This window comes from Pleurodeles waltl, chromosome 1_1 (assembly GCF_031143425.1).
Source record: "Pleurodeles waltl isolate 20211129_DDA chromosome 1_1, aPleWal1.hap1.20221129, whole genome shotgun sequence".
Classification (NCBI taxonomy): domain Eukaryota; kingdom Metazoa; phylum Chordata; class Amphibia; order Caudata; family Salamandridae; genus Pleurodeles; species Pleurodeles waltl.
The window spans coordinates 255,658,006-256,234,721 of NC_090436.1; the positions used below are offsets into that span (position 1 = coordinate 255,658,006).

Below are 576,716 nucleotides of genomic sequence, written 5' to 3' on the forward strand. Positions count from 1 at the left end.
CACCAAAAAAGCTTTCTACAAAGAACAAATTGACAGCAACACACACAACAGGAAGGAGCTTTTCAACATCATCAAGGAACTCATCAACCCTAGATCCTGTTCTGCTGACCCCCCTCACTTGCAAGACCTGTGTGACTCCCTCGCCACCTTTTTTTAACCACAAGATCACAGACATCCATGAAAGCTTCACAATGCCGTCTCCCACCACCACCACTGCCAACGCCGACCCCAACGCACCCATCCGCACCAACACCCTGAATGCCTGGACCCACACCAACGACAAAGAAACCACAAAGACCATGAGCACCATCCACTCCGGATCACCCGCGGACCCCTGCCCTCACCACGTCTTCAATAAGGCCAGCCAAATCATTGCCCCCCAGCTCGGGGCCATCATCAACAACTCCTTCGAAACTGCCATTTTCCCAGAGAGCTGGAAACACGCCGAAATCAACGCCCTGCTCAAAAAGCCCAAAGCCGACCTCGAAGACCTCAAAAACTACTGGCCCATCTCCCTTCTCCCCTTCCCTGTGAAGGTCATAGAGAAGATAGTCAACAACCAGCTATCTCGCTTCCTGGAGGACAACAACTTACTCGACATCTCCCAGTTCGGCTTCGCAAGAACCACAGCACCGACACCGCCCTTATCGCTGCCACCGACGACATCAGAAACAGGCTCGACAAAGGTGAAAACTAACTTTGCCCTCATCCTCCTAGACCTTTCCGCAGCCTTCAACACTGTCTGTCACCACACACTTCGTACACGCCTCCACAACGCTGGAATCCGCCACAAAGCCTGAACTGGCTCACATCCTTCCTCTCGGGCAGAACCCAAAGAGTCTGTCTACCACCGTTCCTGTCAAAGGACACCAAGACCATCTGCGGAGTCCCCCAGGGTTCCTCACTCAGTCCCATCCTCTTCAATGTCTACATGGCTCAGCTCACCCACATCATCCGATCCCACGGCCTCAACATTGTCTGCTACCCGGACGATGCTCAGCTGATCCTCTCTCCCACGAAGGACTCCGCAACCGCCAAGACCAACCTCCACACCGGACTCCGCGCCATTGCCAACTGGATGGAGGCAAACTGCCTCAAACTAAACTCAGAGAAGACCGAGTTCATCATCTTTGGCTCCAACAAAGCAGCATGGGACGACTCCTGGTGGCCTGCCACGTTGGGAACTGCTTCAACGCCCACCACCCATGCACGCAACCTCGGCTTCATACTGGACTCATCGCTCACTATGACCCAGCAAGTCGACGCCATCTCATCCTCATGCTTTAACACCCTTTGCATGCTCTGCAAGACCTTCAGATGGATTCCCATCGAAACCAAAAGAACGGTCACCCACTCCTTCGTCTGGACTACGGTATCGCACTCTATGCGGGAACAACCACCAAGCACTAGAGAAAATGTCAGCGTATCCAGAACACCTCAGCACGACTCCTCCTCAACCTCCATCGCCACAAACACATCTCAGCCCACCTCAAAGACCTCCACTGTCTCCCCGTCAACAAAAGGATCACCTTCAAACTCCTGATCCATGCCCACAAAGTTCTCCATGACGCCGGACCTGCCTACCTCAACAAGCACCTCAACTTCTACACCCCGACACGCCAGCTCCGCTCTGCCAACCTCACCCTCGCCACCGTTTCCCACGTCCACCATACCACAGCCGGCAGCAGATCCTTCTCCCACCTTTCTGCCAAGACCTGGAACTCCCTCCACGTCAATCTACATCTGACCCAGGACCTCCTGACCTTCAGGAAGCACCTCAAGACCTGGCACTTCAAGCAGTAGCACCCCTCTACCCCCCACCTCAGCGCCTTAAGACCCTACCGGGTGAGTAGCGCGCTTAACAAATTACTGATTGATTGATTTTAGATCGTACCTCACAGGGGCTTAATAACTGACTACAAACCCTCAAACAATACACAAGCTCAATTTTTAAAGATAAATTGCTCAAACAGCAAAATGTTGTGTTTTCATGGGAATAAAAGATTAAAGTACAACAATTTTTGCTGGACCTTGGGAACTCAACACCTCAAAAGAGTAACCTCTTACCCATTTTTGGGTGAAATTGTCTGTGGCAGCCTTAAAGACAGAGAGCATATTGAGCATAATCAAAGGAAGGCCCAATCCCAAGCTAACGGTCTGAACAACTTATAAAGAGCAACGGGCAGAAGGCATTTTAAACATCTCTTAGAGGTTTATCAGGTGAAGATACCTCCATCTCTATTGTATGGTATAGAGCATATTGCGGTATCAAAGTGGATCTTTCTTGATAAACTCAAAGGACGTGTCTTAAGGAATATTGTAACTGTAAACTCCGCCTTTTCTGTACCGTTATTAAGACTTGAGTTGGGCCTGCGTAGCTCTTTTATTCAAGGCCTGGCTGAGTTAATTCGTTGGATGTTTAATTTGATGACGTGCAGTGACGACTCTCTGCGGTCACTGCTAAAAAAATCAATATTGGCTGGTCATAAAGTAAAATACACCATCTGCATGAATTTTTTATATGCCATGGATCATTTACAATTAGATCCTTCTACAATGTTTACTCTCTCTCCAGCACAGCTTAAATCCACACTCAGGAAAGCAACTTGGGCAGGGAGTTTCCACCAGGACAGCCAGGCCTGCGCACATAGGCAGAGTTTTCATATAATATCTGATTCCTTAAAGCCAAGGGTCACACAATCCTACCTTATCTGGAACTTGCCTCATAGGGTGAGAAGATTCTGGCTCCTGCTGCGACAGGGGCAGCTCCCCCTGAACACATTACAAGCAAAATGGTTTGGCTCCTCCGCTATTTGTAATCTATGCCATAATGGCATCCAAGATTTGAAACATGTTGTTTTAATCTGCCCGGCCCTATTGCTTTAATGTCGCAGGTGGCTGTGCACTATTTGTCTAACATTTTCTTTTAGTACTGCTTCTAATCTATTACAAGCCTTATTCATTCCACCTAATGAAATGTTTTGTTCTAGAGTTTTTAACTATTTTAATTGTTTTTTAACTTTGTATTAGCTTAATCAATTTGCTTATCAAAGTTTAATCTGTTTGCTACCATTATGTTTCTTCTTTTTATACAATTATGTATTATTTTATGTGAATCTCCATTCGAGTTCTGTAACATAATAAATTAAACTTACTCTGCTCCTTGGCAGATACTATACACCAAATACAGAGCTGCCTGGGCCTTCCATGGGTCAACTTAATTGTAACTGTTCTATTCCACCTACTAGTAGATAAAGACCCATTTTATACACTATTGATTGTGAGCCATGGGGCATGATAGTGCCCACACATAGTATACCATGATCACTGACTACCTAAGAACCGAAAGATAATGCCTCACAGAATTGTGTACGTGACATTTTCACTCAACAGCTGCCAAATTCAAGTGGCCTGCTTATAATGCCAATTTGCATCATTATTAATGGTATGTGGCATAAGTGGCTAACAAATGGAGATATTTTCTGTGAAATGTGTATGCAAGGTGTACCCTTGTGTACAAAAGTCACATGAGGTAACTTCTCAATGTATTGTCCATATAGTTTACAAAGACACTTGGAGATAGTAGCTGGTACCACTCTAGGGTCGTCTGCGCACACAGTTGCCTCAAGACAGGTTTTGCTGGAAATAGTCCCCAGCAAGTGAACATTTCTTGAAATTAAGATTTCAAGAAGTACACACACACAACAGTAATCACAATTTACTAGCTTTTATAATTGTTAAATACGCCAACACTGCAAATGTTATCAATTGCCCTGGTCTACATAAAAGTAATAAAAACAATACTCTGTAAATTACCTTTGACGCGTTTCTGAAGCACATTGTTCGCTTATTTGCAAGATACAGGCAACTCATGTCACTGAATATGTTTTTTTCATTTGCCACCCTGATACAAATGAAACGGGCATGGTCTAGTTCATGACTACCTAAAGGCCACTAAAGAACACCTACAGTGCCATTCGCGCTCACTGTAACAATTACAAATCAACACGCTCCTCGAGCGCTGCATCTTCTCCTTGCTGCCCAAAGGCTACGCTTGCTTTCACCCAGCAGGTGGCACTGCCGCAGGCCTCCTCTGGGTCGCCTGCCGTAGCGCTAAGTTGACAACAGGCGACATCGTGAAAAGACTACGCCAAATGATTGCAAAGACGCCAGTGCACGTGCAGCATATACCCTTCCGGAGCCATAGGACTGACCGGTCAAGAGCAACTGCTTCTTCCGGGGCGACCAAACATCCACTTCCGGGGTTGGTCCTTCTTTTTTTTTTAACCAATGGAAGGATTGATGGAGTAGTACGGTCGCCAAACATCCCACAGTACCGCCCTTTATCGCGTCAATCACCATGAACTAGTATGCCGATTGCTTCACCTTGCAGTCACTCATTCAAGTTGGTTAATGTCCTTCATCCTTGGAAGTCGGTGAGAGCCGGCAGCTCTGCTGAAGCGGGATATCTACTGTCGGGTGGCGGGAGGTAAGACCTGAGTTAGGGAGGGTTTTTCTTGTTTGTTCCGCATCAGGGCGCACCCTTGTTGCAGGTTGCATGCATGCAAGCAGCTACAGGTGTGCCCTTGGAGTGAGTTAGTAAGAAGTGTTCGTAGAGTTCAAGGTGCCCCGTGTTGGCTATGAGGTCACCTACCCTAGTGTTTCAATTGATTTAGTTAGTGCACTGAGAACACTATGCCACTTAGTAGTAAACGTAAGGACGTTATTTCACATTGTGCTTTCGAACTGGGAGAGTTATTTTGAGGGGAAAAAAAAAACAATCCTGAGACAGTTGAAGCGTGCGTACACTTGCTTCAGTCCTGTTACCGATGGGCACGATAAAGCTTTTTTTTAAAAAAAACAAAACATATGTGATCTAACTGAATGTACAAGGAATGGTAGCGCTTATTTCATATGTTTTGTTAGGGTCATTTCACATAACGGTTGATGAATGGGCTGTTCAGAGAGACTTTGCTACTGATCAGCATACGTGTAAGCAGTTTATTAAGAGTTATACATAATGATTTTAGTAAATACCCCTCCCTGCCAAAAAAGAGGTCTCACGGAGTCTCTTAATTTAATGGGTAAAGGGTACGCCAATGAACGGACCATCTTACGCTACCAGTACTTTGAGAGAGCCCAGCGATCCTGGAAAACTTGAGACCCTGTCCAGTCTAGTTTTCTATTTCTGGCGTCGGGCTTCTGATTGAAAGAAAACTGCAGTCTGCACCATGAACAAAAATAGACCAGAGGAGGGGTGCAGAGGCAGTGATTGCTTCGGGGGTACGGCATTTTATTTGAGAGGGTCCTTTTGAGCGCCCCCTTTCCTGCACTGATTTCCTTTCAGTTACATAATGGCACCAGAAAGACATTAATGCCTGCCAGTGAACCACAGTATTTTCATTTCTTGGTTGTGGTTCCCCACATATTACAGATATAGAGTTAAATTACTTTTCCAGGCATCCATAAAAGCATTTGTCGCCTTGAGATTGCACCTTGAAGCAAAATATACCCCGTCCCAGAGATTGGAACCAAACCCCTTCGACTTGACTTGACCCTAAAGTGCATTTACATCAATGCCAGTGCGTGCTGTATGAAAGGACAGAGACTCACTGCTGGAAGTAAAAAAATATATATATATTTACGGTGTTTTTCATTCTCTTTGAAACTCGTAGAATAAATATGCACACTTTTATTTTTATTTTTTACATCTTTAATAGAAGTGGCGAAATTGAGTGATTTTTGCAAGTTTTTTTAAAACGCTTCACAAGCCTTAGCTTCTCATAAATTCACGTTTGTAAAATTATTTTAAATACACGGTAAAAGGAAAAAAATACGTTACTTGACTAAGTAGTTCTTGTTCACCAGGTGAAAGGAACAGAGCGTCTAGTCAGTTTTTTGTTTCTGATAGTCATTTATTTGATGTGCTGCAGTTGTTGTGCTGTACTTGAAGTACTAGAGTAGTTCACGATTCTCAGTACTACATATAAGACCACGGCATGTTAGCTAATGCATTTGTGTAATTTTCCAGTTAAAGGATACTCTTGCTTAGCTATTTATATAAAATATATATATTTTTATAAATATGCTCTTTATTCTTTGTATGCCGAATTTGTTGGTTTCATACTAGGTAGGTACAGGGCACCCTACTCCTGGGTAACAGTACGCATTACAAGTGCACAGGCAAGTCAATTATTGGTGCTCGCCCCATTGCTGCTGCCTGCCCTTCAGGACTACCTCTCCTCCCACCCTTCGCTGTTGCTAACACAGGGAACATTTTTGCCCTGCCCTGAAAGTCCCGACCTCAAAACTTTAAGTAACCGTCTATCTAGTATCAACCCTTACCCTCATAAAACTTTGTATGACCCCTGTATTGTATAACGAACCGTTGCTTTGGACCTAGGTTCGTACTTTGCAAGTTCTTACATTTACTTATGTTAATTAAAGAAAGGGCAGAAACATTCTCAATTTGGCTTTATTTGGACAGAGAACCCGGTGTTCCTCGCATATTTCCCCATCTTCACCTGAACCCAAAGCTGGCCTCCCTCTTTATATCACTACTAAAAATCCGTTATGGGTCGCCCTTTAGAAATGTTCCGAAGGTTAGCAGATGCTGCATGGTGCTACTTTGGCTTGGCATGTTGCAGATTTGGTGAACATTTACATATGTGGCCAAATTCTCTGCGTTAAAATGAAAGATTGCTCTGAAAATGTGTACAATTACCATACATTTAAGTTTCTGTAGCAGAAAGAGCTAGACTTGATTTAGTTTACTAACTCGTGGCGATTGTTGGCAGTCATAGCTGTTGGATCTATAGTTTGCATTTCCTTTGCCTGGCTGTTTGCTCCTTAAATCACCACCCAGTGAGGTGGTTTCCATTTTTAGCACTGACTGGACAGTGCAGCTTTTTGCTTACCTGTTAAAACAATTATATAAAGTATGCTTTGATTGTACCTAGATGAGTAGAGCTCCCTCACATGTTGCTGTTGGATGTTTGGTGGGTCAGTCTGCCTCCCATAGAATGCTAGTATTGCGGCGAATGGAATGATGAGTATTTTACATTTGAAAGGTACACTGAATCATCACATTGAAAATGTTGTCTCGTAAATACAACTTGTAAAGAAAGCAGTCTTTTTTTTTTTTTTTTTTTTTCTTTCACCGCAGTATTTTTTAAATACTTTATTCAGGACTTGGAACGCAATGCGGACCTGTTTGCTTTGTCACTGATTAAGAGGAAAAGTAAAGAACAGCTAGAATTAATTTGTTCTCCATTTTTAGGCCTAGCGGACGGAGTAGGTAGTTTCAGGGGCCTTCATACTCTCATTACTGTCTTTTGTATAATGCTGCGAGGCATATTTATTTGTTAGATGCTTTTCCCCTCTGCTCTCAAATTGACATGCCAGTGGGCTCCATATGGTTCACAACAAATCATATACCGTTCTCACAGTAGCACTATAAGAAACATGATTTAGTCATCCAAAACTGTCTGTACTCTAGCATGTTCACTTTAAAATATCATAATTCTTAGTTATTCAACTGCCATTGTATTTTACTACTGTCTGGAAACTAGTATGACTGTAAAATGCAAGTTTTCTTCAGTATCTCAAGGTTTCCGCTAAAAGAAATGTCTTGCTGTCTTTGCTCTATAATTTTCTCACACTTAACCCCTCCAAGAGAGAATTACTCATAATCCCCACCCCAATCGCTATATTTGTATGTTTTTGTTTCCTGATCCTTCACCAACCTCTAGCTGTTTCAGTCACATTGCTAGGAGTCACTTTTCTTCCGCCTGTTAGATCTTTAATCTACAAACCTTGCTAACTATTCTTTTTAGAACTAAAAAGATTAAAAAAATTCCCCCTATCTCCAGCTTAGGTTTAGTTGTCCAGACGGCTGTCATTTTTTGACTCACTTATGGTAATTGACACTTTTAAATCATCCTTTGCTGCACACTCTGCACCTCCTAGCCATTTATTCATGAAATTCGAAAACAAATCTTGACTGTCTACCAGTTTGCATTTCATTTCACTAGGATTACGTTTTAAAAGGTTGATATTAGCATTGAAGCTCTGTCTGTGAAGGCAGGCATCAAATCTGCAACAAAGGCTTTTCTCTCCATAAAATGCAGACAGATCTCATCATAAACCTTCTCTGCAGCCACAATAAGATTGTTAAACTTTGTACTTTCTGATACTCTTTTCTTTCACTCACTATCTAAAGTCTCCTTTCTGTTCCCTTTACTCATACATTGTAGTACAATTTCTCCTTCAACTTTCTCTTGTAGTAAGTAGCTGACAAACAAATAAATACACAGTGTTGAGTAGTTGGTTACCTGCCATTCAGAACTGGGACCTGTAAGAAAGCATCCAACACATTTTTTTTGAGTTGTCATCATACTCATTCTTTCGTTTACAAGGTTAATACAATGACGCCCGCATTCATCATCCAGCCTCTGAGAATTGTGGTAGTTAATTTCAGTACATAGTGAGCAAAAGGACAGAGTGAGGTCGATTGGTGGTTCATTTATTTGTTTTGCTTAGCACTTTGTAAGTTTACTTACCACCTTTTAACACTTAAGTGCCTCATTCTAATTTCAACAGCCAATGCAAAAGCATCAAACCACTGGAATTGCTAGCTTATAGAAATGTTAACTATACTAAATATTAAAAATATATAATTCCACAGGGTTCATTGTCTTACATAAAACCTGTAGAATAGAATACTTAATTCTGTAATATCATACTTGAAATCAACAGTTGGTGCAGCTGGGTCCCTTGTGTAGGTGCACACAAGCCACTAATGATAAAGGGTACAGCAAGAAAAAAGGGAAACGAGGGATTGTTGCAGTAATAAAACAATGTAGTAAGTGGATGACAGGGAAGAGAAGTGCAGTTCTGCTGTCAGCCTGTTGACTTTGTCAGTGCTTATTTTGTCATAGATTTCATGAATCTTTATTGTTGTGGGGAGGTGCCTGGTCTTAGCCAATTTTGTTTATTTTTAGATTGCCTAAAAGCAAATCTGTTTTTTGGACTCCAAAAAGCACACATTACCCTAGGCGTCCATGACACTGAAGGCAACTACATTGTTCACAGAACTGCTCCTTCTGAAAGAGCAGATTGCTGCCACCCACGGTGAAGTTAGCCAGTGGCTGAAGTGGGCTGTCCCATTACTCCACACTGTATTTTTCAGTGGGCTGACTAACAGTGTGAATGATAAAGCAACAGACCAATGGATGAAGAGGGCTGACTGAAAGCCTGTGCAAGTATAGTATATATTTACATTTTAATAATAGGAAAATAAATTACAGACGCCAGACTTAATAAATGGCTGCGGCAGAGGTTTGCTCTGTGCATGAACACACCAAATATAATAGGCCTTGAGCCAACCATGTTGTGGGTACCACTTGGGGATATGGGTTCTAATATGATTTTTTGGCAAGGTATGGCTTCCTAGAGATGGGAAATATGTGATAGCAAGTAACACCTGCTTGCCTTTTCAGAGTTACCACTCCATTCCCAAAATACCTTGATGTAAATGGAATTTTGTACATAATTTGTATTATTGTGAATTTTATTAGAAAGTAGTACAATTACAGTAAATGGGATTATATACCTTGATATAATTATAATAGCATTACGAAGAAGACTGAAACAAGCTGTAGGAAGTTGGCTCTGTATGTGCTATTTCAAAGTAAGGAATAGCATGCACAGAGTCCAAGGGTTCCCCTTAGAGGTAAAATAGTGGTAAAAATAGATAATACTAATGCTCTATTTTGTGGTAGTGTGGTCGAGCAGTAGGCTTATCCAAGGAGTAGTGTTAAGCACTTGTTGTACATACACATAGACAATAAATGAGGTACACACACTCAGAGACAAATCCAGCCAATAGGTTTTTGTATAGAAAAATATCTTTTCTTAGTTTTTTTTAAGAACCACAGGTTCAAATTCTACATGTAATATCTCATTCGAAAGGTATTGCAGGTAAGTACTTTAGGAACTTCAAATCATCAAAATTGCATGTATACTTTTCAAGTTATTGACAAATAGCTGTTTTAAAAGTGGACACTTAGTGCAATTTTCACAGTTCCTAGGGGAGGTAAGTATTGGTTAGGTTAACCAGGTAAGTAAGACACTTACAGGGCTTAGTTCTTGGTCCAAGGTAGCCCACCGTTGGGGGTTCAGAGCAACCCCAAAGTCACCACACCAGCAGCTCAGGGCCGGTCAGGTGCAGAGTTCAAAGTGGTGCCCAAAACGCATAGGCTAGAATGGATAGAAGGGGGTGCCCCGGTTCCGGTCTGCTGGCAGGTAAGTACCCGCGTCTTCGGAGGGCAGACCAGGGGGGGGTTTGTAGGGCACCGGGGGGGACACAAGTCCACACAGAAATTTCACCCTCAGTGGCGCGGGGGCGGCCGGGTGCAGTGTAGAAACAAGCGTCGGGTTCGCAATGTTAGTCTATGAGAGATCTCGGGATCTCTTCAGCGCTGCAGGCAGGCAAGGGGGGGATTCCTCGGGGAAACCTCCACTTGGGAGAGGGACTCCTGGGGGTCACTTCTCCAGTGAAAGTCCGGTCCTTCAGGTCCTGGGGGCTGCGGGTGCAGGGTCTCTCCCAGGCGTCGGGACTTTAGGTTCAAAGAGTCGCGGTCAGGGGAAGCCTCGGGATTCCCTCTGCAGGCGGCGCTGTGGGGGCTCAGGGGGGACAGGTTTTGGTACTCACAGTATCAGAGTAGTCCTGGGGTCCCTCCTGAGGTGTCGGATCTCCACCAGCCGAGTCGGGGTCGCCGGGTGCAGTGTTGCAAGTCTCACGCTTCTTGCGGGGAGCTTGCAGGGTTCTTTGAAGCTGCTGGAAACAAAGTTGCAGCTTTTCTTGGAGCAGGTCCGCTGTCCTCGGGAGTTTCTTGTCTTTTCGAAGCAGGGGCAGTCCTCAGAGGATGTCGAGGTCGCTGGTCCCTTCGGAAGGCGTCGCTGGAGCAGGATCTTTGGAAGGCAGGAGACAGGCCGGTGAGTTTCTGGAGCCAAGGCAGTTGTCGTCTTCTGGTCTTCCGCTGCAGGGGTTTTCAGCTGGGCAGTCCTTCTTCTTGTTGCAGGAATCTAATTTTCTAGGGTTCAGGGTAGCCCTTAAATACTAAATTTAAGGGCGTGTTTAGGTCTGGGGGGTTAGTAGCCAATGGCTACTAGCCCTGAGGGTGGGTACACCCTCTTTGTGCCTCCTCCCAAGGGGAGGGGGTCACAATCCTAACCCTATTGGGGGAATCCTCCATCTGCAAGATGGAGGATTTCTAAAAGTTAGAGTCACCTCAGCTCAGGACACCTTAGGGGCTGTCCTGACTGGCCAGAGACTCCTCCTTGTTATTCTCATTATTTTCTCCGGCCTTGCCGCCAAAAGTGGGGCCTGGCCGGAGGGGGCGGGCAACTCCACTAGCTGGAGTGTCCTGCTGGGTTGGCACAAAGGAGGTGAGCCTTTGAGGCTCACCGCCAGGTGTGACAATTCCTGCCTGGGAGAGGTGTTAGCATCTCCACCCAGTGCAGGCTTTGTTACTGGCCTCAGAGTGACAAAGGCACTCTCCCCATGGGGCCAGCAACATGTCTCGGTTTGTGGCAGGCTGCTAAAACTAGTCAGCCTACACAGATAGTCGGTTAAGTTTCAGGGGGCGCCTCTAAGGTGCCCTCTGGGGTGTATTTTACAATAAAATGTACACTGGCATCAGTGTGCATTTATTGTGCTGAGAAGTTTGATACCAAACTTCCCAGTTTTCAGTGTAGCCATTATGGTGCTGTGGAGTTCGTGTTTGACAGACTCCCAGACCATATACTCTTATGGCTACCCTGCACTTACAATGTCTAAGGTTTTGTTTAGACACTGTAGGGGTACCATGCTCATGCACTGGTACCCTCACCTATGGTATAGTGCACCCTGCCTTAGGGCTGTAAGGCCTGCTAGAGGGGTGTCTTACCTATACTGCATAGGCAGTGAGAGGCTGGCATGGCACCCTGAGGGGAGTGCCATGTCGACTTACTCGTTTTGTCCTCACTAGCACACACAAGCTGGTAAGCAGTGTGTCTGTGCTGAGTGAGAGGTCTCCAGGGTGGCATAAGACATGCTGCAGCCCTTAGAGACCTTCCTTGGCATCAGGGCCCTTGGTACTAGAGGTACCAGTTACAAGGGACTTATCTGGATGCCAGGGTCTGCCAATTGTGGATACAAAAGTACAGGTTAGGGAAAGAACACTGGTGCTGGGGCCTGGTTAGCAGGCCTCAGCACACTTTCAATTGTAAACATAGCATCAGCAAAGGCAAAAAGTCAGGGGGCAACCATGCCAAGGAGGCATTTCCTTACACAACCCCCCCCCAAACGAAAGAGGATGAGACTAACCTTTCCCAAGAGAGTCTTCATTTTCTAAGTGGAAGAACCTGGAAAGGCCATCTGCATTGGCATGGGCAGTCCCAGGTCTGTGTTCCACTATAAAGTCCATTCCCTGTAGGGAGATGGACCACCTCAACAGTTTAGGATTTTCACCTTTCATTTGCATCAGCCATTTGAGAGGTCTGTGGTCGGTTTGAACTAGGAAGTGAGTCCCAAAGAGGTATGGTCTCAGCTTCTTCAGGGACCAAACCACAGCAAAGGCCTCCCTCTCAATGGCACTCCAACGCTGCTCCCTGGGGAGTAACCTCCTGCTAATGAAAGCAACAGGCTGGTCAAGGCCATCATCATTTGTTTGGGACAAAACTGCCCCTATCCCATGTTCAGAGGCATCAGTCTGCACAATGAACTGCTTAGAATAATCTGGAGCTTTGAGAACTGGTGCTGAGCACATTGCCTGTTTCAGGGTGTCAAAGGCCTGTTGGCAGTCCACAGTCCAGTTCACTTTCTTGGGCATTTTCTTGGAGGTGAGCTCAGTGAGGGCTGTCACAATGGATCCATATCCCTTCACAAACCTCCTGTAGTACCCAGTCAAGCCAAGGAATGCCCTGACTTGAGTCTGGGTTTTTGGAGCTACCCAGTCCAGAATAGTCTGGATCTTGGGTTGGAGTGGCTGAACTTGGCCTCCACCTACAAGGTGTCCCAAGTAAACCACAGTTCCCTGCCCTATCTGGCATTTGGATGCCTTGATAGAGAGGCCTGCAGATTGCAGAGCCTTCAAAACCTTCCTCAGGTGGACCAGGTGATCCTGCCAGGTGGAGCTAAAGACAGCAATATCATCAAGATAAGCTGTGCTAAAGGACTCCAAGCCAGCAAGGACTTGATTCACCAACCTTTGGAAGGTGGCAGGGGCATTCTTTAAACCAAAGGGCATAACAGTAAACTGATAATGCCCATCAGGTGTGGAGAATGCTGTCTTTTCTTTTGCTCCAGGTGCCATTTTTATTTGCCAGTACCCTGCTGTCAAGTCAAAGGTACTTAGAAATTTGGCAGCACCTAATTTATCAATGAGCTCATCAGCTCTTGGAATTGGATGAGCATCTGTCTTGGTGACAGAATTGAGCCCTCTGTAGTCCACACAAAACCTCATCTCTTTCTTTCCATCTGTGGTGTGAGGTTTGGGGACTAAGACCACTGGGCTAGCCCAGGGGCTGTCAGAGCGCTCAATGACTCCCAATTCCAGCATCTTGTGGACTTCCACCTTGATGCTTTCCTTAACATGGTCAGACTGTCTAAAGATTTTGTTCTTGACAGGCATGCTGTCTCCTGTGTCCACATCATGGGTACACAGGTGTGTCTGACCAGGGGTTAAGGAGAAGAGTTCAGGAAACTGTTGTAGGACTCTCCTACAATCAGCTTGCTGTTGGCCAGAGAGGGTGTCTGAGTAGATCACTCCATCTACTGTACCATCTTTTGGGTCTGATGACAGAAGATCAGGGAGAGGTTCACTCTCTGCCTCCTGATCCTCATCTGTTACCATCAACAGATTGACATCAGCCCTGTCGTGGAAGAGCTTAAGGCGGTTTACATGGATCACCCTTTTGGGGCTCCTGCTTGTGCCCAGGTCCACCAAGTAGGTGACCTGACTCTTCCTCTCTAGTACTGGGTAAGGGCCACTCCATTTGTCCTGGAGTGCCCTGGGAGCCACAGGCTCCAGAACCCAGACTTTCTGCCCTGGTTGGAACTCAACCAGTGCAGCCTTTTGGTCATACCAAAACTTCTGGAGCTGTTGGCTGGCCTCAAGGTTTTTGGTTGCCTTTTCCATGTACTCTGCCATTCTAGAGCGAAGGCCAAGTACATAGTCCACTATGTCCTGTTTAGGCTCATGGAGAGGTCTCTCCCAGCCTTCTTTAACAAGGGCAAGTGGTCCCCTTACAGGATGACCAAACAGAAGTTCAAAGGGTGAGAACCCTACTCCCTTCTGTGGTACCTCCCTGTAAGCGAAAAGCAGACATGGCAGGAGGACATCCCATCTCCTTTTGAGTTTTTCTGGGAGCCCCATGATCATGCCTTTTAATGTCTTGTTGAATCTCTCAACTAAGCCATTAGTTTGTGGATGGTAAGGTGTAGTGAATTTATAAGTCACTCCACACTCATTCCACATGTGCTTTAGGTATGCTGACATGAAGTTGGTACCTCTGTCGGACACCACCTCCTTAGGGAAACCCACTCTGGTAAAGATACCAATGAGGGCCTTGGCTACTGCAGGGGCAGTAGTCGACCTAAGGGGAATAGCTTCAGGATACCGGGTAGCATGATCCACTACTACCAGGATATACATATTTCCTGAGGCTGTGGGAGGTTCCAGTGGACCAACTATGTCCACACCCACTCTTTCAAAGGGCACCCCCACCACTGGAAGTGGAATGAGGGGGGCCTTTGGGTGCCCACCTGTCTTACCACTGGCTTGACAGGTGGGGCAGGAGAGGCAAAACTCCTTAACCATGTTGGACATATTGGGCCAGTAGAAGTGGTTGACTAACCTCTCCCACGTCTTGGTTTGTCCCAAATGTCCAGCAAGGGGAATGTCATGGGCCAATGTTAGGATGAACTCTCTGAACAGCTGAGGCACTACCACTCTCCTAGTGGCACCAGGTTTGGGGTCTCTGGCCTCAGTGTACAGGAGCCCATCTTCCCAATAGACCCTATGTGTTCCATTTTTCTTGCCTTTGGACTCTTCAGCAGCTTGCTGCCTAAGGCCTTCAAGAGAGGGACAGGTTTCTTGTCCCTTACACAGCTCTTCCCTTGAGGGTCCCCCTGGGCCTAAGAGCTCAACCTGATAAGGTTCAAGTTCCAAAGGCTCAGTTCCCTCAGAGGGCAGAACTTCTTCCTGAGAAGAGAGGTTCCCTTTCTTTTGCTGTGTTGCAGTTGGTTTCCCAACTGACTTTCCTGTTCTCTTGGTAGGCTGGGCCATTTTTCCAGACTCCAGCTCTACTTTTTCACCCCGTGCCTTGCATTGTGCTCTTGTTTTCACACACACCAGTTCAGGGATACCCAGCATGGCTGCATGGGTTTTTAGCTCTACCTCAGCCCATGCTGAGGACTCCAGGTCATTTCCAAGCAGACAGTCCACTGGGATATTTGAGGAGACCACCACCTGTTTCAGGCCATTGACCCCTCCCCATTCTAAAGTAACCATTGCCATGGGATGTACTTTTCTCTGATTGTCAGCGTTGGTGACTGTGTAAGTTTTTCCAGTCAGGTATTGGCCAGGGGAAACCAGTTTCTCTGTCACCATGGTGACACTGGCACCTGTATCCCTCAGGCCCTCTATTCTAGTCCCATTAATTAAGAGTTGCTGTCTGTATTTTTGCATGTTAGGCGGCCAGACAGCTAGTGTGGCTAAATCCACCCCACCCTCAGAAACTAGAGTAGCTTCAGTGTGGACCCTGATTTGCTCTGGGCACACTGTTGATCCCACTTGGAGACTAGCCATACCAGTGTTACCTGGATGGGAGTTTGGAGTGGAACCTTTCTTGGGACAGGCCTTGTCTCCAGTTTGGTGTCCATGCTGTTTACAGCTATGACACCAGGCCTTTTTGGGATCAAAGTTTTTACCCTTGTACCCATTGTTTTGTGAAGAGGCTCTGGGCCCACCCTCCTGTGCAGGTTTTTGGGGGCCTGTAGAAGACTCTTTACTATTTTTAGTTTTGGTTGTCTCATCACCCTTCTGCTGGGGAGTCTTTGTGACCCCTTTCTTTTGGTCACCCCCTGTTGAAGTCTTGGACACCCTTGTCTTGACCCAATGGTCCGCCTTCTTTCCCAATTCTTGGGGAGAAATTGGTCCTAGGTCTACCAGATGCTGATGCAGTTTATCATTGAAACAATTACTTAACAGGTGTTCTTTCACAAATAAATTGTACAGCCCATCATAATTACTTACACCACTGCCTTGAATCCAACCATCTAGTGTTTTCACTGAGTAGTCAACAAAGTCAACCCAGGTCTGGCTCGAGGATTTTTGAGCCCCCCTGAACCTAATCCTGTACTCCTCAGTGGAGAATCCAAAGCCCTCAATCAGGGTACCCTTCATGAGGTCATAAGATTCTGCATCTTGTCCAGAGAGTGTGAGGAGTCTATCCCTACACTTTCCTGTGAACATTTCCCAAAGGAGAGCACCCCAGTGAGATCTGTTCACTTTTCTGGTTACACAAGCCCTCTCAAAAGCTGTGAACCATTTGGTGATGTCATCACCATCTTCATATTTAGTTACAATCCCTTTGGGGATTTTCAACATGTCAGGAGAATCTCTGACCCTATTTATGTTGCTGCCACCATTGATGGGTCCTAGGCCCATCTCTTGTCTTTCCCTCTCTATGGCTAGGATCTGTCTTTCCAAAGCCAATCTTTTGGCCATCCTGGCTAACTGGATGTCCTCTTCACTGGAGTTATCCTCAGTGATTTCAGAGTTGTTGGTCCCTCCTGTGAGGGAACCAGCATCTCTGACTATTATTTGTGGAGTCAGGGCTTGAGAAGCCCTGCTCTCCCTAAGTAGGACTGGAGGGGGGGAATTTCCCTCCAAGTCACTATCTTCATCCTCTGAGTTGCCATCCTCAGAGGGGTTGGCCTTTTCAAACTCTGCCAAAAGCTCCTGGAGCTGTACTTTGGTAGGTTTGGGGCCCATTGCTATTTTCTTTAGTTTACAGAGTGACCTTAGCTCTCTCATCTGTAGATGGAGGTAAGGTGTGGTGTCGAGTTCCACCACATTCACATCTGTGCTAGACATTATGCTTCTAAAAGTTGGAATACTTTTTAAGAAACTAAAACTGGTTCTAGAATCTAATTCAAACTTTTACAAACTTTTAAACTCTAAAAGAAATGCTAAACAGGATCTAACACAAGGCCCTAGCAGGTCTTTTAAGAATTTAGAAAACTTTTCAAATTGCAAAAATCAATTTCTAATGACAATTTTGGAATTTGTCGTGTGATCAGGTATTGGCTGAGTAGTCCAGCAAATGCAAAGTCTTGTACCCCACCGCTGATCCACCAATGTAGGAAGTTGGCTCTGTATGTGCTATTTCAAAGTAAGGAATAGCATGCACAGAGTCCAAGGGTTCCCCTTAGAGGTAAAATAGTGGTAAAAATAGATAATACTAATGCTCTATTTTGTGGTAGTGTGGTCGAGCAGTAGGCTTATCCAAGGAGTAGTGTTAAGCACTTGTTGTACATACACATAGACAATAAATGAGGTACACACACTCAGAGACAAATCCAGCCAATAGGTTTTTGTATAGAAAAATATCTTTTCTTAGTTTTTTTTAAGAACCACAGGTTCAAATTCTACATGTAATATCTCATTCGAAAGGTATTGCAGGTAAGTACTTTAGGAACTTCAAATCATCAAAATTGCATGTATACTTTTCAAGTTATTGACAAATAGCTGTTTTAAAAGTGGACACTTAGTGCAATTTTCACAGTTCCTAGGGGAGGTAAGTATTGGTTAGGTTAACCAGGTAAGTAAGACACTTACAGGGCTTAGTTCTTGGTCCAAGGTAGCCCACCGTTGGGGGTTCAGAGCAACCCCAAAGTCACCACACCAGCAGCTCAGGGCCGGTCAGGTGCAGAGTTCAAAGTGGTGCCCAAAACGCATAGGCTAGAATGGATAGAAGGGGGTGCCCCGGTTCCGGTCTGCTGGCAGGTAAGTACCCGCGTCTTCGGAGGGCAGACCAGGGGGGGTTTTGTAGGGCACCGGGGGGGACACAAGTCCACACAGAAATTTCACCCTCAGCGGCGCGGGGGCGGCCGGGTGCAGTGTAGAAACAAGCGTCGGGTTCGCAATGTTAGTCTATGAGAGATCTCGGGATCTCTTCAGCGCTGCAGGCAGGCAAGGGGGGGATTCCTCGGGGAAACCTCCACTTGGGCAAGGGAGAGGGACTCCTGGGGGTCACTTCTCCAGTGAAAGTCCGGTCCTTCAGGTCCTGGGGGCTGCGGGTGCAGGGTCTCTCCCAGGCGTCGGGACTTTAGGTTCAAAGAGTCGCGGTCAGGGGAAGCCTCGGGATTCCCTCTGCAGGCGGCGCTGTGGGGGCTCAGGGGGGACAGGTTTTGGTACTCACAGTATCAGAGTAGTCCTGGGGTCCCTCCTGAGGTGTCGGATCTCCACCAGCCGAGTCGGGGTCGCCGGGTGCAGTGTTGCAAGTCTCACGCTTCTTGCGGGGAGCTTGCAGGGTTCTTTGAAGCTGCTGGAAACAAAGTTGCAGCTTTTCTTGGAGCAGGTCCGCTGTCCTCGGGAGTTTCTTGTCTTTTCGAAGCAGGGGCAGTCCTCAGAGGATGTCGAGGTCGCTGGTCCCTTCGGAAGGCGTCGCTGGAGCAGGATCTTTGGAAGGCAGGAGACAGGCCGGTGAGTTTCTGGAGCCAAGGCAGTTGTCGTCTTCTGGTCTTCCGCTGCAGGGGTTTTCAGCTGGGCAGTCCTTCTTCTTGTTGCAGGAATCTAATTTTCTAGGGTTCAGGGTAGCCCTTAAATACTAAATTTAAGGGCGTGTTTAGGTCTGGGGGGTTAGTAGCCAATGGCTACTAGCCCTGAGGGTGGGTACACCCTCTTTGTGCCTCCTCCCAAGGGGAGGGGGTCACAATCCTAACCCTATTGGGGGAATCCTCCATCTGCAAGATGGAGGATTTCTAAAAGTTAGAGTCACCTCAGCTCAGGACACCTTAGGGGCTGTCCTGACTGGCCAGAGACTCCTCCTTGTTATTCTCATTATTTTCTCCGGCCTTGCCGCCAAAAGTGGGGCCTGGCCGGAGGGGGCGGGCAACTCCACTAGCTGGAGTGTCCTGCTGGGTTGGCACAAAGGAGGTGAGCCTTTGAGGCTCACCGCCAGGTGTGACAATTCCTGCCTGGGAGAGGTGTTAGCATCTCCACCCAGTGCAGGCTTTGTTACTGGCCTCAGAGTGACAAAGGCACTCTCCCCATGGGGCCAGCAACATGTCTCGGTTTGTGGCAGGCTGCTAAAACTAGTCAGCCTACACAGATAGTCGGTTAAGTTTCAGGGGGCGCCTCTAAGGTGCCCTCTGGGGTGTATTTTACAATAAAATGTACACTGGCATCAGTGTGCATTTATTGTGCTGAGAAGTTTGATACCAAACTTCCCAGTTTTCAGTGTAGCCATTATGGTGCTGTGGAGTTCGTGTTTGACAGACTCCCAGACCATATACTCTTATGGCTACCCTGCACTTACAATGTCTAAGGTTTTGTTTAGACACTGTAGGGGTACCATGCTCATGCACTGGTACCCTCACCTATGGTATAGTGCACCCTGCCTTAGGGCTGTAAGGCCTGCTAGAGGGGTGTCTTACCTATACTGCATAGGCAGTGAGAGGCTGGCATGGCACCCTGAGGGGAGTGCCATGTCGACTTACTCGTTTTGTCCTCACTAGCACACACAAGCTGGTAAGCAGTGTGTCTGTGCTGAGTGAGAGGTCTCCAGGGTGGCATAAGACATGCTGCAGCCCTTAGAGACCTTCCTTGGCATCAGGGCCCTTGGTACTAGAGGTACCAGTTACAAGGGACTTATCTGGATGCCAGGGTCTGCCAATTGTGGATACAAAAGTACAGGTTAGGGAAAGAACACTGGTGCTGGGGCCTGGTTAGCAGGCCTCAGCACACTTTCAATTGTAAACATAGCATCAGCAAAGGCAAAAAGTCAGGGGGCAACCATGCCAAGGAGGCATTTCCTTACACAAGCACATACTGTTGACAAAAGGCTTCAAGGGTGTGCAGCCATTAATTGTGACTCAAATATCTTAGCATATTGTAGTAGGGACATAGTGGCTGCAGAAGCCCATTATCGTGCATCTTATTACAAGGGTTAAAGCAAAGGAGGAAGATCAAGCATCTAGCATTCAAACCAATGATTACTACAAAAATATAAGAGATGAAGCATCTGATAAACTATTTCAATACATTAGAACTGTGAATATTCCTAACAAAGATGTGACGACTCTCACTGAAAGGCTTGAAACCATTCTGACATGCAGAGGAATACAGGGAATAGACAAATCAACCATGAAGCATATTAGATTAAAATTGGACTCTGAGTTCGGTGACAGACTCCACATAAATTAATTGGCCCAACCTGATAGTGACATGCTACAGGATGTTGTAAGAGAAAACCAGAGTTTGAAAAGAGAATTATCAGTTTTAAAGGTGAAGGCAACATATATAGACAACATCATTGATCAAACATCATCACACATAAGAACAATTATTAAAAAAAACTTGACATCAACACCATGGCCATATCATCCATCAGAGGTTGATATGGATTTATTTACAGTGCCTGATTACCTTAAATGGTTCCTATTAGGACTTCTGACTGGAGATCTAGAAAACACAAAGCCGTCCAAAAGGGTCACCGTACTTATGCAAACATTCACTCAGGAAATTAGATCTGCAGTCATAAATGGCCACCAGAAACCCCCTAAGCAATTGTTGCTTCCATAGGCCGTAAAAACACTGATGGGCAATGTTGAAATCATTCACACTCTAAACAGACCTGGTCATGGTATTTTATACTTGCAACTGGAAGACAATGATACCGCCTCGTCTCTTAAGAAACTTGCTGCCACCTTAAATGAGCAAACTGTTCTTCCAGCTGACTTTTAGCCTCATGTCTTCACTAACTTAGCAGCAGTAGCATTGATAGGCTGGAAGAGACTGTTATTGGGAAGAGGACAACTCGAGTCAACAATATAGCTTTGCAGCCCAAGTTGTTTGGACTAAAGCCTTTTACAGGTGCTTTCTCAAGCATTGCGAATCAAAAGCAAGTATCATTGACCACCACGGATAATGAAGAATTGTTCATGCTTGTTTCTGATGAACAAGTTGGGCCTCAGGCATTGATGGCAAATACCGAAGTCAATCCAGAATGTGTTGCCCAATTGAAGTTTGTACAAAATAAGATCATAATCAGGGTTGTTATAAGACAAGAAGTGCGCCTTGCATAGATAATACAAAGTTGGTCAGGATTTAACTTCAGCGCTACAGACGTAGTTAGTGTATAAGCTACTTGCCCATCATTAATGCCTCTGCAACTGAGTTGACAGCTGTTTGTGAAACTTTGAAACAGTCAGAGCTGATAAGGGAGTCACTGCATTTGGCGAAAACTGTAGTGGCCATTGTTAGAAATGGTGTCTTTGGTTGGCAGTGAGGTTACTCCCTGTCCAAGCAAGGACCCTCACTCTAGTCAGGGTAAGTCACACACAATTCAAATTATCATATGCCCACCCTCTGGTAGCTTGGCACTGAGCAGTCAGGCTTAACTTAGAAGGCAATGTGTAAAGTATTTGTGCAATAAATCATGCAGTAACATAGTATAGCACCACGAAAATACACCACACAGTATTAAAAAAAATATCGAGTATTTATCTGGTTAAATGCAGGTCAAAACGACCAAGATTTGATAAGTACATGTTGAAATATCACTTCAGAGAATGATAAAGAGAGTCTTTAGTCTTTAAAAAGCAACAAGTGTCTCTTGCAAGCACAAAGTACCCGGTTTGTGTTGAAACTATCCGCAAGGGGCCGTAGAGGAGGAGATGTGCGGAAACGGGAAGGTGTGCAACGTTTTCTCCAGACGCACACAGACGGTGTGACAAATATTTTCTACGCAGTCAGGGCCAAGCATCGATTTCAGGCGCGAAGACTTGGATCCTCTTCAGGTTGAGGAGTATTTGGACGCCTCGTGGACGATGCTGAGAATTCCTGGGTGTGAAGGATGAATTCACAGGAGCTGCGTCGATCCGGTGAGTGATGCAGGGAAATTTCTGTCGCACAGCAGGTGCTGCGTCACTTTCTTCTTGCAGGAAGTCGGGCTGCGCCGTTCCGGCTCGGCTATGTGTCGATCCAGCGGGCAGTGCGCCAAAGTTCTGGTCGCAACGCTGGAGCTGCGTTGATCTCCTCTCGGGGAGCTGGACTCCATCGGTTCGGTGTGCAGTGGTTTTCTCACCACGATGCAGGCTGTGCACAGTTTCTGGCAGGCTGTGCGTCAGATATTGCTGCACAAGGAGTTCTTTGCAAGATTAAGTCTTTTTGGTCCTGAGACTTCAAGGAACAGGAGGCAAGCTCTATCCAAACCCTTGGAGAGCACTTCTTAGTAGAGCCAGAGGGCAGTAGCAGGGCAGCAGTCCTTTGCACAAATGCAGTCGGGTGAGTCCTTTGGGCAACCAGGCAGTTCTTCTTGACAGGTTGCAGGTTCTGGTTCAGAGTTTCTTCACCATTGTTATCGTGCCCAGAAGTGTCTGAGTTGGTAGGGTCAAAGGCCCTGTTTAAATACCCAAATGTGCCTTTGAAGTGGAGGAGACGTCTAAGAGTGGCTTAGAAGTGCACAAGATCCCCTTTCAGTTCCATCCTTTCTAACAGGGTCCCAGTATGGTGGCAGTCCGTTGTGTGAGGGCAGGCCACTGTCCTTTGACATGTAAGTGTCCGGCCTTCTACCCTCCCAGCCCAGGAAGACCCATTCAGTATGCAGATGTGTGCAGGTGTGACGGAGCATCCTGTGTTTGGGGTTGTATGAGTGCAATGCACAAGGGAGCCATCAACTAACCCAGCCAGACGTTGACTGTAAAGAACGGAAGGATTTAAGTGTAGAGAAATGCTCACTTTCTAAAAGTTGCATTTCTAGAATAGCAATATAAAATCCAGCTTCACCAATAAGCCAGAATTTCTATTACCATTCTGACCATACTAAATATGACCTGGTTACTACTTTCAGATCAGAGTCGGCCACTCAAACAGTATATGAGGGTAACCCTAATGCTATCCTATGAAAGGGGCCGGCCTCACAGCAGTGGAAAATGAATTTGAGTTTTACACTACTAGGACATATAGAAAACACATGTTCATGTCCTGCCTTTCACCTATATAGCACCCTGCCCTATGGGGTACAGAGGGTCTACCTTAGGGGTGACTTTTATATGTAGAAAAAGGGGAGTTTAAGGCAAAGCCATTACTTTTAAATGCCAAGTTGAAGTGGCAGTGAAACTGCACACACAGTCCCTGCAGTGGCAGGCCTGAGACATGGTTAGGGGGCTACTTATGTGGGTGGCCCAACCAGTGCTGCAGCCCACTAGTAGCATTTCATTTACAGGCCCTGGGCACATGTGGTGCACTTGACTAGGGACTTACAAGTAAATTAAATACGCCAATTGGGTATGAGCCAATGTCACCATGTTTTAAGGAGAGAGCATATGCACTTTATCACTGATTAGCAGTGGTACAGTGCGCAGAGTCCTAAAACCAGCAAAAATGAGGTCAGAAAAAGAGAAGGAGGAAGGCAAAAAAGTTTGGGGGTGACCCTGCAGAAAGGCCATTTCCAACAGCAGTCATAGATCAAGCTCTCTATGCAAAAGCAACTGAGATCGAAAGCAACGTACAACAGAATCATTCGTCAAATGGGCACCTTTCAATCCATTTGCAATGCCATGTCCATTCTTGGAAAAAGCGTTCAAGACGCTGACCTTTGCATTGAAACAGACATGATAGCAAACGGATCAATATCATCAGTACTAGAAGGTTGTATGTACAATTGTGCAGTTCAAATACCCAGGTGCTTGTATGAAGCTATGTTGAGTCTGGCTTGGTTGGAATTTATCCCGTGTGGAGAAGAATTCGAAGAGAACATTCAGGTAGTCTACTTCATTGAGGATGTTTATGACTTTGCAAAAGACCTATGCCAACAGAGATTAGACGACCTCTTGCAGAATGCTGCCTTTGCTGAAGCAAAACAGCTTTGGGGTGTATTCCTAGAATATCTTCGTCATGACGATGGAGAGCTCTCTGCATTTTGGAAGTCATATGTGGATATTGTTCAAAATGTCTTGCTGGCTCTGCTGCATGCTGCTCGCAAAGGAAATTGGCATTTGCATCTTACCGCCATATGGTGTTTTGTGTTTGATAGGATGAACTACACTAGATATCTTCCTGTATACTATGCCGAAATGACATTCATTTAATTGAAACGTCCAGCGATACACCACAACTTCATCAATGGATGCCTTTCAGTTCAACTGTCAGATATTAATCCATTTGGACCAATAAAGGCGATAGAGGTAACGGTCAACAAAGACACACAGACTCAGGGTGGTATGACAAGGTTCAGTCTCAAGTCGGGTGCTGCAAAAACAATGTTATTTGGCGGCCGAACACAGATGTGCCTTTTTGAGTCAGATAAGGGAAATGGTTTGTAACAGATCAGATCATACACAGACCTACATAAGTCACAAATTGAAAAAGATGACAATTCTGTTACAAGAGCTGTTAGTCTGGTTCAAAGCTGGATAAACCCATTTGTTAGGCCACATGATCTCATTAGTCTCTCCACTGCAAAAAAGGCATCTCAAGACATACTACCTGACATAATCAAGATGCATGATCTACGTGAACAGTGCAATACAGATTTCAAACTTAAGCGACCTAAGTATAATCCACCTATTAAGAAGTTTCATGACCCAGTGAAAATGGACGAACTAAAAACCTTCACCAACCTGTCCAAGAAGAAGGCAGTGAACAGCAATGGCATAAAAATCATCATGAAAGCAGACAAAGCACTAATTGGTCGAATCATTGAGACAGCACTGATTCAGAGCCATCAAATGTGAGATGCACTCTCTCATCCCTTAGGACCTTTACTATGGGCTTTAGCAACTCCAGAAGGTCTGTTGTGAAAGACAAACAAAGCTGTTTTAGTAACATACTTGCAGAAAAACGTTACTCCTGCTGGGGAAATATCTGGAAACAGTCTTGCTAATTGGTATGGTTCTTGTTCATAGAGTTAAAGGAGAAGAATCACACTTTGGTGAGGTTGCTATGTCTGTCTTGTCCATGGTTTTGCGGGAAGGAAATAGGAGTCAAAAAATTAATTTTGTGTTTGATACGTACAATGAGACGTCTAGTAAGAACAGCTAAAAGACAATCTGAGGGGGAAGAACTCTGCACCAGTTACAGAGCATCTCACCTTCCCAGATTGTCAGACAGTGGAGGAAAGTAATAAAACAACTCATCGCATTTCTTGATAATGAACAGAGTAAACCAGAGTATTTTGTAAATCTTGAGAACTCAAACTGTGAAGGTAAATGCTACAAAATCACATCCAAAGGGAGTCACGAAGTGCTGGTCTCAACAGTACACGGGAAGAAGCAGATTGGTCATTTGTTGCTGCCTGCTGCACACGCTACTAGTAAGGGTTATGTGGCAGTAATGATGAGCTCAGATGACACTTATGTGTTTGGGATTCCACAACAGAATCGTAGCTAAATTGTTTCTGAAATGTTGTACTAAAATAAGCATGCAAGTTCTTGACATTAGAAAATTAGCTTCAATTCATTCAAAATCCTGTCAGCCAACAGAAGTACACTGGAAACATTTTCGCATTTCGGAGACAAATGGGATCTCTCTGAAGAACTAATGGACACATCGGAGCAATTTTCGTGCGTGCTGAATGCACCAAAGTCTTCGGTTCATCATGTGAAAAACTTGAGATATCACCTGTTCTGTGCAACGAAGGGTGAGATAGACATCAACTTCCACTTTGCAGGGACTATCTGAAGAAGCATGCAGAATGTGCACATTATCAAGCTGCTATAATGAACAGATGTCTTCTGAAAGATCCACTGATACCTAGTCCAATTGGGAAAGGGTGGAAGTTGGAAAAACAAGGGGGAGCAAAGCAACTGGTAGTGGATTGGATGGAGGGGCAGCCAGCACCTCAAGCTGTTATATCTACTAGCTTGCAACTGTATTAGGAACTGCAAACTGCCAAATGTTTCTAATGACTTCAAGTGCACTTACATGTGCAGACTTTCTGCCTGTGGAAATCAAACCGTTACAGAGAATGATGACACCTATTCAGAAGATGTTGACAAATGTGTATGGTAAAATTGTGTTTATGTTCACTCCTGACATAGTGTGGCTATGTAAGTTGGGACAACTGTTATTTGAAATTATAAGTGAACATTATGCATATAATTTATATTAATATATGAGAAATACAGTGAAGTTTTATTATTATTTTAAGGACTATATTGCAATTAACATTCATAATTATTTTAAAATTATATTGAATATATTTAATCTGGAATTAAATTCATGTTTCCACGTATGATGAATTTGTATGCTATTTATCAAAAATATTAAAATCATATTTTTGGCTATGGTTGCTAATCCAATAATATAAGGCAAAGAGTGACTTGCTATTACATATTTTCCATCTCTAGGCATCCATAATTTGCAAAAACCCATGTTAGAACCCATCCTCCGAGTGGTACCAGTGGCCTAAATTAGGGGTCATGGCTCATGGCCTATTAAAGATGCAATATTAGACAGCAATTGGAACTGCACTGTAGAATCGGCAGACACTAGGGTTGTTGCAGCACGCCTGGATCCCACAGTTTACATTCTGATGGTTAGTTTAAGAAAATCCGTCCTGTTTGCATAATCAATTCATCCTAAAAAAGCCAGCTGCAGGTGGTGCCTTCCACAGTTTTTTCTTCAGTTTGTCAGCAATGAGTGGTTACTGTTAGCTACTATATTGTGTGTGTGTGTGTGTGTGTGTTAAGGTCACAGGGCAGATTGTTGTAAATGGTTGATCAGTAAAAATATACCTGACCCATGGCTTGCATTGACCAGCAGCCAAATAGTGTAATGGATGTTGACTGTGCAGAGGATGAAAAAAATTAGGTGCTTGGCCTGGGAGTATTTAAGATAGGCTTTCTTCTCCTCCAGTCAGAAATTGAATGTTCGCTTAGAATTGTAGAAGTGTGAGGCAGCAAGCAAGGCCCTGCTTGCTTCATCCTGTGACTTGTACTGCCTTTCAGCTTTATACCAGATCGGCTTTCAGCATTTGTTCTTCTGGGTATCTGCATGAGAAATTGTTTTAATCTTTTATTTCTTTTTCTGACCATCTAAATCCTTATACCTGTTTTTAGAAATTTAACAATATAAAAACAGTGTTGTGATGCTCTCTTCATTTAGCAGATATTTACTATATATGATTTAAATAAATGATTTTCATTTTGTTTCCCGTCATGCTTCATTTTTTCCCCGTCTGATGCTATTAGGTGAACAACTGAAGAACAAGAAGTGGCAACCCTCCATAAGATCCAGTAACCACCATGGCAAGCTTTCTGCGCACAGTAGCCACGAGTTGCTCAAGTCCCATTTTCAGCAGTGTGACTTCACTTAAGTTGCAGACTGTAAAAATACCATGTTTGCGTACATTTCGAACACATCAAGTGCTTTGGTGCCAACAGCCTGTTAAACCTGGTAAGTCATATTTAGCTTTCTGGACTTAAAGAAATTTGATATGCACAATAAGCCTGTTTTTCCATATTCTGCATTTTACTATCACTTTCATTAGGAATGAATGGCATTTCATGAGGTATGTTCAGGTATTAAGTTCCATTATTGGACAGATTCCCAATCTAGTTAAATAGTGTATATAATTTTCTGCTCCAAGATATTATGAGTATGGACGAGTTTTTCTCATACTATTCATAAGGCTAAATTTAGTGAAAGTAAGGGACCTTTTTTCCTATCAGTCTCTTTACTGTTGATGTACACCGCTTAGCACACCAGTATTAACACAGAGACAAGGATGAGTTAGTTGTCTGGTGCTGTGCAACCTTCTCTGAAGCACTTGGGGCATGTGCATTTAAAAGCAGTCCTAGAAGTTTTGTATTTGTGCAGTGCTCAGCTATATAATGACCATCGTATTTGGGATTTTCCTCCCATTACATGCCTAACACATGTCTGTCCTAAAACACTAAGCATCTGATATAGGAAAAAAGTCTGCCTTCACGCCAAAATTATAATGGTCTTGACTGCTTTTTGACCAGGCTAAGATATTGCTGTAGAAAGTAAGGACTGAAACATGATTGCAAATAATCTTCATAGAGAAGGTGCTGTAGAGGTGTGGACCATGTTTTACAAAAGGGCGAGTATCCTTTATGGTGAAGGTTCATTGCCCCTTGTACTGTGAGCGCAGCAGCAGTAAACAACATAAATTATAAAATGGTAATGATCATTACAATTTTATAACATGAATGAGGGTGCAGTGGTGGAGCATGACTTGCAGACAATTGCCTAAAGCATAAAATGCACTTGTCGGACTGTCCGGCTGTCTTGCGACAGCTAGCCCAATATGCGTACTTCAGTAGTATAAAAGCCTGGCGTACTGCAGACACAGACCCCTAGTCTCAAAAGGAGCTCTGCCATAGTCTGCTCTGAACAATCATTGCGCTACTCTCATGCTGAAAATGGCATGAGAGCGGCTCAAGGATTGGCTAAGTTTGCTTGCTCTTTGCACTCTTCACTAAATTCTGATTCCCCTCCCTCCGTGGTTTCTGGGAACAGTCAATGGTGCCTTCTTCGAGAGAGATAAAAACGGATGGTGGTCCAGCATGGCGGGTCTTCCAGACCAGGAGATATTTATGCCTGTCTGATATTATGATAAAGGGGGGAGATAGGTATCTGGCAAACTTTCTCACACATCCCTGGGGCACCCAAATGCTGCTTATAGCCTCAACTCCTCCGGGATCTTTCCCTGCCCATGTGAATCCAAACTTGGTAATTGCTTTTGTTGCTATCACGTGGGTGAGTCATTTGTTTTTATTTACTTAAACAATGTACATGTGTCAAACTGTTAGTGAAAGTAAGTTGACTGGGGTACATAGTGCCTTTGTGTTGTCCTGAAGATATTTTTTTCTCAGTTTTAAGTGTAGCTGGACCTGTGGGACACTTGTAGTGTTCTTCACAGAGCCATATTGGAGCCCAAGGTCCCTTGATAAGACTACAGAGAGGTGCTCCCACTTGGCTCCAGTTTAAAAGTGATTGAATGAAAACTCTATTATACAGAGTGTGTATATGAACAGGGGTCAAGTGTACCTGGATACTCAGATTGATAGAAACCCTGACTTATGACAGGTAGGGTATAAAAAGAACAAGAGTTCCTGATGAAGGCTGACTGACCCTTGGGGGCAATGAAAACAGCCGACACATGTTGAGTGGTGAACAGAGACTGGTGTGAATAGATAATGATTTCCTGTATATCACCACCAGAAATCTAGTTTTAATCTTGTCCAGGGGGTCCTTTAATATAATTAAGGAGTGGACACCCATGAGGAGTTTTAATGTATTTTGTATGTTCAGATCCCTGTTTTGCTTGTTCTGTTGCATATTGTGTTATGTTCCCCGCCCTTACTGCTCCATTTCGACGTGGGTATACGTAGGAATGTGTTAGCAGAAGCCCAGTGATGAAGCAAGCCACAATAAGTGGGTGAGGGCAGTTTTTCAAACAGTTGTTCTGTGTCTAGATTTTGGTGGTTGCCCACCCACGTGGGTTGGGGGGGGGGAAATCTATCATTATTTTCTTGTCCCTTTTGTGATAACACTTATAGTGGTGCCTGTGGTGGTGGTGTTAGACACTGTGAGCCCTCCCAAGGAGATTTTGGTTTACCCAGCGCCGCCTGTTGTGTGACAGGATTGAACAGCCTGAGCCTTCCGGAAGAGGTTTGATCGGTGCCACTGGTGTGCAGACCGAATGGACCCTTCTTACCCTCTAAAGGAGATTAGTACTGTTGCTCTGTCCTGCGATCTGATAGCGCAGAAGTGATCACGAGGAAGGAGATTTCGTAGGAGGAAGCCCACCTCCTTAAAGGCCTTCAATTATAGACCAGCACCTTTATTTTCTTGCAGGATATAAACACTAACATACAGACAGAACTGCCTTATTTAGGCGAAAAGGAGGACTTTTCGCATCCTACAATTTTAATGAATTTTCAAGTGCTACAATATTGATTAACTTTCCTTTTTTCTAGAGTGTGGTGCTTTTTGGACACATACAACAGGAGTACAAACTCGATATCAAATGCATCATATTAAGTTAACTTTTGAGGATTACATGTTTATAATTTATTAAGTATATATACAGGGCTATACAAACATGTCCCTGTTAGCCGTGAGCCCCGAGACCTGCTGCCACCCCCCCACTTTCAAACGTCGCTAGCCGGCACTGGCGAGTATACTGTCCAGAATTCTAATGCACTTCCTGAGACGCTCCATTATCAGAAGCTTACTCTACCCCTGCTCAAAATATTTCTCTAGATCCTTAAAGTCACTTTGCAAAGTTATCGCCCTACACCTATCCGATAATGACAAACCACTTGGCTTCCCTTTGGTACAATCTGTACCCTTTCACTCAACAGATCGTACGCATCAGGCCTTTTGATTGCCCTTGGGACCTGCTATTTACTGTTATATGGATGCCTTTTTTTTCCTAACTACTCGTGTTCTCGACTTGGGCTAAAAGGTGATCTGTCTCTGCTAGAGGCCCAGCTGCAGTGCTACTCTGGTTCAAGGTGACTGCTGTGGAAACATGTGCAAGTGTTATCTGGAATGACTTTCAGTAATTGGTGATTCAAATTTCCATTATCGATGTAGCTTAACCTGTTCTGCAGTCGTGTTTCAATGACAATGTGAACGAAGGGCTATTTTAAGTCTAATCTACAGTGTAAAAGCAGTGTGAACTTCTGCTGCAAATTCAAGATTTATAGTTTGACATTTGTATTTGTATTTTTATTTATTTTTTACACATTTTGTGCTGCATTTAAACGGCAAGTTTAAGTGAGAGCAATGAAGAAGGTTATGAAGTTATTGGTTTGTTAGGTTCTAACGTGGGTAAAAGTCATTACTTCCTGCTCCCTTTGTCTCTTGATCTAGTCTCGTCTGCCTGAGACAGCTTCCGTGGACTTCTTTGTTGAAGTGACGTGTGTTAATTGTACGTTGTCAAAGAGAAAATATTAAAGTCTGATAAGCAGGGTAGTTAGTTTATTATTAAACAGCATTGCACACAGACTGCCTTTTTGGAAGCCAGAGGTATTAGTTCAGCGTTGACAAAAGGGCACGGGAAGGGTAAAGTGTTACTATAAATTAATGGTACCAGAGCACAAAAGTGTTAGAGATTTCATACGTTCTTGCTGAAGTCACATAATTGCTTTCAGATTCTTGTCTTAGAACTTGCCTTTTCCGTCATCCTTGCAGTGCTTTGAATAAAAATTCATTATCCATAAACCAGCATCGGTGTCTCTTCAAACGGTTCATTGTAGACATGCATTAAGTGTGACCTTCAAATACAGCAACTTTTCCCCTTACTGAATAAAGCAGTGGCACGCTGCTACAGGGTCTGTTCAACATAACCTTTTCCAGGCGAGTTGGCACAGCTGCCAGTTGTTTGTCTTTGATCTGCTGAGTGGTACGTTTGCTCTGCAGTCACGTTTGTTTATTTTTACAGATTGCTCAAAAGTGTAGCGTCTTTCTATCCTTTTTTTTAGAATCTTTTTCATTTGTATCTCATCTTACTTTTTGGAGGAATTACAGTTTGCTACTTCTTGAGCTGTTCACATGTGTCTAGCATTGAAAAGGACCGTAGGCATTGGGTGCCGCTACCGTTAACCAGGGTTCACCAATGTTAAACCAGCACTATTGGCATTTATGCCCTTTTGGCCTGAATCTCCTTGTTTCCAAAGCTTTGTATGTGTCAACTGGGAACACTTAACTGATGATTAACTAATCAGGGCTCGTTCTAGCTGAAACATGGAAAAGCCCACTCTCCTGCTGGAGATATTCTGTAGCCCCCACATTTGAGTCTTCTCTTGTTCAAAAGGCCACCTGAGGGCCTGGTTGGTCAGTGATTGGCCTATCCCACAACCTACTCCTTAACGATGCTACTGAAGTTATCACATAGACCAGGGCACGTAAAAAGCCAAGAAGAAACTGCAGCTCCTTCAAAGCACTGTGGCTATGCTGATATGTCACAATAAGGAAGTAGGTTACATGTTATTTAAGCTGTGAACCGTTTTTTCTTGAGCGAGGCTGGATCTGCATACCTAAGGTGGTAGTCTTCTTTGATGCCCCCTACATTGGTATACAGATTTGCAGGTCATCCTGTTGTGTGGGGTGTGTAAACACCTCTCCCAGAGCAGGCTTTGTTCATGACTGACCAAGAGCAAAGGCCCTCACCCTTGGGCAGTCAGAAACGTGTCTGGTGGTGGCAGGCTGGCTAAAACTAGTCAGTCTGCACACTGATAGGGGGCTTTTATTAATAAATCCATCACTGGCATCAGTGATGGTTTATTAATACGAGGTGTTTGATACCAGACACCCCTATCTTCAGTGAAGCCATCATGTAGCCTGGTAACTCGTATTGACCAGTGTCTAGCACGTACTTAAAATGGCTTCCCTGTTCACTGTTCACTCACTAGGTCTAAGGTCCACAAAGACCTAGCCTGGGTATGTCTGCACTTGCAGATATGTCCTCCCACATAATATATAATATGCACCCTCCCGTGAGGCCTGAAAGGCCTGCTGTTGGGGTGACTTAGATTTTTTGCTCACATTGTTAGGAGACCGGGCACGCAGGCTGTGTGCCATGTCGTGTTTTCACTTTTAGTTGCACCGAGACATGCAGCCTGCCTGTGCTAGGTAAGGGGTCCCTGAGTCAGGCATAATACATGCTGCAGCCCTTGGGTCCCTCTTTGATACACATGCCCTAGGTACAAGGGGTACTATTTACTATGGACTTAAGGGAGAGCAAAGAGATTGCCAGTTGGGGTAAAATTGTACAGTTTTAGGGAAAGAGGTCTGGTAGCAGGAACCCAGTGCACTTCCTCTCAAAACTGCATCATATACCAAGCAAAAAGTAGTGGGGGGTGACAGTGTCAAAAAGGGGTACTTTCTGGCAATCATCCAAAGTTCTTTTGTACATATTGCTCTTTAAACGGGTATGCCATTAGAGCTATGAATGTAAGTGCAAAATAGCTTGAAATAATACGAAGCGTCTTTACTGCTGTCATGCATAAACCTCTGTAGGTAAAGCGACCATGTGTTTGGAACATTGACCCTTATCCATACACTTGATGGGAAGTTGAGTTAATGTTGACTAGGAACCATAGATCAAAGGGTAACCTATCCTGAACATGGTGTTCAGTTAGTATGCAGGTGTTCAGGGAAAACCAAGTTCCTCCAGATACTCCAGCCCGGTTACATAACTAATACCCTACTTCGAACACTCTTGACATGTATCTAACCCCTAACAGTCACTGAACCTACTTTGAGAAATTGAGTGCATATGAGTAGAAAAGTGGGTACTGGTAACACTATTTTGTGGAGAGAGTTTACTCTGTACCATACTGTTTGCAGACAGCGAAAGCCTCCTGAGAAATACACCACAGAGTATTAAAAAGTATATTTTAATCACATTGTACACTTTATGCAAAACTTGTCCAAAGAGAGACTATTCACTTAGAACAAATAACCAAAGGTCTGAAGGTGCTAAAGTTAAAACTACCCAAAGTTTTCATACTGTGGTGAAAACTTTACATATAGCCATCTTCTGAAGTTAAACGGGCACATGTATATAGGTCAGTACCTGGTGCACACATGACAGTAGAAATTGTCATGCTGACACAATTCTGTCTAATAACTTTAAGGCTGCTTACAATACTTGGTATTTAGTACGTAGAATCTTTGCCCTGCTGGAAACCTTTTCTACAGTACCAAAAAACTTGTGTGGAACACAATGAACACAAGTCTTCTGTCACCTGCACACAGAGTTACTGTTCAGTACAACGATTTATAACGTGTTCAATACCTCTACACTCCTAAGGTGCATTAGTAGCACATGGGTTTTGTAAACACATTTACCGATTTTATCTTTTTTTTGGTAGTTCAAATTGTTAATGTTTTCAGTCACAGATCAGCTAACTATAGTGTTACTTTAACCTCTGGTTTTCTCAGTGAATATGGCAGGCCCAGTCATTTTCCGTGCAGGTCTCATAGGATCGGAAACCACCTTGTGGCAGGCTCAGTAATTTTCCATGCAAGATAGCTGCTGTATCAAATGAGCCCCAAGCGGCAAGCTTCACTCCCTGAAGCTTGCATGCTACTCTTAGGAGTATCTCATGGGATCGCAACAGATTTAAAGGGAAGTAGTAGTAAATGGAAGGGACTAGCCTCTCCTGAGAACCCTTTCTTGGATAATGGGTGTCCACACTAGGGACTGTCCTCTCCTTTCAAATATCTCTCTCTCGTTCTGTCTCTCTGATGATAGATATGCATAGTAGGGGATGTGGAGGAGCTGACATTTATGCTGAGAACTCTCTTGGATGACGAGTATAGTAGGGTGGGGAGGGACTGGCCTCTCAACTCCGACCTCTCTATCAGCTGATGCATGTGCGTAGTAATGAGTGCGGAGGGACTGCCTTCTCCCTTGAGAACTCTCTCACATAACATATATGCCTAGTAGGGTGTGTGAGTGGACTATTCTCTTCTTTGAGACTCACTCTCTCAGATGACGGCTATACATAGTAAGGTGTGGGGAGTAACTGGCCTCTCCTTTCAGACCTCTCAGATGACGAGTGTATGTAGCAAAGAGCAGGGAAGGACTGGTATGTCCTTCATAGCTCTCCCTCAGATGACGTGCATAGTATGGTGTGTGGATGGACTTGATTCTCCTGTCCGACCTCTCTCGCGGATGATGGGTGTGTGGACCGCCAGGCTTCTCCTTTCCAACCTGTCTATCACATGATGGGTGTGCGTAGTAGGCTTTGAAAAGAGCCTTTATTCTGCTCATAACTCTTCCCAAACCAATTGGAGTAAATAGTAGACTCTGACGAACACAATCTCCAATAAGACTTCTTTTTACAATAACAAGTGTGCATACCAGAATGTATTCAAAGATCACCTTTTCTTTCCTACTTACTTTTCATAACACTTTAAAAAAAATAAAAAAAAGAACTTATAGCCTATGCACCTCCTTTCAATACAATATACATTCCTACTAGTAGAGTGTATTGAGATTGAATCTACTCCTTTTACTATTCACAATCCCGCAAGAATCTTTCGAGATCATGAACAATTTTTAAGATTAGCATTCATTTATTTTTTATCATAGTAGTTATCCCTTGGAGACCGCCCCTCTAAATCTAGGGATACAACATGCCTTTCTGCTGACACTTAATTTTCTCTTTAACTTCCTTTCCACACCACCTCCAGTTTTTCACAGCAATGGTGCCCGTTCCATTTTGTTAAAATTCCAACAGTCACAGGGCTCCATTTTTTAAATTAACTCTCTCGCTGGAGGCTCGCGAGACTCTTGCAAGCCCAACTGCCAAAATAAACAATTTATTTTCACCTTTAATTTATCAAAAACTACGTAACGGATTTACACCAAATCACAAAAAGCGCAATCTGTGGATCAACATCTAGCTTCCTGACAAAATTGGTGTAATTCCGTTCAGCAGTTTTTGCATGAGGTCTGCCTAGGGAAGTCAATGGAAAAATCCATGGGGGTTTACGTTTTGGGACCCCCCCCCTGTTTTTTCTTGGCCAAGCTTCACGGATTACCTCAAAACTTGCCATGCACAAACAAGTCAGAAAGTAGCCCTTGGGAAGTTTTGTGGAGATTAATCGAACGGTGGCAAAGTTATTAGCAACAGAAACCATGCTTTTCATATGGAAGAGCAGGCCTAACTATAACTACCAAGTGGCGACCACCACTAGGTAATAAATCTATAAAATTGTGTGTGATATATATTTATATATATATTTTTTTTCTTTTTTCCTGGTGTACCTGGAGCTGCAATGGAAAGAAGGGTAGAGTTAGATGATCGTTTTGAGCAGGACCCTTCAAGTTCTAGTTGTGAGGCGCACTCCCTCTGCCAGGAGAGGTACTCTTCAACAAAGGAACACAATCACTTTAGGCAACCATATATGAATGGTTTACAATCACCTTGAACATGCTTTTCTTGCCACCCCTCCCTTAAGTTGTTTGTGGCTTACCTCCCCAATCCTTAAGCTCACTTGTGGTCACAATTGAGTTTACCCTTCTACGTTCCGTAAGGTAAAATTTAGGGTTAAGCAATTAATTTCTAAGGTTAATTTAGAGATTATTTTTTTTCCATGCAAGTCCTTTAGATCATATCAAACAAGAATTACAGAAAGAAATCTGAGTCCACCTGTGGTTCCTTTTCTCTATTTTTTGTTTCCTTCTAAAACGTCCACCTGTAAATAAAAAATTTGAGTGCCTTCATAGAAGGAAGAAACTAAATACTAAAGATGCCCAGATAGTGTGCTAACCTGAGCTCTGTGTACTGTCAGAAGCATGTTATGTTATGTTATTGAGACTTATATAGCGCCAGCTACCCGGAGGCCCCCGTAGCGCTGATCAGTTTGAAAAGTTTAGAACATACTGGAGGAATCTCAAACTTCCCTGGAGAGGGGGAACTTAGAAGAATTTAGAATAGCCAGGTTTTAATGGCCTTCCTAAATTCTGTCTCCTGATTCATCATGCGAATATTCGTGGGTAGGGAGTTCCAAAGTCTGGCTCCCTGGTACTTCAGGGATCTTCCTCCCCATGAAGTTCTCTTTACTTTGGGTACCACTACCAGGGCTTTAGAGGCGAACTCAAAACTCTTGTGGGTGTATATAGTGAAATGAATGATTTTAGATAATGAGGATCCTTTTTATATAGAGCTCTGTGGAAGAAGCGAAGACCCTTAAACATTATCCTTTTTGCCACTGGAAGCCAGTGCAGTTCAATCAGAGCTTTTTTTAGCTGATGTGGTCCTAGGCAGATTAAAGAGCAGACGTGCTGCAGCATTTTGTACCACCTGTAGTTTGTTAACCACATAACCTGGAGATCCCAAAAAGAGGCTGTTTCCATAATCTAATCTGGATAAAATCAGGGCTTGTACGGCCAATCTTTTGGCCAATGGCGGAAGCAGACCAATAATCTTCCTTAGTAGCTTAAGAATCCCAAAACAGGTGGCTGACGTTCTCTTGGCTTGATGTTCCATGGTGAGTTTGGGATCCAACCAAACTCCCAAGGCTTTAATCTGAGCTTTTGGAGGGGGGGGGGAGGTGTAAGTAATCTAAACGTATTACTGGTCCTATATTTTTAGCAGGGTTGGCCAGTTTTCCTAAAAACATAATTTCTGTCTTTTCTTCGTTGAGTTGCAGCCTGCTTTCTGTCATCCAGGCAGCAATCGCTTGGAGACAGGCACGCAAGGCCGAGTTGTCCGCCTCCTTATTGGGGGAGAAGGAAACCACCAGCTGTGTGTCGTCCGCATATGACACCAGGGATACCCCAAAGGGTTCTATGACTTCTGCTAGGGGGGACATGTAAATGTTGAACAGAGTGGGACTCAAAGATGAACCCTGCGGAACTGCGCGTAAAAGTTTCAACTGGGCTGAGAAAAAAGAACGATCCAGGACTTGAAAGTTTTTATTTTGTAAGAACGAGTTAAACCATTTAAGCGCCCTTCCTTTAATCCCACTATTTCCCATTCTATGAATGAGTAGATCATGATTGACCGTATCAAATGCCGCGCTCAAATCTAGCATTATTATTACAGTTGCCTGACCTTGGTCCATTCGTTTTCTTGCTTCTTCCATAACCGCAATCATGGCAGATTCAGTGCTGTGGCCAGGTCTAAAGCCCATTTGAGTTATATGCAAAATCTTATGTTCTTCCAGAAAGCGCGATAGTTGTATATTTACGTGCTTATCAATACTTTTTGCCATCATGGGAAGGAGCGAGATATGGCTGTAGTTTTTAAAGACCGCTCCTTTTAGATTAGGCTTCTTAAGAAGGGGCTTGACCACTGCATGTTTCCAGGAGTCCGGCACCATCCCACTTTGTCTGTATCTCGTTGATGACACTATGATCTCTAGCATCTACAATTAAAGACAACATCTGCAAAACAAGACCTTGGACTCCAGTCTACCTTTCACTTCATCAATATACTATCAGGGATATTTATCCCTGTCACACCATTGGACTATATACTCTGTGTGCTGTGGCCATCTTTTTCAAGTCCATCCCACTTTGTAGCGAGCTGTTTAACAGCTCGGTTATTACCGGATTTAGCGCTACTCTTCCCTGCATAATGATATGGGGAGGTGCGGGATCAAGTGGAGAGCCTGATTTTAATTTACTGAGGATCCCCAAAGCTCCTTCCTCAGAGATGGGAAGAAAACTCTGTAAAACATTGTCACCTTCCTTCTTCTCCATCGCATGCCCTGCAACTCCCCCTACTTCCCCTGAGAAGTTTTCATAGATGTCCTCAATCTTCTTTAAGAAGAAGGAGGCAAAATTGTTACTATGTTCTTCTGAAGCTTCCATTGCTTCCGGGCATGCAGGAATATACAATAGCTCCTTGAGCACACCAAAAATTTCTTTAGGAGATCCTGCCGCCTTTTCAATTTTATCTCCATAAAAGGTCGCTTGGGCTAATCTGATCTCCTTCTGGTACATCCTAATTGAACCTCTGTACTCTTCTCTGTCCTCCTCCTTTAGTGATTTCCTCCATTTCCTTTCAATGTTCCTACAGTTCCTCTTTAATGTCATTAAGTGGTTATTGAACCAGGGAGCCTTCCTCCCTTCTTTTGCCCAGAGAGGGATGTATAGGGCAGCACTCTGTCCAGACTATCAGAGATCCACTCATTAAAAGAGGTAGGGTCTATCTGCCGGTCCCTCATAAAATATTTTTTATTTCTATTCAGTGAATTGACCCATTCTGTTGTCTTTAGTTTATTCCACTTCCTAATCTTACTGTTGGAGTGGTGGTGGTGTCCAAACCTATTAGTTATATTAGCCTTTAAGGTGATAAAAAAATGATCGGACCATGCTACAGGGGTTGGGGGTAGTGCGACCAACGATGAAAGATTACTAAACACCAGGTCTCAAGTATGCCCTTTCTCCTGTGTGGGGCCTCTGATCAATTGGTGTAATCCCGGAGCTTCCAGATCATTCACTAACCGCTTAGTTGCCATCAGTTCTAAATTATCAACTTGGATATTAAAATCTCCTAATAAAGTAAAATTCGGCCTACTGCAAATGAGACTTGTCATCCGCTCTGGTAATAGGTTCAGGAATTCATCATAAGTCCCTGGGGGGCGGTAGAGTAGTACTCCTGTAAATATAAACGTAGGATTGAAGGTAATGGAAAAAATCATTCCCTCACACCCTGCGAGGTCAAGGGGACTATAGTTAAAAAGAAAATCTTGTTTAAAAATAATTGCTATTCCCCCTCCTTTCCCTTTATCTCTATCGGTTCTTGCTATCACATACCCTTTTACGGCGGCAGTGAGAAATGAATGGTCTTAGTCATGTAAGGGGGGCATGGCTTCACCTGCTGAACAGCCAGGTTCCAGGGTTCAAGGCTGGATTCTGGAACTGGATTCCAAGAGCAGTTGCAAGCCCCCTGGTTCAAGGTGCCAGAATCCAGGTTGCTTTTGACACAGGCAGCGGGGCTCGTAACCCACAGACGTTACTGGCAGAAAAAAACGCTTTCTCTTTAGGCGGACTGACAAAGTAAGGCCAATTGCCATGCTGTAAACGTGATATTTATAGCCCGCCATTCACTTGGAGAATGGTGTCTGTCATTCAGAAGATCGTGTCCAGCAGGAAACGCAAATCTTTTGATTAGTCAGCAGTCATTGTTCAAACAAAATGCCAGACACTTTGGAAGGAAATTAGGACAGCAGTAAAATTAGGTCTTTAATTGCTCAGTAGTGTACAATTAGTCAGCAGCCGTTGTACAAAGAAAATACGAGGCACTTCAGCAGGACGTAAGGACAGCAGGAAGCGGAGGCCTTTACTTGATTGCTCAACAGTGTATATTGTTTTAACAAAAATACCAAACACTTATACTTCATTGACCATTCTTGTTTACAGTGAAAACGAGCTAAAGTGCATAGCATGCCTTTTAAGTTAAACACTAAAAAGCAAAGTACAGGGCACCTGGTTCATTAGAAAATAGTGATGACCGTCTGGAACATACAGCAGAGGCAGACAGGGATATGACAGGTAGTTTTCATTCAAGTGAGGGTGAATAAGTAAAATGTGAGGTGAGGATGGGTTAGTGAGAAAAGAGGGTGGGTGGTTAAGTGAATGTGTGGAAGAAAAGGACAAGGAAGAAGAGGATCTATGTAAATCAGAGAGTGACCTAAGGAGGTAAACAGATTTGCATGACAGGTTTGCTGTTGCATCCTCTCTACCTTTTTTGTACTCTTGCTGTACCTAGAGTGTTCAGGATTATGGAATGTTAAGCATCTGTACTTGTTCTAGGGAAAGCATGCTTTAGAAATCCACCTGTCTCCGCCCCATGTTGTAAGGTGAAATTTGTGCACCACTCTTATTATGTCAGAGCTTTGATAATACCCTCTCATATTATGCTGGGGCTAGGAGCGAGGTTTGGATTCTAACTAGGTAGTAGTTTTGCCACCTTTCTGCAACTTTACATGCAGGGGTTGAAAGTAGGCGGGAAGCAACAGTTTCAGGGTTGAAATAACCTGTGAGTTTGTGCACCTCCCCATATTAACAAATACCGAAGAGTATTCACCAACTTCTCTTCAGTTCTTTCCCCCAAACTTACTAGTGGCAAGGGCACAACTTTTACTGTGGTGGGTATCAGGAGAGGAGTAGAGAAAGTGAATTAACAAACGCTCAGCAGATTTTCACATGAGCAAATACTAACATGTAAATTTACTCATCCGCAAATCAAATGCAAAGAAATGTACATGGGTGTGAGAGAAAATTATGTGGTAAAATATAAAGAGTGAAAATGGGTATCAAAGAAACCTATGTATTTCTGAAATAGACGCCCAATAAAGAGTTTCTGAACGGTGGTTATTTGTACATCTCTGAATTTGTGGGTACTCATACTACCATGTGATTTAGAGAACATTTCTCAAGATGTCTTCTTCCGTACACACTGCCTTACATTGTGAAGGTACAAAAGCAGAGAAATACAATTGATTTAAAAAAAAAAAAAAAAAAAATCTACTATTCTGTGTTCCCACATATCCTGATAAAAATGGTACTTCACTTGTGTGGGTAGGGCTATTGCCTGCGACCCGAAAGGCCCCTAAACACAAAATGGATACATCACATTTTTTCCACTTAAAACTGGTCCTTTTTTTGCAGTGTAGGTAGCTGTGGATTTTGCCCCATACCTCAGCAGGCACCTAGGGAAACCTAGCAAACCTGTACATTTTTGAAAACTAGATACAAAGGGAGATTCAGGATGAGGCAACTTGCTTATCCAGAAACCTTTGCAAACCTTTACTAAAAAACACATCTTCATATTTCCAAGAGGGAATCCTCTGGGATCAGTGGGAGTCACAAAATTCCTACCACCCAGCATTCCCCCTAGGTTTTCTGATGAAAATGGTACCACACTTGTGTGGTTAGGTCTAGTGCCCACAGCAGGAAAGGCCCCAAAATACAATGTGGAGACATCCGCATTTCCTATCACAAAAATGATCTCACTTGTCAGTGGGGAAGCTATGTTTTTGGACAGAGATAGATGGCCACCCAGTGAAACCTAACAAGCCCATACATTTAAAAAAACTTGACACCAAGTGGAGTCCAGGGTGATATGCTTTGTGTGGATCCCACAAAGTTTACTTATCCACAATGCACTGCAGACCTCCAATGTTGGCTAAAGTTGCAAATTTTCCTTGCATTTATATGATGTAAACTTCCTGCCTCAGCCGGAAATCACCAGATTGCTACCTCCCAGGGTTCTCCCACCTGTCTTGATTTAAAATGCTACCTCACTTGTGTGGCTGGCCGCATCAAACCAAGGTCAATAGGAAGTCTTGCTGTGGGACTCTTAATTGACTCTGGTTTGATTTGTGCCTGTCGAGGCCAGTAGGCCAAGTCAAACAAGTGGGGTTTGATCTTTATCAGGATTAAGTAGGGGAACTCTGGGTGGTAGGAATTTTGTGGTTCCCTGAGGTTTCTGGAAGTTTGTCACAGAAATGCAAGGAGTGCAATTTTAGGCAAAATAGAAAAGTGCAATTTTAGGCAAAGTTTTTTTTAGATTTGCACAGCATTTTGGTTAACAAAATGTTGTGGAATCCACACAAGGCACACCGCCTTGGACTCTCTTGAATGTCTATATTTTGTAGAAATATCTGGGTTTGGTAGAATTCCCTTTGTGGCCGCCGAGCCTGGGTCCAAATACTGGAGCTACCCCTACTGGCCATTTCTCCACTTGAATTTTGGGGTCTTTTATATCATGGACAGCAGGCCCTGCCACACTAGTGACGTAACATTTTTATCGGGGCAAATGGGGGAAGGGAGAGTGGTGGGGACTTTTGTGGATCCCTGAGGTTTCTGGTTGTTTACGTCACAGAAATGCAAGGAAAATCTGCGATTTAAGTCAAATGTTGAGATCTGCAGGGCACTGTGTGTAAAGATAAATAAAAAAATATTTTAAAATCTTATGGGATCCACACCAGGCACAGCATCTTAGACTACCCCAGGTGTTTAGTTTTTAGAAATGCCTCCCTTTGGTAGGTTTCCCCGTGTGGCAGCTGGCCTGGGCCCAAAAGGTGCAGCTATTCAGCATTGAAGTAGGATGATATTGTGGGGGTGGATGGGCATCAAGACTTTTGAGCCTGGGGGAGGGAGTGGGAGCTCTAGCTGATAACGAGGGGACAGCTCCCCCTCAAAAACCAAACAAAAAAAAAAACAAAAAATTGTCCTTGGTGTCTTGTTGGTAGATCCCTGCTTGGGGATTGGCCTCCTGTGGTGATCCCCAAACAGGGATTCATTAGGGAAAGGTACCATTTGAAAGGTGACATTTTCCTCTTTTTAATCATACCTCGCTTGTCTGCATCGGTGCTTGGGGAGGTTGAGATATGCCCCAAACACCGATAAAATGAAATGAGCCAATCTGCTCATTTAACTTTCACTTTACCAGGAATGTCAGTGCATCATGTGCACAGATCGTCATTTCATAGTAAAAAAAAAAAAAAAAGCCTTGGGAGCTCTTCTCCAGGTTCCGAGATTGAATTCAGTGAAAATAAATCCCTCTGCTGTTTGGACTGGGGGAATTTCTTTCCTCTAGTGCCAGAACGTGCTGGAGCACTCCTCAGCACTGGTTCTTATGACGTCTACAGCATGCCCATAGCACCCAAGAGGTTACGACCTAAAACGTTTAAGGCACCACAAAAAGAAAAAAGTGAATAAAAAGTTGTTTACTGTCGGACACAGTTATTACAAAAGCATTACCTAGTTATTTAACATTACTTCAAATGCAGCCAAATACGTTAAGAGCATCTACTATGCCTGCTGCTGGCACATGTCCTGCGGCTAGAAGCCATTCCATGAAGTGCTGTTCTGTACTCCAAGTAATATTCGTAATACCAAATGCTTAACTTGTAAGCAGTCAAGATGGTGTCCAAGTTGTGTTTCTGACCTTTTTTCAGAGGCTCAGTGTGGCTACTTCCAGATGATACCCTGTAAGCGTCAACAGAGTTGTGGGGATTGCATTACTATTCAAACCCTGTAGACTCTGGGTGCTGTCTACATTGTGACAGCATCTTTAAGTCTCACTGACTTCTTTCTGTGTTCCAGGAGACCCTTTCATTTTGAAGTCAATGTAACTTTTTTTTAGGCCTGTCACACTACTGCCTCTGACGTTGGAGGCCTGTTGGCCATGTGCTTGTTTGTAGTAGTTCAAGCCCAGGAATGATCCAGATGCAGATGCTTCTGCCCTCTAGTTGTGTCAAGATGCCGAAAATCCATCCATGTCCCATGTGAGCCAGAAAAGGGGGGGGGGGGGGTGGTCTAAATTTAAGGAATTTCTCTATAAGAACTTAATGCATTTCAATATTCACATTTTTCTTCTTGAGGCTAATATTCCCTTTTCCCACCAGGGTAAGTTTTTGAAGCTGAAGGCTGCATATTTATTCTAGCAGCATTTGCAATCCTCTTTGGAAAGCACTCAAGCCAGTAATCATTAAAAATTAAACTCTTTTTAACTTCTTAAGACCTTGTGTAAAAGAGCTCAGATCTTGTACTTTAGCAGTGGTGAACTTAACTACTTTGGGGTGGAATCTGCAAGGTATATATTGCTTATAATTCTGAACTGCCATAACTGATTTTGGTTCTAGTGCACATGTAAAGTTTTCTTTTGAATGCTAATTGATCGTATTCCTTGAGCAATCAAGGTACATGTTGATTGATCTAAATCCAGGTTTGGGTGATTGACCTAAAGGTGGCTTTTGTGGGCATCAATTTACCTTGCCTTTGTTGAGCTATAACCCTCCCACATTGCTGGCTCTTTTGCACAACTTGCTTCTATGTCATGCCAACATATCTGAAAGCTGACCTGTATCTGTGATGTCCATATTGTTAATCCAGCAATGATCTTCTCCACTACACTCTAAGCTTGGAACTTGACCTGTCATTGTCTCTTATTGTCAGTAATCCAGTGCATGAAGTACAAAGATTTGTAGAGGAGATTTCAGACTGCACTGACTTCATTTCCCTACTGCCAGTCGTGTACTGACGACTGACGGTCCATGTCATATACTGTGCCCCCCTGTCTCTATATCTTCTCTATATATTAAGCACTGCCTTCAAACCAGACAGTGAGGTAACGTGCATGTGGAGAGAGAGGGAAGCAGGTACACTGCAGTGATCAATAATCTCTCATGTTGAGCTGCTCCCATTCCTCAACTCTGTGCATGCTTCTGGCGTGGACGGCTGGATATCTCAGCAGCCTTAGAATGCAGGCAGACAATGGTAAATATAATGAAGTAAGGTTGGGTATATTGTGTAGCGTGATGTCAGTAAGGTGGTAGGAATCATTAGGATACAGAAGAGTCGGATATAGTATAACCAAAATAATCCAAAAAACACCTAAAACTTTAAATCTAGCAGTCAAACTGAATGCTAAAGATATCTGCAAAACTTCATATGTAGGAGATAGAAAATACTTCATAGTTTTGTTTCATTAGTACAACTGAAATGGACATTAAAAAATTGGTTAGATCAAAGCTATTTAGAAAATTGCTCGTATTTCAAAGGTAACTAGATGTAGGGAATATATCTAAGAATGTATTTTTACCATATTGCTAGTAATTTCCGATAATAGAAACACTAAGAATTCTGTATTTACAAATTTGAGCAAAATATTATTGAGCACATCTGTAATGGTCGTACCCAATCCAAAAGCCTGCAAATAGGGTGAACAATAAAGTAGCTTTTGAGGTCCCACAGATGACCTCGTCAGCTAAAAATAAGACTGTGAAAGAGGAGGGACAAAAATGGATTTCAGTGTTAGGAATACTTTTCAGAGAGGCAGTTGCTTGAAAAACATAAATCCTCTCCCTCTTTCAGTTAGCCCCTTTGCAAACTGATCGTCGATTTGGCAACTTTAATCTTTTGAAAAGTTATTTATCATTGAAGTTTTAGGAAGAGGTCTGTGGGACAAAATCATTGCATTTTTATTTTGAGAAGTATAGTTATAAGCATCAGAGCTTGGTCTTCTGGATTAGTAGCGTGAAGAGAAACAGGGCTCAATCTTTCTTTGGTAGTTAGGAGCAAGATCTGCCTACCACCCGTTTGCAGCATGCCACCTCCTGGTGTTGTAACTCCACTTTTTAGACACTTGTTGCTATTTCTCCCAAAATACTGCTTATCTGTCCCGTTTCCTTTATAAAAAAAAAAAACAAAAAAAAAAAACATATTTTTGATCGTAGGCCCCCTTGTGCATCGTTTACTCCAGACATTTTGATAATTCAATCTTGAAACTAGTTTTTTTTTTTTTTTTTTTTTGACCGATTGGCTATAAATGTATTTATTACTGAAGAAAGTGGGAGATTCGTTTTATGAAGCCCTTTAGTAATGAGACACCAAGCAAGACAGTAAGTTCACTCCATCCTTAATGCAGCACAGTGCACAAACGAAATATTTTTTTTTAGGATCCCTGCGGCACAGCAGTGTGTGGCATTCTAAGGAAAACGCAGGAGGCAGAATCAACTTCCTTAAGTAATCCAGGCCAGCTCAGCAGGCGTGCTGCTGGCTCCTCTTGCAACATACAGTCAGCTGCCTCTACACCTGCATTCTAAGCAGAACCCAGGAGGGCTCCTGAATGAAGAAATGGAGCTCAAGCAATTAACCCATATTACTCAACTCCATATTTCCTCTTCCTCCACCTCCCACCCCTTGACCACCACCTCCACAAAAAACCTACCCTCCAGTTTTATTCAACTATACATGAAGATACTATATATCATTCAACAACGTATAAATTCAGCTGAAACACCATAAGTACAATGTGAACTCCTTAAGGGAATATGGTATTGCTCACAAATAGTCATCCAGCCTCCTTGTTTTAACTAGTTCTACAAAATCTTCCCTTAGCTACTTGGTCATCACTCGCACACATCATTGATGGCTTTGTAACTAGAGTTCACCCTGCCATATCATCTGACTGCGTTCTTCCATAGTAGCTTCCTCGTCCATCAAACCAAGATCACTGCTGGCGTGGTAAGTGTTGATTAGCACGTCACCGCAATGCCTGCATTTCATTAAACGACTTTCGCGTCAGGCTCTCCCATTACTCAATAATATTGAATTGAACAATATTGTTCCTACAAACAGGGCTGAGGAGAAATTGCTTTTCCATCTCTTCACTATGGCACCTTTCATGACAAAATCTCCTGCCCCAAGATCTATTTGTTTTTTTAATACTCTGCATACTTTATCATACCTACTGTTGTGTGCTATTTGGGCCTGACTAATTCTCTTCTTGAATTCCTCAGGCAAACATTCAATAATCCTTGACATTACATCTACCTATGATTCTCCTTTTTAGGGGTTATCCTACCCTTCATCAATCCAAAAAGGATATGACTTGTACTTTCAATGTCATGTAAGCCCAAATCATGCATGTTATTTCTTTTTTCCCAATTCCGCGTATTCTTACTGTTTCTATTATGGCTTTTATCATTTGATTAAAGTGCTCTACACATCCATTGCCTTTAGGGTGATAAAACAGTCATTCTGTGTTTAACACAATGCAGAGATGGGTAAACTAGGAAACTTTTTTAGATGCAAATTGGCTTCTGTTACTTCACCAAGGACTTATGCAAACCCTCTGTCTAGAATACTGAGTTCCCTCACTTGATTTATAGCATTGGCGTCTGCCTTACACATTTGTCAGCGTCTGGTCACTTAGTGAATTGCTTTACCATAATAATCAAATATCTCAGTTCCCCTTCTTGATGTGACCTACAACATACGTACCAACACTTTCCTGTGGCATGCTCTGACAATGAATTGGGTGCAGTGGTGGTCTAAAAGTGGTTTGAGATTTGTCCTAAAATAATGCATTCCAAACATTTGCGGATCATCCGTTGCCCATCCACTCTAGGGTACCACTACACATCCTTGATGCTAGACTTAGTTTTGATTATACCCAAATATCCAGAATTTTCCCTCCTACACTCTGGGAGTCCTACATCCATCTCTCATCAACCAGCTGTCCTCCACAGATCCCTCAATCTTTACCTCCCAAAACACATCCAAATTACTTGCCACATCCTTTGTTTATAGCCAGGCACCCTTTACAAAATAAATGACTCTGCAGTACCTTGTCTTTTTCACATCCGTCCTTCCGTCCTACCTCACTTAATACCATTTCTTTCCATTTTTGCACTACCCTGTAGCCAACATTTATCCCACTCAACCTTGGGAGTTCTCCATCAGAGGCAAAGGCGTATGTCTTAAGGAATCTCCGACCTTGTTGCTCACTACCGGAATGTACTGCACTTTTTACGTGTAATCAGGCAGGCTTATAGATATGCAAGCAAAACGGGAGGATGCCCCATACAACCCTTTCATGGTTAGCATTTTAGTTAGAGGTTTATGGTCGCAACACAATAATCCAGGAAAACCCCACACAACTTGACAGAAATGTTTTAGACAACAGTTCTCTTCCTTTATACCACCCAATGCTGTTTTTGTTTTGCACTCTTGGGACTAAGCAAATTTAGAGTCATGCTTCAACTTATGCTATATAGTGTACATTTTGTCAGAAAAGTAATTTACAAATTTCCAATAAAATACTGTACAGGCTTTGTTGTTAGAGGACCCTGATTCATTCAACCAGCTTTTTTTTATCTGATCTCTGCAGAATTGATTTCATGGAAGTATGTGTAGGAAGTTGGCTCTGTATGCACTATTTCAAAGTAAGGAATAGTATGCACAGAGTCCAAGGGTTCCCCTTAGAGGTAAGATAGTGACAAAAAGAGATGATACTAATGCTCTATTTTGTGGTAGTGTGATCGAGCAGTAGGCTTATCAAAGGAGTAGTGTTAAGCATTTGTTGTACATACACAAGCAATAAATGAGAAACACACACTCGGAGACAATTCCAGGCCAATAGGTTTTTGTATAGAAAAATATTTTTTCTTAGTTTATTTTAAGAACCACAGGTTCAAATTTTACATGTAATACTTTAAATGAAAGGTATTGCAGGTAGGTACTTTAGGAACTTTGAATAATCAAAATAGCATACACAGTTTTTAAATAAATCACATGTAGCTATTTCAAAACTAGACAGTGCAATTTTCAACAGTTCCTGGGGGGAGTAAGAGTTAGTTAGTTTTTGCAGGTAAGTAAACCACCTACAGGGTTCAAGTTTGGGTCCAAGGTAGCCCACCGTTGGGGGTTCAGAGCAACCCCAAAGTTACCACACCAGCAGCTCAGGGCCGGTCAGGTGCAGAGGTCAAATTGGTGCCCAAAACGCATAGGCTTCAATAGAGAAGGGGGTGCCCCAGTTCCAGTCTGCCAACAGGTAAGTACCCGCGTCTTCGGAGGGCAGACCAGGGGGGTTTTGTAGGGCCCCGGGGGGGGACACAAGTTAGCACAGAAAGTACATCCTTAGCAGCACAGGGGCGGCCGGGTGCAGTGTGCAAACACGCGTCAGGTTTTCAATAGAAAGCAATGGGAGACCAAGGGATCTCTTCAGCGATGCAGGCAAGGGGGGGGCTTCTCGGGGTAGCCACCACCTGGGCAAGGGAGAGGGCCTCCTGGGGGTCAATCCTGCACTGGAGTTCGGATCCTTCAGGTCCTGGGGGCTGCGGGTGCAGAGTCTTTTCCAGGCGTTGGAATCTGAAGAACAGGCAGTCGCGGTCAGGGGGGAGCCTCAGGATTCCCTCTGCAGGCGTCGCTGTGGGGGCAACTCTGGCTACTCACGGTCTCTCAGTCGCCGGGGAGTCCTCCCTGAAGTGATTGTTCTCCACAAGTCGAGCCGGGGGCGTCGGGTGCAGAGTAGCAAGTCTCACGCTTCCGGCGGGAAACACAAGTTGTTTTAAAGTTGCTCCTTTGTAACAAAGTTGCAGTCTTGGGTGAACAGAGCCGCTGTCCTCGGGAGTTCTTGGTCCTTCTAGAGCAGGGCAGTGCTCTGAGGATTCAGAGGTCGCTGGTCCCTGGGGAAAGCGTCGCTGGAGCAGTGTCTTTAGAAGGGGGGGAGACAGGCCGGTAGAGCTGGGGACAAAGCAGTTGGTGTCTCTGTCTTCTCTGCAGGGGTTTTCAGCTTAGTCCTCTTCTATTTAGGTTGCAGGAATCTGAGTTCCTAGGTTCTGGGGAGCCCCTAAATACAGAATTTAGGGGTGTGTTTAGGTCTGGGAGGGCAGTAGCCAATGGCTACTAGCCCTGAGGGTGGCTACACCCTCTTGGTGCCTGCTCCCAAGGGGAGGGGGTCACATTCCTATCCCTATTGGGGGAATCCTCCATCTGCAAGATGGAGGATTTCTAAAAGTCAGAGTCGCCTCAGCTCAGGTTGCCTTGGGGGCTGTCCTGACTGGCCAGTGACTCCTCCTTGTTTTTCTCATTATCTCTCCTGGGCTTGCCGCCAAAAGTGGGTCCGTGGCCGGAGGGGGCGGGCAACTCCACTAGCTGGAATGCCCTGGGGTGCTGTAACAAAGGGGGTGAGCCTTTGAGGCTCACCGCCAGGTGTTACAGTTCCTGCAAGGGGGAGGTGATGAGCATCTCCACCCAGTACAGGCTTTGTTACTAGCCACAGAGTGACAAAGGCACTCTCCCCACACGGGTAGTTGGTTAAGGTTTCAGGGGGCACCTCTAAGGTGCCCTCTGGGGTGTATGTTACAATAAAACGTAAACTGGCATCAGTGTGCGTTTATTGTGCTGAGAAGTTTGATACCAAACGTCCCAGTTTTCAGTGTAGCCATTATGGTGCTGTGGAGTTCGTGCATGACAGACTCCCAGACCATATACTCTTATGGCTACCCTGCACTTACAATGTCTAAGGTTTTGCTTAGACACTGTAGGGGCACAGTGCTCATGCACTTGTGCCCTCACCTATGGTATAGTGCACCCTGCCTTAGGGCTGTAAGGCCTGCTAGAGGGGTGACTTATCTATACTGCATAGGCAATGTGAGGTTGGCATGGTACCCTGAGGGGAGTGCCATGTCGAATTACTTGTGTTGTCCTCACTAGCACACACAAGCTGGCAAGCAGTGTGTCTGTGCTGAGTGAGGGGTCCCCAGGGTGGCATAAGACATGCTGCATCCCTTAGAGACCTTCCCTGGCATCAGGGCCCTTGGTACCAGGGGTACCAGTTACAAGGCACTTACCTGGATGCCAGGGTGTGTCAATTGTGGAAACAAAAGTACAGGTTAGGGAAAGAGCACTGGTGCTGGGGCCTGGTTAGCAGGCCTCAGCACACTTTCAAATCAAAACTTAGCATCAGCAAAGGCAAAAAGTCAGCAGGTAACCATGCCAAGGAGGCATTTCCTTACAGTATGTGAATCTGTCCCTTGAATCATGTTGTCCCAATTACCAGAATGTCAGATTGGACAAATGTAACATTGCCCATTCCTCTAAATATATTGTACATAAGCCTCTGGAACATTGTTGATGCTTACTCAAAAAGGACCCTGTAAAATACAGACTCACCCGATGGGTCTGAAAAACGTGGTTTAGCTCTCACTGTTCAGATGCAGAGGTATCTAATTGTAAGCAGCAGTTAAATCAGTAATAGAAACCCAACACATACCTTTTGGTTATTTGTAAAAGTTCATTAATCCTTGGCAGAGAAAACTTAACAATTAGAATGTACTCATTGAGATCTCTCGGTTCAGCACACTATCCTATCCGGCTGTTGGCCATGGGTTACCATCAAAGAGGTCATCCAGTCAGAAGATGCTATTTGCTCTATTACTTCACCATCCTCCAATTTCCTTAGCTACAGTATGAGTTTCCCCCCTTATGCCCATGGGAATACACTTTACTTAATAACACAGGGCTCGATATCCTCCTTCACTATAATCCTAAACTTAAACCGATCAAGTTACCCAATTAGTCCAGAAAACAAATAAAGGGAATTATCCTAACCTATCCCTTCCAGTTTGGTCCCACTCACCCAGCACTAATACTGGCTCAGAACTGTTGGGCTTAGCTATAATTCCCATGTCACTATGATCCTAACAGTGGAACAGAAGTGGGCCTTTTACCACAATCTCTGTTTGTTAAAAAATGAGTTGCTGAAATCCTAGTATCTCTGTGTACTCACCTGTAAAACTGTGGCTTAATATCAGCAGTTTCTGTCTCCTCCCACAGTTTGTCAGCCAAAAGCTTTTTCCACTCATCCGTGTTTATTGTGTAAGGAGAGCTGTAGTCTACTAAGATGTGCACCTTAACTCCTCCTGATACTTCACAAACCTAATTTTCCTAATGGTGGGAGGGGTGGGGGGGGGCTGCATTAAAAGGTTTGGAGACCACTGCTTTATTGTGAGGTTTTTACAACACAGATGCAACAACATTGCATATTAGCAATCTAATGTAAGCAATATAACACTACTTCAGATCTGATACAATCACAGGGCATTCTCTAGACTGACCAACTTCCCTCCTGAAAGGATGATGCATACTCTGCTGATGGTGGGCTGACTGGCTTGTGCATGCTACAAGCCATTTAATGAACCCTCATCAGAGTTCCCCTCTGTGATTGAAGCCATAAATTCTTGAAGCAAACCTGCCCACTCAAAGCACGCAACCTACGCTTTTCAGCCAGGACCCACTATCCCATATCCCTACACCATCGCTTATATGTAGGTGCTCTCGCTGATATCACTTTAATAGCTATTCTGCGATTTGCTAACACAAGGCCTAGTAAGGCAAATTTATGATATACTTAGCTCCTGCTTGGGCTTAGTATAAGATACAGCAGGCAATGGCGAATGGATTACAATATGTTTACGTTGGTGATGTCCCAGAGGCTGCATGTGATTTTGTGCCAGTATTCACTTCGTTCTGGGCACCCCCAAGCCATACGTAGGAAGTCTGCCTCATCTTCTGCATACCTGCGGCAGGTACCTGACTGATTCCTGTAGATGGTGCACAATTGCTTCTTCGAGAGATGAGTGTGATGCAGGACATAGAAGTGTGCAAGCTTTAATGTGGCATTGCTGGAGGCTCCCACAACTATGGTGCAAGCTTTCACCCATTCTTGGTCTGTCAATGGCTCCTCCAAGTCCCTTTCCCAGCCCTGTCAAGCAACCATCAAGGTGGCCGCTCTATCCTGTTTCAGCACTTCATAAAATCTCAACAGGTCTAAACAGCCCTCCCCCTCCTCCCCAACTACACCTCCAGTGTTTGCAGCACCTAGGGTCTGTCGAAAACATGTCCAGATGTCCCCAGCCATCCTAGTAATTTTGGCAAATTGCAAGAATTGGCAAGGGCCCACTCTTAATACCTCCATAGCCTTTTCAAATGTTACACACCTCATCCTGGGATACAGATCTCCCAATGTTTCGCAACCTCCTGCGATCTGTCTCCTTGGACATAATCTGTTTAATCTGCATAAAGGGCTTCAACCACCACAAGGGCAGCTTCACAGAATATTTAAGTCTGTGCAGCACTTTTCTTATGGCCATCTCACAGGTCCGCGCTGTCTGCCACACAACATATGGGTAGTCTTGGTGCAATCCGCCCCACTTTCACTAGGCATATGGGCAGTTGATCCCCCCCACCCTTATGTACCTACCAACAACAGTTTCTCACCATTCAAGCCTTCTGAGCACCACTGAAGGGCATGCTGTAATAGTGCTGCATTGTAGTATAATTCTATATCTGGGAGGCCTAGTCCCTCTTCCTCCATTCCAGCTTTAAGACCCAAAGTCCCACCCGACTGTGCCTGCCCTCCCAGACCAGTGTAATCAGAAGGCTATAGCCCCCAGTTTCAATTTAATTTCATGCACATAGCCTTTCAATTCACCCATTTCCTCCCTAAACATATCCTTAGCTCCACCCAAAATATCCGCTAACGAAACTTCATCAATAACTGTGACCTGACTGGGGGCACACAGATTGATTGACAATACGAAGATCGTATTGATGTTGCCAACCCAAAATAGGGGGACCAAATTCTGCCACATAAACTTTGCCTAAAACCTTCCTTCCTTTGAAAATTATGTCAGTGAACATGTAACCAACGATGTCAATTTGTTCACCCTGATAACCCCCAGGATTGATGTCCTTGGGCAATAATCTGGTTGAAGGCCACTTCCGAAGGAACAGATCTTTAGGAATGATGGTGTATAAGGAGCAAGAATCTACCATTAACTCCACTGGCATATTCTTTATAATAAACTCTGCCCTAGGCCTTTGCATCCTTCTCACTTGCACCACTGCATTATCAGCCTCAGACACACATAAAACTCTCTCAATTATGTCACCCTTGAATGGGTCACCTACTGCAACTACTACCTTGGCCACTTTCCCTTTAATATGTTCCTTCTCTTTACAAACCCTTGCAAAATGTCCTTTGCGCCATCATCTCAGACACTATTTTCCCCAGTGCAAAACAGTTCTTAGATTAGTAAGTGTAATACTTACTACCACACTTGGTACACATCCTACCGTTAACCCTACTATTGCTGGGAGAGGTATTGTGTCTTCCCCATGACGATTTATTAGTGACCGCTACGTCACCCTCAATCGATGATAATTCCTCAGAACACTTAGCCTCTCTCCTCCCATTTGTTTCATACAAAATTCAGACTCCTCAACAAACTTTGCAATCTCTATACCATCCTTCAACTTAGGGTCCTTTGCTGCCCACAACCTTTTCTGCATTTTCTTACTCCTACACCGTACAATAAGTTGTACTATGATTAAATCCTTGGTAATCGCTCCAAATCTGCATTTAACGGAAAGCTCTCTTAAACGAGCAACAAATTTATCTACAGATTCACCCCCTCTCTGGGGTTGTGTGTAAAACTTAAACCTTTGCATGACCACATTTTCAGTTTTAGCAAATCTCAATTCCAATCTCCGCCTAGTCTCTAAAAATGCATCATCTATAGGCTGTCCAGCTTGATCAACAACCTTTGGCAAATATTTGAACACATGCTGTCCTTTGCCTAAAGAACTAATTAAAATGGCTTTTTTTTTTTATTGGAGGAGAATCCTAGACCATTTAGAGCTTCAAGATAATTATCAAACATATCTATCCACTCCTCCCATTATATTGGTGGACTCCCAGGTTGCATCAAAAACAGAGGTGGAGAATATACTGCAGTGGTCTCAATATCCATGTTTTACTATAATACGATTAAAAAATAAACTTGTTTTAATCAACTTTTTTAAGGTGTGCCTATCACCGCAGAAGGCACGATAATTAGTATACACAGTCCATCGCATAAGCAAATGATAGACGTACTAGTTCATCAATTTGACTCGTTAGGTTTCCATGCAAATGCCGTGTTGTCAAATGAGTTTTCCCAACTCTCAAAAATGGCCGCTGATCACGTCATTGAACGTGCGCCTGACTTAGTTTTCTTATCTTTCCAAGATGGCCGCCGACATCCTTTTAGTGTGTGCCTGATGTCAGCACGCCAAGCGTAAGAGATCAGGCTTGAAAGGAAGCAGCGTTACAGCAGCGCGCTCCCAGGAAACCGCTAGCTACGAAGTTCGCGCGCGTACCAACCCAACCCAAGACCAGACAAAGTCCAAACAACCGTACGAGGTAAGCACAAATCCTTTAGTCAAACATTACTCAAGGTGCCGATCATGAAAAAGCAATTTGCATATTACACTGAATCTAGAAACCGTGGGTCCGAAGCATCCACATTGAGATTCGATCGCATTTCCAACTGCGAGGAGAGAGAGAGAGAACACTGGTTACACCGTTTTAGCACGTTCGCCTCGAGGCTAACAATACAGAGCAGCCTCGAGCCACATTACAACACGGTACCACTCTGGTTCTTCACAGTAAAGAAAGCAATCAAAGTAAGAATAAGTTCCAGCTAGTGTTTTATCCATAGCAGCGGCTGCTTGTGGGAGGGTAAAAAGGGTGGTGCAGTGCGTTGCAGGTGGAGGGGGGAGAATTAGAACAAAAAATTAAAAAAAACTGACCTTTAATTCTGCGCCTCTCTGCTTCACTCCTCCAACCTAGAGCTGATTGAAGGCACAGGCTCCCAGCCTGCCCCGCAGCCAATCCGGACGCTCCTCAGAGGAGCGTCGCGATTGGCTTGGACTGCCCAGCCAGGGTGCTCCCAGGAAGACTGGGAGCCTGTGCTTGTTCTCTCTAGCCCTGCAACACAGTGCCTACTGCACATGTGTTTGGCCGGCCTGAGACAACTGGCCAAACATACATGGGCATTGAGGAGAGTGCACATTGCACTGCCCTCTGTGCTCGTCACAGCCTGTGGCCCGCCCCTTTTTTTAATACAAAACGATAATAAACAGTTTATTATCGTTTTGTGTTCAAAGGTGTTCAGCTGCTGCCAGGGGGGAGGAGCCGCACCTAGTCAGTAGGCACTCATTCCCTGAGTATTCCTTTCCCAATAAACAGCAGGAGGCTATGTCGGTGGGGTGACCACCTGTGACTGGGCACCCTCCACATCACTGGCCAGTGCGTCCTCCAGTGGAGCTTCTGCCACCACTGCCAGTGTGCTCTCCCGCTACACCTCCGCTGGGATCTGTCCGCAGCATTCCCCCAGGAAACCATCCTCTGCGTTCAGTCGATCCACTAGGTCTAACACTCCTATTTTTTTTGTTTGTGAGCTCCGAGCCCTCTTCTGCATCTCGCAGATGTATCTGTCCAACCAGTTACACACCTCCCCGGGAATATTGAAGAATTGGGTCTGGCCGCCATGCACCGCCCGTAGTTTGACAGGGAACAAACAGTAAAATGTATCTGTAGCCCAGGGGCCGGAAACTGCTGGCAGCCAGGTTCGTGCCTGAACCCTGTGATCTAATTCGGGAACATCCGGATCTGTATTCCCCGCGTAGGGAGTTTTTCCAGGCGTTTGGGCCCATTGTAGGGTGGTGCCTCGGTCCGTGTGGTTGAGCACCTGTGCGCTCACTGTGTGGCGGGGTCATTGCGCGGTGCTCTGGTTCCTTCACGAACACGGGCGACAAGCTTGAGCCTAGAATACGCCGGAGCCAAGGAATACGTCCGAGAAAGGCCTCTGGGTGGTCCCCCCCTGACCCGCTCGAAACCCAAGAAATGCTGGTTGCACCTTCGAGCACCCCCACGGACTCCAGCCCAGCACAAGCGCTGCTGCTCCTGCTGCACCATGGAGTCAGCTGCTTCTAAACGTGTAATCTAAAGACCACCCTGGAGTGCTCTAGAACGCAGGAGTGGTGATCAAGCAAAGGAACGCGCATCACACAGCTGTACATAAGGAAAGACGAGAATAGGTGAAGAATCTTTAAATAGGAACAATGTGCCGTTAAAGTGACTTTGCAGGCTTTCGCCTGACTGAATAATGGTGTACTACTGCCATCATGTGGCGAAAAAGTTTTGAGTAAATAAAGCACTTTAAATGATTCTAAGCAATACGTTTTTATTGTTTCCTGTAGAGATAATACGTTTACCTTTGTTTGGTACGTTTGTCCACATTCGCCTATTACTTAACATGCTATGCTGCCTTTTATACTTCCCCGCCTTATTAATTATCTGAAGTTCTTCTGCCATTTGCACAATGTAGAGGCTTTAAAAGACTGGATAGTTTGCCAACTTGCAATTAAACTTTGCCGAGAATGTCTTTAAATAGTGTATGTTTTTCTGTGTTTATGTGCGGGTAGACTTTTCATTGTTAGGTTCAGATTTTTTTTTGGGGAGTTAGCATGAAGTGAATGAGTTTGTTGTAGGAATATGTTAATTATTTGTGTGTGTATGGATTGGGAGTGACGAGGGGCTTTTACTTTTTCTATAAAAAAAAAAAAACTATCACTTTTTATCAGTTGCACATTGCCTGGTTAGAGTAGATTCAGGGCGATTGATATTGTGCTGTGGGAGAAAGCCCAATAATTGATTAAATTACGCAGCTTCTGACAGTTCTTCTTACCATAAGGAGATCAGAAGTAAGGCCAGGACTGAACTTGTACCGTTTTACTCTTCGACCGCTGTTTGCTGCGTGGATGGTGTCTGCTGACACCTATGTTACCTATCATAAATGAGTGTCGTGTTCCTCTCGTAGTGTTAAGTGGCCTGTCGCCCTAGATATCACATGCTGGCGCTGAGCACTATTCTGGAATACTGCTAGCAAAAGCAGTAGGACCATTGCCAATGATGTCATGTCTAAAGAAACCTACTGGGGTATTAAATGAAAAAGCCCCACCCATTTCGTATCTAACATGTACAAGCACCCGGGGATGAAATGTTTTAGGAGCCAATGAAGTAACCCATATCTTCAGAAAACCTATCAATATCTCTTCTCTTATTGCATCATTATCCCTTGTTAAATGCCATGGTTTAAAGAGAAAATTTACAAATTATGTTTTGGGTCTGGCCAGGTTAGGTAAGAACTTATGATTTTGCTAAAAATGTATGTACAACATACATAAGTGGCATGAGCCAACCCTCTTCTCTCTCTTTTTCTCTCTCTCACGCACTCTCTATCTCTCTCTTAATGCAGTATCATGAATTACATTGTGTCTTCACTTAGGTTTGCGACCAGTCCCTGTTTCATACATAGTTTACATGACTTAAGTCTTTGTCTTCTGTATCCAATTTACCTGTCAAGTGGTACGCACTTGACCTTAGGCTCATCAGTGGTAATGTAGGACAAGCCCTTTGCCAGTGCTCAAATCCCTACAGGTTCTCAGATTGCTTCGCAAGGCTGCTTTACGGGGGAAGCAGCCGTATGATACAAGTCCGGATTGATTGAGGATTTGTTTTTTTTTTTCTGCAGTGATCTGCTGTACTGTTATGGGACGACAAGTAACTCTTATGTGATCTTGTATTTGCCTTTTTTGTCTAAGAGGGATTTCAGTGCTTTGTTTTCTTTCTGGAGAGTTTACACAAAAGGCTTTCCTTTCTTTTGCAGGTGTTCCATATAAACAGTTGACAGTTGGTGTTCCTAAAGAAATTTTCCAGAATGAGAAGAGAGTGGCCTTGTCACCAGCTGGAGTCCAGGCACTGATTAAACAAGGCTTTAATGTTGTGGTTGAAAGTGGAGCAGGCGAAAACTCAAGATTTTCTGATGACCACTACAAGGAGGCCGGTGCAAAGATCCTAGGGACCAAAGAAGTACTAGCATCAGACCTCGTTCTCAAAGTATGTTACTGCCCATGTACATTTCTGTTGCTGTAAAAGCTTAATGAGGTTGAGCATTTTTTTTTCTCTAGCTAGACTGTTGCCACTGCTAGCCATTTCCATAATGACCCTCTGGCCTGACATTGCCATGGTTAATCACTTTAGCTTCTTCTAGAGCTCTGCAGTTTCCATGCACCTTCATCTGGTCTATAGGAGTTGTTAACATGCCCCTTTGATCCACAGAGCATAGGTCCAGCAAAGACATTTAGGAGAAAATCGGCCATGTAAGTGTTACCCCCGCACTTGTGGGTGCCAGAAAAGCAAGTTTAGAAAGCGTGGATGGTGCTCTGCACGCTATCTATAGTTATTGTCATAGGATTCCTTAAGCCCTGTGCTTTAGTGCCGCTAAGTGGAATCTGTCCATCTTTCACGAAGAATCTGATTGAAAGTAGATCGATCTTTTACTTAGCCCTACATTTCTAAAAGTATGCTTTCATAGTAAGGCAGCAATGTTGAAAGTCTGTTTAATGCACTTTTAAGAGTGACTATAAAGAGTGAGATTCATGCAGTGGTTTCTGCTGCACGACGAGCGGCCAACATATTTATCCTAAGGGATTCTAGCGTATTCTCCAAATATTGGTGTTTTGAGTCTTGAACCGATCTTGTTCTGCAGATTGGGTTGTAAGCTGAAGTTTTAGAATTTGAGAAATACATGTTTTAAACTGAACTAACATCTGTAAAAAACGTACAAATTGTTATGTTAAGGATTATGAAGATCCCCTCTTAAGTTCTTGTGAAAATGCAGCCCTTGCAAGACTGTGCAATGCTGCAAAATATTATAGTTTCAGTAGACTAATGATAATATTCATCAATTTCTATATAGGGATTACTTTTATGTAGTTAAGTTATTTTTGTCTTATTTAGCCATTCTGGAAAAATCTAACTGCATTTTCAGTGTTTGCAAATGACGCAGATATTTTTAACCAACCCCAACATGCTATAAACAGTTTAAAATAAGAACATCATTAATTGTAAATATTGCGAATAGTTACTGGAATGTGGGCGCATGATTTGCCTTACCTTATCCATGTCCTTTGTCTCTGTTGCACAGGTGAGGGCGCCCATGTTAAACCCGGCCCTAGGTGCCCATGAGGCAGACTTTTTGAAACCTGCAGCTACAATTATCAGTTTCATCTATCCAGCTCAGAACCCAGAGCTGCTGAATAAACTGGCTGAAAATCGAAGCACTGTCTTAGCCATGGACCAGGTACCCCGCGTCACCATCGCTCAGGGTTACGATGCTCTCAGCTCCATGGCCAATATTGCAGGGTATGATTTGGCATTCTTGTATGTTACAGTCACTGTTTTGAGTCCTTGGCTCTCAGAAAATATATACTTTGTATAAATGAGCATAGATAAGTAAAAGTTACCTTAAAAGTTAAACAAAGGACCAGGACTCTAATTTACTTGGACACACATACTGTATGAAAATGCCAGAATTCTATGCAAATATACAACTTCTTTTCAAAAGTAGTTAACTTGAAGAATAAATTTGTTAAAGCAGAGTCGGCATGTCGTAAAGCGTTTAGGGCCTGACTGGGAGTGTGGTGGTTCTCAGACCACCACTCTCGGGGTGGCTGTTGGACCGCCACATTATGAGGTTGGCGGTACCTACCGCAGGCATCTTCGATCCTGACGGGGCTGATGGTGGCGGTGGTCGGAATCAGCCAGGGCAGTGCTGACCTGGTTCTAAGCCAGCCATGAACAGGCTTGTGGAGAACAGGTGCAGAGGGCCACGGGGGGGGGGCAGACAGTGAGCATTGCGAGGGTGCTGACGCACCCTGCGGGTTGCAGTATTACTGCCGGCTTGATTATGAGCTGGCGACCATGCTGTCACCACTTTCCCATTGGTCTGACAGGCAAAAGCCAAGGTTTCTGCCCGTCTGCTCAGCAGGAAAGTCTTATTGGGCCCGGTGGGGAGGTAGCCAGTATGGCATCAGCCTCCCCGTCGGAAGTTCAACGGACGGGTCATCCCATCTGCCGAACTCGTGATGAGGCCCTTAGTTTTGAATGCTGTGCATTGTGTTGGTCGTGGTATATTGCTTTATGAATTTATTGTCTTTTGTTAGGATTCAAGTAATTATATTTTTAACTGGTGTACAGACAATGGACAACTCTCATTCAAAAATAAAGGAAGCTGTTGTATTTGACCTTTTTTTTTTTTAGCATTATTACGTGTACTTTCAGACAAGGCACTTTAAAGTGCAAAAAAGAGAGCCACAGGTGTTTGCTGAAGTTGTTGGCCTTAGTTTTAAACACAGGAATACCTGGGTTTTCTGCAGCGATGCCTTTGTTACAGTAATTATCTTCTAAATCACCATGTACCCTGGGAATGTCCAATTCCCTTGGGTTGAACTATCTCTGCAGCTCTGTGGCTCCCACAGACCTTTGCATGTGTAGTGTCTGATCATTCCTTAGATCATTCTGGTTTCCTTATCTTGCTCCAGGACTGCTCCTCTGTTCGCTTGAGAGACCCATGTATCTGGGATGTCTGCTCATTTGTTGGCTTGCTCCTCTGCTATTCTGAGGTGTGCTGTTTAAAGAAAATTGTGTTTTTAGTTGTATAATGCCTTTTCCCATGGGTCTGTCCACTACTACCCCTGTTTGGACTCCTCAAAGCATATACTGTTTCTGGTAGCATTATGTCCTGCACCTGGAGAGACTCCATAGAGCATACTATGACAGGTAGTATTTTGTCCATTACTGATATTAATATAGATTTTTAGGGAAGCAATGTTATTTACAATATTTGTGATCTTAATATCGTTTTCACTAAAATAGTTGCAAAAAATATAATTTTTAAATTCTTTGTGTTTTAGTTATATTTTATTTGTATGTGTTGTATATTGTTTGTATAATTGTTGTTAATATTTTTAAATATATATTGAAATTAAGTTATTTTTTTTAATTTCATTATTTACATATTCATTTTTAATAGAATTTTTAATTAAATTAGAATTATGAAAATTGTTTAGTAATTCTTCAGGGACATATAGCAGTTGCAGGTTTGGTTTTTAGGGTATGGGATGGGAAATTAATTGTTAATTAAGTGTTAATTAATTAATTGTTTTTTATTAAAATATGTAACTGACTTATTGCATTTACATATTTGTATTTTTCTTGTTCTATATTTGTGGGTTGTTGGGTTTGTAGGGGAATAGGGTGGGAGTTTAATAATTGAATCTTAATTGTTAATTTCACCTTAATTATTTAATTGATTAATATGTCAACATTATATTTAAATTATTTTTGTATATTAGATGTGGGTTTGGTTTGTAGGTGTATAGGGTGGAAAGTTAACTAAGTAATAATTACTGGTTATTAATTTGTAACAATATTTAATTGAGTTACAATTATGTACATTTTTTTTTATATTTGTTTAATGTTATACATTAGTTATAGGTTGTGTTTGTAGGATGATAGGAAGTTATTTATGTAATAACGTTTTTAATTATATTTTATTTGGGTTGGTAGGTTTGTGGGGAATATGGTGTGGGAATTCAATTAAATCAATTAACATTTGTTTAGTTGATATTTTAAAACATGTAATTATATAAAATGTGTAAATCATGTTTAAAAAAACAAAAAAAATATATACACATACAATTTCTATAATTTTTGGTGAATTTAATAGTTATGAAATTATGTAGTGTTTTAAGTGAACGACATTCTTCTTTCCAACACTTTCCCTGCTGTTGCACAGACTGGAGTGGGAAATATACATTTTACATCTTTGAAGTATAATGCTATCATTTGCAGAGTTCAATATATTGAATTTCTGTAATATTGTTTAGTTTTTAAATTTTTTATATATATATATATTTAAAATTTATTTTGTTAAATTAATGTTTTTTTATATATTTATATAAATACATGTTTTTATATTAATACATTGAAAAAAAAGTAAAAAATGTATGTTTTTTTTAATAGTATATTATGTGTGGATATATAAACACATATTGATGTGTGTTTATAGAAGTAAATATTTTTAATGTTACCATGTTTATTGAAGTAAATATTTATTTTAATGAATAAATGTTACTTATTCATTGAATATACTTCGTTATGTATTAAAATATTTAGCATTTACTATTTTATACTGTCTAATGAAAATTGATATTTTGACCTGTTTTTTACAGTATTAGTGTGAATCGATATTGTTCAATAATTTTGTATTTTCCATTATATGTATAGGGAAACCGTATTTGTGTCAACGATATTTTTGGCACAATCTTGGTGTATCCCAATATTTGTGATCTTGATTTTATGTAACTACTCTAAAAAGAGGTATGCCCAGGTATTCCCTTAGAAGTGGACCAGGCTTTCTCTAAAAATCCCAAGTGCTCCATATGTGATAGTGTGGTCGAGCAGGTTAGGCTAATCAAGGGGAAGTGTTAGATAATTTTTGCATACACAGTCAATAAATGATGCACACTCAATGAGGAGATCCCCACCAATTTAGAAAAATAACATGTATTTGTATATATTTTTAACACCAATAATTTTTTTTTGGGGTAAGTCTTTTAAGTTAGCAATTTTTAAGTATATAGAAATTACACTTGCGTTGACTTTAACGCGGTAATGTTATCCTATAGGGAAATAAACATATATATTCCATTTGGGCACCTAGCAATGTCTGCAGGACCAGCCTTCAGGGGTTAAGGTGCGCATGGGGCAAGGTCCAAGATATTACCAAGTGTTCACTTCGAGAGTATTGGAAGCTGGCTCTCTATGGTGCATTAAAAAGAAGTACACCATCCAGATAGTCCAGTGGATCACCAGTTGGTTTGCAGAGGCAAAGGTAGATAGGAGTAATGCTCTATTTTGTGGTAGTGTGGGCGTGCAGTTAGGCTTATCAGGCGGTAGTGCTAAACTGTTGTACTCGCTGAGGCAATAAATGAGACATGCACTCAAAGAATAAATCCCAGACCAATTAAAAATAATACTACTTTTGTGTGTGTGTGTGTGTGTGTGTGTGTATGTATGTGTATATATATATATATATATATTGTGTATGTATGTATGTGTATATATATATACATATATATACACACCCTGCATTAGTCCACCAAACTAGTGGTTGCAGGGGATATGAATTGCACTTTTGAACCCTCTTGTTTAAGCAGTGACCTAACGGTCGAAGAAGATGAACTTTGGGGTATTCCACAATTGATTAACCGGCAATTATGTACTTGCTCCTGTGTTGCTTTACAGCTGACATCCTTGTGTCTCAAATATGGACTTAGGGGCTGCAATGGCCATACCCGCTCTGACTTGATTACTGCATTTACCTTTAAGCAAGGTCAGTCCTTAAGTGTTATTGATTACTTTCTAGTGGATGTCAGGTTATGGCCATCTTTAAAAGACATGAAGGTGGACTCTCATTACGAGAGCGATCATAATTCCCTGCTCCTCACTTTATACAGTGGTGCATTTAGGAGATCGCAGAACATTCATCTTACTGAGGTCCTGGAGCCTCTTTTGGATAATAGCCCTATTCATGTCAGCTGGCCTTAAGTAATGTCCAGTCCTTACTTGATCAAGGGTAGGGGTACTGTTTGATGCTGTGGCTGATTACGAGGAGCTCGAAATCAGCAACATTCCAATTCTCAGCATCCACGAAGAAATGATGAGGGAATTGCAAAATATTTTCTATAGGAAGACTACCACTAAGCGCCTTGATGATAACCATAAAACTAGCGAGTGGTTTAATAAGGACTGTTCCAAGGCCAAATTAGCATTAAAATCAGCCATTATGTCCCGTTCACAGGAGGTGATAAAATCAGCCAGATTTACCTACAATAAGACCATAACACAGGCCAAAAAAAGCTGGGAAGATAAAACCTGGCAGAACCTGCTTGATGCAATTAAGCATAATAATAATGCGCCATTTTGGAAGTTACTGTACTATAGACACAGAGGGGGCAAGAGTACAAACCGCACTCATATTCAACCTGAGAGCTGGGTGGATAACTGTAGTGCTTTCCTCTTATCTAGTTTCTAAGCACTAACATAACACACCAGAAATGCACTTCTGAGTTCAAAGGAGACTTTTATTGTTGTTCATTCTTCCCCAACCACACTTTTTATGTTGACGAGTTAGTAGCTTTCACGCCCGCGTTAATCAAACAAAATATATCAGTTTGCAATATACACAGCAGGTTATATTTATAAGATATTGAATGCAAAGCAAAACAAATACTTCACCGTGTGGGAAACTATTTACAGCTTCATCTTTCTAAGGTCTGCAAGCTGATGACCCCCCGTCAGCCGCGAGAAAGAGATTCATCTACCCACACGGGATTGCTGGCAGCTGGCGCCAAGCTCCAGCACGAGGTCCGGCAGATTCGAATCTGACTCTCTGCAGCCTGTTACATTTGTTACAACGGTGTGCCCCCTCCTCTCAGACCTGGGAAACTGAGCAAGCCTTTTGGAGACTGGCCAGGTCTCCAAGACTACTCCTGTTCCCAAGCTCAAGCGAAGAAAAACAACACCCATGTACCCTCTCTTATCAGGTCTAGTCTACTGTGAGAAAAACATCTTGGTTCTCTTGTGCAAAAACACAGCTTGGAAAAATACAGCTTGGATTCTCAACTGCAATGTCTAACTCCACGTTAAAGGCAATAGGCAGCTAACCTAAATATCAAATGCAATGTCATGTTAAAGGCAATAGGCAGCTAACCTAAATATCAAATGCAATGGCTAGTGTCATGTCAAAGCCAATAGGCAGCTGAGCTGAATACAAAATGCAATGTATAATATCATGTCAAAGCCCATAGGCAGCTGAGCTGAATATAAAATGCAATGTATAATATCATGTCAAAGCCAATAGGCAGCTGAGCTGAATATAAAATGTAATATATGATATCATGTCAAAGCCAATAGGCAACGGAGCTGAATACAAAATGTAATATATGATATCATGTCAAAGCCAATAGGCAGCGGAGCTGAATACAAAATGTAATATATGATATCATGTCAAAGCCAATAGGCAGCGGAGCTGAATACAAAATGTAATATATGATATCATGTCAAAGCCAATAGGCAGAATATCTAATAGCATGTCAAAGTCATTAGGCAGCTAAACTGAATACATCATATCAAAGTCAATAGGCATGCAATGTCAAAGCCAATAGGCGGCTAGACTGGAGACAGCATGTCAAAGCCAATAGGCAGAATACAGAATGTAATGACTAATGCAATGTCAAAGCCCATAGGCGGCTAAACTGAATACAGAAAGTAATGGCTAATGCAATGTCAAAGCCCATAGGCGGCTAAACTGAACAAAACATACAATGTGAACATTGAGCAACTAATATGCGCAGTGGTGAAACACAAAGTCATTGGTCAAAACAAAACTTATCAAATGGCAGTACAATCACTTTACCAAACTTTATGCTCCACCTAGCAATCTCTTAATTTATGACTTTTGGATAAGCTATTGGATTGGGCTCAAGATAATCAGGTGTTATCTCCACTCCTGGCGGGCTTCCTCCCAAAAATTAGTACAGTGGACCAGGTTTTCAGGCTGATGCTTTTATACTGGAAATGTGTAGTCCTTGCTAAGCAAAATCTATATGTTGTCTTTGTGGACCTTCGGTCTGCTTTTGATATGGTCCCCAGAGAAAAGTTATGGGATGTCCTGCATAGAATGGGCACTCCTGCCAATATAATTCACTTACTACAATGGCTACATGAGGACACATATGCCCAGGTGAGATGGGGTAACCAGGGAGAATTAACAGATCATATTCCCATTTTGCTGGGGGTTCGCCAAGGATGTGTCTTGGCACCTACTCTATTCATAAATGAGATGGTACAAGCTGTGTCTCTGTCAAAACGATGCCCTGTCCCTGAATGCACAAAAAAATCCTATTCTACTTTTTGCAGATGACTCCTTCCTCATCTCTAAGACCCCAGTGGGTCTTCAGATTCTTATTGACCGGTTTAAAACATTCTGTGCAGATTATGGATTGGAACTAAATGCTAGCAAAACAAAACTAATGGTGTTTAGTTCTGGACCAGCAAGGAGATGTACCAACATTTTTGATGGGGGGCCCCCTTGAGCAAGGTCAGTTCAATAGACTATTTGGGAGTGAGGATCTCGACCAACTTACATTGGGAGGATCAGATTAGCAAAAGTGTGTCACTTCTTCAACATAGGTCAGGCACTATCTTGCGCTTTTATCAAAATACTGCCACGAAAGCGGTCTCCCCGGCTAGTCAGATCTATTTGGCAAAAGCGCAGGTGCTGTTGCCTATGGTGCTGAGGTGCGGGGATTTTGTAATACTAATAAATTGTCTGTGGGCGAAAATTGCTTTGCTAGAGCAATACTTGCGTGCCCACATAGTACACCCTTGATAGCGGTTTTCTTGGACCTTGGGTTTAACCCCATTTCTGATCTGATAGCTCTGATATCCCTACTCTTCTGGGTAAGGATCTGGACTACTCCAGAGCTTGCCATCTACAGGGACTCCCTTCTTGACATCCTAAAAAGACCTAATGCAATCTCTATCCCATGGCTTAGGCATGTGTCAAAATGGTTTTGCATTCTGGGACTTGAGTTATTGGAACAACCCACAGAATTTAGGAAAGGCCTAGAAACAATTTCTGAAATCTGTCTACTGGTCCTGTCTAAGAAATAATTACTTCTTTGTATATCACATAGTCAATTGACTAATCAATTTCTTAATTTTAAGTGGTATCCTCAGTTTGAATCTTATTTAGATCTTATTCCTGATTCATTGGGCAAGAGGCTCTATGCCTGTTTTCGTTTCGGATGCATACCGTTATTGTATTTAACCGGCAGCTGGAGATCATCATCAACATCCGATTTATGTCCTGGCTGTAATGACGCTCTCAAATCTGTTAAAATGTTATGTTTTTTTGCCCAGTGTATGCCCTTCCCTGGCATAAGTGGATTTGTTCAGTTTGCCAGAAATTGGGCTTAAGACATTGTGGTATTGCTTTAAGGACCTTGAAGAGTGACACTTCGACTCCTATAATCTATGCAGTTAGAAAGTTCCTTGTGGCTGTATGGCACATACGCACCCGTCTTTTAAATATTTAGAAATCTGTAAATATGTATATTATAGGATAAGAAATAAAAGGTTTTATCTTACTGTAAATGTTCACCCATGATTTTATTTCCTTCTTAATATTTTAAACTCTTGGATTAATGTGCTTTTCTTTATTGCTTTGATGGTTATTTATGACTGAATAAAGCATGTGTGATGAGATATATATATATATATATATATATATATATATATATATATATATATTTTTTTTTTTTAAACCCAAGCACTTTGTTATAAAGTAAGCACGCTTTCAAGCATAAATACTTTAGTTGAAAAAATCTACACACTGCAATTTCATAGTTCTTCTTTGTTAACCTTTGGAGGAAAACAACGTTCAGCAAACACATGGTTAGCAACGACTTACATGGCCAATTTCAAAGTTAAGGTAAGTACTGAGCACTGATCAGAACAAGGACTGTGGCTTGAGATCCAAGGTGCAACAGCAGTTAATGAACATCACTTGGGATGACGAGCATCAGTTGATTTCCCCCAGGTAGACCAGATGTTAGAAAAATTAAAAAGGACACGGATAACCCCAAGCCTGTGTGTGCTCTACAGTCTCCCTGTCGCCGAACTTGCTTTGTAAGGCAGTTGACCAAGATTGGTACTAAATCAGCTGGCTCAGACCAGAGACTCTGGTGCCAACAGCACTAATAGGACCCCCAGTAACACAATACCATCCAAAGGGATCCTATACAGGAAACAGAGAGAAAAGGGAGAGGTGGTTCAGCAAGGAGTGCCTCCACCAGCAAGAACGGAAGGCTGAGGAACTTCTGTCCTCAGGGGAATGCCACCACCTAAGATCGGTGGTCCCTCGCTATTGTGCAAAAAGGGTACTGCCTCGAATTCCACACAATCCCCCCTACTGTGCCACCCTGGTGCCACATCATGGCACAGACTATCTATACCCTCTAGAGGAAGAGGTTCAAGTGCTCCTCACAAATTGTGCCACCTGCATACCAACGAGGGACAGAGTTGAACTTCCTGATCCTCAACAAGGTGGGCTCAGTCTGGCTTATCCTTGACCTTCAAATGTTGGAACAGGTTCATCCTCTCGTAACACTTTCATTAGGTCATCCTGCTGCTCCGCCATGAAGATTTTGTCGGCGCTGGATCTGAAAGCTTGATACTTTCTCATCCTGATCTATCCAGCACATTGCCAGTACCTTCCATTGCGGTAAGTGGACGAAACTACAAGTTCAAGGTGTTTCTTTCTGATTTACTACGACTCCGAGGGTGTTTACTAAGTGCTTAGTTGTAGTGGCACAGAAACACCATACAGGTCTTTCCATAATAAGATGATTGGCTGAGGCCGGCTGTCATGTCTGTCTGCTTGCTAATGTCCGCTCCCTTAGCAAGCACGCTTATGAAATTGATAATCTCCTTGAGGACCAAAGTATTAATATTATGTTTCTAATGGAAACGTAACTTAAAAGTTTACCTGGGACCTGTGCTGGACATTGCCATCCCCATGGCTATGCTATTAATAAAGTTTATTTAATCTTCTCGAAGTGGCAGAGGAGTTGCAGTGATGCATAAAAAGATTCTTGTGGTATCTTCTTAGAGTACATAGCGACTAGTAGAGGCAGAGACAGTTGGTAATATTCTTACCAATATGGTAAAGATTACTGTAAGATTTAAATTAATTTATAACCCCCCAGGATCGACTAAGTTATTTAACTTCATTTTAGGAGGAAATCTTTTCTGACTTTCTGAACATCAATAACATTTTGATATCCACTTAAATATTTTCTCTAACCTTGAGACTACAGACCTTTTAGGCTTGTTTTTTACTTTTTATCTGATTCAATACGTCTTATGCCTTACCCACTTGGCAGGGCGTACGCTTGATCACACCTTTGCCAAACAGACTCTTATTAATACCACAGTTTCCTGGACTTTCTGTGGACTGATCACACGGCAATAACCTTTAATATACCTGGTGATGTATCGCAATCTAAGCTCTCTCCAATTATGATAAACTTTGAGGATCACTTTTTGTCTATCTTAGACTTAAAGATACTTTGAAACTTTCTCAACCAACGCTATCTCAGGAAGTTCCATCACCAACTGACCTTTTGAATAAATGGGCCTCTGATGCACTTGAAACTCTGCCCAAGAAATCTGGTAAATCCTTCTACTCTATTATCTCTGCACCGTAGTATATACACAAAGCTAGAGAGGAGTTGGAGGCTAGTGTATAGTTCTGAGGCTAACGGGGAGTACAAAATAGAACTAAACTACAACTGTAATTAATTAGTCTGCACAGCTTAAACTAATTTCTTGCAGATTCTTATTCTCACAGCATCCAATCAAACCAAGGAATTTATTGGTGTCATTAATGCTCTGACCAGGTGTAGCATGTAGTCTTAAAACTTCACCCATCCAACATCTGTGCTCAGACCTGGCAGCTGTTTTTTCAGGATAAGGATTTGCTTATTCTTTCTTCCTCTTACCAGCTGTCCCTCCTTTGCTTTACTCTAACTTCTGGCGTGGCCCCCTAACTGATTATTTCACTTTGATCCTGTTTCTTGTGAGACTGTTAATACTAAACTCTACTAAAGTCTCCTTTGGATCCCGTACCAGCTAAGATCTTCATTGAAGTGGACAGTCCTTTAAATACAGTCATCTGCAACTAGTCTCTGATCTCTGGCATGGTGTGTTCATTTTGCAAAATAACACTTGTTTTTCCTTTGATGAAGAAGCCCACTTTGGATATGAGAACTGTTTCTAACTATTGCCTGATTTCCCTTCTTCTAGCAATGACGAAAAATTATGAAAGCTGGGTCAACTTACAACTCTCATAGCATATTATTGTTATGACTAGTCTTCTTAACTCCTTCCAATCTGGATTTAGATCAGTGGCCTCCAACCTTTTCATTAATATGACCTACTTATGTTAAAGGAAAATCATTCCACGCACCTAATATTATTTGTGTTGCACACACCAGGCAAGATTACAGTAATGGCCACCATATGCAGGCTTAACAGCCATGATCACTTAAGTGCAGGATTGCCAGCATTAATGTACAATCAACTTTGTGAATTTGGAATGCCTCTACAAGAAGAATACATAGCAGCCACAGCTACAATGCCCCTGGCACCAAGGTAATATTAGTAGTAAGTCTCCTAGTGCTTCCTAATTTATCATCTAGATATCTGCTTTAAATATCTGTTTGGGAAATTTATGAGTTATGAAATGCAATCATTTTCATTCCTGACGCACACTTTTCAATTTATAAATTACATTTGACCAAGCAAAAGCCTTTAATTTAGTTACCTGGATTGCACACAGGAGAGCTACTCACAGGTAGAGAGCTACCAGTAGCTCACAAGCTACTTGTGTTAGAAGCCTGATTTTGACCATCCATGAGTATGAAAGCAGTGTTGATCGCTGCCTGCAACATCTGCCTGATCATGGACAAGGAAAGGGCTCTGCTGCCCTCATCCTTCTAGATCTGTCCACGGCTTTGACACTGTCTCCCATGACATCTTTTTGGATAGACTCTACCATGCCAGACTGTAGGGAGCAGATTCTGAGTCGTTCCACTGTTTTTGGAGTTCTTGATCACAGGGCTGTGTCATTCAACTCTTTCCTTTCCCTCTATGACTCAAAGCTGTGGTGTACCACCGGGCTCAACCCTCGGGCCCACTTTATTAAACCTGTACGTGGCTCTCCTTGCTGTGCTAATTCTGTCCTTTGGCTTTCTTGTATCCTATCGTCAAGGTGGCTTTACTCTCTCGGGCCTTGCCCTGTACGTGCTACTCCAGTTCACAATTTGGCTGTCATTGTTTATGCTAACCTGACATTTGCTAACCTTATTCTGAAGATCCTAAAAAGTATTCTCTTTTGGATTCCCACTGCTTTGAAGCAATAGGTAGTCCAGGCACTGGTTCTAAGCACATTGGTTTATTGTAACACTATATATGTGGGTCTTGCATGCTACCTAGCACACAGGTTACAGATCATCCAAATGGGTGTAGCACAGTTTCTCTTCTCCATCACTAAACATTCTTGCATCTTGATGCATATTAAAACTTTGCTTTGGCTTCTCATTCAACGAAGGTGCATTTTCAAATGGTTCTGCTTTTATCCCAATGCATTTCACTCAACTGCACCGAAGAACTAGATCTCTGCTTTATTTTTGATACATTACCTTCCAGAGCTCTTCATTACTCTACTGCTTTCCTAGATTTGGTTCTGAGGTTCAGCAGATAGGTGGGCGTGCTTTCCCTGTAATCATGACTAAGGCCTGGAATGCTCTTCCATTCACCATCCGCTCTGAACCCCATTTCCTTAAATTCCATAAAATGCTAAAAATACATCGGTGTCAGTAGCCTATGTCTCATAGAAATTTTCTTCCCTTACAGTCTTAGCGCCAGGACATCATCAGGTAATCTCGTTCTTTACATATTAAATGACATAACATAACTTGACATCAAGAGCAGCACAAATGTAATTTCCTAGCACACACTCAAAGCACAGTCTAAGTTTTCCCAATAGTAGAACCACAACAGGACAAGCTCTCCTGGCTGCATTATAAAAATGATGAGTGGGAAAGCATGACCCTAACATCACATCTGGCCAAATGTTAGGCAGCCGTGGGCGAATGGGCGCTGGGCCTTCCGCCGTATGTAGGAGGTTGGCATACTTGTGTGTGGTAAAAAGCAAACAAAGTAACATTATAGTTGGGTATGGTAATAATCTCTTACTTCACATTTAAAAAAAAACAAAAAAAAAAAACCCTTAGAAGTTCACAGAAATATCCAAAGATTAAAGTGCTGCTATAGTTAGGTGAAAATGTCAGTTAAAACATAACATTTTAAATTGAAAAACTGAAACTCACAAGTTCTAGTTAACTCAGGAAACTTTAACTCTCACCCTCGCTATGCGCTGCTTATGACCTCACATATTATAACATTCATGACATGGTGTGACATCACTGATCACATCAGTGGTGACAGCTGAAGTTAAATCATTGATGATACTGCATGGCGGAGGTGTGAATTCTAGGTTATTGAGTTCACTATAACTGTATTTTTTTTTTTTTTTTAGTTTAAAATGCTGTGTTTAATCTGTCACTTTGACCTTAATTTTTTTTTTTTAGGCAAATTTGTGTGTGTTTGTGTGTATATGTGTGTGTGTGTGTATGTGTGTGTGTATATATATATATATATATATATAATGGAGAGAGATAAGAGTATCAGACAATCAAAGCTTTATTTCAGTGTGAAGGTGTGCATTGTAAAGTCATCCGTGATATTGCAACTCGACGTTAAGGTCAGCGCGTTGTAATGCCCGCGGGGTAAAGGAATGCTGCGTAAAGGCCTCTGTTTCAATGTGTTGTATGCCAGATTACACATGTACCCCCTTACAAGAGTTCCTCTTGAGACAGTTTGATCAGGCGGAAGGGCATTGGGGAAATTGATCTAGTATTGGTAACAAATATGTCTCAGCAGTCTCTGAACTGGAGGAACTGCAGCAACCTGTTGCTTGGCAGTCCCTCTCTAGACTCCTTCTGCAGGTGACCACACTGATGTGTCTCTTGTGGAGTGGGGGAGCTCACCTCCAGGAGATGACTGTTAATGGCACCTGGACCTCTCAGCACCAGGAGCGCCACTTAAACTAATTGGAGCTGCTCCCCATTAGCCTTGCACTCAAAGCATTCCTCAAGCGCATTCAGGCAAGATGGTACTGATAAAAATGAACAACATGACAGCCATGTACTACATTCAGAAGCAGGGTGGCACCCACTCCCCCCAGTTCTGCAGTCTGGAAATTTGACACTGGGAAATCTGCAACAACATGCACCTTTTGGAGGAGCATTTGCTAGGAGTATAGAACAACTCAGCAGGACTAAACAACAAGTCTATGAGTGGTAAGCTCCACCCCCCAAGTCCTTCACAGGTAATTCAGCAGTGGGGAGTATTCACAAAGATCCGTTCGCCAATCTCATACGCAAAATGCCAAATCATAGCCTCTAGGTAGTCATAACCGCATTATGGATGATCTAGTTAGTGATTTTTGCCTATGCTTTTCTGTCTCTCCCCCATCATCCCTTACATGGTGAGGAAGATGATGCAAGTGTCCATGATCCTCATTCTAATGGCTCCAACCTGAGCAAGACCGCTCAGTACTGAACCAGGTCCACAAAAAGCACCTGATTGGGTAGACCCTCTTGATCGCAGCTAGCTCAGACACCCTGAATCTGGAACCTGGCTTTTTTTCAAACAGGCTACCTCAAACTTCCATAGGAATGCAAGGGTATCCTGTTGGAGGCATGTAAGCCTACCACGGATCCCAGTTACGCAGTCAAGAGGAAAAAAGATACATGCACAAATGTCTCTCAAATCAGTTAGAACTCTTTAAGGTTTCTGTGCTGGTGATTGTCTGCTACCTTTTGCACATATTTGAGTCAGACCTTGCCTACCTCTTGTATGCCTTCATTTAACCATACTTGCAGCATACTTAGAAAATAGACAACTTTCTTCTCTGTTTAGGGCTGTAGTCATCATGGCCTTCTTGTAGGGCCGTAAGAGAGTAATACCTTCAAGGACTCTCCCTGTACCTGTTTGTAACTTGAATGTGGTCCTCTAATCACTAATGGGCCTTCTTTTTGAGCTTATAACACTCCTGTGACCTAAAATTGTTGTCTTGGAAAGTGGCATGCCTAATTACAGTTACCTCCCTCAGATGCATCAATGAACTTCAAACCGTTGCAGTACAAGAACCACTCTATCAAGTGCACAGGGATAGGGTAGTTCCCTATACCAACTCTAGATTTCTGCCAAAAGTAGTCACCTTTTCACATGAACAAGACCATTGGGCTGCCCTTTTTTCTCAGAGTCCATGGCGAAAAGAGCCCTACACTCTCTAGATGTTAAAAGGGTACTCATGTATTATATTGGTAAAGCTAAGCCTTTTAGGAAATCCAGTCAGTTTTTGTAGCAGTCACCAAACCTCAGAGGGGCCATGCATTCTCTAGAACTAAATTTGCAATACAGATAGTTAAATTTTACAGATCTGCTACGCTAAAGCCAAGCAAATGCTCCCTGTGCCCCTAGAGACCCCTCCACACGTAAGAAGACTGGGCACCCTAGCCTTGCTGTGTAATATTGCTTTAGTGGATGTCTGTAATGCTACTATTCTGTCAACACAACACACCTTTCCCAAGCATTATGTAGAGTATATCAACTGGCATTAATTGGCCAAGCTATATGAAGGATACCCTTTGAACATCTGCACTGTGATCGCTGGAAAGGGACAACAGATCTTGTGACATTGGCATCTTTGAAGAAAAACAATTTGCTAACTGTCCATGCCCAATACAAGATGGTAGTAGTATGCAAAGGGTGTGAATCTCTAGCATGACACGCTGTAAATAGATGGTTTCAGGATAAGTAACCTTTTCCAAGAATATGATCTATTTATCTCATGAAAAGGTGTCACCAGGATGCACCTAAGATATTAGCATGTTAGGGTACCCCTATCTGATGGATGGTTTTTTTTTTTTTTTTTTTTTTTTTAAATGTGTTTTGTTCCCTCCCACTGAGACACAAACTCCTATCGTTTGGGGATGTTTGAAAGAGGTTTGCTGGTGCCTGATCTCTTCTGTGCAAGGGTCAACCCCTGAACGAGGTTATCTCTGTGCTCAATCCCAGGCTGTCTCGTTAATAATGCATGCAATGTTAAACACACATAGAAAATGGACCTGGCTAGGTCCCTAGCTCCAGGTCCTTCCAGTCTTCAAACTGTGGGTCTAAGGGCAGCTGTTACTATTACTGTACTTACCTAGCAGTGGTCATGTGCTTGATCCATATTTTATTTGTAGAAGGTGAGGCAAGGAGGTGAGAGAGGGTGGGGTCCCCTAACCACCGTCCCATCACCCATTGATTCTACTTATAGAGCAGGTCAACTGGGAGATGGATATTGCAAGGGGAGGACTAGGCTTGATCCTGGAATCTTTCAATCCCAGCTCACTGGTCATTTCATTCAACTCCTTTTGCCACAAAACAAATTTGTTTGAGGATTAGTTGGGTATTTTTTTCTTAAGCGAAGAACACATGCAGACAAGGTCTGGCTGTTTAGTGGGACACAGAACTGTGTCTGTGCCTCAGCACAGAGCTAGAGGCTTATTGGATTTTTATCATGGCCTTAGAGAAATCCAAACTCTAACTATTTTTTGTGACTCGGATTGAAAATGTTGTGCCCCAGCATGGAACCAGATATTGTTTGTATTTTTTCATACCTTAAAAAAAATCCAAACACCATCTAGCTCATTGCTGGGATATAGACGTACAGATCCTTCGTCCCACAATGTTACTCTCTCCATGAGAAGCATTGCGAAATGAAGGATTCATACATCAATGCCCCTAAAACAGAGCCAACTGCTTTTTACGGGCGAGCGCAAAGCGCTCCGTTCTGTGTTATCTCTCTCTTTGGGCTTCAAACCACGCCCATGTCATGTTAGTGTCTTTCATTGGTTTGTGGGCTTGCCTTTTAAAATCTGCTTGCTTTCATTAGTGGAAGGCATGCATTAGTCATGCCTTTTCTGGTGGTTAGCCCTCCTCAAGTGCATCGACCAAGTACTGAAAACATAAACGAGGCTCGCTGTTTTCCGTCCGGTTTGTGGACTAAGTTTTCTCTTTTTTCGCAGCGGGATCACGCTTGGCAGAAGTTGAGCACTTTGCATGACATCGACCCTGTTACATGGTTAATAGCACTTTTGCTGGTTACGTAGATAATTGCACTTTTGCCGATAGGTTTCACTACGAGTGAACTTTTATTTCTGTTTGTGTGTCTGCTTTGCACTGATGGCGGCTCGCTTATGTGAAACTTTACTTTTCAGTTTATATGGCAAGAAAAGTCCAGTTAGTTATGTGAAACTGTTTTATGTTCATTTTCAATTTATGTGGCAAGAAAAGTCCGGTTAGGAGTTTACAATGCTAATTGCTCGAGCTCAAGCAAATGCGAGAACGGTTGCATTGCAAATGCTTATTGTATTTTAAAATCTGGCTTCTTTCTGAGGCACAGACAAACATCTGCCATCCCCTTCCTACTATTTTATTTCTTCTCCCTTGCTCTCTGATCTCTCTCTCGCCCTCTTTGTCTCTTGTCAGAGCTCTCCCTTGTTATGCCTCTGATCATCTTGCCCACCTGCACTTATTTTCCACCATCTGTGGCTCCTGCTTGTGGTGCACAACTGGAAAACCAGTGCGCTGCTGAAGAAAAACAGTGATCAGTACAGTAACAAATTGATGCCCAAAACAGGGAGACAGAGCCTGATGGACAGAGAGTGGAAGCAGCAGCAAAAGTAGCACAGCTGGAATCTGTTAGACATCTAGTTGCAGATTCCTTAACTTAGAATTTTCCCCAGGCGTCTAGTGTGGATTCTGAGGTTTTTCTTGAGCAGTACACCTGTGTGCCATTTGGTAGCGTCGATCGGCTTCTCATCTGTCGTTGGCAGTCTGCATGCCGAATATGACGTCACGGGTCCTATATATGCACCACCGCGGGCGCTAATGTCAGTTCTTTTCTTTCCACCCCAGCCATCGCCAAACCGAAGAGAGCTTCCCCTCAGTATTTTTGACTGGCCTTTATTCGACTTTTTGTCTAAGTTTTTTCAAGTTGGTTAACTTCTGGTGCATCGAGAATGTCATCTAAGAAGACTGGGTTCAAGCCCTGTGGATCCTGTCATTGGGCGATAGCTGTGATGGATCCGCACCTTGTGTGCCATTGGTGTTTGGAGTCCAACCACAACCTGGAGTGGTGCTCCAAGTGTCCGGCAGTGCATCTGAAGGCTTTGAGGGAGTAGCCCCTGAAGCTAATTGTGGTCTGACGCTGGACTCTGCGGAAGTCGAGAGGAAGGTCTCGGGGGCAGTTGCAGAGTCCTCCATCGTCATCCCTCTCCAAGTCCTCGGGCTGATTGGGTAATTTGAGGCACAAGAAGTTGTCGAAAGCGAAACGTTCTTTGACTTCATCTCGTCCATCGGCTGACGAGACGACGGAGGGGGGAATGTTGTCCTTGGAGGCCTCAGTCTGCAGAGCCTATGTCTGGACTGAATTAACGCCCCCAGAGTTTCCGGGACCCGAATTGACCCCTGCCCAGTTCAGAGTTTTGAGCCCATGCTCCTCATTTTTGTGCAGTCCACACAGTAGGAGTGCCTGTGGGCCCCGCATAGTCAAAAACTGACCCCTTCGGGTTCCACACCGGCAGCTTCGGCTCCTAGGGGCACTCATGGATCTATGCTTGGATCCAGGATGGCATTGTTCATACCATCTCAACCTTCCCTGACGCCGATCCTGACTTCCATGCTCCCAGCACCCCTTGTACTCCTGATTGATGACCCTGACACGGAGCCGAGTGGTTGTTGTACAGTGCTGATTCCGGCGCCTGCTGAAACTGTGCCTCCTATGTTAGATCTTGAGCCCCTTTACTATGGGCTAGGTTATGATGAGGAATTGGAGAGGTCGTTGGATCCTTTGAAATACCAGCACGAAGACCCTATGTTCTGGCGTATGGACTAGGGTGAAGCCAGTGGCCTGGATACCTCCTCAGATACCGGCATGCTTTCTCCCCCTACCATGGCTACAGAGGAGGGAGCATCCTATTGTATTGACAGTGGCCCTTAAGTGCCGTACCTGGTTGAGAACACCTGGCTTTTCAGGGAATGTACAGGTCAATCTTATAGACATGCCTTTTGATGGCACTCATCTCTTCAGAGAGAAAGACTCCGTGCTCGAAGGCTTCAAGGATTCTCGTGCTATGGCCTGGTCCTTGGGCCTCGTGGTGGCCTCTCGTCCCCGTCGGACTACTTTTCACCCCTTTCATGGCTACGGAAGGGGAACCCATCCAAATCCGTTCCGATTCAGTCACCATGCTGTGCATGCTGCCCAGCCTGTGCTTGGCCGAGGATGTGGTATCCACCAACCTTGTGGATCAGGGAGCAAGCTATCTGGCCAGTCCGCCGTCGATCAGATGGAGGATCACTTGTCACTTCTCCGAGAGAAAGTTAGGGCTCTCTTGGCCAAGGGAACCAGAGAGGGTCCCAGTGCAAGTAGTAAGTCATGGTTGCTATTCCCGCTACTTCTTGGCCTTAAAAGGAGACAGTCTTCCGCCCTATCCCAGACCTTCTGTCCCTCAATCTCTTCCTCAAGAAGGAGAAGTTTAAAGTGCTTACTGTGGCTCAGGTTTCATCTGCCCTGGACCCAGGAAACTGGATGGTAGTGTTGGACTTGCATGATTCCTATTTCCATATTCCTGTCCTACCTGCCCACAGACTTAACTTGTGGTTCACGGTAGGCCACGAGCACTTTCAGTTCCCCGTGCTCCCTTTTGGCTTTACCAGCACCCTTTGGGTGTTCATCAAGATAATGGTCGCATCTCATCTGCGCATATCCAGGGTTTTCCCCTATCGCAGCGACTGGCTGTTGAAGGCAGGTTCGCCTCAGGCTGTCACCTCCCACCTCCCAGACTACAACAAACCTTATGCGCTTGTTTGAGTTTACTATAAAAGTGGCAAAGTCACACCGGACTCCCTCTCAGATGCTTCCTTTCATTGGAGCTGTTCTGGACACAGTGCAGTTTTGGGCTTATCCTCACGAGTGGCAAGTCCAGGACATTCAAGCTATGATACTGATGTTTCAGCCTCCTGGATTGCGGTGAGAATGACTGAGGATACTGGGCCTCACCCTCAAGGTTCATTTGTCTGCAATCTCTGCTTTTTCAAGGTTCCCGGATCAACCTTCTTTGTTTACAACTCCTATTAGTAGGTTCTTAAAAGTCTTACTCACATGTTTTCCCCGTCCATTACGCCCCAGTGGGATTTGAATTTGTTTTTGAAATTTCTGATGTGCACTCCTTTTGAGCCTCTCACAGTTGTCCTCTCAGCCTTCTCACTTTGAAAACCACATTCCTTGTGGCCATTACATTGGCCTGTAATCTAAGCCACCCTACCTTTCCATCTATCCTGATAAACTGGTGCTTTGCACTAGGGCTTCCTTTTTGCCAATAGTGGTCATGCCTTTCATGTAGGGCAATCTAGAGACTCCACCCCCTAGACCCAAAAAGAGCATTGGCGTTCTACCTTGAGCATACAAAAGAGTTCCAGGTGGATGATCAACTCTTTGTCAGGTATATGGGTGCAAAGAAAGATCGGGCATTGCAGAAGTGAACCTTTTTTCCAATGCGTTGTATTCTATATTAAAATCTGCTACACACTGGCCAAGAAGCAACTACCGGAAGGTTTGCGTGCTCATTCTAAAAGAGCTACAGTTGCAACTACTGCATTAGCACGTGGCGTTTCAGTCCTTGACATCTACCAGGCGACAGCGTGGGCATCTCTGCAAACGTTTACCAGACACTACTGCCTGCACAGTCAGGTCCTTTGGGGACGGGTACTTTCCCCGTTCAGTCCTGTAAGACTTCCTAATATGATCTTAGTTCACAGACCCGCCTCTGGGGATGGTATTTCTTGGGTTTCTATTCAAAGGAAAAGAATTTGCAACTAGATGTCTCTATCAGATGGACAAGTTACTTACCTTCGGTAATGCCTTATCTAGTAAAGACAATAACTAGTTGCAGATTCCTGACCGACCCACACATCCTTCCCATTGTGTGAACTGATTTCTAGGGACAAGGACTATCCTTTCAGGTCCTTAGATTTGACGCACCAGTAGTAAGTTTGTTTATGGCTCTCTGCTTCTGATGTGGAAAGCCATGAAAACAAATGTCAGCACTCCGAGGTGGTGCCTACATAGGACCTGCCACATCATTTCCCACACTGACAGTGACAGACGTGGAACTAATCGACTCTACCTAACGGCGTGCAGGGGTACTGCTCAAGAAAAATCTCCAGATCCAGACCGACGCCTGGTGGAAATTCTAAGGTAAGGAATCTGCAGCTAGATATTGTCTCTACCAGATAAGGTGTTACCAAAGGTAAGTAACGTGTCCTTCTGATCTGTGCAGTACACACTGTTGCTTCTGCTTTCTGTTTACATTTTTTTCTTCAAAAAAAGTGTTCTGCTTAATGGTTGCGAAAGAAGGACATTCCTTCGAGGGGCACACCCATTTTGGTTCCTTGTACAAAGAGAAATGACTGCAAGATCACAGATTAAAGGAAACCGAACTTGTAACCCTGAGCTTTACTGCAGATTGAATAGCTTTCATATTTTCAGATTGAGTTCCTTTTGACACCCATATATTTGTCACATTCATCTTTTAACATTGGATCTCATGGCTATTCAAATATATGGGTTTTAAGACTCTAGTGTGCTGGAAATGACTGACCATTTCAGGACAGCACCCAGAATGGCTGTCACATGCATGGAACGGCAAAGCAAGTCCCTGTGTTTATAATAAGAACTTTGTTTCAATATTGGGAATTAGTAAACATTAAACATGGACGTTAAGGTTTACCACCGCCCATTCATTCCACAGTGAAATTCAACTTCTTTTTCTGAATTTTGTGCCCTATGATGTGCAAGTATACTGAACTGTTTGTGTTCCTCAACAGTTACAAGGCTGTGGTGCTAGCAGCAAATAACTTTGGTCGATTTTTCACTGGTCAGATCACAGCTGCTGGCAAGGTTCCTCCAGCTAAGGTATGTCTTGTTTGTGTGGAAAACATTGTGTCCCAGGGTGCTAAGGCTTCTAATGCTAAGCTTTCCTTCTACACCTTGCACATGTACACATTCACCCAAAACATATTTTTGTGAAAGTAGCTTTTTGCTCTGCGTAGGAGGAGCTTTTGGTTCGGCTTAAGTGTTTGCAGTTTAGAAAGGTGGTGGTTGGTGTATACCTTCCCCATTTAGACGGTGTGCCCCCCAGGCTCCCTGAGAACTTCTTTTTTTTTCTTTTCCAGTAACTGCCTCTTTTTCACCTTCCCCCTAGTACTAATACTTAGTGTCAAAACTGACTCCAGTATAGCTTTTTACTCCGCTCCTCCTATATAGCACTTTGGTCACGACAGAGTTTGTGTAACAGTCTCTTATTCAACTGCCAGGGGTAATCCCTCTTTCTTCATGCGAAAATCAACAACTGAACTGTTCACATATTCTTAGCTTTGCTTAGCATACTTCGATTGTCCCTAAAAGGACCACGTTGTCTGGCTTGCTTGCTGTCAGCAAAACATACAAAATCCTGTCCCAGTACATGCTCAGTATCCCCACCTGCTCCCTCCGAATATGAGAGTTGTGCCTCTTAGTGATAAATGCCTCTCCATGACCATTGTAATCTGATATAGCTGATTAAGGATATGTTTGACAAACTCTGTCCACTCCAGTCATCCTCAGGTGCTTTCAGCTTCTGGGTCCCTTCCTCGAGAATGCATTGTTTTTGTGTTCTACTGCAGGCTAAATCCTCCCTTGTTGCTTCTAAGTCCACCATTAAATCCCACCTTCTCAGTCTGAGAGAACTGCAGAGCTTACCTTCCTTGGCACTTAGTTCTGCCCCACTTGCCTTTCTTGCTCTTGTTCTTTGCCTTGCTTGTGTTTTTGCTCAAGTTGCTTCATTCTAAATTGAACAAATTAATATTGTGTAATAGCGAAGGAACTTGAACTGTGCTGTTTTGTTCAGTGGGGTTCAGAAATGGTCATATCTCTGTCATGTTTATGTTTGGAAAAGACCGATGCAGACATTCATACAGTGGTATCTGTAGATACTTAAATAAATTGTTAATAAAAGTTGTATTGCCTTAATGCACTTCCCTTGGTTATCATGCTTCTTAACGTGTGGGAGTACACGTTATGTTGCATGTAACAGGTTAAAACATTTCACTGAAATTCCTGTACATTGGCTATATGTTGAACACAGAAACCAAGCAAACATGTTAAAGATATAAAATGGTGTTTCGTGGTCATTGCCTGAGATTCCCAAGAGAAGGCCAGTGCTTAGTCCTTGGTTTTGAGTTGAACAATTGGTGTAGGGGCTGCAGACTCTTACTGACCAGCACATCCTTCAAGTTAGAGCGGACTGTCCGACCCAGACACGTATTCCCATGGCACTCTTCCAAGGACCCATATACTTGTTTTGAATTTTGGAAAATGGCCCCCGTTACTTTTTTGCTTCATGTTGACATGAATTGATGACGGACCCTTGCCATGATCATCTCTGCCAGAGTGTTGCATGTCCCAAGAGACCAGACACGACTGATCTACAAAGGATACAATCCAGACTTCGGAGAATAGAGTTGTTGTCAGAGTAAACATGAAACTGCAGTTGTTTTTGCTAGGCTGTAATGAAATGCAGAACTATGCAGTTCTCTGTTTCCAGTGTGTTTCGCATAACTCTAAAAATGAAACGACTTTAACGAGATATAGTGTTGTCGAAGCTGTTTGAACTAAAGTGGTCACATTGAAAAATTAATCTTGGACATTGTGTTCCCTGAAGGTTGCATATTACTATTTAACACATTTGAAATGGTTATCATATTATACATTTGAGCTGCGACCCTTCATGCAGTAGGTATTGATTCTGATGCAGAGACAAAATTGTAACTTTCAGTTGGACAAATAATATCTCACTAGTACAATATAAATTGTAAATCTTTGTCTCTCTTGTTTTTGTTATTTGTTGCTTAATAAATTGGAATACTGCTGTGTAAATAAGAGCTAGTCGATTTGTTTCTTTTTTCTCCTCAATAATAGGTTCTCATCATTGGTGGTGGAGTTGCTGGGTTAGCTGCAGCAGGAGCGGCTAGGTCTATGGGAGCAGTTGTGCGTGGTTTTGACACCAGGTAGGGGAGACTTTTTTTTTTTTTTTTTTTTAACACATGAAATGTAGCTGGTATTATAGATTGGGTTTCTAACTGCGTACATTTAGAGCTGCCTTGTATTACAGCCTTTTAGACTCTCTGTGCCTCTGAGAGATTTATTTTCTAGGGTGTCAGCAATACTACATGTGCCACTGGGCTGCAGTACTATGGCCTGCCTATCACAGCAATAAATCCTATTTTTTTTTTTTTTAAATGCAACATTAGAGCTGCTGCTTTGGAGCAGTTCAAGTCTCTTGGTGCTGAGCCATTGGAGGTGGACCTAAAAGAATCTGGAGAAGGACAAGGAGGGTACGCCAAGGAAATGACCAAGGAATTTATTGAAGCGGAGATGCAGCTCTTCGCTAAACAGTGCAGAGAAGTTGACATTATCGTCACAACGGCTCTCATTCCTGGTATGATTTGTAAAGCACCCTTATTTTTTCTTTCTTTTTTTTTTTTTAAACGTTCTTACTGACTTTTAGAGAAAAGGGAAATGACATTTTCAGACACGTCTGGACTTTAAATGATTGTGGTTATTTTTCTGAAACACTGTTCTCCATTGTGGGACCTAAAAAGTAGTAATCCTCCAACCAGTTGCATATGAGCTTCGGGTTCTATTATTGGACTTAGGCCCTCATTATGAACATTGGCGGCTGAGCCCGCCATGCCGGTGGTGGCGGTAATGACCGCCACCGGCATTTCGGTCTCAGCCTTCAAATTATGAAGGTTGTGGGGACTGCCACAGGCGGCCTTCCACCGCCGCCAGGCTACCACTGACAGGCAGCCTGACGATGGAGGAAATCATTATCCGACAGGGCAACGCTGCAAGCAGCGCTGCCCTCCAGATAATGATCCCTTTTCCTCCAGCCTTTCCCTGGCGGGTTCCCCCAGGGACAAGCTGGTGGAAGGGGTGCTCCGGGGCCCATGCACTTGGCATGGGCAGTGCAGGGGCCCCTGTGCAGTGCCCCGTCACGTAGGTCACTGCCCGATGGGTGCTGCTGCACCCACCGCACACCAACATTGGCAGTGGCTCCATTTGGAGCTGCTGTCAATGTTAAGGCCCTTTACCCTGCTGGGCCGGCAGCCGGAAACACTGTTTCCGCCCAGCGGCCCAGCAAGGAAAACATACGGCTGGCGGGGAGGTCGTTACGCTGGTGGTCTTCTGTTGACCGCCAGCGCTGATCTCGGTGTTTTTTTACCGCTGAGATCATAATGAGGGCCTTAGTCTTTTTTTCCAATTTAGACCTGTGTGTGGGGAAAAATATTTTGTGATGTGAGTAAAAACTTGGCGTGTAGGGTTAAGATGTAGTTAGCACTGTTGCCTATAAGTGTTAGGGTGTGGATACCTAATAAAGTTTCTTGCTGAAGAGGGCAGTCATATAGCTAGTCACTGGTTACTGAGGACATTTTACTGTTTTCATCATAGGAAGTCTGGGATGTGAAGATGTCGTGGCTCTCACCACCACTGTGGGAAATACGAGGTGGTTCCCCGATGGCAGCCAGGTTAAGGGGTTTGGATGCTGAAAACATGGAAAGAGTGCCAAAAGATGCTGAAAGCTTAATTTATGGACACTTACCTACAGAGGATCAGAGTCAGGGGGAGTGTTGATGTTGGCAGCAGTGGCAGGCCCATTCATTGGTGGCTTTGGTGGGGGAATCCTAGCTGTTAGCAAAAGGTGAGTGGTGTTAGAAATGGGGTGTCTAGTTGGCAGTCAGTTTACACCCTGTCCATGTAGGGACCCTCACTCTAGTCAGAGTAAGGGAATCACACAACTAAGATAAACCCCAGCTCCCCCCCCATGGTAGCTTGACACAAGCATTCAGGCTTATCTCAGAGGCAATGTGTAAAGTATTTGTACACACACAGTAACAGTAAAAACACCACAAAAGTACTCAACGCCAGTTAAGAAAGATGGTCAATATTTATCTGAGTAAAACAAGACTAAAAATACAACTTACACAAATAAAGCTATCACTTTTTAAAAGTTAAGAGTATTAATCCTGAGAAATAAGTGGTTGTCACCTTATAACTCAGAGTACGGTGGATGCGCCAAAAACAAAGATGATGCAGGCCGCAAAGGAGGCAATGCATCGGAAAAGCAAACAATGCATTCTTTATTTTCATGAACGACAGGCGATGCATGAAATCTCCCCACCCTGCTGGCGATGCATGGATTCTTTCCCTGCTGGAGTAGAATTGTCGATTACTGGCTGCGGAGCAGCGTCAACGAAGAAAAATGACGCCCACGGATGAGGCGTGGAAAATCCAGACGCACAGCAACAATGGATCTGCGCTGATGCAGGCAATGTGTCGATTTTTCAGCTGTGGTGCAGGCACTGCATCGATTTTTCTTCCACAACGGCCTCTGTGCGTTAATTTTCACTCCAGTTACAAGCCTCCACTTCTAAGGGCCCAGGGACTGGATTTTACACTGCTTAGTCAGGACTCTCAATAGAAGAGCCCAGGCACAAGCAGATAGTCTTTGATGTCCCTAAGACTTCACAACAGGAGGCAAGCTCAGTTCAAGCCCATGGAAACTTTAGAAAGCAGGATGTAGAAAGCACAGTCCAGTCCTTTCACTCCCAGGACAGAAACAGCAGGTCAGCACAGCGAAGCAACCGGCAGTGTGGCAGTTCCTCCTACAGCATCCAGCTCTTCTCCCTGGCAGAATGTCCTCAGTCTGGAAGTGTTCTAAATTTGTGGGGTCAGTAGTCCAATACTCATTTCTGCCTTTGAAGTAGGCCAACTTCAGAGGAAAGTCTTTGTAGTGCACAAGATGCGCCTCTCCCTGTCCTGGCTCCAACCACAGTCTAGGGGGTTGGAACCTGCATTGTGTGAGGACAGGCACAGCCCTAATCAAGTGCAAGTGTCCGCTCCTCCCACCACTCTGGCCCAGGAAGACCCATCAGGATAAGCAGGATACACCTCCGCTCCCTTTGTGTCACTGTCTAGAGTGAATTCACAAACAGCCCAACTGTCAGTCTGACCCAGACGTGTATTCGCAGCTCCTCCCAACACTCTATCCCAGGAAAACCCATAAGGATAGGCAGGGCACACCCCAGCTCCCTTTGTGTGACTGTCTCGAGTGAATTCACAAACAGCCCAACTATCATCCTGACCCAGATGTGTATTCCACAGACAGGCAGAGGCACAGAATGGTTAAGCGAGAAAATGCCCACTTTCTAAAAGTGGTATTTTCAAACTTACAATCTAAAAGCCAGTGTTACCAAAAGATATATTTTTAAATTGTGATTTCAGAGACCTCCAAACTCCATATCTCGATCTGCTCTCAACGGGAAATTACACTTAAAAGATATTTCAAGGCAATCCCCAAGTTAACCTATGGGAGAGATGGGCCTTACAACAATGCAAACTGATGAAACACATCAGTACATGTCCTACCTTTTAAATACACTGCACTCTGCCCATGGGCTGCCTTGGGCCTTAGTGGTGACTTACATGTAGTAAAAGGGGAGGTTTGGGCCAGGTAAGTGGCTGCACTTGCCAAGTCGAACTGGCAGCTTAAAACTGCCCACACAGACTGTAGTGGGAGTCCTGAGACATGTTTACGGTGCTACTCATGTGGGTGGCACAATCAGTGCTGCAGGCCCACTAATAGCATTTGATTTACTGGCCCTGGGCACCTCTAGGGCACTTTACTAGGGACTTACTAGTAAATCAAATATGCCAATCATGGAGAAACCAAGCAACGATCCAATGCAGACAGAGTGCATTTGCACTTTAGCAATGGTCAGCAGAGGTAAAGTGCCCAGAGTCCTAAAGCCAACAAAACTAGGAGGAAGAAGGCAAAATGTTTGTGGATAACCCTGCAAAAGGACGATTTCCAACAAGTGGCGCAATGGGTAATGGTAGGTGAATAGTGTGTGAGTGAGAAGGGATTTATGCACACCTCTGTGTGGCTAACTGTGGACAGAACTATTTTATACAATGCTCAAATTATGACACATTTTTTCCAAATGAACCCTGGGTGCTACATATGCTATCTTTGATATTTGTGTGTAGCTCCTTGTATACTTTCCCTTTTGACATCTTAGATGTTTTGAGCACATTTTACTGCTTGATATGTGAGCATCTTTCATAGATGTTGATGTAAAGAAATGGCTCCCTGTTGCAGTTACCCCCCACTTTTTGCCTGATACTGATGCTGACTTGACTGAGAAGTGTGCTGGGACCCTGCTAACCAGGCCCCAGCACCAGTGTTCCTTCACCTAAAATGTACCATTGTATCCACAATTGGCACACCCTGGCATTCAGATAAGTCCCTTGTAACTGGTACTTCTAGTACCAAGGGCCCTGATGCCAAGAAAGGTCTCTAAGGGCTGCAGCATGTCTTATGCCACCCTAGAGACCCCTCACTCAGCACAGACACACTGCTTACAAGCCTGTGTGTGCTGGTGAGAACAAAATGAGTAAGTCGACATGGCACTCCCCTCAGGGTGCCATGCCAGCCTCTCACTGCCTATGCAGTATAGGTAAGACACCCCTCTAGCAGGCCTTACAGCCCTAAGGCAGGGTGCACTATACCATAGGTGAGGGTACCAGTGCATGAGCACTGTGCCCCTACAGTGTCTAAGCAAAACCTTAGACATTGTAAGTGCAGGGTAGCCATAAGAGTATATGGTCTGGGAGTCTGTTTTACACGAACTCCACAGCACCATAATGGCTACACTGAAAACTGGGAAGTTTGGTATCAAACTTCTCAGCACAATAAATGCACACTGATGCCAGTGTACATTTTATTGTAAAATACACCACAGAGGGCACCTTAGAGGTGCCCCCTGAAACTTAACCGACTGTCTGTGTAGGCTGACTAGTTCCAGCAGCCTGCCACACCAGAGACATGTTGCTGGCCCCATGGGGAGAGTGCCTTTGTCACTCTGAGGCCAGTAACAAAGCCTGCACTGGGTGGAGATGCTAACACCTCCCCCAGGCAGGAGCTGTGACACCTGGCGGTGAGCCTCAAAGGCTCACCCCTTTGTCACAGCCCAGCAGGGCACTCCAGCTTAGTGGAGTTGCCCGCCCCCTCCGGCCACGGCCCCCACTTTTGGCGGCAAGGCTGGAGGGAACAAAGAAAGCAACCAGGAGGAGTCACTGGCCAGTCAGGACAGCCCCTAAGGTGTCCTGAGCTGAAGTGACTCTAACTTTTAGAAATCCTCCATCTTGCAGATGGAGGATTCCCCCAATAGGGTTAGGATTGTGACCCCCTCCCCTTGGGAGGAGGCACAAAGAGGGTGTACCCACCCTCAGGGCTAGTAGCCATTGGCTACTAACCCCCCAGACCTAAAACACGCCCTTAAATTTAGTATTTAAGGGCTACCCTGAACCCTAGAAAATTAGATTCCTGCAACTACAAGAAGAAGGACTGCCTAGCTGAAAACCCCTGCAGCGGAAGACCAGAAGACGACAACTGCCTTGGCTCCAGAAACTCACCGGCCTGTCTCCTGCCTTCCAAAGATCCTGCTCCAGCGACGCCTTCCAAAGGGACCAGCGACCTCGACATCCTCTGAGGACTGCCCCTGCTTCGAAAAGACAAGAAACTCCCGAGGACAGCGGACCTGCTCCAAGAAAAGCTGCAACTTTGTTTCCAGCAGCTTTAAAGAACCCTGCAAGCTCCCCGCAAGAAGCGTGAGACTTGCAACACTGCACCCGGCGACCCCGACTCGGCTGGTGGCGATCCAACACCTCAGGAGGGACCCCAGGACTACTCTGATACTGTGAGTACCAAAACCTGTCCCCCCTGAGCCCCCACAGCGCCGCCTGCAGAGGGAATCCCGAGGCTTCCCCTGACCGCGACTCTTTGAACCTAAAGTCCCGACGCCTGGGAGAGACCCTGCACCCGCAGCCCCCAGGACCTGAAGGACCGGACTTTCACTGGAGAAGTGACCCCCAGGAGTCCCTCTCCCTTGCCCAAGTGGAGGTTTCCCCGAGGAATCCCCCCCTTGCCTGCCTGCAGCGCTGAAGAGATCCCGAGATCTCTCATAGACTAACATTGCGAACCCGACGCTTGTTTCTACACTGCACCCGGCCGCCCCCGCGCCGCTGAGGGTGAAATTTCTGTGTGGACTCGTGTCCCCCCCGGTGCCCTACAAAACCCCCCTGGTCTGCCCTCCGAAGACGCGGGTACTTACCTGCAAGCAGACCGGAACCGGGGCACCCCCTTCTCTCCATTCTAGCCTATGTGTTTTGGGCACCACTTTGAACTCTGCACCTGACCGGCCCGGAGCTGCTGGTGTGGTGACTTTGGGGTTGCTCTGAACCCCCAACGGTGGGCTACCTTGGACCAAGAACTGAACCCTGTAAGTGTCTTACTTACCTGGTAAAACTAATCAAAACTTACCTCCCCTAGGAACTGTGAAAATTGCACTAAGTGTCCACTTTTAAAACAGCTATTTGTCAATAACTTGAAAAGTATACATGCAATTTTGATGATTTGAAGTTCCTAAAGTACTTACCTGCAATACCTTTCGAATGAGATATTATATGTAGAATTTGAACCTGTGGTTCTTAAAATAAACTAAGAAAAGATATTTTTCTATATAAAAACCTATTGGCTGGATTTGTCTCTGAGTGTGTGTACCTCATTTATTGTCTATGTGTATGTACAACAAATGCTTAACACTACTCCTTGGATAAGCCTACTGCTCGACCACACTACCACAAAATAGAGCATTAGTATTATCTATTTTTACCACTATTTTACCTCTAAGGGGAACCCTTGGACTCTGTGCATGCTATTCCTTACTTTGAAATAGCACATACAGAGCCAACTTCCTACATTGGTGGATCAGCGGTGGGGTACAAGACTTTGCATTTGCTGGACTACTCAGCCAATACCTGATCACACGACAAATTCCAAAATTGTCATTAGAAATTGATTTTTGCAATTTGAAAAGTTTTCTAAATTCTTAAAAGACCTGCTAGGGCCTTGTGTTAGATCCTGTTTAGCATTTCTTTTAGAGTTTAAAAGTTTGTAAAAGTTTGAATTAGATTCTAGAACCAGTTGTAGATTCTTAAAAAGTATTCCAACTTTTAGAAGCAAAATGTCTAGCACAGATGTGACTGTGGTGGAACTCGACACCACACCTTACCTCCATCTTAAGATGAGGGAGCTAAGGTCACTCTGTAAAATAAAGAAAATAACAATGGGCCCCAAACCTACCAAAATACAGCTCCAGGAGCTTTTGGCAGAGTTTGAAAAGGCCAACCCCTCTGAGGGTGGCAACTCAGAGGAAGAGGATAGTGACTTGGAGGAAAATTCCCCCCTACCAGTCCTATCTAGGGAGGACAGGGTCCCTCAAACCCTGACTCCTAAAATAATAGTCAGAGATGCTGGTTCCCTCACAGGAGAGACCAACACCTCTGAAATCACTGAGGATAGCCCCAGTGAAGAGGACATCCAGTTAGCCAGGATGGCCAAAAGATTGGCTTTGGAAAAACAGATCCTAGCCATAGAGAGGGAAAGAAAAGAGATGGGCCTAGGTCCCATCAATGGTGGCAGCAACTTAAATAGGGTCAGAGATTCTCCTGACATCCTAAAAATCCCCAAAGGGATTGTAACAAAATATGAAGATGGTGATGACATCACCAAATGGTTCACAGCTTTTGAGAGGGCTTGTGTAACCAGAAAAGTGAACAGATCTCACTGGGGTGCTCTCCTTTGGGAAATGTTCACTGGAAAGTGTAGGGATAGACTCCTCACACTCTCTGGAAAAGATGCAGAATCTTATGACCTCATGAAGGGTACCCTGATTGAGGGCTTTGGATTCTCCACTGAGGAGTATAGAATTAGATTCAGGGGGGCTCAAAAATCCTCGAGCCAGACCTGGGTTGATTTTGTAGACTACTCAGTAAAAACACTGGATGGTTGGTTAACTGGAAATGAAGTGTGTGACTATGTTGGGCTTTATAATTTGTTTATGAAAGAACACATTTTAAGTAACTGCTTCAATGAAAAGTTGCATCAGTATCTGGTAGACCTAGGTCCAATTTCTCCCCAAGAATTGGGAAAGAAGGCAGACCACTGGGTCAAGACTAGGGTAACCAAAACTTCCACTGGGGGTGACCAAAAGAAAGGGGTTACAAAAACTCCCCAGGAGAAAGTGGGTGACCCTAGAAACAAAGAAAAAGAGTCCTCTGTAGGCCCCCAAAAACCAGAACAGGTGGGTGGGCCCCAAGACACAACCCAAAACAAAGGTGGGTACCAGGGTAAGAACTGGGATGCCACTAAGGCATGGTGCCACAACTGTAAACAGTCTGGGCACCACACCAAGGACACTTCTTGTCCCAAAAACAAACCCCAGAACAAAATTCCAGGGGTAACCAGTGTAGCCATGGGAGATGACTCCTCAGATGAGGAGGTCTTCATAGCCTTCAACTGGAAACAGGGCCCAACAGGTGAGTTGGAGATTCCAGAGGGAAGTAGACACTTCCACCACCTACTGGTGAATGGAATCCCAACCACTGCCCTGAGAGACACTTGTGCCAGTCACACTATTGTGCATGACAGGCTGGTGCTCTCGAACCAGTACATCCCAGGTGAGACTGCCAGGGTAAGAGTTAGCCTAGACAGGGTCACTAAGAGGCCTGTGGCTTTAGTGCCCATAGAAGTGGGTGGCACTCTTAGCTGGAGAAGGGTAGTAGTCAGTACAGACCTCCCCCTTGATTGTCTCCTTGGAAATGACTACCCAGAGGTTAGTCAGAGCTCAAGAGAGGAACTGGTCCAGTGCCAGTCCTCTCCCAAGGTTTCTGGAAGTCCTGCCTCTGCAGTAAATGCAAGCAGGCCCCAGAAGAAGAAGAAAAGAAAACAGAGTAGGAAGGGTGGACAACCTTTAGCCAAGGTTACAGCAAGCCAGGGAGATTCTGCTCCAGTAGGGGAGAACTCCAAAAATGGCCCTGATAAAGTCCAACCTGACCCACAAGAAGTCCTGGCTAGTCAGGCAACTGTTAAACCTGAGTGGGTGGCTCCTCAGCTAACAGAAGAAAGAGTGGAAGAAGGGTGTTCACTACAAGATGTGGTAACCCCCCACTCCAATACAGCAGACAGGCAACCTGAACCCAAAGAAGCCTGTAACTTAGCCCCTTCCCTTTTAGGTGAAGAGCTAAAGGTGTGGTTCTGGGCACTGACAGCTGTCAGTGGCCTCTGCTGGGTGTTAGCCTTTATGGCTGCACTATCCTTGGCATGGTGGTCTGACCCCATGCCAAATAACAAGTTAGGCCCCCTGACCCTGTTGGTCATGGTGGGGTTACTCCAGCTCTGGGTAACCTCTTTGGGTAAGCTAGGGGTGACCTTGGCTAAGATAAGATTAGCAGAGGTGGATACCTCTGACCTAAAAATAGAGAGAATGGGTGAAGACATAAAAAGCACAGACAAGAGGCAGTTCAGACTAGGTCCTATCACTGTGGAAGTGGGTCAGTTCCCCAGAGGGAATGACCTGAACAGGAGGATGTAAGGAAGAGTAGGCCCTGCAACAAACCAGCCATTTCCTCTACTCTTCCTCGCCTGGCAGACTAGGAAGACTCTTCCAGCGTTGGCTGAGTCTCCTGGCCTGTGGGCTGGGGGGGGCTTGTGTAAAGAAATGGCTCCCTGTTGCAGTTACCCCCCACTTTTTGCCTGATACTGATGCTGACTTGACTGAGAAGTGTGCTGGGACCCTGCTAACCAGGCCCCAGCACCAGTGTTCCTTCACCTAAAATGTACCATTGTATCCACAATTGGCACACCCTGGCATTCAGATAAGTCCCTTGTAACTGGTACTTCTAGTACCAAGGGCCCTGATGCCAAGAAAGGTCTCTAAGGGCTGCAGCATGTCTTATGCCACCCTAGAGACCCCTCACTCAGCACAGACACACTGCTTACAAGCCTGTGTGTGCTGGTGAGAACAAAATGAGTAAGTCGACATGGCACTCCCCTCAGGGTGCCATGCCAGCCTCTCACTGCCTATGCAGTATAGGTAAGACACCCCTCTAGCAGGCCTTACAGCCCTAAGGCAGGGTGCACTATACCATAGGTGAGGGTACCAGTGCATGAGCACTGTGCCCCTACAGTGTCTAAGCAAAACCTTAGACATTGTAAGTGCAGGGTAGCCATAAGAGTATATGGTCTGGGAGTCTGTTTTACACGAACTCCACAGCACCATAATGGCTACACTGAAAACTGGGAAGTTTGGTATCAAACTTCTCAGCACAATAAATGCACACTGATGCCAGTGTACATTTTATTGTAAAATACACCACAGAGGGCACCTTAGAGGTGCCCCCTGAAACTTAACCGACTGTCTGTGTAGGCTGACTAGTTCCAGCAGCCTGCCACACCAGAGACATGTTGCTGGCCCCATGGGGAGAGTGCCTTTGTCACTCTGAGGCCAGTAACAAAGCCTGCACTGGGTGGAGATGCTAACACCTCCCCCAGGCAGGAGCTGTGACACCTGGCGGTGAGCCTCAAAGGCTCACCCCTTTGTCACAGCCCAGCAGGGCACTCCAGCTTAGTGGAGTTGCCCGCCCCCTCCGGCCACGGCCCCCACTTTTGGCGGCAAGGCTGGAGGGAACAAAGAAAGCAACCAGGAGGAGTCACTGGCCAGTCAGGACAGCCCCTAAGGTGTCCTGAGCTGAAGTGACTCTAACTTTTAGAAATCCTCCATCTTGCAGATGGAGGATTCCCCCAATAGGGTTAGGATTGTGACCCCCTCCCCTTGGGAGGAGGCACAAAGAGGGTGTACCCACCCTCAGGGCTAGTAGCCATTGGCTACTAACCCCCCAGACCTAAAACACGCCCTTAAATTTAGTATTTAAGGGCTACCCTGAACCCTAGAAAATTAGATTCCTGCAACTACAAGAAGAAGGACTGCCTAGCTGAAAACCCCTGCAGCGGAAGACCAGAAGACGACAACTGCCTTGGCTCCAGAAACTCACCGGCCTGTCTCCTGCCTTCCAAAGATCCTGCTCCAGCGACGCCTTCCAAAGGGACCAGCGACCTCGACATCCTCTGAGGACTGCCCCTGCTTCGAAAAGACAAGAAACTCCCGAGGACAGAGGACCTGCTCCAAGAAAAGCTGCAACTTTGTTTCCAGCAGCTTTAAAGAACCCTGCAAGCTCCCCGCAAGAAGCGTGAGACTTGCAACACTGCACCCGGCGACCCCGACTCGGCTGGTGGCGATCCAACACCTCAGGAGGGACCCCAGGACTACTCTGATACTGTGAGTACCAAAACCTGTCCCCCCTGAGCCCCCACAGCGCCGCCTGCAGAGGGAATCCCGAGGCTTCCCCTGACCGCGACTCTTTGAACCTAAAGTCCCGACGCCTGGGAGAGACCCTGCACCCGCAGCCCCCAGGACCTGAAGGACCGGACTTTCACTGGAGAAGTGACCCCCAGGAGTCCCTCTCCCTTGCCCAAGTGGAGGTTTCCCCGAGGAATCCCCCCCTTGCCTGCCTGCAGCGCTGAAGAGATCCCGAGATCTCTCATAGACTAACATTGCGAACCCGACGCTTGTTTCTACACTGCACCCGGCCGCCCCCGCGCCGCTGAGGGTGAAATTTCTGTGTGGACTCGTGTCCCCCCCGGTGCCCTACAAAACCCCCCTGGTCTGCCCTCCGAAGACGCGGGTACTTACCTGCAAGCAGACCGGAACCGGGGCACCCCCTTCTCTCCATTCTAGCCTATGTGTTTTGGGCACCACTTTGAACTCTGCACCTGACCGGCCCGGAGCTGCTGGTGTGGTGACTTTGGGGTTGCTCTGAACCCCCAACGGTGGGCTACCTTGGACCAAGAACTGAACCCTGTAAGTGTCTTACTTACCTGGTAAAACTAATCAAAACTTACCTCCCCTAGGAACTGTGAAAATTGCACTAAGTGTCCACTTTTAAAACAGCTATTTGTCAATAACTTGAAAAGTATACATGCAATTTTGATGATTTGAAGTTCCTAAAGTACTTACCTGCAATACCTTTCGAATGAGATATTATATGTAGAATTTGAACCTGTGGTTCTTAAAATAAACTAAGAAAAGATATTTTTCTATATAAAAACCTATTGGCTGGATTTGTCTCTGAGTGTGTGTACCTCATTTATTGTCTATGTGTATGTACAACAAATGCTTAACACTACTCCTTGGATAAGCCTACTGCTCGACCACACTACCACAAAATAGAGCATTAGTATTATCTATTTTTACCACTATTTTACCTCTAAGGGGAACCCTTGGACTCTGTGCATGCTATTCCTTACTTTGAAATAGCACATACAGAGCCAACTTCCTACAGTTGATGTTATGCTTTGGTAACTAGTGAAAACAGTGATCATACTTATGTAAACCATGTTTACTCCAGCTTTATTTACACTGTGATTGCATGTATTTAACAACGCAGGGTGGATTTGATAAATGCAAATGGGACCAGATTTTCTGCTATTGAAAATACTCCGCTAACATTCACTCCTCACTACACTATATTCTGCTTCAGTATTGTGCTCAAACTAATCAAAGTGCTGCTTAGATATTTTTTCTGGATACATTTTACCTCCTTCTCAATATAAGATGCACATCTTTGGCTAAATTGTATTCTCACGTTTCTCCTAGTGTGACTTGCACCTGTATTAAATGCAAGGCTTTTCTAAGCTCAAGTTTAAGCCTTTTTTCTGATGTTTCATGTATCCTCAAGACCTGTCTCAGGCAGTTTGTTTGCTCTACCCCCTCCCTCATTAGTAAACTGGTGTTTTTACTGAGTCATGTTTCCCTTATGTATTCAGTGTTACACATGGCTCAATCTTGCAGTAACTTTGTTTTTTACTTCCACAGGCAAGAGGGCCCCCATTTTGTTCCGTAAAGATATGATTGAATTGATGAAGGAAGGCTCTGTTGTTGTTGATCTTGCTTCTGAAGCTGGAGGAAACATTGAAACTACCAAGCCAGGAGAGTTATATGTGCATAAGGTGTGTGTTGACACACTTACTAACTGTGTTTGTATCTCAGTGCTTTGATATTCCACAAATACTGCTCAATGTATGTAGTTTGGTCATGGCTAAACCCTTGACCCTGCCTTTCCATAATTCATACATTTTGCCAAATGCAATAATAAGCTTGTTATCTTTTCTTTTCAACTTTCTTCGCTAGTCTGATAGGCCTTTGCAATTTTTTTTTTCTTTCGTACATTTGTGTTCATTATCTCGGATGGTTGAAAAGGGATTAGATCTGTGAAAAAAAATTCTTAGTAGGCAACCTGTACTTACACTGTCATTGTTTTTTTGTTTTTTTTGCTTGAATTTTCTCATTAGGGGATCACACATATTGGTTATACAGATCTTCCAAGCAGAATGGCTACACAAGCAAGTACTTTGTATTCCAACAACATTACCAAACTTCTAAAAGCCATAAGTCCGGACAAAGACAACTTTTACTTGGACCTGAAAGATCAGTTTGATTATGGCACCATGGACCATGTGATCAGAGGAACTGTGGTGATGAAGGTTTGTAATTTACAATATACATGTTTCTCCCACATTGTTCCAAGCACAAGTGAAACACTGATGATTCGTGCTGTACCAGTCTTAAAGTAACTACTCCTGACTTTTTATTATCCTAACAAAAGGGCGCACTCCAGGGTAGCAGAAATACTCTGCTTTAATTCAAACATTTTCAAGGTAGTGCATTCAAACAAGATATGTATTTTGACCGGGGTCTTGGTCATGCAGCAAGTCAGCCGTTGATTTCAATGATATAAATAGTCTTTGCTTTCACATCATCTTGTGTGAATTCTGGGAGTGTAAGGAAAAATGCTGGTTCCTATGAACTACATCATACTGCCATCACTACCTGTTGCTGCATGGCAGGTTAGGATGGACTCTAATGGAGGTATATGGGCTCCGCGAAGGTGATATAATGATGGGGTTTGCCACAACTTTGTGAAAATATTGGTACCATGGAAGAGCTGTCACAGGATTAACTAAAACTCTTGGGTGTTTTTTAATTGTATGTAGCATGTATGGCTGTAGGTAAGTATACTCTTCATACTCTTGCCATCTAGATTTGGGCCTGGATGTTGCAAGTTGCTTTTGTTTGAAGAAGTCTTTCAAGTCACTGTGTGTCAAGTGACCCCTCCCTTATTACATTTTTTGCTCATGAGCATCGACTCCTTGTTAGACCCATCAGGTTTGAACATGTACTGACAGGTCTCCTGAATTTGACATGCGCCATATTTTTTTAGCCCCTCCTGGTGCAACTCCTCCACTCGTGCCACCAAGAGACACACTTGCAGTGACTGTTGGTTTTCACCATTTCAGTTCCACAGCAATGCGATTCAGACATTGTCCTGCAATATTGGGTACACCAATCCTGATGGTGCCCATGGCTCTCTCGGACTGCATGCTTTCGGTTTCTAGCCTTATACAAAGGAGAATGTTGCTCGTGGTAGGTGATGAAACAGATGCCTTCCAGAATCGCCCTCAATGCCGCGCTAAGTATTGTTGGGCTGATCACCGAATCATGCTTTGTCTCACATTGGTGCAGAGGAGGAAGACTACGTTGAGTCTAGGAGGGTCCTGGAAAACCAACTTAGCCCTGACATTGTCTCTTCCAGTGCATCCGAGGCTGATGACGAGAAAGATGGGGTGTCATCTACTTCAGCTGTAACTGTCCCCCGCACAAAGACCACATCAAAACTCATGAGTATGGTCGAAACTGAGGCACATGGGGTCATAATAGGTAGCACGCTGAGCCAGAGCATCACTCTTGAAAGTTGTGCTTTCAGTCCTGTGCATAAATAAACGACCGCCTACAGGGTCTCCACTGCCTTTGGGCTCCGGTCTGCACCTAGGTAAGGCATCTGAGGCAAAACAGGACCTGCTAAAGGGCGTCGATCACCGTTGACTTTCAGATCCAAAGAGAGCTTTGACATCAAGACTTCCTACCCTGGCTACGTTAGACAACTCAGAGAGGCCAATTCTCAAAGAGCTCGACGAGAGACAAAAGACGATATTCATTCACCCTCAGACAGGGAAGACTTCCACTGAAGCTTTCTTCCCACATCCCAAAGACTGACAACCTACCAAGGTAAAGGAGGCTTGTCATTGAGGAGGAACGCACTCCACGCGGCTACTCAGCAGCAACACCAATGTCCAGGTGGTTTAAGGACATGGCTATCAGCCTCCCTCATTTCAGTCCTCCTTCCTTTCCCCACCACCACCACCACCACCACCACCACCACCACCACCACCACCACCACCACCACCACCACCTGCTCCTCTGCCTACTGCATCACACACTTTTCCACTTGGGGTCTCCAGAATCCAGCTCGTATGTGGATTATCCCTACAACCGGAGGATTGAGGGTCCATTCCATCTGCAGCCTAGGCATGACCCATGGGTGGACTGCAACATTGTTCCACCATTGGATCCACACTTAGATCATATCCCAATAAAAGGTTAAAAGCTTCCCACTCAGATAATGTTATCACCTTTTTTGGGCAATAAAACTAGCAAACTCCTATCACAAGGTAGATATGCATGTCATGCCTAAGAAGGAGAATTTCCTTTTTGTGACGCTCTCAAATTCAGAGCACTCAGTGCAATTCTTCTCCATGCTTAAGGGATTGCTTAAAGTGGTTCCTGACATCTTTGCTCAGCTGATCAAGGCTAAGGTCATTAACCCCCTGAGTAGAAAAAACATTTAAGCCCTCCCTATCCTACCATACATCAAGGGTCATGTGCCCCCCTGACTCTGTTGCGGTGGACTGCTAGTAAATGAGCCTCTGTGCAAGCCACTGGGGATGCACCAACACCAGGGAAAGCGAGCAAGTGCAGTGAGGAAGAGGGTAGAAGCCTGGGCCGCCACTCCCTGGTATATTGCTAATTCCATTGACCTCCTCTCACGTTATGACAAGGCTCAGTGAAAGGAAGTATAGGAACTCCTACTTTATCTTCCTGACCAGTTCAGGACAAGGGGGAAGAAAATAGTGGCAGGAGGAAAAACATTTCTGTTGCCACTATTTGTTGCTCCCGTGATGCTGCTGATAAGGCTGCTAGAGGAGTAAAACCTGCATCATACTCAAGCAACAATCTTGGCTTTGCTTATCGGACTTCAAGCCAGTGGTCCAGAAACTTCTTCTCAACCTGCATTATGATTAAGAACATCTTTGTACCCCAGGTTTGAGATGTTAGGAAAAAATCAAGGACACGGAGACTGTGAAGTCCGTGGGTGCTGTCTATACCACATCCGGCAGGGGGGGTCCTTTCGTAAACAGCAGTACAGGGCAGGAGTCAAGATCACTACTGAGCAAAGGCATATGTACCAAAATCAGTAGCAGTAATTGAGTCAGGGTGGCAGAGGCTATATGGGCTCTGGGCACACAGTGCTACCAGGTACCAACTCCAATAAGGATAGTGGTAGAAGGGCCTCCAGTAATGCCACATATCCTCTTGGATCACAACACCTGTCAGGGGAGGTTGCAAGATTTTCTTCCATGCTGGTAGCATATCACTTTCAATCATTGGGTTGCTGCAATCATCCACAAATGGTATTGCCTGGAACTTCTCTCTGCCCTTCTATACAGCCCACTTTGCCCACACACCATAAGCTCAGAACACTACCTCCTTCTACACACACAAGAATAGCCAAGCCCTTCTACTAAAAGGAGCTATAGAACTGGTGCCTCATCCTTAAGAAGGCAAGGGGATTTATGCCTGATTTTTCCTTATCCCCAAAAGGACGACTCCCTCAGGTTAATCCATAGTCTCAGCCCCCCTCAAGTACATCCTCCCAGAACATTTCTATGTGACATTCCTGCAGGATGTCATTCAGCTACTTCAGCAAGGGGACTTCATGACTGTGTTAAACCACATGGACTCTTACTTCCGTATACTTACCCACTTTGTGGATCAGCGCTACCTCCACTTCGTAGTAGGTGTCAGCACTACCAATTCAAGGTGCTACCATTCAGAGTCCTAACAGCCTCAAGGATCTTCACAAAATAACCCACCTCAGAAGGGGAGTATCCATGGGTTTCCCTGTCTACGCAGTTGGCTCATTAAAAGTGCAGGCAGCAGTGTCTAGCCAACACCCAAGATGCCTTCTCTCTTCCTCCACAGCTTGGGACTTACCATAAACTCCTCCAAGACTCACACCCAACCCCTCCAAGTGCCGCCTTTTCTGGTCATCCTAAATGCAGTCATCAACAAAGAGTGTCAGCTCTTCAGCAGTTACTACCCCTTTTACATAGAAATTGTCAATTGACAGAACAGTTATGCACCTCCTGGGCTTGATGGCATATTATATAGCCAAGGTTCTCCATGCCAGTTTCCACAGGCATCCTCTTAAAGAGTGCCTTCCGCCACGGAGATTGCAGGCAAAGGGTCACTGTGAAGATCTGCTAAGTGGTGTGACAAAAGGGCCTCTTTTTCCTGGAAAATGATGAGGGTTCAAACTGTAAGTGTCCTGGACAGGTTCCCAGGGCCAGATCTCTTTCCCCAAAACTGTACTATGTACTATGAATTATGCCACCTTTGTAAGTCCATAGTAAAAGGTACCCCTGGTACCTAAGGCATGGGTACTGAAGAGGGCCCCCAAGAGCTGCCGCACCCATTGTGCCACTCTTAGAGGCCCCATACCAGCCTCATGCAGACTGCCATTGCAAGTGCATGACAAGGTGTATTTAAAAGTTGCAAACTCAACATGGCACTCGCCAAGAGTGCCATGCCTTCCAACACTGCATGCAATATAGGTAAGACATCCCTCTGGCAGACCTTATAGCCCTAAGGCAGGGTGCACTATAATGCATGTGAGGGGCATATATGGGCAAGAGAAAATATCTCCCTACTGTGTCTTTTCAAAACCTTAAGACATAGGAAGGGTGCAGGTAAGCCATAGCAAATGCATGTGCTGGACACCGGTCATTATGACTTCCCCAGCTACATGGCCTCTGAATACTGGTTTGTTTGGTATCAAACAACTCTGAATATTAAACCACACTGATGCCAGTGTTGGATTTATTATAACATATCCAGAGGGCACCTTAGAGGTGCTCCCTCCGGGCATGGTTGCTGACTGGTCTTAGTCAGCCTGCCACCACCAGACAGAAGTTTGGACTCCTGGGGTGAGAGCCTCTGCTCTCAGGAGCCAGAACACAAAGCCTTTCCTGGGTATACGTTTTAAACCTCCTTCCCAAAGCAGGCACCCCGCACCAGCAATCCGTTTCAAAGGGTTTACTGCCTCTGAACTCTGACCTCTGCTGCTAGCAGCAGATGGTCGCCCAACGGTTTTCCCCCGATGTTCAGTGGGAAAAGTTTGCCAGAGTAGACGCAGTGGCCACCCCCCAGCCTGCACTACCCCCCAGGTGTGGCACGTGAGGTGACCACTCTGTTTCATTTTCGTCCATCTTGGATGGTAGGAAAATAGCCGATTTAGGGTTAAGGTTGTTGCCCATTCCCATAGGACGTGGCCACTTACTGGGTGTAGTCACCCTGAAGTAGGTGTCTCATTGGCTACTACCAAGTACTCCACCCCCCCACCCCTGACGCACACTAAATGCAATATTTCATGGGCATCCCTAGACCTCCAGATCTGATTTAATGGCCACAGGAAGACCAGCGACAAAGATGACTTGAGGCATGAGAACAGAAGCCCTGCTGCTAGAAGAAAAATGTGCCAAACTCTGCCTGCTACACCCAGCACACGACAGTCACCTCTGAGGGGCCAGCCTGAAAACTGAAGGACACTAAGAAACCCCAGAGGACCTTGAGCCTTCTAAGAATCGCCCAGAACCTCCCTCTGAGTCACAGCATCTCTCACCTGCGTCCTGCAAGCAAAAAAACAGTGAAGTCCATTTAACTGACTGGCCACTGACCAACGAACTACTGCAGCAGCCGGACCAAAATCCACCCGAAGGACCTGAATGACAAAACCTACCAGTGTACCAGGTTTGCTGGCACTGCGACTTCCTGGGCCAGAGACATGGCAATAAATGGGGTACTGGACCCCTAACGCCGGACTCCCAGAAGGAAACTTCACTCCGGACTTTCAAAAGCCAGATGCAAGCCCCAGTCAAGGGACCTCAGGATACCCGAGAACCACCCCCAGGATGGCCCTGCTGACCTTCAAGCAACCCTCCAAGTGATCTGCTTCTGACTCTAAGGACTCTCTGATGCACAACTCTTGTCTGACCAAGCTTCACTGCACCTGGCCTCTGCATCGGAAAACGAGCTGTGCTCTAGGGGTCCCTGACCCCTTGCGACCTCTACACCCCAAGGGGACCCACAAGACTTAACCTTTTGGTCCACCTGTGCAGTTTGTTTCAAAGTGGTCCCCTTCTCTGTTTTGCACCAGCTCCAAGATTTTCAGCTGCTGCTCCTGTTTGAACCGGGAACTGCCCGAACTTCTCTAGTTGGCCCACAGGACATATCGATGACCTCGACCCAAAAATATAAGGTTACTCTTGTGAAAAATTTGCCTGATTTTATATGCACTTTAATGATTTTCCCATTCAGTCCTATGGTGCATAATTACGCTCAATAAGCATATATTTTCCTAAACTTTGAAAAATCGTAACTAAAAAAGTATTTGATGATCTTGGTCTTAAAAGTGTTCTAACAATCTAAAGTATTTTTGTAAATTGGTCTTGAGTTAATCTTCCAAGTGTGTGTCTGCATTTATTGATACTGTGACAACAAGTACTTATCGCATCTTCAAGGTAAGCCCAAGTGCTCGCCCACACTACCACAGAAATAGAGCATTAGGTTGTCTGCTTTTTACCTCTGGAAACCAAGGTATGGTTGCTTGGTCTCTCTGCACAGGGCAAATCATTTTTGTACAGTAGAGCTCAAACTAGCAATCTGGTTCCTGAGGCCTTAGAGCTTGGTTACTTTCGTTTTTCTACAGGAGTGCATGGACATCCTTAAAGAATCTTGCAAACAAACTATTGCAGGCTTGTTATGCTGCTAAGAGGAAAATGTTTGTCTACCAATGTAGTCCAAAACAAATTGATTCTCTCAAATCCGCTATCAAATCAGCGTTAGCCTACAGATCTATAAGTCTCTACTTATTAGCTGTGGCTGCTCACTTGCAAAATGGGCAACATTGTCTTCACAGTTTAGAGTCCCTGTCATTAAGACTTTCATATCCTCCCCCCCCCCCCCCCCCCAATGGTCTCACCTGTTCCTGTTGGGAGCCTCAATGTCGTTCTTACAAGATTAATGGGACCTCCTTTCGAACCAGTCATTCTGCTCTTACCCTTTACAATTACTCTTGTAAAATGACTTTCCTGCTATTACAACTTAAAGGTATATTCGTGAGCTACAAACTCTGGCTGTGCAAGAGTGTTTTTCACAGGTGCACAATGACACGGTCTCCTTAGGACTAACACAGAGTTTCTTTTCAGGATCCTAGCTCCTTTCCACCTCACCAAACAAGTGAGCTCCCAGTCTTTTTCTCTCATCCAGGCTCAATAGCTGAAAGAGCTCTTCATACATTAAATGTAAAAAACACACTAAAGTATTACTTTGAGAGAACTAAAACTTTCTTTAAAACTTAAGATCTATTTATTGCATTTGCTAGCCCTCAGAAAGGCCAGGCAGTATCTCAGCAACTTTATTGCATTTGGTAGCCCTCAGAAGGGTCAGGCATAGATAGGTGGCTTGTTAAAATGATCCACATGTGATACCAGAAACTCAGTAGACCCCTGCCTATCCCTCATAGGGCAAAATCTACCCGTATGAAAGTTTCAGCAATTACTTTCTTAGGAAATATTCTGATATCCAATATTTGCAAGTCAGCTACACGGTCAACTCACTATATTTTCATGAAAGATTATTGTGCAGCTGTTTTAGCCTGATAGCAGGCTTAAGTTTGCCAAAAAGTATTGGGAATCTTTTTATCACCACTTTCAGGTGTACTGTTTAACAGTCTATGCAGAGGAAGAGCATCTATAGCCACACGATATGAATGGACAATTAAAATCTGTAAGCTTCTGTTTCGTAATGTGTAGTGCTGTAGATTCACACGCACCCACCTGCCTACCTGGGAACCACTGTCTGTTGCATATGTCCCCATGCTCCACATTTAATCCTCACCCATATAATATGCATGGTTATCATACTATCCTCACTTTCCTCTCCATACTCGCGCTCACCCAAAGTGTGACAATCTAACAATCGAGTTGATGCCCATGTGCAGTACCAACTAAAATAAGAGTCACTTAACGCCTTGTGACTTGAATGGCTTCTTCAAACAAAATCAAATTACAGTGTCCGGGCCAAGCACTAGATGGCAGGCATATATAGAGCATGTGAATCTACAGAACTACAAGCCACGTAGAAAGATGCTAAGTTGGTAAGTAACATTTTCCTTATTCCTCTAACAGTGCCTTGTGTGTTGTGATTGTATCCAAACTAGTGTGGTGGTTCTTCGCATCTACTGATAAAATCAGGTTTATGTGGTTAATCAACTCTTTTAGTTTGATAGCAACACAAAACATTAATCAATTCTTATAAACGTTCATTTTATTAGTATATCATTTTTCTTTTGATACTTTCTCTGGTACATGATTTACTTATGCTCAGAGCATTTTGGTATGTAAAACTATATTTAACAATTGCAATTACATTTTAAGTTACAGCCGGTCAACAGGCAAACTGTAATGATTATCACAGTTATGTTGGCCACATTTCAAACCTGGTAGTGTTCAAAATTCATCATCTGTTTTCGACAGTTAGTGTCTTCAGAGCATCAGTCCATACTGTGTTTTTTGTTGTTAACAAATAGTGTGTTGTCTAATGGCTTTTGACAATTGGCTCCTCTATACCAATTTTACAATGCTATGTTGCCTGTTGGATAGTATGGTCTTTTTGCTAGTTGCATTAGTGTCGAATTTTTGAATCCCTGTTCAAACTATTGTTCACAATCTCACACCCATTGTATTATTAGGTTTGTTAATTGTATTTAATTGTAAAAGTCCTGCATTCTTCATTATCCATTTAGAGGTAGTATTTTGAATTCCCTGTCCTACATCTATACTTAATTCGATCTTGTTCTTTCATTCACTCTTCTGTTTTTAATGTTCCTAAATTATTTTGCTAATATTTTCCCTGTAGGAAACATAATAGAAGGTATTGCCTCATTAAGGCTCTCAGGTACAAGCCATGTAAAAGTTGTATCTATTGTGATTTATTCTGAATCAACATGCATCAGTCGCTACCCGTAGTGAGCTACTGTACAATTTTAAGAAATGCAATTTGAATAAAGTTATTGCTATTATGAAATGCCATAGTATTGACGATTTCATATTTTGTCGACGAATGCTAGTTGGGTGTTTATTCCACCTCAACTTCACAGCCTTCCATTTTTTAAAGCATAATCTGTTCATGGGTAGAAGACTGCATTTGCAAAACAAAGGTTCACAAGTGGTAGGCTAATGTAGTTTAACTTACTTTCTGTCTATACAAGCAAATTCTCTCCATTGAATATGCACAAACAGTTCTTATATTGGAAACAAGGGCTTTAATGTATTGTGCACAATTTACTTTCACCTTGACACTATCGCTCTGCTTTTTTAACCACATATACTCTGTGTTTTGTTTATTGCGTGTATATAAACACATTAATATTTAAGTGTTGGTTTACTAGTGTTTACGTCTCCTAAATTGATGCCTGTATTCTTTGTAGGACGGTAAAGTGATTTTTCCAGCACCACCGCCAAATAACATCCGACAGGCTGCCCCAGTGAAGCAGAAAACAGTGGCTGAGTTGGAAGCAGAAAAGGCTGCTGTAATCACACCATTTCGGAAGACCATGACGACTGCCTCTGGCTACACTGTTGGTGGGAAAATAATTCATGTCACTTAGTTTTTTATTTCTCTCCCTTCATAAACCCCTATTTGTTGGTGGACAGTTATTGATATTTGTAGTAGGCTAACATTTGTTAATTATGCAGTTGTAATTTATGCTTTCCAATTCTTGAGAATTTGGATGTTTTCTGGGAACTGGAAGAGGCACATGTTTGTTTTGATATTAAATGTTTCAGCGGCAAATAGAACATCTCTGTTGGTGGTATTCCTGGTTCCCAGTAGTTGTGCATATTAGGATAAATTCAATTTAAACATTGTTTGATGCTGATAGTTGTGCTGTACTTATGAGCATCTTAAAACTTTCTCAAATGTTTACTTATTGTCGATTGTGATTTTATTAACAGCTTAGCTTTAGTTTTGTTTTTCAACACTGTTAAACTTCATATCCTTTAAGAGAATGGTCCAATTTCTTGATATTGAAATCGAGCTGCCTTTGGAACCTGGGGAGCCAGGTTCCCCCACTTGACTCAGCATCATGTGATTATGGGCAAATCAGTTAATCTCCCTGTGCCTAAAAATGTGAAATGTATGGTTGTAGAAATTATGGCTGTAGATACATAGGTTTGCCATACTCCTGCCATCTAGTGTTGTGTGTGTGTGGACATTTGCAACTTGTTTCTGTTTGAAGAAGTCTTTCGAGACATGAGGTGTTACGGCTCCACCCTTATTCAGCTCCATTATTAGATTTATTTTTTCTACCATCAGGCTTAGGCGTTTTTTTTACACAGCTCCCAGATTGGACGCCATCAGTGTTCCTGGAGCTCCCTCTTCTCTTATCCCATCATCGAAAAAAAAGCCTAGTCTGTCTTTCCTTTTCCATCGATGCACTTGGAGTGTTTCCAAAGCCCAAGTCCCAGATCTGGCACTTGGTCATCTACCACTGCATACACTTCTTGATGGAGTTCCTTCTGTGGAGCAGACCACTTTGCAGACCTGCTCAGCTGGACGCATCATTAAGTTTACTAGTGGGATCTCTACCAGCAAGTCCTACTCATTCTCTCCGGTGTTACTGCACCTCACTGATAGACCAATTCGCCACCATCCACAATGTGAAATATCTAAACTTTGCTTCCAGGTACCCACACCCAAGCCATTAACTAGGGATAAACTGGTAGGGATATTTTCCAATGCTTTTCCTCTTCTCACATTCCTTCTATTCATGGTAAGGAAGATTTGGCAAGCATCCCTTACACTCATTCTCGTGGCTCCTCTAGGAAAGTGCACCTTTTTGACATTGTCACCCGCATTTTGTGTCTGGTATATGCTGCAGTTATGACTGAAAGTGCACTGGGTTCTTGCTAACCAGGACCCAGGGCCAGATCTCTTTCCCTAAAAGTTGGCAGTACCTTTGGCACCCTTGTAGGCCCCTACTACCCAGGGCCTGGGATACTAGAGTGTTCCTAAGGGCTAAAGCATGAATTGTGCCACCGTAAGGGACCCCCTCACCAAGCTCATGGTAGGCTGCCTTTGCAGGCTGCATGTCTTGGTGCCGACAAATTGAGAACACGACATGGCACATAGCCTGCGTGCCATGACCCCTAACACTGCATGCAATAAACGTAAGTCACCCTTCTAGCAGGCTTTACAGCCCTAGGACAGGGTGCATTATATTACATGTGAGAGCATAACTGCATGAGCAGATATGCCCCTGCTGTGTCTGTTTCAATTCTCTTATATAGCAAGTGACCAGGGTAGCCTTTTTAAATGCATGTACTGGACACTGGTCAGTACAAGTTCCCCAGCTACATGATGGCTTCACCGAAGATATCAAACGTCTCGTATTGGTGAACCCACACTGAGGCCACTTCAGATACCAGGCAAAAAGTGGGGAGGGGGGGTATCCTAGTCAAAAAGAGGCACTTTACTACATGACTCACTCCCTAACGAAAGAGGATGGAACTAACCTTTCCCGAGAGAGTTTTCATCTTCTAAGTGGCATGGTCAGTCTCAGGTCTGAGTTCCACTGTAAAGTCCATTCCTTGTAGGGAGATGGATCACCTTCACAGTTATGGTCTGTTCTCATTTCATTTGCATTAGCCATCTGAGAGACCTGTGGTTAGTTTGAACAAGGAAGTGAGAGACAAACAAGTATGGCCTCAGCTTCTTTAGGGAATGCACCGCAGCAAAAGCTTTCCTCTCAGTGGCACTCCAGTGCTGCTTTCTGGGGAGTAACCTCCTGTTAATGATAGCAACTGGGTGGGCATCATCATTGATTTGGTATAAATTTACTCCTATTCCATGTTCAGAGGCATCTATGTGCGTTATGAACTAATTGGTGTAATCTAGAGCAGTTTGACACTATAATAGATGAGAACGAGACGGCGTACTCGCGTTTCGGAGCCTCACGGAGTGCAGATGCAGATTTTGATATAATGTGGTGAGTTATTATACATATGGAATTGTCATGAACGGAAGTTTGATTTAGGTCACTGTATACTTGAGTATAATACTTTGGGAGGTCCTGAAGAAGTCATGGGGTACTCCCCGGATGAAACACGTGTTGACGGACATATGGACAAGTAAGAGAGAAGGACACAAACAAGCAAAGGAGGAACTGTTTGTGAATTCTGAGACAAACTCACATGAATGATTTTGCAAAATCTTTATAAAATTGGAACTCATGCAATTATGATGGACTGAAAAACGACTGGAACTATGAACTAAATAGTTAGAATGCTGATTTCAATTGGAGATAGGATCCGAACTTCACTGTGAAATTCTAGAGAATGTATTCTTAGCTATTATTTGATTATTTTGATTATTTTGATTTGGAAATATACTAATGAGATACCTTCATAAGAGACTGTAGATTGTTTGATTTATAATTGCTTTTACGTGTGCCTTCACATTCTATGTTGTATTGGTTAAGTAGTTTAACCTTGTAGGGGTGAGACCCCAGTGCAGAGCACCGTAATCAGGTCACATTTAGTTTCTAGATTTGGAAATTCGGAGCGCCTATTTTACACTATATCACCCTCCTTTTGATGGTTAGAGCTTTTAGAACATGTGCTACGCACATTGCTTCGTTCAAAGTGTCATAGGCCTTTTAACAGCTCACTGCCTAGTTCATTTTCTTGCACTCTTTTTGGAGGTCAGTTATGTGAGGGGGCCGGAATGGTGCCATATCCTTTCACGACCCTCCTGTACTACCCAGTCAAGCCAAGGTATGCTGTGACTTGGGTCTGGGTGGTTGGAGCAGTCTGTTGAAGACTCCTTCAGAGCAGGAAAAAAAAACAGAAACCAGACAGCCATTAGATTATAAAGAAAGGCAATTTAATACGTGTATGGGAACTGATGGCTTGAGAGCCCAAGTCCAAGCAGTCTGAATCGTGGAACTCCAATACAATCTTTTATCCATGAATACCACAAAAATGTGAAAATACATGATCTAATCAGAACAACAGAGAGGTAATTTCTTCATCAAGTCCATGGTGTGATGTTGATCAGGTGATGCATGGCATTACACATATATTAGGCATCTATCCAACCACAATAGAACAATATTTCATGATAGCAGCGTGATACAAGATGATCAGAAGCGTGACCTGCACATTTTTCCAAGCATCGCCAAACCAGTTTCTTCATAGCCTTTCCTCAGAACTATGTGGACATTCAGATGTCTGTCTGTTGCTGGGTGAATGAAGCAATGTGTGTTGCGAGAGGTGTCCTTTTGAAGCAAGCCTTGCATTACAAGCTGTCTGTCAGGGTTAATTTAGTAAAGGTCTTCCAACCTTTTGCATATGTTTTTCAGGCCTGTTCAGCATTGAGTATCACAGGATGAAGTCAGGCCTGGAGACATAATAAAATTGATTAATTAGCCAGTTTCCCCAAGTCCAGAAAAGTCTGGATCTCGGGCTTCAATGGTTGAACTTGGCATCCACCTACAAGGTGACCCAAGTATACAACCGACTCAGCCCCATCTGGCAGTTGCCTGCCTTGATAGTGAGGCCTGCACTTTCAGAGCCTCTAGGACCTTGCCAAGGTGGATCAAGAGATGCTGCCAGGTAGAGCTAAAGACAGCAATATCATGGAGATATGAACTCTTCTAACCCAGCCAGGACTTGATTCACCAACCTTTGGAAAGTGGCAGGAGCATTCTTTAGTCTAAAAGGCATAACAGTAAACTTATAATGCCCATCAGGAGTGAAGAATGCTGATTTCTCTTTTGCTCAAGGGGGTTAGATCTATCTGCCAGTACCCTGATGTAAAATCAAAAGTACTGAGATATTTGGCTACCCCTGAGCTGTCAATCAGTTAATCCGCCCTAGGAATTGGGTGTGCATCTGTTTTGGTCGCAACATTGAGGCCCCTGTAGTCCACACAAACCTCATGTCTCTCTTTCCACCCTGGGAATGAGGCTTGGGGACTATGACAACTGGGCTCAGTGACTCCCAATTCCATCATCTTGCTTACTTTAGCTTTGACGTTCTTTTTGACATGATCAGACTGTGGAATTTATTTTTGACAGGTAATCTGTTTCCCTTGTCCAAGTCATGTGTACACCAGGTAGTCTGACCAGGAATCAAAGAGCAGCTCAGCATACTGATGCAAGACTTGCTTGGAGTCAGTCTGCTGTTGGTCAGTGAGGGTGACTGAAAAGACCACTCCTTCAGCTGAGCCATCTTTGGGATTGCTGGAACAGAGATCAAGGAGAGATTCATTCTCTGCTTCCTGTCCCTCATCAACAACCATCAGTATGGTCATTTAAGCTCTGCCATGGTATGGTTTAAGGCGATTGACGGGGATAAACGTTTTGGGGTTCCTGCAAGAGCCAAAGTCCACCAGGTAGGTGACTTCCCCTTTTCTTTCTAGGATAGGGTAGGGTTCACTCCATATGTCTTAGAGGGCCCTAGCAAACACAGGCTCCAAAGGCCATACCTTCTGCCCTGTTTGAAACTCCAACAATGCAGCCTTTTGGTCATACCAGAGCTTCTGGAACTCTTGGCTGGTCTCAAGGTTTTTGGAAGCTTTTTCCATGTACTCAGCCATTCGAGAGTGAAGGCCAAGCACATGGTCCACATTATCCTGTTTAGGTTCTCTGAGAGGTCTTATCCCTTCCCTCATTCACAGGACAAAGTGGTCCCCTCACAGGGTGCCCAAACAGAAGTTCAAAGGGGAGAAAACCTACTCCCTTCTGAGGCACTTCCCTGTAAGTAAAAAGCAGGCTTGGAAGTAAGACATCCCATCTCCTTCTGAGTTTTTCAGGGAGCTCACCAATCATATTTTAAAAGTTGTGTTAAATCTTTCAACATGGCCATTAGTTTGTGGATGATATGGGGTAGTGAACTTATAGGTCACACTGCGTTCGGTCCACCTGTGTAGCCAGACACGAAGTTTGTAACTTTGTCTGACACCACTTCCTCTGGAAAGCCCACTCCGGTAAAGATACCAGTGAGTGCCGTAGCTATTGCAGGGGCAGTAGCAGTCCTCGGGGAATTACCTGGTTGTATGATCCACTATCTCCAATATAAATCGGTTTCCTGATGCTGTTGGAGGTTCTGAGGCAACAGTGTCAACCTCTCCCCTTTCAAAGGGTACACCAACCACCGGAAGTGTAACTAAGGGGTCCTTTGGGTGGCAACTACCACTGGCTTGACAGGTGGCACAGGTGTTACAAAACTACGTAACCTTCTGGGACATACCTGGCCAGTTGAAGCGGTTCACTAACTGTTTTGCACAGTTATCCCCAAACCTTTTGCCGCCTTCCTCCTTTTTTGCTGACCTTCATTTTTGTTGGCTTTGGGACTCTGGGCACTTTACCATTGCTAACCAGTGCTAAATTGCATATGCTCTCTGTCTAAAATGTAATGGCGATTGGTTTATCCACGATTGGCATATTGGATTTACTAGTAAGTCCCTTGTGAAGTGCACTACGTGTTTTTTTTTTTTTTTTTAAACCGGTTTTACTGAAAGGTTTTCATCATTTATCATTTCCCTCAGCAGATGATGTCATAATAGTCACGTGCGTATTCGAATGAATAAAATAGTAAGGCAATATCTGTTGTAATGTACTTAACATTTGCAACATCCCTCAACTCCCTCCTTTCCCCATGAGTCCCATTCCCGGAGATTTGTTAATCATAGGTGGTACTGGTTTCATATTAAATCTTCTCAGTATATTGCCACTGGTTGCTGAATGTCTGGGCTAGTTAGTAGTGTGAACAATTGCTTCACCTTCCAAAAGCACACTCAACAAGCATTTACAATGCAACGGGTCTCGCGTTTGCTCATGTTAGAGCTGATAGGTGAAAAGTCGGGTTAGGAGTTTACAACACTATCGGCAAAAGTGCATTTATGTACCTAACCTGAAAAAGTGCAATTAACTATGTGAAGCGCTCGACCCCTGCCAAGTGAAATCACGCTAGTAAATTAGAGAAAAAGTAGTCCACAAGCTGGACAGAAAACAGCGAGCCTCGCATGTTTTCTGTACTTGGTCGATGAGCTCGAGGAGGGCTAGCCACTGGAAAAGGCATGACGTATGCATGCCTTCGACTAACGAAAGTAAGCAGATTTTATTAGGCAAGCCCACGAACCAATGAAAAACACTGACGTGATGTCGACTGGGCTCCGAGCCCTTTTCTAAACCCTAAAGCGTCTCGCTGCGATACGCATGCGCGAGCGCATGCAACGCAGGCTCGACCCTAACAAGGAAAAAGGGAGCAATACTAGCTTTCATAGCAAACATACCCATAGACACTATCTGCGCAGCAGCAACATGGGCATCCCCACGCACATTCACAAAACATTGTGTGGACATTCTAATGCATAAAGAAGCCCAAGTGGGACAGAAGGTATGACAGCACCTGTTGGCAAGCTCATCATTTCAACCCAGCCAACCCAAATAAAGGGGAAAACCGCTACACAATCTGATGCACAGCATGTGAATCCAGAAAAGTATTCATGCTGCAAAACTAACTGGTTACTTACCAGTAGGAGTAGTTTTTCAGCCTGAAGAGTTTTCTGGATTCACATGCGACCCACCCACCTCCCCAGAAATGAGAACAGGACAAACAGGTGGGGAAGAGGTCTGATGTACATAAAGCAAGCAAAGAAAAAAAAAACAGGAATAAAGGAATCCGAGGATGGCTACCACGCACTGGAACTTTCGGGTGCCATCTGACATACAGGGGACGGACCAAGCACCAAATGGTGGTCGACAGTGAACCAAAAAAGGGGGAAAAAATACAAGAAAAAGAAACAATTCCGGACACAACCACTAGATGGCAGAACGATGCACAGCATGTGAATCCAGAAAACTCGTATGGCTCCAAAACTACTACTGGTAAGTAATCATTTCGTTATGCGCTGCTGCAACGATCCGGTGATTGTTAGGAAGAAACTTATTTTGCTGGTACGGTAACACCAGTGTTCTCCCATTTATTTGCTCACTATTTCTGCAGTCTATTTTGTTTTTGTAACAGTCATACATTTTTTAAAAAGTGTAAATCATTTAGCATCCCTGGCGGAGAAAATGAAAGAAAGATATAGAGCCAGCTCGTGTGCAAAGTCTTTGCAGCATCCACCTGGTTCTTAACAAAATTAAATATATAAAAATGCCAGTGGTGTGGGAAAAGGAAAAAACAGAATGGTTAAGACACATGAGCTCTTGCGTAGAGCATGCAAGCTTTTTACAACCGCCAAACGCTTGTTAAGAAGTGACTTACTCAGGAGTGGGTGAGGACCTTGCGAACACCAGCTGTAGACATTTACAAAAGAGGCAAAACAAATTGCCTGTTTGGCGCAGAACTCCTCGGGCCACAGGGGTCCCTGCACCGATAAGTATGCAGCACACAAACAGAAATGAAGTGTTTTGAGGGCAGGTGACCTGCAAGTCTGCTGCAGTGGCACATAGCCACTGCAGCAGACGGCCGCAGCAGTGAGAAGCACCTGGAAAGTGGGCAGTGACCACTTTTAGTTTGTGATCGTTCTTTTGGAGCATGCGATTACAAGTAGATTGCAAAAATACTGTTGCTCAAATGCCTGTTTAAAGAACTGAAAGGCAGAACTATGGGACTGGAGCAACAGCCATTCTCCGAAGAGCTTTCTTTGCTACAAAGTGCAGTCACTCACAGTGGAGAGCCAATGACTGACGTGGATTATCCTTTGCCCCTTTCTGTATGCCTTGGCAGGCAGAAGTGAAATGATTGACAATTGAACAGACCAGTGGGTGTAACGGTCCGGCAAAGATCCCTTTTTATATAATGTACATATTTTTCTTTAAACTAAGTAGTCTCGTGAGACTGCTAAAGATTTTTCCAGGGCTAGACATAAAAACAGTAAAAAGTTGTTTCAAAATAAAAGGCATTCTATGGATTGGGTTTGATTCGAATTAAACAGTGTAAGTGAAATGGTTTCTCCGAATAGGCATTGTTAACTTATTGTTCTATTAAATCACATATATCAGCTAACCTAGCTTGTAGGATGTGCAGTTACACTATCTCTGCATGATTATAGTTATCATATGGTTAACTGGTCTTGATGACAGAACTGGCGGTAGATACATTTTAACAGTGATTTTAGGACATAGAAAGGTTATTCGGGAATGTTGGTCAATGGAGCATTCCATTTAATGTGACATTGGGGAGGGAAGTGATGTCATTATTAGTCTGTTAGAAAACCTTGGTGTAAACCTCACTCCCTCACATGGCTTTGGTGTCTACAGTTACTGGTGAGTAACCATTACTTACAGACTTGTGGTGATGTGGCAGTATCTATCAACTTGTGCAGGTACTGACTTTTGTGTACAAATAAATATATTGATGGGCGGTCAAACATTTTATTTGCGTGCGCAGGGTTGCCTTGTTTGTGGCACTGTATGAACTTGATCTGAGTGTTTGTCTAGAAAAGTAGAATATCATGTGTTTTTTTTTTTTTTAATCCCTTAGGTTTGAGCACGTTGTTGGGGTTGGGCATTGCTTCTCCTCATTCTGCTTTCACGCAGATGGTGACCACATTTGGTCTTGCTGGGATCGTAGGATACCATACAGTGTGGGGAGTGACTCCAGCGCTCCACTCTCCGCTCATGTCTGTGACTAATGCCATATCAGGTACGAAACTTTCAACTATTACAGAACGTTTACATTTTTGTTTCATTCATACATTCACCTTGCACAACTAACGTCCATTTAAACTCTTATTGATTTCAATGATAATGGCTTGAGACCTTGTTCCCTCTTGTGACTGTGCTGGGGCTTTAACAGTGAGTATTTCCCAGTCTTCTATATGGGCTTCATTTAGAGCATCCAGTGCCAACATGGGACATATCTGTGCCCGCTGGAGCTGGATGGGGAGTTTGTCTAGGTTTTATTGTGCCTATTGAGTTCTTGATATAACTGCTGCAATTCTCTAGAAGAAAAGAAGTTCCAAAACAAAAAATGATCGGAATGTCCTAATGGTTAATAGCACCTTGTGGCACGTGTTTGTGTGCTCACTTTTAGGACACGTGCAAGCATTACATTTATTTTTAGTCAGTCTTCTGCTATGTGCAGTCAGTAGTTGTCATATAGGACACTGTTCTCCCAGCTTTCACTTAACATGATTGTATATTTTGTAGTGGTTCCTAGTTATAAATACACGTAGAGTTGATGAGGATTTGAAGAGTTTAGTGTGTGTTAGTAAAGTGTGAGATAGAGAACAGGTGAGAGTGATCGTGTATATGACTGGAAGAGTCCTGCAGGAGTAGGAGAGATTTGCCTGGTTTATGTAGTTGAGGTGGGGTGTATGATGGGGTTGACTAAACAAATAATTTTTAGAACAACTGGTGTCACAGTGGAATTGGGGTGTCTGGCCCAGTCCTATTCATTCTGAATTGAAAGGGAATGACAAGTCAGATGAATTCGGGTGACAACCATCTTAAATGTTGTGTTGGATGTGGTGTGAGGTAGGGTAGCAGCACTTTGAAAGGTGAGTGGAATGGTGCAGTGCAAAGAGGTACGGGTGAGGTACAGAATATACGCAAGTAGAATCCAATTGAGTAGGTGTGCAAAAAACATACTTGTTAAGGGGTAGGCAGGCATCTAACTAGTTCTATGAAGCTATATGGGAGAGTAGGAAAGTACTTTGGGGATAAGGGCACAGGAGGGTAAGTGTTAGTGTAGACTGAGAATAGAAGGGAAGGTGATAAGTGGCCAGAGGGATCGCAAGTGTATGGGAGGGTAGAAGGTTTCTAGCACAAAAATATACCCATACCGCACATTTATTTTAGTTCAGAAAGTCTCCAAATGGATGATTAGTCTGATCATTGATGGCCGATAAACAGGTTGTATTATGGAAGTGGAAGTAAACTGACAGACCATGGCTCATTGACATGAACGTTTTGTAAATGTAAAAGCTGTAGAACATCCTGTCCGAGGCCCCTCTACAGCAGTGCTCTTGTACATCCATTGGCACAGGTGATTCCATTGCTTCCTCACTATTGAATGACCACTTACTTAGACCGCACCTTCATTAAGCAAACGTTCTAATAGACTAACCAGGTAGTTTTGCCAGATCAGGGCCATCCTGTGAGAGGACAATTTAAGAATATCACGTATAAGTTACGGAGGGCTGACTCCATTCCAAAATTTCAGGATACGCACTAAGCATTTCGATCCTTAGCATGTACATTTTGTATGCGACTTTGAAGATAATCTGTTGTGGATTTAATTCGACAGATGAAGCAGGATCATAAAAACTCTGATTCAATTAAACCGTACTGTCGATTCATACGATGCCTACAAAAGTGCTATATGATGTTTTTTTTTTTAGCATTATCTCCATTTCTGTACCTCTGAAAATATTTACCTAGGCTTCGGGATGGAATGCTCACTTAGTCATTTTCCTCCTTGCTCTTTCTCCGCCTAGGTTTGACTGCTGTTGGAGGATTGGCATTGATGGGAGGAGGCTACTTGCCCTCAAGTACAGCTGAAACTCTGGCTGTGCTGGCTGCATTTGTGTCTTCAATCAACATTGCAGGTATGTGCGCCTAATTTATTTTCATTGTATTCTCCTTTAATATTTCATTTAGTTCACATCAAATGCCCGACACAGAGCCAACACTTAACTTGTTTTTTTTTTATAGTCGTTCCCAGCATTCAGTCTTTAATAGTCATATGCTTGAATCCTTTCACATTGCTCAGCTTGGAGCATTCTGCAACCTTCAAATAGCAGTGTTAAAAAAAAAAAATAATAAAAAAAAAACAAAGGCCTGAAACACTGGACCCTTTACCAATCTATCGGCCTGAGGAAAAAGACCCCAAATTCATCCATTCAGAATGAAGCACACTGCACTTACGCACTAGAAGCAACCATACCTCAGATTTCTATCAGTTTGTGTGGGAGTCTTTCAGAGCTCTGCTTCATCTTCTCACAGTGAATGTTTTCCACTGTGGGATAATACCCTTACGGTGTGCTCTTTGATAGTTAAACTGTGCCTTCTCCAATAGCACTGTCAACAAAAACTGCATTTGGAAAGGTACCATCTCTGAAAAAAACATTGTCAGGAAATGTGATGAATTATATGGTCGGTGTCTGCTGCCCTCCCAAGCTCCTCTGGCTGCAGCTGCTGCCGTTGCCTCTTTCCTGGGACGAACTGAGAGTCTCTTGACTCTCAGTTCGAGGCCCTCTTCCACCGGCAGGCATGTCCCTGCGCCTCATCCCTGGTGGTCTAGTGGCCATCACAAGTAAGTATCTTCCTTTTCTTTTCTGTCTGTTGCTCTTTCACTGTTGCAGTTTCTGCATTTTTCTTCTATCACCCCTTGTTTTTCCCTAGTGCTTTTTTTGCTTTCTTCCCTCTTCCTCTGCCCCCGCGAACCACCTTTCCCACCCTCCCGCCTCCCAGCTTGACTGCTCGCCCCACCACCTCCCCTTCTTAATGGCGGCTGCAGCACTGTGAGAGGACAGCTGCACTGACCTCCTGGTCAGTGTCTACTGCCCTCCACTGCTCCTCTGGCTGCTTCTACTGTCTCTGCCTCTTGCCTGGGACAAACTGAGAGTCTCCTGACTCAGTTCGAAGCCCTCCTCCACCCGCAGGCTCGTCCCTGCCCCTCATCACTGGTGGTTTAGTGGCCATCACAAGTAAGTATTTTGCTTTTCTTTTTTCTCTGTTGCTCTTTCACTGTTGCATTTTCTGCCTTTTTCCTCCATCACCCCTTGTTTTTCCCTAGTGCTTTTTCCTTTTTCCCTTCTTCCTCAGACCCCCTCCCCCACGCAGCACCTTTCCTGCCCTCCCGCCACCCAGTTGACTGCTCCCCTGCCACCCTTCCTTTCTTAATGGCAGGTGCGTGCAGCGGGCGCCCCGTTGGCGTGCCAAAGGCAAGCCCGTCTGTGCCTGTTCACACCTGGACCGTGCCCAGTGCCAGGTACCCTGGTAGCTTGATCTCTTCCCTGACACCCTCACGGGTGAGTAGCCGCACTTTATAAGCATCGATTGATTGGTTGTGCGACCTCACCATGTAATATGTTTACCAATCCCTTTAAAATCCTTGGGGGTTGGGGGTTGGACGTTGCCATTGCTTGGGAATCTCTGACCCAATATTCGCAGCCTAATGAGCGGGAGGAGAGGCACCAACCTCATGCTCTATAAAGTGCCTCTAGACTCCTGTTGCGCCCAGGCCTTGCCCGGTGAGCCTGGAGGAGGCTGGGCCATCCCTCTTGGCTGCTCTGTTTGGAGATAACTTTTTTTCTTCATTTTGATTGTGTATGGTTGCTCTCTGTAATATGGCAAACGAAAAGCTGGAGGGGGTCATTAGACCTCCACCCCACCAGTTAAAGGTAACTCGATAGACAGGATGTTGGAAAGAGCTATGGGGGTCATCCACTCTGAAATTGTCTTACCGAAATTAGACTTTCCCTTAACCTTTGGGACGGCTGTGAGTGTAAATGTAGCCTCTATGTCTACCGACTCAAGTGACCTGCCCCTCTGAGTCTCCTTCTGTGAGCACCGGACCTGCGCCGGTTATCGTGCCTTCTAGCCCTGATGGTTCACAGCTGTAGGAAGCTGGGTTCTGGTTGCAGTACCCATCCACCACTTTTTGCCTGGTTTTTGATGCAACTTTGAAGTGCACTGGGTTCCTGCAAACCAGGTCCCCACTGCGAATATTCCTTCCTCAAAACAAGACACCTGGTCACTTGATCCCCAAGTGGCCAGGCCATTAAGCACACCTGTAAGTCCCTAGTAAATGGAACCCCTGCTACCTAGGGAAGGGGCACTGAAGAGGGGACCCTAAGAGCTGCAGAACAACTTGTGCCACTCTAAGGAACCTTTCACCAACCTCATGCATACTATTTCAGGCTGCGTGACAAGGTGCTCCCTAAAAGTGAAAACACAACATTGGCACACAGATCTTGCACCGTGTTCCTTAAACACTGCATGCAATATTTGTAAGTCACCCCTACAACAGGCCTTTCAGCCCTAAGGCAGGGTGCATTATATTACATGTGTGGTAATATCCGTAAGTGCAGATATACCCCTGCTATGCCCAGACCTGCCAACTCCCCCAAAAACATCAGTGTGAGGAGGGGACGGGGCCTTGGAGGGGGCGTGGCCTCATGACGAGAAGCACCCAAGAGGCACTTTTGTCCGCAACCCAGCCACAGATCCCCTCCACTAAAAAAAAGCTTTCTGAGGCTGCTGCCGATGTCCTAGGGTGTTGTCACACCCATTAATGGACATTTGCAGTTAAAAACCTCCAAAATCCTTAGAAAACCACTGCTTGCAGTGGTTTTCAGCTTTTGTGTGTGATAATGGCTCTTGACTGGAAGACAGTGTGAGGGGAGCCAATATTGTCTCACATGGTAGTACCATGTGAGTTGACAGGTCTGTATGTCTGTCGATTCTTTGACATGGTAAAATTGCTTCACTGTTCACTTACTATGTGCTGTACACCGGTCAATGCGCGTTCCCCCATCTACATGATGGCTGCACTGAAAATAGGGATATCTGGTAGAGACTTCTAGTTGCAGATTCCTCATCTTAGAAGTTCCTGCAGGAGTCAGTCTGGATCCTGAGATTTTTCTTTGAGCAGTGCCTCTGTGCGCCATTAGGTGGCGTTGGTCGACTCCGCGTTTGTCGTTGGGTGTTGTGCTTGCCAGATATGATGATGGGGGTCCTATATAGGCGCCACCCTGGACCGCTGATATCGGTTAATTTCTTTCCGCCCCGTCCTACATGCAAATCTGGAGAAGTGCTGCCTCTACAGTTGCTTTTTGACTGAGCTTTTCAACTTTTTGTTTAAGATTTTTGACTTCTTGTGCGTCAAGATGTTGTCATGCAAGACTGGCTTCAAGCCGCGCGACTCCTGTCATCAGATGATGTCTGTGACGCATCTGCACCTCATGTGCTTGTGGTGTTTGAAGCGTGACCACGACCCAAAGTCGGGCTCTGAGTCCTACAGCCTGGTCCCTTGGTCTTGCAGCTGACCCTCACTCCATTCAGTCTGCTTTTCACCCTGTTCTTGGCTACGGAAGGGGCACCTAATCACATCTGCTTCCCTCCAACCGCAGTTCTGCGCATGCTGCCCAGCCTCTGCTTGGCTGAGGACGTGGAATCCAGCATCTGCATGGATCAGGTAGCCAGCAGTCTAGTCAGTACACTGCCACTCCCTCGGCTGCAGCCTCCAAACCTTCCTAGTCTGGTGCTCTCCTTTCAGGGACCAGTCAGAAATAGGATTCACCATCACCTGCCCTGCTGGCAGTCCATCACTTTGGACAGGTGGGTTTTGCAAGTGGTCCGAAAGGGGCTTCTCTCTCCCCTTCGAGACTACCCCTCTGCCCATGCCACCAACACATGATCTCATGACGGAGGATCATTTGCCACTCCTCTGCGAGGACGTTGCTGCTCTCTTGGCCAAGGATGCCATAGAGAGGCTGCCTGTGCCAGAAGTAGGTTGTGGTTGCTATTCCTGCAAATTTCCGAAACCCAAAAAGGACACAGGGCCTCAATCTCTTCCTCAGAAAGGAGTAGTTAAAAATGCTCACTCAGGTTTTATCTGCCGTGGATGGTAGCGCTGCACTTGTAGGATACTTATTTTCACATCCCCATTCTGCCTGCCCACAGACGTTACTTGTGGTTCATGGTAGGCCAAGAGCACTTTCAGTTCACTGTGCACCCCTTTGGTCTCACCAGGTTTCAGTCTATCCCTAACTCGACTGTTTATTGAAGGCAAGCTCACCACAGACTGTCTTCTCCCATCTCCAGACTACGCTGATCTCCTGCATTCGCTGGGGTTCACTATAAATATGCTGAAGTCACACATGACTCCCTCCCAGACCTTTCATCGGAGCTGTTCTGGACACAGTGCAGTTTCGGGCTTATCCTCCTGAGTGGCGAGACCAGGATATTCAGGCTATGATATTGATGTTTCAGTCTCCATCCTGGATTTCAGCGAGAATGACGCTGCTGAGGACTCTTGCATCCTGATCGTGACACATGCCAGATGGCATATGCGGGCTCTGCAGTGGGACCTGAAGTTCCAGTGGGTGCAGCATCCGGGGAATCTGAAATGGTTCAGATCTCAGAGGGAACTGTGCAAGATCTCAAGATCTGCAGTGGTGGTTGACGAACTCTGATTGGGTCAGAGGCAGATCGCTGTCCCAGCAGTGGTGACAGATGCATCACTCCTGGGATGGGGCGGCCATATGGGAGTACCAACCTAATTCTGAAGATTTTGTTGTCTCAAAAAAAACAAAAATATATATATATATATATATATATATATATATATGTTCGATGGCATGTGTAGCTGCAGATACACATGCTGTGCACAGTCCGCCATCTGGTGTTGGGCTCGGAGTGTTACAAGTTGTTTTTCTTCGAAGAAGTCTTTTCGAGTCACGAGACCGAGGGACTCCTCCCATTTCGATTCCATTGCGCATGGGCGTCGACTCCATCTTAGATTGTTTTTTTTCCGCCATCGGGTTCGGACGTGTTCCTTTTCGCTCCGTGTTTCGGGTCGGAAAGTCAGTTAGAATCTCGGAAAAAAACGTCGGTATTGTTTGCGTTCGGTATCGGGTTAGTTAGGACAAATCGACACCGAATTTAGAAGAGCTCCGGTGGCCCTTCGGGGTTTTTTCGATTTCCCCCGTCGGGGCCTGGTCGGCCCGGCCACGTGCGACTTCAAGGCTGATGGAACGGACCCCATTCTGCCTCTGCCCAAAATGCCATAACAAGTATCCGTATACGGATCAGCATCTGGTCTGTAACTTGTGCTTGTCCCCCGAGCACAAGGAGGATACTTGTGAAGCCTGTCGAGCGTTTCCGTCGAGGAAGACGCTGAGAGACCGAAGAGCCAGGAGACTACAAATGGCATCCACGCCGACGGGTCAAGAACGTTTCGAGGAGGAAGAACAAGCTTTCTCCATCCAAGAGTCGGATTCTGAAGAACTCGACGCCGAAGAAACAACCAAAACCGTGAGTAAGACATCGAAAATCAAAACTCACGAGAAATCCACAAAAGCCCAGGGGACGCCACCGCCAACAGGCCATGGCTTAACCCGAAAACTAGGTGACCGATCCAAGGCACCGAAAAAGGGCATGCTGGTGTCGAAGTCATCCGACTCCGGTCGAGATACTGCCACACAGCAACCACGGAGCCGAGACAGCGGCTCCGAGATACTTCGGCACAGAGACAGCGGCACCAAAGAATTTCGGCACCGAGACACCACGCCAAAAACAAAGAAGGTTTCTTCGGAGCCTAAAAAGACTTCCGAAAAGGTTTCGGTTCCGAAACATCCAGCCTCGGAGCCGAAAACTAGTTCCTATACAGAGGAACCAGGATTAACCTCCCAATTACATAGATTTGGAGAGGAGCTTCAAGCTGTAGAGCCTGACTACACGCAAAGAAGGCTTCATATTCATGAGGACACAGGGAAGATCACCACTCTTCCCCCAATCAAGATAAAAAGGAAACTTGCCTTTCAACAAGGGGACAAGCAACCACAGGCAAAGGTGGCAAGGAAAACAACCCCACCACCTTCTCCACCACCATCAACACATGCATCACCAGCGACAACTCCACCACTAATGCACTCACCAGCTCATACCACAATGAGTCAGGATGATCCCGATGCATGGGACCTCTACGATGCTCCAGTGTCTGACAATAGCCCAGACTCTTATCCTACAAAACCGTCACCACCTGAGGACAGTACATCCTATACACAGGTGGTCGCAAGGGCAGCCGAATTTCACAATGTCACCTTACATTCGGAACCAATTGAGGATGACTTTCTCTTTAACACCCTATCCTCCACCCATAGCCAGTACCAAAGTCTTCCCATGCTCCCAGGAATGCTAAGACATTCAAAACAAATATTTCAGGATCCAGTTAAAGGCAGAGCCATAACTCCAAGGGTGGAGAAAAAATATAAGCCACTGCCAACAGATCCAATATATATTACAACACAACTAACACCAGACTCAGTAGTTGTGGGGGCAGCTCGTAAGAGAGCCAACTCTCATACCTCAGGTGACGCACCACCTCCAGACAAAGAGAGCCGCAAATTTGATGCTGCAGGAAAAAGGGTTGCAGCACAAGCAGCAAATCAGTGGCGTATTGCCAATTCACAAGCACTTTTGGCAAGATACGACAGGGCTCATTGGGATGAAATGCAACATTTCATCGAACACTTACCCAAGGAGTTCCAAAAAAGAGCGCAACAGGTGGTGGAAGAGAGGGAGAAAGTATCTCAAATAATCAGATACGATCTTCCATGGATGCAGCAGATACAGCTGCAAGGACAATAAACACTGCAGTCACAATACGAAGGCACGCATGGCTGCGCACGTCTGGGTTCAAACCGGAAATCCAACAAGCAGTGCTCAATATGCCATTTAATGAACAGCAATTGTTTGGGCCGGAGGTAGACACTGCCATTGAGAAACTCAAAAAGGACACCGATACAGCCAAAGCCATGGGCGCACTCTACTCCCCGCAGAGCAGAGGCACATTTCGAAAAACACCTTTTAGGGGAGGGTTTCGAGGTCAACCCACAGAAACCACAACCTCACAAACAAGGCCGACTTACCAGGGTCAATATCACAGGGGAGGTTTTCGGGGGCAATATAGAGGGGGCCAATTCCCAAAAAATAGAGGAAAATTCCAAGGCCCCAAAACCCCTCAAAATAAACAGTGACTCACAAGTCACACACCCCCATCACATAACACCTGTGGGGGGAAGACTAAGCCAATTTTACAAACTTTGGGAGGAAATAACAACAGACACTTGGGTCTTAGCAATTATCCAGCATGGTTATTGCATAGAATTTCTAGAATTCCCTCCAAACGTCCCACCGAAAACACACAATATGTCAAAACAACATATAAATCTTCTAGGACTGGAAGTTCAAGCATTGCTACAAAAGGACGCAATAGAATTAGTACCAAATCTGCAAAAAAACACAGGAGTTTACTCACTGTACTTTCTAATACCCAAAAAGGACAAAACTCTGAGACCAATACTAGATCTCAGAACACTAAATACCTACATCAAATCAGACCACTTTCACATGGTCACGTTACAAGATGTAATCCCACTGCTCAAATAGCAAGACTACATGACAACATTAGATCCAAAGGATGCGTATTTCCATATACCAATACATCCTTCACACAGGAAATACCTAAGGTTCGTATTCCAAGGAATACATTACCAATTCAAAGTGTTGCCATTCGGAATAACAACTGCGCCAAGAGTTTTTACAAAATGCCTGGCAGTAGTAGCTGCACATATCAAAAGGCAGCAAATACATGTGTTCCCGTACTTAGACGACTGGTTAATCAAAGCCACCACGCTAAAACAGTGTTCACAGCACACAAAATATGTCATACAGACCCTTCACAAACTAGGTTTCTCCATCAACTACCCGAAGTCACACCTTCTGCCGTGTCAAACACAGCAATACTTAGGAGCGACAATCAACACAGCAAAAGGGATTGCCTCCAAGCCCACAAAGAGTTCAAACATTTCACAAAATAATACAGGCCATGTATCCAACACAAAAGATACAAGTCAGAATGATAATGAAACTCCTAGGCATGATGTCTTCATGCATAGCCATTGTCCCAAACGCAAGATTGCACATGCGGCCCTTACAACAGTGCCTAGCATCACAATGGTCACAAGCACAGGGTCGACTTCTAGATCTGGTGTTGATAGACCGCCAAACATACATCTCGCTTCTATGGTGGAACAGTACAAATTTAAACCGAGGGCGGCCTTTCCAGGACCCAGTGCCACAATACGTCATAACGACAGATGCTTCCATGACAGGGTGGGGAGCACACCTCAATCAGCACAGCATCCAAGGACAATGGGACATACATCAAAGACAGTTGCACATAAATCACTTAGAACTGTTAGCAGTATTTCTGGTGCTGAAAGCATTTCAACCCATAATAACCCAAAAATACATTCTTGTCAAAACAGACAACGTGACAACAATGTATTATCTAAACAAACAAGGAGGGACACACTCGACACAGCTGTGCCTCCTAACACAAAAAATATGGCATTGGGCGATTCACAACCACATTCGCCTAATAGCACAATTTATTCCAGGGATTCAGAACCAGTTGGCAGACAATCTCTCTCGAGATCACCAACAAACCCACGAATGGGAAATTCACCCTCAAATACTAAACAATTACTTTCAAATTTGGGGGACACCTCAAATAGATCTATTTGCAACAAAAGAAAACTCAAAATGCCAAAACTTCGCATCCAGGTACCCACAAGATCAATCCCAAGGCATTGCTCTATGGATGAACTGGTCAGGGATATTTGCGTACGCTTTTCCCCCTCTCCCTCTCCTTCCATATCTAGTAAACCGGTTGAGTCAAAACAAACTCAAACTCATACTAATAGCACCAACATGGGCAAGGCAACCTTGGTACACAACACTACTAGACCTTTCAGTAGTACCTCATGTCAAACTACCCAACAGACCAGATCTGTTAACACAACACAAACAACAGATCAGACATCCAAATCCAGCATCTTTGAATCTAGCAATTTGGCTCCTGAAATCCTAGAATTCGGACACTTAGACCTCACACAAGAATGTATGGAGGTCATAAGACAAGCTAGGAAACCTACCACTAGACACTGCTATGCAAATAAGTGGAAAAGATTTGTGTATTACTGCCAGAATAATCAAATTCATCCATTACACGCATCTCCAAAAGATATAGTAGGATATTTACTACATTTGCAAAAATCAAATCTAGCTTTCTCTGCCATAAAGATACATCTCACAGCAATATCAGCTTACCTACAAATTACTCATTCAACATCACTATCTAGAATACCAGTTATTAAAGCTTTTATGGAAGGCCTAAAGAGAATCATACCACAAAGAACTCCACCTGTTCCTTCATGGAACCTCAACATTGTCTTAACAAGACTCATGGGTCCACCTTTCGAGCCCATGCATTCTTGTGAAATGCAATACTTAACGTGGAAAGTTGCATTTTTAATTGCCATCACATCTCTAAGAAGAGTGAGTGAGATTCAAGCATTTACCATACAAGAACCATTTATTCAAATACATAAAAATAAAATAGTTCTAAGGACAAATCCAATTTTTTTACCAAAGGTTATCTCACCGTTTCACTTAAATCAAACAGTAGAATTACCAGTGTTCTTCCCACAGCCAGATTCTGTAGCTGAAAGAGCACTACATACATTAGACATCAAAAGAGCACTAATGTACTACATTGTCCGGACAAAACTAATTAGAAAAACAAAACAACTATTTATTGCCTTTCAAAAACCTCATACAGGAAATCCAATTTCAAAACAAGGCATTGCTAGGTGGATAGTTAAGTGTAGTCAAACCTGCTATCTTAAAGCAAAGAGAGAGCTGCCTATTACACCAAAGGCACACTCAACCAGAAAAAAAGGCGCTACCATGGCCTTTCTAGGAAATATTCCAATGAACGAAATATGTAAGGCAGCAACATGGTCTACGCCTCATACATTTACCAAGCACTACTGTGTAGATGTGTTAACTGCACAACAAGCCACAGTAGGTCAAGCAGTACTAAGAACATTATTTCAAACTACTTCAACTCCTACAGGCTGAACCACCGCTTTTGGGGAGATAACTGCTTACTAGTCTATGCACAGCATGTGTATCTGCAGCTACACATGCCATCGAACGGAAAATGTCACTTACCCAGTGTACATCTGTTCGTGGCATTAGTCGCTGCAGATTCACATGCACCCACCCGCCTCCCCGGGAGCCTGTAGCCGTTTAAAAGTAGATCTTGAACATTTGTAAATATATTACTTTAACCTTTCTTATGTACATACGTATTCATTCCATTGCATGGGTACTATTACTAACATACACAACTTCTACCTCACCCTCTGCGGGGAAAACAATCTAAGATGGAGTCGACGCCCATGCACAATGGAATCGAAATGGGAGGAGTCCCTCGGTCTCGTGACTCGAAAAGACTTCTTCGAAGAAAAACAACTTGTAACACTCCGAGCCCAACACCAGATGGCGGACTGTGCACAGCATGTGAATCTGCAGAGACTAATGCCACGAACAGATGTACACTGGGTAAGTGACATTATATATATATATATATATATATATATATATATATATATATATATATATATATATATATATATATATATATATATATATATATATATATTTTTCCTGAATTGTTCTTGAGGTTTTTTTCTTGAATGTCTCTCATATTTATTGACTGTGTATTCAACTTGTGCTACCCTCTGATAAGCCTAAACTGCTTGCCCATGCTAACACAACATAGAGCATTTAGGGTTATTACTTTAACCTCTCTCTGCCAGTTAGGCTTGCCGGTACTATCTGCATAGTGTACTCCTGCATTGGTACACTGCATAGATAACCATCTTCATTCACATTAGGACATAGCGTTGCTGACCAGTCAGCAACTCACTGGTGTATTGCCAATTCTGTAGGGCTGTTAACAAGGTATGACTGTGCCCAGTGGGATGAAACGGGGGGGAGCTCATACAACATCTCGCTGATCAGTACAGACCGCAGGCTCAGGAGATTGTTTTGAAAGGGCAGTTCATCTCCAACACTTCATTCAATGCGTCTTTGACGCGGTTGGCACCACCACCCCAGAAGTAAATTCTAGTGTACTCATACACAGACATACTTGTCTTCATACCTCTGGCTTTAAGACGGACGTTCAACAGCATCTGATCAACATACTGTTTGATGGAGAAAACTTTTTTGGTGAACAAGTTGATGCTGGAGAAAATAAGACACTGATGCAGATTGGGGCTTTCCAGTCACCATCCGCTGGTTCAACTTTTCACCTCACAGTTTCGTGGCAATGTGAAAACCATCTGCCTGGAGGCTTCCTCCTCCTATCAGAGGCAACAACAGCAACCTTAAGCTTCCTGAGGGTACTTCAAAGTAACTACAGGCGAAACAATTCCATAGGCTGAGGTATAGGTAGCTTGGCTAAGGCAGCTGCCCCTGTTACGTAGTGATGCCCTCTCCCTTCCCCATGATCACACAACAGTTACTATCTGGAGCTCACTGCCACACCACCAAACATCCCACTGCGCCAATACTCCCTTCCCTTCAACATCAACAACTCTTCCTAGAGGAGGTGGATGCCCTTTTGCTCAAGGGAGCCATAGAGCCAGTGCTGCCTCATCAAAGTGGCACAGGGGTGTACTCCTGTGCGTTCTAATTCCGGAAAAAAAAAGGCCTCTTAGATCCATTTTAGACGTTCACCCCTTTCAGCAAGCACAGCATATCCATATGGCCATGCTCCGAGATACCACTTCTGCAGCAAGGCGACTTCATGACCGCCTTTGATTTGAAGGATTCCTATTTCCGCATCCCAGTCCTCCCTGCTCATTGCTGCTACCTCAGATTCATGGTAAGTGGCCAGCAATTTCAATTCAAGGTTCTACTCTTTGATTTTACAACCGGGGCAAGAGTTTTCCCAAAATATCTTTCACGGGTTGCATCTACATCTACAGAGGAGTGGCATTGATGTCTTTCTTACCTTGATGACTGGCTGAGAAAGAATGCTCACACGCTATTCACTTTAGATCTCCTTCACTGTCTTGGCTTCTCCATCAGTGTGAAAATCCCATCTTCAGCTACTACAGATACAGCCACTGGAAAGGCTTACCCATCACTGTAGAAGCCTTTCAGGCCTTGCTGCTTCTTTTTCAGCCGTATCACCAGCTAACGGTCATGTGCCTTATTGTATGGCCATAGTTCCACTAGCCCAGTTGTGCATGTGTCCGCTCCAAGCGTGCCTAGCATCAAAGTGGTCACAAGCAAAGGGTCTATTGGAAGATCCAGTGTTGATAAAAGCCAGCACACATTGTCCTCTGCAGCGGGGACACAGCAACAATTTGTTGCGAGGCAGGCCTTTCCTAGACTCCGTTCCCCAAGTGACCATCACCACAAGTGCCTTTATTATGGCCTGTGGAGGGGGCGTCTACAGTACATGACTGTTCAGGGCTTGTGGATTCTTCTTCAACAGACTTTTCACATAAACTGTCTGGTTTTGTTGGCAGTCTAATTGGCTCTCAAATCATTATTCTACCACTTTCACCACAAAACCGTCACAATCAAGATAGGCAACATGACTGACATGTACTACCTTGAGTAATGGGGGTACATTTTCCTCCCAGCTGTCAAGGTTGGCGCAGGACATTTGGACATGGGCAATGTAGGAATTACCCCCACTTTTTGCCTGCTATTGGTATGCTTGGACTATTTTCACTGGGATCCTGCTAACCAGGACCCTAGTGAGTGTGCTCCCTCCCTCCCTCTAAATGTGGTTGCTGAGGACTTTGCACACCCCACAATTGGCATAACGGTGCCCACGTATAAGTCCTTAGTATATGGTACTTAAGTACCCAGGGCATCAGGGTACCAGGGGTTCCTCATGGGCTGCAGCATGCATTATGCCACCCATGGGAGCCCATGCAAAATGTGTCTGCAGGCCTACCATTGCAGCCTGTGTGAAAAGGTGCACGCACCCTTTCACCACAAGTCACCGCACCAGTCAGCGCTATGGTAGGCCCTCTTGGCCCAGAGGGCAGGGTGCAGGTACCTGTGTTTGAGGGAACCCCTGCATGAGCAGAGGTGTCCCTATGAACTCCAGTTCCATTGCACTGGACTTTGTAAGTGCGGGGAAGCCATTTTATCCATGTACTGGACACAGGTTACTACTTCTGTCCAGCTACATAATGGTAACTCCGAACCTAGGCATGTTTGATATCAAACATGCTGGAATCATACCCCAATACTGTTGTCAGTATTGTTCGTATGATTCCATGCACTTTGGGGGGGTTCTTAGAGGACCCCCAGAATTGCTCCTACCAGTCCTCTGGGGTTTTCCGCACAGCTCACACTGCTGCTGCCACCCCACAGACAGGTATTTGCCCTCATGGTGCTTGACCACCTCAAGCAGGGGAACGCAGAACAGAGGATTTCCTGTGGGAGAGGGAGGCAATACCCTCTCCCTTGGAAATAGGTGTTATATGGCTTGGGAGTAGTAGCCTCCCCAAACCACTGGTATGCTTTAAAGGGCACATTTGGTGCCCTTCTTGCATAAACTGGTTTCCACCAATCCAGGGACCCCCGTCCCTGCTCTGGTGCAGAACTAGACAAAGGAAAGGGGTGTGACGACTCCCCTGTCTATCACCACCCCGGGCTCCTCCAGGTGGCCACTTGATTCTTCCATCTTAAATCCAAGATAGCCTTAGGGCCACGAGGGTATCTGAGTGGCCAGGTCAGGAAGGTGACGTTACAGTCTTCTCCGGGTGGGTGACCAATCCCCCTTCCTGGGCTATTTAGCGTCTCCCTCTTTGGTTGGTCCTTGGATTTGAAGTGCAAGATTCCACCATGCATTGTTTACTTCATATTCTGGCCACTGGAACGATAACTTGACTCTTCAGGAACCGACAATCTGCAACTCCAGCGACGACTCCGCTTTGCAACTTTGTTTCTCAGCTCCTTCCAACAACTTCAACTTTTCCCCGGCTGTGCATCATCTGAATTCAGTGAGACTTCAGCCTGAAGCAAGAAGGAACCTCCCTTTGAGTGAAGGAGTCACTCTGCATCTGCAAGCACACCTGCAATGACGACAGGCTGCGTGGATCTGCTTTCCTCTGGAACTGTGTGGATCCTGCATCACAAGTGGTGGTCTGGAGTGGTCCCCTTGGTCCTCTTTGCCAGCCGAAATGGGAGACGGTAAGTCCTTGCCTCTCCTTGCAGGATAGTAACCCTGTGTAGCTACCAAGGCTTTTTTGTACCGGCTCCAAGGAATCTTCAGACTTTGTGTAGCCATGGCCCCCAACACTTCTTCCTGCAAAGCACAGTCTCCTCTCTGCTGCTCCAGCAACGTGGGACTCCTCTTCAGGTGTGCTGACTGGGCCTCTCTGCGACTTACTGTGCCTGCTGCCAGTGGGAATGCCTGTAGGTGCTGTGACTGCTTCTGGTGACTCTCTGGGTTGCTGGACGTTACCCGTAATCCCCTCTTCGGGCGACTCCCCTGGGCCTTGCTGGTCCTCTTCAGCCTTGCAGCACTTATTTTTCTTCTTCTGCATTTGCCAAGGCTTGGTGGTGGTGTTCCTGCACCACTGACCAACTGCAACCAGCCAGCCGATGTGGGACACCATCTGCATCACTTCAGGGACTTCTCTTCAGCTCCTGTGCTGCACAGTTGGTCTTCTTTGTCCCCCGTCAACCTGGTCCTGCATCCACAGACAGGTGGGTAGTGGCTCCTGCCATGACCAGACACTCCATCATGAACTGGTCCCCTTCCTTTGCAGGTCCTCTTCTGCTAGAATCCACCTTTGGGTCCTTCCAGTCTGGTTTGGGTCTTGCACAATCCTTTTTCTAAGTCCTCCTGTTTGAGGAAAACCAGGTACTTACCTCTGTTCTCCTGGTCGCCGCTCAGGTACTTACCTCTTGGGGTTCCTAGTTGCATCAGCTGCCCTCGAACGACTCCACATCCTTGGTTGGGGGACTGTATCTCGCATTCCACTTCCTTAGTATATGGTTTGGCCCTCCCCTAGGCCCCTCAATACTTTTGCCAATGCTTGTTGTTTTTATGCTCTTCACGGATTTGTTGTGTATATAATTAGTGTGTACTTGCCTCCAGTTTGGGGGGGGGGGGGTGTTGCCTATTAGTATTCTAGTGTTTGTTACCATAATAAAGTACCTTTATTTTATTTTATCTTTCATGTGTGATAGTGCTCTGTGGCTACAGTGGTATTGCATAAGCTTGGTATGTCTCCTAGATAAGTCTTGGCTGCACGTCCGCTGCGATCTCTAGAGAGCCCTGGATTTCTAGACACTGCCTACACTTCACTACAAAGAGATCCCTGGACCTGGTATAAGGTGGTAACACTATAGGTGCTCACCACACACTAGGCCAACTTCCTGCAGACCATCTACCACAAGGCCCACATCCTAGTGGAGTATCTTCCGGCAGTGGACAATGACTTTCCAAACCAGGTCAGCAGGATGCAGCAATAAGTCTACGAGTGGGAACTTCTCCCAGAAGTCCTGCTCAGCATTGGATGTTTCCCAACGAAGATCTGTTCTCAGCTGCTGAAAACACCAAATGCCCAAGCTTCGCCTCTAGATATCCTCACCCACAGTCTATGGGAGGAAATGCACTGTTGAGGAATTGGTCAGGGATATTTGGCTACACTTTTCTGCCTCTCCCACTCCTTCCGTACGGGATATAGAACTTTTGGCGGACCTCTCTCACTTTAGTACTGGTGGCTCCCATGATGGCTAGACTACCTTGGTTCACTGCCCTCCCCAGACTCTTAATAAGGCCTCATGAGATCCTCCCCAACAGGCCGGACCTTCTCACACAACACCAGAGTACCCTGAGACATCCTGACTCCACACAGATCAGTCTAGTGATATGGCTCCTGCGGTCCTAAAGTTTGTCTAAATACCCCCACCCCCTTGAGTGCAAGGTCACCCTCAGGGAAGCCCATTACCCCACTGTTACGGCTTGCTATGCTGTGAAGCGGAAGAGGCTTGTCTGCTACTGTCTATCCAAAAACACAATGACCCTCTTTAATCAACAGTGCAAGACATTTTCAGTTGTATCAGCAACGCTCAGGCCTGAATATGCATCAGTTTGCTTACATTTAGCTGCAGAGAGCACTTCTATCTGTTCAGAATCCCTGTTACTGAAAATTTCACGAAGGGCTCAAAAGGATTAACCCTGTCCTCTATACCCCCAATCCAATCCTGGAATATCAGTATAGTCCTCACAAGACTTATAAGGCCTCTTTGTTCTTGCCCCCTACAATTTTTATCTTGGAAGGTCGCCTTTTAGTTGTTTAACTTCGAAGGGTTAGTGAGATTAAGATACTCAAGTTAGAGCAAACATTTTTTTAAGGTACACTGACAGGTTTGTCCTTAGGACTAATCCAAACATTTTTACCCAAGGTGGTATGTTCTCTACCTTAACCAGTCAGTAGAACTGCCAGTGTCCTTGCTGCATCAAAACTCAGTAGCAGAGAGGGCACTTCACACAGTAGATGTAAAAGGGGCCTTCGTGTACTACATTGATCGGACAAAGCCATTTTGTAAAATGCATGTAAAATGCAAAAGCTATTTGTAGCTTTTTCAAAACCACATAAAGGCACCAACATCTCAAAAGCAGGTATAGCTCACTGGTTAGTCAAGTTTTTTTTCAAGCCTGCTATGCCAAAGCTTAAAGGCTGCATTTTACAAGTATAGAAGCGGCCTCAATGGCATACTTGGGCAACATTCCATTAGCTGAGATCTGTAAAGCAGCTACTTGCTCCACACAACACGCACACACCCTAAATATTGTTGTGTGGATATACTCGTGAGACAGGAAGCCCAATTGGGTCAAGCTGTCCTGCATATACTTTTCCAAAGTTCTGCAACATCCTCTGGCTAGCCACTGCCCTGCCTTAGAAGGGGAACTCCTTTACATTCCATGCACAAGCACATGTGTTTACAGGTACATATGCCACAAATGGAAATTGTTAATTAAGGTGTAAATGTCTGTCTGTGGCAAGTAGCGCTGTGGATGTGCATGCAGCACCCTTCACCCCGGTAGCCTTTGGTTGTTGCAGATTTTCCTTTTTTATTATTTTCTATTGCATGAACATCTTTATGCATTCTCATGCTCTGTCTCCATCCTCACCGGCCACCACGGAGTCAATGCACATTGCCAACTAAGAGAGAACACCACAGGAGTCAAAAGACTTAATCGTACAAAACACAGATGCTTATAGTGTTTGCAATATTTTCCTTTCCTCAGATGCTGTTTACTCTTGTTTGTATATTTTTTGCAAACCTTTTATTTTTTTATTTTTTAAGTTCCTATGTGTGTTCTTATTTTCTATCTTTTCTTATTGTTGGCAGGAGGTTTCCTAGTTACCCAGAGAATGCTTGACATGTTCAAGCGCCCCACTGATCCCCCAGAATATAACTACCTCTACCTTCTTCCTGCTGGTGCCTTTGTAGGAGGATATGGAGCTGCTTTCTCTAGTGGTTATAATATTGAACAGGTAAGGTGCCATTTACCACTTTATCCTTAACTTATTTTTGCAAGTTAGGCTTCCCTTCTTTTTGTAGAATGATCTTAATGATAAATGACATGTGAAAGGACTCTGCAGTATTGCAGTAGCAATACCAAGGCTTATTGTTCCAGGTGCTTTATACTTAGCATACTAGTCAACACTGTTTGGTACCTCATATGTTCAGGTCCCATTGGTAGTGTCTTTTTTTTTTAAGCTTGTTAACAAGTAAGATAGCTTGTTGATGGTAGTAGTATAACAACCTAAAGTATGAGTATGTGGTTGTTATAGATAGCTGTTCACGACCTGCGGCTTAAAAGTTCTAATCCAGTAGAGCCCACTCAACATTTCATCTTTCCCAGTGTTTTGAAACGGGTACCATTAAATTGAGCAATGGTAAATGTAATGGATGCTGTTGTCTCTGCTTAATCTTTATTCTTAAAATATTTTAGCCACAGCCTATGACCATGTAAACTTTGAAGTACTATTGCGCCTCCAGTTGGTGTCACTGATCTCTCACAACATCGAGCAATGTGACAGCAGTGTCCATAGTTAATAGTGCCCTGCATTAGTCCTTTAGTTTTGAAGATTGTAGAATGTGCTAATGGCAGTGTCCTTAAGAAAGCAAAAAGCACAAGGTCAGTGCTGACGTTGCCACACCTAGAACTTGTACACAATACTCTTTCAGATCATGAGGGAATGGCAAAGAATATGGAAGATAAGAATATCTTCATTACAGGTCTGCTCTGTATATACTATCTCAAAGTGAGTCCAAGGGTTCCCTTTATAGGTTGATAGTGGCAAAATTAGATAATTCTAATGCTCTATTTTGTGGTAGTGTGGTCGAGCAGTAGGCTTATCAGAGGGTAGTGTTAAGCATTTGTTTCTACACACACAGGCAATAAATGAGGAACACACACTTAAAGACTTAACTTCAGGCCAATAGTTTTTATATAGAAAAATATATGTTTTCTTTATTTTAGAACCACAAGATTTGAAGTAAATACATATAATGCAAGGTACTCCACATAGGTAAGTAAGGAACTTTTAATTAGAGGAGTAACATACACAGTTTTAGTTAAAATGGCAATAAGCTATTTTAAAAGTGGACACTGCAAAAAATCAACAGTTCCTGGGGGAGGTAAGTATTGGTTAGTTTCTCAGGTAATTAAGACACTTACAAGGTCAGTTTCTTGGGCATAGGCAGCCCACCGTTGGGGGTTCAAGGCAACCCCAAAGTCACCACACCAGCAACACAGGGCCGGTCAGGTGCAGAGGTCAAAGAAGGGCCCAAAAAACATAGGCGCCTATGGAGAACCGGGGTGCTCCAGTTCCAGTCTGCCAGCAGGTAAGTACCTGCGTCTTCGGAGAGCAGACCAGGGGGGTTTTGTAGAGCACTGGGGGGAGGGTGGGGTACACACAAGTAGGCACACAACACACCCTCAGCGGCACAGGGGCGGCTGGGTGCAGTGTGCCTAGCAGGCGTCGGGTTTGTGATAGAAATCAGTGGAGGGACCCGGGGGATCACTCTAGCGGTGCAGGCAGGGCACAGGGGGGGCTTCTCGGGCCAGCCACTGACTGGGCTAGGCAGAGGGTCGCCTGGTGGTCACTCCTGCACTGAAGTTCGGTTCCTTCTGGTTCTGGGGACTGCTGATTCAGTGCTTGGCCCAGGCGTCTGGTTCCTTGTTACAGGCAGTCGCGGTCAGGGGGAGCCTCTGCATGCGTCGCTGTGGTGGGCTTGGGGGGGGGTCATCTCGGGTTACTAACGAGGTCGCAGTCGCCGGAGAGTCCTCCCTGTAGTGTTGGTTCTCTGGAGCTTGAGCAAGGGGTGTTGGGTGCAGTGTGTGTAGTCTCACGCTTCCAGCGGGAAGAGTGAATTCTTTGAAAGTTGTTAGAAAGTTGCAAAAATGTTGCTGTAGGTGAACAGGGCTTCTGTTCTCGGGAGGTTCTTGGTCCTTTGGATTTCAGGGCAGTCTTCTGAGGCTTCAGAGGTTGCTGGTCCCTGTTGGATGCGTCGCTGTTGCAGTTTTCTTTGAGTCGGGAGACAGGCCGGTAGGGCTGGGGACAAAGCAGTTGTCATCTCCGCAGGGCTTTCAGGTCAGCAGTCCTTCTTGTTTCAGGAATCTGATTTCCTGGGTTCTGGGGTGCCCCTAAATACTAAAGTTAGGAGTGTGTTTAGGGCTGAGGGGCAGTAGCCAATGTCTACTGTCCTGGAGGGTGGCTACACTCTTTGCCCCTCCTCCCTGAGGGGAGGGGGGGCACATCCCTAATCCTGTTGGGGGGGATCCTCCTATCTCAAGATGAAGGATTCCTGAAGGCAGGGGTCACCTCAGCTAAGGACACCTTAGGGGCTGTCCTGACTGGTGGGTGACTTCTTGTTTTTCTCATTATCTCCTCCAGCCTTGCCGCCAAAAGTGGGGGCAGTGACTGGAGCGGTGGGCATCTCCACTACCTGGGATGCTGTGGGGTGCTGTAACAAAAGGCATGAGCCTTTGCGGCTCACCACCAGGTGTTAAAGTTCCTGCAGGGGGAGGTGAGAAGCTCCTCCACCCAGTACAGGCTTTGTTCCTGGCCACAGAGTGACAAACGCACTCTCTCCATGTGGCCAGCAACTCGTCTGGTTGTGGCAGGCTGGCAGAAACTGGTCAGCCTAGCACTAGGAGTGGGACTGGTATTCAGGTGGCATCTCTAAGATGCCCTCTGGGTGTATTTTTACTATAAATTCCACACTGGCATCAGTGTGCATTTATTGTGCTGAGAAGTTTGATACCAAACTTCCCAGGATTCAGTGTAGCCATTATGGAACTGTGGAGTATGTATTTGACAAATTCCCAGACCATATACACTTATGGCTACCCTGCACGTACAATGTGTAAGGTTTTGCTTAGACACTGTAGGGGCATAGTGCTCATGCACATATGTCCTCACTTGTGGTATAGTGCACCCTGCCTTAAGACTGTAAGGCCTGCTAGAGGGGTGACTTACCTATGCTACAGGCAGTGTGAGGTTGGCATGGCACTCTGAGGGGAGTGCCATATCGGCTTAGTCATTTCCTCCCCACCTTCACACACAAGCTGTGAGGCAGTGTGCAGGTGCTGAGTGAGGGGTCCCCAGGGTGGCATAATACATGCTGCAGCCCTTGGGGACCTTCCCTGGCATCAGGGCCCTTGGTACCAGGGGTACCATTTACAAGGGACTTATCTGGGTGCCAGGGATGTGCCAATTGTGGGAACAAAGGTACAGTTTAAGGAAAGAACACTGGTGCTGGGGCCTGGTTAGCAGGGTCCCAGCACACTTTCAATCATAACTGGCATCACTAAAAGGCGCAAAGTCAGGGGGTAACCATGCCAAGAAAGGCATTTCCTTACAACACTCCACTAGGAAAAAGGGTGCTTCTATGGCTTTTCTAGGTAACATCCCAATAGCAGACATATGTAAAGCTGCTACTTGGTCTACACCACATACATTGTGTAGATGTTTTAGCACGCCAACAAGCCAATGTTGGCCAAGCAGTGCTCAGAACACTTTTTCAAGCAACTCCAACTCCTCCAGGCTAGCCACAGTTTCTTTGGAGGGACTCCTTTACAGTCTATGCAAAGCATGTGTAGCTACAGCCACACATGCCATCAAACGGAAAATGTTACTTACCCAGTAGACATCTCTTTATGGCATTCTGATTGGTGTGCCGGGCTTTTAATAATATCACATTAACATGGTACAGGAAGTTTACCTGTGTCTTCAAGGGTAGATGTCACATAAGGGTTTTTGGGTAGCTTTGCCTCACCCACAGGGAAGACTTTAAAAGCATGACTTTACATCAGCTATTGCAACCCTGAATGGCTGAAGCCAAACTGGAGCCAGCATATATCAAACATAAACCGTTTTAAAATTGGTAATACCTCACTTTAAATTGGTGCTCTGGAACCTGTAAGGCCTGGATAAGTTAATAGTTAAAAGTGAAATTAGCCTGTCCCCATGGTTATGGTAATTAAAATGGTGTTTTATCTCATTGTTGAAGTATCTTTTCAGACTTGGGAATACAAGTTAAATGTTTCCTATGTCGACTTAAGGAACATTTGGAGACCACTCATGCATTGTTGGAATATTTGTCAATGGTTTATTTCAATAGTGCATATGAATTTTTATTTTGTAAATGTTCTTGAGGGATGAGTTTATTAAAAGGTACAAGTTTTGCAGGTAGCATAGAGATATATGGGAATCCTACACTTCCTGTGTATCCCCGGAACAAAGCTCTATTTAAGTAAACTGTGTTTTGACATTTTGCACATCTGGGTAAGTCAACTATGTTCACAGAAAATGATATGGTTAAGTGATTCAGAAGTTGTCAGTACAGTAAATAAGATTGTCTTGGTGAAAGGTGGTCATTGCTTCATAAAACCTGGATAGAGATTAAACTAGTGTTGCAGCCACTTCTTTTAGTGACTGTAATTCACTCTTGAGCTCTGATGAGTAGTTGTAGCCGGAAGGCATAGGAAAGGTTTATTACTGAACAGTTGTGTTGGAAAATGAGGGTCAGAGGGTGCAATCTGTCCACATGTGGGCACTACAAAAGATTGGCAGACACTATAAGCTACTCTAGGGTCTCTCCACCTGATTTCACGTGGGCCCATAGGCCAACACTAGCCTTGGTTGATTTTCCCAGAAAGTTGCCCTTTTATCATTTTAAGATGCCCAACTTTGGCAAGGCAGATAGTCTGCCATTTTAAAATACCTCTAGAATTAGGATTTCTTGAATAAACTTTCAGTAAACTGAGGGTAAGTGGTACAGATAAGGGCGGATGTGATTCTATAGGTTTACAGAGGATAGGATTAGATCCACTTGGGATTCGCCAGTCAGTAACTTCTTTAAGGATGGTGTTCACCCCTAGCACTTCAGATACATACCTGGCAAAAATCATAGGAGTCCGATTCTGCTACCTGCAGTGCTTCTCAAGGTTCAGTCCAGCTTAACCTCAGGTTGTCCCAGGGACTGAAGACAAGGGCATCTGAACGGAGCGAGGTTAATCCTGCCTTCAACTTCTTGCTGTTGTATCCAGGAATCTATCCCTCAGTATTGAAGCTTTAGAAGTGGCCAGGATGAAGAGAAAGCAACCTGATATGTCTGCAGGCAGTTGAGTGTACTCCCCTGGAAGAAAATTTACTCTGCCCCTGTCCTCCCAGTTTCTGTGAGGCAAAACAGTTTGATGGTGAATATTTGTTCGTAGTATGTGTTGCTGTAGACACACATGCCCTATATACTCATGCCATCTATTATTGAACTTGGATGTTTGCAACGTTTTTTTTTTTTTTTCGTTATAAAAGAAGTATTTTTTTAGTCACGCCATATAGTGAGTCCTCCCTTGTGCATTGGCATCAACACTATTGTTACATTGTTTTTTCTGCCTTCGGTCGAGACTTGTATCGATAGGGCTCCATGTGGTTCGATTTGCTTCCTTTTGCACCTTGCTTGACGCTATATTGCTCAGGTAATGTCATGTTAAGGAAGATCAAAGCTGAAAGCCGCCTACTTGCACAGGAGAGCTATTGTGTGTTTTACAAATCCAGTCTAGTCCTGGACATATTCAGAAGTAAGAGATCTGCAGAGAAAGTGTCCTTGAGAAAGATGTAAACCCAAGTAGATAAGTAGCTTGATCTTTAAAGCCCATCTGATTTATATTAATAAAAAAAAAAAAAAAAAAAAAAAGCAAAGACCCAACTAAGGCCAGTAGTGTAATTAAATAGGACCATGATTCTCTGTTGCTGCAGTGACGGGTTGTAGCAAATGTTCATCATGATTTACATGCATTTCTTTCGAAATTTTCTGCCCTTGAAACTTTCGAATTTGTGAACCAGGTAAGTGTACCTGAGTATTTGCCTGAATATCCCTCTTACAAGAGAGCACTGTTTTCTGCTTGGCCCCTCTACTCATAAATCCTCCAAAGAAGGGAGAGGTGGAGACTAGTCAAGCAAACACTGTACTTCATAGATTCATATGGTAGGCCACCTTTGTGTCATCCTTCTGGTCTAAAGAAAGCAAGTTCTGCCTAATTTAATAAGAAAGATAAGAATTTGAGCAGACATAAGAGGAGGGTGAGCTGAGAATGATAAAAATAGAGTAATAAAACACAAGGGGCAGTTAAGGCAGATTAGAACAAGGAGAAAAATATAAGAAAGAGAGGATTAGGTGAGTTGACCCAGGCTGAGAGAAAAGGGAATGGATGTTGAGGGTAAATATTGTCTGACATGAGTGTAGAAAAAGAACAAATAAATGTGATATTTGCCACTCAATAGTGTGTTCATACTTAGCACAATACTCTGTTTTATTTAAAGTCAACATGCTATGTCTGCTCCAGTGCTGGTTTGGAATATTTAATGAATATGAAGGAAGTTGGTGCAGTATCTCTAAGCAAATACATTGTTCTAAAATGCGGAATTTTCATTAAATGCCCTTCTTAAGACCTCTCATTCAACATGTTGGTAATGAAGTGACTGAGAAATCAGTAAATGACACTGTCTAATACATGTTGTCTTTGTACTTAGATGATATACCTTGGCTCAGGTCTGTGTTGTGTTGGTGCCCTGGCCGGTCTATCCACACAGAAAACTTCTCGTCTTGGTAATGTTTTGGGTATGATCGGTGTTGCTGGAGGTGTTGCAGCCACATTTGGAGCTCTGAAGCCCAACCCCGAATTGTTGGCTCAGATGTCTGGTGCGATGGCTCTTGGTGGAACAATTGGTGAGTAATGCATGGCATGCGGAGTGTACATGCTGCATAATATTCGATAGGATTAAGAGTTAATGCAGTAATTATCAAATGTGACTTTGCTTTGAATAGTAAATCATCTTTTAATATCAACTGTCTGTTGTTGCCTTTGACACTATCTATTGTTCTGATGTTGATGAGCTAGCCAACCATTCATTTGTTGCAGGCTGTTAAGTCTGTAAAGTAGGGTATCCAAATCCATCCATAGAGATTTTCTACATTTCACAGAATGCACATTTTACATATAGGTCCCCAGTGCCATAGCATGCGCTGTCTTGATCAGTTTTTCACCTTTTTTCCTTACGTTTTAATTTTTTCCCTTCAAGGGAATCACGTTCTCTGGCAGGTCATATTTTTTTTAATTTTTTTTATATTTTTTATAAAGTGTTCTCAAGGAAAGTACTCATCACAGTTTAAGGCTGCACCTGAAATGGAGTTACCTGTAACAGGTGACCACAGACCACTGTTCCCTTGTGTGTGTGGGTTAAAGGTCTCTTCACCTGCACCCTAAATTGGGTATGCTGCTAATCTGTGTATTAATATTTGCATCTACCATTTCACCAGAGGATATGTGTTGGTATTGTAGCTCGATTGTGGTGTAGTTTGTTTCAGTTATGAAGGGGTGATGGGTGCAGAGGTGTCCTTAGATGTCTGCTTTTCTTCCTGGAGTAGTTGCAGTGGAGGGAGCTGCATGGTTCATCAGGGAGTCCAGTAGGGGTGAAATCACGATGAAGTTGGACTCTGGAGGGCTGGGGAACCTTGTTGGCAGCTCTGGTCCACTTCAACTCTGTTTGTTGATGACGGGTGCAGTGAGGACTTCAGGTGTCAAGTTTTGGCTGTTCCAGACGCCTCAGAGTCCCTTCTTTGGAGGTTGTTGGAGAACAGGTCTGCTGATTATGAGAGGTCTTGAGTCTTTATTGAAGGCAGGCAGTCCTCCCAGGTTTCTGGTTTCTGGATTCACAGCTGCAGGACGAGTCGACTTTAGCCCTGATTTTGATGAGGGTGGTGGAGTTGGTACCAGGTCAGCTGCTTCTTTCTCCTCTCCTACTTTTGTGGCTCTTCTGTGTCCTTGGTCTTCTTAGGCCATCAAGATCTGCTTCTTTGGTGCCAGTGGCTCCCCTAAATTCTGAATTTAGAGGTGTGGTGGGTAGTAGCCAATTGGCTACTGACCCTTTGGATCACTATGCCCCCTATATTACCACTTCCTGTGGAAAGTGGGCATAACCCTGTCCCAGAATTCCTAGTTACGCTGTCACAAAAATGGCTACCTCTGAAAAATAGGGTTCACCTCTGCTCAGCCCATCTTGGGGGTGGTACTAGCCTGGTGGTGGCATGACTACCTGACTAGCTAGTTTTCCCGCCTGTCCAGGTGTCAAGTGGGCTCTGGACAGGGTGTGAGGGTGGCTTCCTCTCCTGTCACATTTGCATTTCAAAGGCAGTAGCCCTTTGAGGCTTGCCTCCCTACGCAGGCTAATCAGCAGGTCATCGTGTGGGAGGGGGTGTTACACCCTCTTCGCAGACAGCCTTTTGGTCTGGGCCTCCTGAGTGTCGAAGGCTATCACATCAGGGAGCCAGAACCATGTCTTGGCTGTCAGTCTGGGAGAAACCAGTCAGCATGCATACCAGAGGCTGGTAGGGTTTCAGGGGCACCTCTAAGGTGCCCTCTGGGTGGAAGTATTAATAAAACCAGCACTGGAATTGTGTGGGCTTATCAATTTGAGATGTCTGATACCAAACATCCCTATCTTCCGTGGAGGCATCATGTAGGTGGGGAACTTATATTGACCAGTTTCCAGCACATGCATTTAAAATGGCTTCCCTGGTCATTTGTACTGTCTGTAATAGGACTGACCAGCACAGGGGCATATCTTCACATGCTGATATGCCCACACAAACAATATTAAGAACCCTGCCCTGGGGCTGTCAGGCCTGCTGTAGGGGTGACTTACAAATATCATATGGAGTGGTAGGGGACATGGCACACAGGACTTCACTCCAGTATTGGAACTTTCATAGTTTCACATGCTTGAATACTCCCCATCGTCAAGATGGGAGTCCCCCGTGGAATATACAACCTAGGCCTGAAAATGTACATATACAATACGTGGCCTAGGCCTCAATACAATAACCTATCACAGTAATTTTGTCAAATAGACCCAAACTCAGATTTGAACCAATAAGGTTGCCTCACCCCTTAGAACCTCCTGTGAGGAGCTGCCTTCCCTCAGATGTTCCACCGCACGTCGTGCTGAGGAGTCTCCTTTGAGCTCTGCTCAATATTTTCTCTCAGAAGATCTACTACTCGAGTTTTGGGACATTTCTTTTCTTCTCTTGTGCTTCAAACTGGCTGCCATGTCAGACACACCAAGGAAAGGCCTTTTTGGATCCTGTGCCTCTTGTTTGAAGAGAAGATTATATGTGGAGGAATGCATTTATTACTTATATCCCAGCCGTAAAACAAATGACTGCAAAATATGTAGAACATTTTCTACAAAGACTTTGAAAGACCAAGAGAGTCGTCTGCTGTTGTGGCTTCAGAGAAGTAAGACTGGCCACTCAGCCTCTGATGAGGATAGTGCCTCCTACTCTATTTCTACTCCTAAAACACCTATTAAAAGAAAGCAGGAGGGCTCGAATATCCAGAACCACCTAAGAAAATGGCACAAAAATCAGCAGGGACATCTTCTAAAAGTCATAGCTCTCCGCAGAGGAAGAATACAGGCACAGAATACCTCAAAAAATCCTCCAAAAAGACTGTTTCTGAACCGGCTACTCCACCTCCGAAGGTTCTCCACAAGTTCAAGACACCAATTAGCACAGTCGACAGCGTCTTCGTCAACGGTACTCTCGTCGACGACTATTTCATTAGTGACGCCAGTTATAGTCACTCTTAATACCCCATCTCGTCGACGACACTCCCGTCGACAGTTGATCTCACACCAACGCTCCCGTCAACAGTGCCTCCGTCGACGAAGCCTTCGTCGTCGACACCTCAGTCGACGACGCTTGCGTTGATGGTACTATCGCCGTCGATCACACCGTCGACTATGTTTCCAGTAACAACAATATCGTTGACGGCGCCGTCGACAACCGTTTTTTTTTCTCGTCGACAGTCAAATGTTTACAGCAAAGCGGCAAAGACCATCACCATTGCCTTTGTATCAATCTGCGGAGCATTCTCCTCTTAAGAGGCTTTCAAAGACTCAGTTGACACCGTCTGCCACATCACCAAGTAAGATATCAAGACTTTTGCCATCTCGTTTTTTAGAACGCGATGATGATAATGATGAATCAGATCAGGACGCATTGTTTGGAGTAGCCAGAAGTCCATCCCAATTACATGTTCATTGTCGGGAGTACTCTGATGATGACTCCTATTATGATCAGCATTATTATAATCTAGTCCCACAGCAGCAACAGAAAGGAATTGTGTGCTTACCATCTGGTCTTCGTTTCTGACCTACAGGCCATGCTGGCTGTAAGGAAAAGCCTTCCTTGGCATGGTTACCCCCCTGACGTTTTGCCTTTTGTTGATGCCAGTTATGATTGAAAGTGTGCTGGAAAGCCTGCTAAACGGGCCCCAGCAGCAGTGTTCTTTCCTTAAACTGTACCTTTATTCCCACAATTTACACAGCCCTGGCACACAGATAAGTCCCTTGTAAATGGTACCCCTGGTACTAAGGGCCCTGTTGCTAGGGAAGGTCTCCAAGGGCTGCAGCATGTCTTATGCCACCCTGGGGACCCCTCACTCAGCACTTGCACACTACCTCACAGCTTGTGTGTGCTGCTGGGGAGAAAATGACTAAGTCGACATGGCACTGCACTCAGAGTGCCATGCCAACCTCACACTGTCTGTGGCATAGGTAAGTCACCCCTCTAGCAGGCCTTACAGCCCTAAGGCAGGGTGCACTATACCACAGGTGAGGGCATATATGCATGAGCACTATGCCCCTACAGTGTCTAAGCAAAACCTTCGACATTGTAAGTGCAGGGTAGCCATAAGAGTATATGGTGTGGGAGTTTGTCAAATACGAACTCCACAGTTCCATAATGGCTACCCAGAAATCTGGGAAGTTTGGTATCAAACTTCTCAGCACAATAAATGCACACTGATGCCAGTGTGGGATGTATTGTAAAATACACCCAGAGGGCATTTTAGAGATGCCCTCTGAATACCAGTCCGACTCCTAGTGCTAGGCTGACCAGTTTCTGCCAGCCTGCCACAACCAGACGAGTTTCTGGCCACATGGGGCCAGGTACAAAGCCTGTACTGGGGGAGGTGCTTCTTACCTCCCCCTGCAGGAACTGTAACACCTGGCTCATGCCTTTTTGTTACAGCACCCCAGGGCATCCAAGCTAGTGTAGAAGCCTGCCCCTCCGGCCACTGCCCCCACTTTTGGCGGAAAGGCTGGAGGAGATAATGAGGAAAACAAGGAGGAGCCACCCACCAGTCAGGACAGCCCCGAAGGTGCCCTGAGCTGAGGTGACCCCTGCTTTTAGAAATCCTCCATCTTGTTTTGGGAGAATTCCTCCAATATGAATCGGGATGTGCCTCCCTCCTCTCGGGGAGGAGGCACAAAGAGGGTGTAGCCACCCGGCAGGACAGTAGCCGTTGGCTACTGCCCCCCAGACCTAAACACCCCTAAATGTAGTATTTAGGGGTGACACTGAACACAGGAAATCGGATTCCTGCAACCTGAAGAAAGGAGGAGGACTGCTGACCTGAAAGCCCTGCAGAGACGACCGAGACACCAACTGACTTGGCTCCAGCCCTACCGACCTGTCTCCAGACTCAAAGAACCTGCACAGTGACGCATACAACAGGGACCAGCGACCTCTAAGGACTGCCCCGAACCCGAAGGACCAAGAAACTCCAGAGAACAATGGCACTGTTCAAAAACAGCAACAACTTTGCAACTCTTTAGCAACTTCCAAATAACTATTTTCCCACCGGAAGCACAAGACTTCTCACTCTGCACCCGATGCCCCCAGGCTTGAGCTACAGAGAACTAACACTGCAGAGAGGACTCCCAGGCGACTACGACAACGTGAGTAACCTGAGTTGACCCCACACAGCAACGCCTGCAGAGAGGATCCAGAGGCTGCCCCCAGGACCGAGAGGAACCACTTGCCAGTGCAGGAGTGACCAGCTGGTGGCCCTTTTCCTAGCCCAGTCTGTGAATGGCCAGAGAAGCACCCCTGCGCCCTGCCTGCATTGCCTGAGTGACACCCGGTCCCTCCATTGCTTTCAGTAGCAAACCAGACTCCTGCTTAGCACACTGCACCCAGCCGCCCCTGTGCAGTGTTGTTGTTTCCCCCGCCCCCATGCTCTACAAAACCCCCTGGTGTGCTCCCCGAGGACTGTTAACAGTCTGGAACCAGAGGACCCCTGGTGTCCATAGGCGCCTATGTGTTTTGGGCCCTCCTTTGACCTTTGCACCTGACCGACCCTGTGTTGCTGGTGCAGTGACTTTGGGGTTGCCTTGAACCCCCAACGGTGGGCTGCCTATACCCAGGAGACTGACTGTGTAAGTGCTTTACTTACCTGAGAAACTTAACCAAACTTACCTCCCCCAGGATCTGTTGATTTTTGCACTGTGTGCACTTTTAAAATAGCTTATTGCCATTTTAACTAAAACTATGTGTGTACTATTGCTTTGAATCAAAGTTCTATACTTACCTGTGTGAAGTGCCTTGCATTTTATCTACTTACCTCAAATCTTGAAATCTTGTTGTTCTAAAATAAATTAAGAGAAGATATGTTTCTATATAAAAACTATTGGCCTGGAGTTGTCTTTGAGTGTGTGTTCCTCATTTATTGCCTGTGTATGTGTGTACAACAAATGCTTAACACTACACTCTAGTAAGTCTATTGCTCGACCACACTACTACAAAATAGTGGCACAATTAGATAATACTAATGCTCTATCAACCTCTAAGGGGAACCCTTTGGGCTCTGTGCACGCTATCTCTCACCTTGAGCTAGTATATACACAGCCAACTTCCTACACTGGTGGATTATAGGGAACGCTTCCAGCCACAGTAGGCAAAAGATCCTACACCAGTGGTTACTGCACCATGTACTCCGGTACCTCTACCAGTTCTTCCTGATGCGCCGCAAATTCCTCCTCAAGCTTCACTGAGTCCACAAGCCCAGGCCTCGTCAGATGAGGCGACTGAAGAAGTTCTCTCTGAGCATGATGAATGTGATGACTATGTATTCCCTGCACCCCCTTCACCGGAGCCAACTTCAGTTTAATCCGATTCCAGAGTATATTGGATCTTTTCATAATCTATTAGAAAAAGTGGCTGCACGATTTGAGCTCCAAATGCCATCCACACAGCAGGATTGCTTCTTATATGACTTTAAAGAGCCTCATAGGAAGGTAGTCAGAGCAATCCCTTTTATAGACCTCGTATGGCAACAGGAACGAAAAATTATGCGGAACCATGCTACGGTGCCAGCGGTATTGCCAAAGCTGGACAAGAAACAAAAAGCGACAGAGGACGCCCCGGCTTGCCTGGTGGGACGTCCAAAACCAGACTCAGTGGTTTCTCAGGCTGCCCAGTGACGCTCTAGAAACCCTTCGGCACCTCTATCTGCAGCTCCAGACAAGGATGGTGGTGCCTTGACAACATTGGAAAGAGATTTTCTTCCATGTCTGCCATTGTTGTCCGTGCTGCAAATTCCCTGGCACTACTGGGCAGATATGACAGGCAGCTATGGTCGGACATTTCTCTCTCGGTAGATGATCTTCTGGATTCCATCAAGTCGGAAGCGAGAAAGATTCTCATTGAATGTCAACACACGTCTGCAGAGGTTATTGACTGTGCTTTAGACATTGCCGCTATGAGGTTTCAGCTACTTGCTGGTTCAGCTGTCTTGCGGTGCCAAGGGTGGCTTAAGGCCACAAATTTTCCACCGGATGTCCAAACAAAAATCCTTGACTTCCCTTATGATGGACAAGACCTTTTTGGCAAACATGTGGATGATGCTCTTCAAGAAATAAAAGCAGACACTGATACTGCCAGGTCTTTAGGATCACTGCAGTATAAGCGCACACCCTTTCGAGGAGCCAAGGGTAGAGGGCACTCTTCCTTTCGAGGTGGTTACCAATCATTCAGGTACCCAGCTTATTCCTCCCAATTCCAATCTTCCAGACCCCAATACCATCCGAGGCAACGTCCGGCGGCGGCATACAACAGACCTCCCCCTAGAGGAAAGTCGGGGAGACAATCTAAGGACACCTCCCGCAGGCAATGACAGCCTCCAAGGGCCAGCTGCCTCTCCTTTCTTAACACACCACCTGCAACGTTGGTGTCAGACCACAAATGACAAGTGGGTTCTGGACATAATAACTTATGGTCATCTGCTAGAGTTCACTTGCATGCCCCCCGAGACTCCACCTTCCCAGGCACTTCTAGAAATAGATGTCATGTTTTCCAAAGGGGCGATAGAAGCTGTGCCTTATTCTCAAAAAGGAAGCAGTTTCCATTCTCGCTTCTTCCTAATCAGGAAGAAATCTCATCTGTGGAGACCCATCCTAGATCTGAGGGAGCTCAACAAATATCTAAAGAAACAATTCTTCCACATGGCGACATTGAAGGATGTTTTGCAACTTCTCAACAGAGGGGATTTTATAGCTTCCCTGGATCTGCAGGATGCCTATTTCCACATACCTATTCACCCCAAGCACAGGAAATTCTTAAGATTCATGGTAGCCAGCCAGCACTTTCAATTCAAAGTGCTACCTTTCAGACTCAAATGCGCTCCCTAGATTTTCACAAAATGCCTATCCCCTTTGCAGCATATCTGAGGCGCTACAAACACCAGATATTCCCATATCTGGACGACTGATTACTGAAGGCTTCTGACATCCAGTCTCTACGCCACTCTCTCAAGACCAGGTTACGCCTATTCCAACAACTAGGTCTCACTCTCAATCGAGAGAAGTCCCATCTCCAGCCTACCAGAAGAATAGTTTTACTGGGAGCTATACTGGACACGACTCAAGCAAAGGCGTTCCCAGCGGAGGAAAGACAACTCAAACTCGTTACCCTAGCAGACACAGTTCAGAAAAGAAAGTTTCTCTCAGTTCGAAAGTTCAAATTGTTACTGGGGATGATGTCCTCCTGTATCAATCTAGTTCCCCACTGTTGCCTTCAGATGCGCCCTCTACAAAAAGAGCTTGACAAACAGTGGAAACAGACGCAAGGTTCCTTCGGGGACATCATACAGATAACAGCAAGGATTGTCTACTCCTTCAATTGGTGGTCAACACCGACAAACATCTCCAAGGGTTTAGGATTCTTAGCTCAGGTCCCTCCGTTTACAGTAACAACGAATGCTTCGATGGAGGGATGAGGTGCATGTCTTCAAGACCTTCAAGTGAGTGGAAGGTAGCCCCCCAGCATGCTACTCTTCACATCAACCTCCTCGAGCTCGGAGCTGTGTATCTGGCATTGCAGGCCTTTCTGCCAAGAATCCAAGGCTCATCGGTGCTTGTCCAAGAATCAACAAACAAGGAGGGACTCGGTCTCATCTGCTGTCCAGAGAAGCTCAGACCATTTGGACCTGGTGCATTCAACATTCAGTGCACATACAAGCAGAACACCTTCAGGGAGTGAGCAACACCACAGCAGACTCGCTAAGCAGGCTCAGCACATCGTCCCACGAGTGGAAGCCGAATCAGAGGATGCTGGATGCGATATTCCTCAGGTTGGGAATACCAAATCTGGACCTGTTTGCGACGTCTCAGAACGTGAAATGCTGGTTTTATGCAAGCTGGCATCACCAACCAGGGTGGTGGGGAAATGCCCTCCGATACCTCTACTCCCGCGGGTCATCAGCAAGATCAAATCGAAGCCCCTTCAGGTAATCCTAATTGCTCCAGCCTGTCAACGTCGACCGTGGTACACAGAACTTCTGTTGCTGTCCTCATGTCCTCCCATCAGGTTAGCACCGATTCCAGAGCTAAGAACCGTCAGCCAGGGCCAAGTGAGGCATCCTGATCCCAAGTCTCTCAGATTATGTGCATGGCTCCGGAGTTCAATGAGTTCGGCCATTTGAATATTACTAATGACTGCAAAACTGTTTTAGCTGAAGCACGTGCTGATAGCACTAGTACAACATACAGATTAAAATGGAAACGGTTTTGTTTATGGAGTCCCTAATGGCATTCATCTGCTTACATCTGCTCCAGAGCAGGTTTTACTGTATCTTCTTCATCTGGTGCGCTCTGGTCTCGCAAATGCATCTATTGAAGTTCACCTGGCTGCTATCTCCAGATATAGACGTCTTTCTAAAGGGCCATCCCTCTGGTCTCATAGGCTTACCAAACAATTCGTGAAAGGTCTGTTCCGATCTTTTCCTCCAGTCAGAGTACTGCCTCCAGCTTTGGCAGCTAAATACAGTGCTGGGTCAGCTAATGAAGGAGCCATTTGAGCCCATTCATAAGTCAGACATTAAGTACCTCACTTGGAAGGTAGCGCTCTTCTTGGCTTTAACATCTACTCAGCGAGTAAGCAAGATCCAAGCATTTACCATCAAGGAACCCTTCATGAGATTTGCTGATGATAAAGTCATCCTGGGGACAGATCCTAGGTTGATCCCCAAAATGCCGTCAGACTTCCATATTAATGAGCCAGTGGTGCTAAAGACTTTAATTTCACAGCCTCAGACTGTAGCAGAAAGATCGCTTCATTTCCTTGATGTCAAACGATGCCTTAAGTTTTATCTGCAGCGAACGTCTTCGATCCAGAAATCAGATCAACTCTTTGTTGCATTTAGTGCGCCCAGAAGAGGGCATCCTGTCACTGAACAGACTATTTCTAAATGGATCTCAAGCCCAATAGCCTTTTGCCATCAAAGGGCTGGACGACCCCTGGATGCCAGAGTACCTGCGCATTCCACCAGGGCAGTCTCTACATCCTGTGCGCTCTTCTCTGGGGTGTCACTGCCGGACATCTGTTGAGCAGTGATGCGGAGAACAGCGCACGCCTAAACGAAGTATTACTGTCTGGATGCTGAGACGCTTCAAGATGCAGCAGTGCATCTTATGCATATACATTTATGTTTCAGTGGGTTAACTTTTATTGCTTTGCATTTACCTGTTATAATGTGGAGGATATCTTATTATGAGATGAACAGTGTTTATCAATACTGAAAATGTGCTGGTTACTGCTTGCTGGTATTATTAAAGCATGAAAGTTACAATACTGGAGTAAGAAATAAGTTACTTACCTGTATCTGTAGTTCTCCTGTATTGGAAGCTTTCATAGATTCACATGCGACCCAGCCACCTTCCCGGGGGAGCTCACCTTCATCTGAGGGAAGGCAGCTCCTCACAGGAGGTCCTACGGGGTGAGGCAATCTGATTGGTTCAAATTTGAGTTTGGGTCTATTTGACAAAATGACTGTGATAGGTTATTCTATTGAGGCCTAGGCCATGTATTGTATATGTACATTTTCAGGCCTAGGTTGTATATTCCACCAGGGACTCCCATCTCAACGACTGGGAAGTATTCAAGCACGTGAAACTATGAAAGCTTCCAATACTGGAGAACTAGTTACAGCTAAGTAAGTTATTTCTTTGTCTGCACCAAGACACGCAGTCTCCAATGGCAGTCGGGCATGTGCTTGGTGAGGAGTCCCATAGGGGGGCACAATTCATGCTGCAGCCCTTAGGGTACGTCTTTAGGAACTCGGGCCCTAGGTAACAGGGATACTGTTTACCAGGGACTTACAGAGGGTGCTATAGGATTTGGCACTTGTACAGTTTTGGGGGAAAGAACACTGGTACTGAACCAAAATTGCATCAGATACAAGGCAAAAAGTTTGTAGGGGGATACTGCAACAAAGAACCCAGTTCCCCACATGCAGTCTTTTGCTTGGGGATGCTAATTCTCGCTCTCCATCTACTGTTGGCGAGCTGTGCATGAGAAAAACTCCCCCATAAGTTATGTGGAAATCTGCGTTCCATGCGGAATGGCCTCCGATCCGCTGACTGAGTGCGATTTATTGCCCACCCCTACATAGGAGTAGCCTTTTTGCACATCTAAGCCATTCAAAGTGCAAGTGCAGCCTAGAGTAACTGACGTGAACACGGCTGTTACTACCTACAAATCAAAACCCGATGTTACTGGGCTGAAAGTAATTATGTGATCCTGTCTGTTAATGATAAGTCCTCTTAACCACTATCATAATAAGAGCAATCTTTTGAATACATCAGAATGGAAAGTAGAACACCAAATAAATAAAAATTGGATAATTCCCCGATTTCTAGGGCCACATCCGCCAAGACAAAAACGTTTGTCTTTGTGTATTGTCTCTTTTTGTGTATTTTTGTGTCGATACCTGAATCCGCCTCTTAAGATATCGGTCTGTCCAAGCTTTGCCATGCCCCTCCACCCTCCTTTCAACAACTTTGTGAACCGGGCAGCAGAGCATGTCAATTATAATAAATTTATGGAAATTTTAGGACATTATTCTAAGCACCTAAAATAGTGTTTTAAAGAGACATTTACATCATTAACATGGTAATTCCTTTGCATTGTTCCTATACAGGGAGTGCAGAATTATTAGGCAAGTTGTATTTATGAGGATTAATTTTATTATTGAACAACAACCATGTTCTCAATGAACCCAAAAAACTCATTAATATCAAAGCTGAATATTTTTGGAAGTAGTTTTTAGTTTGTTTTTAGTTTTAGCTATGTTAGGGGGATATCTGTGTGTGCAGGTGACTATCACTGTGCATAATTATTAGGCAACTTAACAACAAAAAAATATATACCCATTTCAATTATTTATTATTACCAGTGAAACCAATATAACATCTCAACATTCACAAATATACATTTCTGATATTCAAAAACAAAACAAAAACAAATCAGTGACCAATATAGCCACCTTTCTTTGCAAGGACACTCAAAAGCCTGCCATCCATGGATTCTGTCAGTGTTTTGATCTGTTCACCATCAACATTGCGTGCAGCAGCAACCACAGCCTCCCAGACACTGTTCAGAGAGGTGTACTGTTTTCCCTCCTTGTAAATCTCACATTTGATGATGGACCACAGGTTCTCAATGGGGTTCAGATCAGGTGAACAAGGAGGCCATGTCATTAGATATCCTTCTTTTATACCCTTTCTTGCCAGCCACGCTGTGGAGTACTTGGACGCGTGTGATGGAGCATTGTCCTGCATGAAAATCATGTTTTTCTTGAAGGATGCAGACTTCTTCCTGTACCACTGCTTGAAGAAGGTGTCTTCCAGGAACTGGCAGTAGGACTGGGAGTTGAGCTTGACTCCATCCTTGTAAGGAAATGCCTCCTTGGCATGGTTGCCCCCTGACTTTTTGCCTTTGCTGATGCTGTGTTTACAATTGAAAGTGTGCTGAGGCCTGCTAACCAGGCCCCAGCACCAGTGTTCTTTCCCTGGCCTGTACTTTTGTATCCACAATTGGCAGACCCTGGCATCCAGATAAGTCCCTTGTAACTGGTACTTCTAGTACCAAGGGCCCTGATGCCAAGGAAGGTCTCTAAGGGCTGCAGCATGTCTTGTGCCACCCTGGAGACCTCTCACTCAGCACAGACACACTGCTTGCCAGCTTGTGTGTGCTAGTGAGAACAAAACGAGTAAGTCGACATGGCACTCCCCTCAGGGTGCCATGCCAGCCTCTCACTGCCTATGCAGTATAGGTAAGACACCCCTCTAGCAGGCCTTACAGCCCTAAGGCAGGGTGCACTATACCATGGGTGAGGGTACCAGTGCATGAGCATGGTACCCCTACAGTGTCTAAACAAAACCTTAGACATTGTAAGTGCAGGGTAGCCATAAGAGTATATGGTCTGGGAGTTTGTCAAACACGAACTCCACAGCACCATAATGGCTACACTGAAAACTGGGAAGTTTGGTATCAAACTTCTCAGCACAATAAATGCACACTGATGCCAGTGTACATTTTATTGTAAAATACACCACAGAGGGCACCTTAGAGGTGCCCCCTGAAACTTAACCGACTATCTGTGTAGGCTGACTAGTTTTAGCAGCCTGCCACAAACCGAGACATGTTGCTGGCCCCATGGGGAGAGTGCCTTTGTCACTCTGAGGCCAGTAACAAAGCCTGCACTGGGTGGAGATGCTAACACCTCCCCCAGGCAGGAATTGTCACACCTGGCGGTGAGCCTCAAAGGCTCACCTCCTTTGTGCCAACCCAGCAGGACACTCCAGCTAGTGGAGTTGCCCGCCCCCTCCGGCCAGGCCCCACTTTTGGCGGCAAGGCCGGAGAAAATAATGAGAAAAACAAGGAGGAGTCACTGGCCAGTCAGGACAGCCCCTAAGGTGTCCTGAGCTGAGGTGACTCTGACTTTTAGAAATCCTCCATCTTGCAGATGGAGGATTCCCCCAATAGGGTTAGGATTGTGACCCCCTCCCCTTGGGAGGAGGCACAAAGAGGGTGTACCCACCCTCAGGGCTAGTAGCCATTGGCTACTAACCCCCCAGACCTAAACACGCCCTTAAATTTAGTATTTAAGGGCTCCCCTGAACCCTAGAAAATTAGATTCCTGCAACTACAAGAAGAAGGACTGCCTAGCTGAAAAACCCCTGCAGAGGAAGACCAGAAGACGACAACTGCCTTGGCTCCAGAAACTCACCGGCCTGTCTCCTGCCTTCCAAAGATCCTGCTCCAGCGACGCCTTCCAAAGGGACCAGCGACCTCGACATCCTCTGAGGACTGCCCCTACTTCGAAAAGACAAGAAACTCCCGAGGACAGCGGACCTGCTCCAAGAAAAGCTGCAACTTTGTTTCCAGCAGCTTTAAAGAACCCTGCAAGCTCCCCGCAAGAAGCGTGAGACTTGCAACACTGCGCCCGGCGACCCCGACTCGGCTGGTGGCAATCCAACACCTCAGGAGGGACCCCAGGACTACTCTAAGACTGTGAGTACAAAAACCTGTCCCCCCTGAGCCCCCACAGCGCCGCCTGCAGAGGGAATCCCGAGGCTTCCCCTGACCGCGACTCTTTTGAATCCTAAGTCCCGACACCTGGGAGAGACCCTGCACCCGCAGCCCCCAGGACCTGAAGGACCGGACTTTCACTGGAGGAGTGACCGCCAGGAGTCCCTCTCCCTTGACCAAGTGGAGGTTTCCCCGAGGAACCCCCCCCTTGCCTGCCTGCAGCGCTGAAGAGATCCCTAGATCTCCCATTGACTTCCATTACAAACCCGACGCTTGTTTCTACACTGCACCCGGCCGCCCCCGCGCTGCTGAGGGTGAAATTTCTGTGTGGACTTGTGTCCCCCCCAGTGCCCTACAAAACCCCCCTGGTCTGCCCTCCGAAGACGCGGGTACTTACCTGCAAGCAGACCGGAACCGGGGCACCCCCTTCTCTCCATTCTAGCCTATGTGTTTTGGGCACCACTTTGAACTCTGCACCTGACCGGCCCTGAGCTACTGGTGTGGTGACTTTGGGGTTGCTCTGAACCCCCAACGGTGGGCTACCTTGGACCAAGAACTGAACCCTGTAAGTGTCTTACTTACCTGGTAAAACTAACCAAAACTTACCTCCCCTAGGAACTGTGAAAATTGCACTAAGTGTCCACTTTTAAAACAGCTATTTGTCAATAACTTGAAAAGTATACATGCAATTTTTATGACTTAGAGTTCCTAAAGTACTTACCTGCAATACCTTTCAAATGAGCTATTACATGTAGAATTTGAACCTGTGGTTCTTAAAATAAACTAAGAAAATATATTTTTCTATATAAAAACCTATTGGCTGGATTTGTCTCTGAGTGTGTGTACCTCATTTATTGTCTATGTGTATGTACAACAAATGCTTAACACTACTCCTTGGATAAGCCTACTGCTCGACCACACTACCACAAAATAGAGCATTAGTATTATCTATTTTTACCACTATTTTACCTCTAAGGGGAACCCTTGGACTCTGTGCATGCTATTCCTTACTTTGAAATAGCACATACAGAGCCAACTTCCTACAATCCTCAACCCGAAAAGGCCCCACAAGCTCATCTTTGATGATACCAGCCCAAACCAGTACTCCACCTCCACCTTGCAGGCGTCTGAGTCGGACTGGAGCTCTCTGCCCTTTACCAATCCAGCCACGGGCCCATCCATCTGGCCCATCAAGACTCACTCTCATTTCATCAGTCCATAAAACCTTAGAAAAATCAGTCTTGAGATATTTCTTGGCCCAGTCTTGACGTTTCAGCTTGTGTGTCTTGTTCAGTGGTGGTCGTCTTTCAGCCTTTCTTACCTTGGCCATGTCTCTGAGTATTGCACACCTTGTGCTTTTGGGCACTCCAGTGATGTTGCAGCTCTGAAATATGGCCAAACTGGTGGCAAGTGGCATCGTGGCAGCTGCACGCTTGACTTTTCTCAGTTCATGGGCAGTTATTTTGCGCCTTGGTTTTTCCACACGCTTCTTGCGACCCTGTTGACTATTTTGAATGAAACGCTTGATTGTTCGATGATCACGCTTCAGAAGCTTTGCAATTTTAAGAGTGCTGCATCCCTCTGCAAGATATCTCACTATTTTTGACTTTTCTGAGCCTGTCAAGTCCTTCTTTTGACCCATTTTGCCAAAGGAAAGGAAGTTGCCTAATAATTATGCACACCTGATATAGGGTGTTGATGTCATTAGACCACACCCCTTCTTATTACAGAGATGCACATCACCTAATATGCTTAATTGGTAGTAGGCTTTCGAGCCTATACAGCTTGGAGTAAGACAACATGCATAAAGAAGATGATGTGGTCAAAATACTCATTTGCCTAATAATTCTGCACTCCCTGTATGAAGTTTTTATTTCTTGATGAAATAGGATAGCATTTCTTTAAATACATTTTAATTTTTAATGTTTACAAATACTTGTTTTTTTGTAGGTGCGTGTCAGCTTCCCACTTACACTGTACCGACCCATAATTACAGTGGGCCTGTTACTGCCGTGGGGTTCAGGCCAAAAGCTTCGGTCCAAATAACACATTGATTCCCTCGTTAATTTAGCATTCCACATCACACTGGCGCTATGCAACAGTGATGTTTGTGCTCTAGAAATCGTGTTAATGAAATCATTCTAAAGAAATTTATGTTGGGTGGGTAATGAGAAGTGTAACGATTGTGACAATTGAGCTTTTATATTTCTTTCTGTTTTTTGACGTTGTTTGTTCTTTTGACACTTCAGGGCTGACCATTGCCAAGCGCATTCAGATTTCAGACCTGCCACAGCTCGTAGCTGCTTTCCACAGTCTGGTTGGTTTGGCAGCTGTCTTCACCTGTGTCGCAGAGTATATGATTGAGTACCCACATTTTGCAACAGATCCAGCAGCAAATCTTACTAAAATTGTGGCCTATCTGGGTACCTACATTGGTGGTGTAACTTTCAGTGGCTCGCTTGTAGCTTACGGAAAACTGCAAGGTGAGTATGTTGAAATCTGTTTTTATTGATGTCAAAATCTCTTCCTTTAACTCTGTTATGACTTGCAAGGCAGTGAAATGCAGTCTCCTAGCAATAACCTTTGTTTCCACACAACGTTCACAATTTGTCACCATATTAGATTTTGACACGCTTCAGTCTATCACATCTACGAATGTAGGAATTTTTTAGCCTACAGTGTACCCCATCATATGTACATAGAATAAGGATACTAAGTTGTTCTGCACAGGAGGACTTCATGCTAAGTCAGTACTCTAAAATGTCATTTATAATATTTGCATGTATTAGCACCATCCTGATTGATGCCTAATTAACAGGCAGCGTCCATCATATCTCAGTGCAAAAAACACCTATAAAACTTAAAAGGTCTCCTTTTTTGGTCCTATTCAAGTTTAGCTCTTTTGAAACTTGCCTGTCCCGAATGTAAATGAATGAGGCCCCCTTTGCAGCTCTGTCACATAGAAAACCATGGAGTCACAAGTGGCTTAAGACTATTGCCTGATGTACCTTCGGGACAGATATGGTTATGTACTACTTGTGTAATGAGACGCAGAGAATAGATTCTGGGTACATTATCACTAATTCACTTTGATTTGTCAAATTTAAAATGGTTGAATATTCCGTTTTTGTGAGACACTTGTAATCTGTGCTATGGAAGGCTAAGCTGATCTTGTTTATTGATTTGGCAGTTTTGTTTTCTGCCGTATGTTTTTTTATAATTCTTTTTTTCGCAATTTATGAACTAGTATAATCAATAAAGCATTATACAACAGAAGAAATCAGACAATGATTGCGCACCACAACACAGCTGTTTAAAATGCAAACCTAGTTGGAACAATAATGTGCCAGGGACCCATCCTGGTGTCAATCAGTTTGATTAGCTGTCCATGGGCCCCTGTTCATGACTTTTCACTGCACATTCCCTACACTTCCTATTTTCCAGACACTGCACAGTAGTCATGCCATGGACCTAGTTTTACTGTATGGGGGTGGAGTTGCTTTGCCAACAATGGGCTATATCTCTTTTAGTGATCAGGAACCCTGGACGTACCACCTTGGGTTTGTTATGTGGGAGTACTTAGTACTATTATTTGTTGTATCCCCTGTAGAGACGACAACCTTGTACCATATCGTAAAAGGTACCCCCATTCCTCCTGCAGCATGTACCTTCTGAACTGCAGGACTTGCCCTCCTTCTACAGCCTGTTTGGGCTATAGTGCACTCTGAAAATAATTAAACTGCATAAATGTGATGTTGGTGAGGATAGCCAGCAGCCGTGCTAACTTTTTGGTATCTCACTACTCATTGTCTAATTCGTCCATATCTCCACCCCATGCAGCCCGAGCTCTGAGTGGGTGTTGTATAATCAGTATGAGGGACCCATACAGCTAGAGATCCCTTTATACCCAAGTAGCTCCATAATCAGCTTTATTTCCAGGAGGCTGTATTCCGGGACTACCTCTAAATCCCAGGTATGCATGGAGCTGCAAATATCTATAAAAGTGGGACTTCTGTAGCTGCATGTCCTCCATGAATTGCTGAAATGGTTTTATATGATCAGTGACCCAGGAATCCCCCAGACATGAGAAGCTAATAAGCTTCTAGGCACCAAACCCCTTCTGGTACGAGACCACAAAGGAGTTTGATTACTCAGTTTGTTCATCCAGTTAATGTTTGGGGCCACCTCACCAACACTGCATCAGGGTTCTAGTAACATGTTGTTGCCCACACTAGGAAGCATCTCGCCATAACAAGGCCAGGCTCCTTTGTTTCTCAAGAGTGTCTAATTCTAGTCTGAATGCAAAGTTGTGCCAGTCCCGAAACAGCCAGTCCTCAATAGGAACCAATTGGGTCACCCAATAGTATGATCTTAGATCTGGAACCTCTAGGCCAGATTCTTACATGGGTTAAGTTAATTTCTTATTGAAAACTTGAGGGATCTTCCTGGGTATATCATAAGCATGGACAACACTTTTGAAAAGAAGGTAGGTGGGCAGAGGAAAGGATAATTTTGGAGAACATACAAGAAACTATGGAGAGTGGCATTTTTTTTATAGTGTCACTCTACCCATTCTGGAGAGTGGTAACTAGGCTCATTTGTCCAAATCTTTCCGGGTACATTACATCAAGAGAAAAATATTCAGTTCTCATGCACCACGTTGATCACAAGAGATGTGTGATCCCAAGTACTGAATTGTATAATGGCCACTTGGTTAAAAAGGAGACAGAGAAAGTATCTATGATAGGAAAGACATCTAAAAAATAGGATACGTGTCATATGAATGTTTGCTTTACACCACCCTGGAAGCGACAGGGAGAAACCGTGCATGAGTGCCATACCGTGTGCTGATATTGGTACCTTTTTTTCTGTGCCTTCTAATATGGATACATTGCATTGCTTTCATTTTTGACAGTTTTCCAGCCACTTCTAAATATTCTCAGTGTGCTAGGGAATGATGTCCCCAATCGAAAACAACATGTTTCAACCCATTGCTTTGACTGCAGGAAGTAAATGTCAGTTTTGGACCTGCACAAGGTGTGTTTAGTGTGTGGGCTCTGAACACTACTCTAAATCACAACTGTAATAGCTAGAGCAAGCGCCTGCCCACTAGTAAGGGAGCCTCTGTAGTTTTTGGACAGTATATCTCATTTTAATATACTATATAAAGAGCCACCTTCCCACAGTCGGTGCCTGCAGGTTGCAGGGAAGTGGCTCCTCGATTTCAAGGGGGATGCTGGCTGGGTGGTGAAGTGCTTGCGGATCACCGAGGCATTTGGAAGATGCAGAGCTGCAGGACGACTTGGGTTTTTGCGATTATTGGGACAGGACCTGGTAGGCAGGGTTTGGCGTCAAAGTCCACAGCTAGTCCACAGTTCTCACACTGGCTGGCTCTTCTTTGTCCTTCTTGTAGTCAGACAAATCTAAGTTCCAGGTGTAAGGGGCAACCTAACTACTAAATGTAGGGGCGTTAAGTGGAATGTAAGGTTGTAAGAAATGGGCGACTTACCTCTCGGGTGACCACCCACTAGCTGACCACTTCTGTGGGGAGTGGACATACCCCTATACCAGAGTTCCTAATTCTGCCAAAAACAAGATGGTGGAACACTTCTTTCGTAGAGCACACCAGGCAACCCACCTTAGGGGTGTGACTAGCCTGGAGGTGCAACATGCCTACTGCATAGCTCATTTCCTGCCTGTCCTGGTGCTAGTGGGCCTCAGGGGAGGGGGTGACCTGCCCAGGTCTGGGGGAAGCCAGGGTTGCATATTAAAGGGCGGCAGAGGCTTCGAAGCCTGCAGCCCAGATATGCTGATTTACTAGCCATCCTGCTGGAGGCGGTGATAACACCTTCTCTGGGGTAGGCATTGTTTCTGGCCTCTGAGAGCATGGGCTCCCACCTCCAGGCGGAGTCATAAACTGGTCTGTTAACTCAGGCTGGTCGATACCAGTTAGCTAGAACACTAGAAGACTGGTAGGTTTCAGGGCGCACCACTAAAATGCACTCTGGGTTCATGTCATATTAAATCCAATACTGGCATCAGTATAGATTTATTAGGACGAGTTGTTTGATACCAAACACACAGGTTTCATTTAAGCCATTATGTAGCTGGGTCACTCATGCTGACCTGTGCCCAGTAGATACCTTAAGAAGGCTTCCCTGTTCACTTGCAGTCATACTAAGCATCTCTGAGGCATACCTGCTCATATAGCTGCTGTTGTAGTGACTTTCATATATTATATGCATTGAGTTTGGCATGGCACACAATGAGTGTTCCTTGTTGTGTTTTCACACATGGTTTTCACCATGTCACGTAGCCTGCAATGGCAGTCTGCTTGCAGTTTGTTGGGTGGAGAGGAGGGAGGGGGGCCCTTAGTGTGGCATAATACAAGCTGCAGCCCTTAAGCACTCTCTTTAGTTTCCATGCCGTAGGTGCCAGGGGTGCTAAAGGGTGTGCCAATTGTACACAATTAGACCATTATACCTTGCTTTAGAGAAAGAGCACTGGCACTGTGGTACTGGATGACCTGGTTAGCAGGAACCCAGGTGACCTTCAGTCAAAAAAACCTCAGTCCCAATGAAAAAAGTGAGGGTGACCATGTTAAAAAAGGGCACTTTTCTCCACTAATGTACCTATAGAAGTCTCTAGTATGTGGTACTCAAGGTACCCAGGCTGTATAAGTTAGAAAACCTTAACCCAGATTTCAGCACTGGCTTTGCCAACCCGGGTCCGACAAAGGTAAAACGAGCCTCTCCGTTCTTCATTGCAGACTGAGGAGCAGTTTAAACCTCAAGCCTGACTTTGCAGTTTAAAGCTGTGACCAAGCCAAGCCTTCCTCTGCAATAAGTATGTCACCCTTATTACAGGCCTACCGAGCCCTAAGGTGCAGGGTGCAGCATATAGTATATTTTATGGGCTGAACATGTGTTTTACCTGTTATGACAGGAAACCCTCAAAACTGTTGTCTTTACTGTGGAAGAATTTGGTTGCCCCATTGGCGAGTGCGGAGTTACACGCTGAACCCTAGTAGGAAGTTGGATCTTTATATATCAAAATGAGATATATTGTGTAAAGAGTCCAGGGGTTCCCTTACCAATAGACAGGGGCTTGCTCTATAAATCCAAAGGTGCTCTTTTAGAAGGTAGTGTGGTCGAGCAGCCAGAGGCTTATCAGTGAGGCGTGTGAGACATTTGTAAATACGCAGTCCGTAAAGGAGTCCCTCGATTCAAGGACATCCACACCAATTTACAAAAATAACAAGTATCTTTATATATGTTTTGGCACCACAATCAAGAAGATTAGTTAATTACGTTTTGCAAGAGAAATCTTCACAGTTCAGAAAAGTTGACGGAGAAACAAAAAATACTGCAAACAGGTTGAGTACAGCAACTCACCAGACCAATCTCCTGGACTTCAGGTGAGTATTAGGCATGGGTCAGGACTCCACCAGCAGATCACACCGTGCAGCACTGGTGTGCCCGGGTGTATTGCAGTGTTGGGTGCCCAATGTTCGTCAATGGGGATAGGTCCCTGCAGGTTAGGACTTGGTGTCCAGTTTGGGTGAGACACCAAGTAGGCTCAGGTCTTGTGATGCTCGGGGACGTAGGGACACCAGTGATTGTCTTCTCAGTCCGGGGTGGCCGGTATAGAGGGTTCTTGGACCTTTGGCTGTCCGTCACTGGTGGCACTTGTGGTGGAGGGGACCACGGAAACAGGCTGCAGGTGTGGACTGGGGTACCAGTCCCGGTGAACTGATAAGTGGGCTCAAATCTCATGAGCTTGAGGGACTCGGACATCATTGGTTCTCTTCTCCGCGGTCCACGGCGTCCAGGTGCAGAGGTGCTGGTGACCATCTGGGTTGCTGTCACAGGTGGCAGTTGCTGTTGAGGAGGGCATGAACAAAGAGACTGCAGGAATTCGACCGAAGGTCGCAGTGGGGGAAACCCACAATGGTCTTTTTCTCTGGAGAGACTAGGGCCCAGGTTGTCACTGTTGACCCACTTCAGCATGGCCTGGGAGGTACGGGTGCAGTGGTGGTGTCGCCTGTGGATTTGGCAGTCCAGAGTCCTCTTCAGCAGGTCTTTGGTGCCTGCAATGATGCAAGGGAGCAGCTCAAGTATTCCACAGGAGTCCCCTGGTGCGGAGGTAAAGGCTGGCAGTCTTCCTGGGATTTTGCAAGTTTCAGCAGCTGAAGGATGAGGCAACTTTGGCACGATTGTTGAAGTTGGCAGGCTGGCAGGGCAGGCGCCCTGTCAGTCACCGGTCTTTAGTTGTCGCTTTTGCATCTCTGGAATGCCATTCATCTTCAGGTCAGCGGAATCTGATTTCCTGGTGCCAATGCTCCCCTAAATACCCTGAATTTAGGTAATTAGAGGGGTGTAGGGTAGTAGCCAATGGGCTTCTTACCTCTGGGATCACTACACCCCCTGTATGGCTACTTCCTGTGGGAAGGGGGCATAACCCTGTCCCAGAGTATCTAATTCTGCCAACACCAATATGGCAGCTTTTCAAACGTTGTGTCCACATTAGGCAGTTTACCTTAGGGGTCACACCTCCCTGAATATTAAATTTCCCGCCAAATGGGCCCTGGGACAAGGGGGGTCGGGTAGTGAGATTCTTTGAAGCCCCCTGCTTTGGAACGCAGATTTGCAGGTCATCCTGTTGGGTGGAATGCGTAAACATCTCGCCTAGAGCAGGCTTTGTTTCTGAATGGCTCTCACCCTAGGGGGTGGGTCAGAATCATTTCTGGTAGTAGCAGGCTAGCTAAAACTAGTCAGTCCCACACTGATAGTTGGTAGGTATTCAGGGGTCACCTCTAAGGTGCCCTCGGGGTGCATGTATTATTAAGTCCATAACTGGCCTCAGTGAGGGTTTATTAGTACGAGATGTTTGATACTATAAATCCCTATTTTCAGTGAAGTGATCATGTAGCTGGGGAACTCATATTGACCAGTGTCCAGCAGGTGCACTTAAAATTACTTCCCTGATCACTTACTACATATAAGAATCAGCAAATACATAACAGAGGCATATCTGTTCTTGCAGATATGTCCACACATGTAATGTAATGCACTCTGCCTTAGGGATGTAAGGTCTGCTGTAGGGGTGACATACATGTATTGCATGTAGTATTAGGGGACATGGCACACAGGCAATGTGCCATGTCGTGTTGTCACTTGTAGCTGCACCAAGACACACAGCTTGCAATGGTAGCCTGCATGAGCTAGGTGAGGGGTCCCTGAGTGTGACACATGGGGGGAGCTCAATAAGGAGGCAGACAAATTGAGCAGACAGTGGGAGATAAAACAAGAAGACATTCATAGGTTTTTCAACATTTGGAGTACACCAACATCAACAAACACAAAATGCCAACACATCGCCTCCAGTTTCCTCACCCCCAACCAAAAGGGAATTCCCAGTCAATAAGATGTTCAGGGAAATTTGCATATGCCTTTCTTCCAATTCCTTTGATCCCCAGGGTGTTGGAGAAGGCCAGACAATTAAGGACTTATCCTAATAGCTCCCCAATGGGCAAGACTGATCTGGTACCCGGATCTGCAGGAAATGTCCAGGGGCCAGATGATCACAGTAAATCCAGTAAAGGACCTACTAACAGTACAACGTGAAGAGGTGTACCAACCAGCGCCAGACTCACTCAGTCTAGCAGGGTGACAACTCCCTCCAAGGACGATGGAAATCCTGGGGGAAGCTAGAAAACCAAGCACATGAAAATTCAAGGACCATATTTGCAGACCGACAAAGACAAGGTGGTCCTAAGAACCAAAACACACTTTGTACCAAAAGTAGTAGCACAGTTCCATAACAGTCAAAGCATACTACCGACCTTCTTCCAGCAAGCAAAGTCACAAGCCGAAAGGGCCCTACACACTCCAGACTTATGAATGGCCTTAATGTATAACCTCCAGAACTAAAAGACTTTCACAGGGGAAACTAGATTTTTGTTTGGTTTGCCAGAGCACATAAGAACAAGTTACCTTTGGTAACGCCCTTTCTGGTGGGTACTCTAACAAGACAATTCCTCGCTTCCTTCTCCCTGTTCTGTGGACTGGTCTCCTTTCCAGTCTAAAAAGGGTCCCAATCTAGCAATTTGCACACTGGTATCGATTTGATTATTGGTGGGATCTGCAACCCAGGGCACAAACGGAGACCAGAAGGAAACCGACATGAGCATGCAGGGGTTGTTCTTGTATGTATATGTGGCTGCATTTCTCACTTCCGGGGCTGAAAAGTCTTCATGAAGCCTAATTATGCCACCTACTGGCACACAGGAGCAAGACTATTCAGTCTAGCTCCTGGGGATATTCTAAGAGTGAGGAATCTGCAGTTGGATTATCCAACACGAAGAATGTTATTGAAGGTAAGTAAATTGCTCATTTGTCAGCCCTTTCGGTATTACTATATATGCTGGACCATGTGTCCTGTCAATCACCTATTGTGATAAGGTTTATTAAGGTTTGATACACGTTTCCTCCCAAGCTGTTTGGGATGCCACAGTGGGACCTTAACTGATCTTGACATTTTTCATATGTACATATTTGAGCTGATGCAGAGCTGCTTGCTGCGCCTTCTCACCTTGGAGACAGTCTTCCTCATTGCGATTGTGCCAGCTTGTCACATGGGTGAACTTCAGGCACGTTCAGTGCAACCGCACTACACTTCTTTTTCCAGGGAAAATTGGTGCTTAGTACTCGGGTGTCCCTCTTACCGAAAGTCATGACTTCCTTCCATGTTGGGCAATCCATTACTCTACCATCATTCTTTGCTTCTCCCCACACTTTGAAAAAGGTCAAGCTCGATCAGTTGGATCCAAAAAGGTCTTTTAGCTACTTACTAAATTTATTGTACCATGGACAATTTGAGCGGACGATCTACTTTTTGTGGAGCAAAGAAAGGGAAATCTGTGAAAAAATGGACCTTGTCTGATTTGTTAGTCTTCTAGATTAAGCTCTTCTACGTGGCCAAGAAGCAGCTTCCAGAACGTCTAAAAACCCATTCTACGAGGGCTAAGGCTGCTACCACTGTATTGGCACAAAGACTATCTGTCCTTGACATCGCTCAGGCTGGGACGCGGGCATCAGTCTACTTTCTGAAAGCATTACGCCTTTAACTGCTTGTAGGAAGCTGGCCTGGTGTGTGGTGGGTACCCAAGGTACTTACACCTTATACCATGTCCAGGTATCCCCTCTTAGTGAAGTGTAGGCAGTGTCCATAAAGCCAGGCTCTCTAGAGGTAGCTGTGGATGAGCCATCAAGGCTTATCTAGGAGACATGCAAAGCTCATGCAGTACCACTATAGTCACACAACATTTACACACATGAAAGAAAACACTCAGTTGTACAAAAATAAAGGTACTTTATTTTTTGGAACAAATCACCACAAAATACTAGACAGGTAACCCACCCTTAGGAGGTAAGTAATACACTAGATATATATACAATAGTAATCAGAAACAGGCATAGAAAAGGTTAGAAAACCGTGCAAATAACAATAACCAATAGTGACCCTAGGGGGAAGCCCAAACCATATTGTAAAAAAATTTAATGCGAATTAGATACTCCCACCTAGGTAAGTAAAATGTTTAACTGTGAGTACTAGAAAACCACAGAGGTGAGTAAGACAGTACCCCCCCGCGTCCAGGAATGCAGGAGTAAAACACCGGATTTTCCCCAAACAACCCGTAAGGAGGAAAAGAAGAAAAAGACACCCAGACAAGCCTGCGAGAAAACCAGCTGTGGATTGCTGAAGAAAGAAGACCTGTGGAGCGAGGGGACCAAGTCCAAGATTCACAGTGGAGTCCAGGAGGAGTAGAGGCCCCTACCCACCCAGCTGTGGATGCAGGGATTGGTTGACGTGATGGACAGGTCAGCACTGCAACCTTGGAGCCGGATAAGAGTTCCTGATGGATGCAGATGAAGCCCCATGCTGGAAGGAAGATAGCAGATGGGTGTCTGTGCAGGAGTCCCACCAACAAACCTTGGCAAAGGCAAACTTACGGTTAGTGGAAAAGAGGTGCTGCTGGGGACCAGCAAGTACCAGGAGGATTCAACCCAGGAGGGGCAGTCACAGGGGACCCTCAGCGTCGCAGAGTCCACGGGAGAAGAGGCAGCACCCACAGGACGGGGATACAGGAGTTGCAGAAGAAGCCCACGCAGCACTACAAAAGAGGATCCCACGCCACAGGAGAACCATGCTGGAGGCTGTGCATCGCAGGATGGAGTGAAGGGGGCTGAAGCTGCATGTCGCCTGAATATCCCTTGGAGGAGATGAAAACAAGCCTTGACAGCTGCTGAGACGCAGTGCACGGGGGCAAAGGCTTACCTCCACCAAAGTTGGACAGCTGGCAGAGAGGACCAAGAGGACTACGCCAGACCACCACCCTTAATGTAGGATCCACGCAGCTCAAGATGAGGGGAGATCCATGCAGCTGGTCGTCGCTTGTTATTGGTGCCTGCAGTTGCAGGAAAGTGACTCCTTCACTCCAAGGGAGATTCCTTCTTCTTCTTGTGCAAACTGAACTGGTGTGAACTGGTTTATGCACAGAGGGCACCAAATGTGCCCTTCAAAGCAAACCAGTGATTTGGGGAGGCTACCCCTTCCAAGCCAGTCACACCTATTTCCAAATGCAGAGGGGGTTACCTCCCTCTCCCAAAGAAAATCCTTTGTTCTCCCTCCTGGGCTTGGTCAGATCAAGTAGCAGGAGGGTAGAAACTTGTCTGAGGGGTGGAAGCAGCTGGGTTTCCCAGAAAGCCCTGGAAGACTGGTGGTAGCATGCTCTGGGTCCTCTAAGGAGCCCCCAGAGTGCATGGAATCATACTTCAAATACTTGCAACAGTATTGGGGTATGATTCCGACATGTTTGATATCAAACATGCCCAGGTTCGGCGTTACCATTATGTAGCTAGACATAGGTTGTTACCTATGCCCAGTACACGCACAAAATTGCATCCCCACACTCACAAAGTCGAGGAAAATGGATCTGGAGGTTTGTGGGGGCACCTCTGCTAGTGCAGGGGTGCCCTCACACACCGATCACTGCGTCCTGACCTCTGGGTTGAGAGGGCCTACCATAGGGGTGACTTATAGTGACCAGGTGGAAACCTGTAGTGAGAAAAGGTGCATGCACCTGTTTCACGCAGGCTTCAATGGCAGGCCTGTTGAAACCTTTGCATGGGCTCCCTCTGGCTGGCAGAAGAACTGCTGCAGCCCATAGGCATCACCTGGAACACCAATGCCATGGGTAGCTAGGTACCATATACCAGAGACTTACATGGGGGGACCAGTATGCCAATTGTGGGAAGAAAAGGGTACAATTTAGAGGAGACAGCAAAACTACTTGGTTCCTGGTTAGCAGGATCCCAGTAGACAAAGTCAAACATACTGACAACAGGCAGAAATGGGGGTAAGCATGCCAAGAAAGAGGGTACTTTCCTACACTGCAAGATGAGGCGAAAAGAAGAACGTTTCAATTACTTAGCCCACTCCAGAGGCACTCCTCATTAGGAACTTATTGATTTTGAATCTGTTATCAAGGTGAGGAATCTGCTATTAGAAGTAATCATCAGAAGAACGGGTTACTTATCTTTTGTTAATGCTGTTTCTGGCAACTAATCTAACAGAGTGCTCACTGACGCCTACCTCCCTGTTCTATGGAGAACGTTTAAAATGGTCCGATGTTAGTATTCCGCATGCTGTTACCACAGTTGTTTCACGTTCTGTGTCTGAGGCCATGGAACAATAAAGATGAGAAACTAATGTCCGTACGCAGGGGTGGCACTTACATCTGGCTCCGCTTCATCACTTCCGGGGCAGTTTGAAGCCATTGAGGAGCTGCATGACACCAATTATCAGTGCGCAACAACACTATGAAAACTCTCTGGAACATGTCTGGTACCTGGGGTATTTTCTAAGATGAGAAATCTACAGTTAGAGTATCCACCAGAAAGAGTGTTAGCAAAGGTAAGTAACTTGTTCATCTTTAATATTGTAAGAATGGGAAACGCACAACTTTATGTAATATAACTGGAAAAAAAAATAATTATGCTATATAGATTTCCAAAACTCATGTGCATAATACATAAATCCACAATGCCAAATAAGAACTACTGAAATCAGAAAGCAATACATAACAGAATGTGTTATTCAGTTATAATATGTATATGCCTTCAAATGGAATCCCCATTGTGTTTTTCATCAAACTTGTAGGCAAGGGTGGAAGCTTGTTGCTAATACTTAAATTTGCATATTGTTACTGAGGGGTGAGAAGCTGCTCGTGCCAAAGAATACATTCAAATAAATTATAAATAAATATGCATGTCACTTTGAGGAGTTTGATTTAAATATTGCTAATTGTACATTGTGACCTAGCATAATGGTACATTAACTGGAATCGGTAAATATTTGGTATAGGATTTCTGAAATCAATTAAGAAATATTAGTCTTATGAATTAAAAATGAATTGTATTTATCCATTCTTCAGATTAACAGGTGTTCCTTTGATTGCAGGCGTCCTGAATTCTGCAGCGCTCTTGTTGCCAGGCAGACATTATCTGAATGCAGGTCTGTTGGCAGCCAGTGTTGGTGGAATGATTCCTTACATGCTGGATCCAAGTTACTCTACAGGTCTCACTTGTCTAGGTTCAGTGTCTGCACTTTCTGCTGTCATGGTGAGTATAAACGTTGACCAAAGGAAGTAATGGCCAAAGCAGTCAATTCTCAGTGTTTAAAAATTGTTCAGTATGTTCTTCCAGTGCTGTCGCGTCCTGCTCCTGAAAAAGCATTGTGTTTATAGATGTTATGTTGTGATTGTTGGTGTTGTAACCTTTGCTTTAAAAAAGGAAAAAAACTAGGCATGGTGGGTTTATTTATCTATTTTCAGCTTGAGATAGCTTTGAAGCCTGAACTGCTTGTAATCTACTTAATTTGTTTAGACTGATGCGCTTTTGCAGATCAAAAAGTCCCCTCTGATTATGGACTTTGTAAGGTTTTGTTGCATTATAAATTCTTGTTCTATTGCACATCTGCATTCTGTTAGCAATTCCTTACTACACATGCAGGTCAATTCCCCCACCTTTCTGTGAGTAATGAGTCTTCAAGGTAGACCACTTGGTTTAAAGAGTAAGCAGCTGAATACGATCCTGAATTCTAGTTTGAGATCCCCGATGTCTTGCTAAAAACAGGCGCAGTGAGTACTTTAATCCCCCAAGCTGCCAATCTCCCCCCACTTGCAGTCAAAACTCCCCAAAACAACTCCAAAACAAGAAGCCCTCGGTCCACCTGTACCTGTAGGCCATGGTTGGCACCGTGAATCCACTTCATATGCCCCGCTGTCTGGCTCTGCACTGAAACACCACTCGAAGCTGAAATCTTCGGTGCCAACACCCTCTTCACTTCGATATCCTCACAATCTGCATGTTCCTCCGCGTCAATGCCTTCAGCGCCGAAACACAAGCCCAGCTCTGAAACCAAAACTTCGAAATCGGTGCTGAAAAAGACTGCTGAGGTAGCTGTGGAACCCATTCTCTGCAAAATGCATGAAAGACTGGGCTCAAAACAAAAGCTGCCTTCTCAGCCACCCTCCTTTAGGAGGCCTTGGACATACCTATTTCAGCAAAGAAGTAGTAGTCTGACAAGGCCACCATCCCTTTGCTTCCAGCCTCGCCTTCTCCACCACCTGCATAACGTTCTCCACCTATACCAGACATGCCTCATTCATGGCATTCTGACATAGAGCCATGGAACATCTCCCCTCAACGCTTCCCTGCATATGACACTGGATTACCTGATCCAGCAAATGACTCCTTTCACATGTCCCAAGGCACTAACCATGGGACACATACGATGCAGATCCACCAGGTGACACGATCCAGACCTGTACCCAGCACACCCATCACCCTCTGATGACTCAACACCAAATCAGTAGATTATAGCGAGTGTGGCTAATTTTCATGGGGCACAGTTACACAACCTCTGCCACAGAGGCTGCAGTACTTGCCAATGCTGAAAGGCATGATCTGCCATATAGAGGATACCATTAAAGACCCTGTCGGGTTTCGAGTTATCACCCCTAGGGTCAAAAAGATATATTAGGCCTTATGCTGTGATCCAGCATACATAAGGGGACTACTGCCACCTGATTCCCTTATGGTAACCATGCCAGAAAACAGGCTAACTCACAAGCGCCAGGTGACACTCCGCCACATGACAAAAGTAAGAGGATTGAGCAGACAAAAGGGTTGCTGCTCAGTTGGCTAACCAGTGGCACATCGCCAATTCCATGTTAGCGTGCTACAACCGCGCTCACTGGGTCAAGATGGAGGAGCTCCTCCAACATCTCTCAGATAAGTATAGGAAAAGGGTTCAGGAATTAGTGACAGAAGGGAAACTAGTTTCCAACACTTCCATCATCTGTGCCCTAGACTCTGCTGAAACTGCAGTCAGGAGTATCAACACCAGTGTGCTTCTCAGAAAACACACATCGTTGCATATTTCTGGCTTTAAGCTTGCTGTTCAGCAGAACACCCTTAACTCCCTCTTTGATAAGGAAAATGTCTTCGGCTCACAGCTTGATGAGACTTTAGAAAAAATCAAAAGGACACTGAAACAGGTAAGTACATGGGGACACTTCAAGCCCCTGCTTCTCGAGGGTCCACACCTTCCAACATTCCTCCTCAAACTAATCAGCTCTTCTTGGATCATCAGACGTTTTACACAAACAGGAAGTTCAAGCACTCCTTCTCAAACAAACAAACGGAACCAGTCCTCCTCCCAAAACCAAGGTCGGGTGTATACTCTATACTCCCTTATACCCAAACGGACAGTACTCTCAGGCTAATCCTAGATTTACGCCCACTCAACAAGTACATTCTTTCACAGCACTCCACTACTTCAACAGTACAACTTTGTCTACTCTAGTTCTCAAAGAGGCATACTTTAGCATGCCAATCCACCCAACCCATAGCAAATTTCGGAGGTTTGTCTTGGACGAAAAAGCTATCAATTCAAAGACTAATTAAATTAAATGCCTAATAGGGGGCTTCATGGAGGACAGCTAAACTCCTTGCACAACCTAAAAGTGGTCCAATTTTCTTTTGACCCGTCCTAGTATTGCTAGTGGTGAGTGCTTCAGGATGAGCAGACACCATTAGCCACACTAGGACAGGTGAAATCAAATGGTCCATTTTCAGCAACGGCTAGAGCTTCTCATCCCGAGGTTTTTTTTTCTTCATTGTAACCCATGTTGTGTTCCAGTGTAATTAAATGAGTATTTACAATATTGATTACGGGCATATGCATGCAAACGCCCAAAGGGAAGTGCTTTACACAGGGTAGTTTTTCATGAAGTTAACTACAAAGACTCATTCCTCGCACAGAAGGTGTGTGCACCACACAAAGCACTACACCTAAACAGATTATTTCTCATTACTTGGCCAGTCCCCTGTTCTCTGCCCTTCACCTATTATTTAGCTGTCGCAACCTTTGCCAGAGAAGTCACCAAGCTAAGGATGCCTGTTTTTATGCAACTGTCAAGCGGAATTGGTGTCCTTGATCTTTGAGTGCGCTGCACATTCAAGACAGATATTTTGCTTTGTATTCTGGAACCTGTAGTCCTTTTTAGGTGGAGCGTAAGTGTATGCCCTCTTGTACACTTTTAAGTATACTACTTCTGTGGGCTGCCAGCTATTTCATTTGTTAGTTTCAGTGTCATTTGAAGAATCCTTGCTTGCTAGTGGTCAGTCATACCTCTTTGTCCCTTCTGCTGTGTGGGAGCTGGGACCAACTACTGTATAGTTACATTTTTTTTTTTCTTTGTTTCCTGCTCCTGTCAAGGAAAACTTCCCTTTTCATTTCCAGAGCATTCTTGCTATGAGTTTAGCTTAGCTGTAAACAAGGCTATAAATCAGACTGTTATCTTAATCGCATTTTGTCTTTGTGGGCCGTCTGCACCCTCTCTCAGCTGCCTGGCTCCCGCCCTTCCTTGACTTGGATTTTCTTTACCGAGTGTGCCTGCCTGTGGTCCCCATGCTGTGCAAGGGTGGAGGATCCATCACACGTAGCTCCATCAGTGCACCTCAGTTCACACACTCCAGATGTGCCAGTGCCAGAACCCCACACACGCTGTCTGCCAGAGCACCTTGGCTCTTAGTCAGTACACACAATACTGATCAGTACTGGGACCTCACGTGCAGCTTCATCAGTGTACCTCAGTTCTACCTCAGTGAGGTCACTTCCTTTTCTATACTGTGACCCCACTCACATACAGTTCTTACAGCTCAGTTATAATATTCAGTCCCACTGTCAAGCCAATACTGGACCCAAAAGAGCAAAACATAGCTCAGCCAGTGCACCTCAAGTCTAACATCAAATGCCACTGTTGATGGGAACCACCACAGCGCTACCAAAATCCATGAATTCTAACATTCGATGCATGTTTCTTCTCAGTACTGAGACTCACACACAGGCCTTCAGGACTCCTCGCTTCTGTGGTTCAGAGGCAATGCCACTCCCATGCTGGGCTCCACTTGCAGCTTCACCAGGGCACCTCCAGGTTAACACTCGGCAACACTGGCAGTCCAACACTAGGTTCCATACACAGCTCCATTAAAATACCAAACTTCTAACCTTGTGTGCCTGTTACTAGTCCAGTACTGCATCCCGCACACAACTGTCAGTGCACATAAAACCCTAACCTGCAGCGCTCCGTTATTCCAATACCAGGAATTACACAGAGCTCAGTTTCTCCTTCCTAACCTGCGGCCATTCTGTTGTTCAAGCACTGGACTGGGACACAGCCCTCTCTATACCCCAAATCGTGATCTTAACGGCCCCAATATTGCTGTACTGGGGTTCATCTACATCTCTGCTGATGCACCTCCTGCTGTTCTGCAGTGCCCCCTGCTGTTCCACACTATGACTTCAGTTTGAGGATGTGAGAGAGCCAATTAAATCTATTTAGTTGTCATCTTGATTTGGGAATAGGTCTGTTTCACCTATCTCACTCCGTTCTTTTCTTTACTGTGTTTACTCTGTTTTCTTTCTCACCCACTTTTCTTTTTCTAGCTCTTAAAATTCACACGTTAAATTTCGCTCTTGTTTTCAACTGTTTATTTCTACTCCTCTCCTTCTTTTTATATCCCTGTTCTTTTTGCTACCTCTGCATTCAAACCCGCAAAAAATTGGCTATTTCTTTCCTTGTTTTGGTCCTCTCTTTTCTTCATCATGCGTTTATACTTTCCCTATTTTTTCTCTTCCCTTTTTTCTTTGTCTTTTTTTATGTCCTCCTTGCTTTGGCTTTGTATGCGTCCTTTCACTTTTTTAAAAAAAATTTAAGGTCTTTCTTCCTTCCTTTCTCTGGTGTTTTTCTTGTATTTATCTGTCAGTTCACGATTTACTATAAATCCCTCTTTTTCCCATCTGATTGTGGAAGGAACAAGTTACTTGTCAGGGCCCGAAGTGTAAAAGTGGTTTTCCCATTCTCGGTCTGTGGGAAATGTCCGTACGTACTTGCGCTGGTATTTTTTTGCTTGTTTCTCACAATCTTTTTTTTTTTTTTTTTTTTTTTTCTCTAATGTTCATTTTCCTCTTTCTTTTCACACTACTTACATTCTTTTTTCTCTTTCGTTTGCTAGCATCCTTCCCTTCTTTCGTTTGTCTCACACGTTTGCTCTATTGCTTCGCTTAGTTGTGTTTTAATTTCTTTCCCTTCTTTCTTTAATTTCTTTGCGACCCCTTCTCTTTCTTTATTCTTTTAGCTTCTCTTTTTTTCTGCCCCATTTGCTTTCTCTCCTCAGGCCTAGTTATCAATAGAACAACAGGTGCAATGGCACCGGGGCCCAGAGACCTCACTCACCTCTAATTACTGCTGGATTTTCCTAAAGAAATTGCAGTCAACCATTCTCCTTTCTTACTCCAGGCCCCATGAAACTGTTACTATGACTCTTGTCCTCTCCATCTTTATTCCCGACTCCCTCTTTCTTTTCACCCTCCAATCCGTCCCAAATTATACTTTTGTTATGGTGTTTTGAGCAATTCAGTCTAATGCCAAACGTTTATTTCTGTTAAATGTTTATATAATTGTGTATGTTTTAAGATTGAGGAAGAAGGTAAATGGAACTGATTTAGTTACACAGAGGGCCACTGGAATCATATGGCAGGAAAAGACAAAATTATGAGGCAGGGTTGACCAATTTATGTAGCAAGAAAAGTCCAGTTATGAATTTACAATGCCAATAGCTCTAACTCAAGAAAATGTGAGACCCATTGCCTTGCAAATGCTTGTTTTACAATGGGATAAACAATACTACTAATTCTAGAATGCAAAGTAAAACCTGGACTTGGTGAACTACTCGTGTGAACATAGGGGAACGTAAGATCTCTGGTATGACTGCTTCGGCCAGTTCTAGTCTTGTATATGCAGCAGCGTAGCCGAGCTGTTTGAAATCATAATTTCCTGTACATTATTCCAGAGGATGGCACATGCTAACTTGAACTAGATAGAAAACAGGAGAAAAAATTGAAGGACTGTTAAGACCAAAAACGAAACTTATGCTTTACAAAAAAGTCAGGTGTGTAGGGTTCAGTTAAAATCATGTAATGGCTAAGGAAAATCTTCCGGTCTCCGAATTCTGAACACACACCTAAAAGACAAATATAGTAGAAGCTGGAAAGAGTAAGGAGAAACCAGAATAATATGTGTCTATGTGTTCGATGGCATGTGTAGCTGCAGATAAACGTGCTTTACATAAGTCTGCTATCTAGTGTTGGGCTTGGAGTGTTGTTTTTCATTGAGTCCTTTGTTAGATTGTTTTCTTACCGCTGTCGGGTTCGGACGTGTTCGCTCAGGTAGATCTCGGTTCAGTGCTATCTGAACTTCTCTCCTTTCTAGAACGTCTGTATAGTTTTCGATCCAGTTTTCTCACTTATATTCGATCCGATTGTAATCGTTGAGGTCGATTAAACTCCCTTTTGGGCGACCGTGCCCTTCTTGGGCCTACTTCGACTCGTGGTTGTCGAACAATGTCAGGCTGATGAAACGGACTCTGTTTCGTTTTTGCCCTCAGTGTCACGCCAAGTTCCTGTACACCCATCAACACTCTGTTTGCAACCTCTGTCTTTCTCCGGATCACAGAGGAGAAAGCTATGAAGCGTGTTGATCCTTCTGCTCGAAGGAAACTCTGAGATCGAAGATCAGGTCTGTTGGAGATGGCATCCAAGTCGTTGGCTGAAATGCCCGACATTTTCAGAGAATAATATGCTCAAGCTGCAGTTTCCATTGCAGACTCTGATTCGGATGGGGACAGCCAATCTCTTCCAATGGCGTAGTATCAGAGTACATCACCCCCCTTCCGTCACCTAAAGACAACCAAAAAGACTTAAGTACTCGTCTTGGGCCCACCACTGCTTGCCGGACATGGTCGGACCCCAAAGAAACACATGCGGATGACCAACCTTGGGGTTCGGCACTGAAAACTAAGACCAAAGTGCATTCCGTGCCAACCGAACAGTGTGCCACACCTGTTTCAGGATCTAGTTGAAAAGCGGAGACTTCCACCTGGGATCCAAAAAAACTGCCATCTACTTTGGAGCCGACATTCTCGACAAGACTAAAACATTCAGTCTCCAGACTTTCGGAGCTGAATCCTGTGGGTGAAAAATATGCAACTACTGAGGAGGCTTTGGAAATATGGCCCATATTAGAAGTAATGGACGCTAAACAGCCCAAAATCCAGATACACAGACACTGGAAGGATTATTGCTTCTCCTCCTACAACAAAGAGAAACTTAACTTTCCAAGAGACTCTAGAAGCTGGGCCTCCTCCTGCTAAAATATTTAAGCATAAGTAGAAACCAAAGGCACTACAACAGCCTTCACCACCACATTCTCCTTTACTTACTGCTTCTCCACCACCACCTTCACCTACACAATTTTCTCCACAATCCCCTATCTCTACACATGGAGGTGATAGTCATTACAACGTAGATCCATGGGATTTATATGATTCAGATCCCATACCTTCCAATGATCCTGCTTCATACCCAGCTAGGCCATCTCCACCTGAAGACACCACTACCTACGATCAGGTCATAGCTAGGGCAGCTGCATATCACAACGTGCAGTTGCATCCCGATCCCATTGAGGATGATTTTTTTATTTAACACACAAACATCCACTCACAAGGATTATCAATGTCTACCCATGCTTGCAGGCATGCTTAAACATGCAGACAACATTTTCAAGGAGCCAGTGAAGGCTAGCGTTATCACACCAAGGGTAGACTAAAAGTACAAACCTGCACCTTCAGATCCACTTTTAATTACACAACAATTGCCACTTGACTACAGTTGTCAGTGCAGCAACAAAAAGGGCAAATAGCCAATCCACAGGGGATGCTCCTCCCCCAGACAAGTAGAGTTGTACGTTTGATACATCTGGGAAAAGAGTAGCAACTCAAGCTGCTAATCACTGGAGGATTGCAAATTTTCAAGCTCGGCTAGCCAGATACAATAGAGCTTATTGGGATGAAATGGAGGAGTTCTTACAATACCTTCAATCGGAACACCAGAAAAGGGCACAGCAGATAGTTACTGATGGCCAGGCTAACTCTAATAACCAAATTAGATGTGCCTTAGATGCAGCAGACATAGCAGCAAGGGGTATCAACACCAGTGTGGTTATTAGAAGGCATGCATGGCTAAGAACGTCAGGGTTCAAACCTGAAATACAACAGGCAGTACTCAATATGCCTTTTGATAAGCAACACTTACCACCATAGAGAAACTAAAGAAAGACTGATACAGCTAAGGCTATGGGTGGCCTTTACAGTATCCTTGCTCTGGGAACTTTACGTAGGCCCCAGTTCAGAGGTGGTTTAAACCATCAACCTCATAGCTGTCCACATCCCAACAGAAACAAGGACACCAACTTTACAATAGAAGTTCTTTCAGGGGCTCTTACAAAGGAAATAACTTTAGATGTAAATCCACCACAAAAAGAGGTCCCTCCACTTCCACCAAACAGTGACTTTCTGCACATACCCACAGAGCATACATCTCCTGTGGGAGGAAGACTGAAAATGTCTACCAACAATGGCACAACATTACATCAAATCAATGAGTGCTGTCAATTATCCAGGGTGGTTATTGCCTAGAACTCATTTCTAATCCACCAAACATTCCCCCTCTCTCGCAAAGGCTTTTTCTGGAACACCTACATTTATTTAAACAAGAGGTGCAATCACTTCTACTCAAGGGTGCAATACAGATGGTACCTATATCCCAGCAAGGGGCAGGAGTATATTCTCTGTACTTCCGCATACCAAACAAGGATGGTACAGTCAGACCAATCCTGGATCTCAGACCCCCTCAATCAGTACATCCTGTCAGAGCATTTCCACATGGTCACTCTTCAGGACATCATTCCCAGCTAAAAAAGCAAAACTACATGACCGCATTAGATCTAAAAGATAATTACTTCCACATTCCCATGCATCCAGCACATGGCATATTTCTAAGATTTGTGACAGCAGGCACGCACTACCAGTTCAAAGTGCTACCCTTTGGAGTAACCACAGCACCAAGGGTATTCACCAAATGCCTTGCAGTGGTTGCAGCATATGTGAGAAGGCAACATATACATGTCTTTCCTTATCTGGACGACCGGCTCATGAAAGACAGCACCATTCAAACCTGTCAACAGCGCACACAGTGGATACCCTACACAACCTAGTGTTCACAATTACTAGAAATCTCATCTGCAACCAACGCAAATACAACCATATCTGGGAGCAATTCTAAACACTCAATCAGCATTAGTGTACCCAAACCCACTGAGAATTCAAGCTTTCTACAATCTCATATCTCAACTACAATGCAATCACACTTACACAGTAAGGTTTATCATGAACCTTTTGGGAATAATGGCATCGTGCATAGCAATATTACCCAATGCACGTCTAAACATGAGACCCCAACAACAGTGTCTCTCGCAACAATGGTCTCAGGCACAGGGTCAACTTCATGATCTAGTGTTGTTGGGCCGCCAAACTTACAACTCTCTGCAACAGTGGAATCACACCACCTTATCAAAAAGACAGCCATTTCAGGACCCTGTGCCACAGACCAAAATGCGAACCGATGCATCAATGATAGATTGAGGAGCCCATCTCAACAACCTTACCTTACAAGGGGAACAGGACTTAATTCAACAAACTTAACACATAAACTATTTGGAATTGCTAGCAGTGTTCCTAGCAATCAAAGCTTTCCAACCACATATCATGCACAAAACAGTTTGATAGGACAGACAACATGACCACAATGTACTATCTGCAAAAACAGAGGGGGAGTGGCCTCTCATTTCAAGTGCCCCCTCTAGCACAGACAGTTTAGGAAATGGGCAATTCACAATCACATTCAACTTCTAGCAGAGTATATCCCAGGGATACACAACCAACTAGTGGGCCTTTTAATCAGGACGCAGCAACAAATGCACAAATGGGAGATTCACCCACAAGTGATTCAACAATACTTCACATGTGGGGAACCCCCGACATAGACCTCATCACAACAATCGGAAACACAAAAGACCAAACTTTGCATCCATGTACCCACACCCTCGATCCAAGGGCAGTTCTCTATGGATCAATTGGTCAGGGATATTTGCTTATGCTTCCCCATCCCACTTATTACATTTCTGGTGAACAAGATCAGTCACACATCCCTCACTATGATACTCCTAGCTTGCACGTGGGCACGTCAACACTGTTGCACAACACTGTTGGATCTGTCTGAAGTTCCACACCACAAGCTACCAAACACACTGGACCTATTGACTCAAAACAAAGGGTCAAATCAGGCATCCCAATCCCAGTATGCTCAACCTGGCGATTTGGCTTCTAAGGTCAGAGTTTGGATATCTACAGCTTCCAACAGAATGTATAGATATTCTAAAAAAAAAAAAAAAAAAAGCACACAAACCTACTGCAGCTAAATGGAAACGTTTTCTATATTAATGTCAACCCAAAAACATTGATCCACTAAGCATCAGTACAGGATATTGTCTGTTATTTGCTTCATTTACAAAAAGCAAATCTTGCATACTCCTCTATTAAAATTCACTTAACAGCAATAGCTGCTTACCTCCAAAACAAACAGCACACTTTTCTGTTTAGGATCCCTGTTATAAAAGCTTTTTTGGAAGGCCTTAAAATAATTCCACCTAGAGCTCCACCATCTCCTGCCTGGAATCGTAACATTGTGCTCACAAGGTGTATTGGTCCATCATTTGAACCCATGCATTCTTGCAATCTTCAATTCCTCTCATGGAACGTTGCTTTCCTAGTAGCAATAACTTCCTTTAAGAAGTGTTAGTGAAATTCAGGCATTCACTTTAGAAGAACCCTTCTTCCAAATTCACAAAAATAAGAGTACTTAGGACAAACCCAACATTCCTACCTAAAGTAGTTTCACCATTTCACATCAATTAGTCAGTGGAATTGCCAGTCTTCTTTCCACAGCCAGATTCAGGTGCCAAAAGAACTCTTCACACTCCTGATGTTAAGAGCTTTCTTGTATTATGTACATAGAACAAAACATTTCAGAAAATCTAAACAACTTTTTGTGGCTTTTCAACAACCTCATAAGAGTAATCCTTTTTCAAAACAAGGATTAGCCAGATGGATAGTAAAGTAAATTCAGACTTGCTACCTTAAAGCTAAAAGACAGTTATTAGTAACTCCTAAAGCACATTCTACTAGAAGGAAAGGAGCTTCAATGGCATTCTTAGGAAGTATACCAATGGCAGACATATGCAAAGCAGCCACATGGTCCACATCACACACATTTACTAGACACTACTGTGTGGATGTATTATCTCACCAACAAGCAAATGTTGGTCAAGCAGTGCTTAAAATACTATTTCAAACTACTCGAACTCCTACAGGCTAGCCACCGCTTATTTTGGGAGGGGACTGCTTTTCAGTCTATGAAAAGCATGTCTATCTGCAGCTACACATGCCATTGAATGGAAAATGTTATTTACCCAGTAGATATCGGTTTGTGGCATGTAGTGCTGCAGATTCACATGCGCCCGCCCTCCTCCCCAGAAGCCTGTAGCCGTTGTAGTACTTTATTCATGAAACTATGTATATACACTGCATGGACATCTTATTTCCTTTATATATATATATATATATATATATGTTCAATGTCATGTGTAGCTGCAGATACACATGCTTTGCACATCCCGCCATCTAGTGTTGGGCTCGGAGTGTTACAATTTTTTTTTTCTTTTTTCGAAGAAGTCTTTTTGAGTCACGAGATTGAGGGACTCCTCCCATTTCGGCTCCATTGCACATGGGTGTCGGCTCCATCTTAGATTGTTTTCTTTCCGCCATCGGGTTCGGACGTGTTCCTTTTCGCTCCGCGCTTCGGAAAGTTAGTGAAAAACTCAGAAAATGCGACGGTATTGTTTGCGTTCGGTATCGGGTTAGCCACAACACATCAACACCGAATTCAGAAGAGCTCTGGCGACCCTTCTGGGTTTTCGATTCCCTGCCGGGGCCTGGTCGGCCCGACCGCGTGCATCTTCAAGGCTAATGGAACGGACCCCATTCCGCTTCTGCCCCGAATGCCACAACAAGTATCCTTACACAGATCAGCATCTGGTCTGTAATTTGTGTTTGTCGCCAGAACACAAAGAGGATACCTGTAAGGCCTGTCGAGCATTTCGGTCCAGAAAGACTTAAAGGGACTGAAGAGCAAGAAGATTACAGATGGCGTCGGTGCCGACAGGACTAAAACACATGGAGGAAGAGGTGGAAGCCTTCTCCATCGAGAATTCGGACTCGGAAGAGGTCGATCCTGAACAGACGCTGAAAACCGTGAGTAAGACGTCGATACACAAGACTCAAGTAAAAAGCAGTAAAGCCCAGGGGACGCCACCGCCAGCAGGCCATGGCTTAACCCGAAAAATAGGTGACCGGGCATCGGCACCGAAAAAGGGCATGCATGTGTCGAAGTCATCCGACTCCGGTCGAGATACCGGCACAGAGCAGACTCGAGCCCGAGACACGGGGTCAGAGCAGACTCGACCCCGAGACGTCAGGTCAGAGCGATCTCTGCACCGAGAGAGCTGCACCGAACCGAGTCGGCACCGAGAAATCGATACGCCGAAGAGCAAAAAAGTGTCATCTGAACCGAAAAAAAGCAGCCGAAAAGGTTTCGATACCGAAACATCCGGCCTCGGAACCGAAATCAAGTTCCTACACAGAGGAACAAGGCCTGTCCTCACAAATGAAAACACATAGATTTGGACAGGAACTGGAGACAATGGAGCCAGACTACACACAAAGAAGGCTCCACATCCAAAAGGAAACGGGGAAGATCAGCACTCTCCCTCCGATTCGAATGAAACGCAAACTTGCCTTCCAGGAAAAAGACGACAAGCAGCCACAGGCAAAGGTGGCTAAACAAGTAACCCCGCCACCGTCTCCACAACGCTCTCCGCAACCGTCACCGGTAGCCACTCTACCAATGATGCAATCCCCAACTCATACAGGGATGAGTCAGGATGATCCAGACACGTGGGATCTTTATGATGCGCCAGTGTCAGATAATAGTCCAGACTGTTATCCAGCTAGACCGTCCCCACCAGAAGATAGTACAGCCTTGGTTTCAAGGGCAGCGGCGTTTCATAATGTCAGCCTGCATGCTGAGCCAATTGAAGACGACTTTCTATTTAATACACTGTCGTCCACACACAGCCAGTACCAGAGTCTCCCCATGCTTCCTGGAATGCTAAAACACTCCAAACAAGTGTTTGAGGAGCCTGTAAAAGGAAGGGCCATTACTCCAAGAGTGAAGAAAAAATATAAACCGCCACCAACAGACCCCGTGGACATCACACAACAGTTAACACCGGACTCAGTGGTAGTAGGAGCAGCTCGCAAGAGGGCGAACTCACACACTTCAGGAGATGCACCACCTCCAGATAAAGAGTCGTAAATGCGACGCAGCAGGGAAAAGGGTGGCGGCACAGGCAGCAAACCAGTGGCGTATTGCAAGCTCACAGGCTTTGTTGGACAGATACGATAGGGCTCATTGGGACGAAATGCAACACTTTATAGAACATTTGCCCAAGGAGTTCCAAAAGAGAGCACAGCAAGTGGTGGAAGAAGGACAGAGTATCTCAAACAATCAGATACGGTCAGCAATGGATGCAGCAGACACAGCTGCTAGAACTGAATACACAGCAGTGACAATATGGAGACATGCATGGCTGCGTACATCAGGATTCAAACCGGAATTACAACAAGCCGTGCTGAATATGCCATTTAACGGACAGCAGTTGTTTGGGCTGGAGGTGGACACTGCTATCGAAAAACTTAAAAAGGACACTGATACGGCCAAAGCCATGGGCGCACTCTACTCCCCACAGAGCAGAGGCACATTTCGTAAAACACAGTTTAGAGGGGGGTTTCGAGGACAAAGCACGGAACCCACAACCTCACAAACAAGGCCCACTTATCAGAGCCAATATCAGCGGGGAAGTTTTCGGGGACAATATAGAGGGGGACAATTCCCAAAGAGTAAAGGGAAGTTCCAGAGTCCCAAAACGTCACAAATCTCCAACACATAACACCTGTGGGGGGAGGCTAACCAAGTTCTACAAACAATGGGAGGAAATAACAACAGATACTTGGGTCCTAGCAATTATCCAGCATGGTTAGTGCATAGAATTTCTCAATTTCCCTCCAAATGTCCCACCGAAAACACACAATATGTCAAAACAACACATGGATCTTCTACAACTGGAGGTCCAAGCGTTGTTACAAAAAGAAGCAATAGAATTAGTACCAATTCATCAGAAAGGAACAGGAGTTTACTCTGTACTTTCTCATACCCAAAAAGGACAAAACTCTAAGACCTATATTAGATCTCAGAACGTTAAATAACTACATCAAATCAGATCACTTTCACATGGTGACATTACAGGACGTAATCCCATTGCTCAAACAACAAAACTACATGACAACACTAGACCTAAAGGACGCATACTTCCATATACCGATATATCCTTCACACAGAAAGTACCTAAGGTTTGTATTCCAAGGGGTACATTACCAATTCAAAGTGTTGCCATTTGGGATAACAACTGCGCCAAGAGTTTTTACAAAATGCCTGGCAGTAGTAGCTGGCATATCAGAAGACAGCAAATACACGTGTTCCCGTACTTAGACGATTGGTTGATCAAAACCAACACGCAAGAACGGTGTTCAAAACACACAAAATATGTCATCGAAACCCTCCACAAACTAGGTTTCTCGCTCAACTACACAAAGTCACACCTTTAGCCGTATCAAACACAGCAATACTTGGGGGCGACAATCAACTCAACAAAAGGGGTTGCCACTCCAAGTTCACAGAGTACAAGCATTTCACAATGTATGCCATGTATCCAAAACAAAGAATACAGGTCAAGATGGTAATGAAACTACTAGGCATGATGTCCTCCTGCATAGCCATTGTCCCAAACGCCAGATTGCACATGCGGCCCTTACAATAGTGCCTAGCATCACAATGGTCACAGGCACAGGGTCAACTTCTAGATCTAGTGTTGATAGACCGCCAAACATACACCTCGCTTCTATGGTGGAACAATATAAATTTAAACCAAGGGCGGCCTTTCCAAGACCCAGTGCCTCAATACGTAATAACTACAGATGCCTCCATGATAGGGTGGGGAGCACACCTCAATCAACACAGCATCCAGGGACAATGGGACACTCAGCAAAGACAGTTTCACATAAATCACTTAGAACTACTGGCAGTATTTCTAGCGTTGAAAGCATTTCAACCCATAATAAGCCACAAACACATCCTTGTCAAAACAGACATGACAACGATGTATTATCTGAACAAACAGGGAGGAACACACTCAACACAGTTGTGTCTCCTGGCACAGAGAGTATGGCATTGGGCGATTCACAACCACATTCGCCTAATACCACAGTTTATTCCAGGTTTCAGAATCAGTTAGCATACAATCTTTCTCGGGATCACCAACAGATCCATGAATGGGAAATTCACCCCCAAATACTAAACACTTAGTTCCAAAGATGGGGAACACCACAAATAGACCTATTTGCAACAAAAGAAAACGCAAAATGCCAAAACTTCGCATCCATATACCCACAGGATCAGTCTCAGGGCAATGCGTTATGGATGAGTTGGTCAGGGATATTTGCATACGCTTTTCCCCCTCTCCCACTCCTTCCATATCTGGTAAACAAATTGAGTGAAAACAAACTCAAACTCATACTAATAGCACCAACCTGGGCAAGACAACCTTGGTACACAACACTACTAGACCTCTCAGTAGTGCCTCATGTCAAACTACCAAACAAACCAGATCTGTTAACTCAACACAAACAACAGATCAGACACCCAAATCCAGCATCACTGAATCTAGCAATTTGGCTCCTGAAATCTTAGAATTCGGACACTTAGACCTTACACAAGAATGTATGGTAGTCATTAAACAAGCTAGGTAACCAACCTCTAGACACTGCTATGCAAATAAGTGGAAAAGATTTGTTTATTATTGCCATAATAATCAAATCCAGCCATTACACGCATCTGCTACAGACATTGTAAGCTACTTACTATATTTGCAAAAGTCAAAGCTAGCTTTTTCATCCATTAAAATACATCTTACCGCTATTTCAGCTTATCTGCAATTTACGCACTCAACTTCATTATTTAGGATACCAGTCATAAAAGCGTTTATGGAAGGCCTGAAGAGAATTATACCACCAAGAACACCACCAGTTCAGTTCCTTCGTGGAACCTCAACATGGTCTTAACTCGACTCATGGGTCCACCTTTCGAACCTATGCACTCATGTGAAATGCAATACTTAACATGGAAAGTTGCATTCCTAATTGCTATCACATCTCTAAGAAGAGTAAGTGAGATACAAGCATTTACCATACAAGAACCATTTATTCAGATACACAAGCATAAAGTAGTCTTACAAACAAATCCTAAATTCTTACCAAAAGTCATATCACCGTTCCACTTGAATCAAACAGTGGAACTACCAGTGTTCTTTCCACAGCCAGATTCGGTAGCTGAAAGAGCACTACATACATTAGACATCAAAAGAGCGTTAATGTACTACATTGACAGAACAAAACAAATTCGGAAAACAAAACAATTATTTATTGCTTTACAAAAACCTCATACAGGAAATCCAATTTCAAAACAAGGCATTGCTAGATGGATAGTTAAGTGCATTCAAACTTGTTATCTCAAAGCAAAAAGAGAACTGCCTATTACACCAAAGGCACACTCGACTAGAAAGAAAGGTGCTACCATGGCCTTTTTAGGAAATATTTCAATGACTGAAATATGTAAGACAGCCACATGGTCTACGCCTCATACGTTTACCAAACACTACTGCGTGGATGTGTTAACAGCACAACATGCCACAGTAGGCCAAGCAGTACTACGAACATTGTTTCAAACAACTTCAACTCCTACAGGCTGAACCACCGCTTTTGGGGAGATAACTGCTTACTAGTCTATGCAAAGCATGTGTATCTGCAGCTACACATGCCATCGAACGGAAAATGTCACTTACCCAGTGTACATCTGTTCGTGGCATTCGTCGCTGTAGATTCACATGCGCCCACCCGCCTCCCCGGGAGCCTGTAGCCGTTTCGAAGTTGATCTTGAACATTTGTAAATTTGTAAATATATCACTTTAAACTACATTATGTACCTACATATTCACTCCATTGCATGGGCACTATTACTATAATACACAACTCCTATCTCACCCTCTGTGGGGAAAACAATCTAAGATGGAGTCGACGCCCATGCGCAATGGAGCCGAAATGCGAGGAGTCCCTCAATCTCGTGACTCGAAAAGACTTCTTCGAAGAAAAAAATAACTTGTAACACTCCGAGCCCAACACTAGATGGCGGGATGTGCAAAGCATGTGAATCTGCAGCGACTAATGCCACAAACAGATGTACACTGGGTAAGTGACATTTTCCATATATATATATATATATATATATATATATATATATATATATATATATATATATATATATATATATATATATATATATATATATATATATACACACACACACACATACATATTGTAGGAAGTTAGCTCTGTATATACTATCTCAAAGTAAGAGATAGTGTGCACAGTGTCCTAGGGTTTCCCTTAGAGGTAAGATAGTGGCAAAATTAGATAATTCTAATGCTCTATTTTGTGGTAGTGTGGTCGAGCAGTAGGCTTAGCAGGGGGTAGTGTTAAGCATTTGTTGTACACACACAGGCAATAAATGAGGAACACACACTCAAAGACTTTACTCCAGGCCAATAGTTTTTATATAGAAAAATATATTTTCTTAATTTATTTTTAGAACCACAAGTTCAAGGTTTGAAGTAAATACATAAAATGGAAGGTACTCCACAAAGGTAAGTTAGGAACTTTGAATTAGAGCAATAACATATACAGTTGTTGTTAAAATGGCAATAAGCTGTTTTAAAAGTAGACAGTGCAAAAATCAACAGTTCCTGCGGGAGGTAAGTATTGGTTAGATTGTGAGGTAAGTAAGACACTTACAAGTCTCAGTTCCTGGGCATACGCAGCCCACCGTTGGGGGTTCAAGACAACCCCAAAGTTACCACACCAGCAGCTCAGGGACGGTCAGGTGCAGAGGTCAAAGAGGTGCCCAAAACACATAGGCGCCTATTGAGAACAGGGGTGCTCCGGTTCCAGTCTGCCAGCAGGTAAGTACCCGCATCCTGTGGGGTAGACCAGGGGGTTTTGTAGAGCACTGGGGGGGGACACAAGTAGGCACACAACACACCCTCAGCGGCACAGGGCCGGCCGGGTGCAGTGTGCAAAGCAGGCGTCGGGTTTTGTATAGGAAACAAAGGAGGGACCCACGGGTCACTCTTGCGGTGCAGGCAGGCACAGGGAGGCTTCTCGGGCCAGCCACCACCTGGGCTAGGCAGAGGGTCGGCTGCGGGTGCAGTGCTTGGTCCAGGCGTTGGGTCCCTTGTTACAAGCAGTTGTGGTCAGGGGGAGCCTCTGAATTCTCTCTGCAGGCGTCACTGTGGGGGTCCAGGGGGATCGTCTCGGGCTACTCACGGGGTCGCAGTCGCCGGGGAGTCCTGTGGTTTTAGTTCTCTGGATCTCGAGCCGGGGGTGTCCGGTGCAGAGTGTGAAGTCTCACGCTTCCGGCGGGAAGAGTGAGGTCTTTGAAGATTGTAGAAAAGTTGCAAGTTTGTTGCAGGTTGTTGAACAGAGCCGCTGCTCACAGGAGTTTCTTGGTCCCTGGGGGTCAGGACAGTCCTCTGAGGCTTCAGAGGTCACTGGTCCCTGTTGGATGCATTGCTGGTTGCAGGTTTTCGAGTCAGGAGACAGGCCGGTAGGGCTGGGGCCAAAGCAATTGTAGTCTTCCGTCGTCTCTGCAGGGCTTGTAGTTCAGCAGTCCTCCTTATTTCAGGTTGCAGGAATCTGATTTTCTGGGTTCTGGGGTGCCCCTAAATACTAAATTTATGGGTGTGTTTAGGTCTGGGAGGGCAGTAGCCAATGGCTACTGTCCTGGACGGTGGCTACAACCTATTTGCACCGCCTCCCCTTGGGGAGGGGGGCACATCCATAATCCTATTGGGGAAATCCTTAAAAACTAAGATGGAGGATTTCTAAAGGCAGAGGTCACCTCATCTCAGTGACTCCTCCTTGTTTTCCTAATATCTCCTCCAGCCTTGCCGCCAAAAGTGGGGGCAGTGGCCAAAGGGGCGGACATCTCTACTAGCTGGGATGCCCTGTGGAGCTGTAACAAAGGGGGTGAGCCTTTGAGACTCACCGTTAGGTGTTACAGTTCCTGTAGTGGGAGTTGTGAAGCACCTCCACCCATTGCAGGCTTTGTTCCTGGCCACAGAGTGACAAAGGCACTCTCCCCATGTGGCCAGCAACTCGTCTGGTTGTGGCAGGCTGGCAGAAAGTGGTCAGCCTAACACTAGATGTCAGATAGGTATTCAGGGGGCATCTCTAAAATGCCCTCTTGGTGCATTTTACAATAAATTCCACACTGACATCAGTGTGCATTTATTGTGCTGAGAAGTTTGATGCCAAACTTCCCAGATTTCAGTGTAGCCATTATGGAACTGTGGAGTTCGTGTTTGACAAACTCCCAGACCACATACTCTTATGGCTACCCTGCACTTACAATGTCTAAGGTTTTGCTTAGACCCTATAGGGACATAGTGCTCATGCACATATGCCCTCACCTGTGGTATAGTGCACCCTGCCTTAGGGGTGTAAGGCCTGCTAGAGGGGTGACTTACTTATGCCACAGGCAGTGTGAGGTTGGCATGGCACTCTGAGGGGAGTGCCATGTCGACCTAGTCATTTTCTCCCCACCAGCACACACAAGCTGTGAGGCAGTGTGTATGTGCTGAGTGAGAGGTCCTCAGGGTGGCATAAGACATGCTGCAGCCCTTAGAGACCTTCCCTTGCATCAGGGTCCTTGGTACCAGGGGTACCAGTTACAAGGGACTTATCTGAGTGCCAGGGCTGTGCCAACTGTGGAAGCAAAGGTTCAGTTTAGGGAAAGAACACTGGTGCTGGGGCCTGGTTAGCAGGGTCCCAGCACACTTAGAATCAAAACTTGGCTTCAGCAAAGGCAAAAGGTCAAGGAGGTAACCATGTCAAGGAGGCATGTCCTTACACATATATTTCTTCACTCCTTACTTCACCCTCCTGCTGGAAATTAATCTAACAAAGAACTCCATGCCCATGCGCACTATCACTGAGATGAGTCAATCGATCTTGCGACTCGAAAAAGCTTCTTCAAAGAAAAACAACTTCTAAGACTCCGAGCCTACTCCGAGAATACTAGTTGGCGGACTTATCAAAACATGTGAATCTGCAGCACTACATGTGTATCCTACAACAGACCAGTGGATGGAGAGGGCTGGCTAGTTGCCTATATTAGTAACATATATAATAGAAAAAGCATTTTTTTGCCTATAACTTTGACGGTGTTTGATAAATCTGCACAAAACCTTCAAAACTAGATCTGCTGCTGTGTGGAATGTTTGGAGGTGATTGGTCAAGCGGGGGCCATGTTTACCCCATGCAATTGCCCATAGGAATTTTAGACACAACTACAGCCTCAACCGCTAAACGGAATTTCACGAGATTTGACAGAAAAGTAGATCTTGATGGTCCAGAAAGCATACTTTGGTGAAAATCAGTTCAGTAGTTTTGAAGTTACAAAAGGAAATATAAATATAGATATCTAGGGATGCAAATCCATGGTTCCATGGAGCCGAAGCCCAAAAGGAAAAAAAACACACACCATACTCCCACCACTCATGGCATGGGTATGATGTGTGAGTTGCCAACCTCTGAGGAACACGACCAAAGGACGTGAGTGGCGTTGGTTGTATTAGTGTACAGTGTAGGAAAGGGCCCCTTTTTGACATGGTCACCCCCATTTTTTGCCTAGTAATTGATGCAATTTTGAATAAAAGTGCACTGGGTTCCTGTTAGCCAGGTCACTAATGTCTGATCTCCTTCCATAAAACATTGCAGTTGTTCCCCATCTCGCAATACATGTAACCGTCCTGTAAATCCCTAGTAAATATCACCTCTGGTACCTAGGGCATGGGCTCCAAAGGGGGTCCCAAGAGCTGCAGCATGAATTTTGCCACCCTCAGAGACCCCTCATCTATCTAGCACATGCAGACTGCCATTGCAGCGTGCTGCAGGTAAAAGTGAAAAAAAACATGATGCACATACAGTCCAGGCAAGAGGGATAGAGTTGTCGAGGTTTTTGTTTAATCCAAATTGATTGCATCTTCGTCCCAGGGGAATTATTGCAATCCCTGGTTTCTCCCTTTTGTCCTGATGAAGACCCACCATTAAGGTTGCAAGTGACCTTCCTCTATCTTGGTTCAAAACGTCAACAACTCTATCTCCCCAGCCTAGACTGCCTTGTCTTCCAGCGAGGGACAGTGTTATTTCGAACACTGTGCCTGTACATTATGGATGCATTTTGACTTATCCAAGAATGATGGTTGTCAGAGAGGCTTAATGCTCTGTATATTTGAGTTTTTAGATAGTTGAGTTTATACTGCATTCTTTCTGATCACTTTTCACTAATGCACGAGCATGTTTTTTCCAAGCACTTTCATTTTATACTTTGGAGCAACTTCTTTATGATAAATCTGAATACGGCTATATTCTTTTTTTCTTATAGTTTTGATTTAATTCCAATTGAATATTGGTGTTTTTGTATTGTAATGTGTATGTCAACTCTTCCTTTTGTGAACAAAATGATTTATTCCTCTCTCCCCTGGACTGAAGTATGACTACTGATAGAGTCCGGATAGGCCAATTTATTTGCTATATCCTGCAGTTACCCATCAGGACCAATTTGTTTATGTATGGCACTGTATCCAGGTCCTGCAGTCCATTGGGTTACCCCATTGCTATGTAAGGGACACAAAATGTTTGAGCAGATAGTAGAAGATTTTCAATTTTTTCTGATTGGTGTCAGTTTTGCATTGATTAAACATCAGTTTCTTTTATAACGCCTTTCTTCAAAGTCGGGTATAGCTGCATGCTTATGTAAGTATTCAGTCCCATTCATGATCATTTCTTTTTCCTCAGGGTGTGACTTTAACTGCTGCCATCGGTGGAGCGGACATGCCTGTAGTTATCACTGTGTTGAACAGCTACTCTGGATGGGCTCTTTGTGCAGAGGGCTTTCTACTTAACAACAATTTGCTGACCATTGTTGGTGCTTTGATTGGTTCATCGGGAGCCATCCTCTCGTACATCATGTGTGTGGTAAGTAATTAACTGATTTTAAAATTTGGGCCGACTTCCAAAACTGGTGCTTCTTAAACTGGCTTTAATTTTTGGAAGATCGGACCATGCACAACCAGCCTTGCGCTCCTTTAAGCATTCCATGTGAGTAGCTTGGATTTCTTTTGTAATGGAATGTAGTCCTGGGAACATTAGAAGCTGTTCACATGATGCACCCTAAAGTAATTCCTCTGTTCTGCTACACCTGACTGTTGTTTTAAAAGGTAAATTAATTCATTCCGGACCATGGAGGCTAGCTGGTTAAGGTTAAAGGTCTAGAAACTGTCACCCCATTATGGGTGGACCGAAGGTATTTTCAATGTCTTTCATGTTAAAGTTTCTCCCAACTTTACCTCTTGTAACATTTTTAATTTTATAATTGTGTTATTATTTGTGCACACTCTTACATAGACTGTCCTTCACTTCATGTGGTACGTGTCATCAAATCTTTTTCTGTTTACACCAAGACAGCAATTGTGTCAACTTTTTATTTTGCACATACCTAGCGATATGTTCTATCTTGGTAGTACTCTTGTCAATAGAAATAGTGATGCTCTAGATCAGTAAACAACCAGGTCAACTAACCTCCATCGGATATACCCCAACCATAGTTTCACTAAATGCCTATAAATAGCTACTTCACTATTCATTCATTCTTTAAAGTTCAAATATATTGTTTTAGGAATTTGTAATGTTGAACCAGAGTAACAATCTTCATAGTATTCCTTGGCAAAAGAACTATACACCTTTTTTTGATTGAGATTAACATTTGCAGTAACGTTTGATGATGGTGTGATCATATTTGGTACTTGACCATTTTATTCCCGAAGCTGGGACTACTGAAAAGAGTCTCCAGTATTGAAGGGAAAGATGCAGCAACAGTCATTCACTGAGACAGCTGATCTCTTTGGGAAACAAGACCCCCTCAATATTGAGATAGGAGGGAGGGTCATCTGGAGTACTGACACACCAGCTGATGCTCACCCCAGACATCTTCTATTGGATCAGGGTGAGAAAAACCTGGGGGCCTGAAGAAGATGACACAAGGTGCAGCTGTGAGTACCACTCTGGTGCGTTCTAAGTGCTACTTTAATGCCTACATACCTAAACACCCTTGTGCTGATACAGAGGACCACTCCAGAGGGAGTCTGGCATGGAGCCCAAAACACTCAAGAGGGAAAGCTTTGGAATCCAGTGCACCATTGTCTCTGGGCTCCAGTCAACACCAAGATAAGGTGTCAAAGTCAAGCAGACTTCCAAGGAAAGGGTTCGAACACGCTCACATATCGACACCCTTGCTCATGAGGGCTACTGACACTCTTTCTTCAATTCCAAAGTCATTGCCAAATAGTACTTGAGGCCCATTAGTGGACCTTTAATTTCCAAGATTAGAGGGCTCCGAGGTATCTATTTTTGAAGGACTAGCAGACTGGAAAGATTTCCGTAAAAGCCGTCCCATAGGAAAGTCAACAGCACATTCTTAACATCCAGATTGATGGTGAACATCTTTTTTGGTCCCCAAGTGGATGAGATGTTAGACAAGATTTAGAAAAACACTGCGATCAAGAAGTCCATGGGTGCACTACAATGCTCAGCATCAGGGGGCTCCTTTCATAGGCACCAGGTAAGAGGTGGGAATAAGACAGCATCCACAGGGCAGACACTGCTATACCAGCACCAACAGCAGGCTTTTCATGAGTCCCAAACAGGCTGAGGTTACTCGCAGGAAGTCTGTAGAGGAAACAACAGTAAGGGGAGGAGAAGAGTTGGTTCCAGAAGGGGATCCCCCATTCCCAAGCACTGACTATCGATTTCCAACCCCTCCCCCAATCATCCAACACTCTAGCACAATAGAAGTCTCGGAAGATCAGTGGGTGCTAGCAGTTGTCCAACATGGCTACTTTCTAGAATTCCATACCTTCCCACTCAGCATACACCACCTCATCACATCCTCAGTCAAGACTACCTTATGCTCTTACAAAAACATTATAGAGCTCATCCAGTGCGACTGCATCAATAGAGAAAGTGTCTCTTAACAATACTCTCTCATTACAGAGGAACCTCCCTCTACCCCTTACTAGACCTGAGGCCACTCAGTGACTACATCCTTTCGTAACATTTTCAGATGATGCTGTAGGATGTCAACTCACACCTCTGTTGGGGGAGGGGACTTCGTGACTGCGTTAGCCCTGAAGGACACACATTTCCACATTCTTATCCACTGTGCTCATCACAAGTACCTACGGTTTGTGGTAATTAGACAGCATTACCTATTAACAGTACTACTCTTGGGGGTCTTCTTAGCCCAGTGTATCATCACAAAGTGTTTGGCAGTAGTATCTACTCACCTCCTCAAAGTGGGCATTTCCATAGTTTCATATCTTGACGACTGGTTAATCAAAAACAGCAGCAGGCAGCACTGTGTCGGACACAATCAGACAGCTCAAAACTTACTCTGCAGCTTAGGTTTCATAGCAAATGTAAAAAAGTATAATGTTTTACCTCAGTGGGTCCAACTCTTTCTAGGGTCGGTACTAAATGGTGTTGCAGGAAGGGTACACCCAGTAAACTGAGGGTGATGGTAGTCCAACAGCCACTGCCTCTCTTTCACCCCACTCGTCCATTGACTGTAAGACCAGTTATGAAACTCTTAGGTATGATGGCATCTTGCATAGCAGTTATTCCGCAGGCCAGATTGCACATACACCTACTTCAGCAGTGCTGCGCCAGTCGATGGTTGCAAGTGAAGGGTCAATGGGAAGATCTAGTTTTGATAAAGGCCAACACTCTCTGCAGTGCTGAAACAGACACTACCTGTAGCTAAGCAGGGCTTTTGTGGATCCTCTGCTGCAGGTAACCATTATTACTGATGCATCACCCTTTGGGTGGGGCCCACTTCTTAACAGTATGACTCTTCAAGGCACCTAGACCCCCCCCTTTGGTCAAGGGAGGCACATCAGCTACCAGGAGCTGACCGCCATCTTTCTGCTCCTCAAAGCTTCATACCCCAAGGTCTGATGCAAGGTAGTGCTTAAATGCATGTGTAACATGAAAGCAATGTACTACATGCAGAATTGAGGGCACACGTGTCATGCTACTTTCAGCACTAGCTCAGCAGATTTTGAACTGGGCATCTGCGATAATGTCAGTCTTCTGGCAGAACAACTCCTAGTGGTGGACAACAACTTTTCAGACCTCCTAAGTAGCGCTCGCCGAGTCCACTGGTTGAAGCTCCACCTGCGTCACAGGTTGGGGACCCCACCCGTCAACCTATTTGCCACCCCACAAAACGCAAACTGCCAATAGCTTTGCCTCTAAGTACCCATACCCACAGTCTATGAGCAATGCCCTATGGATGAACTTATCATAAATAGTTGTCTGTGCTTGTCCACCTCTCCTACACACTATATGTATGGTCAGGAAAATGAGGTAAGTCTCCACAACACTCATCCTTGTGTCCACACAACCTTGGCACTCAATACTATTAGAGATGTCCATCTGCCCACACAAAAAACAAAATCTGTTAGGTTGGACTGTCTTACTCTGCAGCATGGTCAGAGCAGACCTCCAGACCTGAGGGCCGTTAAACCTAGCGATCTGGCGCCCCTGGTCTAAGAATGTGGGTATTTGCACTTCCCAGAACAGTGTATGCAGCCAATTGGAAAGATTTGTGCATTTCCAAGTAGTTAGCGCCCATTATGGTTTCAAAACCTTGTTTCATACCTACTTTACCTTCTCAAGATGGGTCCGGTATACACATCTATACATCTACGCTTAGCTGTTGCAGCTTTATTCATAGAAAACAGGAACTCTTTTTTGTTTTGTTTTTTGTTTTTGTTTTTTTTAAGGACATAACCTACCAGACAGTATAGCTGTCTCGTTTGCTAAAGACATCTTGTGGACTTTCAGAAAGTTGGCCTACAAATGCATGAAGCTCGTTGATTACCATTGGCTTTCTGAATTGTAACTCACACTTTGTGGCTTTCCATTTGGTGGCTTTATTTGCCTTAGGCTGTCCAGGACTCCTATTGCTTAAACCGTGTTTTCTGTATCCTTCCACAAACTCGTTTTTTGTTAACAGGCCTTTATCTTTTGTTCTCATCTTGTCACATTTTCTGTTCATTGAAAGTCCGAGGTCAAGTGTCAGGTGCTGTCTTCCATGGGCGCTTGTTTCCTTTTCTTTCTCTTACTTCCAAATCAGAGGATTTATGTAGCAATTACATGGATACTGAGTTTTTTAAAGTAGCACACAGTAACATTTAAATTAATTGTGTAAGTATTTCAGAATATATCAGAATTAGAAGGGCCCAAATGAAGCACATTTTTGTTATTTATGGAGCGTGTTGGAAACAAACACTTCAGTATGCTCAAAACAAATCATTACCAGGTGAAGCAATTTCCATACATTTTCATCTGTGAACTGTAAAACTGTATGTCGGTGCAAATGTAATGGTCATTTCAATTGAAAATGTGTTGTCTGTAATGGAAGTGTGCTACCACACCATGAGTACTCCACTCTACTCTGCATCAGTTCTCACCACTGCACTTATCCACTCCACGCTAATCCTGTCTTCTCTACTTAGAACCACTCTACTCTATGCCTATGCACTCTTTGCCACTCTACGCTACACCACTGCACTCTTTGCCCCGCACTATACTCCATTCCGTTCTAGACCACACCATTCTACTTTGCACAACTCCACTCATTGCCCCTGTACTCTATGCCACTGCACTCTATGCCAGTACACTTTACTCTATGCCCCTGCACTCCATGCCAATCCACTGTAGGCCACTTTAATCTACTCAATGCCACTGCACTTTACACCACTTTGCACTATCATGCTCTGCCACTCTATGCAGCTGCACTCTAGCATGCACCAGTCTAATCTATACCACTTCACACTACTCTGAAAAAATCTACTGTACACCACTCTCCTTTACCACTGCACTCTGTCATTCCACTCTTAACTACTGCCCTCTACGCCGTTGCCCTCTACACAGCTGCACCTACTGCACTTTACGTTGCATCACTGCTCTCTACGCCAGTCTACACCACTGCACTCGTTCTACTCTTCAACACTGTGCTTTCCGCCACTGAACTCTGTTCCACTCTGCTCTACACTACTCCTCTCTGCCACTGCACTCTGTGGCACTGTACTCTATGCCACTGCACGCTATGGTACCCAACTTTACGCCAATGCCCTCTGCATCACTCAACTCTGCGCCACTCTACCCAGCACCACTGCATTCTACGACGCTGCATTATATACCGCTAAATTCAATGCCAGTGCACTCTGCCCCACTGCATTCTATGCCACTATATTATGCAACACTCTATGACAGTCTGCTCCACTCTATGCTACTCCAGTGTGTGCCACTCTGCACGTCTCCACACTGCCAGTCCAGTATACGCTACTCTTTTCCACTCTACTCTACAACACTACTCCACGCTTTGCCATTCCACTCTACGACTCTCCACGCCACTCTTCTCTGTGCCTCTAACATTTAGCCATGCTGAACAGCAGCCACTTGTGAACATCATGGCTAAAACATTTTTTTTGCATAGGCAAGACCTATTAGCTTTGCCAATGCTTGTTTCGAATTCCTGTGGTGAAGAGACTCAAAGGTTTTGCTCATGCTTTGCACCTTAATGTAGTTCTTATGCAGCCTTCGTTCGAATCCCTTTACTCATATGCCTTGTAGTTCTTTACATGTAGAGTAGCCTTTTCTGCAGCAGTAACTTCACACAGACACATGAGTGAACTGGAAGCTCTTAACTGACATGTTCTCAGAGATTCAGATCCTCAGAACAAACCCCAGATTTTTACCTATGGCAATATAACTGTTTCACGTGAATCAAGCAATTGAGCTGCCTATATTCTTTGCTCAACCGGAAAGACCATTATACACCCTAAATGTGAAGCAAGCACTCAAGTAATTGTTAGGACTAAAAAAATGTACCGGTCCAATCAACTTTTTGTTGCGTTTGTTAAACCGTACAGAGAGTACGGTTCTTAAAGCAGGCTTTGCAAGGTGAATTGGTAAACTTGCCGTGAAATGACTAAACATGTACTCCCCATGCCTACTAGACCACATGTAAAAAAGAAGCCACCATAGCTTTCTTGGTTAACGTCCCATTAATGGATATTTTCAAAGCTGCCACGTAGTCAACACCACAAACTTGTCCATAACATTACGGTATGGAAACATTAGCTTGTCAACAAGCTGTAGTTAGCCAGACCGTTGTTTCAAGCATCATCTGCCTATTAGTGACCGCAAGGAATAAACCGCTTTACTGTCGATACAAAGCATGTTATCTTCAGCTAACGGAAAGTGTTCACATGAAACCACCTGCACATAGTGCTGTAAATTCACATGCACCCACCCTTCTCTTCAGAAGCGGGCATATCTTTTTTTACTCAGTGCATATCTATTAAACTGACAGTGCGGAGAGCACCTAATTGCTGTTCGCTACACTCTACTTTCACCTGCTGTGCAGAAAACAGTCTAAGAGTTGAGTATGTTTCCATGGGCATTGTGGACAAAAAGTCATAGATTCTGTGACTTGAAGCTTTTTCAGAGAAAACAAACGCTAGATAGCTGGAGTATGCAAAGGTTGTGAATCTACAGCACTACAGGCTACGAACAATTGCTTACATGTTTTGCAACTTTTTCCTTATTACCTAGCTCAGTGGTGGCCTTTCATCCTTCTGAGGTCAATTAAAGGAGTGAGTGTGGCCACAATTTCAAATAAAGGTTTCTGGAGCAGATGCAGTACGCCACATGGCTGATAAATGGGTAGATGGATATCTCGATCAAAGCAATTCCCTTTCAGGTTTAGAGTGCTGCCTAAATTATGTAAATTAATTGGGAACAGTGCTGGGTAGTTCCCAAGTTTTAGGTGTAGAGCAGCTCCTTTTTATCTAACAGGTTACAACCCCACCGGAACTCCACACTTGCTCACCTCAAATGTCTGTTTTACTAGCAGTCTCTAAGCATAGGATTAGCTAGTGCTATCCGCACTGAGCTGAAAAAGGGAAAAATCCTTTTACCACTCGAGATACAGTATTACAGCTTTGGGTTGATAAAATTACCGTCTAAGCCAACCTGGGATGAATAAAAGCAATCCCTGACACGTGTTCTTCATAAAAAGGAGCTGCTCTCCACCTAAAACACATGGGAACTATCCAGTCTACTTTGCTTTTTGCCTATATAGATAACTGTAGTTTGAGAAACATGAAATAAGTTATTTTTTCCCCAAAGAGTGATAGATTTATTCACAAACGATCAGAAAAGGCTAAATTTGCCTAAGTTCTTGTTCGCCCATTCGCTGTTGTGTATCCTTGACTAACACAGGAGAGCTTGGCTTTTAAACTGCCACACAATGTTCTTTTCACATTCATGGACTGAAGATTAATCTATATTGGTGACCTCAGCAGCGTTTTGTTGTCGTTTTGGAACATTTTGTTAATATTAAGAAAAACTTTCTGAAAAGAGTTTAACCTGATTTTGCAAAGAATGCACCCTGGTAACCATAACTGAATCTTAGAAGCAACCCAGATGCTACATGCACTGACTAAATGTAAGAATATATAGCATGCCTCACAAATAACCAATTATGTCTGTTGTGCCTTAAGGGTGTTCAGAACTTAGCTTTTCTTTTTAGATCTGCTTAACCAGGAAATAAACTACAAATGTCCATGACCAATTTCTATCCGTAGCCGTGATCTGTAACTGCATAGACAACCTCCCTGAAAATGCTTTAAGTGGATTACTGAACTGTAAATTGACAATGGCACTGTTCTTTGTAAGCCTTCAAGTGAGGCAATTTAAAATGACACTAATTAAAAACATGCATTGTTTAAGGCAAGTGGTATTCATACAAAGCTTCAATATTGTCCTTTTGACCTCAATCCAGGCACCAACAGGACACACACACACACCTCTCTCTCTCTCTCTCTCTCTCTCTCTCTCTCTCTCTCTCTCTCTCTCTCTCTCTCTCTCTCACAAAAAATGCAACGAGACAAAAAGGTTCTGCTAAACTACTGTGAAATTTTAATGACCATTCCTTTGAAGCATAATTTATTAAAATGTGTTGATGCATGCTAGTATTTACAAAAAAATATTCATAATGGAAATCAGGGTAGTAAGTTTAAACACGATTATAGAAAACATGAATATAAACAAGCATTGGCAAAGCCAAACATTCTGATATTGGTGGTCAGCCTTTTGATTTTGTCAATGCGTATCTTATTGTGACATGGTTTTGTATAACTTTATAGCTGTGGGAGCTGTGGGTCCATCATCATTATAACAACCATTGACAAAAATACAAATATTTTATTGTTCTCAAAAAGCAGACATTGCCACAACGTTCTTGGCACTAAATAAAATTACTTTGTGTGCTGATATGCACCTTTTTGAAAGAGTAGAATGCTATCACTCAGTAAAAACAAAAGGTCTTGGTTAACGCCAAACCTAATTAGGAGCACAATTCTTAAAAGCAAGTCACAAGAGTGGACCCATGGTATATGTGTTTGGATTAGTGCAGGTTCAAGGCTTTCATGAATTCACAAGAATTTACAGAAGTAGGTCCGGAAATCGTACTCCTAGAAAATGTTTGTGAACTGCATTTTAACACAAGCAAATATGCATGTGTAGATTTTCTCACGCAAAAATCTGTTGAGCTTTTACGAGTTCATTTTCTCTCCCACCACTTTTTTCACAGCCCTTGTCAGGAGTAAATTTTCAGTCCTTCTCAGTATGGGGGAAAAAATAGAGAAGAGTTGGTGAAACCCCACAAAATGCAAGTTAGTAAGTCTGCTCAGACTCAAAAGGCCAATCCAACTCTGGAACTATTAGTTACCCCTACTTCCAGATCAAGTATGTAGATTTGCTGAAAAGTGGCAAAATAAGGGAATTGATAGTATTCAAGCCCTACTGTATTATGAACCCTGGCATCATCAGAGGGGCTATAATTTGAGCTCTTATATAATGAAATTGCTGCCATAAATTGTTGCTGCACTAAGCAGCACCAAAGGGACAAATGGATTTTTTTTTTTTTCCAGGGCATGTAGATTTATGAAGCAAACTGTTTCAGGGACAAGTAGATTTTATAAAATTCCTCTCACCTGTGTGTGTATATTACACAAATACACACATATAAATAACATAAAATTCAATTGATATTTCTTGTATTTTTTTTTTTCCATAGGATGCACATATTTGGACATGCAGCTTTTTATTTAAATTGACTGCTAGATTGAGTCTTGGGGTGTAAATTGCACTGTAATACAGAAAGGTACTTTTAGAACAGATACCACATGGCTACGTTTTGGAAGACAACTCTGTTCTAGGCCGTATTTGCCCTGATATGATAACCATGTAAATATGATGAAACTTATTCTTGTGTTAGTGGTATACATGGCAACTGCTGCCATGAATACTATAAGGTCGGTGTCTGCAAATCAACCTTGCGATTCTGCTGTTGCCACTCCCAATGTCTGTACCTCACAATTTGGAGTGTTACTGATTGAACTAGGATCCATTTAAAATCTCGTTTTGACTTAGTAGTTGTTCTTTATTGTGAACCTTGGCATTGACTGAATGTGAAAGGCAGTCATTTCATATTGACCTAAATGACTTAATTAAACTAACACACAATTTAATAAATTCTAAAATTCAACCATTGAGGTTACATTTTTATTGCTTTTATCAAATCTTGTAACTGGCCTTGGCTATTGACGACCAATGACTTGGGGGGGAAAAAACATTGGGTGTTAATACAGTTAGGTTATATCAAATGGAGTTAGGTGGCTTCAAAATAGAGTTGACAAATAGTGCAGAGAAAGAAGCAATTACACAACTTTTCTGCCCCAGCTATAGTTCAGGAACTGTCAGAAGAGATGAGTCTTGAGATGATTCCTGAAGGTGGTCAGCAGATTCGATTTTCTTAGTTCAGAGTGTAGTTTTCCAGGCTGCTGTGGCAGCTCCTTAAGAGCAGTCATTGCATGCATTGACAGTTTTGAAAATAGGCATTTCTAGGAAAACGTGTATCCCTGCTCCTGGTACCTTTTGATGTTCTAGAAATGGAGAGTAGGTGCGCCACCAGGAAGGAAGGGTTATTTTCATGAAAGGCCGTTTAGACTACGTATAAGGCAGATTGTCAGTTGGATTCTGGCAATGATGGGGAGCCATTGGGAGGTCACAACATATAGGCTTAAACACGTCAGATTTCCAAGTGGAGTGAAAGGCTTGGGTTGTGAGTGGAACCCTGCTTTTAAGGAGTTGTTTTGACTGATATTTGCCCCGTGTAGGAAGCTGGCCGGGTGTGTGGTGGACACCTATGGTGTTGGCGCCTTATACCAGGTCCAGGCATCCCCTATTAGTGTATGTAGGCAGTGTCTAGGAAGCTAGGGTTCTCTAGATGTAGCTGGGGATGAACAGCCAAGATGTAGCTAGGAGACATGCAAAGCGTATGCACTACCACAGTAGTCACACGGCAACTTATTACACATGAAAGAACCACACAGTGTTAAAAAAATAACACCATACTAGATTACTTATAGGCATCCCTCCCCCCAACCCCCCCCCCCCCCCAAAAAAAAAACTGGAGGTAAGAATGTGTGTGTGTGTATGTATGTATGTATATATGTATATATGTGTGTGTGTGTGTGTGTGTGTGTATGTATGTATGTATATATATATTTATGTGTGTGTGTGTGTGTGTGTGTGTGTGTGTATATATATATATATATATATATGTTAGATGGCATGTGTAGCTGCAGATACACATGCTGTGCACATCCCGCCATCTGGTGTTGGGCTCGGAGTGTTACAAGTTGTTTTTCTTCGAAGAAGTCTTTTCGAGTCACGAGACCGAGGGACTTCTCCCATTTCGACTCCATTGCGCATGGGCGTCGACTCCATCTTAGATTGTTTTTTTTCTGCCATCGGGTTTGGACGTGTTACTTTTCGCTCCGGGTTTCGGGTCGGAAAGTTAGTTAGAATCTCGGAAAAATCGTCGGTATTGTTTGCGTTCGGTATCGGGTTAGTTACAACAGATCGACACCGAATTAAGAAGAGCTCCGGTGGCCCTTCGGGGTTTTTTGTCGATCCCCGTCGGGGCCTGGTCGGCCCGGCCACGTGTCTCTTCAAGGCTGATGGAACGGACCCCATTCCGCTTCTGTCCAAAATGCCATAACAAGTATCCATATACAGATCAACACCTGGTCTGTAACTTGTGTTTGTCACCAGAACACAAGGAGGATACTTGTGAGGCCTGTCGAGCGTTTCGGTCCAGGAAGACACTCCGGGACCGAAGAGCCAGAAGACTACAGATGGCGTCGGCGCCGACAGGAAAAAGGCGTTTCGAAGAGGAGAAAGAAACATTTTCCACCCAGGAATCGGACTCGGAGGAGGTCGATCCAGAAGAAACGCCGAAAACCGTGAGTAAGACGTCGAAGCAGAAAACTCCCGAGAAGACCGCTAAAGCCCAGGGGACGCCACCGCCAACAGGCCATGGCTTAACCCGAAAAATAGGTGACCGTCCATCGGCACCGAAAAAGGGCGAGCTGGTATCGAAGTCATCCGACTCCGGTCGAGATACCGGCACACAGCACTCTCGGGTCCGATATAGCGGGTCCGAGAAGATTCGGCATCGAGACAACGGCACCGAAATGTCTCGGCATCGAGAAGGCACGACGCCGAAAATAAAAAAGGTTTCGTCCGAGCCGAAAAAGACTGTCAAAGGTTTCGGTACCGAAACATCCGGCCTCGGAACCGAAAAGTAGTTCCTATTCAGAGGAACAAGGACTGTTCTCACAAATGAAGACACACCGATTTCAACAAGAATTAGAGATAATAGAGCCAGATCACACACAAAGAAGGCTCTTTATTCAAAAAGATACGGGGAAGATCAGCACTCTTCCTCCGATCAAGATGAAACGTAAACTTGCCTTCCAAGACAAGGACAAACAGCCACACGCAAAGGTGGCTAAACAAGTGACACCACCACCATCCCCACATCACTCTCCACCACCATCACCTGTAGACACTGCACCAATGATGCAATCACCAACTCATACGGGAATGAGTCATGATGACCCTGACGCATGGGACCTTTATGACGCACCAGTGTCAGATAATAGCCCTGAATGCTATCCAGCAAGACCATCGCCACCAGAGGATAGTACAGGCTATGCTCAAGTGGTATCAAGAGCTGCAGCATTTCACAATGTCAGCCTTCATTCAGAACCCATTGAAGACGACTTTCTTTTTAATACACTGTCGTCTACACACAGTCAATATCAAAGTCTTCCGATGTTACCCGGAATGCTCAAACACTCCAAACAAGTGTTTGAAGAACCTGTCAAGGGGAGAGCCATTACTCCAAGAGTAGATAAAAAATATAAAGCGCCACCAACAGACCCAGTGTACATCACACAACCGCTAACACCAGATTCTGTTGTAGTGGGAGCAGCGCGCAAAAGAGCCAACTCACATTCTTCTGGAGATGCACCGCCTCCAGATAAAGAAAGTAGAAAATTCGATGCAGCAGGCAAAAGGGTGGAGGCACAGGCAGCAAACCAGTGGCGCATTGCAAATTCCCAAGCTTTGTTAACCAGATATGATAGGACCCATTGGGATGAGATGCAACACTTTATTGAGCATTTACCAAAAGAGTTCCAAAAAAGAGCGCAGCAAGTGGTAGAAGAGGGACAGAGTATCTCTAAAAATCAGATACGGTCAGCAATGGATGCTGCAGACACAGCTGCTAGGACTGTCAACACAGCAGTAACAATAAGGAGACATGCATGGCTGCGTACATCAGGATTTAAACCAGAGATACAGCAAGCTGTGCTAAATATGCCATTCAACGGACAGCAGTTGTTTGGGCCGGAGGTGGACACTGCCATAGAAAAACTTCAAAAAGACACTGAGACTGCCAAAGCCATGGGCGCACTCTACTCCCCGCAGGGCAGAGGCACGTTTCGAAAGACACAATTTCGAGGGGTATTTCGAGGGAAGACCACAGAAGCCACAACCTCACAAACAAAGCCCACTTACCAGAGCCAGTATCAGCGGGGAGGTTTTCGGGGACAATATAGAGGAGGACAATTTCAAAGGAATAGGGGAAAATTCCAAAGTCCCAAAACTCCTCCAAACAAACAGTGACTCCAAGATCACAAAATCCCAACACATAACACCTGTGGGGGGGGAGACTAACCAAGTTTTACACACATTGGGAGGAAATAACAACAGACACTTGGGTCTTAGCAATTATCCAGCATGGTTATTGCATAGAATTTCTCAAATTCCCTCCAAACGTCCCACCGAAAACACACAGTATGTCAAAACAACATATAGAGCTTCTAGGACTAGAAGTTCAAGCATTGCTACAAAAAGAAGCAATAGAATTAGTACCAAAACAAGAATTAAACACAGGAGTTTACTCACTGTACTTTCTGATACCCAAAAAAGACAAAACACTCAGACCTATACTAGATCTCAGAACGTTAAATACCTACATCAAATCAGACCACTTTCACATGGTTACTTTACAAGATGTAATCCCACTGCTCAAACAACAAGACTACATGACAACACTAGACTTAAAGGATGCATATTTCCATATACCAATACATCCTTCACACAGAAAGTACCTAAGGTTTGTACTCCAAGGGATACATTAGACATCAAAAGAGCACTAATGTACTACATTGACAGAACAAAACTAATTAGAAAAACAAAACAACTATTTATTGCCTTTCAAAAACCTCATACAGTAAATCCAATTTCAAAACAAGGCATTGCTAGATGGATAGTTAAGTGCATTCAAACCTGCTATCTTAAAGCTAAAAGAGAGCTGCTTATTACACCAAAGGCACACTCAACCAGAAAGAAAGGTGCTACCATGGCCTTTCTAGGAAATATTCCAATGAACGAAATATGTAAAGCAGCAACATGGTCTACGCCTCATACATTTACCAAGCACTACTGTGTAGATGTGTTAACTGCACAACAAGCCACAGTAGGTCAAGCGGTACTACGAACATTATTTCAAACAACTTCAACTCCTACAGGCTGAACCACCGCTTTTGGGGAGATAACTGCTTACTAGTCTATGCACAGCATGTGTATCTGCAGCTACACGTGCCATTGAACGGAAAAGGTCACTTACCCAGTGTACATCTGTTGATGGCATTAGTCGCTGCAGATTCACATGCACCCACCCGCCTCCCCGGGAGCCTCTAGCCGTTTAGAAGTTGATCTTGAACATTTGTAAATTTGTAAATATATTACTTTAAACTTCATTATGTACATACGTATTCACTCCATTGCATGGGCACTATTACTAGCATACACAACTCCTACCTCACCCTCTGCGGGGAAAACAATCTAAGATGGAGTCGACGCCCATGCGCAATGGAGTCGAAATGGGAGGAGTCCCTCGGTCTCGTGACTCGAAAAGACTTCTTCGAAGAAAAACAACTTGTAACACTCCGAGCCCAACACCAGATGGCAGGATGTGCACAGCATGTGAATCTGCAGCGACTAATGCCACGAACAGATGTACACTGGGTAAGTGACATTTTCCATATATATATATATATATATATATATATATATATATATATATATATATATATATATATATATATATATATATATATATATATATATTCGATGGCATGTGTAGCTGCAGATACACATGCTGTGCATTATCCTGCCATCTAGTGTTGGGCTCGGAGTGTTACAAGTTGTTTTTCTTCGAAGAAGTCTTTTCGAGTTATGAGACCGAGGGACTCCTCCCTTTTGGCTCCATTGCGCATGGGCGTCGACTCCATCTTAGATTCTTTTCTTTCCGCCATCGGGTTCGGACGTGTTCCTCTTCGCTCCGTATTTCGGTTCGGAAAAGATAGTTATCCATCGGAAAATTTGACGGGTATTGTTTGCGCTCGGTACCGGGTTAGTGCTAGCACATCGACACCGAAGAAAGAGCAGCTCCGGCAGCCCTTCGGGGCTTCTACTCCTCGGCGGGGCCTGGTCGGCCCGACCACGTCCATCTTCAAAACTCATGGACCGGACCCCCTTCCGCTTCTGCCCCAACTGCCGCGCAAAGTATCCTTATACAGACCAACACTTGGTCTGTAATCTGTGTTTGTCCCCCGAACACAAAGAGGATACTTGCAAGGCCTGTCAGGCATTTCGATCCAAGAAAACACTGCGGGATCGAAGAGCTCAAAGACTTCAGATGGCGTCGACACCCGCCAGTCACACCGTCGTAGAAGAGGAGAGATTCTCCATTCCAGATTCGGACTCGGACGAGTCCAAGAGTGAGCAGCTGAAGACTCAGCAAACTGTGAGTAAACCAGCCCCGGCAAAAACTCACTCGAAAATAATGAAGGCCAAGGGGACGCCACCGCCAACAGGCCATGGCTTAACCCGAAAACCCGATAACCAAACATCGGCCCCGAAAAAGGCCGCCCAGCAGCCGAAGACATTCGACTCCGGTCAAGATACCGTCTCCGAACCGACTCAGCACCGAGAGATCGGCACCCTGAAAGCCAAAAAGGTTTCATCGGAGCACAAAAAGACTGCTGATAAGATTTCGGTGCCGAAACATGCAGCCTCTGAGCCGAAACACAGCTCCTATAAAGACGAACAAGGCCTTTCCACACAATTACAAGGCCACAGATTTGAACAAGAACTGGGCATGGGAGAGCCAGACCATACCCAGAGGAGGCTCCATACACAAAGACACGGGGAAAATCAGAACTCTTCCTCCAATAAAGATGAAGCGGAAGCTTGCATTCCAAGAGGCGGAAATGCAGCCAAAAGCAAAAGTGGCTAAAGAAAAAACACCTCCTCAGTTTTCGCCACAGCAATCGCCAGCGCACTCGCCACATCTGTCCCCAGTAGCAACACCCCCAATGATGCAGTCACCAACGCACACAGGCATGAGCCAAGATGACCCGGATGCATGGGATTTGTATGATGCACCGGTCTCAGATAATAGTCCTGATTGCTACCCGGCAAGGCCATCACCACCTGAGGACAGTACTGCTTATATGCAGGTGGTTTCCAGGGCAGCTACTTTTCATAATGTAGCATTGCATGCAGAGCCCATAGAAAATGACTTCTTGTTCAACACCCTGTCATCTACGCACAGCCAATACCAAAGTTTGCCAATGTTACCAGGCATGTTAAAACACGCCAAACAGGTGTTTCAGGACCCAGTCAAAAGCAGAGCCATCACACCTAGGGTGGAAAAGAAATATAAACCTCCCCCTACGGACCCTGTGTACATCACACAACAGTTAACTCCTGATTCAGTGGTAGTAGGAGCATCCCGGAAAAGGGCAAACTCACAACCTTCTGGAGACGCACCACCGCCCGACAAAGCAAGTCGGAAATTTTATGCAGCAGGCAAGAGGGTGGCCGCACAGGCAGCCAATCAATTACGAATTGCCAATTCTCAAGCTCTATTGGCAAGATACCACAGGGCACATTGGGATGAAATGCAACATCTCATTCAACACCTTCCCAAGGAGTTCCAGAAACGTGCCCAACAGGTTGTTGAGGAGGGCCAAACTATCTCCATCAACCAAATAAGGTCGGCTATGGACTCAGCAGATACGGCGGCCAGGACAGTTAACACGGCGGTAACCATTCGAAGACACGTGTGGTTACGGACCTCCGGATTTAAGCCAGAAATCCAGCAGGCTGTGCTGAATATGCCTTTTAACGAACAACAATTGTTTGGGCCGGAGGTGGATACAGCGATAGAAAAACTGAAGAAAGACACGGCCAAGGCCATGGGCGCGCTCTACTTCCCACAGAGCAGAGGCACTTTTAGGAAGCCACTTTAGAGGGGGGTTTTGGGCTCAAACCACAGAACCCTCCACCTCACAAGTCAGACCCACATATCAGGGCCAATATCAGAGAGGAGGTTTTCGAGGACAATATAGGGGTGGACAGTTCCCTAAAACAAGAGGGAAATTCCAGAGCCCAAAAACCCCACAAACCAAACCGTGACTTCAACGTCAAAAACCCCCACCACACAACACCAGTGGGGGGGGGGGGGGGACTCACACATTATTACCATAACTGGGAACACATAACTACGGACGCGTGGGTCCTAGCCATTATCCAACATGGCTATTGCATAGAATTCCTACATTTACCACCAGATGTGCCTCCAAGAGCACACAACATGTCCAAACAACACTTAGATCTGTTGCAACTAGAAGTCCGAGCATTGTTACAAAAGGAAGCAATAGAACTAGTACCCAACCATCAAAAAGGAACAGGTGTTTACTCCCTGTATTTCCTAATTCCAAAAAAGGACAAACCACTGAGACCCATATTAGACCTCAGAACACTAAATCTTTACATCAGATAAGATCACTTTCGCATGGTGACACTTCAAGACCTGATTCCCTTGCTCAAACAGGACTACATGTCAACATTAAATCTCAAGGATGCTTATTTCCACATGCCCATACCTCCTTCCCACAGGAAATACCTGAGGTTCGTAATCCAAGGCGTGCATTACCAATTCAAAGTGTTACCGTTCGGCATAACAGCCCCAAGGGTATTCACAAAATGTCTTGCAGTAGTAGCTGCTCACATCAGGAGACAGCACATGCATGCATTCCCTTACTTAGACGATTGGTCATTAAAAACCAGCACTCAGCAACAGTGTCTTCTACACACAAACTACGTCATAGAAACCCTTCTCTATTAACTACCAAAAATCACATCTACATCTGTGTCAAATACAACAATACTTGGGAGCAACAATCAACACACAAAAAGGGATTGCCACTCCAAGTCCACAAAGGGTACAAGCCTTCCAAAATGTAATACTAAACATGCACCCAAACCAACACTATCAAGTGAGGTTTGTAATGAAACTCCTAGGCATGATGTCTTCCTGCATAGCCATTGTCCCAAACGCAAGACTACACATGCGTCCCTTACAACGATGCCTAGCAACACAATGGACACAAGCACAGGGTCAACTCCAAGATCTAGTGTTGGTAGACCGCCAAACACACTCCTCGCTTCAATGGTGGAATCCTATAAATTTAAACCAAGGGCGGCCATTCCGAGACCCAGTGCCTCAATACGTGATCACAACAGATGCTTCCATGATAGGGTGGGGAGCACACCTCAACCAGCACAGCATACAGGGACAATGGGACTTTCAACAAAGGCAACTGCATATAAATCATTTAGAGCTGTTAGCAGTGTTTCAAGCATTGAAAGCATTTCAACCGCTAATAGCCCACAAACACATTCTTGTCAAAACAGACAACATGACAACAATGTATTACCTAAACAAACAGGGAGGGACACACTCATCACAACTGTCTCTTAGCACAAAAGATTTGGCATTGGGCGATTCACTATCACATTCGCCTAATAGCACAGTACATCCCAGGGATTCAAAACCAGTTATCCGACAATCTCAGTCGAGATCAACAACAAACACATGAATGGGAAATTCATCCCCAGATACTACAAACTTACTTTCAAAGCTGGGGAACACCACAAATAGACCTATTCGAAACAAAAAACGCAAAATGCCAAAACTTTGCGTCCAGGTATCCACACCCTCAGTCCAAGGGCAATGCGTTATGGATGACTTGGTCAGGGATATTTGCTTACGCTTTTCCCCCCTCTCCCACTCCTTCCTTATCTAATAAACAAATTGAGTCACAACAAACTCAAACTAATATTAATAGCACCAACCTGGGCCCGTCAGCCATGGTATACAACACTACTGGATCTGTCGGTAGTACCTCATATCCAACTACTAAACAGACCAGATCTATTAACTCAACACAAACAACAGATCAGATACCTGAATCCAGCCTCGCTCAGTCTAGCAATCTGGCTCCTGAAGTCTTAGAATTTGGACATTTAGACCTTACACAAGAATGTATGGCAGTCATTAAACAAGCTAGAAAACCTACTACAAGACACTGTTACGCAAACAAATGGAAAAGATTTGTTTATTACTGCCATAATAATCAAATTCAACCATTACATGCTTCTGCAAAAAACATTGTAGGCTATTTATTACACTTACATAAGTCAAAACTAGCATTTTCTTCTATCAAAATACATCTCACAACAATATCTGCCTACCTGCAGATTACACATTCAACATCACTCTTTAGAATTCCAGTCATCAAAGCATTTATGGAGGGTTTAAAAAGAATCATACCCCCAAGAACACCACCAGTTCCCTTGTGGAACCTCAATATTGTATTAACAAGACTCATGGGTCCACCATTTGAACCCATGCACTCTTGTGACATGCAATACTTAACCTGGAAAGTAGCCTTCCTAGTAGCTATCACATCTCTTAGAAGGGTAAGCGAAATACAAGCATTCACTATACAAGAACCCTTTATACAAATACATAAAGTGGTGCTCCGTACAAATCCAAAATTCTTACCAAAAGTTATATCACCGTTCCACCTAAACCAAACAGTGGAACTCCCAGTCTTTTTTCCACAACCAGACTCAGTAGCCGAAAGTGTCTTTCATACATTAGACATCAAAAGAGCACTAATGTATTACATTGATAGAACAAAAACAATTTCGCAAGACAAAACAATTGTTTGTAGCCTTCCAAAAACCTCATGCAGGAAATCCAATATCCAAACAAGGCATTGCCAGATAGATAGTGAAATGTATTCAGACCTGCTATATTAAAGCAAAAAGAGATCGGCCTATTACGCCAAAGGCACACTCCACTAGGAAAAAAGGCGCCACAGTGCCCTTTCTAGGAAATAAACCTATGACAGAAATCTGTAAGGCAGCCACATGGTCTACGCCTCATACATTCACAAAACATTACTGTGTAGATGTGTTAACAACACAACAAGCCACAGTAGGGCAGGCTGTATTACGGACATTATTTCAGACAACTTTAACTCCTACAGGCTAAGCCACCGCTTTTGGGGAGATAACTGCTTACTAGTGTATGCACAGCATGTGTATCTGCAGCTACACATGCCATCGAACGGAAAATGTAATTTACCCAGTGTACATCTGTTCGTGGCATGAGACGCTGCAGATTCACATGCGCCCTCCCGCCTCCCCGGGAGCCTGTAGCCGTTATAAGGTGATGAAACTTGTACATTTGTAAATATATACTATTCTTTATACACATTATGTACACACATACTCACTCCATTGCATGGGCACTTTTACTATATACACAACTCCTACCTCACCCTCTGCGGGGAAAACAATCTAAGATGGAGTCGACGCCCATGCGCAATGGAGCTGAAAGGGAGGAGTCCCTCTGTCTCGTGACTCGAAAAGACTTCTTCGAAGAAAAACAACTTGTAAACACTCCGAGCCCAACACTAGATGGCAGGATAATGCACAGCATGTGAATCTGCAGCGTCTCATGCCACGAACAGATGTACTCTGGGTAAGTGACATTTTCCATATATATGTGTATGTGTGTGTGTGTGTGTGTGTGTGTGTGTGTGTGTGTGTGTGTGTGTGTGTGTGTGTGTGTGTTAGAAAGTGGAATGTGAAGTGAAGCCCCCCCACCCAAGGATATGGAATTGTTAGAGGGAAGCTGGAAGAACTAGGAGAGCAGGGATGGGTAAGTACCTGGCCTTCCCAAGAACTAACAAGAAGACTTAGAAAAAGGACTAAGAAAGAACAGGACTGGTAGAAGATGACCTGCAAAAGAAGGGGACAGAGTCAAGTCCACAATGGAGTGTCCAGTGGGGGTAGGAGCTACAACTCACCCTTCTGTAGATTAAGATCCTGGTTGACGGGGGAGGAAGAAGACCATCTGTGGAGCCCAGGAGCTGAAGATGAGTCCTTGGAGTGGTGCAGATGGTGTCCCACGTCTGTCCTTGGGTCGCAGATGGTCAGTGGTGTCGGAGAACCACCAAGAAGCCTTTGCAAATGCAAGAGGAGCAAACGAAGAGTTGCAAGACTGAAGAGGACCAGCAAGGTCCAGAGGACTCGACCCTCACAGGGGAGTCTGGGGTGACCCTCAGCAGTCGGGAGAGTCAGCAGAAGCAGTCGCAGCCCTCATAGGCTACCCACTGGCAGCAGGCACAGTAAGTTGCAGTGAGGCCCAATCAGAACACCTGGAAAGGAGTCCTACATCACTAGAGTAGCAGAGAGGAGACTGTGCTTCCCAGGATGAAGTGCTGGTGGCTTGGGCTTCTCGGAGCCTGAAGATCCCTTTGAGTAGGAGACAACAAGCCTTGGTAGCTACAAGAGTTGCGATGTATAGGGGTACTGTCCTGCAGGGAGAGACAAGGGCTTACTGTCTCCCAAGTTGGACAGTGGGCAGAGAGGACCAAGGGGACCACTCCGTACCACCACCTGTGATGCAGGATCTGTGCAGTTTGAGAGGAGAGCATATACATATACATGCAGCCGGGCGTCGTTGCTTGAGGTGCCTGCAGATGCAGCAGAGATTCCTTCTTCCTTCTTGGTGCAGACTGAAGTCTTGCCGACCTCAGAGGATGCACAGCCGGGGAAACCATGATCTTGGTGCAGGCTGAAGTCTCGCCTACCTTAGAGGATGCACAGCTGGGGAAATGTTGCAGTTGGTGGGAGGAGCTGAAAAAACAATATTGCAAAGCGGAGTCGTTGCTCGAGTTGCAGTCTTTTCAGTTCCTGAAGAGTCCAATTGTGATTCCACTTGCCAGAAGTAGAAGCAAACGATGCAGAGGAGTCCTGGTAGAGTCTTGCACGTTAACTCTGGGGACCCACCTTCAAGGGAGTCCCTAATAGCCCTAAAAGGGCTTGGCCACTCAGATGTTCCCAGGGGCCTCTGCACACTTTAGTTTCAAGATGGCAGAATTGAGTGGACACCTAGAGGAGCTCTGGGCACCACCCCTGGATTAGTGATGGACAGGGAAGTGGTCCCTCCCTTTTCCTTTGTCCAGTTTTGTTCTAGAGTAGGGACCGGGGATCCATGGGCTGGTGCAAAAAAACTGATTTATTCAAGGAGGGCACCAAATGTGTCCTTCTACCCCTCCCAAGCCTTGTAACACCTATTTCCAAGGGTGAGGGTGTTTCCTCTCTCTCCAACAGGAAATCATTTGTTCTGCTTTCCCCTGCTTGTGCTGGTCAAAGCAGCAGAAGGGAAGAAACCTGTCTGAGAGGTGGCAGCAGCCCGAGGTTTACAGAAAACCCTAGAAGACTGGGGGGTGCAAAACTACGGTGGGTCCTCTAAGGAACCACCAGAGTGCATGGTATCATACAACCCATACTGGCAACAGTATTGGGGTGTGATTCCAACATGCTTGATACCAAACATGCCCGGGTTCGTAGTTACCATTATGTAGTTGGATTTAGGTAGTGACCTGTGCCCAGTTTACTGACAAAATGGCTTCCCCACACTTACGAAGTCTAGTGTAAGGGAGCTGGTGTTTGTAGGTGCATCTTTGCTCATGCAGGGGTGCCCTCACACACGGGGACCTGCGCCCTGCCCTCTGGGCTAGGAGGGCCTTCTATAGGGGTGACCTGGTGCAATGACCTGTAGTGAAAGGGTGCATGCTCCTTTCCATGAAGTCTGCAATGGCAAGCCTGCAGACACATTTTGCATGGGCTCCCATGGGTGGCGCAATACATGCTGCAGCCCTTGGGGAACCCCTGGTGCCCCAATGCCCTAGGTACCCAAGTACTATACACAAGGGACTTATAAGGCTGTACCAGTATACGCATTGTGGAGTGAACAAAAGTCCTAGGCAACCAAATTTAGAGGGAGAGAGCAGAGTCACTGGGTTCCTGGTTAGCAGGGTCCCAGTGAAAACAGTCTAAGCACACTGATGGCAAGCAAAAAGTGGGGGGTAACCATGCCAAAAAGATGGTACTTTCCTACACCCCCCATGGTCTACAGGGATGTTCCCCTTCCTTGAGAGCCTGACAGCACACACATCTTGCATCCTGTACCTGTCCAGTAACCCGTAGAGGTGTACCAGGCATGACCACAATCCCTATCCTAGACCTAGCTTATAAAGTGATGGTGGCAGCATAGCCTGTTTTAGAAGATTAATACTGTTACCAGCCCTTTTTACTTGTATTACTGAGAGTGAGAATTACCAGCACTTCTTGTGTAAAGATCGACTGTCATATGTATGCCCAGACCTTGTACTCGCACCTTGTGTATATATAGAGTCTCTGGTGTGTGCAGCACATGTAAAGTGGTAGAGTTGCGTAAGTGGGTACTGAAGCCAGTGGGATGCAATTGGATACCCCTGGCCTGGCATAGAACAACGTAAAGGATGAGGACTGCTTACCCAGACAGTGGAGATAGTGCTACCTTTAGAAATGTTGTGAGGACTTTTATTAGCAGGGCATTCTTCAAGAGCACTGTCATTTGGTTGATAATATGGATGAAGGGTGGGACTGCAATTTTATTTGTAAAGTGGCGTTTCTAGGTTAGGCCCCTGCTTTTCAGTCTATCCCTTATTACTGTTTGAGAGAGGTCGATGGCAGGTGCAGAAACCTTGTACGTCATTCTGCCCATGTTAGGGATACTTCAGCCTAGAGATAGCTCCAATAATACCTGCTGTTCCATGCATCATTGTACATCAAGGCTGTATCTGGAGAGCAGCCTAAGGGCGACACTTGAAATAAGAACCATCCTAAACTAGTTCGGATGTTTGAGATAGTTGATTTCCATCCCCTGTCTAGAAAATGTGCATAAAACTGGTACCTTAACTTTGTACCAGGTCTTAGTCCTTCAAGGGGGTTGGGGTGCCTGCAGATGCAGGTGGGATGGCTCCTCCACCCCATGGAAGATGCTAGCTGGTTGGCAAAGTGCTGGACAGTCCTCCCAGTGTTGAGGAGGATGCACAGCTTTTGGATGAGTTGGGTCTTTCTAATTGTTGAGGTACCGTCAGGCAGGGCTTTGTGCCAAATTCTGTGTAGGTCCTCAGTCCTCGCGGTGTTGGCTCTTCTTTGTCCCTTTTTTTGTTCCCAGATAGACAAATCTGTCCGTCTAGTGTCGGGAGACCCCTAAATACTGACTTTAGGGGCGTTTAGAGGAGTGTAGGGTAGTAGCCACTAGGCTACCTGTCCTTGGGGTGTGTACAACCCCTTTATGACCACTTCCTGCGAGGACTGGGCATAATCTTGACCCAGTGCTCCTAGTTTCACCAAAACCAAGAATTTGAAACCCTTTTTCGACTGTCCATTTCAGGTGGCCCACCTTAGGGGTGTGCCTAGTCTGTAAGTGTTACATGCTTTCTGAATACCAAATTTTCCGCCTCCTCTGGTGCCAAATGGGCCTCAGGGCTGAGAGTGGCATTCCCTAGGTCTTGGGGGGAAGCCAGAGCCCCATATCAAAGGGGGCAGAGGCTTTGAATCATCTGACCTTGATATGCTAAATTCACTAGCCATCCTGCTGGAGGGGTGTGATCATCTGCTGCCAGGCAGGCATGGTTCCTGACCTTGAGAGCTCGGCTCTTAACTGCAGGGGGGTCAGAAACTAGTCTGTGGTGGCAGATACCAGTCAGCCAGCACACTTAAGTGACTAGTAGGGATACAGGGGGCACCTCTAAAGTGCCCTCCGTCTGCATGCGTTTATAAATCTGATACTGGCATCAGAATAGATTTATTAAGACAACGTGTTTGATACCAAACACCATTATTTTCAGTGAAGCCATGAGGTAGCTGGGTAACTCGTAGTGACCAGTATGTCTCCTTAAGGTAACTTCCTGATCACTTGCAGTGGAACAAAATGGTTACTTACCAGTAGTAAAAGTTCTGCTGCTCTAAGCATTTTGTAGATTTGCATTCTGTGCATTATTCCACCATCTAGTTGTTGGGTCTGGAGTTGTCCTGCTCTTTGGGCATTGTCGGCGAGAGAACTGGAGTTACAGGTAAGAAACTATTCCTTCTGATTGACATGAAAGTTGGTTATTATCTTAGGCAGGTACTTTGGGTTAGTTCTCAGAACTAATTTGTCCTTGTGGATTTTTAGAAATGGTTCCTGTATTTTTAGAGCTTGCAGTTCACTCACTCTGCGTAGCTGTGTGATTGGGACCAAAAAGGCTGTTTTTAGTGTGACTGATTTTAGGTCCTACTTGTGCTTCGGTTCAAAGGATTTTGCCATAAGTTGTATAAGCACTGTATTCAGGTTCCACAGTGGTGCTGGTATTTCTCTTGGTGGGGCAATTATGTTTTGCCACCTCTAGAAAACTTTTTAAAACGGATGTTGTGAAAAGGCTTTTGTAGGAGGTACTTTTAGAGATGAATGATTTAGGTCTTTATCTGGCAGATGAATTAGATACGTTACACAGTCGTTTGTTTTGTTTTTGATTCCTTATAACCATTTGTTCTACTCCACTGTACATATTTCATTTAGTAGCATAGCACTGCATTGTGGTAGCGGTAGTAAAGTGCCTTCTTTCTAGCATAGTTACTCCCACTTTTTGCCTGATGTCAGTGTGCTTAGACTGTAGTTCACTGAGATTCTACTAATCAGGACCCCAGTGATTATTCTCTGTCCTCTAAATTTGGTTGCTGGTAAACTTTTTACACCCATAATTGGCATACTGGTGCACCCATGTAAGTCCCGGGTATATGGTACTTAGGTACCCAGGGCATTGGTACACAAATCATCTCCCATGGGCTACAGCATATATTGTGCCACCCATGGCAGCCAATGCAAACTGTGTTTGTAGGCCTGCCATTGCAGCCTGTGTAAAGTTGTGCATGCACCCTTTGACCACTGATCCTGGTCTCTACACTTAGACACTATAAGTCACCCTTGTAGTAGTCCGTTCAGCCTAAGGGCAAGGTGTATGCGCCGAAGTGTGAGGGTACCCTTGCATGAGCAGGGTACCCCTACACACCCCAGACTCCATTGTCTGGGCTTTGTAAGTATGGAGAAGCCATTGTAAGTTATGTATTGGACACTGGTCAACACAACTGGTCCAGCTACATAATGGCTTCTCTGAATCTTGGCATGTTTGGTATCAGACATGTTGGAATTCTGCAGCTACACTGATTCCAGTGCTAGTTGCATGATACCATGTACTCTGGTGGTTCCTTAGAGGATCCCCCAGTTCAGCCTATGCAGCCTTACTGGGTCTGGCTGCCAGCCCACACTGCTGCCGACCTCAGACACTCTTCTGTCCTCCTGCTGGTGAGCATAGCTCAAGCAGAGGAAGGCAGAAGAAAGGATTTCCTGCAAGGGAGAGGTGTGACCACCTCACCCTGTGTATAAGGTGTCTAAGGACTGTGGTGGCCTCTGAGTGCCACCAGACTGCTTTGAAGGGCACATTTGGTGCTCTCCTTGCATAATCCTGTTTGCACCAAATGAGGAACCCCCCAGTTCCTGCTCTGGCGCGAAACTGCACAAAGGACCGGGGAGTGACCACCTCCCTGTCCAGCTCCTCCCCTAGGGAGGTGTACAGAGCTCTTCTAGGTGGCCACTTGATTTTGCCATCTAGAAAGCAAGATTGGCGGAGGCCCCTGGGAGCATCTGACTGGTTAGGCCAAGAAGATGACATCCCTAACCCCCTCTGATAGGTGGGTCACTTCAGAGAGTGACCAACGCTCTTTTAGGGTTACTTAAAGGATCCGTCCTGGGTGGATCCTCAAATTTGACAAGCAAGACTCTCCAAGGAACTCCCCTGCAAGACATCTTCTGCTCTTGACCTCTGGAACCACTGCTGATCTACTTTGGATTTCCTTTGCAACATTATTTCTCCTGATCCTGCAAGAATTCTGCAACATCCAAAGCTGTGCATCCTTCAGGGTCACAAGGACTCTGTTTGCACCTGGAGCACAAAGGAATCTCCCTTGGAGTGGAGGATTCCCTCCCCTGCATCCGCAAGCACCTCAAGACAACATCGACCTGCTGGTGGGGGTCTGCTGTTCCACAAACATCAATAGGCTCTACTTCACAGGTGATAAGTCTGTGGCTTCCTCTGGGTCCTGCTAGTCTTCTGACCAACTTAAGAGACTGTAGCCCCTGCTCCTGCCACTGGACCGGAACCCTGGTGCACTGTGATTGTTGCACTTGCCAAGGCTTGTTGACTCTTACTCCAGGAGATCTTTAGACACTAAGAAGCCCCAGGCTTGTTGGTGAACTGGCAGGTCACTGACCCTCCTGCAGCCTGCGGACCGTTGAGGGACAGCTTGTAGGCAACTCCTGGGATCTTCTGCAGCTCCTAGACCCCACAGCTGAGCTTCTTCCTCCACTGACTTGCAAGAACTTCACTTCTAGGTGGGTGGGCATTGCCACCTGCACCATCTGGGCACCTCCAAGGGTGCTGGACTCTGTCACCTTCCTTTTCAGGTCCTCCACGTCTGCACTCTGTCCCTGGGTTCCACCGGTCTGATCCACGGGTCGTGACAGCAGCTGCGCAATCCGAGGATTCCACTGACTTCAGAGAGAGTTCCTTCTCCCCTCTGGATCCGGGTCCCCTGGTGTAGGTACTCCTCTGTCTTCTGGGTATCCTAGGGTGAGGGCTCTCTTCAACCTTCCTCTTGTCAGTTGGTTTCCTCTGAGTCCGCTGGGAAGGGTCCTGAAATACACAAACTCTGACCACTACTCCCTGTGTTAGTCTATGGGATGACTGGGTAACTACCTTGCACCTGGTTGCTGGGGACACTTACAGTGCTTACCTCTGGTGTGTTCATCTATCCCCAGCTGTCTACCACACTTACCCCGCTTAGGTTCACTATTTAACATTCCACTTACTTAGTATATGGTTTGCCCCTCCCCCCATAGGGCCCAGTGTATTTTTATGCTATTTCTGCTGATTCTTTTGTGTATGTATTGCGTTTAGATATCTCCATAGGGAGATATTCCAATGCTAGTCTGGTAGTAGTGCTGTAATAAAGAATTGTTTATTTTTGCAATACTTGGGTGTTTCTTTCTTGTGAGTGAGTTACTGGCTGACTACTGTGGTATCTCAAGTGCTTTACATATCCCTAGGATAAGCTTCAGCTGCTCGTCTCAGCTACCCTGAGAGAGCTTTTGCTATCTGGACACCTATTCACTTTAACTAAGGGTTGCCTGGACTCCGTATAGGGTGCCACACCATAGGTGTATGCCATATACTGAGCCAGCCCCTACAGTAGCTTTCCTTGCTTCCCTAATGATCACCATTATCCTGGTCAGTAGATTGAGATACCTGAATTCTAGGTACTTGGGAGCCATGCCACTAGGTATAAGGTTGCTGGCTCTGAGTGGTACATGTTCCCCTCCTAAACAAAACCAAATCTGCTGACAATGCAGTTTACATTCATTTTACCATTGGACATCTGCACCAGGTCTGATTACCAGGTCTGTCTGGCCCAATTTTGTTTGGTTTTGGAAGTGTTTGGGTTGGTTTCTTGACCAGTTCTCTGCAATATTCGTGGTGTATCATGTTTAAAATCCAGTTGTCGATGGGGATCCTTTCCCATGGTTGTGGATAGTTCCTTATCCTTCCTCCCACTGCTGTTTTGCGGGATTCTGGACCTGTGAGCAAGTCACTTGCTGGAGGCTCCTCCTCTTTGGGGGGAGTAAGGAGGGATTGCCCTCTTTCCTCATGCATGAAAGGGCTGTCTTGCCAGGTGTTGTCACTGCTGGTGGGTGGACTGTTGCGAGGCTTGTTGTGAGCTGCTCTGTCTGCTGTGGTCGGCCCCATTAAGAGTTCATTCTGTCCATTGGTCTGCAGGATATGTTTCTACTTTGTATAAAGATACTCTGTATTGCAGGGACCCCAAAGCCTTAGCAGTTTCATTGTACTTCTCAAGGGTTTGTTGATGATGAATGCCTGAATCACTGATCTAAATCCTGAAATTGTTACCCAGGCTTGTCCCAGTGCACATATGCCTGCTGACCGTGTCTGCCACATCTAGAGCTGACTTTAGGCAAGTGATGGTCACATTGCGCCCTTCCTGCATGAATGTCTTTGCACTTTTCCTGTATCCCTCAGGAAGGTGTTGCATGAAGGATTCCATCTCATCTCGTTGTTGATGTCCATATTTGTTCAAGAGGACATTGGAGCTGACAATCCCCCTCATTGTGTTGCTGCTTCTCTCTCTCCATTTTCCTACCAACCAAAGCCAGCCTCTTGCTTTCCTTCTGAGGTAGTGGTCCTGTTGAATTATGAGCGTTATTCCACCTTCTGGCTATAGCCACAATGATGGAGTCTGCGTACACATTACCTTGAATGTATTTTGGGTCTTGTGCCGAGGGTTTGTACTTTTTTCAACTCATGCAGATACCATTTTAGTAGTTGCTAATTCTCTCAAGGCTTCCCCGCCTTGATCTAAAATGCTGGGCAGCATTGGTAGTTACACGTTCCCCTTGTTGGCAAGCATTAGTTTCCAACAAGATACGAGTCTCCTTTCTCCTCTTCTAGCTGTACTCCATATGTTTCAGCAGCCCTCCTGTTGATGTTATACATCACAAGGTCATCAGTTGGTGATGGTCTGTAGGGATAATTCTCCACCTTCTCTTTGGGGGAGTCTATTCAGAGGTCATCGTCACCCCTGTTCCTGTTTTGGGTTCCCCTGGCTCATAGAACTCCGCTTTGAGTTATTTATCATGTGATTCAGGAGTTTCTGGTATCTCCAATGCTGATTCGTCCTCTTTGCCCTCAAAGGTCATTAAAGATTTTGGCAGAATTCGATAATCTATTAAGGAGTCTTCAAACTCATTATTCAGCTAAAGTAGTGCCTTAATTTCTACCTCTATTCTTCTCTTTTCCTCTCGACCTCCTGCGCCCTGTGTTCTGCGTCAGCAAAAGCCTCGTCATCGATGCTGAGAAAGAGGCTTTTGCTGACGCAGAACACAGGGCGCTGAAGGCTTGCTCTTCCACTTTGTGCTCCTTGAGCAGCTGGGGCTGTCAATGTCTTCAACATCTTGCCTATATCAGTATCTCTGTGGGCCTCTTTTGCTTTCGTCTGACCTTCGGTCTACGTATTTCTTGGTGACAAGGCTGCTGTCTACTGTTTTTTCTGAAAGGTTTTATGTTCTGGGCCTTTCAATGCTTTTGTTACCTTCTTGGTCTTCTTTTTGGCACCCTTTGCAGCTTTTTTTCTCTGCCAGTTTTTCTCCGCATTAGTGTTGCCCTTGAAGTCGAAACCTCTGGGGGGGGCTGTCTCGGCCTCCTTGACGTTGTCTTCATTATTGTTGGCCCTTTTCTGATCTCTGTGGGCCATCCCTGCCTTGTTAGTGTTGGTCCCAATGGGGTAAAACTCTAGCCTCTGTCTTCTGCGTTCCTTCAATGTTTTTGGGATGAATGAAGAGCAGGCTTCGCAGTCCTCGTCTAAGTGATCTTTTGGCAGACAGAGGTTGCAGACCTCGCGGGGGCCTCTCAGTGGGACCTTGGGGTGGCAGTTCGGGCAAAAATTAAAGGACTTTTGTCCATAATCCCCTACCTTGCCTCATTCTCTGACCACATGGTTGTTCCTGGCTGGGGGGGCAGGCTCACCTTCTGTCTTGATTTTCTTTTCTTCCAGGTCTTCAACAAATCGATGCTTTCCTTGAAAAACGTAGGAATTTTCCCACAAACTGTCAGAGCTGTTGCTGCCAGTCTCAAAAGCGGAAAAAAAGAATCTGAAGATGGTTACTATACACAGGAACATCAGGGGTGTAGTCTGACGTCACACACAGGAAGAAGAAATGGTTGTTCGACAACATCCAAAGTGGAAAAAAAAAAAGAAGGAAAAAAAAAGACCGTACCGAACCCAACCACCAAATGACGGAATATTCCACAGCATGTGAATACAGAAAAGGATTCATGCTGCAAAACTAGGCATTAAAGGGACACATCTAATCACGAAGCTGTGCCCTCACGTGTAATATAGTGCACCCTACCTTAGGGCTCTAAGGCCTGCTGTAGGAGTGATTTTCATATAGCACATGCAGTGTACCCTGGGCATGGCATACAGTGAGCGGGCCATGCTGTGTTTTCAGAATGGTTTGCACCATTTCACACATCCTGCACTGGCAGTGTGCATGCAGTTTGTGTTGGTTCCCTACGGTGGCATAATACATGCTGCAGATTCAGGGACCTCCAGTACCCATGCCTGGATACCAGGGGTACCATTTACTAGGGACTTCCAAGGGTGCTAATGTCCTTGCCAATTGGATTACAATTGAACATTTGTCTTGTTTTAGGGGAAAGAGCACTGACATTGGGCCTGGTTAGCAGGGATCCTGTGTACTGCTTATCAACAGCATCAGTACCAGTGAGCAAAAAGTGGGGGTGACCATGACAAAAAGTGGCACTTTTCTATAGTATTTACCTGACAGACTATCTCCCAGAGTTAAACTTACCTCATCTGAAGCCTACCCTTTCCGTAGTAGGAGCTGAGGGTTAGCTTGAGTGCTTGGACCCTAGTTTGGCCGCCTGTAGTTAGAGCAAAGGAGTCTGCCAGGAATTGCAGGATAAGTGACTGTAGAGGGGGAGAAGCTGTGTGTTTCCTGAGGCTATTCAAACAAGTGGACTGTTGACAGCGTGCTTGGAGCAACCCATGCTGAGGAATGTCACCCTGGTCTCTCATACCCCTGGTGTGACCTATCCTATGTAATCTCATTTTTGATCAATACATTTTCAGTGCTTTTACCTGCAGATTCCTCATCTTTTGAATATCTCCAGGCATCAGTCTGTATCTGGAAAGTTTGCAAAAGCTCTCCAGTGTTGGTGCTGGCTCCATCTTGATGCTGGATGCGGCACAGGTGTAACATTACTGTAGTGAAATAGCGTCACCCTGAAGCTCTGACATCCTTTCCCTTTTTTCTTAATGCCCTTTGACTCCTATCCAGAACTGCTCTTGTGATTGTTCACATTCTTTGATATTTCCACAAAAAAGTCTCTTGTGCAGTTCTTAGGGATGTTACCCCCCCACTCTGGCTAAAAATCCTGCTATTCCTGTCATGGACAGATGTCCATCACAGACCCCCATAAGGGTCTGCCTGTGGTGCCTGGGGCTGCAGCGATAGTTTTGTATTGCTTTAAGTGCAGTTTCTCACAAGACAATGAAGGAGCAAGAAGCCAAGCTTTTAATGGCTCACAGGCATGGCGAACGTCAGGCATGACGCAGTTCGTGGTCGAGGTCAGGCTGTAAGGTGCTCTCTTCTTCAACCTCCAAGTCATCGAAAGAGGAAGCCCAAGAAGAGAGAATGGACCAATTAACCTGGTCAATGCTGTTGAATTGAGAGAATGGACCAATCAGCCTGGAAAATGGTATTGAAATGATAAAGTAGGCCAATAATAGTATAATTACTCCAGCTATTTAGTATTTCTACCTATACATGTGCTTGAAATGCTGTTCGTTCCCAGTTTGTTATTGCATGCCGAGTTGAGCTGGTGAAGAAATCTAAGCAAATCGAGTTGCACCCTGCTAAAAGGTCTATAGTGCTCATCCTTTGCTACTGAGTTGACTACATGTAGCCAATGGACCCTACTGATGCACATCAACGGTGTATTCTACATTTGGTTTGGTAAGTACCTGCATGCACGAGGGTGCCTCTGTAGAGAATGGACGACTCCTCACTTCACGTCCCTCCCGAGATAATACAATTGACGTTCTCTGCCTTCAGCATATTCTTCTTTGGAGCTGATGGATGCCACTCCATCCGAGGAGTCTGTGTTGGCAGTGCCAGTGCGTCGTCCGGCTTCTTCTGTGGCACTTGTTCGACCTTCCTCTCAGATCACTCCCATCTGCGTCAGCCTGATACTGCTCCTGATTTCAGTTTGTGTACTGGCTTACCTTGAGTTTCCAGCCCTAGGCACTGACCCGGCATGTTTTCTGCATGCCATGAGGATTATCTCTTTAGGAAGAGGCTTCTAAAACCAGGCCATTCTTAGGATGTCCAGGAGGGAGGCACAAAGATTGGCTGAGGAAACCAGGTACAGAGAGCAATACCAGCCGGGGCCTGCACCATCAGCAGTACTGGTAGACGGTTATCTTTCTAGGGTTGGATTTTCTGAGACTGATTTTCCGACCAGGAGCAAGCTTCTTCTCCCCTTGTGGGAGCAAGTTGGTGTGACCTACCACTGACAAACCAGTGGGTTGGTACAAAGATTTATAGAGAAACTTTAGTGCATGATCAGAACTCTACCAGAGATCATTGGAAAGGAATGGGGCCTTCTCCTGGCATGTCTTATTCTCCTGCAGAGAAATTCCACAGAAGGGGCTACAGTTTAGTTCCTCTAAACTTCTGTTTGGGCACCCAGTACATTGCTTAGTCACCTTAGTCAGAGAAGGGTGGATAGGAACTTTTGAGCTAGAAGGATATGGTGCACAATGTAATTGGCCTCCGGAAGTTGATTGTGCAATACATGGGTCAGGTGAGTGAGACGTGTTGGGTAAGTCAGACTGGTGGAGTTGCTGTGACTGGGTACAAGGAGAAGCCTATTTGTCCAAGAGCTTTGAACTCCAAACACATATCACCAGAAATTGAAGTAAGAAGTTAATACAGGGGTCTGTCATGCATTGTCCAAAGTGCAAGTATCCAAAACCCAAAGGTCAGGAGTAGGATCCACTCTGGTCAGGTAAGAGGCCCAGTGAACTTCTCGACAATAAGAGGCCCGTATTCCATGAGGCCCTTTAGCAGATCATGGAGGGCCTCAAAAGAAGGCTGAGTGGAGGTCTACACCATTGTATATTTAGTTAGTTTATAAGGTAAGTCTAAAATTGGGTCGCAAATGTTTTTTGGTGCTGAATAATACCACCAGGCGATTTTGGGCCCTATTTAGGCAGACACTTATTGGCCGTATGAAGGAACAATAGTGGCCCATAATCTCTTGTTTCAGTTTTTAATGTTACATTAGGGAACGCTAGTAAATGAATTAATTGTTTACCTTCAGGGAGTTTCATTTGGATACATGTAGAAGAGACCCATACTTACAGTTCATTCTCAAACAACCTAGGATGTACAAAAAGAAATCTCTATCCAGAGCTTCTGTGTTTTGGAGCCCATTAGAATGAGCGGGTTGTCCTTTACATGGCAAATAAGGAACAAAATTGGATGAGGAAGCATGCTAACAAGATTTGAGCATCTCATCCTGAAGACAGAATTAATTTAGATTCAGGAACAAATACTGTACTTCGGGTGATATTGTGGAACGTCTTGTCTTTAGCCTTTAAATACCCACTAAACTACCCAGGAGAAGCAGCTTGAAGACAAAGTGGACTGACAGTGCATATGACTTGTGGAAGATAATAGAGGAATAATGTACTGCGGATTTTCGGAGGGTTGAGATGAAAGTTTAAAGATTAAAGTTGCCCATTGTCCAGCTTCTCCTAAAGAGTGCACGTCTTTGTTTTTCCTTTATAGGCCATGAACCGTTCACTTGCCAATGTGATCCTAGGAGGCTATGGAACTACATCAACTGCTGGAGGGAAACCAATGGAGATCACTGGCACGCACACTGAAATCAACCTGGACAATGCTGTTGAAATGATCAAGGAGGCCAGTAATATCATCATTACTCCAGGTGTTTAGTATTTCTACTTATGCATGTGCTTGAAATGCAGTTTATATTCTGTTTATTATTGAATGCTGTGTTGAGCTGATGAAGAAAACTAAGAAAATCGAGTGACTGGCTGCTAAAAGTTCTGTAGTGCTCATCCTCTGCTGTTGAGTTGATTGTGTAGCCATTGGACCCTACTGATGCACATCAACAGCATAGTCTACATTTGTTGCTCTCCACCCCAAGATTGGTAAGTACCCGCATGCACGAGGGTGCTTATTGTCACATTTACTTAGACCCCATGCTTATGTGCTGCAACAATTAGGTGCACCAAGCCTTCCTGGTATCACTAAAACTATAGCCAATATCACTTATGTAGGAGACAATGCAATCACCTTTTCAGCCGTGCACTGCAGAACCAGGAAACAGAGCTTCACATCTTTGCCGGGGAGATGAATAGCTGTATAAATAGCGCAGTTAGACTACTCAGGCAGCAGCCTCCACAGAGGTGTGGACACCTCGTATGAATGGCAATATAGTAAAATCTTGATTCTTCAGCCCTAGATTATGTATTAAATTGCCGCTCCAAGATGCATGCCATCGTTCATTATTTAGCAAGAAAAGTGTGTTCCCCATTTATAAATCATGCAAATATCCCCGTGCATTCAGAGGTCTCTTCTATTTGGCCAGGTACAGAATTCCCAAATACATATTAGGTTTGCACATACTCTTTAGAACAAATACTGTGTTTTTGCACAGTTCGCTAGTGGAAGCATCCTGTGCTAATTTCAGTGCAAACTTGCACTGAATAGTGCAGAGAATGGGGGGAGACTTGCCTTTTTAGGGACATTTGGGAAATCAATTTGAGCTTATTACAGCACTGTCTTGTTTTTCTTGGAAGAGATGGAGAATGTGGTTACCTTTATTCATTCTGTTTTTCTTAATTCTTGTCCAACACTCCAAAATTATTGTTATATCCACTAGGTAGTGTGAGTTCTGCTTTCACAAATCCACTTTCCTTGATCAATTTCTGGCTGATGAAGTGATGGAAGAGTTAATTCTTCATTGTTGGGATTTTTCCGCTTTTGACCAAGTATACTACACGGGGCCCTTGTTTGGTTTGTGGATTTAAATCTAAAGAAATATGGGTGAGAAATTGTAGCGTTTTAAAAGGAAATCCATTTTCCATCTAGCAGCAATCGGGTATAAAAAGCCTACAATTTAAATATGTTTTTTAATTGTTTCTTTTTTCCAAATTCCTTGGGTTTGTTTTGTTTACATATTGCGTTTCCCAGTACTTTCTGGGAGCAATTAACGTTTGGAAAGTGACCAGAGTTAACAATTACAAGGTACATTGTGAAAGCATCAAGTTGAAGTATGGTCTCTCCACCACAAGGGATTTCATTCCTTTCAGTAGGAAACAAGAATAGGGTCAAAGAGGCAGCGTTTCCTGGCAGGCGCAGGTGGTGATTATGCATTTGTGTTTATGGGGGGCTGAGGGGTCGTGGTGATGCTTAGTGGCCGAGTCTGACACCCTTTAGTCATCTGCTTTCGCACACATGATGGACCCTATGTTCCTGGCTGTGGCTGTTGTATGGAGCAGTGCTGCCTCCCTCCTCTCATCACACCCCTTTCACTTGACTCTGCTTTTAACATTCTGTTCCCTAGAGTGGAATTTGAATAGCGATGCGCAGGTTATTAGTGATCATGTTAAAGTGTTGTAAGCTGAGTAATTACCCCACGAAATGATGCCGTGTTCCTTTCATACAATTGAGGCCTCCTCGAGCGTTTCCCCACGTGTGCTACAGGCTAGCGGTTTCGAAACCCAGGGTGAGCTGGAGCAACCTTTTAATTTTGAAGGAGAATTTGTTGCAGTTTCTTAAAGCCTGTACCACTTGGCATTGCTCTCTGAACTAGGAATTCCTTTGTACAAAGCGTTTCTTGACAGATCTTTACAGCCCTTTGGAGACTCGAAACGTAGATGCTGATATTTAACATTCTGGACATTGCTACTGTGAGTCATTGGCCCTGAAGAATGAGGAAACATAGACCTGCTTTGTTCTCATGTGTTTAAAGAGAGCGCTCTTCATCCTGTCTCGGGCTTCTCTTTTTCTGTGAGGACAGTGTACAAAGAATTCTCCCAATAACTTTAAACTGACTATTAAATGAATCCATAAGCCAGTCTAGTAATAAAGTGAAGGCGAGCAGCCTCCGTGACCACATCCATGGAACTATTCAGGCTGGGTTTTTCGGGTGATTGTGCATTCAGTCAAACTAGTTAGCCAAAACCCATGTGTAGTAGTTTAGCTTTCAGTCTACTGGCACATACCGGGAGGGCGTTATCACTTAGAGGGCTTTCTACGAGCCTTTGGAGCAGTCATCGGAGGGGCCACCGGAAGAACCCTAGGAAGCCTCTGCCTCACGCTTGCGTCGTCTGTGCTGGGGCCTTTGAATTATTAACATGAGAATCATCCAGTTATGACTGAAGAAGGATGAAATTATATCCTGTAATAATGTGTTCAACATTTGTATGTTATTTCTGTGTATGTATTGGAAGGTTTTTTCCCACCCTTCCTATGTAGGGATTAAAGTGACGCTCTGACGCAACATGGGGGTTATTTTTATTTATTTGTGCTGGGGTTGTGCAGTACTGCGCTTCATAGAACACATTCAGTGGTACTCCCCCATATTACTGTTGTAATGGACAACACTGTGGAAATCCAGAGCTAGAAATGAGAGCGTTAGGTGGACACCATGTAGATAATTTTGCTGCCACCCTAGGACTGTGAACATACTTAGGGCCTCATGACGAGGACCCCGGCGCAGGAATACTAAGGGGCCAGCGTCTGACAGCTTTCACAGTATTTCTCCTAGAATGGGAAATAGCATATGGCCCTGGTAGAATTAGGTTAACAAATCTGCATGTTTTCACCTACCAGGGTGATAACACCCAACTTTACAGCTGCTGCTTAGCTATGGAGGAAAGGCTGAGCAGGTTTGAGGAGAGTGATGGGGGTACCTGTACAGGGGTGTGATATTGTCAGACCTGGTAATTCCAACCGGAAACCCCAGGTAAATGAGAATGGCCCTGAGCAGCATTTGTTCCACCAACCTCCCCCACCCCTAGGATAATGCTACGAGTCACTAGTAATAATCCAGGTGGTGAGACTGCGTGGAAATTGTACATAAGCACCCCAAAGGCTGTACAGTTCAATGTATGCAGCTATGTTGGATAGGTAGTAGTTGCTAGCAAAATGGTTCCTGAATAGCATTGGAAGCTAGACTAAAGTCTAATCCTTTGAGGGTATGTGCTTTTTAGTGGGATCTGTGCAGAACTGATCACATTGTTTGCTTGGATGCACTAGTGAGAATGTGCACTCTTACCACTGTGATAGAAGTGTACAAAGAGGCATGAACCTCCTTGAGCAGTTCTTTCCTCAGCACTAGGGAGGGACCTTTGTGATTAGTAGAGCCCTACTGCTTGTCTTCTCCCTTCCACTGGTTCCAGGGCTCCTACTTAAGCTGCGGGTTGTCGTTTTATACAATGAAGACGTAGCAAATTTGAAGTCTAAGGAGGTGACGCGCGCCAGCTCATTTTATAGTATCTCAGCTCCTTATGCCCATGATTCAAGAGCAGACCTTGTTCAGGCTAAACATTGGAGGGTTGCTTGAGAAGATGGTTGGAATATATTTTGAAAGGCATTCCGTGGATGATCTAGGATAGACTTTCTCTCGTCCAACTTTATACAATAACAGGACTCCAGCAGTCAGATAATATTTAGCTTTTGCTGTGTTTTATGCCAGAGATTTCTCCAAGATACCTACTGAACTAAACCAAGGTGGTAGGAGTTCACCATTAAGGGATGTTATGCAATTATGAAATGCTTGCACGACACGTTGTATGCACATTTCTGATATTAAGAATGGTAAGGATTAAGGGCCTTCCTAAAAAAAATTATATTCTCATATGCTTATTTTCTAACACTGCTTCTGTGAATGCTACAACTCTAGCTTCTACTTTCTAGTTAAAGGATGCACTAGGTGGTTTATTTACGTTCTTAAGTTAAACATAATTTGTCTTTTTCAGGGTATGGTCTGTGTGCAGCTAAAGCTCAGTACCCCATTGCAGACTTGGTAAAGATGCTTGGAGAAAATGGCAAACATGTGAGGTCAGTGACACGTGCAAGTATAGGCCGTTTCATATGATAAAGGAATGTCTGGATTTTTCACAACCTTTTTCAATTAAATAAATGGAATGTTTAGTAATTGGTGTTAATGTAAGATGCGTCCCCTGTGCTGTAATTTTCAACCTTTTTATATGCTTGGAAATGTTTGCTACTTTAAAAAAATAATGAACTTCCGCATAGTTAAGGATTCTGTCTGGGGTACAGAAGTATATCTTAGTTAAACAAAAAACCCTGAAATACTTGTATATGTGTATATGATACTCCCTCCAACGTTTCTAGATGGTGTGGAAAATAAGGGCATTGAGGCAAAAATTATATTGGGAAGGACACTTATTTTTTAAGTGGAAGGGATACAAGCAAGACTTGCAAGGAGGTGGAACTGCCAGGTGTGTTAGTAGCAGGACAAAGCTGAGGGATTTGAATGATCATTTAGGTGGAGTTTGAGTAATCGAAATGCAAGTTGCTAATATTCTAATATCCCTGCAACATGGAATACTTTGTGTGACCGTAGGTCAGCAGCCTTCAGCTGTTGACTTTGCCAGTGATATTCACATTTTTGACGGGCCAGTAGGGAAGTTGTATGTTTATAGTGTCATGCAATGTTGGCAAAGCAAGAGAAGGAACAGCTCTTGCGTCATTGCAGGAAATAGCCGGGTTTCACTTCTCCGGCTCTGGCATCTAATCTTGCAGGGAGAAAGGGGCTAGCATATGTGTTCTCTGAAAGGGTAGTGCAAGTCTGCATGTTCTCCCAGTCTGGATATAGTGCTTCCCCGCAAACATGCACCACTTGAGCAGCTGTTTCAAAGCACTAACAAGCTGTAAACAAGACTCCGCAATTCCAGCAGGGGAACATGAGACCCTGAGCACCATACCTGCCCCTCTGGTTTTGTTTATTTTCACTGTTGCCTGTCCCGTTCAATTCTTACAACTATATTACTGTTGCAAGATGGCAGCCACAGCCACATGCTGAATCCGACAGCAATCTTTCTCCACTAAAATTACCATGTAGTCTACCTTTGGCGGTCTCCAGAAACCACATACCCTAGCTCCTGCAAGAGGATGACCCTCAAGGTCTTCAGACTCTCCTATGCATTCCGCTGAAACACCCTGGTCAAGACAAACCTCTTCATCACCCCAATGCCACAGCTAGGAGGAGGCAGAAAGCCAATGCTGGAGGAGCCACAGGAGGATGCCTGCTACCCATTGTCTGCCCCCTTATCTCTGCTGAGGTCCACCATTTTCTAACAAGACTTCCATACAGGCCTCTGCAGGCCCCTCCCGGCTTTGGAGAGTCCTTCTCTAGGTTGCAGGTACGTTCCAGTTGTGCAGGACCAGAGCTCCCCCAGACAACTTTGAGTAAAGGAAGCAGCAGCACCAAGATGTGCCCGCCTTCCTGCAGCGGAACAGTCACACCCAGTAAGGTAAGTGGCCTGGAATTTGTTGTTAACTGCTTTTAGAAATTGCACAACGGGTAGGAATAAAGAGTCCTTCAACTGTCAAAGTAGTAATTTCTTCTTTCTCAGTATTGAGTCACGCTTCACAGCTCACCATGCCAGTGAAGTTATTAACCAGTCGTCAGGGAATAAAACAAACACCTGTAAGGTGTTTCTCGTTATAAACTTTTTGCTGACAGGTTTTCCATATTGCCTCAGTGACTGTCCTTTAACATGGACACCAGCGATCCTGATACTGAGTTACTCGTTCATCTTTTGAACATTGTCTTTAAGACCAGTGGCCCTGACTCATTTGAGCTTACAGTCCTCACTACATGTAGCCATTCCTCCAAGCTCTGTTAGCACTGTTGTATAGCTATTTTAGCCATGTTATTTAGACACGTTATTTTAGCAACTAGGCCTGACGACGTGCACTTTAGCCCAGTTACATTTTATTAAGCTTCATATGTATTTTAGTACAGACCACATTTGCAGTGCTGTTTTATTTTCTTTATCTCGTTGTTCTTTCGCATGGGAAAGCATTACGTTTCTAGCAGGATATTCTTTTCACTTCGTGCTTTCCTCAAGGCTGCAGCCCCATAGATTTGTCGGCAAAGTGGTACGCTATGTCTCCAACATACACATTGTTACGTGGGGGCATTTTCTCAGAACATCAGCTGTTTTATTATAAAAACACTTCTTAGTCCCATACATGTTATAGGGAGATTGCAGCCAGATGACCACAACTGCATGCTGATTGCCTTTGCTACAGCTGCTTGCTTAGACTACCAGCATCCCTGGCATACATGGGGATGGTGTCTTTCTAGAAAACAGGCTTCATTGCCCAGGTATGTGGGATGTCTTCCTGGGGAGGTGGCGGGGGGGTTGGTGAGAAGGGACCTGAAGGATGGATTAGGGTTTATCACACTGTGCTTTAACATAGCTTAGGTGGGAACCACATGTATTATGCATATTGACAGTATGGTGGGACTTTTCTTGTGTTTCACTTTTTTTTATCACCATTTTGCTTTTAGTGTGTTTTTATCATCCTAGTTATTGCAATTCATGCAATTTTAGCAAAGATGTAGTTAATTCAATAAACCTTATTAAACCATTATCTGCCTCTGTTTGTCTTTGCATATGTGAGACTAATGTAACTGAGAGAAAAGGATGAGATCTGGTTGACCACATTTCCTGAGGAGTTATTTCTGTCATGCTACCTATTGCCACAATCATTCCTGCTCTTGGGCAGAGATGAGGTGCTGCTATTTAGCCAGAAGACCCGGATTAGGTCGATAGTTGTCACATGGTGTGAGATTGGACTCAGTTCTGCACAGTTCAGGTGATTCTGCCACCCAAATCCAGTAGCCTCATTATGATAATGAGAACCTACGTGACAATTTCTGACCAGTTATAAATTATGAACATGCCTTCATTCAGGTAAGTTAAATCCTGAACTGGGTTACTGTCCTTTATAGGCAGTTAAGTTACTTGAAAACATGTCAGACTAACCTTTTAAGGTTGAAAAGAATGTGTATCGTCTTCATACATAAAATTTCGTACAGACAATTCACAGAAAAATGGAAAACCAGATTTTGCTGAAAGAATCTACCTGAATTCACACACAGTGCATCATTCTGCCATCTAGTGGCTGGGTCAGGAAATGTCTATTTTTTTTTCTTTCTTCTCTTTTTATCCCCCCCCCTTTTTTTTTTTTGTAGGAGTCATTGTCGACGATTTGATGGAGTGTCCCTGCCCTGTTAAAACAGAATTACGCCCCAAAAGCTCCAGTGTACATGGTCGCTAACTTCAGATTATTTTTTTCGTCTTTAGGTCTGGATGGAGAGGATCCAGCTCTGTGATGATTTGGAGAAGTAGGGTTTTCTTTTAGAACTGAAAGGCTGAAAAAAGAGGGGAACCTCTCAAACACGTGGAAAAGCTGCGAACACAGAGGAACATTGAGGATTGCCAAAGACACTGGGTTGGATCACACAAAAGACTCGGGGCCTTAGTATGACTCTGGCAGCCGGCGGTAACACTGCCATCAGGCTGGTGGTGTACTGTCAGTGGATTGACCCTGGTGCTTTAGCCAAGACCATACCGTGGCCCCTCCAACATACCGCCAGGCGGCATAATCCCCAATCGCCAGCCTGTCCATGGCGGAAAGGCATGCAGTAAGGGGGACTTGGGGTGCCCCTGCAGGCCCCTGCACTGTCAATGCACTTGGCATGGGCAGTGCAGGGGCCCCCAGGCACAACCCCATCGTGCATTTCACTTCCCGAATTTCGGGTAGTGAAATGTGCGACGAGTGCTGCTGCACATCAGCCTTGCCGCCGGCTCTATTATGAGCCGGCTGCAATGTTGATGTGACTTTTCCACTGGGCCAGCCGGCGAAAATGCTGTTTCCATCCGCTGGCCCAGCGGAAAAGTCATAATAGGGAGCCACATATACCGCCAGCACTGGCGGTATAGTGGTGCCCACGGCTTCAGCGGTCTTCTAGTAAGACCACCGAAGTCGTAATGAGGGCCTCAGTCAAACATGTAAACATCCTAGAATTCAAGACAGTGTTCCTATGGTGTGTTTCTAACCAATATCACTCAGCTTGGCAGCATGGTTCTTGAATATCTAGAATTCAGGCACATCTAGCTGCCAAAAAGAATCCTGGAGGCTCTCAAGAGAAGGAAGAAGACGGACAATTGTGTGCCAAAGACATTGGCTCTCAGACTACTTCGGAGGATGCAACAGTCCTGAAATAACTTGCGCACCTTTTGGACAAAGGACTCGCGTCAGTAAAAGCACATCTGGTGGCTAATGTGGTATATGTGAGGAGCATAATAGGAAGATGTTTTAGTCAAACACCAGTGATTAAAAGCTTTCTGGAAGTAGCAAAAGGATAGCGCCAACCCCCACAGTAAATATGAATCCAAAATTCCTGCCAAAACTGTATAAAACTTTCATGTCAGTCAAACAGTGGAACTGCCCTGGTTCTTCCAGAATGCAAAGTCACAAGCAGAATGTACCCTATACGCAATGAATATCAGGAGGCCAAAAATGTACTACTTACAGTAAAAAAAATTATATGGAGGAGCAATCAGTTTTTTTGTCTTTTACTGCAGCAACCAAAGGGTTACCAGTAACAAAGGGAACTCTAGCTAAATGGATACTCCAAACGTTACAGTGGTACCACACAGTTGCGGGAGTGAGACTAAAGGAATGACTGAAGGCACACTAAATGAGGAAAAAAGGGGCAGCACTGGCCTTCCTAGCTAATATCTAAATCTAGAGCATCTGCATGACAGCTACATGGTCCTTTGTGCTTACTTTCACTACGGTATCGTCATCCAGGCAAGCCAAGGAGCACAGGTGGGACAGAAAGTACTAACAAAAAAAATGTTAGCCAACTCCTACTCTTTCTTTACTCAACCTCTCACAGAACAGGAGAATACTGCTACATAATCTATGCAGAGCATGTGAATCCACAACGATTCAAGCTGCAGAACGAAATGTTTTAATTACCTGTAGGAGTAAGCTCAAAGGCTTTCTGGATTCAATTGGGACCCTCCCGGCTCGCAAGAAAATAAGTGCGGACATTGGCAGAGGTAGAATAGGACAGTCATAACAGCACAAGGGAAGCCATATATTTAGAGATACCTGCTAAAAAGAATCTGAAGATGGTGACCACGCAGTGGAGCTTCCAGGGCATATGTTTGGCATGGGAGAGGAGGGGGGGGGGGGGGAACACTCTAAATGGTAGATGCCAAATAGTCGAGGGCTACGCCTACAAAAAAAAAGAGAATAATAGATACATTTCCAGACCCAACCACTAGATGGCAGAATAATGCCCAACATATGAATCCAGAAAGTCTTCAATCTTCAAAACTACTCCTATAGGTAAGTAATCATTTTGTAAAGCATGATCACCTGTGCTTATTTCCATTAATAAATCTAGGAATATCAAGAGAGCAGCGCGGCCATCTGCTGCCATCCAAAAACTATCCAAAACAGAGATGACAAACTCTGTACCAATGGAATCCTTCATTTCTCAGTTTTTAACTTACCTGGTACAAAACCTATGCCAAGTAAGCTATTTGCCTGGACGTTTTTAGCAGGAGTAACCTGAATTCTGTGCCTGAATCAACGTAAACGGCTGGTGGAGGGTGGTTGTGAGTTCGGCATGTTAAGTCACTTATGTCCTCGATCCTATGAGACCTCACTGCCTGTTGTCTCTATGCTAACATCCTCCCTGGACTCTCTACAGTGTCCTCCTTCCCGTTGTCAGTGTGCTGCCCTCCTCCCTGGACTCTACGGTGTCCTTCTTGTTGTCCGTGTGCTGCCCTCCTCCCTGGACTCTACGGTGTCCGTGTGCTGCCCTCCTCCCTGGACTCTACGGTGTCCGTGTGCTGCCCTCCTCCCTGGACTCTGCAGTGTCCTCCTTGTTGTCCGTGTGCTGCCATCCTCCCTGGACTCTGCAGTGTCCTCCTTCCCGTTGTCAGTGTGCTGCCATCCTCCCTGGACTCTACGGTGTCCGTGTGCTGCCATCCTCCCTGGACTCTACGGTGTCCTCCTTCCCGTTGTCAGTGTGCTGCCCTCCTCCCTGGACTCTACGGCCGTGGTTCCTAACTTGCGGTCTGGGGAACCCAGGGGGTCCACGAAGAGTCCTCAGAGGGTCCGCTACTGCTTAGAAAATGAAATATTAACAGCTTAGGTCCTTCACCTTCAGTAATGACTCAGTAGGGGGAGACCCCGGATCCCAGTAATGATTCAGTGGGGATCCCTGGGTTCCAGTAATGATAAAGTGGGGGTCCACAGAAGTGAAAAGGTTGGGAACCACTGCTCTACGGTGTCCTCCTTCCCGTTGCCCGTGTGTTGCCATCCTCCCTGGACTCTACGGTGTTCTCTTTCGCGCACCAACCTCTGATTCCCCGATCTTTTAGTTTTTTTGTGAAATAAATATATTTAACAGCCTCCATTAGCATGCGATCGAGTTACAGCACTCAGAGCATCATTGCAGGCTTTCCATTACATGGCGAAATAAGCATTACCTTCGTGCTCGCTTGTTTTACTATTACTGCAGTTTGCAAGCATCGTTTCAATTGTAAAGTGATTTGCATTGCCAACGCTTGCTTATGTCGAGTTGCACACGACACTTAGCCGTTTCTGTGAATACAGTGCCATTTTTATGAAGTCCCGCATATGGCTTGTGTGCATTTATGGCTGAGCAAACAATTTAAGAGAACGCTCTGTGCCCTTCCACCTGGAATAGGCCATGTACGCTTGTTTTTCACTTAGAAGACAACCATAGAAGTATTTCTTGGCGCAAGTGACAACACTGTTAGATGCGCCTTTGAAAATAGTTAAGACCAGAACATCGGCGAAAAAGAAAACAAAATAAGAGGGTAAGAACTGGCTATGACTATCTCCACTCGGTGTCGGATTTCAAAAGAGAAAATGTGAATGAAGCTTAATGAATTTAACTGCAGCATTCGTGAAAATCTATTTCGGCCCGACATGCCTGCGGTGTTTACCTCATTTTTCAAATGATATAAATGCGTATTTACAGTTTGTGGTGATTTGAGCCTTTCATCACTTCAAGGCGCTCCCACGGTGTTCATTGAGTGCAGCTGCCGCCCCTCTCATTTAAGAAGGCCTGCAGTGTTTCAGCACCCGCTCGCACACATCCGCCGCGGAGGAATGCCATGTGTGGACTTACGATTGTCATCAATTAGTTATGCCCCTGGTGTCTAAAGGAAAATTGCATCTGTCCTACGGTCCTCGTTGCTTCGAGGCTTATGACTGACTCAGACAAGGTGCGCTTTTTTTGCTTTATTTTCCTTCCCTCAGCCGCAGTATTCTATCCAACATTGTTGCAGGGCGTATACAGGATCTTTAACACTATTTCGCATTATTAAAAAATGAAGGTTCATTTCTTGGTCATCCGCCTTTGATCTGTTTGACTGTTGAGAGTTTTTGTGCTTGTCACATCTGGCACTTGACGTCTGTCATTTTCAGATAAGTTAAGATGCCTGACTTGTCACGCTGGGTATGATTGTCGATTCCATTTTCAGTCACAGTGACCTATTCTCCCAGCCATTTACGCAGCCCAGTCCTTGGATTCAACGATAATGCCAGCGTTTTTAATGTCGTTCGTGTTACTGATGCCTTTTACATCCCCAGTCATGTTTACTTTCTATCAACAGAACATATTACCGAAAAATAAACCACTGTGTTACCGTGAAGTCCAAGTGGATTTCCGGAGGCCATCTGCAGTCTCCTACGATATCCGTATTCGCGTTTCACTTCCCACCAGCAAAACAATTGTATCAATCCAGTAGGACCATGCGAATTCACCGAGTACATTTTATTTAGCACGTCGGAGAGTTAGGCTCCCTTGTAATGCCTTCGAGTGTTGACCAATAAGAAGCTGCCAAGATCATGAGCAATGGTGGCATTTTTATGAGTTGTTGGTTACTGTCCAGACACTGCAACTGAAAAATGACTTTGCAGCTGATGCAAAGAGTCAGTTATGTTTGTAGTCTCTGAGAAGGGGCCACTAGATTGAATGGGAATCTAAACTAAACGCATATCACAATGTCGCCCTGCCATATTAACATATCCAGACTGTTGACTAGCACAATATGCCTAAGTGTAGAGTATCCGTAACTGCACATCTACGTAGCTTGCAAAAATGTTGCCAACGTATGTTGTGTAGTTACGCATATTAAAGCTATACTTATCTTTATGACGTCGTAGATACTATTTCGAATGTTATTTTAGCAGTGTGCTATTTAAAATTAGGTTTTGTGCTAAAACCGCAAACTAGCTGCCATTTAACAGTTGCGGTGTGCTCAAACGTATTGTAGCTACTGGTGTTGTGCACCTCACTACAATGGCATTACATCCATTCTACATTATCCTTTCTGTATTATTAAAAAAGAAAACTAATAGTTTTGAAAACAGAAACATTGGTGTTTGTCTTGGAGTCAGTAATTACAGGTGTTACTTTAATAACTTTATCAATCCCAACCCATGAGTTTCAGATTGTGAAGCAGCAGGATATTTAACTACTGACTTGCACAGGTTTTTTTTGTTTTTGTTACTCGAATATTGGAACTTTCATATATTCACATGCTTGAATCCTTCCCCGTCGTCGAGAGGGGAGTCCCCGGTGTAATACAGAAGCTATGCCCAGGGGCTTATACAGATTAAGTGCATTAGGCCTTAAAATAAGAAACACATCATAGTAGTTTTGTAAAAAAAGGACCAAAGTCTAATGTCAAGCAATCCAATCACACCACCCTCTAGAACCCTCCTGTGAGAAGCTGACTTCCCTCAGAGTTTCTACCGCACGTCATGCTTAGGAGTCGCCTCTGAGCTCTGCTGAGTGTTTTCTCTCAGATATTCTTTCTGAGGAGAATTGGATTATTTTTCTCTTCAAAAGTTCTTACAAAGTGGGTGCTTCAACCTGACAGCCATGTCGGAGACACCTAAAAAAGTGCTTTTCATAGCCTGTGCTACCTGCATGAAGAAGAGGCTACACGTGGATGACCAGCATAAGGACCGCATATACTGTCTCTGTCCTAACCATAAAACTAGAGACTGCAAGTTATGTAGGACCTTTTCTACTAAAACCCTAAAAGACAGAGAGGGTCGTCTTCTCATGTGCTACAAAAATTAAAAATCCAGAGACAATCCGGTTTCTGAGGAGGACAGTGCCTCCTCTTCTCTGTCTGTTGTCAAGACACTTGTGAAGAGACAGACTGAAGATATGTCGGGGTAACCACCTAAAAAGATTCAAAGAAATCATCTGAGGCGTGCTAAAAAATATGTAGCCCATCAAAAAGGGGGAAATCAAAAACTTCAGATCTGAAATCTGGAAAGAAAGCGGTCTCTGAGCCCCCAACGCCACCATTCAAGCTAAAACATACTTTCAAAAAGCCAGCCTCTGCACTATAGACGGGGACCATCATCGACAGTAGGACCATCGACGGCCCATGCCTCAACTACATCTACTGTCGTCACAATGTCTGTCAGCGGCAACTACTGAATCCTCATCGACAGTCTGGTCATCCTCGTCGATGGCCCACTCCATCTCTTCACTGTTGCAGCAGTCATCGTCAACGTGGCTCACCTCGTCGACAATACTACCGTTGATGCCTCCGTCGACGGAACACTTGTCGGCGCTTCCAATGTCGGCGATAACCTTACCGATGACTGCCTCGTCGACGACGCTTCAACCGTCGGTGGCCTCGTCGGCGACACTTCAACCGCTGACGACCCGTGATCCGTCGGCACTCTCGTTGACAATGTCTCCGTCGATGATCATTTTTTCGACACCGCCATCGTCGACGATGAAGATAACAGCAAAGATACAAAGATTCCTTAGCTCTGTTCTCGTCGACGGACCAGGCTACTCAAAGGAAAGTCAAAAAGTATCATTTGACGCCCTCAAATACATTTCCTAGTTAGGTCTCGACCCTACTACCTTCGCATCTGTTGGATGAAGATGACTAGGAAGAAGATGGTCTCTCTCGGGTGGCCAGCAGTCCCTCTCAGTTACGGGTCAAATGTCAGGAGTATTGAGATGATGATGATGATGACTCTTACTATGACCAGCACTATTATGAACAGCACCAACCAGGGCTGGTAGGTCTCCCTCCTGGCTTCTTGTCCGATTTACAAGCAATGTTAGCGTATTATAGGGAGCGTTCTCTGCCAATGCCTACATCGGTGCATCAGCCAACACTTCTGCTATACCACCAACCCCTCAGCAGTTTCAACAACATTTAACCCCGCCTAGGCCTCAACATTCTCCAAAGTCTACACCTGCGCAGGGGCAACCCTCTTCAGATGAAGATGCTGAGGAAGGGGAGATTCATACAATGAATGACTAATAGGATGACTATTATTCCAGCACCTGCCTCTCCTGCGACACCTGTTGTGGCGTCTCCTCCAGAGGATATCGGTGGCTTCCATAACCTGCTAAAAAGAGCAGCCACACGATTCGATCTACCAATGCCTGCGACTCAGCAGAATTGTTTCCTCTACGATTTCAAGGAGCCTCACAGAACAACGGTTAGGGCTATCCTGATAATGACCTTGTTTGGAGCCAGGGCTTGAAGATAATGCAGAATCCTTCAACGGTTCCTGCAGTGCTGCCTAGGTTAGACAGAAAATAGCAAGCACAGATGATGGTCCTGCGTGCCTCACAGGCCACCCGAAACCGGACTCTGTGATCTCACAAGCTGCACAATGTCGTTCCAGGAATCCTTCCACGCCGTTAACCACACCGCCAGAAAAAGAGGAGCGACGCCTAGATAACATTGGGAAGTGTTTTTCCTCAATGTCGGACATTGTGGTAAGATCTGCCAATTCTCTGGCGCTCCTTGGTAGATACGACAGGCAGCTCTGGTCAGACATGTCCCAATGTTTAGAAGATCTCTCGGAGAGTTCCAAGATGGAGGGATAAAAGGTGCTCTTGGAGGGTAAACGATCTTTGGCAGAAATCATTGATTGCGCACTTGATATCGCTGCCAGGGGCTTTAGGGTGCTTCCTGGATCGGCTGTATTGAGACGCCAGGGCTGGATCAAAGTCACTAATTTCCGCCCCGAAGTTCAGACGAAAAGTTTATGACCGAGAGGCGCTTTTTGGGAAGCACGTCAGTGATGCGCTTCAGGCTATAAAGTGAGGCACGGAGACAGCCAGATCATTGGGCACTCTGCAGTACAGGAAGGTGCCTTTTTGTGGAGTCAGGGGCAGGGTACAACCTTTGTTCCGTGGAGGATACCAGCACTACAGCTATCAGTCTTACTCCACCACATTCCAGGCTTCTAGACCGCAGTATCAGCAGAGGCAGCTGCCCCCACGGCTTACACCAGACCCTACCACAAGAGCAAGCCGGGGCGACAATCTAAAGAAACTGCACATAGGCAATGACTGCTTCCAACCGGTTCTCCCCTACTCTTCTCCTACAGTCTTCCATGGGATATTAAAACATCGTATCCAGCGCTGCCGGCAAATAACCAAGGACAAATGGGTGCTGGATGTAATTCAATTTGGACACCTCTTGGAGTTCATTCTGATTCCCCCGTTAATGCCTCCATCACAGGCTCGTCAAAGACATCTTCGTCTGCTCAGCTTAGAAGTGGAAACCATGCTGAGCAAAGGCGCCATGGAGGTTGTTCCATATTCCCAGAGAGCGAAGGGTTTCTACTCCCGCTTTTTTCTTATTCTGAAAAAATCTTGCTTATGGAGGCCAATCCTTGACTTGTGGGGGCTTAACAAATACCTCAAAAACAAACATTTCAAATGGTCACCCTACAAGACATCCTGCAATCTCTAAACAGAGCAGACAGTCCTTGGAACTTCAGGACGCATACTTCCAAATTCCCATTCATCCACTACACAGGAAGTTTCTGAGATTTGTTATGAACAGCAGACACTTCCAATTCAAGGTCCTTCCCTTTCGGATACGTTCGGCACCACGAATCTTCACCAAATGTTTGGCTCAGTTGCAGCCTCCGTAAGAAGAAAGAAGCACCAGATTTTTCCCTACCTAGATGACTGGCTAGTGAAAGCTCCCGATGTCCAGTCAGCGCGCAGGTCATTCAAGGCTACTGTACGCCTTTTCAAGGACTTGGGCCTTGCTCTAAACAGGGAAAAATCATTGCTCCAACCTTCGACTCGGTTAGCCTTCCTAGGGGCTATATTAGATACACAACAGACCAAAGCCTATCCAACACTGGACAGGCAAAACAAGTTAATCTCCCTAGCAAAGCGATTCCAAAGAAAAACTTTTCTTTCAGTTCATCAGTACGAGTCCTTACTAGGGATCATGTCATCGTGTATAAGCCTCATTCCTCACTGCAGTCTTCACATGCGTCTAATTCAAGAGGAGCTCGACAAACAATGGAAGCAGGCAAAAGGATCCTTCGAGGACTGGTCCACATAACACCACTCATGATAGCTTCTCTCGATTGGTGGACAATTCCCAGAAACATTTCAAGAGGTCTGCACTTCTTGCCACAGATTCCTTCAATGATCGTAATGACTGACGCATCACTGAACGGATGGGGTCCATGCCTGCAGGACCTTTTGGTAATCGGCAAATAGCCCTCTTCTCACCAACTCTTTCACATCAACCTTCGCGAGCTGAGAGCAGTGTATTATGCTTTGCAAGCCTTCCTACTGAGGATTGGCGGATCAACTGTGTTTGTCAGAACGGACAATACCACCACAATGCACTATCCCAACAGCCAAGGAGGAACGCGTTCCCACCTGCTATCTTGAGAAGCGCAGACCATTTGGAAATGGTGTATCCAGCACTTAGTGCACACAATCGCGGAGCATGTCCCGGGCCTGCAGAATACCATTGCGGATTTGTTGAGCAGGTTAGCAACCTTTTCTCACGAGTGGGAATTAGACCAGTGGACACTGGATGGGATATTCGACCAGTGCGGAAAACTGAATCTGGATCTGTTCCCAATTTCCCAGAACGCCAAATGCCAGTATTACGCAAGTTGGCATCACCAACAGGGATCGTGGGGGGATGCATTTTCGATCACATGGTCAGGGATTTATGCATACGCCTTTCCTCTAAACCCTCTGCTCACAAGGGCGATTAGGAAAATAAAGTTGGAACCCTGCCAAATAATTCCGATAGCTCCAGCGTGGCCACGTCAACCTTGGTACACTGATTTACTTCTACTGTCTTCATGTCCACCCATCAGGATCAGACCAATTCCAGAGCTGCTCACCATCAACCAGGGACAAGTAAGACCCCCGGATCCCAAGTTTCTGAGCTTATCGGCATGGCTCCTGAATTCAACTAATTTGGCCTTTTAGTACTACCAGGTGATTGCAGGGACATTCTAACTAAAGCACGGGCAGATAGCACAAATAAATCGTACCACCTAAAGTGGAAACGATTTTGTTTGTGGTGCGAAGCCAGGAATTTACACTCTCTCTCCTCCGCCCCGGAAACCGTGTTACCGTACTAACAGTTAGTACGTTCAGGGCTTGCCCATGTGTCCATCAGAGTCCATCTGGCAGCTATCTCCCGATATAGAAGAATACCAGGCAAACCGTCCTAATGTTCTCTTGAGATTAATAAAGTAATTCTTGAAAGGTCTCTTCAGAACCTTTCCTCGGGTGAAAGCCCCACCTCCAGCATGGCAACTTAACATCGTCCTCAGCCGGCTCATGAAGGAGCCCTTTGAACCCGTTCACAGGGCAGACATCAAGTACCTCACATGGAAGGCGGCTCTCCTCCCCGCCCTTACTTATACAGGAGCCTTTCTTGCAATTAAAAAATGATAGTGATTCTATGCATCAATACCAAATTAATTTCTAAGGTGCCTTCGGATTTTCATATTAATGAGCCAGTAGTGCTGAAGTCATTTTTCCCGAACCCTCATACTACTGCGCAGAGAACCATGCATTCACTCTATCTTAAAAGATGCATCATATTTTATTTGGTCAGAACGAAGTTCTTTAGGAAGACTAACCAGCTGTACATAGCCTTCACTGCCTCTAGAAAAGGGCACCCTGTAACGAAGCAGACTATTTCTCGATGGATTAAGGACACAATCATTTTCTGCCATCAGAAGGCAAGAAGACCATTGCATACGGGTGTGTGAGCACATTTCCACTAGAGCAATATCTACATCCTGTGCACTGTTCGCAGGATTGTCGATACAGGACATTTGTCATGCTGCAACATGGAGGACCGCTCATACTTTCACACAGCACTATTTCCTGGACATGGAGTAGCTCCCAGATGCAGCGGTTGGGCAAGCAGTCCTCAGAAATCTGTTCCAATTTTTCTTCCCTCCATCCGCTTGTTTTGTATTATCTCACATTTTCTATAAAAGTAATGCCTTTATGCTTTCCAGGCTGTAGACCGCAGGAAAATATTATGAGAATCTTGTCATGCTCTTTCACATATAGAATGCTATGTTGCTGTTGAACATGTCGAATGTTATTTACTGCTTACTATTCTGATTCAAGCATGTGAATCTATACCTGTAACTGTAGTTCTCCAGTATTTGACACTTTCATTGATTCACATGTGACCCACCCACCTCTCCTGGGGAGCTCACCTTCATTCCCTCAGTAGTATCTATATTGCAGCACTTGTGCTTGGAAAATCTGAGGGAAATCAGCTCCTCACAGGAGGGTTCTAGAGGGTAATGTGATCTGATTGGTTGACTTTAGACTTTGGTCTTTTTTTTTTTACAAAACGACTATGATGTGTTTCTAATTTTAAGGCCTAATGCTCTTAATCTGTATAGGCCCTTAGGCATAGCTTCTATATTACATCGGGGACTCCCATCTTGACGACTGGGAAGGATTCCAGCATGTGAATCTATGAAAGTGTCCAATAATGGAGAACTATAGTTACAGGTAAGTAATTTATTTCCTCCTTGTTTCTCCAGTAAATAGTTGAAGTACGGTCATCTTAAAGAAGTTCCTGTACACACAGGCTAGATATAATCGTCCTTCTCTTTTCCATGTTAATTCGTATATGTTGCAACTAATTTATCCTGCTAAATTCCTTCTTTCCCTCTTCTAGGCTTGCAGGGCCCATATTGGTGCAACCCTCTTCAACTTCAGTTGTGATGCAACTCCCTTACTGCACTTGTTCTTGTTCCTTCTGTCCGTTGAAACTAAACTTAGATGATCTATAGGGTGTTACTATCCTGAGAAATCTTAAGGATTTCTAGGGCCCTGTGCAAGATATATTTTTGGGCCCCCTGTTTGGAAAAAAATATATATACATGTTCGGTGGCATGTGTAACTGCAGATACACATGCTGTGCATTATCCTGCCATCTAGTGTTGGGCTCAGAGAGTTACAAGTTGTTTTTCTTCAAAGAAGTCTTTTCGATTCACAAGACCGAGGGACTCCTCCCTTTCGGCTCCATTGCGCATGGGCGTCGACTCCATTTTAGATTTTCTTTCCGCCATCGGGTTTGGACGTGTTCCTGTTCGCTCCGTATTTCGAATCGGTAAAGTAAGCTCAATATCGAAAATTCAACGGTATTGTTCTTGCTCGGTACCGGGTTAGTGTTATCGTATGGGCACCGATCGCAGAGGTGCTCCGGCAGCCCTTCGGGGCTTCCGCTCTTTAGCGGGGACTGGTCGGCCCAAACGCATCCATCGACGAAGACTAATGGATCGGACTCCCTTCCACTTCGTCCGAAGTGCCCCTCGTAGTATCCTTATACAGACCAACACCTGGTCTGTAATCTGTGTTTATCACCAGAACACATGGAGGATACTTGTGAGGCCTGTTGAGCGTTTCGATAAAAAAAGACCCTTCGTGATCGAGCGAGAAGACTACAAATGGCGTTGACACCGAGAGAACAACTCAACGCCGAGGAGGAGGAAAGAATTTCCATCCAGGGGACGGACTGACGATTTCGAGAGTGAGCGAAGAACGACGATGCAGAAAACAGTGAGTAAAACTACCCCGTCCAGAACTCACACAAAGATCGTTAAGGCCAAGGGGACGCCACCGCCAGCAGGCCATGGCTTAACCCATCGAAAAGGTGACCAAACATCGGTACTGAAAAAGGCCAGAGATTTGCTGAAGACTTCTGACTCTGGTCGAGATTCTGGCACCGAACGATTTCGACACTGAGTTTGACTCACCCAAGGTGAAAAAAATAACGTCTGAACCGAAAAAGACTTTATCTGAAACATCGGTACCAAAAAAAGTGGCTTTGGAGCCGAAAAGAAGCTCTTACACAGAAGAGCAAGGACTTTCCAGCCAAATGCATGAAAAACACAGATTTGAGCAGGAAATAAGTATGGTTGAACCAGACCATACGCGAAGGAGGTTGCATATCCAGAAAGAGACTGGAAAAATACTAACTCTTCCTCCAACTAAAACAAAAGAAAACTGGCATTTCAAGAGTCAGAAATGCAGCCAAAGGCGAAGGTGGCCAGAGAAAAAAGACCACCAGCAAGTTTTTCTCCACAACCTTCCCCACTACACTCACCACAGTTGTCCCCGGTGGGAACACCTCCTATGCATTCACCTATGCATACAGGGATGACGCAGGATGATCCTGATGCATGGGACTTGTATGATGCACCAGTATCAGACAACAGTCCGGACTGTTACCCAACAAAGCCGTCACCTCCAGAGGACAGTACTGCATATACGCAGGTACTATCAAGGGCAGCTACGTTCCACAATTTAGCAATGTACTCTGAGCCAATAGAGGATGATTTCCTGTTCAACACCTTGGCATCCACCCAGACTTCCTACCAGAGTCTGCCAATGCTCCCGGGCATGCTCAAACATGCAAAACAGGTATTCCAGGAGCCAGCTAAAGGAAGGGCTATCACGCCTAGGGTGGAGAAAAAATACAAGCCTCCCCCAACGGATCCTGTGTTTATAACACAGCAACTTACACCAGACTCGGTGGTTGTAGGAGCAGCAAGAAAGAGGGCAAACTCTCAATCATCAGGAGACGCTCCACCGCCTGACAAAGAGAGTAGGAAGTTTGACGCAGCGGGCAAACGAGTAGCAGCACAGGCAGCCAACCAATGGCGGATCGCTAACTCGCGAGCCCTACTTGCTCGCTACGACAGGGCACACTGGGACGAGATGCAACACATTATACAACACTTGCCCAAAGAACACCAGAAACGTGCCCAGCAGGTTGTGGAAGAAGGACAGGCAATATCCAACAACCAAATAAGGTCCGCATTAGACTCTGCAGACATGGCAGCACGAACGGTCAACACTGCGGTAACCATTCGCAGGCATGCATGGTTGCGAAGCTCTGGATTCAAGCCAGAAATCCAACAAGCAGTGTTGAACATGCCTTTTAACCAGGAACAATTGTTTGGGCCGGAAGTGGACACAGCAATTGAAAAATTAAAGAAGGACACGGCCAAAGCCATGGGTGCGCTCTACTCCCCACAGGGCAGAGGCACATTTAGAAAGCCACAATTTAGAGGGGGGTTTCGAATGCAAACACCAGAGCCTTCCACGTCGCAAACCAGACCCACCTATCGGGGACAATACCAGAGGGGAGGGTTTTGTGGCTCATATAGAGGTGGACAATTCCAAAGAGGAAGGGGAAAGTTCCAGACACCTAAAACAAGCCAAACCAAACAGTGACTTCAATGTCACAAAACCTCAACACTTAACACCAGTGGGGGGGAGACTTACCGCATACTATCAAAACTGGACACACATTACTACGGACGCATGGGTCCTAGCCATTATCTAACATGGTTATTGCATAGAATTCACAAATTTCCTGCCAGATGTGCCCCCAAGAGCACACAATATGTCCAAACAACACTTAGACCTATTACAACTAGAAGTCCAAGCATTATTACAAAAACAAGCATTAGAGTTTAGTACCCAACCATCAGAAAGGAACAGGCGTCTACTCACTATATTTCCTAATTCCAAAGAAGGACAAAACGTTAAGACCTATATTAGACCTCAGAACACTGAATCTCTTCATGAAGTCGGGTCACTTCCACATGGTAACACTTCAAGACGTGGTTCCCTTACTTAAAAAAGGAGGACTACATGTCAACATTAGATCTCAAGGATGCCTACTTTCACATACCCATCCATCCTTCTCACAGAAAATACTTAAGGTTTGTAATACACGGCGTACACTATCAATTCAAAGTGTTACCGTTCGGGATAACCGCTCCAAGGGTATTCACAAAATGCCTTGCAGTAGTAGCCGCTCACATAAGGAGACAGCACATGCACGTATTCCCATACTTAGACGACTGGCTAATAAAAACCAACACTCAACAACAGTGTCTTCTTCACACGCAGTACGTTATAGAAACTCTACACAAACTAGGGTTTTCTATAAATTACCAGAAATCACATCTGCAGCCATCCCAAATACAACAATACTTAGGAGCAACACTCAACACACAAAAAGCGATTGCCACTCCAAGTCCACAAAGGTTCCAAGCGTTCCAAAATATAACATCAAGCATACAGCCAAACCAACACTACCCAGTAAGGTTTGTAATGAAACTTCTAGGCATGATGTCTTCATGCATAGCCATTGTCTCAAACACGAGATTACACATGTGATCCTTACAACAGTGCCTAGCAAAACAATGGACACAAGCACAGGGTCAACTCCAAGATCTAGTGTTGATAGACCGCCAGACGCACTTCTCGCTTCAATGGTGGAACCCTATAAATTTAAACCAAGGGCGGCCATTCCAGGACCCAGTACCTCAAGATGTGATCACAACAGATGCTTCCATGATGGGGAGCACACCTCAACAAGCACAGCATACAGGGACAATGGGACAATCAACAAAAACAACTCCACATAAATCATTTAGAACTGCTGGCAGTGTTCCTAGCATTAAAAACATTTTAACCACTAATAGCCCACAAACACATCCTTGTCAAAACCGACAACATGACAACAATGTATTATCTCAACAAACAAGGAGGGACCCACTCGTCACAACTGTGTCTCTTAGCACAAAAAAATTGGCATTGGGCAATTCACAACCGCCTAATAGCACAATACATCCCAGGCATTCAGAACCAGTTAGCCGACAATCTCAGTCGAGATCACCAGCAAACTCACGAATGGGAAATTCATCCCCATATCCTACAGGATCACTTCCTTCGCTGGGGAACACCAAACATAGACCTATTCGCAACAAAAGAAAAAGCAAAATGCCAAAACTTCGCGTCCAGGTACCCACACCCTCAATCCAAGGGCAATGCACTATGGATCAGTTGGTCAGGGATATTTGCTTATGCTTTTCCCCCTCTCACACTCATTCCTTATCTGGTCAACAAACTAAGTCAAGACAAACTCAAACTAATACTCATAGCACCAACCTGGGCTCGCCAACCGTGGTACACAACACTGCAGGACTTATCAGTGGTACCGCAACTCAAATTACCAAACAGGCCAGATCTGTTAACTCAACACAAACAACAAATCAGACACCAGAATCCAGCATCGCTCAATCTAGCAATCTGGCTCCTGAAGTCTTAGAATTTGGACACTTAAACCTTACACAAGAATGTATGGCGGTCATTAAACAAGCTAGAAAACCTACTACAAGAGATTATTACGCAAACAAATGGAAAAGATTTGTTTACTACTGCCACACTAATCAGATTCAACCACTAAATGCTTCCGCAAAGGACATTGTAAGCTACTTATTACACTTACAAAAGTCTAAGCTAGCATTCTCTTCAATTAAAATACATCTCAAAGCAATATCTGCATATCTGCAGATTACACATACAACATCGCTTTTTAGAATACCAGTCATCAAAGCATTTATGGAGGGACTAAAAAGAATCATACCCCCAAGACCACCACCAGTACCTTCGTGGAACCTTAATATTGTGTTATCACGACTCATGGGACCACCATTCGAACCCATGAACTCTTGTGAAATGCAATACTTAACTTGGAAAGTAGCCTTTCTAATAGCTATCACATCACTTCGAAGAGTAAGTGAGATAAAGCATTTACTATACAAAAACCCTTTATACAAATACATAAACATAAAGTGGTTCTTCGTACAAATCCCATGTTCCTACCAAAGGTCATATTGCCATTCCACCTAAACCAAACAGTGGAACTCTCAGTCTTCTTTCCACAACCAGACTCAGTAGCTGAAAGAGCCTTACATACATTAGACATAAAGAGAGCACTAATGTATTACATTGACAGAACAAAACTATTTCGGAAAACAAAACAATTGTTCGTAGCTTTCCAAAAACCTCATGCAGGTAATCCTATATCCAAACAAGGCATTGCCAGATGGATAGTTAAATGTATTCAAACTTGCTATATTAAAGCAAAAAGAGATCTACCTATTACACCAAGAGCGCATTCCACTAGGAAAAAAGGCGCCACAATGGCTTTTCTGGGGAATATACCTATGACAGAAATTTGTAAGGCAGCCACCTGGTCTACGCCTCATACATTCACTAAGCATTACTGTGTAGATGTGTTAGCAACACAACAAGCCACAGTAGGACAGGCTGTATAAAGAACATTATTTCAGACAACTTCAACTCCTACAGGCTAAGCCACCACTTTTGGGGAGTTACTGCTTATTAGTCTATGCACAGCATGTGCATCTGCAGCTACACATGCCACCGAACGGAAAATGTCACTTACCCAGTGTACATCTGTTCGTGGCATGAGAAGCTGCAGATTCACATGCGCCCTCCCACCTCCCCGGGAGCCTGTAGCCGTTATTAGTTGAATGAAAATTGTAAATTTGTAAATAAAGATTATTTTAATACACATTATGTACATACATACCTACTCCATTGCATGGGCACATCTAGTATATTCACAACTCCTACCTCACCCTCTGCGGGGAAAACCATCTAAGATGGAGTCGATGCCCATGCGCAATGGAGCCGAAAGAGAGGAGTCCCTCGGTCTCGTAACTCGAAAAGACTTCTTTGAAGAAAAACAACTTGTAACACTCCGAGCTCAACACTAGATGGCAGGATAATGCACAGCATGTGAATCTGCAGCGTCTCATGCCACGAACAGATGTACACTGGGTAAGTGACATTTTCCATTACCCTTTTTGATGTAATCAAGCTCTTGTGTTGCCAAGAATTACATAATCAGCCTTCTGAATCGGGGCCACACAGAAACAGTAGATAGCTCAAGCTGCCTGGTGTCTGTCAGCCCAAATTGTCCAAACAAAAGATCGACCACGATTTGATAGTCATTTTTTTAATTTGGGTATTTATTAAATTTGGGTTTCGTTTTTTTGTTTTTTTTTTTTTTGCAAAGTTTTATGAGGAACTCGGTGTCTAATCAGTTTGTTACTCCCTTTGTGGGAGCAAATATGTTAAGAGTGACCTTTGAGACTGTGGACTCATGCATAATATTAAAACTAGACATACGTACATAGACCTTGAAATTGTAGCATAGTTGTTGACTGTATGTAACTGCAAATACCCCTTCACTACTGGCGTTCTTTCTCAAATAGTGAAAAATCAAAACCTGTTCTGAAAATGTTCACCATTCCATTGTATTAATTTGATCATAACTTATTTTCACTTGCCTTCTGCCTCTTCTCTGGCTAGAAAGTTACCCGGCTGAGTAAAATAAATGGGATGTGACAGGATACAGGTGTTGGTTCGGGACATAGAGGACAGTATTGCATGAAACATGAATTCGAAGGAGGGATATAGATGATTTAGAAAGATATGTCAGGTAAGGGGAGAACTAAAATATGTAGAGAGAACTGAGGTACCCGAAGAAAAGATAAAGAAATATAGGAAGAGGAGGTAGAAAAATATTAAGGTTTTAGAATGTAGTAGAGGGAAATTGAGGTAGCGAAAAGGAAATGTAATGAGTCAGAGGAGTATAGTGCCCCAAGGGTCCATGGGTGTGGCTGATAGAGAGATAATGCAGACAAAGAAGTACATTAGAGAGGTAAAGGTAAGGAGAGGTAGATGGAGAGACTTTAGGAAAAACAAAGATCCAAGGTGGTCAAAATGAGGAGGTAACGGGTCAATTAAGGAGTAGCACAAGAGAGAAAGGTAGAAGGGAGGGGTGAAGAGTAGAAAGATAAATGAGGTGTTGAGCTTAAGACAGTTGAGAGACATACATGAAGTAGAGAAAGTAAGATAAGGTTTATAGAGAGGTAACGATTTGTGATAGGGAAGTGATGATGAGGTAGAGATATCTATATAAAAAGAATTTGAAAGACACAGTTGAAGCATCAGGCGTCAGTTGAAATGTTCAGAGAGAGATCTGTTTTCTGATGGGGGCAATGATAGCAAAAAGGGGATGGAGATAGAGAAACAGAGGTAGCCAGAAAAGGAGTAAGCTATTTAGAAAGGCAAAGGGAATAGATGGAACAAGTGAAAGGGAATAGATACGAGTGAAAGAGATGTGGGGTGTTGAAGTAGTGAACTAATAGTGGGGTAAAGTGAGAGGTTAGTTTGTGGTGGGGTAGAAGGAGGTGAACTAGTAAGAGATATAAGGTAGGTAGAGAAATTAGAAAGAGGTGAGGGAGATTGATGATGTAAAGAAAGGGCTGAGAGACGTAAAGAGAACAATCCAGTACTAGATACATGAAGAGATTAATTGTTGAGGTAAATATAGAGATGACGTGTGAGAAGTGAGGTAGATGGAGGAGATATACAGGGATGTCAGATTGAAAAAGATGAGTTACAGATTATGGAATGAGGTAGAGTTGCAGTAAAGAGGGGATTGAGAATGATAGATATAGATGTAGGTGGAGAGAGTCATATAGGGGCAAGGGTCCATATACCAGAGGTAGAAAGAATTTAAGTTGAATGAGGTAAATTTGCATATTGTCAAGAGTTGGGAGATACAGAGCTGGGACAATCAGAGAGAAGGTCAAGATACATAGAGAATTATATGTAGGGAGCAAGGTTAATATAGGGGTAAGGTAGAAGAAATCAGGTGAAGTTAGGAGAGTGAAATTTCACAGAAAGATTATTTTTTAATGTAATTGCTACTGACTACATGCAAGTGCAAGGATTAAGGCTGGGTGTGCCAGACATGCGCATTAAAGGGAAGATTTATTATTTTTTAATGTAGTGCCATGCTGCAACCAAAGTTGCTGTGTTGTGTAGCGTAAAGGTGGGGGAAAGAAGCACTGAGCTATATTTTTTTAATATGGCCTGGTGCTGCTCTCTACCCCTTCACTGGCGCACAAACAAGCTGGCGTGTGTCCCACACAACCTTTGCTCTATAATACAGAGGTGTGCGAGTATTGTCTAGGCATAGGATTTGTACTGGAAGCACACCCTTCAATACAAAATCATATGCCTAGACAAATTCTTAAGCATTCTGTATGTTGTATATGTCCTGCGTACATTGCGCAGCACACATGCATTGTGTGTAATTTTCACGCAAAGCCTGATGGGGTTATTTTAGTATCTGTCTTGGTTCAAGAACTATGGGCACTTGATCTAATCTGCCCAAGTAAATCCCCATTGATGTAGAGTGGTCAAAAGCAGCACAGAGCGCTGTGTGCATTGAGAAAGTCAAATCTCCAGCACAAAACACCCTTTGTTTTGGAAAGTAAATACTATTGCAGGAGTTTGCACTGTTTTGCAGTGTTTTGCCCAAGCTCAGATCCTTAGTAAATCTGGCCCCCAACCTTCAGTTATGCCTACTCTGTTGTCAGATTAGAAAAAGAAGCAAATTTTTATGAAAAATGTTCTTAAGACAGGGATTTCATTTGTCCTAATATCTTTAACACACGTCCATTTGAAAGGTTTGGGGCCCACTATGGCCATGCCTTAAAACGTCCATTTCCATCAGATGGGAATTGTCCACTGTTTCCTATTAGTAGCAGCTAACCCCAAACACTTTCACACCCTGGCAATTTTTCCAGCAGTTAACCCTAGCGACTTGCTCTTTCACCGATGTTCATTATACTCCTTTCTACCCCCCTTTTTAGGGGGGAGCGCAAACTGCTTCATCCCCTGCAGTAATCTCTCTTTGGGCTTCTAACCACGCCCATGTCACGTCAGTCACTTTCATTGATTCGTGGGCTTGCCTTTTAAAACCTGCTTGCTTTCATTCATACATCATTCCTTTTCCGGTGTTTAGCCCACTTACACAGCACCGGTAAACTACTGAAAACATACAAGGCTCCATGTATTCAGCATGGTTTCCGGACTACTTTATCTTTTTATTTTCCACGCAGCACGATTGCGCTGGGGTTTACATAGCACAATCGCACTCTGTTTTCCCGTTTTAAATTTCAGCGCTTTGTTTTTTTCTTTTAATTTGTGTGGCAAAAAAAGTCCAGTTAGGAGTTTACAACGCTAATAGCTCTAACTCGAGCAAATTTGAGACCCGTTGCATTGCAAATGTTTGTTATAATTTAGTATTTTGTGTGAGAATTGATATCTTCCGCTGCACCTACACCTACTGCTCTTTCCTGGCCCCATTTCCACAATTCTCTTTGGTAACTTTACCTTGATACCGATGTGTCACCTCCCCCAATACACTGTTGCTGTCCACATTTTGCATAAGACCACACTGGAGTTCCTTAAGACTTCTTCGTTCAGACAGAGCTTTACCAAATTTCTCTGTAACCCACCCCTTCTAAAGGGATACTTTATTATGGGCAAAGTTCCCACCTCTACATATATTCTGTCATCCACACACAGACAGACTACACTGACACACATAAGGATACAGTATCCTGCTGCCAAGGGCTACCCCTCCTACCTCACCTCGCATGGTTTGTATTTATCTTAGTTGCTCTATTATGGGACCGAGACTAACTTCTTAAGTCTGTATATTGGCAGTGTGTCTAATGTTTTACTTTTTTGTAATCTGCTTTTTTATGTAAGTAGCTCTGCTCAACATATTTAAAACTCTATAATATAACAAAAAAACTACATGCGTTAATGCTGTTGCTTGTTTTTAGGTTTGGAATTCATCCTGTTGCTGGTCGCATGCCTGGCCAGCTGAATGTTCTTTTGGCTGAGGCTGGTGTGCCCTATGACATTGTGCTAGAAATGGAGGAGATTAACGAAGATTTCCCAGGTGAGTGAATGAGAAATAGATTCATTTTTGTCATAAGCTGGGAATTCTCCCAAGTTACTTTAGAGCGCTTGTGCTTTTTTCTTAACTTTTATGTAGATTCTGCACAGTTTATACGTATGGGTACTAATGTGCATATTTTGAAAAAACCTATAAGAATAATAATTTATAAGTGTAGGGGGTTTCAATCTGCAGATGTCCGAGGATGTGGGAACACCTTCAGTCCGCTTCTCCACAGGTCAGGGGCGACTGGTTAAGAGGTGTCCCGAGACATCATGTTTTCTCCACCCGGGCACTCACGGTTGAGGGGGCTTGCGTGGACTTCATCTCTGGAGGGCTTGGGACTCGCTCTGGCACCGCAGGTCCACTTTGACTCAAGCTGTCCTGCACGGGTGCAGTGGTGCTTCTGGGTGTCAGGTTTTTGGTGGTCCAGAGTCCTCACAGGTTGTCTTGGGGTGCCTGCAGATGCAGGGAAGCAGCTTGGCTCTTCACTGGAGTTCCTGGGTCTTTGAAGAAGGCAGGCAGTCCTCCCAGGCTCGAGGGTACAGCAGCTGCAGGACAAGACAACTTTGGTGCAATTTGGCAGGAGCAGCATACAGGCCGGCAGGGCTGAGTCCAGGTCAGATGCTTTTTGCTTTGCTTTCGTGGCTCTTCAGTGTCCTTCGTAGGTCAGCAGGAATCTGATTTCCTGGTGCCACTGGCTCCCCTAAATACTGCATTTAGGGACGTTTAGGGGAGTGTAGGGTAGTAGCCGATGGGATAATAGCCCCTGGGGGTCACTACACCCCTACATGACCACTTCTTGTGGGAAGTGGGTGTAATCCTGTCTCAGAGTTCCTAAATGTGCCAACAACAAGATGGCAGCTTTTTAAAAGTTGTGTCCACTTCAGGCAACGCACCTCAGGGGTGGGACTGACCTGAGGGGTAGACACACCTCCCTGAATACTACATTTCCTGCCTGTCCAAGTGGCAAATGGTCCCTGGGGCAGGGGGGTTGGCATCTCCATTGTGGCAGAAGCCAGATCTGCATACCAACGGTGGCAGATATCTTTGAAGCCCCCTTCCTTGGAATGCAGATTTGCAGGTCATCCTTTTGGTTGGGATGTATAATACCTCTCCCAGAGCAGGCTTTGTGGTGGACCGCTTGAGAGCAAAAGCCCTCACCCGGATGGTCAGACTCGTGTCTGGTGGTGGCAGGCTGGCTCAAACTAGTCAGTCCGCACATGGGTATTAGGTAGGGTTTGAGGTGGCACCTCTAGGGTGCCCTCTGAGTGCATGTATTAATAAATCAGTCATCTGTGAGGGCCTATTACAAGATTTTATCAATGCAAATACAACAGTATTCACCATGATCGTATTTGACAAATTTAACTCGTTAATTCCAAAATGGGATGGCCATGTTTCACAGTGTGGTGGACATTGCGTTCTGGGTGGCAAGTCTTTGTGGACTAAAGTAATACGTTCAGTACTATAGACCAATTTCCATTGTGAATACAAATGTTTGAGTGCTTTAAACAAATCCTCTTTCACTCCGTTGTTAAACATATTGAATCATCATCGTCTTTAGCCTAGTTGGGCCTTAGGTTCAAAGGGTGGCAGAACTGAGTAGCCATCTCATCCCAGTTGTCTAGCGTACACCAAGCATACTTTATAGCGCTTAGCACCTTAGTATATTGTTGAGTGATTTAGCGGCATAACACCTCACTGCAAACCATTTTTCACCAAAGCTAGATCCGGCCAAGGTAAGACCTGTATATTAACCAAATGATCTAATGAACATTAATTAGGCACATGTAGGGTTCCAGCGACCATTGGCTGCTCTTGCAACATATACCTTGAAGAATGGACAAAACACTCCTTAAAAAATGTGGTCCTTGAGGGAAATCAGATACAGAGGAATATGGTATATGCCTGGAAATTAGAGGACCCAAACACACTTTTCACCTCCCTCCCTTCCCCCATCTCCCGATTTAATTTTGGCTTGATCTGCAGAGAGCTGCAATCCTGTACTTGCATTGTATAGTGTGTTGACAGAAATGGATTGACAACCGCGATAAACCAGCGAGATCCAGCGAACTTTTTTTTCTATCTGAAGTCTAGGCCTACACACATGCTGTTTATTACAGAGAGCAAACTCTTCAATGCTTTCGACTTGCATTAAAATGCACCTTTTATAATATTAGATTTTTTTATGGTCATTCTTGATTATGTATTAGTGATTTCATCCTTCATTGATTTGTATTGTGATTTCACACATCTAGGAATAAACGTCTACATAATAAAATAATAATTCTAAAATAATAACTTCTGCGTCTTTCACATTAGATCCTGGATTCAGTAATCTGGTTTCAACTGGACTCAACACACACAGTACTGCTTAATGTACTGCATCTTGTGTCCTAAGGGCTGCTGATGCTACCTGTAAAGCACCTCACTGCTCATTGGAGCTAAGTTAAACATCTAAAATATCGCAAAATAAAAAGTGTCACTTTATTAATAGGCTGCCCCTTGATGATTGACTGATTTTACATGCTTGCCATAGGTTGGTGGTAAGTTCTGAAGAAAGACTTGAAAAACTAAAAGAACGGGGCAAAAATCTAAATTTATTGAGGAGGATGTAATTTAGCTTGTAATACATCTTACCAGTGGTTTTTATAAAATCAAAAAAAGTGTAAATTAAAATATGGGTGTAAAATGTCCGCAGTTGTATCCTGATCCTTCCTTTGAAGCAGTACATCATTGTTACACTGTCTTGACTTTATTAAACTTCAAGTGCGAAACGTCCAGAGCTTGCAGTGCGTTCGAGCACATTTTTAATCATGTCCACGTAGCAGATTTGGGGCATTTGGAACTCCATGTAAAGTGTGAAGATTCCAAAGTTTGTTCCCATATGTGAAGTCATTAGAATGCACGAGTTCTGTGCATCCTGATGTCCTATCCAACAAGACTAGACATGAAGCTACAGGGTTTTTGTGCGAACACTACTTAACTTCTTGATTCCCCGATCCTGGGGGTCTTTTATTATCATGGATTTTTTCCCCCTGTGGGGTCTTCTGTGATAGAACAGAGGAGTGCAGCCAGCTGAAATCACTGCTGCTCCCGTCATTGCACAGAAGCGAGGCAGTTACTGCACAGGGCCCTTTTTAATGATTTATTCTTGAGTTTAGGCTCCACTTGCCTACCTCCCAAAAACACAATGTACAGCTCTTCCCTGTGATATTCTAAGGCACAGTTATTGATTGATCTTTCTAACATTAATGCACAGTAGCACCACTATAGTCTTGCAAATGCAGTATATGTAAAGTATTCGGGCCTCTGACTGGTACTTTGCTCGTCTCCTTTGCCAAGGAAAGCGACCTGAGCACAGGTAAAGGGGACCCACCCCACCCCGCCGGTGAGCATATGTCTTTGAGAGAGCCAGGAAGAGAGTACACTGCATAAGGGGGAAGTGGCAAGATGAGTAAAAGCGGTTCAGGATCAGAAAGGTTGGCATAGAAAAGGGAACTGTCCAGTTAAATAAGGGCAGAAATTAACCCTTATAGATAACTAGTTTTATATATGTGCATTTATTGCTTTTCTTTTCTTTGTACAGAAACTGATTTGGTCCTGGTAATTGGTGCAAATGATACAGTTAATTCAGCAGCTCAAGAAGATCCCAACTCAATCATTGCTGGAATGCCAGTCTTGGAGGTCTGGAAATCAAAACAGGTAAGATTTATGATCTATTTGGTTTTATCTTCAACTGTTTCATTGATTGAACCAGTAATACATGCCATAAACCAGTATTATCCACAGTAGCTCCTATCCCCCCAACAGCCTTGAATTTGTTCTATTTCTAGTCCCACTCTGCAACCAAAAGAGGAAGGCGTTATAGGGACCTTGGAGTGGTGAAATGGGAGGAGAAAAGGGTGTCGAGAGGACACTGTCATTGTGGTCTTCCTCCAGATGGCCTCACGATCTCCTTTGAATTGCAGACATGCCCCCTCCAAACACCACAGGCATCATTATATGCTGCAACTGCAGGAAGTAGATCTAGGCCACAGATCCACACATTGCTTGCCTGTAGGGCAAGATTTTAAGTTACAACTGGAAGTTATGCTGTAAATGTTCCCTGGTGCTCCCAAAAGCTATCAGGGGAGTGAGGCAAAGCTGTGTGTCACAGAGCAGGAAGAAAGCAAGGGCATTTTGTTCCAAACATCAGACCTGATCCAGCTCCAAGCTGCAGGTCTGCTTATGGTCCAGGTCTCCATCTTCTGAGAACTTCTGACTAGTTCCACAAGTGGAATTGGTCCCAGTCTCACTTCTCCCATTTTAGGCAGAAGTTGTACATTTGGCCCTTGTAGGAGGCTGGCCTGGCTTGTAGTGGGTACCAGAGGTACTTACACCCTGTGCCAGGTCCAGTTATCCCTTATTAGTGTAGAAGAGGTGTTTCTAGCAGCTTAGGCTGATAGAAGGTAGCTATGGCAAAGCAGCTTAGGCTGAACTAGGAGACATGTAAAGCTCCTACTATACCACTGGTGTCCTATGCACAATATCATAAGAAAACATAATAAACAGATATACTAAAAATAAAGGTACTTTATTTTTATGACAATATGCCAAAAGTATCTCAGTGAGTACCCTCAGTATGAGGATAAGATATATACACAAGATATATGTACACAAACCAAAATTATGCAGGTAATAGCAAAAGGAAGTAATGCAAGCAATGTAAAGTTACAGTAGATTGCAATAGGAGCACATAGCTATAGGGGCAACACAAACCATATACTCCAAAAGTGGAATGCGAACCACGAATGGACCCCAAACCTATGTGAGCTTGTAGAGGGTCGCTGGGACTGAGAGAAAACAGTGAGGGTTAGAGAAATAGCCCACCCCAAGACCCTGAAAGGTAGGTGTAAAGTGCACCTACTACCCCCAGAGAGCACAGAAGTCGTGATAGGGGTATTCTGCAGGAAGAACAAACACCAGCAATGCAACAACAGTGGATTTCCGGACCTGAGTACCTGTAAGACAAGGGGACCAAGTCCAAGAGTTGCGACAGTGTTGAGAGTGGGCAGGAGCCCAAGAAATGCCAGCTGAGGGTGCAAGGAAGCTGCCACCTGTTGGAAGAAGCTTGGTGTTCTGCAAGAACGAAGAGGACTAGGAACTTCCCCTTTGGAGGATGGATGTCCCACGTCGTGAAGAAGCTTGCAGAGGTGTTCCCACGCAGAAAGACCACAAACAAGCCTTGCTAGGTGCAAGGGCCACGGTTAGGGTTTTTGGATGCTGCTGTGGCCCAGGAGGGACCAGGATGTCGCCACTTGGATGAGTAGACAAAGGGGGCGCCCAGAAAGTCAGGGAGCCCTCACAGAAGCAGGCAGCACCCGCAGAAGTACCTGAACAGGCTCTTAGAAGAAAAGTGAACCGGAGTCCACCCGAAGTCACAAAAGGGAGTCCCACGACGCCGGATGACAACTCAGAAGGTTGTGCACTGCAGGTTAGTGTCGTGGACCCAGGCTTGGCTGTGCACAAAGGAAATCCTGGAAGAGTGCACAGGAGCCGGAGCAGCTGCAAATCACGCGGTACCCAGCAATGCAGTCTAGCGTGGGGAGGCAAGGTCTTACCTCCACCAAACTTGGACTGAAGAGTCACTGGACTGTGGGAGTCACTTAGACAGAGTTGCTGAGTTCCAGCGACCACGCTCATCTTGCTGAGAGGGGACCCAGAGGACTGGTGATGCAGTTGTTTGTTGCCTGCGGTTGCAGGGGGAAGATTCCGTCGACCCACGGGAGATTTCTTCAGAGCTCCTGGTGCAGAAAGGAGGCAGGCTAACCCCTGAGCATGCACCACCTGGAAACAGTTGAGAAAGCCGGCAAGATGAAGCGATACAAGGTTGCTAGTAGTCATCTCGCTACTTTGTTGCGGTTTTGCAGGCGTCCTGAGCAATCAGCGGTCGATCCTTTGGCAGAAGGTGAAGAGGGAGATGCAGAGGAACACTGGTGAGCTCTTGCATTCGTTATCTGGTGAGATCCTCAAAGCAGAGACCCTAAATAGCCAGAAAAGGAGGTTTGGATACCTAGGAAGGAGGATGGCTACCAAGAGAGGTAAGAGCCTATCAGAAGGAGCCTCTGACATCACCTGCTGGCACTGGCCACTCGGAGCAGTCCAGTGTGCCACAAACACCTCTGTTTCCAAGATGGCAGAGATCTGGGACACAATGGAGGAGCTCTGGGCCTTTGTCCAGTTTCGTGCCAGAGCAGGGCTTGGGGGATCCCTGAACCGGTGTAGACTGGCTTATGCAGAGATGGGCACCATCTGTGCCCATCAAAGCCTTTCCAGAGGCTGGAGGAGGCTACTCCTCCCCAGCCTTCACACCTATTTCCAAAGGGAGAGGGTGTTACACCCTCTCTCAGAGGAAGTCCTTTGTTCTGCCTTCCTGGGCCAGGGCTGCCTGGACCCCAGGAGGGCAGAAACCTGTCTGAGGGGTTGGCAGCAGCTGCAGTGGAGACCCCGGAAAGGCAGTTTGGCAGAACCCGGGTTCTGTGCTAGAGACCCGGGGGATCATGGAATTGTCCCCCAATGCCAGAATGCCATTGGGGGGACAATTCCATGATCTTAGACATGTTACATGGCCATGTTCGGAGTTACCATTGTGACGCTGTACATAGGTAGTGACCTATGTACAGTGCACGTGTGTAATGGTGTCCCCGCACTCACAAAGTCCTGGGAATTTGCCCTGAACAATGTGGGGGCACCTTGGCTAGTGCCAGGGTGCCCACACACTAAGTAACTTTGCACCCAACCTTCACCAGGTGAAGGTTAGACATATAGGTGACTTATAAGTTACTTAAGTGCAGTGGTAAATGGCTGTGAAATAACGTGGATGTTATTTCACGCAGGCTGCAGTGGCAGGCCTGTGTAAGAATTGTCAGAGCTCCCTATGGGTGGCAAAAGAAATGCAGCAGCCCTTAGGGATCTCCTGGAACCCCAATACCCTGGATACCTCAGTACCATATACTAGGGAATTATATGGGTGTACCAGTATGCCAATGTGAATTGGTAAATTTAGTCACTAGTGACTCAGTGACACATAGACTAAAACAGCATTTATACAGTGAAATATGGGGGTAACATGCCAGGCAACATGGTACTTTCCTACAGCCCTCCAGTGATTCTACTCCGCTGCCATTGTCCAACTCTAGTTTCCCCGAGTGCACCAGGCCGGAATCTACCTCTGCAACAAATAGAGATCTTTAGGGATCTAGGCCCCACTGAGCTGCAGGGGCCTTGAGTTTGGTTTGCTCTCTGGGTCTGACCACAGCCTCACTGACGCTGTTGGGCCTCCACCTGGCTTCCCATTGGTGCTAAACCATGCTTCCGCTCCTCTACTGGGAAATTCTTTGGTTCCAACTGCCTAGACGTGATGCAGAGACCACAACCGATCAGATTCCAGCACCCATTCCTGATCCAGAGCTGTCTGCCATCACAAGGTCTGTCTCTATGAAATTACCAAGCTGGAGTTTCCATCTCTGAATGATCTCCAACCTATACCTCAGTGTCAGTATTAGTGGTTGTAAGCGTGGTTAGTATTGGATTTTGATGCACTCAAGGAATGCAAAATGTTGCACACAACAAAGCTGACGATGGTGAAGCTGACAGTTTGCTCCTCCTTTGTTACATAGATCCTGACCTATATTTAAATCCACATAATTGGCAGTGCCTTACATATGTGCCCTGAGTAAGATGGACTCAAGGAGCTCCCCCCTGAGCAGCAGAAATGTTGGACTTAGTTATTAGAGACAAAGGCAAATTTACTGACACACATTGCAATCTAGGCCTGCTACTTCAGAGACATTACTACCTTGTAATAAGACTATGACAGAAACATTGATGGTGGCTTTGTATGAACCATGTAGAACTCCCCCAGTGAGTCACCCAGTGGCTGGTTGTCCTAGGCTTAGTGCAGGAGATCCACTTTTTTTGAGGCAACTCTACAACTCCAGAGAGGCTGGTGATTGAGACTTCCACCAGCAAGGTTAATCCCAATGCGTTCTCCACTGTACTGCTGGATAGAGAGTTAAAGATCATTGATGTGTTCTGCAAGAGTCTTTTGCCCTGCCAGTTTGGAATTGAGGTCCCTTAATTCCAGTGTCCCACGCATGGCTTGTGGGATACAGTCAGTGGGCGCTTACAGACAGTCCCTGACTAATTCTGGAGTGCCTTCTCTTGGATGATTGAAGATGGACAGAATGCAGCAAAATGTTTTGAGAGTTGACCTGGGCGCCAGTTTTGTGACCAGGCATTGTTCCCAGATCCTTGTCACAGGATGTTTGGGGCATGTGCAGGGATTGCTCATGGACATGCTATTTGATCTAGGATTTTCTTTTTAAAGAATGCCAATTGTGCATTTGAGTGCTTCAAATACACTTGTGCTAAGACCTGTTCTTGCATTTGCTATTTCTAGCCTATTAATCCCTCTAATAGTACAGTAAATTGAGAGGATACTCTTAGGGTCTCACCTATAGCCAGAGACAAACCTTACAACCCTTAGAGTAGCCAACACATCTCTTTTGTGGCGTGTTGGTGGCAAATGACATGATTTTTCCTGCCCAGCTTGTGAGTCAGTGGATGCTGCAATTGTTCAGCAAGGATACATCCATGCCTTCATATCCCACCTATGTTTGTGAAGATTTAAGATCATGCTTTCATTTTTGTAGGGGAAACCGAGTTTGTCCCTAAAGTGTAGAAGGGCAGAGGAGCACATTCCTTCAGAAAGACAAGTTCAAAATGTTTACTTTGGCCCCGGTTCTTTCTGCCCTTTTTCTGGGGACTGAATAATGTGCTCACCTTGCAATGATTCCTGCAGTTCGTGGTGGGTTCAGAGCACTTCTAGTTTTCTGTTGTACCTTTTGGCATCCCTTGTGGTATTCACAAAGCTTTTCCATCCCAGGAGTGAGTCTGGAACGTTCTTGTTATGAGTCAGGTGTTTTGGCTCACTCTTGTGTTCCAGCAAGGACAGGTCTGAGACCTCTTCCTTGTGCATTGTGCACATGCATCCCGTGTAGTGGAACTTCCTTCTGCACTGGTCTTGTCATTATGGCGGTCTTTTAGACAGCCACCACATTTAGGAGGAAGCAGGCCCTGGCCCTTCAGTAGTGACTGTCTGACACCAATCTTACCTCCTGCAAGACAGTTCTCTTTCCCCATACAGATCTCGCAACAGGAATAGATGCATTGCCTCTGGGGTGGTATATTCTTCTGGGAGAGGAAGAGATGTGTTATGGTGATTCATAGAACGCATGGCTACCCGAAGGCCTCCCAGTGCTGAATATGGATTTTCAGGATATAGTATGAAAGTTAAGCTCTAAAAAGCCAGGTTTTAAGCAGTTGATGTAAGGAAACCTCGTGGCTGGTCTGCCGAAGGCTGAGAGGTAGTGAATTCCATAATTTGCTTCCTAAAAAAGCTATAGAGCTCCCCCCTCAATCTGGCCATTTTTACAATTTTAGTTCTAACTTGTGCAGCTGACGATTTAAGCTGCCTAGAAGGCGTGTGAAAGGAGGCTAAAGGCTTTAACAGAGAAGGACCTCTATTGTGTAGACTGTGAATATAGCACAGAGCTTTGAACTTTATGCGCTGTGCCACAGGAAGCCAGTGAAGAGAGGAGGTAGCCTCTTTAGCAGACATATGTCTAGGTATGTCTAAAAGGAGCCAAGCAGAGACATTCTGAACCACCTGCAGTTTCCTACATACGTACTTTGTAGAGCCGAGGTACAGTGCATTGCCATAATCCAGCCGGGATACAATAAGGACCTGAACAATAAGTCTTTTAGCTACGAATGGCAAAATTCTGAGTACTTCCTCAACAATCTAAGCAGACTGAAACAACTTGGAGAGATCTTTTTTACATGGTAATCCATCGTGAGCTGAGGGTCAAGCCAGACGCTGAGGCTCTTAATATTCCCTTTCGGGAAGGCAAATTCCTGATCGGGTCCAGGATGGAAGAATAGAACCCCAAGCGGGGACTGTCCCAATACCATTATTTCAGTTTTATCTTCATGTAACTTGAGTTTGGATTCCGACATCCATCTGGTCACTGCCTGTTGGCAGGGCATGAGTGTAGAGCAATTGGTGCTGGAATTAGTGTAAAGAGAATCTACCAGCCGAGCGTCGTCTGCATACGACAAAATTGAAAGACCATAAGGCTTCACGATCTCTGTGAGTGAGAACATATAAATATTGAATATCGTGAGGCTAAAGGAGGAACCCTTTGGTACCCCACAGTTGATCGATAGATGATTAAATAGAAAGGACAGGACCAGTATCTGAAAGGTCCTCCCCTCCAAAAAGGAGGAGAGCCATCCCAGGGCACTGCTAGTAATTCTGAGCTCCGCCAATCTCAAAAGAAGTTTGCCATGATCAACTGTGTCAAAAGCTGCGCTGAGGTCAAGAAGAACAATGGCTGTCACACCACCTTGGTCAAGTCGCCTTCTAGCTTCCTCAGTGACTGGTAGAAGTGCCGTCTCTGTGCTGTGGAGTGACCTAAAGTTAAGTGTTTTTAAAGAATGATCAGACCAAACCAGAGGAATAGGGGGCATGGAAGTTAACCCAGCTGTGTTAATAAAGACCAGGCCAATGGTGTGGCCTTTAGCGTGTGTAGGACCACCGACTAATTGGACTAGTTCTAGAGCAGCTAGATCACAAAGAAGGGATCTAGCAGCTGGATTGTCAGTGTCATCTGCATGGATATTAAAATCACCAACTAGAGTAAAGTTTGGTTTTTTACAAATTAAATCTGAAATGTGGTCAGGGAGAGATTGTATGAAAATATCGGAGGGTCTTGGAGGCTGATAAATCAGTGCCCCTGAGAATGTATAGTGGGGATTAAAGGTAAAGGTAAAAAAAAGTACTCTCGCATCCGGGAAGCGATAAAGGCTGAGAGGAAACTTTTGCTGATTCCCTATAGATAATGGCAATTCCTCCACCTCTAGAGGTGCTTCTGTCTAGCCTATTTATCAAGTCACCCTGGGGGAGTGCAAAGACCACATCCAGAGATAATCCCCTATGAAGCCATGTCTCTTGTCAGGAACATGGCTGTTGGTGAGAGTTCATTAAGGAGAAGGCAGATGTCAAGTTTATGCGCCGCCAGTGACCCACAATTAGGAGGCATAGGCTAGTCTATTTCTCCTGAATCAGTGGTCCTGTCACAGGATCAAGCTGAAGGGGCCAGTGACAATTTCTACATGACCTTACTGGATTTACAAAGTCAAAGTAGTGTTGGCAAGCTTCCTCACTAATATGTCTAAGGGTATGTTAAACATTAGTGGAATAGGTTACTACCTCTCCTGTAGCTGGACCAGAGATTCTGGCCCCTGGGCGCGCACTGGCGCAGACGGGCTTTCCTTAGGCGTGTCCTCTGCATCGTGCCTGTTTAATGGGGACTGAAGGGCAGGAGGGTCAACTAGAGCGCTAATCAAAATGGCGGCTCTAGAAGGACCCAGGGGTGGAAAAAAGATGTCGACCTAACGGGCGCTCGCTCCTTAGATGGAGGAGTGGCTACAGGGACAGAATAAGCTACAGGCAGATATCGGGTAGGGAGGAGTCTAGGAACAATATAACCCATAACAAAATCAGGATAACCGACCACACCGATGCTGAAAACAGCTAGTTACCACCTGAGGCCGGGGGTGGGTTATTCGTACACCAGTTAAGTTTAGGCACTTTAAATATAGAGATTAAGAGCAATTTAAAAGTTAAATACAACAAATAAAAAAGTCTTACATCCTTATTCTAAAAATAAGCTGCGCGTCCAATGCATCATGCCTGTTTTGTGGGGCCTGAAGGGCAGGAGGGTCGACTAGAGAGGTAACCAAAAGGACGGCTCTAGAGGGACCTGGGGTGGAAAAAAGATGTCGACCTAACGGGCGCTCGGCTCCTTAGACGGAGGAATGGCAACAGGGACAGAATAAGCCACAGACAGATAACGGGTAGGGAGGGGATGACGGAACAATATAAACCAGTAACAAAATCAGGATAACATACCCCGCTGATGCTGAAAACAGCTAGTTACCACCTGAGGTCACTAGACACCGACCTGAAGGGCCAGGGGTGGGTTATTAGTACACCACTTAAGTTTTTAGGCACTTTGAAAATGGAGATTAAGAGCAATACAAAAGTTAAATACTTCAAATAAAAAAGTCTTACATCCTTATTCTAAAGGTCAAGTACCTTTGGTCCCCAACAGAGCAATGGTACCATTGTCAGCCTTCTTCCGAACTGGCAGGATCCCTCAGTTATAGGAAAGCCAATTCAGGTTGTAATTGACAACATGACCGCCAAGTAGGACTGTAACAAGCAGGACAGCGTGGTTTCATGTATCCTGTGCCAGGACATACCATGTCGAACCTGATGTTGAAGGAATCAACCTAAAGTTGATGGGATCTCCCTGATTGCAAATACTTTTGCTTGCTTGGTAAATGCCAAGGGAAGGCTTCTGTGTATGCCTTACCACATCTGCTTCTCCTGCATTGATTTCTGAAGATCTCCAACCAGAACACAGATGGCATCTTGGTTCGTGGGTTATGCCCCGATTGGATCTATACGTCACCACTGAGAACATGCTGAGTCAAGAGTATTGAGCACTGGAGTTCCAGCCAAGAAGTTCCCAAGGAGATGTATTCTGCTTACAGTTGATTGTATACCTCCTGTGTGCCTTTCCATCTCTGAATCTCCTGCTTCAAGTTCTGAAGATTAGGAGTGACCAGTCTACAGTCATCCTGATAGCTCAGGATTGGGCCATGTAAGCATAGTACCTTCATCTGTTGAGCCTGAGCAATTGTTGTGCTATCTCCAACAGATCAGGGTCCTGCACCCAATATCCTTAACCCACATTTCCATACATCGAGATGCGGCACCTACTGATCAGATTTAGTTTGCCTGTCAAAGTAGTTAGTTATACTTGTAGCTAGGCACCGGACTGTATTTGTTTTGGTTGTTGGGTGATGTTTGTGGAATGATGTGGAGACCTTCAAGTTCACCTTCTGCAGACCAAATTGCCTAATGTTTTGTTCTGTCTCGTGCCTAGCAACGGCTTTGCTGTGGACGTTCTTATAGGTTACTGGTTAGGCTTTCTATGTTTGCATAATTGTCCTTCATTAGTCAAGTCGCAAAGTATAATGTGTTTTTGGAGGACCTCGCACTTGTTCCTCCTGCACTGTTCATTATGCCTCAGTGGGAACTTATTTTGGTCCTAATTTTATTAATGTGCACTACTTAAGGCCCATGCACAGTTGCTTAGGCCAACAGAGAGCAGCTAAGGTATTCATTTATCTCGTGCTCTAATTCTTTTCCTAAAGTCAGTTAAACACTTTGGTTCATTCCCATTTATGGGCTTTCTGCAATGTTCTTTGCTACCTGTGCACTGTCAGAAATCACCTTGTGGGCAAAAATACGAAAAGAAAATGCACTCAAACGTATAAGTAAATCGGAGCTGAGTTTTACAGCAAAAGTCCATTTTAGACAATTAGCTTTCTTCTTTCGGGTTTTTCATTTATCTGTCACAGTATTGATGAGTCAAAGTTCGAAGTAGGAGATGGTCAATTCTTTTATTTTAACACTACTTCAGCGCTAGTGTGTTTTGTTCCACTAAAAACGTCTTCTGGGCTGTTTTACTCGAGACAAAACATTTAATAGGTTTAAAATGGATTCACCAATTCAGTTAAATACAATAAAAAATTATCATGTTATTTAATATTTAAAGGCTTGACGCATATATAACATCAGTGATCCCTACTAATGTTATGTACACTTCATAAAATGATGCAGATGAAGTGTATTCCAATACATACTCCGTACATGACAATAGCAACACTATACTGTCTTTGTCCAGTTAGCAGGAAACTATTTTTAATCCTTAAATGTCATGTCTCATAATCACATCTTGTTAAAATTGAATCTACACATTGAAATAAAGAGAGAGCTTTAGTAGATTGGCATTTCAATAGTTATCCAAACGTCCCTATATTTAGAAGTATAAAAGGTTCTTACAGCAGTCAAAATCAATTTGCCATTGCTCGATGTCCTGTAACCCTCAACGATCAGTACATATTGCTGTGCTAATGTTTCATAGAATGTCTGTCATCAATATTGTGAGAGAAAAATGGAAAAACTTTGAAAACTAAGAATGGTAATCTTTTGGAGTTTACTTTTACTCTAGAAAACTTAGCTACAATGTACTTCTATTTATGAGTGCTTCTTCAGTTACCAGTTCCCTGAGATTACGGCCACTCTGAATGGTATTTCTCAATGTAATTATGCCTGTGCACCATGAAATAAAGCTACAGGAGCTGCCAGTACCACCTTCTTTTCAGATAAACTGGTGCTTTGTACTCTTGCTTGCTTTTTGCTGAAAGTGCTATTGCCCCTTCATGTGAAGCAGTCCGTTATTCTCCCTGCTTTTCGCCCTGCCTCACACCTCTGAGGAGGTGGAAAGGTTCTCTGACTGGACCTAAAAAGATCTCTCAGCTTTTACATCAAAAGCACAAAAGAGCCCTAAATCAATGGCCAGACTTTTTCAGCGTTAAGAAGGGATAGGAAAGGCGAGCCAAGAGTGCACCTTGTCTAACTGTCCCATACATTTTATTAAAAAAAAAAAAAAAGTGCTATGCACTAGCAAAAAAAAAAAAACACAACCTCCTAAAAGTTTTTGGGTCCATTCCACCAGAGCCAAAGTCACCACTCTGGCATTGAAAAAAGATGTTCCAATGTTGGATATCGACTAGGCTGCTACATGGGTGTCCATACACACCATCACCAGGCATTACTGTCTCAAAAATCAAGTACACAGGGAGAACCAGTTAGTCTAGTCAGCCCTGCAGGGCCCTCAATCTTTTGAGAAATACTGCTTTGTTATAAGGTGTGCTAAAAGTGATAGAGCAGGGCAGGATGACTGTCCCTGGGACTCTACGTTAGGACAGGGTGGCTGTCCTAAGGGTTGTAAAGCTAGACAGGTGTGCTGCCTTAGCAGGGCTAGAGCAGGACAGAGTAAGGGTCCTAAGGGCTCTAAAGGAGGACAGGCTTGCTGTCCTATCTGGGGTAGAGCAGGACAGGGTTTCTGTCCCAGAGGCTCTACAGAAGGACAGGATTGCTTTCCTGGGGCTTCAGGGTTGGTGCAGGGTTGCTGCACCAAAGTTTCTCTGTGAGGGTGGGAGGGCTGCTCCAAGTTTTCTAAGACCGGGCAGATTTGCTTTTCTGTCCTAGGTTCCTTCCAGACTGGTACTTTTACTCCTGGGAGCTCAGCTACGATAGCTTTTGGCTCCTGTAGTACAGGTTCCACCCTGGGGCGTGGCATCCTCCCTCAGAGGAATGAGATCCTTAGTGGGAGGATGGGTGGTGAACAATTTGGTATCCTGCTTGCCTTTGTTTTTAGGGATGTCCTGGGCCATTATTCCAGGCTCCAGGGCTCCTTTCCTACTTTATTTATTCTGCCTGGAGATTAAAGGGAGCAAATGTTTAAGAATGCCCAGCATGGCTGCATGGTCAAGAAACTCTACCTCAGCCCAGGCTGAGGTCTCTAGGTCATTCCCTAAGAGGCCCTCAATGGGTAGGTTAGGTGAGACTACCACCTGTTTAGTACCAGTAACTCCACCCCAGCTAAAGTGTATTACAGCAAAGGGGTGGGACTGAGTGGAGTTATTCACATCAGTAACTTGGTACTGGTGACCAATTAAGTGTTGTGCCGGTGATACTAACTTTTCAGTGACTATGGTGACACTGGCATCTGTGTCCCTGTAGGCCTCAGCCTCAACACCATTTACCTAAATGTGCTGCTTGTATTTACCCATTTTAAGGGGACAAACAGCTAGGGTGACAAGGCCAGTGCCACCCTGTGAGACAATAACTGTCTTGGGAGTTTCTACACCTACCCAGTTGACACTAATGACCCAAAGGTGAACCCAACTACACTTTTGGGCTGGAGTGGGAGTCACAGGGGACCCTCTGCATCGCAGAGAGTCAACAGGAGCAGAGGCAGCACCCGCAGGAGTCCCACAAGACGGGGACGCGAGTCGCTGTAGGAGCCCACGCAGCACTATAAAAAAGGATCCCACGCCGCAGGAGAACCACACAGGAGTTTGTGCTTTGCAGGAGGGAGTGCTGGGGACTGGAACTACATGTTGCCTGAAGATCCCTTGGAGGAGATGTAAACAAGCCTTGGCAACTGCAAGAGACGCGGTGCAAGGGGGTACTTCCTGCGTGAGAAGGCAAAGGCTTACCTCCACCAAAGTTGGACAGCTGGCAGAGAGGACCAAGAGGATTACTCCGGGCCACCACCCGTGATGCAGGATCCACTCAGCTCAGCAGGAGAGGGGATCCACACAGCCTGTCGTTTGTTGTAGGAGCCTGTGGTTGCAGGGAATTGACTCCTTCACTCCAAGGGAGACTCCTCCTTCGTCGTCTTCTGCAGGCTGAAGAGTTGCAGTCTTCTGAGGATGCACGGCTAGGAAAGTGTTGCAAAGCTGGCAGGAGCCCTAGAAACAATGTTGTATAAGAGTCCTTTCTTCTTGCAAGAAGCTTGTCGGGTCCTGGAGGTTCCAGTCGCAGTTCCAGAGGACAGGAGTTGAAGGAAAGGTTGCAAAAGAGCCCTGCTGGAATCTTGCAATCCGAATCTGAGGACCCACCCAAGAGAGAGACCCTAAGTAGCCCTGAAAGGGGGTTTGGTCACCTACCCAGGTAAGCACCTATCAGGAGGGGGCTCTGACGTCACCTGCCTGGCCTGGCCACTCATGCTCCCGGAGTTCCCTTACAATCAAGATAGCGGTACCCTCTGGAGGAGCTGTGGAACCACCCCTGGGGTGGTGATGGACAGGGGAGTGGTCACTCCCCTTTCCAGTGTCCAGTTTCACGCCAGCGCAGGGACTGGGAGTCCCTGAACCGGTGTGGACTGATTTATGCACGGAGAGCACCAAAGATGCCCTTCAAAGCATAACACTGTTTTGCTACCCCTCCCAAGCTAGTCAATCCTATTTCCAAAGGGAGAGTGTTACCTCACTCTCCCAAAGGAAATCCTTTGTTTTGCTTTCCTGGGCTTAATCAGATCAAGCAGCAGGAGGGCCGAAAGCTGTCTGAGGGGTAACAGCAGCTGGGCTGCCCGGAAATCCCTGAAAGACTAGTGGTAGCAATGCTGGGGGTTCTCTAAGGAGCCCCCAGAGTGCATTGGATCATACTTCCAATACTTGCAACAGTATTGGGGTATGATTCCGACATGCTTGATACCAAACATGCCCAGGTTCGGGGTTACCATTATGTAGCTGGACATAGCTAGTGACCTAAGTCGCTAGTGACCTATTTCCAGTACACATATAAAAAGTGGTGTCTCCTCACTCACGAAGTTGAGTAAAAATGGGGCTGGAGTTCGTGGGGGCACTTCTGCTAGTGCAGGGTTGCCCTTACACACAGGTACCTGCCCTCTGGCCTGAGGTGACTTACAGTGCCCTGGTGTAGTGAACTGTAGTGAAAACCAAGTGCATGCATCTGTTTGATGCAAGCCGCAATTGCAGGCCTGCTGAACCCTTTGCATGGGCTCCTTATGGGTGGCACAATAACTGCTGCAGCCCATAGGGATCCCCTGGAACCCCAATGCCCTGGGTACCTAGGTACCATATACTAGGGATTTACATGGGGGCACCAATATGCCAATTGTGGGGATAAAAAGTTACTAAATTTAGAGGAGAGAGCCTAGTCACTCGGGTTCTGGTTAGCAGGATCCCATTGAACACAGTCAAACACACTGACAAACAGGCCAAAAGTGGGGGGTAACCAAGTTAGAAAGAGGCTACTTTCTTACACATCAGAAGAACCAGTTACTTTCTTTTGGCAACCCACTTTATTCTGGATACTCTAATCTGCGGGTTCCTCACTGCCCTCTCTTCTCATTGTTTTGCGGAGTGGACTTTTAAGGTTCTAAGGAGGTTCAAGTTAGATTTTCTACCAAATGATCTGCATTGGAGTACCTGGAAAAGTTTGAGGGTAAACAGTTGTGTTCACATTGGGATTCAGTGATGATCCTCTGGAGGCGAAGCAAGGTCTCCACAGAGTACAATAGCACTACCTGCTGGATCATGTGAGCTATTGTTTTGAAAAATTCACTATCCACTTTGGTGCCTGGGAAATTCAAAAGGTGAGGAATCTGCAGTTAGCGTATCCACCAGAAAGAGCATTATCAGTGGTAAGTACCTTGTACCTTTGGACAGCTCCCAAGATCACATCAGCGATATCCATCTTGTGCATGACTAACCGCCATCTCTTTCTCATAAGGCTACCCCTCTTTGAAACACCTCATAATTCCACTCAGATCTTTATCAGTTTCCAACTTTTTCTTCCACTCTTTCTCTGAACATACACACACCTGTTCCACCTCAACAGCAGCGATCAAGCAACTTTCATCAACACCTTCATCACAAGTAATACTAGTATCCTTTGGGAATCTGGACAAATAATCAGCTCTGACATTTTTGTCCCCTGGAATATGTATGACTTCAAAATCATATTGCATTAACCTAGCCGCAAACCTTGCAATTCTGGGAGTTCGTTTTGTTGTTGGTTCCATTAAGAATTGAGACAAGCGGTTTATGGTCTGTTTTCAATATGAAGTGTCTGCCCCACAGATAGCTTCTAAATTTTTCAGTCGCCCACAAGCAAGCCAGCATCTCCTTTTCAATTATAAAGTAATACGTTTTGGGTTCCCTTAACACTCTTGAGGCAAAACCAGCGGTGTTCCCAATAATATTTTTTGTTTGTATTAATACTGCCCCCACTCCTATGTTGCTTGCATCTACCGTCGTCAAACAGCACTGGAGATACGGATCATTGGGTTTTAACACATTCACTTTTGACAGTTTGATATTTAGTTCCTCAAATGCAGTTACACATTCGGAGTCCCATTTGAAACAAGTCTTGTCCTTCAACAGATTAGGTATTGGTCTAACCTTTGTTGCAAAATTAGTTATGAAACGTGAGCAAAATTCACACATACCTAAAAATGATTTGACCCCAGCTTTATCCTTGGGTGGAGATGCTGCCTTAATAGCATCAATCAAATCTGGTTTCGGATGAATACCATCAGCAGAAATCACATGACCTAAGTACTCTACAAAGGACTTTATAACTTGGAACGTCTGTCTTGAGAACAACCCCATGCTCCATACATTTTTCTAGCACCCTTTTAAATATTTTGTTATGTAATTGTTGGTTTGGTGCATTGAGCAGTACATCATCTTGGAAAACTACCACATTGTAAATATCTTTAAGTAAAGTGGTCATTATTCTTTGGCAAACTGAAGCCGCAGACGGCAGACCAAACAGCATACAGCAATACTAGAACGTTCCCAAAGGTGAAACAAATGCCATCAGGTATGTGGATTCTTGATCCAACTCAACCTGATGGTATGCACATTAGTGAAGACTTTAACATCTTTAATGGTAGACAACATTTCAGTTATTTTAAGTAAAGGATGCAAATCTACCCAGATCTCTTAAAGTACTCTCAGGTCAACACATACTCTCAGCACACCATTATTTTTCTTCGCTGCCACCAAAGGAGAACGCCATATGGAAGATTCAGTAGGCTCAGTGATCCCTTTATTACGTAAATTTTCTAATTCCTTCTCCAAATCGTCTCTAATACTAAATTGTACACTCCTCACTTTGTGTTTAACTGCTGTGGCATTCGCTTTAACTTTGATTTTATGCTTAAACCCTTTCAGTTTTCCAAGGTCCACAGAGAACACTTTAGGGAATATGTTTAACAAATCTTCAATTTTGTCAGAATCCCTAACCACTGTAACTTGATCACAAGTACCTGGTCGTAAAATCATTCCAAAAAGACTCTGGTGAAACCAACCTAAAATGTTCAGACCTTTTACTGCTACGCAGATATTCCCATTTAGGCGTCTTCCTCCAAATTCTGAAATCTCTTCAAAGAAACCTTGAAGTTCAAATCTCCTTCCCTCATAGGAGACGGGCGCTGTGTCTGGTGGTGAAAGGGTACACCCATTCCAATTTTGACAAAACAATTCTTGCATGATCATAGTGATCCTGGCACCTGAGTCGACTAACAGTAAGGCATTACCACATCTAAAACACATGTCTTTGTTTTAAAAAAAACATTTGAGTTGCTGAACTTATTGTTCTTAAATGTTTGTGTGATGTTTTGTACCCCCCGTTTCATCTATTTTTCCTTTGTCTTCTTTACTTTTAACCACACTAATACTATTTTCTGTTGAGTTTTCTATTTCTTTAGTTGATTTTATTGATGATTCAATGCTCTTCACGATCTTAAGTGTCTCTGCCAAAGTTGAGTTATCTAAAGACAGCAACTTCTGTTTGATCTCTGTCTAACCCTTGACAAATAAACTGGTCAGTTGATCCCTCAAAGTTCCAAAGTGACATTCGGCCATTAACAACCTTAACGCGCAGAAATGTAAGTGTCCACATCTTCACCAGTTCACTGATCTCTCTTTAAAAAAAAAACAAAAAACCTGTTGCTAGTTTATTTTTTTTATTTTTTTAACAGCCTTCTCATATTTGTCCAGTTCTTCTCCTTCAACGTTCTGAATTTCCGGTAGATCCTTAAAAATAGCTTTTCCTTCAAATCCATTAGAATCAATTAGGAGACATTTCTTGCGTTCAGGTCTAAACTGTGCAGCTCCAATTCTGGAAGTCTGACATCTTCATATTATCCGGGTTGCTAAGCGGTCAGCTGAATATATAAGTTGCTATGCTCTGTTCATTAGAAAATGACTTATGGCAACTTTATTAGGTGTGGACCTCCTCTTGTTATTTGATTGGAGAGTCTTAATGTCTTTCTACATATATTCTCCCTGAATCCCTCCTTCTGAAGGCTCCTGCTCATGTCTGTTGGGCCAACGAGTCTTTCTCTCAATATGTCTAGTAAAGGTATGAAGCACTCTGCGGCTCGATGTGTGCTAGTTCTGCATGGTCCCTAGTTAGACCCCAGCATAATAGCTTGTTGTCTGACTTGCTCACTTGTACTCTCCAGCACTGTTTTAGGAGCATCATCGGGCAGCCCTTGGGAGTGGGTATACTGCATGAGTTTCATCTTTCTCCAGAGTTTTCAGGCTCAGGCTATGCAAACCTGTATGTCAAGATGGGTTTTGTGTGCCTCTCACCATGGGTGAAAAATCTTCAGCAGTATTCTGCCAAACCAACCACAGAAAATTGAGTTGATATATGATATGCCAGTTCTCATGCCCCAAACCCCTGCCGCCTTAGAAACCTTTAAAGCTCTTTTATGAAAACCTATTTGACTTGTGTTATTTTCACCTTATGATGGTCCCCTTAGAATATAATGCCTGTCTGGACAGTGCAACATTAAAACTATATTTTATAAAATATGAGTGAGACACACACTGTTTCCATTCCCTTTCTCAGTCTCGGATTAACAGCTTTTGAACTGAAGAGTATAATGTTCTATCAAAGGATAGATTCTTATAAGAAATGTGAAATGATCAGGACTTTTTTTTTTTTTTTTTTTTTTTTTTAAGTAAGTAATAATTTATTGTACAGATAATAAAATCCAATACAAATAAACAAGGCAAAAGAAAAAAGACAAACCATCAAAAACAAATACCCTCAGGAACTGAGTTCAAACTAATAGCACACTATAAATTGCGCATGCAACAGTTTAAAAGACATAATGAAACAATACAATACAATACCAGCCACCGGACCCGAAGCCACACATAAACACAAGCTAATACACATGGGCACAGCCCTAAAGGGCATGGTGCATAAAGTAATAATTTCACTGAACATCATCAAATACCGATAGAGCTCCTCGTCCTAACCAATAACTGGCAAAATGGCAAGAGCATGGAAAAATTCCAACTAAGCGTGTTCATTGCTCGCAGTGCCATTAAATTTAGATCGTGTAATTTTAATAAATTTGGTCAGTAACACATTTAACATTGGATTGCCTGGGTCCAGAGACTGAATAATAGCCTGTCGGCAGGAGCGGATTCCTAATTCATTCCATTTGCTCCAGAGCAAAAGTCTACGCTCCTTTAATAAAGCTGGACACCGGCAGACCACATGGTCCGTGGTTTCCTCCGCATCGCTACAGCCTCTGCATATCACACTGTCCCCAGGGGGTAGCTGCCATTGAGGCAAGTGTTTTTAAAAAAACCAATCACCCATCCTTAGGGCCAAAAAGGCCTTTTTCAACCAAAACCCATATGAGCAGGAGAAGAAACTGGAGGACATACCTGGTTTAAAGGAGCCAATCACTGCCCAGGCATGCTTCCGATCGTCAAGAAGTGAACAGTCCGAGTGATAAGAGTACAATTGAATAAACCTTTTAATCTCTGATTTAAACAAGGAGTAGGGGGGGTTGCTTTCCCAAAGATCACCGGCATCCAATCGCCGTTTACAATCAACCAAAAATTGGGAATAAGTACACTTCGATTTCAGCTCACTAATTTCTCGCCACAAGACTGCCTCCAGATGGCCAACTGAGGCCTGACGCAGTTTGACACAACTTCAGGAAAGCACCAGCATCAACTTCCACCAAATCTGGAAGCCCAAACTCCAACCATACCTGCGCCGGTGAAGCCAGGTGCGGAACATGTAAAACTCTTTTATAGATTTTATTAACCAACCTATTTGATAGGCAGGAGCCTTTGCCCAACAGAATTTCTTGACCATAGACCAACGAAGGGGTGATCTTTGCTTTCATGACTTTCATTAAGGGAATGAGGGTCGGCCCCTTTAACACTTTAGCTAATTTGGAAAAGGCCACCTGCAAAGCCACAGCTTTAAGTTCAATTGCCTTCTTATGATTAACAAAGCTGCCCCTCGAATCAAAATGTACCCCTAAATATTTGTAAGACTGGTCGGAAACAAGTTTGCGGTTCTTATAGTACCAGCTAAAGCACAAATGTTTTTTCCTCCCAAGGGGAACCACTTTTGTTTTACACAAGTTAACTTCTAATTGATTAGCGGAAGTGTACGTTGCAAGTTGGGTAAGCAACCGTTGAAGGCCTATCTTAGTACAACTAAACAAAGCAAGATCGTCGGCATAAAGCAGGTGACTGAGCCTAAGGCCACTGATCTCAGGGGGGTGAGAATTGACGGCATCAAGAGATGTTGACATATCAGCAATAAACAAATTGAAAAGAAGAGGAGCGAGTACACAACCCTGTTTGATACCACGAGTGGTTGGAATTTTCGTAGAAAGGGAGCACCCATCACCAAGCTTAATACAGACCCAGGTGTTAGTGTGGAGTTCTATAATAGCACCCAAGAGTACTGGAGGGATGCCCTAGCTTTGTAGTTTCGCCCATAGAGCACTCTGGGGGATCTGATCGAATGCTGCATTGAAGTCCACAAAACAGCAATTCAGCGTCAAGCCTGACAAAACCGCCCTGTCAATCAAAATAGAAAGGGCTAATAAATTGGTTGAGGTACCTGAGCCAGCTGAGAACCCCGTTTGGACTATGGGGATTAAGGCCTTCGATTCAGCCCAAGCTCGAAGATCCTGCAACAAAAGGCTGGAATAAAACTTAGCCTCACTGTCCAGCAGGGCTATCATCCTAAAATTGGCAGGCTCTGACCTTGAACTGTTTTTATATAAAGATTGGAGGATGGCACTGTGCCAGGACTCGGGTATTGTTTAGGTTAGGAAGCAGTGTTCCAACAAATGTGCGAGATGATTAGCCCAAAAGAGAGGATCCTGCTTAAATAATGCCTGTGGAAGACCATTGGGACCGGGGGCTCCAAATTGCTCAGCCCTCGAGATGATATGGGGAAGGCGTGATTGGAAGAACTTCCTTATTCCCTGCGCGGGGTTTAGAGACCCTGTAGATGAAGGACATGTTTTAAACAAAGCAGGAGTAGATCTGTGGGTCCCCTCATCCAATGGTTCCCCATCCTGCTCACTATCCGAACAATGGTTGGTCAAATAAGACGCCCATGCTCCTTCTGGAATGTCAACAACGCCTGTCCCCCTTTGATTACTAGTTAGGTTATTAATAAGGGACCAAAATTTTGTGGAGTTTGGATCTTTACTTGCGCTTAAAAGTTTAACCCAAAACTGACTGACATAGGTCTGATGGTCGTCATAAACAGCCTTCCTATAATCTTTCCTTAATTGTTTATATTCAATGAATAAGCGCTCAGAATCAGGACTTTTCCTGATTGACCTTGCTAGCCTATTCTGTGCTTTCTTTAAATTCTTAGTTTCCCTGGAGACAACAAAAGACCGGGGTGGAGCACAGTTGCGCGCGGGTTGGTGAAACTTAAACCATAGGAGGCAAGAAAGTTTAACCCATGACTCGATAGGGAACACACAACCCAAACTCTGTTAAAAACAATTGATACATTCAATCAATATTGTGCCACCAATAGAAGCATTCCATTTTATGCGCTTTGATGATTTGAAACAAACGCCGCCACCCACAGCCAGCATGACATCATGAACAGGAAATCTTGATTTAATAAATACAGTTTGTGGACAATGGTCGCTCTCACTCCGAGGGGAAATCTGAAACCTTTCAATGAGAGGAAAGAGTTCAATGTTACAGATGGTATAATCTAAATAGGAGCGAATTCGACCATCGTACCTTGTCCACCGTGGGGGGGGCATCACCACACAAGCGACCATTCAAAACTTTAAAGCCCATACTATTAAGATGCATGACTAAGTACTCTCCCAAAGGGCAGTGCAGACAACCCTGGGGCCTTAATTGTTCAGGAATTAACTGGCCGTTAACACAGTCTGGACCCTCCAGAGCCTCCATTGTATCCTGAAACAGGTTTGTGTTAAAATCACCAGTTATAACATAACTAGCACATGGGTAAACCCCAACTAGATTGGCCACAATCTGCACCAATCGCAACACCCTACCCCTTTTTTTTCTTGGTTCCAGGGGCAATGTAAACATTAATTATTATAAGGAACTGCTGCGCAATCCCATTCCTTATGAGAATCCCCTGGATCCAATTATCCTCCCAAGCCAGAGGTAGTATACTCCCATCTAATTTAATGGTCACATAAATGGCCAGGCCACCCTTGGCACAACCATTCTTGCTCGTTCTGTGAGCAGATTTCCATACATTGTGACTGTTAAAAAAAATGTTAAAAGGTCGGCCGAGGCAAACTTATGCGCAACCCCATTAATGTTCCATGAACATAGGGACAGATGTCCAGAAGTTGGAACAGAACCGCCCACCCGTAGGGGTCAAAAGAGGTGACCATGCAAAAGAGTGGATGGCAGCCAGTCCCAGTTAGAAGACCCCTTGAAACCAGAGCCAGTAGGGAGAATGCCGTTAAAAGTAGAGGCGCCACCTAGGGCACTTTTCAAGATTGTAAATTGTTTCAAGACTGTGGGAGCCGTCAAACATTGAGATTCTGATAACACCGGGTATCCAGGCTCCTTGAAGGGAGTTATTATAATACCCCATGAGCAAAATAAATCTCTCCTAAGGAGAATAGACTGAGCTATTGTAGCAGAAATTAGTGTAACCAAAGTAGAGTCACTTGGGTAAGGCCCCCTAGAGTCTAAAAATGCAATGGACACAATGTCCTTAGAACCAATGTAGTTAAGATCCGAAATGGCATTAAGAAGCCTTAAAACATTCCCCCTATTCAATATATCATGGGGACACCTGGAGCGATATTCTGGAGTAAATACAAGTTTTAGAGTTAAGCGTTCCACTGGGGTCATGGAGGGGTACATGGAAATTGGAGGCTGTGGCTGTTCATCTGCATTCAATGAACCTGCAGGGACCCCCGGGACCTGATTTTCAGCATAAGCGGTCCGAGGGCTTGATGGCAGGATTGCAGGAGAACTGCTTCTGTTAACAGGCGGCAATTAAAAAAAAAGTTAGAAGAACCAAGGTCCAGAGCAGCGCCGTTCATATTCCCATGGGCGATTTTGGATACAGACAGTGTGGTAGCGGGGCAAGCAGAACCTCCGCCACCCCAATATGGGGCTGCCGAAACCAGCACACTGCCAGGATAGCCTTTCTCACGCGAAATCAAGTAATCCTTGAGGGGAGAGTCATTCTCCCAACAGGGGGGGCGTGAATAGGCACAGGCTGGAGGGACGTAGGGGGTAAAGCCTCCCTAGGTGCACCTTGGAACTGCAAAGGCAGCTGCACCTCAGGATGCGCCGACAGTCTGACGTCAGTCGAGGGTCTTTGAGATGGTTGGCTCCGCTTGCTATTCCGTTGTTTGCGGAGTCTTTTTTTTTTTTTTTCCCTCTTGCTCAATGGTGGTTCAGCCACAGGGTCGACTCCTGAGGACATCGGTTGAACTAAAGCAGGCTGTACAAAGGTGCAGGGTGGATGAGAAGAGGCAGGCACTGCGAGCTCTGGTGCGGAGGATGGAGGAGACGTAGAGGCACCCTTGGCCTCGGTGACCAGCTCCAGAGCTCCGGTGACAGCTGACCGGGGAGAGTTGATCGAAGTTACACTCTTGACTGGGCAAGATTTGTTTAATGTTTTCGGTTCGGTGGACCCCCGAACCAAATCAATAGGAGCGCTTAGATTCAATAGGAGTGCCAATGGCACAGGCGGTGAAGATAGTCTTTTAATTTTCCATACAACTGAACTTAAAAAGATAGGGAGAGATAACAGACTTTCGATGATTGGGGAACAGCAACATGCCTGTTGGACATAATTGGCACTTGTCTGTGCTCTGGAAATAAGCTGATTGAGGTTCTCAGTTTTTTTTATCAATGCCAGCTACATAAGAAGCCAGTGTGTTCAGCAGATCAACTTGGACGTCCAGTTTATCAGAATGGTAATTCAGAGCAAGCACAGTCGATTGAAGGGTTTGCAGAAGCTGGGGCCAGGCAGAGCTGGTTTCCGTGAGCGTGGGGTGGGGGCACATGATTAGGCTCCTAAACAACACTGCTCAAGGAATCAGATAAAAGACAAGAGAGGTCGAGAAGAGATTGATCTTGAGTTTGCCTTTGATGAGCTCTGTTTGGTGACTGTGAGCGGCCCCACTTGAGGACCTTAATGGTAATATTGGATGGATACTGCCTGTTGAATTCCGAATCCATTGGGCTGCCAGGGGCTGGATAGCAGGAAGATGCCCTGGTCTTGCAGGGAATCGTGGCAGTCTGCAGTCGGCCCATCCGGCCCAGCCAGCTGATGAAAAGCTGCTGGAGATGCCACTAAGAAAGATGTCCCCTCTGAGGTACTGGGTTTTTCAGAATCGGTACTGATCGGTAACCCAGCGGTGCCAGGGTACACCCAAAGACCTCGGGTACTTTCCTGATTCAGACCACAGAAACTCAGAGTCTTCTAGGTGAAGTCAAAGATCGAATTTATTGGCTGCAGCCAAGTAACAAGCGTCCTAGAAGTACAACAGCACGGTTTGTATGTTCTCAGGAGACTGTGTTTCAATGCAAAGTCAGGTTTCCTTATATACAGTTTTTTAAGCTTCAGGCAAACATTCTTGACATTTTGGTTGGTCATTCACATGTTTTCACTACGAAGGAAAAAACAGTGTCATGATGAAACCTCATATTTCATGTCATCCAACCCATAATAAATTACCCGGCAAGGCCTAGTATTTTACATCAGATAAGTGTGGACCCTCAATAAAAACGGGCACCTCCCCCTCGTAAAGTAAGAAGAAGAAAAGAGCAGGTGCAGGTGTGAGCAAGATTAGGCAGGGTGTGTGAGCGATAAGGGTTTTATGGCATGGTGTGCCTTGATGCTATCTGATTCGGCCACTGGGAGAGGGACTGACCAAACAGGTTTGGCCTGAGGCAATGGTTCCAGCTTGCCCAGGTCACAGAAAAGTCAATCAAGGTGTACGTGTCCTTGGAATCAAATCTGACTGTATTATAAGCCTATGTGAGGGCAACTTTTAAAAATGGCTGCCGTGTATAAAATGGGAGCCACGAGTGCAGGACGAAAATGGCGATTTCGAGGTGAAAACGCTGCTGGAATTGAGCGAAAATGCTCATGCTTAGTGTACTAGTCATTATCGGTCTTTTGATACTAAAATCGTACTGCTGTGGCAAAGTAAATTACATGGGTCCAGAATTTTTAGAACCACAAACCCTCCTTTTGCCCTTACATAGGCAATAAACCTATTCTCATGCTAATCTGAGTCCAGGTACATGTTTATAAGGCCATGGAGATGTTGCTGGAGCAAAATTCTAGTACTTGGTAACTCTCTCTGGACAGGTCTCCTCGAACATGAAGTAGCACAAAAGGCCACATATGGCAGGACAAAATAAGGAATACCTCTATCTGCAGTAGGTGGCATACGATCACACACCCAACAATTAGTGATGTTCACTACTAACTAGTGTTGATGCAGAAGCTGTACAAAAGAATTGCTTACGAATTCTGATCTTCTAACCTGCTCATGTTCAGGAAAAGGGTGAAAAGAGTGCAAAGAAACAATAGTAGGAAAAGACATAGGTTGGAAAGTGGGTGCAGAAGTCAATTGAGTAGAGAAAAACAATCCCACCCATAAATGACAACGTCATGTTTAAAAGACACTAGAAAACACGTTATTAAGAACATATAGACAACGGGAGAAAGTAGTGACCACTATTACAAATGAAATAATAATTTTTCACAACCCTAACCAAAAAGCAAATCCTAAAATTATCTAGTAACATTTTTAGGGCTCCTCTGCATTTCAGTAATTTTTGTATGTTCAGGTGGAACAGTGGTGACTCATCAATGCTCTAAGGTGAAAAGGGGGTACTCTTTCCACAGAAAATGGACTTTATTCTGCTTTTACTAAACAGAATAGTACTTTAAAACAATGCCAGCAAAACAATCCAGTCTCCTAACACCTAGTCTATACAATCACACGGAAACCTCTTGTGAAACCAACTATGCCCAGAGTCCGTTCAAAAAGCCTCTCTGGCAGGCTTCTATTGTCCATCAAATTTTCTTTTGTTGTTTTCTTTTGCATGGGCCTCTCAATTCAGGCCTCTTCGTGAGAAAAGTACTGCTTAGTTGGAGTGCCCTCCTAGCAAAAACCCACAGCTCACTCAAAAGTCTCAATGTCTTAAAGCAATGCACCAGTGTCTCTCCTCTGTGGCAGACACTACAAACAATGTGCTCTTCATTGATCAAGGGCACAAATCATCTCGTGCAGACCCAAGCACCATTAATTGGGAAATAGCTCAAGCTCAGCAGCACTTTCAGACTCCAACACTTATTATTTAGTGTCAGAGGACGCTCAAGCTGCTCTTTCATGGGCACCACAATATAGTGCCTTTTTCCAAACTTGAAATCTCCGGTGCACTGCCCTTCTTCCGTTGGAGCAAAGAAAAGGGGGTGTGTGGCCAAAACTCAGGCCAAGGGGCTCAAGGGATTGCACACTGTCAGAGGTTACCAGCACATGACAGGTATAGAAATGAAACCTCAAAACAGCTCTGCCATCAACAACAGGAATCCTTCTCTTTAGCTCCTTTACACTGAAACTTTGGCTCTGCGATGTCCAACGCCGTCTGATGGAGCAAGTACGATACCATGCGCTGGCGATCGCTGTCCAGCTTTGCTACTTTCTGGGTGCTGAGACTGTAGGGCCAAGACGTCCGTCTTTCATCTGTAGCTGTCACTGATGGGAATTAGGCTTAAATCAATGTCCTGCAGGTTATTATGACTTGATACCCGCAGAATCTAGTGACGTAGGAAATGTGCCACAGTTGTTAGTTCCCTTCAATTTAGTACAAAAACAGTTCATGGTTTTTAACAAGGGGACTGCAAGCAGGTGGTCTGCAATCTTCAAAGGAGTAGCCATACACCATGGGCATAAAATACAAAGACAAAGGCAGATGGGGAAAACAGGGTCTCTAGCATCTTTAATTGGGTTCTCTCCATTATTCTCTGCCATCTATAGCTACATGAGAATTCTATCTGAATGGATTTCCTCACACAGTGGCATTGTCTAATGGGGTAAACACATATTTTCCTCAATGATTAAGTCTAGGTGTTCCTCCTTACCTTAGAACATCTCAATAGAGAAATCACATGATACCGATTATCAGAGACATGTAGAAACCTTCCTTTAAAAACTGTGCATCAGGTGCACTATGCAATACACAGGCTAATAGTCAAATGTGCAAACAAAAAGACAAGAACTAGAGGGTCCTGATATTTGCATGATTAGGACACATCTGATCCCACCAAAAATTAAAGTAGCAGGAACAGAAGGGAACCGAAAACCAAATTAAAATAGACATTGAAAATTCGTCATGTTCAAAAAGGTAAACATAAGATATCTCCTATTGAAATGGAAAACTTGTCTTACTATAATATTGAGTCAGTTAACCAGTTTATCGCTACCCTGACAGTCAGGCTGGAAAACATTGAAGCAGGCCTAAGGCAAATTCTTGAAAACCAGTCTGGTCATACCAAAGGGAATTATACATAACATGGGGGTCCCTGGTACATCACTGCAGTCTGGAAATGTGAACCTGAACAATACATCAATAATAATAAAAGGTCTGACTGGTGAAAGGAATTTGAAAAAGAGAAATGGGACTAGGACACAGCTAAAATCTCAATAACTAAGCATGATGCGACATTGGTCAGGGGAACTAACAAAAGAAAAAAATCTATAGGAAGAACAAAAAAATTATTTGGGTGATAGTCAGGCATGTGACACAACACCGAGAGTACGGGTGATACACAAAGGCCAAAGTTACACAAATTTTAACTCTACGTTGGCGACTACACCATATACGGTACTCCTAGCTAATGTTTCAGTTCCTTCTTCAGGAAAAAATTAAAACCTGGTTTTCTTTTAAGGAACAAAAGCCATATGCTACTTAGGAAACAGAACATCATTAACTAATGTAATATAGAAATTAGGCCACCTTGAGTCACAGATCTATAATTTCATCCTTAGGTCCAATCAAGGCTACATAAATGTAGGGCTGCCTGTTCCTTTAAGGGAAGGGGCAGTAACGTGACTAACTGCAGGTGACACACTTTGATCCTGTATATCTCTTTTTATTTTCCTTCAATACCATTATAGCCAAATAGACATGCACTGGTGAAGTGTTGTCTCTTATGTTCACAGCATGAAATATCATCTGTGGAATTTAGTAACCAGAACAAGTTCAACCAACTGTTGCGTAGCGATGGGCATCGTCATGACCATTTCCTCACAACACAGGGGAGCTTGTAATAGTATCAAAAGCAGCAACAAACATGCAAAAAACAAATAAAAAATAATAAAAACGCACAAATCGTCAAGCCATCAGATATACTTGCTGTGTATCAAGCACAAAAAGCATAGACAAAACAATAGCATGTGTGAATAAGCGGTGACACACAACACCATGTCATGTACTTTATGCACTGTAAACCTGCAGCCCAAAACCCAATATTTGGGCCTGTTTAATTTGTCAGGTTTAAAATCCTTACCCTCCTTTTGACAGTAGATCACCAGGCAATGGAAATCTGCTGTCAAATATAACTTTACTGTTTCTCTTCTAACATACAGGACCAGCAAGAACAATTCATGATAGGACCAAATACATGAAAATAAATTTCCATTACTTAACTGTTACCCTCTTGTCAGTTACTTCGCAACATCAAGCCACCTTAGTTTTACCTTTCTAAAAGTAAAAATTGTTACACTGACACTCCATATTAATTTGGCACCTACAATTTCCACTGTGAAAAATAAGTCTTCATTGGTAAATCGTTCTCATTAAGGCATGTAGCCTTCAACATTTTAGAAAAGGGCTACATCTTATTTTCTGTTTAAGACTTAATGCAACACTTCGTTTTCTGTCAAATAAAAGCAACTAGCAGGTATCATTTTATTTTTTTAGAGCGGAGACACAAATGTATCAGTTCTGCAGAGCATTTAACATGATGTTGGGACTTTCGAAGAAACCCCTTTTTTTTATATTTTCCCTTTGGAATTAAGTTCTTTAATTGTATTGATGTTCTTCTGGAGAAACCAGAAATCCCACTTTTAGAGGCCCGTAGGGTCATTCTGCATTTCACAGAGACAAGGCCCTAATTTAAAAGGTCACAAGTGTCAACATGACAGCCTCCTCCATTGTTTATGGGAAAACTAAAGATAGCATCTCAGCAGCGTGACTTGAGCCAGCCTCTGTAGCTCTCCTAGCTTCTGCCACTCTGAAACTGTCAAAGACAGTAGGCCTTCCTATTTTCCTTCTAACCTGCAATAATTCACTCTATTTAAAAAAAAAAAAAAATTCCTTTTTAGGCGCTAAAAAAAAATTATCTCTATTTCCAGATTATTAAACTACATTTACTGTGAATAATTCACAAACCTTAATAACACAGATACCAGTTGTTAGAATAAATGCTTGTTGCAATCCCATGCAATGGTACATATTTCATCAACCTCGAATGAATGAACGTCTCAGTAGGCCCAGCTGAAGTTAGAACCTTCAACCTTGATATTAAAACAAGCCTTTGTACTGGCACATTGACTCATTGAATCATAAGAAGGCACAACCTACAAATATATATCAAACCTAAATGTATGCATTTACTGAAGCCTGAGACACTTTAAAAAGTACTCTGAATGAAAGAAAATGCAGTTTAAACAGTGCTTTTGCCCAAAATCGACTTTGATATTTTAGGCATTAAAAAATCAATATCCTACAATTTTCTTGCATAATATGCATTACCAGAATGTCTATTACACAATCCATGAGTCAGCCATTGAAAATATTAACTTATACTTTATAGAAATGAGCTTGTTTGCTCCTGCGCCAAGGGAAAATTGCACATACAAATGTCATTTTAGCGGTGCAACATAACTTAAATTAAATTTTAATGTTAGGAGGTCATAGTATAGGTATTAAGCTTTATAAATATTAAAAAACGATTTTGAAAGGCACTTATTTTTTAAATTTTTCCATAATTAATAATTTTCTTTTTTTTTTTTAAAAAAAATTATTCTTTTTTTTGTGATAATTCCACATATAAAAGCAAGCTGCATCCCTTGCCTATTATTTGGGATACATTAACTCACAAGCCTAAGCGCATAAGCCTAACTTGAAATGCGTCACATTTTTGCGCCACTTTCATTTAAAAGGAAGGTTATGCAAAATTCCACCCATGTTTAACTGGGAAAGTGCTGGCTGAATTGAACATTCCTATCAAATATACTGCAGCTGAAAAGTTTGCCTGTGAACATCTAATACAATGCACCTAAGAAAAATGCTGTAATTATTTTTATTTTTTTTGCAAAAATAGATAATTTCGTTTTTTTTTGGGGCCCTATTTATATCTATTGAATGTGTTTTCTAATTTATTAAGCATTTAACGGCAATTTTGTATATGTGCACAATTGCTCATTCTATAAATTAAAGAGCAACATATAGCTATGTTAGCACATCACATGGTTCATTTCTGGATTTTTTCTAAGTTTCTACTTAATATTAATTAACCAACATTTTACTTAACAAACTGAAAACATCAAGAAGACCCACAAACACACATTGAGCTCATTTCAGATATAAACAGAAAACACTCAGGACACACAATACAGCGCGCTTTAGCCATTTTTCATAAATGGCGCTGTCGCAATTTACTTACAGAACCGTTTGCAGATCCTAGTTGTAAGTCCTATTCACAAGAAAAAAAAAGAAAACTTTTCTCAATTATTTCCAAGAATAGCAGACCCATACTTTATTAAACGTCATGGGGCCCACTTCGTGCTTCACATATAGTTCATAGGTTGGAGTTCCAATCGGAGGAACCGGACATGAGTCCTCCAACCGTGAGTCCCTTTTACAACCAAGACAAAACAAATTTCCAAGTCTGCTAAGACCAGGCATCTTCGCTCACTAGTCTAGCTTCAAACTTCAAAGGATTATCGTTTACGATAGTCTCGTGAATACACGAGTCCTTCGGCTTTGGTACTTGCAAGTTCCAAATCAAAGTGATCCCGAAGGGATACCAAACCAAATGTCCAACTAAGGACCAAACCAAGTGTCCAACTAAGGACTGGGAGACGCTCCACTTATACTTAACTGAAAATATCGATGACGTCACCAGAAGACTCGTCTTATTGTTTCGCTCTACCAAACATCAAGGGTCCAAATCAGGGCGAAAGCCAGGGCAGCAGTTCTTCGTAGCCGTCGGGAAGCGGGAAACCTCGCAGCAAAGACTTTCGGACCACGTCGACATGCAGGGGTCGATGAAGTGGCGGCCTTCCTCCAGAATTTTCACACGAAGCTCCCCACGGACCTCGGGCTTGGACCGGTACCGCTGGTACTGGGTTTTTGGTACACCCAAAGACCTCGGGTACTTTCCTGATTCAGACCACAGAAACTCAGAGTCTTCTAGGTGAAGTCAAAGATCGAATTTATTGGCTGCAGCCAAGTAACAAGCGTCCTAGAAGTACAACAGCACGGTTTGTATGTTCTCAGGAGACTGTGTTTCAATGCAAAGTCAGGTTTCCTTATATACAGTTTTTTAAGCTTCAGGCAAACATTCTTGACATTTTAATTGGTCATTCTCATGTTTTCACTACAAAGGAAAAAACAGTGTCATGATGAAACCTCATATTTCATGTCATCCAACCCATAATAAATTACCCGGCAAGGCCTAGTATTTTACATCAGATAAGTGTGGACCCCCAATAAAAACGGGCACCTCCCCCTCGTAAAGTAAGAAGAAGAAAAGAGCAGGTGCAGGTGTGAGCAAGATTAGGCAGGGTGTGTGAGCGATAATAAGGGTTTTATGGCATGGTGTGCCTTGATGCTATCTGATTCGGCCACTGGGAGAGGGACTGACCAAACAGGGTTGGCCTGAGGTAATGGTTCCAGCTTGCCCAGGTCAGAGAAAAGTCAATCAAGGTGTACGTGTCCTTGGAATCAAATCTGACTGTATTATATGCCTATGTGAGGGCAACTTTTAAAAATGGCTGCCGTGTATAAAATGGGAGCCACGAGTGCAGGACGAAAATGGCGATTTCGAGGTGAAAACGCTGCTGGAACTGAGCAAAAATGCTCATGCTTAGTGTACTAGTCATTATCGGTCTTTTGATACTAAAATCGTACTGCTGTGGCAAAGTAAATTACATGGGTCCAGAATTTTTAGAACCACACCTCCCCTAGATTTAAGGAATGATTGCTGGAAATAATAGTTGGAGAGGATTCGTGTTTTAGCGAAGGTGCAGCCTGCTGGTCCACAGGGGGTGGTGGATGACTCACTTCACTCTGAGGTGCTAACTAAGCCAAGACAGGTGAAGCGGGTGAAGCAGGACAGTAAACTTGTGCCACAGTTGTAGAATATCTGCGAGCAGTAGGTAAAGGATCGATGACTGCAGGCTCCGTCAGAGTGCTCTGGCCTAGCTCCGACTTTATCTCCCCTCCATTGGCCAAGAATTCCAATTTAGTTTTTTTCTTAAAATACAACAGTAGAGAGGATTTGCGAAGATCCAGGGAGCGTGGATGAGGCGTAAGAGCAACAGGAGGATACGTCTTGTAAATCTCAGAGCTGGAAAAAAAGGCAGCCGATGAAAGGGGTACCGCTGAAATTTCAGAGGCTGATGTTGACGGTGAAGGTGGAGTGGCGTTGCCCGCATTGACTGCACGATGGCATTTCTTGCGCTTTTGAGGGGTTAGATACTTCTTCCTTATTTTGCCAGACCTCATAGTACAAAAGGATCCTGACCCCTACCTTGAAGCAAGGTAAACTCCAAGGGAGGGAAATGACGTTCCGCGAAAGTGGACAAGTCTTGATAAGGCACTTGAGCTGCGTTTGTTTGATGACAACGCGCCACTAAACAATTAACAGACTAAAAGTGAAGAAAAAGAGGGAATCTTGACTGAAATAGAATGCGGAAAACAAAAGGCACAGGCAGCACGGTCCGGACAGCCGCACTGACAGCGCCAGCCGCCTCTGGCAGGATACAAACCATTTAGGCTGTAGGCATCCAGTTCTGACGAACGCCTTCACTTGGGGCAACTTAGGGCGGCTTGTGAAAAAAAAAAAAAAAAAAAACACTTGCCTGGAGCCACCGACTCTTGCGATGTTCTTGTGTTGCTCCTATAATGCTCCTGTAATACACTAAGTGCACCAATAAGGCTCCTGTGTAACTCCTATGCGACTCCACCCGACAGACCAGGCAATCCTGAAAGTTCCTGCGTAGGTGGGCCCAGGTCGGAGAGAGCCAGAGGCCGGCAGCAACAGCCCAAGAAGTCAAAAGCAGCCGAGTGGTAAAGGAGGAGTGTGGGTAAACAGGCGGCCGAAAACAGCAAGGAGTTGCTGAACAGCACTACCCACTACCCAGGTGCGGTGATAGAGATAAAATCTCATGCGGGTGTGAGCTCCTTACTGCCACTTGGTCACTCACTTAGTCCTCGCGGTTGACCCCCTGGTTAAGCTCTGATTCCAGCTCCAGTTCCAGCTGCAGCACCTGGCGCCCGGCAACTCCAGCGGCAGCTCAGCTCAGAGGTCGCGGATGCAAGCTTCTTACCGCCTCACAGTCCCTCCGTCCCGTGGTCTTGTCTCACATAAACACCAACACCGGTATTGATCAGGACTCAACTCTTCTCTTTTGAATGCCTTCCCTATACATTAAAACAAGCCCATTAGGTTGCACACCATTTACCGCTCACCTAGTAGGAAACATCTAACAGACTACTGTTTTCTCCAGTGAATGTATTCAGAGTAAATTTTAACCTGTAATGATCCAAACCTAATGGTAAAGCCTCAACTCAATAGCTTTCTGTATGATTGCCTCCTTTTTCAACACTCCTTGTCGCTTACTTATGATCAAGATTCCATACTTGAGACTGTCATATTAAGACATGAAAAGATGGAAGCCCCAGAACCTCTCCCAGTTGTTTTGTCTGATTACCACTCAACCCCCCCCCCCCTTCTGCATGACCGCACATAACCCTAAAGCATCTCCAGTGAACTTAAACACTTAGTGAAATTGGTGAAACCAACTTAGTCATTGTATTACCTCTCTGGTAGTGATGCACCTCCTCGCACAAAACGGAAATAATCTAAAAAGAAAAATTGCATATTGATTTAAACTTTGCAGTTGATAACTGGAGGAACAGTCTGAAGACTTTTGAAAGAATCTAGCAGAAAGTCCTTCAGAAAAATCCTTGAATACATAACTCGTCTATGCAAAAGCTTTTTTTTTTTTTTTTAACAGAAGATTTGAAAGCCAAAAAAGCTCTTAAATGTAATAAAGGACAAATCAATGAACATATCCAAATCCAGGTCAGTGAATCAAGATATGAGGAATTTGCCAAGTACTTCTGTCCCAAACGTACTGTCATTTGGAAGATGATTGGTTTTCCCATCTCTCAACACTCATAATTATGAGTGACAAATAATACATGCTTTCACACCTTTTAGCAAGCACAAAATTAAGAAATTATTGGCTTAAACCACATCCTCCTATCCAACCAAGTACTTGGGCATCCAAGTCCTATTACTCAGGCATCCATGTCCAATTACGCAGGTATCCATTCCCAATTACGTAGGTATCCATGTCCTCAGGCATCAAAGCCATATTAGTTGGGCAGCCAAGCTAAAGACTTACATGCAAGGACCCCATCTCCTCTCTTGCTAATCATTGTAAATGACTCCTCTGAACAATGGTAGGTTCTGGATACTCTAAACATTTGGTATGTTTGACTACTGCTAAACCATTTTTCTTAATACTTTACCATTTACTTGATGAGAGGCCCTTTCACCACAAAAAACTTGTGGCGATCCAGCGCTCACGGGGTAAGGTCGGCCACTGTCGAAGTGCCGGCAGGAAAAAATCAAGCTACCCAGTTGTAGTGGGGTTGCACACCTTGAACATTTTCTCACAGCAGTGGCAGCTTTTTTTTTTTTACATTCTGTGTATTGATTGATCGAGTCAATTAAACCAAATGCTATTTTCTTGCCTCATCGGCTCCTTTTACAAAAAGATGCAGCAGTTGTGCCTATTTTTAGATTAGTGCTAGGACTGTTCGGAGCAGAAGGCTCAGAAGAGGGCCAGCATTACGAAAAATAGTGTGACAATAAGGAATTCCGTAGACCTCTAAAACTATAGCAGACTTGTGCAAAAAAACATTACTTTATCCTAAACCTTAGCGACCATTGGACTGCTCGCTGAACAAGAAAGGTACCAGTTTTAAAATTCCATTAGAAGTCTTACACAATTACTGAAAGCTCTGTAGTGCAGAATGTTCACTTGTTCTTGCTTTTTGGGTTCCCTAGATCTTCACTGGGGGCTTAGTAGCGCTATCCATCTTTGACGGTTTCAGTCTGAATAGCACATTTTGTACCAGCATTGTTGTAAATGCACCATTTTCGGGAGAATATAAAAAAGTTGCTTTGCTTTAGCTATGGGGGGAGGTACCTATGAAAACATTCATTGAATGAATGATTTTATTGACCACACAGTCCTTTTGCTAAGCTTGGAGAGAGCCGGTTAGCTGCTGATGGAAAGCCTGATTAGATTGACAAAAAAGACGTTTCAACGAGTTTTCTAAATGATAGATGGTAAGCGCTGGCTGCGTACTCCCCAAGACATTCCAGGATTGAATGGCATGTTGAGACCTGTTTGAGCTAGTCAGTATATACAATTAAACACCCTTTCTTAATTTTGTCACAACAGACAACTTGTTGGATAGACTGGGAGTGCGCTGCAGTTCATGTGCTGATAAAATTATTCACCTTGAAGTCAGTCAGTGACATTAGTAAGTGTCATGGAACCCTCACCTGTGGGTCGGGGGCACAAGTAAAGTCATGACTAATAACTAGTCTTATTGCACTTCTATGTGGTCAAAGTGCTATATTAATTTACCTACTCTTGACCTTCTTCCTGGACCTCCATCATTACTATCTGCCCTTCAAAATGTTGGCACTGGGTCCGCACTAATTATCCTCGGTTTGCCTCAGTTTGGGTTAATTAAACAATCCACCTCCTTGGAATTACTTGCTAAAATACTGGCTTAAAATTTCTGAGTTCACAGTTTAGCTGCGGTCACGTGTAAACCAGTTCGCATTCTGAGGTGAGTAACCGCGTTGTTGGTGAGATTTAATTCTAACCTTTGTTAGTGTGCCGTGTGTTCCTGTATAAAATGTGCTCCATCTTCTATAGTTTGTTGTGGTTTTGGTAGAGAGATTGGGTCACCTTTTAAATCCTAAAAGAATTACTGTAGGTGTTGTATCAAGAAAGGTGCCGCTGTTGTCAGCTTTTTTCTGTTTGTGTTTGCAGGTCATCGTTATGAAAAGGTCGCTTGGTGTGGGCTATGCTGCTGTGGACAATCCGATCTTTTACAAACCCAACACCGCCATGTTGTTAGGAGATGCCAAGAAGACCTGCGATGCCCTGCAGGCCAAAGTACGAGAGTCCTTGGTTGGCTAAACGCTGCTGTTTGCACAAGCGATTTCACCCTGGCCAGTATTCACAACAGAGAAGATGCAACTTCATTCTTGAAGACATTTTACAAAAGAACATGTGAAGGGAAAAAGTAGATATCAACTAAAGCGAGGAAGGCAGAGACTGACGAACAACGTATGGAATTGCTATTGTCTTCCTTAGTTTGAAAGCTAACTAACGTCCACCGACTTAGGGCTAAATAATCATGATTTAATATTTTGCTATTGAAAAGATAAGGTGGTTTGCCCAAGTAGTGAAATGTACAGGTATAAATATGTAGAATATCAGGCTATTACAGCTTACTTAGAACCACCTCTGAAGATTTGCGTCATAGAAATGTTGAGGTGTTTGAAGTCCTTAAAGCGCATAAACACTTTGTGTTAACTCTAGTCCTTTGAACCCCCATACCATCAATAAATGATTTCATCCCTTTCATTTCAAGACTTATTTATAATTCTCTAGTGATTCCTACAAAGAAACACTCTGACTGTTCTATTTGTAATAACTGAAGAACAAATGTTTGTATGTAATCTTTTTTAGTGCAGAACAAATGTTTGTATGTAATTTTTTTAGATAGGGGTTTTCGTGGAGTGGCGCTAGGGCCATATTACCAATACCAGATTTTCAGTGCAGCTCAACTAAAAACAATCGAATATAGACAAGTGCTGTGCAGCCCCCGCTGACACCCCCACCACCGAACGAGTTAACATTTTAAAGTTAAACATTAGGGTGCCGTTTAGTCGGTTTGCAGCGAAAAATGCTGCTTTATTTTTAATATGGTACAGCAAACGAGTTGACGTTGAGCCCACTTAGGTGACTAATACAATTTATAATATCTCAATGGCATAGCTGTTTCTGATAACTGAGGCCATGTACAAATGACTGTACGTATTGTGCTAGAAACAATTAGCATCTGGCAGGGAAATGTACTTTCTACCTACTGTGAAGCACTGCAGGGATAATTAATCCATCTTGACTTTATTTATGAAACGATTTTATCACTGTGGATTGGGACCTGTTCTAGATCATAGCATTAAAGAGATACATTGATGTTCATTTGTTTTCCTCAGTGTTTCCTCATGTTTGAATGTCGCATATTATGTAACTTGTGTAGACATTCACCACAAAACGGCACTAATTGTGCAGAATCGAACCTCTGCTTATCCTGTAAGAGGAAGAAGTGAGGAGAAATTCTAAAATCAAGTTTTGTAGTACTTCTGAGAACTTAAATATAAATACTGGGCATCATTAATTCTCTTGATATTGAAACATTTGGTTGCTATGTTTTGCAAGAATTTGTATGTGCCCTAAGTTTTGCTAAGTTGGGGGTCTAGTTTTTCCATCATACATCTCTCAGAGGTAATGTAACATGGATATAATCGGCGAACAATGTCCAATTTACGTAGTTTCATATTTTTATTGAATTATGGTTAGATATTAATGGTTGCTTTATGCCGGCTCTTTACAATTCTATTAACCATTCCCTAAAACTGACACAATTCATAAACAGTCCCTTTGTCTTTTTGAATACATGCACTTTGTTGTGGATGAAATGGTACAGTACCAGTGTTAATATTAGAGCTGTTTTATCATGAAACTTGCTGGAGAGATCTAATAAAGAAGCTAAAACCTCAGATTACTTTTGTTCTTTTTTAATATATTGTAACCGGAAACTACTCCGAGGAAATACAGTTTTAGGGTGTTTTTTCCCCCCTACATATGTATGAGGCGGGTGAGTCCCATCACTTCTTCTCAGCTTCTTATTCTCGTTACTGCCTTGCAGAGTAGCTGAGGTATGATTATGTTGTAGATTTTACATTCTTTACTACTTTTGCTGCTTAATGTATTTTTTATCTGAAGTATATTCCATAATGACTGTACCCCTGTAAGTTTAAGGCTGGTGTAGGTCATAGCATACTACAACCGTGATTTCACTCTGCTACGTGTGTGGTTTATAGATATTAGTTGGCAATTTGAATGCTCCCAATTACTGAAAAGTTCTCGTTTGTAGAGTTCCTGCTCATACCACAGGTTTTGTATCTGCTCTTCTGGAATTTCTTAGAAACTGTGCGCTCCTTGCAGCAAAATTCACGGTATGCAATGCGAGTTTGATTTATGAACGGTGGATAATTTATTTCATAGAAATTGCACATTTACCAGGAAGCTGTGCTGCTGTCGGCCTTTACAGTGCGTCTCATGCTAAACGACAAATTTAAAAAAGCTAAAGAGCATGATGGAGTGCACTGATAGCACAGCCTGATCACTGTTAGGGAGCAGTTTGTTTACATCTTGTATTGTTTCTCATTGAGTACTGCAGTGAACTCATTTAAAAGTATGTCCTGGCCGAAAGTTAACTCTATTTTTATGGTTGCACTCACATATACAGCTATTCTCGAGACTTTAGATACATTTAAATATTAAACCAGTGGATTTCGAATGCATTAGCTGAAATTTCTCTGGCTATAATCTCTCAATGAGATAATCCCATTGAGCCTCTGTATTGAGAGGTTCGAGTGGAGTTCTGTTTAGAAAGGCTTCTAAATTAGCAGAAAACACAAAGGTAGACTTTCTAGGATGAGCATAGCAGCGTCGTGTTAGTATGTATATGGGCTTTTAACCACTCGCACCACACGCCCATCATTATCACTCATTCTTGGTCTTGCCTTTCAAAAATCTTTTGTCATCAGTGGTAAATGCCTTGTTTGTCCCACCTTGGGGCAGTTTTGTTACTGCCTTGTAATTGCACCTTTACCAACTAACTTTGATTGCAAGCGAACTTCCTTATCCTTTTGTGCCTCTCCTTCACACTTGTGGCATGGCGCTTTGAATCAGCTCCCTATGTCAACTGTTTTACTTTTTATTTTCAGTTTGTGTGACAAGAAAAGTCCAGTTAGGAATTTACAATGCTAATAGCTCTAACTCCATGTAGTAATCGCGCATCCAATAAAATTAGGAGAATTATCTCTTTGAAGAAAGTAGAAGTTTATTCATGACAAGACCCACGACCTTCTTCTTCCAGTGCACCAGTCTGTCGTCAAATCAAACCCAAACATTCTCTCATGACCTAGTCAGAATTCTATACTCTACATTCCTTAAAGCAACAAACATTAAATAACACTTATGCCCCTACTTACATAAGAAATTCACTTCCACATATTACACTCCAGCAACAGCGAGACCCATTTAATTGCGAATGCTTGTTTGTTTTATTTTTGTCTGTAGCAAGCACAGTAAATTGCATCTGGGAAGACATAACTAAAAAGCAGTTGTTTATGGGTTACAGATCTGAATACAGCTTTATGGCGCAGCTGGAGTGGCCGCCTCCTTCCAGGTCATTACTGAAACTGTGTCCATTCATGGACTTTAGTGTGCTAGCCTAATGCATTATTAGTGTTGTAGTCTTGTTTTGCATGCATTGAACTAATTAGACCAACCCTCTTGAAATCATTGATTTGTAGTTGAAAAGTTCAGGGCTGCATGTAAGGACCTTGAGGAAGGTGGCCATTCTACACATTGACAGCGCTAAGCTCAAAGAGTGAACAACACTCAGTAATAGCAAGTGTGCAGGACAACCCTGAAGTTTTCTTGAAAGAAGTCACCCAGCCAACATGGAAAGATCATCATATGAGGTACGAAGGATCAGAGTATGCATCTCCAACATAGTTTCACTATTTGTTCATCTTGTAATTGTTGACTGTAGGGCCCGTCCTATGAATCCTGTTGCTGAATAAGTGGATTGCAGGTGGTCAGCTAAAATGACAAGAAGGGCAAGAAAGCCCGAGCCCTGTCATTTTTCAGCTTCAGGGAGAAGTACAGGTGTATTTAATGGTTGATGTTTATCATATCATTTATCTTTCATTCGTGAGAAATTGGTCTCCACCCAATTTACCACCACACTTAAATTCACTGAAAGTGTTATAAAAAAGAAGACACTTGTGTAGAATCTCATGGTAGGGTTGCTAATGAGAAAAGTTCAAGCTCAATGCTTATCAATTTAGGAAGCTCAGGAAGTAATTTTGACCAGTAAGCCAGTATGCTTTTGCAGCGCCAAGCCAGATGGAAAAAAATCAGCATGAATTCTATCATGAGACAACTTTTGGGAAGAGTAGAATATTCAGTATAGCAGTATAGCAGTTGTAGATGTATTTCATGGCGCCTACAATTCAGTGACACCTCCCCAATTTGGGCATAGCACTAGGATCACTGAGTCCCTATCAGTGGCACACTTTACTTGGTTTTCCCGTTCCTCCTTTACTGCAAGATTTACTCCCAGAGTGACTAGTTAGGTAGGATATCCTGTAAAGCTCCGTGACCATATGGTCATGTTTTGGAGAATTAGTTATGTGAGATGCAGGAATGACATTTTTCTGCCGAACCAGATGAGAGGATTTTCTGGATTGATGCCCTCAGTGAAAAGTACAAGAAAATATCTAAAGTGTATACGCTACGCTGTTAGCCTCCTTGACGGACTGTAAAATTATGAATCTTCAGTCTGAATATGGTGATCATAAGGTATGAAGTCCTAAAGATTTGAGTTGCCTGTGTCTTTAGTTCCTGTGGGTGTCAGCAATAAAATGTCCAGTTGAGGGAACTTGGTTAAGAAGAGCAGTTCACAACAAGTTGTCCCTCTAATTTCTGCATTGCCCATCAAGTATAAAGTACAAGGTTTGCATATCTGATAGAGACTTCTAGTTGCAGATTCCTTACTTTAGAATTTTCCCCCAGGCGTCAGACTGGATCCGGAGATTTTTTTCTTAGAGCAATACCCTTGCGGGTCTGTACGTGGCGTCGGTCGACTCCGTAGGCGTCGTGGTCACCATGATGACGTCGGGAGTAGTACATAGACGCCGCCCTCATGCAGTGACCTCCGTTCTTTTCGTACCGCGCCACGCGCTGATCCGAGAGAGAGCTACCCTTGGCTATTTTTTGGCTGAATTCGACCGCTTTGTCGACTTTTTTGGAGCGAACTTGGTGCGTCGAGGATGCCCCCGAAGACCGGGTTCAAGCCCTGTGAGGACTGTCACCGCATGATGTCGGTGACGGACCCTCATCGTGTCTGTCTGTGGTGCCTCGAGCGCGACCACGACCCAAAGTCGTGCTCCGAGTGCCGGGCGATGCATCCGAAGGCTTTGAGGGAGCGGTCCCTAACGCTGCTGGCAGCCCAGCACTCGACTCCCCGTAAGTCCCGATCTCGCTCGAGAGGAAGGTCTCGCGATCGGTCGCGGAGCCACCACCACTCGTCGTTCTCGAAATAGTCAGGTCATGGTCAGAAAAAGAAGTCGTTGAAGAAGTCCCATCGCTCTCCGACTTCACCCCGTCGCTCGGCCGACGTGACGCGGGATGAGCATCAACGAAGTAGGCCTCCGTCCTCGGAGCCTACGCCTGAGTTGGCTCCGCGCTTCCGAGCCAGAACGACCCCCACCCAACTCAAAGAGTTTTACGAGGCCATGCGCCTCATCTTTGGGCGTGCTGACCCCGATACGGCGCCTTCGGGCCCAAGGGGCTTGGCCGAGGGGCCTTCGGGTTCCGCCCAACGGCTTCGGCCACCGAGGTCACCTCTGGATCCGTGCACGGATCCGCCCCGACGCCGGTTGCACAGCCAAGACCTTCCCCAGCGCCAGGTCGTTTAGCGACGCTCTCGACATTGGTAGTGCCCACTATCGACGTCAACCCCATTCTCATCCCAGACGTCACAGAGCGGCGTCGGCTGACGCCGCCATCGGCTTCGGTGGGCCCTATTCGCCAGAGGTTGGATTCTGGCCCATTTTCCTATGAGTACAAATATGGGGAGGAATTGGAGGGGACCCTGTACCCTTATGAATACCAGGAAGACCCTACTATGGACTGGGCACAGGACTTGGGCGAAGCCAGTGATCTTGATACTTCTCCTGACTCTGGCCTGCTGTCTCCTCCTACCGTGGCTATGGCGGAGGGAGCTACCTATGGTATGGTGGCCTTCGCCCCAGACAGTGTTCTCACACCTCCAGACTACGGCGGACCTCCTGCACCAGCTGGGGTTCACTATCAACATGCCGAAGTCACACCTGACTCCCTCTCAGACGCTCCCTTTCATTGGGACAGTTCTGGACACAGTGTGGTTTCGGGCTTATCCTCCCCAAAAGCGAGTCCAAGACATTCAGGCTATGGTTCCGATCTTTCAGCCTTGGTCTTGGGTTTCGGTGAGACAGACTCGGAGGCTGCTTGGCCTCCTTCATCCTGCTAGTAACACATGCCAGGTGTCATATGCGGGCTCTGCAGTGGGACTTGAAGTTCCAGTGGGCGCAGCATCAGGGGAATCTCTCCGACATAGTCCAGATTTCGGAGGGGACTGCGAAAGACCTGCAGTGGTGGCTTTCGAATCCCAATTGGGTTAATGGCAGATCCCTCTCCCTTCCCCAACCAGATGTCTCAATAGTGACAGATGCGTCGCTTCTGGGTTGGGGCGGCCACATGGGAGAGGCAGAGATGAGAGGCCTCTGGTCTCTGGCAGAGTCGGGACTCCAATCAACATGCTGGAGCTCCAAACGATCAGACTTACGTTGAAAGCATTCCTTCCCTCTCTCAAAGGGAAAGTGGTGCAAGTGTTCACGGACAACACGACCGCCATGTGGTAATCCAACAAACAAGGCGGGGTAGGGTCCTGAACCCTATGTCGGGAGGCACTTCGCCCTTGGACATGGCTGGAACATCAGGGCATTACCCTGATGGTTCAACATCGGGCGAGCTCTCAACGCCAGAGCAGACTAACTCATCCGACGACGCACTGTTGATCATGAATGGAGTCTCCATCCGGAGGTGGTGTAAGGTCTCTTTCGCAAGTGGGGAGAGCCTTGTTTAGATCTGTTCGCCTCTGCAGAGAACGCGCAATGTCAGCTATTTAGCGCGTTGGAGTTTCCAAGGCGGCACTCGCTTTTCGTCTCGAGTGGAACTCCGGCCTCCTTTACGCCTTCCCGCCTAGCCCTCTTTTGCCCAGAGTTCTCAAGAAGATCAAGAGCGACCTGGCCCAAGTTATCTTGGTGGCTCCGGACTGGGCTCGAAGAGTGTGGCATCCTGAGCTACTGAGCATGTCCATCGATTCTCCACTCAGACTGCCTCTTTGGGCAGATCTTCGGTCGCAGCTGCAGGGGATGTTCCTACACCCAAACCTGTCCAATCTCCGCCTTCATGCGTGGAGATTGAGCGGCAACTGTTGACGGCATTTGCCCTTCCACCAGACATCTGCAGTGTTATCTTGGCGGACAGGCGTCCCTCGACTAAAACTGTATATGCCTGTTGTTGGAATAAATTTGTGGCATGGTGCACCAACAAATCTGTTGACCCCCTATCTGCCCCTCTTTCAGAGGTTCTACTATTCATTCTTTCCTTAGCCCAGCAGGGCTCTGCATTGGGCACCCTTAAGGGGTATCTGTCTGCAATTTCCGCCTTTCTTAGGCTTCCTGATCAGCCCTTACTCTTTAAATATCCTCTTGTGAGTAGATTCTTAAAGGGGTTCATCCACTTATTTACTCCCACTCCCTTCATCATGCCTCAGTGGGATCTTAATCTTGTGCTCACTTTCTTGATGTGTACTTCCTTTCAGCCAATGCATAATTGTCCCTTACGGCTCCTCACATTCAAAACTGTCTTATCGCCATCATCTCTGCTCGCACAGTGAGTGAGCTTCAGGCCCTTTCTTCAAAGCCTCCGTACTTGTCCGTTCACCCTGACAAAGTGGTGTTACGCACTAGAGCTTCCTTCCTTCCTAAGGTGGTTACACCGTTTCATGTAGGCCAGTCCATCACTTTGCCTACCTTCTACGCATCCCCACATCCTTCCCATGAGGAGGAGAGACTCCACCGTCTGGACCCAAAAAGAGCGTTGGCGTTCTATCTCAGTCGTACTAAAGACTTCCGGGTGGACGATCAACTCTTTGTTGGCTATGTGGGTGCGAAGAAAGGGAAGGCGGTGCAGAAACGTACCATCTCTCGATGGCTGCTTCTTTGCATCAAAATGTGCTATGCTTTGGCGAAAAAGCAACTTCCTGAAGGCTTGCGGCTCATTCTACCAGGGCCACTGCTGCATCCACTGTGTTAGCACGTGGAGTTCCTGTCCTGGATATCTGTCAGGCAGCTACGTGGGCATCCCTGCACACGTTGCTAAACATTACTGCCTGGACAGTCAGGTCCGTTGTGACAGCTACTTTGGTCATTCGGTCCTGCAGGACTTTCTAGTATGATGTTAGTTCGCAGCCCACCACAGAGGATGGCATTGCTTGGGTATCTATTCTAAGGTAAGTAATCTGCAACTAGAAGTCTCAATCAGATGTACAAGTTACTTACCTTCGGTAACAAAATATCTGGTAGAGACATATTCTAGTTGCAGATTCCTTACTGCCCACCCATCCTCCCCACTTGCGAACTGATTTCTAAGGACAGGGATTCCCCCTTTCAGGTCCTTAGCTCTGGCGGACCAATATCGGTGTTCTTGGCGGCTCTGTGCTCTGGCGTGGAAAATCGTTAAAAGAAACTGACGTCACTGCGCAAGGGCGGCGTCTATATACTACTCCCGACGTCATCACGGCGACCATGACGCGTACGATGCCTGCGGAGTCAACCGACGCCACCTACCGACGCGCAAGGGTATTGCGCGAAGAAAAAATCTCCGGATCCAGTCTGACCCCTGGTGGAAAATTCCAAGGTAAGGAATCTGCAACTAGAATATGTATCTACCAGATATTTAGTTACCGAAGGTAAGTAACTTGTACGTCTAGGAGACTACCTTAGCAGTGTTCTAGTACCATTGTGGGTGAGTGAGATGTCTCTATGTCCTCCAACAATTGGTGTGGCAAAAACAGTACTCAACGAATCGTGCTTTTACACTATAATTGTATAGATATAAGTCTGGGGCTGCTAATATCCCTCTCTCATAAGGCAGAGTTAAGTCCTGATGTAAGAAATTGGGTTATTAGTTGAGGAATTGAAAACCTAATCAGGTAGTAACCACAATCCTTGTCAGGGTGAAGTCACAAGCAAACTCCAGATTAATCTGTGCTTAACCCTCTCGTAGCTTGGCACACAGCAGTCAGGCTTAACTTAATAGGCAATGTGTAAATATTTTAGGCAGCACTGCAAACAGCAATAAATTGAAAACCCAACACCAGTGTACAATAGAGTAGAATTTAGCAAATAATTTGACACCAAAACAACAAGAATCCAATTAGTAGAACAGGAAATATGGAGTTATAAAGATTTAGGTGAAAATAATGCCAAAAGGCCATTCAGGGCTGTCTAGTCATGTGAGACGGAGTGAAAGTCACAGGCTGACTGCAATGGAGCGCGGGTCAGATACAGGGACCAGGTTAGTCCTGCTGAAAGAGTTTCTTCCAAAGTCCAGCGCAACAAGTTACCTTCACTGTTGAAAGGGCCATGAGGAAAGAGGAGAGCATCGCGGATGGTTGTTGATGTAGCGGGTAAAGCAGACTGGACATCTCAGACTGTCATCGCTGTAGCTTGAAGTTCCTGTCAGCGTTACAGAGGGTCCTTGCTGGGACTTAGTTTTGGCAGCCCCCACAAGTGATTGATGCTGTAGCTTAGAGTTGGTTAGCTTGAACTTTACGTTGGTGGTTGGCGGGCCCATTTGCGAAGAGCCCAAAAACATCAAGGGAGCTCATCTGAGGCAACGCAAAGATGCAAGGACCTGAGGACACCACTTGGGGTTCGGGAACTCGCTCCAGCAGAGGCCAGTAGGGCTCGGGAATGTCCAGTTGCAGCTCCAGGCAGCAGGTCAGCTGGGCAGTTACAGGGATCCTTTGGAGCTTATGTCCCTGTAGCTCGGAGCAGGAGGTCAACTGGCTGAACCTTGAGTCACTTCTGCCTGGGATGAAGGGTGCAGGTCCAATCGTCCTCAGCAAGCAGGGCAGCTTAGTGGCAGTCCTTCTGGCAGCAAAGCAACACAGCTGTCCTTCTGTAATATCCACAGGTCTAGGAGTGTACTGAAGAGTTGGTGTCTGAGGTCCAGTATTTAAACTTAGTGCCTCCTTTGAAGTGGGAGAAGTTTCTAGAGGTTTTCCTTTTAAGTGCACAGGCTTCCCGCCTCGCCTGTCCTGGCTCCAGACTAACTACTAGGGGTATGCCTACTCAGGTGTAACTGGAGGTTACCTACGCCCTTTATTTTGTATGGCTGTCTAGGAGGAATACACAGTAATCAACTGCAGCTATACCCAGCCATGTGACCCAGAGACATGTTGCAGGCACTTAATGGCTAAGGAAGGAAAATACCAACTTTCTAACAGAAATTTTCATTGCAATTCCAAAGACACCAAACATGAATTGTTTACTTGTTCCCATTTGGAAGTTACAGCTTATTAAATGCAGTAAGGTAGCTCCAATGTTATTCTATGGGACGAGTAGGACTTGTGTGAGAAAAGGCCTCTTTTTGACATGATTAGCCCCTACATTTTGCCTGATGTATGATGTAGCCTAGAAATTGTAGTGCTCAGGGCTAGAGATCTTTCCCTAAATCAGTTGTGATTCATTGGCACAATTGGATACACCTTTAGCTACCAGTATAAGTCCCTAGTAAATGGTACTTGGGTACCCAGGGCATGGGATACTATGGGTAGGCCGCTAAGGGCAGCAGCACTGACTGTGCCACCATCAAGGGCCATGCATCCAGATTCCCACAGGGTAAGACACCCCTCTGGCAGGCCCTATAGCCCTGAACAATATATCCCCATTTAATACTTGTACTGGAAACTGGTCAACACGTGTTTTCCCAGCTACATGGTGTCCACTCTGAACCCTGGGTTGCTTGGTATCAAACCTAAATGTACCCAGGGGTCACCTTAGAGGTGCCCCCTGCAGAAGCTAACTACCCTGCCATGGTTGCTGACTGGTTCTATCCAGCCCGCCACCTCTGTAGAACAAAGCCCTCCCTGGGTGGAGGTTCTAACACCCCCTACCTCAGGTATGTGCATTACCCTGGTGGCAAGCTTCAATGGGTTTACTACCTTTGAAACTATTGCCAGGCCTGGTGCTAGCAGCAGATGGTCAACCCCCTTGAAAAACCCTACTTTTGGCAGGAGCAAAGGCAGGAAACTACATAAAGGGTAGGAGGAGTGGCCCCACCTGGCATGCACCACTCCCTAAGATGTTGCCTACGAGGTGGACACTCCATCTCATTTTCCTTCATCTTAGATGCAAGGAAAATATCCAGTCGGGGATAGGGAAGAGACCCTTCCCACAGGAAGTGGTCACTGTAGTGGGTGTAGCCAGCCAAAGGTAGGTGTCCCATTCGACACTACTAAGTTCCCCCTAAAACTCCCACTAAATTCAGTATTTAGTGGACACCCCTAGACCAGGTATTCAGATTCGAAAAAGAGAAGACCTGCACCAAGAAGGTCCAAGGCACGAGACTGTAGACCTGCTGCACTAAGAAAAGACACCAAACCCTGCCTGCTGCACCCGGGACCCGACAGTTGCTGCTGAGGAGCTGCTAGATAACGGGAAACACTCTAAAGAACCCCAGAGGACCTCCAGGCTTCGAAAATCACCCAAGAACTCCCTCCAGACTGAAGATATCACTGCTACAAGAACAAACCAGCAAACCAGAGAGGATCACTTCACTGACCAGCTGCTAACTCCCGAACCGGAAGTTGCAGCTGGACCTGATGACACACTAACGACAGCAAGGACAAACCCTGCAAGTGTGCCAAGTTTGGTGGCACTGCGCCATCCAGTGATCATTCCCTACGAATTCCCTGGGTATTGGTCAGCTGATGTCAGACACCAGAAAAACCAGCCCGCCTGGGGCTGAAAAAGGACCAGGAGGAAGCCCCAGTTGAAGGAATTCAGGAACACCCCGGACTTCCTGCCAGAGTGCCCCCATTGTCCTGCAACCGTCCCTTCAACCAACCAACCTACCTCCAACTCCAAAGGGCATCTCCGTGCACAGCTCCTGGCTCACCGATTTGCTCTGCCCCTGGCCATCCTGTGCCCTGCAGCGAGGAACAAGCTGTGCCCTAGGGGTCCCTTGCAACCTCGACTCTAAGGGGACCCCTGGGAACTACCTCTAAACTTACTTGTGCAGTGCTTTTCCAAGTGGTCCCCTGCAGTGGCGCTGCACCAGCTCCAGAGACCTTTCACTGCTGCTTCCCTGGAACTGGGAGCCTCCCAAAGTTCTCCAGCTGGTGCACTATGCCCACCTACGACCTCAACCAACCTGCAAAAGGCGAACTTGGTAAACCAACTGTACGATTATAGATGTATTTTTAAAGGTGACTTTCCATTAATTCCAATGGTGCGTAATTACGCACAAAAATACTATTTTTATTAAAATTCAAAAATCCATATCTCAAAAAGTACTTAACCAATTTTGATAATCTTGCTCTTAAAATTACATAAAAATCTGAAGTATCTTTGTAAATTGGTCTTGAGTTATGCCTTTGTCTGAGTTTATCAAGATTGATACTGTGAGTACAACAAATGCTTTGCACTTCTCCAAAATTGGCCTAACTGCTCAACCAAGCTCCCTTAAAAATTAGAGCATGTGGTGATCTAATTTTTATCCCTGTAAACTAACTTGTGGTTGCCAAGACCCCTTGCACAGTGTGCCTAGCTTTGCACACTACAGAGAGGCCAGCCTCCTATATCTTGCAGTAGTGAAAAATGAATTTAAGAGTTTATCTGATAGAGACTTCTAGCTGCCGATTCCTTACCTTTGAATTTTGCAGGTGTCAGACTGGATCTGGAAACTCCTGCGTGAGCAGTACCCCTGTGCACCGTCGGGTGACTTTGTTCGGTTCCACGCGTCGGCACCAGAAGTGACGTCATAGACACCTATATAGGCGCTACACAGAGGTGTGGATATCAGTTTTTTTTTTGTTGTTGTTTAACGCACCAGTTAGTGCTGATCCACAGACATCCATCCTTCTGTCTCTTTTTGACAGATTTTTTTTCAACTTTTTGTTGGCTACTTTACAAAGTGTATTGAAGGATGTCTTCTAGGAAGGCAGGTTTCAAGCAGTATGGCGCCTGTCACCATGCCATGTAAGTAACGCACCCACACAGTGTGCTTACGGTGTCTTGAGCGTGATCAAGACTCAGTCATGCTCGAACTGCTAGGCTATGGCACTGAAAGCTTTGGTGGAGCAGTCCCTAAAGCTGCTTGCAGCCCAGCGGTAGACACCAGTTAGCGCGACTCCTAGGAGGTCTCGGTCCCAATTGAGAAGAAGGTCCCAGGACCGCATCTGAATCTCCAAGTTCTTTTCCTTGCACTCGAGGACCTCAGGACACTCTGGGAAGAGGTACAAGAAAAAAAGAATTCAAAGCGGTCTTTGACTTCACCTTGTCCGTTGGCCAACGCGAGGAGTGAGGAACATTGACGTTCCAGACATGGTTCTGCGGAGCTGTTAACAGGTCCGACTCTGCACCTTCCCCTGTTTCTGGGAGCTGGATTGACCCTCGGTCAAGGAAAGGACTTTTACAAGGCCATGCGCGGCATATTATTGTGGGTGATTCTTCTGGAGTGCCTTCGAGCCCCGTGGGGTTGGAGGACACACCATCAGGTTCCACTCCTATGAATCTGGCCTCTGCTCCGATGGGGTCTCACTGATCTGATCCCGGATCCAGATCCACGGCAGTCATGCCAACGTGACCTTCTACAGCACCGATCTTAACACCAATGCTCCCGGTGCCACAGGCACCCAGTGTCATCACCAGCCCTATTCTCATCTCTGATGACTGAGTCAGAACGACGTCACTGGACTCTAATACCTCTGCCAGCAGGGCCCATTGATTCTAGGTCATTGCCTGAGCATTTTCTGGAGCAGTCAGGCTTGGGGAAGAGTGGGAGGATTCAATGGATCCTTTAGAATACCAATTGGAAACCCCAACTTAATTTGGCTGGTATGAGGAACTAGGAGATGCCAGTGGACTAGGCACCTCTCCAGCTACTGGCTTGCTCTCGCCACCTACTATGGATATGGACGAGGGAGCATCTCGTGCAATGGAGGGGCAGAGGACAGCAGAGATCCTTGATCTCTAACTCCCCTCTGTGGCCATCAAGACTAACTTCCTAATGGAAGTGCTTCAGCCTGGGGCTTCCTCATCCAAAACTCTACTGCCCTTTAATGAAGCATTGACTGATGTCCTGCTGGAAACTTGGTCCAAGCTCAACGCAAGAGAGGCTCCTGTGAACAGGACAATTGCCTGCCACCATGACCGTGCCCCAGGTGATGCTAGTTTCCTCACCCAATACCCCAATCCTGAGACTTTAGTAGTACAAGTCTCAACTTCCCATGGCGCATTCCCTGCCACACACTACCGGACAGGGAATTCAAGAGGCTAGATAGCTTAGCCAAGAAAATATTTTCTTCCACCATCCTAGCATTGCGGCTGGTTAACACCGCATGCCTGTTCGGCTGGTATTGCCATACCTTGTGGGATACGGTTGCACAAGTGCTGCCACAGGTCCAGGAGAAGGTCCTGGCCATTCCCAAGCAGTGAAAGACAAGAGAAAGAGAGCGAATTTCACCATTTAGATGTGGTTTGGACACGATTGACTCGCTATTGGCTATTTAGGAGCTAAAATGGTCGAGCAGTACAGAAACTAACCATTTCGCGCTGGGTGGTTCTCTGTATCAAGATCTGCCATGCCCTGGCTAAAAGCAGCCTCCTGAGGGCTTTAGGGCCAAATCCACCAGAGGAAAAGCGGGACAATGGCTTGTGGAGTCCCAGTCATGGACATCTGCCAGGCGCAATGTGGGTGTCACTGCACACGTTTGCCAAACACTGCTACCCGGACAGTCAGATCTGTAGGACTGGGCGTTACGCCTGTTAGGTCCTGCAGGACTTTCCAGTATAGAAAATGTGTCCGCAGCCACCTCTGGGAGGATATGAGTTGGGTATCTATTCAGAATTAAGAAATCTGAAGCTAGAAGTCTATATCAGATATACAAGTTACTTACCTTTGGTAATGCCTTTTCTGATAGAGACTAGAGCTGCAGATTCCTTACACCCACCCATGCCTCCCCACTCTGCAGACATATTTCTAAGGTTAGGGTTCCGCCCTTTCAGGGCCCTAGTTCACACACTTTTGTTAGTTCACGTCATGGTTGTGTGCTCCTGGCATGGAAAGTTGTGAAAAGCAACTGATGTCTGCTCACCTAAGTTAGTGACCGCAATGTGACTTCTGGCACCAACCTGAATGAAGCCACCTGACAGCACAGGGATACTGCTCACGCAAACATTTCCGGATCTAGTATGACGGCTGGGAAATTCAAAGGTAAAGAATTTGCAGCTAGATAGTCTCTACCAGATAATGTGTTACCGAGGGTAAGTAACTTGTCCTCCACTACCAGGACACAAAAAAAAAAAAAATCATGTGCTACTTTTTAAATACATTGAACTGTGGACTGTTTATGGCCTACTCCAGGGGTGACTTGCATGTATTAAAGGGAAGGTTTGACCATGTTGAAGTGGCAGCTTCAATGGCAGGCCTGGTATTAATTTGCAAGGCTACTTAAGAGGGTTGCACAAGTGCTACAGACCCACTAGTAGCATTTAATTTAAAGGCTCTGGGTACATGTAGTACCACTTTACTAGGGGTTTACAAGAAAATTAAATGTGCCAATTGGGAATAAGCCAATTTTACCATGTTTAGAGGAGCAAGCACAATCACTTTATCACTGGTTAGCAGTAATAAAGTGGAGAGTCCTGACACCAACAAAAACGAATTCAGCAAAAAACGTGGAGGGTAAAGGGAAAACGTTTGGTGTGACCCCGCAGAGGGGGCCAGGTCCAACACCACCTATTTTGTACGGGTTGTGTCCTAGCCCAAGCTAATGTAGTAATAAGCATCTTGAGAGACCTGTAGTAGTTTTGTGTAAGTGGTAATTGAATATGGGAAAGGAGGTGGATAACACCACCATGTTCATCAATGCAGCTCTGCTTGGCATTGATAATGACAACTTGATTCAGTATTTTACCAGTATGATAATTTTATCTCCAAAATTACTAATATGTATTGCCAAATATGAAATGGATGAATATGCCTGAGTACAAGAAAAAATAAATGAGCTACAGCTAGTATCCACTGTTGTCCGCAATAATGTACAGAACAACTCACAAATAATTTTAACAAAGATACACAAAATATTTATTACATATGTATATACAACAAACACTAAACAACATAGTCAGAAATATATAAATATATACATATTCACAAAGAAAGACGGGCACTAAATTTCTTTAAAATAATACCTACACATATATACAATCGATGGACAAAGAGTCACACAAGACAAGACAGGAAAGATAATAAAAACACAACAATAAACACAAAAATGAACTTTGAATTTACAAAAAATACAGTGAAATAAACACTAAATATACACTTTCTTTTTCTAGAACTTAAATGATATTCATAATAGAATCATATTAGAATTCAAATCTTGACTGCGTCTCCGTCCCACTGATTCGTAAAATAATTTTTATAAATATTTTAACACTATAAGTTCGTAGTCAATCCAAACAACTGCAGGAACCAAGCCTACGCGCGTTTCAGCGGTAGCCATCCAGTTTATAAGGCCGCCTTCATCAGGGCAGTTCCTTTTCAATATTTAATGAATAATATCGCCGATCTTATAGGTTCTCGTCCTTCCTGTATGTATACATCCAAGCGGCGATATTGATGAGTTTCCTCACACACAAGGCAGGAAAGGATCAATTCTCTAGCTTCCACTTCTGATAACTCCAAACAAACACCAAGATATTCTTCATGATAGAACAATTCCAGGGGGATCTATTCACATAACTCCCCTGAGTCCTCCATCTTAACTGCACAGCCATAGAGCTGCGGCCGGGAGAAGAGCGACAGCAGGTTGAGAGAGGCAGGACTTCCGGGGAGCCGAGTGACAGAGCAGCGAGTGATGGGCGGGTCCTTTGGTCTCAAAGTGACGAGGGTAGAAAGGGGAATATGCCCACTGTAAAGGGAAGCCAATCCCCTCAATACCTGTGGTAAGGAAGAAAATCAGACTTCAAAATTTAATTCAAAGTTCAGCGAACCCTCTCACTCCCTCACCTCCAGAGGTATGAGAAGCACAAATCACGTGAAAAAAATCCCTGTCTCCTTACAACATGCAGGTTGTGACTTGCATTTAATACCTGCATAGGCCTTCTACCGCTGTAACAAAGGGTCCTAGTGGTGTTGATAGTTAAAGCGTAGCTTTTTAACATTTCCCTAGCCAGAGCGAAAAGAAAGATGGAGAACGGGCATTCGAGCTTGGCGCGCTTACCTCGTTGTGGGCAGTGTGCAGTAAATATTGTAATGTCGTGCAAATGAGATCATCGTGCCCTACTACCGTTCCTTTAGTCTTAGAAAAGAAGGTACCTTCAATAAACCTAAAGGTTTAGTAGCTTTGTAAACAAATGTCTTCTGGACCAATCTAATATGACTGAGAAGTCAAAGAGGTGAAGACCTAGTAGGCCCTGCTATTCTTTGCTGAATTCAGTTGTCAGCTATCACTAATTAGTGCCTTATTCTGCTACAGTCCCTTCCTCGCCCTATGAATTTGCTGCAGTGTGATTGGTGCAGAGAAGGGCTCACGCATAACCCATGGGTCTGAAACATGCCCTAATTAGTTTACATGAAACGGCAGGTCAGGATTTGTATATCCTGGTGTAGAAGGCAGTACATTTAGAGACTATTTGGTTGATCCACGCACTCACTCGCATGCTCCCCTGATTCCCTCTGAAACATAGTTAACGAATCTGACGTCTGTGTGTGTGTGTGTGTGTGTGTGTGTTTTCTAATTAACTTTGCTTGCGTAATGTGGGTCTTTCTTTCTCTTTATCATACTTCCTGGCCCTATAACTTAACTTCTTTACACTATAAATACATATAGACTGACCTCAGTAGGAGTCAACACAATTTTCACCTGTCAAAGATTTTATTTTCTCTGATTGAAGTAGTATGCCCTTCTCTGCATTAAGATGTGTTCCAATAGATTACAGTATTCTGCGTTGTTTTGCCATGTATTTGCCACAAAACACTACTTCAAATGCCTCTCACATAGTCAGATGACAGGGAATCGAGTCAACACTGAAGTTAAAAATATGTGGAGATTCCACTGTGAAACACCAAATCTAACAGAACCATCCCAGAGAAGCTCTGTGCTAGAGTGCTAGTGCTGGCGTGTGGACTCACAAGCTAAAGTCTGACAGGTGTGTGTTATCTTACCTATACTCCCATTACAATACCGCGTGCCAAGCATTCCCCAGTGTTGCTGACGGAGAGTGCTCCCTACGGGCTGGCATTACCTTATGGAAAAGCAGCATCGTTGCATGAAAGCATGTGATTTAACACAACATAGAGAAGGGTCTGGACTATTGCGCAGCTGCCGTCTTAGATGGATTGCAAGTGTTAGAAGGTGTCCCCTTCATTAAGATTGCAACCACTTTGGAATATCAGTAGTAAGAATTCGGAGTAGCAAGTGGGGAACCTCATGAGAGGGTTGGATGGCGGTGCAAATGAATCTCTGGCAGGCTTGCTACATTTATATAATTGCTATTCAAATTGGCCAGCTCTTGCCAGGCTTAAGACCTCTCACTTTCTCAAGCAATGAAATAAATTGTGGCACTTCCAGAAGATGTTGGCGTCTACAATGTACTCAGTGAATTTTGTGGACTGAGCCTTGGTTAACAGCCCCATCATTGTGAGTCAGTTCATTACAGTGGCACGTTACTGTTTCTAAACGTTTGACAATGTAGACAAAAATACTTTCCACCCACCATCTGCTTTGTAGTGAGATCTTAATGAAACCAGCCATTAGTAGTGTGGCTTGCACCAGTAATGGGTCCACATTTGTCCTCCACTGGGACCTAAAAACCCAGTTGTAGCACTTGACTGTCTCAGAGTAGTGGAGAAGAGCAGTCCAAGGTATACTCGAGGGAGCTGGTATTTTATATTATTAGTATATTTATAGAGCGCACTATCACCTCCAACGTATCCTGGTTCTTGCTTCTCCAGTGTGGCTTAGTAATCGTTTGCTGGCACGCAGTAATAACATTCAATAAATATTTGCCCAGTCTGTGCTTTTTCTTTAGAAAAAGTAAAAGTAAATTTATTACACTCACACTACTCTGTATTATGCAGTAATTTACAAATATACGTAAGGCTGGTGGAAATACCTTGGATGACATTGTGTAATCACCTCCGACTACCCTAAAGGGTCCGTATAAATATATTAATTTGATCAAAAGTTCAAAACCATTTTCAGAGTAAATGCAATAAACAATAGTAACCATGTGTGAATGCACTTGTTAAGGTTAATAAAAGATATTCACTGTGATCAGTAATCACTGTCAACATTATTATATCAATAAAGCATTTTAAAATGAACTTCATGTAGGTCTTTGCGCTTTTTATATACTCGCAAATCATTAAAATGCAATCATAAAACCAACCTTTAGAAAGCATCACATTTTGATCACTTTAGGAAGATGGCTACAGATTAAGTCTAAAAATACCTTAAGGTAAACCTATATGATTCCCCTTTCATATAGAGGTACCTTAGGTATGGTTAAAACCATAATAGTGGGTGATTGTGGATCCATTGGTCCAGTCATCCTAAAATTGCCAACATGTTTATGTCTGTCCTAGTGCTAAAAAAGAAGGGCATTCATCAGGGTTCCAAGGCTCCATATTCCTAGGATCATAAACTAATTCACGTGCATGTGATAAGTGATTTCCTACCTCTACACTTCTCCTAATATTCACGTAGAAGAAATGGTTAGCAAAAGTCACAACAGTTAATCTCAGTTTCACTTCTGGTCAAGCCAAGGCAATTGCCATGTCTCATTTGCCTAACATTGCCACAGTTCTTAAGGCAGGTGGGATCTTGTAAGGCGATGGGTTCTGCTCATCAAATCTGCTAAGCTTTTTCTTTTTACTTTTGACCACCTGGATGTGGGATCCAACGTGCATGTGAATCAGGGAGCCAGCGATCGGCCCAGTTCACCCCTCCCCCTGCTGCAGCCTCCAAACCTTCCTAGTCCGTCGCTCCATCACGGACCAGTTGGAGGCAGGTTTTGCCATCACCTGCCCCACTGGGGATCCATCACCACGAGCATGTGGATTTTGTAAATCGTCCAAAGGGGCTACTCCCTCCCCTTTAAGACTTCCTCTCCGGCCATGCCACCATCGTGCGATCGGATGATGGAGGCTCACTTTGTACTTCTCTGCCAGGAAGTTAAGGCTTTCTTGGCCAGGGGAGCTATAGAGAGGGTGCCAAGAAGGACAAGGGCCTCAGCCCTATGCTAGACCTCTAGTCCCTCAATCTCTTCCTCAGAAAGGAGAAGTTCAAAATGCTCACTCTGGTTCAGGTCCTATCTGCCCTGGACCCTAGAGACTGGATGGTAGCGTTGGACTTGTAGGACACCTACTTTCACATTCATATCCTGTCTGCCCACAGACATCACTTGCGGTTCATAGTAGGTCACCAGCACTTTCAGTTTACTGTGCTCCCCTCTGGCCTTACCAGCACTTATCAGGTGTTCATGAAAGTGATAGCGGTGGTCGCAGGACAGGCTAGGGGGTTTCAGTATTTCCCTACCTCAACGACTGGCTGTTGAAGGTAGGCTAGCCCCAGGGCTGTTGTCTCCCACCTCCAGACTAGAGTGAACCTCCTGCATTCACTGAGATTCACTATAAACAAACCAAAGTCACGCCTGACTCCCTCTCAGATGCTCCCTTTGATGGGAGCTGTTTTGGGCACAGTGCAGTTTAGGTGTCAGGAATAGAACATTGTGCAGTCCAGGTCCCGCCAGAAACTCCGCTGCGCAGCTCTGCAGCGATTTCTGCGCACCTCTTGTCATCCGCTCTTGCTCCAAAGGTGGCCATCAACATCGTCTGCCCTGTGGCAAAGCTCATAGAGCTGCAGGTTCAGGTCATTGGTGGACAAGATGCACTTATCAGTGCTATTCCATGAAGGGACTATAATTCCCATGTTTTTAGAGGCAGCAGCCATCTTGGGGTGTGGCAGGCCTATAAAGCCCAGCCACACCCAAGCACGTTGCTCACTATTTTGAAGACTTCAATGCAGACAGACCTCGTGGGGATTTCTCTGGAGAAGAGCAGAGTTCCTGAATGGCAGAGTGTCATCCAACCAAAGTATCCTTGTTTCCATAGTGCATTAAAAAACGAGTAGGTCGTACTCGTAACGGTAAGGCCTTGTTGATTCCAAGTTTGAAGGAAGTCGTTTATTCCAAAAGGTAAAGCGCCCCTTAGCATAACGAGCAAAGCGTTTCAGGCCACACTGGTAAAGCGCCCTGGGCATGACATTGAAAGCGCTTCAGTTCACAGGAGTAAAGTGCCCTTGGCACAGCAATCAAAGTGCTTCAGTTCTCAGGAATAAAGCGCCCCTGGCACAGCATGCAAATCGCTTCAGTTCACATGAGTAAAGCGCCCTTGGCACGACAATTAAAGCGGTTCAGTTCACAGGAGTCAAGCACACTTGACATGGTATTCAAAGCGCTTCAGTTCACAGGAGTAAAGCGCACTTGGCACGACATTCAAAGCGCTTCAGTTCATTGAAAGTAAAGCGCCCTTCGTCCAGCAATCAAATTGCTTCAGTTCATATGAGTAAAGCGCCCTTGGTCCAATAATCAAGGGGTTTTAGTTTACATAAGTTAAACTTTTAGGCCTAGGTGGCAAATGTGAAAACATCTCAAAGATAAGGAAAATCATAGTTTCATTGTTTTTGAAAGCATAATATGCGAGAGACATATTTAAGTCTTTGATATGTGAGATACATATTTCAGTCTTTGCGAATTTCTAGACTGAGACCAAACGTTTTATGTTTATGAATGCATAGTAGTTGCATGATTGATGTTCAGAGTATGTCCAAGGTCCAAGCTCTTGCCTTCTCAAGGTTCAGAGGTATCAGTTTGTTCTTGTTCCATGATTCAGAGAAGGGCCACGCCCAGTTTTGTTTAATGCTCACGACATCCTGAGTATCATGATTCTACCAATTGTTCTTGTTCCATGATTCGGAGAAGGGCCACACCCAGTTTTGTCTAATGCTCAAGACATCCTGAAGTATCATGATTCTACCAACTCTTGCACCCACGGAGACGCCTTTGTTTATTCCATAAGGGTCTCAACTCTTGCATCCACGGAGATGCCTTTGTCTATTCCATAAGGGTCTCAACACTTGCATTCACGGAGATGCCTTTGTCTATTCCAAAAGGGTCTCAACTCTTGCATTCATGGAGACGCCTTTGTCTATTCCATAAGGATCTCAACTCTTGTATTCACGGAGACGCCTTTGTTTATTCCATAAGGGTCTCAACTCTTGCACTCACGGAGAAGCCTTTGTTTATTCCATAAGGGTCTCAACTCTTGCATCCACTAAGACACCTTTGTTTATTCCAAAAGGGTCTCAACACTTGCATTCACGGAGACGCCTTTGTCTAAATGTATAATTGAATGTTAATGCTGTTATGAACAGGTATATACATACATGCTTAACCATTTTTCCTTTTCAGATCTCTCTCTCTCTGCTTTTGAACCACAATTGGGGCAAAGTCAGATCCCTCTCCCTTCCCCGACCAAATCTGAAAGTAGTGACAGATGTGTCACTCCTGGGTTGGGGCGGCCACATGGGGGAGGTGGAGATCAGAGGTGTCTGGTCTCTGGCGGAATCCAGGCTCCACATCAATCTTCTGGAGCTCAGGGCGATCAGGCTTATATTGAAAGCATTCATTCTGTCTCTCAAAGGGAAAGTGGTGCAGGTGTTCATGGACAACACCACCGCCATGTGGTACTGCAACAAGCAGGGCAGAGTGGGGTCATGGACACCTTGTCACGAGACTCTATGCCTCTGGACATGGCTGGAATGTCATGGCATATCCCTGGTGGTTCAACAACTGGAAGGCTTTCTGAACATCAGAGCGGACAAACTCAGCTGTCAATGAATGGTCAATCACGAATGGCTTCTCCACTTGGAAGTGGCACTTGGTCTCTTTCAGCAATGAGGAGAGCCTTGGTTAGATCTGTTCGCCTCTGCAGAGAACACACAATGTCAACTGTTTGCATGCTGGAGGTTCCTAGGCGGCACTTACTTGGAGTCGCTTTTTGTCTTGAGTGGAACTCAGGCCTCCTAAACGCCTTTCTGCCAATACCACGTCTGCCCAGAGTTCTCATGGAGATCAAGAACAACCGGGCCCAAGTAATCCTTGTGGCTCCGGACTGGTCATGAAGAGTATGGTATCTCAAGCTTTTAAGCATGTCGATCAATCCTCCACTCAGACTGCCTCTTTGGGAGGATCTTCTGTCGCAGCAGCAGGGGTCAGTTCTACACCTGAACCTGTCCAGTCTCTGCCTTCTTTCGTGGAGATTGAGCCGCCGCAGTTGACAGCTTTTGACCTCCTGCCCGACGTCTGTAATGTTATCTTGGCAACCAGGCATCCCTCCACCAAAACGGTATATGCCTGTTGAAACAAATTTGTGGCATGGTGTGCCAACAAGTCTGTTCATCCCCTTTCTTCACCTCTGTCTGAGATTCTTTTGTTTGTACTCGCTCTTGCCCAGCAGGGCTCTGCTTTAGGCACCCTTAAAGGTTATCTGTCTGCCACCTATGCTTTCCTCAGACCACCGATCAATCCTCCTTGTTTAAATCTCCCATTGTTGGGAGATTCTTTAAGGGTCTTACCCACATGTTTCCTCCTAGCCTGTTCATAATCCCCCAGTGCGATTTGAACTTGATACTCACTCACATCATGTGTGCTCCCTTTGAGGCTCTTCATAATCATTCTCCTCGACTTCTCACTTTAAAGACAGCCTTTCTTGTAACCTCTGCTCGTAGAGTGTGAGCTGCAAGCTTTTTTGTGAAGCCACCCTTTATCTCTGTCCATCCTGACAAAGTGGTGCTTCGTACCAGGGCCTCTTTCCTGCCTAATGTGGTCACGCCCTTTCATGGTTTCTTTGTTGGTTATGTGGGTGCGAAGAAAGGTTGGATGGTGCAGAAAAGAACCATCTCTAAATGGGTTGTTCTCTGCATCAAAATGTGCTACGCTTTAGCTAAGAAGCAGCCCACTGAGGATTTGCGTGCTCACTCTACCAGAGCAACTGCCGCAACCACTGCGTTAGCACGCAGAGTTCCATTCTTGGACATCTGCCAGGCAGCAACGTATGTTCACTAAACCCTACTACCTGGACAGTCAGGTCAGCAGGGACTGCTACTTTGGCCGCTCGGTCCTGCAGGACTTCTTAGTAGGATCTTAGTTCGCAGTCCCACCTCTGGGGAGGGTATTGCTTGGATATCTATTCTAAGGTAAGGAATGTGAAACTAGACGTCTCTCTATCAGATGAACAAGTTCCTTACCTTTGGTAATGAATTATGTGGTAGAGACATATTCTAGTTGTGGATTCCTTACCGACCCATCCATCCTTCACGCTGCAAACTGATTTCTAGGGACAGGGACTCCCTTTTAGTCCCCTGGTTCTGGCGCACCAATCTCAATGTTCTTCATGGCTCTGTGCTTCTGGCGTTGAAAGACATGAAAGGAGACTGACATCAGCACGCGGGGTGACACCTTTATATGACTGCGACATCATCAGGGCGACCATGACACCAACAACGGACGGGGTACCTATGAACAGGACAGTTGCCCATTGCCCTGCCCCAAGAGACCTCTCTTTCCTCATTCAACACCCCAACCATAGAGCTTGGTGGTTCAAATCTCCACTTCCCAAGTAAATCCTGGTGTATTCCCTACCACCCTACTGTATAGGGAATCAAAAAGCCTGGACACCATGGGCAAGAAAATGTTTTTATCCACCAGCCTACCATTTCTGTCTGTGAACATTGCATGCCTGTTAGGTGGTTACTGCCATTCTATTTGGGATTCAGTTGTGCAGGTGATGCCTAGGGTGCCAGAGGAGGCCCAGGCAGTATTCCACCAAGCTATGGTTAAAGGGAGAGACACAGCTGAGTTCACAATCTATTGTGGGCTAGATATGACTGACTCACTAGGCAGAGCGGGTTCTTCATTGGTGGTCTTACGGCGCCATGCCTGGATGAAGACAACTGGCTTTTCAGGGGATGTCCAAGCTTCACTTATGGACATGCTTTTTTGTTGCTCCTCTGTCTTTGAAGACAAGGTGAACTCAGCTTTGGAGTGTTTCAAGGATGGAAGGGGCTTCCAGCTTTGTCTTTATACCTGCCCATCAACCACAGCACGCAAGCTTCCCAGCTCCTGGCTGAGGATGATGCCCACAGATCCTGTGGGTCAGGCAGCCAGAGGTTGGCCCAGTCCACCCCCCACACCCTCCAAGCAGTTGCAGCCTCCAAACCTCTTTAGTTTGCCCTCTGACCATCATAGGCAACTAGTGGACAGCAGGTTATGCCAAAGCCTACACCAGTTGAGATTGTCTGAAGGGGCTATTCCCTCCCCTTCGTGACCTTCCTTCCACCCATGTCACCGATTTATGACAGGATGATGAAGGCCCATCTCTCCTTAGACTACCAGGAAGTGGCGGCTCTCTTTGCCAAGGGAGCCAAAGACAGGGTGCTTGCATCAGAAGTAGGTTGTTGCAGTTCTTGCTACTTTCTGGTTCCCAAGAAGGACGGAGGCCTTCATCCTCTCCTAGACCTGCACACTCTCAATTTTGTTCCTGAAAAAGGAGAAATTCAAAATGCTCACACTCGCTCAAGTCCTGTGTTCACCAAGGGGGTGACAGTTGTTGCAGCTTATCTGTGGAGATCAGAGATGCCAGTCTTTCCCTATCTTGATGACTCCTACCTCCATAATATTTCAGACCTCCAGTACTTGCTGGGGTTCACTATCAAAGTGCCGAATTTGCACCTGACCCCTTCTCAAACACTCCCTTTTGTTGGAGCACTTCTAAACAGGGTGCAGTTTCGGGCTTATCCTCCCGAAAAGCAAGTCCAGGATATTCATGATACCGATGTTCCAGCCTCTATCCTGGATTTCGGTGAGACTGACTGAGACTGCTGAGTCTCAAGGTGTCCTGCATCTTGCTTGTAACATGCCCGCTGGCATATGTAGGCTCTGCAGTGGGATCTGAAGTTCCAGTGGGCACAGCATCAGGGGAATCTCTCCGACAGTGGCCAGATCTCAGAGGGCACTGCAAAAGATCTGCAGGGGTGGTTAAGGAACTGCAATTGGGTCAGCAGCAGACCACTCTCCCTTCCACAACTGGATCTGACAGTAGTGACAGATGCACAATCCTGGTCTGCGGTGGATATCTGGGAGCAGTGGAGATCACAGACCTCTAGTCTGCAGCAGATTATAGACTCCTCATCAACCTTTTGGAGCTCCAAGCGATCCGACTGACATTGAAAACCTTTCTACCCTCCATCAAAGAGAGTGTAAAGCAGGTGTCCACAGAAATGCCACCCCTATGTTGTACTACAACAAACAGAGTGGGGTGGGATCTTGGACCCTTTGTCAAGAGGCCGTACTTCTCTGGGCATTTTCCTAGTGGTTCAACACCTGGCAGAATCTCTGAATGCCAGAGAGGATGAACTCAGCCGAAGATGCCTCGCTGATCACAAATGGTATCGCCATCAAGAGGTGGTACAAAGTCTCTTTGAAGAGTGGTTAGGTCTGTTTGCCACTGCTGAGAACATGCAATGTCAGCAGGTTTACATACTGGAGTTTCCAAGGCAGCTCTCGCTCAGACATGCTTTTTGTCTTGAGTAGAGTTCTGGCAAACTGTAAGTCTTATCACCCATACCACTCCTGCTCAGAGTTCTCAAGAAGATCAGGAAAAACCGGGCCCAAGTCATCCTTGTGGCTCTGGACTGGGCTTAGAGAATATTGTATCCGAGCTGCTTAGCATGGCCATTAGTCCTCCACTGAGGCTGCTCCTTCGGGAGGATCTTCTGTCACAGCAGGAGGGAAGGGTTCATCACCTGAGCCTGTCAATGCTCCACCTTAATGTATGGAGATTGAATCAGGGCATTTTCCTGGTGGTTCAACATCTGCCAGGATCTCTGAATGCCAGAGAGGATGAACTCAGCTGGAGATAAGTAGCTGGCCACGAATGGTATCTCCATCCAGAGGTGGTACAAAGTATCTTTTAAAAGTGGGGAGAACCCTGGTTAAATCTGTTTGCCACTGCTGAGAACGTGCAATGTCAGCAGGTCAGCACACTGGAGTTTCCAAGGCAACTCTTGCTCGGAGATGCTTTTCGTTTCGAGTAGAGTACTGGTGTTCTGTATTCCTTTTTGCCCATACCACTCAGGCTCAGAGTTCTCAAGAAGATCAGGAAAAATTGGGCCCAAATCTTCCTCGTGGATCTGGACTGGGCTTGGAGAATCTTGTATCCTGAGCTGCTCCGCATGGCCATTAGTCCTCCGCTGAGGCTGCTCCTTTGAGGGGATCTTCTGTCACAGCACAAGGGGAGGGTTCATCACCTGAGCATGTCAATGCTCCACCTTCGTGTATGGAGATTGAGCGGCAACAGATAACTGCTTTCAACCTTCTGCCCAAAGTCTGTAATGTCATCTTGGCAGCCACGCATCCCTCCACCAATACTGGCATGTGTGCAGAAAAACAGGTTAGCTCCCCTTTGTGCCCGTCTTTCTCAGGTCATTCTGTTTGTTTATTTTTTGCCCAATAGGGCTCTGCTTTTGGCACCTTAAAAGGCTATCTTTCTGCCATTTGCCATTTTGTGCGCTTGCCTGATCAGTCATCAAGTCCCCTATTGTACATAAGTTTCTGAAAGTTCTCCAACACTTGTTCCAATATTCACCCTTCATCATGCCTTGGTGGGATCTAAATTCAGTTCAACTTTCCTGATGTGCGCTGCTTTCGAGCGGATACACAACTGTCCTATCTGACTCCTTACTTTCAAGACTGCCTTCCTTGTGGCAATAACATCTGCCCGGTGGGCCAGTGAGATCCAGGCTTTGTCATCTAAGCCTCCGTACCTCACCATCTTTCCAGATAAGCTGGTTCTTCGCAAGGGAGCTTCGTTCTTACCGTAAGTGATCACTCCCTTTCATGTAGGCTAGTCCATTACCCTGCCTACCTACTCCCTCTAAAGAAGAGGAGCGGTCCCACCAGCTGGACCCCCCAAAAAAGTGTTGTCATGCTACCTTGACTCCACAAAAGCGTTCTGGGTGGATGAACATCTCTTCTTGAAGTATGTCGGAGCCCAGAAAGCGTAGGCTGTACAGAAATGGACTATCTCCCAATGTATCGTGCTCGCTATAAAAATCTGCTAGGTATCGGCCAAGAAGCAACTCTAAGGGTTTGTGTGCTCATTCCATCAGAGGCTATGACCACTGCGTTAGCACACAAACACAGTTCTGTTCCTGGGCATCTGCTAGGGGGCAACATGGGCATCTCTACACACATTTATCAAGCACTACAGCCTGGACAGTCAGGTCTGTAGGGAGAGGCACTTTGCCCGTATGGTCTTGCAGGACTTTTGGTGCAACATTGTTCGCAGACTCCTCTCCGGAGAGGTATTGCTTGGGTATCTATTCTAAGGTAAGGAATCTGCGGCTAAAAGTCTCTATCAGATGAACATGTTGCTTACCTTCCGTAACACCTTGTGTGGTAGAGAGAGTATCTAGCTGGAGCTTCCGCACCGACCCCACCATCCTGCCTGCCCTGTAAATGGATTTCTAGAAACAGGGCTGTTCCCTTTTCAGGGCCCAAGTTATCTACACTGGAGGTCAGTGTTGTTTGTGGCTTTGCACTCCTGGTGTAGAAAGTCACAACAAGAAACTGAGGTGGTGCCTTTATAGGCATCTCACACGTCACTTCCGGTGGGGACGACTGACTATGCCATGTAGAGCCGAGAAAGTCTATAGGAGTAAACTTCATTAATGACTTGGCTTTAAGGATGTTGTAGCATAGTGGAATACCCAACCACAACTTTAAGAGAAGAACACAGGGCGGGCAGACTTAGATGTGTAGCATGTATTACCCACCAAGTTTCTGCCCAACCATTAGCTACATGAGCTCTTTGTGGTCACTGTTGAATGGTGTACAGGAAGGACTGCTTGAAGAGCTGCTCCCTAAAATACACATTTCTGTTTAATATACTAGATGGGAAGAAATATTAAGGGAAGGAAAGCGCTCTCAACATTCCCCTCTTAATGGTAAAAGGACGCAACCAAATAAAGGTACGGTGCTCCCGGCCTAGGAGGATCCTCCCCTTCCTCCAAAACCGTATCTCAACGATGCAACAAAATTTAATACAAAGACCAGGGCACTCGTAAATTAATTTGTAGTTGTAAAGTCAATAATTCGTAATTCCTAAATTAATAACACAATGATCCAATTCAAATGGGACATGCAAGTGAAACAAAACATCGCGAAGAAGTCCTTTGAGTGAAGAATTCATCTTTAATGTGTCACAGGGCAGCCAACACGTGTTTCGTCATGGGAGTGAATACTCCCCGTGACTTTTTCAAGGCTGCAAAAAATATTAGAAAAACAGAATATATACATATACTCTACAGACATACATAAATGTGTACATAAAACAAGACCCACAAACAATTTTGTATCAACAATACACAAAAAGAAAGAGAACCCATAATTATAAATGCCCCACATTGCGAAGTAAAATGAAACTATGATTGTACAATTAGAGATGCTGATACAATATAGAGTGAACCCAAAAACTTTGCACCATCTGGTTTGGAGACAAAGGGAGGAAACAAGGCACAAACCGCAAGGAGAGTAGAGAATAGCCCTCAGGTGTTCATGAAAGTGATGGCTGTGGTTGCAGCACATTTCTATTTAACTCAGAAAGAATCGATTTTGGTGAGGGTGGAAGTGGATAGCACATTCTGCAAGGGGATAGATGATCACCAACCTTTCTCAAACCATAACTACAATTAATATTCATTAGGCTGGCTATGTCATTGCCAACAAGCCACCACAGAATTTGTGCTATTGGTAGGTTCAAAATCAGAGTAACCGAGGAAGTCCAGGTATTGGACCAAACAAGACTCAAGAATAAAACAAATAAACAAGATCCACAATACCTATATAAGTGCAATCTAACTACATCAAGAAGACCAAACTAAGGCCAGCGACTGGTAGGGGACCTCAACTGTACTTCGCCATTTCAGTGTGCTGTTTCTCGTCCCTCATTGTAGATTACTCCTGACTGTTGGGATGGTTGAATACAAATCTGGGGCTTGCTCGGCTTTATTCCGAGAGGTAATGCCTGTTTAGAGTCTGGGCAATGCATAATGCCTCCCTTCATTGTAAACTTTAGTTGCACTGGGTACGACATTCAATACTTTATCTGTGCCTGATAGCCCGTTTCTTTACAGGTACAAACACCCTTCTGATGGATACTTCTATCTGAAGATTCCTCATTTCTTGAGTCTCTCCAGGTGCCATACTATATCTGTAAAGTTGCGGTATCTCGCCTGCACCAAACAGATAGTTGCTTTGCTCCCTCTCGGCTCCAGAATCTGTCCTGGTATGACAACGCAGAGTGGTATAAAGCGCCACCCCAGCACACTTGCATTATTTCTTGTCTTTTCGCACTCTTCAACGCAGATTCAATTTTTTTTTCTTCAAAATATTTCCTTTACAAATTGTTTTCGCAGTGCTTTTTTAATTTCACTTTATTACGTTCTGCTAGTAAAAAAGCAAAAACAAAAAAAACAAATCATATAGCAATATTAATCCTGGTAGCTAGTTTGATCATAGTTGTTTCATTCAGGATATCACGTCCGATACACTGGTTTTGAATAGCGCCTACTATTGACGAAAAGCGAAAAACCACCATTTGAAAATCAGATGTAACAAGAGATAAAGTGGTAAACGAAGATGAGTAATGGGGAGGAAATAAATAGCAGCTCAAGTCTCATTTTTGTAGTATCGTTTTAAAAAAAAATCTGCTACTGTAGTCTCTTACACGCTGCAACAGAATCGTTTTTTATGGAAGTCTGTTTATACGTGCAAAGGGCTTAAGACTTTGAAATATACTTCACCCCACATCGTTAGCTAGTTGGAATGTCAGTTTTTTTGCACATCTAGTCGTTCCAGTCCTCCCTGGTACTGCGGTGCAAAGGATCCCCTGCCCTAAAAAAGGCTTTCGTTCTGGGTTCCCGATCACCCTGTAGATCGTTGCCTCCTTTTTCTAACAAGCCTGGCATTCTATGAAATCCTCCTTTTCTTAACAGTTCGGCGATATTTTTCGATGTACTCAACTTTCCTTTTTGTCTGTTTATGGGGGTCTGAAGATTGATTGTTGCCAATATACATTATGTAAGGTTATTCCAATGGTTCAACAGGGTCCCCTCGGCAGGGAGAATTTCCTCAGCTAACCTTCGGTGTCTAGGGAGCCTTAGCATACGACTCCAGTGGATCTGGATTGATGATAACTCTCCTCGACTAGTAGCCATGGCTTGGTTTGCTATCATTCAATCCAAAGCTGGTCGAATTTGAGTGGCCCTAAAATAGCTTGCTTGATCCAGAAGTCTCAGCCTCCCCATCAATGTTTTTCTATGCATTTGCTGATTTAGCTTTCCTTGGAGATTTGTTGGCTTGCATAAAGCCAAAAGGCACCTCTGAATGTCCCTGAAGGTACGCTTTGGGATCTTAATTGGGGGAGGAGCATAGCCTGGCTGTGCCTTTATGCATTCCAGAAAAAAATTATGAAATGCTCTTGGCAATACTTATATAATGTGTATTTATATATATTCCCGTCCTGAACTGAAATGCATTTCTAAGTAGAAATATAGAATGATCATATGTAACTAATAGGTATGCAGTATTATTCCATGTATGAATATTATGATCTCCTAGTTAATCAACATTTTTATAGCTATTCCTCATTTATTGTATTCACCTGAAATGCACATATAATTATGTATCTGAATATGCATTGAGTTTGATTCTAAATTGGCTAGAGTTAAGGCCTAGAACATTTTTCCTGTGTTTAATCTTCAACGTGAAAGTTTGCGATCACTATGTTTTTGTTTATTTGCAGTTGCATCTACTGAAATGAAAAGCTTATTGTTAGTTATAGATAAGTGAGGGTATGAGAAGACAGGTTGCCAAGGATGGGAGTGTTAATGAGGAGTTGTGAAAAAGAACTCCCCTCCGGATTCCTGAAGACTAGAAAAGATTCAAGGTTGTCCTAATAGCTGAACTAAGAGATGAACGCCTAATTAAAGATACCATTCATGACTGTGTGCAGACTATGGAAAGTTCCTGGCAGTGACGTCCACATTCTGAAGTTTGAAGGAATAAGGTTATAGCTAGTAAGTTTATAGCTAGTTAGGGATTCAGACCCCTTATGCCCTTTGACTAGAGCAGACCTTATAGAAACTCCAAGAGGTACCTACCTCAGTTTTCACTTTGCTTCGCTGATGTGGCTTGATTCTACACACATCTAACTTATAGAAACTTCTGAGGTTACTGTAGTGCTGACACCTTTATATTAATTCTTTATTACGAAAAGCTAGAACATTTAGGATTTCCTATAGCTCACCAGAGTAGTTAGACATCTATTAAGTTCAATATTTAGGCAGGAGAATAAAAGCTTGAACTCAGAGCATCAAGTATTATTCTTAATTTTCTGTATTGTGGCTACTGAAGTTTTGGTGTATCTTATGCAGGTGTGTTTCAATTTAATTTAAAGCTTTAACTCACCTTTGGTAATTTTGTACTTGTATAGCAATAGCATGTTTTTGAGACTCTTTTACATAAGTTTGGCTTTGAATTTGTAATAAACCCTTTTAACTTCATACATTAATTTTGCCTCAGAGATTTAATGTGTGCCCAAATGGGTTGCACTGTATTTTAACTTGAATGGTTTAGTGTATTTCTCTTCACCTCTCAGAACTTGAAAAAATATCTATTGGGTCCACGAAACTAGTAATAGTGCTAGACACCGGATTAGATGAGGTCCAACGAGGATGGTTCTCTTTCCGAAGTGAGAAGAACTGAAACCATATTCTAGATTAGTTAGTCCCTAAAGTCCAAACCCAAGGGCCCATGCCCCAGTTTTGGATGATTAGCCGAATTGTGGAGATTCGGAAGAGTCATATTGGTGGCAGAGATGTGAGTATTAATAAGGTTGTAAATTGAGGCAGTTCATGTTTAGCTTGCGGTCGTTGAAAGTTTGGGTGGTGTCTTATGGAGATGTTTTTATGCTGTGTGAGTGCGGTGATTTGCAAAGAAGCCGAAGAGGATATCGGGTCCAATATGGTCTAAGATCCCAGGATAGATTTAAAAGGTGCAGAAGGCACACAACCAAGTAGTTGTGTTAGTTGTGGGACGTCAACGGCACAGTTGAGATAGGGACTTATCCTTGTGTGAATGTGAGATGATTCGTACATTGGATCTTAATGCACAGAGTGAATCTGTGCTGATCTGGATGATACCCCGCAGGTCAAGGTTTTGTTCAAAGTGTTTGCAGAATTGTTTTTGTGATTGAAAACCGTTTATTCTTTAGTGGAGATGTTATTGTATTGTATTTGTTATACATGTACAATGCTGAGAAGAGAGTGTAAAGGAGGTGGAACTGCTGCGAGGAGCGAGATTAGCGTCATAGACTGCCGTGCTGGTGTAGGTCGGTTGGTGAGGTGCTGTGCTGCTATTGGTTGAACATGTCATAAAGAGTTGTGCTGTGATTGGTGGTTGTTTCAGAACAAGAGACAGTGGACACTGCACTGTTTTGAATTGAAACAGAGTCCTGTGGTGATTGTTGACATTTAATTGAGGAAAATGAAATGATTTTAAAGTCATGCAGGAGATGTTCATATTCCTAGCAGAAAGGGAGAAGAGGCACCTCCCGAATATACCCCAGGTCACCATGGGCGATTAACGTAGGGGTTCATACATGCATTTGGCTAAGTCAGTGACACTAGATCACAGTAAAGGAAGGTCCATTGAGATTCCCGAAATATGGCACATTCAATTTGAGAATTATTGAAAATTTGAGGAGGGTGAGGTATGCGATTAAGCTACCTCCTAGACCCGCACAATATGAAGCACTTAATACTTGGGAACGTGCTTCTCATGGTAGAGGGAGAGATAAGTATCAGGGTAGAATACAGAAAGCTCTCCATACCTGCGCAGATACTAGATGGGGCGCTGAGCAGAAAAGATGGAGAACTGACATAAATCTAAGTGTTAGGCTGTACCCAGCCTTAACAACTGAAAAAGATGAGGGAGAGGAAGAAAAGAAAAAGACTAAAAAACAGAAAGAGAAGAAACAAAAAGAACCAGATGACATGAGTGAAGTTAGTGACATCGATTCTGGAGATAGTCTTTTGGATGTGCTGTTATCTGAATGTCCACCTCGATATAATGAAGTTAGGGAACAAGTCTCAAAATGGCTGTCAACACTTCCTGGTTGAAGTGTTTGCAGCCAATCAGATCTCTGCACGGGTTAGGGGGTATTCGCGAAGCTTTCGTGCCTCCAGATATACAAATTTGGTTTCCTTTTAATATTTCAAAAACTACTGCACGGATTTACACCAAATAACACAAAGCACTCTTTCTGGACCAAGACCTACCTTCTTGCCAAATTTGGTACAATTCTGTCCAGCAGTTCGACTGTAGTCATGTCTGAAATCCCTATGTGAATTAAAATAGGAAGTTCACTTTTTTTTACCCCTCTTTTTCTCTGCCCCACTTGATGGATCACCCCAAGCTTCCCATGCACAACAAGATTCTTGGGCAAACCACTGTTTTGGAACATTTTGTGAAGATTCAACAAATGGTACCAAAGATATAGGTAGGTCAAAAAAACGCTTTTTCTATGGAAACGAGGTCTTAACTATAACAACCTAATGGCGAACCCCAGTAGGTTATTTATATTTATATATATATATATATATATATATGTATGTATATATTCCACAGAAGCCTCTGGATTCATATATAAGCAAATGATCCGACATCTGCAACAGTGCTCCAAATTATTTTTATTGCACTGCTGTCAAATGCATTTCGGTCACACCTGCAACCTTGATCACTGACAGAGGTAGATTGCATTTTTATATAAAAAAACCTCACCAGTGTTTGACATCATCAATAAGACAGTGCAAAACAATTCACACAGTAAATGCAACAACTCATAATCAAAAACCTTTTATGTAAGCACATCAGGTGAAGACTTACCAAGGCCCTCATTATGACATTTGTGGTAAATCCCACTTACCGGCATGCTGACTGCTGCCAACATACCGCGGCGGCGCATATCTGTCCACCATGTTATGAGACACACCCACCAATCCGCCACTATTCAGCCACATACACAAGTCCGCCACACCAAAGGTCATTGATAAACTGGCGGTATCCAAACCCACACCGTTACACCAACAGAACAACTCCCACCACATTATGACCCATGAATCACCACGGTGGACATTGAATGGTGGTAAACCATTGGCGGTACGTACCGCAGCGCTCAAAATACACACACACAAACAAAACACCACTACATTGGTCAATTCAAACTACACACACCTGACACCCATACACACACCACTATAAAACACATACCCACAACCCTTTACGAATCCAAACAATTGCCAACAGAGAGCGACAGTAAGACCACTCACACAGCCAGAGCCAGATACCACCATCACCTATACACCACCTACGCACCTCACAATGTTGTGTAGCCATTTTAGAAATAGCTCCATGCACGTTAGTTTAACACACTAAGCCGCTGTGCACTTTAACCTAGATATATTTTATTTGGCTTTGCATTATTATTTTAACAATAACCAGTTTTACGGTCTTGTTTTATTTCTGTCTATCTAACTGTTTTTGTTTAGTCCAGTACCGTGTTCTCAAACAAGACATTTTTGATTACTCTGTGCTTCACTCAAGGCTACAGTTGGGTACATTGCCGGTGAACGTGGTAGAAGTTTAGTCTCCAACCTTCTTAGAAAATACACATCCTTACATAGGGACATTTTCTTAGAACATCAGCTGTGTTATTATAAAAACACTTTCTAGTCCCATTATACGTTAAGAGGGAAATTCCAGCCAGGGAACCACAACTGTATGCTGATTGCTAAATGCTTTGCTGCAGATGCTAACACAGACTACAGGCCTTTGCTCAGATATGAGGGTTGATGTCCTCCTGGGGGAACCTGAAAGGCAGAATTAGAGCTTAACATGCTGTGCTCAGATTATAGCCTAGGTAGGAAATAGTCCATCAACCCTAATGACAATATGATAGCGTTATTCTTATGCTTCACTCTCCTCGTCACCATTTTAATACTGTCATGTTGTGTCGTCCTGGTTATTGCAGCTCACGCTTTGCTATCTAAAATGCAGTTGTTTTATTAAACCAGTCATTAAAACTTATACTGCTTCTTTTTGTCATTTATATATGAGACTGAATTGTGAATGAGAGAACCGGATGCGACCTGAGTGACCACGACTTCCCTGAGAAGCCTACTATGTCATGCGCTCGGCTGCCCAATCATCACTATCCCCTGGTACAGATGAGGCACTGCGAGTTAACCGGAGCAAAACCCGGATTTAGAGCGACAGGTATTACCCACAGTGGGTCAGACTCCGTCTCCCACACCGTGGACGATCTTGCTGCTCAAAATCCAGTAGTCTCATTAGAATAATGAGAGCCTACGTGACAACAACACACACCCCAACACATCACCCTACACACCCTCATCCACAATACTCACACAACACCCATGGCACCACAACGACACCCCAGATTCTCTTAGGAGGAGCTAAGGGTCATGGTGGAGGAAATCATCCAGGTAGAGCCACAGCTATTTGGAGCACAGGTGCAGCAAATTGTCATTGCTAGGAAGATGGAGCTATGGCAGAGAATCGTGGACAGGGTCAACACCGTGGGACAGTACCCCAGAACAAGGGATGACATCAGGAAGAGGCGGAATGACCTATGGGGGAAGGTATGTTCCATTGCAGCAAGACACCAACTCACTGTATAGGGGACTGGCGGTGGACCCCCACCTCCTCCCCCACAACTAACAACATGGGGGGAGCAAGTCTTGGCAATCATGCATCCTGAGGGCCTGGCAGGAGTGGCAGGAGGACTGGACTCTGGTAAGTCAACTCTATACCACTATCACCCCCTACCTGCATGCCCAGACGTGGGTCCCGTGCTTCCCATGCCACTGGATTCAAGCTAGCCTGGCTGATGAGGGGTGAAACCCTGAAACCGGTCCCAGGATGCTTGTTTCCGGTCCAGTGAGGACCTGGCTTGGCAGTTCGGTCTGGACTGTTCCTATGAGGAACAGGGTCAAGACTGATTTGCATATGGCTGGGTCCAAACTGGGGTGGCATGGTGAGCAAAAGAATGATGGATTAAACCCAGATCTATGACTGGGGGTGAGTGTTTGACAATGTTCAGCATTCCGTCCATCACTTGTTGTTTTTGCTTTGTTGCCCTAAGTGGGAAGGGTATGCCCAGACGAGGGTCCCGTGCTTCCCATGCCACTGGATTCAAGCTAGCCTGGCTGATGAGGGGTGAAACCCTGAAACCGGTCCCAGGATGCTTGTTTCCGGTCCAGTGAGGACCTGGCTTGGCAGTTCGGTCTGGACTGTTCCTATGAGGAACAGGGTCAAGACTGATTTGCATATGGCTGGGTCCAAACTGGGGTGGCATGGTGAGCAAAAGAATGATGGATTAAACCCAGATCTATGACTGGGGGTGAGTGTTTGACAATGTTCAGCATTCCGTCCATCACTTGTTGTTTTTGCTTTGTTGCCCTAAGTGGGAAGGGTATGCCCAGACGTGGGTCCCGTGCTTCCCATGCCACTGGATTCAAGCTAGCCTGGCTGATGAGGGGTGAAACCCTGAAACCGGTCCCAGGATGCTTGTTTCCGGTCCAGTGAGGACCTGGCTTGGCAGTTCGGTCTGGACTGTTCCTATGAGGAACAGGGTCAAGACTGATTTGCATATGGCTGGGTCCAAACTGGGGTGGCATGGTGAGCAAAAGAATGATGGATTAAACCCAGATCTATGACTGGGGGTGAGTGTTTGACAATGTTCAGCATTCCGTCCATCACTTGTTGTTTTTGCTTTGTTGCCCTAAGTGGGAAGGGTATGCCCAGACGTGGGTCCCGTGCTTCCCATGCCACTGGATTCAAGCTAGCCTGGCTGATGAGGGGTGAAACCCTGAAACCGGTCCCAGGATGCTTGTTTCCGGTCCAGTGAGGACCTGGCTTGGCAGTTCGGTCTGGACTGTTCCTATGAGGAACAGGGTCAAGACTGATTTGCATATGGCTGGGTCCAAACTGGGGTGGCATGGTGAGCAAAAGAATGATGGATTAAACCCAGATCTATGACTGGGGGTGAGTGTTTGACAATGTTCAGCATTCCGTCCATCACTTGTTGTTTTTGCTTTGTTGCCCTAAGTGGGAAGGGTATGCCCAGACGTGGGTCCCGTGCTTCCCATGCCACTGGATTCAAGCTAGCCTGGCTGATGAGGGGTGAAACCCTGAAACCGGTCCCAGGATGCTTGTTTCCGGTCCAGTGAGGACCTGGCTTGGCAGTTCGGTCTGGACTGTTCCTATGAGGAACAGGGTCAAGACTGATTTGCATATGGCTGGGTCCAAACTGGGGTGGCATGGTGAGCAAAAGAATGATGGATTAAACCCAGATCTATGACTGGGGGTGAGTGTTTGACAATGTTCAGCATTCCGTCCATCACTTGTTGTTTTTGCCATCACATACCCCCACCCTCACTCCCATCACTCCATCACCTCACACACCCCCCACCATCCCATCTCACTCACCCCAATGCCAAGCCCTGCAAGTCATACCAATGCATGGACACCACTCACAGACCTGCATGGACACCTATCACTAAAGCATGCATGCTAGAGAGAACTAATCATCCACCATACACCAGCTTAAACAAGTGCAAGCTGCCAGGGCAAAAACAACCATAGAGGGCAGCCCATCCATGCACAATATGTCACACACAGAAACAATAACACTGCATTTACATCCTCACAGGTATCCCAGCCAAGGTCACCGGAGAAGAGGTACTAGCAACATCCAGTCCCCCCACAGAAGAGACCCGTAATGATGACAATGACTATGCACACCTGGATCTGGATGTCCAACCTGGCCCATCAGGGACCTCCGGACAGTCGTTTACCCAGCCGCAGTCACACACCATCACAGAGCCTCCCCCATCAGGAAACACCACCAAAGCACCCACCAAGCGTATCCATACCTCTTTCCACAGGACACGTCAATCAGCAGTGTGTCCACCACTACAGGGACCCCATGGCCCACCACAAACCCAAGACAGTCAGGGACCTGGGGTCAGTGGCAGTGGGCATACAGTTCAGGGGACAGAGGCACAGGACAACAGGGAAGCTGGGAGGACTGCTGTGTGCCAGGGGGAGGACAGGCCAGAGAACCGAATCTCCAGGAGGCACTCACCGAGATCCTGGGAGCATACCAACATTACCAGGATATGCCTGGCCAGATCCTGGACAACGTGCAGTAGAACAGGTGGCTGCAGGAGTGACAGTACCAGGGGATCAGGGAGGACTTTAAGGACATTAACACCACCCTGTTCACCATTGCAGAGGGTGCTAGCAGACATGGCCAATATTATGAGGGAGGCAGTGTCACACCAGCGGGCCCCTGCCACTAACCGGGCTACTGAACAGCCCTCCACCTCCGCTGCTGTTAGTGGACATGAGGCCCCGCCACAGGACCAACAGGCCACCTGCACCTCTCCCCCTGCAGAAGAAACCCCCCCCCCCAGCAAACTTTCCCTGCGATCCAGACAGAAGCCAGAGACTATTGCCAAGACCCTGCCAGGAAGTGAGACTCTCCTGATTGTCACCCTTGTGTCCCACTCTGTCACCCTTTCCACTTCGAACTGCCATTGCTCCCCTTCCTATACCCCCTTGGACAATGCACCTGTGCTACAAATAGACTGGAACTATACCCTGGACTTTCCTCCATCATCACCCTAGCCAATTGCACTTCTCCCTTTTCTTCTTAGCACTGCAATAAACACAATCTGAAAAAATACAAGTATGGAGTATGTCAAATGATTGAAGTATGCATTTGTTTAACCAGGTTCAAACATTGCAATTCAACTGTACAGTAATGTTAACATAGGAAAGACCTGTAGTTGGCTGCAGTGACAACACCAGGAGTGATAATGGGGCACAAACATCTGCAAAAAGAGTTGCTAAAGGGTACAGTGAGTGACCATAGAAGTGGGAAATCACAGCCTGCTAGTGACAATTTGAAACAAAAAACTGACAATGAAACACTGTCTTACTTGTGTGTCATTGGAAGTATTGTCTAATCACTGCAGATCTGTTGTCCTCATCCTCATCCTCTGCCTCCTCATCTTCACTGTCCACAGGGTCCACGGTTGCCACATGGCCATCTCCAGCCTCCTTCTCCTGCAGAAAAGGCACATGGCATCTCAAGGCAAGGTTATGCAAGATGCAGCATGCCACGATTATCTGGCAGACCTCTTGGGTGAGTAGCTCAGGGATCCACCAGTCAGATGGAGGCACCAAAACCTGGCTTTCAGAAGACCAAATGTACGTTCAATGATCCTTCTTGTTCGCCCATGTGCCTCATTGTAATGTTCCTCAGCCCTTGTCCTGGGATTCCTCACAGGGGTCAGTAGTCATGATAGGTTGGGGTAACCTAAGGCACCTGCAAATATCGTTGGACAACTGTTAGCCACACACTATCCCTTATGGCCCACACCATACCCATATACAAACATCCACTGGGTGGGAACCAGGGCTTACCTATTAGCCACACACGGTGCCTCTGTAGTTGGGCCATCACATTTGGGATGCTGCTATTCCTCAGGATAAAGGCATCATGCACCGACCCAGGATACTTAGCATTGAGGTGGGACATGTACAGGTCTGCCAAACACACCATCTGCACATTCATCGAGTGAAAGCTTTTTCGATTTCTGAAGACCGGTTACTTTTGCCAGGGGGGGAGCAAATACAAAATGTGTTCGATCAATCGCCCCAATTATGTTGGGGATATGTCCCATTGCATAGAAGTCATCCTTCACTGTGGGCAAATCCTTCACCTCGGGGAAAACAATGTAGCTGCACATGAGTTTAATCAGGGCACCCAACACTCTGGTCAGCACAATTGAGAACATGGGCTGTTACATTCCTGCTGCCAAGCCACCTGTCGCTTGGAAAGAACCTGTTGCCAAGAAATGGAGCACAGATAGCACTTGCACAAGAGGGGGGATCCCAGTGGGGTGACGGATAGCAGATATCAGGTCAGGCTCCAACTGGGCACACAGCTCTGTGATTGTGGCCCTGTCAAGTCTGTAGGTGAGGATAATGTGCCTGATTTCCATTGTTGCCCAGTCCACCAAGGGTCTGTACACAGGGGGAGTCTCCATCTCCTATTCATCCGAAGTGGTTGCAATCTATGGGGCATAAGAGTGATGAGCCGGTCATAAAATGTACATTGTAGCAACTACAGTTCAATGCATGATGTGAATTTTAAATGTATTAGTGGCATATGTCCTGTATATACAATTGTGATCTGTGACGCAGTTATGTTACATGCACTGCCCCCCACCCCCTTAAATGGGGTCCGCCTGTCCTGTATGGAGGGACAGGTGGAAGTGAGGTAATTCCGGTGATGATGTGTGCCGTTGCTGGAGGCGGTCGGGATCCGCTGTGCAACGCCTCATTGGATAAAAGTGGGCCCTATGGGGTACAGTGGCCAGTGGTGATCTACGCTGGCTGTGACGGTATGCACTGCCGCCATTTTCTATCTGTTCACTCACTTGCTATCTGACTTTCAACAGGATAGGACCTACACTGCATATGCTGCTGTGACCTGTGTCTGGAACCTACTAGGCCCATGTGACTGGGGAAAAGGCCCCTGCTTTCACCTCAGCGGAGTTGGAGAGAATGGTGTATGGGGTCCTACCCCAGTATGGACTGCTGTATGGGCCTCCAGACTAACAGGTGAGTACACTATGAGCACGATGCATGGGGCATGAATGCATAGAGTAGTGTGTGTGAAGGCCTTGTGTAGAAGAGGTTGGTGGACGGGCCCTGGGCAGCGTGCAGCATGTATGCTGGGCCATGTCTTTGCGAAAGGGGACGGGAAGGGCTATATTGGGCCATGAGTGTAACAGGCAGGACGGTCTGACTAATACCTTTCTCTGTGTATATTTCCTCTGCAGGTCAGTGCCCATCAAAAAAAGGGTATATGTCGTGCCATCGCCAAGGATGTGCGGACCCTTGGGGTCTACGGCAGGCGGAGCACCCACTGTTGGAAACAGTGGGAGGACCTGAGGCTCTGGGCACGGAGGACAGCAGAGACCCAGCTGGGGGTGGCTTCCCAACAAGGAAGGGGTGCCCGTCGAACCCTGACCCCCCTGATATCCTGCATTCTGGCGGTGGCCTATCCGGAACTGGATGGGCGCTTGAGGGCATCACAGCAGCCACAAGGGGTGAGTACAGTGGCCATCATTACAACTTATGCCTGGTGGGGAGGTATCCGGGTGGGGAATGTGTGTCTGTGGGTGCACCTAGACCAGGCCTGACATTGCAGAGTAGGTCCCATGTTGGGCATGGATCTGATGTGAAATTCCTCCAACCTAGCTAGTAGGCATCCACTACTGGGCAGGGCTGTGTGGGTCCCAGGTATGCTGAAGTTGGCGGTATGTGTTCCTCTCCATGCTCTGGTGACTAGCATTGTTACTGGTAGTGCATTGCATAGTGCGTAGGGCTGTTCCCTGTGCGTGAGGGTAGTATGTACGCCAACGGTGGTGTTGATGTAGCTATTGACCAAGTGTATCCTTTGTCTCCCCCCCCCCCTCTTTTTGTTTTGTCACCCTGTCCTTATGTTCATTAGCTTCATCTGGCAGAGGAGCAGAGACACTGGTGATGGAGGGAGCTGCATCTCACAGGACCCAGAAGGCAGAGTCCACTGACGCTGAGGGCACCAATGGGACGGAGGGTGAGGGGAGCACCATGGCGGAGACTGGAGGGGACAGTTCGGACACGGATACCTCCTCGATGGAAGCTCCCTGGTGGTGGCAGAATCCTCCACAATCCAAGACTGTCTACGGTAGAACAAGAATCTGGATGAACAAATCATCTATTTTTTTTCCCAGTCCTTTGAACTGTGCACCAAGCATAGAGACAAATCTTGACTGGCTTGTTTTATTTTGTTTAATCACCAACAAGATGGCCTGAAGCAGGTATTCTGTCGCCTCCATGCAATTTTTACTAGACACCTTGCACTTTTACAAGTTAGCCTAAGGTATTAGTGATCCCTGGTATTTTACGAGCACCTTCAGACGGTGTTTAGTGCTGTGCCGCTGTTGAGATGCCATCTTGGTTGGCAGCCTAGTCTTTGTACCAGCCTTGCTATTTAATGCACCTGGGAACGCGGATGTGCCAAAGACAAGCCAAGACCGGGCCAGAGACAAGGACCCCTGGTCAAAATGTATCTTAAAGTGCTCCAAGGCCCAACTGCTGGAAGTCAAGGTAGGTAAGCCTGCTTCATGTGCGATCTTTAATCCCAGCGATTACCTTGCTGTCTATCATTGCAATTATTGCCACTGGACTCGTCAGGTGAATCTGATCCCTTCAAAAGGTGAAGCTGCAACTTATCATTCCCCTCATTCTCCACCAATGAATCTTGAAACAATGAATTGTGTCTTGTTAAACCTGAGCTCCCTAACCAAACACAGGCACAAATGTTATTTGTATGTTGAAAACCATTCCTGCGATATAGCCTTCTTGACTAAGACCTCGACTGATAATAGCTCAGATTCTTACCTGGCCGATGCTCTTCCCGCTGGCTACTCTATTACGAGATTAGTCTGTACTGATAAGCAGACAGTGGTATTTTGAGATCACTTGGAAGTTTTATGTGAACTGGTTCTAGCAATTGGATGCAAAGCAATCATTTTTAGGTGTAAGTTACCTAATCAAACCTTCTTTAATGGCCTGAAGGTGTACAGGCCTCCCGGCTCAAAAGCAAGTTTCTGGGTGGCACACTTGAACCTTTTATGCAGTGCACAAATTTTACTCTGCAAGGGGATTTTAACTTTCATCTAGAAGATGTCGAGAGATAGAGCTTTTTTTTAGATATTCTAAACATCTTCAGTCTCCCCAACAGGGTGACACCCCTACCCATAAAGCAAATCAAGTACTGGATGGCATTTGTCCTAACAAACCAGACCTGAAGATCAACAGAATTACCCCTATCATTTGGTCTGGTCATAAGATTGTAAATTTTAGCCTAGAGGTCAGCTTTCCTACTAATCAGTTAAATTCACATGAACAATCCAAGCCTGGAGTAAAATCTTCATTCCAGATCTGGTAGACACCCTGGAGGGATCCTCTTCTGATTTTATTAAAGATGGTAAACCCACAACAAGGGCATAGAGTTGTTAGAAGCTACAATTTCTAAAAATGCCCCTGTAAAAATTATTAGGAATCACAGGAGTAGTCCATCTGCCCCCTTGTTCTGCCTACAGCTCAAGGAGCTAAAACGAAAATGCTGAACGCAAGAAAAAGTGTGGAGGCAGCAATATAAAGTTGAGGAAAAAAATAAATATACCAGGCCAATTCAAGAATACAAAAACTTTATTGTCTCCAAAATAAACCCAAATATCTATGCTGCAAAGAATTCCACCAGAGAATTGTTTAAAACTGTTGAGACACTGTCCACTATATCTTCTAACCTTACCTTATCACTTTGCCAGCTGTTTCGCAACCAACTTGCAGATTTAAAAAAATATTAATATTGAGGAAAGGATTTTTTTTGTAAATTTAGGGGCATATTTAAGAGCCCATAGTGCCACCGGAACATCACTTTTAGTGACGCTATGCCCTGCGCCGTATTTACAAGGTGGTGTTAAGCCACTCTTTGTGGCTTAACGGCACCTTGTAAATACAGCTCCTTCACACGCAGCCCTTTGCGTGTAAGGGGCGTGCAATGGGTGCATTTTGATGCTGCCTCAGATTTATGAGATTTCATAAACCTGAGGCAGTGCCAAAATCTTACGCCACCCCAGGAGTGGCTTTAGCAAGTCGCAACGAGAAGGAATACTTTTATTCCTTCTCATTTTTTGCTTTTTCTATGCGTGCAGCTACTTTCCCGGTAATTTAAAGAGTGTGGTATCACGTTGTTAAATGAGAAGTTTACTCTGTGTTTCTTAGATTCCTTCAGGGTACGCAGTTCACAAGTTTCAGACTCACTTGGACAACCGGATACACCGGAGGAAAGGGAAGGGTTGACCATCTAAGTCTCTGCCAGTTCTAGCACCCCAAAGGTGAGTTTACAGTCTAGAGTGGCGTTAGGGCCATGTACTGACCACTCTCCCAGGTCACACAGGATTACTTTAGAAACCATCCCAGAATCATTGGATGATCATCCAACTACTATAGAAGTCATTTTCATGTCATCAGCCTCCTGAAGTCATCAGCAAACTTTAGAAATGAGGCCTGATGATCTGAGGATGATTTGAAAATGTCCACCTGTTTACTTCACAAGGTAGGATTGCTCCTGAGGACTTGAGGATGATTTCAAAATGACTTTCTGAATACTTCAGCAAATAAGATTGTTTCTGATGATTTGAGGATTAGTATCTGCTTATACAATTTTGTTACTAAATGGAACTAAGAATATCAGTAGCAACTTTGTGCGCAGTACATGGTGAGCCATGGTAAGTATATCAGGAGTATATTTATATCACAGTTTTTTTTTTTTTAAATCGGGTGCCTTTACTTTGTATGCTTGAATATGAATTATTTTTAAATTATTTCTATATGTGTGCAGTAATATAGAACTATACATAGATACCTTTAATCATGTCATGATTTTACATATTTATGTGCACCTGCTACCTAGCACGAGGGAGTGTGTGTTTATACATTTATGTATATGCGTGTATGTATATGTACATATATAGGGAGAGAGAGGGAGTGACAAAATATATATGTGTATATATTTTATTATTACATTATTAAGATTAATTTAATTTATTAGTTCCTTTACACTAATCTTAAAAATACGTAACATCTAAATATCAATAAATTACCATAATAGTATACACTTTTGTGTTGTTTGTTTTTAATAATCATTTTAGGTATCCCTAACAAACCCTTACACTCCAATTATATATCCAATCTTTAAGCCTAAAATACTACCATTACTTTATTTTTGCTATGCCACACCCAGTGGTGGTGAGGCACACAGGGATTCTTATGGTAACCTAATCCAGTTTGCACATGCTCGTTCAAGCCCCCAGGTCTCAGGACCTGTGTGCCTTTTAGTAATTTTATTAGGAGTCCTAAGGCCTGGACCAGGAGTAAGGTAGTTATTTCCCCATGTATGTACTTTAGTTAGGTATTCTTATAACAAATATTTGGAGCATATGATTTTAATCTTTGTAGTATTCGGTTTTCGGAGAGACCATCACTAGGTCACTAAAAGCTTTCAGAATGGCAAAGGCTCTCTTCTATATGTTTCTGAAGGAGGGTGCACATTCCACCAAACCCGAAGTGCTCACGGCAGGTCAGTACCAGAGAGCGCGCCTCTGACATTTTCAGTGTAGTTGCAGTTTATTTAATCATATACTTATACATATACTCACCAACATTTGGGGTAGGCAAGCAGACCTAGATTTTTAAAAGTCGGTATTCTTTATCAGCAGTAGACAAAATAAGTATCTATTCAGTGGTTAAAAACATTCGAACGGGGAATAAAATCACCTTATTCAGAGATTGGATGTATCTGAATGTGCAATGCTTTCCTTTGAGCAGACCTGGGTGTTATTCCTGGGGCTGTTAGAGGAATCGGTGCTTTTCTTTTTTTAACATTTACCGAGGGATGCTGGAGACACTTTCAAGGGAGTCTGGAAGAATTTCTGGGCTAAGACTGGGATCGCTGGAATGATTCCCATAAGGCATCGACCACAAGAGCGATGACATTTTATGCCCCTTGATAAAGAAACGGAGTAGGCAAAGGGATTTGGAAAACAAGCGCAGCATGGCTTACAGTGAAGGCACAATGTGAAGAATTCATTAGTGGACATAATAAAAATGAATTGTGCACATTACAGGTATGGTGTCAGTCTCTTCCATATAATTGTAATGCACTCAGGTGGCAGGATGGGATAAGTAAATATTAAAGGCGTTGCACCAATTTAACCCCTTCGCTGCCAGGCCTTTTCCCCCTCCTGTGCCGGGCCTTTTTTTGCCTATTTGGGGCAGTTCGCGCTTAGGCCCTCATAACTTTTTGTCCACATAAGCTAACCAAGCCAAATTTGCGTCCTTTTTTTCCAACATCCTAGGGATTCTAGAGGTACCCAGACTTTGTGGGTTCCCCTGAAGGAGGCCAAGAAATTGGCCAAAATACAGTGTAAATTTCGTTTTTTTCAAAAAAATTGGAAAAAGTGGCTGCAGAAGAAGGCTTGTGGTTTTTCCCCTGAAAATGGCATCAACAAAGGGTTTGCGGTGCTAAACTCAGCACCTTCCCAGCTTTCAGGAACAGGCAGACTTGAATCAGAAAACCCAATTTTTCAACACAATTTTGGCATTTTACTGGGGAATACCCCATTTGTGCAATTTTTTGTGCTTTCAGTCTCCTTCCAGTCAGTGACAGGAATGGTCATGAAACCAATGCTGGATCCCAGAAACCTAAACATTTCTGAAAAGTAGACAAAATTCTGAATTCAGCAAGGGGTCATTTGTGTAGATCCTACAAGGGTTTCCTACAGAAAATAACAGCTGAAAAAGAAAAATATTGAAATTGAGGTGAAAAAAACATCAATTTTTCTCTACGTTTTACTCTGTAACTTTTCCCTGTAATGTCAGATTATCGAAAGCAATATACCGTTACGTCTGCTGGACTCCTCTGGTTGCGGGGATATATAGGGTTTGTAGGTTCATCAAGAACCCGAGGAACCCAGAGCCAATAAATGAGCTGCACCCTGCAGTGCGTTTTCATTCTATACCGGGTATACAGCAATTCATTTGCTGAAATATAAGGAGTAAAAAATTGCTATCAAGAAAACCTTTGCATTTCCAAAAAGGGCACAAGATAAGGTGTTGAGGAGCAGTGGTTATTTGCACATCTCTGAATTCCGGGGTGACCATAGTAGCACGTGAATTACAGGGAATTTCTCAAATAGATGTCTTTTTTACACACACTCCTATATTTGGAAGGAAAAAATGTAGAGAAAGACAAGGGGCAATAGTACTTGTTTTGCTAATCTATGTTCCCCCAAGTCTCCCGATAAAAATGGTACCTCACTTGTGTGGGTAGGCCTAGCACCCGCGACAGGATATGCCCCAAAACACAACGTGGACACATCACAGAAAACAGAGCTGTTTTTAGCAAAGTGACTACCTGTAGATTTTGGCCTCTAGCTCAGCCGCCACCTAGGGAAACCTACCAAACCTGTGCATTTCTGAAAACTAGAGACCTAGGGGAATCCAAGGAGGGGTGACTTGTGTGGCTCGGACCAGGTTCTGTTACCCAGAATCCTTTGCAAACCTCAAAATGTGGCTAAAAAAACACATGTTCCTCACATTTCTGTGGCAGAAAGTTCTGGAATCTGAGAGGAGCCACAAATTTCCTTCCACCCAGCGTTCCCCCACGTCTCCCGATAAAAATGATACCTCACTTGTGTGGGTAGGCCTAGCACCCGCGACAGGATATGCCCCAAAACACAACGTGGACATATCACAGAAAACAGAGCTGTTTTTAGCAAAGTGACTACCTGTAGATTTTGGCCTCTAGCTCAGCCGCCACCTAGGGAAACCTACCAAACCTGTGCATTTCTGAAAACTAGAGACCTAGGGGAATCCAAGGAGGGGTGACTTGTGTGGCTCGCACCAGGTTCTGTTACCCAGAATCCTTTGCAAACCTCAAAATTTGGCTAAAAAAACACATGTTCCTCACATTTCTGTGGCAGAAAGTTCTGGAATCTGAGAGGAGCCACAAATTTCCTTCCACCCAGCGTTCCCCCACGTCTCCCGATAAAAATGATACCTCATTTGTGTGGGTAGGCCTTGCGCCCGTGACAGGATATGCCCCAAAACACAACGTGGACATATCACAGAAAACAGAGCTGTTTTTAGCAAAGTGACTACCTGTAGATTTTGGCCTCTAGCTCAGCCGCCACCTAGGGAAACCTACCAAACCTGTGCATTTCTGAAAACTAGAGACCTAGGGGAATCCAAGGAGGGGTGACGTGCGGGGCTCGGACCAGGTTCTGTTACCCAGAATCCTTTGCAAATCTCAAAATTTGGCTAAAAAAACACATGTTCCTCACATTTCTGTGGCAGAAAGTTCTGGAATCTGAGAGGAGCCACAAATTTCCTTCCACCCAGCGTTCCCCCACGTCTCCCGATAAAAATGATACCTCACTTGTGTGGGTAGGCCTAGCGCCCGCGACAGGATATGCCCCAAAACACAACGTGGACATATCACAGAAAACAGAGCTGTTTTTAGCAAAGTGACTACCTGTAGATTTTGGCCTCTAGCTCAGCCGCCACCTAGGGAAACCTACCAAACCTGTGCATTTCTGAAAACTAGAGACCTAGGGGAATCCAAGGAGGGGTGACTTGCGGGGCTCGGACCAGGTTCTGTTACCCAGAATCCTTTGCAAATCTCAAAATTTGGCTAAAAAAACACATGTTCCTCACATTTCTGTGGCAGAAAGTTCTGGAATCTGAGAGGAGCCACAAATTTCCTTCCACCCAGCGTTCCCCCATGTCTCCCGATAAAAATGATACCTCACTTGTGTGGGTAGGACTAGAGCCCGCGACAGGATATGCCCCAAAACACAATGTGGACATATCACAGAAAACAGAGCTGTTTTTAGCAAAGTGACTACCTGTAGATTTTGGCCTCTAGCTCAGCCGCCACCTAGGGAAACCTACCAAACCTGTGCATTTCTGAAAACTAGAGACCTAGGGGAATCCAAGGAGGGGTGACTTGCGGGGCTCGGACCAGGTTCTGTTACCCAGAATCCTTTGCAAACCTCAAAGTTTGGCTAAAAAAACACATGTTCCTCACATTTCTGTGGCAGAAAGTTCTGGAATCTGAGAGGAGCCACAAATTTCCTTCCACCCAGCGTTCCCCCACGTCTCCCGATAAAAATGATACCTCACTTGTGTGGGTAGGCCTAGCGCCCGCGACAGGATATGCCCCAAAACGCAACGTGGACATATCATAGAAAACAGTGCTGTTTTTAGCAAAGTTACTACCTGTAGATTTTGGCCTCTAGCTCAGCCGCCACCTAGGGAAACCTACCAAACCTGTGCATTTCTGAAAACAAGAGAGCTAGGGGAATCCAAGGAGGGGTGACGTGCGGGGCTCGGACCAGGTTCTGTTACCCAGAATCCTTTGCAAATCTCAAAATTTGGCTAAAAAAACACATGTTCCTCACATTTCTGTGGCAGAAAGTTCTGGAATCTGAGAGGAGCCACAAATTTCCTTCCACCCAGCGTTCCCCCACGTCTCCCGATAAAAATGATACCTCACTTGTGTGGGTAGGCCTAGCGCCCGCGACAGGATATGCCCCAAAACACAACGTGGACATATCACAGAAAACAGAGCTGTTTTTAGCAAAGTGACTACCTGTAGATTTTGGCCTCTAGCTCAGCCGGCACCTAGGGAAACCTACCAAACCTGTGCATTTCTGAAAACTAGAGACCTAGGGGAATCCAAGGAGGGGTGACTTGTGTGGCTCGGACCAGGTTCTGTTACCCAGAATCCTTTGCAAACCTCAAAATTTGGCTAAAAAAACACATGTTCCTCACATTTCTGTGGCAGAAAGTTCTGGAATCTGAGAGGAGCCACAAATTTCCTTCCACCCAGCGTTCCCCCACGTCTCCCGATAAAAATGATACCTCACTTGTGTGGGTAGGCCTAGCGCCCGCGACAGGATATGCCCCAAAACACAACGTGGACACATCACAGAAAACAGAGCTGTTTTTAGCAAAGTGACTACCTGGAGATTTTGGCCTCTAGCTCAGCCGCCACCTAGGGAAACCTACCAAACCTGTACATTTCTGAAAACTAGAGACCTAGGGGAATCCAAGGAGGGGTGACTTGTGTGGCTCGGACCAGGTTCTGTTACCCAGAATCCTTTGCAAACCTCAAAATTTGGCTAAAAAAACACATGTCCCTCACATTTCTGTGGCACAAAGTTCTGGAATCTAAGAGGAGCCACAAATTTCCTTCTACCCAGCGTTCCCCCAAGTCTCCCGATAAAAATGATACCTCACTTGCGTGGGTAGGCCTAGCGCCGGCGACAGGAAACACCCCAAAGCGCAACGTGGACACATCCTAAATTTTGGAAAAAAACAGAGGTGTTTTTTGCGAAGTGCCTACCTGTAGATTTTGGCCTCTAGCTCAGCCGGCACCTAGGGAAACCTACCAAACCTGTGCATTTCTGAAAACTAGAGACCTAGGGGAATCCAAGGAGGGGTGACTTGCGGGGCTCGGACCAGGTTCTGTTACCCAGAATCCTTTGCAAACCTCAAAATTTGGCTAAAAATACACATGTTCCTCACATTTCTGTGGCAGAAAGTTCTGGAATCTGAAAGGAGCCACAAATTTCCTTCTACCCAGCGTTCCCCCAAGTCTCCCGATAAAAATGATACCTCACTTGCGTGGGTAGGCCTAGCGCCGGCGACAGGAAACACCCCAAAGCGCAACGTGGACACATCCTAAATTTTGGAAAAAAACAGAGGTGTTTTTTGCGAAGTGCCTACCTGTAGATTTTGGCCTCTAGCTCAGCCGGCACCTAGGGAAACCTACCAAACCTGTGCATTTCTGAAAACTAGAGACCTAGGGGAATCCAAGGAGGGGTGACTTGCGGGGCTCGGACCAGGTTCTGTTACCCAGAATCCTTTGCAAACCTCAAAATTTGGCTAAAAATACACATGTTACTCACATTTCTGTGGCAGAAAGTTCTGGAATCTGAGAGGAGCCACAAATTTCCTTCTACCCAGCGTTCCCCCAAGTCTCCCGATAAAAATGATACCTCACTTGCGTGGGTAGGCCTAGCGCCGGCGACAGGAAACACCCCAAAGCGCAACGTGGACACATCCTAAATTTTGGAAAAAAACAGAGGTGTTTTTTGCGAAGTGCCTACCTGTAGATTTTGGCCTCTAGCTCAGCCGGCACCTAGGGAAACCTACCAAACCTGTGCATTTCTGAAAACTAGAGACCTAGGGGAATCCAAGGAGGGGTGACTTGCGGGGCTCGGACCAGGTTCTGTTACCCAGAATCCTTTGCAAACCTCAAAATTTGGCTAAAAATACACATGTTCCTCACATTTCTGTGGCAGAAAGTTCTGGAATCTGAGAGGAGCCACAAATTTCCTTCTACCCAGCGTTCCCCCAAGTCTCCCGATAAAAATGATACCTCACTTGCGTGGGTAGGCCTAGCGCCGGCGACAGGAAACACCCCAAAGCGCAACGTGGACACATCCTAAATTTTGGAAAAAAACAGAGGTGTTTTTTGCGAAGTGCCTACCTGTAGATTTTGGCCTCTAGCTCAGCCGGCACCTAGGGAAACCTACCAAACCTGTGCATTTCTGAAAACTAGAGACCTAGGGGAATCCAAGGAGGGGTGACTTGCGGGGCTCGGACCAGGTTCTGTTACCCAGAATCCTTTGCAAACCTCAAAATTTGGCTAAAAATACACATGTTACTCACATTTCTGTGGCAGAAAGTTCTGGAATCTGAGAGGAGCCACAAATTTCCTTCTACCCAGCGTTCCCCCAAGTCTCCCGATAAAAATGATACATCACTTGTGTGGGTAGAACTAGCGCCCACGAAAGGAAAGGGCCCAAAACACAACGTGGACACATCACATTTTTTTATAAAAAGCAGTGCCTACCTGTGGATTTTGGCCTGTAGCTCAGCCGACACCTGAGGAAACCTAGCAAACCAGTGCATTTTTGAAAACTAGAAACCCAGGGGAATCCAAGATGGGGTGACTTGCGTGGCTCTGACCAGGTTATGTTATCCAGAATCCTTTGCAAACATCAAAATTTGGCCCAAAAAACACTTTTTCCTCTCATTTCGGTGACAGAAAGTTCTGGAATCTGAGAGGAGCCACAAATTTCCTTCCACCCAGCGTTCCCCTAAGTCTCTCGATAAAAATGGTACATCACTTCTGTGGGTAGGCCTAGCGCCCACAAAAGGAAATGGCCCAAAACACAACGTGGACACAACATATTTTTTCACAGAAAACAGAGGTGTTTTTTGCAAGGTGCCTACCTGTGGTGTTTGGCCTGTAGCTCAGCCGGCCCCAGGGGGGGGGGGGGCAGAAATGCCCTAAAATAAATTTGCCCCCCCAACCCCCACCCTCCCCCGCCGGGAGCGACCCTTGCCTACGGGGTCGCTCCCCCTGCGTGACATTGGCACCAAAAAACAAATCCCCAGTGCCTAGTGGTTTCTGCCCCCTTGGGGGCAGGTTGACCTAAACTCAGCCAATCTGCCCCCAAGGGGGGCAGAAATGGCCTAAATACAATTTGTCCCCCAGGGGAGCGACTTTTGCCTGATGGGTCGCTCCCCATCTCTAAAAAAAAAAAACAAAGAAAAAAAAAAAGAAAAAAAAGAAAAATTCCCCTGCCGCCTAGAGGTTTCTGCCCCCCCCCCTGGGGGCAGATCGGCCTAATAATAGGCTGATCTGCCCCCCGGGGGGGCAGAAATGGCCTAAAATAAATTTGCCCTCCCAACACCCACCCCCCCCCCCCGGGAGCGACCCTTGCCTACGGGGTCGCTCCCCCTGCGTGACATTGGCGCCAAAAAACAAATCCCCGGTGCCTAGTGGTTTCTGCCCCCTTGGGGGCAGGTTGACCTAAACTCAGCCAATCTGCCCCCAAGGGGGGCAGAAATGGCCTAAATACAATTTGTCCCCCAGGGGAGCGACTTTTGCCTGATGGGTCGCTCCCCATCTCTAAAAAAAAAAAAACAAAGAAAAAAAAAAAGAAAAAAAAGAAAAATTCCCCTGGCGCCTAGAGGTTTCTGCCCCCCCCGGGGGCAGATCGGCCTAATAATAGGCCGATCTGCCCCCCGGGGGGGCAGAAATGGCCTAAAATAAATTTGCCCCCCCAACACCCCCCCCCCCGGGAGCGACCCTTGCCTACGGGGTCGCTCCCCCTGCGTGACATTGGCGCCAAAAAACAAATCCCCGGTGCCTAGTGATTGACCTAAAATTGGCCAATCTGCCCCCAGGGGGGCAGAAATGGTCTAAATACAATTTGCCCCCCCAGGGGAGCGACCCTTGCCTGATGGGTCGCTCCCCATCTCTAAAAAAAGAAACAACAAAAAAAAAAAACACAAAAAAAAAATTGCCCTGGCGCCTAGAGTGTTCTGCCCCCCCCCCCGGGGGCAGTTCGGCCTAATAATAGGCCGATCTGTCCCCCGGGGGGGCAGAAATGGCCTAAAATAAATTTGCCCCCCCAACCCCCCCCCCCCCCCCCCGGGAGCGACCCTTGCCTACGGGGTCGCTCCCCCTGTGTGACATTGGCGCCAAAAAACAAATCCCCGGTGCCTAGTGGTTTCTGCCCCCTTGGGGGCAGATTGACCTAAAATCGGCCAATCTGCCCCCAGGGGGGCAGAAATGGTCTAAATAAAATTTGCCCCCCAGGGGAGCGACCCTTGCCTGATGGGTCGCTCCCCATCTCTAAAAAAAAAAAAAAAAAGAACAAAAAAAAAAAACACAAAAAAAAAATTTGCCCTGGCGCCTAGAGGTTTCTTCCCCCCCTGGGGGCAGATCGGCCTAATAATAGGCCGATCTGCCCCCAGGGGGGGCAGAAAAGGCCTTCCCAAAAAATTGCCCCCCCTGGGAGCGACCCTTGCCAAAGGGGTCGCTTTGTTGCGTGACATTTGCGCGCAAAAACAAACTCCCTGGTGTCTAATGGTTTCTGCCCCCCTTGGGGGCAGATTGGCCTTATCAAAATAGGCCAATCTGCCCCCAAGGGGGGCAGAAATGGCCTAAATATATATTGCCCCGTAGGGGAGCGACCCTTGCCTAAGGGATCGCTCCCCACCTAAAATAAAAGAATTTATCACAAAAAAAAAAAAAAAAAAAAAAGGTCCCTGGTGCCTAGAGGTTTCTGCCCCCCCTGGGGGCAGATCGGCCTAATAATAGGCCAATCTGCCCCCAGGGGGGGCAGAAAAGGCCTTCCTAAAAAAATGCCCCCCTGGGAGCGACCCTTGCCCAAGGGGTCGCTCCCTTTTGCCAATTTCAAGAAAAGAAAAAAAAATCCCTGGTGTCTAGTGGGGTTTCAAAAGCCGGATTGCAAGCAATCCGGCTTTTGAAACCTGTGAGAGACTTCAAAGGGAAGGAAATACATTTCCTTCCCTTTGAAGCCTCTCGGGTTCTCCCCCATGGGATTGAAAAAGAAATGCAAAAGCATTTCTTTTTCAATCGCGCTGGAAGCTCTGCTTCCAGCGCGATGGGGGAGACCCTGTGACTAATCAGCGCGCGCTCGCGCGCTGACGTCACAGGGGGGGTTGGGGGGGTCGGGGGTGGGAGGGGAAGGGCTTCCCCTTCCATCCCTGACTTGGGGGGGTGGGGGGGAACCCCACAGAGGGAGCGAGAGCGCTCCCTCTGGGCTCTGTGCACAGGACGTAATGGTTACGTCCTGGGCACAGCAGCACTGTGCCTCAGGACGTAACCATTACGTCCTGGGCACAGAAGGGGTTAATAAAAAATATGAAAGCCAGGAACTTGATTGCTGAAAGCAAGCTGAGTCAGTAGGCTAGCTTGTCTCTAAAAGCCAAAGCATCCGCTAAGCTATAAAATGGCTGCAGGACACAAAAGGATGTGCGGTACAACCAAAGTTGCTGATTTTGGAGCTAGGGAACCCGGTTCTGGTCACGGCATCTTCTTAACAACCCGTGATTCTGTGCAAGTTACTTAATCCACCCTTGCCTATAAAAAAATTAAGGTGTCCTTGTTTAATGTAACTCGTGCTCGGGTAAAGGGTGCAAATAAAAAGCCAAACATTAAGTAAAAACGAAAGTAAGAGTCTTTACTCTTTATTATTTCATGATTACTCATGTTTTACTTTTGTGCACTAAAAAGCCTTGCATTTACAACTGTTAAATGTATCTTTTAACGTGAGCTGTTTTCCCCAGCTACAATACCATGAGAATACTGATATCGGTATATCAATCGATATTCATTTGTCATTTGCGCTGTAGATACGACCAGTAGTGTTTTTGTATATGCAGTAACAAGGCTGCCTATTAAATGAGTCACACCAAAATAAAGGTGATAGGATGTGGCATAACGGCCAGAACTGCGGGTTTTGGAAATGGGGAACCCGGTTTGAGTTTTGTCGACTCAACGCCCAATGAATGTGAGCAAATTGCCTAATCCTCTGTGCTGGTGTTATGTTATGTTATGTCATATTGATTTATAAAGCGCATGGCTACCAGTAGGACTCCCAGCGCTGATATTGAGACAACCTAGACCACCATGAGAGTTACGCTTTGAACAACCATGTTTTCAGAGCCTTCCGGAAGGCTAGTTCATTGCTGGTAAGATGAATGCCGAGAGGAAGGGAGTTCCATAGCTTGTCTCCCCGATGCCTTAGGGACCTTCCGCCCCATCTAGTCTTTCTAACTCTGGGGACCCTTGCTAGGAAGGCAGTGGAGGATCTAAGATATCTCAAAGGAGTGTAGCAGGAGGCTAAAGTCCTAAGCAAAGATGGACCTCTATTGTACAGGGCTATGTGAAAGTAACAAAGGGCTTTAAATTCTATCCGTCGTGCAACGGGGAGCCAGTGGAGGGAGGAGATAGCTGACTTCACCAGTTCGTACCTTGGGATGTCTAGGAGCATCTGAGCAGAGGCGTTCTGTACCACCTGCAGCTTCTGAATCACATACATGGGAGAACCATTGTATAGAGCATTCCCATAGTCGAGGCGCGAACTAATCACAGCCTGTATTATAAGTCTTTTGGCTTCAAAAGGGAGGATTCTGAAGACCTTCCTCAAAAGTCTGAGCAGGCCAAAGGCAGTTGCAAAGACCTTATTGGCCTGATAGGCCATGGTAAGTTGCGGATCCAGCCTGACTCCCAGGCTCTTAATGCGTTCTTTAGGGGGTGGAAGGTTGCCCAATTCTTCCTGGATGGTGTAATTCGGTTTCTCCTGTGCCTTGTGACCAATTACCATAGCTCAGTCTTGTTATCATTAAGCTTAAGTCTGCTTTGGAACATCCATACTGCGACTGCTTGTAGACAAGGGGCAAGTGCTGAGTCATTTGCGCTGGAATTCGTAGATAATGATACAACCAGCTTGTGTCATCCACATATGACACTAGGGACAGCCAAAAAGGCTTAACAACATCAGCTTAGGGTAACATATAAATGTTAAATAGAATGGGACTTAGAGAGGACCCCTGGGGTACTCCACAATTATTCTTCACTAGTACTGAGAAATATGACCTATCCAGGACCTGGTAAGATCTTCCCTTCAGGAAAGAAGTAATCCAGTCTAGGCCAGACCCCCAATTCCTATATCTCAAATTCTTTCCAGTAGTATGTCGGAGTCCACCGTTTCAAATGCCGCACTGAGATCAAGCAGGATGATTGCTGTAGTTAATCCCTGATCCATACGTCTTTTGTCCTCTTCTGTGACTAGGATCAGAGCTGACTCTGTACTATGACTGGGTCTAAAACTCATCTGAGAAGGATGTAGAATATTGTTGTCCTCTAAGAAATTTGATAGTTGGGCATTCACATGCTTTTCAGTTATTTTAGACAGCACCGGCAGAAGAGATATCGGTCTGTAATGGGTGCTGGAAAATTAAATAAATGTGACCTTATATAACTGGTGATCATGTAAAGCGCTATATAAAAGTTCCCTCTTTATAAAAAGCTTTGAAACAAAAAATATTTTCATAAGGTCAACAATTTGGCTAAATGCGGAAAGCTGGTAGTTCTAATCAGGTCACCAAACACATACGCATATCTCCGCTTGTTTCCCCTAACAGTTTACATTATTTGTATATACTTTATATTTATATAATTTTATCAGGCAAACACGCTAAATAAAATTACAGGTGCAGCGCTGAGAGAGCTGTTGCAGTGGCAGGAAGCCCCTTTGGCAACATCGAGACGCTGACTGTCGTCACTGTTTGCTATAAGAATAAAGCAAAACATTTAGCAAGTGACTAATTGTGTCATTTTCATCTGAGCATTACCTGACCCATTTTTCATGGATTTATATTGGTTACAAACGCTCCTACAAATTGAAACTACATGTCCCATAATGCTATTTGAAGAAGGCACTTGGGAGTGCAAGCGCGCCTGGTCCTTAGTAAGTAAACTTACAAGGGGATGCGTATAGGTCGATGAACCTTTTGAATCGCATGGATTATCCCAGTAATGTAGTGACAATTGAAATCAATAAGTAGCATAAACTACCGCCTCAGACCTTGAGAGTGAGAGAGGATGGGGATTACTCATCTTTGTGGGTCCTATGACGCAGTTTTCCTGACTGCCGAGGAGAGTCTTCACAAATCAAATAATCAGAGATTTTGTTTATTACACCAGGAGGTATCAAGTAATGATTGTGGGCAGGGGCATGGTATTGTGATTGGTTTGTGTTACGAATTTCAAGGGATGCAGACAAAATAAAGCAGAAATGCACCCAAAACACGGGTTTTATAGCAATGAAGGTGTTTTGTTATTTAAAAAGGTATCCATTTGTTACGCTTAGCCCAATAGTGCTTTGTGCAGATGGAGTAAGTTAATTGCATTTTTTAACTCAGACAAAAGCAGCTTTCGGGGACCCATTTTTTTTTTTTTCAAGAAAGTGGACTCAATGTTAGCTGCCCCGAGAGTGATGCTTCAGCTAGACAAAACAATAAGGCCCATATTTATACTTTTTTAGCTCTGCATCTGCGTCATTTTTTGACGCAAAAACAGCACAAACTTACAAAATACAATTGTATTTTGTAAGTTTGCGCCGATTTTGCCTAAAAAAATTACACAAATGCGGCGCAAAAAAAGTATAAATATGGGCCTAATTCCCCTTGTATTTGGCAAGGGGATCGAGGGCATGCTAAAATGCCACAGAAAGCTGTGCTTCAGGCTGCAAATTCTATGATAAGAAGAGATCTATGGTTCTGCTGATATTTTGGGCAGCATAAACTTTATTTGACATGTAAGGGTTAATGGGCAAAATAAAAACGGTCTTCAGCCCTTAGTGAAAAGCTTGTTGACCCTTCCCTGGGAGCTCTGGATCAGCACAGGTTTCAGGAAGGATAATATGTGCCTCACCCCCATTCTCCCTGCCACTTGATGCAAGTTCCAGAAGCAGGCCATGTGGCTGAGCCCCATCCTGCCTGCTGCACATTCATTGGACCTGAACCTGCTTTAAATGTTCATTTCCATATGTTCTGTAACCTTTGAGGCCCTGCTTATTCTTGACCAATGCCACTGTATTTGTATCAATGATTCTAGCTAAATTAGTTACAGAAGTGGATCTTTGCCCTGACTGCAAGTACGTTTTGTGTACTAAAGCATTGGTATGTGCGTGTTTCTTATATTGGCCCACCTGTTCTGCCTATATTCCTTCTCTTTCCAAAGTTCTGCAGCCATCAACATTCTCCACATTTCTACATTTGCTCTGATTATGTAATCCATCAACCACTAGCATACACTAACACTGGCACTTCTGTATTTGTACACAGCCATCCTACTTCAAAAGCACCCTCCTCTGTCAGATTCACCCACTAACATATGTTCACACATTCTCCGTCCTTCTCCACCGCAGGTTGTACACAACCAACATCATATGACAGCCTATATACCATTACACTACCATACAGACAGCATCTTATGTCAACACAAGCAACTTCATATGGCCACACACTCACCCTCACACATTCTTACATCAACAGGAAGCCTGCAAACCTCCCACAAGTCCACACACCACCATATGCTGAAACCCCCAACCATCCTATGGCAACACAACCCATATTTGTACAACACACCTACCATAATACTCCAACACAACCAACATCATCCACTAGTACAACCGCCATCCTTTGGCCATGCGCAGCATGAGGTTGGATGCAGGTTGTTGTTTTTTCTTTCATTTTTCTCTGGATCTGCAGATCTGTTGCAAATTTACACAGAGGGCGTCCCTGAGACCCACGGCAGATCCTCAGGCAGATCCACAGATCCATCAGAAAAAAATATTGGGCAATTGTTTTGCCCACCATGGGTCCCTCTATGTGCCCTATGGGGTCATGATACCTGTATCCTGACCCCTTATGTTTTTGCACTCTTCTTTTCTCATCCCACAGCCAATGTAAGAAAGAAAATGGTGGATGAAACTTTTCTGCCAGGCCGCGTCCAGCCAATCAGGGCCTTGCTTTCTGTCCGGATCCCTGGAGGTTCTGCACCTCTAGAAATACAAGTTTGGTATTCATTTAATAACTACCAAGTTATTAAATCAATGATTTACATACAGAAAGCTGTCCTTCTGCCAACTGTGGTGTAAATCCGTACCACAGTTCGGGCTGTTATTGTGTTCAAAGCTCCTATGGGAATTAATATGGGAAATGCATTTTTTTGACACCCCATTTTTCTTTGTCTTCACTTGACAGATCACCCTGAAACTCCCCACGTCCGAGAAAATTCTCCAGCACACTTTTTGGGAAAATTTTGTGAAGATTCGTCAAATGGCAACAAAGATATAAGCAAGTAAAAAAACGCTCAATCTATGGAAACCAGGTCCTAACAATAACTACCTACTGGCAACCACCAGTAGGTTTTATTTGTATATATATATTTGCTTTATCCCTCAAGGAAATCACTGCCCTTTATTAGCACAAAATGACTGCTTTTGAACTGATTCCATTGCTGGTTCCATGGACGAAGGCATATTCTCACTGGCAGAAGTGAGAGCTTTTGAAGTCGAGTGATTCTTTGAAAGGTAAGTGACTGATAATATATTAAGCATCATTACCTGTGCTGTGTATAGCTGTCAATAAATCATTAATCACAACCACTTTTTTTTTTTTTTTTTACAGTATATGTAAAATAACACAAGTGCATGTTTGAAGGTGTTAAGGCTGCCCAACAAGATGAAGCTTTTCTCAGGCTAAATCTCCCTTTAACCATAAAAGCCTGCATTTATGAAAAGAGGTAATTAAGATTTTGTCTTAGAACAGCTTCTTCTGATGTACACTGGATTGATGTTTAATTGCTCAAATGCAAATGTTTCAGGTGAAACTCTGTTAGACCAAACATGTATATTGTTGGTGAAACACAATAACATACATAAATGTCCACAGCTTCTTTAGGGCAGAATTAGACACATTTAATTAGGTGTACCAGGTATAAATGGGTACAGTACACCCTATTACATATAATGCACAGCATCCAGTACAGAAGTTTAGAGAAAGACAGTGCAGCTGTTTGAAACAGCTGCTTTGTGTTTTTCACAGTGAAAGCAGGGACCAGAGCTCCTCCTCCATGTAGGTGCAGTGAATGGCTGCACCCCCTTTGTTGGACTTTTCTGCTTATGCAGGGACATCCCCAATCTTTTTGCCTCCTGCCTCCTATTTTTTCTGACCTGTTGCTGTTGGCTTTTGAACTCTGATTAGGTGTGCCAGGTTTAAACGGGTACAGTACACCCTATTACATAGAATGCACATCATCCAGTACAGCAGTTTAGAGAAAGGCAGTGCACCTGTTTGAAACAGCTGCTTTGTTTTTTTCACAGTGAAAGCAGGGAACAGATCTCCTGCTCCATGTAGGTGCAGTGAATGGCTGCACCCCCTTGCAGGGGGATGTCTGGGGTATCCATTGGGAAGCCCTTTCAGCGGGAGGCACAGTCAAGTATGCCTCCTGATGGCCTCTTTGCCTCTGCACTGACATCCATAATGCACTTTGGGTACAGAGGTAATTTATTTTCCTCACTGCATGAGGTTATAACCCGATTCAAATGAGGGAACGACACCATAGGATAGTACTGGCAGGGCCAATATTACAGAAGGAGCTTTACAACTGTCTTCAGCCCCTCTTGTCATACTAAAATGCCCACATGGGCATGAGAAGTGGCTGCAGGTGTCCTTTGTGTCTCTCGGGTGCTTTAGGAAATAAAGCCTCTGGTGCCCCATAATGTTTGTAACTCTGGGAACCTAATGAGTTGCTTTATGTCACATCTTCTCATCATCTGTAATTTAGCCCACGTCTTCCTTCCTCCCTTGTCCTTTACATTTTAAAATTTAAACTATGGGTTCATATTTGGCAAAGCTTGAAACCCCTCATTTTCTGTTTGATAATGAAGAAAACAGTTTGAAACATAAAAAGGAGCACTTCTGTAGATTGTACTATAACCATATTATCTCAAGCTTACACACTCTCCAATGCATGGGGTTTCTTTGTTCTTTTTGAAAGCAGCTCCTGGAGTAATTTGCACTTGTTGTCCAAAATCTTCCTAAGTAATTCAAGCTTGTCCTGAAGTTGTCAAGAAATCCTCCTAGAGTAATCCGTACTCGTGTTAAAGTTGTCTTGAAATCATCCAGAATTAATATGCACTCCTTGTGAAGTTATCATGAAATCATCCTAGAGTAATCATCGCTCATCCTAAAGCTGTCCTGGAATAATCCATTAGTAATCCACTCTCATCCTGAAGTTGTCACTTAGTATTCCTAGAGTATTAGGAGATCATCACACACTTTTAGTTGAAGTCATCAGAACATCATCCTTGGGTAGTTTTACTGATTACTCTAGAGTCATCTCATTTAAATATGTTGCCCTATACACATACTTCAGGGTGGTTTCAGATGACCTCACCAGATCATTACAGGAATAGCCCAGCTGAAGTTATCAGATGACTGCAGAATGATTACAGGAAGATCTTCCTCTTTGACTAGCCCTGATGCTGGGCCGGGGTTGTAAGGGCTAGCAAGGGATGAGCCTCTCTGGGCCTGACGTCCTGCCCTGCTGCAGTCTGGAGTTTGACTCTGCCTTCTTTGTCCCATATCAGAACTGGTTGTGGAGGGTGCACTGTTTTGGAGGATACTGCAGCAACTATTACTAACTGGATCCCCCCTGGAGTTTAAACTTGCCTTTCTCATCTGCCTTTGACACAGACATTGGCTGTTTATTTTTTTGGAATGTAATACAGCATTTCGGTTTTTTTGTAATGTTTCAAGTGGCAGGGGATGCCCATCTCTCTCATACTAGATGCCTGGCCACTAGCTGGAGGGAAGCCCAGCCCTGTTGTGTCGACAATGGCAACACAACAATGGCACAGTTTTCTGAAACTATATTTGTACGATGCTGCGTAGAGTGATTTGCTATCCTCAGTCGTATCAATGTTAATGGCGGAGGCGAGGCCGAAGGCTTTATTGAGTTTTTCTGGGAGGTTAAGGAGGACTGGGGAGTATTGCATACAACACAACAGATTCAAAATACAAGTCCAGTCCTGTGGACTGTTCCTTCGCTGCGTTCTCAACCACAGTGCGTCCTCTGTCATGGTGCAACATGTCCTATAGAATGTGACACATCACTTATGTGTGTCATACTTCTATACTTCTCAATGGGCAACTTTTAGGATTTTGTTTTGGAAGCTGAAGGCTAAAATGACCCTTCCCCCCCCCCGCCCAGCCCCCCGATCCAAGATTTGTTCTTTGTGATGATTAAAACCCTGCAGAACCAGTGCTGTCTTTAGACACCATGAATGCATCTGTGTCATTGTCAACGTACAGCTCATTTCCACAGTACACACGTCTGCCTGATTTATGGGTGGGAGCTTAAACAGCATGTGCTGCAAGTGTGCTGTGCAAGCCTTTCTGAGCGCGGGGACCCTAGGTTTAGAAATAATTATGGGTTTAAAAGCACCTGCTGTACACTTAGGGCCAGATGCAGGAAACAAATAGCGAGTCGCAAACTGCAAAAATTGCCGTTTGCGACTCGCTATTCGCGTTTCCCAATGCAGAAATGCATATTGCGAGTCGGTACCGACTCGCAATATGCATTTCAGAATCACAAATAGGAAGGGGTGTTCCCTTCTTATTTGCGATTCTGAGTGGTATGCAATACCATTTGCGACCGCATATGCGGTCGCAAATGGTGTCGCAGTTACCATCCACTTCAAGTGGATGGTAACCCACTCGCAAATTGGAAGGGGTCCCCATGGGACCCGTTCCACTTTGTGAATGGACCCACAAATATTTTTTCAGGGTAGGTAGTGGTCCCAGGGACCACTACCTGCCCGGAAAAAAAACGAAACTAAAGGTTTCGTTTTTTTTTTAAAGTGCAGCTCGTTTTCCTTTAAGGAAAACGGGCTACACTTAAAAAAAAAAAAAAAAATGCTTTATTGAAAGCAGTCACGAACATGGAGGTCTGCTGACCACAGCAGGCCTCCATGTTTGCGAGTGCCTAGACTCGCTATGGGGCCGCAATTAGCGACCCACCTCATGAATATTAATGAGGTGGGTCATTGCGACCCCATAGCGAGTCGCAGTCGGTGTCTGAGACACCGTACTGCATACCAATTTGCGACTTGGAAATTGCGAGTCGCAGGGACTCGCAATTTGCAAGTCGCAAATTAGCATTTTGCTACATCTGGCCCTTAGTCCGGAAGTTTTTATGCAAAAAGACTCTGTTTTTTCCTCTCTTTCTCTTTTCTCTCTCTCTCTCCCTTCTTTCTTTCTCTCTCTTTTACCTCTTTCATCTCACCTTTCTAATTTTCCTCTCTCACTTCTCACTCTTTCTCTCTCTCTCTCTCTCTCTCCTGGATGACCGCTACCAGCAGAACCATCGCTCTCCAAAAACAGCCCTACATGTCCTGCCCCTCCTGAAAATCATCCATCCTCACTCCATCCAGCGTCAAAGAGGACATTCTCAACAAAGCTCGACCATTACGGTTGAATATCCATCCCCCTCTCATTGATGCCTTCAAAGCTGGAGATAAACACCATGTATTGCAGTTTCTCTTTGTCAACTAGTTTTTTGAGATTTATTATTCTAAATCTTTATTTTGCTACATAATAAATATAATATAGATTCGGAGAGTACCCGAGAAACTGTGCCGCTATTTAAATTAAAAACAAAAGAAGGACATTATTGATTGATCTGATTTTTTTTCTGCAGATAACAGGCAGCTATTTTTTTCGTTTTTTTCTGTGATAAAGTTTTGGGCTTAGGGCTAGATGTATCAAACTATTTTCCATTCGCAAATGGGGCAAATCGGTAAATTTGACCACTTACGAATGCAAGATAGCCTTTCCAGATCTATAAAAGGCATAGGCATTGCAATTTTAGGGAATCACAATTTTTTGCAATTCACTAATATTGTGACTCCAAATAGGAAATCGCAATTTGAGATTCCCTAAATAGGAAAGGGCAAGTAGGGATTTCCTATTTGCGATTCCCTGAGCTCATGAAATTGGCATTTAGAAAATGCTATTACCATCAACTCCAAGTAGATGGTAACCATGTGCAATTTAAAAAAATGCATTAAAAATGCATTTTTTAATGTGCCATGTAGTCCATACATGCACCCAGGTCATGTGTGCGCTTTACATGTGCACAATTTATTTTCGGGCTGCATCAAAGGGGGCCTTAGACACCCTTTCTTTTGCATTTCCTAATTTGTGATTTCCTAAAAGAAAATTGAAAATTAGCAAATGAAAAAACATTTGCACCTATGGGCTTTTAGGCCCATAGGAATGAATGGAGTCGCATTTCATAATAATGATTCCGACTCTGTAGGAATCGCTATTAAGGAATTTATATTTTGTTACATACCATTTTGCATTCACTAAATAGAGATTTCTTAAAATTCGCTATTTAGGTAATGTAAAATGGGATTTTGATACATCTGGCCCTTATGACAAGCCTTGTGCGTTGCCAGTGTGTCACTTTTTCTGATGTACCGGCGTTGCATTGTGCAAGCCGATATTGACAAGGCCATGCAAAGCCACTTTGCATGGCTTTTCATGGCCTTGTACATATGACGTAAGGCCTTGCAGTACATTAGGGATGTGTTTCATGGGATTGTGGTGGGTTTCCCCACACAACACCCCTGGATTTTGACACATTCCCTGATTTACAAGGCATTGTTAACCTGGAAATGTGTCAAAATCTTATCCCTCCCCAGGGGAGGGGCAACAAGTAGAAATATCTTTATTTCTCCCAGTTTTTTCCTCATTCTATGTGTGCTACATTCAGCACACATGGAAAGAGGAAAAAGCATCCCAGGGTTGTTTTTGTCCAGGACGGTGTCCCTTCCTGCAAAGAAACAGTCCTGTCTGAGACGTATGCTTTCTTGTAGCATCGTGCAAGGGTGCCTCCATCGGCCCGAGGCATCCCATTGTGCACCAGCGTAGGGGGAGAGGACAGAAGTGTGCCATATCTCGTAGATATGACACATTTCTGCACTGCACCACGGGGCTTGTAAATACGAGCCCTTAGTTTTAGAACCTACTAACCTGGACTGTTGATTTTTAGGAAATGATTTAAATCACATTATGGGGGTCATTACAACATTGGCGGTAAAAGCCGCTTACCGCCGTGCAGAAGACCGCCAATACACCGCCGCGGCGGTGGGAGACTGCCACAGCTATTATGACACACATCACGGAATCTGCCGAAATTCAGACACCCACACAAGTCCGCCACACCAAAGGTCAGCGATAAATATGCGGAAACAAATCCTCCACCTCCACGCCAACAGAAACACGCCCATGCTATTACGACACGCAAATCCACGTGGCGGTCTTTCAACCACGGTATTCCATTGGCGGTATACACCGCCGCGCTCAAAATACACACACAGCTCCAAAACACCGCCACATTGGACAATTCAAAATACACACACCTGATACACATACACACACCACTCCCACACACCCAACACAATATAAAACACACACTCACATCACCCATAAACCCCTACGACCACAAATTAGAGACGAAGGCCAGAGAGTGACAGCACAGAATAGATAACACCATCACACAGAGGCACACTACACCATCACCCACACAACATCCACGCACAAAACACCACATACCACTACACTCACCACACTCATCAACACATACACCACCCCACACATCACACACACCACCCCATGTCACGCCAAAGACACCCCCGCTTCTCCGAGGAGGAGCTCAGGGTCATGGTGGAGGAAATCATCAGGGTAGAGCCACAGCTATTTGGCTCACAGGTACAGTACACATCCATAGCCAGGAAGATGGAGCTATGGCAAAGAATAGTCAACAGGGTCAACGCTGTGGGACAGCACCCAAGAAATAGGGAGGACATCAGGAAGAGGTGGAACGACCTACGGGGGAAGGTGCGTTCCACGGTATCCAGGCACCACATCGCGGTACAGCGGACTGGCGGCGGACCCCCACCTCCTCCCCCACAACTAACAACATGGGAGGAGCAAGTCTTGTCCATCTTGCATCCTGAGGGCTTCGGAGGAGTCGTTGGAGGAACGGACACTGGTAAGTCTAATCTTCACTATCATATCCCCCACCCTACCTGCATGTTATCACACACCCCCACCCTCACACCCTCCCCTATCACCCTAACTCCTCACTAATCTACCCATAACACCAACCACCCATCCCAACCCCAAGACCTGCATGACACAACTAAGCATGGACACCCATCACTAAAGCATTCCCACTGCACAGACCCACAACACCCCCCAACCATCACCACACAAGCCCCCACACAGGAATGCCTGCACTGGGGTTCACGCACACCCAACCATTGCACACCATGAAACACACACATGCAATAATCATGTACTTGTACCCCCGCAGGAACCCGAAGGAACGTCACCACACCAGAGGGTCCAGACAACACCACTCCACCCCCAGAAGAGGCCCACAGTGACGACAGCAGCTCTGCCCTACTGGATCTTGATGACCAGCCCGGACCATCGTGGGCCTCAGGACAGTCGGTTCCCCTTGCCCAGCCACAGCCCAACACCGAGCTTCCACCCTCTGGTAACCCCAGCACAGCACCCACCCAGCGGGCCCATACCTCCCTACCCAGGACAGGTCAATCAGCGGTGTGTCCACCACTACAGGGCACCCAGGCTAACCCACCACCCCAACAACAGAGACCTGGGGGCAGTGGTAGTGGGCACACGATCCAGGGGACGGAGGCACAGGAACACAGGGGAACTGGGAGGGCTGCTGTGCGACAGAGGGAGGACAGGCCAAGGGAACCAACTCTCCACGAGGCCCTATCCTCCATCATGGGAGCATACCACCACTCCCAGGAGACGATGGCAACGGTCCTGGACAAGTTGCAGGAGACCCTGCGTCTGCAGGAGGAGCAGTATTTGGGGTTCAGGGAGGAGCTCAGGACCATCGCCTCCGCCCTGGGCACCATCGTAGGGGTGCTGACGGACATTCAAAAGATCTTGAGGGACACCGTGGCACTCCAAGGGGCCCCTGACACTAGCCAGGACGATTAAATGCCCACCACCTCCGCCGGCGCTAGTGGACAGGACGCCCCGCCACAGGACCACCACACCAGCACCCCACCCCCTGCAGACAGACAACCACCATGAAAGCGGGCCCTGAGATCCAGGAACAGGACAGAGCAAGATGGCAAGACCCCGCCAGGAAATAAGACTACCCTGATTGTCCCCCCCACTGTCCCACTTTGTTACCCTGTCCAGATTGGAACTGCCCCAGCTCCACTTCCAATGGCCAGATGTGCAATGTACCTGTGAGACTAATAGACTGGACTCTGCCATGGACATTCTTCCACCATGATCTCTCCCCATTTCACAACCCCCCTACATTTTTATGCACTTCAATAAACACCCTTGAAACCTTAATAATATTGGAGTCAGTCAATGATTGTGAACTTTGTATTGTCAATTACAGTGTTAAAAAAGGTTACCCATTGGAAGGTCAACATACCAATGTCACACATCACAAGCCTTTCAAGGGTGCAAGCTGTTGACATGTAGGTTACCACATTAGTGAAACTGAAATGGAAGGGGACAACTCAGTTCCCAAATAGGGAGTGAAATGTAGGTACAGGATAGAGGTAGACGTGTGAAATGTAATATAATGTGAAACATGAAATTGTACTCACCTGTGTCTCATTGAAAATATTGCTGTATGATGACTCCCTGTTGTCGTTTTCATCTTCCTCAGCTTCCTCCTCATCACTGTCCACAGGCTCCACAGGCTCACCCGCTGCAACAACACCGTCATCTGGATCATCCTCCTGCAGAAAAGGCACCTGGCGTCGCAATGCTACGTTATGGAGCATGGAGCAGGCGATGATGATGTCGCACACCTTCTTCGGTGAGTAGAATAGGGACCCACCTGTCATGTGGATGCACCTGAACCTGGCCTTCAGGAGGCCGAAGGTCGGCTCGATCACCCTCCTAGTCTGCCCATGGGCCTCATTGTAGCGTTCCTCTGCCCTGGTCCTGGGATTCCTCACTGGGGTCAGTAACCAGGACATGTTGGGGTAACTAGAGTCCCCCAATAGCCATACACGGTGCCTCTGGAGTTCACCCATCATATCAGGGATGCTGCTATTCCGCAGGATGTAGGCGTCATGCACTGAGCCAGGGAACATTGCATTTACCTGCGAGATGTATTGGTCTGCCAAACAGACCATCTGGACATTCATGGAATGATAACTCTTCCTGTTCCTGTACACCTGTTCATTCCTGCGGGGGGGGGGACCAGAGCTACATGCGTCCCATCAATGGCACCTATGACGTTGGGGATATGTCCAAGGGCATAGAAGTCACCTTTCACTGTAGGCAAATCCGCCACCTCAGGGAAAATGATGTATCTCCTTAAGTGTTTCAGCAGGGCAGACAACACTCTGGACAGGACATTGGAAAACATAGGCTGGGACATCCCTGATGCCATGGCCACTGTTGTCTGAAAAGACCCACTTGCAAAGAAATGGAGCACTGACAGCACCTGCACGTCAGGGGGGATTCCAGTCGGATGGCGGATTGGTGACATCAGGTCTGGCTCCAACTGGGTACATAGTTCCCGGATTGTGGCACGGTCAAACCGGTAGGTCACGATGACATGTCGCTCTTCCATTGTCAACAGGTCCACCAGCGGTCAGTACACCGGCGGATTCCGCCATCTTCCAATATGTCCCAACAGACGGTGCCTGAGAAGGACAACAGCATTCCTCCAGGTATGTACCCACAGTCACACACAAGACTACACCAGACAATTAACCCATCCGGGAAAGGTTTTGAGTGTAGGCCTCGGTATGAGTGACGCAGTAGTAATTGAAGCCATGTGGGCCCCTGAAATGGCGGCTGCCTGACCTCTAAACTGGGACAATGGAATTGTGGGGTAACTGCGCTGGCGTTGGACACCGTCGCGGTAGGCGGTCGTAGAGCGCGGTGCAATGCTGAATTGGTTAACATTGGACCCTATGGGTCCCAGGAGCCAATGAACAGGTGCGCTGGCGTTGATGATGCGCACTGCCGCGGACGTCACCGCCGCGAACGTCACCACCATTTTCTATCTCTTCAATCACTAGATACCTGACCTTCGACAGGAGAGGACCTACACTGCTAGTGCTGCTGTGACCTCGGTCTGGAAGCGACGATGGCTGCTGCGTCTGGGGAAAGGGCCCCTGCCTTCACTGCACAGGAGTTGGAGAAACTTTTGGATGGGGTCCTCCCCCAGTATACACCTCTCTACGGTCCTCCAGACCAACAGGTTAGTACACAGGGAGCACGTTGTATGGGCTAGGCCTGGGTGGAGAGGGCTGGATGGATGAGAGAAGGGGGCAGAGTACATAGAACAATCATGCATGGGGATGAATGGGCCACAGGGATAGAGTTGGGAGGGGGCCAATTACAACAACGGTGCAGTAGGTAATGACTGTTCCTCTTTCCTTGTGCATGTCATGTAGGTCAGCGCCCACCAGAAAGGGGACATTTGGCGTGCCATTGCCAAGGAAGTCCAGACCCTGGGGGCCCACCATAGACGGACTGCCGGAAGAGATGGGAAGACATTTGCCGCTGCAGCAAGAAGACGGCGGAGGCTCAGCTGGGGATGGCCTCCCAACGTGGGAGGGGTGCCCGTCGCACCATGACCCCCCTGATGTTCCGGATCCTGGCGGTGGCCTACCCGGAGTTGGATGGGCGCTTAAGGACATCACAGCAGACACAAGGGGGTGAGTACAACCTCATCCTATGGACTTTGCGTGCTGTGGAGCTGTCTGGGTGGGGGTGGTGGGCTGTGGGTGTCCCTAGGCCAGGGCGAGTCAGGTAGGCAAGGCCCCTCCGTTATGTAGGCCGTGTGGCACTCTACCCCAGCTCAAAAAAAAGGCAAATTGATGTATAGTTGCCCCTTTGCCATCCATTTGGGCAGATTTCTACCATTGCCATGTAGGCCATATCCCAAAAATTGCATGTGCAGAGGGCAGGAGCACGGCGTAATGCAGGGGGCTGCTGCGTTTGTCTTGTCCGCCAACGGTAGTGGTATGCCATGCACTAAAACTCTCTTTTTTCTGTCTCCACCCTTTTTCTGCTCTCCCTGTCCTTCTGTACATCAGCATCAACAGGCGGAGGTACGGTGGCACCGGAGCACGAGGGAGCTGCATCCCACATGGCCATGGAGGGCCACACCACAGACTCTGAATTCACCAGTGGGACGGAGGGCGAGGGGAGCTTCACGTCGGCCACAGGATCATCAAACAGCGACACAGACTCGTCCGCCGATGGGAGCTCCCCTGTGGTGGCGGCACCATCTGTGCGCCCCACTTCTACAGGTACAGCCGCCACCTCCCCTACCAGCACCGCCCTCCCAGCAGCCCCTCAGCATTCGTCCCGTGCCCGCTCCCCCAGGAGGGTGGGCATCACCTTCGCCCCAGGCACCTCAGGCCCTGCCCCAGTCACCCCTGCTGCCCTCAGTGAGGAGGCCATTGACCTCCTCAGGTCACTCACTGTTGGGCAGTCTACCATTGTGAATGCCATCCAGGGTGTAGGACGAGAGTTGAAACACGGTAATGCATTCCTGGAAGGCACTCATTCTGGTCAGGCTGTCCTTCAGTGAACCCTGCAATCTCTGGCCTCAGCACTGATGGCAGCCATTGTCCCTGTGTCCAGCCTCCCCCCTCCAACTTCCTCCACCCAGACCCAATCCCCTGTATCCCAGCCCATCCAAAGCACACCTACAGACCAGCATGCACACAAGTCAACACACACAAGTAGCTCAAGCAAACATATGCACCACACACACACCACAGGCAGTCACACAAGCATCAGACCCATACAGACACAGCAACATCCACTGTCTCCACTGTGTCCCCCTCCTCCTCTTCTCCCTCCTCCCTCCCAGTCTCGTCTACACACACACTGCATGCACCACATCTACAGGCACTAGGACTCGCACCAGGACACCCAGCACCACAAGCCGCTCACTTGCACTCACCACCTTCACTGCCATATACACGTCCCCTGTGTCCTCTCCAAGTGTGTCTGTGACGCCCCCTCCCAAAGTACACAAACGCCAGCAATCACTCACCCAACATCCATCCACCTCACGACAGCCTTCAGTACCTGCACCTGCACCCAAAACAGTTTAAGTGACACCTCCTACAACCACCTCCTCTTCCTCCACTCCCAGAGCCCCTCCAGCTACCCATCCCAGTGTACGTCAGAAACTGTCCCTATGTCAAATTGACCTTTTTGCCCCCACCCACCCCCCTCCAATTCATCAGTCCCTTTGTAGCGCCTCAGCCAAAAAGCCTCCAGTACCAGTGGTGCGTGTACCAAGTTTTTGGAGTGCCCCGTCCACCAGGGCAGGCAGTAGGACCCGGAGCCAAGGCACTGTCAGCCCACCCCCTGTAAAGGCTCCGAAATTGGACAGTGGACGACGGGACCGTGTCAAGACTCCTGATGGGACAAACAGTGAAATGGGATCCAAGGCGATTGGTGAGTCATCTGTAACTCAAAAGAAGGTGGGGAAGGTCCTGAGGAAGTCTCCCCAACCTGTTGTGAGTGTCACGGCAGAGAAGTGCGCCATCATTTCCGGCGGTCCAGACACAACCGCCAGCACCGTCGTTACTGGTCAGGAGACCACCGCCAGAGTCACAGCCCAGGAGGGCCCAAGTATCGTCACTGGTCCAGAGACCACCGCCAGAGTCATAGCCCAGGAGGGCCCAAGTATTGTCACTGGTCCAGAGACCACCGCCAGAGTCACAGCCCAGGAGGGCCCAAGTATCGTCACTGGTCCAGAGTCCACCGCCAGAGTCACAGCCCAGGAGGGCCCAAGTATCGTCACTGGTCCAGAGACCACCGCCAGAGTCATAGCCCAGGAGGGCTCAAGTATCGTCACTGGTCCAGAGACCACCGCCAGAGTCATAGCCCAGGAGGGTTCAAGTATCGTCACTGGTCATGAGAACACCGCCACCGCCAGAGTCATAGCCCAGGAGGGCCCAGGTATCGTTACTGGTCAGGAGACCACCGCCACTGCCGGAGTCACAGCCCAGGAGGGCTCAAGTATCGTTACTGGTCATGAGACCACCGCCACAGCCAGAGTCATAGCCCAGGAGGGCCCAAGTATCGTTACTGGTCAGGAGACCACCGCCACTGCCGGAGTCACAGCCCAGGAGGGCTCAAGTATCGTTACTGGTCATGAGACCACCGCCACAGCCAGAGTCATAGCCCAGGAGGGCCCAAGTATCGTTACTGGTCAGGAGACCACTGCCACTGCTGGAGTCACAGCCCAGGAGGGCTCAAGTATCGTTACTGGTCAGGAGACCACCGCCACCGCCGGAGTCACAGCCCAGGAGGGTCCAGAATCCCACAGCCCCGCTGGGAAATGATGGAACGTCAAGCCACACACCAACGTCCAGTGTGGAGTTCGTCATGCCACACACCAATGTCCAGTGTGGAGTTCGTCATGCCACACACCAATGTCCAGTGTGGAGATCGTCATGCCACACACCAATGTCCATTGTGGAGATCGTCATGCCACACACCAATGTCCATTGTGGAGATCGTCATGCCACACACCAATGTCCAGTGTGGAGATCGTGATGCCACACACCAATATCCGTACCAGAACCGCCATGGCAAAGCACCGCTGAACAGGGCAAAGACCGCCATGGTGAAGCACCGCTGAACAGGGCAAAGACCGCCATGGCAAAGTACCGCTGAACAAGGCCAAGACCGCCAAGGTGAAGACCGCTGAACAAGGGCAAGACCGCCATGGTGAAGACCGCTGAACAGGGCCAAGACCGCCATGGTGAAGACCGCTGAACAGGCCAAAGATTGCCATGGCAAAGCACCGCTGAACAAGGCCAAGACCGCCATGGTGAAGACCGCTGAACAGGGCAAAGACCGCCATGGCAAAGCACCGCTGAACAGGCCAAAGACTGCCATGGTGAAGAACGCTGAACAGGGCAAAGACCGCCATGGCAAAGCACCGCTGAACAGGCCAAAGACTGCCATGGCAAAGCACCGCTGAACAAGGCCAAGACCGCCATGGTGAAGCACCGCTGAACAGGGCAAAGACCGCCATGGCAAAGCACCGCTGAACAAGGCCAAGACCGCCATGGTGAAGACCGCTGAACAAGGGCAAGACCGCCATGGTGAAGACCGCTGAACAGGGCCAAGACCGCCATGGTGAAGACCGCTGAACAGGCCAAAGACTGCCATGGTAAAGCACAGCTGAACAGGCCAAAGACTGCCATGGCAAAGCACCGCTGAACAAGGCCAAGACCGCCATGGTGAAGACCGCTGAACAGGGCAAAGACCGCCATGGCAAAGCACCGCTGAATAGGCCAAAGACTGCCATGGCAAAGCACCGCTGAACAAGTCCAAGACCGCCATGGTGAAGACCGCTGAACAGGGCAAAGACCGCCATGGCAAAGCACTGCTGAACAGGCCAAAGACTGCCATGTCAAAGCACCGCTGAACAAGGCCAAGACCGCCATGGTGAAGACTGCTGAACAAGGCCAAGACCGCCATGGTGAAGACCGCTGAACCGGGCAAAGACCGTGTGGGTATGAATAGTCCGGCACATCAGGCATCGTTCTCCCATGTGCAGCTGGGACTGTGACAGGACATGTACTTTCACGGGGAGACTCATCCAGTCTGGGCACCAGTCCCACCCAGTACCAGTAGAGAACTGCATCTACTTGCGAAGATGTGTCTTTGCACTCCCCAGGATGGCACAGTGGGCAACCCACCCACTGTAGAGACTTGAGAGACTGTGGCTTTGCACTCCCCAGGATTGTTCAGTGGGCAAGCCACCCACTGTAGAGACTTGAGAGACTGTGGCTTTGCACTCCCCAGGATGGCACAGTGGGCAACCCACCCACTGAAGTTACTTGAGAGACTGTGGCTTTGCACTCCCCAGGATACATCAATGGGCATGGAACCCCGTCGTGGATCTGGCTTCGCATTCATCTGGCTGAGGTGCTCCCCCTTCCCTTCTCCCTGAGGTGCCTGTATTGTTTCTATCTGATGCCCCAGCAGTGTTCTCTCGGATTTTGGTCAGGTATCTATTGTGGGCATCGCCCATGCATTTTTGGACTGTTGGTGCACGGACATTGTTGTGTACATATCTGCACTACTTCTTGTATTGTACATTTATTTTTGACAGATTTCGTGATATATATCCGTATATTTTTTAATGAGTAGTATATTGGCACAATACAAAGTTTGTCCGCTATTCGCTTTGTCTTTGCATTCTTCCGGGGGGATTGTGGGTTGTTCATGTGATTTTTGTGAATGCATTGGTGTGTATGTTGTAATATGCGAGGGTGGGGGTGTTTGGTGGGTATCGCCGTAACTTTTGCCTCCCCCTCCCGCGTGTCGTAGGTGCAGTACTCACCGGTATGTTCTGTGCCTACGTCGCTGTTGGTCGTAGATGAGCAGGAATGCAAGGGCAGGTAAGATTTGTAGTTCCGGCTCCATGGTGTCCTCCTTCCCCGTGGGATGTGTTGAGGTGAGCGTTTTCCCATAGCAAAAGCTGTTTCCGCCGTGTTTTTATCCACGGTGAATCCGCCCCGGAAAAGGTGGCGGATTGGTGTGTTGTGATAGTGTGGGCGGTACATTGTCTTCCGCCTGTCTGTTTTGTCGGTGACCGCCGCGCTGTTTGTCTGTACCGCCGTGGCGGGCGGTGTGTTAAAGTGGCTGTCTTAGTTGGCAGTTTCCGCCAGGGTCGTAATTCCCTTTTTTTTGTCCACCGGCCTGTTTGCGGTATTACCGCAGCTTTAACACCGTCCGCCAGGGTTGTAATGACCACCTATGTATTTTCCGAAAAATTAAGCCTAATGTTTGATTTCACAAATTAATTGAAATGCTTATCACGGTTGGGCCATTTCCTTCAATCTTATGTCTCGACAAGGTGAAATTAATTTAATGTTAAACAAACATTTAAAAGAATTATGCAGTTTATTGTGATGCAATATGGTTATGTTTATTTGCTCATTTGTGTATGATGTGCTCCCTCCCACCCCTTCATTGAGATAAGAAGATGGCGTATCTGAGAGATTGTGAATTTGAGAACAGACCACAGATCTTTTATATTATGTTAAGTAATATCGAAATATTTCAAATAGACTGTGCCTTACTGGACAGCGTATGGGGTGCAGGCATAAGGGAGTGGCTGTTAGTGTCTGCTTTTATTTGCAATTGCATAATGCCGCTGTCAGTTGTTTGGAGATGTTTTTGTAGCACAGGGTCAGACAGCCCCACTGGCAGTGCTCAATTTGAAGATGCAGTTCAATATGGCTTTTATTTAGGGATGTACAGTTTAGGTTGCCATGCCCATGATTCCTCTTTTGATTTTCTTATCATATGTGGAGCAAACTTGGTTGAAGCATTGTATGCAGTAAATCACCTTGAGGTGAAAGTTACAGGGTGGAAACACTTGGGTAGCCTATTTTCATTGGTGGTATGTGTTCTTGGATTGGGGATGGTGCGACATTGACCTTGCTTCTAAAGTTGCTTTGACACTTGGAATGACATGTCCCATCTAGGTCGCCTCTTTTTTAAAAAGTTTGTTCCACACAGAGGCTGTGAAATCCATCACTCCAATTTATTTTTTTCAACGTTTTCTAGTGGGGGGGGGGGGAGAACATGGATTTCATTTAGGGCTCACCAGGGGTCGCAACTGCCACCCCTTGCATACCTCCATGCGACCCCTGTCATTGCCTTCGTGAGCCCTGGCCTAAGAGGTGGCAAAATAAGTGCCAGGAGCTCAGGGGCAGCTGGTCATTATAGATGTTGTTTGGGGCTCCACTCACTTTGTTTTCTCTCAGTTTGATAAATGACACTAATAGTGAATAATGTGTCATTATTCTCTATTAGTGTAATAGAAAACGGAGTACAATTAGCTGGAATATGATGTTCTTGGACAGTTGAGGTAAGTAAAAAATGCTTTTAAATGTATGTTGTGTGCATGTTTGCGAGTGAGTGTGTTTACGTGAGAGAGTGTGTTTATGTGTATGTATGTTTGAGTGAAATTGAAGGTCAAAGGGTGTGTGATGTCACTACCCCTACCCCTGGCATTTTGGTGAGTTGGCGTTCATGGGGGATAACCCCCCTGCACCCCCTGTTTTCAGTTTGAGCTTATTTGGTGTGCTCACTCACACACTACACTCATCTAATATTCACCACCCCACCACTTTTATAATCCACCAGCTGTCACTGCTGTTGAGTCCAGATATTCCTGGAACACCATTGATGCAGGATCATTGCTGTTATGTAATCATTGAAAAATGATTGTGCAACAGTCGTGAGCTCAGGCAAAATCTCCTGCTGTGTCTCATTCCGCCTGATTGATTTTTCACCAGTGGGCTCCAATCCCCTCCAGTTCCTAGTGCCAGCAGTACAAGGGCGTCATATTCTCAAGGGGGTGATGAAGCAAGAAAAAGAGACACTAACAAACATTCATATATCATGTAACAAAATCGTATAAGAATATGTGATTTTAGCTAAGAAAAATAATGTGTGTAGAAAATGTGCCCACGAATTAGTTCGCCATTAGTATAAACAAGCTTAATTAATCATGGAGAATCGACAATGTAGTAATCCGTCATAATTGCAGATGTATTTTATTATTCTCCCGTTAAAAAAAACTGTTATACGCTTAACTCAAATTTAGCATAGGCTTTGGCCTAGTTGCCTGGCCGCAATTTTAACTGCGTGGTTTTCACTTGTATTAACAAAGACATGTTTATATCTTTAAAGCTGTATTTTTCCAGTAGAATGACTAATACACTTATCTCAAGGTTTCGTGCTAGGCAAGTTTCATCCCCTTTGAAGCAAGGTCAGTTTCTGCAGGTGCAGACAATAAAGACACTGATGCAGAATTAATTGGCAACTTTGTTGCTACTTGTGTTCCAAAACTCCAAGGACACCTTATGCATAAATGAGTACTAAGAAAAGGACACTATGCATTGGTCAAAAAGAAGCCACCCTATGAACCCTCCAATGGAAGACCATGAAGAATTTGGAACGTTTGCTTACTTAAACCCACCGGACAAAGAGAAGCCAGCCATTTTCTTTGATGCCATTTTGAAGCCAGATTCAAGACGCCATTTTGACGACACTTTGATGCTTTTTCTCTATCCCAGAGAGAGAAAGAGAGACTAAAGAATTCTCACCTTAGAGACTTTAACTTTACCCCGTCTTGCCCATTCCATAACTTTTGGTTCCCCCATTTCCCTTGCGGCTGCAAGGAAAACTTGACTTAAACTTTGCCCCTTTGAAATCTGCCCCATGCTGATCGAACCGGTACCTGAAGGACGAAGACTTACCTTGAATGCTGATTGTATTTGATAATTATGAAAGGATAAATGTATTATTCATTGTATTTTCCTTCTTAGGTACCAACTGCTTAATTTGACAGAGGCTAAGCTAGAAGTTTTCTAAAGTTATGTTGATTAAATTCATTTTCGCATGAAGCCCCACATGCCAATGTTAATCAGAGGTTAGTTGAGGTATTCAGTTGATGCACCATGCTGAATTGAAATCTTGTTATGCTGACCAATGTATGCAATTAGTCAAATCCAGTTACTTTTATTAGTGATTTGCATTGCTATAACCGAGTGCATTATAATCCAGATATTGCGTAGATTGCGTTTCTTCCGTCGTTATGGACAGCTAGTAATGTTCGTATACGTATATCATTTGATTTTGAGACTTACTTATATTGTGTTAGCTTTGTTAATATAGTGAAATAAACTCATTAACCTTTAATAAACAGGTGTGGTTATTCATGACTGAAAGGTCATGGTGTGTCTAATTACTGATTTCTTGTTGAACTAATTTGTTGATTGATTACTAATCGAGTATTGGTCATTGATTGTAAATGGTTATTGAATATTGATTTGAGGGATCCGACAATTCTTTGGATGAGGAGAACCCAACCCGGTCAAAAGGTCCACCGACCTCCGGCGTGTCCAAGTATAAGTAATCTATAAGGACTGGACGCGTTATCAGTTAATGGTAGCAGAGTTTGATGGTTTGGCCCTTTGAGACCCCATCCGAACAATAGACGGATTCAAGTTAGAATTTTCTTTGATAAAACAAGTTGGAGAGATGATGATGCCCTAAATCCCCAATGACTTTCCCGGAATCTCGGAGCTTGCGAATGGAGGAAATGGAGGTGTGAGAATATTTTCGGCGTTTCTAGTGACGGTATGAGTGAAGTTAGGGTTTTGCGCTTGCATAGCTTATGCCGCAGATGAATTGTGAAGTTTGTGAGGATTTTAGGGGGTTACGAACTCCAATCAAAATTTTAGAGGAGTGATTCTCCAAAGTGTGAAAGTAGGGAAGTCGTCGAACTTCATATGTGTGTAGCGCTTTGTGCAGGCAAAAAAAAATTGTCCACGTGGTTGTTAATGTTGAGACGGGCCCTGCGAGGTCAAGAGACTCCGGAGTATGTTGAAAAGTGTATGAGACACTTGATTGATGTTGTAATTTGTTCGGTTTAATAGGTTGATCGGGCATGGTCAACAAGTCAGTACAAATGTTGAGGAATAAAAGAAAATGTTTGACTTTGAGATTTGACTAATTCTAAGGTGCACTAGAATAGTTCATTGATCAGTTGAGAGTAAAGTTTGCAGGTCAAATTTTGCTTGCGAAAGTGGGAAGCCGAGAAAGATGGAATAACTGCCAGGGCTAGTGAAAAATCCCTAAGGTTTCTGAAGCGATTGTATTACCTTCCTGTAGTAAACCGACAGATTTGTTTTCTTCTTTTTGGTTAGTGCTCGCAATATATTGCAGAAATTACTTTTGAGTGAAGCTGAATGGAGGAGGACAAGCCGCAAGACTTTGTCAGCCGCAGTGTGTGAGTGTGACGTCACTAGGAGCCGCGCTGGGATATGTTGGTTGGTGAGAAGGGCCGCGCACGGATTGGACGCAGTCCGTGAAGCGCATTTGGTGGGGAAAGGCAAGCGAAGAGTATTGGGGAATTAAAGTCACTTATTGATTACATTTTGAGAAAATAAAAGACGGAAAGATTACATTTTTCAAAGCATTTAAGAGTGCTTTCAGGGGAGATGTATATATTAAAGCAAATGTAGGAGAAGAAACAATATTGCAGGGAATTAAATTGTTTCCAGCAATTACTGACGAAGCAGAGATGGAAGGAAGGAAAGCTACCCATAAAACAAACAGGAGTCAGTCCAGAGATAGAGAAAATAAGAGAAACTCGAAAAGGTCAGACGAATCAGATGATGAGGAGTTCATTCTGCAATTGCTAAATGACCGTCCACCACCATATGTGGAAAATGAAAATGGCCCAACCACTAGTACTGCCCCTCCAGAACCAATACAGGGTACTGTAACCCCGAATTTGAGAATATTGCAGAGATAAAGTAGTCCCGTTATGCCTTTTACACCAGAAATACCACAAGTTCAGAGAATATATCCTGACATGACTAAACTGAAACCTGCTAATGATTATCAGCCACAGGTCCAAAGACGCTATTATCATGAGCATAATTTGGAAATGACTTCTAATTTAATGGTGCAGGGAGGACAGAATTACCAAAGACCGACATTGATTCAAACCGAACCAACACCAATTTTGATGTCTCAAAAGCAGATGCAAGAAATGCCGAAGTACATTCAAACAACAGAAACACAGTTAGACATGCCAGCAATGATGGGCCATAATGTGGGAATCAACATGCCACAGAATTTGGGTGACAGACAGAATCCGGACGCAATATCTTTGCCTATCACTGTAGGTCCGCCAGTACCATTATATATACAAGCCAAGCCAAATGTATGCGATCAAGGTGCAATGACGCAGAATGAGACAGGAAGAAGATACATAGAAAATACCCAAAAACGACTCCCGTAGGAACACTGTCAAACAGATCTGGGTCTTTGTTGGAATTTAGTCCAATTCCAATTTGTGTTCCGTCAACTGTGGTAAGGTCAAGTCCACCTCTAATAGTACAGCTAACTTCAAAAACAGAAACATTACAGAAACCATCAGTAGCAGTAGACGTAAATGCCACATTAATGGGACTAAATGCACAGCAGTTAACACAATGGTTGAATAGCCTGAAGTCCCCACAGAGTACACCCAGCGGGAAAGGAGAAGAATATTTGAATCAAATAATGTTGGACATGGAAGCAGGTGAACTCGTAGATGGAACAATGGGTTTGAACAGGTTAGAATCATACACAGAAGAAGAGCTGAGATACCTTTGCCCTAGAATTACAAGAGAAGTAAGCAGCATACATAAGAGGCTACAAGAAATTGGAGACAGACACAAAATAGACATAAATAAAACAAAGCACTTGAGCAGAAGTTACAGGTTAGACTTTGAGACAAAAGATTTTGAACACATGAGGTCTGCAGGAATGAAAACACACCTTAAAGAAATATTGCAAAGCGCGCAGGTTTGGAGATGTTTAGACAAGTGGGAGAGTAGGTGGGTTAAGAAAAAGGATAAGAAGAAAGAAAGTACCCCAGACCGGAATGAGAAAGTACAACAGAATGATGATCTGATAATCAAGTTACCAATGAGAGAAACAGCAGGGGGAAAACTTATCCATGTACCATGGCACAGGTGTGACATTCAATCTTTTACAGATGATTTCCCTAAGTTAAGGGAGAAACCGATCGAATGGTATCAACAAACAGATAGATTTGTGAAACTTGCGAAATGTCTTTGGGAAGACCTGAATACTTTATTCGAAATTGTAGTTCTGGCAGATTTGTGGGAAGATTGTAAAAGGACTGTAGATTGGCCAACAAGCGAACCAGAAAGGGATAGGGACACAGGTGCGCCATCGCCTAGGGTAATGAGCATGTACCATAAAGTGATTGAGTACCTGAAAACAAAAGTTGCGTCGAAAAATGTAGATTGGCAGAAGATTGACAGAACAGCACAGGAAGTTAAAGAATCGATACATGCATACTATGAGAGATTGTTGAAAAGCATTTAAAAATTACAGTGGCACGGAAACGATTGAGGCAAATGACATGCTCCATTTTGTGTTCAGATTTGTGGAAGGATTGAGACTCTAAATTAGCCAGATGATTAAAATGCATTTGATTTGTTGGCAGTCAAAATCGATCAATGAAGTGTTGAACTATGCAAAATACTGCAGTGATGAAATTGAGACAAAGCAGAAAAGGTTGAAAGAGAAAGTGATGGTGATGCAGATTAGAGCAGCTCAGTCAGGTTTGCAAGGTTTCCAACAACAGTTGCCGCAGCAGCAACAGCAGGGAAATGCTATGTTTCAGCCACAGATGAGAGGCAGAGGCCGAGGAGGTTTTGTGAATAATGTGAATAATGGTCCTGATTTAAATACTGTTGTGATTCCTAATGGTATACAGGCAATGAAGAAAGTGATGCCATGTCACACGTGCGGAATCGTTGGACATTGGAAACGGGAGTGCCCAATGTTGGTGCAGGATGGTACAGGTCAGCAAAACAATGATGTCAATACATTTCAGAATATGAGAGGACCGAAATTGAGAGGTCCAAATCCAAATTTCCAAAATAATGTAAATCAGATGCAGGGTCTACAACCCATACAACAACAGCAGGTGCAAATGCCCCGTGTACAAATGGCACATTTGCAGCCAATGCAACAGCAGTTTCCTTTGGTACCTAATCAGCAAATGCAAGTACCCTTAGCACCAATGAATCAGCAACAAGTAATGCTTCCTCAACAGGTCACAGGTCAAGGAATGAATCAAAGTGACACAGTACACCAATTCCCGTTACACAGTGAGAATGGAATAAACAATGTATGGGAGAGTGAAAGTTCAGATGAGGAGGGAAATTGTATGCTTGCAGCATCTTTGGAAGTTGATCAAAAGGGACCATATGTGGAAGGAAGAGTTATGGGTCACAGCGTTTCATTTTTGGTTGACACAGGAGCTACACGCTCTATACTGTAGTTAGAAGCATCGAAGTACCAAATTTGGCACTTTCAGGGAGAACAGTTCAAGTAGTGGGAGTAGCAAATAGGTATTTGACAAACCCAATTACAGATCCAGTGCAAGTCAAAATTGGTAACTTTCAAGGGTTACATAAATTCGTGGTGTGTGACTCAAGCCCGATATCCCTATTAGGGAGAGATTTATTATGCAAATTAGGATGCTCGATTATGTGCTCACATAATGGAATTAAAATTCAGACAAACAGTGATGAAGAGGAAGAAGGCAGTTTAGAAGAAGACGAAATGGAAACTGTTGATGAAGAGTATCCTCTGATTACTCTTTATCCTATGCTCACCGAAGCAGATATTCCACCTGATTTACAGGAAACAGTTGAAGAGGAAGTGTGGGATATGACAGGGAAAGAAGTAGGATTGGTCAAAGGAGCAGATCCAGTGAAAGTGACTGTAAAACCTAATGTAAATTTTCCTCAGACTCCGCAATACCATATGCCACAAGACACTCTCATGAAAGTCGCCCAACTCATCGACGAATTTGTGAAACAGGGAGTACTGAAAGAAGTACTAAGTAGTCCATGTAATTCACCAATCATGGGACTAATAAAACCTAGTGGAAAGGTCCGAATTGTTCAAGATTTGAGAAAAATAAATGACACAATAGTCAAATTTGTCCTGTAGTACCAAATCCAGCTGTAATAATGTTTCAAATTCCCTGTGATGCAGAGTGGTTCTCAGTCATCGATTTGTCACAAGCATTCTTTTCTGTGCCTCTTCATGAGGACAGCCGATTTCTATTTTGTTTTAAATTCCTGGACAGAGTCTACAGTTGGTGTCAAATTCCTCAAGGGTTTTCGGAGTCACCATCAATTTTCAGTCAAATTTTAAAGAAAAATCTGGAATCATTGGAATTACCCTTTGAATCAACCTTAGTACAGTATATTGACGATTTACTGATTGCATCCAAAACAGAAAATGACTGTACAGTTGACACTATTGCCTTACTAAACCATTTGGGAAGGAATGGACACTGAGGCCCATATTTATACTTTTTGACGCAAAACTGCGCTAACGCAGTTTTGCGTCAAAAAAATTAGCGCCATTCTGAAGCGCCATGCGGGAGCCGTATTTATTGAATGACGTTAGCCGGCGTTAGCCGCCGGCGCCGTCTGGTGTGCGTTAAAAAAAACGACGTACACCAGGCAGCGCCGGCGTAGGGGAAAATGGAGCTTGGGCGTCAAGAAATGGGGCAAGTCAGGTTGAGGCAATTTTTGCGCCTCAACCCGATTTGCGCCATTTTTTTTTCACTCCCAACCCCCATAGAAATGACTCCTGTCTTAGCAAAGACAGTAGTCATGCCCCCTTGCCCAATGGCCATGCCCAGGGGACTTCTGTCCCCTGAGCATGGTCATTGGGCATAGTGGCATGTAGGGGGGCACAAATCAGGCCCCCCTATGCCACAAAAATAAATAAAAATAAAACTTACCTGAACTTACCTTAATGTCCCTGGGATGGGTCCCTCCAGCCTTGGGTGTCCTCCTGGGGTGGGCAAGGGTGACAGGGGGGGTCCCTGGGGGCATGGGAGGGCACCTCTGGGCTCCTTCAGAGCCCACAGGTCCTTTAACGCCTGCCTTTTGCAGGCGCTAAAAAACGGCGCAAAAGCGGCCGTGCGTCATTTTTTTTGACCCGCCCACTCCCGGGCGTGATTTTTGCCCGGGAGTATAAATCCGACGCACATGCCTCAGAGTCGATTTTTTAGACGGGAATGCCTACCTTGCATCTCATTAAAGCAAAGTAGGTGTCCAGGCTAAAAAATGACGCTAACTCCATGGACTTTGGCGCTAGACGCGTCTAACGCCAAAGTATAAATATGGAGTTAGTTTTGCGTAAAAATTGCGTAAAAAAAAACGACGCAATTCCGGCCCAAACGGAGTATAAATATGCCCCAAAGTGTCTCCTTCGAAATTGCAATACTGTTAAAAGAAAGTGAAATATTTGGGTCACCAAATAGAAAAAGGGTCGAGAAGAATCATGAAAGAAAGAATAACAAGTGTGCTTCAAATGAGTCCACCCAAAACGAGAAAAGAGGTTAGAAAGTTTTTGGGAATGGTGGGCTACTGTCGCCAATGGATTCCCAATTTCTCAACTCTAGCCAAACCTTTACTGAAACTGACCCAGAAAGATGCGCTGGATGAAATAGTGTTGAAAAGAGATGAAATGGATGCCTTTATTGAGAGCTCCAGCTTTAGGTATGCCTGATTACACAAAGCCTTTCACATTGTTTTGTCATGAACGTGATGCATGTTCCTTGTCTATCTTGACTCAAGCCCATGGTGGCGTAAACAATGGTGGCGTAAACAGACCAGTAGCATATTTTTCAGCTACTTTGGATCCTTACCAGGATGCTTGTGTGCTGTAGCAGCAGTTGGTATGAGCCTGAATCAAAGTGAAGGAATAGTGATGGGACATCCTTTAACAGTTATGGTCCCTCACTCAGTCGAAATACTTTTGACACGTTCCCGAACACAGCACATGACTGGTGCTAGGCTTACAAGGTACGAGACAATAATTTTGGGATCACCTAATGTGCAGCTGAAAAGGTGCACTACGTTGAATCCAGCAACTTTGTTTCCCAGTGAAAATGTTGAAATTGAAAACGCCGAAGACATCGAACACGATTGTCTTCAAGTGACTAAATTTTGTACTAAACCAAGACCTGATATCAAAGATACTCGATTGGAAGAAAATGATCAGATTATTTTTGTTGATGGTTCATGTTTAAGAGATGCACTAGGAATCCTGAAAGCAGGATATGCTGTATGTACAATAACTGGTGTTCTAGAAGCATCTTGGCTTCAAGGAATTTACTCTGCACAGATAGCGGAACTAGTAGCCCTTACTAGAGCTTGCCAACTTTCCGCATTAATGAAAGTCACCATTTACACTGACGCTCAGTACGGATTTGGAATAGTGCATGACTTTGGACAACTGTGGTCACAAAGAGGTTTTATGACCTCTAAAGGATCACCAGTGAAAAATGGTGAAAGAATAAGAGAATTGTTACATGCTATTCAGTTACCAGGAGAAGTAGCAGTGGTAAAATGCAGTGCACACTCGAAATCACAAGACTTCGTTTCTTTGGGAAATGGATATGCAGATCAAGTCGCAAGGTTTTGCGCATTGAACTGTATATTGCTCAGAGACTAATGGAATTTGATAAATGAGCCAGAACTTGAACCAAGTGAAACCTTTGCTCTAAAAGTTGTAGACACAATGGAAGAATTTAAATTCCTACAAAATAATGTTAGTAAGGATGAAAAACTCTCATGGAGTAAATTACAATGCGTAAAAAAAACAGATGATTTGTGGGTTTCAAGTGAAGGGAGATTGGTTTTGCCAGACAGTCTTTTGACACAAATAGCTAGGCTGTACCACGGACAAGCACACATTGGAAGAGATGCCATGATTAGGTTATTCAAAATTGATTGGTTTAATCCCAAATTTCGCCAAGTTGCTGAAGCAGTTTCCATTGTTGCGTCATTTGCCAACAAATGAACGCAGGGAAGGGAACAGTAGTAAATTTGAGCCACTTTTGAAGAGCAGGTGGGCCATTCAGCAGGATGCAAATGGATTTCATTGAGATGCCTATGCATGCAGGCGTGAAATATGTGTTGGTGATTGTGTGTATTTTTAGTCACTGGTTTGAAGCATACCCTACACGCAGAAATGACAGTCTCACAGTTGCAAAACTACTCTTGAGAGAACTAATACCACGTTTCGGATTCCCGATCTCTGTAGAATCAGATAGGGGAAGTCACTTCAATAATGAAGTAATCAAATTACTATGTGTGCAGCATTGAACATTGAGCAAAAATTGCACTGTAGCTACCGCCCTGAAGCATCAGGACTAGTGGAGCAAATGAATGGCATGCTAAAATCAAGAATGGCGAAAATATGCACATCCACAAATTTGAAATGGCCTGACGCGTTGCCTTTGGTGTTAATGTCAATGAGAAACACACCTGATAGAAAAACTGGACTATCACCGCACAAAATTCTCATGGGCAGAGCCATGAGACTTCCAGTAGTTCCTGCAAATGCTCTTGTAAATATTACAGATGATATGGTATTGGACTACTGCAAAGGTCTGGCTGATGTGGTCCGCTCTTTCTCAAACCAGGTGGAGGCAACCACCTTGCCACCGATCCAAGGTCCAGGACACGCTCTGAAAGCAGGTGACTGGGTGGTGATAAAGAAGCACGTGAGGAAGTCGTGCTTGGAACCCCGTTGGAAAGGACCTTTTCAAGTGATTCTGACAACTACCACCGCTGTGAAGTGTGCGGGAGTTCCCAACTGGATTCACGCCAGTCACACAAAAAGGGTGACGTGTCCCACAGAAGAGGAAATTGAAGCACTGAAATCATCAACAGCTGACAGGAAAGTACCAGACACTTAGACAGAACGAAGGGAGCCTGAAAGCGAACAAGAAGAAATTGGGACAGAAGAAAAATTCTCTGAAGAAGACGAGGTCGTTCCTTTTGAGGAAAACTGAGAAGAAGCCTCAGGAGATGCCAAAGATCCTATCTCAAGTGAAGAAGCAGGAGAGCCTGATAAGAGGAGGGCTTTCCCGGAAGCAGACGATACAGGAAAAGAAGGAGAAGACCTGACTAATCTCCCAGGTGAAGGAGATAAAACAGAGCAAAGTAAAATTGTTCCGATTCCTCCAGAACCAGTTGCAGGTCCATCAGGTGAAAGCAATGCGAAACGGAGGCAAAGCATATCACCAGTGAAATCAAAGACTAAAGAAACATTAAACGAAAATGAAGGGCCAAAGTTGAAGGAGAAGAGAAAGGAAGTGTCTATCATAACAACATTGAACGAAGAAAAAGACACAGCTGAAGATCAAGACATAAGCGAAAGGGAATCGAAAAGGTATGCAAAATTGAAAAGGAAAAGAATACCGAGCAGAAGGTACTCTGGTCCAGAATGGGCATACACAGCCACTAACGATTGGGCAGACAAATTTCCATCTCTTAGTCTTGAAAACGAAGAAGCAGAACGACACTTTGGTACTTGAAAAGTGAAATTTCATGAACATTACCGAATAAGACATTGATAACCTGATTGACTTTTTGAAACAGATTTTGAGACAAAAGCTGCTAAACCGATAAGAGACTAAGCTACTACAGAAAACTGTGTAAACTTTGACCTCGTTCATCCTTTATATATATATATATATATATAGCTGCAAATCTGATTTGAAAACGTGTCTTCAGCTTTCTGATTCCATACAGATCATGCCAGGCAGTACTACACAGGGACATAAAATGAAATATTGTAAATACATGTGTATAGGCCTAATAATTGCATGCGTACTAATAATTATGGCAATAATTCCTGGAATGCATGGAGGGAATGAAAGAGACGCGAATGATGTTTCTACCTTTAAAACTACTACTGAATTAACTCCTTTGAAGAAACTCGAACAAGACGAGAAATATTTACATGACAAGAAAGAACTCTCCTCTAACGTTTTCTATCGCTCGCTGAATGAGTATGTTGAGACAATGGACGCGAAAGATTGTTATGTATGTACACAAATACCTACCTCAGTAATAGAAGGGGTGACATATCATAGCATGCCTCTTACGTATGGAATAACATGTAGTCTGCTACTAACCAGATTTTATGGCCAGGAGCATATTCAATACTTCTATTCCAATCATGATGTCGTATTCTCATATGTCCCCATAATTGAGTACTTGAGTAAAGTAGCAAGAGATTATTAAATAAAATTAGTGAGGGGTTTCTTTGAACCATTATCACCTTTTTCCACAGTTCACGCACATAAGGAAAACCTTACATGCTTGCTTTCACCCATAGAGAAAAGCTAGATCACACTGAAGATAGAAGGAAGATGGTAAAGGAGAAATTAGAAAAAGAATTACATAAAAGGACTTCTGTAGATAACTATGCTTTTGCCGCAATAAAGATACAAGGTAAATTAGCTTTAGACGCAATACATATAGGGAAGCTTTGTATATATAGACCTAAATCATACTATGACACAATCTTTGTAGGAACGAGTGAATGTAAACATGTGTTTTTATTCCAGAGTAAATGGATGTTCATGTTGAATGGCCTGGATCCAGCTACTCCAGGGGTATACTATATTTGTGGACTAAATGCCTATTATCGTCTTCCAAAAGGATGGTATGGGAGATGTTATTTGGGAATAGTATTTCCAAAGATTTATCAACTAGATGACTTAAAGACATTTCCAAAGCTGTCTGAATTACATCGTATTCAGAAAAGGGAAATAGCTCCTGGTGTGGTAGGAGATATATTTGGAGCAATGATTCCTTCAGTAGGAGTTATATTGAATTCAATCAAAATATGAAAGTTGTCTACTATTGTGGATAACATCTTGACAAAATTCTCAGGAGCAATGATCCTGATGGATACTGAACTTGCTGCAGAAAGAGCTATGACTCTTCAAAATCGGCTTGCTTTAGACATTCTTTTAGCAAAAAATGGCGGTGTTTGCAAAATGCTTAGTGTACGTCACTGTTGTTCATATATACCAGACAACAGTGGACAAATTAGAAGTATGTTTACGAATTTAACTAACGATAGTGCAGATTTGAAAGAATTGAAAGAACCAGGAGTATGGGAAAAGGTTGGAAAAGGATTTGCTTCCGTGGGAAATTGGCTCAGCAACATTTGGAATGGATTATTACTGAAAATAGTAAAAGGGATACTAATAATATTAATTTGCTTAATAGGTATTTGGGGAATATGGAAAGCTATTAAAATATTAAAATCAAGAAACAAGAGAAGAATAGAAAAGAAAGAACAAAAGAGAATTGTAGAAATCTACAGGGAAAAATCAAAGGGAGTGAAGAGGAAAAGGGAATTGACTGAAATGCCAAATTACTAAAACATAATTTTAATGAAATAAAATTTGTGATGGAAGATTTAATGTGATGACATAATTAGTCATCAGAGGAGGGATTGATGAAGCAAGAAAAAGAGAGACTAACAAACATACATATATCATGTAACAAAATCGTATAAGAAAATGTGATTTTAGAAAAGAAAAATAATGTGTCTAGAAAATGTGCCCACGAAGTAGTTTGCCATTAGTATAAACAAGCTTAATTAATCATGGAGAATCGACAATGTAGTAATCCGTCATAATAGCAGATGTATTTTATGATTCTCTCGTTAAAAAAAACTGTTATATGCTTAACTTAAATTTAGCAGAGGCTTTGGCCTAGTTGCCTGGCCTCAATTTTAACTGCGTGGTTTTCACTTGTATTAACAACGACATGTTTATATCTTTAAAGCTGTATTTTTCCAGTAGAATGACTAATACACTTATCTCAAGGTTTCGTGCTAGGCAAGTTTCATCCCCTTTGAAGCAAGGTCAGTTTCTGAAGGTGCAGACAATAAAGACACTGATGCAGAATTAATTGGCAACTTTGTTGCTACTTGTGTTCCAAAACTCCAAGGAAACCTTATACATAAATGACTACTAAGAAAAGGACACAATTCATTGGTCAAAAAGAAGCCACCCTATGAACCCTCCAATGGAAGACCCTGAAGAATTTGGAACGTTTGCTTACTTAAACCCACTGGACAAAGAGAAGCCAGCCATTTTCTTTGATGCCATTTTGAAGCCAGATTCAAGACGCCATTTTGACGACACTTTGATGCTTTTTCTCTATCCCAGAGAGAGAAAGAGAGACTTTAAAGAATTCTCACCCTAGAGACTTTAACTTTAACTTTACCCCGTCTTGCCCATTCCACAACTTTTGGTTCCCCCATTTCCCTTGCGACTGCAAGGGAAACTTGACTTAAACTTTGCCCCTTTGAAATCTGCCCCATGCTGATCGAACCGGTACCTGAAGGACGAAGACTTACCTTGAATGCTGATTGTATTTGGTAATTATGAAAGGATAAATGTATTATTCATTGTATTTTCCTTTTTAGGTACCAACTGCTTAATTTGACAGAGGCTAAGCTAGAAGTTTTCTAAATTTATGTTGATTAAATTCATTTTCGCATGAAGCCCCACATGCCAATGTTAATCAGAGGTTGGTTGAGGTATTCAGTTGATGCACCATGCTGAATTGAAATCTTGTTATGCTGACCAATGTATGCAATTAGTCAAATCCAGTTACTTTTATTAGTGATTTGCATTGCTATAACCTAGTGCATTATAATCCAGATATTGCGTAGATTGCGTTTCTTCCGTCGTTATGGACAGCTAGTAATGTTCACATATGTATATCATTTGATTTTGAGACTTACTTATATTGTGTTAGCTTTGTTAATATAGGGAAATAAACTCATTAACCTTTAATAAACAGGTGTGGTTGTTCATGACTGAAAGGTCATGGTGTGTCTAATTACTGATTTCTTGTTGAACTAATTTGTTGATTGATTACTAATCGAGTATTGGTCATTAATTGTAAATGGTTATTGATTATTGATTTGAGGGATCCGACAATTCTTTGGATGAGGAGAACCCAACCCTGTCAAAAGGTCCACCGACCTCCGGCTTGACAAGTATAAGTAATCTATAAGGCCTGGACGCGTTATCAGGGGCGTGGCTGCATCTATGGGAGCACATTAAGTGATGTATGCATTTCCCATTCCAAGACACCTGGGTGCACCCCTATTGCATGCTAAAGCTTAATAAAGTGTCTTAAGAAACAACCCTACCTGTCTCCTCATTCCACAGGGGCAAACATTATTCACGATTATGCATTCTGAATGGAAAAGAAACAAGCTATATTGACTGTGCTACCAGGGGAGGCTTGCACATTACACCACCATAGTTACTTCATCTGCCAGGCACCAGGGAAGCGAGTCATACAGGCTGATCTTGGGGGCAAAGGATATTCAGAAGTCCCTGTCAAAGGACATCTAGTATTGGTCACCACTTTTTCAGATTACTATTTACGCTTTCTAATGCTAAGACCGCCCATAGTGTATGAATCCACTGGGACAGCGAGGGTGTTTTCTTCATTTCTAATTAATGGCCATATGTACAAAAACATTTTTGTGGTTGGATAATAGCCCGTCCTCGGACCCCCGCCCACCCCTGCCAGCCACGCAAGAAACCTCGGCTTCATCCTGGACTCCGACCTCACCATGTCCAAACAGGTCAGCGCCGTCTCCTCCTCCTGTTTCAACACCCTTCGAATGCTCCGCAGAATCTTCAAGTGGATTCCAACAGAAACCAGAAAGACGGTGACCCAAGCCCTCGTCAGCAGCAGACTTGACTACGGCAACGCACTCTACACAGGCATCCCAACCAAAGACATCAAACGACTCCAACGTATCCAAAATGCCTCCGCCCGACTGATCCTCGACATACCCCGCCGAAGTCACATCTCCCCTCACCTAAAGGAACTCCACTGGCTCCCGGTAGACAAGAGGATCACCTTTAAACTCCTGACCCACGCTCACAAGGCACTTCACAACACCGGACCCTCCTACCTCAACACCAGACTTAACTTCTACACTCCAACACGTCAACTCCGATCCGCCAACCTCGCCATCGTACCCCGAATCCAGCGCAAGACATCCGGCGGCAGATCCTTCTCCTTCCTCGCCGCCAAGACCTGGAACTCTCTCCCCACATCTCTTCGCCAGACCCAGGACCTCCTCGCATTCAGAAGGCTCCTCAAGACCTGGCTCTTCGACCGCGAAATCAGCAGCACTCCCCCTCCACCCCCCCGTCAGCGCCTCGAAACCCTGATGGGTACATAGCGCGCTTTATAAATGCTATGATTGATTGATTGATTGCAGAATTGGGCCGTTTCCAACTGCAACAAATGCATTAGCATATTTACAGAGCACAAATTGCGATTCGAATCACAGCAATTCTGTGTATGGAGAGGGCATGCTTACAGCGTCCTTTTCAAATACCGTATTGCAGTGCTATAGATGAAGTTTTGTGACCGAATTATGGTTGCAAAACATTAATTTTTGCCAACACCTCATGGCCGGATGTAAATATTCGCAAATGGGCAGGGGGGTCCTCACTGGACCCCTTTTCCTTTGTGAATTTGAATTCAAATGTTTTTAAGAGCTGCCAGTGGACCAAGGGGTCACTTCCTACTTTAAAAAAATGAAACTTTCATTTTATTTTTTGATACGCATGCTTTAAGGAATATGGCCTACATTAAAAAAAAAATATTGCTTTATTGAAAATCAACGCCATACATGGTGGTCTACTGACTCCAGCAGGCCACTATCTCTGCATCCCTGTGATGGCTGCAATTCCTATTGGGTCACAAATTGTTACCTACCTCATTAAAATTAATGAGGTAGGACTATTTGTGACCCCATTAGTAATCACTAAATGAAACTCATTGAGATTCATACATTAGGAACAGCATATTTGCAGAAAATCGCAATCAGTTGATTGCTATTCTTAACATTTGTACATATGGCCCCAAATGCTGTAGCTGTTTTTTCTAACCTCCAAACACTGCATAATGAGGAACCCATCCTGTTAGCATATTCCTTTGTAGCCCATTGGGCATAGCCCTAAAATCATAGATCCAGGCTCCAGCGGTAAGGGGCATCCTAAGGTGCCCTGTAAACTCTTTTCCACTACTTCAGAAAATAGTTTCTTCTTAGGTCACTCCCACCAGATCTGTGGCCATTATCTTGTCCTTCACAGTCTCTTCAAAATTTCTGGTTAGCACTGCAGTGCATGCGGGGGATGTGTACCAGTATGTAATAACACCCGTAGAAGATCTTATAGTTTATTTCTCTGTTTTATTTTAACACTTGTAGTGACACCATGAACATCCCTTCTCTAGAGCTCCAACTGTTTATTCAGAGCACTTTCCTGGCTCAACATCTGGGACCAAACACTCATCAAAGAAGTTTTAAGAAGAACATTTCAAAGAAACCTCATTCACCCATCTGTATACCCCCTGTGACAATTACCAATTCTTACATTCATTCATTCAGCAATCCACAGAATCACACAAAGAACAACATGCCGATCAATGAAGAATGGCTTCCATCTGTGACAATGCAAGTTTTTTGGGCTTTGCCAATGCTTTTTTATGTTAGACTTTATGGTGATTGTACATGGCAAATTGTTTGCATATAATTTGCAAGGAACTGGGGCTTACTGGCTGTGTTATTGGCTGAGCGAGAGCGGAATCCAAGAATCTTGGCACCTTAAAGTAGTTCAGTTCAGCTGTTTCACATTCTAATACAGTGCCTGTTGTTTCCTTCAGCCCAACGATGCTAGTAGAAACATAGTACAGTTTAAACAGTGATCACTTTAAGGCAAACATTTGCAATAATAGGGTAATCCATACCAATGTTGGCAGGTAGCATTCTTTTTTCAAAGCAGGGATCTTTTTGTTTTTTATATTGGAATAAATTTAGGTCAACAGAGGACACACACATTGAAATAAACCAAATCACACTTTGAGGAAAAGACATACACTCAACAAAGAAATAAGAAAACCATGGATTGAAATGCCATAGCAAACAATATAAAGGACAGGGTGCTTCTTGAGCATCAAACTGTTATAAAACTAACAGAAACGTTTTGGCGATGATTAGTCATGACCTGCCCTGATCTGTCCAAAAGCGGCGTAGCATCATTCCATTGGGTCCCAGATTAGGCTTAAGCTAGCCCTGTGCCCATCATTTTCAATAAAGGACGTTTCAAGAAAGACTTTGGTCAAGGATTTGTGCCACTAAAGCATAGGGTTTGGGCCTCCTTGAGAAGCCAATGCCTGGCCAGCACTGATCTTACCAAAGATATTGCAAAAAAGTATATCCCTGCCAAGTATGATGGGACTGCTGGGGAATGTCCTAATACTATTAGCTTTGGGTCTCAAACCACATTAGCCTGAAAAATCTAGTTGAGTTTCCCCATAATTGAATCCCAGTAAAGCTAGATTGACAGGCAAGCAGTGAAGATATGCACTGCTTCCGCTTGCTCAGCCATCTGAAAGCATTTCGCGTCTTGTCTGACCTTCATAATGTGAAGATGATAGTAGTAAAATAAACATCACCAATAAACTTAAAATGATGAGCTTTGACTCTCAAGATATTTAAGACACTCTACGCAAGCGAGTTAGTATACCTGATGTCATCTAAGGTTATCCCATCCCCAAGGTGCTGACTCCACTTATCTACCCCAAGATGAAAGAAATCAACCATCTGCTCAACCTCAGCTGAAGAAATCATTTTGTAGGCTAGACTGATACTGCCCCTTAGAAGGCCTTTCATCAATAAGTCCATGAAGCTACTCTGAGAGCAGCAGACGTCTTTCGGTTTTATACTACCTAAGATATGTTGGAGCTGTAAATACCGAAATTTCTGGGGGAGGGAAAACTGTTGCTGCAGGATCTCATAGGAGAGAGGAGAGCCACCCTTAAATAATTGCACTATTGTAAGAAGTCTGGAGCCTTCCCAACATTCCCAAAAGCTCTCATGAACCTGCAGAGGCAGATTGGGATTACAACCCAGGTATGTATATGTGTTGTAGAGAGTGATACCTAGTAGCAGCTTTTTAAGGTAGGACCAAATAGAATGATACAACTGCAGGGTCTTATACCTATTTCTTTTGAAGTAGATCGTATTGATGCAGTGCATGATGGACTCACCCCTCGGTAGGTACCCTGGAAACATGCGCCCCAGGAACCACGAATACCTAACAAGAATATTAGTTATTCAGGACATGAATGTGGCCAGATAGTAAACCTACAAGCCGGGTAAGGAGAGACCATCCGCTCTCCTGCGACAATTGGAGAAACTGTATACTGTTATGTTATACTGATTTGCATAGTGCACTAATCACGCAAGAGGGTATCCTGAACCTAGGTTTCCGATAGCTCCAGATAAATTTCTGCCAAGAAACCTCGATCTTATGAGAGAAAGCTTTAGGAAGACTGTTGAGGTATGCACCAGAAAAGGTAAAGGTATGGCGGTAAGATGATTATTTTTAATAAGGTTACACCTCCAATTATCTCCATGAGTAATCTATTCCACTTATGAAAGTGCTCCACCATCCTCATGAAGATTTGACTGGAATTAAGCTTGATTATCTCTTCAATTTTTAACAAAAGGCAACATCAAGATATGTTGCCGAGCATACCCAGCGCCTTTCTTGTCCTGGAGCAGGGGGATTAGTCAAGACGTGAGTCTTGTTGATGGTAAGATTAGATATCCAAGCACAGTAAGTGAAACACTGCATTTTGTGTGAAAGGAAGAATACAGAAATAAACTCTAAACCTCTACCGAGCACAGTAAAAGAAGTGTGTGCCAAATGCCGGACAAATTGCTTGAAAGACGTCTATGAAAATAAACCAGCATGTTTTTCAATGTATTCCAAGCACCAATGTTTGGGGAAGAAGGACACCACCACGGCACCTTGTTGTGTGTAAAAGGCCGCTTTATTGGAAACATGTGCACTTACAATCCAAAGAACCTTTGGCCTATCGCCTCACAAAACTAACGCCTCGCTATACATAAAATGTTACCTATCAATCCCTCCCTTCTCCTCTACCCTGCCCTCCCTTTCCTTTAACCACATGGCCTCTTAATACCCTCTTCCATTGTAATGATTTCTTGCTGAATCCGTTTGTCACCTTAATAGTCTCTTGCTGCTCCCTACCCCTTGAATCTGCAACTCACAAACCCCCAATGTCCAACTATTTCTGCCTGCTATTGTCCATTCCCTTTCCCACCTGAAGGTGTCTTGTCGGATCTGCTGTCCACCCCTATTATCATAGTCCTGCGAACTCTCTCAGTTACTGCTTGCACCTGTTCCCAGCGACAAGATACAATAATAATCCCCCCTTTGTGCACCCCTTTCCACAAAACGCCTTAACTAATTACATCCCAAACCAGAACATTAACAACAACAAAAAAACAACTATGATAAAATTAGGGAGGGCGGGGGGGGGGGGGAAAGCTGCTATAACTACCCGGCTACAGTGTTGCTTTCCCAAAATGGTGGGGACTCCCTACAATGGCTGCATTAAATACTTCCCTCCACAGCCCAAAAAGCATCCAAATGGCACCCATGGGCTGTACCACCTACCCAAATCTCCCGGGGGGAGATTTGATCAGATCTAACCCCGTCCTTTGAACTAAATCATTCTCCCCTAAGTGTAGTAACAACACATCAGGGCAAAAACAACACCCCCTTAGCTTCTGTAGGGTCACCAGTAGTTGGTGCCACTGCATCCCTTCCTTACCGTCCCAGCAAACCCTGTATCTTTCCCTGTCCAAACCCAGGTTGTCCCCAATGGCTGTCCATCTGGATTGTCTTTGGGCCCACTTGACAAAGGAGTGTCCGATGACCCATGTGGACAGGAACTGCATCTCCGGCCCTGGTACTGAACCTTCAGCAATAGAAAAATATGTTACTTCACTACTCTGCCAATACGGAGCCCCCTCATCTGACATACCGCTTGTAACCCTCCGACTTCCTCCTCCCCTGTCTCATTATTTGCTTGGTATTCCATCCCCTGTACCCTGCCTCCGTCGCCATGCCTATCCAAAACGTATGGGTGCCAAATTGAGATGCATCCCTCCCCACATACCGCAAGCCTGACTGCTAAAAGCTGCTGTGTGGAGAACCTTGTGCCATTCCTGTGACGAAAGACTTCCCCAGCAGCCGAAAAGCCTCTCGCTTTTAGTTCCTGACCCAACCGTACTCCCAGCCACCGGGTACGCCGCCATCACCACCTGTACTCCCAAACTTCGCTGGTCCGTCTTAAAACTACGAATCCCCAATATCATCATGTTCCTTCTGAACACCACCTCACCCCACTTCAACCCTGTCTTCTCTCCAGAGCCCAACAGCTCCGATACCCTAAACGCCCTGAAAAACATCCAGGACATTAATGTCCGGAAAAGCAGGCATTCGTCTACATTATAACAAACGTCCTCAAGAGCGTGCATCACCTCTTTCAGTAATTCTAAAGACAATGGCTGCCTCGCCGCACCTCTTTTCCCCTCTTCTTTTGCCCAACCTTCCAGTATACGCTGGCCCATCTCCCCCGCTGACGGTGAATACCCCCAGAAGAGCTTCCCCACGAAGGCAATGCCCGCTAATTTTCCGGAGATGGTGATCCGTGACTGTTGTCTCTTCACCAACTCCATAATAAAACGCACAACGTCTTCCAACCTGCCCCTCTCATCTGCTCTTCTACGCATACCCAACCGTTTAAACTCCCACCATTCCCAGACGTACGCTTGCTGTGTAGAAGGAGGAAATAAATTCAACACCAACCGCAGCATCCGCTCTCTCCTACTGTCCATAAAGCTACTGGCATCTGTGTCCTGCACAGGGGCTCGCCCGCAACCAGCCCATGTAATCTCTCCCACTGTGAATGAGCCAAGCATCTGCAATGTCATGGTTCACTCCTGGAACATGTCTGGCCTTAAAATGAATGTCACGGCGCAAGCAGTGAAGCACAAAAACTTGCAGCAGTTGCTACTCTTGAGCCTCCCGAGCCGATTGCCTATTCACAACCTGGACTACCACCAGGTTGTCAACCCTGAAAAGCACTTTTTGGTGTTCAAGTAGATGTCCCCATATGCACCGCGACCACCAAAGGGAACAATTCAAGAAACGTGATGTTCCCCCCCCCCCCCACGCCAAGCCGCCGGCTAAGCCTAAAGCTCCGCACAGTACCACTCCTGCCAATACAGTCCAAAGCCAGAAACCTCCTGCAGCATCTGAGAACATTTGCACATCCCACTCATACACCATCCCTGTCCGTTAGTCCTCTTTCACTTCCACACAAAGTCGCACATGGTGATGTGCTAACTGCCGTCCCGACAAAGCCATCCCTAAACGCCTGCAGAATGTCCTCCCCGCTCTCACTACTCTACAAGCAAAATTAAGATGGCCCAGCAATACCTGAATGTCCCTGACTGTCACCTTGTTCCATCGTATCATGTCTTTGACTGTTGCAATCATAGTCATCTTCTTTTCCATCGGCACCCGTGCCACCATCAGTTCCGTATCCAACTCAATGACCAAAAAAGTCAAGGCCGTGCAGGGCCCTACTGTCTTTTCCAGAGCCAGGGGCACACCCAGGTCCCCTATGATGTCCTGAAACCGCCAAAGGATGACCGCACAATGGTTCGATCCTGCTGGCGCAACAAAAAAGAAATCATCCAAGTAATGAGTCACTGCCTTATGCCTGTTATGAACGAAAAGATCCATTGTAAACAAGTGCTAAAACACTGGAATAAGGAGCATGAAATAGAACATCCCATAGGGAGGGCTTTATCAACATACCAGCTGCCCTGAAATTGGATGCCCAACAGCTCAAAATCGTCTGGACTAACTGGTAAGAGCCGAAAAGCAGACTTTATATCTGTCTTTGCCGTCAACGCTCCTCTCCGAAAGGCCTCCACCATGTCAATAGCCATGCGTATTACACCTTTGTCATCTCCTCTGGTATGAAATCGTTTACAGGTGGCCCCTCCGGCCAAGACAAATGATGAATTAGCCGGAATTGTCCGGGCTCTTTTTTGGGAACCACCCCAATGGGAGACACCATAAGATTTTGTAATGGTCAGTCTGAAAAAGAACCCTCCATACGTCCCTCCTCCACTTCTTTGTCGAGCTTCTGTTGCACAATTGCCTCCTATCCCTTGACAGATTTTAGTTTGTCGGCACACGCCGCATCCGCGGACCCGTATAAGCAAGTTGAAAACGCTCCGAAAAACCTTGTTACAACACATGTGCGGCCGTCCTGTCATCATACCGTTTCAGCCAAACTCGTAACCTGTCAAGCCTAACCGGAGTACAAACTTTTTCCCATAGAACCCTGTCTGCCTCTGTATTTGCTGATACCCTGACTCCCTGAGCCACTCCCCACTGAAGACTGACCCTGTCCTGACCCTTGAGAACCTTGGTTCGCAGAGGCGTAACAGTGAATGAGTGCATGTCGTCCCGCGCAACGTGAACACTCATGTCTGAATTCGCAATATTCACGGGTGCACAAACCCTTGTTATAGTCCCAACATGCCCCGACTTCGCAGACCCATTCCCCCCTGATCCTGAGATGCCTTTTGCATTTGCCCCCGCTCCACCCTAAGTGGGGTGCTCTCGAAAGGACCGATAGGTAATGGGCAGCCCGCTAGCCGTGAAGACTGTTTTACCGAATTTAGATGGGCCCATTGTATGCTGCCACAAGTCTGCATCAATCTCAACCCACTGCACCTCCTCATCAGCTGCCATCCCTGCCCAGAATTCCTCATCATATTGAACCCAGGCGTAACCCCTCGTAATTCAATTGAGCCTTCCGTATAATGGAAACGCTCACAATAAACACTGACATATATTAAAAAGGCAGCCGTCCAATTCTCGATATTGACAGACACCCTCGGCTGCTTAGCCAGCTCGTACTCCTCCTCTTTGGAACCCTCCTTGGATTTGACTTCCCTATGTAGTAGCTTTAGCATCTCTACGTACTCACCTTTCCAAATCTTTTCTTTTGTGGCTAGCATTAAATGCGCCCCTAATGGCTTTGCCGTGCCCATGTAGGGCAGCTTTTTGGCTTTCTCACCCCCTTTCACCATACCTACGTCCATCTTCTTCTCCCCGGCCTTCCGTCAAGAACTAGAACCCTGTTTCTCCCCGACCTCATGCTGTCCGACTCCGACGTCAACGACGTAAACCTCTTTGTACAAACGCTGTTTCACAGTGTCCACCTTCGCCTCCATCGCTACTGAAACTGCTGTATTAAGGGCGGCAGTGCCCTCCTTAACTGGCGTCAGAGAGAGGGGCTGCTCCAGAGCCGCCCGTCTGGTCAGTTGAGCTCCTCTGTTCTCCGATGTTACTGCCTGAAACAACTGAGACACATCGTTAGACACCCCCTCCCTGGCGCACCACCAGTCACCCTCCTGCTCCTCCCTCAGCTCCCCTTCTTCCACACGTTCCTCCTCATAATCTAGTTCGTCATCCAGTTCACCATACTCACCAGGCAGGGCCCCTTGATCTGTCCAGCTGTTCTTGTAGTTACAGGCTAGGTCGCCGCTCCTCCGAGGCTGCATCAAGGGGGGGGTGCAATACCCACTCTGCCCCACACCCCCTTCAGAACTACCTTAGCCCTAGAAGTCTCCTCTGCTGCCTCCCTGCGCCATGCAATCCAGCTGGCCGCTCGGGCCCCGCATTCTCTTCTTCCCGGGGTCTCCATGCTGCCCTTGACCCACCCAGGTCATGCCGTACCATTCTGCCGCCCTGCCAGGAAATGCCCAGGGTGCCGGTGAGACCTGTGCCTGAACTGCCACTACCTCCTCTGCGTTGCCCAGCGACCCCCATCCCCACCCCCACCTCCCACTCCTGATATCCCTCTCCCCCAATTGCTGCCCGTCCCCACTGACTGCCTGCTCCTCCACAGACCACCCCCAGCTAGAAGTACGCCAGGGGGGCGCACCTTCAATGTGATGCCATCTTCCTCAACCCCCAACTCGTCCACTTCCTCGCCCTCATGCCACTCCCACAGGAAATCCCCCAGCTGGGGAGCAGAAACCTCTCCTGCACCATCCCCCTTGGGAGAAACCCCCCAGGACACTCCTAGGACCCCCCCTTCCCTATAACAGCATCCAGACTATCCTCCCCTTCCCAGTGCCCCTTGCACTGTCTGGACCCTTTTCTCCTGCCCCTGAGCAGAGCTCGCCTGCTCCGAGTGCACCTCCAGCACCTGTCACATCCTGTGCGTCTGGAGCCCCACCTCCTCCCGCCTCCCTTACCCTTTACTCGAAGCGCAACACTGCGAGCGCTCTGTTCGCCTCGGGAGCCCAGCCCCAGCCTGCCCACCCACCCCACCCTTTTTATTCAAAGGGACTCCGCACCGGCCCCTCTGGCTTAGAGCCCTGCTCTCCGCGTCCTTGACAACACGGCAATGCCCGAGGGGCGGGTAGGTAAATTACCTACCCACCCATTTCCCTCGACCTCTCTCAGGTTCCCCCGGCCCCTCCACCTCCCATCAGACTCACCGTTTGCTTTGCTGCATGCACGCAGCGCAGGGCAAACAGGCCAGGACGCCCGCCGCCAACCCGCTCGCCGCCCTCCGGGCTGGCCGCAGGGGTCCCAAAAACCCCTTGCGGACAATATCCAGTCGCCCGGCCTCCTTTAACAGCCGTTGCGCCGCCTGGACCCTTTCGTCAGAAGCCATCCTGCCGCCAATTGCAACTCCGTGAAGGCCTGCAGGAATGCCTTCGAGACTTTGCCCATGGACGCACCACCGCCGGCACGCTACTTCCCGCAAAAGTGCCACTGATGAGAGCCGCACACTCCTGTCACTGCCCTGACACCTAGTTAAGCACCACTAGAATGCCTTTATGTCGTAACAGACTACCATGCTCAAACCTATTCAACAAACTACTCTGACTCACAAAAAGTTGCTCTAACTACCCGGCCACAGAGTTGCTTTCCCAAAATGGTGGGGACTCCCTAAAATGGCTGCATAAAGTGCTTCCCTCCTCAGCCCAAAAAGCACCCAAACAGTGCCCGTTGGCTGTACCACCTCCCCAAACCTCACGGGAGGGAGGCCTCGTATCTCGGCGATCCCCCCCGGGACCTCCTTTGGCACTGTCCCTCCATTGATAGTGTTCCTCATTAACAAATCATGGCTTTCTGGAAGTTGCAGTCTTTGAATCGCCTGAAGCAATGCCCCTTATGACGATAAGTTTAAAGAGAGTATTAGCCTTCATAATAGATGGCGTACGGTGAACTAGGAGTGATACCCTAAACCTAAGTGTTTCATATGTTAGTGTAAAAGAACTGTTGAAAAGATGTGATCGTTCCAAGCTGGCCAAAGACACCTTTGTATTGGTGCCTGTAGCTAATCATTACAAAACACGGCAATAATTGAATGGGCATGAAGACATATGTATTTCCAGTTACCCAGTGTGTTTGATTCTTAACTCCTCTCGCAAGCTATTCTCTGTGGTGTAGTCACTGTCATCCTTATCTGCAGTCTCAGCTTGGACCACACCAACAGAGGAAGGATGCAACCTCTTGGCTCAGTTCATCCTGGAAAAGGTAGCTAATATTTACGACCCCTTTCCTGTAGCAGCTAGAGACGCCCTCTAGTTGAACGTTTGGTTCAACTGGTCGACGGATAGTTCTAGGCTGCTTAATAACAGGCCCATCTAGACTGAAGAGCTAACTGCACTATATGCTTCAGTAAAGTCAGGTTCTCTGTTGGATCTAGCCTCCCACCTCATGTTGGAATGAGGCTTGGAGATAATACACCCAGTAGTAGGTGAGTAGATCACCAGCTCCCTGTCCTTTGGCCATGTACCTGGGAGATGGAAGCATGGCGTGGTGGTTCCGCTTCTTAAAGAATGTTGCTGGCTCCCACTAAGCCAGAAAACTATCATCTGGTTTCGTTGTTACCACTAGTCTCCAAGATCACAGAGAAATTTGTTAACAAGCAGCTGTCCAGCTTTACAGAGAGCCATGACTCATTACACAGGACCCAATCTGGATTCCGTCCCTCAGTAGTGAGTCAGCCTTGCTGCTGGCGATAGATCTGATTTGTCAAATCTTAGGTGCTGGCGGAAATGCTGATGTTAGATCTCAGTGCTGCATTCAACACTCTGTCCCATATTATACTTTTAGAGAAACTCTGAAATTGCAGGGTGGGGCATGAAGCACCTCAATGGGTTGCTTCATTTTTACAAGAAAGCACATTTCAGGTGTCACAGAAACCCTACCAGTCAAAGGGGCTCCATCTGAAGCATGGGGTGCTGCAGGGTTCTTCTATGATTCCAACCCTGTTCAGTATATACATGCGACCAACGGTGGATGTAATTGAAAGCTATGGGTTTATGATCATGTCATTTGCAGATGACACACAGCTCATCATTACGCTGTCAAAAAACTCCAATGGCTACTTCCTTATGCCTCTGCCCTGCAAAAGTTGGTAAATGGATCGACGTTAATTTCCTCAAGCTCAATGCTGGACCGATGGAGGTTCTGACCTTGGACAACCACTCGTACATCTGGTCGACTGCATGGTGGCCTGAAGAGCAGGGTCCAGAACCCGATTCCAAATCCAAGATCAAGAATATTGACATTTGGGTAGATGAAAAACTATCTTTTGACAGCCACGTTACTGTAATGGCAGGAAAATGATTCAGACTTATCAAGTAGCTTGTTTAGCTACCACACCAAAACTGTGGAATGCTCTGCCCCTAGTAGTTTGTCAGGCCCAAAAAGTGGAAGACATTTTCAGGAATCAATTTGAAATCTTTTTAGTTTAGGATGTAGGGGGGTTTAATAACTGCAGGGAGGCCTGTGCATATCTGTACCTAGTGCTGAGACACATCAAATGAGATAGCTATGTGCTTTAGAAATCATATTATTATTTTTTTACTATCATTATTTTGCAAGGAGAAGCCAGGCCAGGAAATGAATTTGCAACCTTTTTTCCCCTACCTTAAGTTTTGATTTTGTCAGCAAAGAGGGTGAACAAGAAATAGACGTGAAGTCTGCAATAGTTCATCCAGCATCCACCTGTTTGTTCTCACGTCCATATGTGTGTGCCCGTTTGTGTCTTTGCTTGTTGTACCTGTGTTGGGAAGGTCTCACATGTGGGTCTGTGTACGCAGCCTCTGTGTATTGGTGTGTGTGTGCATTGGCTTGTACTGAAGGAGCATAACCTGGCTACGCCATTATGTTTCCTAAAAAGAAGGAGGGGTGGTTGTTTTTTCTTTTGTAACATGTAAAACAAACTGTTAAATGTGGTGCGCTGAAATATATTAGTAAAAGTGCACAATGAGAGTTGACATTCATATCAGCTACATTCATACTTGTTTGCAAGAATGTCAATGTTATATTATTTTAGAAATGTTATTATTTATAACCATTTAATATTCAACAAGTTAGACAGTCAAATATATTTGAACTTAAGTATATTTGTGTTCATTTTAGTTGGTCGTAGTGAAAGCTGCATTCTTATTGTATGTTCTAATCTTTAATGTGAAAGCTTATTTTTCGAAAGCTGCACGTGCTGAAGTTAACAAGGAGCTTGTTGTGCATGAGAGATAAGAGGGTCTGAGAGAATGCTACCAGATGAAAGGAGTATCCTGCGGTGGCAGCTATAGCTTTTGAGATTCCTGAATGTGAGGGTGTATCAAGGACCAGAGTCAAAGGCTTTGAAACACTGAATTGTTAACTAATTATAAGTGCCTTTACATTTTTGTTTTTCAAATTAGAGTTTTGTCATGAATCAGTGCTAAATTTGTGGCGTGGCTTCTGGTGCTCAGCACCTGCACTTATTTTACAGCCTCAGTACTATGGAATTCTTTCATGCGGGCAGCAAAGGCGAAGATATTTTTTTAAAATCATCCTTTTCTCACTACACCTGCACTCTGCTCGGCCTCCTGTTGGTTAATTATAGGTAGAGGATGGCTCAACTGAGCTGGAGCGATGGAGGCTTTGAAAGGCCAGGCCTAGGATGAACTTGGAAATGAAGGCACATGGGAAACAAACAGAAATGCATACTTTCTGCTTGCCTAGCCTGTGTGGTGTGTACTATCAGGTAACTGTCCATCGAGGCTTAGCAGTGTTTCTCCCCAGCTAGGCCAGCGCCAAGGTCCCACAGTACCCCTCTCTCGTCTGAAGCTGCCCTGGATGCTGAAGGTAGAATGATAAACTGGACAAGGGAATCACCACCCGCTGCTTAGAGGTAATTAGTCAAGGTAGAGAAGGAAGGGGAGAGTGAATGTCAGTGAGTGCTTCTGTTATAGAAGGGGAAGTCCTGGTAGGCCGGCATGGTCCAGTGCAGCAAGTGCCCCCACTCAGTCAATGCTCACCAGCCACGTTTACAATGTGCACGTGTTTCCATTTCTTTAGAGCTGACTGAGGGCTGCTTACTCTTAAAGTAGAATTGGAAGTGATACACTGAGAGTCAAGGCCCACACATGAGAATTTCCATTTATTTCCATTTCCATAGCTAAATGTTTGCCAGTGGTTCTAGGTGGTTTCCCTAAAACTAATTTTTAGGACTGAGACAGACCGAGAGCAAAAGGCAGGAGTAAAAGAGGAGGAAGACAAATACTGGGAATCAAGGCCAAAGGGAGAAAGAGGCAGGGAGAGACTGATGGTAGCTGAATCACAGGCCAACCCTGTATTCTGCAGTACAAGCAACAAGTCTCACAGAAATACTTTGTACCCCGGTACTTATTTTTTCTTACAAATTGAGCCCTGGTCATGATGTCATAACACCTGGAAAAACTAATATTTAATAGTAGTTTAGTTGGCGAGGGTTTCAGACTCTCTGCCCCTTACTCAGAGCAGACCTTTTGAGGTAAAGACCTCAGAATTTCCATGTGGCTTTATGCCATCGCACCTCTCTTAGAAGAAAGAATCTTCTACTGAAATTCTGTTTGCTAACCTTTCTCAGATATTCCTTTATTATTATAATTTTTTAGGAGCTAGGTTCAATGGTTAGGCAAGAGAACTTAATTTTAGAATCCAGACATCAAGTACGTTTCCTGATTTTCTGCATTGTTGCTATTGAAGTCTTGGGCTGTTACCTGTTGCTTCAATTTAATATTGTGAGACACCTTAACTCTTCATTAGTGATTTTGTATCTCTGTACCATGATTTTGAGACTCACCTATGTAACTTTGGCTTTGAGTCTGTAATAAAGCTTGTTGAAACCTTAATTGGACTCTAAGGTTTAATGTGTGACTATTGAGTTGTACTGCAATTAAATATGAATGATTGGGTAAAATAATTTCTGGTTTCTAACTTTCTGTAAGGCCATGATTCCTCACACAGTTTGCTCACCTCCTTAATTTCTGCCTCCTCGTCTCTCTGCCTCGTTTCTATGTTAGGGAACATCATTCAGTTCTATCGTGCCTTTCTCATTTCTTTGCATCCCCTATTTTTTGGTCTTCTGTCACCTTCAGCACATTGACAAAGCACTGGAGCAGCATAAAGTTCTATGCAAGTCTGTGTGCAGGGCTCACATTACCCCCATGGGTTTATGTGTATGGGTATATGCAGGTTTGTTGACCTCTGTGTAATAGAAAGTATGTTTCTCAATCTGCATTTGTACATAAATATATGATCTACGTCAATGCACTTTTAGATGTTGTGTGGTGGTGTGCAATCACAATACAAAAGTCAACCCGATTGGCTTTTGTTAATATTTGTCCAAAAAAGACCTGACAGGAGCCAATCCCTAAAGAGCTCTTTCGCTGCCCCAAACACTTCCTATGACCTATCAAAAATGGAGAGGGGATGGGGAGTGTGTCATTTGAGAAGGTTCTCCCACCTTCCCTTTGCCTTTTCAAATGAGGCATTGTTGAAACGCATGACCAGAGGTTAGAAAAGTGAGGGCCGGACAGTATTTTAGTTTATCTACTTGTTACAGCTTATACCTGGTGACACTGAAAGAGAGGAATTTGTTCACTTTTTTAATGATCTGAGTTTTGTATATTAAATTAGCACTGAATGGGCAATGGCTGACATAAAACAAATATATGTTATGTGGGTGCAGTTAATATCGCATGTATGTGTTGGGATGTCTTGTGGTGGGTGTAGCCAGAGATATCTGATGGTGATCAAGATGCACAAGCATTTCTGAGAACAAAACACAATAAAATGTATCTCATTGTGATTTATTTTTGTCTAGTCACCAGAAGGTGGCATTTGATAAAAAAGGTGGAAACCCTACGATTTCTTCATAAAAATGTAATGCTTTTCTTTTTGCTCTGTGGGTTTCGCAATACTGCAGGTGCTCTCTTTGGCAAAGCATCCATATGTCCTTGGTTAATTGAGTGACACTGTTTGCCTAGTAGCCTATCGAACTGAGAGAGATAAAATGGCTCAAAGGGCTAGACTTAATAAATAACATGTCAAAATGTATTTTAAGTGAACAAATATTAGTTGAACAATTGCATTTCCAGGTGCTAAAAGAGGTAAAGAAACACAAAGAGGGGCTGACAAAAATGGTAGTGCCAATGACCGACTGGTTTGATCAAAAGACACAGCAGTGTAGGTGCAAACAAAAATCAATCATCGTACACACTATCTCTGATAGCGAATTGAACAAATAATTCTCTATTGTCCACCGGGGCTGGACAAGTCTTTCATTATTGGGCATTTCCCCAGTGGGCTGTAACCCCTGGAGTCCAGTTTTTAGGGCAGATGGTTCCCCTGGTACTACTGTTACTTTCCCCAGCTCACTGAGGTTATTTGCAGTAGACATGGGAGGCTTCAAGCTAGAAAGAGATGATTAGTTGTGGTAATTAACATCTACAACACCACACAATTGCTAAGTTTGAAGAGGTATCCTTATCGGCCACAGTCTTCAGCAGATACTCCTCCAACTGTCAGATTCATACCACCCAACCTTCCCACAGCACTCTACATTCCACATTTCAAGAATCATGGGCCCAGAGCCTGGAATGAGGAATGTAGAGAAAAGAACATATCACCACAACATCTTCCACCTCATATATGAGGACAAAAAAATTAAAAAATTAAAATAAATAAAAGAATAAATAATTAAAAACAAATATGAGAGTAAACCTGAAACAATACCATACTTTTACAATGAACAAATAATCTGCTCTAATGTTTTTCTCACCAGGTATATACTCACTGAAATCATACTTTAATAACTTCAAACTGAACCACTAACAATATTCACTAATGGTTTATGATTGGTCTTGAGAATGAATCTTTTACCCCAATTGAAACATTTGAAATGTTTCAGAGCCCAACATCAGGCTAATAATTCCTTCTGTATCACAGGAAATACTTTTTCATTGTCTTTCAAAGACTGTGAGGTAAAAACTACAGTAACTTCATCTTCATTTCTGTTTTTCTGCGATAGGGTAGCACCCAAACCAATGTTGCTCGCATTGACAGTAATTATATACTCTGTACCAGAATCAAAAGGTGCTAGTACTGCAGCACTCCCTATATCATTCTTGAGTGACACAAATTCATCTTGACATGCTTCTTTCCACACAAGCATTTTCTTTTTCTTAACGAGTTCCCACAAACGTACTGTCTTTGCAGAAGTTCTTGTTAATGAATTTGGAGTAAAATTCACAAAGGCCCAGAAAGATGCTACATGTTCCTTGGTGCTGGGTTTGGGGGCCTTAGTGATTGCTTCTACCAAACCACATCTCGGTTCACCACCTTTATCTGAAATGATATGCCGTAAGTACTCTATGTATTGTTTGCCAAATTTGCTATTTTTGATATTAGCTACTACATCAAACTTCTGCAATCTTTTCAATAATTTATGCATCATTTTGTCGTGAGAACATTTATCTTCACCTGCCACAAGGATATCACCTTGAAATTTCACTACCCCTTTGATGCATCGGAGTACATTCTCTAATGCTCTTTGAAACACTGATGCAGCAGATGCCACTCCAAAGGCATCCTCTTGAATTGGAAAGGGCTGACCTGTTAAACAAATGCTGTGAAATACATAGAAGGCTCATTTTGTTCAACTTTGTGGTACGCAGAAGCCAAATCAATTTCACTGAACATTTGTTTGCCTGCAAATGCAGTTACGGTATCGTCAGTACATGGCAGTGGGTGAGAGTCCACCCATCTCACCTTGCTTAAACTTCGTAAATTAATGCAGACTCTCAGCTGCCCATTTTGTTCTCCATAAACACTGAATGGTACATTCCCCTAACTTATCATCAAACACATATTTATATTCTTTTGTTGAAACATTACTTAGAGGTGGATTGTTGACTTCTAGATTTAGAGGTGTACTATCAGTGACTAAAGAAACATGACCTCCTCTACCAGGCCTCAATCTCATTCAGAACAAGCCTTGGTGATACCATCCAAGTATGCTCAACACCTTTCTAAATACAAAAACTTTTCCAAAAATTACTTTTGCTTTGAATTTCATGTGACATTCAAAATACCCTGTGAGGTCAATTTTTCTCCCATCATATTTCAAAGGATTTCTATCAGGCGGAAAGAGTTTTCTTTCTGCCCATGTTTCCTGAAATAATTCCTCAGTAGTCATAGTCATTCTTGCACCTTAATCTATCAATCGATTCTGTACTTTACCATCTACCTCAATATTTTCATATAGATCAATACAGTTGGGTTCACCACCAATATCACATTCTTCTCAAAACCTTGCTTATCTTCAGAACTTTCATTTAACCCTTCGTCATGGATGACATTTACCTCATCCTTGTTTTTCACAGCTTGACACACTTTGGAAAAAAATTCAGTGTTGCCACAAGATGTACACTTTATATTTTTGGCAGGACATGCAAGAGAAATAAATCTCTGCTTTGGATTTCCACACCTAAAAGAGATATTTTTGAGTTAAAAGCCCTTCTTTCGTTTTTTTTCTTTAAAAACATTTTGGTTATCATTAGGGTTTTCCTTGACCACACCTGCTTCGTTTTGTTCTTTTTGTGTCAACTCCTCAAATGACTTCTGTGAAAGTTCCATACTTTTCACAATACTTATTGTTTCTGGAAGACAAGGATTTTTTAGTGTCAATAACCGTTCCTGTACTCTTTTATCCCAACAACGTACAACAATTTGATCACAAATAAGTTGTGAAGTGAAATTTTCGAATTCACACTCGGCAGCAAGTTACGTAACATTGCAACATAACTGTTGAGGGCCTAGTGCCGTTCTAACAACACATTATCATAATTTTTTTTATGCTAATCTGGCATTAGATGGTCAAAAACGCCTCACCATATTTACAAAGTGGCACAATTCATGCATTGTCCCACTTTGTAACCCTTTATGCTACAACATGCCTGCGCCAGGCATAATGTATGCAAGGGGGGCATTCTTCCGTTAGGGGGGCAAAAAAATGGCGCTAAGAAATCTAACAGATCTCTTTGCGTCATTTGTTTTGGCACTTTGAATGCCTGCTCTGAGCAGATGTTAAAAGGAGGCTCTCATTGGTTATAATGGGCCGCTGGGTGCTTTGCAGGATTAGCCTCAACATTTTTGATGCTAATCCTGCAAAGCGCTGGCCTAGCATCAAAAATTCTGACTGTAGTTGCCTAACTACCGCCAGGGTGCCCCATATATTAAATATGGTGCACACATGGTGGCTCTAGGGGGGCGCAAAGGGGTGCAAGAAAAGTGGCGCTGCACTAGGTGCAGCACCACTTTTCATAAATATGCCCCTTAGGCGGTCATTCTGACCCTGGCGGTCAAAGACCGCCAGGGCGGAGGACCGCGGGAGCACCGCCGACAGGCCGGCGGTGCTCCAATGGGGATTCCGACCGCGGCGGTAAAGCCGCGGTCGGACCGGCACCACTGGCGGGCTCCCGCCAGTGTACCGCCGCCCCATAGAATCCTCCAAGGCGGCGCAGCTTGCTGCGCCGCCGAGGGGATTCCGACCCCCCCTACCGCCATCCAGATCCCGGCGGTCCGACCGCCGGGATCTGGATGGCGGTAGGGGGGGTCGCGGGGCCCCTGGGGGCCCCTGCAGTGCCCATGCCACTGGCATGGGCATTGCAGGGGCCCCCGTAAGAGGGCCCCTAAATGTATTTCACTGTCTGCATACGCGACGGGTGCAACTGCACCCGTCGCACAGCTTCCACTCCGCCGGCTCGATTCCGAGCCGGCTTCATCGTGGAAGCCTCTTTCCCGCTGGGCTGGCGGGCGGCCTGAAGGCGACCGCCCGCCAGCCCAGCGGGAAAGTCAGAATTACCGCCGCGGTCTTTCGACCGCGGAACGGTAACCTGACGGCGGGACTTTGGCGGGCGGCCTCCGCCGCCCGCCAAGGTCAGAATGAGGGCCTTAGTGTCTTAATGTGTGCGTCTCACAGTAGAAGCGGAAGAAATACTAGTAGAAGTAATACTAGTAGTAGCAGTAGCTGTGACACACTGCTCCAATGTGTCAATATGAGTGACTTAAAATGTACCAAAGTTATAATAATGAATTATAATAATTTTTATTATTTTCAAGAAATTTTTTTATTGCAAATGTGCTTGTCTCTCGGGGTTAACAGCAGGCAATTGTACTTTTAAAGCTTGCCAATCGCTGTATGCAGCGTGAGGTCAACACCAAATGGTGAGTTGCACTCAGGAGGAGGCAAAAGAGTGAGTTGGTAGGCGTGAGCTGGAGCACGAGGTCAGCACACAATGGTGAGTCGAGCTCAGGAGGAGGCAGTAGAGCGAGGTGGGAGGTGCTAACTCGAGTGTGGAGAGTTGCGCGCAAATTAACTGTGTCGCACACACGTAGAAAGGGACGCAACTGCAGCACGAGCCACTGGATAGCAGCAGATGCACATAAATGTGTCAGAAAAAAAAGCATGGCCAATAAATTAAAATTAAATAAATAAGAGTACAGTTCTGCCACTTGCCTGTCTCCTCAGGTGAAAGTGTCCTGCTCACACTTGGACAGAACGAAACAAGGGTTTTGCTCCTCAGTGTGATAAGCTGTACAACAGATCCTAAATCGGCAGCCAACATGACAATGGGTTGTTCACTGTGGCAAACTCGTCGCCAAGTTTGTCATAGTATTTTTTTTTAAATATATTTTTATTAACATTTTGTTTTTACACAGTTTCATATTTGTTCATTTTACATGCCTTTTTTGCTTATGCTGTTATATTCTTCTTTTTGCTCATTGTTTGCACTCTTTATTATCGTTGGTCTTAACATTTATTATTCAATAAATTGTGCACATTTACTTGTTAAGGTATATTTCCTTTCTGCAATTCGCTGTTCTGTGTAATCAATAATCAAACAACAAACTTGGACCCCTTCTTCCTTGTAACTTGGGAGAGTGGTGCTCGGGGTTAGGTACAGGAAGGTAAGGGTGGTGGAAGAGGAAGGTGAGGGGGAGGGAGAACCCGAGGTATGCAATGTACAATTTCTATTGACAATCGTATTGAGTTAGTTGGAGGTAGGGAAAGGAGGAAGGGGAGAAAAAAGAAAATCAAGGGACCTCAAACGGTCAACTTTACGGCTTCGTGCGAATGGCTTTTGTGATTGCTAGCTTGAAGGTACTATAATGTGCCCGTTTTTGAGTGAGGGAAGATGGCAATCCAGGGCGCACCGGCGCACCGCGGAGGTGGCGGGTCACTCACGTTGCTTACTATTATTGTCAGTGGATCGGGAGTCAGAGGTCCAACTGTCCTCCCACCTTTAATCTTGGTGCGATCTATGTGTGGTTAGGGTCTGTTTTTGGGTGCCTGTCTATGTGCTTCCACCATTTGGTTCCATCCTCGGTGTGGATTGAGTTGCACTGGTTTCTCCTACTGGGCTTGCCAGCCTCTTATTTATACTCTCCCAGCTCATCATTAAATTCTCCCACCCCGGGGCTATAGGAACCTGGCGAATATTTCTGGCTTCTTCTGCTTTTAGGACCTGTAGTTCAGCTCTAGACCATGTCGATATATCCCTTTTCCAGTCAGACAGTAGGGGGTGATCTGTGGTCTTCCAGCCCCTCGAGATTAGTCTCTTATAAAGAGCCAGGGAAAGGTCCAGAAAGCACCCCTCCACTTTTCCGCAGAGCGCAGCTGGTCTGAGGCCCAGCAGGCACAGCTCAGGGGTGGGTCTCAACTCAGACTCAAACAATTCAGACAGGGTGGGCAATATTTCCCTCCAGCCCGTCTGGATCGCCGAGCAAGTCCAAACCATGTGGTCAAAATCTGCCCCTCCTCCTCCACATCTCGGGCAATTCCCCAAAGCCCCTCCATATATACGGAACAGTCTGTGAGGCGTGAGGTAGGCTCTGTGCAAATAATTATACTGAATGTATCGTAACCGTGTATTACGTGATATTTTTCGGGGGTAGGCTAGTGTTCTCCTCCATTCTGAGTCAGTTAGTTCCCGCCCAATTGTGCCCTCCCACCGTCCTCTCAGCGGCCGTAATGGATCCAAGGCTGCCTCAACTTGGGCCCGATATATTTTAGTGATCAGATGTGATTCCTCCCCTAATGTCAACAGCGAGTGCAGGACCTCGTGTGTGGTAGGCTCCGCGTTCACCGTGCCCCAGTGGGTCTTAAGAGTATGTACTAGCTTCCCATAAAGCAGGAACTGCCCCCCGGGAACACCCCCTTCAGTTAATTCAGTAAATTCCCTCAACACTCCCTCCTTGAAGAGTCCTCCCACTACTTCTATTCCGGATGACAACCATGGGCCAAGTCCGGTATTTCCCGGCCCTTTCCCCCTGGGTTCTATGGCAAGCACCGCCAGTGGCAAAGCTGGGGAATATGGAGGGCCCACTCCCACCCTCTTCATGCATCTTTTCCAGCATGCCAGTGCCACTTTTATCATTATATTGTTCCCAGGGGGGGTTGTCTTTCTGTTTGTCATGCATGTCGCAATCCACACCGTGTCTATTGCTCCTTGGGCTGTATGTAAATCCAGTTGGCCCTGGCCCGCAAGCCAGCTAGGTATCCACTGTAATTGGGATGCCAAATAGTATGCCTCAAAGTCGGGGGCTCCCAGGCCACCCGCGTTGGGTGGTCTGCAGATAGTTGCAAGTGTAGTTCGCCTGCGCCCATTGTCACATATTAGTTCTCTGAGTAATGCGTTCAAATCGCGGAACCAGGTTCGGGGTATTAGCAGTGGCAAGTTGGCAAAGTAGTAGAGAAGTCGGGGGAGCATGATCATCTTGGAGAGCGCCACCCTGGCCATCACCGACAGCCTCAGAGAGCGCCAAAATTCTACAGAGGATCTCAGGGATCGGAGCGCGTTACCAAGATTGCCCTCTCTTAAGTCTCCCACGTCATGATAGATCTGGATCCCCAGGTATCTAAATGTCCGTGGGGCCCATTTCAGGTCTGTTGGGCATGTTGCAGGACAACTATATCCAGGCACCAGGGGGAACACATATGTTTTATTGCGGTTAAGTCGTAATCCTGACACTTCTCCAAATTCCTCCAGGGCGTTCAGGGCCCAGGGGAGACCACTCGCCCCATCTCTAAGATAGATCAAGATGTCATCTGCATATAGCGATATAATGTGATCAGTTGGTCCCCACTGAATCCCTCTGTCTGCTCCCTCCCCTCGCACCCAGGCCGCCAGGGGCTCCATCGCCAGAGCGAACAACAATGGGGATAGGGGGCATCCCTGTCTGGTTCCTCGGTGTACTGGGTAGGCACCAGAGACTGTCCTGCCTGTCTTGACCCTTGCCAGTGGGGATGAATATAACAGGTCCACCCATTCGACCCAGCCCTCACCCAGGCCCATCTTTAGCATTGTCGCCCTCAGGTAGTCCCACCTAATTGAGTCGAAGGCCTTTTCAAAGTCCACTGCTAGCAGGGCCCCGGTTGGTGGCTTCGATTCACTGGGCATATGTATGATAGAGAAAATACGCCTAAGGTTTAGGGAGGTACTGCGACCAGGTATGAAGCCGTTCTGGTCAGGATGTATCAAGGTGGGCATAAGAGGCAACAGCCGGTTGGCCAGGATCTTACTGAGGATCTTAAAGTCACTATTTAGCATTGATAGTGGGCGATAGTCTGTCACTGATGCCTCCTTGCTGTTTGTTTTAGGAAGTGGCACTACCAGTGCTTCACGCAATGTATGTGGGAGTACTCCGTTCTTTGCCGATTCCGTATACATTTCTATCAGCCTGGGGACTAGTAAGGTTTTATACTTTTTATAAAAGTCCATAGGAAGACCATCTGTTCCGGGGGTCTTCCCAGGGGCCAACTGTGCTATTGCCTCAACCGTCTCATCCGCAGTCACTGGGCCCCCCAAGCCGACCCTGTCCTCTGGGCTCAATACCGGTAAAGGTATCCGAGTTAGGAAATTGTCAAGGGTCCCCCTCTCCATGCCTGTGGGCCTCCTATATAGGTGTGTATAGTAATCTCTAAATGCGTCGTTAATGGATTCTGGGCTAAGTCTGCGTGTTCCCCCCTGTCTAGTACACTTGCAATAGGGTCACTATCTCTGTTCGGTCGCACCAACCATGCCAATAGTCTACCAGATCTTCCCTCCTCTGACTGTATGGATGCCCAGTATCTTTGCATACTATGGCATCTAAGTCGCTCTTCAGCTTGGGAGTGCTCTCTACGTGCACGATCGTACTCTTCATCCACTTGCCCTGCAGGGCCCTGTCTCAGCTCCCCCTCATGTATGACCCTCTCCAGCGCGTTTAATTCTCTCTCAAGCGTACGTTTTATCCCCACTGACTGTCCAAGGCAGTGACCCCGCGTTCCCACTTTGAGAGTCTCCCACTCTATGCCTCTGGCGGAAGTGGATCTCTGGTTAGTTTCTATATGTTCTGTTAGGAAGCATCTTAATTCCTCCCTGTATGCCTGATCTTCAAGCGCTGTCGGGAGCATTCTCCATGACGGTATGGGGGGGTCTTTCCTGTGATACTCTCAATGTCAGTAATAGAGGGTTGTGATCTGATATTGTGCGGGCAAGGTATTCAGCATGGGTCACTCTACGAGCCAGTCCCGCAGTGCAAACTATCCTATCGATTCTGGTGTGTACCTGGTGAAGACCCGAATAAAACGAATAATCCCTGGTCGCTGGGTGTTGTAACCACCAAGCATCTACCAGCCCCCAGGCATCTAGCCACCCAACTAATTTTTTTGCTGTTTTGGTTGATGTTGCTCCCTGTAGTGGGGGGGTAGATCTATCTAGGTCAGTGTCGAGCACTGCGTTGAAGTCTCCACCTACTAGTAATTCCCCCGTGCGTTGCCGTGTAAGGTGCCTAGACAGGTTCGTCATAAATGTTGTTTGGTCCTGGTTGGGGGCGTATATACAACTCAGGGTCAACTGGAGTCCCTGTAATTTCCCTTCCAATATGACAAACCTCCCCTCATTGTCTATGTTGGAGGAATCGATCGTGAAGGGGACCCCCGCCCTAATCCAAATCAGGACTCCCCTTGCGTAAGCTGAATATTCTGTGGCAAACACCTGTCCCCTCCATCTCCGCCTTAGTTTCTCTCCCTCTCCGGGTGCGAGATGGGTTTCCTGTAGCATAGCTATCTGCACCCCTCTCCTTTTTAGAAAGGAAAGGATTCTATGTCACTTAGCAGGAGTACCCATCCCCCTGACATTCCAAGTTATGATATTGTAGTCGGCCATCCTATTCTCAAGGCCTGTTGTATGAAGGGTCGGCACGCCCAAGGCCCCGATCGATTCCCCCACAAGTTTGTACCTTCCTCATGCTCATACCATTTCGCACGTGTAGCCGACATAACTAATAACCGCAAACCCCAACTCCCCATCCCCAGGGCACCTCCGGAACTGTAGGCTGCCCAATAAGTTCTGCAACACTGCAAATTATTCAAACACATCACCGCAATACTCGCCAGTCAGGACTGACAGGCAAGAGTCAGGTCCTGGGGAGCGGCCAGGTCCGGAGGGGCCATTTTGCTTCTTGTCTTGTCTTGCCTTTCAGCGCTGGTGCGGGTACAATCTATGCAAGTTCGTCAGCGGTCTGCGGGGTCACTCTTGGTGCGTAAGTCGAGTCCCCAGAGCCATCGGGCGAGGACACCACCGTATCGTCCGATTCTTCTTCGGAGATCTCCCGGGGCGGCGACTCTCCACCCACCTTGGCCGCAGCCTCCAGGGCCTCTCTCTTGCCAGTTTCCCTCTGTGTCCGCGTTGGTGCTAATCTCTGGCGGTCTCTGAGTCTTTTCCCCTTCGAGGCCCGCCGGGTCCCGCTCACCCCGCGGTTTTCCGGTACTGGTCGCGTTGGCTGTGTCCCCGATCTTTCAAGCCATTCCCATGCCTCCTTTGGGGTTTGGAAGAACGTGGTTTTCCCCTCCGCAATCACTCGTAGTCTTGCTGGGTAGAGCAGCGAGTACTGTATCCCCTCTTCTCGCAAGGTTCTTTTAACGGCTAGGAAGGAGGCGCGCTTGTTTTGGACCTCTAAGGTGAAGTCAGGGAACAATGTCGCTTCGCCATTGGCTACTTTAAATGGGCCCATTTCCCTGGCTTTCTGCAAGAGGATGTCTCTATCCCTGTAGTGCAGGAGTCTAGCTATTACTGCCCGCGGTGGCCTGCCAGGAGCTAGTGGTCTAGCCGGTACACGGTGAGCTCGCTCCAGTGAGTAGAAGGGGGTCAGACATCCTGGTGCGACAGCTGTGCTTAGCCATTTCTCCAGAAACTCCACCATATTCTGCCCCTCGGCCCCTTCAGGGAGGCCCACCACGTGAATGTTATTCCTCCTATTTCTGCCTTCTGCATCTTCAGCTCGCTGTTCAAGCTTCGCCACTCTGCCAGCCAAGGAGGTCACCTCCGCCGATACATCATCTTGTTTTGGGACTACTTCCGCTAGCGTTGCCTCCGCTTCTTTTACTCTGTCAGCCAATTTGTGATGATCAGCTCTAAGGAGGCCCACCTCTATCGCCACCTGATTGATGTCGCGCTGTATTGTGGATTTGGTGTCCTCAATGGCACCCAGTATTTTGTCTAGAGTGTCTTGCACTTTGCTTTGCGACTGGCTTTGCGTGGTCGATTCATTTTCCCCCAATAGTGTATGTGCCGGAGGGTCCATGGTTTTACTCTTATGTTTGCCCTTGGGGGGCATTGGCTAGGCAGGTAGGGGCGACTCAATGAGGCTAGCGCCCAGTGCGCTCAGGCTCAGGTCCACCAGTGGCCTCCCGCGGACCGAACGATCGTGAGTACGCCGTGCTCCGTCCCCCGGTCTCGTCACATCTACTCCATAGGCAAGAAACCAGTTTTGGGCTAAACCGGGGATAGCATGCTTTCGTAGCTTTGCGTTGTTGTGCGTATAAGCGATTGGTGTAGCAAGGCCTTCCGGTCTGGGTTGGTCCGGTCAATCAAAGGGGGCTCCGCACCTGGGAACAAGGGCATCCGGCCCCCAACACTGGTAGATGACGGCAGATGGCACAAGGCGATTCCACGCTGTCTCGCCCCACAAAGGACAGTCAGAACTCATCTTGTGCGGCTCTGGGTGTAGTAAGTCCCGTTGTCTACTTTCGGGGGCTCCCGGGCAGCAAACACCAGAGCTCCGGTCGTGCGTTCACCAGGGGGGCGCACCCAAAGCGGACCCCTCACCGGACAGCCCCGGGGGGCCCCCCCACATGTTTGTCATAGTAATGATCATCCACTACACCACAGAATTCCTGAGGTATCTTTGCTGGCCACAGTCTTCAGCAGCTACTCCTCCAACTTTCCGATTCAGGCTACCCAACCTTCCCTCAGCACTTTACATTCCACATGCCACGCATCATGGGCCCAGAGCCCGGAATGTGGAATGTACAGAAAAGAGCACATCACCACAAGGATGTAAGGGGGAGGTAGAGAAAGTGATCAGAGAGGGAAAAGAGAGAGAATGGATGAATGAAGAGAGAGAGAGTGCATGAAGAGATGAAGGGATCGGGCCTGGTTGGGGGTGAGGGGGAGGTATTGTACAGGAATCTCAGGGTGAATTGGCCCGCTACCATGTTATGTTAATGACATTTATAAAGCTCACAATCGGTCTTTACTGTTGACACCACAAAGCCTTCTGTAGCCTAGGGATAGCTGCAAATAGTTCTCCGCTTTCCTTTGCAGACTGCAGTGTGAATCAGTTAGTCAATATGTGCTATTAGTATTGTGCATAGATATATCCTTATCTCAGGTGAAAGTCTTAACTTCAGTGAGTTGTGAGTAAATACAGTATGCTTGGTGTTTGATGTGTCAATATAAAATGACCACAAAAAGGTGATGCAAAATGTATCTTATGCCCATGGCTCATCTGGATACTGTTTTCTTCAAGTGCAGCTGGTGGAGATGCCAATGATTATCATTACACCCTTTGACATGGGCACGTAGTACCGGGGTGGTAAAAGGTTGGTCTCAAAGTGCAATGGACCTGTGATTGAGTAAATACAAATAACTGAACTTTTATGAATTATTTAATAAAGATGAGAACTACTTATGCCCATCACAGAAGCGATGCTATAATAATATAATATGATCTAAGAACATACTTTTCTTTTTTAGTTTTCTTCATAGAGCCAGACGCATTTGGGCAGGCAGCAGTTTAGTGCAGCATCCCCCTGACAGACTGCACACCTTTTTATTCACTTTGTTCCTTTCATGGGATGGTTGGGACTGGGAGAGGGAGAGAGGTCACATCGGGAGAAGAAGGTAAAACCACTTTCAGTGATGATAGTTCCAGGGTACGGGTGCCCTTTAGATACAGCACTGTTGCAGGGGGTCGTCCTCTTTGGGCGATTCGATACTGTGAAACCCACCCACTGAACCATATTGACATGTTTGTGATTACTTATCTAAATGCAAGTGTTGTGATGCTTTATTTGTCTTTTATTCTGTGTTGCAGGTGAATATACAGGGTGATCAAAAGGACCTTGATGCAAAAAGCAACCACAACATAGAGCTCATTCTGGCTTCATGCCAATACATTGGGAGTCCTTACAACAGGGCCCGAGATGAAAGCACGGGCAGTTGTAAGCCTGGGCAACTGAGGGCTTACCTGGTAATGCTCTACACCTGGGTGTGAGTTTTTTTCATGGGCAATGGGGGCCAGATTTGGTGTGAGCTCCCAACCATTAGGCGCCAGATGTTGTGTAATATTCCTAGTCCCCATTGCCTAATCAAGCAGGCATCCAGTTTCTGTCATTTCGTCACTGGCTGCCCTTGGAACACCCTTCAGTTAACCCATTATCTTATCAAATATACCTGCAACATAGCTTTCTCAAAAACATTACTGATGTGGTCTCAATCATTTGTAGACTGTTCCTTTGCATGTATTTGTGCACCTGGCTATGGTATACCTGCTCTATGACCATAGCATCACTGCCACCTGAATCTGAAGGTGCAAGATGTGACAATTGTAATAATAATGTTTTTGTGTAGATGTCTCGATGTCAATGGAGAAGACGCACACATATTAGTCAACTATTTTCATGTGGCAGGTAGGTGGTTAAGACTCCATAGTGGTTTTTGGTTCAGTGTTCATTTTCATTAGAAACAAAAAATAAAACTTAGAGGGTACATGACGTCAGATTCATTTGAAACCACAACTATCCGATGAACAGAGAAATGAACATGTAGAAAAGTAACACCAGGTTCGAGCCGCAAAATGAAAAAAAACAATTTGGAACTTAATGATTCATTCAACAGCACCATTTTTCATGAATAGTTACCGGAAGGAAACCAATGTGTCCAAATAAAAAGAAACATACAGAAAGCTGCACCCACAGGTTTCTGATGTCTTGTAGGTACTGTATGCCTTGGTCAACTCACCCTTCCACCCTGCTACCAACAGCTTTGCTTGATGTAAATGCGTACTATTTTATGAAATTTTGTCTTCACATAATACTGAGGGAAAAGGTAATGTTATACACAAATGAATCATTCTTTTGTCTTATTGTAAAAGTGTGATGTTTTAGTTAATTTCTAGTACAGCTCTTTTCTCAGGACAGAGAACAGAAACTCCTCTCCAGTAGTCACAATTGCCTGGTGTGCGTGCCAGGAGATACGTCCTCAGCTAATTAATGTAGGAGTACAACAGACAAAATGTTATCAGACCTGCTACTATGCTTCCTCATGGATGATATAAAAAAAGCAGCTATCGTGGGAAAGAACAACCTATGAATTCCTACAGAAAGAATATTTTTACTAACAGCCACCGTAGGTAATGCAGCTGGGGATGTGAACCCTCTTCTGCCACATGCCACTGCATCCGCTTCCAATTCCACCTTGTGTGTACAGTCATCCTTGCTCTCATAGTCCAACCATATAAACACTCAATGTTTATTAATTTTATTAGTATTTTTATACAGAGGTCTAGCTTTGGTTGAGGGGAGCTGTATTTGGGATGTAATACCCACAAAATAAATGAATTATTTGCTTGATAGTTGTGTCTGCGGGTACTGAGTCGGGTCAGCAATGTTTGTGTTGATTTTTCTCCAAACCGGCTGCAGAGGGCTTTCATATCTTTCATTTCATGTCTGTCATTTCCTCCTCATTACACTACGAAAAAAGGTTTTAAGTTGTTAAATTTTGGGCCAGGGACTTAGAGAAGGATAGAGACTGGTTTACAAAAAAGTAGTGAATCTTCACCCATAGACGTGTAAATTGTAAATGTTCTACTATATAAAAATTTGCAGTAGTAGGTTTGGAAGACTGCTCCAGTTGCAGGTTTCCAGGTATACAACTGGCAATGCCTTGTGACATTTCGGTCAAGTGACATTTTTGGATGCTACTATTTCCAAACTGTAGATTGTACAACAGTATATTTCCTCCTTCGGAAAGTTTAATTTGTAGTTACGCTTTTTTTCTCCACAGGGAAATCTTTCCTGCAGAAAAACTACTTCTATTCCCACACAGAATTTTGGGGTGTTCCGTTCCCTTTCTCACCCTGGCAGGAGATTTACTCCAGTGCTTTGTTGGAGCAAATCTCCAACACTTTTCAAGGTGGGAAAAGGCTAGAGAGGAGTTTGTGAGCGCCCTCAAACTCACAAGTTGGTGGGCATTTGCAAACTCTCATGGCAAATCACGGTTGATCCATCCACTCAACGCTCCTTGTATGGGGTTTCCTACTGCGTAATTATATGAAGTTGTGATGTACTATTTTGCAGTAGTAGATGCTAGCTGTCCTTCTGTAGATAATTAGCAGTCCTACATGGAGCCCAGTGTAAATATCAATGGTCCTCTTTTCTGGTGTTTATTTTTCTTTGGTATGGTGGATTGGAGTGTGGGACAGCAGGACATAAGAACACAACAACCCTCCTGGTATTTTTGTGCTTAATACTGCTGCGATAGACTGGAAGCTAAAATCAGCCTTAAATAATGTTTTTAATGTCAGTCTCTTATTGCACCAAGCACCACAAGTCCACCTTGCTCCATGATAGCGTAGGTTATCCCACCAACAAAATCGAAAAACAATTTGAAACTTAATGATTCATTCATCAGCAGACTTTTTCATGAATATGTATTGGAAGGAAATCATTGTGCCCAATGGAAAAGAAAGCTGCACCCACTGGCTTCTGAAGTCTTGTAGGTACTGCATGCTTTGGGCCACTCCCCCCTCCACCCCGCTACCAACCACTTTGCTGGATGGATTTGAGTTTCACATCCCGAAGCTCACTGACAAAGCAAAGTCCCTGTTGGTATAACACTTTCCCTGCCCTTCCAAGGCCCAAAACATTTACTGGGGCTCAAGAAAGTAGCCACTCTGTATGTGTGAGGTCGTGAAGTGACCCTATTTACATTACAAAGATGGTTGGGAATAATGCTGATTGTAGTATGAGCTTTTTTTTGTTAAAAAACGTTGTATTGCCATTTTTTGATAAAAACAGGGTAATGCACTTGGGGAAAACAGGCAAAAGGGGTGGGGGAAGCATCAGATTAGAGGGCAAAAACATCTTTAGACATATATACGTATATGCTGCAGCAAAGAACTTAGTCATCCAATAATAAGCAACAATAAGTAGCAGCGTAAAAAAGGAAGAGATCTAAGGCAGGAGTGGATGATTGGTATAGGTAAGGGACATCATATAGGAGGCATGTTTGTACATCAAACTTCATATATCGAATAAATATTTATCATCAGCTATGGAACAGCATATGCTGTTTATTTGGGGGGGATCTTAACCGTAGGGTCTGTGACCAATATGTCATTGGTAGTATAAGGTGACTCTATGGAAAATGAAAGGGAAGGAAAAAGGAGAGAGGAGGGAAAAGAGAGTGCTGAGAATGAGGAGGAGAGAATGAGGACAGGGCAGAATGATGTGATCCTGTAAGGAAGTTGTAGGTAAAAAAGAGGGTTCAAGTGTAGTTACACCTAGTCGAAAAGAAATCTTGTTGATGGATTTCCCATTAAGAGGGAGGGTCAATACAGAAGAGGTTTAGTATATCCCATATGTGTTAGGAGGACATAGGAAAACCTTTGTTGAGAGATTGGTTTGTATGAGTGTTTCTTAAGTAAATTACCCATGCCCACTAGGTATGGTTTAATATATTGTTGCTAGATTTCCAATCAATCGGAATCACTTTGATTGCAATAGTGAGCAAGAGTTCCAATAGAGAGAGGTCTGTCTCAGCTAGATGAATTGAGGGATTTGTGTAGGGGAAAAGACAATGGTATGATGATTTTAAAGATCTCTTATAATTGTAAGGCAATGTCTCGCCAATATAGAGTAAATATTAAGATGTTGTCTGCATATCCTGCTGTTTTGTACAGTGTATCATTAAACGAGATACCTGGAAACTATGTCAACCCAGTTATCATTAGGAGAAGAGGATCAATAGCAAGTAAAAACAATAATGGGGATAGAGTGCATCCTTGATGTGTTCCTTGTTGGAGAGAGAATGGTTGGGATAGTACGCCATTTATTTTAATTTTGTCTGTGGCTCTTGAGTATAGGGCCATGACCATCATAACAAACCTTTCCCCTAGTTTGTGACTCAAAAGAAAGGCTTTACGATAATGGTGCAAAACTTTATCAAATGCCTTCTCTGCATTTATGGCTACAGCTGATGCTGAGGGGGAAGAGTGAGTTGGATGCATTCTCAATTGTGTGAGAGAAGAGACAAAGATTGTTGCTAGCTAAGAGGCCTTGAATAAAACTGGATTGTGTAGCATGAACCAGTTTCGGAATCAGAGGGGCAAGGGTGTTAGCAAGAATTTTTGCATATATAGTTGCTTCCATGTTAATAAGGGAAATGGGTCTAAAGCTTTTGGGGTCTGAGTGGTCTTTCCCATCTTCAGGAATGACTACAGTAGTCACTTCTGAGGCTGTTCCTGATACTGAACCAGAGGATGCAAAGTGAAAAAGAGTTGATTCTAAGGTGTTGATAATTGAGGACGCAAATATTTTCTAAAATTTGGAAGCCATACCAGATGGGATGCTTTTAATGGATTGAATGATCTCTTCTCTCAAAATTGGTTTGGATAATGAAGCAAGTTTGTGTTCGTCAATTTGTTTAAGTGGGAAAGATTTTAGGAAATCTAAGCATTCGTTGAGGGGGGTATTAGTAGACGTGTGTATAATTTATAATAGAAGAGTTGAAAATCCTTAAGTATCATATCTATGGAGGTCTGTAATTTGTTATGTTCATCTTTAATCACCTGTACAAGAGTGGAGTTTTAAGGTAAGGTGCTAGAGACTTCCCGGCTTTATACAAGTGAAAAATGTTTTTTTCACTTTTGGCCGTGGATCCATAGGTGTGCGGCTTTACTGATTAATGAATTGAATTCGTGTTTAAGGAATTTTCGTGTTGCCAGGGTAGACTTATCATTACTTTCCCAGTATGCTTTTTCTTTATCTTTTATTGCTGATGTCAGACAATCCAAGGATGCCTTAATTAACTTGTTCTTCCAGGACATTTGTGTTGATTTCACCTCTATGAAAACTTTTCAAGGAGTCCCAGAGAATTACTGTGGAAGATACTGTGTTTTTGTGATTTAGGATAAACTGTGATATTTTTCTAGGATTTCGAAATGTATGCTGCAGTTTTTGACTTTTGGAGGGGTGGGGAGGAGTTGTAATGAAAACGAAATGGCTGTGTGGTTTGAGATGATGATGAGCTCTATGGATATGGAGATGACGTTGAAAAAAAGAGAAATCTGTTAAGAGGTAGTCAATTCTGCAATAAGTACTATGTGGAAATGACAAGAAAGTAAAGTCACTGCTGCATCATACTGGACCATGGAGGCACCGCTGGACTCATCCTCCTTGACCTCTCCGCTGCATTTGACACCATCTCCCACTCCATCCTCTGTGACAGACTGCATGACGCCGGCATCCAAGATAAAGCCCTGAACTGGATCAGGTCCTTCCTCACCAGAAGAACACAGAGGTTCAGACTACCACTGTGTTGTGGTCAGGTTCGGCGCGCGCTGCTGCGTACCGAACCCGAGCTGCCTCGGTCGCGTCTGCGGGGGGGGGGGGCTCGTGAGGAGAAACACGACAGTTGGAGGAGGACGGAGGAAAAGGAGCCGGGCAGGCGCGACCGCAGCGCTTTTAATCTTTATTGGATATTGAATAAAGAAAACAGAAAACGCTCACCTCGGTGTCTCCTGAACTGAATATAACACCACATTTGTGGCGACGAGCTGGTTTCAAACTACGCGTTTAATGTGTGGAGATCAACATCTTATGCCTTTGCACTGTCTTCGTGGGAAGTGTCCTCCACAGCGATTTTATGAAGCTAACAGGCGTATACTGGGCATTTCCTTCAGGAGGTTTGTGAATCTGCAAGTTATGTTGGGGATATAGAACGTATACTTACTTGTGCTGGAAATGGACATTTCAGGCACCATCTTGGAAGTACTTCTTGCATGAATCTTTACTAAAATATATCTCCAGCAGTATTTTGTTGTTACGTTATTTACAGCACATTGACTTTGTACGTCACGTCTGATCTTAAGTGATGCAGTCAGTCAATCCCCCACCACCGTTCTTGGAAACTCCTGTTGCTCCTCCCATTCCATGAAGACAGTGGTTTGATGGTTTTGAAACCTACCTGGGTGCCATAGGAGCTTCTCGTTTTCGCCCAGAAAGAAAGAAATGTTTGCTTTTACATTCATTGGGATATGAAGGGAGAGAGATTTTCAAACACTTACCTGAGCTACCGCAATTGGACGAAGAAGAACTGGATGAATATTTGATGGCTACCAAAAAGTTGTCCACAAGATTTGATGTTTTACCTAGTCTAGTAGTTTTGCGGCACAAATTCTTCAAACGTCAGAACTTCAAAGTGAGGATGTTGATGAGGATATGTCAGTGCTCTAAGACAACTGGCTTCCAAGTGTGAATTTCGGGATTTTCAAGACCAACTTATAAGGGACCAGTTCATTGGTCATTGTTCAAATAAACATATTCAGCAGAAATTACTAACCATGGGAAATCCAGCGTTGGACGAAACTATCAAAGTAGCCAAGAGTGTGGAGCTTGCCCACATCTCGTTGATGGAACTTTCTTCTAGCTCTACTGTGAAGGACTCGGATCCTCTTCATGTTGGTGTTGTTGCAAAAAGGTGTGCGGCAAGGAATGCTGATATGAAGAAGAGTGACAATCCCTTTTTTAGATCTTCCAATATTTGTTTTAGATGTGGAAACTTGCCTCATTTCAAAGATGGCAAGTCCTGTCCTGCAAAAAACCTTACGTGTAGAAAATGTGGTAAAGTTGGTCACTTTGCTAGAGTCTGTCAATCCACTAGTAGTAAGCAAGCTAATGTCACGTGCATAGTGGAGGACGGGGAAGAAAATAGAGAAGAATCTTTTGTAAAAGCCTTCCAAGACATGATTGTTGTGGTCACAGATAAAGTATTAGGGGTCAAGGAACATAACCAATGCATAGATCCCATGGTGGATATTTGGGTTGTGGATAAAATGCTTCGTTTATTGGTGGATTCTGGTGCTCGCATTACTATGATTTCATCAGATCTGTTCCATAATAGTTGGGGTGACAGAAAGTTATTCCCTCCCGACAGGTCTCCGGTCTCGTATGAAGGCAGGAAAATTTAGTTAGAAGGTTACATAGAAGACAGTTTATAGTTCAAGGGTCGGAAGATTTTTGGTAAAATCTATGTGGCATACAAGGGTTTGAACATTTTGGGGTGGTATCATCAGGGTCTGTTTGGCATGGTGCTGAAACCGGGAACTAAAGAGCAAGTTTTGGTGGTGGAGGGTGCAGTTTCCAAGACACCGTTTGAGGATGAGTTTCCTGGTATTTTTGCCCAGTGTTTGGGGAAGATTACAGGATTCAAACATAGAATAAAGGTTAAGGATAGGGCTATTCCTGTAAGACATATAAAGGCGGTCATTCTGACCCTGGCGGTCAAAGACCGCCAGGGCGGAGGACCGCGGGAGCACCGCCGACAGGCCAGCGGTGCTCCAATGGGGATTCCGACCGCGGCGGTAAAGCCGCGGTCGGACCGGCAACACTGGCGGGCTCCCGCCAGTGTACCGCCACCCCATTGAATCCTCCAAGGTGGCGCAGCTTGCTGCGCCGCCGAGGGGATTCCGCCCCCCCCTACCGCCATCCAGATCCCGGCGGTCCGACCGCCGGGATCCGGATGGCGGTAGGGGGGGTCGCGGGGCCCCTGGGGGCCCCTGCAGTGCCCATGCCACTGGCATGGGCATTGCAGGGGCCCCCGTAAGAGGGCCCCTAAATGTATTTCACTGTCTGCTGCGCAGACAGTGAAATACGCGACGGGTGCAACTGCACCCGTCGCACAGCTTCCACTCCGCCGGCTCGATTCCGAGCCGGCTTCATCGTGGAAGCCTCTTTCCCGCTGGGCTGGCGGGCGGCCTGAAGGCGACCGCCCGCCAGCCCAGCGGGAAAGTCAGAATTACCGCCGCGGTCTTTCGACCGCGGAACGGTAACCTGACGGCGGGACTTTGGCGGGCGGCCTCCGCCGCCCGCCAAGGTCAGAATGAGGGCCAAAGTCAGGTCAGTACCGTTTAGTTTGAGAGAAGATCTTAAATCTGAATTGAACAAGCTTCAACAGAATGGTGTAATTGAGCCAATTGAGTCCAGTTTGTGGCTTTCTCCTTTGGTTGTTGCCCGTAAACGCAATGGAGACCTGCGTTTATGTGTGGATCTCAGGAGTCTCAATAAGGAAATATGGGTAGACTCGTATCCTTTACCCAAGATCAGTGATCTACTTGATGGGCTCAGGGGCTCAGTATGGTTTTCAAAGATTGATCTGGCATCTGCATATCACCAGGTTGAACTGGATGAGGATTTGCGCCATTACACCGCTTTCAATTCACCATTTGGCACTTTCCAGTTTTGCAGGATGCCTTTCGGGTTGGCTTCTGCTGCATCAGCTTTCCAACGCATCATGCACAAAATTTTGGGGGAAATCCAAGGTATTTAAATTTTTCAGGATGATGTGTTGATTCACACAAGGGGTTTAGAAGATCACAATGAAAAATTTAGATCAGTATTTAAAAATTTTCAGTCCTTTGGCGTATGAGTAAAGAAGAAAAAATGTGAATTTTATAGAAAAAAAATAGAATTTTTGGGCCATTGTGTGTCTGGGGAAGGTATTACACCTCGTCCAGGGTTAGTAAAGGCGATTGTAGATTCTCCTAACCCTAAAGATAAAGAGGAGTTACGATCTTTTGTTGGCATGTGTGAATACTCTTCAAAGTTAATTTCCAACTATGCCAGCAAAATGAAAGTTTTGTCCAATATGCTCAAAAGCAAAGTTCCGTTTAAATGGGACAGTGAATGCCAAACCATTTTCGAAAGGATGAAGCAAGAGTTGGTGGATGCCAGACCGCTGTGTCCTTATGACCCTAGCCAACTGTGTACCATTACAGTGGATACTAGTAGGTATGGGTTGGGGGCTGTGTTGTCGCAAGGTCTAGGAGAAGAGGAGAAGGTTATTAGTTATACTTCTAGAGTCATACGTGATCCTGAACTGAATTATTCAGTGATTGAAAAAGAGTTGCTAGCATGCTATTGGGCTAGTGAGAAATTTCGGAGTTATGTATGGGGCAGAAAATATGTAATTCAAATAGATCATAAACCGTTGGTTTACATTTTAAATGGTGATAAAATTAACTATACGACCCCTCGTATCGCACGCCTCACCACAAAATTGTTGCAGTATGACTTTCAGGTCAAGTATATTCCGGGGAAAGATAATTTCACAGCAGATTTTCTATCTCGTTTACCTATAAGTGAAGGATGTAATCTTGATTTGGAGGATGATGTGGAAGATTGTTTTATAGCTGCAATTGATGCTGATGAATCCAAGGTGTGCACGGAGACTGTGTGGAAGGAGGCTGAAAGCAGTGATGAGGTTTTGTCCATTGTTAAGCAGCATATAATCAATGGCTGGCCTAAAGAAAGAAATGTGAATCCTGAAGTTCAGCCTTATGTCAAGGTGGGTGATGAGTTGTCAATTGAAAATGATATCATTTTGAGGAATGATAAATGTGTTCCCCCGTGTGAGATTCGTACAAGGTTGGTGGACCATGCTCATGAGGGTCATCTTGGTGCCACTATGACTAAGAGACGTATAAGAGCACACTATTGGTGGCCTTCTATGGATAAGGATGTAGAAAGAGTGGTTGGTAGGTGTGTGGTGTGTAATGGTGCAGAAAAGGGGTTGAAGTTTGCAAAACCTCCATTACAGCCCATATCGTTACCAGACAAGGCGTGGGTCAAAGTTGGGGTCGATATGGTTGGACCTTTCAATTTTCTCCCCAGCCAGATGCGTTATGCTTTTGTTTTAATGGATTATTTCAGTAAGTGGCCAGAAGTGCGTTTTTTTGCAAAGCCTACGGCTGGTAGTGCTATTCAGTTTCTTAAAGAGATTTTTTGGAGGGAAGGTTTTCCGGAAACCTTGATTTCGGGTAATGGGGTGCAGTTTGTGGGTTATGACAGGGAAAGGTTTTTGAGAGAATCTGGTGTGCAACATTTGAAAAGTTCTCTATACCATCCTCAAACGAATGGTTTAGTAGAGAGAATGAATAGGGTGGTTGTGGAGTGTATCAAATGGGCTAAAGCGAGTAAGCTGGATGTGGAAGAAGCAGTTAATTCGATGTTGTGGTTCTATCGCACCACACCACATTCTGTGACAAAAATTTCTCCTTTTGAACTACTTAAAGGAAGACGTAGCACCTCAAGACTGTTTCCAGCGTGGTTAGCCAGAGCAGTCTCTGATACGATTCCTGATTCTGTGAACAAGGACGGGGTGTGGGGTGAAGTAAAAAAAAATCAAGAAAAGGTAAAAGCTAGGTATGACCTGCAGAATTCTACAAAAAAACTCTCTTTTCAACCTGGAGATCTGGTGCGCGTCAAGTTACAGACATTTGTGAGGAAAGGAGAAGCCTGCTATGGTTCTCCTGTGAGGGTGAAGAAAGTATGTGGTAATGCCATCATGGTTGAGGGGGGTCAATGGTGGAATATAGGGAAGGTTGTTAAGGTTAAGGATGTCGGTCACCGTGGAGAGGAAGGATGTGACTCCTCTGGGTCAGAGGGCATTCATCGGGAACGCAAGGTGTTAGACAATCATTTGTTAGAACCTGACACCTTGAGGAGGTCTGTCCGTGAGAAACGGGTACCGATCAAACTCAGGGAATATCATAGTATTTAGCAAGAATGCGTTAAGTTTTTTTTTAATCTCATGGACGCACTGTTGTAATTGTTAAATATTATGTAAAGCATAGGTTATCCAATGCTCTTATGTTTTTGTTCTTATTGTTGTAAGTTGTCTTTGGTTCAAAAAAAAAAAAAAAAAGAGAGATAATATGTTGTGTTCAGGTTCGGCGCGCGCTGCTGCGTGCCGAACCCGAGCTGCCTCGGTCGCGTCTGCGGGGGGGCTCGTGAGGAGAAACACGATGGTTGGAGGAGGACGGGGGAAAAGCAGCCGGGCAGGCGCGACCGCTGCACTTTTAATCTTTATTGGATATTGAATAAAGCAAACAGAAAACGCTCACCTCGGTGTCTCCTGAACTGAATATAACTCACTGTTCACATCAGAACCTAAAGACACTTGATGCGGAGTGCCCCAAGGATCTTCACTAAGCCTGACACTTTTCAACGTCTACATGGCCCCGCTCGCTAAGATCACCAGACAACACAAGTTAAACATAGTCATCTGCACTTACGACACCCAACTGATCCTCTCCCTGTCCGAGGACTCTGCGCAAGCCAAGAGGAACTTCCACAACTGGATGAGAGCAGTCGCTGCCTGGATGGAGGCCAGCTGCCTCAAGCTCAACTTGGACAAGACAGAGATCCTTGTGATCTGCTCAACCCCTTCTGCCTTGAATGACTCCTGGTGGCCCACCGCTCTGGGTCACACCCCGCCCCCACGGACCATGCGCAAAACCTGGGCATCATCCTGGGCTTCACTCTATTGATGACCCGCCAAGTTAACACAGTCTCCTCATCAAGCTTCCACACCCTCCGTCTCCTGCAGAAGATTTTCAAATTAATTCCCCCAGACACGAGAAAGACAGTCACCCACACACTCATTACCAGCAAACTGGACTTTGGCAACGCACTATATGCCGACATTACCAAGAAGCTTTGATCAAAACTACAAGGAGTCCAGAATGCAGCAGCCAGACTCATCCTGGACATTCCCCGACACAGCCGAATCTCCTCCCACCTCAGAGATCTACACTGGCTCCCAGTCAACAAGTGCATCACATACAACCTCCTGATCCACATCTTCAAGGCACTGCAAAACACAGAACCAACATACCTCAACCACCGCCTCACCTTCTATGTACCCAACAAATGTCTGCATTCCTCCCAGCTAGCCCTTGCAGCCGTCCCCAAAATCAGGAAAAGTACAACAGGAGGAAAATCCTTCTCCTACCTAGCAGCCTGGACATGGAACACACTTCCCCTCAAGCTCAGGCAGACCACATCACTGAAGCAGTTCAGGAAGGATGTCAAGACCTGGCTCTTCGACTGAGCAGCACGCCTATATTCAATTCCTTGAGACCCTATGGGTGATTAGCCGCACTTTACAAATCCTTGATTGATTAATTGCTTGATTGCCAGTGGGGTTGTGGAGTCCCTAGACATCTGATCATGTGTGTGCTGAGCAGAGGGCATGTAGTGCTTTGTGAATTTTAGGAGTTCTATATCTGAAGGAGGATTGTCTGTCCAAGATAGGGTCCGTTGGTAGATTAAAATCGCCACCACGGATAATCCGCGCTTCTGGGGGTAAGCGCGCTAGTTTTGCTGAGAGTTTTTCCCAAAGGCTCGGGTCATCTGTGGTGGGGGCATAAACGTTCACAGCGTAAACTTCTGAGGTGATATTCTGTAGGTGTGTAAATAACTGTCAGCCTTCATTGTCTGGTTCGGATGAGAGAATGGATAGGCCTGAGTTTTTGTAAATCAGACTACAAAGTTTGTTTTTTTATGAGACTGCAGGGAAGGATGTGAGACTGCAGGGAAGGATGTGATGTCTGAACTAAATTTCTCAACATTAGACAGTGAACATTAGTGTACACATCACATACATTGTTATAGTTTATAATGCAAATCCATTCAGATAACTTGAGGATGGTTATGAAAGTACAATCAATGATTGCATTTCTTTTATTAAGGTTAAGGTTACGTTTTCCTAACACTACAGTGAAAGCACTTCATTACTGAATTTGAGTACACCACGTTGCATTAGTATGACATTAAAACACACAATATAGGTAACTTTATGTACACGTGGTAATTGTGACTTAAAGGGTTGCAGCAAAATCCACGCTGCTTCAGGAGCGTGACTGGTTTGAGCATTTTTGCCTGGGCAGTTTTTGTTTCCCAGTCCAGTCCTAGTTATAAACTTCAACCACAGATATCACCAGTTATAGTTTAAACTTCACTCCACTTTAAACACAGATATCACCTTTAGTTGATGTTGAACCTGTGCTATGTTTATGGTTACTAGACAGGCTCCCAGTTTGCGGCCAACGATGTTTATTGGTTAACGCCTCAGAATAACAACATACTGAGGGTAGTGGGCACAAGGGAAGGCAGGTCCTTATTTACTTCACAGGATTACTACATTCTCTGTTGCTGTTGGAGGGTTATTTTCTGCTTGCGTGGCCCATGCCTTAGTAAATATCGTTACAATACTCCAAAAAGTTATAGCAGTATATTTTTATTGAACAACATATTGAAGTCTACTAGGCTTTTGGCAATTTTATATCTACTTTCCCAGAAATAATTCGAGGAAGTAATTTATTTTGCAAAACTATGCTGCAGAAACAGCCATTATAATAGTTTAAATACAGACGAATACAATGCACCACTTTTACTAGCACATATTTAGATTCAACAATTTGCCAGTGGCACATTTGGGAATAACCTTTATACCATGTGCAAAATGTCAAAACATGCCCTTAAATCCTCACTCAGCTGAGTTGGGCTGGGAAAACACACTATTAAGGCTCATTATTAAAGAGCAGCTCTTTCTAATACCGCAAATGGCTGCACTGAATGCCAATAAAACCCCTTACATTAGTCTGCCAAGTTCATGCTCTGTGTGTCAACTTTATGTGGGAAGCCTTTGCTGCTAAGCGTTTTCGAGGTAATTGCTTCAACTGTTGAGGTTTATGTTGCTCACTTTTTTCTTTAGGTGAGTGTTCGAAGTGATGATTGCCTATGATGGCGCGCTCAGCCTCTTTACACTGTGAATAATTTTTACGGAGTACCTGTTAGAGACACCGCAGGAACAATTGATCCAATCACCTGCTACTCCTGCGCTGAATCTAGGCCAATGCTATCCTCAGAAAGCCCTCGGGCCAGCCTAGCAACGCTTATTTTCTTGTCACAGAAAAACCATTGAACAGCCTTTTGGTAAAATCTGAGCTTCCACGTCAAGTTACTGCCATGTGTGCAGTGAGTCCTAATGGATAGTATATCTCCTTGGTACGTTAGATCAGCAGCATTCGTTTCTGAGTGTGATTCAGTATCATTCAGTGAAGTATGCCCAACTCCGAAGTCTTATCCCTATTTTTGCTTTCTTTACGACTGTGCCCTTTACCACTAATTAACAGTAGTGAAGTGCTTGTGTGCCCCCCACTCCCCCACAAACCATAGCCTAATTAACTTACCTAGAAGTTCATTTTAGATGGTGTTAAATGGCGCCTTATGGTTGCCTGTGGCATGGAAATGTCATATGTTGGCTGTAGTTTGTATTTACACCACCCACATAATATGACAGAAATGTATTTCTGCCAGGGGCACCACCGTGGACTGGCTGGGCTGCAGTTTAAACAAACTTCCATGTCATATGGGAAGGGTAACTGCCTTTGCCATGTCCAAAAGCCTATTATTATATATTCCTAAATCATCCCCAACATGTGCCTTGTGAGCCCATAGGGGAGGGTGCTAATATATAAAAACAGGCACATTACATATTGAGGTTAGTGTGCCCTTGCAGTGAAAGGAAACCCAAAAGTTACTTCACTTTGTAGGCCTGGACTGACCCTCCTGTAATAGACTGAGATTGGATTCAAATCTTTATTTTAACCTCTGCTTAGTAGAGGCTAGAAAGTTTCTTCACAGTTATTCTCTGCTTAGTTTTTAAAATCTGATTTAATGGTGAAGTCAGAATTTTGATAATGTACACAGAAAAGTAACTTCGTAAAACTGTGCTTTAGGCTGGCTGCCCCAGAACTAGCTTGAAATCAGTTCTGCCAGCCAGTACCACACAGCCAGAGATGGAATACACATCCTTGGCTAGGGTACTTATCAAACCTGGCTCATAGAACAATGCCTTTCCCCTGGGACCGGGAAAGGTGAATGGGTATTACCTGCTGACAACGGAGCAGGGATTAATTATCTGGGAGTGGGCAGGAACAATTGACAGAACAAAGAGGAGCTTTATCATTACCCCTTTTCAGCTGGAGATGCCAAGACCCTCCTAGATAGTTACGCTTTGGTCCTATTAGAAGGGAAAACCAGTTTTGACCCTGTGAATTAGTGGGGCAGCCAAGAAGCTGAAGACAGGTTTGCCTGGTGGAGATGGGTACCGCCAACTTGAAAAAGAGGCTCCTGGGTAAATGTACAGTAAGCCAAATAGGAAGTGCTACAGAAGGAGGTGGGACAAACAGCTAAAAGAATTGTTAGGCTTGAGGGGCAGAATTCCTCCAGTCACTCCAGGCTAGATCTAGCACCTCCACCACCACCTCATCAGAACATCTGCAAAACCTCATCTGAAGAAGAAGGCCCTGCTGGAAGAAGAATCATAGCTTCTGGCTCTTGGTGAAAGAAGAGGACTCACCATAGTACTCAAGGACTCCTGAATCCTGCTGGCACCCGGGGACTGGAATTATTCCCAAGAGTCAAGTGGTTGGCCTCCTTTTTTACATGCTTTAAGGACACCAAAAGCAGAACAAGTCCTGACTCCAATAGGGTCCAGCTGACTAAAGAGGACTAGACTCTGCAGGAGACCTAGCTAGAGTGAGAAGAGGTGACCAGAGGACTGTCCTGGGGACCTAGGGCTGCATGGCTGGGCATAAAAACGTTTCTCAGTAGCTGGGGACTAAGCTAGGCGGTAATAACTTTGATCTGAAAAACTCCTTGGTAGATCCAACCTCCGCTACATTGCAATTGGCTTGAAATTAAACTTGTAAAAAAAATCATATCTCTGGTCCCACCTAAACTGTTTTGTTGATCTTGGTGCCTTATTACACGCTAAAGTTTACTCTACTTTTTAAATGGGTTTGGAAATGTTATTGTATTGTGTTGCTTGTGCCACAGTTATCAGGCGTTGAGTAGTGATTCTGTCAGAACTGTGTTTTGACCTAACCAGAGTGGGCTTGTTGATATGGAAGGGGTACCCCCACCAAATGAATAACTCAATTTCCGACAACAATTCTAACACTTTTATTATTTATTAAAATAGATTGAAACATTTTTTAGGAGAAGAGATGAATAATAAACTCATGTTGTATTCTCTGACATTATGTTTAATCTGAAAATGTAAATATTTACTGTAAACAGATAAACTTCCTATTTTAATTGACTGCATCGTACCTGCAGTCAATATGTTTAATCCTAGCTCGGTGCTGCCAGTCTGCCAAACTCATGAAATCATAAGCTGAAAATAAAAAGCAGTAAAGAAAGTTTGTGCTATGGGCAGGGTCACTGGAATTATGTGATTTTGTGGTTGAGGCATTTTTTTGCATAATTATGGATTTGACGCTTTTGCCACATACTCCATCATCTGCTGCATAGTGTACAGATTTGAAACAAAATAATAGTTTCTAGTTCAAACCGATCCAAAAATTACCAAAAACACATGAACATCTGTTGCTGCGCAGTGGAAGCACCTTAATAAAAGTCAACAAGACACCTTTCTGTTGGTTATTGCTATATTTGGGTGTCAAACCGGTACTAAAGAGATGATACCTTTAGTCAGATAGTGTTAACATGTTTAGAAATGACAAAATAATGAAGTAATATTATCACAAAATCTGCTGCATTTACATTACAGAATTTGCCTTTTCTTGCTGCGTAGTTTAGTTAATGCTGGCACATAATTTGGTGTAAAACAAAATAGAAGGGCTCAGAATCATGGGAGATTTAGGAAAATAATATATATGGTCCTGTGCATATACTCCCATATATACCAAAAAACAATTAATACACAGTTCCAAAATGAGCATGCAGATAATGTTTTCGCCTCAGTCTAGGAGAGAACAAGTTACGGTTCCTGTGGGTGACCTAAGTCAGGAACAAGATCCCTCACACACAGGTAGGTGACATGCTTCATCATCGGGCTTTCCTCCTCGTCAGATCGGCACTGCAATGTTTGACGGGCCCCTTTTGGGGGCTCTTTGCCGGAGATCTTTTATAGAAAAATGCTGTGAATAAATGCAAGAATGTGGGATTGGTGAGAGAACTGTTAAAATTGACTAAAAGGACCATGTTGTGAAGTGTTTAATAAGGATATGGGCTTCTGACAAGGTTAAAAAAAGGGGAAGAAAGAATAATGTCAGTCTTACCCTATTCGGAAAATGAAGTCAAAAGTTGGAGAACCCTAAATTCTAGGTATAAACTATTTGTGAGGAAGGGTTGGAAATCCCTACACTGCCTAGATGACAGAAGACCTTCTTCCCCTTTTTTGTATATTTGTGGATTAAAGTGTTTTTTTCTTTTTTTAAGTAAAAGCAATGATTGGACTTTGATTTAATCATTGTCTTCTTGCAGGAGTTCTGAGTTTCTTACCCACACCATCTTACTGAGTAAGTCTTGGTCTACTCACCCGCGATAACATGAGGTTCAATCGAGAATGGGGTGTACTTAGCATGCAGTTTGGGCCAAATTGTAAGGTGGCCCTAAGACACCGGAGGTAAAAGACTCCACTTGTTATAGTGATGTCCAATAACACCTCATTGTCCTGGGACACCCAAACCAGTTTCCATATTTACATAAGAACAACAGAGGTGTCCATATGCCTGCAAAAACATAGCCCAGTTACTGTCCATCTGCAGCAGCTGTGACACAGGAAGCTCAGAGGCTGCAGCTGAAAAAACAGCTATAGCACATGCCGCTGTATGTACCAGCTGCAGCAGGACTGGTACAACAGTGTATGATGTGCTGTTGATTCCCTTCTCCTAAGACAGCTGCCACATTCAAATGTAATGTAGCAGTTTGTTGAGTTGGCTGGTGGCCATACATATTTAAAACAGGTGGCCAAGACACTGTAGTTGCGCCTGCTTCTTCCCCAGGGTTTCCCAAGATCTTGCATCCCTCCATCCCAATGGGCTAAGAGAGTGTGTCTGGAGCCTAAGCTCGTCTATGCTGGTTTATCTTGTGCACTGTCTGGTGAATGAATGGGTATGCACTCTTTAGCAACTGCACAGTTTAGCAAAACTGAATGGTGGCAATCTAGCTTCTCCCATCAGGCTCTCTGCACAGCAAAAGTGCATTGTGAGTGTAGGACACTTTGCTGCCTGTAGAGGCGATTAACACGTAGTTTATTGGAACAAGTAGACATGTCTAGCACAGCACCAAGGCCAGGCCCAACTGTCACTAACCCACCCCAACACTCTAGAACCCTTATTCACTCTTCCACATGGTTACAAGCGAATGCACATATACCACACTTCTCGTCCCTTAACAACTGATTTTAAATTGAAAGATAATATTAAAAGCGATAACATCAATACATTACTTATAGTACTTGTTACAAGAACAAAATAATGGTTACAACAAGTTGGCTAACTTAATATCATGTTGACCTAACAAAGACGTCTTTCAATTTCTTAGGAAAAATAGTAAATGTTCCAGACTTCATAACAATTCCATATTGATGAGATATGTATTGGAGGTTTCTACCAAGGGAATCCTGTCGGCATGTTCTTCACAAGAATCTGCTTGGCCACCTATAGGGACATCATCCTTTACACTTTCATCCTCCAACACATTAATTCTCCCAACAGAATCCTCTCTGTCTTCTTCCTCCGACAGACATACCTTTGGGTTTGTAGTGTCGGTGCCACCAGCTTCTCCCTGTTTCAACAACATTATTTTATTGCATCTAGCCAACTTGCTAAAATGCCACTCTTTGTCATCACTCTAGCTGAATTGGAATAAATGTCTGTAAACTGTAAAGGCTTGGTGAATTTACTGCACCCCTTTGTTGTTTTAACACTTGATTACACTCATACCCAGTCCCCTTGCTCAAGGGCAACTTCCTTAATACCATGCTTCAGATCATAATTCTCCTTGTAAATCGTTTGTGTTTCTCTTAAATTTAATTACAGGAGACATGATGTTCTGTATTCATCCATGCCTTGTTATCTTTGGTAAATGGTTCTCTTCACCTACATTTTCTGAAAGGACTGTATCGTGTTTAAATGGGATGTATCATATACGACCAAGTCACCTTGCAAAGCTCTCCAAATTCTTTCTAGCATTAATTGCTGTCTTAACAGTTTCCATTATCACCCTTTTGAAGAGTTCCACTGCTCCATTTCCTACAAGATGGTACAAAGAGGTGTGTTTGAACTTGACCACATAACGAACTAAGAATTAATTAAAATTCTCAGCCATGAATTGTGGACCATTGTCGCTCAACAGGGGAGTACCATCTCTTAAGAATACTCTGTCAAGAAATCAAATTACAGCTGTGGAGTCGAACTTTGTCAGAATATTTATCTCTGGCCAATTTTAATACATGTCTAAAAGAACAAATAAGTACTAAGGTATTGCCTTGTTGTCCAAAATAGGAATAAGGACATCAATTGTTAGTATTTCCCAAGGATTTTTCATGGAATTTATAAGGCCTCAGGTAGGCCTGAAAACTGTTTGAGACTTATCAGCTTTAATACATTAGTGACAAGACTTGACAAATTTCTCCTTGTCAGAATGAAATCCTGGGAAACCAATACAGATCTTCACTCTTTCCTTAAACTTGAAAATCCCCATGAGTTCCTCATATGAAATACTTAGGGCATCATTTAAAAGGCCTTTGCACCACCGTTGTGTCTGTTTTTTTTTACGCAAGGGTGGAGCAAGCAGTGCTTTACACTGCTCCACATTTACAAACTGACGCATTGGGCCCAATGCGTCAGTTTGTAAAGCCCTACGTCACATTATACCTCCACCAGGTATAATGTATGCAAGGTAGGCGTTCCCTTTGAAAAAAACACGCAAAACTGATGCAGTGAAATTTACAACATTTCACTGCATCGTTTTGCTATCTCACTGCGCCAGAATTTTAGTGCCCGCTCTGAGCAGGTGTTAAACTGACGCAGGGCTTTTCTCTATGAGAGCCTTCCTCGCATTGCTGGAGTGGTGTCATTTTTTTGACGCTAGTCCTGCAATGCATCAGTTTAGTGGCACAAATGTGTCAGAAATTCTGATGGATCTGTGAAAACATGTGCCATGGAGCTCTGTATTGTAAATACAGCCCGTCGTTAGGGGGTTGTAAGGCAGTGCAAGAAATCTGATGCATCAGAGGCGATGCGTCAGATTCTTGTAAATGAGGCACTTAAAGTTTTATGTCTAAGAGTTCTTGGGGAATTATTCTATCACCACTCAGGAGGAATTCTTGGTCACTCATAGAAAGCTCTTCTCTGAGTTCCAAGACTTTCCTTCATTCTTCTGTTCGTTTATTTTTGCTGGGCAGCCCCCTACCTGGTGTGCTCTTTCACTTTACACCAAATATGTTCACTTTTAATATCTAGCAATCCAATCTTCCATAGCAATGACACAATCTCTACTGTTGTCCACCAATGACAAAACTGTAATCTTCCCTCTCATAAGATGTGTATTTTTCAAAGGTAATGGTGATCTACTCAAGTAATCTGCTATTTTATTTTTTGTTCCAGGCACATATTCAAGAGACTCAAAAACATCCTGGCTATGTTGGCTCTTGTCTTAAGAACCCCTTCATGTGTCAAAACTTTAACAAGCTCTTTATGATCCATATTGAGCATACATTGGAACTCCACAGTCACTGCCTACTCTTCTCTGGCCCATACATTGGCCAACATATTTCTTTCTCTGTCACAGAATATTTTTCTTCTCTGGTAGATAAAGAGCATGAAGTAAAGGATACAGTGCACTCTTGCCCTCCAGAGTGACTTGCGATAAAACTGCTCCCAACCCCCTACCATTGGTGTCAGTGGTCAGCACATTGTGAGCAGTAGGGTCAAACCATTCTAAAGGTACAGCAGTACACACAACATTCTTAGGACTCAAATTCCTTCTGTAAACCATCATTCCATATGAATTCATAGTGGTCCTTTAGCAGTTGTCTTATTCCATATGTGTTATCAGCAAAGTCCTTCACAAACTTGGAGTAAAATTTCAACAGACCTCACAAGGACCTCACCCTTTCCTTGCAAGTGGGGATAGGGCCATCTCTGATTGGGTCAATAATTTCATTTTTTGGAAAAATACTACCTTTGTTGACTTTGTTCCCTAAATATGTTACAGATCTAATTGCAAACTGACACTTCTTGAGTTGTGCAGTCAACCCATTAGATTCCAATATTTCCAAGACTGGCTTTAACCTTAGATCATGTGCATGTATGTCCCTTTTCATCATCTGAATGACACTTCAGATCCCTGAATAATTTGTGCACTAGTCTTTGGAAAACTACAGCAGCTGAATCTAAACCAAATGGCATGTGAATACAAACCTGTAACAACCGAAGGAAGTGATAAAGTCAGTGAAGTTCTCACTGTTAGGATGGAGTGATACTTGGTGTTACACAAAAGACAAATTGATGGCAGGAAACTATTTCATACCCTTGGCTAATAATTCACTGATCTTGAGGAGAGGGAATCTTTCTGTTTCAAGATTTTCACTAAGGTCTCTTAGATCTATGCATAATCTGAACTGGCCATGTGCCTTCTGTGCCACGACCAAGAGTGCAAAATATTTGGCACACTCTATGGCCTCAATTATGCCATTTTGTTCCAATTGGTCTAACTCATTTGCTACTGCATCCCTTATGCCTAATGGTATATTTATCATTTGGTGCCATATTGCTTTGCATCACTCTTCAAACCAATTATGTGTGAACATGTACTTGGGAAATCTTTTGCAGATACTTCCCAATATTCAGTTCCAGTTCTCCCAACAGTAACACTTGTTCCCTAAAATCTTTGCTAACGTCTCGCTTGAAACTGACTGATCAACAAATAGTAAAGGGTGAGCCACAGTCAGCTACAATCACTATTTACACCCCCCCTAACAAGTTTCAAGTTCAAGTTTAACTTGAGAGACACGTATCATTCTCCTGTGTGCTACCTTGAACCTTCTTTGAGGGATTTTTGCAGTTGATTTAATGTCTATATTCTCTGGCTTGGATAAACATTGTCTTTAAAGATGGTGTCAGACTTTTCCTCTTTCCCCTCATAAGCACACCTCTTGGATAGTTCTGCCTTTTTTACAATCGCTACAAAGTGTAGAGCCTTCACTCACCCATAACCTCTCTTGTATGTTAGGTTCATTTGTGTGCATGATGATTTGATCATCGTGAAGCGTGCTGAATTGTATGGCTAATTTCATAAGTGCTGACACATAATCTTCCACTAATTCTGAACAGCCTTGTTTATGGTAAAAACAATTATGTATGTCTATAGCTGCACAAACAGTTAGTTGGAAATAACTGTTTAGATCTTCTAAGGCATGTTTAGAAACATTATTTTCTTCCTTTGTTCAAATGTTTTTTTCCATTTGACCCTTTTGGTCCAAGAGTGTGCAAAAATATTTTTTCCCTATTGTAGTAAATTACTCTCAAGCATCCTTCTCTAAAATAGACATTTAATTATTAAGGTACTTCTTCCACTCTGGCCATTTCATAGGAGATTTGCCAGGCAAAGGAAGAAAGGTTTGGGTTGGTGTGAGAGGGAAGGTTTGAGCACACATTATTGGTGTGTGTAAGGACACTGTGCTAGATAATGGAAGTTCAAATATATCTATAATCTGCAAAACAACCACATTCACAAGGCAGAGAGTAATGTTAACTTTTTATCCTTGAATCCGTCCCTTTTGGTATGCAGTAATAGTATCACAAGTGTATGCCTTGCGAATCACGCATATATGTGGAGCTATGACTTTACCAATGGGCCAATTCAAGATGGCCATGATGTAAGGTCATGCTGTGTGACCTGCATTATGAATCCAGAGTTTTAGTGACATGCTGCAAGTCTCAGAGCAAGTTGGTTGAAAGCAACGCATAATGTTGAATGTTTGATTTTGAGCTTGTTCTCTTGCATACACAGAGCACGCTGGACCCACCACACAACACCTGAACAAGGTCCGAATTTGAGAAAAAAAAAACAAATTCCTAACAGCACAGTCTTTTGCCACCTCAGCACCAACAGATGTACAGCTTCACTTCACTGTGTTGCACAGTGGAAATGAAGAACTTGCAACAAACGCGATTCCCATGGCACTGTAAAGGTTCCTCATGTTCCTGGCAAGGCTCTGCAGAAGTCCACTGGGTAAATCCCATGCTCTCCAAATTGTAGAGATAATGTAGACTGGGAAGGATTAACACATAGGGCCATATTTATACTTTTCGACGCACAACTGCGCCAACGCAGTTGTGCATCAAAAAATCTAACGCCGGCTAACGCCATTCTGAAGCGCCATGCGGGCGCCGTATTTATTCAATGACGTTAGCCGGCGTTAGCCGGCGGAGCTGCCTGGTGTGCGTGAAAAAAAATGACGTACACCAGGCAGCGCCGGCGTAGGGGAATATGGAGCTTGGGCGCCAAAAAATGGGGCAAGTCAGGCTGAGGCAAAATTTTCGCCTCAACCCGATTTCCGCCATTTTTTTAAACTCCCAACCCCCATTGAAATGACTCCTGTCTTAGCAAAGACAGGAGTCATGCCCCCTTGCCCAATGGCCATGCCCAGGGGACTTCTGTCCCCTGGGCATGGTCATTGGGCATAGTGGCATGTAGGGGGGCACAAATCAGGCCCCCCTATGTCACAAAAAAAAAAAAAAAATACTTACCTGAACTTACCTTATGTTCCCTGGGATGGGTCCCTCCATTCTTAGGCGTCCTCCTGGGGTGGGCAAGGGTGACAGGGGGGGTCCCTGGGGGCATGGGAGGGCACCTCTGGGCTCCTTCCGAGCCCACAGGTCCCTTAACGCCTGCCCTGACCAGGCGCTAAAAAATGGCGCAAAAGCGGCTGGACGTCATTTTTTTGACCCGCCCACTCCCGGGCGTGATTTTTGCCCGGGAGTGTAAATACGGCGCACATGCCTCGGAGTCAATTTTTTAGACGGGAACGCCTACCTTCCATAACATTAACGCAAAGTAGGTGTCCACGCTAAAAAGTGACGCAAACTCCATGGACTTTGGCGCTATACGCGTCTAACGCCAGAGTATAAATATGGAGTTAGTTTTGCGTCGAATTTGCGTAAAAAATAACGACGCAAATTCGGCGCGAACGGAGTATAAATATGCCCCATAGTTTATTGGAATCAGCAGATACATCCGCAGATACATCCAACACAGCTCATATTCCAGGTCCAAACATTCGTTTGCCCCCAAACACACTCTAAAAACCTAATTCAGTCTTTCCCATTGTTGCAATGGGGTGCACAGATAGCACACTGCCCATGCAAACTATGTGTGTGCACATTCAAGAAATCTGAGGTGAGTATGGGTTGATGCACTGAGACCTCCATCAGCCAGGGAGAGCATACGTAAGTGAGGTTTGAGAGGCTGCAGGCAGAGTGACAGAGCAGAAGGTGAGTTTTTTTTGCAAGTGCTAAGATTTTCGGGGGAGGGGTATGAGAGGTTGTTGACATCAGTAAACACAACTGGCTGGGAACATGATGTGGGGGTCAGTGATCTGTGCAGGGTGTTTGTTGGGTATGGGTAGCCTGCCAATGGTTACTGTGAAGGGTTCTTGTAGTTAAATAAATAGATCACTTGAATCATTTATGCACCTAGTCGTTGGAATGCCTACTTAGGTGAATGTGATCTCACCTTTATCATAAAATACTTGCAATCTTGGCTGGACCGATGCTTCGTTGAGTTGATTGTCACTGTCCACTGTGCATCCTCTGGGGTGAAGTGAAAACATTGAGTGGGATTGACTCCAATCGAAACATTGGATGATCATTCATTCAAGGGTTCTGACTTTCAGAAATCAGTGGTTAAACCCTTTACTTCTTCATGAGGTTAGTTGTTTGGGTCATCAGCAGTTTAGTGTGCTTAATTTGATCCTTAGGTAAAGTACTTTTTTAGTAGCCATTAATTCAGCGAGGACACTGGAAAAGTTGGGATCATTGCAGTCATATTCTCTACCTCTGTCCGTATTTATGGACATGATCATCTGTAGGAATTGCTATGGTGTCTGTCCTTTAGATAGATTCTGAGTTTTATCCAGAGGAGAACATTGTTTTACCACCCTTTTAAAGATGCTTCATAAACGAAGGAGGAGAAAAGGAATTAATTAACCTCTCCAGAGTGATGAATGTAAATGTGCATGAGGTGTGGTCCTTATGTGGCCAAACAAAGAGATTGGACCTGCAGTAAGTAAAATAAAGACTGCGTATCTCTATTGGCCTGATTTACTGCAAAGAATAATAATGTAAAACACATAACAATGCAACATAGCAAATTTGTTGCTTAACCCCTTCGGTGCCACAGACGTAATGGTTACATCCTTGGCTGCAGTGCTGCTGTGTCAATGACGTAACTGTTACATCTTGCACCTGGCCCACCCTCCCCTCGTGGGTCTCCCACCCACACCCCCCGGGCAGGGATGGCAGCGGAATCGCTTCCGCTGCCACCCCGGCAACCCCCCTTAGGCAAGGGTCGCCACCCAGAGGGGGGCATAATCCATAGTATATTAGGCCTTTTCTGCCCCCACTTGGGGGCAGATCACCCTGATTAATTAAGTCCAGAAACACCTAGACACTAGGGACTTTTATTTATTTTTAAATGTTGCATAATGGTAGTGGTCCCTTGGGCAAGGGTCATTCCCCCTTAGGGGCAGATCAGCCTATTTTTATTAGGCCCATCTGCCCCCAAGGGTGGCAGAACCCACTTAGGCACCAGGGATTGTTGTGTGTGTGTTTTGTTTGGGGGGATCAGCCCCTTGGGCAAGGGTCGCACCCTATGGGGGCACATTACTATTGGCCATTTCTGCCCCCCTTGAGGGCAGATCAGCCTATTTTTATTAGGCCCTTCTGCCCCCAACGGGGGCCGAAACCACTTAGGCACCAGGGATCGTGTGCACATTTTGTTTTGGGGCGGCCACTTGGGCAAGGGTCACTCCCCATGGGGGCACATTACTGTTGACCATTTCTGCCCCCTGGGGGGCAGATCGGCCGATTTGTATTTGGCCCATCTGCCCCCAATGAGGGCAGAAACCACTTAGGCACCAAGGATTGGTGTGCATGGGTTTTGTTTGGGGGGCTGCCCATTGGGCAAGGGTCGCTCCCCATGGGGGCACATTACTGATGGCCATTTCTGCCCCCCTGGGGTGAGATAAGCATATTTTCGAAAGGCCCATCTGCCCCCAATGGGGGCAGAAAGCCCATTAGACACTAGGGAAGATTTTTTTTTTTAAGAAGAGGGTGGGGGTATGGCCATACCCCAAATAAATGGGGACAAAGTATTTCTGCCCACCGGTGGGCAGATGGGGTAATTACCCCCGATCCACTCCCCGGGGGTAGAAAGCCTACTAGATGCCAGGGAATAAAAAAAAAACAGAGGGGTGGGGGCTGCCAACCAGTATGGCCATGGTTATGCCCCCACGCCAACTGAATGGGTAACAGTCTTTCAGTCCCCCTCCATTCTAAAGAATCTCATCCCAACTGCAAGCAAGAGGACATTTGATTAATTTTTGATTTTACATTTGGGCCAAGAGAGCTTGGCTAACTCCCAATATCGTCTCACTTGGAATGGTGAGCGGCTGCACTTTTTGGACATTGGGACGCTGCCACCTAGAAAAATCTACCAGACCTTGACACATCTGAAAACGAAACATCTGGATGAGTCCAGGGTGGTGTGCTTCACATGCACCCCAAACCATTTTCTTACCCACAAAGTTCTGCAAACCTCCAACTTTAGTTGAAATCACGCATTTTCCCTACATTTTTGTGATAGAACCTTCTGGAATCTGCCGGAATCCACAAAATTTTTACCACCCAGCATTGTCACACCTATACTGATGTCAGCCTACAAACGTTTTTTTCAAACTGCCCTTTTGGACCCACCTTGGTTCCCCCTCAATTTCAACATGTTTTTGGCCTTTCCCTGTCACAGGCACTTGGCCCACCTACACAGGTGGGTATCATTTTTATCGGGGTACCGAGGGGAACTTTGGGTGGTAGGAAATTTGTGCCGTTATGGTGATCCCACACACAAATGTGAGGAAATTTAGATTTTTTAGCTAAATTTGAGGTTTGCAGCGGATTCTGGATAAGAAAACACTGGGGGATCCACGCAAGTTGCACCTCCCTGGACTCCTTTGTGTGTCTAATTTTCAGAAATGTCTGAGTTTGATAGGTTTCCCTAGAAGGTTGCCGAGCCCAGAACCAAAAACGCATGTGCCCCCCTTGCAAAAAGAGGTACTTTTGTAATTGATCATTTTGATGCGTCCATGTTGTGTTTTGAACCCTTCCCTGTCGCTGGCACTAGGCCTTCCCACACAGGTGAGGTACCATTTTTATCGGGAGATGTGGGGGAATCCTGGGTGGAAGGAAGTTTTTGGTTCCTCTCAGATTCCAAAACTTTGCAGCACCGAAATGTGAACAAAAGGTGATTTTTTAGCCACATTTTGAGATTTGCAAAGGATTCTTGGTAACAGAACCCAGTTTGAGCCACCCCATCCTGGATTCTCCTAGGTGTCTATTTTTTAAAAATGCACAGGTTTGCTAGGTTTCCCTAGTTGCCGGTTGAGCTAGAGGTCAAAATCCACAACTAGGCACTTTGGAAAAAACAGGTCAGTTTTCATTATTAAAATGTGATGTGTTCACGTTGTGTTTTGGGGCATTTCCTGTCGCAGGCACTATGCCTACCCACACAAGTGAGGTACCATTTTAATCTGGAGATTTGGGGGAATGCTGGGTGGAAGGAAGTTTGTGGCTCCTCTCAGATTCCAGAACTTTCCATCACCGAAATTTGAGGAGTTTTTTTTGTGCCAAATGTTGAGGTTTACAAAGGTTTCTGGGTAACAGAACCTGGTGAGAGCCCCACAAGGTAGCCCATCCTGGGTTCCCTTAGGTGTCTAGTTTTCAAAAATACACTGGTTTGGTAGGTTTCCCTAAGTGTCGGCTGAGCTAGAGGCCAAAATCCACAGCTAGGCACTTTCCAAAAAACAGGTCAGATTTCAATGTAAAAATGTGATGTGTCCATGTTGCATTTTGGGGTGTTTCCTGTCGCGGGAACTGCGCCTGCCCACCCAAGTGAGGTACCAATTTTATTGGGAAACATTTTTCCTTCCAAATCGAAGACAGTGTCTATTTGAGAAATGCCCTGTAATTCACATGCTAGTATGGGGACTCCTGAATTCAGAGATGTGCAAATAACCAGTGCTTCTCAACACCTTATCTTGTGTCCATTTTCGAAATACAAATGTTTCCTTGACAACTTTTTTTCACTCTTTATATTTTACCAAATGAATTGCTGTATACCCGGTATACAATGAAAACCCATTGCAGATGCAACTCATTTATTGTCTCTGCGTACCTAGGGTTCTTGATGAACCTACAAGCCCCATTTATCCCTGTGACTAGAAGAGTCCAGCAGACACAACAGTATATTGCTTTCAAAAATCTGGCATAGCTGGAAAAAGTTACAGACGAAAACGTAGACAGAAATGGCTGTTTTTTTCAACTCAATTTCAATATTTTTTTTTATTTCAGCTGTTACTTTCTGAAGGAAAACCTTGAAGGATCTACACAAATGACCCCTTGCTGAATTCAGACTTTTGTCTACTTTTCAGAAATGTTTAGCTGTCTGGGATCCACCACTGGTTTCACACCCACTTTTGTCACCAACTGGAAGGAGGCTAAAAGCACAAAAAATAGTGAAAATGGGGCATGTCCCAGTAAAATGCCAAACTTGTGTTGAAAAATGCGGTTTTCTCATTGAAGTCTGCCTGTTCCTGAAATCTGGGAAGATGGTGATTTTAGCACTGCAAACCCTTTGTTGATGCCATTTGCAGGGAAAAAAACTAAAAGTTCTGCAGCACGTTTTTCCCAGTTTCCCCCCAAAAAAATGTTTTAGCTGTATTTTGGCTAGTTTCTTAGTCTTCTCCGGGGGAAACCACAAACTCTGGGTACCTTTAGAATCTCTAGGATGTGGACAAAAAGGTGGATTTTGGCGTGAATAGCTTATGTGAAAAAAAAGTTATGAGGGCCTGAGCGCAAACTACCCCAAATAGCCAAAAAAAGCTTGGCACAGGAGGGGCAAAGGCCTGGCAGCGAAGGAGTTAAACCTTGTTTGTTGGCATAGTTAATTTTACATTTGTTGCATTTATATGTTTTTGTAATATTAATATTTGCGCTAAATCGTAATACTCAGTCTTCATTTTGCTCCAGAGTGATGAGGCTTGTCCATCCTTGTCCACAGTGTTGCCTGTGTCACTCATTTTCTCTACGTGGCTTTTCTTAAAAGTACTTCCAATAATCAGCTATTTGGTCAGCTTAGCTGTTTCTTTCATTAGGAAATGTTTGAGTCACTTCTCTCTGATGCAATAGGAGGTTGGATGTGGACGACAGCTCAACTTTGGTTTCTTCCAATGAAGCTGTTTGGAAGGCTGCCACTTGGACTACTCCATCAACATGCCTTTCCCTTTAAAGATTGTTGGTGGAGGAACAAGATTTGTTCTGAATTTCAGAACTAATGGATTGCCTGCAATGGTCCTGAAATGGTGTGCACCAGTCTGCTGTTCTGTTCTTCAATAAAGTAGACATGAGCCATGGCTGCTGGAGTTGGCATGTATTGTTTTTGGTTTGGGGATTGTGTCAAAGGTAATACACATGGTCATGAGGAAAGAGAAGTAAGTAGGTAATGCCTGGATTGTCTGTGATCCTCATTGTTGTAATACATCTCATGCACCTTCAAAGATTCTTCCTGGACCACAATCATTTTTAATGTTAGTATAGAAATTATGAGAATTGTGAGGAGAGGGCTCTCTTTGTGGAAGCTCGCTCTGAAGAGTCCTGAGCCCTTACTATGCATAGGGCTCGCTTTTCCTGTTTGCGCCATGGTGCAGGTGCACCATGCACAAACGGGGAAAGTGCACCCTATCATGCTGCCTTGTGTGAAAAATGGAGTGGCTGCTTCAAAGCTACTCCTTGTTTCACTGTGCAGGCAGCAACCTGCCTACTCTCTGAAGAGGGATTAGAGATCCCTTTGCAGGCAGTGCAGCGAGTCACTGCCCTCGTCTGCAAGGAGATGTTTGGGGGGTCCATGGAACCCCTTTCCCCCCTCCGGAGAGCTGCTATCAGAGGGCGCACTGACAGTGCCCCACCTTTTTGGAGATGCATTTTCAGTGCATCCTATGACAGCTTGTTTGCCTTTGCGAATGTCTCCATAATACGGTGCGGGGTTAGAGGCAAAAGATTCCCTTCTTTCCATGAGTCCACACCCCCATGCAAATTAAGGAATGCGGTCTTGAGATAGCCACACAAAAGGTGCAAAATGTGCTGGCGCTATCTGTAATACAGAAGGGGCTGCAGAAGCATCTACGGCTCTTTCTGTAATATCAAAGAGACCTGGGGTGCACGAAGCATTGCGCCCCACAGGCCCAGCACAGTTTCTGTAATACAGCTACAGGAACGGGAAGGAAGTTTAGGAATCAGAAAAGGTTGTCTATAGTGATATAGAGTGTCTGATGTTATACGTAATGGGAAGAAAAAGAGAAGAATTGCAGCAAAAAAGATTGCAAGTATGTGATCAGGGAGTTTGCAGATATGTAAGTGGGGATTAGAAAGGATGGATCCACCCCGGTAGTCATCCTTGTGGCCTTTCCTGGGCCAATTACCTGCCTTAGACTTTGGACCCTAACAGTCAGTAGTAGACCTTCCCTCAGAACCCAGCACCCGTGCTTAGAGTCACTCTCTGATGGTATCTCTGCTTTCCATCCTATGCAGCATTCGACCGCCTATCAGCTTAGGCCTTGCTATACAAATGCTACACAATACGTCCATTAGGTCTTTGTGGGAGCGGCACCTCACTGTCCTGACAAACATGTATCCTCTTTGCGTCTGTTGTTTAAACACATATAAAATGGTGCACATTCATGTTTTAAAAACGTGCAAACTGAATTCTTGTTCTGGTACATCTCTTTCTACTGTGAACTCTCTAATTTTCAAATAAATTTAGAATTTCCTTTCTGTATTTCTACTTTTGTGTCACCAAGACGCTTTCCCCCGTCTCTTAGAAAGGGCTCTGCTCATACATCACACTAGGGCCACAGTGCCTCTGCTCCCTCAGCCACAGATCCACCCCCAGCCCCATCCCCATTTCCCTTTTCAGGTGCCTCCCTTCCCTTGCTTTGAGTGAGTGAATGAGGTGTCTTGAGTGACGCATGCTTCCTATATTGCCTAAGATAGCTTTCCTGCTACACTTCGCCTTTTGCCCTCCCCACCAACATACCCTGTTGTAAACCTCATCCGAGCCACGAGTCTGACTCCTCATCTCCCACACAGACTGGAAACAACGACATTTTCTTTCTAATCTCTGTGCAATCTGCTGCTCTTCACTCTTCTTTGTTCAGCATTACACAGCTGCACTCGACTAACGTTGCTCTTAATTTGTCTAGAATTAAAGTAATTTCCCTTGGTTAGGAAGGCCGGAGGGAGAAACCGTTGAGCCTTCTGTTCTTTTCCATCATTTTATCCGAGTTATGTCTGTTGTATGCTTCATGGATGCTTTCAACATGGCTGTCGTGGTGCGTGCTTCCATACCTATGGTGCAGTGCTTTTTAAGGGATAATACGTGTAAACACTTTCGCTGCATCCATCTGTTTGCTTTCTCTTTTATTGTTTGCTACGTGATTTTCCATTGTGTATCTTTCTTTTAAGATCATTAGCAGCACAGTATATTTCCTTTTGGTTTTTGTCACTAATGTGTTCTGGAATTGCAGTTTCAAATGATACTATTGCACTCAAGGCCTCATTTAAAAGGCCCTAGCGGCACACTGCACCACCGCAGCTTCATTTCTTTTAACGCTCCGTTGACGCAGTGTGCTGACCCATATTTACAAGTCCATGGAAACCACCTTGCATGGCTTTTCATGCCCTTGTAAATATGGCCTCCTTTCACGCAACACCCATGGAACCTGACAGAAGCTGGCGCATTCCCAGATTTACAAGACTGGGAATGCTTCAGATTCCTACATTATTTCTCCCCGTTTTTTCCTCTTTCTGTGCGTGCTGCATTCTGTTGGCACTAGGCAGCAGTTTGTGCACCAGTTCAGAGGAAAGTACAGGGATGCATAGTATTTCTGTAAATACAATGCATCCCTGCACTTTCAAAATGACGCAGAGTGACACAGCAAGCTGGCTTGCAGCACCATGCTGCGTCATTTCCTAGTAAATGAGATTCTCAGTTTGTCCAATTCACAAACCAAAACCAATGAAAAAACAGCAGGAGGTGCACATCAGAACTGCAAGTTGGACGCAAAAGCAAACAAATATAGATATAGTTGCATGGAAATAGCGGATTTAACAAATAGTCACACAGTGCAACAGGGAAAGATGCTGCGCTGTGTGACCGGGAGAGAGCAAGAGAGTGCCATATCCACAGAGTTATGGCTCTCTCCTCTCCTCTCCCTAGCACTGATTTTAGCTGCTGTGCGTCATGCACACACCTTTGCGCCATAGTGCTCGGGTCTGTGCATATGTCTAGCATAGGTTTTGTACTAGAAGGATACCTCTCCATTACCAAATACTATGCTTGAACACTTTAAAACATTTCCCAAGTTGTATATGTGCTCCACAGTTCAGCATGCAAAGTCGGAAAAGAAAGGAGAAATAACAGTATTTCTCCTTTTAACACCTGCTTTTAAATTTTAACAATCGTTAACTTTTGGGATAAAACCCCGTCTACTATTGTTTGTAGATAAGGGTTTTGCGTCAAAAGGCATGGGTGGCTACATGGGAACCTCCATGTACCACCTATTTAATGTCCCATTGGAGCTAAGTAATGGAAAGCAGTGATTTTGGCTGCTTTGCGTTACTTTTTAACAAGTTTTGCGCTGGAAAGTAAATTAGGTAAAAAACATTTTGTGCAGTTAGCATCACTTTTGTGGTGCTAATCCAGTGCAAAATATTTGCAAATCCCCCCTTCAAAGCTTGTTTGATGACAGGATGCCACAAATCTGATATGCATGTAGCCATGTTGTCCAACGTTCTTTCCTCTCACAGAGCTTCAAAATGGTTGTCATCTGTTTCTGAAAAATTGGTGAAGGAGAAGCAGAGCCTTGTACAGCTGGCTGTGACTCCGCACATCTCAGCGTTCCCACCCAGGTCTCTGTCAAGTCACGATCTGTTGAGGTGTCACCTTTGTGGTCACCATGTTTGTTCCTGTTAAACATCTGTTGTGTATTCCTGGCAATGGAGAAGTGATCTGCTGGACTGTAGCTTCTTTAATAAAATCTATTTCCAGCTAAGAGTCATTTCTAGGAGCACTATGAGTGGGTGATTTGCTCCCTTTTTAGAGAGTGCTCTTATTTGTGTCTGCTGTTGGTGTGTGATAGAATCTATTTATTGATGAACTCATAGCAGTGCTACTGTCCAGGACTCTAGCGTATGACTCAGTGGTTTCTGTTTTTGTTGTGGGTTTAGCCACACAGTGTAAATTACTACTTAATTGTGAATGCTTACCAACAAGTGAGATCTTCATTCTTCTGCTCTTAGGTCACTGTTTGGGGTGTTCCTTAGCACACTTAGGGTACTTTTGCATAGTCAGTGCACCCAGGGTCTTCATGCCACACACAGCTTTGTTACACAAAGCATGAACGATGTCTAATAATAAGCATTATGTACAGAATTATGGCAATTCTTTATACTTTGTCTTGTTCCCAAATTTGCACAATGATGCCAACGGGGGCCGATACCCGTGTTGGAGCCACATCAAACTTTGACAGTAAATTAAGTATAGTCAAGGGTAGTGAGCCCCCCTGCAGGCCAACATTACATCAAGCAAGCCTCAACCCACATCCAAAGTCATTTTACGACAGTTTTAAAATCCAAAGAAGACGCCATATATTTGCCCATCCTCTTTGGTTTTCACTTGGTCTTTTCTGCAACTAGAGACTTTTGGATCCTTAAATTAATGGGAAATTGCTTTTCAGTGTGGACCATTAACTATGTACAACCAGGAGGAGAAAACACGCTTCCTCAGTCTCGTCTTGTTTTAATAACTCAGACTAAGACTGTTCCAGCAGCTGTGTCCTTCAGGGGAGGCATCAAAAGACCCATCAATCCCTTAAAAGGATCCAATTTTGGTGGGAGATTTACACCAAATATTAGACGGGGAGAGGACTCAATCACTTGAAGAGGAAGTGCCCTTTGCCCTACAGTATACACAAAAGGTCCAATGGAATTGTGCAATTCTGCTGTCTCTGCATTTTCCACATAGTTATGGATTTGCCACATAACCCACCATTGCTGCATAATCTGCTGATTTTAACAAAAATATGTTTCTAGCTCAAACAGATCAAAAGTTACTAAAATGCGTGGTAACGTGAAGCCTGTCACAAAAGTTCACTAGTCATCTTTTATTAGTTTATTTCTGCATTTGGTTGTTAAACAGGTAGAAATAGTGTGAAATCTTTGCCCAGACAGTGTTAGGTGAGTAAAGAATATCAAACTAATGAATGTAACACTATCAAAAAATGTGCTGCATTATGTGCATAATTTGCCTTTTCTTACCGCATGATTTTCTTAACACTGTCCCATAATTCCAGTAGCCCCTAAATACACGACAAACGGTAGCTCTGATTTCTTGGTGCATGCTAAGCCCCATGCAGAACTGTGGGCCTTTCGAGCTATATTCTGTCCTATGGTAACAAAGATGTCATACAGGCCCAATTTTGAGCTCCAGAAGGGCATCTTAAGCATGAGAAGCATGTATCATGGGTGCATGAGAAGCACGTACATGAGAAGCATGTATCTATTTGTGGTTGCACATGCAATGTTTGTTGTAATATCAGGGAAATCAATAGTTAACAAGGCACACCCCATCATAGCACAAACAGCCAAAAAACCGGCCCATACATTTAGTGGCCCGTCAGACTAGCTCTTTCTGGCACTGTCGGGATTCCCTTCAGGGCAGTGCAACACTCAGCCCCAGCGCTATAACAATAATCGCCCCCCCAAGGCTAAAATGAAAGACAGAAGCATTGTACTGGGAAAACCAGAGCAGAAAATAGCAGGCCGTGACATACATCATGTGCTTCCCCCTCACTAACTCGCCTATCCTTCGGGATTTCCTCGGTCGTTTTATGGTTTCTAAAACATCCAGGTTGGAGTTAAAGTGACGCTATGCTAACAACTAAAGTAAATGTTAGCACAATGAGAGAGGTCCAGCTCATGACCACAAATGTTATTTCAGCTATTTAACGGAATAATAACTACCAGCTTGGCATTCTCTTTTCATTAAGATATTACAGGTTCGGTTTCAAGAAGTGCACATGTTCCGGGACTACACGACTCTTTGAACCCGTCCACATCGTTAAATATTTGGGTGCAGTCGACCTCAGCATCTGACTTTTGTAATCAGATGGAAATGCCGTATATTGAATAACCGAGCAATCCTCCATACAGAGAGATGCGGAGGCTGTACTTCCCCTGCTTACAGGAACACTAAAAACGAGTTTATGGCAGTATCCGAACCATTCCAGGGATCATGCTGTTATCATCTCACTGAAACACCTCCCTTTTTAAAGCATAGTGATCACTATTCGTTTGATCGTTTTTTTTTGTTCGCTCTAAAATAGAAATTGTGCATGATGATTTATTTTCATGCTGAACTTTTTTTCATTTCATCCCAGCGGAGGAAATCCTTTGTGGTTTTAAAAATACTTTGAGGGCTGTCTGGGAAACAGGCCTGCTCACCTCTCAGCTATGTTCCGGTTCCACACTGTAGCTCTTCTATTGAAATATAAGACATAGTCACACAAATATATTTTAGGGCCTCATTTACGGGGCCTTAGTGGCACACTGCGCCACCGGGGCGTCACTCCGGTGGTGCAGTGTGCCGGCCCATATTTTCAAGCCCAAAAAAGCCACCTCATGTGGCTTTTCATGGCCTTGTAAATATGGGCCCCTTTCACACATAACTGCATGAAAGGGGAGTTCCATGGGTGTTGCTGTGGGTGTTACCACCCAACAAACATGGAACCTGACGGAATCGGATGCATTCCAGATTCACAAGGCTGGGGATGCGTCAGGGTGGTGTTAAAGTGGCTAACTGGGAGAAGTAAGTTTATCCAGAATGAACCAAAGTGACTCTAAATCAGAATTCACCGTATGACGGTGCTTGGTTGTAGACATAACTAAGGCCCCATCCGGGTTCACAGGATGGGACACAGAAAAGGTCAGGTAAGGGTCAGTAGGCTTGTGATCAGCTAGTGGCCTCTTTTCTTACCCCAGCTGCTAGTTTGGTTGCTGCAGCTCAGTGGTTGGACAGCCTCCAGTCAGTGATGAATTGTGGACTATTACACTCTCCCCATTTCCATCCTGAGACAATACTGTTGTAATAACATGATGTTGCAATCAATCTAGCATGTTTCATTGTTATATGCATTACCCATGTGGTCCGGCATTCATTTATCATGTATTTAAAATCATTATTCACGATCAATGCATGATAAGCTAACTATACGTTTTTTGTATTTAAATGATGTCAAACATACCATATTCATTCTAAATACAAGTTTGATATAGAGGAAGGACTGGAGATTATTTGTGAGGGGTCCCACGAAATGGCAATCTAGAGAAACAATAGAGTAATACACCGTGGTCACACTAAGAAAATATATCATGTGTGGCTGTGCAGTGGATATCCACACCTCAGAGGCAAGCACTCAGAGGACATCTGCCACTGCCCCTCCTTGAAGGTATAGGAAGTGCTGGGATATTTTCCCAGCCACACTCATGGTGCCCCAGACTGACAATACAGCACAGGAGGGTCTTGAAAAAGCCTGGCCAACACACCATGCTCATCTGGAGGCATTTGAACGTCAGAAGCGCAGTATTTCTAACATGTATTTGATAAACATGAGAGCATGTTGGTTTTAATGTAGTGTCCTGTCTTCACTTATGTTTAGTTTTGTTTTCGTTGTCCTGTCAAATCAATTGATTGAATGAATTTGTTTGTCAATTTTAATGTTAACTAAGCTTCATAATGTTGAAAATCTTTGGGGCATATTTATACTCCGTTTGCGCCGAATTTGCGTCGTTTTTTTCGACGCAAATTCGACGCAAAACTAACTCCATATTTATACTTTGGCGCTAGACGCGTCTAGCGCCAAAGTTCATGGAGTTAGCGTAATTTTTTTGCGTGAACACCTTCCTTGCGTTAATGATATGCAAGGTAGGCGTTCCCGTCTTAAAAAATGACTCCGATGCATATGCGTCGTATTTATACTCCCGGGCAAAAATGACGCCCGGGAGTGGGCGGGTCTAAAAAACCCGCATTAGCGCCTGGGTCAGGGCAGGCGTTAAGGGACCTGTGGGCTCAGAATGAGCCCAGAGGTGCCCTCCCCTGCCCCCAGGGACACCCCCTGCCACCCTTGCCCACCCCAGGAGGACACCCAAGGATGGAGGGACCCACCCCAGGGACATTAAGGTAAGTTCAGGTAAGTATTTTTTTTTTTTTTTTTTGTGGCATAGGGGGGCCTGATTTGTGCCCCCCTACATGCCACTATGCCCAATGACCATGCCCAGGGGACAGAAGTCCCCTGGGCATGGCCATTGGGCAAGGGGGCATGACTCCTGTCTTTGCTAAGACAGGAGTCATTTCAATGGGGGTTGGGCGTCGTAAAAAAATGGCGCAAATCGGGCTGAGGCGATTTTTTTGCCTCAGCCTGACTTGCACCATTTGTGGACTCCCATACGCCATTTTCCCCCTACGCCGGCGCTGCCTGATGTACGTCGTTTTTTTTAACGCACACCAGACAGCGCCGGCGGCTAACGCCGGCTAACGTCATTCAATAAATACGGTGCCCGCATGGCGCTTCAGAATGGCGTTAGCCGGCGCTAATTTTTTTGGCGCAAAACTGCGTTGGTGCAGTTTTGCGTCAAAAAGTATAAATATGGCCCTTTATTTGAAAATGTTGTCAAAATCGACTTTTGATTTCTGCAAAATCAGATGATTTGAGAAAATTATTGATTAAATATTGTCATAAAACCTTATATTATCTTTGTTAAAAAAGTGTGTTTTAATCAAAGCATTTTGATATATCTAAATAACATTAAGGTTTTATCAGAGCTTACCTGATAGAGAACACATATCTCTGTCTTATTCACATTGCCCAAAACACTAGATGGTCTTCAAAACTGATGAATATACAATTGTTGCTATTTGTTCCCCATCACATGTTCAGAATTAGCCTCCACGCAACACGATTCCAACACTGACATATTTTTACAACATAAGTTTAAGACTGACATGGAACAAGTATTTCTAGCCTCCAGACGACATAATTTCAACATTAACATATAGGGGGTCATTCCGACCCTGGCGGTGCTTCCTGGGCGATTCTGACCGCGGCGGTAAAGCGCGGTCAGAAAAGGGCAACCGGCGGTTTCCCGCCGGTTTACCCCTGGCCCAAGGAATCCGCCATGGCGGCGCTGCTTGCAGCACCGCCATGTGGATTCCGACCCACTTCCCGCCATCCTGGTCCTGGCGGTAAATACCGCCAGGAACAGGATGGTGGGAACGGGTGTCGTGGGGCCCCTGGGGGCCCCTGCACTGCCCATGCCACTGGCATGGGCAGTGCAGGGGCCCCCTCACAGGGCCCCATAATGACTTTCAGTGTCTGCAAAGCAGACACTGAAAATCGCGACGGGTGCCACTGCACCCGTCGCACACCAGCAACTTCATCGTTGCTGGGCCTTTCCCGCTGGGCCGGCGGGTGGCCTTTTGGCGGTCGCCCGCTGGCCCAGCGGGAAAGTCAGAATGACCGCCGCCGTCATTTGATCGCGGTGCGGTCTTTTGGCGGGCGGTGCCCGCCGCCCGCCAGGGTCGGAATGACCCCCATAATAGTTTTTAATATAAGTCTAAGACTGACACTGACATTGCACACGTTATTATTCTTGCATTCCCATGCCCAACTGTGTTGTTTTCTGTGTTTATTGATGATGAACAAAAATGTTTGTAGTTGATTAGACATGTTCTGATGATGTTTATTTCTTTTCCTTATACATGGAAGGGCTATGTTGCCGTATTCGCAGTACCGTGGCAGGCTGCAGACTTACGGAACTGGTGGTTGAGCTAGAAGGGCTGTTATGCTTCTATTATACCCACATGACTCTGTGCTAAGAAAGGCGTTTTGCATGTTGGGCCTGATATTAGGAAGTCAGGTCTGATGTTGTTCTCCACTTAGGTACTTTAAATAAACTATATTTAAGTAGAATGTGTGAATTACACAAAAGCATGGAAATGGTAATAATGTGTTTTTGTTACATTTCATTTAGTAATTTACTTCATAAATAAATGTAAGGATATGTAGTTTTGGACATATGTACTCATCATTTCTTTATTTTGTGTACATGTTTTTCAGTAGATGAAGATTGTAAAATATCAGGAGAGCAGGACCAGTGACAAAGGTCAACAAGATCCTTGGTTGCTAGGTGAAAACCGGACTCTTCACCGTTCAGAGTGTTCGTGTTTTGGTGCCTACCATTGTGCCTTAGCGCTAGGACACTTTGAGTAGCCAAACACTCTACAAAACACCCCTATTAATTCATTCATTAATTGATCCAGGTGGTCACCACAAATAAGGAGGTGGAATCAAGCACTGGACAGGAGAGTGCACTCGCCCAGAGATTCATTTGCTTTTCTACCAAAAGACTCTTGGTGAAAGCGGATGAGACCACTGAAGGGGTGGAGTCAAAAATAGGCCCCACCAGGAAGAGGTGAAAAATGAGCTTGTTATGACCAAGAAGAAGATCCTATAGAGGTTTTTCATAATCAAGCCCCACCATTAGCTGTTCCTGCAACTATCACTCCATTCACTCTAGGACCTAGAGTCCTGCTCTTTATCCTCTTCCAACTGCCTACCCAGAAGAGCAGCAGCCGAAGGAAACATTCACCACAGTAACCCCTGAACTCTCATGTGTTGACCCAACCTTCTGCCCTGAATATGTCACAATGGTAGTTTTTAAGGACGCTATGAGGGAGATGGTTTCTGGTTAGGTAGTAATCTCTTGGGATATGAGTGGTCAAGTGAGTACTCTCCAGGAACTGTTAGTTGACTGGCATGGAGAACTATGTAACCTTCTAACCTCCTTTATAGTAGGTATTACATCTTGACTGCTTTCTCACCCTCCCACATGTTGTTCATGAACTTTGACATTTGGCTCTACTTTCAAATTTTGACTTTAATTTAGGACATTTGTAGACTGATTGAAATATTCGTTGATGTGTTACTCCGTCACAACATTGGCAGATATCCTGTTCACTGAAATATAAATCCCATTATTTCCTATAGGGTTTAGATTTCGGTGGACGGGATATCCATCACCGCTGTGACGGAGTTACCCATCCGCCAATATCTAAATCAGGCCCTTAATCTACGATTTCAGACTTATTATTGGAATAATGCAATTCTTTAATGTGTTTTTTCAATTTTAGCCATGTAAAACGTCTTTGCTCTAATGTTTCCGATGTGTTTTTTTAGTTGCATACCTCCTGTTTTACTACTTTTACTTGTCCCAAAACACGATTTTCTTTCATAAACCATCCTCTATAACTGCCCCCAAAATGACAATTTGGAAAATATGTACTTTAATTTTTTTTCTTAAAACTGTTTTTATTAAGATTTTTCAACAAAACATAGGGTCACAGCAATACAATTCCTCTTTAGTAAGGTGGACGGCAGTGTATGGTTACCACAGTAGCTCAAAGAAATATGCAATAACCTTTAGAGATCCACTCTGTGGCAACCTCACACGTTGGACCTGCAAATTTTGAAGGGTAAAGGTGTAGTGGTTGCATGCATGTCCTGTGTACACAAGGTTGCCATCTTGCCCATGGAAAGTGCCCAAAAAACTGATTATAAACTAGGGGAAGGTGTGGGAGGAGGGCCAGGCGTGTGAAAATTATAACGAGCATCTATGGGATGGTGGTGGTCAGGCTCTAGTGTAGGGAAACATAAAGATCCCAGCCACTGGATCGGTGTCAGTGAGGGACACAACCCACATAGGTTGGCCATCGAGGCAATGAGCGCAGATACCAGCTATGTACAGTATGGAGAGGGAGGGGCACTAGGACGTGAAAGGGAGAATCAGGGTGCCGATTGATGGGGTCCACCAAGGTTGGCTCCTGGCCCACTCTGGGCTCCTGGTGTGGGGTGGGAAAAAAGCAGATGGGCAGTGTGAACTGGCGGAACTGGTAAAGTAATGTATCTCAGGCATCGGAGATGGGAGTTTTACGTCCCCCATTTGCAGAATGCCCGTGGCAACTAGTAGGTAACTCCATTAATGGAACCTGGGTATGCTCCCTGATCCCTTTATATATCCAGGTGATGCGGTGCCATCCAGTTCCCATTCAGAGTATTGTTTGTAAAACTGCGTGGGTTGGAGGCTCTTCGTCCGCTGTGGACCAAAGCATCCCACAATTGTTGCAGAGTTGTCTGTACATTAGGAACTGACCTGAGGGTACACCGTTATCTGCTAAAAGTTGATCGAAGGTGAGTAATTGCCCATGTGTAAAGCAATCTCCTATCTTGTCTAAGGAGTGCTGATGCTGGTGCCATAGGTCTGTTGCAGTGTAAATCTCTGGGGGACTGGCTCGGGATTAGTTCTGTATGTAAAAGAGATGCCTAATATTCTGGGAGGTAGTACAGCCAGTCATGAAGCCTTTCAGGTCATGGTTGATGAGCTCAGGAAGAAACTGTGCTTAGCTGTCTGCAAATATTTTTCTCAACATCTTGTAGTCAGTGCCAAAGAAGGCGATTGATTAATAGAACAACAGTATGGTTGTGTCTCTCACAGATTTGTGAAGGGAGACCAAGAGAGATCCATGGAGGAATGACAGCAACTCACCCGTGTCAAAGGCTTTGTTATAAATTTTCGTTAAGTGTGGTGCAAGGCTTGTGGCAAAAGTGGCATAATACTCAATGGGCAGGCCATCAAGACCAGAATTTCTTTTTCTAGCTAAGTCGCGGATGGCTTTTTTCACATCAGTAATTGAGATTGGTGCACCTAGTCTCTCTTGGGCTGTTGCTGTGATGCAGGTGATAGGCATACTGGATAGAAAGGCATCCGCCATGCCTGAGTAGTAATCAGGAAACACACCTAGGATCCTGGATTGTGTGTAAAAAATGCCCCTGGCAGGGGAACATATTTCTAGTATGGGGCTCAGGTTAATATCGCAGCAAATTAGCCAGGCAAGCAGGAGGCAAGATTTATCAGTCTTGTGGCGTGTCTTGGCGGCATAGGCACTGAAGCTGAAGCACCGTAAGTGCTCCAAAAGGGCTGCGTGCTGTTTCTTTGCTTCAACTAGTGCTGGCCCTTAGTATCGCCACAATTCACTTCTCTTTCCAGTGCCAGTAGCGTAAGCTCAATTGCCTTGATCTCCCTGTTAAGGGTCCTAGGCACTCCCATCACTTCCGCTGGCATATCCCCCGTGTTACTACTTTGGATGCATCCCATTCCACTGCCCTGGATGCCATGGTGTGGTTTTATGTGAAGTACAGACCGGAATGGGATTCTTTGGAGTCTCAAAATATTGAGTCCTCCAGGCAATCTCTAGGAAGACACCATGTGGGTGTCGGGGGAAGTAGGGATTCCATCGCACATAGATTATGTGGGTGTCATGATCAGATACTACCCTCCCTATGGGCAACGCATGGTGCACTGATCCCAAAATGGTGTGGGAGCAGAGGACAGTCAAGGCATACATACAGAGTGTGGGGCACAGAATAGAACCAATAGATCAGAGTGTCAGGGTTTTTTGCCCTCCAGGCATCCGGAAGCATCCAATGATGGACCCACCCCGGGAAATGCTTCGTCTGATTATGTGGGGGCAGTTTGAGGGAGTGGTGGGTGGGAGCGATCTGGTATAGGTCAAGCATAAAATTATAATCTCCCCCAGAATCCATGGCATGTTTTTTTTTTTTGCACCAGGAACCCAGACAGCACTTTCCAGAAGGGTCCCTGATCCACTTTTTAGACCTCGACTCCTGGGATAGCGAGGCAGACCAGTCCAAATCTTATTCAGGGGAGGAACAGTGGGCTAGAGACTCTGCAAAGAAACAAACACCACTTAATAAATCCTTAGAAAATGCCTTGTAAAAGAAACGTACCATATTACATACACTACTGATAACTACATACAAATGTATGAATATATACAGAATGGAAAGTGAAAATTATTATGGTGACACAATCTACAGGATTCAAACAACAAGAAAAGGTCCCTCAGATCAGTTAATCACCTAAATGTCCCCAACAGGACCTGAGAGCCATCAAGTCGGCCCTCCACAAGGACAAACCAGCCCTCTCTATCTATAGTCATGTCAAGGACCTGGAAGGGTACTCCTCGGTGAACCCAGACCATCGCCCATTGAGCACAAACCGAGTAGGCAGTGGCATAGATCATCCTGCTCCAGCGGTTTCGCAACCACTGCAGTTCTGGGGCAGTGGTGAGAGTCTCTTCAAGGAAGACTATATTTGTGTGTGGTGCTGCTTAGGATAAGAGTACACTGCACATCTTTTCCATGCCATATTCAGGCAGTGCACACTCAGGATGAGGAATCTAGTGAGAGCGGGTGGAACCATGGAAGGTGTTGTGAGCAAAATTGGTCTCTGCTGTGTGGTGCGTGTGGTGAGGCTGCCCTCTTCACCCCTGCAACACTGCCTTTGAGCTCCCTGGGGAGCAGCACATATTTACTTGGTCCAGGTGTGAGTGAAGAATAGCAGATGTCATAACAACAGGTAAGAACAAGAATTGTAGGGGTCTACGGCAAACAGCAGTATGCCCAACTGGAGCATTACAGTTTGCCATCAAATAAGGAGGGATTATGGGTGTGGGAGTGTAAGTGGTGTCCTCTTGTAGAGTCATCGAGATCAATCTCATCTTTGTGAAGCTGGGCTAGGCGATAGGCGTGAATAAAGCTGGGCGGGGGAAGAGGAGTGGAAAAAAGGGAAGGAGAGCAGGAGGAAAAAAGGAAGAGGAAGGAAAGTGTTGGCTCCAAGTCCCAAGGAGCAGGAGTCTAAGTTGTCTCTGCTGCAGAGTGATGGGCTGCAGGGGATAAAGGCTATGGGAGCACACCTAGACTGCGTGCTGTCGATATTTACATCTCCCCGCGAACCGTGCTGATCATATTGTAGTGTAGCCATTTTTAACGTAGCTTTTTGCATGTTTGCTTAACGTATTTGGCCTCTGTGCACTTTGCCCTAGATGCATTTTATTTAGCCTCGCACTGTTATTTTACAATAACCAGTTTCACGGTCTTGTTTTATTTTCTTCTATCACACTGTTTAGCTTACTTCAGCACTGTGTTCTCAAACGATACATTCTTGCTCGCTCTGTGCTTCAGTCAAGGATACAGTCTGGAACATTGCCGATAGACGTGGTAGAAGTTTAGTCTTCATGGTTCGTAGAAAGTACACATCCTTACGTAGGGACGTTTCTTAGAACACCGGTGTGTTAGTTATAAAAACACATTCTAGTCTTGGTACACGTAAGAGGGAGATTCCGACCAGGAACCCACAACTAGATGCTGACTGCCCTGTTGCAGATGCTATCCAGATCACAGGCCTTTGCTCAGGTATGAGGGTTGATGTCCTCCCGGGGGAACCAGAAAGGCAGGTTTAGAGCTTCACATGCTGTGCTCAAAATATAACTTAGAGGGAACATAATTTAGTTACAATATGAGAGCCTTATTCTTATGTTTCACTCTCCTCGTTACTATTTCAATCCTACTGTGTTGTATGGTTCTGGTTATTGCGGCTCACGCCTTGTCATCTAAAATGCAGTCGTTTTATTAAACCAGTCTTTAAAACTCAAACTGCCTTTGTCATTTATATATGAGACCGCACTTTGTACGAGAGAACTGGTTGTGACCTGAGTGACCACGACTTCCCTGGGAAGCACTAAGATGTCATGCGCTCGGCTGTCCAATTGTCTCTTCCCTTTGGGAGAGATGAGGCACTGCTAGTTAGCCGGAGCATAACCCGGATTTGGGGTGACAAGGGTCCTTCACCGTGGGTCAGACTTAGTCCCCCACACTACGAACGATCCTGCCGCCCAAAAATCCAGTAGTCTCATTAGGATAATGAGAGCATATGCGACAATATCAAGCCATCTGTGGAGTCACCATCAGAGGGATGTGGGAACCCCAGTGAGAGCCATCTGAAGTGTTGGTATCCTTTTCAGTAGTGAAGATATGGGGCCCTCCTTCCTCACCTGTGGTCCCCGCTCCATCACCAAGGGTTGCTGCCTCACGGTCTTGGCGCCGGTCTGCAATAATCTCCCCCAGGGCTAGGGCCTTTGTTGGCAGAGAGGTGAGGTAGGGCCCACACTTTGGGCAGTTTCTCCTTTTGCATCTGGGCTGTGGAGGGTGGGAGAATGCTGGTGTTGAGTCGGCACAGGCAGCAGTGTGGAACTTGTCTGCCCAGGCCCAGGCCTTCCCAGGGTCAGAGAGAAAAGAGGGAGGTTCCATCAATGAGAATTTTTAGGTAGGCCAGGAACAGCAGGAAGTCCTGGGTGTTCATTTGTTGTATCTGCTTCTTTACTCCCAAAAAAGAAGCCCTTTGCCACTGTACCGCCTGGTGCAATCCAGAAAAAGTATAATAGTCTTATCTTCAAGTTTCAGAGGCCCTTTCTCCATAGCCACTTTCAGAGTAACACCCCAGGCCAGCATGGGGCCCGGAGGGACTCCGGTCGGGTTTCCCTGACAGGGAACTGGTGGGCTCTTTCCAAGGAGTAGAAAAGAGTGTGATTAGAGGGGTCAACAAAGGTCCTGAACCAGTCCTCTAGGATCAACAGTAGGTCTTGCCTCTCGATTCCCACAGGTGGTGTGAGGATCCGGACATTGCTCATTTGGGAGCTTCCCTCCCCAATGTCTGCCTCCTCGTCAAGGACTTGGACGCGCTTCAGCTGGTCCTGGATGATGCACTGGTGTTTGGCTGATTGTAGTTGTAGTGAGGCCAGCATCTTTTCTCCATCTGATACTCTGTCTGCTAGTTTTCAGTTATTGTCTTGGAGAAACCCAAGTTCAGCCTTGAGGGAGCCCAGTTTGGAGTACATGGAGACTCTGGAGCTCTCTATACCTTCTAGGACAGAGTCCAGCTTGTCCTCTGAGGGGGATGGGGGACTCATGAGGCCACAGAGGCTGGAATGTCAGGGAACGGAGTGGGTGGGATGACAGTGATAGTGGCAGAGGTGCATTAGAGTGTAGCCTGCCAATGACTGCAGGTTCAGGAGGAGCAAGGGGTAAAGAAGGGGAGGAGCAGCTGTGTGTGAATCAGATTGATCAGTGACCCCTTGCGGGTTGAGTCGAGGCCAGACTTATCCCACTATGAGAACCAGGATTGTTGGTGTGCAGTCTGGTGCCGGGTAAGGCAGTGCAACTGATTATAGAGACCTCTTGGGTCAGTCACCACATCTGCGGTCCAGTCAGTGCCACTAAGCGTCAATGAGAAAAGACTGTCATTGTGAGGACTGAGTTGCGGGTCTGCTCCACACACTCAGTTGTTGTGAGCTGATATGTGGGCTGGAGTGCTGTCATTAGGTGAGACCCCTGGGGGGTGACTTGTAACTCTTGGGCAGGGTCCCCTGTGAAGTATGGTCAGTGTGAAGTGGGGTGGGAGTTAGTTGCCTCTCCGTAATTTGAGGAGCAGAGTCTGCCATAAAAGGATGAAGAGGGGCACTTCTTCCCACTGCCAGCGGGCTGTAGAGAGGTCTCTAGCTGGTAAGACCGTCAGCTATTATGTCCGCCCTGGGATAGAGAACCCCTTTCTCGTGCCTGCGATGTCCCAGTGTGGTGGCACTAGGATGTACATTTACCTCCATGTCTTTAATTTTCTCCCGCAAAGATGACTTTTGTTGAAAACAAATATCCTCTTAGAGGGCAGGTTTGGTCATGCAACCTCCACCATGTATGGCTGAATGATATGGACAGCATATCTGGAAGGTTGTGGGGGAGATTGTAGAGTGGGAGAAGAGCTCCTCCTCACCAGGATTATCTTCTCCCTCAGGTGATAGAGAAAAGAGTGAGAATTGGATCTGCTTAGATGGAGTGTGCAGGAGAGTTAATTGATTTGTCTGTTGGTTGAGGTCTACATGAAGGGGAGCCCTGCATAGCTGGGACAAGCATCTGTGGCCACATCGCTGGTGGCTGGGGACTAGCAGTCCTCATTATTGTTCTTGGTGGAAGTCTGATGTCTGTCTGTGAAGTACTATTTTATGATGGATCCTTTTTTGGGCTACAATGTTCTCCTTCCCCCTCGCCACTGAGATTGCAGTCTAAAGGAGGATAGTAATTGTTTCCTGGGAGTGCCCTCAATCCCTTGTTGAAGCAGCATCCCAATCTGGTTCTTTGACCTCAGAACCTGCAAGAGGAATATTAAAGTTGTTATTCAAATAATAACAATAGTTTAATTGACATCACTAGGCTTTTTTTCACTTTGAATATCACCATTAAGTCACACTTTAACAGTCACATGAGACAATACTAAACTATGAGTGGTTTATTATTTGATCCATACAAGGTCTTCCAAGTGATTATGATGGCATCTTTCCTGCTCCTGCCATGGACATACCTTTTGTAGATGGACCCCTCAACATCAGCTGCTGAACTATTGTGTATGAAGCCGGTGGTAGTAATGTCTCCCCTGATCCAGCAACTAGAGAGAATAGCAATGAGAGAGTTGATTTATATAAGAATGAGACAGAAGACACAATGTAAGCTGTCACAAATGATAATAATGTAGATAGATGTACATGAGTCCTCTGTCACATCCTATTCCCAAGTTAAAAGGGTCAAAGAACATGCATTGGTAAGAATAGTGACATGATGCTGAGAAAATATAAATGATGATATCCAGTATTGAATGTAATATAGATACTTGATCATCAGATGATGGACGGCCAAATTGCTGCAGCCAGCATACCCCTTGATATCATTTGAGGTGTTGGTTGCAGAGTCTCCACCAGGGACTGTTGTATCACTGTAGCTGACAAGTGAAAAATATACAGAGTGTTGAGATGTCAAAGCACAAAAATTATGAAGGAACATGCTGTGTTTCATATAAAGTAAATCATCAATACAGGTTCCTATCTTTGATGGTGTCTACTGATTTAAGGTATCCTTATTGAGCTTTGTTGGACTTTTGCTTTTGCAGGGTCATCCCCAGACTTTTTTGCCTCCTGCCTCCTATATTTTTCTGACATGTTGCTGTTGGCTTTTCAACTCTGAGCACTTTACCACTGCTAACCAGTGCTAAAGTGCATATGCTCTCCTGTTTAAATTGTATGTAAGTGGTTTATCCATGATTGGCATATTTGATTTACCAGTAAGTCCCTAGTAAGGGGCACTAGAGGTGCCAGGGCCTGTAAATCAAATGCTACTAGTGGGCCTGCAGCACTGGTTGTGCCACCCACATAAGTAGCTCTGTAATCATGTCTCAGACCTGCCACTGCAGTGTCTGTGTGTGTATTTTTACACTATAAAGTCGACTTGGCAAGTGTACCCACTTGCCAGGCCTAAACCTTCCCTTTCCTTACATGTAAGGCACCCCTAAGGTATGCCCTAGGTAGCCCCAAGGGCAGGGTGCAGTGTATGGATAAGGTAGGACATATAGTAATGTGGTTTATATGTCCTGACAGTGAAATACTGCCAATTTCGTTTTCACTGTTGCAAGGTCTGTCTCTCTCTCATAGGATAATATGGGGGCTACCTTTAAATATAATTAAAGTGTAGATTCCCCTAGAGAGTAGATGGACATGTGGAGTTTGGGATCCCTGAACTCACAATTTAAAAATACATCTTTTAGTAAAGTTGATTTTAAGATTGTGAGTTTGGAAATGCCACTTTTAGAAAGTGAGCATTTTCTTGCTTAAACCATTCTGTGACTCTGCCTTGTTTGTGGATTCCCTGTCTGGGTCAGTTGACAGTTGGGTTGTTTTTCACCTCACACCAGACAGTGACACAAAGGGAGCTGGGGTGTGAGCTGCATTCCTGATTAGCCATCTCTGCTAGGAGGGAGGGGTGGAGTGGTCACTCTCTTCTGAAAGGACTGTGCCTGCCTCTGACAATGCTGTCTCCAGCCCCCTGGTGTGTGTCTGAGGCCTTGCCTGGGCAAGGCAGGATTTCACAAGAAGGTGTGAGTCCCCTTTGAAGGAAGGTGACTTCAAAGACTAAAATGGGTATAAGAAGGGCACCCAAACTTACAAACTTTAGAAACACTTCTGGAATCAAGGGGAACCTCTGCCTGGAGAAGAGCTGATCGCTGAGGAACAAGTGCTGCCCTGCCTGTGACTGTGCTTTGTGGAGCTTTCCTGCAGTGCTGCTTCTGCCAGAGTAAGAGGGCAAAGACTGGACTTTGTGTGCCTTCCATCTTGAAGAAGAAATCTCCAAGGGCTTGATGTAGAGCTTGCCTCCTGTTATTGAAGTCTCAGGGATAGCAAAGACTTCTTCCTGCCAGCACCTGGAGTCTCTGGAGAGACCCCTACTCTGCTCTGTGGTGCCCTTCCAGTTCCTGGGACCCTGAAAGGAGAGGCTGGCAGCCTAAGGACAAAAATACACGCACCGAGCACCGTGCGGAGAAAAGATCGACGCGAATCCGATCGCGGCTGAGAAAACGACGCGACGCCGGCTCCGCAGCTGAGAAACGACGCCGCTGGAAACGCGACCGGAGAATCGACGCCCGGAGCAGGAGAAACGACGCGCAGCATCGCTGACGAAGGCTGAGAGATCGCAACCAGCGCCGCGGGACTTCGGACCGTCGCGTGGCTGGCTTTTTCGACGCGCCTCGCCGAGCCGAGCTGTTTTCGACGCCTATACCCGTGCCGGGTTATTTTCGACGCACACCGCCCGTGCGGGGTTATTTTTGCCGCAAACCAGGTACATTTTCACGCTAGCAGCGCTAGTGTGGTGTTACAACTACCTAAAGACTCTTTTTATTTTAAACCTTTAAAAAATCATAACTTGACTTGTGTATGTTGGATTTTTGTCGTTTTGGTCTTGTTTTGTCTAGATAAATATTTCCTATTTTTCTAAACTGGTGTTGTGTCATTTTGTAGTGTTTTCATTAAGTTACTGTGTGTGTTGGTACAAATACTTTACGCCCAGCACTCTGAGGTTAAGCCTACTGCTCTGCCAAGCTACCAAGGGGGTAAGCAGGGGTTAGCTGAGGGTGATTCTCTTTTATCCTAACTAGAGTGAGGGTCCTTGCTTGAACAGGGGGTAACCTGACTGTCAACCAAAGACCCCATTTCTAACATTGGTGACCAGCGGTCGGGATTGGACTTGTATTTGTACTTGACATACAGTAATTAAGTGTACACTACTGTTTTGATCTCAGACCACTACGTGACCACATACTACTTGTTTGGTGATCTTTTGATTTTTCTCTTAAGGACTCTTTTTATTCTACTTCCATGATTTTGCTGATCCCTTGACTGATTCTTTTTACTTCATTGGGAAATTATTTTTTTTCGGCCTTTTGGAACTTTGCACTTGTGACCATCATGTCTCAATCTGGAGATGCAACAGCTGGAGCTGTGTTTGAAATGGAGAAACTGAAGGAGTACTCAGTTGCTCAATTGAAACAGTTCCTTAAAGATCTTGACTGTCCCACTGAGAGCTCCACCAGGGAGGGGGAGCTGCAACAGGCACAGAGGGCTTGGGTGACAATCAAGAAGGCTGGAGGGCACACAGAGGAGGAGAATATGGGTGGGGAAGTGCAGAGGATACACAGTGGTGTAGTGGAGGAACCTGTTACGCCTGGGGGGAGGGTCCCCAGGAGGGGTGGCAGGGTGTCACCCAAGGGTCTGACTCCTGAAGAGTTACAGGACAGACAGGCAGAGAGGGAGTACCAATGGGAGCTGAAAAAGCTCGATTGGGAGTTGGAAGAAAGGAGGAGGGACTTAGAGATTAAAAAAATGATTTATGCTTACGAGCTTAAATTGAAAGAGCTGGAAGTCATGAGGGCTGAGTCCAGCTGGAATGGTGGCAGCAACAATTGTATATCCAGTGATGCTGCAGAAGTGCACATGCCCAGAGAGGTGGTGCCCTACTTGAAGGAGGGAGTTAACACATGCCAGGAGGTTCAGGGGTATGAGGTAGCTCCAGTGATGCACAGGGTCTCTGAGGTGGATTGGGGAACTGGCATGGGGAGTCATATTCCTACTGGTGGGAGGGACACTCTACTGACTCTAGTTGAGAGTGACAGGGAGAGGGGTTCCCCCCAGGTAGAAGTCCTGGTTATGGAGTGTGAAGACATCCCAGAAGAGTGTGGGTTGAGTGTCAGGGACAGTCAGGTACTGTCTCACCAGTCTCAGGAGGGTGATGTGGGGTGCTTTTTCAAAGCAGAGTCACTGGATGGTTGGGTGAAGGGTACTTTGGTTAATTCATGTGAGGGGCTGAGTGATGTAATTGCTGGAGAGCATATGTCTAGTCCTTATTTTCCAGAGCTATGCCAACACCAGGTGGAGTGTGAGTTCTCTGACCCCAGGGAGCTTACCATGGAGGCAGACTTCTGGGTGAGTACCAGAGAGTCTGAAGAGGCATTTGGGGGTGCTCCTGAGAGGAGTGGTCTAGGTAATTCCCAACCAGGTGAGGTAGGGAAGGATTGTAGTGTCCCAGGTAGGTCCCAGTGTAGTGGGATGGGTGAGGGACCCCATGTCCAGTCTCAGAGGAGAGGGAATGGGGATGGGTTGAGGCCCAAGGTGCCCGAGATCCGGTCCCAGGTCCTGGAGGGTTCCCTGCGGGAACACCAGGAGGGGAGCCTAGCCTGTACCATAGGGCCATCTGTTGAGGGAGACCCCACAGTGTCAGGAGAACTTGGGGGGGCGGCTGTAGCCAGCGTCCCACCAGTTCTGGTGTCTGGCAGTACCACTCCTAGTGAGGGGGTGCAGAAGTCCAGACAGAGGGTTGAGAGGGGGTTGCGGACCCCAGTGGAGAACCTGGAGGGTCAGGGGTCAGCTCTGAGAGCAGAGCCCCCCATGAATGACCTTGGTGAGACCATTTCTGGGTTGGGGGGAATCCAGACTCTGTCAGATGGGCAGAGGTCAGGAGACCTGCGCCAGCCAGACTCTTGTGTGGCCCTTCGGGACAGTGTGTCCCTCGAGGGGGGTAAGTGTGCCCCCCTGGAAGTCCTGGTGTGCCAGGCAATGGTTCAACCGCAGGGTGGTGACTCTGGGTTGAATGATCAGGTTCAGGGGGTAAACTCTGACCTGATGGGGGGTAAGTGTGCTCCCAAGGAAGTCCTGGTGTGCCAGGCAGTGGTTCAACCGCAGGGTGGTGACCCTGGGTTGGATGACCAGGTTCAGAGGGTAAACTCTGACCTGGTAGGGGGTAGGTATGCCCCCCAGGAAGTCCTGGGTTGCCAGGCAGTGATCCAGTCTGTGGGTACAGACCCTGGATTGGGAGGCCAGGTTAAGGGTGTCTCCCCTGACCTGGAGGAAGGGGCTACTGCTAACAGTGCCCCTACCATGTTGTCTTCTGGGGGGGCCACTCCTAGTTGGGTGGTTCAGGACCCCAGAAGAGAGGGCAGGGGGAGGGAAGCCTCACCCCTGGCCCTGGTCCAACCTGAAGGTACAGACCCCAGGTTGGAGGATCAGTTGCAGGTTAACATCCCTGCACTGATGGAAGAATTGTGCAGGACTGCTTCTACAAGCACCCTGACAGTTTTTGACTCTGGGGGTGCCGCTTCTGCAGGGAGGGTACAGAGCCCCAGAGGGGAGGACCAGGGTCAGGTTGTCATCCCTGACCTGGTGGAAGAGAGAGTGGTCAAAGGGTGCCAGGCACCTGGGGCTACCACCCCCCACTCTCCACAGTCACAGTGGTTAGAGAGGCCTGAGGTCGGGCTCTCATCCCTGACAGTTGTCTGGGGCCACTGTGGCTTGCTGTCCTGGTGGACAGAGTTGCCCCTGGGGGGGGGAGGACGAGAGTCACACCCCGGGGGTGGAGTGGGCAACACCACTGTGTTGGCCCTGGTGGTACTATCTGCCCATTGCAATACATCTGTGAGCAAAGTAAAGTTAGGTGTTGCACAGATGGTGTCTGTAGATGTGGAGAAGGATTCCCTATGGGTTAGCTTAGTGGGCCCTGAGAGTATGGACAGAGGGATCCAACTGGAGTCAGGAAGGCGTAGAACTGGAACATGCCCCTGCTGTTGTGGGCCTGGGTCCCTGTTCTATCGCCCCAATCAGGGAAGTACATCAAGGTATTGATTGTTCTCCCCTGGCTTTAGGCTGGTAGGGGGTCGTGTTGGACTTTTGCTTTTGCAGGGTCATCCCCAGACTTTTTTGCCTCCTGCCTCCTATATTTTTCTGACATGTTGCTGTTGGCTTTTCAACTCTGAGCACTTTACCACTGCTAACCAGTGCTAAAGTGCATATGCTCTCCTGTTTAAATTGTATGTAAGTGGTTTATCCATGATTGGCATATTTGATTTACCAGTAAGTCCCTAGTAAGGGGCACTAGAGGTGCCAGGGCCTGTAAATCAAATGCTACTAGTGGGCCTGCAGCACTGGTTGTGCCACCCACATAAGTAGCTCTGTAATCATGTCTCAGACCTGCCACTGCAGTGTCTGTGTGTGTATTTTTACACTATAAAGTCGACTTGGCAAGTGTACCCACTTGCCAGGCCTAAACCTTCCCTTTCCTTACATGTAAGGCACCCCTAAGGTATGCCCTAGGTAGCCCCAAGGGCAGGGTGCAGTGTATGGATAAGGTAGGACATATAGTAATGTGGTTTATATGTCCTGACAGTGAAATACTGCCAATTTCGTTTTCACTGTTGCAAGGTCTGTCTCTCTCTCATAGGATAATATGGGGGCTACCTTTAAATATGATTAAAGTGTAGATTCCCCTAGAGAGTAGATGGACATGTGGAGTTTGGGATCCCTGAACTCACAATTTAAAAATACATCTTTTAGTAAAGTTGATTTTAAGATTGTGAGTTTGGAAATGCCACTTTTAGAAAGTGAGCATTTTCTTGCTTAAACCATTCTGTGACTCTGCCTTGTTTGTGGATTCCCTGTCTGGGTCAGTTGACAGTTGGGTTGTTTTTCACCTCACACCAGACAGTGACACAAAGGGAGCTGGGGTGTGAGCTGCATTCCTGATTAGCCATCTCTGCTAGGAGGGAGGGGTGGAGTGGTCACTCTCTTCTGAAAGGACTGTGCCTGCCTCTGACAATGCTGTCTCCAGCCCCCTGGTGTGTGTCTGAGGCCTTGCCTGGGCAAGGCAGGATTTCACAAGAAGGTGTGAGTCCCCTTTGAAGGAAGGTGACTTCAAAGACTAAAATGGGTATAAGAAGGGCACCCAAACTTACAAACTTTAGAAACACTTCTGGAATCAAGGGGAACCTCTGCCTGGAGAAGAGCTGATCGCTGAGGAACAAGTGCTGCCCTGCCTGTGACTGTGCTTTGTGGAGCTTTCCTGCAGTGCTGCTTCTGCCAGAGTAAGAGGGCAAAGACTGGACTTTGTGTGCCTTCCATCTTGAAGAAGAAATCTCCAAGGGCTTGATGTAGAGCTTGCCTCCTGTTATTGAAGTCTCAGGGATAGCAAAGACTTCTTCCTGCCAGCACCTGGAGTCTCTGGAGAGACCCCTACTCTGCTCTGTGGTGCCCTTCCAGTTCCTGGGACCCTGAAAGGAGAGGCTGGCAGCCTAAGGACAAAAATACACGCACCGAGCACCGTGCGGAGAAAAGATCGACGCGAATCCGATCGCGGCTGAGAAAACGACGCGACGCCGGCTCCGCAGCTGAGAAACGACGCCGCTGGAAACGCGACCGGAGAATCGACGCCCGGAGCAGGAGAAACGACGCGCAGCATCGCTGACGAAGGCTGAGAGATCGCAACCAGCGCCGCGGGACTTCGGACCGTCGCGTGGCTGGCTTTTTCGACGCGCCTCGCCGAGCCGAGCTGTTTTCGACGCCTATACCCGTGCCGGGTTATTTTCGACGCACACCGCCCGTGCGGGGTTATTTTTGCCGCAAACCAGGTACATTTTCACGCTAGCAGCGCTAGTGTGGTGTTACAACTACCTAAAGACTCTTTTTATTTTAAACCTTTAAAAAATCATAACTTGACTTGTGTATGTTGGATTTTTGTCGTTTTGGTCTTGTTTTGTCTAGATAAATATTTCCTATTTTTCTAAACTGGTGTTGTGTCATTTTGTAGTGTTTTCATTAAGTTACTGTGTGTGTTGGTACAAATACTTTACGCCCAGCACTCTGAGGTTAAGCCTACTGCTCTGCCAAGCTACCAAGGGGGTAAGCAGGGGTTAGCTGAGGGTGATTCTCTTTTATCCTAACTAGAGTGAGGGTCCTTGCTTGAACAGGGGGTAACCTGACTGTCAACCAAAGACCCCATTTCTAACAAGCTTACATTGCAATAACATGTCATGGCAATAGGCACACTGACAATGAATGTTACACTAAGTGACGAGTATGATAGTGACATGAGTGGATAAACAGATCTGTGATATGACATAAATATACCCTGCCACATTTAGGTACACAATGCAAGGGTGCCATATATCTGGCCAATCATTTGCACTATTACACTTCTTGTTAAAAGTAGGACAAATTGTTTTCCAAATAGTGTTACATTATAATGTCACATATTCATCCTGACTGTCGTGAATCTGAGTTGGAGTGTCAGAGTGCAGACATGGTGTATTGAGCCTCAGTTCTAACAACCTGTGTCTTTTACCACTGGTGTTTTTAGGTCAGCCATACTGCAGCAAAATATCTGGGAACCAAGTACCCCTTTTTAGCCCTTGACTCCCTGGATAGTGAGGCAGAGCAGTCCAAAGCTTACTCAAGGGAGGAACAGTGGGCTAGTGACTCTGCAACGAAACAAACAACACTTAATAATTCCTTATAAAATGCCTTATGACAGAAAGGTACCATATTACTTATGCTACTGAATACTATATACAAATGTATGAATATACAGAATGGCCAGTGAAAATGCTAATGGTGACACAATCTACAGGATTCACACAACAAAAAGAGGTCCCACAGATCAGTTAATCCCCTAAATGTACCCAGTGTCCCCTGGTATGGAGACACCTTTAATAGCCTGTGCACAAGCAAGCCCTGAACCTTGCAAATCACAGTTCCCCCATGTGTCAAACACAATATTGTGATTGAAGTTAATACAATTAAAGTCAGCTAGGCTGCCACATCATTAATTAATTAATGCAAAATATAAACCCAACACATAATGCAATCAATATTGAAAACTGTGTATGATGGTATCATCTCTTATCCACATTAAACCATAGGTGCAACTATTCAGTCTTAATATTATTGCTGTCAGTAAAGATGCCACAATTCAATACTGTGGAGTGTAAGAGCCTTGTTTTTACATCTATATTTACTGCAAAGCAGCCACAAGATCTAGAAACAAATGTCCCTGTACTTCATAACCATACAACTAAAAGTCCCAGCTCCACAAGTGATTTTTTTTGTTTGCAGGAAATATCCCCCAGGGTAATATCGTCTTGGACCAGGGAGATCAAAGGTGGCACCTCAAAATTTGATTATTGCTCTGTAGAGGATGTTGGTGGCCTTTTGCTGGTTCTGGGTAGCCTCCAACATAGCAGAAAGGCTCCTATGGTACCCATGTCCTCCTAAGGTACCACATGGCAATAAACAAGTCAAAGCAGTGTCAGTGCCTTCTGGGGCATGCCTTTAGCCTGTGGGTATGTGTGACCATAGCAGATGCAGATTTCCTCTGTGTTCTCATTTGTATATTTCAAAGTGCTCTCTTGGACACAATTCTTTAAAAAAAAAATCTGATGGTCACCCCAAATAGGTAATTGCGACTACCTTGGTTGGGAGCCACAAGGGAGTTCCACAAACCTCATGTTGCTAGCTGCTGTCCACATGTGGCACAGCTTTTGTGTGATAATGCAAGAGTCTGCCTCCTCCTTCCCCTGCTCCTAGCCTCTGGTCCTCAGCCTGAAAAGGCCTTCCTGCAGTATGCTCATGGCTCCACCCAGACACAGACATGAGCAATGAGGGGATGCACATGTGCTTCTCCTGAGGCTATGGCTTGGGAGCTCCTAAAAATGAAGCAAACTGTTGCTGGGCACTACTCCCAGGGCACTGCCTGTCATTGGGGAAACTGTTTCCTTCCTAACAAAACTTCCAATGGACTGCTGGACAGAAGAAAGACAGAGGTCTAGCTGCTCTACTATTGTTTCTCTGGGAAGAGCATGTCCAGTTTTGTCAGGCAGTATGAGTACAATTCACATTTGCAGATTCTGCCCCCACCCTCTTCCTTCCAAGGAACAGGTGTAAACCCCTTCAAATATGCTTTGATCTACTTACTGACCAGCAGAGTAATTAACTTGGCCTAGCAGGGTAGTTCAAAGCCTGAATCTGATTAAGGGCTGACTCAGAGAAATATTATCAACCCTTAGAGTATGGAATGGAGAGACACAAAGGGGCAAATTAATATTATATTTGCACTAGTGACTTTTTCTCTAGATTGTGAATAAGTAAAGCACTGCAGGCTAATATTATAGTGTAAAAATGAGGATATTTTGTTATGAATGTCCAATTAAACTATAACAGTAGACACAACAGGAGCAACCTAATAAATCACTTTGAGAAATCGGGCTATTGGTTGAGTGGGGTGTTAACCCTGCAGAAACAACAGCCATAAACCCTGTTAGGGTGAACCACAAAAGTTGCTAAATTAACCTGTGCTTAATCCTCTCGTAGCTTGGCGCAAAACCAGTCAGGCTTAACTTAGAGGCAATGTGTAAAGTATTTATGGAGCATACAAACAGGAATAAAGTGAAAACACACCAATTTAGAAAAGTAGAGTAAAATTTAGTAAACTACTTGACACCAAAACAACAAAACCGGAGTTATGAATTTTTAATGTTTAAGGTAAAACAAGTGCCTAAAACATCAAAGCGCCAACCATGGAGATCTAGTTGGGTGATACAGGATTGAAGTAAAAAATATGGCTGCGCGAGATGGAGTGCGGGTTGGATACAAAGAGTAGATTGGGTCCGGTCGGTGCTTACCTTTGGACTTAGAAGAAACATGTTGAAAAGTTATCTGAGAAGGTAAAGTTCAGCGGGCCAAGGCTGCAAGCGGTGCCCAAGGAGCCAGTGGGCCAAGGCTTCAAGCGCTGTCCTAGGAGGTGTTCAAGCAGGCCCCTGGACAAATTTGCTGTGAAGATGTCTTTGTTCAGACTTAGGGACATATTTACAACCCTAGCACCACCTTGTGCCGCCCTGATGTCATTTTTTTTTTATGCTAAGGCGGCATTAAGGAGGCCTTTCTCCCACGTCGGATTTAAAAGGTGCTGCCATGCTTGCATTGTATCACTTTGTAAACTCTTGCGCCACAATATGCCTGCGCCAGGCATAATGTATGCATGGGGGGCATTCTGACACAGGGAGGCCCGAACAAAATGGTGCAGTGAAATTTACAACACTTCACTGCACCTTTTTTTACAACATTTTTAATGCCTGCTCAGAGCAGGCGTTAAAATTACGCATCCATTTTAATCAGTGGGCCTCCCTGTGCTTCTTTGTACTAGTGTCAACATTTTTGATGTTAGTGCAGCAAAGCTCGACAATAGCACCAAAAATGTCGATCCTATTGTCCTAATGATTGCCATGGTGTGCCGTATTGTAAATATGGTGCAACCATGGTGGTGTTAGGTGGGGCAGAAGTGACGCAAAAGAAGTGGTGCATCAGGACTGATGCGCCACTTTCTTGTAAATATGCCCCTTAGTCTCTTTTTTGGAGGACTAAGGGGCTCATTACGAGTTTGGCGGTGGGATGAGCTGACTGTCAAACTCGCAGGGATGAGGCGGCTGTCAATTCGGATACCCCTTGAGCAAAGGACCGCTAACAGGATTTGCTGCTGTAGAGAAGAATGTGGTGTGAGCTACTGCGAAGTGAGGCTGGTCGGTAATGCACCTTGGGCGGATATACAAGCAGGTTGGTCTTGGTCTCCTCTTGATTCTCAGAGAATGTTTTTGCCAAAACATTCCCAAGTTTTGGTTTTTCACTATCTCTGCACCTTTAGCAACACCACCAAGCGTCCAGGACTGAAAGTGCACCACATTGGGGCTTAGGACTCACTCATACTGGGTCCAGGGACGGGTTGAAGATGGTTGGAGCCTTTTCTGTCCTTGAAGTTCTGATCGGGAGGAAATGCAACTAGCCCTGATAACTGTGGTAGTCCTGGGTTTAAGCAGTGGAACAGGGTTCAAAAAGCATGATAGGCCTCCCAGTGTTCAATGCAGGCTTCAGGCAGCAAAGCAATCCTTCCAGATGCAGCAAAGAATACTTGCAGAGTGCACAGCAGGTCACAGCAGCAGGCATGAGAGTCCTTCTGAAAAAAGTGTGGATGTGAAGATCCTATTTTTATACCCTGGTGTCCTTCTTCTGTAAGGTGGCAGACATTTCTTCACAGTGTCTTTGAGGTGCATAGAATTCGCTGACTCCCCTGCTCTGGCTCCAAGCTGGCTGCAGTGACAATGTCTAGGTGATAGGTCCTTTGTGTAAAGGCAGAGCACTTCCTATTTAGTTGTAAGGGGGGCTGTGCTCAGCTCTATCTCACTAATCCTACCAGCAGATGGCCCATTCAGGCACACCTAGTCCCTCTATTGTGTGACTGTCTGGGAGGGAATCAAAACGTCTGTCATTTACACTCAGCCATGTGACCCAAGACAGGCTGCAGACAAGACAGGGTTTCTCATTACAACTCAAAAGACACCAAATATGACATAGCTATTTGCTCCCAATTGGAAATTACAGCTTATTGACAGTAGTGAAAAACAAATGTAGAAGTTTTTCACTACCAGGATGTGTAAAACTAAAGTGTACATGTCCAACCTTTTAAATAAAATGTTCCCTGGCCTATGGGCTACCTAGGGCTTACCTTAAAGGTGACCTGTAGGAGGCTGGCCTGGCTTGTAGTGGGTACCAGAGGTACTTACACCTTGTGCCAGGTCCAGTTATCCCTTATTAGTGTAGAAGAGGTGTTTCTAGCAGCTTAGACTGATAGAAGGTAGCTATGGCAAAGCAGCTTAGGCTGACCTAGGAGACATGTAAAGCTCCTACTATACCACTTATATCATGTGCACAATATCATAAGAAAACACAATACACAGAGTTACTAAAAATAAAGGTACTTTATTTTTAAGACAATATGCCAAAAGTCTCTCAGTGAGTACCCACAGTAAGAAGGTAATATATAAACACAAGTTATATGTACACAAACCAAAATTAGGTAAGTAATAGCAAGAAAAGTAATGCAACCAGTGTAGAATCACAATAGGTTGCAATAGGAACACATAGGTATAGGGGCAACACAAACCATATACTCCAAAAGTGGAATGCGAACCACGAATGGACCCCAGACCTATGTGAGCTTGTAGAGGGTCTCTGGGACTGTGAGAAAACAGTGAGGGTTAGAAAAATATCCCACCCCAAGACCCTGAAAAGTAGGAGTAAAGTGCACCTACTACCCCAGAGAGCACAGAAGTTGTGATAGGGGGATTCTGCAGGAATAACACACACCAGCAGTGCAGTGACAATGGGTTTCTGGACCTGAGTACCGGTAAGACAAGAGGTACAAGTCCAATAGTCGCGACAGTGTCGAGAGGGGGCAGAAGCCCAGGAAATGCCAGCTGAAGGTGCAAGGAAGCTGCCACAGGTTGGAAGAAGCTTGGAGTTCTGCAAGAAAGAAGAGGACTAGGAACTTCTCCTTTGGAAAACGGATGTCCCACGTCGCGATAAAGCCTGCAGAGGTGTTCCCACACAGAAAGACCACAAACCAGCCTTGCTAGCTGCAAGGGTTTCAGTAAAGGTTTTTTGGATGTTGCAGGAGCCCAGGAGGGACCAGGATGTTGCCACTTGGAGGACGAGACAGAGGGGGCACTCAGCAACTCAGAGAGCCCTCACAGGAGCAGGCAGCACCCGCAGAAGTACCCCAACAGGCACTTAGAAGTAAAGTGAACCGGAGTCCATGCAAAGTCACAAAAGGGAGTCCCACGATGCCGGAGGACAACTCAGAAGGTCGTGCACTGCAGGACGGAGTGCTGGGGATCCAGGCTTGGCTGTGCACAAAGGAAATCCTGGAAGAGTGCACAGGAGCCACAGCAGCTGCAAATCACGAGGTACACAGCTTTGTAGTCTAGCGTGGGGAGGCAAGGACTTACCTCCACCAAACTTGGACTGAAGAGTCACTGGACTGTGGGAGTTACTTGGACAGAGTTGCTGTGTTCCGGAGACCACGCTCCTCAGGATGAGAGGGGACCCAGAGGACCAGTGTTGTAGTCTTTTGGTGCCTGCGTTAGCAGGGGGAAGATTCCGTCGACCCACGGGAAATTTCTTTGGAGCTTCTGGTGCAGGGTGAAGGCAGGCTACCCCCAGAGCATGCACCACCTGGAAACAGTCGAGAAAGCCGGCAGGATTAGGCGCTACAATGTTGCTGGTAGTTGTCTTGCTACTTTGTTGCGGATTTGCAGGCGTCCTGGAGCAGTCAGCGGTCGATCCTTTGGTAGAAGGTGAAGAGGGAGATGCAGAGGAACTGTGGTGAGCTCTTGCATTCGTTATCTAAAGAATTCCCCAAAGCAGAGACCCTAAATAGCCAGAAAAGGAGGTGTGGCTACTGTGGCTACCAAGGAAGGAGGATTGGCTACCAAGAGAGGTAAGAGCCTATCAGAAGGAGCCTCTGACGTCACCTGCTGGCACTGGCCACTCAGAGCAGTCCAGTGGGCCCCCAACACCTCTGTTTCCAAGATGGCAGAGGTCTGGGACACACTGGAGGAGCCCTGGGCACCTCCCCTGGGAGGTACTGGTCAGGGGAGTGGTTACTCCCCTTTCCTTTGTCCAGTTTTGCGCCAGAGCAGGGCTGGGGGATCCCTGAACCGGTGTAGGCTGGCTTATACAGAGATGGGCACCATCTGTGCCCATCAAAGCATTTCCAGAGGCTGGGGGAGGCTACTCCTCCCCAGCCCTTCACACCTATTTCCAAAGGGAGAGGGTGTAACACCCTCTCTCAGAGGAAATCCTTTGTTCTGCCTTCCTGGGCCAGGGCTGCCGGGACCCCAGGAGGGCAGAAACCTGTCTGAGGGGTTGGCAGCAGCAGCTGCAGTGCAGACCCCGGAAAGGCAGTTTGGCAGTACCCGGGTTCTGTGCTAGAGACCTGGGGGATCATGGAATTGTCCCCCCAATACCAGAATGGTATTGGTGTGACAATTCCATGATCTTAGACATGTTACATGGCCATGTTCGGAGTTACTATTGTGAAGCTATACATAGGTAGTGACCTATGTATAGTGCACGCGTGTAATGGTGTTCCCGCACTCACAAAGTCCAGGGAATTTGCCCTGAACGATGTGGGGGCACCTTGGCTAGTGCCAGGGTGCCCACACACTAAGTAACTTTGCACACAACCTTCACCAGGTGAAGGTTAGACATATAGGTGACTTATAAGTTACTTAAGTGCAGTGGTAAATGGCTGTGAAATAACGTGGACGTTATTTCACGCAGGCTGCACTGGCAGGCCTGTGTAAGAATTGTCAGAGCTCCCTATGGGTGGCAAAAGAAATGCTGCAGCCCATAGGGATCTTCTGGAACCCCAATACCCTGGGTACCTCAGTACCATATACAAGGGAATTATATGGGTGTACCAGTATGCCAATGTGAATTGGTAAATTTAGTCACTAGCCTGTTAGTGACAAATTTGGAAAGCAGAAACAGCATAACCTCTGTGGTTCTGGTTAGCAGAGCCTCAGTGAGACAGTTAGGCATCACACAGGGAACACATACAGGGCACATACTTATGAGCACTGGGGCCCTGCCTGGCAGGGTCCCAGTGACACATAGACTAAAACAACATATATACAGTGAAATATGGGGGTAACATGTCAGGCAAGATGGTACTTTCCTACATGACCTATATGCAATAAAAGGTGAGTCTAAGGCTTGGCAAGGGGACTACATTGCCAAGTATTATTGGCAGTTTAAAACTGCAATCAGGCTCCATTGGCAGGCCACTTAAGTGGGTGGAACAATAAGTGCTACAGGCCCACTACCAGCAGTTTATTTACAGGCCCTGCGTTTATGGTGTACCACTCTACAAGGGACTTACAAGTAAATTAAATATGCCAAACAAGTGTAAGCCAATCAAGTCATTTTTAGAGCAGCAAGCACAAACAATTTAGTCCCAGTTAGCAGTGAAAAAGTGCAGAGTCCTAAGACCAACCAAACCAAGTTCAACAAAAAGTGGAGAGAAAAAGGCAAAATGTTTGGGGGTGACTCTGCAGAGGGGGTCAGGCCCAACACGCCCCCCCCTTACAGGCTAAAAGCAGGGGAAACTAATCAATATCTTGATGAACTTCCCTGCTTAGGGAATATTATGTGGGAATGCCCCTCTACTGCAGAGGCCTTTGCCAGTTCTTTGTCCCTCTGAATTCAGTAGCATCCCTCTTTCTACACTCCCCTGAGCCACTGGACTGACCCATGGGGAACCCGTCTTCTCATCAGTGCACCATCTAACCTTAATTTGCTCACAGATGCATCCCAGTAGGCAGCCATTGCCACCATGCCAAGAAGGTGATGTGGCCCATTCCACAGACTTCTGTCGCCCAACCCAAGGAAAACGTTGTCCATAAGGACAGCAGCCAAAAGAGGCCACAGACAGCTTCCAGTGTCCACAGCCAGATCCCAAGCCATCCAGGAACCTCTGTCCTATGTGGTTTCTCAGGGTGAGGGGACAATAGTCCCTGGTTTTAGGCAACCCTCTTCCACTCTCCTTCCCACTAGTCAAGGGATTGGTAGCTGAGACTGGTCACTCAGCTCAGGGCCTGTAGCCTGGGGCTGAACTGGGATCAAGGGCGAGTTCTTCCTCACCCAGACCCTCCATCTTGGCTTTTGTACCCACTGTTTTGGAGTGACACACCCAGATGTCTGAGCTTTCAGGGCACCCTGGACAGTTGCCTCTATCAACTCTCCTGACACCGGTGGCAACTCATTCCCTAGAAGGCAGTCTATAGGCTTCCAGGGACTAACTATGACCCTCTTCTGGATCATCTCCCAACCTCACTCTATGGATACCAGGGCCATGGGGCAGACAAGGGCCTGCCCCTGGGCCTGGGTTATCCTACGCACCTGGCCACTGTACAGCTCTGGGGAAACTAGTCTTTCCACTAGCATGGACCAACTGGTCCCAGTGTCCTTCAGAGCAGTGACTGAGGTCCCATTCACCTTGACCTGATGGAGGTGAGGACACCCAGTCTCATTGAGTCTATCTCACAATTGAAGAAGATTAGGGCGTGATCACCTTCCTGCCCCTGTGGACTACCTATCCCTAAGGTCATATTGGGCACCCCGTAGAGGTCCCACCAGTGGATGATTTTTTTTAGGACAGACAGAGTCCCCTGCTTGTGTTCTAGCTGAGAACAATCAAAGCAACAGGGTTGGAAATGGGACACCATGGGCCACCACCCACCAGAATCGGCCTCCTTCCTCTCAGAAGGGGCATGGGAGCCCTTTCCTTTACTCTTAGCCTGAGACTTGTCTGTGTCTCCCTTGACCTCCTCCTCCCTCTGTTGGGGGGGACCCAAACCACCCTTCTTGGGGCCACCCCCAGGTACCTTTATGGACACACTGTGCTAATTTAGAGGTCCACCTCTTCAGCAAGCCACCTGAGGTCAGCAAGCTTGCTATCTACCAGTGTTGGCACAGTTCTGTGAAATAGGCATTGAGCATGTGTTCCCTCAGAATTAGGTTGTATAGCCCAACAAAATCATCCACTTTGCTGGCCCTCACCTTGCCTGTCAGTCCCTTGCTGGAGTAGTCTAAGAAGTCCACCCAGGACTGGTTTGGGAGTTTGTGGCTGTCCCTGAACCACTGCCAGTATTGTTGAGGGGTGAGACAAATTTGGGAAGAAGAATGGCCTTTATCGGGGCATACTTGGCTTTGTCCTCCACCTCAAGTGTAAGGAGTTTGTCCCTCCTCACTGTAGGCATATACCTCCACAAGCTACCCCTCAGTAGTCCCCTGGTACCTTGTGCATCCTCAGAGCTACCTCATATACTGAGATCCATTTACTAATATCATCTCCCACCACATACCTGGGCACCAGATCCTTTGATATGTGGACCCTCATCTCTCCAGTGGTCACTGCTGGTACGCTGCCACCAATATTGCTGGACTCCATTTGCTTTGCTCTGATGTCCAGCATGAGTTCATGGGTCAATCTAAAGGTAAATGGTTTGGGGATGACCCTGCAGAAGTCTAACAAGTAATTACACAAATGACGCCTTGCTAAATCCAGCATTTTGTCTACTTTTCAAAAATGCATAACTTTCTGGGATCACCCATGGAGTTTGCACCTGTTTCCTCCACAGACTGAAAGTAGGTTGAAACCACTATAATTAGGAAAAATGGACTTCCTCTTAGAAAAATGAAAAAAAAAATATTTTTTATTTTGATACAATTGTGCTTGTTCCTGAAAGTGGGAAGATGGTGATCCAAGTACAGGACAATTTTTTTTAATGACATTTTCGGGGAAAATAACAGACACTTTCTTAAGTAGCACTTTTTCCAGTTTTTTTTTAACTCAAAATTTAGCTATATTTTTGCGATTTTCCTATGCCCTCCTGGAGAATCCACTAACTAACTAAAGTACCTTTAGAATTGCCAGGACGTAGGGGAATAAAAGGAGTGGATACCTTATGTGGAAAAAAGTTATGAAGGCATAAGCGTGTAAGCGCGAAGTAGCCCAAATAACAAAGAAAAGGCTTAGCATTCTAGGGGGAAAAGGCTAAGCAGCCAAGGGGGTTAAGAATAGCTAACAATACAATGAAGTAAACTAAAAGAAATGGTATACTGCACATGGTTAAAGAAATATAAAACATACCTAGTAGGAATATAAACAAAACTGGGAGCAACAATGCCACAAGAAGAAAACACATACTCCTTTTGAGCATATCCAGCATAACAATATTATCACATAGAAAACAAGCATTTGCAAAGCCAGTAATGTGGCCTTGGCAGGTACAATGCTTTATTTTTTTAGTTTTTTTATTGCAAGCATATGCCACAAAAATAGAAGTAAAAAAGAAACCACGTTGCCAAAAAATGTGAGAGTCATGTGCTTGCATAAAAAATATAAAAAATATCAATTAAAAGAAATAACCATGGCATATAATTTAAATAGATAAGAACTAGACTGGAGCAGGCAGGCATATGCAAGACAGGTATACAAACCCTTCCTAGATTTATTGCACATAGTAAGAAATTATGATTCTCACTGATGCAACAATGAGGTAATAAGTGCTTTAAATTACTATAAGCTAAAGACATAATTTAAATACACAAAGATGATTAAACATATAAAATTACATGCAATAGAAATAAAAAAAATTATGAAAAAACAAAAACACCAGCCTTCAGCAGAAAAAAAAACATCTTACCCCAGAAAACAGACCAGAGCAATGGTAGAAACGCCAGTAAAACAAGCTTTACATTTTCTTCTTCTGTTTCTACTTCCAACTTCCAAATAATAACGATGTACTACCCTGAATACAAAATGCTGAGGGGCTGATTAAGACATGGCGGAGGGACTACTCCATCACAAATGTGACAGATATCCTATCCGCTGTATTAGGATCTCCATAGGAGATAATGGGATTGTAATACGGCGGACAGGATATACGTCACATTTGTGACAGAGTACTTCCCTGTGCCAAGACCTAAATCAGGCTCTGAGTGTTCATATCCCTGCCATGAGCGCATAAACTCTACATTTCCACTTTCCAAGGAAATTACCTGATCCCTCGGACAGCGGTACTGTTTGGACAACCAATGCATTTAGATCTTGTGGGTGGGTTTAGAAAATAAACTAAAAGACTGTCAAAAATCTCCAAGGCAGCGCTGTGGCAAACCAACGAAAAGATAAATAGTTAAAACTCTTTACTAAAGCTGACTTTTCACAAAAGTGTTGCTTTTGTTTCCAGTTTTCCATATTCCAAAGTTAAAGCATTCATATTTTTCAAATATACTCAACTCCCGAGCAGCATAAAGTCTCGAAGAACTTTGCACTGAATGACATGCCAGCATGCACAGATGAAAAGAACAGTAAACATGTTTCTGTTACAAGTGCGTCCGGAGCTGCTGCTAGTAAGTAAACACGAAAGGGCCAATTCCAAAAGGGCCCCTGCACTCTTAGCAGAGGGCCCACAGTCATGGAGGGGGTGGGCCTGCACTTGTGGTGGGACCTCCGCAATGGGTAACTGCGGTACAAAGGTCCCGCCACGACTGTGGGGTCTCCGCCGCAAGTGCGGAGGGCCTTTGTGAACTGGCCAGAAGTCTCACTGAACATGGCACAAAAAGAAACTACGGTCACAAGCTGTTTTCCTCCCAGTCTGAAATTGGACAGAAATTATACTGCTCTGACAAGACAATATAAGCAAGACATTTCTTAGTCAGAATGGTATTTTTATTTTACTCATTTTTTATTTTACTCATTGAGATCAACGCATAAGATGGCTGGAGGTGCTTTGCATTGCATAACAAGAATGAGTTCCAAAGCAGCTACTGGCTGTTGTGTTGTGGGACCACTCCAAGGACAGAGGGGTGACGTCCCACTGAGTTAGGTGCCATACCCCTAGTGAGGATGGCACAATAATATGCCCCTGACACAAGGGGCTTAGTTAATAAAAGGGCTGGTGGTTTGGCGACAATGGCCAGTTACACTAACTACCTACTGTGAGTGTGTCCAGTTTCATTTGTAATGCAGCACTGCGGGGAGGGCATACCTGCATCCGGAGCACACAACACACTGGAGACGAGGGCCACAATGACAGTCCATGTCTGCTATCCTGAGAACGGAGCTCGCAGAGTCCGCCCCAGCAATTTCCTCCTTGTCCTTGGCCTCCAGTAAGCAGGGGTGCGCCAGTTCGCTGCTGCACAGCCCATCGGGCGTGCTGGCCTTGGCACTCCGGTGGCCCATGGCCCAGCCCGATGGTGGTGATTCCCCTTCCTGGGTGGCGACAAGAGGTGGATACAGTGGAGTGCCTCACCGCATGCCGGGGCAGGGTGCCTCACAAGGAGACAGCAGCGCCACCCCCCAGCATTTGGAAGGCATGCGGTGGAGCACCTGCTCATTCAAGCAATATGCACTGCATATCTAAAACTCCTGCTGGGCCATCACAGCAGCTAATCCTGCATGGTGAGCAGGTCCAGTGAACACGTCCAACAGTGCACACAAGCATAGACTGGCACCAATTACACCGCCCAGAGCATCCACCAGAAAAAGAGGAGTGAGCTGGGAGATCATACCTTTTCACAGATCTACAAGGAGAAAGGTGTAACAGCTGCATCCCTCTGCCAAAACCTCACCACCAGGAGTCAAGCTCTGCAGCGCCATGGTGTCCATCCCAGTGCTAGAACCATCAGCTCAAGCTGCGAGGTGGAAAACATGGGTTGAGAGTTTGGAAACTTACTTCACAGCTGTGGCATTAGACCCTGACTGGCGATGGCCCATGCTCCTCCATCTTGGAGGAGCCGCAATTCACAAAATCAGCAAGGCAACAGTGGAAGAAGGTCCACCGTACTCCTACCAATCCCTAAACGAGCCCTCACTGCCTACCTTGAACCCTTGCCAACCCAGACTATGAGAGGTTCCATCTTCGTCAGGCTCGGCAACTCCCTGAGGAGTCAGTGGATACCTTCTATGCCCGACTCAAGGACCTAGCCAGCACCTGCACACTGCCCGACACAGATGACGAGGTACAAGTGCAATTTTTTCAAGGGTGCCACTTAACTAAGCTGAGAAAGCACATCCTACAGGTCCCAGGTATGTCCATGGCAGACATACTCACCATGGGTCGCTCGAAGGAGTTATCCCAGGTGCGCGCAGCACACATGGAGTCTGCACTGCAGAAACCGGTGAAGACGGAACCTATGAACGTGTTCGCCCTGGGGACTGGGACAAAGAAAAAGGACAGACTCAAACTGTCGAACACTGCACGCACAAGCTATACATGTGGAGGCCCATACCCACTTCAGGACAAGTGTCCTGCCCACGGAAAACAATGCACGAATTGCAAAAAGCTCAAACATTTCGCTAAAGTATGCTGATCCATGCCGGTGCCAAAGTCCATCAAGACTAAAACAGTCCATACTGCTCAAGCGCTTCCTCATCAGGAGGAGGAAAGCATCATGTTGACGTGGAAGGGGCCATTCCTGTCATCTATACCATGCAATTTGGCTATTTGGCTGGACCCCCGACAGTGGATGACATTGTGACAGAAGTTAGCGGGTCCTGCTGGTTCTCTAAGATAGACCTCCGAGCAGGATACCACCATCTGCTGCTAGCACCAGAGTCAAGAGCCATAACAACATTCTCGACACACGTTGGACTGCGGAGCTACAAGCAACTCGGCTTCGGGGTGTTGAGTGCTGCAGAAGTGTTCCAAGACACTAAGGGGTGTGCTAAGTGGACTGAAAGGGGTCATCAATGTGAGCAATGATATCCTGGTGCATGCCCCTACCACTGAGCAGCACCTTAGGAGGCTGCAGGCCATGTTTCAAAGCCTGCATGAGAATGGGCTGACACTACACTGAGAGAAGTGTGCGTTCCTGCAATCAGACATTGCATTTCTTGGGTACCATTTTTCAGAAGATGGCGTGAGACCCTATCCTGAGAAAGTAAGAGACATTCAATCGGCACCCGCTCCCACCTCTGTCACGGGTGTCCATAGCTTCTTAGAAATGATCACCTACTGCGGGAGATTCATTCAGAACTTGACCTCTCTCACCACCCCCGAGGGAACTGACCAAAGATACTGCAATGTGGGATTAGGGCCCTTCTCAAGAAGCTGCCTTTCAGACGACCAAACAAGCACTGTCCGTGAGCACCACCCTTGTATATTTCGATCTGGCAAAAGAGACAGAACTCTCGGTGGATGCCAGTCCTGTGGGATTGGGGGCAGTGATGTCGCAAAGAGGACAGGAAGGAGAGTGGGCCCCGGTTGCATATGCTAGCTGAGTGCTAACAGATACTGAGCAACAGTATTTGCACATTCAAAAGGAGGCAATAGCCGTACACTGGGGCTGTCGTCAATTTCACCTTTACCTGTATGGCCAGCCATTTACCGTACATACCAACAATAAGCCCCTCATCTCGGGATCGAAAAGTGGATCCTCCAGCTACAGGAGTATCACTTCTCGGTGGTATACCACCGAGAAGACCAAAATCTGGCAGACTACCTCTCGAGGCATGCTAGACCTGCCACGGCCAAGGAAGAAGCCGATGCTGCGGACGTGGAGGAATACGTGAGGATGGAGATGGAGGGGTCACAACCCCTTCCAATGTCAGTGGATGAAATCAGAACAGCCACACAAGCGGATGAATGCCTATATTTGGCCATTTCAAGTATCCGCACCGGCCGCTGGCACATGATAACACGCCACTTATCACGAAGGGTGTCGGAAGCCCAGTCCATGTTGTCCTCCTTGCATCATGTTCAACAGGAGCTAGCCGTGTCTCCAGAAGGGTGCCTGCTACGAAGGCCAAGGCTGGTCATCCCTGGGTCCCTGCAGCAAAGAGTGGTTGACCTAGCCCATGCGGTGCACCAAGGTATAGTGAAAACCAAGGCCAGACTACGATGACAAGTGTGGTTTCCTGGTCTGAACCAATGAGTGGAGCTACCTGCACAACATTGTCACATTTGTGCCGTGGGGCTGGCTGATCCCCCAACTCCCATCAACACAGAACCCATTTCTCCAGCCCCATGGCATCGCACCAGTGCAGATTTGGGAAGCATGCCAGATGGGTGTCACATTCTAGTCATCATCGACAATTTCTGGAAGTATCCAGAGGTGGAGATCCTGGAATCCACCACTACAGGACAAGTCATTGCTGGTTCGGAAAAGATACTAGCGATGCACGGGCTCATCAAAGAGCTTTGAACTGACAATGGCCCTCCATTTTCGAGTCAGGAGTTTACAGTCTATCTGGCATCCCATGGCATTCACCACCGCAAGATCACTCCTCGATGGCCTCAGGCCAGCGGAGAGGCCGAACGTTTTATGAGGACCCTTGAAAAGGTTCTCCGCATTGCTGTGGCTCAAGGCAAGAACCTTGACTGTTCTCTGTTTGCATTCTTACGGGAATACCGGCTCCCCCCATGCCACCACTAAAGCTACCCCTAGCTCAGTGTGCATGCAGCGGTCGGTAGGAGACACCATTCTCTACCTCAAAAGTTCCACAAGGCTTCAGGACCAGGTGGCGAAGGAGTTGACCAAACAAGAGTTTCGTAATAATCGTACGTCCAGGAGGAGACGTGCCCCTCCCTGGAGTCTACAGGTAGGTGATCTGGTGCTAGTGAAGAATAGCCATCTGAAGGGAAAGTTCAAACTCCAGTTTGAACCAAAACCATGGACTATCATCACGATGAAAGAAACTCTGATGACGGCCCGGAGGGATCCTGAACTTATGACAAGGAATGTGTTGTTTTCAAGCAATATCGTCAACTCCTCTCTGAGATCAGTGAGGACACTGAGACAGAATCCCTGGCGGGGAGTGACGGATTGGAGATAGTCCCTTCTTCCCCGGCAGAGACTGAGGTTTCTTCAAGGGAGGGACTTGTGCAGATTCAGTCTGGTTTGTGTCCTGATGCGTCACTCTCGGCACAGAATACCTACGAAGCGGCCACCTCTGAGGACATGCTGCTCCCTGGTCCGGGGAATACTGACCCTCCAAGGAAGGGATGGGGAAGGTACAACCTGGGCCCTCGTCCTCCAGCTTCCACGAGATTGAGAGACTTTGTATTGACCTAGGCAGGGCTGGCGAGCAACCTCTATCTAAATTGCAACCTGCCAGCTGTGATGCCCGTCACCCAGCTAAGGGGTGTTCGGTTACCAGACCCCCGGAGAATTCCCATGTGACTTTCTGTTTGAGAGTGCCAGTAGTTTGTTTTGTTTTGTTTGTGGGTAGAGGAGGAATGTTGTGTTGTGGGACCACTCCAAAGACGGAGGCGTGACATCCCATTGAGTTAGGAAACGGGAAGATGGAGGGGGTTTGGGAGTGGAGGTAGAGGTAGAGGTTGTAGGAGGTGTACGTCTGCTGAATTTAGGTGAAGGTGCATGGGCCGGAGGCTGTTGTGAGGTGGATGGCTGTTGGGTGGGTGTGTGCCTGCGTTTGTGTACTTTGGGAGAAGGGCTCACTGACACACTGGGAGAGGACAGTGGGGATGTGTGAATGGTAGTGGGGGTGGTGAGTGCATGTGAGCGGTGTGTGGAGATGGGCGTGCTGGTGATGGAGGTAGTGGCTGAGGATGTAGTGCATGCAGGTGTGAGTGGAGACGAGACAGGGAGGGAGGAGGAGGACGTGGAGGAGGGGGACACAGTGGAGGCAGTGGATGTTGGTGTGTCTGCATGGGGATGGTGCTTGTGTGAGTGCCTGTGGGATGTGTGGTGCTTATGTTTGCCTGAGCCACTCTTGTGTGTTGATGTGTGTGCATGCTGATCTGATGGTGTGCTTGGGATAGGCTGAGGTACAGGGGATTGGGTCTAGGTGGAGGAAGTTGGAGGGGGGAGGCTGGACATAGGGACGATGGCTGCCCTAGTGGGGACGGCACCATGGTATGCCCTTGACGCAAGGGGCTTAGTTAATAAAAGGTCTGGTGGTTTGGCTCAAGATCAATTAAGGGTATTATATCTCTAGAGGCGGATGAATTGTTGCTCACGTGAAACACATTTCACTTGAGATGGTTACCGCAGGGCCCATTCCCAATGCATTTACATTGCCTATACTCTGCAATTAGTGCAAACCTTTCCTTTGTTGGAAGGCTCTCAGTGTAGACAAACCCAAAGTATTGCTTCCTTGCACACAAATGAGACATGATGGTAAGCAATACTTCCAGCCTCACATCCTCACAACACCTTTCTCCCAAGACCATCATGTAGTAGGGCTCCAGCTTTATCAGGATCTAATTTGAAAGTCTTGCAACACTCATGAAGCATAAAGACTGGAAGCTGGTTCCTATGATTTTCCTTCAGGACCAAAACCTTTCCGATTAACCAAATATTGGAATGTCTCTCACACAACTCTTGCATTTAAAATCACATGTACCTTATCTTCATTGTTTGAATTATATTTAACTGGCAAAGGACATGAAGCAAGTAGTGCTTTTGTGGGGAAAGACTTTATAACGAAGTAGATGAATCATCATAGACTGAGGAAATATCAGTCTTACAGTAAATTGATTCACAGTTTGTTCTGTTATTAAAGGCCTCACAAATATAGACTATAATTTAGAGGGTCTTTTTAAGAGCAGATTCTTTGTAAGCAAACAAACGTTGTCCCTTACAACAGACTTTTTTCAAAGTCTCTTTGTGCATACTTCTAGATGTCAACTCAGTTAAATGTCTTTGCACAGACTGATCCAAAGGAAATGCATGAGGATGATAACCATACATACAAAAAAGTGATGCATTGTACTGTTTTATGTTAACTCTGCCTACCACAACGTCATGCTCCCTCAGAACCTGTTTTGTAAAGGTTTGATACCTTAGACACTGTTCAAAACAGTAATTCAATCTTTCAGTCTGTTCATCTGGCTGAGGATGAATACTGGTGGGCAAATGAACCATTGTATCCAACTCTATATACAAGGCAGACCAAAACGTTGAAATGAGCTGTAATCTGTCAGTAATTAATTCCTGTGGAACACTATGTAAAGTAAAATAAGTTGTGAAAATACATCCACTCATTCCTTAGATGTGGGGAAACCAGGCAAAGATATAAAGAGATGTATCTTATGCAAATTGTCCACAACCACTCAAATCACCATATAGCCTGGAGTCTTGGGCAGTTTTACAGTACAATCCATTGTTATGGCATGCCAAGGTCTAAGTGGAACAGGGAAAGGTCTAAGTAACACCACTGGTTTAATATGTGAATTGTTAATAGACACAAATTGAACATGATTTATGTACATTTTAACAAAGAATATGAGTCTGGGAACTAGAAAGGTCTTCTTATAGCTGTTAAAGATTTAGCAATTTGATGTTAACCACACACTAGGATTCATGAAGCCAACTTACTGGCTGTCGCTAAACTGATTGATACAACAATCCACCTTTATCATCTCAATGTTCTTGCTCACGCCTCTTTGTCTAAGAATTGACTTTTTGTGCATACTTGAACCACAATGAATCTAATTATTCAGTGCAACAGAATGATCACACAATCCCTTTAAATACAAAATCAGTGGAATCAGTCACTTGAGTTTCATTCTCTTTTGTCTTGATAATGTATCTGTTTTCCTGTTCTTAGTACCTGGTTTAAAATGATTCACAAAATTATAGAGAAAAAAAAGGCCCATTTGTGTTGCCTCGAAGTGACTGCTCTAGCTGACATAAAGAAACTGAAGATTTCTTTGGTCTGTATATATTTCTATAGTATGATTAGCTGTTAACAGGCACTTTCTCCATTTCTTCAAAATATATTTTATGGTCAACAGTTTCTAGGGCAGCAATGGAATAACTTAACTCTGCTGATGAAACTTTCTTAACAGACTAAGCTACTGAGTGAACCTGGGTAGTATTTGGAACTCTGTGGGATTAAACACTTCCCATTGCATGATAACAAACATCTGCCTCCAAAATGTAAGTACATTCTACATTAAGGTGTAGCACTAGGAAAACATTATTTCAAAACTAAAAAAATCTGATCTATTTCAGTTGTCCAAACAAAAGCTACTCCTTTGTGCAGTTACTTAATAATGGGCCTTACAATTTCAGAAAACTGATGAATAAACCTCCTATATAACCTGACAAATGCCAAGGAAATCTGAGTGGAGAAAACACATTTAATAATCTTAGCAAAAATGTTGATGGAAAGCATAAGAATATTATTAACATCCTGTGAGTCCCTATACTTAGCAATAGATATGCATACTGGAATGTAACAGTTTATACACTCGTGCATTAGCATTGGTGAAGAAATATAAATTGTTCTTTTAGCTTCAGTCCTGTTCCGACACAGGAACTTTAGCATAATATATAACATAAGACATAACCAGCGTCTTTAGAGTTTAAACAAATGTGCAAAAACACACAACTTCAGGATAATTCTCTTAGAGCTTTAATGTCCGTATCTAATTTTAAGGAAACTAGATGCCTTGATGATTGAAAACCAACATCCATATTGTGAAGTCAGGCTGCCACAACACTGTAGCATGAATTGCCTATCATGGATGATTTGCACCAGAAGGGACATCATAACTGAAGATCATAGGCAGCTACTGTTTCTCTAGATTCCCAAAAGCCAGTGGCCCACTGGGAAACATAAACCACTGCTGATGCTCTACCATGCGCATGCTCCCAACATGCATGCAACTTAAATCCAGTCAGTGCCTACACTCTGCTTTGATAGCAAGACTTTTACTTGCTGGAACTCCCTAGCATAGATGATATCCAGTTGTTGCTTCCTCACACTTGAACCCAACACGACAGTAAGAGGCACTTCTTGCTCCACATCCAGAAAATAATTTTGCTAATTTTAACATTTTTTACATTTTATGCTAACCACAACAAGCTATCTCATTAACATATTTGAGAAACAACAGTTAAGTTAAAACGTACACAAAACATCTGGTGATTCTTCAGTGGATTTAAAGGATTGTGCAGACACAGATGATCTGATTTTTCTTAGCAGACTTGTCCTTGTCTGGAACTCATACATCCTCTATACCATCAATGATGCCTAGTGTAGCTAGTACATCAGTGAATATGCAGCTGAAGAAGGATTCACCATCACCTATTGGTGATAATTGATTCTCCTTCTCCAACAATAGAAAACATTTTAAAAGAGATAAGATAACTGAAACCCTTTGTAGAAAAAAACTAAAAAAATCTCCAAAAACTTTGTGATAGGTTTCTGGAGAGATTAGTCTAAGAGATTAAACTGAGGGTGTGAGGTGTACAGGATGCTATATCAAAGGCTGATGGGCTAGATGCTGATGCCATGATGTGTAAAAAAACAAATAGCAGATTTGGAAAATCATAGCTTTAGAAACAAGTTACACATTTATGGACTGTAGAAAGATTCTGAGGAAAGTGGTTGCAGAGGTTTCCATTTTCCATGTTACACCACATTTAACATACACTGGGCTTGTCGTTTGGGTCAAAAGCAGCCTTGATCCATTGATTCATCTACTGGACCCAGAAGCAGTATTCTTTTTTGTTTGTTTAATAAACTGCCCTTACTAGAGGTGTCTCACAGCAAAAGGAAAGAAGAACATTATGTTGGTCTAATAGTAAACTTTTCCTTACTCAGGATGTGACAAAGGCAACGGCAAGTAAAAGGAAAGACATCAGGCATATGAGAAATTTTCTGAAAACAATGAATGCCTGACATGGTCTTATTTATCCCTGCATCCTCAAAGGGATTTAAAAGATAAAAACATCACATCTGATGACATTCCTAAAATCAGTCTATCAAAAGTTGCTGAGGTGAAGCGATGGAAGCATCAAGATCTACATTGCCTTGAGTTTCTTTTTATTGGGAACTGATATATTATATTTCAGTGCTTTCTAGCTATTTGTTGCATTTGTAGCTGTGAGCCAGTCTTAAACTTGGGTTTCTTTTGTTGCTTTCAGAAGAGTGACATCCAAAAGCTTTAGCTGTCTCACCAGACTATTGTATTTAGAAAATAATATTATATATCATAATTAGAAATAATGTTTTTGCCATCCCTCTTCATCCATTGGCCCTTTCAGTTATAATTTACTCTTTGGTTCGTCCAACCACAGTAAACAACATGGGGCAATGGGACAGTCCACTTTAACTATTGGCTCCACTGACTATGAGTGACGGCATTTTGCTTATGCACAATATTCACATTCTTCATAAATAGTTAACGTCAGCAGCAGGGGTTCGTGGGCAAATGTGCTCTTTTAAAAAATATATACTTTCTCCTATAAAATATGTTAATTTTTGAGTCTCTTGCAGGGGGCCCCATATCTTCTCAGACTGCCATTTGCAATGATCACTGCTTCCTGGATGATCATTACTTTTAATCTTCGAGAGCCACTAACAAGATGCCAGTGTTGTGTGCTCCGGATGCAGGTAGGCCATCCCCGCTGCGTTGCAAAACTGGACACACACACAGTAGGTAGTTAAATATACTGCACTCAAACAGCAGTACATTTAAAACACAACACCATAAAAATCCCAAACCAATAAAAAAACATAGAGTTAGTTTTAATAAATAAAAATACTCCACATGTTTTTTAAAACTTAGGTTGAAAAGATGTCAAAAAGAACAAAGGGCCAGATGTATGAAAAGTTATTGCACCCGCAAACGGTGCGATTCGCAAAAATCGGCCTATTGCGAGTGCAAAAACGTGGTCTGCGATGCACGAAAGGCATTCGCAGACCAAAAATAAGAAATCGCAATTTTTGTGACTTTTTGCGTTGCGAGCTGGTTTTGCGAGTCGCAATTTGCGATTCGGTATTTCCAGTAGGAAATTGCGAGGCGCAAAATGAGATTCGCAAAATCCAAGTCGCAAATAGATGCATCAAAAAATCGCAAATTGCGATTTTTTCGCAGAATGGCATTTTGCACATGCAAAATACCACTAAGTGAAACCTGGTGGTAACCAGGTGCAACCTATATAAAGAGTCCCAGAATGCCTCAGACTCCTTTCCACAATGGCTGCACTCTACGTCATGGCGAGGAGGATGAGGATCTTGGCAGATTTGAGGAGAGGGAGGAGACAGGAGCGCATTTTCAGAGTGCGCATTACACTTTTTGACCTGACAGAGGAGGAAATATATGAGAGGTATAGGTTGAACTCAGCCATGATACTTGACCTGATAGCTGATCTACAACCCATACTGCAGCACAGAACACTAAGGACTCATAGCATACACACCCATGTGCAGGTATTATGTTCCCTACACCTACTCGCCTCAGGGAGCTATCAAGGGGTCATAGCAGCAGCTGGAGGGGTATCGCAGAGTACCCTCTACAGATTTTTTAATTCTTTCATCAACGCCATGCTGAGCAAACTACAACAGTACATCAGATTCCCCCACACCCGCAGGAAATACAGCAAACAAAAATAGAGTTTTACCAGATAGCACAGTTCCCCCACGTCCTAGGTGCCATAGATGGCACACATGTGGCAATATGTCCACCATCAGCCACAGAGTATGTGTACTGAAACCGTAAATACCAACATTCCATGAATATTCAGGTGATATGCAATGCCTCCTATATCATAACAGATCTCGTGGCCAGGTACCCAGGGAGCACACATGATTCGTACATCTTTCGCCACAGCGGCATTCACACAAGACGGCTAGCTGGGGAGTTTGGTGAAGGATATCTACTAGGTATTTTCCCTCTGTACACTGGCGCATTTATGCAGTTGTGACATCAGATGGCTCACTTACTCATTGTACCCTCTGTTCCTTCCAGGAGACAGTGCCTACGCAGTGTGCACCTACATGATGACGCCCTACCTCAATCCTACAACACCAGCAGAACGGAGATACAATGCAGCACAGAGGGCAACCCGCAACGTGGTGGAGCGCACATTTGGACTGCTGAAGAGTCGCTTCCGGTGCCTCCATAAAAGTGGAGGGGCACTACAGTACAGTCCAGAGACTACATGTAAAATAGTGGCTACTTGTGCAATCTTGCACAATGTAGCTACAACCAGGGGCATACCTATAGAAATCAGTGACACTGAATCAGATGAGGATGACGATCCCATACCACCTCTACAGCCAGCAGACAGGACCAGTGCAGCATAGGGAAGGCAAAGGCGTGCCGACATCACACACAACCATTTCAGACGTGAGTATGAATGACACAAATCCACTGACAACTGTACCTGTAGTGATATAAATGTATTACCTTACGTCAGGTAATGTATGATTGAGAAATAAATGAAACAGGTGATGTGACAAACGCAAAAAAAACAATGACCAGACTCATGCACTATTTCCTCATAGTGGCAACAGCAGTCTAATGGCGGCAAGAGTCACTTCTTTCTCCCACGCACACCACTCGGGTGCCCAGTTAAGTCACTGGCACCTCTATTGTCACCTTCAGTGGCAGTGCTGTGCCTGGCACTGCGCCGTCTGGTGTCTGGTACTGGTACGGCAACACTGCTGAGGCTGGAACTGTCCTCAGTGTCCCCCAGTGCTACCTCACTTGGAGTGGCTGATCTTTGTCCCATTATGTCTTCTATTACATTCGTGATCTGAACAAGTCCCTAGACAACGTCCCTGCTGCTATGTGCAGCCTCCACTTGCGCCGCCACTGCGCGACGGGCGATCAATGCAGTGGAATTTGCCATCCTGTTAGAGGACCTGCAGTAGCTGCCAAACATTGTCTGGAATCTGTGCTCCTGTCTGCGCCGGCTAACCCTCTCATGGTGCAGCTCCTGGCAGAGGTCACGGACAGCACTTGTAAGGTCCCTGGTGTCCTCTGAAGCCTGCACCTGTCCCTCACGCAGCTGTACAATATTGCCATTGAGTGCGTCCAGTTGGCGATGCAGGCCCATCATGTTGCGGTTGTGTTTGCGCAGGTTTCTGTCTAAACTAAGGATTCGCTTATTTTGCAGACGCTGCTGCTGCAACATGGCAGCTTCAAGGCCCCCGAATAAGGAGGGACCCTCACCTGCCTCCTGATGTTGTGCCCGGGACTCCGTCGCAATCCTGTGTGGTGCTGTTGTTGGATGACCCCTGCCCTCCAGAATCTGGCTGCGCCTGTCTGGTGCTGACGATGTACTTGGTACTTCCTGCTGCTCATCAGAGTCGCCGCTGAACTCTGGCAGTGGCAGTGCCCTGGGCCTGCGTCGGACAGTGGACATGTGGAGGGACCCACTGGTGTTTGTATCTGAGGGCTGATGGGTGTCCGTCTCTCCTACACATGTAGATGGTGTGGCTGCTGGGCCTGGCCCACCTGCAACAACAATATGCAGCATGTCAGTTATGTATTTTACATTATCTGTCAGAAAATGGCAATAAAGGTACAGGTAATGCTCTACACGGCGTTGTGTGTGTTGTGTTACCTTGGGTGTCACTATACTTAATTACATTGTTGTGCTACTTTCAGTACTAGTTTGTGGACTGCCACAATTCATTGTTGTGCTGCTTCTAAGATGTGGACTGGACTACTTCACACACTGCTTCGCATTACATGCTAATTCCTAAGGGGCTTTTGTGCATACACATATAGGGTTACAAAACATTATTGCACTTACCTTGGCTGGTACTCGGTGTGCCAGAGGTGTCGATGTCTGTAACCCCAGTCACAGCTTCAGGGAGGAGTGTGGACTCCACCAGGTCCTCCAATGGTGTTGATGGTGCTTCTGTTGGTGGTCCGCCACCTGTACACCTGGCCTCCGCAAGTCTCCTTGCCACCCTCTCCTTTGCACGGGAGCGCAGATCGTACCACCTTTTTTTTATTTCTTCGATGGAGCGCTGTGCCACTCCAACGGCACAGATTTTGGATTGTATGTCCAGCCATAATCTCCTCTTTTCACTCTCAGGCACCTGGAGTGAGCTTTTTCCAAACAGGCGGTCATGGCTCCTCACCACCTCCTCAGTTAGAACCTCAAGCTCCTGTTCACTGAATTTCAGCTTGCGCTTCCTTTCTGCCTTCTCCTGTGCTTGGCCTGGGGTGTCCATCCTGGCTCAGGTGTTCTTGCTCTTTCTGAGTGCTGCTCTGTGTGGCTGGGCTGCTCTCTCTCAGGATGCTGGTTTGGGTGTGGCACCTGAAACTGCCTGGGATGACTCATTTCCTGCTGGTGATGTCATCAGGCTCCTCCAGGTGTGCATTCTCGAACTTTCTTGCATTTTGAGATTTTTTACCGAATCGCAAAAAAAATCGCAATTTGCGATACTGCAAATTGCGATTGTGATTCGGTAAATGGTCCTCGCAAACCACAATTAGCGATTTTTAAGAAATCACTATTTCCGAACCGCAATTTTGTTACATGGCCAATTGCCACTTGGAAATAGCGATTTCTTAAAAATCGCTATTTGCGATTCGCAAGCTCAAGTTTTCATACATATGGCCCAAAGTGCCTCTCGCTGGTATCTGGTTGTACTGGACTGTGTGAAAGTCACAAGTTCTGGCCGACTGAAAGCGAGCGAGTTGGATATAGGGACCAGGTTCGTCGCGGCAAAGAGTTTACATTCTCTGAGTCTAAGTCAGAGCTAGTAGTCTAAGCTGGATCTTTGCACTGGCAGGGGCCACAAGGAGATTCTTGTCAGAGTGAGCAGCAGGTTGTCGATGATGCTTTCCATGGCTGGAGACACATGTGGTTGCTGTTCGATGCGAAGAGCATATCGCCGTCAGAACTGCAACTTCACTGGAAATGAGGCAATTGTTGCTGATGCAAGGAGCCTACTCATGGTTGTAAAAAACCCTAAACTTCTGGATTTTCACCTAGGGTCAGCTTGGAAGCAGACGTAGACCACTCTTATGCCAGACAGGAATCTGGGACCTGAGGGGCACCTCTTGGGGATCAGGATTCACTCTAGCATAGCTCAGCAGTAGAGCTCTGGCAGCTTCAGCTGGCGCTGTTCAGCTTGGCAGATGTGGAGAAGGTTTCTGGAAGATTGTTGTGTGCCTGCAACTCAAACAGAAGGTCAGCCAACTGACCTTTGAAGTCACTTCTGCGTATCCTGGATTCAAGGCAAGTAGGTCTAGTCTTCCATCTTCAAGCAGCAGGGCAGTTGTCCTTCTGAATCTTCCACGGGTCCCAGGGAGTTCTAATGACAGGTTCTGAGGGAGCCATTCTTATATCTTGTGGTAGCCTGTGGATGGGGAATGATCCCTTTGTCTAACCTTCCCTATGCCTAGGTGCAAGCTGCAGTTGCCAGTAGCAGTGCAGGCACCATTAGCAGTCAGGAAGGGGTTGGTCCCAGCCTTCAGACTATGCTTTGAAGCTCAGGAAAGGCTGGGTGCAGCCCCAGGGCATCCTGTTCAGAAGTGGAACAAAAGGCCCTTTTTCCATAATGCCTGTGAGGAATACACATCCCAACACAGGGGAGGCATTCACAGTCATGTGACCCTGGACACTGTCAGAAAGGCACAACTGGTTTAGGCAGAGCAGAATAGTAACTTAAAATCCAACTTTACCAGTAAATAAGATTACAATTTGCAATTCAAATTAGTGGAAGACACATTTCTCTACATACTGAAGTTATGACTTATAAAGTGGAATAACCCACTGTTAGTCTATGGGAGAGATAGCCTTTCTACAGTAAAAAGCACGACTTTTAGAGTATTTCACTGTCAGGACATGTAAAATGTAAATACACGTCCTCCTTTTTAACCCCTTCTGTCCTGGGGACGTAATGGTTACGTCCACCGGCACAGTGCTCCTGTGCCGAGGATGTAACCATTACGTCCTTGGCATGGAGCTCAGAGGGAGCGCTAGCACAATTTGTTTTGGGCCATTTCTGCCCCCCCAGGAGCAGATCAGCCTATTGTTATTAGGCTGATCTGCCTCCAGGGGGTGCAGAAACCTTTGTTTTTGTTTTGTTTTTTAGAGGTGGAGAGCAACCCCATAGGCAAGGTTCGCTCCCCTGGGGGGGCAAATTGTATTTAGACCATTTCCGCCCCCATTGGGGGCAGGTCGGCCGATTTTTGTTAGGTCGATCTGCCCCCGGGGGGAGGGGGGCAGAAACCACTTAGGCACCAGGGATTGGTGTGTGTGTATGTGTGTGTTTTCTTTAGGGGGGCAGCCCGTTGGGTAAGGGTCACTCCCCATGGGGGCACATTATTGTTGGCCATATCTGCCCCCCTTTGGGTCAGATTGGCCTATTTTTGGAAGGCCCATCTGCCCCCCAAGGGAGGGGGTGGGGGGCAGAAAGCCCACCAGAGACCAGGGAAGGTTTTTTTCAAAAATAAGAGGTTGGGGGTATGGCCACACCTCCACCCCAAATAAATGGGGCCAAAGTTGTTCTGCACACCAGTGGGCAGATGGGGCAATTACCCCTGATCCACACCCCGGGGGCAGAAAGTCTACTAGATGCCAGGGAATTTAAAAAAATAGTGGGGTAGTGGCTACCAACCAGTATGGGCCTGGTTGTGCCCCCACCCCAACTGAAGGGGGTAACAGTCTTTCAGCTTTCCCCCACACACTAAAGCATCTTATCCCATGGCAAGCAAAAGGACTTTTGATTATTTTGGGTTTTAGTTTTACATTTGGGCCATGAGAGCTTGGCCAACTCTCAAAATCGGCCCACTTGGAATGGTGAGGGCTGCACTTTGTGGACTTTGGGACGCTGCCATGTAGAAAAATCCACAAGACCTAGACACATCTGAAAACTAAACATCTGGGTGATTCCTGGGTGGTGTGTTTCACATGCACCCTGCACCATTTTCTTACCCACAATGCCCTGCAAACCTCCAACTTTGCTGGAAATCACACATATCTCCCACATTTTTGTGATGGAACCTTCCCGAATCTGCAGGAATCCACAAAATTCCTACCTCCCAGCATTGTCTCATCTATACCAATAAAAATTCTGCTGCACTTGTCAGCCTAAAAATGTTTTTTTCCAAACGGCCCTTTTGGACCCGCTTAGTTCCCCCTCAATTTCGACATGTTTTTGTCTCTTCCCTGTCACAAGCACTTGGCCCACCTACACAAATGAGGTATCATTTTTACCGGAAGACTGAGGGGAACGTTGGGTGGTATGAAATTTCTCCCCACACAGAAATGTGGGAAAAAATTGATTTTTTTAGCAAAATTTGAGGTTTGCTGAGGATTCTGGTTAACAAAACATTGGGGGATCCACGCAAGTCACATCTCCTTGGACTCCCTCGGGTGTCTGTTTTTCAGAAATGTCTGGGTTTGGTAGGTTTCCTTTGATGGCTGCTGAGCCCAGGACCAAAAACGCAGGTGCCCTCCGCAAAAACAGGTAGTTTTGTATTTGATAATTTTGATGTGTCCAAATAGTGTTTTTGGGCATTTCCTTTAGCGGGCACTAGGCCTACTCCCACAAGTGAGGTACCATTTTTATCGGGAGACTTAGGGGAACACTGGGTGGAAGGAAATTTGTGGCTCCTCTCAGATTTCAGAACTTTCTGTCACCAAAATGAGAGGAAAAGGTGTTTTTTTGGCAAAATTTTGAGGTTTGCAAAGGATTCTGGGTAACAGAACCTGGTCAGAGCCCCACAAGCCGCCCCATCTTGGATTCCCCTATGTGTCTAGTTTTTAAAACTGCACAGGTTAGCTTGGTTTTCCTAGATGCCGGCTGAGCTAGAGGCCAAAACCTACAGCTAGGCACTTTGCAAAGAACATGGCTGTTTTTTCCACCTCAATTTCAAAATTCTTTTATTTCAACTGTTATTTTGTTTCTACACAAATGACCCCTTGCTAAATTCAGGATTTTGTCTACTTTCCAGAAATGTTTAGCTTTCTGGGATCCAGCATTGGGTTCTCACCCATTTCTGTCACTAACAGGAAGAAGGCTGAAAGCACAAAAAATAGTAAAATTGGGGTAGGTCCCAGTAAAATGCCAAAATTGTGTTGAAAAATTGGGTTTTCTAATTCAAGTCTGCCTGTTCCTGAAAGCTGGGAAGATGGTGAGTTTACCACCACAAACCCTTTGTTGATGCCATTTTCAGGGAAAAAAACCACAAGCCTTCTTCTGCAGCCCTTTTTTCCAAATTTTTTTTAAAACAACATTTTTGCAGTATTTTGGGTAATTTCTTGGTCTCCTTCAGGGGAACCCACAAAGTCTTGGTACCTCTAGAATCCCTAGGATGTTGGAAACAAAGGACGCAAATTTGGTATGGGTAGATTATGTGGAGAAAAAGTTATGAGGCCCTACGCGTGAACTGCCCCAAATAGCCAAAAAAAGGCTCGGCACAGGAGGGGAAAAGCCCTGGCAGCGAAGGGGTTAAATATCCTGCACCTGCCCTGTGAGCCTTTAGAACCTACCTCAGCAGTGACTTATAAATATTAAAAAGGAAGTTGTAGACCTGACAAAAGGAATATTTTGGCAGGTTAAAATGGCAGTTTAAAACTGCACTACAGACTGCAGTTACATGCTTCAGGCATGTTTTACAGTGCTTCTGTAAAGGGTGGCACAATGTGTGCTGAAGCTCAATTGTAGCATTTAATTTACAGGCCCTAGTTGCATGCAGTACCATATATTAGGGATTTACAAGTACATTGAAGGTGCCAATTGAGTGTGTACCAATTTTACCATGTTCAAGGGAAAGAGCACTTTACCTCTGGTTAGCAGGTGTGACGTGCACAGAGTGCTAGAGCCAACGAAAGCGAGTTCAGGAAAAATAGGCGAGTGAAGGCAAAACGTCTAGGGGAATACCACACCATGGGTGTCAGGTCTAACAAGTGGTACTGTATTTTTTTCAAACTTCCAGTGTCAGAATAGGACTAAAGGGACATTTGATTTGTATACAAATGTTAATGCACGCACAGGTGTAAAAGTTATTAGAATTCCAGTGCATGCACACACTGCTAAGTGTAGGGAGTCACAGGGTGTTCTAGTAAAAACTATACCAATCTTCCACAAAAGAACTAGTAATGACACAGTCTAACAAAGTTATTGTGACATAGGGAGAAGTGGACCTATGTTTACATCTAACAAAATACTAATGTCTCTTTATGTTTAGCTTTCAAGAATTCAGAGAATCCTCTAAAAGCATACAGAGTTCGAAATTCAGCGATGTTACTGAAGTATATTATTTCTCAATTGCAGTTATGTTTTGTGTTTAAATGACAAGTTACTTAAGGTGTCTCTTTTTGTGTAGAGTTCCACTACAACCTGCAGCCTTCCTTGGCCAGAGGAGAGACGAGTCAAAGTGTGGTTTTGCGTCTCTTACTTTCTTTCCCTTTCTCCACTACTACCACTGGTTCTCATGTTCCGCTGCTACTTTTGTACAGAACCTTAGTTCAAAACTTGACTATATAAGGAATAAAGGGACTTCTGATCCTGCTACCCACTTTAAGGATTGCTGAAAAATTATCAACCATTCAAACAACCTTTATGAAACAGTCAAAGAACAACATGCTTCCTTTCTTCAGCTAGTAGAAATTACTTCAAGGGAAAAAACAAGACTATTTAATTAATAAATCAGTCTCCTCCTTTGTGTGATGTCTCTTGGTCCACATAGCACATTTCACTAAGGACTAATAAAAGGGGAATGGAAGGCACCAAGGTATTACATGCATTTGCAACTTGTTTGCTCGAGTTAGAGCTATTAGCGTTGTAAATCTCTAACTGGACTTTTCTTGCAACATAAATTGAAAATGTAAGGTAAAACTGTTGACATAAGCATGTCAATTCAAAGCGTCACAGCTGCTATGAGAGTGAGAGCGAAGGAGAGACACAAAAGGAAAAAGAAGTTCACTTGCAGTCAAACATATTGGCAAACGTGCAATTATCCATGTAACAGGGTCGGTCCCCAAGACGGTAACAAAACCGCCCCACAAGGCGGGACAAACGTAGAACATTTACCGATGTCATCAAAGGATTTTCGAAAGGCAAGTCCACGAACAAGTGAAAGGGATGGGTGTGAGGTGGGCATGGTTAAAACCCCACATAGATACCAACACATCGGAAAACAGGGCTTGTGCGCTGTTTTGCTCGACCTTAAAAAACATGAGTGCCTCACACTTAGCACCAAAACATGCTTTAACATAAAAATGTGTGTGTCCTCAGTATTCCCACCTTTTGGTACAATTTTTAGATAAAAAAATAGTGGTGTCATTGAGAAGGAGCAGAACGCTGCCGCCGGGACACCAGACATGCCAGAGAGAGGTGTCAGAAGGTGGCCATCTTTGTTGGTATCCGCACATTCTCCGTCATAAAAGCTTCACAAAAGAGGTTTTATTGAGATGCAAGGGTTAATCATCAGCCACCCCTCCTATGCTGCTCCTCTCCCTTACTTCAATTCAGATCATCACAACAATCAACAGTCGCTACCATGGTTCACTAATATTCTCAAGTTACCTCACTAACATGTTACATAACTATGGTCCCAGGTAGGAAGATACTACAGTGTTCCTTAAAGGGACAAGTATTAAAATGTCTGAAGTTAAAGATCTTTTTTCACAGCTGCCTTCAGGAGATCCTGATTTGGAGCTGCTTCCAGAAATTGTAATTTGTGGATTGATCATGGCAGTAAGTCACCAATCAATGGTGTGCAGAAAAAAAAAAATATGTTCTTGTGAGTACCAAAGTGGAATGGGGGGGTTCCCCACTTTCTACTACATCTGGCTTCATCTTGCAAGGATTTGGGAATACCTCTTTGCATTGGCGATTACAAAGAGCTATACCTCGTTGTGCACTGGAAAATACAACTTTGTACTCCTTAAGGCATGTTACATTGTGAAGTACACCTACTCTGCAAACATTAAAAAGTAAAAAGAACCAATTATCTCTTTGTGAATCAATGTAGAACACACTCCCTAATTTCATTATCATATGCTTGAGAAGTCTCACCGTTTCCCTCACAAAGCATTCACAATGCTTGTAAAAGCTATAAAAACCAAATAAAATATGCTTCATTTTATGTGACTGTGGGACTCCGATGTGAAAATGAGGACTTTTGCAATGCTTTTTATTGCTTTCTCACTGTGTCCGCTGCTGACTCAATGATGAGGAAAGCCTGTGGGAGTTATGCACTCCTGTACAAAACACTTGCAGGTTTCCAGAATGTCAGTCACATGATGCAACACACATTTGCGCAATGCGAGTCAGCCATTTAGTTTTCATTGTTTATTTCAAGGAGAATGGGGAGGTTGGCTTCTGTTCTTGTGGTTTTCCTGTTTATTTGCATTTAGCAAACCCTTGTTTTCTTGCCCTGCTATTGCTATTTTGCCTAGTTCATTATTATTGCCTACTCCTGACGTCTTTTATTTCCTTATTCTAATCTCTACGGAGAAGCTGTTGCAAAGTGAAGGTAGAGAAATATGTCCAGTACAGAACTATCCATTTTGAACAAAATGTCACTACAAATCCCAGGAACTTCTGTGCACCCAAGAAAATGAGAGTAAGCATCTGTTGGGATAGAAAAGACCCTTCAATGGTGATGGATGTGTACCCCTGCCCTGAGGGCCCAGCTGCAAGTATGTCTGGATCCCTGGTGCTAATGTTTGTTGTCATGGGCGAACACAGATCCTGTGTATGCACCATGACATTGGCCTGACTCATGGATTGCAGTCTTGTTGGACTGGAAGGGGCTGCCAAATGCTGCCCTTATAATGGCGAAAGGCTACAGTCTGTGCCTGTACAGTTGTGCAGCACAAGCATACCATGTAATGATCAGTAGGAGGGAACAGGGCCCTTTTTTACTGTCTCACTGGAGTGGGGCCTACAGGCTTACTCATAAAATTCGGCTGCTGTGTGCTTAATTCACCTTTGGCCTACATTAAGTTAGTAAGTAGTGATGTGCAGTGCATGTGTGTTGTATGCATGTGCTGGGTGCATGTGTATCTGTACATTTTATAATACGTGGAAGATTCTGGGTTCCATTTTGGGAGTTCCAGGGTTGCCTGAGGGAGTATGAGGGGGTAGAGGAATCCCTCCAGACAGATGTTTGAATTGCTACATTCCTGTGAGATGGGTGGGACACACACACACACACACACACACACTGGAGGAAGAAGAGCCAGTCTCTTCAGTGCACTCCACAGGGTGCTCTTTGACTCAGAGAGAGGTCACTAGAAAGGGGCCTGGGCACATCTCAAGAAGTAGATGGGGCTTAAAAGAGAATCATGAAGATTAGGGGTTGAGCCCTGGGTTAACCTTTATATACACATATCACTGTAGCTGACATCCAGGAATGAACCTCTAGTCACTCCCATGACCTGTGTTGTAAGGCTATCAGATTTGGAGTTGCTCTTGCTGTGACAGACTTCTTTCTGGAGGAAGAGCAGGTAAGAGAAGAAGTCACTTCAAAATGAAGCAGATCCCGACCACAAACTTTGAAGATTTAGGCGGTCATTATGAACATGGCGGGAAAGACCGCCGACCACTGTGTCGCGGTGAACAGAATCCCGCTGTTGGCAGCGAATGGAAACCCGCCATATAATGATTGAAAAACCCAAGCCTGCCAAAAATTCCCAGACCACCACTCCCCGCCAGGACCCTGTCAGCGGGAATCCTGGCCCACCCCAGCCCGCCACCGCCAATCACACCCACATCCGGCCTCCAAATAATGATGCACAAATCACCTCGGCGGACAGTGGAGGCCGGACGACCATTGGTGGCTGCGACGGCCACGGGCGGCAAGTGGACACAACAGCAACAAGTGCACACATTGGATAGGCGTATCACCCACACACCTGACACACATCCAGAACCCATAAAACACCCCCAGACACACCCCACAATCCCTTGCAACAAAACCAGGACCAGAAGACGGAGAGCACCAGAGCCAGACAGCGAACGCCAGCATACAGGACACGCATATCGACCCACACAGGAGCACCTATACCCCGTCCCCAGTTCTGATGTCATCCATCACACTCACAATGTCCCCGCCCCAAAAATCCATGCTTCACCAAAAGGGAGCTAAGGACCATGGTGGATGAGATCCTGAAGGTGGAGCCATAAATATTCGGGTCTGAGGTGCAGCACACACCCATTGCGCGGAAATTGGAGCTGTGGCAGACCATTGTGAACAGGGTGAATGCAGTGGAACACCATCTATGCACCAGGGACGACATCCGGAAGAGATGGAACGACCTGCGGGGGAAGGTCAGGGCCATGGTATCTAGGCACCACATCGCAGTGCAGAAGACTGGGGGAGGACCGCCACCAACACCACCTGACTACACCGACTGGGAGGAGAAGATACTCGCCATCCTGCACCCAGAGAGACTCACTGGGCTCACTGGAGGAATGAACTCAGGTAAGTCATCTACAATTACCCCATATACAACACATCTACAATGCATGCACCACCCCACCACACCCACACCCACCTCGACCTACACCTCACCCAGCCATTACCCACCACATCCACCACCTGGCATCACCTACAACCCACTAACAGGCCCACATCACTCCCGCTGTGCACAGCCACCCCCCCCGGCATTTACCAACAATGGAATAATACCCCCCACCACAATGCAACCCCACCACTGCCACTAAATGCAATGTCCACCTCACAAAGGCACCCTGGAAGGCCACTGAAAGTAACATCAGCACAAAATATCCCAGTTCTGTACACCTCAAACCTTCAGGCATATGTAACAGACATGTCTATGTCCCCCAACAGGCACCACCACCAATGCAACCCTAATGGAGGGGACAATGAGTACCACAGCCCTCCAGGGAGACAGAGGTACATCACAAAACCTTGGCGAAGGATCCCTGGACACTGATGAGCAGGCAGGCCCCTCACACAGTCCTGGATTCTCACCATGCAGCAGCCCAACCCAGGAAAACCACTGTCACCCCTAACATCCAGTCAAGACCAGCAGGCCAGGTGAAGCGTACCCACACCAGTGTACCCAGGGCACCAGTGTACCCAGGAACACAGCTACAGAGGCCACAGTCTCCCACTCCCAACATGCAGGAAGGTAAGGGCCCCAGTACAAGTGGCACGTCAAGACCTGCACAGGGGACACAGACAAAGGGGGCTAGGGCAAGTTCAAGTGTCCCAGTGGGTCAGGGGGTAGGGCACCGGATGGATGCAGCAGCCCAGGACGTTATTGCAGAGGTATTGGGGGCCTACCAACATACCCAAGACAGGTTGGCACAGATTGTGTCCACCCTGGAGCAAAGTCAGAGGATGCAGCTGGAACAACACCAACAGGCCATGGAGCAGTGGAAAGAGCACAATGCCACAGTGGCCACCATTGCTGGAGCACTGCTGCAGTTGGTAAACAAACAGTCTGACACCCACACCGGACAAGAGGCCCCCACAACAGCCCTGGACAACCAGCAACAGATGACCCAAGCATCAGAAACAGCACAGGAAAGACCCTCCCAGGAATCACAAGGGCCAACCATGCCACCCCAAGAAGCTCCACAGTAGGCACCCAAATGTGGTCTTAGGCCAAGATATGGCACTGGAAACCCAGCTAAGAACAAGCCCCCGTCCAACAACTGACACTGCTACTAATGCAAAGCAACCATCCCACCCATTCACCGACAACACTTAGCTGAGGGCAAATTGAAGTACTATTCTACAAAATGGACCCATCTAAGACATCCAACGGGGCTGCCACCAAGTAGGTTTTGAGGACACCCAACCCTTACGACTCCCATCATTGTATATAGCACAATTCACTCTATTCTACCAATAAAACACATTTCACACCTGCAACACTGTCCCCTGTCTTCAATGTTGAACAAAGTGGAGTATGGATGCAACTGGCAGAGAATAACTTTATTGTCAATTTGTGCTTGATGGTGGTACGGTGTGTTTTACATTTGGCAATGAGGGAATGCATATATTGTCTGTCAGTACCATGCAGAAGTGGTCCATGTATCGCCTATCATGACAAATCCCCCCTATATGACAGAGCACACTGACAGTTTCAGTCACTAACCCCAATGACAGGCTTAAGTCCCACACAGTTATTGGAAGTAGAGTTGTATCAGTTGGTTCCTGAAATTGACATCTTCCCCTTCCTCATCCTCACCATCACTCTCCTCACCTCTGTGTGGTAGCTGATCAGGACCTATAGCACCCTCCACCTCCAAAAGGGGGATAGAATGTCTCACTGCCACATTGTGCAGCATGCAGCAGGCCACTATTCTACACACCTTATCAGGCCCATAGGCCAGGGAACCCCCAGAGATATGTAGACACCGGAATCTAACCTTCAGGAGACCTATAGTACGCTCTATCACCCTCCTAGTACGTCCATGGGCTTCATTGTATTTCCTCTCTGCATCCGTCCTGGGATTCCTCACTGGTGTCAGGAGCCAACGCAAGTTTGGATATCCAGAATCACCTGGAAAATGGTTCAATGCAGAGTTGTCATTGTAATGTCCCTAAGTCAGACAGGCTGGCTTTCTGCAATTTGTCAGTTAGAGACAGGCAAACTTCCCTATGATCCACCCTCTGTCCTCTTGTAGTTGTTCCATCTTCTGTGGCACACTACTGTTCCTCAACACAAATGAATCATGGACTGAACCCGGAAACATGGCATTCACATGGGAAATGTACTGGTCTGCAGTACACACCAATTGGATGTTCACGGAGTGAAAGTTCTTCCTGTTTCTGTACACCTGTTCACTCACTCTTGGGGGGATGATAGGTATGTGTGTGCCATCGATGGCACCTATGACATGGGGAATGCTTGCAAAGGCATAGAAGTCAGACTTGGTGGCACGGAGGTCAGCACTTTGGGGGAATCGCACATAGGATTGCAGATGTTGTACAAATGCATTCAGAAATCTTGTCAGTACCTGGCTGAACATTGGCTGTGAGAAATCAGCACCCATGCCCACTGTCACTTGAAAAGAGCCTGTGGGCAGGAAATGGAGTGTGGAGAGCACCTGCACCTCAGTAGGAATGGCATGCTGATTATGATTTCCGGGAGTTAGTGCAGGATCCAGTAATGCACATAGGTCCTGAATAGTTCATGTGAGTCTGTAAGTGATAATGATCTGACGCTCCACCATGGTCCCCATATCCACAAGTGGTCTGTACACCGATGGTGCCCTTCTTCGCCACAAGGGTCGGTACCTACGAGGGGTTACAAAAAGGAGTGATGTGCACACATACATAGGCAAAATTTGCAAAATACATGCACTGCATTGTTCATAGTAGTGTCTGTACAATAACTGCTACCTAACAGATGTATATGTACATCACTAGTAGGGAACAGAGTAATTCATGTGTGCTACTATACGGAATGGATAGAGGCCTAAGTGCTTCATGTGGCTAGTAGGCCCTGCATTGTGAGTAGTAGGAATTTCAAGATGCGTAGGTGATGGCAAAATATCTGCCCACTGTAGTTCTGCCCCTTTGTTGTGGAAGTGACCTAATACTGCTAGCGGTTGACGTCACAGCGTACGGCGGTGTTGACCGCTGTTCGCACCCTCATTGGCTAACATGGATGCCAATGGGGAATCCTGGCGTATCATGATTGCCGCCGGCGGTGACGGTGCAAACCGCCGCGGAACGTATGCGCGTTCATCATCGTTGGATCACTTGACTCCCTGATCTCGTGCGGACAGGTACTCCACTCTGTGTACTGCTGTGGCCTGCCTCTGGCCATGGATGTTCCACGTGGTGCAGGGGAAAGGGCCCCGGCCTTCACCCAGGAAGAACTGGAGAAGCTAGTGGAAGGGGTCCTGCCCCTGTACGGCAGACTCTGTAGATGGCTAGAGGTACAGGTGAGCCTGGGTTTGAGGGGCACTGTGTGAGTAATGGATGGTGTGGATTGCACATATGTGTGCTCCTCTGAGCCTGGATGGGCCATGGTGCATGGAATGCTGCGTGCCACTGTCCTGCATGTCTGAGAGTACTGTCAGTCCTATTTTGGACAATCTGCCAGCTGTTCCTATCGTGCAAGTGCCTGACCTCTGTGTTCCATTTCTGTGTCACCCTTCTAGGTCAGCGCCCACCAGAACAGGGCACATTGGCATGCCATTGCCAAGGAGGTACAGACCCTGGGGGTCTACAACCGGCGGAGCACCCACTGTCGAAAGAGGTGGTAGGACCTGCGGCGCTGGGCGCGAAAGATCACTGAGGCTCAGCTGGGGAAGTCCTCCCAACGTGGAAGGGGTGCCCGTTGGGCACTGACCCCCTCATGCGACGGATCCTGTTGGTGGCGTACCCAGATCTGGATGGGCGCTTGAAGGTTGCACAGCAGTCACAAGGGGGTGAGTACTCACTGACCATACTTCAGTCTGGAAGGATGACTGTGTGTGCGATAGGACTCATGCTGCTTAGAGCAGGGAATTTGATTGGTGTCCATCTACTGTATGTTCCCCAAAGGGTGTAGGGGTGTCCCTGTCAGGTTTCACCTACCTCAGCTCCAAAAGTATTTCAGGGGATGGTTGTAGATCAGTATTCTGGTCAGTAGTCAGGGGGATGGCCATGGGCATAGTGCACGGTGCTGCCTGTTGGGTGTGTTTGCTGGGTGGGTGTATGTATGGCCATTGTGTATCAGCATTCAGCTATTTACAAGTGTCTCTCCTGTTTTGTCTCCCCATCCCTGTTCTCTTGTGTTGGTTTGGTACAGCACCAACATCAGGCGAGGGAGCTGAGGTATCGGCAAGTGGGGAGGCAGCGGCCCACGGATCCTCCGAGGCAGAGACAACGGACGCCCAGGGGACCAGTGGGTGGGAGGGCGAGGGGACTTCCACAGGGGAGGCTACTACAACAGGAGGTAGTGACTTCGAGACCTCCTCCGATGGGGGTCCTTCGGCGGTGGAGGACCCTAGTGCACACACCACTACCGTGAGATCTTCCGCCACCACCCATACCATCACCGCCCTCCCTTCTGCTCCCCACCAAGTTGCCCGTGCCCAACCACCCAGAAAGGTGGGCTTCTCCTTCGCCCCAGGCACCTCCTCCCCTGCCCCAGTCAGCCCTGCTGCCCTCACAGAGGAGGCTATGGACCTCCTGAGAACCATCTCTGTAGGGCAGACAACCATTGTCACTGACATCCAGGGTCTGGCATCAGAGGTACAGCAGACCAATGCCTATCTGGATGGCATTCTCTGTGCCGTGTCTGCCCTACAGAGATCTTTTCAGGCTCTGGCCTCCTCCCAGACAGCAGCCAGTTTCCCTGGCCATTCCGTCCCCCCTCCAACCTCCTCTACCCCTTCCAGCACCCCACTCCTTTCACCCGTCCAAAGCACACAATCAGACCCGCTGACAGGCACATCAACACACAAGAAACACACTTGAAAACACAAGCACCACACCTCCCACCACAAGCATTCACACGGCCAACAGACACCTGCACACACAACAACGTCCACTTCCCCCAGTGTGCCCATCTCTTCCGCCTCCCTGTCTGTCCCCTCTACATCCACACCCTCATGCACTGCACCCTCACTCACTGTTACTGCTCCTCTTCCTGCACTCACCACAATAGCAGACAGCCATACATGCACCCCATACACCACACCTGCTCTCACCACCTCTACTGTAGTTGACACATGCAGCACACTCACCAGACTTGCAGACACCCACCCAACATACATCCACACTAGCTGTCTGTCTTCTCCCACTGTGTCCACCCCCCACCTCTCAAAACACACAAACGCACAAAGACACCCACCCATCAGACATCCACCACAGCATACTGAGCTGTCACCTGCACCCACTGCACGCACACCTACATCCCATACATCAACTCCCTCTGCCTCCACTCCCACGCCCTCATCCACCCCAATTGCTCCCAAAAAACTTTTCCTCTCCTGTGCTGACCTCTTCCAACCCACTGGCCCACCCCGTCTTGTCCCCAAACATGCCCACCTCCTTGCCCTTTCTGCTCCTTCTACATCACAGCCCACCCCGGTCCAGCCTTCCCACTCCCGTGCACCTTCCCCGTTGAAGAAGAAGGTCCAGTCAGAGCCGAGGCCATCCAGCTCCACCCGAGCCAAACAGCCCCCACCCCCTTCAAAGGAGAAGGACACCCCCCCCCCCAACCTCCACAAGAAAGTCAAAGTCCCACCCCTGTCGAAAATCCCCTCCCCACTCCCCCCTTCTGTGAGGTGCCTGGATCCCCATGTGGTGCCCCGTTCTGTGGAGTACCCAGCACTTGTGGGTGTCAGGTGTGGCCATTTGTGGCCCAGGACAATGTACATTTTATGGACTGGCCATTGGCCCTGTTAGCACTGTTTGGCTCAGTGAGCTAATAATTAAAGTTTCTGTGTGGCCTGTGTTTGGGCTGCACGCAGTTACACCCTGGTGTTTGTTTTAATTTTTTATGGGTTGGGGCTATTGTATTTACTATGGTCAAGTTGCAGTGGCCTTCGGTCGGGTACGTACCTCTTGGTGTGGGGTGTCTGACTTGTGCTGCTGGGAAGGGTTGGGGGGGTTGCAGTGTGGGTGGGGTGGGTGGGTATGTAACTGTGCCCTTTCCTCCCTTGTGTCGTAGGCTGCGGTACTTACCGTCGTCGTCTTCGTCGGCGGTCTCGGTCGTGTAGGTATATGGCAAGGAGCAGGGCTGGCATGATCAGCAGCTCTCTGTCCATGGCTGCCGCTGCATGTTCTGTGGAACTCCGGTGAGTGTTTCCTTATATTTGGATCATTTCTGCCTGGGTTTGTGTGGCGGTGGTTCCCGCCCCAGAACTGGCAGAATGGTGGTTCATAATTTGATGGGCGGGTTGGGTCGTCGGGACTCCTTTCCTGGTGGTGGGTGGTTTGCGGGATGCGTGTGTTTCGATTGGATCATTATTTGGCGGTCCGGACCGCTCCTCTGTTGGCGGTTTCTACTGGCACCGCCGGCCTAGCAGAACGGACCACCTTGTTCATAATGAGGGCCTTAGACCCTAAATCATATTTAGGCACAGACGTCATTTTTTAACACAGCACAACGCAGCAAGACAACTTGCTGCACTGTGTTAAATGGAGAGAGCAGGAACCCTCCATATTTGCAAAAATATGGTGCATTCCTGTTCCTTGTCTGCGCTGGTACACATTGTGCTGTCCAGCAACAAAATAGGCACCCTTGCGCCATGGTGCAAGGGCACCTGTGTTGTAGCAAAGAGAGAACCGACCAATGGAAGACCCCTAACAGCATCCTTAATCACCTCAAAAACTAATTTCTCAGTGCTGAAACATTTGTAATTAGGTTTTGTATGCTTCATTGAGGACTCTGCAGCATGGTACTTCTGGAGTGATTTTTGTTCCATCTCAAAGATCAATTAGAGGATTTTGTTTCTAATTATCTTAATAATAATTGTTTGTACCCTTGACAGCAAAATGCAATGCAACAAAAAACACTTACAGGGAGAAATTAGCATGTATAATGAATACTGCAAACATATAAACAAAACTTCTCAGAGTAGGGAAATAAAACTGGGAAAAGATTTAAAGCACAGTTTGACCAGCTTCATACTTGGGTAGTGTGTGAGGGTAAGGACAAAAGAAGGGGACTACGGTGCTATGTAATAATGGTCTACTACTTTCTGCTTGCCATGTAGGCATGCCCATTTGTGGTGGTTAAAATGCAGAATATTAGTACCTGCTTGAGATTTAGCTAAACATCCTTGCCAAACAGTGACAGTGTTGAATTACAGAATTGGCAGACTACTTTAACATTTATAGAAAGTGAATGAAACTCGTGGGGATTTTGTGAGAAGGATATTTGCAGAAAGAGGAACTTTCAACGTATCCAAAAGGGACAGAGACTTGGTGAACAAAAAAGGTCAGTAAAGAAACAATGTTTATAGGATAGCATAGGAACAAGCATTGAGAAAGCCAATAGGTCTGAAATGTGCTAATGCATGTAATATAAGCAAATTAGATTAAGACATACAAGAGAGAGCCAGCAGAAGCTGTCAGATAGATCTGTAGTTCCAAATTAGTCTCTCTTACAGTTCAGTGCACGCACTTGAGTGGAGCTGGAAGGATACAAGGGAACAACCAACAGCACAAGGTGGAAGATGAATACTCCACTAGAGAACCAGAAGCAGAAGGAAGCAGCCATAAACCGGAGCCGTCGCGGGGGTAGGAGCAGGAGCTAGTGCAGGAGCAGAGGATAGTTGGAAAGACAGACGCGAAAGGCAGGTGGTCAACAACAGTCACCAACGGCCACAACAGCAACTGCAGGAAACGGTACACGCTGGGAAGCCCGTCCTCCACCTCTGCCCCTCACCTCACCTGCACTCCAGCTAGCCTGTTCGCTCCTGATCGCCCGACCCCCCATCCCTCGTTGTCCGGTCTCCCCTGCTGCCACTTGCGTCTGCCGGCAGCTGAGTGCTGAGTGGCGGTCAAGTGCTGGGACAGAGCGCCTGCTCTCCCTTGCCTGTTGTGTCTCTCTTGCTTCCCTGCCACTGTTGGCGGCCCGCCTGGTGCGGTTGTGCACTGGAGGCTTGCAGGGGGGCTGCAGAGAACCTGTGGAGTCACCGTCATGGAACCCGGACACCCCAGGACGGCTCGGCTTTAGTCTTCAGCCTCAGGAAGCAGAGGTGAGGACAGTGAGGGGAGCGGGGGCTTGGCTTGGCTGGGCAGGGCTGGGCAAAAGACCAGTAAAAGGACAAAAAAAGACTGAAAAAGACTGAAAAGTGGGAGAAGTCAGGGAAGAGGCTGCATGGAAGTCCACCCCAATTCACTACGCACCTTGTATTACTGCCAAAGCCAACTAACAAACTCTCTGCTGCTGCAATTTTGCTACTCTTGCTACTACCGATTTTCAATTGTCCTGCAACTGTCCTGGAATTAAAGAACTCCCTCGCAACTTGGATGTTGGTGATTCTTGGCACTTCTACAGCTCAACAAGCACAGCGCAGCATCTAATATCATGCACAGCACAGCATTACATCTGCACAACAGCATGTACACAATAGCTGGGACCCAGTGCTAGCAAAGAAACAGACACTCCTGCAGTAACCTGGTGATAGAGCGAACCGTAGTAATAATTTACCTGTGTTCGGACGCTCTTTAGGCCGAGGAATCTTTTGACTAAGTGGGAACTCTCCGTACTCTTATATCGATCAGTCGCATCAAATCAATAACGAACATAAGCAATACCTTGATCAACATAACACTTAACAATTAATCCAGAATACATTTCGGCGAACCCTGACCTTTCAGTCAGGAATAACCACACCAGTTTATTGCAAAGTTAGTGAATTTATTTCCCTATATTAACAAAGCTAGCACAATATATATGTGTCTCAACACCAAATGATAAACATAAATGAACATTAATAGCTGTCCATAACGGCGAAACAAGTGTAACCTATGTAGCATTTGAATCACAAGGCATTCGATAATGGCAATGCAAATCACTAATACGATAATCTGTAATGAGCTAATTGCGTACATTTAGTCAGCATAACAAGATCTCAAATTGCATCGTGCGACATATGGAATCCTCGTCTAACCTCAAATTAGCATCGGCATGTGGGACTTCATGCAAAAAAACAATTTAGCAACATAAATTTAGAAAACTCCTAGCTAGGGCTCTTATCAAAATCAGCAGTTGGTTACCTAAAAGAAACACAATGCAATTTTACAATTTTCCTTTCATATTTACCAATTACGATCAGCATACAAGGAAGTCTTCGTCTCACAGGTACCGTTTCTCGATCAGCATGGGACGGGGCAAAAGGGGCAGGGGTGGACGGGGCAATTGCCTCACGGCGGCAATAAAACTACTACTTCATGCAAAGAGCATTTCAAAGTTAAAGTCTCTAGGGCAAGAATAATTTAAAGTCTCTTTCTCTCGATTAGAGAAAGCATCAAAGTATCTCTCAAAATGGCGTCGCAGCAAGATGGGCCATAATAGCTACGAAATGACGCAATGTCGGGCAATAGCTGGTAATGGCTTAATTTCTTCTCGTGCACCTGGTTTTTATAGACAACAGTTTGAATCCAGTAGGGTCTTCCATTGGAGGGTTCATAGGTTAGCTTCAAATTGTCCAATCAAAAACGACAGTTCTCAAGCTTTTACTTAAGCATACATTATCCTTGGAGATGGGTACGCACGTTGCAACATTGTATACCAATTAGTTCACTTTCAGAGCCTCCATTGTCCGCACCTGCAAATCGACCTTGGAGTAAAGAGAAAATATGCCAGGCTGGCACGAAACCTTAAGATAAGCATGTGAACAGTTTCTGTGGAAAAGTACAGCTTCAAGCAAAAATACACGTTTATTAGCACAGTGGAAAAACACGAGCATCTAAACCGTGAGACCAGGCAACTAGGCTAAAGCCTCCGCTAAAGTAATGCTAAGCTAACGCATTTCAAACAAGCAAATCGTAGCACACGTTTATGATTATGTCGTATTAGTGCAATTCTAATACACCACGTTATATAAAGCGCGCTTATAAATGTTGGCAAACTACTCTAAGGGCACATTTTGTCCCCGTACAATCTTTATTAGTTTGGTTAAAGTCACACATGATTATTTCACACTACGTTTATGCGTTAATAAATCAAAACCTTCATTTTCTGCTTCATCAATCCCTCCTCTGATGACTACTGGTCATCACACAAATTAAGCCCACAAATTTTATTCCACTAAAATTCTGTCAGTTCTCTTTTCCTTTTAGTTCCCCTAGTTTGCGCTTTGTATTCTTCTGCCATTCTTTTCATAATTTTCTCCTCCTTTCTTCTTTTAATTCTTTCCATAATCATTATTATTCCCCTTTTTATTCCCCAAATTCCAAATACACCAATTATCACTATTAAAATTCCCTCTATTATTTTTAACAATATTCCTTTCCAAATTCCCCCAATCCAATGTCCCACGGAAGCAAGTCCTTTTCCAACCTTCTCCCACACTCCTGGTTCTTTCAGTTCCTTCAAATCTGCACTTTCTTTTGTTAGATTAGCAAGCATAGTTTTAATTTTCACACTATTGTCAGGAATATATGTACAACAGTGTCGTGCACCAAGCATTTTGCAAACGCCACCATCCTTTGCTAAAAGAATGTCTAAAGCAAGCCTATTTTGAAGAGTCATAGCTCTTTCCGCTGCAAGTTCAGCATCTATCAGGATTATAGCACCTGAAAACTTTGTCAACATGTTATCCACTATAGTAGACAACTTTCTTATCTTGATGGAATTCAGCACAACTCCCAATGAAGGAATCATGGCTCCAAATATATCTCCTACCACAGCAGCTGCGGTCTCTCTTTTCTGGATACGATGGGATCCAGATGTCTTTTGAATCATCGATAGGTCATCCAGTTGATAAACCTTTGGGAACACTATACCCAAATAACATCTCCCCCACCATCCCTTTGGAAGACGATAATAGGCATTATACCCACAAATGTAATATACACCTGGAATGACAGGGTCAAGTCCATCCATCATGAATGTCCATTTGGCCTTAAAGATAAACGTGTGTTTACACTCACTCGCTCCTACAAAAATGTTGTCATAATAAGATTCACCTCGATATATACAAAACTTCCCTACATGCCAAGCATCTAAAGCAATTTTCCCTTGTGTCTTTATTGCAGCAAAATCATAATTATCTACTGAAGTCCTCTTATGTAACTCCTTTTCTAATTTCGCCTTCATTTGTGCCCTTCTATCATCTGTACGATCTAAAAAGCTTATTTCTACTGCAGAGAGCGAGCAGGTAAGATTTTCCCTATGAGCGTGAGCCGTTTCAAAAGGTAGCATTGGCTCGAAAAATTCCCTCATTATCTTAGCATCCCAATCTTTAGCAATCTGGCTTAGCTGCGCTATTATAGGAACATAAGCAAAGGTAACATCATAATTTGAGTAAAAATACTGTATGTTAGTTTGACCATAAAACCTAGACATTACTATACTACATGTAATCCCGTATGTAAGAGGCATGTGGTGATATGTCACCCCTTCCTTCACTGATGTCGGTATCTGTGTACACACATAACAATCTTTCGCATCCATTGTCTCAACATATTCTGTTAGCAAGCGATAGAAAACATTATACGAAAGCTCTTTCTTATCGCGCAAGAGTCTCTCATCCAATGCTAGCCTCTTCAATGCGGTTAGTTCAGTGACAGTAACAGGAGCAAAAGTAGAAGCATCAATTCTCTCATTCTCACCCTTTCCATGCATTGCAAGCACTATTGCCATTATTATTAATACACATGCAATTATCAAGCCTATACACACATATTTACAATATTTCTTTCTATTGTTTTGCGTCATGATCTGTATAGAATCAGAGAGCTAGAAGCACCTATAAATGAAACTATTTAGCAATTCAGTTACGAAGCTGAACGAGCGCAATGTTCACACAGTTTTCTTCAGGAGGCCAGTCACTTATCGGTTAGCAGCATTTGTCTCAATTCGGCAATAACTCAGTCTTTATCGGTTTAGCAAAGTCTCAGCTGGTTGTTTGTTTCACTTTAGATTGTAGCAAGCAGTATCATTTATCACCCTTTCAATCAACACTGTCCATAAAACTTTTCTTTTCTATTGGTATCTCTTCCTCTTCTTCGTTCTCGATGCTTAGAGATACAAACTCGTCAGTCCAATCGTCATTGACTGCATATGCCCATTCAGGACCGGAATACCTTCTGTTCGGTATCCTTTTCCTTTTCAATTTTGCTTCTCTTTTCGATTCTGCCTCGCTGGTACTTTCCTCTTTTGTCAAGTCTTTTTCTTCACTCGAGGTTGGTACCACGACAGACACTTCTTTTCTTTTCTCTTTTACTTTTGGCCTTTCTCCGTCGTTCAAACCTTCTCCAGTCCTTTGTTTTACTGGTGATATACTTAGTCTCCTCTTTGCACCGTGTCCATTTGATGGACCTGCGACCTTTTCTGAGGAATCTTGAACCTTTTCGTTCTGTTCTGCCTTGTCCCCTCCTTCTGAGGAATCAATCACGTTCTCTTTTTCTTTTTCTGTATCGTCTGCTTCTGGGAAAGCCCTCCTCTGATCAGGCTCTCCTGCTTTTTCACCTTCTTCGAGCCCTTCGTCACCGTTACTTTCGTCAGGCTCTGTATCACTTTCAGCTGCTTCATGTTCTTTGTCACCTTCAGCTGCTTCAGGCTTTTTGCTACCCTCAGCTGCTTCAGGTTCTTTGTCACCTTCAGCTTCTTCGTCGCTGTCTGAACTTTCTCCTTGGTCTTCCCCAAGTGAGTCGGACTCTTCGCCCTCCAATAATATCTCTCTCTCTCCTGCTCCTGCCTGTTCGCTTTCAGTTCGGTTTTGTTCTGTCTCAGCACTGTTTTATCAGGCACTGGTAGTTTTAGCGCTTCAACTTCCTCATCTGTGGGACACAACACTTTCTTTGTGTGACTGGCGTGAATCCAGTTGGGAACCCCCGCACACTTCACAGCGGTAGTTGTCGTCAGGATCACTTGGAAAGGGCCTTTCCAACGGGGTTCCAGACACGACTTTCTCACGTGCTTCTTTACCACGACCCAGTCACCTGCTTTCAGTGCGTGTCCTGGACCTTGGATCGGTGGCAAGGTGGTTGCTTCCACCTGGTGAGAGAAAGAGCGAACCACGTCAGCTAGACCCTTGCAGTTGTCTAACACCATATCATCTGTAATATTCAAAAGCGCGTTTGCGGGAACTGCAGGAAGTCTCATAGCCCTGCCCATGAGAATTTCGTGCGGAGACAATCCAGTCTTTCTATCAGGGGTATTTCTCATTGACATTAGCACTAAGGGCAATGCGTCAGGCCATTTCAAATTTGTCGATGCACATATTTTCGCCATTCTTGATTTCAGTGTACCATTCATCTGCTCCACCAGTCCTGATGCTTCAGGGCGATATCTACAATGCAGTTTTTGCTCAATGTTCAGCGCTTCGCAGAGTAACTTTATCACCTCGTTATTGAAGTGACTTCCCCTATCTGATTCTAAAGAGATCGGGAATCCGAAACGTGGTATTAATTCTCTCAACAATAGCTTTGCAACTGTAAGGCTGTCATTTCTACGTGTGGGGTATGCCTCGATCCTGTGACTAAAAATGCACACAATCACCAACACATACTTTAGACCTCCATGCACAGGCATCTCAATGAAGTCCATCTGCATACGACTAAAAGGCCCGCTTGCCCTACCAATGTGGCTCGCGTTCACAACTGTTCCCTTTCCTGGGTTCATCTGCTGGCAAGTGACACATCGATGGCAAACTGCTTCTGCAGCTTGACGAAATCTGGGGTTAAACCAATCAGTTTTGAACAATCTTATCATGGCATCTCTCCCTAGGTGAGCTTGCCCATGATAGAACCGCGCAAGCTGTGATAAGAGACTGTTTGGCAAAACAAATTTTCCCTCATTTGAAACCCATAACTCATCTGGTCTTTTTATACATTGTGATTTAATCCAGGAATCTCTTTCATCCTCCCTGACATTATTTTGTAATGCTTTTAATTCATCTATCGTATCTACGACCTTCAAGGCAAAGGCTTCAGCTGGTTCTAGTTCTGGCTCACTTATTGAATTCCATTCATCTCTGAGTAATATACAGTTCAAGGCACAAAATCTTGCGACTTGATCCGCATATGCATTTCCCAGAGAAACATAGTCCTGTCCTTTCGTGTGAGCACTGCACTTTACCACTGCAACTTCAGCTGGCACTTGAATGGCGTGTAACAATTCCCTTATCCTTTCCCCATTCTTCACTGGGGATCCTGAAAAAGTCAGGAAACCTCTCTGTGACCATAGTTGTCCAAAGTCATGCACAATCCCAAACCCATATTGACTATCAGTGTAAATGGTGACTTTCATCAATGCAGACAGTTGACATGCTCTGGTAAGGGCTACAAGTTCTGCTACTTGTGCAGAATAGACTCCTTGGAGCCATCCCGCTTCCAAGACACCTGTTACAGTACATACAGCGTATCCTGCTTTCAAAATCCCCATCCCGTCTCTTAGACATGAACCATCAACAAAAAGAATTTGGTCATTTTCATCAAGCTTAGTATCCTTAATGTCCGGTCGGGGTTTTGTGCAAAATTCAGTCACCTGAAGGCAGTCATGCTCGACGTCTTCAGCGTTCTCAATTTCAGCATTTTCTCCAGGAAGCAAGGTTGCTGGATTCAACGTAGTGCACCTTTTCAGCTGCACATTCGGTGAGCCCAGAATAATCGTTTCATACCTTGTGAGTCTTGCTCCAGTCATGTGTTGCGTTCGGGAGCGGGTCAAAAGTATCTCAACTGAGTGAGGGACCATGACTGTTACTGGGTGTCCCATCACTATTCCTTCACTCTGAGTGAGGCTGATACCAACTGCTGCTACGGCGCGCAAACACCCTGGGAGTGCTGCTGCGACCGGATCCAAAGTAGCTGAAAAATACGCTACTGGTCTGTTTACGCCACCATGGGCTTGAGTCAAGACAGACAAAGAACATGCATCACGTTCATGGCAAAACAATGTGAAAGGCTTTGTGTAATCAGGCATACCTAAAGCTGGAGCCCTGCACATGCATTCTTTCAGTTCAACAAAAGCATCCATCTCATCTCCTTTCAGCTCAATTTGATCCAAGGCATCCTTCTGGGTCAGCTTCAGTAAAGGCTTTGCTAGAGTCGAGAAGTTGGGAATCCACTGGCGACAGTAGCCCACCATTCCCAAAAACTTCCTCACCTCCTTTCTCGTCTTGGGCGGACTCATTTGAAGTACACTTGTTATTCTTTCCTTCATTATTCTCCGTGACCCCTTCTCTATCTGGTGACCCAAGTATTTCACTTTCTCCTGACAGAACTGCAATTTGGCAGGAGACACCTTGTGTCCATTCCTTCCCAAATGGTTCAACAGAGCAATGGTATCGGCTGTGCAGCCACTTTCTGTCTTTGATGCAACCAGTAAGTCGTCAATGTATTGTACTAGGGTTGACTCGAATGGCAATTCTAACTCTTCCAAGTCTTTCTTTAGAATCTGATTGAAGATTGACGGCGACTCAGAAAACCCTTGAGGAATTCGACACCAACTGTACACTCTGTCTAGGAATTTGAAACAAAAGAGGAATTGGCTGTCCTCATGAAGAGGCACAGAAAAGAATGCTTGTGACAAATCGATGACTGAGAACCATTCGGCATCGCAAGGGACCTGAAACATTATCACAGCTGGATTCGGTACTACTGGGCAACACTTTACTATGATGTCATTTATTTTCCTCAAGTCCTGCACAAGTCGGACCTTTCCACTTGGCTTTATTAGTCCCATTATTGGTGAATTACATGGACTGCTTAACACTTCTTTCAGTACTCCCTGCTTTACAAATTCATCAATAAGTTGGGCAACTTTCATGAGGGTATCTTGTGCCATGTGGTATTGTGGGGTCTGGGGAAAGATTGCATTGGGCTTTACAGTCACTTTCACTGGTTCCACTCCTTTCATCAATCCCACCTCTTTCCCTGTCATGTCCCACACTTCCTTCCCGACTGTTTCCCGTAATTCAGCTGGAATATCTTCTTCAGTTATCATCGGGAAAAGACAAATCAGAGGATACTCTTCATCTACCGTTTCCATCTCATCCCCCTCTACACTGTCCTCTTCTTCCCCATCACTGCTCGTCTGGATTGTTATTCCTTCGTTCGAACACATGATCGAACAACCCAATTTGCACAATAGGTCTCTCCCTAACAGTGCTATTGGGCTTGAGTCACATACCACAAACTGATGTACCCCTTGATAGTTACCGATGCTGACTGGTACCGGATCTGTTATTGGGTTCGTCAGGTGCCTGTTTGCTACTCCCACCACTTGAACTGTCCTCCCTGAGAGTGGCAAATTCGTTACTTCACTACTCTTAACAGTTGAACGTGTGGCTCCTGTGTCAACCAAGAACGAGACACGATGACCCATTACTCTTCCCTCTACGTACGGACCCTTTTGATCAACTTCCAAGGATGCTGCAAGCACACAATCTCCTTCTTCTTCTGAGCTCTCACTCTCCCATACATTGTTTATTCCACTCTCACTGTGTAATGGGAACTGTTGAACGGTGCCATTTGTACTCATTACCTGACCTGAGACCTGTGGAGGAACCATCACTTGCTGCTGACTCATTGGTGCCAAAGGTATTTGCATTTGCTGATTAGGTACCATGGGTAACTGCTGTTGCATTGGCTGCATTTGCGTCATCTGCATACGGGGCATCTGCATCTGCTGCGGCTGCATAGGTTGCAATCCCTGCAATTGATTTACGGTCTGAAAATTTGGGTTTGGACCTCTCATTTTCGGTCCCCTCATTGTCTGAAATGCATTGACATCATTGTTTTGCTGACCAACACCTACACCTGCACCTGCACCTTCCTGCACCACCATCGGGCACTCGCGTTTCCAATGACCGACAATTCCGCACAAGTGACACGGCATCACCTTCTTCATTGCCTGCACACCCGTTACAACAGTGTTCAAATCCGGACCATTATTCACAAAACCTCCTCTGCCTCTGCCTCTGGCCTGTGGCTGAAACGACATGCTTCCCTGCAACTGCGGCTGCGGTTGCGGTACCTGCTGTTGGAACCCTTGCATCCCTTGCAAACCTTGCAGACCTGTCTGAGCTGCTTTAAGTTGCATCATCATCACCTTCTCTTTCAACCTTTTCTGTTTCACTTCAATTTCGTCACTACAGTATTTCGCATAAGTCAAGACCTCGTCAATCGGTTTAGACTGCCAACAGATCAAATGCGACTTTATCATTTGACTTATTTCTGGTCTCAGCCCTTCCACAAATCTGAACACAAAATGAAGCATATCCTTCGCCTCTATTGTTTCTGTGCCACTGTAGTTCTTAAACGCCTTCAACAACCTCTCATAGTAACTATGAATCGATTCTTTAGCCTCTTGGGCAGTTCGATCAATCTTCTGCCAATCCACATTTTTCGCGGCCACTTTCGTCTTCAAATGCTCAATCACTTTGTAGTACAAGCTCATCACCATAGGTGATGGTGCACCCGTCTCCCTGTCTCTTTCTGGTTCACTTGTCGGCCAACCTACAGCTCTTTTGCAATCCTCCCACAAATCTGCTGGAACCACAATCTCAAAGAGAGTATTCAGGTCTTCCCAGAGACATTTTGCAAGCTTCACAAACCTATCAGTCTGTTGATACCATTCAATCGGCTTCTCTCTCAGTTTGGGAAAATCGTCCGTAAAAGACTGAATATCGCTTCTGTGCCATGGTACATGTATTAATTTTCCCCCTGCTGTCTCCCTCATTGGTAACATGGTTACTGTTTCGCTACTCTGTGGTCTTTTCTCATTATGCTCTGTAGCACTGTCCCTCCTCTTTTCCTTCCTCTTTACCCATCTGCTTTCCCACTTGTCTAAGCACCTCCACACTTGTGCACTCTGCAGCAATTCTCTAAGGTGCGCCTTCATGCCTGCTGACCTCATGTGTTCAAAATCTGTGGCCCCAAAATCCAACCTATAGCTTCTGCTCAAGTGTTTCATCTTGTCTATGTCAATCCCGTTTCTGTCCGCTACTTCCTGCAAGCTTTTATGTACCTTGTTCACTTCTTTCGTAATCTTTGGACATAGGTATCTCAGCTCCTCTTCCGAGTAGGACTCCAACCTATTCACACCCATAGTCCCTTCCACCAATTCTTGTGCTTCCATGTTCAGCCTCATCCTATTCAGATAATCTTCCCCTTTCCCACTGTCTGAACTTTGTGTGGAATTCAAACTGTTGAACCACTGTGTCAGCTGTTGCGCATTTACCCCCATCAGTGTAGCATTCACATCGACTGCCATTGATGGTTGCGGGAACTTTTCAGTGCTCGATGTTAGAGGTATTATCAGTGGGGGGCTCGACCTCACCAGTGTTGACTGAGCACACATGGGACTAAACTCCATCAAGGACCCAGATCCATTTGGCTGAGCCGCTATCGGAGTTATCCCTGGAGTGTTCTCTATGCACCTCCTTTCTGTCCCATTCTGCAGTATTGATCCCTGCCCGCCCATACCTAAGTTAGGCTGACTATACAAAGGTACCGGTGGACCTACAGTAATGGGTAGTGATATCGCATCTGGGTTTTGTCCATTTCCCATGTTCTGAGGCACGTTCATCCCCACACTATGGGTCATCATTGTCGGCATGCCCATCTGGCTCCCCGTCATCTGAGCATGTGCGTTTCCTCCCTGCATCTGCTTTTGGGGCATCAAAAACTGAGTTGATTCAGCTTGTGTCAATGTCTGGTGGTGACCATTCTGTACTCCCCTTACGGTTTGTTCTAGAACCATTCCTCCACTATTGTCACTGCTGTAGTACCCTGGCATCTGCGGCTGATAATTTTCTGCTGGTTTCAACATGGGCACATCTGGATATATTCTCCTAACCTGCGGTATCTGCGGAGTGAACAATAAACTCGGGTCCTTAGATCCCGATGATGCTCCTGAACTCTGGGTTTCACTGGTCCGTACCGATGCCGGAGGGGCAGAACTGGTACTTGGACCTTGTCCATTCTCCGCATAAGGTGGTGGACGGTCGTTCAGCAATTGCATTATTAACTCCTCATCCTCTAACTCCTCTTCTCTTCTCAACTTTTCCTCGTCCTCTCTATCCTTGGAACACTTCCTGTCTGTCTTACAGGTAGCTTTCTTGCCTGTCTCTTCTTCTTCCTTAGTAATTGCGGGAAACAGTTTTATTCCCTGCAGTACATCTGACCTCCACACCTTCTGTGCATTATCCCACCTAGCATCCGCTAGTGTCTTTTCTACCTTTCTCATCCTGGTCTCAAACTTCTTCTGCTGTTGCTGTCTGGCCATTAGTTCCCAAATCGCTAGAGCCTCAAACTGTGCTGGCCTTGGAGGTACCTTCATGTCGTACATCGTGAATCTCAAATTCTCTAGGATCCTTATATTGAATGTCCCATGTATCGGGAACGCTACGCTCCCATGTTTCTTTGTCAGTTTGTGCCATTGCTTTAGCCAAAGACACGGAGCTACCCCCTTCTCTTCCATTACAATGTAAGCTGGTGTACCTTCGGGCGGCGTCTCCTCTCCTACGCTCGCTTTAATGTAAGACTCCCCCTTCATCGCGCTCCTAAATGCTTTAAAGAATTTCATTTTCTCGTCTTTTATTTCACAAAGTTTGTAATCAATAGGTGACTTTGATTCCTGGAATACTCTTCGCTTGCCTTTCCCCTTCCAATCGAGCCCCACGGACTGCGTCCAATCCGTGCGCGACCCTTCTCTCCAACCAACCTATCCCAGCGCGGCTCCTAGTGACGTCACACTGCGGCTAACAAAGCCTCGCGGCTAGTCTTCCTTCACTCACCTCTTTTCGTAACAACTTCTTGCATATATTGCGAGCTACCAAAAATAAAACAGATCTGTCGGTTTACTACAGGAAGGGTAACACAGTCGCTTCAGGACCTTAGGGACCTTTCACTAGCCTCGGCCGCTATTCCGTCTTTCTCGGTCCCCACGTTCGCAAGCAAATCTGACCCGCAGACCTACTCTCAACTTGTCAATGATCTGTTCTAGTGCACTTAGAATCTTGTCAAAGCCCGAAGTCGAAGTTCCTTTCACTCCCTAACACCCGTACCGACTTGTTGACCACGCCCGATCAACCTACTAAACCGCCCAGACCACAACATGGATCAACATACTCCGGAGTCTCTTGACCTCGCAGGGCCCGTCTCAACAACAACAACCACGTGGACCTTTTTATGCACAAAGCGCCACATGCACATGAAGTTCGACGACTTCCCTACTCTCACACTCGGAGTCGCACCTCCGCTATTTCTATGAAGTTCGACGAATTCACTACTTCTACACTCGGAGTCGCACCTCCGCTATCCTCTAAAAAAAAAAAAAGATTCCTCGCAACCTTTTCATACACCCTGCGGCAATAAGCTGTGCAAGCGCAAAACCCTAACTTCACTCATACCATCACTAGTACCGCCAACGCCGAATCCACACCTCCATTCTCTCCATTCGCAAGCTCCGAGATCCCGGGAAAGTCGCTGTGGACCTAGCCCATCATCATTCTGTCAATCTATTTTATCCAAGAAAAATCTAATTCAACTTCTCGAGTGGGGTCTCAAAATGCGTAACCGTTAATTCAACACCATGTACTTTAAGAGTACAGGGTCCCAAAAGACGTAACCGTCCTCTGCTACCATCTACTGATAGAGCGAACCGTAGTAATAATTTACCTGTGTTCGGACGCTCTTTAGGCCGATGAATCTTTTGACTAAGTGGGAACTCTCCGTACTCTTATATCGATCAGTCGCATCAAATCAATAATCAATAACGAACATAAGCAATACCTTGATCAACATAACACTTAACAATTAATCCAGAATACATTTCGGCGAACCCTGACCTTTCAGTCAGGAATAACCACACCAGTTTATTGCAAAGTTAGTGAATTTATTTCCCTATATTAACAAAGCTAGCACAATATATATGTGTCTCAACACCAAATGATAAACATAAATGAACATTAATAGATGTCCATAACGGCGAAACAAGTGTAACCTATGTAGCATTTGAATCACAAGGCATTCGATAATGGCAATGCAAATCACTAATACGATAATCTGTAATGAGCTAATTGCGTACATTTAGTCAGCATAACAAGATCTCAAATTGCATCGTGCGACATATGGAATCCTCGTCTAACCTCAAATTAGCATCGGCATGTGGGACTTCATGCAAAAAAACAATTTAGCAACATAAATTTAGAAAACTCCTAGCTAGGGCTCTTATCAAAATCAGCAGTTGGTTACCTAAAAGAAACACAATGCAATTTTACAATTTTCCTTTCATATTTACCAATTACGATCAGCATACAAGGAAGTCTTCGTCTCACAGGTACCGTTTCTCGATCAGCATGGGACGGGGCAAAAGGGGCAGGGGTGGACGGGGCAATTGCCTCACGGCGGCAATAAAACTACTACTTCATGCAAAGAGCATTTCAAAGTTAAAGTCTCTAGGGCAAGAATCATTTAAAGTCTCTTTCTCTCGATTAGAGAAAGCATCAAAGTATCTCTCAAAATGGCGTCGCAGCAAGATGGGCCATAATAGCTACGAAATGACGCAATGTCGGGCAATAGCTGGTAATGGCTTAATTTCTTCTCGTGCACCTGGTTTTTATAGACAACAGTTCGAATCCAGTAGGGTCTTCCATTGGAGGGTTCATAGGTTAGCTTCAAATTGTCCAATCAAAAACGACAGTTCTCAAGCTTTTACTTAAGCATACATTATCCTTGGAGATGGGTACGCACGTTGCAACATTGTATACCAATTAGTTCACTTTCAGAGCCTCCATTGTCCGCAACTGCAAATCGACCTTGGAGTAAAGAGAAAATATGCCAGGCTGGCACGAAACCTGAAGATAAGCATGTGAACAGTTTCTGTGGAAAAGTACAGCTTCAAGCAAAAATACACGTTTATTAGCACAGTGGAAAAACACGAGCATCTAAACCGTGAGACCAGGCAACTAGGCCAAAGCCTCCGCTAAAGTAATGCTAAGCTAACGCATTTCAAACAAGCAAATCGTAGCACACGTTTATGATTATGTCGGATTAGTGCAATTCTAATACACCACGTTATATAAAGCGCGCTTATAAATGTTGGCAAACTACTCTAAGGGCACATTTTGTCCCTGTACAATCTTTATTAGTTCGGTTAAAGTCACACATGATTATTTCACACTACGTTTATGCGTTAATAAATCAAAACCTTCATTTTCTGCTTCATCACTGGCTTGGTCCTAAAGAGTGCGGTGGCTTTAGTAAGCTGCTGTGAGTGCGTGCTCCTGCACCCTGCAGAAACTGCTTGGGTAGCGCTGGGTGCGGCTTGCAGGGTGCTTGGTGACCCCCACTCGTCTGGGCCCATCTCTCCACCTAACCAAACTAAACCTGCAACAACATAATTTACATTACAGCAGACAATTGGACGCCGAAAGAAATGAGGTCGGGGAGGCCAAGGAAATCCCCAGTGCAACCTAGCAGGAAAAAGAAGGCACACTACAGTGATCCCCCTTGGTGGACATTCAACCAATGGGAGCTCAAACGGGTCAAATGAGAAGGGGCAGCAGGGATCACCAGTAAACCCAAAATAACAACAAAATTCCAGTTCCTGAAAGATGGAAGAGCTGGCATTTGCTCAACTACTGCCCGAGCATTGGTCTTCCTGTCCCACTAACACCTTTGGTAATAATCGGACCCAAGCAACGATTTTCATCTTCGCTACCATACGACAAACTCAGCACAAGGCTGCCCACGGCACCCATGGTACTTGATGAACCAGAGCCAACCCCCAGAGGAATAGTATCTGGCACTACAACTGGCTATCCACTCTCCCTTTATAAAGCCAGCTGCAACATTACTCCAGGATGGAACAATTCAATAAGCCCTAAAACTACTGCTCAAAGAAAAAACACCACAGATATGGGCAATGTAGCAGGAGTGGCGACCAAAGGAGGGGCCTTCGCCAGTGGGATACTCGAAAGATCTGCCTTGTCAGGAGAGCAAAACAACTGGGACAAAACCATCCAGCCTAATTCATTTCCTCTGGTGGGGGCAGGCTCCCCCAGGGGACCAAGTCCAGGCTGCCAACACACCAGCCCAGGAAAGCTGGAACACGAGCAGAACAAGACAATCATGGGAAAGCTACCATTGCACCAAAGGTCCGAGCAAATTGGAGCACAGCTACTCTTTTCCACAACCAGGCATAGAACTGAGTCTAACAAGATGGGGAACTGCCAGACCAAAGCCGAGCCCAACACTTCGAGGATTTAACACAGAAAGAATGAAACAAGCTCCTCGCCTCATATTCTTCTGAGAAGGGAAACAAGTGTCCGACTGTACATCAGGAACCCTGTACTCCGCGTACCCAGGCCTCTCCCCTCAATCTTGGAGGACCGCCATCAGACAACAGAAGCAGATCCCCTAGCCGCACAGAAGAAAGCGCCTGGCCAGCACTGCTGAGGACCATCTAGACAATGCCCGATGCACTCACCTATCGTTCAGCTAAGATGGATGTGCAAGTAGAGATTTTGAGCTCAGTAGCTGCCTATGTGGCTGGCATAGCCAAGTGCATGGTAGATCTCAATAATCTCATCAAGAGGGCCCAAGAAGTAACCAATGACCTTGCCCCACAATACTGTTGCTCTGCAACCCTAGACAAATTAAACCCACTACTAAGTGTACCAGGGGGCGTAATAGAAGAGCTGAAAACAGGAAGGTGGCACCCACAACCCCCACACAATTACAAAGAGTCTGCAATAGCGCACATGGAGACAAACATGACAGCGTGCCTAAAATCAGGGGCACTTCACCTGGAGAAGTGGCCTTAAATGGCTGAGTAGGGGAGGGGAGCATCACAGTGTAATTTCAAAATAGAGCCAAGCACATGCAAAAAGAGCAAGGGCAATACTACACACCAGCCAGCCCCAACTGGAAAAAAGTTCAGTCCAAAAGGACTTAGAAGGCAAAATCACATAATGGCTGCAAACCTACTTGACATCTAATCAGATAGACCATGGGTGTAATACTGGGCGACCCACGCTACAGAGCATGAAACGGAGCCATCCATAGCTAACCCCACAAAGCAACAAAAGGGGAAGGCACGCAGCTCCGAGGGGACCCCTGAGATAAGGAAAGTTCACCCCCAACACCAACCTCGAGGGGTTTACCCCTCAAAGCTAAGTGGCAGGACATCCCGGCCCAGAAAATCTGCTCAACTGGGCCCAGGGCATCCGGTGACTTCCAAGAGGGGACAGAAACACGCGGTATCCCTTCCAAGAGAGGAGTACAAATGCTTTTCCAGCACACAGATGGATTGCCACACGCTCAAGAGTTGGAAGAGCTAACCCCGAAGCAAGCTGTGAGGTGGTCTTCCCCCGCCACTCTTCAGCCAGAATCTCCCCCTCTGGTCAGAAGGATGACCAGATCTTGCCCCAGTGTAATCACCCTAAACCACCTCTCTGACAATCATTACACTCTGCTGTCCTCATCTGTGGAGGATGAAAATCCCAACACAAAAGAGTGCCCCACAAAGCCCATCCTAGGGGAGTACAGTGCTGCACAATCCTATTCCATCCAGAATATCAATCACTTGTAATATGGACATCCTCAATCAAGGAAATATATTTAAACTCTTAGGGTAGATTACAGGCCTAACCAACATCACATCAGATATGATTGAATCTGTAGAATTCATAGAGCGGTAGCCATGGAAAGCCAATGAATCAGCCAAAGTTATCTGGCAGTCTGCCGCCCTGGCTGGGGCAGTTCTTAAGGAAGGCAAACACTTAAAGAAGTGGGGAATCATTTTGAAAGGGGTATCAGACCCCGGATATCCATACCCCCTAAGGCCATGAAAAAGTGCATCGGATGACAAAAGAAGACTGTTGATGGTTACCCACACAGTCCTACGGGATGCAAGGGCCCCATCCTCGGGAATGGATTCCAATACCACAGGGAGTGTATGGCACACACAGCATGCACCTAAACGGAAGGACAGCAATGAGAGAGACGACTGGCTGTGGGTAGCCCGAATCCTCAACCAGGCGCAAGCAGCAAATTGAATCCCAGTCATAGGAGGCGAGGAGACCTGTGAGTGCCATTGCTTAAAGTTCTGCTCTTTAAACATCCATCGCCTAAAGGACTAAATGCAAAACCCCGGAACACTCAACAACCTCCAGGGCTTTTTGGTCATCGTTCAACAAGAAACCTGGGCCCTGGAATCAATCCCCATCCCAAGGGAAAGGTGGCCTGGGGGTGTATCTGTCAACCACCTTAAAAGCCAGCTGTAGGGTGCTCTCTTCTGACATTGATACATTTCTCACTGTGCACCTGACTTTTCTGCATAGAAGGAGGGAGCAAGGGTTAATCCTAGTTAACATCTACCTGCCTCTGGGACAGAAAAACCAGGAGGCAATGTCGAAATTGGTTGTGAATCATATTGCTCAAGTGGCCGGCTCTCATTCAAACCTTCCACTATTAGTAACAGGGGACTTCAACATGAATCTACTAGGATGGTCTGTAACCAATGAGGTCGGTGAAGTCCAGGAACATCAGTGGTCTATCCCGGAACAATCACTGATTAAGACTACAAAAAGAAGTAAAATAGGAACAGCTTTACTGTGCCCTCTTGAGCACTTAGTACTCATAGCACTTAATGGACAATTCAGCAATGACACCCCACCATGTTTATCTTTTCATGCCACAAATGGAAACTTACTAATCAATTTCACTTGGGTCTACTTATCACTGATACAAATGTTTTTTTTTCCTTCAAAGTGTGTTCAAGGTCTGAAAGTGATCATTTACCAGAGGAAGTGGTCTTCACTCTTATTCCAGCCATACACAAGATCAACACAGAACCTGCTGGGTCCGAATATCTGTGCCAGCAAAAAAGAATCAAATGGACAGCCACCTCTCTAGGCCCAGGAAGCAGGCAAGCATCTAAAAGCCTCCCTAAGAACAGAAGGATCAGCTAAAGACAAATGGGAGGCATTCATTCACTCATATACCCAGCAATTTGCCAAAAAGGTTGAATCCACCAGGAACCAAATCCCACTAGCTATAAAGAAGTCACATACCTCGTACAGTCTAAAACAGCTAAGGTGAAAAGTCAATCAAGCTCTCCGGCTGGTCCATCAGTTTCCCGAACAAGAACGTCATCTCACCGAACTGAGACAAGTTGAAACAAGCTGTATGGGGAATCAGGAGGCTGCAAACTGAGAAATTCTGGGCCAAACTCTGAAGCACGGTTAATGCCCTAAAGAACCCATGAGGTCCAGTCTTGGGCTCAAACATCCCAGAAGCGGACTGGGAGTCCTTCTTGAAAGCTCACTTTAATCAAACCAAATGTGAAGAGGATTATGCTTCCACCAGAGGTCTAGGTTTGCCCACCCAGACTGATGACATAGATTCCTGTAATGTCAGTTATGTGGTCAGTGAACTCGACATCTCCCAGGCGGGAATCCAACGGCTAATAGTCAGAGGGAGGAAGTCGTGTGTCCCTGGCTCAAATGTGGTCCCTCAGACTAGCTATAAATTAGACCCGCCTAAGTGGGCTGAAATCATGGCCCACCTCTTCAATCACGCGCTGGCTGGTGAACCATTTTCGGAATCCTGGAGGGGATCCATAATCTCTCCAATATACAAAGGCAACAACAATTTGGATCCTAGAAATTACTGACTGACTGTGCTTATTGACAATGAAGCAAAATACTTTGCTGGTGCTCCCCTTGAACATCTGGTTGACTGGGCTGGTCAAGAACCAATAATGCCCCCAAACCAAATGGGGTTCACCAGCAACTCAGGCACGGACACCAATATTATACTCTATCTCTCATACTTTATTCCTCAACCACTGCAAAACTCCCACTCTATCTCTGCTTTATTGACTTCAAAGCAGCCTTAAACAGCATCAATCGAAGCAGGCTCTAGGGGGAACTTAATAACTGGCAAATCCCACCACAACTCCTGAAAGCCATTGAGAGCCTGTATACCAGCACGTGGGTTAGGTTTAAACTGGGCAACGGATCAAACCTATCTAGGCAGATCGCAGTGGCCTAAAGCACAGCTGTGTTCTGGCCCCCACTTTATTTAATCTCTTCATGGCTGACTTTTCAACAGCGCTCTCCTCAATCAACTCCTACGCACCATGACTGGGGATGACGCAACTGTCGCATCTCCTATGTGCAGATGACGTTGTGCTACTCAGCAGAACAAGAGTAGGCAAGTGACGTCTCTTTAAAGCCACTGAATATTACTCCCTTGAGAATGGGCTGCAAATCATCTACAAAAAAACAAAAATCATGATTCTAGGCAATGGATCCCTGAGGGGGGTTGCAACCTGGGGACTAAGTGGGAGCACGCTTGAAGAAACAGCAACTTATAAATACCTGGGTCTTCTGTTTGACTGTCATGGATCCTTTCTTAAACACAAAGAAGAAATAAGACAGAAAGGGGCTGCTCTCTCCATGGGGTTTCAGACATTGTCAACCAAACTGAACAAGTACACGCTCAGCCCACTGCTAAAAGTAGCCAGAGCTAAAGTGGTCCCTACGTTAGCCTAGGGAAGTATAGTACTTCGTGGCAGAGACTCTAAGGTCCTGGATGACACCGTAACGAGTATATACAGGCAAATGTTCAAGCTTCCAAGTTACACATCACCGGCACAGAGAAGGCTGGAGTTCGTGTACCCAAACAGTCTCTAGCAAGGTGTGCAGCTTATATAAAAAAAAATTCATAAAACAAGGAATGCGGCCAGCAACATTATAAATGACAACATATCGGAGTAAATAACAATGAAGCCCTGCTCGCCGGTACAAAAATATCTTGACACCTTAAGAATGCTGTTCGACATCAAGAGTTTATGGTCATCGGAGCTTAACCTAAACTATTTAAAACCTCAAGTAAAAAAGTAACAAAGCTTCTGCCCCTAGCTGAAGACAAGATAACTCTTGTGAAAAGACATCACGTCTGGATAGTCCTAAACAGCTATAAGACTCTAGCCCCCCAGCCACACCTGGGGGAAGTCTTGACCTACAGCATCAAGAGTACATGCTCTTGGAGTCCTCCCAGCAGGCAGACACGAAAGCATATGGCAAAGGCCCGACAAAGATGAACCCTGCTGGCTCTGCGAGTCAGCAGTTGGAACTGTGCCCCACAAGTTCTACTTATGCTCCAGGACCCTGAAGGATCGCCGTAGGCTCCTGCGCCCGCTGTGTGTACATCTGGGGGGCCACACATGCAGACATGCCACCCTGAGCTGCTTCAATTCTGCCAACCAAAAACTGATTGTCCACACGGTGAGATACCTGGAGGGTGTGGAGCGTGCCCTGGCTGACGCAACCACTGCAGACTATAAGACATAGACACATGCCCTCTGCCAGGGTGCAATAACAATAACACCTTAGTATCAAATGACACTTGCTTACTTAACATTGTACAAGTATAATGGTTTTATTTTATGTGTTTCACTCTACAATTGCAACACTTTTACTTTATGTGTTTTATTGTGCACAAGTGCAATGGTTTTCATTAACTAGGTGCACTGATAATAACATTCAATTTGATTTGATTTGATTCTCCACTGGGTAAGCAAAGAAATGACAGATCAAATCTCAAACCAATGATTGAAAGAGGCTCTTCAAAGAACACCAGTGGTAGAAAGGGGCTGACCCTATGCCCACTGTATGTATATTGTTAGCAGCAGGTCTGTTTGATCACTGTGGTCTGACCTGAGCCTAAAAATGTTGTTTAGCAGTAAAGGGTAGTCAGTGATGGATGATTTATCATGGGATATGCCACACAAAATTAAGACAGATGAATTTATGAATTTATGGTCTGCAGATGAATCTTAGAGAGACAATTTGCTGGATAAATGAGATATCTTACCTGGTATGGATCCATCTGAATTTGGGTGGGATTCTTCTTACATCAGGTCTTCGTCTTTTTTTAAACGTCTCAGGCTGTCCTTTGCTCAGTTATGCATACTTGGGCAATGAGGTTCCTATCGGAGGGAATGGACGATATGTGGTCTATAATGCCTCTTCAGGGAGCTCTTCAAAGCTTTGTTTTGGCTGTAAAATGTCAATGCCGTTCTTTCCCATTCCTCCCATCTGTACTGGTGTGTGAATGGTGCAATTCTTGGTAGAAAGGGCATTGTCTTCACCTATTTAAAACAAGAAGGTGGAATAGGCAGTGGGTGAACTCTCATGGTGTCACCTCCCTCTAACCTCCATATAGCAATGTAAAAAAAAACTCACAGCCTCACCCTTCTCACCTTGAGATGTACTATACTGTGCTGAACCATGGCTAATCAGTCTTGCTGATCACAGATCACTCTCCTACTCCTACTCTTCAGAATATTTTCTCTCACATAAAATGGAGAGTGGCAATTCTATTGCCTGGCCAGTGGAAAGATAATGTATTTTAGGCTCATAAAATTAAGTGAGACCGCCACTCCACCCCCACTGGGCTATCCATGCGTGTACTTGTACGTGGCATATTGAAAAAACCTCACTTGCCTCCTTACACTGCAACCAACAGGACCTCCTCATTTTTTTGCTGTTGTTACTGGCTTCAGGGAGCCAGAATGCTGGGCAAAGCAGGTGACAGGGCCCCTGCCTTCAGCAGAGAGAAGCTTGATCTCCTTACCAGGGAGGTCCTGTCCCTGTATAGTCAGCTCTATTGTACTCCAGAGGAGGAGGTACATGTCTGATTTGGAAATGTTTGACTAAGTTACTTGTTGAATTTTTTTGTCAGCAGCCAAATGTGTCCCTTTTTGTTCATGGATCCAGTGTTGTGATTGGAGTGGAGTGATCAGAATGATTTTACTGGGGACAGAATGCTGTTTGCCACTATTAGTGATGTCTGTGCATGGAAATGTTAAGCCACCTGCAATGAGAAGCTGTAATATCTGTCCATGTAACTCACCCTTCCGGTTTCATCAGACAAACTGCAGGCTCCTTACTACCAGTGACAAGTCGACACTGTCGTATGAGTTGTATGAGTGACAACATATAGCCAATACCAAAATGATAGAGATGTTAAGTGGCAGAAAATGTTTTAAACTAGTGGAGTTGTCTGATGCTGTCATATCAAGTGGGCTTACAGCCCATATTGTGGAATAGAATGCTCTGTATGGTTTCATACGTGTCATGCTGCCACTTATAGGGCAACTTATTTTCTGTGCTGCAAGTTCAATGCCCCAGGCTCTTAATCTTCCATTACAAGTATGTCCCATTCCTACACACACGTGTTTATGCATACCCCAAATCCCTGCTCTCACTTACATATAGCTGCCCTTAGTCACTGCATGTGATGCAGACCATGGGTTTTGACTCGTAGGAGTTTAGGCCTGAAGACAATGTAGCTGTGCGTGGGCTTATACAAAACTGTGTCACAGCACTGCACTACAGACAAAACAGATCATTTAAACCTTCCCTTCTTGTTCTTTTCTATCATCCATACAGGTCAAGAAGGCATGGACCCTGGGGGTCCATAAGTGGCACAGCCTTCAGTGTTGGAAGAAGTGGGAGGACTTACGGCGCTCAATGTGCAAGTCTGCTGAAGGCCCGCTCGGTCTGTCTTCCTAACGATCCAAACGGGTGGGCACCCTGAACCCCCTAATGGCCCACATCTTAGCTGTGGCCTCCCCGGACCTTAATGCACAATTGAGGGCCCAACAGCAGCATCAAGGGGGGTAAGTCTTTGCTGTAGATATTTTTGTTGTTTAACTGTTTTACTTTCCAGCATGTTGTATGTTGTATGTTGCATGGCATCAACATGACGGTTGACACACATCCAAAGCATATGAGGATTTCTGGAGGTGTAAGTTAATCAGACATTGTCTAGTGATGTGTCTGGTGTATTGCCTTGGGCTGAAGGTTGCCTCTAGATTTCTCATCACAAGCTAAGTACTGTTTTGAGCAGACACATGACTGCAGGCAAAAAAATACATAACTGCTTTTTCTCTATGTCATGAGGGACATTTGAACCAAACATGCCCCATTCAGTAATTGGGTCAAATGGGATGCTCCATCACCAAACTGAGTAGGTCATGTAGGCCCTATTACTGGGGACATGGCAAACATCCCATTTATGATGCAGGTGATGTATCAGACATGACATTGTTGGTGCTATGACATAATGATAATCATCTGCTTCATATGGACTGGAAACATGAAAGTGGCATAATTCCTAATATGGAACCTGTTTGAAACCTGTTTGTACAGCCCATTTCTACTCAGTTCATGTGGGCAGAATGAGGTCAGCATGACGACTTAGTCCTTCACAAATGTACATGTAAGGCAGTGTGTGTGAAACAAAGTGAAATTGTATGCCACACTGTTTTATTTGCAACAGACAGGAATGTGTCCAAATTGGTGAGAGAGTTACATTTTGGCATCCTTAGTTCTGTCCAGATGAGAAATCATTGATTGTGAGACATGTGATACTTAAAGGGACATTTGTATATGGAAGGTTATATCACAGATGTTGTGGAATCCCATCTTGAAGAGTCAATTTCAAGCCCAACACATGGCTCTTGTGGAAATGTGAATATATTTTAGCTCTGTACTGCAGTGGGTTAGAAACGTCTCATGGCCTATGTGTTTACTCATGCTGTTGAAGCCCTTTGTCATGGAGAGGACCACAAGTACACAAGAGACAAAGCCATACATAATATATGAGCTGGCATGGGGAATTTCTAGACTTTGAGCAAATGTTGTGTGATCAAGGTTCATGTCCAATTGTATTTGCCCAGGTGTCCTCAAACTGTTGTATCAGTTTTTTCAGCATTGTCTGGGCAAGGTAAAGGTGACAGTGGCCACATTGGTGGGGAGGAAGCTGGCCACTGTGGCTCCAGTGTGGACACCACAGACACTGAGGGACACAATAGCATGCAGGGTGAAGGGACTGATTTGGAGGCCACCGGTGACTCAACATATTCTTTCGAAGGTCTCCAAATAAGACCTGCGCCATCATCTGCCACCCACCCATATTTCTATCTCCACCCTCCCTCTTGCTCCCCACCAGTTGGCCGCAGCCACCCCCCCTAAAAGGGATTGCATCACCTTTGCTGCAGGTACTACCCCTGCCCCGGTGTTTCAGGCTGTGCTCAATCAGGAGGCTGTTGATCTTTTAAGGATGATTGCTGTAAGCCAGAACGCATTACTGAATGCATCCAGGGCTGGCCAGCCAGAACACCCAGATGCTGACTTACCACCACAAGCACTCCCAGTCAGCACACCCACCACAACATAAACACACATACACCACCAACACACTCACAGTCAGCACACCCACCACTACCCCAACCCCCACACACACCACCAGCACATCCACAGTCAGCAAAGCCACCACTACACTAACACCCACACACCCCAGCAGCACACCCACAGACACCACCTCCATAAGAGACACATCCACATACACATACTGAACATAAATGCCCACACTCACCTATCCAACAGACAATCAGTAAGAAACACAAATCAAAATATAGAGCACATGCACCAGACCCTCGCTTCAACAGACACAGTTACAACAGACACAGGAACTCCCTCTACCTCCTAACCCGAACCCCCCTGAAAACCACCCTGTCCATTTTTCAAAGGAGGACCTACTTTTTACCCTGGCCCTGACCCTTTCCAAACCCAAAACCACAACTCTCAAATGTTTTTCCAGCCCTTCCACCTCCCAAACCACCAATTCCACATCCCAAATCACATCCCACCCCACCCCTTCCAAATGTAAATCTACTCCTACCAAATGTCTTTCCACCCCATCCAAATCACAACCCAACCCTTTCAAAACCTAGAACCACCCCTCCCAAACCCAAGGACCCCCTCCCAGTGAGATCTTTGAGGTGCCTGCTCTCTGCGCCATAAATGCCCCTTCCAGAGGAGATTTATTTTGCTAGTGACATTAGGAGGCAAGCCATGGGCATGCACCCACACTCTGGACTACCAACCTAGTGTCTTGTTTTTCTCATGTACATGTGGATACTTTATTTATGAGAGAGTTATTGCATGTTAATAATACAATTTTCTTTTGGGGATACCTTTGTCCTGGCCTTATTTAATGAATGTTACCAATTATTTGCTAATATTGTAATTTCTGCTACTGTGTGTGCCATGCACTTACTCTCATTTGTGATAGTGACCAGCACAGTTTGTGGAATGTAGTTCATTTTCTAAAATTTCATACATTTGTGTTCAATATTTGTGATGGACATATTAATTTTGGTGCGAGCATTTATTTTGTTACTGGGCACTTACACCAAAATAATATGTGTTTCTGTTTTTGTGACTGGAGTATGCATGTTTGTTTATTTTGACATGATGTGTTGATGATAGGCACATATGCATTTCACAGAGAACCTGGCACTTTACAGTTAAGTGACATCTAATGTTTGTGATATATTGCACACACCAAGAAGACATGTGACCTGCATACATCTCTGACATGTTTGCAGTTTAGTGGTAAGAATAGTAGTACATTCTCTGAATACCCACCTGTAGCATGTTGCAGTGTAATTGCTACATTGTCATTGGATTGTTTGTCTCCAATCGGGTATACTGTTTCATTTAATGCTTTCAATATTTTGGGGGAATCATTGCACACACCTGTACAGACAAATTCCTATTTATGATTGCTGTGACTTTTTGAGTAGATGTCCATTGTCAGGAAGGCAGTTCATACCAGACTAGTGGGTTCTACTTATACATACATTTTCTAACTACTGCAATATTACACAGTTATGCATTTTGCACCATTCTAGTGTTGTTTGCCAAAAATATTTACATATGGACAAGTCCAGTACTACTTTGAAGCAACAACTCAGAGGATAAAAGGAATGACCATAACGTACCCCTTGTTCTGGCGACAACGGGGTTAATTTAGACTTTGGACCTGGTGGAGGAGCAATGACAGGAATGGTATGGGTGGATTCATGGCGGCAAGAAATGTGGAAAGTGTAAAAAAGGTGAGTTTTGTGCTTATATTCCTCCCAATCTGCCAACTCAGGTGTGGAGGTTTAGCCGCCACAATTGCGTTGGCAGGAATGCACATCATGATTGGTTCAGTGGCAAATGGGCCTGGCGTCCTGCACCCAGCCATTTTAGCATATGGTGCTGTCGACGCAGGTGTTGACTCTTGGTGGTGACAGCAGACCGTCAGCAACCTTCTCCCTATGCTCCCGCTAACATCTAAATAGGACGGGTTGACCGTTACAGTGGCAGATGGGTTATCAGTCAAAAACTCAACGGCAGGACCATTACCACAAAGATCTTAATCAGGCCTCTAGTTTCCAAAAGTGTCTTGAAAGTTTTAGGGTGATTTGTCAATTCGGGCAGAGAAAAAAGTGGCCCCTAAAAAATGTTCCCCATCCAATTTCCCATAAGGATTTTAGACACAACTACAGCCCAAACTGCTGGATAGAATTTACATCAAATTTGGCAGAAAACTGGCTCTTGGAGAGAAAGAGCCTTTTTTATAATTTGTTGTAAATCCATTCAGTAGTTTTGCAGTTATTAGAAAATAAATTTGTATATCTAGGGACGTGGATCCACTGTGGATACGACAGATCCCATGGCTGCCAGCCTTTCAACCAGGAAGTTCTGGCAGCTGAGTCCCAAAAAATAAGTTAAAAAAAACAGAAGGGCCATGGTAGGAATACCGTGACCCCGTAGGCCCGGTGGTGGGGTCCCACAGGGACCCCATGAGGGCCAAAATAGATTTTTTAAAAACATTTTTGCCACAAAATCGCTGTGGATCCACAGCAAAAAGTTTTTTAAATTCCTTCTCCTTGCTTTTTCCTCTGTTTTTTTAGTGCCTTCTCCTTGCATTTCCCTTATTATCACTGCTTTCTCTTTCCTTTTTTCCCCCATTTATTGAATGCCCGCTCCTTGCTTTTCTCTCATGTTTACTGTTTTTCCTTGCTTTTTCCCCATTTATTGAGTGCATTCTTGCTATACCCTCATCTTCACTGCTTTATCCCTGCTTTTCCCCTGTTTTTTGTGTGCCTTCTCCTTGCTTTTCCCTAGTTTTCACTGCTTTCTCCATGCCTTTTCCCTTATCATTCTGTGCCTTCACCCTGCTTTTCCCTAGTTTTCACTGCTTTCTCCTTGCTCTTGCCCACATTTTCTGAGTGCATTGTCCTTGCTTTTCCCTCATGTTGTGGGGTTGAATGCACATAGGGGTTGGCTGCAGGGCTTGGTTGTACTTCCAACCCCTAGCTGCATTAAAAAAAACATAGAGATACACTGGAAAAAACAATTATATGGACGTTATGGTTAGAAATTACCATTTAAAAAACCTTCAAAATGAACAAAAAAACCAAAGGTTACACGGAAATTATAGTTAGGATCAGAATAGTTAAAGGGTATTTGAAGTAACTATAACTCATGCCCTAAGGTAACTATAACTTGCACCCTCGCCATGCACTGCTAATTACCACACATATTACATCAGTAATTGCATCTTCTATGACATCCTTGATAATATTATTGCACCATTTGCAGTAAAATTGATGATCTGAAAACTGTGCATGGCAGGGGTGTGAGTTATAGTTACCTTAGGGCACGAGTTATAGTTACTTAAAATAACTATAACTATAACAGCTGAACTTCTATGTTTTGTGCGTGAAAATACTGATTCTAACTGTAGCGTCTCTGTAACCTTTGTTTTTTTTAGTGAACATGGATGCATTTCCCTCGACTTCGAAGAAGTAGCTGCTTGCTCCCCACCACACCCATAAATTCAGACACAGCATACAAACCATCAGTATAAGTCAGAGGACCAGCGCTGTATGTTCTAAAACTGTTGTGAGTACTTTTGGGCAAGCGGGTTGGGAGGTAAACACTGCCAAGGCATGAAAAAAGATTGTGCAGTCATGTCTGCCTATGCGCTGCGTGAGTGACAAATTGTTTGATAATATTTCCACGAGCAGTGACTTTAACCAAACATATTAAGGGTCTGAAAACCCATTAAGGTGTGACATTAAAATTAAATAAAGCTTACTCAAAAAGCTCATGAAGAATGAGCAGGCAAAATGGTGGGAAAGGTAATCACTGATGAAATATCTTGAAGTAGGATGCATACCACAATGACTAAGAATTTTATCTGCCCCTAGCTTTGAAAACTCAAAGCCATTAATGATGAAAAATGGGTAAAGAGAAATATTAAAGCTTCCAAGCGTCTGATGGAAATCATTCTTAAATATGCAGAAATAGATCGCATTGAGCTACAAGTGTAAAATTGATTATCTTAATAATGAGATAAATGCATATGGGCAAAAGGAAATGTTTAAAAAATATTGCGAAGAAATGGTGAGCAGATTGAAGAAACAGGAGGATATAATCAAGACGAGAAAAGTACAAACGTTTCATTGCGATAAAGTTGATTATGAGCAGTGGCAGATATTTACATTTGCAAAATGTTTTGACACACTAAGGAGACAAAGGGTCTCATTATGAAGCTGACGGTCACAAGACAGACAGCCTCATGGTGGCAGTCAGACCACTGAGACTATGGCGGTCCAACTGCCACATTATGAGTTTGGCGGGTGGACCTGCCAACAGACCACCTTCTCCATCAGGATCCATTATCCCGACGGGGTGACAGTGGTCCTGATTGTAATCAGCCAGGGCGGCGCTAGACTCAGCGCCACCCTGCTGATTACAACCTTGTTCTCCACCAGCCTTTCGATGGTGGCTTCCCACCATGAAAAGGCTGGTAGAGAACAAAGGCAGGGGGCCACAGGGTGGCTCCTGCATTGCCCACGTCCATCACATGGCATGGGCAGTGCAGGGGCCCCCCTGCCCAGCACCGTCAAAATGCACACTGTCTGCACCCTTGGACTGCACACTGTTTGCTGACAGTGTGCCTTCCGAGGGTGCTCGCCGGCCCCCTTTGTGCTACACAATAGCACACAGCTCCTTTAAGGGAGACAGTTGCTATGTCGTAGCACTGAAGGTTTCCATTGGTCAGCCAAGTCAGGCCAGTGGAAAGCTTGTAATATGGTTGGGGGGACAGTACCGCCATGGCGGTGGTGTCCGACCTGTGAGTTTGGGGGTCCCGCGTTGGGACCACCAAACTCATAATAAGCCCCAAAGATTCACTGAGAATAATAGAGGCATACAAAACAATAGGATGAGCAAGACTGACTCTGAGTCCAGCTCAGAGATAGAGACTGACTCAGAAGATGGAGGAGCGAGAGGCAGTGACTTAAGTGGATTGACACCCCCATTGCTTGTAGATTAATTGTATTTTTTAAGGGTAGATTGGAGACAAACCCTATGGCCACAAACTCAGAAATTTCAGCCAGGCAAATGAGGAACCAGAGAAGACGGGAGCGCAGGAATCACCACAGAGAAAACAAAAACGCAAAAACAAACATTATGGAAGAAGAAGTATATTCAGAAACAGCGATGACAGCAGTCGACTTGTCTGAAATTGAATTGAGCAAGGAGGAAAATCAGATCTTACTCTTGGGATTGACCTACTGTTCCGAAAGTGATCTCAACTACTGCCAGACCCACATTGACTTTTTCAAGTATATTAGGAAACAGAAACTGGCCAAATGTAATTTGCGAAAAATTAAGAAGACCATGTCTGCAAAGGAGCAGGAGGTGTAGATTCCAATCAAAGAGGATTGAAAGCATCAGATCTACAAATGCTGAGAATTGGAAAATGAAACTCTGGCTATATCTGAAATGGTGTGTGAACAACAGATTATTGATTCTATGAGTCTGGATGTCCATGGAACAGAAAGTACACTATTCAAGTCTGCCTCATCATTCATACCCACCACTACTAGGGATGCCATTGACACTGAGTGTGTCATAGAAGATGTGAAAAGCAAAGCAAAGGAGGTCAAATTGAATTATCAGCAGAGAGGAGACGATACACTAATCAGAAAACTGCCCACAGAGAAGGAAACTGTAATCCGCAATTCAGGCAAGGGTGGTAATATAGTACCGTGGCCATTGAAAATGTATATGTTTGAAGCCTATCGACAATTGAATGTTTGAGCTGGTATGCCTTAAATGACAGAGGCACATTGGGCAGAATGAAAATTGAATATCATGCTGAACTGATTGAATAGAGCAATGCAGGACTTTCAATCAGGATGAATAGATCTATCTGTGGAATGATCACCCCAAAATACCAGTTTTGTACTTAATACGCAAAATTCATAAAGATCCAATGCTGGAGCCTGGCAGGCCTATCATCTTGGTGAATGACAGTCTATTTGAGCATACATCGAGATATGTTGACCACTTCTTACAGGATTATGTACGCAATTGCCATAATTCGGCATTTTCTCAAAAGGGTGTACGATATACGTTGGGGAGATGAATATATTTTGATGACATTAGATGTAACATAGCATATGGCATGATCATAGTCTAAGGGCAGTGGAACATTTCCTATAAAGAGCAGATCTTTGAATTTATACAAACACGCTATCATGTTGATTGCAATGATCGAATGGTGCCTTAACAATAATTACTTTCAACAAAGAAGTGTACAGACTGATATATGGGACAGTGATTGGCACCTGTTTTGCCCCCAGCTATGCTTGTTTGCAAATGGGCGGGTGGGGGGGGACCATGTCTAAGCATTTGAGGAACAAGTTGTGTGCTGGCTCAGATTTATTGATGACTTATTTGTCATATGGAATGGTACCAGGGAGACAGCGGAGATTTTTGTTGAGTAAATCAATCAAAATGATCCTAATTTACATTTCACAGGACACATCAGTGACAAGCAGGTGCAGTTTTTAGATCTGCAGGTTTATGTACAAAATGGGAAATTAGAAACTAGACTCTTTCACCCAAAACACACCATACATATCATTCAGTATGGTGAGCTGTTAAGTATAAAAAGGAATAACAGTATCACACAAGCTTGGGAGACCAGCTTGGATGAAGTAATACAGAGGTTCTTACAAAGGAGTTATTCTAAAGAACTATTGAACACAGCAGTCACCAAAGTGGAGTTGCTGAGTTGTGAGCCATTACTATTCTCTAAAAGACAGCAGAAGAAGGAATGCTCCCAGATTAGAATGATCACCACTTTTCATACACAACAGGATAAACTGAGAACAATTCTTAGAAAGTATTGGCATTTGATAAAAGCATATCCAATGTGTGGCCTAGTGTGCCCAGCTCCCCACTTATCACATTTCGAAGAGCACATTCCATGAGGGATTCCCTTGTACAGAGTAGCCCGAAAGTGAGGGTGGACAGGAATTGCCTGCAACAGCGGGAGGGCTTTCGAAAATGCCATAATTTTGTGCTAGATATTAGGGACGTTATGACACCGTTATCTACCAACCCATTGACATTACAGGATCCTATAATTGCAAAACAGATTATGCAATTTATGTACTACAGTGTGACTGTAATTTACGGCTCAGGCAGTCTAATCCTACAGGGTCACAAAAGGATTCTGCAACACTTCATGGCAGTTAAAAACAAGGGTTGGTCCTATCCAGTAGCCAAGCATGTGTTTGAAAGAATGTAGGGTGTCTCAAATATTTTGTGATCGATGCAGTTCCACCTCACATCAGGTGAGGTGACTGGGAGGGGTCACTAAGACAACTGGAAATCAGATACATTCTGAACCTTGAAAGTAAGTCCTTTAGCGACCTAGGTACCAAAAAGGAATTGTATACATTTTCATGAGGATGGAAAAGAAGCAAAAGTCTAGTATTCGTTTAAGTAAAAAGAATGGATGGCCCTTCACCACACTTAATCAGGAATAGTGTTATTGCAAGTTGTTGCACTGTTATTGTCGATGGTTAAATTTATGTCACAGGAAGCTATGACTGGGTGAGGGTATGTGATATGTTTGCTGAATGAGTGTTCAGTGAGAGTTTATGTTTCAAGATACATTAACATTTAAAAGTTACAATGGTACTGTTCTGTTCTTTTAGAATTAACATCAAGATGCCCCAGACTATGTTGATAAGTGTGAGCAATGTTTGATCAATTGAAGTGCATATTATCATAGGCCCACTTGGGCTTCATTTTGTAGAGTATAATAATAATAAAATGATGTTGCAGAGCACTTAGAGTACACATCTTGTGAATTCAAGAGTAAGCAATGCCTCATAAATTAATATAAAGTAGTAACAGGGTCTTGCTTTTTACATGGAATCATGAACCTATGTGGGTATGATTGGTTGCCAGCATCAGAATTGTGATTATGACCTCAACATCTAGAGAGAGTTGATGTATAATAATATGAGTTTAATAGTACAATGTGATTTCGCATTACACTTGATATCAAAGCTGAACTATTCTTCAGCACCATGAGAATGAATATAAGCTGCCAATAGTGTTATACCAATTGTAATGGTGAATTATTATGAATGGTGAATAACATATTTTTAAATGGCTTATGTAGGAGGTCTATTATATTTATATTTATATTCATTAAGTATTTTTCATCATAGAAATAATTATTTAGCATTTGATCGCCTCACCTGCAAAATATGAGGTATGTAAAAAAGAAGCAGGCAAATTGAGTCTGTTCTTTAAGTCTGTAACATTGTCAATCACATGGGTGATTTAAAGAGATCAAAAATGATACTACAAGGTGTGTGAGCAAGGCTAGTGTTGTGGCCGAAACACTTTGTGGTGGACAATAAGCAATTAACACATGTTTATTGGATGTGGTCTGCATCTGTTTTTTTTGGAACCAACAGGATTCTAAATTTATACATATATATATATATATATATATGCTATATAAATGAATATGCAATACAGAATACTGTATTTATTGTTTAATTTGTCCTTTTAATCGCCTCTATGTGAGAAGCATCATTCACAAAGCAACAAAACGGGTGTTAGAACACAGGAGAGCAATCAAAAATCACAACACTCAATACCCTGTAGCTAGACATTTTGTGAAGTCCCATTTACATGACAGCAATTTAACTCCACTTTGAAGTGATTGACAGCATCCCACTCATTACCAGGGGTGGCAGTAGAGAGAGAGAATTGTGCAAGTTGGAATCCAGGTATATCCTGAATTTCAAAACTCTCATGCTTGGGGGTTTAAGTTCAGATGAGGAGATGGCAGTACATTTATAATAGTATCAAATGCTTTGTGTTGACAATGCTTCATGTTGGTAATCCTTCTTTTTCTTCCTCGGTTTTCAGCACGTACAGGTGTTTATATTTTAAATTTTACTTTATTTCTGTTTTTCCGTTTAGGTCACTGCATGGTGTTGGGAATGAACTATATCAATAGTGTAAATGCAATGTATGGTTTTTCTATATGGCGACTTGGACTTGATTTATGGATGACCTGTATTGGGCAGACGTTTTCTTCTGTTTTTTGTTATTATGGAATATGATGCAGCTATTATTTCTAAATTGTGGTATCCTATGATTTGAGGTTGAAATGAGTATTTACTATTTCAAATGTTTACTATGTGCACATACACACAGTTTTGTTGAATGAGCCCACCAGGGAAATATTGAGAAAATATATAGGTGCATTTGTGGCAAATAATGGTATGTAATATGGATGGTGATGTATAATACAATCTAGTAAACATACTCCTAATCGCGTGTTTCCATATTGGGACATCAGGCCTCTATGCTGATATTTGTTATTCAATATCACATATATTTCACAGATCAAAATGGCACCCGCTATTACTTGGTATTTGTAAGCACGTTTGGTTAGTCCTTTCACAATGTTTATTGGAATATATTTTGTTGGGAAAAGACTAGACTCCTGTAACCCGTGAGAAAGGCTGTTTGGCCGAAACCTCGCGGGAAAGGCCATTTAAATAAATAGTGTTGTGCACTGCAGGAGTGTCTGAGCAGTTACTCTGATTGGGGAACTTGGGATATAGTTATATGTATATATATATATATATATATATATATATACACATATTCACCGGAAAAACAGGAAAAACAGGGACGTTATAGTTAGAAAATAGAATTTAAAAAAACATAGAAATTCTGGTAAAAAAACAAAGGCTACAGGGACAAGATGTGTTTTCCTCTTTCAATTTGTGCTGCAGAAAGAGGAAGAAACAGAGAGAAATAAAGATATTTCTCCCCGTTGCGTCATTCTTATGCCACACCTGAGGTGGTGTGGTACTCTGATGCATTCCCAGACTTGTATATCTGGGAATGTGTCAGATTCCTTCGGGTTCCGTGGGTGGTGTGTGGGAACACCCCAAGCAACACCCATGAAACGCCCCTTTCACACAGTATTATTCATGAAAGGGGTCCATATTTACAAGGCCATGAAAAACCATGCAATGTGGCTTTGCGTGGCCATGTTAATATGGGCTGGCACACTGCCCCACCGGAACATTAAAAAAAAGACACTCCGGGGGTGCAGTGTGCCACTAGCACCTCATAAATTAGGCCCAAAGTGAGTTACTGACCAAATTTGAGAGTGGGGAGGGAAGATCATGGGAGGTCTCCTCAGAGGATGAGTAGTAAGCATCTCTTGCACTGAGGGTTCTACTGCTTATAACACTGAGAGGGGAGAGTATTGGAGATATATTTGAATTTGATGCCTTATGTAATGGTCTTTGGTCTGCGATGACTCATGTTTACTGCACGTCAATGGAATGGGGATGACTACAATGTTCATAACTGGTTAACTGATCTGAAACTGTTTGTGGTAAAAACGATAAAAAATGTCTGTCAAAAAAGGTAGACATGTTTTCAAAGGTTTGCGCCGCTGTTGCATCACAAAATGTGAAGCAACGGTGATGTAAGGGGCTCGGAAATGTGCCCTGTAACCTATGACTGAACCTTTGCACCAACCAGCAAACGTGGGGGCTGTTTACAAAAGTATCCCAAGATTTCTGCTGTCTTAAGTACACTAAAAGTACAAGGTGTTCATCAATGTCGGGCCCCTAAGATCAGCTTGGGTACATAATAAGCTATCAGCTTTCAAAAAGGGATAATTTCATGTACGTTTGTGCCCAGCTTTGCATTACATTCACCACTTAGAACCACATGAAAATGAATATAGTGGCTTAAGGACCTCGATTTTAGAACTAATAGTATCTTAAACAGGATATCTATCTGGCATCCTTCCTCAAAAACTGTGTTATAAAAATTGCCAAGAAAAAATTGAACTCTTCAAATAAAACCATCCACAGAAATTGGATCCATCCATGATTACATGCATTCGGGAAAATCCTATAAAAACTTTGAAATTCTAATCAAAATACCTGAACCACCCTGCGTTCTCTGGTCAGGTGAAGCCACAGCAGGAACTGAAAAACATTAAAAGTCCTCCCACACAATTCCACCTGAGGAGCAAGCCTCTTGTAACATTACAGTGTTAAATTTAGTAACAAAGTCCATTCATGCCAAGGCCTGCTGTTTGGAATGAATACCAACAACATTCCAACTAACAAGCTTTATAGTGGGCCTTTTCAAAAACCAAGGGGCATATTTACAAGGAATGAAGCATTGCTGTTTTACAGCAGCAATGAGTCAAAATAAGTTGCACTGCATCAAGACGGCTTACTGTGCCATGGATGCATCATATGCACAATAAAAGCCAACACATTACAAGAAAACTCACCTTTGACTCTACTACATTGATCCTTCCTGAATGTAATACAGACAATGATGGAATATGGATATGTATCATATAACGTGGGCATAGTCTACTCTTGTGACATATTGAGTGACACTGTCATGTGAGTGGATGCAAGAATGTAGTGTAATGTGAAGTGACCAGTAATGTGTAACCTACTTTATGTGTGTACGTACCTGTTGTACTTTGGAGTACACTTGGCAGTTTATATCTCATGTGCTATGGTCCCAGGTTGGTCAACATATAACATGATTGTTATATGTGTTAGCATACTACTAGTTGAGGGGATGTGATATTATAACTTATTACTGTGTGTAGCATGAATTCAGCTGGTCAGATTCTTATTGAAAAGCCACTGTGTCATTTCTTATGCCTGGGTTAAAGAGGTGTAGGAATGTTGACACATTCCAGGCTTAGCACGATGCATTGCAAAGATGCATTGGAAAACCTGTTAATATCACTGCGTCAGTCCTAAGTGAATTTTTCTGAGGGAAGGGCTACCTTGAGTACATTATAAACTGCGTGGCACAGCCGTTTTTCAGCGCAGGTGTTTTTTGATGCAGGCCAACAAACACTGACACATTGGGCCTGATACATCGTCTTGTAAATATGGAGCAAAGAAAGCACCACCGGAGCATAAAAAACAAAATGATGCAACTGCGGCACAAGTTCCTTGTATATGTGCCCCCAAGTCTTTTGATAGGGAACCTGCAGGGACAAGGAGGGCCTTTAACAACTGTCTTGCTTTCTTGGGTGGAATAGAATCCGGTACAAGACAGTCATTAGATTCCAGGTCCATCAAAAGGGAAAATTGGTTTGAAGATGTCATGACTGATGTAATATGTAGGATACTTACCTGCTTTCCCCTTTTCCACCCTCTGCCTCTCATTTCTCTCTTCACTTCTCTCTCCTTTTCTCACTATCCCACCTATCCCCTGCCGGGCATATGTGTGAGTTTGGGTTCCCTGCTCACTTTCCTCTCTCTCCATCTAATGTTATGTCTTGTTCTTCCCACAGCTTGTCATACACGCTGATGTGGACACATGCATTGTCCTTGGAATTTTCCTTCCTTGACCCCCGTGGGCCCCAATTTTGTGGGACTGTTGTATGTTATACATCTAGTGCTGTGCTAAATTTACACTGTATGTTTGCTTCATGTATCACGTATTATGTTCCCCGTCCCATTCCCCATCCCTTGTTTTGTTTTGATCCTTCAGTAAAGAATTGTGAAGCAGGAAAAAAAGAAGGAAAATAGAAAGTTTCTTAACCGCAAAAAACATAAGTGGGGGTAATTAGCAGTGCATGGCAAGGGCGTGGGATCTTAGCTTAGGGCAGAAGTTATAGTTATAGTTACTTGAGATAACTATAACTGCTGAATTTCTATAGTTTTGTGTGTGAAAAATCTGAACCTAACTATAATGTCCCTGTAAAATTGTTTTTTTTCAATGAATTTCTAGAGTTTTTTTTTAAGGTAAAGCAATATAGTTACCATATGTTTATCCAACAGCTGTGGGTGGCAGGGGGGGTTGGCCGCAGGGCCTGCGACCACCCGCCAAATGCAGCCAACCTGAAAGAATACACAAAATTCCTACCACCCAGCATTGCCCCACTTCTGCCCATAAACAAAGATGCACCACTTGTGTGGTTGGGCCTAGTGTCAGCGATAGAAATGTATCCAACGATGTCATTAGCCCCATGCATGGGCTCCCATTGCTCTCGGTTTGATATGTTTATGTATCTGGCACTAGGGCCGGCCACATAAGTAGTGCAGCACTTTTATCAGCACAAGTGGGGCAATGCTGGGCGGTAGGAAATGTGTGGATTCCTGTGGATGGCACAATTTTCCATCACAAAAAATCTAAGGAAAATGAGTGACTGCAGGTAAAGTTTGAAGTTTGTAGGGCATTGTGGTTAAAAAAACACTTGTGGAATCCATGCAAGTCACCACATCCTGGATTCCCCTAGGTATCTAGTTTTAAAAAAGTAACAGGTTTGCTAGGTTTCCCTAGGTGCCAGCTGAGCTAAGGCCCAAACACCACAGCTATGCACTTTGCAAAAAATGTATCAGTTTTGAGTGGAAAAAGTTGATGTATTCATATTTTGTTTTGGGCTATTTCTTGTAGCTGGCACAAGGCCTACCCACACAAGTGAGGTACCATTTTTATCAGAAGACGTAGGAGAATTCTGGGAAGAAGGAAATATGTGGTTCTGTGCGGATTCCAGAACTTTCTATCACAGAAATGTGAGGGAAATGTGTTTTTTCAGTCAAAATATGAGGTTTGAAAGGGATTCTAGGTAAAACAACCTTGTGAGAGCCACACAAGTCACCCCATATTGGACTTCCCTATATGTTTAGTTTTCCAAAACGTACAGGTTTGCTAGGTTTCCCTAGGTGCCAGCTGAGCTAGGGCCCAAAAACCACAGGTACCCACTTTTCAAAAAACAGGTACGTTTTGCATGGAAAAATGTAATGTATCCATGTTGCGTTTTGGACCATTTCCTGTTGCAGGCACCAGGCCTACCCACAAAAGTGAGGCGCCATTTTTATTGGGTGACTTATGGAACACAGAATAGTAGAACAAATGATATTACCAATTGTATTTCTCTCCATGTGCACCTTCCAAAAGTAAGACAATGTGTAAGAAAGAAGTCATTTTGAGAAATACCCTCTAATTCACATGCTAGTATGTATACCTACACATTCAGAGATGTGCAAATAACCACTGATTCTAAACTCCATTTCTTGTGCCCTTGCAGAAATATACCTATTTTTTTTTCAATATTTATATTTTACCATATGAATTGCTCCATACCCGGTACACAATGAAAAACCATTACAAGGTGAAGCTCAGATATTGGCTCTGGGTACCTTGAGTTCTTGGAAACTGATACACCCTATATAGCTCCATAACCAGTAGGGTCTAGCAGATGTAATGGTATATAGTTTTTGTGACTTGGCCATCATGATGAAAAGTTACAAATTAAAACGTTGCCACAAATGCCTGTTTTTTTTATACTAATTTTCAATATTTTTTATTTCAACACTTTTTAAAAAAAAAAATCTTAAAGTATCTTCCCCTGCTGAATTCAGAATTTTGTCTAGTTTTCAAAAATGTAAAGCTGTCTGGGATCCACCATGCGTTTCACACCTGTTTCCACCACAAACCGTAAAGGCGTTGAAAGCGCAAAAAATAGGAAAAATGGGTTATCTTCCAGTAAAATGCCAAAACTGTGTAAGAAAATCTGGTTTCTGAATCAAGTCTGCCTGTTTGTGAAAGCTGAGAAGATGATGATTTTAGCACAGCAAACCTTTTGTAGATGCAATTTGCAGGGACAAAAACTGACACTTTCTGATGCAGCACTTTTTCACATTTTCCACCCAAAAAACAAAATTTAGATATCGTTTGTTTAATTTTTGGGTCCTCTCCAGCGGAATCCACAAACCATGAGTACCTCTAGAAACCCTAGAATGTTTGGAAACAAAGGTGCAAATTTGGACTTGCTAGCTTATGTGGACAAAAAGCTATGGAGGCCTAAGCATGAACCACCCCAAATAGCCAAAAAGGCCTAGCAGCAAAGGGGTTAACAATTAAATAATGATTGTAAACAAACATCATGCACAGCATCAACTGGTGGGTTTTCGGCCCAGGATGTGCCTGCTAAGTATACTGCCAAGGCGTGACCTCCTCAGGAAGAGGCATCTAGAAGGCACAGAGCAGGTACCTCAAGGATCTATTTTGGGAGGGGTCGGTTTGGGTTTCACAAAGGTTAGGGACAGATAAGACATTAATGTGGGTGTACGAGTATGGGTAGGAGGGGTGGGAGAGGATTGGGTTTGGGAGGTAAAGGGAGCTGGAGTGTCTGATGTGTGTGTGTCTGTCTGTTTTGCAGTTGCATGTGGTACTGGTGTATGTTGTGTATGTCTGGGTTTGTGTTTTTTGCAGGTGTTTGATATTCAGGTGAGTGTGTGCATTTGCATTTAGTTGGTATTGTTGTGTGTGTGCTTTTGTGAGAGTGTGTTTGTGGTCATGTGTCTGTATGTGTTGCAGCTGCATGTGTGTCTGGTGTATGTTTGGATGTGTGTGGTTTAGCAGGTGTTTGGTGTTTGGGTGAGTGTGCTAGTTTGCTTTTTGTGGGTGTTGTCTTGCATGTAGATATGCGTTTGTGTGAGTGTGTTTGTTTGGATGAGTGTGCTGTTGAGGTGGATGCTGTGGTGGTTGTGGGTATGGGGGTGGTTGTTGGTGTGCTGGTGGTTGTGGTGGTGGTTGTGGTGTTTGTGGGTGTGATGGTGGGTGTGGTTGGTGTGGTGGTGCTTGTTGTGCTTGTGGGTGTGGTGGTGGCTGTGGTAGTTGTAGTGGCGGTAGTGGTGCCTTTGGGTGTAGTGTCACTAGTGTGTGTATGTTGCATGGGTGTTTGTGTTTGTTTGTGTGTTTGTGTTGATGTGTGTGGTGCGCTGCTGGTGTCTGTTGGAGTTGGTACCTGGAAAGAAGTCAGTGTACTTAGGATAGGGGTGGGAGTTGGGGAGAGGAAGGGACCCGAGTTGGGGCACAAAGTTGGGCTGGTCGGGCGGGGGGGGGGAGTCAGTGAGGAGGCTATTTGTGCGAGAGATCTCTACATGCCAAACATTGAATTATGAATGGCATACAGAAATGCAACCATTTGTTGCATTTGCCAACTAAGGCTCTGGATGCCATTCATGATCACAGTCTGGCCTACAGAGATGCTGTGTAAGAGGTCAATAGCCTCTTCACCGAGCGCAGCCGGGGTGACAGTGGCAGGGAGGGGTGACTGCAGCAAAGGAGAGCCTGGCCATTTTGAGGGGGCGGATGTGGCCAACTGGGGTGGAGCAAGAGGGAGGGTGGAGATGGGTCTCTGGGTGGTGGACAAGGATGCAGGTGGTACAGGTCCTATAGGGTCCACCACCACTAGGGTCTGGTCGCTTGTAGAGGCCTCTTAAGATGATGAAGAGCCAGTGGCCTCCATTCCAGTCCCCTAACTCTCCATGTCAGTGTATCCATCAGTGTCTGACATCTCACTACCCAACACAGTGGCCAGCTGCTTCCCCACTTTCATGGCCAATGTCCTCTTTGCCTGCTCCTGAAGATGCTGAAAAGACATATAAATAAAACTGATCACAAGGTGTTTTCGAATAAACATTTCTTGAGGCCCATTGGTGGGGAGGTATTTTCTTTAGCAAGAAAGTTAGCATTGTTGAAGTACAACTTAGGCATAGAAGGAAGAAAGGTGTTTAAAACGTTACCTAAACCGTCACAAACAGTGAGCACGAACCATGAAGGGTATGGCAAAGACATTTCAGATTTTTAAGAAGTAGAAAATTATGAATATTTACATGCCATGAAAGCCTTGAGGGAAAATTATGCCAAAAAGTTAAGTGTAGTTATTGAATGGCACAAGTTTTTTCAGTGTTGCAACAGCAGGAGGAAAGTGTGGAGCAATACGTTACAGTGTTAGGAACATTAGCATCCACATGCAAATTTAAAGATATGCATGAAGAAATTATAAGAGACCAGTTCATAAATAGGATCAGCAGTGTAAAGGTACAAGACAAACTATTAGGATTAAAAGATCCCTCATTGCAGAAAAGTAATAAATATTGCTAGACGCATATAGAACACATCACGATATGGGAAAGAACTCAGTAGTGGGAATAGTCATAATGAAGAAACTAATGTAAATGTGGTTCAAAGATCAAAAAAGGACCAGTACCAATGGCTAAATCATTTACAAATAAAGAGAGAAAGGTGTGCTATAGATGTGGGAGTTTTAGACACACTGCATATGCAGGTACATGTCCTGCCTTAAAAGCAAAGTGTTTTAACTGTATAAAGGTTGGTAATTTTTCACGTGTTTGCAGGTCATACTGCCAAATGAAGGGGACGAAAGCTGTAAATGTGGTATACGATGACCAAGAGAAATAGACAGATGAAGAGGTAGAACAGAGTACTCTTGGGGTGTTGGTTGTACAACAGGATGTAGTTGGTGAAATACAGGAGTATCATCATCCTCCCAAGTGCGTCATAAAAATAAATAAGGAGGATGTAGTGGTATGGGCAGGCTCGTGTTCACCTTACACCATAATGGACAAGGGAACATGGCAGAAATTGGGTGAATGCAAGTTAGAGATGCCTGACATAGAACCAGAATGGTATTGCGGAGTGAAATTGGCATTGCTAGGATATTTCAGAAGCAAAATTGAATACAAGAACAGAAACACTATAGGGAAAATGTATATAGTGGAAATTGGGAAGGCACTTTTAGGGTGGAAGCATCAAAAAGATTTAGGCATTATTTTGAATTTTAATCATCCCGAACAGGTATTGCTTACAGAGGAAGTATGTAAGAATCAGTAGCGTGAGAAATACCCAAAATTATTCAGTGAGAGTTTAGGATGTTTGGAGAATTTTGAACACTATATTGTGCTCAAAGCTTACAACATTCCCAAGGTTCACAAAGTGAGAAATGTTCCTCTTGCATTGAGGAGTTCGCTGAAGGAAGAACTGAGTAAGTTATGTGAGGCTGGAGTGATTGAACAGATAGAAACATCGGAATGGTTAAGTCCAATTGTTTTAGCGCGGAAGGCTAATGGCAAAATATGTATGTGTGTTGATCTAAGAGATCTCAATCAATTTGGGTGGATGGGCATCATTTGCCTCATATAAATGAGCTCAGTGTGAGAGGTGCAAATTATTTTTCATCAATAGATTTGTCTAGTGCATATCACCAAGTGAGAGTACATCCAGAGTCAATACACCTTACGTCATTCATAACGCCTGAGGGAACTTTCCTGTTTATACGCATGCCTTTCGGGTTAGCATCAGCATCAGCAGTCTTCCAAAGGCTCATGAGTAGGGTATTAAAGGGTACTACAAATGTATTGGTTTTCCAGGATGACATATTGGTGTGGGTCGTTGACAAAGAAAAACATGATAAGTGTTGAAGAGTGTTTTGGAAAGGTTACAAAAGGCTGGACTTATAGTATGGATTGACAAGTGTGTGTTTGGGATGACACAGGTGAAATACTTAGGACATACCTTCTCAAGGGAGGGTGTCAAACCGAAAGTAAAATTGGTGGAAGCCATTGAACATGCACCAGCACCTATAAACAAAGAACAACTTCACTCTTTCCTTGGTTTGGCTGAGTATTATTTGAAATTTGTAAGGACTTTTGCTGACAAGGTGTTTGTATTGCGAAGTCTGATGAAGAAAGGTACAGTGTTTGTATGGTCTAAAGATTGCCAAAAAGCATTTGAAAGCATCAAGAGCGAGATTGTGTCTGCGGTATCTTTGAAACCATACGATGCACAAGACGAAACAATAGTAGTAGTTGATGGCAGTGCTATTGGGCTTGGAGCTGTGTTAATGCAAAGGAAAAAAGGTCAAGACAGAATTGTAGCATTTGCATCACATACTTGAAAAGGCGCGAAGAACACATATTTCGTCATAGAGAAGGAAGTGTTGGCGTGTTGGTGGGGTGTGAGCTATTTCAAAACATATGTGTGGGGAGCTACCTTTCAGGTGAGAACAGACCACAAGCCTTGGGTAGACATATTTTCAACAAAGGGTGCAGGGAAAGCTACCCCAAGAATAGCTAAGTGGTTATATTGCCTACAAGAATATGATTTGATTTTAAAATATGTTCCTGGTATCAAAAACGTGAATGCTGATTGTTTGTCACGTTTACCTTTGTGTGACAATGAGGATAATTTAAAAGATAACGATGAGCAGTGGTTAGTTGCTAGTGTGGATGAAGCGTGTGGAGGAAGTATATCTGAGGATGAGTGGAACAAAGCCACTGATGCAGATGACATATTAAAACTGATAAAGAGTTGTATTACTGACAAGGTTAGTCGGGATCGTGTGATCAAAAAAACTTTGAGTGACTACAAGATAGTGTAGGAGGAGTTGTCGTGCATTGAGGGAATAATAAGGAGGAATGACAAATTTGTTGTGCCTGTTGCATTAAGGAAAAGATGGAGAAATTGAAGGTTGTGTGACTGATTGTATGGCATGTATGTGCAGTGACAAAACTCATAGGGTGGAGGAATACCCCATTGTTTCTACCAGGCTCGCAGAGAAAACGTGGCAAAGGTTAGCAATGGATGTGTGCGGTCCATTCAGCTACAGAAGAATTGAGGGCGTATATGATGTGGTGTTGGTGGATTATTACTCAAAGCGGCCAGAGGTAGCCTTTATGAGAGAAACAAAAGCTTCCAATATCATAACTTTATTTGAGGAGATTTTCAGGAAGGAAGGACATCCGAAAAGTGTTGTGACCAATAATGGCCCCACAATTCACAGGGATGGAGTTTCAGGATTTTGTAAAGGAAAATTATATAAATCACCACAAGACAGAAGCATACAATTCCAGACAATGGCCTCATAGAGAGATTTCATAGGGTTCTAAATGAATTGGCTTGTGAAGCTGGATTGGACTGTAAGAAAGCAGTCAAGGAAATGTTGTGGACCTACCATAATACACCCCATACAGCAACTGGGGAAATCCCGTTTGTTCTCCTTAAGGGAAGGCAAGCTTGTTCAAAAGTTACTCCAGGGTGGATGAAGAGGACAGAGAAAGGAATGGTGGAGAGAGGTGAGATGGTGCACAGGGTAACAAGATACCATGATAAATACATGGAAAGGCATAACAGCAGATTGAAGAAAAAGAGGCATCAGTTTAAGGAAGGTGATTGGGTAAGAGTACTTCAAATGGGACAGCAGAAGTTTGGATTTTCTAAATGGTCCAAACCCAAGGTGATAAAAAAAATCAGGGCACGTTGTGTATGGTTGGATGATGGGAAGAAATGGAATATCAGAAAGGTGACATTGTGCAATGAGTTAGAGATTAAAATGTGGTTGAATTAAAAAGGAAGAGGGGGATTAGAGGGTGATCATGGAAAAAAATGGATCAAAATAAAATGGAACAATTTGGCGCAAAGAAGTGATTGAGGAAAAAAACAGTATGGCATGATGATTGTATATGCATGTAGTTTTAGAGATAGGTTCTGAAGAAGAATGTGTAATACTTGTTATTGATAAAGAATGTATAATACTATGTTATTGATAAGGACATTTTCTTCAGTAAAATAATAATTTATGTTGTATATTGTTAATGTGGGAAAGGGAGATATGTTGTATCTTAGCAACAGGATGCCACTGTTGCTGCATTCTAGAGTGTGGAGGTAGAGATCAGAAGGCAGCTGGTTGGTGTGTAGGCTCGGACATGAGGACGGGGTTGTTCCTTACATCTTAATAAACTGCGCATTTCAACTTGACTCAAGTTACTGCCTTCTTGTCACGAGAATTTCCTAATTTTCATATTTCACCTGCTTCAAGGCTTTCAAACTTACCATTACCATATGCATGTAGGGAACATCTTCAAGACCCATTTGCTCACAGTTGTGTAATTTCCTGTCATTGCTCCCATTCACTGTTTGATCATTTCTCTTAATCAGTTTTCTCCAGGAATTGTTTTCCACCTCTGAATGGTTCAGATTGGTTGCTTTGAACAGTGAAAGCATGTCACAAAAATCTATATCAAGCAAAATAAATCCTTTGTACATTGTGCATTGTTCATCTGCAAACATACCTTTAACGTATCTCTTTTTGTTCATTGTTGATTTATCTTCTAGAAACAACAAAGGAAATTAAAATGTTGTTCTTTGGTATGTGTTATTCTGTCAACAAAGAGTACACATTTATGTCTATTTTATTTAAAAATGTATGCCTATCAATCTGTAACTTTTAACATAAATTACCTTGCATTTTGTAGTGAACACATATTTGTAACACGTTTTTACAAAACAAATTTAATATTTTTCTCATGTTTCTAGTCATTTTGGCTCACATACTCACTATTGGTTGTCCATGATGCCAACTCACCAATGTGACATTTGAAACATCCACTGTATCATAAGTCCGTTTTATGCTATGTCACCTTTTACTGGGCCAATGTAACCTCCTTCACAATTGTGATGGCACTTCACACCTGACACAATCAGAAATTGTGGCCTGTTTGGTACAACTGCCCTTTATAACATCAAAGAAACTCAACTACATCTTTTTTACTAGGCAGGCATGAGGCAGGCATATGTCTGATCAAAGCAGTCCTTTGGTGGTGATCTGCAATATGGTGATATCATGACCATCAAAAAAACAAACATACAAAACACACCATCATACACCTCGTGCAAAACCTACAGCTTCCATAACTCTTCTTGTGCGTTAGACGTGTGTCTACCTTAATGTTGTGGCCATAATTTGTTGCTGTGACAAAAAATAGTTATTTAACAAGAACTCAAAAATGTACTTACCACCTTGCTGCTGCTGTTGGGCTCTCAACTGCCCATCAAGCTGGAGAAAGGCCACCACAAGTATGCGGTTCATTAGGTGAGGCCAGGGTGCAGCGCACATGTTTCCCATGTTAGGAGGACTGGCCGAGCTTAACTTCTGCTGACTTCTTGATCCAGCATCTTAGGTCCTCCCATCTTTTGTGACAATGGATTCTGCCCTGCTTATTGACTCCCAGGGTCCGCACCTTTTTCGCGATGGCTTTCCAGATGGTTTTATTCTGATGGGTAGTGATATGTATGAATTTGAAAAATGAAAGAAAAACGTTTTTGTGAGATTTTTGTTTGTTTGTATTGATGAATACAATCACAAGCATGTAGAAAAATTTGGAACAGCATAATGGTTTCTTAATTTTTCGTACATAATGATTAAAATTTGTATTGACCTGGTGAGTATCATTTTCCCTTCTCATGTCCTTATTTTAATAATCCAGGCCAATTACATGATCTAGCCCAGGGGTCTCCAACTTTTTTCTGTAGTGAAAGCTACTTCTGATCAGTGAAAACTCATTGTGAGCTACTGAAGCCTTAACAACTCATGCATTGTTACCAGACACCCCACACCTAGCTTTGTTGCCTTTGATCCTAATGTCCATAGAGCCGGATGCTATGATTTGTACCTAATACTATGACTAAGGGCACTATGAAAGGGCTGCCATGTGTCATTGAGAGTGCGGTCTTTGGGGATGTATGAACATTTGTGTGTATTAATGGGATATATTTTCACAGGTGACTGAGAGCCTGTGTCGTATGTACTTGCAGCACAGGACATACCTTTCCTCATATGTGGCACTGCTACATGTATACCATCAAAAAACAAAAAAATAATTTTAGATGGGAGAAAATGAAAGTGCAGTAAATAATTTCCGAAACAGTTCATAATATTGAACATTTTTCTGCAGTAAAATATTCTCTCATTTAACAAATTGCTGTATTTTTCCTTTATACTCATGGCACAAGTCATTTTGTTTGATATGAAAAAAAAATAAATATATATATATATATATATATACATATATATATATATATGTATAAATGTTACTTTAATTGCAAATATAATATATTTTTAAAATAAGCAGTTTGTTAATTTAGTAAATTTCAATTTAAAATATTACGTATACAGATATATATTGAACTACACATCAAAACAAAATAGGGCATCAAATGCACGATACATACTAATGTTGTGGTGTTGTCTGATTAGAATTTCTTCCAAAATAGACATTATGATTTTTCAAATTTAATTTATAAAGAAGTGGAGCTTCACTTCAGCCACTACACTTCATTCTGAAACTAAAGGGACATTCTGGCATGTGTTTCAATAAACAAACAAGTTAGTGAGAATTACATTTTAATTTTAAACATGTACCTGTACCTTTTGTGAGCCATACAGCTGGCAGTACAGGGACAAGACCTGCATTGCCTGCAAATCAAGCTCCTCTGCTGAGACATTAGGGGCCCTACACCTGCTTTCACAGGCATCGTGGCTCTGAGAGATCAGAAACAGCAGCAAAAGTAGATGAGGTGTTGTTGGCTGCAGTGTTGGAAGGCAACAGAGCTTTTTTTGATGTGCTGCATATATCTACACTATGTTCGTGATTATCAATGGAGATGGGCACATCCATTGGCTTTCATATGTTGCTCTCACATATGTTAGCCTATGGCTGTGCCCACTACCCGGTCATCTTTCGCCGACGGAAATTTCCTGCTGCAAGGTCAGGCTCCCACTATTTTCAAATGTGAAACGTTGTGTTTCTGAATGTTAAGCACGTCACCATCACTCTAAATGGGGGCTAGTTTGTTTACACAGACCAAATGTTAACGTTATTCATTTTAAAAAAAAACAATAGAATGTAGTGTGTTACTGTGCTTAAATGCGATAGTTAATTTTTGCAGAAAAAAAAATAATGTGTGCATAATGGGTAGATTTAAAATGTATTATTTAAACATTGCTAAAAAAAAATAGATATGTCAAAAATGTTATTTTAAATTTAAAAATCACTAATACATTTTGTATACAGATATGTTAGGAACCCAAATAGATTTTAACTTGTCTCGTTGGCTCTCATTGTACCAATGAGGCTGCTGGAGTTGGGTGACAGCATCACCTGAATTGTGGGGAACTGCTTCCAATTCCACACCATGTCACAACTGTCGGCCTAATCCGTTTTCCGGCCAGTCAGCAGTGCCTCACCTCGCCCCATGAGCAGGGATGATTTGTGGCAACTGGGTGCATGACATTGTGACTTCTCAGGGAAATTGTGATGGATCAGATCTCATCCTTTTCTCTCAGTTACATTTGTCTCACACAAGCAAAGACAAACAGAAGCAAAGAATGCTTCAATAGGATTTATTGAATCAACTGCGTCTTAGATAAAATAACATGAAATGCAATAGTTAGGATGATGAAACATACCACAAGCAAAATGGTGCCAAGAAAGGTGAAACACAAGAAAAGTCCCACCATACTGTCACTAGGCAATATGTGTGATTCCTACCTATGCCACTAATGTTCTATGTTAGAGCACAGCAGGATAAGCCCTAATCTGCCCTTTATGACCCCCTGGGAAGACATCATCCCCCATAATTGAGTATGACAGTAGTGAGGAGCCTGTCGTCTATTGAGACACCTTCCCCATATAGACCAGGGAACCGGTAGTCTCAGCGAGCAGCTGTAGCAGAATCAGACGAATCTGACTAGAACCTCCCTCAAACATGCAGGGGACAGAGAGATGTTTTTTTTTATAGTAAAACAGCTAGTGTTCTGAGAAAAGTGCTCCACATGAAAAATATGTATGTTTCTGTGAAATATTAGAGATACAGTGTACCCCTTGTTCTTCAATCCTATCTCATCGCAGCCTTGAAGAAAGCACAGAGTGAAAGAAGGTTGTGCTAACAAATGTAAATGCTTTCCTAAGCAAAGGCAGCAAGATAAAGGAAAATAAATCATCACCATGAATGTGATAATTTCTAAAAGAATAAAATAAAATAACATGAAGTGTTGCTAGGCTAAATGATACAGGCACCTGGTCTAGTTGCTAAAACAACATGCCCACAGGCATCACTAAAATTGCTCCACAACAAACTGATACATGCGATTTGTTTAAAAAATAAAGGAAATGTTTGCAATTTAAAAAAAATCTTTATCTATATGCAGACATATGAATCCAGGGAAAGATTAGAAGCCTCAAGTTTTTTGACCATTTCCAGGCCTTGTCACCATGGAAGAGTGGGATATTCTCAGAAAATTCAGATTGAAAAGGCAAACTATTATTGATTGATGTGATCATCTGGAGCCAGACCTTCTGCTTCACAATAGGAATCCCACATCAATAACACCAATAGTTAAAGGCATGGCAGTACTCCATTTTGTGGCCACAGGGTCAGGTTCAATACACTGTTGCAGTATCTGATGGAATCTCATAACCACCTTTTAGTGGTGTGCTACATCTGTAAAGATGGCACAGATTATTTGGGTTATGCATGGGTTGTAATGTGTTTTGGAAACTATGACAAACAATTCTTTATTGCAATTTTATGAAAATACTAGTTTTAGATTTGTTGTGTTCATTATGTTTTGTCTTTTTTAAGAAAATGCAAGAAACATTACCTACATTGATTTTTTCTGAATAACAATCCTTTTCATAATTTACATTTTAAAATTTATGATGGAAGGTAAACAATTTAACATATTGGTACAAGAAATACAACAGACTTTGTTGGTTTAGAATGCATTTAACAGACCCAAATACACTTAAACAGGATGAAAACAAAAACTCAAAGAAAACAATTAAGAAATCAACAATTAAGAAATCAATCATGGTGACTACAACTATTATTGTAGAGCCAAAGTTGTTTGAAAGTCAAGGCACAAAATACAACTGCCATCAAAAAGGTAAATGTGTCCAGAAAATAGACTGCAGAGTGAATGGTAGTCACACACTGGAGGAAATTAGGTTCTGCGTCTCTTGCTAGTGGTGGTGGAGGTCTTGCCATCGTCTCCTGGTAGTCTGGATGAACTTCCCCTCCTGAGCGGGCGGCTGGTGGATCCACAGTTGCAGGGACTGAGGTGGGTGCAGATCTTTCCTCTTGTGGCAGGGCCTCCCTTTTTGTGGCTGAGGCAGAGGTAGTGACACATCGTAGGAGAATATTAAACACTTACAGAGTCTTGAGCAGAGGTCAAGAGGGCATCAATTGAAGAATATATATTCAATATGTCTGACTTCTGAGAAAAAGTATGCTGTATTTGACTTTTTATATATTTATATTTATATTTCCTCTGAGCTTTCATAAATACTAGTGCAAGTTGTTAAAGCATATTTGTCATTTTGGTTAGTTTTGTAAGTAGGTGCAGGTTGTAAGCTATTGTTTTAATTGATTATATATTGGAACTAAGTTTACGATAGTGTTATTTCAGTCGGTGCTGACTGCGATATACAATTACTATGGCGGCTGCAGGTATGTCTCAACCAATTCCTTTCTTAAATGAAGTGGGTGAACCTAATGTCCCGTGGAAAGAGTGGATAACATTTTTTGAATCGTATCTAATTGCTTTTGGGGGGGATAAATTCAATCCTGTCAGAAAATAACATATTTTGTTACACAATCTGTGAACACATGGCAGGAAAATTTATGAATCTCTACCAGAACCGCATGTGTCTGAGGGTCAAGCACAGGATGAATATGTCACTACATATTTAAAGCTAGAAAAATAGTTTGGAGATAGAATTAATGTAGTACTAGAACGACACAAGTTTTTCTCTCGTAGTCAAGGGAAACAAGAAAGTGTAACTAATTATATTGCTGCATTAAGGGGGTTAAGTTCTCTATGTGATTTTGAGGATCTTAATTATTCTCTTATACGGGACCAATTGGTTTGATGCACTAATAACGTCAAAATACAAGAGAAACTACAACAAAGGCAGCCTGATTTACAACAAAAAGCTATAGAAATAGCAAAATCCATTGAACACACTGCTATATGCCTACAAGAAATCAGATCCTTACCTGCAAATGAACAAGTAAATGAAATCATAGACAACATAACGGATGAAAAGATTCTCAAAATTAAAACTGGTGATAAGTTGCCTCAAAAGCACAATAATCCTAGAGCTAGTTTAGCGTGCTTCCGTTGTGGAAGCAGCAACCATTTGGCCAATTCATTTTCTTGTCAAGCCAAATCAGCAATTTGTAGAAAGTGTAACAAAAGAGGCCACTTTGCTAGAGTGTGCAAGGATACATTCAGATTGGACAAATCTTCTGACAATAAGAGATCAGATGATAGTTCTCAATTAATTAAGAAAATAGTACTACAGGTTAAAATGGAGGGAGTTTCTCTGTCACAATATCCTGAATGCACGATTTCTATTAATGACAAATTGACAAAAGTATATGCGGATTCTTGCTCACCGTTTACAATCATAAATGCTTCAGAGTTCAGCAATGTGGAGAGTGATAACAATATTAAGTTATTAAGACCAGACATTAACCCTAAAGGGTACAATAAGGATGCTATTCATCTTACAGGCATGTTTAAAGCTCTCATTTCATTTAAGGGTCGTTCCACAGTGGGAAAGGTTTACGTAGTGGAGGAAGGGTCTAGTTTACTGGGATGGCAACATCAAAGGGAACCGGGGATAAAACTGGATCCAAACAATCCAGAGCAAGTATTAAGGGGGTCATTACAATCCTGGCGGATGGTGTTAAAGGTGCGGTAATACCGCAAACAGGCCGGCGGACAAAAAAAGGGAATCATGACCGTGGCGGAAACCGCCAACATAGACAGCCACTTTAACACTCCGACCGCCACGGCGGTACAGACAAGCAGCGCGGCGGTCACCGCCAACAGACAGGCGGAAGACAATGTACCGCCCACAGTATCACAACCCGCCAATCCACCACCTTTTCCGGGGCGGATTCACAGTGGATAAAAACACGGCGGAAACAGCTTTTGCAATAGGAAAACGCTCACCTTCTACACATCCCACGAGGAAGGAGGACACCATGGAGCCGGAATTACAAATCCTACCTGCCCTTGTCTTCCTGCTCATTTACGAACACCAGCAACGGCGGCGGCGAAGACAATGGTGAGTACTGCACCTACGACATAGGGGAGGGGGGAGGCAAAAGTCACGGACACACACGCAACACCCCCACCCCCATCCTCACCCTCACCCTCGCACATTACAACACACACACCAATGCATTTCCTAAATCACAGGAACAACCCACAACCCCCCCGGAAGAATGCAAATACCAAAGGAAATCAGTTCAAAAATTGTAATGTATCAAAATACAGTTACCAAATATATACAGATATATATACACATTCCAGCTCTTATACATTCTGAGAAGTAGTGCAGGTATGCACATATCAATGTCCTTGCACCACTGGGCCAAAAATGCATGGGCGAGGCCCACATTAGATACCTGTCCACAAACGGAGAGAACACTGCTGGGGCATCAGATAGAAATACAACAGGCACCTCAGGGGGAAGGGATGGGGGGGGCACCTCAGCCGGATGACAGTACCACGCCGATCCACGACAGGGCTCCATGCCCACTGTTCCATCCTGGGGAGTGCAAAGCCACAGTCTCTCAAGTCTCTACAGTGGGTGGTTTGCCCACTGTTCCATCCTGGGGAGTGCAAAGCCACAGTCTCTCAAGTCTCTACAGTGGGTGGTTTGCCCAAAGCCACAGTCTCTCAAGTCTCTACAGTGGGTGGTTTGCCCACTGTTCCATCCTGGGGAGTGCAAAGCCACAGTCTCTCAAGTCTCTACAGTGGGTGGTTTGCCCACTGTTCCATCCTGGGGAGTGCAAAGCCACAGTCTCTCAAGTGGATGACAGTCTCCACTGGTTCTGGAGGTGGACTGGTGCCCAGAGTGCTTCATCCTGTTAAGGACAGACAGAATGGATACATGTCTCCACTGGTTCTGGAGGGGGAATGGTGCCCACACTGCATCAGGCTCCCCGTGACGCTTCCTGTTCCGTCACTGTCCCAGCTGTACATGGGATAATGATGCTTGATGTGGTGATGTTTTCATTCTTCAGCGGTGCTCTGCCCTGTTCAGCGGTCTTCACCCTGGCAGTGAGTACCTTGTTCTGCGGTGCTTAGCCATGGCGGTCTCTGACCTGTTCAGCGGTTCTCTGCCCTGTTCAGCGGTGCTTTGCCATGTTCAGCGGTCTTCACCATGGAGGTGACTTCCTTGTTCAGCGGTGCTTAGCCATGGCGGTCTCTGACCTGTTCAGCGGTTCTTTGCCCTGTTCAGCGGTGCTTTGCCATGGCGGTCTCTGACCTGTGCATTGGTGTGTGGCATGACGGTCCCTCATTGCCCAGCGGGGCTGTGGCTGCCGGGGCCCTCCTGGGCACTGACTCCGGCGGTGGTCTCCTGACCAGTGACAATGCTCCTGCCCTCCTGGGCACTGACTCCGGCGGTGGTCTCCTGACCAGTGACGACAGTGCTGGCGGTGGCGTCCCGTCCGCCGGGGAGGATGGCGCCCTCCTCCGCCGTGCTGCTCTTACCAGACTGCGCAGACTTCTTCTGGCACTTCACAACCTTTGGAGGAGTCACAGCTGACTCTGCAATCCCCCTGCGACCCTTGTGAGCAGTTTGTCCGCCAGGAGTCTTCACCCTGTCCCGTCGGCTACTTTCCAACTTGAGATGCTTTACAGGGGGTGGACTGGCAGTGCTTTGGCTCCATGTCACACTGCCTGCCCTGGTGGCCGGTGCACTCCACACACCTTGAACACGCACCACTGGTACAGGAGTCTTTTTGGCTGAGACGCTACTACGTGGCTTATGAATTGGAGGGGTTGGGGTGGGGGCAAAGAGGTCAACGTTGCTGAGGGAGAGTTTCTGACGAACACTGGGATGGGTAGCTGGAGGGGGTCTGGGAGTGGAGGAAGAGGAGGTGGTTGTAGGAGGTGTCACTTTAGGTGTTTTGGGTGCAGGTACTGGAGGCTGTCGTGAGGTGGATGGATGTTGGGTGTGTGGGTGCCCGCGTTTGTGTACTTTGGGAGGGGGCGTCACAGACACACTGGGAGAAGACACAGGGGACGTGTAAATGGTAGTGGGGGTGGTGAGTGCAGGTGAGCGGGGTGTGGTGCTGGGTGTTCTGGTGCGAGTCCTAGTGCCTGGAGATGTACTGCATGCAGGTGAGAGTGTAGACGAGACTGGGAGGGAGGAGAGAGACGACGAGGAGGGGGACACAGTGGAGGCAGTGGATGTTGCATGATGCTTGTGTGAGTGCCTGTGGGATGTGTGGTGCCTATGTTTGCCTGAGCTACTTTTGTGTGTTGAGGTGTATGCATGCTTGTCTGATGGTGTGCTTGGGATAGGCTGGGGTACAGGGGATTGGGTCTGGGTGGAGGAAGTTGGAGGGGGGAGGCTAGACACAGGGACAATGGCTGCCATCAGTGCTGAGGCCAGAGATTGCAGGGTTCGATGAAGGGCAGCCTGACCAGAATGAATGCCCTCCAGAAATGCATTACCGTGTTGCAACTCCCTTTCTATACCCTGGATGGCATTCACAATGGTAGACTGCCCAACAGTGAGTGACCTGAGGAGGTCAATGGCCTCCTCACTGAGGGCAGCAGGGGTGACAGGGGCAGGGGCTGAGGTGCCTGGGGCGAAGGTGATGCCCACCCTCCTGGGTGAGCGGGCACGGGACGAACACTGAGGGGCTGCTGGGAGGGCGGTGCTGGTAGGGGAGGTGGCGGCTGTACTTGTAGAAGTGTTGGGCACAGATGGTGTCGCCACCACAAGGGAGCTCCCATCGGCGGACGAGTCTGTGTCGCTGTTTGGTGATACTGTGACCGACGTGAAGCTCCCCTCACCCTCCGTCCCACTGGTGCATTCTGAGTCCGTGGTGTGGCCCTCCATGGCCATGTGGGATGCAGCTCCCTCGTGCTCCGGTGCCACTGTACCTCCGCCTGATGATGCTGATGCACAAAAGAACAGGGAGAGCACAGAAAGGGGGGGGACGATAGAAGAAAAAGAGGTTGAGTGCATGGCTTACCGCTACCGTTGGCGGACAATACAGACACAGCAGCCCCCTGCACTACGCCGCGCTCTAGGCCTCTACAGCTGCAATTCCTGGGATCTGGTCTACATCGCTATGGTGGACATCTGCACACATGGATGCCACAGGGGCATGTATACCTGTACTTGGCACTCTACTGAGGTGGGGTGGAGTGGCACATGGCCTGCCTTACGGAGGGACCTTGCCTACGGAAGTCGCCCTGGCCTAGGGAAACCCACAGCCCTCCTCCCCCACCCAGACCCCTCAACTGCGCGCAAGGTCCCCAGAATGAGGGTGTACTCACCCCCTTGTGTCTGCTGTGATGCCCTCAAGCGCCCTTCCAACTCCGGGTAGGCCACCGCCAGGATCCGGAACATCAGGGGGGTCATGGTGCGACGGGCACCCCTCCCACGTTGGGAGGCCATCCCCAGCTGAGCCTCCGCCATCTTCTTGCTCCAGCGGCGAATGTCCTCCCATCTTTTACGGCAGTGGGTGCCCCGTCTCTGGTGGACCCCCACGTTCCGTACGTCCTTGGCGATGGCACGCCAAATGTCCTTCTTCTGGTGGGCGCTGACCTACATGACATGCACAGGGGAAGAAGAGAAGTAATTACCAACTGCGCATGTGGCACATGCATTCACACTCATTCATGTTCCTTGAACTCTGCCCCCTTCATTCATCATTGGCTCCTGGGACCCATAGGGTCCAATGTTAACCAATGCAGCATTGCGCCGTGGTCTACAACCGCCTACCGCGACGGTGTACAACGCCAGCGCAGTTACCTCACACCCCATTGTCCCAGTTTAGAGGTCAGGCAGCCGCCATTTCAGGGGCCCACGTGGCTTCATTTACTACTGCGTCACACATACCTAGGCCTACACTCGACACACATACAGGAAGAATTTTGTCTTTGGTGTCGTGTTCTGTGTATCTGTGGGTACATACCTGGGATTTTGTTGAGTCTGTGGTCGCTGTTGTCCTTCCTAGGCACCGTCAGCTGGGACATTTGAGAAGATGGCGGAATCCTCCGGTGTACCGACCGCTGGTGGACCTGTTGACAATGGAGGAGCGACATTTGATCATCACCTACAGGTTTGACCGTGCCACTATCCATGAACTATGTACCCAGTTGGAGCCAGACCTGATGTCACCAATCCGCCATCCCACAGGAATCCCCCCTGACGTGCAGGTGCTGTCAGTGCTCCATTTCCTTGCAAGTGGGTCTTTTCAGACAACAGTGGCCATGGCATCAGGGATGTCCCAGCCTATGTTTTCCAACGTGTTGTCCAGAGTGTTGTCTGCCCTGCTGAAACACATAAGGAGCTACATCGTTTTCCCTCAGGTGGAGGATTTGGCTACTGTTAAAGGTGACTTCTATGCCCTTGGACATATCCCCAACATCATAGGTGCTATTGATGGAACCCATGTAGCTTTGGTCCCCCCCCACAGGAGTGAACAGGTGTACAGGAACAGGAAGAGTTATCATTCGATGAATGTACAGATGGTATGTTTCGCAGACCAGTACATCTCGCAGGTAAATGCAATGTTCCCTGGCTCAGTGCATGATGCCTACATCCTGCGGAATAGCAGCATCCCTTATATGATGGGTCAACTCCAGAGGCACCGTGTGTGGCTTTTAGGGGACTCTAGTTACCCCAACCTGTCCTGGCTATTGACCCCAGTGAGGAATCCCAAGACCAGGGCAGAGGAACGCTACAATGAGGCCCATGGGCGGACTAGGAGGGTGATCGAACGCACCTTCGGCCTCCTGAAGGCCAGGTTCAGGTGCCTCCATATGACAGGTGGTTCCCTATTCTACTCACCGAAGAAGGTGTGCCAGATCATCATCGCCTGCTCGATGCTTCACAATCTTGCTTTGCGACACCGGGTGCCTTTTCTGCAGGAGGATGGTCCAGATGACGGTGTTGTGCAGCTGTGGAGCCTGTGGAGCCTGTGGACATTGATGAGGAGGACGCTGAGGAAGAAGACATAGACAACAGTCATACAGCAATATTTCCAGTGACACACAGGTGAGAACAGTTTTCTTTTTACCATTACATTCACTTTCACACTTCTACCACTATCCTGTCTGTCATTTCATAGCAGTATTTGGTCACTGAGTTGTACCTTTCCTTTACGGTTTCACAGGTGTGGTTACCAACGTGTGTCATCTGCTTGCATCCTTCAAGGACTTGTGATGTGTGACATAGGTATGTTGGCTTTACAATTGGAAACGCATTTTGACACTGTCATTGATTATACATATTTACCAAATCACAGACTGACTCCAGATTGTTTTGTGGTTCAAGGGTGTTTATTTAAGTGCCCAAATATGGAGGGGGGTAGTAATATGGTGATGGGGGACGGTGGAGGAATGTCCATGGCAGAGTCCAGTCTATTAGTCTCACAGGTGCACTGCCCATATGGGCATAGGAATTGGAGCTGGGGCAGTTTCAGTATGGACAGGGTAACAAAGTGGGACAGTGGGAGGACAATCAGGGTGGTCTCATTTCCTGGCGGGGTCTTGCCATCTTGCTCTGTCCTGTTCCTGGATCTCAGGGACCGCTTGCGGGGTGGTTCTCCGTCTGCAGGGGGTGGGGTGCTGGTGTGGTGGTCCTGTGGCGGGGCGTCCTGTCCACTAGCGCCGGCGGAGGTGGTGGGCAGTTCATCGTCCTGGCTAGTGTCAGGGGCCCCTTGGAGTGCCACGGTGTCCCTCATGGTCTTTTGTATGTCCTTCAGCACCCCTACGATGGTGCCCAGGGCGGAGCTGATGGTTCTGAGCTCCTCCCTGAACCCCAAATACTGCTCCTCCTGCAGGCGCTGGGTCTCCTGAAACTTGTCCAGGACCGTCGCCATCGTCTCCTGGGAGTGGTGGTATGCTCCCATGATGGAGGAGAGGGCCTCGTGGAGAGTGGGTTCCCTTGGCCTGTCCGCCCCCTGTCGCACAGCAGCCCTCCCAGTTCCCCAGTGTTCCTGTGCCTCCGTCCCCTGGACCGTGTGCCCACTTCCACTGCCCCCAGGTCCCTGTTGTTGTTGGGGTGGTGGGTTATCCTGGGTTCCCTGTAGTGGTGGACACACCGCTGATTGACGTGTCCTGGGGACGGAGGTATGGGCCCGCTGGGTGGGTGCTGCGCTGGTGTTACCAGAGGGTGGAAAGTCAGTGTTGGGCTGTGCCTGTGCAAGGGGAACCGACTGTCCCGAGGCCCACGATGGTCCGGGCTGGTCATCAGGATCCAGTAGGGCAGAGCTGCTGTCGTCACTGTGGGCCTCTTCTGTGGGTGGAGTGGAGTTGTCTGGACCCTCTAGTGTGGTGACGTTCCTTAGTGGTCCTGCAGGGATATAAGAGCATGATTATTGCATGTGTGTGTGTAATGGTGTGCAATGGGTGGGTGTTTGTGTACCCCAGTGCAAGCATTCCTGTGTGTGGGTTTGTGTGATGATGGTTAGGGGATTATTCTGGGTATGTGCAGTGACCATGCTTTGGTGAGGGGTGACCATGCTTAGTTGTGTCATGCAGGGCTTGGTGTTGGGATGAGTGGATTGTGTTATTAGGACATTAATGAGGATTGTGAGTGTTAGGGGAGGGGGTGAGGGTGGGGGGTGTGTGATAGCATGCAGGTAGGGTGGGGGATATGATAGTTGAGATTTGACTTACCAGTGTCCATTCCTCCACCGACTCCTCCGAGGCCCTCTGGATGCATGATGGTCAAGACTTGCTCCTCCCATGTTGTTAGTTGTGGGGGAGGAGGTGGGGGTCCGCCGCCAGTCCGCTGTACCGCGATGTTGTGCCTGGAGAACACTGAACGCACCTTCCCCCGTAGGTCGTTCCACCTCTTCCTGATGTCCTCCCAATTTCTTGGATGCTGTCCCACAGTGTTGACCCTGTCCACGATTCTTTGCCATAGCTCCATCTTCCTGGCTATGGATGTGTGCTGCACCTGTGAGCCAAATAGCTGTGGCTCTACCCGTAGGATTTCCTCCACCATGACCCTGAGCTCCTCCTCTGTAAACCGGGGATGTCTTTGGCGTGACATGGGATGGTGTGGGTGATGTGTGGGGTGGTGTAAGTGTTGATGTGTGTGTTGATGTGTAGTGGGGTGTGGTGTTTTGTGCGTGTAATGTTGTATCGGTGATGGTGTTGTGTGCCTCTGTGTGGTGGGGTTCTCAGTTGCTGTGCTCTCTGTCTATCTGGCCTTCTTTCTGTATTTTTGGTCGTAGGGGTTTGTGGGTGATGTGGGTGTGTGTTTTATATTGTGTTGGGTGTGTGGGAGTGGTGTTTGTATGTGTATCAGGTGTGTGTATTTCAAAATGTCCAATGTGGCGGTGTTTTGGAGACGTGTATTTATTTTGGGCGCAGCGGTGTGTACCGCCAATGGAATACCACGGTTGAAAGACCTCCGCGTGGATTCGTGTGTCGTGATAGTGTGGGCGTATTTCTGTTGGCGTGACGGTGGAGGTTTTGTTTTCACCAGTTTAACATTGACCTTTGGTGTGGCGGAGTTGTGTGGGTGTCTGAATTTCGGCGGATTCCGAGATGTAGGTCATAATAGCTGTGGCGGAATTCCGCAGCCGCGGCGGTGTATTGGCGGTCTTCTGCACGGCGGTAAGCGGCTTTTACCGCCAATGTTGTAATGAGGGCCTAAGTGTAGACACATCTAACTCAGGTGAACAAATTGTCCAGGAATTCCCTGAATTTTTTTGTGAAAAAATAAGGTCTGCTAAAAAATTTCCAACATCAAATTAAATTGAAACCCAAATTCAAACCTATAGTACACAAAACCAGACCCATCCCGCACTTACTTAAAAATGCAGTTAAGAAAGAGCTTGAGAGGTTGGAAGCTCTAGGGATTATACAACTATTGAATGTTCAGAGTGGTTGGCTCCCATAGTTGTCGCTAAAAAAATAGTTGCAATGACATTAGGATCCGTGTGGATTTAAGGGACCTGAATAAAAACATTTGGGTTGAAAGGCATCCCCTTCCTAGAATCCATGAAATATTAAGCACAATGGGTGAAGCTGTATACTTTTCAGTGCTTGATCTTTCAAGTGCGTATCACCAGGTAGAATTGCATCCAGAATCTAAACCGCTTACAGGATTTACCACTCCTTTGGGCTCATTTATGTTTAATAGAATGCCTTTTGGGCTTGCGTCAGTGGCTGCTGTATTCCAGAAGATCATGCAGCATATTTTAGGGGATGCTAGCAAAACCCTCTGTTTTCAAGATGACATTCTAATTTATGGAGCCACAGAGGAGGAACACAATAAAAATCTAAGAAATGTTCTGAACAAATTGAAGACAGCCGGGCTCACTCTAAAGAAAGAAAAATGCTGTATAGGAGTAAGTTCAGTGGAGTATCTAGGGCACATCATTTCTAAAGGTGGGTTCAAACCCAAAACTTCACTAGTGGATGCTGTGAAGAAAGCAGAGGCCCCCAAGAATAAAGATGAACTGAGGTAATTTCTCGGACTTGCTGAGTTCATGGCAAAGTATGTTAGGAATTTTTCAGCAATCTCGTTTGACCTCAGGGAATTACTGAAAAATCCTGTACCCCACAAATGGACGGAACACCATGATCGTGCATTTAAAGAAATTAAACTAGCCATATTGACAGCACCTTATCTTTGTAACTTTGACCATAAAAGAAAAACTATTCTCCCGACGGATGCTAGTAAATTAGGTTTAGGTGCAACATTATCCCAAGTCATAGATGGCAAAGAAAGAATTGTAGCCTTTGTATCCAGAGCTTTAAGCAAAGCAGAAGCTAATTATTCAGTCATTGAAAGAGAGGCCTTGGCGTGTTACTGGGCGATTAAGCATTTAAAATTTTTCTTGTGGGGCACACAATTTGATTTACGTACCGATCATAAACCTCTGGTGTATGTGTTCTCCACTAAAGGGTCCTTCAACAGCACTCCTAGAATTGCTAGGTGGATTTTAGGTCTAGAAAATTTTTGTTTCAAGATTGATTACTTACCTGGCAATAGAAATACTGCAGCTGATTTTTTATCCAGGGTCCCCTTAGATAGTAAGGAAGACTTTGAAAGTACAGAACATCCTATAATGACAATTAACATACCTTCGATCAGTAATGAGGAGTGGATATCAGCATGTCAACTAGATGATACCTTATCTCTACTCAGAGCAAAAGCCAAGGAAGGTTGGCCATCAGCTAAGAAGGATGTTGTAGAAATCATTAGTAACTACTGGGAAGTAAGATATGAAATTAATGAGAATGAAAATTTTGTGTTTAGAAATGATAAAATCATACCTCCTCAAAGTTTAAGACACAAAATCATTCCATTGGCCCATGAAGGTCACTTGGGCAGGAGTCTCACCAAATCCAGAGTAAGAGAAAGATTTTGGTTCCCTAACATGGATTCTATGATTGAACATGAGGTTAAAAGTTGCTCCATCTGTGCGCACAGCGACAAAACTAAAATAGTTCATAAAGCCCCTTTATCACCGGTTGAGGTCCCTGATAAACCTTGGATAAAATTGGCATTAGACATTATTGGCCCAATCAACTTTACTGGTTTAGCTAAAAGATTTGCATTAGTATTAATCACATTGGATCACTACCAGATTAGTTAATCAAATACCTACTGATTCAGTTATTAATGGATATCTTTGCTATGGAAGGCATTCCGGAAACTCTCATCACTGACAATGAAGTTCAATTAACCTCCTCAGTGATGAAGAACTTCCTTGATTCTATTGGTGTGAAACATCTTACTACAGCTCTATATTGCCCTAGAGCTAATGGATTAGCAGAAAGAGCCAATCGCATGCTCATGGAATGTATTCAATTAGCTAGTATCAACCATTTAAGTGTAGAAAATGCGATCAGAGATATGCTATGGGCATACCATACCACTCCAAATTCTGTCACAAAAATATCCCCTTGTTCAGCGTTAAAAGGTAGAAAACCGTGCACATAATTCTTTCCCTCCTGGTTAGGTGGGGGAGAAAGAAGTGAATATTCAATTCCACATAGTAAACTCAGAGTTTCCACACACCAAGAAAAGTATAAAAATAGATATGATACCAAACATGATGTGAAACAGCAAAAGTGGAAAGTGGGTGATCAAGTATATGTAAAGAAACCATGGGGTGGGATGCGGGCAGGCGTGAAAGATACCAAATTCATGGGTCCCTTTGGTATTAATAAGGTGAAAAACAATGTGGTTGTTTTGGAAAATGGCCAATGTTGGAGCATGGATAGAATTGTTAAGCAGCCATTATACAACGAAAGGAAGGATGAGAATCTCAATGAGAAGTCCACATGGGAAAAGATCTCACAGGATTCATCACTAAATAACTTCCAAAGAAAATCAA

At 45.0% G+C, this 576,716-nt stretch overlaps 1 protein-coding gene across 2 annotated transcripts; it reads left to right on the forward strand.

Annotated features, from left to right (window-relative positions):
- Positions 1-4,271: 4,271 nt before the first annotated feature.
- Positions 4,272-297,344, forward strand: NNT (nicotinamide nucleotide transhydrogenase). 2 transcript variants are annotated; one of them, XM_069221538.1, is made up of 22 exons: positions 4,272-4,489; positions 27,467-27,671; positions 58,572-58,801; positions 59,892-60,109; positions 81,440-81,527; positions 83,571-83,659; positions 83,903-84,090; positions 96,488-96,621; positions 96,964-97,155; positions 106,338-106,491; positions 115,405-115,566; positions 117,362-117,472; positions 134,910-135,055; positions 141,605-141,800; positions 158,036-158,269; positions 170,310-170,470; positions 192,518-192,697; positions 227,022-227,181; positions 231,245-231,326; positions 256,215-256,333; positions 259,923-260,038; positions 295,546-297,344. In XM_069221538.1, the coding sequence occupies exons 2-22, from the start codon at positions 27,521-27,523 to the stop codon at positions 295,693-295,695; spliced, it is 3,261 nt and encodes a 1,086-aa protein (XP_069077639.1). In that variant the 5' UTR covers positions 4,272-4,489; positions 27,467-27,520; the 3' UTR covers positions 295,696-297,344. The 2 variants fall into 2 exon arrangements, with proteins under 2 accessions (XP_069077639.1, XP_069077644.1); XM_069221543.1 differs by having other exon boundaries at positions 4,340-4,436.
- The last annotated feature ends 279,372 nt before the right edge of the window (positions 297,345-576,716 follow it).

Excerpts from the sequence above, each read along its gene's own strand:
- NNT (XM_069221538.1), top strand. The coding sequence starts at position 27,521 with ATGGCAAGCTTTCTGCGCACAGTAGCCACGAGTTGCTCAAGTCCCATT. Across the intron at positions 58,802-59,891 it reads CATCAGACCTCGTTCTCAAA|GTGAGGGCGCCCATGTTAAA; the intron begins GTATGTTACTGC and ends TCTGTTGCACAG. Across the intron at positions 256,334-259,922 it reads GATTAACGAAGATTTCCCAG|AAACTGATTTGGTCCTGGTA; the intron begins GTGAGTGAATGA and ends TTCTTTGTACAG.